The sequence below is a fragment of the Mustela lutreola genome, chromosome 16 (genome assembly GCF_030435805.1).
Source record: "Mustela lutreola isolate mMusLut2 chromosome 16, mMusLut2.pri, whole genome shotgun sequence".
Lineage (NCBI taxonomy): Eukaryota > Metazoa > Chordata > Mammalia > Carnivora > Mustelidae > Mustela > Mustela lutreola.
In genome coordinates, this window is record NC_081305.1 from 39,785,102 (window position 1) to 40,298,612 (window position 513,511).

At 44.3% G+C, this 513,511-nt stretch overlaps 5 protein-coding genes, 1 long non-coding RNA gene and 1 other non-coding gene across 18 annotated transcripts; 5 read left to right on the forward strand and 2 right to left on the reverse strand.

Moving 5' to 3' along the window:
• The first annotated feature begins 6,378 nt into the window (after nucleotides 1-6,378).
• LOC131818963 (uncharacterized) lies at nucleotides 6,379-8,393 on the forward strand. The gene is made up of 3 exons (XR_009348987.1): nucleotides 6,379-6,493; nucleotides 7,747-7,859; nucleotides 8,050-8,393. It is a non-coding gene; the product is annotated as an uncharacterized LOC131818963 (long non-coding RNA).
• A 104,513-nt stretch (nucleotides 8,394-112,906) lies between these two features.
• LOC131817628 (uncharacterized) lies at nucleotides 112,907-248,880 on the reverse strand. The gene is made up of 7 exons (XM_059151174.1): nucleotides 248,752-248,880; nucleotides 248,543-248,623; nucleotides 182,351-182,435; nucleotides 175,016-175,202; nucleotides 129,472-129,675; nucleotides 123,474-123,578; nucleotides 112,907-113,017 (listed from the first exon to the last, which is right to left on the reverse strand). Exons 1-5 carry the CDS (start codon nucleotides 248,878-248,880, stop codon nucleotides 129,510-129,512), a joined length of 648 nt encoding a protein of 215 aa, XP_059007157.1. The 3' UTR covers nucleotides 112,907-113,017; nucleotides 123,474-123,578; nucleotides 129,472-129,509.
• ZNF507 (zinc finger protein 507) lies at nucleotides 248,660-289,100 on the forward strand. 6 transcript variants are annotated; one of them, XM_059151692.1, is made up of 8 exons: nucleotides 248,660-248,826; nucleotides 250,270-250,363; nucleotides 251,740-251,911; nucleotides 256,123-258,257; nucleotides 259,663-259,780; nucleotides 263,376-263,490; nucleotides 284,834-284,968; nucleotides 285,301-289,100. In XM_059151692.1, exons 4-8 carry the CDS (start codon nucleotides 256,125-256,127, stop codon nucleotides 285,665-285,667), a joined length of 2,868 nt encoding a protein of 955 aa, XP_059007675.1. In that variant the 5' UTR covers nucleotides 248,660-248,826; nucleotides 250,270-250,363; nucleotides 251,740-251,911; nucleotides 256,123-256,124; the 3' UTR covers nucleotides 285,668-289,100. The 6 variants fall into 6 exon arrangements, with proteins under 6 accessions (XP_059007675.1, XP_059007674.1, XP_059007676.1 ...); XM_059151691.1 differs by having other exon boundaries at nucleotides 251,740-251,862; XM_059151693.1 differs by lacking the exon at nucleotides 251,740-251,911.
• A 14,547-nt stretch (nucleotides 289,101-303,647) lies between these two features.
• DPY19L3 (dpy-19 like C-mannosyltransferase 3) lies at nucleotides 303,648-372,563 on the forward strand. 2 transcript variants are annotated; one of them, XM_059151275.1, is made up of 19 exons: nucleotides 303,648-303,877; nucleotides 305,595-305,736; nucleotides 309,000-309,133; nucleotides 328,058-328,148; nucleotides 331,492-331,613; nucleotides 332,332-332,477; nucleotides 334,574-334,697; nucleotides 335,244-335,378; nucleotides 344,282-344,413; nucleotides 346,009-346,110; nucleotides 348,379-348,452; nucleotides 348,631-348,789; nucleotides 351,667-351,789; nucleotides 352,165-352,276; nucleotides 353,133-353,189; nucleotides 357,103-357,185; nucleotides 364,786-364,918; nucleotides 367,159-367,317; nucleotides 368,757-372,563. In XM_059151275.1, the coding sequence occupies exons 2-19, from the start codon at nucleotides 305,634-305,636 to the stop codon at nucleotides 368,916-368,918; spliced, it is 2,151 nt and encodes a 716-aa protein (XP_059007258.1). In that variant the 5' UTR covers nucleotides 303,648-303,877; nucleotides 305,595-305,633; the 3' UTR covers nucleotides 368,919-372,563. The 2 variants fall into 2 exon arrangements, with proteins under 2 accessions (XP_059007258.1, XP_059007259.1); XM_059151276.1 differs by lacking the exons at nucleotides 303,648-303,877; nucleotides 305,595-305,736; nucleotides 328,058-328,148 and having other exon boundaries at nucleotides 309,029-309,133.
• On the forward strand, nucleotides 307,853-307,959 carry LOC131819072 (U6 spliceosomal RNA). The gene has a single exon (XR_009349050.1). It is a non-coding gene; the product is annotated as a U6 spliceosomal RNA (small nuclear RNA).
• Nucleotides 372,564-453,260: 80,697 nt separating the features above from the next.
• PDCD5 (programmed cell death 5) lies at nucleotides 453,261-464,614 on the forward strand. Of its 3 annotated transcripts, none has more exons than XM_059150950.1 (6): nucleotides 453,261-453,440; nucleotides 454,489-454,526; nucleotides 457,611-457,672; nucleotides 458,406-458,497; nucleotides 459,410-459,481; nucleotides 463,124-464,614. In XM_059150950.1, exons 1-6 carry the CDS (start codon nucleotides 453,375-453,377, stop codon nucleotides 463,187-463,189), a joined length of 396 nt encoding a protein of 131 aa, XP_059006933.1. In that variant the 5' UTR covers nucleotides 453,261-453,374; the 3' UTR covers nucleotides 463,190-464,614. The 3 variants fall into 3 exon arrangements, with proteins under 3 accessions (XP_059006933.1, XP_059006934.1, XP_059006935.1); XM_059150951.1 differs by having other exon boundaries at nucleotides 463,127-464,614; XM_059150952.1 differs by lacking the exon at nucleotides 463,124-464,614 and adding an exon at nucleotides 459,787-459,967 and having other exon boundaries at nucleotides 453,263-453,440.
• ANKRD27 (ankyrin repeat domain 27) lies at nucleotides 462,421-505,615 on the reverse strand. 4 transcript variants are annotated; one of them, XM_059150947.1, is made up of 28 exons: nucleotides 505,469-505,614; nucleotides 498,089-498,199; nucleotides 495,494-495,650; nucleotides 494,601-494,752; nucleotides 494,100-494,159; nucleotides 493,960-494,013; nucleotides 493,775-493,840; nucleotides 493,608-493,684; nucleotides 492,653-492,774; nucleotides 491,186-491,264; nucleotides 490,575-490,707; nucleotides 485,605-485,697; nucleotides 484,492-484,619; nucleotides 483,647-483,729; nucleotides 483,042-483,157; nucleotides 482,550-482,642; nucleotides 480,987-481,184; nucleotides 479,657-479,716; nucleotides 479,438-479,557; nucleotides 478,391-478,435; nucleotides 475,399-475,521; nucleotides 469,741-469,938; nucleotides 467,792-467,911; nucleotides 467,310-467,471; nucleotides 466,229-466,340; nucleotides 464,998-465,076; nucleotides 464,741-464,813; nucleotides 462,421-463,755 (listed from the first exon to the last, which is right to left on the reverse strand). In XM_059150947.1, the coding sequence occupies exons 1-28, from the start codon at nucleotides 505,568-505,570 to the stop codon at nucleotides 463,528-463,530; spliced, it is 3,144 nt and encodes a 1,047-aa protein (XP_059006930.1). In that variant the 5' UTR covers nucleotides 505,571-505,614; the 3' UTR covers nucleotides 462,421-463,527. The 4 variants fall into 4 exon arrangements, with proteins under 4 accessions (XP_059006930.1, XP_059006931.1, XP_059006929.1 ...); XM_059150948.1 differs by having other exon boundaries at nucleotides 462,421-463,627; nucleotides 494,601-494,755; XM_059150946.1 differs by having other exon boundaries at nucleotides 494,601-494,755.
• Between the last annotated feature and the right edge of the window lie 7,896 nt (nucleotides 505,616-513,511).

Genomic DNA, 513,511 nt, shown 5'->3' on the forward strand with positions numbered 1-513,511 from the left:
GAGAAACCATGTAGACTAAGTCTTACTCCTTCCCAGTCCTCCTCCACCGGGATGATTGTGTTTCTTTTCTTCGTATTTCTCTCCTAGCTGAACTTAGCGGAAACATTGCCTGTTTGTTTGTCTCTGCCCTCCACCAAGCTCCATCAGAAAAGAACCTCACATGTATCAATTACTACTACATCCCAGGGCATACAAAACAAGATTTTTGAACGAGTGAAATCATCTCTGTCTATTTTTCACCACGATTCTCCAAAGCAAGATTATACTAGGCAAAGACTGCAAGCAGAAAGGACAGGGGTCTGAAGGTCCCCCAGACCTGGAAAACCACCCCCCAGCAACACGCCCCGGAGCATAAAACCAGCTGCGTGCTGTGGTCCAGGCATCCCCGTGGCTTTGCCTCTTGAGCACCAGTATCCTGTAAACAAGCCATCAGCAGTGACGATTACCAGTTTCCACAGCCCCTCAGACTAAACTGTTCTTCGTGGCAGCCCATCTTTTGGAGGAACAGGCAAGATGCTTCCACGGCGGCGTCAGAAAAATGACTAGAGCTATTCCCGGAGCGACAACAGCCGATCTTGAAATGCAGGACATGTTTCATTTGCTTATAATTATTGTGCTCTATCTTTTAACCCTCAACGTGTTAAGTGTCGTCATTTCCTCTGGGGCTGGAAAGATCTGGGGTTAACAACTTTCTCTTTTAAAAATTCATAAAGGTGCGAACAAACAGCGGTGCAGCCAGTGGCTCACACTGGAAGAAGCCAAGGAAGAAAGGGGGGTGGGGGGAAACATTTTCCCCCACAGGACACTTGGCAATTAACTCCAGCGATGTCAGCAATTTTTTGAAAAATCTCCTAAACAGGGAGAAGGCTCATCCTCACCATATGAAAGACAAAACCACTGCAGAGACTCTCTCCCATGCATCACAATGTGTGTGTCTTACTTCTTAACCAAGCCGCTAATCACGCAAATTATTGCAACTAATTACATCTGAAGGTCTAATTAATTCTTTCAGTACCACATCATTTAGTACGCATTCACAACACAGCACCTGTTTTGAAAATCCTTGCAGTTAATTTGTTTATAAACAAACACTATTTGCATAAAATGTTTAATGAATGGTTTAACAGTTAGTACAATACTCCAGTTTTGTCTTAGTAGATTGGAGGTCATCGAAGGCCACAATAAATTAATTTTAAACTATACAAATTAATTTAAATAGAATGTGTGAATTTCTCATTAATAAAGGAAACATTTCCAACATGTTAATTAATATCTCTGTAACAGGCTAATTACTCTGTGCACAACAAGCACATCTTGCAAGCAAACCTTAAAGATTTGGGGGGGGACAGGGAGGGGGGAATACTTTAAAGCTACAAAAAAAGTGCAATTCAGAAAAAAAAAATGCAAAGCCCAATTATACTGAGGAATTCAATACTCAGGGCAGGCAAACAAACCAGGAAAAGAAGCCATCCCCTCATTTTATGGAGACAACATATTTTTGTCATCAAGAATGGGACAGTTGAAAAACATTTCTATCATGGACTCTATAGAGACGGTTAGAGGGTGCCTGCCTTCTGGTAGAAACATGCAATTAATGAAACTATTAGTCCCCAAAGTAAATTTCTCTCCTGTGAATTTAGGACATATTGGCTGTATTTGTGCCCCAGTGTAAATACGGATTTCATTAAACAAATCTGCATCTTAACACCAGAATCTGAGGCTCAGCCATCATAATTTTCCCTGTGGCAAACCATGGAAAGACACTTCGTGTAGAAACTAAAGAGGAACAACATTATTGCTCGGCGTCAAGCACAGCTCTTGCAAAAGCCGTCACTGAAATATGTTCACAGCCCTAAAGTTTGTTTCTGATTTGCAAGCATTTTCACATTTGATAAGCACCTGTTGTAAATTTACATCCACTCAGGAAGTATTCTTATGATAGGGAGCTGAGAATTGTAAAGCATATTTATATTCTTACCCTGGTGCGGTGTTGCCGCGTAATGCTCAGGCTGATGAGATCACGGGCTACCCAGGACACAGAGGGCTGAGCTGCGCCACCTGGTTCTCACGGCAGCCCCCCCCCCCCCAGGAGCCGCTGGTCCCTTCTTCCCTGGCAAGGCTTTTTATCAGCACTGATCAACAGCACTTGGTTTTTGTTTTAAGTCGGTTAATTTGAAGAATGTGTGTGTGTGTGTGTGGTGTGTATGCTCAGGGTGTGGGGTAGAATGACAGATAAACAAAGAGATGCACAAAGACTTCACAACACTTCCCTGGGACCTGCCAGTAGATATCCAAGAAAACAATGGAAGAATAAGGGGTACCCTCCTCCCCATAGCACCAGGGAAAGGCAGGCGCCTGCCCAGCCTCCCGGTCTGGTGTGTCTGCTGGGAAAGGAACACCCGGGACACCTCGTTCCCTCGGTCATGACATTTCCTTGGAGGCCCGTGAAGAATGGATCTGTCCCGAACACCCCACTGCCAGGCAGCCCGGCTGATCCCGGTGGGGTATGAAAGCCCCAGGCTTGGCTCTTTGGCCAGAGGGGCGCCAGATAGCATCATTGTCCCCGGGGACCTGGAGAGGCCTCCACACCACACACACACCACCACCCCCCCACCCCCCCTCACCCCCCGTCTCCCTGCCCCCTGGCTCCACGGAGAGCCAAGGCATGTCCTATAAACGGCAGGCATCCAGGGGCGATGCAGCAGAATGAGAGATCTCACAAAAGGCTGGCACTCCCCACTCTCCCAAAATCATTTTTATTCTTTCCAAGTGTCCCCCCAACAGCCCCACAGTAAAAAGTCAGGGCTTGAGAGACAGACATTTCAAGAATGCAGGCTGTGACTTGGAGAAACAAGCCATTCCCCCACCACCTATCCAGACCCAGATGTAAGTGGCTTTACCCCTAAAAATGCAAAGAAAAAAAAAGAAAGAAGGAAAGAAAAACAGAAAAGAAGGAAACCAAACCAGAAAGTGATGGCTGTTGGCACAGGGCGCAGGACTACAGGCCCATTTCCACGCTGACTTCTCTTTGTGGAAACGGTGCTGACGAAAGCCACGTGAGAGATTACGCGCCAGCTGGGGAACCGAGGCTGGGGTGCGGGGCGGAGCTCGTGCACGGGGAGGAGGGGGCTGGCGGAGACAAGGCCCCCATGCCAGAACACGTGGGAATTGGCACCCCACTCTGCAATTTAAAAAAAAAAGAAGAAGAAAGAAACGAAAAGTCAGAAAGCCCTGCAGCGTGGGTGGAACCCAGGGAACCCGAGCGGGCATTTTCCAAGCCAGCTGGGCGCACAGCGAGGCGTGGTCTAAGGCCCACTGGTCCCCGTACCTTCTCTTCTCCCCCAAAGTCGCAGGCAGCGCCCCACCTGAAGGGTCCAGACGACGCGCTCCCGCCGCCCCTATCGCGCGAAATCATTCCCAGATCTGGAGCCTGGCTTTCACCTCTGCCCATTAAAAATCACCAGCATTTTGCAAATAAAGGCGATCACCATGTGAAAAATTATCTTTTAAAATGGAGTTTAATTTGCATATAAGGAACGAGAGATTTACGACGAGCCACCTCGTCGGGCACTGCATCTGCCTAGCATCCGTCGTAATTTAGATTGTTTGTGACTGATCTTAAATTCTAAAGCTTGGAGAAGATGAAGTACTCTGTTGCTGTATTATTGTCAGGAGTCTAAGACTTACCAGAGATTTATTAGTAATCTTATCACAAACATGTCTCAAGTTTTTGCTTTTAATATGTGCCAAGCTCCTCTGAGGAATTTTCCTCACTGCAATTATATTCCTCAATGCATGCATTCTGAAGCTGAGTTGATTTCCTTCCCAAAATAAAGCGACCTATCATTACACCACAGCAGCTCTTGTACATTTTTCCTCTGCTACTTAATAATCAATGTATTCATCATTAAAATCTGAGCCCCGAAGCAATGGTTTTTAGCATATTCTAATGACTAGCGACTTGCAAATTACAATGACCTTTCATGTACATTCTGTAAGCACCTTGTTCTAATGTGTACTGTATTTATAGTTTGCCAATACAAACTAGCCAAAGATTGGATAATTACTGTAATCTATTAGCTCGATTGCTTTCCCTGCTCATTTATAGCATGTGCCACGCAGGCCATTTTCAAAAGCTGGCCTATCTTTCATCTCCCGCAAGCTCAGAAACTAAGGGATACTTCATCTTCACAATATACACACTTACTAATGTCTGAAGAGCGGCCCATCTCCGCTCAAGGAGGTTTCAAAAATAAAGAATCTTCCTCCCTATTAGTGTCATCATGCTATTTGTGACTGACAAAAAACACCGCTCCAAGAGTGTAAACTTTCGTTGAAGAATGTCAAGGCCAGTTCCATTTTCTGCCCATTACTCTGACCTCCAAATAGCATTTAATAAGATCTGCTTGTTTTTTCGCTTTGAAAGAAAAAGATAAAGGCACTTCTCTTAAACAAGAAACAATTTTTTGCCATAAGTAAATGTTTCGAGGGAAGCGTTAAACTTTTCTTCTTCTTCTTCTTCTTCTTCTTCTTTTTTATTTATTTTTTTTTTTAAGCGCACCACAGCGACTGGAGGGCCGGTAAAACTCAGCGTGGAAGGATCGGTTCAGGCCTTTCCTGACCCTGGTGCCGGTCTATTTCAGGCAGTTATGGATAGATAACATTACAGACACTGGTAATTAAAACAACACTAATTTTGTCTCGGTGGCCACGCTTTGTTGTTAGAAGCCATCTATCATGGCCTTCACGCATCACACAATGAGAAGACATTTGTCTACGTACATTGTGCTTGGTCAACGGTTTTACCCATCTCCCCGTGTACCTGGACGCCCGGGCACTTTTAAAGACGTAGTGTTCTCATTTCTACTCTTTCTATTGCTCTGATTAATAAAACATTTTGCATGCTTAGACAAAACACGCTGAACATGTATTCGACCGGGGAGAAAGAAACAATGTTAATTTCCTTCCTTTTAGAAAGAAAACAACAACACAGAAATTCTCTTTTGGATTGTAAGAGAAAGAAAAAAAAAATCAAATATGGAAACATTTGCCTTCTCTGTAGAGCAGAGAACATCCTAATGGAAAGCAGAGTATTAAAACACACACGCGGTACAAAGCGTATCCTTGAAGACTCCACATCTCTGTCACTCTCTGTGTGGTTGATCCTTTCTTATGCATCAACTTGTTTAATTTAGGGACACTTGGTTTTACGTCACCTTTTGTGACAAGATCTGCAAGTACGTTAAGAGTGATAGCCAGTCAGATTTTTTTTTTTTTTTTGTATTTTGGTGATGAAAATATCAAGAAAAGATCTCTTCCATAGGCCCTTATAAGAAAGAAGGGATATCCAAAATGCACACGGATTAGTGCTAATCAACTAAAAGGAATGGTGCATTTCAAGTGATCTTTAATAAGTGACACGACCAGAGGAGAAGCAGACAGGACTATTTAACTTCAAACTCTCCCAAAAGGAGCCACGAGGTAGGCTCCCTCCAGCAAGCCCGGCTGGCTGCCGTGTGCCGGTCCTCATTTCTCAGCGGAAAAGCCACCCCCTTGAGACTCTCGAGGCAGCCCCCACCTGCATTTCTTATCAAGCGTCTAGAAGGTGGGAGCTGTTAGAATTCTCTTCTCTATTCACAGATGATCACAGCCCTTTTTCCCCCCTTTAGCTGCAGACGCACATGTAGTTTCAAATATTAGCTAAGACTCCAGCCTCCGCCAGCCCCTAATTGCTCTCTCAGGGAAGGTGTCATAAACGTAGGTATGGATGACACAGATGTAGCTTCAATTTTATGCAGGCAGGAATCCTACATCAAAGCTATTTGCAAAGTGACACAACTAGTTATTAAAAAGTACATTTTTATTAGATTCCTTAGAATTTGCATTCTTCAGAAACCACGTGTATTTTTCAGCACAGGCCACAGAAATGTTGGGGTAATTGACCATTAGTGACATCTGCAAGGGAGAGACGCCTAAATATTTTTCAAGCTGGTTTAATAAGTACAAGTGCTTCTGCCAATAAAGGTAACCCGATGATTTAAATAAGTTAATATTAGTACATCTCTCCTGCGGGCTGCTGTGAGCAATCTGACTGCTGTCCTTAAGCAAAAAAAAGGCCAAGACAATGTGAGTTGATCTGGTCCTACCTGCCTTTGTACTCCTGATTCTCCTGAAATAAATGGGAAAGAAAAACTTACTGACTTTTGGCAAACTACAAAGGTTAACTCTATTCATCATGGAGGAGCGGATGCTAAGTGCTTTCTGTCTGTCCATATATTTTAAAGATTTAAAAGGCACCTGGTGCCGCTCTCGGGATAAAGACAGGAGTGTTGGTCTTGGGCAGGTGGCGAGTATCCCTTGCATTTTTCTCTTTATATTGCCGGAACTATTGAGATCCTTTCTGGACTAGAGACTTTTGGAAACAATGTTATTTTTCAATGATATAGAAAGCCAAAGCTTTCTGCTTCTTTGGATCCTTTTGGAGTCCTTCAAGGTAAGTGAAAGGATCTGCAGAATTTGCTATTAACCCTTTGAGGAGAGGGAGCTCGATAGCTGAAAAGGTAGGAATAGAATTCTCATCGCCCATACTGTCATAAAACGTGTCTCTCCCGGTACCAATAAAGTCTGCCCTGGAGAAGATTTCCAGAGACCCGCTGGAAGCAAAGGAAAGGCTTCTAAATCTTAACTCTTAAAGCAACCGCTCCAAAGTTGAGAGCCCAGACTGCAGTCTACCAGGCGGCCTGGCAGGGGAAGGGGCCAAGAAGTTCAGACCCTGACAGAATCGCAGAGGTAACGGGAGCCTTCCCAGCGCGGTCTCTGGGTCTATCGGGCAGGCAAGGCACCAGCCACAAATCCTTCCGCTTTCTATAACTCATTTGCATGAATTTACTTTTTTGCCTTAAGAGGTTGTTGTAATGTGTGCTAAAACACACAGTGCAATTTTATCTCCATAATATCACAAAAGAAATATTATGTTAGTATAAAGTAAAAGAAAAAAAAAAAGGAAAAAAGAATGCTGTGAAATCAGCGGGCTCGGCTTGCTGGAAAGCGCTGCTCAAAAGCGCCACCCAAAGGCGGGACGAGGGTACAGGCATCCAGGGAGGGATCGTTTTTGTTAATTTCAGCAATCCGAGTGTAAAAAATGACAGCGCCACGCAAGTTGACGGAGGCTTTTGATTGAAGTGACTGATTGCCTCAGCTGCACCTGCGGAAAATTGATGACAATGCTGTCTAAACCATTCATTAGGATTTGGAACTTCGCGCCGATGAATGCTGGATTCATAAATTTGCTAGACATGTGTTGTAGATAATATGACAAAGCACTGTTTTCAAATGAACATTTCTTTGACCTAATTTTATCGAAATCATGCAAAGGAATGAAAGAATATTTGTGCCCAAACTCTGGAGACAGCTGCAACTAAGGCACACTCTCTGTCTCTCCCTCCCTTTCTCTTTCTCTCTGTCTCTCTCTCTCTCTCTCTCTCTGTGTGTGTGTGTGTGTCTTTCAAATAAATTTAAGTGAAATATATTTAGAATATATCTGCTGGTTTGGTTTAAAATATTTGTTAAAATGACAAAGCATTTATTTTTACCTATTACGATCATTGTTACTCTCTGCCAGATGAAGGAAAATTTTATTTTAAGGGTTTTTGTTTTCAACCCCCAAATTTGCTTAATTGAACACAAGTGGGAAAGAGATTTTTTTTTAAAATGATAATAATGATGTCATTTTTACCGACGTTTCAGGAGGAACCATTCCAGTACCAATTGGACATGCTCCCTGTGATAGCTAGGCTGTTCGCAGGCTTTGAGGAGAGAAGAAAATCCCTTTAAAATATTGACTCTTCTGGTCCAAAAAGGTGAAACTGGGGGGAAATGCCATCTATACACATTTTATCTAAGATTCCTGACTTGCTGTTGATTTTAACATATCGAAACACTATCAATATTGAATGAAGCTTTTTCCGCGTGCCCCTCCAACGAAACAAAGGTGGCTGAGAAGGGAAGAGCGTACTGTTTTCACACCTGGTTTTGCTTATCTGCTCACAGGAAGAAAAGGCCGTAGCTGAATCCATCCCACCAGAGGCTTGAATTGTTAGGAAAGAGTAACATTTTTAGAAAAGAACACCTGATACTGAAGAAACCATGATTTTTGCCATAGAAATAGATCTTCCTTCTTCAAAAAGGACCCTCTGCCGAAGTACTTGGAATCCCCGCCCCCCCCCAACAAAATGAATATTTATTAACATAAGAAGAACCTGGAGCAGGTTGGTCCCGCACGTCCCAATCTGCCAAAATGCTTCCAAATCTCTTGCCTGGCATTTAAAAGACATCTCTTTTTATAAATTCTTGTGAACTGAGGTTTTAGTACCAGTAAAGTAATTTCTGATGAAGCGTCTTGGGTTGTGTCGTTGTTTTCTTTTTTCCTAAAGAATCTTCGCAAGTACCTGAGATGCTTACGTTAACCCCACACCTGGATGGAGAGAGACTGCAGGTGTGAACGGCAGGGCTAATAGATCTGAGTTTTGCCAAGCATTTGCTTACGGCTCTAACATTACTTTGAACTGGAAAACATTATCCAGACAAATCTAAACAAGGCTCTTTAAAGATGCTAAGCCCGAGCTGCTACCGATATGAAATTACCCAGTAAATATGTGAAAACCCCTAAGTGCAAAACAATCTGGGTTGTCTTCTAATTGCTTCATTTTCTAATGGGGAAAATGTGTAAAACCAATAGATGGGAATGGAGAGCTCTGAGCAGTCAAGGCAGAACATTTTTGTGTTTCCGTAAATCGGAACTCTCCAGCCGGATTTGGAGAGCCTGGAGCTCCCATCGCCTTTAGACAATTTAGACTCAGTATTTGCTTCCAATTCAGTATGTTTGAAACAGTCGCTAGTTTGTCTTGGATAGTAAAACCTCAGAGGTCCCAGGTTCATCGACCCCGCCGGTCCACCCGCAAGGAGAGACACTCGGGTCCTGGGGAACTGCAGGGGGACAGTGAGACTCAGCCTCTCCGTGGAGATGTCATGTGCATGTGGAGTGTGTGTGCCTGGGGTGGGGGGTGCAGGAGGAAGTGTGGGGAGTAATGTGTGCATAAATTCTTGAGCGCACAAGGCAAGAAAACCCAGATGGCCACCTGGACACAAGTCCAAGTTACTAGTTAACTTGGACTTGGGGGTTGGGGGATGCTGGGCACAGTTAAGCAGCAAAAGCTTGGGAGAGACATGGCAGGGGCGGGTGTGGCAGAGATGTGAGTATGAGTGGGTATGAGTGAGCCTCCCAGGACACACAGAAATGAACCCACGCTCAGGCCTTCCTCAGTTACTTCCCGTCCGACCATTCTGGAAGAGTTCAGCCAACAGAGACAAGGACAGAGCACCCACCCGCACCAACACCCCTTTCTCCCCACCCCCACCAGTAGATCACCAGCCTGGAGCCCTTCCCACATCCTGTCTGGCCCCGGGTAGGCACTTGAGTTTGTAACCCTCCGCCTTCTATTCTGACACCTTTTCAGGAAGCCTTCAGTTCCAGCACAAGAAAAAGATTTCCCTCCTGCAAGACCTTTAGCCCAAGAATCACTTCACCCACCTACGCGTTCTGTACTTGGATTTTTCCAATTCCCATTTCTCAGAAAGCCTGTGCTTTCAGAGTTAGGGAATCTATACTCCTTATACCTAAATCTCCTTGGCCAGAGGATTATTTTCCCTTGCTCTGTGCATCCCTCCAAAACCCACTCCAAATCCTTTTCTTTTGGAGCCTGAATGGAGCCCCTTTGGGGCCTGATAGGACACAGCCTCTGACCTTTCTGGGTCCCAAACCCAGAGTTAGCCTTCATTTCCCCTTAGGCACAACGAGCAAAAAAACCCAAAGTTTTGAATGTGGATTTCCGGGCAAACCAAACCCAGCTTGGATCAGATACTCCTCTCAGGTGAATACCATCTCAGCAGACAACTTCTCACTGCAGACTTACATGGGGGTGCCTTGGAGTCCTGCCTTTTTTGCCCAGGAGCTAGCTCCCAGTGCCAGCAATGGATGTAGCAGGATTCAGGTACGGATGCTTCTTGGAGAAAGCAGGGAAAGGGGGCATGTGTCCAATTTCGGGATGGCAAGTCTTCATCGGTCGTGAAAGCTTTGTCGCACCCAGCCCCTGCTGACGGAGGTGTGATGGGCCCTTCAGCCCAGATCAGTATGATGCATCGGAGGCCCTTGAGAAACTGTGTTCCAGAGCCAGACCTGGCTATTACATTGGGCAGACAGTGCAGGGGCTGGGAGGAGAGGTGAGGGGAACAGAGAGGTTCAACAGACAGGAGAGCCTTAAAGACTGAATTGGATTGTCCTACTTTTGGAAAAGGCCGTGGCTGAGAAGTGGCAGAATCAAGGTGAGGTCCCTGGCCCTGGGGCCATTTTGGCACACATTCCCCAGCCTAGGCTGCTTCTCCGCCTTCTTCACAAGCCCGATGTCTTGCAACCGCCATGGTAATCTAGCAACTCCTTGCCCCCGATGTGCAGAGAGAGCACAGAACCAAAGAACCAACTCACTGTTAACCTATGTATTCAGGCAGTTAGTCCACACCAGCTAGTGAGTCTGTGCTGGAGATACAAAAATGAAGATGACATAGTCTCCATCCTCCAGGAACTCCCAGGCCAGCAGGGGAGAATGACCATGAACAGTACCTTCAAGTTATATGCCCTCTATCAGAGTGGTCTTGTGCACAGTCATCACCGGCACTTCTCCCCTTGCGCCAGACACCCCACCAGGGACCGACCAGACACCCCACCCCGGCATGCACATACACGCACACGTGGTGCCACCACTGGAGGGAAAGGGAAAAATGAATCACTAGGAACAACAGCGTTGTGAGACCCCAGACCTCAGCCAGTGCCATTGTCATAGGCAACCACATCTTGAAACGCAGAAGGACCACACTCTTCGCTAAGGCAGGTGCATGGAGCTAACCTTGCACCCCAGCTGCCTCAGATTGCAAGGGAGCTGTGCCGGAAACCCCATACACATCAGCCTCTGTGGTCCTTCCAGAAGGCGGGGAGGATCATGTTCTCAGAAGCATGGCTGTGTCTGGGCTGAAAGGGCATCGTCTCCATGGAAAATCTGAAAGATCCCACCTCTGAGCAATGTGGCTGACTCTCTTAGGCCAGCTGTCACTTGTTACAAACCCCAGCTGGCCGCCCAGGGAGGGGAGGCAGGGCTGTGCAAAGCGATGGCCAACTGTCCCCATGCAGACACCAGTGTTTTATAAAAACCTGCCGTGGTGGGGGGGCCAGACGGATAAGCCATGTGGGGAAGCCTAAGGGTGTGAGCCCCAGGAAACAGGGGCTACGGATGCCTGGGGTCAGGGATGGTGGGGGGAGGGGTCCGGACCATGTAACGGGGCAGAGGGTCAGCTCTGATGGATTGTTCTGCAATGGATGCAAGGATCCAAGGTTCCGGGCACTTTAAAACATTCAAATGAAGCCCAAACTCCACATAATTACGTAAAATCTCCAACTATTCAATGTTAGCAACAAAGTCATCTTGGTTTCAAATAATCTGAGAACCCAGAGGAACACATTTGTGGGTACAGTAGGACCCCCAGACACCCATTTTGCAAATCTGGCTCTTTCATTCCTCCCCCTGCCCTGAGGCAGGTGTCGCCCCATTAACCGGACAAGATTTGCCAGCTGAGCTAAAGGTCAGCATGGTCTCCAGCAGGGTGGGGCTAGGTGATGTCCTGAACCATACTTGCCACAGGGCTCTGGGACTTGTCTGTGGGGACCTGGCCATTTGGCAGAGCTCCAAAGCTTTCTACTGGGGCATGGGACATGGGGCGGGGAGCATGGGGGGGGGCACTGTTTCTGGGAAGAAATTCCTGCAGAATTACCAGAAAAGGAAGCATCCCCCTGTAGCTCAGCATGATTCTCCACAACCTCTCAAGAGAGAAGGGCTGACTGGGGCTTCTTTTAAATGTGACCCATTTCTGCTTGCTGTTTCTCCCTGGAAGGAGGCAGAAATGCCCCTTGGTTGTAAGGGAATCACTTATTCAGAGCAGCACGATAGCATGTGAGCTGGGTGGTTTGAATTTTTGCTTTTGTCAACATTTGCTTCCATCAGATGGTTCTTTTTATAGATGATACATAAAATTTATACATATATAATTTATTGTGTACTATAAATATACATAAATACAAATGTATTTGGGTATCAATTTATACATGTATTTACTTTATATATTATATCTATTTTTTGTCTCTTATCCTTCCTTGCGTCTACAGATTGAGCCCAATACAATAGTTAAAATATCACATTTCTCCAAATGGCTTTTTCTCTATTGAAATGTGATAGCAGGAGGCTCAGTGGGAATCAGTTTGTTCTCAAGTTCCCGGATCCTGTGCCCTTTGGTTTCAACAAGGAAAGCCAGGGGCTCCAGGCATCCCTCCCAATTCAGGGGCTGCATCTCCCAACCCTTCACAAAAGGGACGTTGAACAAATTCTTTTTCTGTTCTCTTGTGTGAAACTGTCTGCGTGAACCTCCATGAGTGTTTGCATCCCGTGTATTTAAAAATCCTATTTAAGAATGCAAAGGTCCATACAGTGTCATTAAAACAAATGAGTATAACCCTTTGGTCATCTAGGTGAAAGCATTTTGTTGGGTTTTTTTTCAAATTGCTATTGCTATATATAAATGTAACATATAGCAATAACCGTAGAAAGATACTGTGCCCTTGTGTATGGATAATTAAAATAGGAACATCTCTGGACTAAATTAAAATGTGTAAAAACCAAATCCTTATAGCATCCATGAAATTACAGAAGCTACAAGTGAATCACTAGCCCAGGGACGAAGCATTTCTCTCATTACTTCAAGAACCTCTCGCATGATCACAGTTTTACATTTTCACAAATCTACATGGTTCTTTTTATGTCACTAAATATCTCAGCTCACTTTTACTGCCCTCCTTCCGTAGACGCTACTTGGTAACAGCAGGCAAAGCGTCGCTCCAATCATTTAAGGGAAACCAACGTTTCTAGTGTTCTTGATGACGCCATTAATACACATTATGAACTAAAAATCTCCACAGGATACATGGAGATAAATTAAATTTTTGTGAATGGGGGGGGCGCAGAATTCATGGTTTCCAGGCGTAGAAAACCAAACCCCCGTGGGTCATCGTCTGTGAATGATAAAGTCCTGAATGCCTGGGAACCCCAGGCACGTTCCCTTTGACCTTGACCTGTGACCCGCCCGGTGTGCGCGACTCCCCTCGACAGAGAGCCCGCTCTGCCCTTTTCTCCTCTGTACTTTGAGCGTAAGAGGTGTTATTACCCATAACTTTTTATTTAAAGGAATTGTGCAGCTGGGAAAATGAATGAATTTAATTATCAATGCAGTGTGAAAAAAATCATTAGAGCAAGGGCCTGGAACGCCACATATTAAAAATAAACAAAGGCTATTAAGATACAGTTCCAAAAAAGAATGTCAGTGTTTCTTCAATTCTTAAAAGGTAAATACCAAAAAGAAAACCATATGTAAACATCCATAGTTACAGAAGAAATTACTCTTTAAGAAAATGTTCAATGACTGACTGGATCATTGAACTTTAAATCCATACTTTATGTGGCAATATAGGAAGGTCATTTGATTGCTGTGCATAGAAAAATGAGAATTCTAATATGTTCTCAAAGTTTCACCTTCATAAGACAAAATTTTCATTATAAAATTTTATTTAATGGTGAACGCACAGAACTTCTTCCTCGGCCGCAGAAGATGGCGCCTCCAGAACCAGGAGTCTCTGCCTTTGGCTTTGGAAAGACGGTAGCACCATATCTTTTAAGTAAATTAAAAAACAACAATGACAACAGCTCTATGTTCCTATTCCCTCCATGACTGGAGAGTGAAGGCGTGAGTTAGCTCGAGGACTAGAGGGAAATACTAAGCCAAGGCGCCTCAGAAAGGCCGTTCTGGTTGGCGAAGGCTGCAGGGAAGCCTGGTCTCCTGGCAGGCGGGTATGCAGAGCCGGGCAGGGTCTCCTGGTTGGGGCCAGACTGCCCTGCGGCTGTGCCGACAGCCGTGGGGTATTTGTTAGCCGGCCTGCTTACAAATTCAGGTCAGGAGGAGCCCACGCGAGACCGCCAAAGGCTCCGCTGCTTCACATCAAAAAAAGCTGCAGGATGACTTGGGGGCATGGCCCATGGTGTTGCCTCTGTAGCCAGAGAGACGCAGTCCAACTGAGGACAGGAGGAATGTTCCAGAGTCCGCCAGAAGAATGGCAGGTGCCTCTGCCTGGGAGGGGAGAGCAGGGTGCCTTCCCTCCCCTACACTCGAGGCGGCTCACTGACTCCTGGTGGCGCCATGACACGGGGACACTGACGTGGGTCAGAGCTGTGGAGGGGTTGTCGCAACAGAAATGGAAGGATCCAGGCTCCATCCAGAGAGAGAAGGCCCAGGAGCAGCCGCGTGTCCTCTGCTGGGTCCAAGCGCCCTGCTGGACCACAGCCTTCATTGCGTGGCCGGGAGGCAGATGTGAAGGTGGAAACCCACAATGCACGACGGTCACAGACTGATTCCATGCAGTTCTGGTCACTTGGGTCAAAAGCTTTGGTGTGGACGTGGTTCCTATCTCACTCGTCTTCCTGTGTCGTCTCCCCTGGGACTCCCAGAGACCCTCTGGAAGGCCAGGCTGTAGGAGGGAGTCCAGTGAGGCCTCGCTGGGTCTCCACCAGGATCGGTCTCCAGCGGTCTTCCCAGAACCGTGCCCGGCTTCTTCCCACCCATCCCCTCTCCAGGCCTCTGTGGCGCTTTTTGTAAAACCACGGCAATGGACAGAGGCACACAAAGGTGCCTGGTCCTCAGTGCCTGCAAATGTTTGACACCTCAGCCCCTTGCTAGATAAGAGCCTTTTGAAAATCCAGTGAAAGTTATGCACTTTTCTCCCCCAGAAAAAAAAAAAAAAAGTGCCAAGTGCCTTATAATTCCAAGAGGTCCGTGGGCTGCCCCAGGCTCATGCAGGGACCCCAGCCTAAGAGCCCCTGAGCCGGTTCAAAGACCACCCTCACCACCAGGAGTTTTCGTAGCAAGGAAACTGAGGCCCAGGGAGTGTTCTGGATGCGAGGAAGGAGTGACTGGGGTCGGACAGGACCCTGGACAGTGCACCCCGGGTCCCCAGGAGACACCGACACCCGGTAAGCCCCGATCAGCCACGGCTGAGAGAGGGGAGCTGGAAGGGGCCACCTGTCCCTCCCATGCAGCATAGGTAGCCCTAATCTGTGGTCTCAAAAAGCACATTTGCTATCTTTTTAAAAAAAAAAAAAAATATGTGGAGGAGGAGGAGGACGACGACGATAGAAAGGATGCTCAGTCTAGATAAATTCAGAATGATTTGAATACATTACTGTGGTTAAGTTTAGTACATCAAGTACTAGGGATGGCTCTCTGTGCATTTCAATGAAGCCCAAAATAATGAGGCTCTGGCGGGCCCTCGCTGCTTCATCAGAGCGATTCGGCCCTAATAAGTGGGAAGGAGGCGTCCAGGCCCCCTGCCTGTGAATCGTCCTCCGGGGATTCAGTCCTGCCTCTGAGGGGATGGTGAACCCCGAAAGGGCGGTGGGGGAGAGGTCGAACGCCTGGCAGGTCATTTCCAGGCCAAACCAGCAGCCAACGAGCCCATCAGAGTGCGGCCAAACGCTGTCCCCAACCCTTCCAGGAGTCCCGAGGTGGCAGGTTGGGATTGTGTCATCCCGGGGGGTGGGGGGGGTGAGGTGGCTCTGAACTGCTTCTCCCAGCTCTTCCTTCTACCTGCACCCCAGACCGAATGGTGCTGCACCCCAACCCAGGGCCGCCAGGGAAAAATGGAGCAGTGGTCCCAACTAAGGGACTGACAGGCCACCGGCGACAGCTTCCAGGACCTCTCAGGAGGGGGTGCTTAGGAGACAAGGATGGAGAGAAGAGGGAGTATGGGAAGGAGAAAAAGAAGAGAAGGTAGGAGCAGAAGAAGTGACACAGAGAGACAGTCTCCCACCAGTAGACGAACTCCTACCCCGGTCCCCCAGATGGAGAGATCTGAAGTGTGGCTTCCTCCAGCATCTCTGGGGCCAAATGGCTAAAGCTTCCAGAGTCAAAGGAGAAACCTTAGCTCCACACCTACCAAATGAGCCACATGTTCCAGAAATCATCCCAGGAGCCAACGTCTGGGACAGGAGGACCAGGGAGTAGAGCCGCATCTCAGAAAAAGAAGGTTCCAAAAACTGGTGGAGACCTTACTCTTCCTAGAGCCCGTTTCTGACTCCATACTCAGGAAATGGGAGTGGAAGGAGCCCATGAAGGCACCAGGCATGACCCACCCACCCCCCATTCCCCACTCCCCAACCCCACCCCACCCCCCCCAACCAGGAACAGAGCAAGGCTCCCTGTACAATCTGTCCCCAGGCTGGGGAGCTTGGAGCCTCTCCCAGGTAAGCCATGGGCTTGCAAATAAGAGTGAAAGTTACTAGCCTCCATATAAAAGGAAACCCACAGACTGTGGGCCAACCACTCACTGAGAAAATATAGTTAAATCAGTAGAATCAGACTCCTTTTCTGTTCTCTGGATATAACTTGCTCCTGGACTTCTGTGAATAGTTAACTGAAAAGCTGTTGGGGTGGGCATCTGTTGTTTTTGCCTGCCCAGCCGCTTTCCTCCTTTTGCTGGAAATAGCATCCCAATTTTCCTTGAGGACTCACTCCTCCTCCCCTCCCCCTTGCTTAATCCATGTGGTCTTGGGGAGAGCTGAACCTGCCTGCAGCTTCAGGGCTGGAGGGACAGGTGACCCAGACTGCCACAACTAGGGACATCGCATTCCACCGGCCACTGTGACTGGCTCAGGGGTGGGTATAGGACCCACTCAGGGCCAGCCGGATTCCATAATAGGTCTTTGTGTAAAAAAGAGAATCTTTCCACTGGAGCTCCGGAGAGGACAGATAAATGTCTGGGGCTGCTGGTAGCCATCTTGCCACCACAAAGAGAGAGTCCAGGCTGCCTATAAATGGAGCCAAAGCAGAGGAAGTCAAACTAACTACACCACCCCCCCTCCCGCCGCCCGGGGCTGACAATGTTCTGGCCCCTGGATCGAGCCCTACCTGAAGCTCTGCCCTCTTGGGATTTTCACTTAAAAGAATCAAGACAACCTGCCGTTTGACAAGCCCATCTGACCCTGGGCTTTCCTGGAGGAGATTCGGCTGAGGTCAATTACTCTCTGGCAGACTGACAAACATGTAAAGTCTACTGTCAATTCCCCAGAATGACAGGAGGCAGAAGGATCATTTCTCCCCGGTAACAAAATATCCACCCTGTTCTCAAGGCCTCCAGGGGGAAAGAAAAAAAAAAAATCACCTACTGTCCCGGGTTACATTTTGGGAGGCACAGGGACTGAAGGATAGATTCTCTGGGAATCCATCAAGCTGTGAAGTATTCACAGTTTTAAAATTACTCATCAGGAGCTGGATTTTTTTTCCCCTCTGCTACCTTAGTTACTGATTATTTCCAGAGCCATCAGATACACAAACTCTTGTTTTTAAAATGCAATCAGCACACCCACGCACCCATCTATAGATAGTAAAGAATAGGTATCTGAAGCCCCTGGAATGTAATGCTATCACGTAGGATGAAATGGAGAGCATTGCAAATGTACACTCAGCAGGAAAATACTATTTAGCTGGTAATTCAAGCTGGGGATGAATAATCAGTTCATTTTGAATAATGAACCAGGAAAGCAGTGCCGTTTAGGAAACTTGGGGTCCATTCTTGTCTTTGAAAGCCTGGTGTGGCTGTGTCACTCTGATGCAGAAGGTCACTGTCCCTCCCCAGGGGCCCAGGCCACAGTCTCTAGGCAGCCGAGTTGTCTGGTTGGGGACCACCCAGGCAGAATTCTCAGGCTCCATCTCTCACTGGTTCCAGTGTTTTGGGAGCCCATACTGAGACCTCCCATGACTCTGATTGCTGGCCAGAAAGATAGCTCTGGGGTCTCCGGACCTGTGGAAGAGCCCCATTTGCTGTTTTCTTGTCCTCTGCACATTGGATCCCATCCCTGGACTGCTCTTGTCCCAGGATCCACCAGATCCTTGGAGGGAGGACTTCTTCCCAGTTCCTCCTGACGTGGTTCCAGAAAATACTCAGGAGAATGATGGACCGTGTGCTCCCAAGACTGGGACCAGCTCCTTGAAGCACATCCCAGAGAAGCAGCAATATGGAACATCTCAGAAAGGGAAATTCACATAGAACCCCATCATAGCTGATTGTTAGTTTTGAAGACAGTTTTTCCCTTGGTAGAGGTGAAAGTGATCTGGGGCTCGGGGCCTACCTTTAACCCCTGTTTGAGACACGGAGATGAGCATGCTGTCCTGCCCTGGCTGAGTCACCAGCCTTTTCAGGCACAGGGACTGGAACCCTCAAGGTCGTCGGATCTCTTGAGCCTGGAGCCACAGAGCTCATCTGGGGCCTATCCCTGCCAGGCCAGGGGGTCTGAAAAACCCAAGTGTTCTATGCGGAAGCCAGGGCCATCCAAAAGCCAGATTCCTAGCCACCAGGGGAAGCTTTGGAACTTGATTCTCCTGAAACACTGACCTAACCCTTGCATCGAGACTGCTATTTACATTAAAATTGGTCACATAATGAAAAAAAAAAAAAAAAAAAGTAGTTCATTAATATGCTAAGAAGTGCTAATTTGAACATTGCCAAAAAGCAATTGCAAATTCCATTTTGCAACTTGCAAATGTGATGCAGTGCAAATTAAGGCTGATGGGCCCATCTTCAGACATTCAAACTTCTGGACTTTCCAGGGCCTCCGCTGCGTTCACTGGATCCAGGACCCAAGGGGTGACCTCTCCTTCCTTCAGGAAGAAAGACCGTGCCTCTGGCAGTGGGAACATGCCTCTGTTGGCCATTTCTACACTGCCATCGGGTGAGCCAGAGCAAGGACAACACAAGGGATGTTGCTGAAATGACTCACGGCAACGGAACAGGAATCACTGGACTGTCACCACCGCGTCTTCAGTAAAAGGAAGCCATATCAGATCCACAACTTCTAGCCAAGACAACCCACACGGCCCCCAGCCTCTGAGCAGGGGAAAAACCCGGGGGCCCGTGTCACACTCAACAGTGCCTTTCACCTTCCCACCATCCTCCCGCGACCTCCGTCTACCCAGACAGTGGATCAGTACTCATGTGCCCTTAGGTTCCAAAGCAGCAGCACATACCGGGAAACTGGGGTAGGGTCAAAAATACCCTTGGAAGTCCCTAAGTCAGCACAGCACTGGGGACCAAGCTACCTCCTCCCAGTAAGTGCCACACAGCCAGCCTCTCCTCTGTCGTTGGTGGACATTCTTTCCTCAGTTGGCTTTGGGGGCCATATTGTTTTGTTTTGTTTTTATGTGCTTCTTTAAACATAGAACAACCCATTAAACATAGAGGCACTGGTCAGAGGCCCTGGTACCCACAGCCAAGGCTCTCGGCAGCTGTAGGGCCATCAGGGGCAAAAGCTCCCGGCTGTCTTCACCTGCGCGCCAGGCAGCGTCCCTGGAAGATGAGTGCCCCCGCCTGGTTTCCACATTATGGCAGGAGCATCATATGACCTCGTTTCGGGGACCTATTCCTTCTGTCCTTTGTGCTTCACTCCCTTCTCCAAAGGAAGCCCACATAACGAAAGAGTGAAGTCAACAGATGAAGGGACTGGGTAATTGGAGAGTAGGGAAGTCAGTGCTAGAGCCAGAAATAAGGTTCCTACACAGTCACACGGACACAGAGCCCCCAGGACAGAGAAAACGTCACTCTGAACTTCCCATGGGGCCAGAAGCCATCAAGGAGAACTTGTCCATAAAACTAAAACCCGCTTCTTCTGCCCCTGAAACCTCAGAGGACTTTCTCTGCTGGGTCCCCTCCCAGGGAACAGACAGTGGAGTGGACAGTGTCCTCACTCTGGAACTACAGCCGATTCTAAATTATGCATTTGGCAGGTCACTTCCGGAAATGCCGCTCCATGGAAGCCCATGGATAATTTGAAAAGACAATTTTTACCAGGCAGTTCCCTGGCCCCAAGCCAGAGCTGGATGTGTGCGTAGCTCTCAGCGTGCTGATCTGTTGGGCATTTCTACTCTGAGATGAGGCAGAAGAGAAGAGAACACAGGAGCAGTCACACACACACACACACACACTTCCTGGGCCCCACCCCTGGCCATGGCTTTCCGGGCCCCACCAGCCTCTCCGGCATGTCTGTGCCTTGATGCCTGTGCTTTCCCTCCACACTAGTCTTCTGCCACTCCCCAGATGGTCACACTCAGTCCCCAATAGGGCATGAGCCAGGCTTCCTCTCAAATGTCCCCATTCAGGAGGCTCCCTGCGATCTGTCTGTCTAGAGCTGAGAGTTCCTTCCTAGTGTCCATTATAATCTGAAATGACCTCTTTCTTATCATCCCAACTGGAATGCATACTCCATGTGGGCAAGCACTTAACACTTGCTCAGGTTAAACTCCAAGCACTAAGAATTCTGACTGGCACAGGGTAGACAGATTTTTGCTAAATATTTGTGGAATAAAGGAATGGGCAGAGCAACCCTTTATAGAGTATGTTCCATGTGGGAAACACTGCTAAGCACTTACCAAACATTTGTAAGTTTTATCCCTGATCCATTTCCCAGAGGAGGAAACTGAGGCCCAGAGAGGCTAAGTCACTTGCCTAGGATCACACAGCTAGGGGATGGTAGGACTGGGACGTCTGGCTCTGGAGTCAGAGCCTCTGACCCCACAGCCACTCAGCGATTAGGCGGAGTCCCCAGCGCATGGCCAGCAAAAATGTCATCTCCCTCCCAGGGTCCAGAGATCCTCCACAGGCGTCCCCCTCTCCCGCAGCTGCCGAGCACAGTGTCTGATTCAGGAGCTCAGCTGCCTAATCCATTTAAATTCTTCTTTCTTTAACATTGTTGATTTTAGCTGAAATGCAAAGTGCAGCACAGAGGAGCCCCGACGGCCTCCACTGGAGAGTCTAGGATTAGTTCATTAATAGGTTCGGCTGCTGCCCATGCTGCAGCATACCATTAGGGGCTAACTGCTTCCGACCACGCGCCACTTAGAACCTCGCATTTGCAAATCAGCTCAAGATGCGTATCGCTGTGAGAGGACGGTGTTAAAGGAATGCATTTTTCATTTATTCTAGTAGTAATCGCTATTATTGAAGAGGATGGGTGTAGGCAATGCAGAGATAGCTGTTCTCGTTAGTTTTTCTAAAGCAGCCAGTATACCCCATTCATGCCAGCATGGTTCCATGGGGAGCTGCCGGCCGGGGGCACCTGAGACAGGGATCCCCCAGGAAGCAGCTTAGATCCCTGGGTGGCCCGGACATGCCTGGCCTGGCCCCTGTCAGCCCTGCCCGGGGACCACACTCACACCCACGTCCAGAGCAGGAACCGTGGGAAACACAGGCAGTCCCTGTAGAATGCATGAAAGCAGAATGCAGATTCTGGGAAAGGAGCTCCCAATGCAACAGGAGAGGGCCTGGGTGAAGCGTGCAAAGCCGCCCCACTTGTCCCTGAGACACTTGCTCTGGTGCTCTGAGCGAACTCTCCAGACTGAAGTCCAAGATGCATTGACCCATTGGGGGAGCATGGAGGTCCCACCCAGCAGAGCATGCCTGCCATTCTACCCATCAGCTCTGTCCTCACAAGACCCCTCTCTCTTCAGTGCTGCTTGGGGTGTTAGCATGTTTTCTTTGCCTCCTAGCTTCTGCTTCCCCTAAGTTCCTGCTTCCTGTGATGTCCCTTGTCGTGACCTCCCATCCACCCCCATTGGTTCTTTACTGCTTTCAGTTTCCATGTGGTTTCCCACACTGAGAAACAGCTGTGCCTGGGAAAATATCCACATAAACCAGGAAACTACCCTGCTTCCACTTTATGACCGCTTCTCCTTCCTCTGCCATTTGTTCAAAGAGGTATCCATGAGACATCAAGGCTCCTAGCATCCTGGAAAGCCATGGAAACCAGCACACTTTATTTTTCCCAAGCAAATTTTAGTTTATCAGGCAGGTAGGAAATTAGAGCTGAAAATCAAACTATTATGGAGAGGCCCTGCCTGAACAAATATGCTATTTGAGAAGAATGGTTTAACCCACTTCACCTACTAGTACAACGAGCTGCCTAAAGGGAAGGTAGAAAACACTGTTGCAAGAAAGTAGTTTGACTCCGATCAAGACAGTCTCGTATTGATACAAGAAGCCCAGTTCTCATACCATTATCTTTGTCACTGTTATGTAACATATCAGGTTTCTGGGTTTATACATCAGTCTCATGACCTTGACTAATGTGAGTCTATACCCAAAAGATAGATCCATTCTCTGAAACTGAGTAAAATCTAGATTCTGGATTTGTGAGGCTGAAAATCAAACCTCAAGCTGTGATAAAGTTGCCAACTCAAATATGCCACCTTAGAGATGCTGCCTTTGGTAAGTGCCCCTCCTCCCCCACCAGGTCCCAGTAAAACTCCCCCGTGAGGGGAGAAAGCAGGCAAGAGTGCACATCAACAGCAACCTAGGGCAGTGATTCTCAACCCTGACTGCTACAGTGGAATCAGCTAAATCTTACCCCAAAGATTCTGATATAAACGGTCCAGGGTACCACTCCGGCATTGGGCATTTCCAAAGTGGGACAGATGGTTCTGCTGTGCACTGCACAAACCCTGACTAGCACTTGGAAGCCCTCAGTTCACACCTCTCTGTAGACATCTCTAATCTGATAAAGACCAGAGGGTAGAGAGGAGGATCATTTCACTAGAGGCCTGAGTAGAAGCCTCTAGAGATGAGGGAATGACTGCCACCAAGGGAATACCCCACTTCATCCTTCTTCACCTGTTTTCTGAGTTCTCCTCCTCATGGGTTATCTGTGTCAGCCACCAGGAGGAACTGCCTGCCCCGGCTGAAGTTTGCAACTGCCTTTGGATGCCAGTTGGAGCCTATGATTAGAATTCACCATGATTCCAATAACACAGGGCCTACCCACACCCCGGGCCTTCAACCGACATCAGCACTAGCCCAGTGATTTAAAACCTCAGTGGACAAATTCGCCACACCTAACATACATCTCCTGGTGGGCCGCCCCCTCTGATGGCCTCCGAGCAGAAATTGAATTATGACTTCAGAGGCAAGACGGAGAAGTTGCAGGAGGAAGTCACAATTATGCACGGACCTGGCTGGGCAATTTGGAAGGGAAGCTAAATCAGTCCCCGCTTTGTCCTTCAAGTACCCTTCTGGAAACCCATCCCAGCACCCTCCCCAGCAGAGCGGCAGCCTGCAGTGTTTGAAGCAAAGCAAGGGCAGGGGGATAAGCTTCCCCAGGAACCCTTCTCCTAATGCCAGGATCGAGACAGCATAATTAGTCTTCACTTTCACAAGTAATAAATACACTCAAATTAAAAATACATTTGTACCACTCATTTTACCCCTGCATATATCATAACATGTAAATACACATTCCACTTGTCTTTCACTAATCATTTACTTTATATTCTCATGTTGGTCAACAAGGTAAATAACCATCTTCCTATGTATCTCACTGTCATTAATATTCTTTAAAATTTATAGGTTCTCACTTAAGACTGAATGAGGGCCATTGCCTTTGGCAGTGGAAACAATCGGAAAATTTGTGAATTATATGCCTGGTTGGCTTCTATTTGCCAAGCTAAATATTTAAGAAAGCCCTTCGGTCATGAACACGCGAAAGTTTTTCGTTAGCTTAACAATTCGGTAAGAAGGATTGTGGAAATAATATCAAATTTGGAATCAGGAGACTTCGGTTTGTGTCACATAAAACTGACTTCTTGTAACTTGGCCATCAGCCCCTCCCTGGATTTTAGTTGCCTGCGTGGATCAGGAACACCTCGAGGCAGTCTGAGGAGTATCAGCAGGTGAACCACTAGAGAGGCTACACTGGGGGTCAGGGAAGGAGCCTTGGCAGGAAACGGAAGTCATCCCAGAAGAGTGTTGGCTCAGTCAGAGGAGGAGACTGGGGACAGGAGGGCACCCAGAGGGACCTGGGAGGAAATAGTTCCAGAGCCAGTGCACTTGGGAACCTCATAGGAAGGACCCCGTAATAAGAGCTGAGGTTGGCTGGGGCGCCCCAAAACAGGGAGGACTGAACGTGCTCACCTCCTTCGCTCTCCTGCCTCTGATTCCCTTTCAAGGCTACCAGTGGCCAAGTCCTGCTGGAGGAAGGGCAGCCAGCAGGGAAGGGCAGCCCACCCTGCCAGCCTCTGGGGGCACAGGGAAGGGCTGATGGCTAGGGCTGGGGGCAATAACCAGCTCAGAGGTCTTCTGCGGGGTCAAAATTTCCATTCAGTCCCAGGTATGAAAAATATGGTATGTCCTTGCAGGGAGTTTTCAGAGCGCCTCAGAATTCAGGTCCCCTCAGCTACTGAAGCCCCTGACGCTGAGTAAAAGGGAACATGCAGTTCTCGGCGGAAGGCTGATTAATAAACCTTACCGTGACAAAGTTCACTACCCAAGAAAGCAGAGCGTTCAACGTTAGCGTAAAGAAAACGTTCTGTGCTTTCAAAGGCTTCTCCAAGTACTTTGCACAAGGGGCCCTCCCGGGCTCTTTAAGCAGCTCTGGGCACCCCTCATCGGAGGTCAGAGGCCAGCAGATCCGCAGGGAAGGAAGGCACTTGCCACCCACCTGCCCATCCCCCCCCCCAGACCCCACCCCACCCCCTGCTCCAGTCCCCATCACAGCTGGCTTCCGCCCTCTGACACTCTAGCATCAAAGAACTGTAACATCTGGGGCAGTTTTCGCACGAACATAACAACCAGGTGCCCCCGAATGCTTGCTTAGTCCTGGCAGTACTCCGTAAGTGTCCCGGTCATGTCCTTTTTAGGAGAACATCCTGACCTGGAAACGGGGTGGATCTGAGGGTGAATTCAGCCCAAGCCTCTGTTTGACAGATCCGCAAGGTGAGAGCCAAAGAGCCTTACTCCATGTGACTTAAGACCACCAAGCCAGAGATGGAAGAACTCCGCCTTCCCACTTCCTCATCCAGCGCTCCTTCTCCCCAAGCAGAGCGAGCACCGTGTGAAAATACACGGCGGTGAGGTCTTTGTCATGCTGTAAGGAGGCTGGGAGCACAGGCTCCAGAAACCCCCTGTTCCACCTGCTGTGTGATAGTTCATCTTTCTAAGCCTCAATGTCTCCGTCTGTAAAATGGATGCTAAAAACTTCCCTAGTCAGGTCTGAGGAGGATGAAACAGAGTGCGTAAAGTGCTTGAAACAGTAAGCAGTAAGAACATTTCTACCATTGCCAGATCATCAGAATATCCATATTAACCATAACAGCATTTTCTCAGGGAGACCACACACCCAGCAATCCCTGGGACTCAGGATCCCACTAGATGAGAGAACTAGTGAGTCAGCTGAGAGCAAAGGTCCTTCCATCACTTCGTGAAGAGTGCAAATGCATTCTGGCACCGCCCTGGGGAGGGGCCGAGCCATGCCTGCAGGGGCAGGATGATGAGCAGGGCACAGATGGTCTGTCCCAGTGACTGGCCTGGGCTTGGGGGAGGTTGGGAAACTGGTCCGTCCACACATCACCAGCGTTTTGGAGGCTGACATGGGGCCATGCTGACTTTAAATACCAAAACGATAATGACCTGTAGTTCCCTCCTCCTCGATTCTAGATCCCAGTTTCTCCCTCCATGCCCCGCCCCCATCTCTCTCTCTCTCTCTCTCTCTCTCTCTCACACACACACACACACACACACCCAATTATCCCTAGAAGCCTTCAATGGGAGCTTTTCCAACACTCACACATCACTCTATCACCCAACTGCAGACACTATACAGCGCCCCACCACTCCAGCTCTTTGACTCCCCTGGCTGATGTGTTTCCATGATAACCACCTGGTGCTATCTCCCCAGACCTCCAGGGGGCACCAGAGCAGAGCCTGTTGCCATGTTGAGGGAAGGGACACTGGGTGTCAGCCACTCAGTCACTCTCACCAGACCCAACTTGAGGAGCTCCTTGCCACTCCTCGTCTGTCAACAAACCTCCTACTGCCCCCCAACCCCAGTCCTGCCCTCAAAGGCTTCCTTCAGGGTCCCCCACTCTCCAGCAGCACATTGGGATCCATTCTGACCCCAAAGAGTAGAACAGACCCGAGTGCCTGGAGTTGACGAGTCATTATGGAGTAAGGCATCCTGATATCCACTGAGGCCATGGCTAGGGAGTCCCCACTGGCCAGAGGAGGCAGAATTAAAAAATTAAACAAAAAGAATAAAATTGCTATTGCTTCTGGATGAAATATCCTGATAATCACAAGAAAGGAGAGCCTGCAACCATAATCATAATCATCTGTGGTCTTTGCCTGTGTAGACCTGGCCTAAGGCTTAAATTTAAACCCATGGTGGCTCTAAAAGCTACATGAATAGTTCATTTCCCAACAAAACTGCCATACAGGGAGACAAATAATTTAAGTAGGGACAATGTTTCACCAGTATGCACATATTAAAAGTTTGAAATCACAACCCAGGGAAAGCGGAGAGCGAAAGAAGGAAAAACAAACTTTTGTTTCATTTCTTCTAGCTGGCGAGATCATTTCGTTCCGAAGCCGTCTGCGGTCCCCCCAGCCGGAGCCCACTGCTCCCTCCCAACAAGGGGGTGACTACCACAGATGAAGTGTCCAGATGACAGTCCCTCCTCAGAGGGGCAGAGAGGGAAATGGAAAGAGAGAGAGACCCAGCCATACACTCACCACCTGAAACATCTGCAGTGAATGTTGCCCAGAAAAAAATCCCCAGGGGGGGGGGAAAGAGTCAAATGCTTATTGACACCAGATTAATAGGAGCCAGGTCTAATTTCTAACCCTGCAGAGCATTTCCACACTCACATGACAAGCTAGCTGCTGAGAGTTTCCCCAGCTGCCCACCCCCCTGCCGAAGAATCAATGTATGGGTTATAGATTATCGATCACTAAGGACCCAGGCCACAGCCTCTCCTTCAGTGTCAGAGTGAAAGCTATTGTTTCCCTCGCCAGGCTTTTAACCATGAGTCATCCTATGGTTTTGGGCACAGAGCAATTACTCATCGTCAAGTTATCCTACCCGAGCTTATCAAGAACTTAAACTGAAAAATATGTAGATGTGCCTTCCTGCGGCAGCCTCCTGGGTACACCGGGAGAGTCAGAGTCAGACGAACGTTCCTGGTCCAAGAGCGAATGCAGAACCATGGGCTTTTTGATCCTCCCTCGCTAATACATCGCGGTTTCACTGAGACTAATATCTCCCTTCTGTGAACCTGCCAGCAGATAGAAGTTACCACATTATTGTGGTCTGTTTCCGAGGACAAATAAAGTATGCTGCTCCCCAGTGTTCTGCAGAGCACGCCACGCTATAGACAGAAGTGTTTCAAGTCAACACAATATGAAAAAATTCAAAATAAAATGAAAAGTGTCTGAAAACAAACCAACATAAATATACAGCAGTCCTGTTAATTATGATTATTTATGATCATAAGAACTGGCATCATTACTGTGCTTTCCTTTCCAAAATCTCACAAACTTGTTACTATACAGCAGTTTCGGAGTTCTATAGGCTTAAAAAGGTGGCATGCCGGAGGCAAAAGTCATTTGGGGCCGCGAACCCGTCTGGCCCGGGTGCGAGGGCCTGCTTGCGCACATGCGCACATGCGTGTGCTGCTGACGCACGAAAAACCCCACTCGGACCTTCCAGCGTCCCCCAACATGCAACCGCTGCTAATGCCTTACAGATGTCTCTGATGAGCACCGCCAATCTATTAAACAGTGTTCCAGTTGCCTGTAAGGGGCCTGAAGAATGATCTAGAAATCCACCCCCTTGGGGGGAAAGGCCTCTGGAACACCACCGACAACACTGAATATTTCATCAGGGATGACAGGACTTTTCTTTTCCCGCCCCCCCCCCCACCAACCCACCCTTCCTCCGTCGCCCTGCCTGCCGCGTCCGCCCCCCCTCACCCCTCTGTCCCAATTTTCTCTCCACTCACTTGACAACTAGTCACAGCCACATCACTGCCATCCCGCTGTCCTTGCAAGCTGACCTCTGTAGTGTGCGGTGCCCAGTGGTCATGCTGTCCTCGTCTCTCGCCAACCACATCTGACAGGAGACGAGGCCATCACGGCAGCGGCTCCTGGCACCTGAGACGCCCTGGGACTACACAGGTAAACCAGGGGAGTCCGTGTTGTCTCCGGACTTAACAACAGAAGGGAAGACATGACATCTCCAGCCAGGAGCCCACGTCCAAATATTCAAAAGGTTCATCATGCGGGTGATGAAGGCAGCCCCTCAGCCCCCCAGGATGAGGCCAGCGGCAGGCAGCAGGGGGGTCGGGGAGGAGCACCTGGACTTGTCCTCCATCAGGGAGAGGGAAAGCACAGGTGGAGCAGGGCAGTGATGGTGACTCTGGGCAGGGCAGGGGGAGGGGCGGTGGTGCCAGCCCAGCGGGCTTCTGGAACCCCTCCCAGGCCAGCTCTGCCCTCCCAAAGCCCCGAGTGGCCACCTGGGGAAGCAGGGCGGCCGTCTCTTCCGTGGGGCCACACCTGCCCACCGGCAGTGCCCACGGAGACAGGAGACAGGAAAGGTTTATTTCTCGAGAAGGGAGACAGTTCCTTGAAAACTGACATGGTGGTTTTTTGAGTTGCTCTATTCTCTTTTTGGTGAAGTGTCGGAGTAGAGAAAAGCACGAAGGATTTTGACTGAAATAAATGCTTTCATAGAAAGCGGAGAGCCCTGGAGAATGTTCTAAGACTTGAAGAGCGTCAGACTATTTTAAGCAGGTGACAGTAATGTCATTGTCTGAGGGTTAGGGTATTTTCGCTAGACTTAAGAGGAAAGAATAAGTTTTCTTCAACTAGAGAAAGTAAAGCAACACACCTCCCAGATGCTCGGATCAGGCACAGACGGCAGTGTCATGTCTCCCTGCTCCTGGCCTTTGATGAAACCACCCAGCACTATCAGGGAGAGAGCATTTGCTGGCTCCAAGCAGGAAACCAGAGAAAGCACAAACACGCTTTTCAGATCGCTCGGGTTTTTCCCCACATTCATTACACCATCCACATCCGATCCGTCTGTTCCAAAGCCTATCTCTGCATCGCCTGGAGTTATCGTGGACGGAAGAGGTCTGGGGCAAACCCAGACAGGGCATTTTCTCCAACCGGGAGCTTAATGCTTACTCCACGCCACCCCCTCCTTCTTTGCCTTGGTCTTACCGAATAGTCAGTAAAAATAGAAAGTATCCGGATGGTGCCTCCTAAACCACAGGCACTGATGGGAATCTTCCCTCCTTATACTAACATGCACAAAAAGGAATCTTGCGGAAATCTTGTTAGACAGCCTCACCAGGACGGGCCTGTGAGCCACAGTGCTGGCTTCATCACGCCAATCTGGAGCTGTATGAGAATGGCACTTGGGGGGCGTGAGGAGGGGGGGCTGGTCCTGTGGTAGTTCCACTTCTCTCGGGTCCCCTGGTGACGCCAGACACCCTGCTGCCCCAGGAGCTGGAGCAAATGGAGATGCCGGCTTTACAAGCTTGGGGCGGGGGCGTCCCTGTTCACAGGATCCCTCCGCCCACCTTCCCTGTACAGGTGAAGCTCGCCTCTTGGGGAGGCAACGCACCATCCACTCCCAGAGCCCTACAGTAGCTCTTGGAGCCACGGGAGCAGCAGGGAAAGAAAAGGGAGGTGGCTGACAGGACGCCTCGTGCCTCTGAGCTCAGGAGAGGCCCCAGAAGATGACGGGGAGAGATGGGCAGCAGCCCAAGGGCACTCTTCTGCTTGCAAAATTGCTGCTGCTTCACGAGATCCTGAAGTTACGGAGCGCAACCAAACTCGAATGCCCGTAAGGACAAAGTACACACACGTCCCCCATTGAGTGCCATGGGTCACCCTTCTTGGGCACACAGTCAGCTCCCTGGAGCCCATGCCCACCCTGGCCAGGCCAGCCCCACTTTGGCTGGTGGGCCCATCCCTTGCATGGGTTCAGGTGGACAGGCTCCAACTCTGATGTCCCTCGTGGGATGGTGGCTGAACTGGAAGCCCTTAAGAATTCCCTGGAACACAGAAAAGCTCCCCGCCTGTCACTTAGACCCCATCAGGCAGGTGTCCCTCCAGCCTTGGAAGGAATCTCGTTTTCCTCCCTTGCGCCCCAGATGACGTGGCCAGCTTGCCTCCAGGAAGCATGGAAACAATGTTTAAAATTGCTGGGACCTCCCTTCGAGTGCCAAGGAGCTGACTCTGACGGGCAGCTGGACCCGAGACCCACCAACGGCCCTGCACGCTCTGACCCCTTCCCTCCGGAAAGCTCATTTTGCAGCCACACTGAAACCAGGAGCGCCATTCCATATTTGACTTTTTTTCTTCTTCCTTTTCTTTTGTGGTTGGTTTGCTTGTGTGGGACATTTCTGTGGCCAGAGTGTGCCGAGTTGATGGCGCGCAAGGTGTGACTTTTTGTGCTTCACAAAGCCCCCTCCTCCCCTCCCCGTGGAGGGCCTCACAGGTGAGGGACATGCCACCGGGAAGGGGAGAGCTCTTTGCCTGACCTCAGCCCTACTGATATTCTGGCCCAGGTAATTCCACTCCGGGAAAGCCCTTCTGTGCGTCGTACTATTGGGCAGCATCTCTGGCCTCTAGTCGCTTCTAGCACCAATTCCCAACTGTGACAATCCCAAATACCGCCAGATGATGTTAAGTGGCAGGTGGGGTGGGGGTGCCTAAATGACCCCCACTTGAGAACCACAGGTTCGAAAGATTTGCTCAAGTTCACATGTGTAGTCAGGATTCGAACCCCAGGCCGTTCACACCTACGCCACCCTCCACATCTTGTCCACCGGGCCTCCACCTGCCGATGCTTCTCAAGGCCCAGGACTCTGCCACCACTGACTGCAGAAATAGGATCTTCCTCTGCAGGAAGCTCACCTCCCAACAAGTGGTAAAGGAAGAGACCCGAAGTCTGATGCCCTGCCTGGGGTGTTTACAGCTAGGTCCCCAAATTGCAGCATGCCCAGAATGACCCAGCCTCTGTGATGATGGGTGGAGGGCGGCTTCCCACCAGCACAGCACTGATGGTACGATCGGCCATGAGGCCAGGCCACACACGCTGGGAAGAGGGCACTGCTCAGAGCTGAACTCCAAGGAGCATCGCTGCAGGGCATCAGCTGGCTCTCAGGGGCCCAGAAAGGTGGACCGGAGACCAGCGGCACTAAACCTAGAGCCGAGGTGTTGGGGGTTGATCTGTAAAAGAAAACCCACACCCAGGCCAGGACTTCAGAATCTCTTGCTGGGGCTTTAGGAACAAGCCTTAGGACATCACCCCCACCGCACCCCACCCCTGCAGCCAGCCAGATGCCCGGATCAGACCACTGGCTCCATAGAGAGCAAGTATTCCAGATTCCCCTGAAAATGCTCTGGCACCTGTGGGATTTCTCCTCATGCATGGCTGTGATTTGGATTTTTTACCCTGGGTATTCAGGGCATCCTCCTGGAGCCTGCTTCCATCTCAGCAGGGGGTTTCATCAGAAGTTAGAGCTATGAGACAGGTGTTAGAAATAGCGTACTTCTGAGGCTTGTGCCCCCCCCAACCCCAATCTCCTGGGCCCACCCAGGCCTCTCTGAGTGGGAGACATTTGGGCAGAGACACCAGTGCCAAGGGGCAGCCTGCCTCCTCTGAGCAGAGGCATGAGCCAGTGCAAGGGTCCTGAGGAAGGACCAGGAGCTGTGTGTTCAAGACACAGAAGGAAGATCCTGGGGCTGGAGTGGAGTAAGGGTGAGAAAGTTGGGATCACAGAAAAAGACAAACCAGGCCACCTGTGGCCTTGTAGGCCAAGGTGAAGAGCTGGTGTTTTAAGTGAATCAAAAGCCTTCATAAGGTGTTGAGCAGATGAGGAATGTGATCTGTTGCCAAAAAGACCCCTCGGGCTATAGATGGGCAAAGGGACCGTGAGTGGCAAAGAGTGGGTGTGGGTGGCCAGTTGCCGGCAATGACAGCAGCCTGGGGACCGTGGGAAGTAGAAGGGAAGTGGGGATCATAGGAATGTGTCTGGGGAACGAGACACCTACACAGGACAGGAGGCAGGCCTTGCAGAGTAAGGAAGAGTCAACGGTGATGTGTCCATCTACTGCCTTAAGACTGGGGGCGGAGACCCCAGACTCAGCGGCTTCAGAAAGTAAACACTTGTTTAGCTCAGAGGCCCCAGCTGGACAATTTGGGCTGACAGTTCCGATCTTATTAGGGGCTCCCTGGCACATCTGGCTGGGATGGGGGCAGATGGGCTAGCTGGCTCTCCTTCATCCTGCACAGACCAGCAGACATGGTCCCGTGGGGAAGAACAAGGCAGAGGAGTGCATGAGCCCACTCAGAAAGTGTTTTCCTGCCTCTGCTTCTGTCCTGCTGTTAAACACTGTTTGGTGACAGCAAGTCACAGGACGGACCCTGGAGTCAGAGCAGCAGCACTGCAAACATAGAGGGCCAAGGGCGAGGATGCAGGCCGCTCACGCAGTCAACCCACCACGCATGGTCCTGACCTGTGGCTTGCACGACTGGGTAGAGCGAGCTGCCTTTCGCGGACACAGAGCAGACAGCAGAGGAACCATGGGAGATTTCAAGAATCAGGAATGCGTTTTGCTTAGGGATGTACAGGGCAGCTGGAGACTTGGAAAATTGTTCATGAGGGCCCACAGGAGCTGCCCAAAGCCTGATGGGTCCTTCTTTGCTCATTTTAAACAAAATTCATCAAGCTGGGGTTCCAAAGTCCCAGGGCCACAAAAGCTCTTGATGACACCAATGAGCCTGCTTTGAGGGGTCACAAGGTGGCAGAGAACAGCTCCTGCCCAGTGCCAAGCTGGCACCGTAGGCTGAACGGTCGTGGGTGTTTGCCACTTAACAGACATCATGGGCCCCATCCGCTGCGTCCACCGTCCTGTCTCCACTGCACAGCGAACTGAAGCTTCCATCATCGCTGAAAGACTTGCTGATTTTATGCTGATCGTTAACTAAGAATATCTCCCTCCAGAGATTTATTACATTAATGAGCTCTGAAATCACTCATAGCAATTAACTATATTGTTTTTAAACTCTTCAGAAATCATCAAAACATGTTGGTTGTTTTTTTTTTAGGGAAACATAAATAAAGGGTTCGGTGATGCCCAGACCAACACAGCCGCGAGCTCTCTCCACACTTGGCTTTGGGAGTTTCTGGCCCCCCATTTTCGGAGGCAGACGTGTGCCTGCCCAGCTAAGAGAGGCTCCATGCCCTGAAATGTAGAACTTTCTTTGTGGAGAGAGAACAGGACCCTGTGTCTGCATCTGGGACCATTATGAAGGTTGGGGGCTTGTCCTACAAACTGCGTCCCCACCGCCACCACATACAAGAGGCAGCATGAGAGTTGAAGATCTCCCACCCCAGGTAAGGAGGCCTCTTGCTCCCAAGAGCTGAGTGTCCCCACTTCTCCCAAATCCCTTGTCCCTGAAGGGTACTCCCTAACACAAACCTGCATGAGATCCTGCCCTCCAGACCCCCATAGCATAAACCCATTAATGCAGCTGCCTTGGACATCCAGATGGGGTCCCTCAATCACACCGACGGCGCTCTCTCGTCCTCGACAACTCACCATCACTTCACTCCCCTTCACAAGCCACTTCCAAGTTCAGATGGAAAAAGGCAGGAGCCGAGACCCAAGCCCTCAGGTATCTAGTTGCCTGGATTCAAACACTGACCATGGCACTCACCAGGTGTCGCAGGTGTGGACCCGAATAATTTTGTGTACAGCAAAGACCTCGAGGTCTCCTACATACACCCAAAATCCTTGTAAATTTACGTCAGTGATTTGCCCATATTTCATTGTTTATTCACAACTGTGAGTAACCAGTTTTACTCCCCATTTACAGATAAGGAAAGCTGAGGCAAGATTTGCAGGGGGACAGTTTGCCCCAGTCGGCCACAGGCTGGGGGTTCACACCTCATACACCTCTCAGGATGCTCTCTGCACACCGCGAGGCTGCCCTGCATGGTCCATGGGTTTCCAGTTGGGTTCAGCCATGGGAGCACCTGTGAGGGGTCCGAGGAAGGAGGAGAGAGGAGTGGGGATGGTCACTCCACCAGCTCCTACTGGCAGGGATGTTGCTGGCTGGTGAGTCCCTCCATGCGGCTTTCTCTGTCTTCTGGCTCCAAGCTGCTGTCCCCCAACATTCAGGTCTGGGCTTCCCCTACCCTCTACACCTCTATGGACCCCTAAACCCCCCATGCTCCTTCATAAATGGTGCTCTCATTAAACTCCCCTCCAGTGGACCCTTTGGGATTGCCATCTGCCTCCCACTGGGCCCCAGACTCCCGCATCTGTATGCACTAGTCAACACTGCCTGTGTCCTGAGCCCCAGAAAACAAGACTTTTGTCTGTGGGGAGAGGGATCATCTGTGCATTTTTTTATTTATGAGGCTTACTAAGAAGACAAGAAAGGCCTTAACCTTCTAAGCCCTTTGGCCAGGCTTCATTCAGCTTGCTGATAGATGGTTGGGGGCCACAGAGCCCCCATGATCACCAACATCGATTCCAGGGACCCGCTGACACCAGCATGTCGCTGGCTATTCAAATGCAGTCAGAGATGGTTCCAGAACCTCTGCTCAGCCCTGGGATAAGCTGTGTGGCCCAGAAAGAATGCTGAGCATGTGCAGAGGATAAGAGAGATCCAAAACCCCAGAATAGAGGAAGACCTCCCCAACAAGCCCTTCCTGGAACCCCATCAGCAAGGAAGCTTGCTGACTCTTCAGCAGGAGCCTCTAAGTCCCCAGCTGAGTGTGGCCCTGGTCACTCCAGGTCTAGGATGGTGTTTGGGAGCTGAGCCTGCAGGAGGAAAGGCCTCTTCCCCTACCCCTCGGCAGACCCCTGGGGTCCATGGGGGTAAAAGCCTGCCCTGAAACTCATGAGGATGGCATTGTCTTGAGTGAGGTCCCTGAGGTCACAGGACAGGAGAAATATGATAGGAGGGACACCATGTCATGCCCTTGTATCTTTGCTTCTCTCTCCATCACCCCAGCACCAACCCCACTCATCTTCAGGTGGACATAAAATCTGGGCATCCTTAAGGATCCAGATTATATTCCTTTGTTCCAGGCTGAGCCAAGGGAGTCCTTGCCAAGATGCCCCTTCTGCATCCTCCACCCAGCAGAAGCTCCATGAAGGACAAGCCAAAGGCTTCATGCTCTCAGGTACACCCATCCCCACTCCCAACACTTGCAGACCTGGACTCGACACAGCTCACACTCTAGAAAAACTCACTGGGCGTTCCAAGTAGCAGGCAAAACAAAGAAAACTGCTGGTTATTGGGGCTGGAAGGGACGTCAGAGACCATCTGGGCCATTTTACACAAGGAAAAACTGATGCCCAGGGAGAACCTTGGATGCAAAGCCAGAAGGTCCGACAGCACTGGTAAGGTGCTAAATGTAAATAATGGTTCACTTTTAAAAGCGTCTGGTAAAATTAAAACCTCCCAGGAGTTTGATGGCAAATAGGTAGATTCCTCCTTTTAACTCTACCAAGCCTTGTCTCAATAAAGTACGCTAAGACCCCTACAGATTAACCTAGAATAAAGCAATCACATCAAAGTAGCATGGAACCACGCCCAAAGAAACTAACAAAATGGGTCAATGGGCACTGGAGTAGTGAGTCCTGAGGGCAGGAGCTCTGGTAGCTACAGGGTGTCCCAGGTCTCAGGGAAAAGACATTTGGGAGGGGGTAGTTTTCCAATTTTCAAAATGAGACCTTCAGATTCAGGGTTTGCAAAAACCACCTCCATAGATTCAAATCAAAACCACATGGAGATACTACCTTACACCAGTTAGAATGGCCAAAATTAACAAGACAGTGAACAACGTGTGTTGGAGAGGATGTGGAGAAAGGGGAACCCTTCTACACTGTTGGTGGGAATGCAAGGTGGTGCAGCCACATTGGATAACAGTGTGGAGATTCCTTAAGAAATTAAATACAGAGCTACCCTATGACCGTGCAATTGCACTACTGGGTATTTACCCCAAAGATAAAAGATGGAGTGAAAAGAAGGGCCACCTGTACCCCAATGTTCATAACAGCAATAGCCACAGCTGCCAAACCGTGGAAAGAACCAAGATGCCCTTCAATGGATGAATGGATAAGGAAGATGTGGTCCATATACACTATGGAGTATTATGCCACCATCAGAAAGGATGAATACCCAACTTTTGTAGCAACATGGATTGGACTGGAAGAGATTATGCTGAGTGAAATAAGTCAAGCAGAGAGAGTCAGTTATCCTATGGTTTCACTTACTTGTGGAGCATGAGGAATAATGAGGAATAACACGAAGGACATGGGGAGATAGAGAGGAGAAGGGAGTCTCCCACCTGGGAGGTGTGTCTTCATTGAGAGGATCCTCCGCTCTGATGGAGCCAAACGACTCCCACCAAGCAGGATAAAAATGGGGGGAGGCTCAGAGCCACACAACCGGAGTTGGCTAGCATGACACGTCCAGTGGAGACTTTTGCTAAAAGGAGCTCACCATGGCGCCACAGACAGACCCTTAGCTACGGCCAGGCTCACGGGCACCATGATACGACAGAAATAAAACTAAATTATATCACTTGTCATCATTAAGAAAAATTTTCATCTCCGTTCTTCATTTGAAAAGCACTATATTTAATGAATGAGTACTGAGTCATGACACGTAAATGACTAAAATATAGGAATTATACTGAGGTCAACTAACGTATTTTTAAACCATGAAATTAAGGGACCTATTCATGCCTGCCCACAGTGCCACTCCCAGTCATTATGATGCCCTGCGAGGCTGCCTGTGAGCACTGGGGAATAGCAGGCTGTTCCACAAGAGGCAGACCAAGTTCCGGGCAAACCATCACATGATCCAGATGAAGAAACCTTGCTGACCTGTGGCCCGGGTTCTGCAAGTCTATGATCTCTTTCCATGTATCTGATGAAGGGCATTGCTGGTCTCATGCCAGGCCAGCTCCAGTCCAAGGAGCATCTTGTAAATTTATCACTAATGGAAGGTGGGGCCTGGGCTCCTTTGGTGTTTCCAAAAATGGCGGCCCCCACAAGGTGTGCTTCAACAGAATGGTTCTTTCCCAGCTGCATTCATCTCCTTTAATTTCTCCAAGAAAATTAAGATGCCTCAAAGCCCAAACTCTGCAAAAGTTTGGGTGAAAGACAGTAGAGAAAAAAGTAAGAAATGACCCACCAGGAAACCTGAGACAAGAAAAGTTCTGATGGGGACCTCTTTTCTAAGGACTTGACACATTCAGGTTAGGATGGCCATGTTTTAGTTTCTGCACCCTAAGGTCAGCCTCATTCATCTGGTAAAACAATATTCCAGAGCGCCTCAGTGTCTCAGTCATGATACTGGTGTCCCAGGATCGAGTCCCACATCAGGCTCCCAGCTCCTTGTGGAGTCTCCTTCTTCCTCTGACCTTCTCCCCTCTGATGCACTCTCTCTCTCTCTCTCTCTCTCTCAATCTCATAAATAAATAAATAAAATCTTAGGAGGGGAAAAAAAACAATATTCCAAATTTCTGTGGTGAAGAATTCCCCCCTATTCTCAGCCATGAAGTTTGGGTAGGGTTGACCCCACATAAAGCATCAAAGTTGGACACTAACTTGTCCTAAATCAATCAATATATGCGTTCACACTGACCACAGGAATTAATGACCCACTTTGACCAAGTACTTGGTGGTTGTGTATAAATACAAATCTTGCAATGCCAGAAACACTGCATTCATGGAAGGATGGCTTACAGCTATTGGGTGGAAGAGGTAATATTCCATGGGAGCTGATGATGAAGCCAATACCAAGAGCACCCTCAGTGATGTCCTATAATCTGCCGGATCAAACTTCATCTGAAGCAGAACTGCCTTGAAACTTTTTGTTTACAAAGGCCAAAACATTTCCCTCTTATTTAACCCAGTAAGAGCTGGACATTTTTCATGACATGTAGTATTTCCAAAATGTTGAAAGTTCTTTCTAGAATCCTGTGTCCTACAGTGCACAGGGGCCTTCTGCATCCTCCTACCAACACCTAAAGATGGCTAAACTCCATGCCAGTGTTCCACAAGAGCTGGTAACAACAGCAAAGGAAGGCAGCTGTGTTGGTAGCAAGAAGAGGGATCCCATGGCTTCCGAGAGAGCCAGGGGTCAAGGATGATGACCATCCAGGCTAACCCCTCACCCACTATTTGCAACTGACCTCCGTTATTCATCAAACCCCAGGCTGTCCCAGTCTTTGATATTTGGAAATGACCCCTTCTCTGAACTGTCCAAGCCTATTGTTGATTAACTGCCCCCTGCCAACCAGGCTTGCTCGCTTCTCTGGGTTTCTGCCGGGGGGAGTGTGAGGAAGAAACATGCTTAAAATGCTCCCACCCAAGTTCTCCATATAGGAGCTATGTAGCTCTGTCTGAATTTAGCCAAGCACTTTGAGGCCAGTGCAATCTTGTGAAGTCAAAGGCTTACAAAAAGGGGAAGGAGAAAGATGTGAGAGAGGAGTCCATATCCTACAGGGCAGGAAAGAGAAGTCGAAGAATACTGCTCTGTTGTTTCTGTCACTCAAGTCTGGGTACAACCATGAAATTCCACGTTATTCAACATATTCTTGGAATTTCAAAGAATTCCAGAATCCCACTCTGCATGGGGAGAAAGAACCCTAAATGTCAACTTCTTGAACCTCTAATTTAATGTTTATTTTCTCCCCAACCTCTCCTACAAATAGACACATAACTTGTGTTGATTATGTCTAGGGATGGAGAACTCACTCCCTACTTCCTTGGAGATTATACCGTTTTTAGTCAGTGCTAACTCTCAAGTTTTTCCTTGTTCTGGGCAGGTATCCACATCTCTGAAGTTCCCAACTGTCAGGGCTGCTCAGAACTCGTTGGTCCCTCTTCCTTTGGAAGCTCTTCAAACATGCAATGCTAGAAATCACTGTCCCAGGTTCATATGTCTGCACTGAATATTTTTCATTCACTTCTCATAGACCCTTGGTCTATGTATCTATATTTACCCAGTCTTCACGGAGCACAATACTTTTCAGTGTGGTTTGGTCAGCATAGCAAGATAGAGCTCCTTCCTATCACCTCCATTGTTCTTTATACTATACTCCCATTAATGCAACCACAATTGCATTATAGTTGGAGAGACTTATGGAGAGGTCAGACCAATGGATAGTCCCTCGCTTTTCAACAAAGGTTGTTACCTTTGTAACATGCCCTGCCAGTATGTTTCACAATGCCATCAATGACCATAGCATCTTGTTTCTTGCTTTATTCTACTTTTATAGCATCCCCCTCCTCGGGCTGGTGAGGGCACCTATGTCCTCCTCCTGGTGGTGAGGTGCGAGCCCACCAGCCCCCACAGGGTGGTGGGGGGTGGCGCATTGCTGAGCTCCGGAGATGAATGTGTAAGTAAAAGTGAAGGTTACCAAATTGAAACTGATCTATGTAGGCCACCCATGGCTAATTGTCACCCAGCTATTTTGCTTCCACTAGTCACGTGGTGGGTGACAGCCACGGACATTGATGGATTCTGACCCTGACGAGAATTCTGGTTTCTAAAAAACGAGAGAGCGGACAAGGGAGAACGAGGCAGTGAAGTTAGCGGCCCAGCGTGAGGAGAAGGGAATGGGCTCAACAAGGGGTGTCTCTGACAGCTCAAGCTGAGGAGGAAAATTAGAAAAGAAAGCCTCCGCCACCACCATACACGGCGAGGCTGGCCGGGACAGCTGGAAGAAATATCGCCCGACCCGAATCCCCGGCCAGGATTGTGATACATGCCTGCATACGGCTATCAATAATCCTACATGATTAATGCTAATGATTTATGTTAATTTTGCCATAAGCTTTATTTGTGCCCGGTGTTGAACTTAAGGATGTCAAATCATTCCTTAGGAGGTTGTTAGAGATTTTTAAAAGCAAAGTCTAAAATATAACGCCTGACATCCCATATATCATAACCCCTGCCTCCCCAACATTCTCTGTGAGACGAGGGTCACCATTCCCCATGTAATTGCCTCTCGTTCAGCAATAAGTCCTTGGAAAAGGATTCAGCACTACAGGAAGGACGGCTCCACAGGGGCCTCTGGGTTCCCCCCTTTTTTTGGAGGGGTGGATTTCAGGGCAGCCAAGAAAGCAGTGTCCATCACTGGTGCACGTGCTCGCGCATACACACACACACACACCACTGCTGTCCATGAGCCACTGCTCACCCTGGAGGAAGGGTAGGCAGGGACAGGCTCATGGAGCCTCACCCCGGCTGGTTGCAAAGCAGGGGCCTCGAATTCCCTTCTGTTGATTGGGGCAGGTGGAAAGTTCAGCTCACCTCACAGAAACACCCAGGAGGCTCAGACACAGTAACGCTGTGGAAATACTTCATTCTCCTCAGTACCCCATATATACAATGCACTCTTTTTTCTCCAAGGTGGCTGAGCTCCAGGTGTGGCTTCCCCGGCATCCAGGTGTGGCCCTGCCCACCTTGTTCCTGTCCGTACACCAGAATTTGGTCCAAGGGGCCCCTTTGGTCCCTCCTTTGCTCACTCCCAGACACTGGGAATGCCCTCCGCGGGGCCAGCCCCGGACAAGGATGATGAGAAAGATGGGGGGGGGGGGCAGGGGACAGCCATGTAAATGTCTGAGATGGACCAAATCACAGAGTCTGACACCTATGTGACACGAAGCTTGTGCCCACTATGCAGAGGACAAGAGGAGGCCAGGTCAACTGGATACAGGAGAAATGGAAAGAGGGTGTCTGGGACACCTGGGTGGTTCAGTCAGATAAGCACCCGCCTTCAGCGAGGGTCATGATCCCATGATCCTGGGATCGAGTCCCACATTGGGCTCCTTGCTCAGTGGGGAACCTGCTTCTCCCTGTGCCTGCTGCTCCCCCTGCTTGTTCTCTCTCTCTCTCTCTCTCTGCGAATAAATAAATAAAATTTAACAAAGAAAAAAAGAAAGAAAGAGGGGTGTCTACCGCCATGCCCGTGCAGAGCCACAAGATGTGACAACCGTCCATCAGCAGAGCTCACCTGAGCCCCGGGTGCCCCTTGCCTTGCACCACTGCTCTGTCTGTCCCTTGTTCCTCCTTAAAATCCCACCCAGGACTGGAACCACATGCTTTGGGCCCTGGTTCTGACCATTAGGGCTCCCTCAAGGGCCCATCAACAAATGGCTCGGCGGACCAGTAGCTTCACCCACCTGTAACCCAGTCATCCCATGGGGGGCTGCCTTGCCATCCAAATAGAACCCTTCCTACTCTTCCCTATCGTATCCAGGTCCCAGTAAACCCCAAGGTGCAGGAGAAGCAATTTATGGGGGAGGTAAAACCCAGGTCCCTCCTGACCTTCCTCCCTCTTGCTAGAGATTCATTATCTATAGCTTAAAAGCAACAATTTCTATATGGGTTTGTACCCAAAAGGAAATATCCTCTTTGCTCTCCTGGCTTCCTGGGATGGGGCTCCAGCAAACCGGCTCAGGCTGGGCTGTACGGCGAACACCTGTCAAAACGTATGGACCGCGCCATTTATCAAATAATCTGCTCCAAGAGCAGATAGGCACTATCAGCAATCTGGTATTGATCTGTACAGGCCCCTGCTATTGTTCATCCCCGCATCCCGAATGGCAGCAGGAATTAATGAAAGAAACAAAACAATGCATACCAATCACTCAGCCCCGCAACTTTGTTTGCTGCTCTCATTAAGTTGGGCAAAGTTTTCCCCGGCTAACCCAAACGCTTGCCCGGGAAGCCAGCCAAAAGCCAGCCTCTCCCCCCAAGAGAAGGTCCAGCAGAGCGGCACTCACCAGCCCCCCATCTTTGGGCCTTCCCATAAACAGCCAGCCTCCCCCCACCCCACCCTCCCCAAAAAAAACAGGCACTCCTGCCTCTCCACCACTGCGTCCACACCCGTGTGAGCGTCAGGGCTCGGCCAAACTGGCACCTCCTGAAGGCTTCCCCATCCCTGCAGCCAGCACTGACCTCTCCTCCCTCCGAGCATTCACCACGCTCTACCTGAGCTACAACAAATAATAGGCTTTGTGTGTGTCCAGCCTGGAAGATGCAGAAGGAGTAAGAAGACAAGTAAAACAAGCCCATAGTGTGAGTCCTGCCCTCCGAGAGCAGGGACGTGGATGCAAGAAACTTTGCAGCCCCACGGGAAGCTGAAGACCATTAACAACGGTCGGATGGGTGGATGGGTGAATGAATGCAAGTGGAGAGATGCGCAGGCAGACAGGTCGGTGGATGCCTCTAAACCGAGGAGGACAAGAACTCAAGAGTATACCACTTCCATGGCCAGGGCAGGGCAAGGGCCTTCTGATGACGGACCACACCGTGATGCTCGCCTTCCTTCACAAAGTGCAGCACATCTCCTCATCCTGCTACCCGTAGTGCCAGAGAGGGTTCTCACCCCGACAGAGCCAGAGGAGACCGCTGGGAGCCCCAGCAGGGATGCGGGATTTGTGTGGGATCGCTGAGCCGGGCTTCACACAGCAGATCTACTGAAAGGGAAGAAACTTGTTTTCTGTCTGGTCTAAACCAGACCTCCCACCTCGTGACTGCTCCACCAGGACTCCCCACAACCACCCCCACCCCCGCCAGCCCAGCTGCGCCCGTGAGTGCCCCTGCCCTCCTGCCAGGCCCAAGGATCTGCAGCACTGGTCTCCTTGGAAGGGTCCCTACATGGCTGCCTTGATGGTCTGAGTGGGAGGGGGCGGCTGTGTGTCTCCCAGGCTGCAGAGAGTGAGTTCTTCCCTTCTCCTCTGCTTGGAGAAGGCCTCAGCAAGGAAAAAAGAAAGAAAGAAAGAAAGAAAGAAAGAAAGAAAGAAAGAAAGAAAGAAAGAAAAGGAAAAGAAAACAAAGAAAAAAGAAAAGAAAAGAAAACAATAACAACAACAAAAAAAGCCCCACCAAGAACAGAGCTTTCCACTTGGCTCGAGACTTTTCAAGAAAGGCAGCTCACCCTGCATCCAGGAGACGAAGCAGAAACACTATAGTGGCTCTGACCGAGGCCTCGCTCAGCTGAACAGGGGCCTCTGGGGGGGCAAGAGACAGTTCCAGTCTGGAAAAGCACAGACCAAGGGGTCAGGCTGGGCCAGCCAGGCATGCGACATGCAATTCTCCCAGGACAGACGGCCGATCTCCACCTGTGCGTGGCTCTTGGAGGTCAAGCCAGGTGTGGGGGGCCGTTCCCCGCTCACCCCTGCCCTGAGGCTCCCCACAGCATCACCTGGACATGGGAACCCTCCGCGGGGGCCACATCACACGTCTGCCTGTAGGGAAGAAAGAGCAGTGGCAGCTTCTGTTTCCAGCTGAGGAAGACAAGTGTGGATGACGGGGATGGCTGGGCGGTCAGGAGGGGAGAGCTGGAAGGGAGGAGGAAGTGAGGGAGTGACAGAACACAGAGCTCTGGTTCCTGCCCTTCAGGCCCCACAGAGCGCCGTGCGGGAGGAGAGCCATGAGACTGTGCCATTGGGCACAGACTAGAAACCCAACCACCAGGCCCTTGCTCGGGAGCACCTCCTCTCCAGGAATTCCAGGGGAGTGGCGAATGTTGTGTGACATCTCCCCCAACCCTCCTTCCTGAGCCTCGAAATAATCTGCTTGCGCAGCACTCATCCAGTGGGTACCATTTTGTCCTCTTGAGTCCCTAGAGGCCAAGGTCATGATGACCAAAGGTGGTGCCGGCCCGGAGTCCAGCTGACCTCAAGAGAGGACCAATCTCTGAAAACTGACCCAGCCCTGTGCCATCCTGCCACTATTCAGGAAGGAGTTCATCCTGGGCAGCCAGGCCGGTGGGGCTCGAGGACAGAGGACAGAGGACCCCTCTGTGAGTCCAGCGTGATTGCACTGGGAGCTGGTAATGGCCAAGCTAACGCACAGCAGTGCTGCTCAGTGTTCTGAAGAAGGACATCAGGCCAGGTCCCTGTGCTGTCATCAGCCCCCGAGGGTTGACACCCGCGCAGAACCAGAGCGATTCGGCACACCCTGGCGACGCGGCAACGTACGTCACCTTCGGAAGCAGAAGCTGCGGAAATGGGACAGACCACCATGTTCTGGGGCTCCACTGGGGCTTCGCTGGCACAGAGCACACCATGGGCTCAGCATCGGGTCTCTCTCCTTGACCCAGATGAATGCCCTGCTCCTCCCACTGCCCACGCTGCCCAGCCGAGCCCCTCCGGCCCCTACGCGTGCTTCCAGGACAGCGGCCACTGTCCCTTGGAGGCTGGCAGCCCGCCACTCACAGCCTTGACTCCGGAGCGCCACTCTCAGCCTTGACTCTTGCTCTGGGTCAAGTCCAAGAGAGCTGACAGAGCAGCAGAATCGGACTTTGCGGCACCCGAGAGGTGGCGCCGGCCAGCCCTGAGACGGGCTCGGGGAGCCTGGGAGCCACTGTGCCAGCAGATTCTAGTCGTCTCTCTGCAGAAGGATATTGCTTTTAAAATAGGTTATGTTTGCTTCCTGCAGCCCCGAGAATCAAATGGGTTGTTGCTCAATGGGTCAATGGGTTCTTCTCAGGACCTTGGACAGGAGGTTTCCACCTGCCCTCCTCTCCCTGGGCATTCCTCGGCTCTCACCCTGGAGCTGAGCTGCCAGTTTGCTCAGCTTGCTTGCTCAGGATGGGCTAATCTCTCCTCTCCCTCTCTCTCTCTAATGACAGCAGCTCACCAGTCCACACTTCCCTAGAAAAGCAGGAGTTGAAATCAAATGTCTACGGGTGCAGAGGGTAGAGAAAGAAGGAAGAAAACACTCATTCCATCCTTAAGGATCTCCGAAGAGGCTGGGGAGAGAGCCATGAGACCATAGAGTCAAGCAAAACCAAGAAACCAAACTCCGGGCCCCAGTCCCAAAAGCACCTTGTCAGGAATTCCAGGGGTACACAGAATGTCAAGTGAAATTCCCCCAGTGTCCCCTTCCCAAACTTCCAAATGTCTCTTGCTTGGGGCTCACGCAGGCTCTGACAAGCCCCTGGCAAAGCTTGGATCTGGAAAGCCCCTGCTCAGTGAGGGGTTTGCACAGAACTGACCCGCACAGCTGGAGGGGCACAGAGGTGCCCAGGTGACATCACGGGAACACTCCCCTCCTACGGGGAACTGGGACACTTCACAGCACACAACCCCAGACTGTTCCAAGGCCACAAGAGCCCATGCAAGGCAGGCGGGATGAGCCAGTGTCCGGACGATGTCATCCCCCTCCCCCTCCCTGAAGCCCGGACTGAGGTCACAAGCACATCCAGGAGGTGGGAGTGGTCAGGGAGTGAAAAGCAGCAGCCAGTCCGTGGTCCAGCTTGGATTGGCGCACACAAATTATCTTTCACTTTACTTACCCAACACTGAAAGTTGAGAAGGTCATACTTTTTTTTTTTTTTTTTTTTTTTTTTTTAAGTACTTAAGTCTGTGCTACCACTTCTAAGCAAACCCAGAAGAGGACATGACAGATGGGTCACAATCCCACCTGGCAACATGGGCGGCCGAGGCGTGCCCCGATGTCACTGATGCCAGCCCCCTGCCTGGCCCCTGCAGGTGCCTGATGTGTCACTCTAAATGGATGGTGACCACAGATCAGCGCACGACGAGGAAATCGCAGGGCCACTGGGCAATGCTTGGCCATAGCAATCCCCACCATCACGCGGCCCCAAAAGAAGGGGACCTTGTAGAGCCAAGGTGTCTTCCAAAAAGGTTCTCCCGGGCCTTTAGAGATTGGGGGAGTAACCTTTTCAGGGAGGCAAGACCAGATCTTTGTCAGCATCTTCGAAACGAGACCTGCGTCCTGGCGTGCCCCATCTAGACTATAGGTGGGTCCTCAGCCGGCGGCTGTTTCCGGGAGGCAAGCAGTCTTGCCTCCAAGGCAAGGAGGGGCGGTGATTGACTGCCAGGATCCAGTAAACAAAGAGGGTTAAAAAAATAAAGCCAGGCTTCCTGTCTGCCCTTTGCACACTAACAGCCGCTGTTTGCTGAGGCTCCCACATGAGTAACACGGGCACGCTGATTTCTATTACACAGAACATTAATAAGAGGAGGCACTGACCCTCTGTTGCCGAGAACCAGGTAAATGACGGGGAGGGAAAGGGGCCGAGAAACGGTAGGCATTTTATACCGCACGACTTGAAGGGGAATGCGTTGCCTATAAAGATGACGGGTGTTGTTGCACCGAGGAAAAAAACATAATTTTTCATTGATGTACGGCGGCAGGGCTGGAAGGAACACAAATACTACAGTAGATCCATTAACTGGATGACAAGAAACAGTGTTCACATCCACTGACTAAACTGTTTTTGATTCTTTAGTACCAACATGCAGAATGGTCCTTACACTATGTTGCCAGGGAAAACCTAAAAATGCATTTATTTCGTAATGTAACTTTCTTGTATTATCATAATAGAGCCATAACGGTTGTTGCAAACACTATGGGGTCTAAAAAACACCTAAGTAGGGTTATTAAATCGGAAATTTTTAAAAGGGAGAAATCTGAAGTGTCTGCAAGATTATGGCTGCCCGTGGGAACAGGGAAAGTGGCCTTTGGCCACGCCCCCTGGTCGTCAGAGCAGCAGACCCCTCGCTCCGCGCGTCAGAGTCATGGCCGGTCGAGGACATACTCAGAGAGCCAAGTGGAAGACACAGTCCTGTCTTTGCAATTACTCTGTGAACGGTAAGATTTGCAGGGAAGTGTGCTAGTCACTTTCCACATCGTCCGTCAGACTTCTTTCCCCAGCCTTTGGCCCTCCTCCTCCTCTTCCTCTCTCTTGAGCTGCTGGTCCATTTGTCCCAACCGTATAATGGGAACAAAGAAGGCTGTTTCATGGATCGGGCCGAGCACAGTGCTGGGTATTAAAGGTATCGTCATTAGCAGCGTGAATGCGGTTCCCCCAATGGCCACATGCTGAGAGCCGCCCCCTCGAGTCTGCATCAGGGAGGGTCCCAACGAGCCAGCCCAAGGATGCAATCTGGGCTCAACCACATCCACTGGCCTCAAAAAACGGAAGGCATCCTTATTCTCACCATTTCAACCAATACATCCTGTTTCAGGCACCACGCTCAGGTGTGAGAAGAGCCCAGGCCCACCTGGAGGGTCCTCACGGGCAGCCGGTGGGGGAGCGACAGCAATCAGGGAGCTCTCGCCGAAGCAGAAGCCAAGTGTCAGGAAGGAATGGAGGAAAATGAGGGAGGCTTCTCCAGGAGGCAACCTGACGGCTCAGGATTTAACGGACGCAGAAGGTGGCAAAGGCATTCTGGCAACATGAGCAGGTGGACAGAGCTCCGGGTGCGGTGGGGAATGGGGAGAGCTGGGGCAGTGGAGCCCCGTGCGCGTATGGCAAGACAGACCGGAAATGGAGGGAGGGACCAGAAGGAAGGCACCGGATGACTTATTTTCTTGATTTACTGTGTTCCTTGGATGCCTGGATGGCTGGCACCAGCAAGGGGAAGGAAGCCAATTTGGAGGAGGTAATGCAATTGAGGGAAATGGCAGTGCAGGTCCTACAGTTGGTCTTTCAAAACTGAATGAAAATGCAAAGGGACCTATAGTGACAACAGCAACCGACATTCCCTGGGAGCTCTGGGCTGGGCAAGTACAAGGATGTCCCCCAGACACCCGTGATCTCATGCGGGCCTCACCCCAGCCGGGGAGCAGGTGTCACCCAATTCCTGATGAGGAGGCCAAGGCTCAGAGAGGGTAGGTAATCATCCCACTAAGAGCTGATTAGTGTGGTAGTTTGAATTCAAAACCAGACCTCACCCAGCGTCAAGGCCCCTTCTCTTAACTGTATTTCTTTTCATCTCAGCTTCTCTGTGCACAACGAGGAAAGAGGTGACTACCAGGGCAGAAACCGCTGGCTTCATGGTTTGCCAAACCAAAATCATTCTGGATGGGTCATTTGCAAAAAGTAAAATACGTTCTTACCCATATTTGACACCATTAAAAAAAGGGGGGGGGGGAAGCCCAGGCAGATTCAAGATTTAAATGTGGCAAAATAAAATCATAAAATCCCAGTGAAAATTAGACAAATATTTTTAAAATGTTGGGGTGGGAATGGATTTGCAAAATATCCCCAAATACGACTAGACCTTCTGCTCAAATTATCGCTGTGGCCTTTCTCTCCCTTTGGCGGGAAGAGCTTGGTCTTCAAGCCTCCTTTATTAAGAGGCAGTTTCTCCCTGAAATGGGGGGCGGGTGTCACCTTCCGCAGAAGTAATACCAGCTTTCTTTCCAACACAACAGCACACAGAAGGGATTGGACTTGGGCAAAACCATCTTGATTTGGGTGGAGACTGGGGAGGGAGCTGAGGCAGAGAAGTTATCCTTGGAAACCTGACGAGGGAGAGCAGCCCTCCTGACTTCCAGGCTACGGAGGCATTTTCCTACAGTTCTCTACCCAGATTCTATAAATCCACAAATCTTTGCAGAAGTCCTAGTGGGTACCAAGCCTGGTGTTACAGGTTATGTGAAGACCATTGATACCATGTGCTACTTGCCTAAGTTCCTTTGATGCGGTTAGCCACAAAGTAAGCCGTGTCCTAGCCAAGAGAGTACAGTGGTATTCCAGGGACAGGGGCCTCTGAAGCCACTCTGCCCACCAGCTTCACTCTTTGACCCTTCTTCACAGAAGCTGCCTGTCAATGATTTCTCCACATTTTAATTCAGTCAGATGGCCGAGCTCGGTACAAAAGGGACTCACAACAAGACCTGGACAATGTAGGTAAAAAATACCTGTAATCTGTTGGACTGCTGTGTTCCACTCCGGTGCTCCAATAAAGGCCAAGATTTCTGCAGCCAGCTTGCAACCCAAAATCGCTATTGAGCTCCTATAAGGAGAACACTCCTATAAGGAGCCCTCATCACCAACACATGTTTCTTGGAGCAGAAAATGTTCATGTCCTGTTTTGGTTTTTCCTTTTTTTTTTTTTTTTTTTTTTAATTTTCAAATGAACATGGTTTCCACTAATGTGATGTTTGTGCTGAATACACACGCAAGCACGCACGCACACACACACACACACACACACACACACACACATACATTACACTGTTTCTTGGTGCCATTTCCATGAATAATGCAACATGGGAGGTATGTCTTGGAAGATCATCACACACGACCCATAGTGACAAAGGAGCCAGAGCAAAGTCGGAGGGTCAGCTGTCCGACTTCTTGTTATCTGTCCAGAAGCAGCCGTAAATTCAGTGCAAAAAGCAGGATCCCAGTTCCCGGGAGCAAAAGGGTCGCTGGAAGCAAGTCAGGAGGACATAGCTTTATTTAATTGAGAACTAAATATCTTTGGGATTGTGTTCTCTCTCCAAAGGAAGGTCACTTTGCTGTACAAGCATGTCAATGTCTCCTTGGTGGTCTGTCCCCTGATTAAGCCCCGATCTCCCCTCTGCATTATAGGTTCCTCTTCTGCGTTACAGGGACACAACCTGCCAAGCCAGTATCTGGATTTCCAAGATCATTCCCCACACCCTGGAGCCCACAGAGCCTCCTTCTCCCCCTCAGTCAGGTACTCAGAGGCCCCCACTCATTAGCCACAGAGTCACAGAGACTCGCAAGGTATTAAGATGGCAATATCATCTTATTGGCTATTAACACAAATGTGCCAATAAACATAGTGCATAAAAATTATACATATTCCCTCGGAGTCCATAATCCCGAACTGATATGGCATAATGCAAAACACACTTCCCCAAAAGTAGTGCTTAAAGTCACGATGTACAAATTGAATTTTAAATAAATTTCCTGAAACACCACCAGTGGTTCTAGCCACTTTAGCTATACACATTTACTAAAAATAAAGTGCAGAGTGGCTGTGCCCACCCCAACCCCAAAGGGATGGGACCAATAGGTGTTTGTCTGCCTTGCCCATTGTTCCAGAGGTGGACTCACTGTGTGCCCATTTGGGCATAATTGTTCAAACAACCCAGTACATTGTCCTCAAGGGTTTTCCCTAATTATCAGTGATCATCAGGTTCCAAAAAGTCAGCTTGTCTTCACCTCACTCTATATCAAAGAAGGAGATGTTAATTGCATTATCGCCTTGCCAACACCCTCTGAAATGCTGTTGTGATCATTAGCAGCCTACCATGGAGCCAGAGTTGGCCCAAATTTGGAACCAGCCAGTGAAGTACTTCCCAATTCCACGTCTGTGCAAACACACAAAAAAACAGGGCAGTGGCCATAGGCAAAGGGGCTCTGGCAGGGGGGTGCTGAAATACCAAACCTGCCCCCCCCCCCAAAATTGAAGAAAGCATCAGCCTCATAAAATGTCCGACCGGTTGGGCTCTGGGATCCAATGCTCTTCCATGCTCTCGCACACGCACACACCCAGGCCAAACAGTGAAAAACAAGTTCTCCCCAGCCTTGTCATTTTTTCCCCCAACACTCAGACTCCCTGATCAAGCTGACAGTCGATGGAGAATAATCAGAAGGAAGTCGAGTTGTTCTCTTTGACGGACTACCTCTCCATGAAGGTTGATGGCACACCTCTTCTCTTAGATAAATAAGTGTTTGTGGCCCATGACATTATTTTCAGGAGAGACCAAGACCAAAACTATTTTGCCCTTGCTCATTCAACTTACTCTCTTCAATACACAGAGTGATATTGCAGATTTTGCCACTGTTCCTCCCATCACTCACCCACCGGGTACCTTTTGGACTATATCGGATCTCAAGCCCCAGACCAGCCCCAAGTCTTCAAGGCTTGCCTCAAACCCCAGCACCCCCCCACCCCGCCCCTCCTTTCTCAGCCCCATCAGAAGAGAGATGATTAACTGCTGAGCAGTTGATATCTTTATGGTAGAAAGAGCCCTTTCAAAGACTCGCTCCTCAAGGAAAAAGAATGGGCACACGATCAAACAATCCACAGGAGAAGAAATATACATATGCAACAGACGTAGGAAAATGTATTCAGCCTCAATCATAAGAGAAATCCCAATTTTAAATATTTCCATCTATCAAACAGGCAGCTTTGTAAAGACCATCTCCTGCTTGAAAAGCGAGGCCGCCCCTCTCCCACCCAGCTCTCACAGGACCAACCCTCCCTGGGGACAAGCTTTACAAAATAAAGGAGACTTCCCCTACACAGGACTTCCTCTCCTGGGAATTCAGGATCAGATAAGACCAGAGGGGCACCCAGCAAGGTATTTGTCACAGCCTCCCTAGCAACGTCAAAGAATTAGAAAGGACTCCGGGTTTACCAAGAAGGAAACAGTTAAATGATCTGACACGTCCTACAAATGCGATTTTGCGAATTCTTAAAATTAAAAAAAAAAAAAAAAGTTTGTGGAAACCATTAAGGACATAGGAAATGTTTACAATATGTTAAGGGGGAAAAAGCAGGACATAAAAACTGTATGTATAGTAGATTCCCAATTCTGAAAAAATAATAATACATCTAAATGCCCATGGGTCTGTAAAGAAATGCATAAAAAATTTAACAATGTTTATCTCTGGGTAGTGGGATTACAGGCGGCTTTTATTTTCTTCTTGAAACTTGCCTGTATTTTCAAATGTTCAAAAATAAATTTGTATTCCTCCTCTATTCAGAAAGCAGTGTTTTGCTTTTGTTCTTTACACACACCAAACCCCCACAGCACTTGCTGTCGGAATGACTTACAGCAAACTGCGTGCTACCCCACCTCTGTGTGAGCTCATTCCGGCTTCTCCTCCAGGCTGAGCCCCCAGCAGCCCAGGGAGCAGTCCTCCTCCTCCTCCTCCTCCCCTCCCCTGCTCTCCACTCAGGGTCTGTGGGATCCGTTTCCTTATTTTTGTGCTTTGCCCTCAGTTCCCCGCAAGCTGACTGCCTAGCCCGTACCTGCAACTCCCAGACCAGGTATCCTGCTTCCCTGGGGCAGGAAACCAATGCTCACATCCGGCGTCCATGGGAAAAGGTCACCTTCAGCTGTGCGGGGTCCCAGGGAGCAGACTGGCCTGGTTTAGCATCCCCAGAGCCACACTGAACCCTGAACTGCCCTCGGAAGCTCCTTCTCAGTGATCTGCTCGTGGCAGGAATGGAAACCAAAGGAAAGTCTTGAAGGAGGATGGAAGGTAGTACAAGGGGTGAGAAATTCTCCTTGGTCCTGCCAGAAAGTTGCTACAGAGGACTTACTGTGTGTGCCTGTTGGATTTCCAGGAGTTTCTTGGTAGACACACGTCGTAAGACAGGGTGTGGGGGGCGAGCGCCGGTGGGGGGAGACGCTGCTGCCTGCTATCCCATCTGTGAGCCCCTACCTGGGGTGGCGCGGAAGGGAGACTGGAACCTGCCGGTCCTTCTGCTAGAGTCTCAGCTCTTCTGAGGCCCTGATCATGTTACTAGACCAAGTGCGATTCTCGGATGGGCAGACATTCAGCCCTCTGGGCCAACACCGGAGTAAAATAGGCTATGTGGTTCTTGGGGTCCTTCTCTCATGCAGGGCTTCCCAGCTGGCTTCGAGGGACCTGGGGCTTTTCAGGAATTTCACTGTGCACAGCAGACTGAACGCAGCCCTATCTCCTGAGTACAGGGAAGACAAGTCACTACTGCTCCATCCCCTAACGTGTGCACTGCCTCCATCTTGCCCCGTCCCTGGGAAGACTCTGAGAGTCCTGGGTACCATGCCCCTCCCAGGAGCCTTCCCTTCCCCTCCCAAGAATGGTAGCACAGCAACCTCCAACACCTGCACCAAACAGCGGGAGGGTCCCACCTTCATCGCCGTATTTGGCCTGAAATGGGCGGCACCATGGCGTGGACGTGGGTACTTGTTACAGAACAAAACCTCTCCGCACCCCTGGCTCTTCCCCAAAGGGCTATGAAAACTGCAATTTCGGCTTCCAGGAGCTCCCACACGGGCACAGGCTTTCTCTCTGGCTGGTTTGGTCAGGCACATCAATCAGCCTCTTTGCCCGTAAAATACCAGGAAAACTGATCCAAGCAGCTGAGTTCCTCCCGCTGGCCTCCTCTAATCCCAACGGAACCCAGATGGCAGGTACAGGAGGACAGCCTTCCATCCTCCCTACAGAGCCATGCCTTTGTTCCAAAGAGCCAGGGAGAGAACAGATCACCTCCAGAAGCCTCCAAAAGCCACTTCCCCTCTCACCCAGGGCCAGTTCAGAGCTTTGTCCCTTCCCAGGAGAGGAAAGTCACCCGGCATGACATGTCGAGCGATCAGTACCTGAGGAGACACAGGAATGGATTTGCACTCCATCCCTACACAATGCTGCAGTCTTCCAACTTTCTCCACCAACGGCCTCAGGCTGTCCCCTGGCCTCCACTGCAGTTAGCCTGAACCTCAAAACAAATTAAACGAGGCAGGAAGGCCATGCGTGTGTGATCATTCCATTATGTCCTCTCTGCTCCCTTTCCACAGTGAGTCACACTATCACTTTAAGGAGGTGAGGCATCTCATTGAATCAACACCTAACCTCCTTGAGGTTGCATGGGGGGTGGGGCAAGGGGACAGTAGGCACATTGTCCCTGATCGGTCCATTTGCTGAGGCCGTCACCAGGACAGATGAATTGTGAGGAACCCTGACCCTGTTTCAGGTAAGGTTCTGATTTACAGTTCATTGTGCTTTCTAACGAATAATTTTTATATAATAATTCCACCAGTAAGCACCAAACCTTCTTCTTGGGAATGCAATTAAGGGAAAAATTAGCAATAAATTGTTTTCAGTACTTAACCCAGCTTCAAATTTATGGTTGCTGGGATTTATTGTTTCAGAGGGCCTGAAAAATGGCAATTAATTTTATCCCATTTCCTGTCATTCACCCTCAAAAGTGAAATGTAAATAGAGAACCGTTCAGGGTCTCAGGCTGGGGCATTCCTGCTCCTTGCAAAGCCCTAAACCCCGCCCCTGCAGCGGGTGACCACCGACTGCTCCTGAATCTCAGAAGCAGGGAAAACACTCCTTATCTCCAGGCGGCCCCTTTTCTTCCTCTGCGGCTGAGCTGCACGCTGCTGTGCGCCCGCCCCGGTGCGGGGGTTATGTTTCAGAGAGGAGAGCAAACGAGCAAACACGAAGTTGGATTCTGGCGCCCATGCTGGATGTATCCGTCTGTCCTATAAATAAGCACTGATCACCTCCATTTTATTGAACTCATTTTCCAGGCAAGCAAAGACCACAAGATTCTCCTGCACATTTTCTCTTTACACCCTCTAGTACCGCTGCTAGTGTCAACTCCGACAGATTTATAGCCCATTCATTCATGGGAACAAAAACCCTGCCACGGCTGGTCATGGGACACGCAATAGCAGTTAGTTCAAGAGATAACAACTGCCATAGCTCACCTCTCCATTCAGCACTCCGGAGCCAGCACTACTTGGGAGGTAATAAATGCTTCTTGTTGTGTGCTTTGAGTCATAATCCAGAAATAACTGTGGTCGCCGCGCCCTAGACCCCGCCTCCAGGGGAACAGCTCCTCTCCCAGCCTCCTGCTCCACGCCTCCACTCCAGCCCCTCTCTGCCTGCCTCGAGGACCAGCACACAGGGGGCTGGAGGCAGGCCTCGTGGAACCGAAGCCAAGACCCAGCCGACGCGCTGAGCCCTTACATCTCGAGCAATTATGCAAAGTGGAAAAGCCCGACCTCCTTATGCGTTGGTGAGTGGCCAGGCAGCCATAGGCATTCATTCCAGTCTGGCAGGTGACCCTCAGCTGCCCCCGGAGTGGTCGCACGTGCCTTCCCAGCATCCTCTCTCCAGCGGTAAATGAGCCCTGACTCGGGACCCACACTCTCTTGGCAGCCAAACTTGCTCCCGATGGAGCCCGTGAGCCTGATGGGAGAATCAGAGGAGGGATGGCCCTTAACCTTGCACACTGGTCAGAAAGTGACAGAGCTGGGTGAGCCCCCGTCCCAAGAGAGGAGGGAGCTGCTCTGACTAGCGCACCGCCGTCCCCAGAGCCTGGGGACGTGCCAGGCACCAAGTGAGCACACAACCAGCAGATGGTGGATAAACCAGTGGATTTTTAAAAAGTGAACAACCTGGAAAGGAACAGAGAGGCTCTGTTCCAAATCCCTCCTGGGACAGAGGAGGAATCTGAAGCTGAGAGCAGCTACCGGTTTGGAGAAAGAAGCCACGTGGTAGGTAAGCATTCTGCCTCCTTTCGAAGTCAGCCTCAGCCACTCACAAGACTGAGTTCGCTCCTCTGGAAGGGGGTATGAACTATGCCTAACTCAGCGTATTGTTGCCCAAACTAAATGAGATCTATAAACATATTAAATGCTATACATAAAAAATACATAAATATGTATTTTATCTAAATATCATGTAATCTATAAATACATGTATATATGCAAGCACATAAATTTGTATAATAAATATAGGGTCAATAAATATGTAGCAAATAAATATATATAGTGAACGTATAGTAAGCATATAGTAAATAAACACATAACATCTAGTAAATAAATACACGTGAAAGCTTCACACGGCGCTAACTCGGAGCGTGTGTTGGAAAATTAATTCGGTGAGTTGGAGAAACAAAAGGTTCACCCGAGAAAATTTTTTGAAGGCTCAGGAGAAGACAGAAGATTACTGAGGACGAGATGAGGCTTCAGGGTACATGGCTGCAGTGTTTTCAACCCTCCACTGGGACCCAGACACCTGCCTCCACCACGGCCATGCGCTGTGGCCTGTGTTCTCCAGAGGTGTGTTACCATTGCTGTCATTCTAACGTGCCGGCAATTAAACACGAAAGAAAAAAAAGTCGATAACACAGGAACCTAATACCTTCCCTCTGGGAATTTGGAGGGGAGGTCTCTGGATTTTGGGGGTCCGGGTTGGGGTGGGGGAGGATATGAGGCTTGAAGCAGGCAGTCGAGGTGGAAGTTGAGAGCCTCCAGCCTGCCGAAGGTTCCAGAGAGAGAAACCAAGGTTAATCTCTGAACAGAAACACGAAATCCAGGGGGCAGGAGAGGTGGCGACATGCATGGAAAATGACACTGGGCATCAGTTGCTGTAAGTACATTCTTTGCTAATCCATCAGCTTTTATTGTGACGCCTCTAGCTCAGCTCATAACGCAGGAAAGCAGCTTCGGCAGCAGCGAAAATGTTTCCAGTTTAATAATCCCTGCTAATTGAAAGCAGCTCAGAAACGGGGTGAGGTGGGGGGGGGGTGGCGGGGGACACACCGACACAGTTTATGGCAATGGAGCTGTTCCTACGGGGAACAGAATAACCTTCGATGCCGGTCCCGAACAACTAATTCCTATGACAGTCGGCTTTGGCAGGGGAACCTTTTCTTCCTATGTTTTAATTGTAGGACGTTACAGTTATCGAATTGCTGTGAAACCTGTTTTTATCTGTGGAAAATTAACCACCCCCTGCTGCAAAAACTAGATCTTCTTCTTTCAACGGGGAAGTACATTCATTTTTATAATTGTTCTTTCCTTTCAAATCACCTAATATGACAAATGCGGGGCAACATTATAGTTCATCTACTAAAGAGTGTCTTTAGGAGTTGAGGCTTCGATGCTTTAATGGAGAAATTGCCTGATTTAAGTAAATCATGTCACCTTCACCCTTGCCATCATATTTGTTGCAGGCATCTGCTGACCTAACCCGCAGAGCAAAAACAAAAACACATTTACATTTCCAGGCTGAGATAGTTGGTTCAAATGATGTACAAATAGGTCATAATGAAAAGTAATTTTAGCACACGGCAAAATGTAAGTATACTTTTGACAGTTTCTGCACATACATAATTATTCAGTATTGTAATTTAAGCAGGTAAAAGACAGATTTTAGCACAAAAAGCCCCCGATTCCTCCGCCCTGGTCTTTGCGGCTTTCCCAAGCAGAGCTACAAATAGGGATGTGGATACAGCAGAGAGATGTCCTCTACGTGATGTGCCAAGAATCAGCAGGGCTTGTCCTTCCTCCCTCGGGTCCACACAAATCCAGCCGGGCAGGTGGGTTCAGGTGCCCAGATCGCCGAGGTTCCTCCCGCTCTCACCACACCAACTGCTCCTGAATCAATAGGCGTTTGTCGAGTGACTAAGTAAAAATGGCCAAAATTGGGGGTTAAAAAAAAATATATCAACTAAAGTGGAAGTATTAAGAAGGCTTTCTCCAAATGAAGACAATTAACAAATATCACAGAAAATAGTTATTCTGGGGGTGCCTGGGTGTCTCAGTGGGTTAAAGCCTTTGCCTTTGGCTCAGGTCACGATTCCAGGGTCCTTGGATAGAGCCCCAAATCAGGCTCTCTGCTCAGCAGGGAGCCTGCTTCCCTTCCTCCCTCTGCCTACTTGTGATCTCTGTCAAATAAATAAATAAAATCTTAAAAAAAAAGAAAAGAAAAGAAAATAGGGCGCCTGAGTGGCTCAGTGGGTTAAGCCGCTGCCTTCAGCTCAGGTCATGATCTCAGGGTGCTGGGATTGAGCCCCCCATCGGGCTCTCTGCTCAGCTGGGAGCCTGCTTCCCTCTCTCTGTCTGTCTGCCTGCCTCTCTGTCTACTTGTGATCTGTCAAATAAACAAATAAAATCTTAAAAAAAAAAAAAAAAAAGAAAGAAAAAAGAAAAGAAAATAGATATTCTGGTCACTGAGATGTCGGACCTTGACCCTCACACCTGGCTCTGCTCTGCCTTTATCCCCTCCTTCTGTGGGCAAAGGGTTGGGGGAGGGGCTCTCCTCCTCTCCTCACTCTCCCTCTGCTCCTTCTCAACCACACGAAGGGCTCTAAGTATTGAAAACATAATCACATCTTTTGCTTTCCTCTGACACCAGCTGAGCTTCTCAAGTGTGCTTCTTGGAATAGCCAGAAATGTAGAAGAGGATGGAGTTTCTACCAGGCAACAAAGTTTAGTTCCTTTATTAACAAAATTTAAAAGATTTTAAAAATTTAAAGCACTTAATTGGAAAAATTTTAAGTGTTTCCTGAATAAACGATTCTTTTCTATTTAGTTGAATTCTGCCATAAACTAAAGCAGCCCATCTATAAGACACCATAAAATTAGGAGGCGTTACAAGTGTTCTATTACTCTAAACAATGAGACTTGAAATTTTACAGTCAGTGCCTTAAAAAGAGTATACATACTTTGTTCCCAAAATTCCATCTTACCACCACCACTCCCCAAGATAACTTGGGGAGGTGGGGGCGAGTATATTTTTCTTTTAATTTAAAAAACATTTGGAATATGTACATTTTATTCTCCAAGTCTTTGCTTAGAGAACGAGATTTCTTTTTTGGCAAAACAGGTTTATTTCTCTGGAAAATGGTGCTGGCAGCAGATCCTTTGTTGGCAGTTAGAGTTCTACTTAAAATCAGAGGTGGGCTGGCTGGGCCAAGAGTCAGAGAAACCCTAAAATTGGACATACTTGGTATTCAGGCAGAGTCAGTAAAACCAACAGGAAATGCCCAGTCCCAGCTTCCAGGCTCCAGCAGACCCTTAAGAATCTCTCCACTCCAGGGATGCCTGGGTGGCTCAGTAGGTTAAGCGTCTGCCTTTGGCTCAGTTCATGATCCCAGGGTCCTGGGATCGAGTCTCACGTCGGGCTTCCTGCTCAGCAGGGAGTCTGCTTCTCCCTCTGCCTGCTGCTCTCTCTCAAAAAATTAAATAAAATTCTTTAAAACTTTTTTTAAAACTCTCCATTCCATTCGGGCTACTCCAGAAAGTAGTTTCCCATTCCTGGTGGCAGGGCTAAGAAGAAGAGCATCTATGTCCATAATGATAACCCACCTGCGTCCACACACACCCTGGGATTCTAGTGGTCATGAGGTCTCTCCCATCAGCCACCCAAAGAGCAAACTGTGTGTTGATGTGGGCACATCGTGAGACATGTCCAGTTCATCTTAAGAGTTGTAAAGAGTTCCTCTGCATTTACTCTGAAAATGCAACATGAAAGGAGATCTCAGAGTTGGGGTAGGGAAAAATTTTGTAATGCCAGAAACTTACAAAGGGCACAAGTAAAGGGGACACATTGAAAGTCCCTCAAGTCAGCTTGGAGGAGCGCCCAATGGCCAAACCTTGGACTATTTAAGCAAGAAAATAAATAATAATAATAATAATATATTGTAACCCTTAGAATAAAACATCTATCCATAAGTCCATGCTGATATCCATAATAAATAAATAAACACACAAAAAGGAACAGCTTACTACAAATTTCAATTAACATGTACAGAAGGAATGATGGAAATAGAAAGTCACCATTAGCACACACACACCATGGTAATATAGTTCTTTTTCATCCCTCACTTAAAAACACACTTTAATTCATCCCAAGCAGGGACCACATTTACGAACTTTATTACAAGTGTTTATATACTCTTCTCTAAAAGCATGACCAAAGAGCTCTCACTTCCATTCTGTGATATAACTCACAATGTATCCCACAAGTACCACTTTCATAAATGTCTTTAATACAGGTGCTTTTATTTTTTGTTGTTATTTACTTTTTTATTGAATAAATTTGACATGCATCACTGTGTGAATTTAAGGTCTTACAGTATGTTACTTTGATACATTTATATATTGTAAACAGGATTGCTACTGTAGCAATATTTATCATGTTACATAATTGTAGCTCAAGAGAGAGGGATAGCATGGTCTGTGCATGAGGTCTCTATGGCTTATTTACTACTAAATCCAAGATTATGCCCTTAAACACCATCAATCTTATCCCCCAAACCCCCGTGGCCTAGTAACCACTATTTTACTCTCTTTTTTACAGATTTTATTTTTTTTGTATAAGGGGTATCATATGGTGGTTGTCTTTCCCTGACTTGTCTCCCTTAGTATAATGTGCTCAAGGTCCATGAAGGTTGTCACAAATGGCAGAATAGCTTCTTTTCTCATGACTAAATAATATTCCATTGTGTATATATACCACATTATTCATTCATCCATTGACGGGCATTTGGGTTATGCCCATATTCTGGCTATTGTAAGTAATGCTGCAATTACATGGGAATACGCATATCTCACTGAAATCCCGTTTTCATTTCTTTTGTGTATATACAAAGAAGTTGAATTGCTGGATCCTATAATAGATCTTTAATTTCTCCATATTGTTTTCCAGTGGTTGGGCCAATATATATTCCCACCAACAATGTATGGGTTTCCTTTTCACCATGTCCTCACCATCACTGTTGTTTCTTGACAGGTGTGAGGCGGTATCTTACTGTGGTTTTTTTTTTTTTTTTTTTTAAGATTTTATTTATTTATTTGAGAGAGAGAGAGAGCATGAGAAGAGAGAGGTCAGCGGGAGAAGCAGACTCCCCGCCGAGCAGGGAGCCTGATGTGGGACTCGATCCTATGACTCCAGGATCATGACCCAAGCCAAAGGCAGCCGCCCAACCAACTAAGCCACCCAGGCACCCCCTTACTGTGGTTTTGGTTTGTGTTCCCATATGATGAGTGACACTGAGCATCTTCTCATGTACCTGTTGGCCATTCTGATGTCCTCCTTGAAAAACTATCTGTTGAGTTCTTTTGCATGCTTTTTAATCTAACCCTATATCTGATACATGGTTTGCAAAAATATTCTCCCATTCCGTAGGTTGTCTTCATTTTGTTAACTGTTCCTTTTGCTGTACAGAAACTTCTGAGTTTTATGTGGTCCCGTTTGTTGAGATTTGCTTTTGTTTTTTGTGCTGTTGGCACTGGGTTCAAAAAATCATTGCCAAAACCAATTCCAATGAGCTTCCCTATACTCTTTTTAGGAATTTTCTGGTATCAGGTCTTAGGTTTAACCCTTTGATCCATTCAGTTAGCTTTTGTAAGTGGGCTGGGGCCAATTTCATTGTTCCACATGTGTTTCTCCAGTTTCCCCTGCACCATTTGTTGAAGAGAATGTCCTTTCTGCCACTGGGTGTTCTTGGCTCCCTTACTATCAGTTGACTGGATATGCAAGTTTGGGCATCCTGGGCTCTCTATTCTGTTCCACTGGTCTATGGATCTGTCTTGCGCCAGTACCATAATGTTTTTATTACTATGACTTTGTAGTATAGTTTGAAATAAGGAAGGCTGAGGCCTCCAGCTTTGTTCTTTTATTCTCAGTATTGCTTTGGCTCTTTGAGGTCTTTTATGGTTCCACACAAAACTTAGAATTGTTTCTTCTACTTTTGTGAAGAGTATCTTGGTTATTTAGATCCACGGTAATCATCATTGCAGGCAAGAATTGGCAATGGATGCTAAAATTAGTAGACAAGCAGAAGTGTGGTGAAAAACAGGATATTTGCATAGCCTCAAAGTGCCTTCCCACAAGAATTAGAAACTTGGTAGACAGCCCTTTAACAAAGTTTTCAAACCAAATATCAACTTATAATATGACAGAGGCATTGTTTTCCACCTAATATGATACACGAAGATAATAAAATACATTCCCCCCCCCTTGGGAAAGTCTGTTACTTGTAAGATGTAATGGGCAAATGATTCCATGAGCAACAACATAAGTTACAAATTGCAAAAAAAAAAAAATGGTGTCATAATTTTATATAATACAATAAATGATACTTTCTTAATATGATCTTTGGATTGATCGTAAGATCTTGCTGGCTCTCTTTTCTGCAAATGTCTGCAACATCACTTATTAGGTCATCAAAAATTATACTTCATCTTCAACTTCATCTTCAACTGACACAACTGAAAGTGATGTCAATCAAACTTGTCAGCTGCAAGATTGCAAATAATATTTGATCATTTTTAATTTGAGGATGATCTTTCTGATACAACTGTTAGTGGAGCCCTGAAGAGTATTTTACAGGCTGTGACAGCACGGGGATACGTTTCTGATAAATTATTTTGAAATACAAATTTTAGTACTTCTAGAGCTGATGATTCCCATGGAACTATTTTTCTAAAAAGATTTAACTCTTCGTAAGAATCAGTTTTGTGTAAGTCTGAATTTAATTTTCAATGTAGATTTATACAATGGCATTTTAATGTTTCCTCTGACATTTCCTGTAACTTGTGGAGGTCATACAAGAAACTGAAAGTAGCTTCATCATTCGTATATAAGTCAAAATGCCTGTTTAGGTATTCTATCACTGTATCTTCAATTACTAGGAAAAGTTAATTTTAAACTCGCTCCCCTCATTGATAATTGGTTCTCCTCAACCTTATATGAAAGCCGTGTTCTTTTCCATCAAATGGGACAACCTTTCAATCCAAGCCTGTGGGTGTTTGCTTTGTAATGCAGTAACAGTTTATAAAAACAGAGATTTTGATGTCTCTGAAGCTTCTAATAACTCCCATAATGCTTTATCATAACATCCACAATATCCACGTGTATGTTTTTATTTTGTGGTCATTTACTGACAGAGTTAACTGCTTGAGCGTTCACAGTTCCCATCTTGGCACTCAGGTCAAAGAGCTAATATCTGTGCAGACCCCACAGGGACCAGCTCCCGGGACGGACAGGTAAGCTGGTCCCGTGCTGCAGGTCCCACCAATGTTCCCAGGTGGAACCCCCTCCACCCCCACCCCACCATGGCTGCCGCCACCACTGCCGATCTGTTTCCAGGTCCTGGTCCATGCTGTTACTGACACATCTTCCCACTCACGTGCATGATCCGTCATCCCATCACTTGCAAAACACAGTTCAAAGATTCAACTATTAAGAATCTCACAATTTCCCCAAAATTTCACAATGGTTAGAGAACACTTCAGCAGAGATTTGCGTGCCCAGCATTCACTCATGCCTGTGGGGGCAGCGCTGTATGGAGATGTAGACTGTCTCCCGTTTTCTCACAGAATATCGTCATACTCAGTGTGTTACTGTAGGGCTGTAAGTTCAGCCACTGGGAGGTCCTGGAGCTGTGACCACACTGGCACACAGAGAGCTGCCTGAGTGTTTCAAACTGTTGCACAGGGTCCTGTAAAAAGATACACCAGTGTTTGTTTAAGATGAACATTTAGGCTGTTCCAGTGTTTCCCACTGCACTGCCACAATTCTGCGATTAACATCTTTGTGTATTTGTGTTAATGCTTCTTCTGATGCCAAAAAGTAGAAGTGCTAGGATTGTGGGGTTTTTAAAAATTTATTTAAAATGTCGACCTTGGGGTGCCTGGGTGGCTCAGTGGGTTAAAGCCTCTGTCTTTGGTTCAGGTCATGATCTCAGGGTCTTGGGATCGAGCCCGGCATCAGGTTCTCTGCTCAGCAGGGAGCCTGCTTAACCCTCTCTCTCTGTCTGCCTCTCTACTTGTGATCTGTCTGTCAAATAAATAAATAAAATCTTTAAAAAAATAAAATAAAATAAAATGTTGACCTTGTATTGGATTGTTGCTATGTTGTTAGGCAGTGTTCTGGAGCATTCAAGCACACATCTCATGTAACGCTCTTACCAGAACTACGTAGTAGGGAGGACTTCGTCCCTGCTTTACAAAGGAGAAACGGAAGACTCAAAGAGGCCAAGTGTGCTCAGGACCTGCAGCCAGTGAGGAAAAAACAGGAATTTTCAGAGCAGGCAACTCCCACTTCAGCACTTGCCATCGGAACAACGGTGCCATTCTTCTTCCATGTGTGTTTACGGACCAGGGTGCATTTATGAATTGAGAACCCAATGGGAACCCTTCGCTATCTAGCAAGAATCTTCATGATGCAGATCCTTTGAAATGGAGATGTTTATCCCACTTATGGGAGAGGAGCCAAACCTCAGAAGTTTGACCAAATCCCACTGCTAACGAACAGCAGAGTTGGGACCTGCCCCGGAGCGCGACCACCGCCCCCACCGTTTGCCCAAGGATGTGTACATGCATCCTGATCACTAAGGCAGGGCTTGGACTCAGAAGGCAAAGCTGCTCAGCCAGATGCTGGGAGGAGAGGAGCAGAGCCCTTGGAGTATGCCAGCCGAGTCTGGCCTATAGTCATTTAGCACCATCATGCACACCCAGCATTTCTCCCCGCTACCCCTCCAACCCACCTTACCTCTTCTCTCACTCTCTCTCTCTCTTTTTTTAAAGATTTTATTATTTATTTGGGAGAGAGGGAGGGAGAGGGAGGGAGAGGGAGTATGAGTGGGGGGAGGGGCAGAGGGAGAAGTAGACTCCCTGCAGAGCAGGGATCCCAACACAGGACTCGATCCCAGGACCTCAGGATCATGACCCAAGCCACAGGCAGAGGCTTAACCGACAGAGCCACCCAGGCACCCCCGGTTCTCTTCTCAGAGCAAAATACCTCTGGTTCCAAAGACGCTCTTGCCCGTGTGGGAGGGCAGAAAGGTGCAAGGTCACCTTCACCACTTTATATCACCCAAGTCAGGATTTGGCTGGACGAGGTCCTGGAAAGGGCCGTGGTGCTTTGAGAATTCAGTTTGGGCAGGTCGGCTTTCTATATTCCACGTCAAACTGCTCTTCAGCCTTTTGCCTTGGTATCCCTCAACCCCAAAGTTTGTCAGATTTGAACTTCATGAACTTCAGACACAAATAAGAGCAAAGGGAACAAAAGGACACCTTTGGGTTCAATCAGCATGACTGCAATCCACACAGGGGAGGTAATCTGGGCATGATATGCTGGTGGCCAGGCAGGGGCAGTGGGGGCATCCAGTTCTTTCTGTAGCGCTACCTTCAATCCCAGAGGGTTCTCTGCTAGTTTTCTTTTTTTAATATCTTATTTATTTGATAGACAGAGATCATAAGTAGGCAGAGAGGCAGGCAGAGAGAGAGGAGGAAGTAGGCTCCCTGCTGAGCAGAGAGCCCAATGCGGGGCTCAATCCCAGGACGCTGGGATCATGACCTGAGCCGAAGGCAGAGGCTTTAACCCACTGAGCCACCCAGGTGCCCCTCTCTGCTAGTTTTTAAACTCAGTTTCTCTCCTATATTGTCCAAGCACACACGTTCTGGGTGGCGAAGGTCATTAAACAGTTATCAACCTCTGCCATCACGGTGAAAAGAGAAGAGGGACACCATTTCCATGGACCAGAGCCTGCCACAACCGACCGCAAACAGAGAGGTGAACAGGCCTGCCTGGGGGCTCTGGCTATAGATCCCTGAAGCTAATATGGCAAAGGAAGCCCACGGTAAATCTAAACTTTTCCCTCCTCCCTTCCACAGAGCCTGACAGATTTAAACAGGAGCCCTGACATCCTCTCCAGAATCCCCTGTCAGATTACCCTCTGACCTCCTCCGGATGGGAGAGAAAACAGAGAGAAATCACGAGACATATGGAAATATTTAGCCATTCAAGATGCAAGCATACATCTGAGCAATTAGAGCAAATGTCACGTTATATGGCAGAGTTAGTGCAAGGAACAGGAGAAAAATGTAGTCTTTAGGTGTTCTTCCAAGAGAGCATTTCAATGAGGAAACTACGGGAGGCGGTCCTAAAAGGAAAAATCTGGGGGTGGGGGGGAATTGCTTTTGGGGTGAAAGATATGATTGATACATTTTTTAAGTAGAGAATTAGAAGACCAGCGCTCCAGAAGGATCAACAAATGAAAAATGAGAAAGAAATAAGAGAAAAAGGACACTCAAACTGGATATAAAAGTAGTTCAAAAGGAAAGGAAAAGGTGGGGAGGGAAGCGATAATTTAAAAGGAAACCTCTTCCCTAGGCTGCATGAATAGGGAACCCTTCAAGGTAAGAGGATCACCAGGATCCTTACCCAGAAGGAACGACACGGATAGGCTTTAATTTTACACGAAAATGTAAATGAGTTAAATTTCTCTATTAAAAGACTTGGTTTGGGTCACGAACAAAACCCAGTTCTATGCTGTTGTAAAGGAGCACACTTACAATGAAACGTCCCAGAAAGTTTAAAAAATGCATTCATGCATTTATTCATTCCACAAATAAATACTGAGTTCTTTCTACATGCCAAATAAGGCGACGAGCGAAGACTTACCATGCAGACACAGAAATAAATCAGGGATGATAATATTAATATTTAACAAAGGAAGGACTGAAGCAAAATGGTCAATGCGAACATTTTTCTCTCCATCTTTGCCAGATAGACAAAAAATAGAGAGGATTTGGTCGATATTAATAAACTTGCATATGTGTGTGTATATATGGAAGAGGCAAAATCATATACCCAAAGATCCAATATGGTATTTGAACAAAATGGATTTGAACCATTTTATTAAAAAACTTGAACGCATAGAACTTTCAAACCTTCTACCCAAAAGTCTAATATGCTTCCCACTAACCATGCGTAGCTGTTTAAAATCAAACTTTAACTAAAAGAAAATGAAGAATCAGTTCTTTGGTCTTAACGAACCACATTTCACGTGTCTAGTGGATACCATCATGCAGACAAGTCACATTTCCATCATCACTGAAAGTTCTATTGGACAGTGCTGCTGCCCAGACCACAGTTTTTAAAATGCTGCAGAACATTTATAAAATGTCTCCATAATATAGCACACACAAAAGAAGGATAAACTTTTTAAAAATTTGAGATTAATAATTAAAAATAAAGGTCTTAGCACTAAGACATGTTCATTGTTACCAGTGTGTCCTCTTCTGGGACATTGCTTCTAGGTCCTCTAGGCAGACAGCTGGGAAAAACGTGTGCATGTGCACACGCATACACACATGCATATACATGCACACACATATAAATACACACGTATACACACAGAGATACACATGCACACACATACAAATACATATATATATATATACGTACATGCCCACACACATATAAACATGCAAACACACAAGCACACATAAATACAAATACGCATGCACATCATACACAAACACACATATATATATGCATACACATACACAGAAGCACACACATGTATTACCTAGGCATTACTACTTATTTCTATATCTATAGATGATAAATATGTAGGTAGATAGATACAGATAGATGATAGGAGAGATAATTGATAGATGAGAGACAGATGACAGGTAGGAAGGTAGATAGATAGATAATATTATAAACCATGGATTCATCTGATACCTTCCATTCTAATCCAGCACAACACAGTACACTTCCCATCTCTTCCTTCCCACATGTGTTGCACAGTGAGAAACTCAACTGCCATTACACTCTGTATAGGTATTCATGTGCTCAAGCCTAGACCTCACAGAGTCGGCTCCAAAATTCTAATTCATTACGACTACAAAAAGAAAACCATCCTGTAGCACCACCATGGAGGGATCCATATTTGTTTATTGTTTATTTGTTTTGTTTTAGGCAGAGCTCCTTGGAGAAGTAACTGAAATTAGAAATAGGGCAGGGCAAGAACAAGATGAACCCAATGTCTTTCAATACCAGAAAATTAAAAAAAAAAAAATGCTTGAAGAGTCATGGGGACAGAAACCAGATGGGAGGGACCCCCAATTGCCAAATCTGAGGTGATATGAGTATCAACATATTGTTTATATAATGATAACAGACTATAAGCCACTGAATAAATCGAGTCCATGAATCCATACAGAAATAAATAAATAAATAAATAATTTTCCCCCCCTAAATTAAAAAGGTGCAGAGAAAATACTTGTCCTTACAGTAAAATGCCAATTACTCATACGGAATGAATGATGGAATCAGGAAACCACAGCGCATACTGTACACAGTCATGAAGGCTGACAGATGGAAGCTGGAAAAGTACGGTATGACGTCAATATCCTCTTGATAAAAACTCAACGAATTTGGAAATCAATGCATCTGATCTTAAAACAATACAGAATATCTACCTCAAACCACAGTCTGTATCACCCAGGACAGTGGAAAACTGGCATCATTTCTGTCCAAGGGAGAAATGAGACAAGGGTGCTTATGATGGCCATTGGCAATGGTCTGTCAGTTCCAGGCGATGCGGTACGGCAAAGACAAAATCTGAAATTGATGACTATTGGAGACATACAAGCAAATTTCTTAGTATTTCTCCACACGTTTGTTAACCTTGAAAACCCAAGAGAATGAATTGAAAAGAAACATTAGAACAACTAAGAGAGGTCAGTCTCATGGTGGTTGTAAATAGATAAATACTTTTAAATATTCTTTCCTATTTACCTACATGACAGATAAAAACTAACCATAATTAATAATACAAAATAAGGGCGCCTGGGTGACTCAGTGGGTTAAGCCGCTGCCTTCGGCTCAGGTCATGATCTCAGGGTGCTGGGATCGAGTCCCGCATCGGGCTCTCTGCTCAGCGGGGAGCCTGCTTCCCTCTGTCTCTCTCTGCCTGCCTCTCCATCTACTTGTGATTTCTCTCTGTCAAATAAATAAATAAATAAATAAAGGCTTTTAAAAAAATAATAATAATACAAAATAATATCATCCACCATCACAACTGAAAATCTGAACACATCAGAATAAACTAAACAGAGAGAAGGATGTCTATTAACAAAACAAAAACGTCTGGATAAATGGATAAATAGACTGTGTTCTGATAATATTTATGCTAAAGATAGCCCTTTTCCAATTGAGTTGTAAACATAATGCAATTTCAGTCAAACCTTCATGAAAGTTAAATGCTCATCAATGTTCTGGGGAAAAAATGGGAATTATAGTGATTTATCCTATCAGATATTAAAATAAATTATAGAAAAACGGTATTAAAACTGTATGGAATTGGCCCAGAAAATGACAGAGGTAAAAGGACACAAGCAAGAAAATTTACCTAAAAATAGAACAAATAAAGTGACTAATGACTGCATAAAAAAGATGTTTAGCCCATTAGTTACCAAAGAAATGTAAATCCACACAATGTAACACTCTGGGGCTTTAAAACGCACAAAGATTAGAAAAGACTACAAAATGCAGGCAAAGAAGTAGGAACTGTATACTCTCCATACACTTTGAATACAAAGGCAAGTTCTCTAAACTTTTAAGGAGGGCAATCTGGAAGCATGTAAGAAAAAAACTCTAAATTTTAGTGCTAACTTTGACTCCGGGATTTTCTGTTTAAAGCCAGAAGCAATCCTCATGGAACACTATGCAACCATCTAAAAGCGGCATCCTTGAAGAATCTCCTATGAAGTGTCTAGTAAGTGAGAAGAGCAGGTTAGGGGTGACTCTGCAGAGTAGGATCCTGCGTGTCCAAAGGAGCAGGCTTCTGGAGGAAGCAGCTGGTGACCAAACCCAGAGACTTAGGAAGACATGCTCCTCTGGTCACTAGCAGCCCTACTGTGTCTGTCGTTGGCCATTCCAGTTGTTGTTAATCTCCCTGTCCTGAGCCTTCTCTCTCCCATCACTTTTTTCGGCTGCTGGATGGCAAGACTGTAGCTCATTCATTCACTCATATATTGTGTAAGGTGTGGAAATTAAGGAAAACCACCCAAATGAGAATACCACAGTTACGTATTCAGAGCTTGGTACAGACAGCACGGGAGTCAGCCATTCCCTCTTGTGTTTGGCAGAGACTCAAAGGCAAGCAGGTGAGTGAGAAAGTTTTGCAGTGGGAAAAGGGAAGGCTCCGGGTTTAGCCTGGTGGCATGGAGAAGCTGGAGGTGGGCTAGCTAGAAGGGGGGCATTCTGAGTGATGGGTTATGGGTACAAGTGTGGCTTTCTCCAATACGGTCCTAAATGAGAAGCAGGGCGGAACTTTGGTAGGCTGTCAGTCAGAAATTCATCAAATCCTAAGCACCTGAGGCCAAATGTTGTTGGGGTTATCGTTTGGCTTCCTGGACTGGTTGCTACAGATAACACATTAGTTTGCTGAGGCGGACACTGCAGACTTTGGGTCAGAGTTCAATGTTTATATATGGCCTGGCTATTTTCATACATTCAATCTCTCCTAAGCAACGAGAAAAATCCCAGGTTTACAAAGATACATGAAATATGTTGCATGCCCTTAGGAAGGACATCCCATGATTCTGTAAATTCCTGATGACTTATTCATGTTCCATGGTGGGGAGGGGATGGCGTCTAGCTGACACGATAAGAATGCATGGTACTTGAGATAAAAGCCACACACCATCGCCATGACCTGCAAGACCCTCTCAGTTTTTGGCTCTTGCCAGCGCCTTTGGTCTCGTTTCTCACTACCATCCCCTCATTCACCTGCTCTCCGAACACACCAGCCATCCCGCCAACGGAAAACCAGCCGCCGAGGTTGCATTGTGGGGGAGGGTTTTCTCACCATGTGCCAGCAATTCTGAATGGTGTCAGTGATAAAATACTTTCCCCCAAAAATCTTTCGTTGGCCTTGGTCCAAACGCTTACTTCCATTACTTTGAGCTTTAAGAATATATGTAGACGGGGGGGCACCTGGGGGACTCAGTCGATTAAGCATCGGCCTTCAGCTCAGGTCCTGCTCCTGGGGTTCTGGGATCGAGTCCCGCATCAGGCTCCTGGCTCAATGAAGAGACTGCTTCTCTCCCTGCCTGCTCCTTCCTCTACTTATTCTCTCTCTTCCTGACAAATAAATAAATAAAATCTTTAAAAAAAAGTATATATATGCAAACTGCAAACTAATACATACTTAACATTTTAATACACACTGAGTTCTACGCGGAGGCTAATTCCAGTAACTCCTGGTCATATAGAGGTCCCTGAGACACATGGACTCGATTATATGTTTGTGTTTTGTTTTGTTTTTAAAATTTTATTTATTTATTTGACAGAGAGAGAGAGATCACAAATAGGCAGAGAGGCAGGCAGAGAGAGGGAGAGGAGGAAGCAGGCTCCCTGCTGAGCAGAGAGCCCAATGGGGCTGGATCCAAGGACCCTGAGATCATGATCTGAGCCGAAGGCAGAGGCTTTAACCCAACGAGCCACCCAGGTGCCCCTATTGCTTGTGTTTTAAGAGTAAGTTTGTCGTGTCCAGAGTTGTGCAGGTTCACTTTGGGCATAGATTCTGTCTCTAAGCCCTGTGGAGACAGACAGACAGACACACACACACACACACACACACACACACACACACGCACACACATCTGCACTTAAACAGGAGCTTCTAAATAAACCGAGATAGCCCCTTGATTGCAGCGACAAAGAAAAAGAACTTAAGTGTCTTCCTACATGATCACTGGGAAGTTCATGTTTTTCAAATTTAAAACATGTGAATGGTATGACCCTTTTGTTTTATAAGTGCAAATTTCAGTTCATGCATGATTTATGGAAATTGAATAGTGTCTTTAAGAGTGAAATTCATTATTTCCCATTGTTGATCATTTGTTTGAAAACTGAAAGAGAACTGAGAAAATAACATCTTACAGCTGTGGTACGATTTAGGAGTTTTATCCTCATGTGAATTTATAAATGAGGTTAATCGGTCAGGAAAATATTTGCCACCGGCCCAAACCTGTCTTGGACTACGTGCAGAGAAACATCGAGCATTAAAGCTGTTCCTTGAGATCTATGCCCAGAGATGGTGGAGAAGGCCATTAACCGCAGCAAACAAAGGCAAGGAAATGGACAATTAAATAGAAAAAGAAGCAAATTTACAGAAGAATGCCAGGAGAAATGACGAAAAGCCACTGCTGTGAAAATGCCAGAAGTCTTGATCCTTCCACACCAAGAACTGATCACTTGATCAAAAGCGAGTCACGTTCTGTTCACTGTCATTCAACCATCGCTCTGATTTTCGTAAAAGAAGAAAACCTCTGAGTTTCTACTGAATAAAACAGAAATCGGCGAAGAATTTTCTGGTGATACATTTTAGTGATTTTCTACCAGAAGAGACATTTGAAATGGAATTTTTATAACTCTGTGCCCAAATGATCCCTGTGTTTAAGACGTTTCCCAACTGTTCATATATCCATCGCTTCATGTGGAGGAAACTCTTTGAGATTAGAATTAATAAGGCGGTGTTCTTCAGCCGTCTGTGGATGAAGACGGACAAATCCAGCTGTGGTGAATATTGAACACGAACACACGAAAAACGTTAGCAAAACCATGGGCACGTCTGCAGGGGTCAAGGCTCGAAATGAGAAACTATCACGTTGTTGTTTACTACGTCAGCAGACCAAAATGTAGGAATAAGTTTTTCCACATTCATGTAATTTAATAAGATTCATTTATGACACATTTTTCTTGTTTGTCCTGTAAATTTTTTTTCTGGCATGATTATATATACTAAGTTCAATAAAAGATATTTCACTGTCTCCATGTCTTTTCTGGTCATTACTATTATTTGCTTTGTTGCTGAAGATCATGTTGGTGAAGAGAAGACAGAGGGCGTTGGAACCATCCATCCCTTCTGAGTGCCTGAGGCACCAGGCTCGTCCCTGTTCCTGGGCTGCTTGGGAAACAGCAAGCCTCTGCTCCCCTCGGAGCCTCTGAACCTCTTCTTCTCCCCCGCCTTCCAGATCACTGAGGGACTGGGCTCACCCAGCTCAAATGTCACCTTGCTGGACGCCTGTCAGTCTGCATGTTTCCACCCTGCAGGACTCACTGTCTTATATGATCTTTAATATTTGTCTTCCCATTGTCTGTGTCCTACCACCAGCATGGAAAGCCCAGGGGGTGGGGTGGTGCTGTCCCTCCTGCCTGCAGGATATATCTATGGAGCTGAGCTCTGAACCGACCTGGAAAGGCAAGGGGAGAGGGGTGGGATCCACCAAGTGCAGGCCCCAGAGGCTGAAAGCAGGAGGAGTAAGTGAAGAAGAACCAGAAGGAGGTAGCTATCAGGTGGACAGTGTGTCTGGAGAACACAGAAATGACCCTAACACAGTTATCCTAACCCAGGGCCCACTGACAAGGGACATCAAGGTGTTTGGGCTTTATGCTCCAGAAAAGAAGCTGTCTGAAGCAAGAGAGTGCCGGGATCCTAGGTGCCTTCTGGAAAGTCCGTGACAGAGCGGGAAGAGATATCTCCATGAGCAGCGAGGGAAAAGGTGTGGAGGGGCACAAACGGGGGTGGAAGAATGGTTGGGGCTGCCCTCTTTGTATCTGCTGGAAAAGCACAGGGACCGAGATGCCACACAAACCCGCCACCTCTAAATTAACTCCATCCTGTCCCCCAGCACCAGGGTAGGGCCTGGGGCAGGTCTGGGCAGCAGGCCATGGGCAGGGCCAGGCCAGAAGATGGGTGCAGAGGGCTGGGGATGGCAAAGACAGGCACTGGGAGGCGTCCTAAGTCAGATGCTGGTGGGGAATGGAGACTAGCAAGCGATTCCCCAGGGGCACAACTCCACGTGCCTGCCAGTTATTCCCTCACCTCACTGGGGAGCCCTGGGTAGAGAGGCCATGGGGAGTTCTCTGGAGGCTGCCACAAATAGAGAATTTCCAAGAAGGTACCAGCGAAACATAACGGGCCACTGGCCCCCTTTATTAAGATCTGGTTTGGCAAGAGAGCCATTGCAAACCCGGCCTACTCTGAACTGGCAGAACCTGTGGCCAGCTTGCACACCCAGAGACACACAGACAGAGCTCAGGAGCTGAGGCAGATGCTCCGGGAGGCCTCCCCCTACACGAGTGGCCAGGACACGCCTGGTCCCCGACTCAGCTGCTGATGGAGGAACCCTCCTGGGATAGGGAGCAAGGGGCACGCTTTGAATCTTTACATGCCACAAGGAAGAAAATCAATTTCAATGCCCAAAGGAGGGAATTAGTGCAGCTGAAGGTCACCAACCCCTCCAAGTCACTGTGTTGTTCTGGAGACTGGAACAGGAGGAAATGCCTCAGAGGAAGGTAAGAATGCTCCAGGTCTGAAGCAAACCCCTCTCCCCAGGCATCCTGTGAGGGAGTCCCAGCATGGGCAAGACCACACAAAGGAGATTTCTTTGTGTAGGCACTGATAGGGGCACAATCCCAAATTCTGCCTCCCACCACTTGAAACAAGTCACGACTGAGCTGCAGAGTTCTGACTCACGTGCAGTCTTGGAGGGACCCATGGACATTTGAGCATTATTGCAACAGCAGTGGCAGAAGCAGAGGTAATGGCCACTTTACCTTAGATGGGAAACACATGCTTCACAGCCCAGCCTTGGGGCTCCAGAACTCTCTGGTTCCCTGAGCACTGATATATGGATGCCTTCCAGATCCACTCCGGCAAAGCTGGAAACAAAAAACCCACTGATGCCCAATAACCATCTTTCCTTGGGGCTGGCACAACATAGCACAGGCAGAGCAGGGGTCCAGTAAGAGGTCCATTGAGCTGAACACTTGGAGCCCCATTTCTGAGAGTAGAGAGCACAAGGCATCTGGAGCCGACCTTCTTGTCCAGGCAATGTGGAGATGGGTGGACAATCAGTATCCTGCAGTTAAGGAGAAATAGATTTTTGCAGATTTTGTCAAGGTTGCCACTCCCTAGAAAATTTGCATTAAGTTCCAAATCCTTTGGGGAGATAAGGGGCTCAACCTTGTTTCCTGACATTCAAAGTTAGGGAGATCCATGGGGTGGACTGTACTGGCTCCCACTGAGACTGGGGCCAGGAAAAGCAATGAAGTTTCTGGAATGAAGACATCTTGAGAAAGTGGGGGTGTAGGCAGGTGACCTGGCAAGGACCCAGTGTTTGTAGGAGACATCCTCAGTGACTTTTCTGACAACCCCTTTCACCAGGGCTCCTGAGAGGCAACCCTTGTGGCCCTAAGTTCCTCTGGACAAAAGTGCTGGTTGGTGACCGCAGTGAGGGCGCAGAGGGGAGGGAACAGAAAGCAGGGCTGCCCCGCACAGCAGCTGCCTGGAAGCCACACCCCAATGCTGTCCAGAGTTGGAAGACAATTAAAATAAATTAAAAACGGGTGGAATGACATCAGAAACACAGTCCATGAAACAAGATATTGATAAATTGGACATCAGCAAAATTAAAAACTCCTGCTCTGCACAAGGCATTGTTAAGAGCATAAAAACACAAGGCACAAATGGGGAGAGAATATCTGCAGATCCCATATCCCATGAAGGATCCAAACCCCAATCAGATTACAAACTCTCAATAATAAGAAAACAACCAATCTAATAAAAAAAAATGGGCCAAAAACAGACACATAAAAAAGTGCTCCAAATCACTTGGCATCAGGGAAATACAAATCAAAACCGCAATGAGATACCACCTCACACCACTCAGAATGGCTAAAATTAACAAGTCAGGAAACAACAGATTTTGATGAGGATGCAGAGAAAGGGGAACCCTCCTACACTGTTGGTGGGAATGCAAGCTGGTCTAGCCACTCTGGAAAACAGTTTGGAGGTTCCTCAAAAAGTGGAAAATAGAGCTACTCTATGACCCTGCAATTGCACTACTGGGTATTTACCCTAAAGATACAAATGTAGTGATCCAAAGGGGCACATGCACCCAAATGTTTATAGCAGCAATGTCCACAATAGCCAAACTGTGGAAAGAACCTAGATGTCCATCAACAGATGAATGGATAAAGAAGATGTGGTGTGTGTGTGTATGTATGTATATATATATATATATATATATATATATACATACATACACACACACACATACATACAATGGAATACTATGCAGCCATCAACAGAAATGAAATCTTGCCATTTGCAATGACATGGATGGAACTAGAGGGCATTATGCTGAGCTAAGTAAGTCAATTAGAGAAATAATTATCATATGATCTCCCTTGATATGAGGATTTTGAGATGCAGCATTGGGGGTTTGGGGGGTAGGGAAGTAAAAAATGAAACAAGATGGGATCGGGAGGGAGAAAAACCATAAGAGACTCTTAATCTCACCAAACAAACTGAGGGTTGCTGGGGAGGGGGGTAGGGATAGGGTGGCTGGGTGATGGACAAAGGGGAGGGTATGTGCTATGGTGAGAACTGTGAAATGTGTAAGCCTCATGATTCACAGACCTGTAACCCCGGGGCAAATACTATATTATATGTTAACAAAAATAATTTTTAAAAAATGGGCCAAACTTCTAGCAGGTGCTTCACCAACAAAGATAGACAAATAACGAATAAGCACTGGAAAAGATATTCAGCATCATTAAATTAGCAAATTAAAATCATTAAATTAGCAAATTAAAACAATGAGATATCACTACACCCCTGTCAGATTAGCTGAAATGCGCCCCCCCCTCAAAAAAAAAGGGAGGACAAGAGTAAGAATACTAAATGCTGGTGAGGTTGCAGAGCCACTAGAATTCTCACACTCTGCTGGTTCGAAATGCTATGGCCACCTTGGGAAACAGTTAGGCAGTTTCTTATAAAATATAATCCTAAAGAAATGGAAATTTATGTCCCCATAAAAACCTGAATCCAAATGTTTATAGTGAATTTATTGCACCATCTCCCCAAAATTGGAAACAACCCAAATGTCCTTCAACTGGTGAATGGAGACACGAGATCTAGAACATCCATATGATGGAGTACAGCTCAGTATTAAAAAGGAGAACCAAGTCCTGGGATACATGAGAACATGGGGGAATCTGAAATGCACCATGCCAAGAGAAAGACGTCGATTCAGCGGGCTACCTACAGTATGATTTCACTTATCTGACATTCTGGGAGGGAGGTGGAAGTGGGGGTGTCGAATGGGAGGCCACACACTGCACATGCTGGTGGAGACTTGCAAGGCATACCCCCCAGAATCACGTGATGGCTCGTTCAGAAGCCAGATGGAACATAAATAAATATCCACTATCTAAGCCTACTTGGCTCAAGTGGTAGAAGAAGGTGGGGAGAGGCTTGCTCACAAAATACTATAAATAGCCCATCACAGGAAAAACACCAAGGAGCGTTCATAAGGACTGCATGAGCTGACATTTCCGGGGTGCCCACAACAGGCCAGGCACTGTTGACTCGTTCAACCCACCCGTGACTCTGAGATGCTTCTATTACCCCCATTTTGCAAGTGAGAAATATCAAGGCAGAGAGAAGAAGTAATGTGCATGGGGTCACACACAGAGTGAGGGACGGAGCTGGCATTCAGTCCAGGCTAAGTGCGCCACCTTCACTATACACTGAGCTTCTGTCCAATCTGCATGGTTATAACCGCACAGACGGCTGAGCTGTGATTTCCGAGCATCCCCTCATGTCCCACCTGCCCACCGTACCCAGACCCCCACCTTTTTTGAGTTCTAGTTTATACCTGCATGGCATCGTCCAGCTCATGGGCTCACACAGACACACGCAAGTACACCACACACACACACACACACATACCCCACAGGCACACTCCAAGGAGCACAAGCTCCTCAAGGAAGCCAAAGGAATCCATAGAGCAAAACACCATGGAAGAATCATAAGACCCTGGTTCTTAAAAATAATACGTCTCTTCCAAAAGAGGCCAGCACTCATGAACAGCAGTGAGAGCCAAATGACGTCTGCGCAATCCAGCCAATAAATTAATTTCATGTGGGAAAAAACTGGGTTGGCCCTGGGTTAATAAAGAGCCTGCCGACATAAAGATCTCATTATAAAACAGACTTCCCTGGCAAGGTTCTCCTCTGCTGAAGCTGTTTTGGATTCGAGCTTCTACCGGGTCCCCTGTGCCTAACAAAGATTCCACATCCAATGCAGAAAAGATGGCCCCGTCTAGACATCCTGCTGCATACAAAAAATACACAGCCTTCTCCTTGGGCACACAGATGTAAGCCCTGCAGAGCTTTTCCCAACCCCAGGTGCCAGTAGCCAGCAAAACTGGGGTGGATTCCGCTTTCAGACAAAGAAGGGCCTTTGCTGTTGCGACTCAGAAATAGTATTCAGGCTTTTCGTGGGAATCAGTTATGAGCTTCTAGAAGATTCTGAGGACACCTAGTGAAAACTGAAGGGGGAAGTTTCTGTTGTAGAGCCAGCAATCCCCGGGGAAGAGGGGGCACATCCATGACTCATTGATGAAACGCAGACAGTTCCAAACCAAACTTTGCTGTAATTCAGCCAGTGCTGTGCTGAAGTGTCCCTTTGGTGTGGGCCCAAAGCAAAACCTCAGTAAGCACACAGATAATGTAAACAAGGAGGGTGGGTGGGGATGGAGACTTACTTAATCTCATTAATAACAACAACATTCATTCAGCTCTACTCTGAGACCAGACACTTGCTTGGAGCTGGGTGCACAGTAGCGGCTGAACAGTGGTGGCTGAAGCAGGTGAGTGTCCCCTGTGGCTCACAGTGCCAAAACCAGACATGGTCCACAAGACAACACAGGGCTGACTCCACACTGCAGCCGCCCTCTCTGTCCTCACTCGCCAGGCAACAGCCGAAGGGTTGGATCGCAGCCCTGTCCCTCCTTCTCCCTCTGCCCCTCTACCCTGCTCATGCTGGCGCGCTCGCTCTCTTTCTCTCTCAAATTAATAAATAAAATCTTTTAAAAAGAAGGAGAGAGTTTCAGTATCGGACATGCCACATGGAGAGGTCTGAAGGGGGTTTCCAGGGAAGCAGTTAGAGATGGGAATCCAGGGCTCAGATAAGGAGGACGGAGGGGGTTGGAGGGGGAGGGAGAAACTAGAAGCGACCAGCTGACAGTTTCCAAGTGTGGCAACATAGTGGCCACCAGGAGGGGCAGGAACAGAGCCAGTTCTCAGGAGTTAAAAAAAAAAGAGAGAGTGGGAAGTAAAGATATCAAGATAGCTCGCGCGTACACAATTCTTTGTAAGCTTTCACAAGCTTTTACCTTTTTTAAGGGGATAAAAACTAAAGAATTGAGTAGGGAAGATAGGAGGGCAAGAACAAGCCTTTCAAAAATACAGGAGCTAATTCAGCCAGTTAGAAACTCACCTGGTACAGCCAGGCAAGACTGAGTGCTTGGGAGGGGGAAGGAAAGAGCCAAGTCAATGTGAGCGAGCCACGTCCTTCCTTGAGAAGTTGAAAGAGGAGGGGGAGGAAGACAGAGGCCAGGGGCAGGGGGTACCTAAGCACGTACTTTATACTGGGTTGGAGGTAGGAAGATGAGGTCATTTGTGATCTGTGGCTTCTATCTTTTTGGTGGGGGATAAAGGAGGGAGTGTAGTAGCCCAGGTGGTTCGAGGGGGATGGTCAGGACTAGCCGCCAAGAGAGGGACGTGGGCATAGATGGGGCTAGAGAAACCACTGACTTACAGTGATGACTTCCATTTTATAAAGCTTCCATCATAGTGGATGTCCACAATAACCTCAGGAAGTCGACGGAACCCCTTTCACAGACAGAACTCAGAAGTGTGAAGATGAGAACGTAAAGACCAGCTGTCCGGATTACTTCCCAAGCTCTTCAATGTCCAGGGAGCAAACCTGTGCAGAGCCTCAGCCCCTCCAGACACCTGGCATGGCCACGACAGCCAATCAAGTGAAAGCCAATCTTCTCAGGGCTACACTACCCAACAGCTGTCACCTCTGCGGAAAATGTATGGAAGGGGGACATGAACTGCTCAAAATGCTTCTCCACACTCGGGGAGCAAGCCACCGGTCCACCACGTGGGTGGACACCAACTCGGGACCCAGAGTCTATCATATTGATGACACTCACCATCCTGCTCTCTCTCCGAATGCAATGTACAAAAAACCAGAACACGGATTGGTTGGAGGTTTTTGTTTTTTTTTTTTAAACTAGAAAATGATTCCATGCTAACTAAAGTCTGTTTTTGTGCTCCTAGCACATGTTGGTGGTCTCATAGAACTGACATGCTGATAAAAGTCTGCTCTGACTGACAAAAGTTCAAGAGATTTTAGGGGGAAAAATGCAGATCAGGTTCTGGGAACTGAAACAGGACTTGAGAAAGGAGCCAGCTCTAGGGTGGGAGGGACAAAAACACTTCACCTTCTTCTGTCTTAGCTCAAATGTCATCTTTCCAATAAGGCTCATCTTGACCACCGATTTTAAACTGCACTCCACCACATGCCTCAGTTCCCAGTTCCCCCAACCCTGCTTCTCTGAAACAGGATTTATACTTTCCAATATACTGTCTAATTTATTTCCTTCACTAATGCATCTCAAATGCTTAGAAATGTGGCAGGTGCTCAATAAATATCTGTTGAATGAATGAATGAACAAAAGAAAGAAAGAAGGAATGAGCTTTGTCATGTCCCACGAATGTCTCCCTATAATTTTAGGTACTTTCATCTGGATGGGTGGTCCCATCCTAATCATAAAGCAGGCCCCCAAGCTTTTTCTGATCACACAAACCGATTGGTAAAAAGTTTGGCCATGCACTCCAATCCATATATAATTTATTCATATTTTGGTTAATTATATATGTATTACCCTACATGAATAATACATCATGCATATTTCAACTACCCAAAACTTTGTTAAAATTAAATATAAAGCAAAACAAATACTAATAGGTTATATTTTATTCGAGTATCAAAATAGAGCAGCTCCTTCTAGACATACAACAGCTGCCATCATGCCCCCTGGAGCCCGCCTAAGTCCGTTGGCATCCCCGTTAAGTGGCTGAGAAAACAGAAGCTCAGATAAGTAACTTCATCTGTGTCACAGTACATGGCAGAGCTAGGATAAAAACCTAGGGGTGCCTGACTCCCCAGCCCATGCACTACAGGGATGAGAGAGAGACCCCACCCTTAAGGCAGTTGTTCAAAGGGAAGCAAATCAAGAACCCAGCACACGTTCCCGACTCACCATTCCACTGCCCTGGACACAGCAGAAGACAGGATCCCAAGCTGTTCATCCCAGAACAAGCCATGGGCTGGTCCAGTCAGAGCCCGTATACACATCCTACTGACCCAGGCTGTTTGCACAGGCCCTCCATGCTCACGCTGACACCAAGACTCACTTGGGCAGCAGAACTGAACAAATTTAAGAACTGAGCTGTGCCCAAGCTGCCTAGTCCCCAGGCAACCTTATGTCCCAGTTGGACAGGGATACTCCCCATTTAGTTAGCAATACACCCCTTTGCACTTATGAGTTCTGATTACATATCCTTTCACTCCCAGGGGTTCCCTGGCCTGCACAAGGAATTGCATAGTTACCCAATCTCTACCCCAGCTCAGCATACACTAGACTAAGCCCAAGGGCGGCTCTGATTGGAACTGAAAATGCTGTGATTTCTCGTATCTGGGGAGTACCCCCTCCTCGCCCCCCAAGGTCATAGCAGCAGGCCTCCCATTAGCAGCAGCTTACCCCAAGCCAACAAGGAATTCAAATTCAGAACCCTGAACTTTATGGGTTGCTGGACCTCCTGTCCCACTATCACCCCATGTCAGCAGCCTGGCCCAGCCTCCAGCCTCACCCATGTCTCACCTCAGTAGGAAAACAGCATCGCAGGCATCGGCAGAAGCTTTCCTCAGAGACACCAATACAGGTGATAGGGGCTTTGTCATATCGAGATTCATCTGACAAACAGAACCCGGTAGACAGACACCTGCTCTGGCACCTGAGAGCAGACACCGTGCCTGGGGAAGGTAAGGAGAGGGAGGTGTCAGGCCAGCAGGAGCCAGGTCCACTCAGGAGCCTCCAGGCACTGGAGGAGCTGTCCTGGCTTCATCGGGTGGCTCAGGGGTCCTTCTGCTATCCCTTCCCGACCGGCATATTCCTGGAAGGCCAGCTCCCCGCATCTGCACCCACTCTTCACCATGACTGTGCCTCCAAGCCCAGCCTTTAGGAGATGCCCTGGGAAGAACCCCAGAGCCTCGTATCCAACATGAGGAGACGAGAATCCCACCCAAGTGTGTGATGAGACGAGACCAAACAGTCCACAGTGAGTTCCGCCTGCCTGGATGCTGGCGGGAGTTCTACCAGCCAAAGCTGTCAGAAATATCCCCCAAACCTGGAGACATGCCACGGTCAACGTTTTAGCTTTTTTTTTATTGTGTTTGCCTCCTAGCTGTGGCCGGGTTCAATTTTGGTGGGGAAAGGCACAGAGGGGGCCCAATTCTGCTCTAGCAAGAGTTGACTCCCTGCCTCAAAGCACAAATCCTGACCCGCAAAAACAGAATGATCTAAGATCATATGATGAATGGCATAATAATTCTCAAAACTATAGGATATTTTGACTTTATATATATTTTTTAATATAGTCTTTGTTCTTGGTATTGCTGGTTTCTGCCCCCAGCAGACTGGAAGGCTATGCCATTCCTTGGTTGTGAGGCTAGAGTGGGCAAGGCTCTACCTTCTCTCGGCCTCAGTTTCTCCATGTGTACACTCCGAGTCCTGGCCTGGATGTCTCCGTGATCTGATGGGACCTGTGCAGTGAGAAGCGACCCCAGCTTCTCAGCAGGGTCAGCCTGTCAAAACCCACCTTCCCTACCTGGGGTTGGAGGGACTCTGTGTCAACAGTGCTCATGCCCAGACCGGGCATCTGAAGACGGCCTGATTACCTGCACGGAACCTGTCCCAGGAGGCAGGATGTGGACTGCTCTCAGGCACAGCAGGCTTTGCCCACAAGCAGAAGAGGAGGTGGGTGCCAGGGAGAACTCAATCCATAGGCTCTCTGATTGCCCAGACTATGGACACTTTGGAATTCTGAATCAACTAGCCTTGCAGCCATCCCTCAAACATTCCCAACCCTAATACAGACCTGGGGGAATTCCCTTCATTGATTTTTGTCTCACAAATGCTTTGGCTAAAATGTGGGTCCAACAGGGGCCCAATATTTATGATCTTTACTTCATTTTCAAAAGCTGAAAATGCTGCTCCTGGATTTTCTCCCAGCCCAGGGTGGAAACTATACGAAAGAGGAATGGGAAGCATGGGCAGGGGTCTTCCAAGAGCAGCCCTCAGCAGATTAGCCCACGGATTAGCAGGTGCTCGAGTTGAAGGCACAGGTGGCAAACCCAGGTTCAGAATTCTCAGGAGAAGCCAGGAATTCACCACTGACCTGGCCTTCAGGGTACACTCAGCCTCCCCTGGAGTGCACCCAGGCACAAGCCTTCCCTAGACTGAAAACCCACAAATCTCAACCCCACAGGTATTAGCCAACACTTCCTGCAAGCATTTTTCATGTTTTCCCTCAAGAAGTTTATAAGCATAGAAGAAATAAATTAAAAGCAGTTATTAACATCAAATAATAATATGATCAAACAGTAATAGTCACTACTAATCTACCCTGTGAGATTAAAAGATTATTTCCAGGGGTGCCCGAGTGGCTCAGCAGGCATCCAACTCTTAATTTCGGCTCAGGTCACGGTCTCAGTGTCCTGGGATTGGCTCTGCCCTCAGCAGTGAGTCTGCATGTCCCTCTCCCTCCCTCTCCCTATGGCCCTCTCTCTGCATTCTCTCTCTCTTTCTAAAATAAATAAAATAAAATCTAAAAAAAATTATTTCCAATCTATTGATAAAAAAATTTTTACAAATAACACTCATTAAGTGTTAATTTTAAGTCAGACAAGTTCTGAGTACTTGCCATGATCATTTCTTATAAATCTCATAGATTGTCTGTGGTAGGTTCCACTCTCAAGTGCATTTTGCAAATGAGGAGACTAGAGTCCAGAGAGGTTAAGACATTTGCTCAAGATCACACAGCTCATAGGTGATAAAGCTCAGCCTCTAACTTCTGCCGCCTCACATAAAGGTCAGAGAGTGTAAATGGTTTCTGGGTCATGTTGCTTCTACCCTGGGGTCCAGACTGAGTGCCAGGCCCTTGGATGTTTAGTCTCGTGGATACAGGAGCCGTGGGGTGGGCGCACGGTGACAAGCGTGCAGAGCTGCCACCCCGGTGGCAGGATGTAGACCTACCAGCGTCTGTCCCTGATGTTGAGCACTCAGAGGCAAGAGCAGCAGTGGCTGACACTGTGCCCCTGCTGACCGCCACATCAGGAAACCCCTCCAGCTCCCCACTCTGCCTTCGCCGCTCCAACGCACCAAACGAATCTCGTTTCTCGCCCGACTGTTGGCCCCAGAGCGCTGGCGGCTGTCTACACGCGCCCCTCACACCTTCGCAGCGACGCGGGGCATGAATCACTTCTCTCTGTCGAGGTTCTATTTTTCTTGTTTTAAAAAGAGCACCTATTCTTCTTATTATTCTGAGGATAAAAAAAAAGTTGTCTCTTTTTTTGGCTTAGAAGGTGGCTGAATTTTTCAATATATTCATGCAAACGAGATATTTCATCTCATGGATTTTATCCCAGTTCTGTCTATGCACATTTTAAATAAATTAAGATGAAATAAATCCATTTTATTATATTACCCAGTGCCATCTCCATGAAATAATGCCCATATTTGTATTTCCTAAGGAATGTTGACGTGGCTAAAAATGTCGCAGCAAGTGTAATCTTTGAGGATTGTGCTGCCAGAAAAAAAATAAATCTAGGCCTTTGTTTAGAGCCTAGAGTGGCACCACTTTTGATTGAAATGGCCTGAAATATCCATCCCCAAAACATGGACAAGGCAGTAAAGTATACAGAATTGATCACCATTGGCTCGGAAACAAAAGTGGTGTGCCTTCCTTTGTTTTCTTAACATCTGTTCTTTCCCTCCCAGCGTAAACCACCCCACAGAAATAAATTACACAGCCTTCCTTGTTTTAGGGAAGGAGAAAAAAGGGTTTGCAGCGGCCATCCCCGAGGCACCCAGGCAGCTACCAAACACCCAGACCTTTCCCCGCCTCCCTCACTGTAGCACTGGACACATTCCGGGCCGTCTTCTCCTCGCGCCACACAGACTCTGACCACAAAAACTCCAGCATCTCCACTTTCCACTCCCTTCAAAGAGGGGCAGAACGGTGTAGAGCCCGAGAGGAGAAGTTTCCCACTCTGTAGCCTCTCATTCCTTTAAAAAGGCAGAGGGACCCACACCGGTGACACCTGGGAGGTCGCCATTGCTCCAAAGCCACTCTGACGTCAGCCAGCACCCAGGGATGAGAAGAGCTCCCTTCTGATCAGGAGATAAACTTGGTTCAACAAAGAATGGATGAGACTGAACGATAACCCAGACCGTCAACAGCCAGAGCCGGGCCAGACCCTCCTGCCTGGGAGTGTGGTTCTCCTAGAACTTGGAACAGATGGAAGAAACAGAAAAACAGCTTCAGAGAGGGCAACTGCTGGCTCCAATCCAAAGCTCAGGGCCGCCTCTCTTTGCTCCTTCCTCCTCCACATCCCTTTCTCCACCGTTCCTGACATCTCATTCTCTGCCTGGCATCACACCCAACATAACGGATAGATGGACAGACAAGCAGACTCGTCAATCATAGCCAGCCCAGCTCTTTCTAAACAATGACTCCGGGTATGGGAAACAATGCTAATAATTGCTGGCTGTGTGCAACGAGCGGGGGCCTCACACAGAAGCACACCTGTGATACATCAGCCCTCAAGGCCAAAATGGTGCCCCAACACGCCTGAGCATCCCAGCTAAGGAACTTGGCTCTTTCTGTGACTGTGCTTGTGGGTATAATTCACATGCTTTCTGGCAAAAATAAGATGCCTCATCAGAGCAGCTTGCCAGGTTCCCCAGCAAGAACCCAACACAAACATACAGCCGCCTCGCGATTAGGAGCCTACTTCCCATCTCCGGGGGCTCTGGGACACGCATGTGCTTTCACTTGCCAGAGTCACCACCAGCTGGAAAGACACATCCAATCCTGCGGAAACGGGAACTTTTCGGGGCAGGTATTGTATCAGATATTGATAAGAGAAAGTGCCTCTGTACTCTTCTAGGAACTTCCTCAGGCCCACCTGGTAACAAATATCCTGAAAAGGTAGACAGCTCTCCCTCCAGTAAATGCAAGGAGACTTTACACTTCCTTTTCCAGGGCCTATTCTGGGGCCAGCTGGGGAAAGAAAGTGAGGCCTGGTAGCGAATCGCCAATCCTCCAGTGCTCATGGAGCCAAGTGATATTCTGGGCTGGCTCCTTCTCTCCATCCCCCACCCCACCCGCCCATCCCGCCCCACTGCCATTAGTGTCAATTAAGTTCAGCCTGACAGGCCACCTTTGACAAAATGCTAGAGCAACAAAGACATAAACAACGCCAAAGCCTTTGGAGTTGATGCATAGTTGCATTTAATAAACATTTGTTTGCATATTTTTTATCATGCTAATGAATATAATTACTTTAATTTATGTCATCAAGCTATGATTCTGTTCTGATCTATACGTCACTTAAATGTGTAGTGTTAGCATTTTGCACACACTGGTAATTTGAAGAAGGGGAAGGATTCGCCCCTCCTGTGAGGACGTGGAGCAACCTTCCACAGTCGAATATGCCCTTGTGGCAGCAAAACCCAGCACTGCAGCTGGGGGTCCTGGCTTGGCACCCCTAGAAGGGTGAAGAGGCTTTCCACTGACCGGAAGACCTTCTCCAAAAAGTACACATTTTCACGCCCCCACAATCTTTCCCAAGACAAGGCATCTGAGCACTTACCCCCAGCACAATATTTGACACACACTCATGAAAAAAAAAAAAATTTAATCATATTCATGGTTTTACTGATTATCAAAGTAATGCACAGGGGCTCCTGGGTGGCTCAGTGGATTAAGCCTCTACCTTCAGCTCAGATCATGGATCTCAGGGTCCTGGGATTGAGCCCCGCATCGCGATCTCTGCTCAGCAGGAAGCCTGCTTCCCTCTCTCTCTGCCTGCCTCTCTGCCTACTTGAAAACTCTCTCTCTGTCAAGTAAATAAATAAAATCTTTTTTAAAATAAATAATAAATAAATAAAAGTAATGCACACTTATTTTAAAAATTTTAGAAAACATGGGAGATCATAAAGAGATTTGTGAAGATGATGAACTAAACTTTTACTCTCAAAATATTTAGAAAAATTTATAATATATCTAATATTATATATATCCTCTAAACTGCCCTGGGTACAGGAAGGGATATTCTTAGTAAATCAGAAGGCATGAGAATTCCCTGAAAAATAAAAGGAAGATAGTATCTGATAGAAGAAAACATATAATCAGAAAAGAACCCCAGGTACCAGGAACGTGCCGAGCTTGGGGCCGGGGGTTTCCCTGGAACACCTGCAGAGCACTGTTTTTGAGAACTACATTAGGAGAAGCAGACAGACTCACCACCAATCATTTCCTACCTGTGGCCAGTATATCAGACAGTATCCTGGACTGACAATATAGCCTGTTGGAGAGGTAATGTGCACGAGTACCTCCTCCAGCAAGGCAAGACGGTGAGCCCTCACCCAGAAGTGTGGGCCAGCTCTTCCTCTCTGTATCCATAATACAAGGAGGAAAGCTACAGAAAAAGATTAAAAATTAACTGAGGCATCAAGCTGGAAACTTCTGTCCCCCACCCAGAGATAATGCAATCAGAGTATGCAACCAGAATCCTGGCATAGGACATCACGCCATCACATACAGCCCCAGACCAGTAAGTGCTCTCCGCCACCACATGGCCTATGAGTCCCCTCACCCACTCAAAGATGCCATGAATTCAGAGGGCCACTGGCAAAGGAAATTCTGCCACCACAATCATATGGCCCTAAAAACACTTTCCATCTCCCACAGGCAGGGGCACCTGGCACACAGGCACACATCCTAGGAGGTGTGCTTTCTCTATGGGGAAGATCTTTCCTAGCAAGAGTTACCAGATGTCCCAGCCTGGGGAAGCATCTTCCCATTCAAACAGAAGCAGCAGGGATAGTGGGAGCCTCTGTAGGAGGAGATAAACCAAGCAGATCAAAATAACACCACAGAGGCTCTGAAAATTAGACTGTCATTGGAACCATAGCCCACAAAAGTAGGCCAGAGCCTGCATGCCAAGCCTAAACAGGGTAACTGCCTGCTAAAATGAAAATTTTAAATGGGGCCCATAGTCTTCTAACACAATAGCCAAAATGTTCAGAACACAATTGGAAGTCACCCATCATACCAAGACACAGAAAAATTACAACTTGAATGAAAGAAAGACAATCAATGCAGGCCAACCCTCTGAGATAAATCGATAGTGGAGATAACTAGCAAGGATTTTAAAGCTACTGTCATAGAATTGGTTCAATAAGCAAGTAAATATTCTCTTGAAACAAATGAAAAATTGGGAAAATCTCAGTAAAGAGACAACTTATTAAGAAGAACTAAATGAAAATTATAGAACTAACTTTTGTATCAACATGAACAGGACTGGAAGAGATTATGCTGAGTGAAATAAGTCAAGCAGAGAGAAAGTCAATTATCATATGCTTTCGCTTATTTGTGGAGCATAAGGAAAAACATGGAGGACATGGGGAGATGGAGAGGAGAAGGGAGTTGGAAATCGGAGAGGGAGACGAACCATGAGAGACTGTGAACTCTAAAAAACGATTTTTGGAGGGGTGGGGGGTGGGAGGTTGGGTGGGCCTGGTGGTAGGTATTGTGGAGGGCACGTATTGCATGGAGCACTGGGTGTGGTGCATAAACAATGAATACTGGAACACTGAAAAGAAATTTAAAACATAAATAAAAATTTAAAAAAAAAAAGAAAATTGTAGAACTAAAAAAGTCAATAGTAGAAAAAAAAATAGCTGGATAGGCTCAATGTTGATTGGAGATGATCAAGAATAAAATCAATGAACATTAGTACAGACCAAGAGAAATGACCTGATTGGAACAGGTACAAAACCAACTAAAAAAATGAACTGAGATTCAGGGACCTATAGACAAAATTAAGATACAAAAATATGTGCCACTGTAGTCCCAGAAGAGGAGAAAGAGTGGGACTGAAAAAGTTTTCAAAGAAATATGGCTGAAAACTCTCCAGATCTGACAAAAGATATAAACCCACCAATTGAAAAAGGTGAGCAGATAAAATAAAAGCCCTCCTCCAAAAAAAATTCCATCTGGGGCGCCTGGGTGGTTGAGTCAATTAAGTGTCCAACTCTTGATTTAGGTTCAGGTCATGAGCTCAGATCAGGAGATCAAGCCCCATGTAAGGCTCCATGCTAGGCATAGACAATACTTAAGATTCTCTCTCTCCCTCTGCCCCTCCCCCCAGACCAGTCTTTCTTTTAAAAAAAGTCCATAAATAAAATTATAAATAGACAAACAAATAAATAATCCATGCTAAAACCCACTGCAATTAAATTTCTGAAACTAAAGATGAAGGAAAATATTAAAGCAGCAAGAGAAAACACATTATCTAAGAGAATATCAAATTAAATGACATTAGATTTCTTCTCTAAGAACATGGAGACCAGCAGGAAGTGGCTGAAAGAAAAGAATTATCATCGGAGAATTCTATATCTAACAAAATTATCCTTTTGGAAAGAAGGGGAATTAAAGACACAAAGGAAAACGGAAAGAACTTAACACTAGCACACCTACCCATAAAGAATCACAAAATGAAGTTTTTCTAATAGAAAGGAAACACTCAAAGAAGAAATCTCAAAACATCTAGGAGAAAAGAACAATGGAAAGAGTAGAAATGTGGATAAATACAATAGGCTGTCTTCCTCATGAGTGTTCTAAATCATGTGTGATGATTGAGGCAAATACTATAACACCATCTGCTCTAAAATATTTTAAAGTGGGGATATTTTTTAAAGGAAGGATCTAAAATAAGTAAAGTTTCTACACTTTACTCATAATCGTAAAATGTTGATATTAGTAGACCATTATAAGTTACATATTGATATTGTGATAGCCATAGTAACTAAAAAAGCTATACAAAATGATAGACTCAAAAACACTATAAATCAAGATCAAATCTTTTAAAATGTTCCAGTAACTCACAGAGGCAAGAATGGGAAAACAGAAATGTAAACAAACAGAAAACAAAACAAAATAAAATGTCAGGCTTAAGCCTTAACATATCAACAACTAGATTAAATATAAATGGTTTAAATAAACTGACCAAAAGTCAGAGATTGGGAGAGGGAATTAAAAAATAATGACCCACCTATATGCAGTTTACAAGCACTTCAAATTCAATGACATAAGTAGGTTGGAAATAACAGGATAGAAAAAGATACACCATGAAAACATTAATTTCTAAAAATCAGGAGAGACTATGTTACTATCCAATAAAGTGAACTTCAGGGCAAAGAAAATTATTAGAGACAATGGGGAACATTACAAAATGTCAAAAGGATTCACGCTCCAGAAAAACAAAATAATCCTAAATGTGTGCACATCAAACAATAAAGTTTCAATATATGAAACAAAAATTGACAGAGCTAAAAAGAGAAATAGATAAATACACAATTATAGTTGGGGACTTCAATACGTACTTAGCAACTGACAAAACTACTGGACAGGAAATTAGCAAGGATGGCAAAGATGTGAACAACATGAGTTCTTATTGACATATATATAATACTCCACACAACAACAGCAGAATATACATATGTTTCAAGGGCTTGTGGAAGATTCACCAAGATAAACCACATTACAGGGCCATTAAACAATCCTCAACAAATACTGTACATAATAACATATATGTAAAAATTAATATTGCACAAAGTATGCTTTCTGATCATAACAGAATCAAACTAGCAATCAAAAAATGAAAAAGAAACAGAGAAGGAAAGAAGGAAGGAGAAAGAATGTGAAAATCCCTAACCATTTGGAAATTAAAATAACATACTTCTAATAATTTCATAGGTCAATGAAGAAGCCTCAAAGGAAAATACATTTTAAAAAACATAGAACTGAATAAAATAAAAATACAGCATATCAAAATATATGAGATGCAGCCAAAGCAGTGCTGAGAGGAAAATTTATAGCATAAAAATGCATACATTAGAACAGAGGAAAGGTCTCAAATCAATAAATCTAAATTTCTGCCTCAAAAAAATTTTAAAAAGAGAGGAAAATAAACCCAAAGCAAGCAAAGGAAAAAAATAATAAATATCAAAGCAGAAATTAATGAAATCAAAACAGGAAAACAACAGAGAAAACCAATGAAGCAAAAAGTCAGTTCTTTGAAAACTTAATAAAATTAATAAACCTCTAGCAAGAATGACAAATAAAAAGACTGAATATCATATCATATCATATCATTAATATCAGGAGTGAAAGAAACAATATCCCTTCAGATACTAGAGTTAAAGGAAAACATGAGATCACTATGTATGACTTTTCCCTAAATTCCACACCTGAAAAAAATGGACCAATTCCTTAAAAATCATCAATGAACAAAATCCAATGAAATCAAATATATAATGTGAATAGACCTATAAACATTATAAAAACTGAGTTCATAACTTTAAAATCCTCCTCCTTTCAAAAAATAAAAATAAAAAAGGAAGGAAGAAGCCATCTGCAGACCCAGATGGTTTTGCTGGAGAATTCCACCAAAGATACAAAGGATAACTAACATCAATAACCTAAATTTTACACAATCTACTCCAGAAAAAAGGAAGAGAGAACACTTCCAAACTCATCTTACAAGGCCACTATTACCCTGATACCAAAACCAGATAAAAAGAGAGAAGAAAAGGAAAATGATAGACTAATATCTCTTATGAAATCTGACACAAAAATGCTAAACAGTGTATATAAAAAATTGAATCTAACACTGCATTGAAATAATTATACACCACAACAAAATGACATTTGATAGACATATACAAAATGATTCACCACTCAAAAATCAGTCAAAGTAATCAACAACATCAACAAGCTGAAGAATAAAAATTACATGATCCTATCAATTGACAAACAAAACACATTGAACAAAATATAAATCTGACTCAGATAAAAATTCTCACCAAGTTAGGAACAGAAAGGAACTATCTCAAATTATAAACAGCACCTACAAACACAATACAGTTAACATCAAACTTAGTGGCAAAAGACTGAATGCTTTCTAAGATCAGGATGTCACTCACACCATGTCAGCTGAAAATAATACTGGGAATTCTCACTAATGCAAAAGGAAATGAAAAGACACAGAAAACATACAGTTTGGAAAGGAAGAAATAAAGTCATCTCTATTTGAAAATTATACAATTATATACATAGAAAATGTCAAAGGCTGTAAAAAAAAATTCCTACAAGAAATAAGTGAGTTTGCCAAGATCACAGGATCAAAGATTGACATATATATCAATCGAATTTGTGTTATATCAACAATGAACATGTAAGAACCAAAACTGGAAACACAATTCCATATAAAATGGAAGGAAAATGATACACTTAGGTATGAACTTAACAAAACATGTCCATGATGCTTGTGTTTAAAATTACAAAATGCTAACAAAATCAAATACCTAAATATATGGAAAGACATATGACACTCATGGATTTTAAGACTCAAAATAGTAAAGATGTCAATTCTCTCCCAACTGATTTATAGGTTTTTTTTTTTAAAGGTTTTATTTATTTATTTGACAGAGAGATTACAAGTAGGCAGAGAGGCAGGCAGAGAGAGAGAGGAGGAAGCAGGTTCCTTGCTGAGCAGAGAGCCCGATGCGGGACTCGATCCCAGGACCCTGAGATCATGACCCGAGCTGAAGGCAGCAGCTTAACCCACTGAGCCACCCAGGCACCCCTGATTTATAGGTTTAATGCAATTTCTATCAAGCTATCAGCAGAGTATTTTGTAGACATAGACAAGCTGATTCTAAAATTTATATGGAAAGGCACAAATCTTGGAATGACTTTTAAAAACTCCTGAAAAAGAAGAATAAAGATAAAGAAACAGGTAAGAAATAAAAGATAAATAAGAAATTATTCTATCTGACAGCAAAGCTTCAAGACAGTGTGCTAAGCAAATGAAGCCAGACTCAAAAGGATACATGTTGTATGATTTGATCTGGAAAGGTAAAACCATAGGGACAGAAATATAAATTGGTGGTTGCTAGGGTATGAGAGTAGAATGACTCCAAAGGAACATGGGAAGTAATGAGGGGCAACAGGAACCATGCATACACTGATTGTGATGATATTCACTCAATTGTCTATATTTGACAAAATTCATTAAACTGTACATCTAAAATACATAAAAAAAATTAACTGAGAATCCTATTTATGAAAAATAATGAGGCTTCCCAAAACAACCAAATATTTGAGGAAACCTATCCCAATCCATAAGGGACACCAAATGCAATAAATAGAAAAAAACTAAGAAGAGTGTAAAATGAGTTAATAGAACAAGTAAAGATCAACTTTAAGTGAAGTATTCACATACAGTAAGGTCTACAGAGTAACTATGAAGTTGGCTATTTCAAGAAATCAATTTAAGATCTTCCAGAGAAAAATATGACAGCTAAAATGTAAAAGAAAAAACTTAGAAATGGGTTAAATAGAGAATAGACACTTGGAGAGCACATGGAAGCACTAGACTACTGATTCTCAGAATAAAACACAGGCAAAAATGACAAGGAAGGACAGAAGCAAATGAGAGAAAGAAACTTGGAAGTTAGATCCAAAAGTTCTAAAATCTATTTAATTCTGCAGAGAAAGCAGAGAATAGAATGGAAGGAAAAAAATGAGAGAAATAATATATGAAAATGTCCAATACCTGAAGAAAAACATTTAGAGTGAAAGGACCCGTAACTACTCAGCAAAATAAAAGGAAAAAATTGTAATTAAAATTACAGATTTTGTGAAATTCAGAGAATCAAGTAAAAGACATAACTCTAAAAACCTCCAGAAAAAAGAATGTTACTGGCAAAAGATCAAAGATCTCACTGGCACCTGACTTCAGCAACTCAGAATACTGAACAGCAGTACTGTCAAATTTCTAAGAGAAAACTATATTAGACTTACATTTTTTTATATATTTTATTTATTTAAGAGAAAGAGTGGGGAAGGGACAGTGAGGGAGTGAGAGGGACAAGCAGACACCTCACTGAGCAGAGTTGTATGTGGGGCTCGATCTCACCACCCTGAGATCATGACCCGAAACAAAATCAAGAGTCGGATACTTAACCTACTGTGCCACCCAGACACCCCTTGAGTTTACATTCCTATACCCAGCCAAAATAGTGGGCAAGCATTCAGCAAAATAAAAACTGTTCTAAGTCATTCAGTGATTCAAAGTTTATCACACACAAATCCTTCCTGGAAGAATTATATGAAGATGCACTGCAACAAGGTGGGGGCTGGGGTGAGCCTGGTGGTGGGTATTAAGGAGGGCATATATTGGGCACCTGGGTGGCTCAGTGGGTTAAGCCGCTGCCTTCGGCTCAGGTCATGATCTCAGGGTCCTGGGATCGAGTCCCGCATCGGGCTCTCTGCTCCGCAGGGAGCTTGCTTCCCTCTCTCTCTCTCTGTCTGCCTCTCCATCTACTTGTGATTTCTCTGTCAAATAAATAAATAAAATCTTTAAAAAAAAAAAAAAAAAAGGAGGGCATATATTGCATGGAGCATTGGGTGTGGTGCATAAACAATGAATTTTGGAATGCTGAAAATAAGATAAATAAAATAATTTTTTTAATAAAAAAAAAATAAAAGAATCCAAGACTTTTGGGAGTCAGCAATAGTGCTCAAAGAAATGAGTGAAATTTATAGTTGAGTCTAGATAATTAAAGAAAATTAAATGACAAACTGGGAATAAAATCTCAATTGATGGGGTGCCTGAGTAATGCACTTGGTTAAGTGGCTGACTCTTGGTTTTGGTTCAGACAGTAATCTCAGGGTGGTGAGATCAATCTCCACCTCAGGCACACTCAGCATGAGTTTGCTTAAGACTCTCTGTCCCTCTCCCTTTGTCCCCCCTGCCCTTCTCTACCTCTCTAAAATAAACTTTAAAATCTTTTTTTAAAATCTCAATTGATAACAATGCTGAAGGTGACAGGAAACAGTAAGAAAAGGAGTAGGGAAGCAAGTAGTAAGGAGATCTCAGTTCATGCTAGACACCAAAAACAAACCAAAAAAAAGGTAATTAAGATTTTCAGAGCAAATAGGAATAAATTTTTAAAAGGTTTTTTCACTGCTAAACAAGTGGAGGAAATACAAGTGTCTACATGTTTAAGTAGGAAAAGTTCTAGAGGGACATGCACCACAGTGAAAAAAACTGAATCCCTGTAGGAAGGTCATAGGGGAGGAGTGAGGAGTTGGTCTGAGGGGCATCAGTTTCATCTGTTAACATGTTCAATTTTACAAGAATGTATTCATGTATTGGTATGATATTAAACTAACATAAATAAATCATGTAATGCACAGCAAGAGTGAAAAATGTCATCATTGCCCAGAGATAATACATTTTAACACAACAATTCATTTCTAGTAGTTGCATTTATTCATACATATCTATATAAGATAGAGAGATAAAGACAGAGACATATGGCTAGTTTTCTATGTATTTACATGCAGAGGGGTTTCTTGGGTTCCCCCCACCAAAACCTACACACTCATATTTCCATACCAGTAGATAGTCTTCAACACATTTTTTAAAGATTTATTTATTCATTTATTTGAGAGAGAGAGAGAGAGAGAGAGCGCACAAGCAGGCGGCGCAGAGGGAGAGGGAGAGAGAATCCCAAGCAGACTCCACATGGAGCCCAATGTGGGGCTCATCTTGTGACCCTGAGATCACAACCGAAGCCGAACCCTGAGTCCCACAGTCAACTGACCTTGCCACCCAGGTGCCCCTCAGTAGCATTATTTTTAATAGTTGAGTAATATTCCATATTTTGTATGCATTGCAATTTATTGAACAATGTATTATTGGTGTTTAAGGAACTTTTAATTTTTTACTAATTTAAATCATACCAGAATGAACACCATTGCACATGTATCTATGTGCTTATCTCCCCTGACTAATTGCTAGGATATGCCTCACTGGGTCAAAGAATATACACATTTTTAAGACATTTAATGTTCATTGTAAAACTGTCTTACGGAGTGAAACTATCTTTGTCAAATTTCCTTGAGCGCTGATAATATTTTTTTAATTTTTGCCTATTTTTTATTACTACAAGGTTAATCAATCTTTACATGTATTTATTGTCCACTTACATTTCTAATTTTGGTAACTGTGTGTCTGCTCTCCTTGATCATTTTTCTATTTCTTGTTAGTGTGTAAAAGCTAATAATAAAGGATAGCATTATCATTTGGTATGTATATTTTCAATTATTTTCACAACTTCTTTAATCGTTAGTTTCATTTGTGATGTTATTTGAAAAACAGTTTCTATTTTTATGCCATCTAATACATCTGTCTTTTACCTTATGTTCCCTGCTTTTTGTGTCAGGTTTCTAAAAGGCTGTCCTCACTATTACATCAGCATTTGCCTTTGTTCCTATCCTTTTGTGGTTTCATTTTTGCGAGTGAATCTTTTTTTTTTTTTTTCCCCATCCCTTACCTACCCCTCCCCCCTCCCCCTCTGCGAGTGAATCTTTAATACACCTGAGACTACCTAGTTTTATGGGAAGGCTCTACCTTTATTTTTTCAAAGGATTAAATGATTGTCCCAATACCATTTCTACTTCCCCCCACTGACTTCCATTTAATTCCACAAAAAATATTATAATACATCCTTACAGTAAAAATCAAACAATCCAGACAAAGCAAAAATTCCCCTTGACCAGACATTCATTCAATCTCCAGCTGCATTCTCTCATCAGAAGAAAACTGTTACTGGGGCGCCTGGGTGGCTCAGTTGATTAAGCAACTGCCTTCGGCTGGGGTCATGATCCTGGAGTCCTGGGATCGAGTCCTGTGCAGGGCTCCCTGATCAGGAGTCAGCTTCTCCCACTGACCTCTCTCCTCTCATGCGTGCGCTCTCTCTCTCTCTCTCTCTCTCTCTCAAATAAATAAATAAATAAATATTTTAAAAGAAGAAGAAGAAGAAGAAAACTGTTACTATCAGTTTGATGTGTAGAAATCCAGAGTTTTTTCCATAATAAAAATAGTTAGCACTTAGGAGTGCTTGCCACATGCCAGGCAGTGCTCTGTGCTTCATGTGTCTTAATTTATATAATCATCTCCATAGCCTACAACATATCACAACAACTATCTCCAGCTTACCACTTCACCAAAACAAAAACAAAAAACAGAAACCTGAGACCAGGCTGTCTAACAATGCACCTATATGCACATCAGTAAAAAAAATTCACAGCACTACTTTATTTTAAAAGGGGTTGGGGATTCCTAACATATAATACATATTAAGCTGCAACCTATTTTTTTCCAAACATCAATATATCCTGGTTGTCTTTCCATATTAATTAATCCATATAAATTGACCTCAAATTTTTAAAAACTGTTACACAGTATAATTTAATCCCAGTTCATTTAACTCTTCTGTCAATGTATATTTTGGTTGTTTCCAGCCTTTCATCATTGACAAGATTTCAATGAACATCTTAAATACAATTCCCTAGACATTTTTATGAGTTTCTTGTTGTTTTTCTTGGTCATGTGGTCTGTGCATTTTTAATGTCAACAGATATTACCAAACTGCCCTTCAAAATATCTGGACCAATTTATATTCAAGCAAAGCATGAGAATATTTGGCTCTCATATTAATCCCACAGGTGATAGTATCAGTCCTTTTTTCAATATAATGGGTGAAAAATAATATCTTCTTGTGCATCGTTTTGGATGTCCCTCATTACTAGTACTCATTACGAGTACATTTTGTACTCTCCATTTCAGTTCCCCTTCTGTGAATTTTCTATTTGTACTTTTTATATTTTTCCTTTTGGTTTAGCGTTTTTTTCCTTATTAATTTGTAAATTTTTACATTCATTTTGGATTTTAATCCTTTGTCTGTTACAAATGTTGTAAATATTTTCTACCAGCATACTTTTTTCATTTGTTTATTATGTCTTTTATCATGTAAGAGCCTTTAATTGTATCTGTATAAACTTGCAATATTTTTCCCCATATATTATGTGCTTTTTAAAAAAGATTTTATTTATTTATTTGACAGACAGAGATCACAAGTAGGCAGAGAGGCAGGCAGAGAGCGAGAGGAGGAAGGAGGCTCCCCGCTGAGCAGAGAGCCTGATGCAGGGCTCAATCCCAAGACCTTGGGATCATGACCTGAGCAAAAGGCAGAGGCTTTAACCCACTGAGCCACCCAGGTGTCCCTATGTGCTTTTTTTTTCATTTCAGTACATTTCTATATTTTGTTTTTATATAACCTTTAACTCTTTAATATATCTAGAATTTATTTCAGTGGGTAAGGTAACATTAAATATATAATTTTATTTTTTCCAAGTAGTATCTAATTTTTTTCACACAATTGATCAAATAGTCTGTCTTTCCCCTCACTATTATAAAATGCAAAATTTTCCACAAATGAATACCCATATATACAGGGATCTGCTGTTGGACTCTTATTCCACTGTTCTAGTTAAATATTTGGCACTGATCTCATTGCATTTTTTAAAAAAGATTTTATTTATTTGAGAAAGAAGGTGCAAGCAGGGGAAGGACAAAGAGAGAGGAGGAAGCAGACTCCCCACTTAGCAGGGAGCCCCACACGGGACTCAATCCCAGGACCCTGGGATGGTGACCTGAGCTGAAGGCAGATACTTAACTGAGCAACCCAGGTGCCACAGATCTCGTTACATTTTAATTAGTATAGCTTTACAGTGTGTCTTGATATTTAATAAGGCAAGTACACCTATTGTGTTTTTTTTTTTTATATTGGCTTCTCTCACACACTTAGTCTTTCAAATGAATTCTGTAATTGACAAGTTTCATAAAAATGTTGGGCACTGAATTTATATAGATTAATTTGGGGACAATATATGCCTTTACAATATTAAGCATTCTCACCAAAAAAATAATATACATATTTCTATTTATTCTGTTCTATTATTCACTTTAAAAATCTGATGTTTATTTCTATATTTTATAGTTCTATAGTTTTCATTGCTATGAGAATTGGGTAATTTTTTCTATTACTCTGTTATACGAGTGTAGAAAAGCAATTGGTTTTTACATGTTTATTTATTTTTTTTTAAAGATTTTAATTATTTATTTGACAGGCAGAGATCACAAGCAGGCAGAGAGGCAGGCAGAGAGAGAGGAGGAAGCAGGCTCCCTGCTGAGCAGAGAGCCCGATGTGGGGCTCGATCCCAGGACCCTGGGACCATGACCTGAGCCGAAGGCAGAGGCTTTAACCCACTGAGCCACCCAGGAGCCCCTTTACATGTTTATTTTATATTAGGTCACTTTGTAGTACTTTCTTATTAGTGCTAATGGTTTCTCAACTGATTATCTTGTGCTTCCTATGGAACTTGATGGCAAAAAAACAAAACAAAACAAAACAAAAAAGCAATACTATCTCTTCCCTTCCAATATTCACATGTTTTTAAATATTTTTCTTATTATATAGCATTGGCTAGGACCTCCAATACAATATTAAATACGGAAATGTTTTTCTTATGTTTCAAACAGAAATATTTCTGATGATTTCACCACTGCTATAGATTTGCAGAAAATATCTTTACCTTGATAATGGAAGATCTCTTCCACTTCTCATGTACAGGAATATTGGGAGATGGATGCTCGTTTATCATAAAAGAATTTTTTAAATACATTGACTTCTGTTAGGATTTTAATATCAAAAATACACTAAGTTTATAGAATTAGTTGAGTATCTTCCCAATTTATAACATAAGAATTATCTATTTCCTGAACATATGGTAGAACTAAACAGTAAAATCCTCTGCATTTGATGTTCTCTGTTAAAAGAGTATATCTTTAACTAGCTTTCAAATCTTTTCAATAGAAATTAGCATACTTAGATTTCTCTATGACTTCTCAAGCTAATGTTGGTAATTTATTTTTTTAATAAAATCACGCATTTCATCTACTTTTCTGAAGTTATTAATATAAAGTATCTTATAAAATTTAATTCCCTGTATCCATAATTAAATGTCCTTATCTCATTCATAATGCTGTTTATTTATACTCTTTTTTCTTAGTAGAATTTGAAGGAGATTTTATTGATCAATACTAATGGCTTTTTGTTCTTGTTTATTCTTTTAGTGTCAGTTTTTATCTTTATTATTTCCTTCTACTTTCCAGGGATTTGATATCTTTTTTTGTTCTTTTTTTAGGATTCTGAATATTATGCTTGGTCCATTTGATTTCCATTTCCCTCACTTTCTAATTTATGCATTTGAGTTCATAAATTTTCCTCTGATGGCTGCTTTGGCCACAATTCACAGGTTTTAATACTTAATGCTCCATTGCTTATATCTAAATAGTTGGTAATTTCCACTTTTTATTTCCTTATTAACATAAGACTTTTTATAAGTGTTCTTATATTTATGAGTATAGAGAATTATTTCATCTCCCCCTTCGTTGTTATTTTCTCATTTGGTCAGAAAATAAAGCCTATAAGACCTCTATCTTGTATAATTTGCTGAGATTTCCTTTGTCATCTTATAATCAATTTGAGTGGTTTCTGTAAGTTTATGAGTACTAGGTGTTCATTCTGTCATCTAAAATTCTGTGTGCCATTATTTTTGTTTCCTTGAAATAATCACCTCTTTTGAAAGTGTGAAATTTGTCCTACTTTAATTGCAGATTTGTCACTTTATCTTTGTACTTCTTTTTGTTTTTGTTTTATATTTTCCAATGCTACATTTTTAAGGGCACAACTGTTACATCATCTTGGTAGATTTTTTTTTAATAATATGAATTCCTCTGTGCACTCTTTAATGTATCCCCTCTAACTTAAAATGACACATGAATCACATGAATCACATCACAAATTTTAACACAGATAGGCTTATTTCTTGACTCACTGTTTCTCCCCATTTATTTAACTTACTGTTTTGGAGCCATTATCACACTTTTGTACACTGTGGCTTTATAAATCAATTTGCTATCAGGTAGATAAATATTGGTTGCTCTAGCATATTAATTCATCCATATTAACTTTAGATGTATTTTGTAAAATTCCCAAGAAATGTAATTTAAAATTTGTTCTAGAATAGAACTATTCATAAATCAATTTGGGGAGAGCCCTGTATTTAAGTCTTTTTACATAAACCTCCGAAAATTATTATTTCTTTCATATGTGTCTAGTCTACTTAAGTTGTGTGGGTTCTTTTAGATAATTTCATTTTGTATTATCTGTTTATAGTATTTTTCTTTCCCTTTTATCTCTGTTCTTACTGGTTTATTATATAGAACATCTATTGATTTCTATGCATCTGTTTTATACTTAGACATCTTAATGAACTCCTTTATATGGTATAAGAATATTTTAGAAAATGTTCCTGGGGTTTTTTCATACCATCATAAATAGCAATAATTTTATTTGACCATTCCAATATTTATGTCACAATTATTTTTATTACTTTAATTATAATAAGTAATTATTTGACTTTGTTTTGTTACTATCACAAGAATTTCTCCAAGTTTTCCATTTTAAGTATGGTATAGGCTGTAATTTTCAGACAGATTATTTTTATCCATGTAAACAAGGACTTCTCAATCTTGGCACTCTTGATATTTTGAGCTAGGTTATTCTTTGTTGAGGGGGAGGGGCTGTCCTGTGCATTGTAAGATGTTTAATGGCATCCTGACTTATACCCACTAGATACTAACAGTGCTACTGCCCATACCATGATAATCAAAAATGAATTGAGACATTGTTAAACACCTCCTGAGTGGCAAATTATCCCTGCTTAAAAACCACTAATGTCATGAATTACCTGTATACTTCCATTTTAATCAAAATTTTGGCAGGATTGGATGTTAAACTTCAGCAAATATCTCTCTGGCATATGATTATACATTTTTTCCACTGACCTACAGTTGTGATAAATTTTTCATTAGATATATCCTAATTTGGTACCATCCTTATAATGCCAAAATAAAGTCTTACTGGTCAAGGTATATTATTTTTTAATATAAGTTTAGTGTTCTTCTTTCTCAAGATTTCTTTGGCTATTTGGGGTCCTTTGTGGTTGTGTATGAATTTTATTTTTTATAATTTTTTTACTTTTTATAAACATATATTTTTATCCCCAGGGGTACAGGTCTGTGAATCACCAGGTTTACACACTTCACAGCACTCATCAAAGCACATACCCTCCGGTTGTGTATGAATTTTAAAATTGTTTTTCTATTTCCATAAAAAAGGTCATTGAAATTTTATAGAGATTGCATTGAATCTATAGATGGCTTTGAATAGTACAGACATTTTAATGATATTAATTCTTCCAACCCATGAACACAAGATGTCTTCCCATTTATTTGTGTCTGCCATAATTTCTTTCACAATATTTTACAGTTTTCAGTGTATGTCTTTCACCTCCTTAGTTTATTTCTAAGTATTTTATCCTTTTGATGTTACTGTAAAAGAAAGTGTCTTCTTAATTTCCTTTTTAGATAGTTCATTTTTAGTGTATAATATTACAACTAAACTTACTTGGTTTTTAATAGATTAATAATATACATTATGCATTTTGATGCATTTGTTTATTAGTTCTAACAGTTTTTTGTGGAGTTTTTAGTGTATTCTATATATATGATGATGTCATCTGAATACAGGAATAATATTAGTTCTTCTTTTCTGATTTAGATACCTTTTATTTATTTTTCTTGCCTAATTGCTCTGGCTAGGATTTCCAGTAATATGTTCAATAGAGGTGACAAGAGTAGAGATCCTTCTCTTGTTCCTGATCTTACAAGAAAAGTTTCCAGTTTTTCATTAAGTGTGATGTTAGTTATAGCCTTGTTTTATATAGCTTTTATTACATTGAAGTACATTACTACCATCCCGAATTTTTTAGACTTTCTTTTTTTTATCATGAAAAGATAATAAATTTGGTCAAATGCTTTTTCTGCATCTATTGAAATGATGATATAATTTTTTTCCTCCTATTAATGTGGCCTATCACTGACTTCCTTATGTTGAACCATCGTACTTTCCAGAGATAAATCTTATTTGATCATGGCATGTGATCCTTTTACTGTGTTATTGGATTGGGTTTGCTAGAATTTTGTTGAGAAATTTTGCATCTATTTCATTATGGATATTTGCCTGTAATACTGGAAGAATCACACCTCCTGATTTCAAAACATACTACAAAGCTACAGTAAGTAAAACAGTATGATACTGAGATTAAAACAGATATATAGACCAAAGAAACAAAATAGAAAGCCCAGAAATAAACTCACACATATACAATCAACTGATCTTTGATAAAGGTGCCAAGAATATACAATGGGGAAAGAACAATCTCTTCAAAAATAGTGCTGTGAAAATTAGATGCCCACATGCACAAGAATGAAATGTGACCCCTTTCTTCCATCACATACAAAAATCAGCTCAAAATGGTTTAAAGACAAACATAAGATTTGAAACTGCAAAACTCCCTGACAAAAACATAGGGGGAAAGTTTCTTGACATTGGTCTTTGCAATGATTTGTGGATTTGAAACCAAAAGCACAGGAACCAAAATAAAAAACAGACAACTGTGACTACATCAAATTAAAAAGCTTCTGCACAGCAAAAGGACACAATCAACAAGGTGAAAAGGTGACCAACAGAATAGGTGAAAAAATTGCAAGCCATCTATCTAGTAAGAGTTTAATATCTTAAATAGGTAAGAATCTACTACAACTCAATAGCAAAACAAAAAACCAAAACAAATAAATGAAAAATGGACAAAGAAGTTGAATAAACATTTCTTCAAAGAAGAAATAAAAATGGTATCAGGTATAAGAAGAGGCACTAGACATTGCTAATCACCAAAGGAATTAGGATCAATACCACAATAACATTTCACCACACACTTCTTAGGATGGCTATTATCAGAAGAAGAGGGAGGGGGAGAAGAGAGAAAGAAAAGGCAGAGAAGGAGAAGGAGGAGAAGAAGGAGAAGAGGGAGAAGAGGGAGGGAAAGTTGGAGGGGAAGGAGAACAAGAAAATATGTTGGCAAGGATGTGAAGAAATTGAAAATATTTTACACTATTTGTAGGAATGTAGAATGGTGTAGCCATTATGGAAAACAGTATGGAGGGACCTCAAAAAATTAAAAATTGAACTACCATATGATCCCATTTCTGGGTGTATGTCCAAATGAATTGAAATACAGATCTTGAAGACATATTTACACAGTTCACTGCAGCATTATTCACAACAGCCAAGATGTGGAAACAACCCAACTGTTCACCAACAAATGAATGGATAAAGAAAATATACGTATAAGAGATATTATTCACCATTTAAAAAGAGAAATCATGGGGGGAGGCACAAAATGGCAGTGGAGTAGGAGACCAAAATATCAGGTCCCAGGAGTTCAGCCAGATAGTTATGAAACCATTCTGAACACCTACAAACTCAAAAGGAAATCGAAGAATAGCAGCAATTCTAGTAATAGAAAATCAACCACTTTCCAGAAGGTAGGACTTGCAGAGAAGTGAAACCGAGGCAATACACAGGAAGATAGACCACCGTGGGGAGGGGCCAACTCCCAGCAACTGGTAGAGCAGCAGAGCACAAAATCAGGATTATAGAAATCCACTCCACGGAGGTATGTTGTTACAGAGGCTAAGTGGGAAGTGCAGCCCTTGCAGGGACACTGTGGTCTCAGGACCCACTGAGTCACAGGAAGAACAGGGTATCTGAGTGTGGCAGACCTCACAGGTACCAGAGCAGAGAAGCCAGAGGCAGAGACAAGGCCAAGGAATGCGCTCTCAGCTTGGGATTACCTTAAACCCTGATCCAAGGCAGAGTTGGGCCACTGTTCTTTGGGAAGGGACCCAACAAGCAGCAGATCCAGGAAGACTCACCTTCTTCCTCCAGGGAGGAGCAGAGTGGAAGCGTGTGGCAGGAATCTGCTAGGTTTGGAGACTCCAAACAGAGCCATGCGCCAGAGACAGAAACGCTTGGTCACAGGCCAGATAAGTTCAGACCGTGGCTGGAGACGACGAGACGGGAGGGATTGACGGCTTTTCTCTGAGGGCGCATTGAGGAGTGGAGCTTCGAGTTCTTGGCTCCTCCTGGCTGGAGACTTCCAGGCCGCCATCTTCATTCCCATTCTCCAAAGCTCTATGGAAAACATTCAGGGAACAAAAGCTCCCAAGACCAAAACTGAGCAGATTACTTAGCCTGGTCCCTGGAAAAGGCACTGCAATTCTGCCTTGGGCAAATACATTTCAGAATCACAGAAACAGGCCCTTCACCCAGAAGATCAGTAAGAACATACAGCTAAGACCAAGCTCACCAATCAATGAGAACTGTGGAGCTCCAGAGCTAGGTTAAAGCAACACATACAATTCATAGCTTTTTCCCCAAGATATTTCAGTCTTTCTTATCTTATCAATACTTTTTGGAAAAATCTTTTTTAATTTTCATGTTATATTCATATTTTATCTCTTCATTCTATTTAACCTTATTTTTTATATACATTTGGGTTTTTTTTCCTTACAATTTTGGGATATAATTTCTTTTAATAGATCAAAATATACAATAAATCTAGCACATGGCTTTGGTTTAATCTCCAGTCTGATTTCATTCTTCCCCATATATATACATAACACACACACATATATATGTGTATATATTTATTATATCATATATTATTATATGTTATATTATAAAATCATATACTATATAATGTTATAATATACAATATTACATATTGTATATTATTTTATATATACACATATATATACATGTGTAGGTATAAATATAGATGTATTGTCTCCCTTTCTTCTTCCCCCGATTTTGGGTTCTCTTCTGATTTGGTTAGTGTATATTTTTCTGGGGTTGTTGCTACCCTTTTAGTATTTTGTTCTCTCATTCATCTATTCTTATTGGAATAAAATGACAAGGCAGGAAAACTCACCGCAAAACAACAACAACAACCACCAAGAGGCAGTACTAATGGCTAGGGACATTAGTAAGATGTCAGAACTAGAGTTCAGAATGATGATTATCAAGGTGCTAGCTGGGCTTGAAAAAAGCATGGAATATACTAGAGAATCCCTTTATGGAAAAATAAAAGAACTAAAATCTAACCAAGTTGAAAACAAAAAAGATATTGATGACATGCAATAAAAAATAGAGGTGCTTACTGCTAGGATAAATGAATCAGAAGAAAGACTTAGTGATATAGAAGACCAAGTGATGGAGAATAAAGAAGCTGAGGAAAAAGCAAGATAAATAATTACTGGACCATGAGGGGAGAATTCGAGAGAAGTGATACTATAAGACAAAACAATATTAGAATAACTGGGATCCCAGAAGAAAAAAGAGGGGGACAGATGGTATATTGGAGCAAATTATAGCAGAGAATTTCCCTATAATAAGAAATGAGGAAGGACATATACTTAAATGGTCTGTCCAACAAGATCTAACAATTTTAAATACCTATGTCCCTAACATGGGATCAACCAATTATATCAGCCAATTAATAACAAAATCAAAGAAACACATTGACAATAATACAATAATAGTATGGGACTTTAACACCCCCTCACTTAAATGGACAGATCATTTAAGCAAAAGATCAACAAGGAAATAAAGGCTTTAAATGACACACTGGACCAGATGGACATCACAGATCTATTCAGAACATCCAACCCAAAACAACAGAACACACATTTTTCTCTAGTGCACATGGGACATTCTCCAGAACAGATCACATCCTGGGTCACAACTCAGGTCTCAACCAGTACCAAAAAACTGGGATCATTCCCTGCATATTTTCAGACCACAGTGATTTGAAACCAGAACTCAATCACAAGAGGAAAGTTGGAAAGAACTCAAATACTTAAGAGGCTAAAGAGCATCCTACTAAAGAATGAATGGGTCAACCAGGAAATTAAAGAAGAATTTTAAAAATTCATGAAACATGAAAATGAAAACACAGCTGTTCAAAGTCTTTGGGATACAGCAAAGGCAGTCCTGGGAAGAAAGTAGATAGCAGTACAAGCCTGTCTCAAGAAACAAGAAAGGTCTCAAATACAGAACCTAACCCTACACCTAAAGGAGCTGGAGAAAGAACAGCAAAGAAAGCCTAAACCCAGCAGAAGAAGAGAAATAATAAAGATCAGAGCAAAAATCAATGAAACAGAAACCAAAAGAACCACAGAAAAGATCAACAAAACTAGGCACTGGTTCTTTGAAAGAATTAATAAGATTGATAAACCCCCAACCAGACTTAACCAGAAAGAAAAGAGGACCCAAATTAATAAAATCATGAATGAAAGAGAAGAAATCACAACCAACACCAAAGAAATACAACCAATTATAAGAACATATTATGAGCAACTATACACCAGCAAATTTGATAATCTGGAAGAAATGGATGTATTCCTAGAGACCTATAAACTACAAAACTGAAACAGGAAGAAATAGAAAACCTTAACAGACCCATAACCACTAAGGAGATTGAAGCAGTCATCAAAAATCTCCCAACAAGAGCCCAGGCCCAGACAGCTTTCCAGGGGAATTCTACCAAACATTTAAAGAAGAATTAACCTATTCTCCTGAAACTGTTCCAAAAAAATAGAAATAGAAGGAAAACTTCTAAACTCATTTTATGAGGCCAGCATTACCTTGATCCCCAAACCAGGCAAAGACCCCAACAAAAAAAATTACAGACCAATATCCCTGATCAACATGGATACAAAAATTCTTAGCAAAATACCAGCCAAAAGGATCCAACAGTACATTAAAAGGATGATTCACCACAACCAAGTAGAATTTATTCCTGAGCTGCAAGGTTGGTTCAATATCTGCAAATCAACCAATGTGGTACAATACATTAATTAAAAAAAAAAAAAAGAACCATATAATACTCCCAATAGATGCTAAAAAGGCATTTGACAAAGTATAGCATTCTTTCTTGATCAAAACTCTCCACAGTGTAGGGATAGAGAGTACATACCTCAATATCATCAAAGCCATCTATGAAAAACCACAGTGAATACCATCTCAATGGGGAAAAACTGAGAGCTTTTCCCCTAAAGTCAGGAACACGGCAGGGATATCCAATATCACACTGCTATTCAAAATAGTACCAGAAGTCCTAGGCTCATCAATCAGACAACAAAAAGAAATAAAAGGCATCTGAATCAGCAAAGAAGTCAAACTCTCACTCGTTGCAGATGATATGGCACTTTATGTGGAAAACCCAAAAGACCCCACTCCAAAACTGCTAGAACTCATACAGGAATTCAGGAAAGTGGCAGGATATAAAATCAACACACAGAAATCAGTTGTGTTTCTATATACCAACAGTGAGACAGAAGAAAGAGAGATTAAAGAGTTGATCCCATTGACAATTGCACCCAAAAACTGTAAGATACCTAGGAATAAACCTAATCAAAGAGGCAAAGAACCTGTACTCAGAAAACTATAAAGTACTCATGAAAGAAATGGAGGAAGACAGAAAGAAAAGGAAAAACATTCCACTGGAAGAACAATGGATTAGAAGAACAAATATTGTGAAAATGTCTATGCTACCTAAAGAAATCTACACATTTAACACAATCCCTATCAAAATGCCATCAATTTTTTTCAAAGAAATGGAACAAATAATCCTAAAATTTATATGGAATCAGAAAAGACCCCAAATAGCCAGAGGAATGTTGAGAAAGAAAACCAAAGTTGGTGGCATCACAATTCCAGACTACAAGCTCTATTACAAAGCTGTCATCATCAAGACAGTATGGTACTGACACAAAAACAGACACATAGATCAATGGAACAGAACAGAGAACCTGGAAATGGACCCTCAACTCTGTGGTCAACTAGTGTTCGACAAAGCAGAAAAGAATGTCCAATGGTAAAAAGACAGTCTCTTCAACAAATGGTGTTGGGAAAATGGGACAACCGCATACAGAACAGTGAAACTGGACCATTTCCTTATACCACACACAGAAATAGATTCAAAATGGGTGAAAGACCTCAATGTGAGACAGGAATCCATAAAAATCCTTGAGGAAAACACAGGCAATAACCTCTTTAACCTCAGCTGCAGCAACTTCTTCCTGGAAACACTGCCAAAGGCAAGGGAAGCAAGGGCAAAACTGAACTCTTGGGACTTCAAGATCAAAAGTTTTTGCACAGCAAAGGAAACAGTCAACAAAACCAAAAGACAACTAACAGAATGGGAGGAGATATTTGCAAATGACATGTCAGATAAAGGGCTAGTATCCAAAATCTATAAAGAATTTATCAAACTCAACACCCAAAAAACAAATAATCCAATCCAGAAATGGGCAGAAGATATGAACAGACATTCCTGCAAAGAAGACATCCAAATGGTCAACAGACACATGTTAAAGTGCTCAATATCACTTGGCATCAGAGAAATATAAATCAAAACCACAATGAGATACCACCTAATACCACTCAAAATGGCTAAAACTAACAAGTCAGGAAACAACAGATTTGGCGAGGATGTGGAGAAAGGGGAACCCTCCTACACTATTGGTGGGAATGCAAGCTGGTTCAGCCATTCTGGAAAACAGTATGCAGGTTCCTCAGAAAGTTGAAAATAGAGCTACCCTATGACCCAGCCCTACTGGGTATTTACCCTAATGATACAAACGTAGTGATCCGAAGGGGCATGTGCACCCAAATGTTTATAGCAGCAATGTCCACAATAGCCAAACTATGGAAAGAACCTAGATGTCCATCAACAAATGAATGGATAAAGAAGATGTGGCATATATGTGTGTGTGTTATATTACTTGGAATACTATGCAGCCATCAAAAGAAATGACATCTTGCCATTTGCAATGTGGATAGAACTAGAGGGAATTGTGCTAAGTGAAGTAAGTCAATCAGAGAATGACAATTATTATATGATCTCTCTGATATTAGGAATTGGAGAGGCAAGGTGGGGGTCATGGGTGTTGTAGGGGTAGAGAGGGAAAAAAATGAAACAAGATGGGATCAGGAAGAAGACAAACTATAAGAGACTCTTAATCTCATGAAACAAACTGAGGGTTGTGGGGGGTGGTGAGGAAGGGATAGGGTGGCTGGGTTATGGACACTGGGGAGGGTAATTGCTATGGTGAATGCTGTGAATTGTGTAAGCCTGATGATTCACAGACCTGTACCCTGGGGTGAATAATACATTATATGTTAATAAAAATTATTTTTTAAAAACTCAAAAACTAGTTTGGTACAAGGGGAAAAGTTACTTGGAAATATGTTTCTTAAAACTTATGGAATCATATTTTGCATAATCCAAAATTCTACTGAGTTCACTATTTGTAGGGCTAATGACAAAGCATTTTTTTAAGATGGAAGAGTAATTTAAACTTTTCATTAAAAGCCTTTTCAATCTCAAAAAGAGAGAGAGAGGGGGAAATCTTGCCATTTTTGACAACAGGGATGAATGCAGAGGATATTATAAGTGAAATATGCCAGTCACAGGAGGATAAACACTACAAGATTCTACTTAGATGAGGTATCTAAAATTGTCAACTGCATAGAAGCAGAAAATGTAAGGATGTGTGCCAGAGGCTGAGAGGATGAGGAAATGGGGAACTGTCATTCAACTGGTATAAAATTTCAGTTATACAAGATGAGCAAGTTCTAGAGATCTGCTATACAACAGAGTATTTGTGGTTAACAACACTATATTGCATATTTTAAAATACATTAAGAGGACAGATGTCATGTTAAGTGTTTTTACCACCAAATACACACACACACACACACACACACACACACACACACACACAAAAGAAAGAACATTAGGAAATGTTTGGAGGTGATGGATATATTTAGTCCTTTGACTGTAGTGACAGTATGATAGTATCACGGGTATATGCATATGTCTAATCACACTGAGATGTATATATTACAGGCATGAGATTTTCTGCATCTCAATTATACCTCAATAAAGCTTAGATATAGATGTAGTAAGACATAGATATACATACAAAGGGTTTTTTTAAATTTTTATTTTTTATTTCTTTTCAGTGTTCCAAAATTCATTGTTTATGCACCCCACCCAGTGTTCCATGCAATACATGCAGATTTTTACATTTATGTTTACAAGGGAGGTTGACCTGTAGGCTTTGTTTACTACTTTTATTAGGTTCACTGTAAAATTATGCTTGCTTTATACAGTGAATTGGGAAGCTTTCCATCTATAATTATTGCATGATCATCCTCTTCCCCTTAAGAGATTTAAATAAATTTCCTATTCAAGCATCTGTTTTAACACTTTTTTCACTTCCTTCCTTTGTTATTCAACTATTCGACCATTAAAATTCATCACATAAAATTTCCTAGAAAATCATCCATTTCAACACATCTATGTTAATATATACTATATTTTCAACCATCTTTTAACTTTTTGGAATATATGAATATTTCTCTTTTATTTCTAATGCTATCACATGTGTTTTTTCACTCTGTTTCACTTGAATAACTTCTCAAATGTCTTTCTCCCACTCTTATTCTTTGAAAAACCTTCTGCTTTGTCTTTATCAATATCTTTCCAGGTGTATCTTGTTGTTGTCCTTCTAATTTATTGTGAGTTGGATGCTTAATTTATGTATTTTTATTCTATGTTAATGATTTGGTATTTAAGGCTATATATTTTCCTCTTAGTGTAGCTTTGACCAAAACCACAAATTCCAATTGATGGTATTATCATTGTCCTTATTTCCTAATGGCCCCTCAGTATTGCTTTGATTTCCTCTTTGAATTAGAAATTATTTCAGAGAGGTTTTAATAATTTTCTTAAATTACAATAATTAAGATTTTCAATGATGCTTTTTGTTCCTTTTGTAAGATAGAGTTATCGAGAATTGTTAGATTCTCTCTTTCTAGCCAATATATGTTTTATGAGTATTTCATGGGCTCTGATATAATCTCTCATTTTAAGAAACATCTCAATTTAAGAAACAATTTTATTATTTGAAACCACCTCAAGCCATGGAATCTTTGCCTACAAAATCTGCCAAATACCAAAAAAGATGTCTTAAAGTTTTCTAGTACAACCGTGGATCTTTCTACTTCTTCTCCTGATAATTTGCTTACCATATTTCACCCGAATGTCACTTGGCATGTTAGCATCCATGACTAGTTCAGTCAATGAGACTGTGAGCCCAGTGAAGACAAGGAATCCTATCTGCCTTGCTTAACATTGAATCACCAGCTCTGGCTCAGTATTTATTGACTAAATCTAAGAAAAGAATTTACAAGTGACGGAGCATCATTCATCATTCATGATGAATAGTATACATCATTCATCCAAAAAAAAAAAAAAATAGTTTCTCTGCTGTAACTAACATTTTTGGCTTCAATTCTATTTTGTCTGATGCCAGTATTCTGTCCCCACATTTTCTTACTTCATTTTGCATGATCTTGTTTATCTTATTTTAGCCTTTATTTCCCCCCTTGGCTTTTTTGTTTCCGTTCCTGTCCTATCCTTGATCTCTAAAATCTATTTTATTTGTGATTGTATTCAGTAAGCCCTGATCCAGTTTAGAATTCAAGTACTAAGTGGTTTTAAGTGCTTCAAAAGTAATCTTTAACCTCTATGTTTAACTCCCGCATTTTCCTAATTTTTTTTAAAGGAATGAAGTTTTTTTTTTTTGTTTTTTTTTTTTTGTTTTTTAAGATTATTTATTTATTTATTTGACAGAGAGAGATCACAAGTAGGCAGAGAGGCAGGCAGAGAGAGAGAGAGAGGAGGAAGCAGGCTCCCTGCTGAGCAGAGAGCCCGATGTGGGACTCGATCCCAGGACCTTGAGATCATGACCTGAGCCGAAGGCAGCGGCCCAACCCACTGAGCCACCCAGGCGCCCTTAATTTTTAAAGAGGGAAGGGAAATTGTGTCTCTGGGTTCTCCTTTTTAACACACTGTAGTTAGCACATTTTTCTTCTTTCCCTCTAGACCCCATGAGATTGTTTCTTCCCCAAATGCTCCTTAGACCACTGCTACATGAACTGAGATTTTCTATTTGGATTATTAATTTTTGCATTACATATATATTTGAAAATATCACTTATCTTCAAGTTATTTTTTAACATTTGAATTAAGTTTTTCAAACATGGTCTCAATTATTTAGACTAGCATTTGTTAAATCATAAATTATACCTTGAAGTTTGTGCTGCCCTTCCTAGGCGAAGAGCTCGGCCTTCTTCCTCCCGCGCAGACAATCCTTGACCATGGGCCATTCTGGGTCCTAGGAGAAAGATAGAATTCCCCCAGGTTGTTCCAGTTCCCCACTCAGGTCAAAAGTTTCCAGAGCCAAAAAGGCAGCCTTCTGAGAAAGCTGGCATGTGGGATTGCTAAGGGCAGAGTACACAGAAGCTGGTAAAAGAGAGGAGGGTTCTGGATAGGACACTAGTGGTGTCAGTTACACCAACACCAGCGCAAGCAGTAGGCATCCCCAGGTGCTCCCTCCTGGCTAGGCAGAAAGAAGCAGCTGCACCTGCGGTTAGCAAAAGCTGGGCCTACTCCTCACCCGCTGCCTGTGCCCATCCTCTCCTCATGCGGCACGTGAGGGCATGGAAGAGGGCACACTTTGTCCTTGCCGGACTTTGCATCTATTTGTATTTGGGCGGAAGTTTCCACTAATGGGTTATCACACCACCTGCAACACAGAGGAAAGCAGGGCTGTTCTAAAATCCACACGCATAAAGTGAGGGTGTCTGATGCAGAACATGCGCAAGGGCTGAGCGCGGAGTTTACCACTTTATTAAAATTGTGATTGTTCACGTAAAGACTCAACCAGGTCACATATTAATAATTATCACTGACAATCTTTAACATCAGCCGAAGCCCACGAGTGAAGCAATATTACATCTCCCGGTCTCATTTATCTCACTGCTTATGGCCCCTCTGTGGTCAGCGCGCTGCGAGCTTGGCGGACATTTAATTATGAGCACATCATAAATGTAGCTGACAAGGCAGAGGCTGCCCGGGGATGCTCCTGGCAAGGGGGTCACTGTGCAAAGTACGGACTTGATGCACCTGACGACAGGGCCAAGCAAAGACCACTTGTCTACGCTGTCCCTCTGCAACTGCCCACCCCTGGCAATGGGCAAGGGGCCCCCAGGGGTGGCGCCCGGTGCACCCGGTCCTCGTGGGTCCCTCTAACTTTAAGGTGTGCTGGCCACCTTGTCTTACAAACCTAAAGCCTGTGTGTTCTCTCCTGTCCGCTCAGCCCCGAGAGTCCCTTGGCTGACTAACCTCTGCCGTCAGTCTCCGACCATTTACCAACCCCTATCGGGGGTTGGCACCTTCTTTTATGAATTATTTTATGAATTTCTTCTCTTAGTGAATTTCCTTGGGGGTGAGCCTCCAGCCCACAGTGCCAGGGTCTAGGAAGCCCACCCTAGCCCACCCAACAGACCCCAGTGTCTCCCACTCAAAGCCCTCAGCTCTGATGGGGACAAAGGGCCCTAAAGGTGCCAGGAGCACCCCACCACCCGCCCCCACGTGGGCAGTAAGCAGACTTGCACTGAATCAGAGGAGAACCCTGCGCGGAGCAGGCTTTGCATTTCCTTCCAATTAGCTGCTGTTCCGATGGGGTGGCCACCACGTGCCCTCATTAGGCCACACCTCCCTGCTCAGGCCCAGGCCCGGGGGATGCAGGAGGTGGCCAAGGGTCTGCTGCATCCCAGCCACCGCCCTTGCAGGGGCCCGGGGTCCCATCGCTCCGCCACCGCAGCAGGTTCACACAGAGAAGACAAAGCGTATAATCAGGGGCGCCGCAATGAAGGAGCTCTGAGGAGAAAGCTGAAAAGTAGCTATCATGTTGGCAGATAAATTCTACACACAATTATTCATTCCTAGCCTCTTGACATGTAGATTAATGAGTTTGATAACCCAGGCTTCTAAGAAGTAGATTCTACTGTGTTCGCCGGCTTTCTCCCCCTCTACCTACAAACAGCACACAGGTCTATGGAGGAAAAACAAATCGATACATTTGCAGTAGCCGTCACTGCTTTTTGTGATTGGAGCCCTACGTCAAAAATATGATGTGTCTTCTCCAAACTGCCTCTCTCCTTCCCGGGCTGGGAGAAGTTGGGGGGTGGCCCAGCAGACACTGGAGCGGACCGCGGGCCTCAAACCTTGGCCTCCGCCAGCATCCTGGGCCTTCCGTGGTGGGCAGGGTGTGGAGCATTTCCAAGTTCGATGACCCCAAGGGCAAGAGCCTTTCTCTGAAACAGCAGGGATCTGCAGGCCATCCTTTGGGTTGGAGTGGTTCTAGACAAGGCCGTGTCCGTCCCCACGTGGCACCAGGACACCCAGGCCAAGAAAGTGTCCTGGGGGAGAAAATACACACAGGGGGCAAGGGGTGGATTTCACTGAAGATCAGTGAACAACACTGCACTCTGGGATTTATTCCCTTGGATGAGTCCAGATCCTGGCAAACAGGAACTAGGTTCACTGGGCGCGTTTATCATCATGACTTGATTTTTATGCCATAATTGTCTTCCCCTACCCCCATCCAGCAGTGGGTAAGAGTTTGGAAATATATTTTGAATACTGAAGAGTGAATTTCCTTGGTGTCCTCATGACCCACTTAGCAGAAGCCTCTAAGATCCTAATGCATTGAATTTCCTCTTCATCAGGTTGGATGTTCTAAAAATAACACAGGTTTTTTTGCGACAAGTTCAAAGAATATGGGCGGAAACAAATAACAAAGGTAATGTTTCTGCTGGCCCACGGCAATAGTGGTTGAAAAGCTCTGTGCAGCCCATGGGACTTTTCCCCACATCCCAGCCTCTGCAGAGCCGGCTTCTCTGGGGCTGAGGCCAGTGTGTGAGAGGAGGAGAGTAGAGAGGAAGGGCATCCCCTGGCAAGCCCCTGGGATCACAAACCTGAACAGAGTTCAGCCTGGGCACTGGGTGGGCAGAGTCAGTGTCTGGGATCTTTGTGGATCCTGGGGGAGAGTGGGGACACATGGGGAGACATTAGCACAGGTGTTCGACATGGCACCTTCTTGTATTCTACAGGGATGAATAAAGCAAAAATTCTAGGGATGAATAAAGCAAAAATTCACCCAGCCCAGAAAACTCCAATGAGATTTTTGATGAGCAATGTGGACGACTGGCTTAAGCATTTGTGCACGGGTAACCCACTTTCTGTCTGCTTCCAAACAGATACCTGTAAGCTACGCAAGAAAGGTCAAGTCTCCCTATTCAAGTAGACTTGTGCAGAATCAAGGTATCTCAAGTGCATGGTCTCAGTGATAGTATGGCCAAGTTTAGCAAATAAAAATTCAGGATGCCTGGTGAAATTTCAATTTCACATAAACAAATAAAGTTTTTAGCATAAATATGTCCCCCAATATGTATAACATGTATTTTTAAAGTACTGTTAGGAAACACTAAAATAATATACTACAGGGAAAAATTTAATATTAGCGTATTGCATATGTGTTTGAAACAGAAAATGATTAGTTATCTGAAATTCAGGTTTTGGTTTTGGTTTGGTTTAGTTTTCTGAAATTCAAATTGAACTGAACATCCTGGATTTCATCTGGCAATCCCTTTAGGGGTGTTTCTGTGAAAGTGCTCTGGACAGGACCAGGGTGTGACCAGAGAGCAAAGAGCAAAAGAGCAGAACTCCAAACTCAGGACCACCACACACACAGGTGGTGCTCCCCCACTCCTCCATCCAGGCTCTCCTCACACTCTGCCTTCCCCTGAGCCCAGAGCCCAAATCACCAGAGTAAATGAGAAACCACCACATCTAGATTCTGCAGTGGTGCCTATGAGACCTGAAACTGGGCGTCAATCTCAGGCTGGATACCAAGGCAGGACCATGAAAAGATTAGGACCCCCCCGCCAGAGTTCTCCCTTCGTGCTCCCAAAATGTGGAGCCTCAGCAACCCCCCACGACCTGGCTGTGGCTTTTTCTAGACGACGGTGCAAGTTCGGAAGTCCTCCTCTCCCACCTGGCCTGGCAGCCATCCCAGAACAGAAAAACATAATGCACTTGGGGAGGAGGGGGGAGCCAGCCCTGCTTTCTTTTTCAAATCAATTACGGCCAGACTGACTCATCTTCTCTCATAGACCAGAAAGTCTCACATCTTGTTGCTTCTTAATCATATGGAAACCTAAATATAGACATGTCTGCAGAAGGACAAGCCTGAGGAAACCAGTGTCCTCGTTCTCCCCAGGGAAAGCTTGGTTCTCACTCTTTTCTTCTGAATTGCTGGTGCTAGGCTGCCAGCAAGATTCGGTGCAGGACGGGGTCCTCCCTCGGCAGCAATCCTGTTCCAGTGGACCGGGCGGGGACCCTTCAGAGTCATGGCGTAACGCAACCTGGCTCCCTGTCAGCAGCTGCACCTGGGTCCTGCACACACCCCTCGCTCCCCTCTGAACACATCTCCAGCTTCCAGCCACCATGATAGTGGCGTAGTGACAGGGCCACGAGGCATCTTGGCCGCATCACACAGAGCACCTTTGCCAAAGAGCTTGTTCCCTCCCATCTGCCCTTGAGTATCAGCCCAGCACCAGAGAGTCCCAAGGAGATTCCTACAGCAAAGTCCTGCTGAGCACTCAGCACACCCATGCACCCCCCGCCCCGGCACCCAGGAGACAGTGGGACCCATGCAGCAACAGGCTTTCCCACATTTTCTGCATCTGAGTGCTCCTTCCCTACATTCAATGCTGGGAAATAGCTCCAAAGATGCCTTTTTCTCGGAAACTGCTCAATACCATTCAGGAAGGGTCTTTGGGCCCCAGGGCTCTGAAGGCTGGGGGAAAGCAGCAAACTGTGTTGAAGAGAACACAGATGTGGATGAGACAAGCATCCATACAGTCTGGCAGATGTTAGCGTGTCCACGGAAAAAGGTTTTAGAAGAGATCAAAGTCACACAAGACTAGCCACTAAATGCCTTTCCAAAGCACAATGACAAATTAAGCCGTGAGAATAATGAGACCAGGGAGAGAAGCCAATAGCCCTGCAGTCCCCAGAGCAAGGTGAGTGGGGGCAAATGCAGGACTGCACCCCCCAGGGACCGCGTGACCCTGTGCAGCAGGCAACCTGAGCAACAGGACAGGGATACCCCTCCTCCGCCTCCATGGCCTGCCCAGAACACATCCCTCGACTACAGGCCCACACCTGGCAGCTCACAGTCCTCCACACAGCCCACAGTCTGATTTGATTTGCAGAGTAGTTTGAAAATATTTGAAATCATTGCCAATGTTTAAAAATCAGGAAATTTCACAGGAAAAATCCAGATTTCTGGTTTCCCTTAAAAAAAAATCAGAAGATTCAAAAAAAGAAAAAAATCAGAAGATTCTATGATCATGGGGCTGTGTTCATCCAGCTGTCAGGAACCAAGGAACAGCCACCCACTTAGACAGGCACACGCTTGCCAGCTGTCTGGGTCCCCAAGCTCGCTAGAGTGAGATGCCTGCTCTGTGGGACAAGGGAGGCCCTGCCATTGGTCCCCAAGACCACAGCAGGAACACAGAAAACTTCTCCCCTCCCCAGTGGTTCCCCCCTTCCCACCCATCAGAAGAACCATCATTCGAAGCCATAATGACAGGTTTGCTCCCTTTAGATCCCCCGTGACCTGAGATTTACCACCTACAACCATCCTAGCAGCATCAATTAATAAGACAAACAACTCCAGAGTCTTGGAAACCATCTAGAAAATAAATGAAGTGAAAGAACCACTTTAGACAAAACTGGAACAAAGTCACACCCAAGGTCCAAGATAACAGTGAAGGTAAGAGTTACATACCCATTTCACAGACTGTGTAAACTGATGTCACAGGCCCATCTCCCCCTGACTGTTTTTCTTAACTTTCAGGATAATTGGCCCACCAATGGGGGTGGAGAGGAGGGAAGTTTCATCACTGGGTTAAGTGTCAAAGGGGGAAAAAAGTTCTGATTGGTTGATTCAGGAATTGGGATTCTGGGCAGAGCTTTACAAAAGGATAATGTATCTTTAAGCCTAGGTGCCCTTCAGGGAATGTATTGGATAAATGTCTTCTGAAAAGCCTGTAAATATTCCATTGCCTCACTGTCATTACTACCATGAAATGATAATGAAGCATGAAAGAAATATAATTCCATATTCAGATGACAGCATTAGCCTCCATAAGCAAACTGAAATATTTATTAGTAAAATGTTCAGTATCTACGCCTGTAATCTAAAAAAAGGACAAAAATGTTTTATAATAAAAAAGAGATTGAATGCAGAGGTAAAATCTGGTTGGCTGATTTTATTGCTTATTATTAAATCCTGGCAAAACAATTATTTTTTTCTTTTCATTAGTAAGACACCCAAATTAAAACTATGCCCTCCGGCTGCAAGGTTTACAGTAGTGATTAAAAACAAGGGATTGTGATGCATGGAGCTTTTGACAATGGCATAATCAAATTCATTCATATTGTTCAATCTTTCACTGACAAATATTTTTACAGTGAAATATACCAAACAAAGAATCACATACAACAACTATCAATACAGAGAAATTAGGAAACCTTGTTATTATTTAAAGAGCGAAGTGATACAACGTTGCTATAATCTTGAATACAAACATTATAGTGTAGTTAATTAGGGTAATTATTGCCTAAATTGTGCTTAATTGTCTTATAGTGAATAGGATGTGTGAATGAAGCTTTTTGAGCCTTTTACAATACAAAAGTGCCGCCAAACTATTTAGTTATAATTTAGTAAGTTTTGATAGTATTTCCTATAGGTCGGGAAATACATCTGAATACACGCTAAGAGATAAACACCAGCCATAGGCCTTGACCTCTGTTTCACCTTACTGAAAAAGAGGCATAAGAGAATCATTTAGTACACCAGTGTTGCAGCGCACTCCCGGACACAGAGCACATTCCTTTAAGGAAAAGGGAGAGAGAGGGGAAAAAAAAAAAAAAAAAAAACAGGTCTTTGAAGTGAATGAAAAATTAGAAATTCAAGTGACCACGATCAATTCTGAAACACTGCACAAAATTAATTACAGTTTTGCATCAGAAGCAAGAATGTAGTTTTCAGACAGTCGGTGTCATTTATCTCGAGCTACACAATATACAAGGCGATTAAAAAGCCAAATCTGTCCCCACCTCCCAAGTCTGAGGCCTCTCAGAGGCTGTGAAGTACAAATGATTAAGTCCAAATTATGCAAGGGATTGTGCGGACGCTCCAGCCTGAATGGAGAGTGTGGCAAGTCACAGAAGCTGGAGAAGGACAGGTTTGCGGCTCTTTATCAAAATCCAGTCTGGTCACCACTGACGGAATCCAGATAAATTGCACAGAGATCTGACAGTGGCTGCAGAAAGCTAGCTCTGCAAAATCCAAATCTCTCATTTCTATGTGTTTTTAATTGCTTGCCTTAAATTTGCATTTTTATACAATTGGTTTAAAGGATTTATTCTATTCTATAGGCCACTCTGACCAAATTGCTTCCCATTTCACATGGAGTTGCAGAACCATCTTGGGAGGAGCGGTGGGGATGGGGGAGAGATTTGGCTTTTGAAACGCCTTTAACAAGAAAGCTCAATGTCCAAAGGAGTTCCGCAGCCCTCTCTGGCCCTCGAGACTAGCCCAAGAGGCCATCAGAGCCCAGGTGGCCCACAGATGCCCAGACCCTTTGTCCCCAGAAGAAGCTCAACAAGCAAATACCCCAGAAGGAAACCCAGCCGCACCCTCCCTCCTTCCGGGGACCCACACTCATTAGCCCCCCTTTGGAAAAGGCAGGACGTGCATGTGTTCAAAATACATCTTATTCTGTTGTCAAAACTAAGTCAGTATTAGAAAGGCTGACAGATTTTTCCCGACTCCAAGAAACCACACATGGTGTGTCACACACACACACACACACACACACACAACACACACGCACACGCACACACACACGCACAAGCTGGGTGCCTGCTTCATTTAACCCTGCATTCGTAACCGACTTATTAACACCAGAGATTGCCAAGTGAGAAACTGTCATTTTAAGATTTGCAAATTGAGCCTCACCTAATGAACTCTTAGATTCTGAGCAATTGCCTCGAGGTGCTGGTGAAACCCCAAACTGCCCTCAACCAGCTATGCCTTACTAAGCTGTACCTGACTTCAGCCGGGTCCTCACCACCTGTCTCTGCTGAATCCCCCCATCCTTATCCTTGAAGATCTCTTAAACACATCTGGAGATGTTGGGTCACAGCAGCTTCTCTTCACCCCACTCTCATCTGAGCAAGTCTGTTTATCCCCATGGTCTCGTGAGCAAATGACTGCTGGGCCCATGAAGGTCACAGAAAGAGAAAGACTGTTTAGGAAGAAACTATCTCCTGCTCCCTCTTTGGGGAAAGACATGGAAACAGATAGTCCTTCACCTCCTGTGCGAAACCCACAATGCGAGCACAGTATAGACAGCGTCTGACTCTGTTCCCCCATTTCAGGGACACTAGGGGGCAGTGGGGACTGTGGCTAACTTGAAACACCTAATCCCTTTGAAGGGGGGCAGCTGTAGCCCTGTTCGAATAGACAGTCCTGCAAAGAAAAACCGCTCCACATGGCCAGATAGTCTGAATTTTTTATGAAAGCTGGAAATCTGGACGTTTTCCGACAATTTCTTCGTTTTTTTTAAACGTTGGTTCCCTTTTTTAAAGTAAACAAAAGAACTACTCTGCTGGCTAAATAAAAAAATACTCCGGTGGCCAAATCCAGCCCAGGGCTCCCAGCTTGTGGCTTCAGGCCCACACCCAGGATGGATATAAGCATTATCATTGCTGAACGTTATAAAGGAGACATGTTAGACCACCCCCTCCCCCAAACCCCTGGTCAAAAGGACACTGGAACAGCAGAGCCTGAATTCCTCCCACCCCTTGCACTAGTCATTCCCCAAGAGCACAACAGAGTGACCAAGAACACTCATGACCTAGGAGGTCCTGTGGGTTTTGGCCCAGCTCAGGGTCCATTCCCACATTGCATTCAGGTTCTAGAACCAACCTTGGTTCACTTTCCTTTTTTTCCTAATCAGTGGGCTTATGGAGAAGTTAGATACATGCCTAAAAACCTGTGAGTCCAAGATGTGCACTCAAGTGTGCAGGCCCTGACCACCCCTAGCCCCTGGGCGGGCCGGACTCCAGTGTGTGTAAGGCCAGCTTCCATGCCTCTGCTCCTGCCGGCTGTGCTGTACTCCCTCTCTAGACGGACTTGCCCACCACCCCAAGCAGCTCAATGGCATGTATTAGAGAAAGATGTGCTCAGCAACTGTGGGGTACCCCTCAAGCTGCTTCCTGCTGGTGCCCATCAGTAACCCTTTACAGAGTGAGGAGGGAGGGAAGGTGTTGGGCTGGGTTCCCAGCCCAATGTCTCCCAAAGCAACTGATAACTCACTGCTGATTGCTAGAAAACACTCAGCTCCCACCCCTTGGCTTCTCCCGTCCTAGCTCTCCTGATCCTCTGAGAGCTACGGCAGCAATTACAGGAACTCAGGGGTCTCTGCAGAGCACCTTGTTCACACCCTGAATCAGTTATGCTCCACCTTGGGCTAAGCAAACAAGCAGAACCCAAACCACACAGTTGCCCTGGTACCTTGGGCGAGTCATAGGAGCTCAGAGCTTCTAGAAAAGCTGGTGCATCTAGAAAGATAGTTTATTCCATATGCCTTACAGGTGCTGGAATAATTAAATCTGCTGTTCATAAATGTCAAAGAACCGAATGAATATTCAGGATGAGTCCTTGCTCTTTTTAGGCTTATGCAACCGTTTAGACAGTGAGCAAAGACTAGGGTCAGCCTCGAGCCACAGACCTCCCACCTCAGGATAGCCATGCAAGGCCCTTTTGAACTGTTACCTGGTTGGTCCAAGTCAGGTAAGCATCTGACTCTTGGTTCCAGCTCAGGTCATGATCTCACGGTCCTAAGATTAAGCCCTGCATTGGGCTCAGCACTTGGCATGGAATCTGCTTAATATACAAATGTAGTGATCCCAAGGGGCACATGCACCTGAATGTTTATAGCAGCAATGTCCACAATAGCCCAACTATGGAAAGAACCTAGATTTCCATCAACAGATGAATAGATAAAGATGTGGTATATATACACAATGGAATACTATGCAGCCGTCAAAAGAAATGAAATCTTGCCATCTGCAATGATATGGATGGAAATAGAGGGTATTATGCTGAGCCAAATAAGTCAATCAGAGAAAAACAATTATCATATGATCTCCCTGATATGAGGAATTTGAGAGGCAGAGTGAGGCGGCTGGGTGGTAGGGAAGGAAAAATGAACCAAGATGGGACTAGGAGGGAGGCAAACCATAAGAGACTCTTAATCTCAAAAAACAAACTGAGGGTTGCTGGGAGTAGGGACAGGGTGGTTGCGTTATGGACATTGGGGAGGGTATGTGCTATTGTGAGTGCTGAGAAGTGTATAAGCCTGACGATTCACAGAACTGTACCCCTGGGGCAAATAATACATTATATGTTAATAAAAATAGTTTTTATAAAAAGATGGTCTCGGGGCGCCTGGGTGGCTCAGTGGGTTAAGCCTCTGCCTTCGGCTCAGGTCATGGTCTCAGGGTCCTGGGATCGAGCCCCGCATCAGGCTCTCTGCTCAGCAGGGAGCCTGCTTCCTCCTCTCTCTCTGTCTGCCTCTCTGCCTACTTGTGATCTCTGTCTGTCAAGTAAATAAATAAATCTTTAAAAAAAAAAAAAAAAGATGGTCTCTCCCTCTGCCCATCTTAAATAAAGAAATACAATCTCTTCTTTTTAGAAAATGAAATCAATAAAAAGTAAAATAATCATAGTAATTTTTAAAAAAGAAAGAAACTCCCTCTGTAAGAGTTTCAAGATGCATTTAGTAGGCTCTGGTTGGGGAAAGGGGGAACATAAGAAAATTAGAGCATCTGGTTCCTACCGTCAGGAGCTTGTAATTTATGCGGTGCAGGGATGGTGGTGGGATACAGGCTGTGAGGCCCAGGCACCTGCAAGTCCAGGTTCACAGGCAAGGGCTGCAGTCCTGACTGCCCCTGCCTGGGAAATCAATTCCCAAAGGCTCCTCCCAGAACCAAAAATAGGGAGCCATTACTTTTGATGCTTCTGTCATTTGAATCTCGTGAAAATAAACACTCACCTTCCTCCAGGTGGGGAGAGGCCCAGGGAGGGGCCCCTTTCATCTGCACATCCCCAGGTGACTGTGAGGGGAAGGAATCTCCGTCGGTTCACTGCGCCAAGCCACCTGGGTTGTTGTGCCAACAAAATGAGATGGCATTTGAGAAAGGGCCTTATAAGTGATCAGTATTATGAACTATTCTGGTTTTGTCGTCATCCAAGGGATTATATTCTATAAGCTCAAAGTACTAAAGAGAAAACAGAAGGGTTGGCTTTGGGAATCTATGAATCAGAGAGCTCAGGGTTTAACAACTTAAGAAAGCATTTTTTATGATATCACAAGTTTGAGTGAGTTCAGGCAATATTTATCTACAACATTTTTTTCACTCTGCATCATGATTTAAGCTGCAAGAATTCACTCTGTGAAATTAACAGAATGTCTGTCTTGCCGTGGATTACACAAAATTGGAACCAATTGACATCCACGTTAATACCTCCAAACCACCCCTCCTGACAGGACAGGATGCTGTGAATTCAGTTGAATAAGCAAATTCTCTTCCAGGCAGGAAAAGACAATCCTTCCTTGCATACCCCGTTCACCCTCTCAAGCAATACCCCTTGTAGAGTCAGAATCAGAGTGTGGACTTACAATGAGGAAATGGAGGATCAGAGAGGTGGAGTGACTTACAGAAAATCTCACAGCAAGTTAGTGACCAATGTGAGATGAGAATGCCAATCTAGGGCTCGCTCTCTGGTCCCCAGAGTGGAAGAGCCCTGAATATCTCCGTGTTCACAGGGGCTTTGCTAGACCTCGGAGGAGGGAAAGGTCTGCCATCCTCAGACATGAGGGCGCTACCTGCCTGACTGGAACTCCTGAGCTCTCTCTGAGCTCCCCCATGTGGCTGGGTGTGCTGGAGGAATCACACTCAGAAGCATGCAAAGGCATCTGCAGGGTTAGAAGGGGAAACTCAAGCAGAATGTTCTCAAGGCCTTCAGAAAACATGGGGGGAACAAATCTCAAATTACAGGAAAACTTGCTTGAACATAGCTGTTTAGAGGGTGTATGCGTGGTCATCTCTGAAAAATTCCAGAAGAAAGAAAAACCCATCTCAATTACAGAGAGATGCTCAGAGATAAAGTTCACAGGGTATTTTTATCGGCCCTGTCCTTGGCAATGTACCTTAGAGAGACTCAAAATGACAATGCAAATAGGATGATTTTCATTTCAAATTAGCTATTGGATCCCTCACAATCCAAAGCTTAGTCTTCTAGGAGAACATGTGTTGCCAGAAGCAATGCATCACATTGTTAAATAAGAGCCAAATAAGTTTCATTAGAAAAGAGAAAGATCCAGGGGTCATAGTGGGCCACTACTGATGAGTAGTAGGGATCGTGAGGCAAAGTGAAAGAAACTCAACCCTAGAGTCCAAGGCCCTACTGTGCAACCAACCTTGGACAGTCCTTTCTTTAGGTTTCCATTTTTTTAAACCCTAAATGGAAGTTAAATAATATCCCTTCCATCTTCCTCTCAAGGTTGGTTTGGGTGCTCAAAAGATAGAACACAGGTGACAGCATTTGGAAAGCCTGAGGCAGCACACATGCATCAGGGTTTCCTGCTGACATGCTGTTCTTCAGGACTAGCAAAATTATAGAGTTAATCCCTCTTAATGTGGTTTTGACACTTATTTTAAGAAGAAACTTAAGAATATTTGCAATGTGGAATTTTCCCTGTGTTCTTCCTTTTACCCTTTAAAATAGGAACTATGTGAGTAACTGTGGTTTCAATCATAATAATAGCTATCATTAAAATCACAGAGCTCACTCCCAGCCCACACATGGAGAGAGTCAGCTTCTGCAGGTCAGCATAAATTGTAGGGTCAGATTGAGGCCCAGCCTTGGCAGAAGTAGAGAAAGGAGAGGGTCTGTGCGCACTGTCCGGTCTGTCACCCTCTCAGGCACTGCAAGATGGGAGCCCACAGGGCAAGAAGAGAGGTGCCCCTGCTGATGGCCGGACAGCCCCAGACATTCAGGTGAGGCCAACCCAGACCATCCATTGCCTGGAGCCCTCCAGCTCTCTACACGTGTGTGTGAGCAAGCCTAGCAGAAACCATGAGGCTGGCAAAGGCAGTAGAATTGCCTAGCAACCCCCAGAATAGTGGTTTCTTTAAGGCACAGGTTTGAGGGTGTTTGTTACACAGCAGTGCCTGAGACATCTGTCAAACAACCTCATCCTGCAGGTGAAGAGATGGGCCCAGAAAACCTCCCTGCTCTCCCCTGTGCAACCTCAGCCTCTCTGACCCATTCCCCTTGAAGACTCTAGAGTGACAGCTCCAAATGCAAATGTCACCATGTCTCTGGCTCCCCAGGATCCTGCATGGATCCTCGGCACCCCAGAACTGCCCACACTCTTCCTCACCTGGCAGCCCTGGACCCAACCTTCCACCTCTGCCTTTCCAGATGAATTCCGTAGCAGGAGTCCTCAGCCCACTGTCAGTGGCTCTCCAAGGACAAAGCCTCCTCAAGCCTGGTGCTAAAGGGAGCAAAGCTCCTGGAGAGATGAAGGCAGCTGTCCCCATGCTGCCTCAGACTGGGATGTTGGCCCTCGATGCACCCTCCCACCCCCACCTCCACTGCCACTGCTTCCTGTACTGTCACTCGGCATCTGCTCTGTCACTGGAGTTCTGTCCCCAGAGATCGGGGCCTCTTCCTCACCTTAGGACACCCCACACAGCCAGGCGTTGGGTCTCGGGTTCCAGGGGCACGGGTGAGAATTTGCTGTGGCTGCTGGTGGTGATACTTACTAGCCCTAGAAGTGTCACACAAGGAGGATTGGGAAGGCATGACAAAATTGAAAGCACCGAGTTCAAGTCATGCCCCTTTTGCTTTCCACCCTGTGATCAAGGGGCAGGATGCCTACCAGTTCAGACTCCCAGTTTCCTTGTTTACAAAACGGAGCTGAGGAATCTTGCCTGATCCATGGGGATACTGTGAGAGCTGAAAGTAACTGCAGGTTCGTCTAGACCATAGCTAGCTGGACAGGCTGATGGTTTAGCATGCTCACTACAACCACCACTATGTAACAGCAAGGCCCACCCTCTACATCCAGCCCAGAGCTAACACGCCCTGCCCACCAAGGGCAATTTGCACTGGGCATACCCATGTACACCCACTCCCGCCTCTCCCCACAGGGAAAGGCCATCCAGCATCGCTGGTGAGGGGAGGCCACTATGTCTCTCCGCTTCTTTGATTTGATTTCAGAAATCTGCAGGAGGTGGCCCCCAGAATGGAGGTGGATTCTCTTCCCCACCACATTTTGGAAAGGCACCCTCCTCCCGCACCCCGACCCAAAGCAGGGACTCTGGGGTAATCAAAGGTTTAACCACACCTTGACCCATTTCACAGATCTAAGCAATCCTCAAAACCACATCTCTAGTCATGGGGAACATGCATCATAATCCTTTAAAAAGGAAGGCCTATCCTAGACTCAGCCTGCCAAGCCTGATGGCACAGATGACAGCAGTCCCTAGGAAGTGGGGGTTCAAGATCCTTGAACCCCCAGCCCTGCCTGCACTGTGTGTGCAGCCCCGGCTCCCAAGCTTCACTCCCTAAACCTTCCACCACGTGCTTGGTGGCATCACAGGGACTGTGAGGCGCTGCCTTGGAAAAATGGAAATGCAATTGTCCGGCCAATAAAAAGCATTCCTGTATGTAATCCCTGTAATAGATTTTTAAATTCTCACTGCTGACACACTGTTATGTGTTCACGGTTATTATCTGTCCACTTCCAAACCTTAAGAGGTTAGATTGTTTAAAGATTTGTTAGCTATGAACTGCTTAAAGAAGGCAAAGTATAAACTCCTGGCTAATTGAAAAATAGCATTTTATCAGATTCTCCTCTGATATTATATTGTAATGGTCGTACTTAGAGCACTCTCAATACTTCAATAAGTGGGGAAATTAAAAAAATAACATCTTCAGGGCTTTGCAGAAAATGTGGCTGTTACCAATTTATACTGCTTTTTTAACCATTATTTCCGTATATTTCCCACAATGCCTCGGATCCGAAGCAAACAGAAACTGAGTGATTACCCCAAAGTGTGCTAGATGAACTGGAAAAAGTCTATTCAAACAAAGCTCATTAGTTCTGATACCTCCAGGGCTATGACAAATTAAGCGCTGGTGAGTGTGCTTGCAGACAAAAGGAGGATGGCAAAAACTAGGGCTTAGCTAGGCACTGTGTCAATAAATTCCCCTGAAAAAGGTAAAAATTACAATTGGAGCTAAAATGGAATCCCTTTAAGGAGCATGTACAAAATAGATCATCCCTTCTTTCTTAAGTACATCTGTGAGCCCGCCTGTGATGAATTACCGCAGCCGGGAAGTGGCCACTCCAGAGGGCTTGCCTGGCCAGGTGCACCTCTCAGCCGCTGGCTGCTCCACGGCTTCGCCCTCACACTGCCAGCGCCCAGACTTGGCCCCGCCCCGAGGAGGGCAGGAAAGCTGGGCCAGACTCCATGAGCAGAGTGTGCACACTTTCAAAGCTGCAGAGCTGGGATCGGCTTGCCCCCTGGTCTCCAGGCCAGCAGCCCCTGGGTCCTGAAGGGTTCCACAACCTTAAGGTAACCTTGCATTCCCAACCAAAAGAGAAGCGTGCAGTATTTACCTGGTTGACGAATCCATTTACATGGAGAACCTTAGAAAATCCTGAAAAGTAGTTGTATTCATAATGAATCTTGCACAAAAAGGCTTTGGTAATTATTTATTGAATGAATGAACAAATGAGGGTAGGGCTATCTGATGAGGGAGTAAGACTGGGTCTGGGTGCTATCCTTGGGTTTTCTGGAGGATGTGGTGGCCCCATACGCCCAGCTGGCAAAGGGTACTTCACCGTGCATTCTGACCTCATTGGCAGAATTTCTGCACCACAGAGAATCACAGCCTGACACTAATTCCCAAACCAACAACTTGGGGGAAACCTCAGAGAGCACCTAGTCCCCAGGCCAAGAATTACAAATCTGACCCACAGAGTTTTTGCCCCATACAGTGCTGTTCTTCCTTTTTATTTGAAACACTTGCCACTTAAAAATTTGGAGATTTCTCACAAACGTTCAAATTCCCAGATTCTCCAGGCCCAACTGGGCCAACTGGGCCCATAATGCCATGTGGTATAGAAGGCCAGGATAGGACTGCAGGTGCCCCATTTAGCAAGGATGCTCATGTCAGTTTGCTGGCCCCTCCCAGCACACCGCACCCAAGTATTTCACCAATCCGGCATCTATGTGCACAGCCTCTGGTCTAGTCAATAGCAGACTTGGCAAAAATATGGCCCAGGCCCCCAGAGTGTCCCATGGCAATGCCAGGGTTAGACACCAAGCCTCAAGGTTCTCAGTGTCACACTCCCTGGAAGCATCTACTACCCTATCCCCAGGAAAGTGAATTCTTCCCCCCTTTGTTTTGACTTCTATGCTTTGTTTATATTTCTCTCAATTTCCCAGCCAGCCACCCATTTAGACAGGCAGGGACCAACTTTTGAGCCGCATTCTCTCATGCAATCATCTGTGTGTGGTCCTGCCACTAACCCTGGATGCTGAGCCACTAAGAGCAAGGCAAGCGCAGAGACACCTCTGTCTACAGTGTCTGGTGCATGGTACATCCTCAGCAAAATCCCTATGTCCCTTTCATCACACAGCGTCAAGGCATCCTTCAGGTTCTAGGTCCCAAATCTTGATGCATACATGTAGTAACGAAGCCCAAGACCACCATGAACCCCAGCCTCTTCCAACACTTGACTCTCCACTCCAAGTCCCTTTTCTCATATAAACCCCCACACTGAGGGTTAGCTTAGGCCCACTGAGGCTACCAGGGGAAACATCTGTGGACCCCAGAAGGTTCATCCACCCAGGAAGGCAGGGAAATTACTTCCTTCCTTGTGATCCCCCTGCTTTGTGTACATGTTCCTTACATCTCCAGACCCAAAGAAATGGAGGGGCAGTTCTTCTCGAGCTGACATAAGATCTTACCTGCACGTGAACTTGTGGTTGCCCCTTGTAACTCTGCCTTAGCACGATGTGGCTGTGGCATGGAGGCAGGTGCTCATGGAGGCCACACGGGAAGCACAGAGCAGGACGGGTGGGCACCCGTGATTGTGAGACTGCAGCACCGTGAAATGACTCTGTGCTCCATACCACCGTCCCCTGGGCAGACAGTTCGATGCAAAGCCTCTCCTGTTAAAAACAAGAGCACAGTGGAGTCAGATTGTTTACTTTTGTCTCTCAAAAGCTGAAAAACAGGTGGGGAGAACGTAGGAATCCTGTGCCATCCAGGTGTTCCCATCACCTCATCAAAACTGGTCTAAGGAAGAGGAAAAGTCAGAGGGGACAACAGGGTGGGGCCCACGGCCTGCATGGGTGTCTGAGCAGGACCCATGTTCCTGCCTAACCTGGTCTTCGTGTGCTCCAATGCCCTGTAGAGCTCGCTGCTGCACCAACCACAAAGGACAGGACAGAGATGGGCATGTGGGGCTGAGGCGGGAAGGTCCCCTTCAGCCCCGTCCAGTTCCCAGAGGCTCAGGGCAGCACAAAAAGACACCACCGTTTCCCACGCCCCTGGGAAGAAGGTGCAGTTCTCTGGGAGAGAAAGCACCACACAGAGCTGGAGCTCCTGGCTGCAGGGCGAGGTGCCCATAGGTGCTGGCAATACTGAAGGATGTGGGGCCGGTCCCATGCCCACCTGCTCACCACCACTCCATCCCGGGGACAAGGGGATGGGCCATCCCAGACACAACTGGGCAGTTCCAAATTAACTGATTTCCCGGAACTGATTAGACTAGCACAATGTTTCCAGAAACATAATGCCACAGTATCTCCCCCACCCACCTGCTACATCTGATTTGGTGGGCCAAGAACTCATGACCACCACCCACCGGTTCATCCACATCCACTCTCCTGCCATCCCAGAGTCTGTTGAAAAGTGTCTCTCCCAGGAGGAAGAGCCCGCTACTGCCCAGTGACTGCATGGCCAGCAGGGTGCCAGGACCAGTCTTGATGGCAGCAGCAGGACCCTCGAGTGAAGTTTTGCAGCTCATCGATAGCTGAGGCAGAAAGACGCACCAGGCAGGGCTTTGGCAAGTGGCCGGGCTGGTAGCCTGGGTGATGGGGCTTGTTGGGGGGCGGGGGGTACTCTGCAGCCCACTGTGGAATCCCAGTATCTCTTCCTCCCTGGGGCGTGCGGCCCCAGCCTCTGACTCTTTGGCGCCGTTCCCAAAGTGTCCCCCTCCTGCCTCAGCCCCACATGCCCATCTCTGTCCTGTCCTTTGTGGTTGGTGCAGCAACGAGCTCTATAGGGCATTGGAGCACACAAAGACCAGGTAAGGCAGGAACATGGGTCCTATCGACTTGTGCTCTGTTGAGGGCAGCTCTGTGGGGCTCCCTGAGAGCTGCTCCATGCCACAGGGAGGAGAAGGCACATGAGCCACTCACTAGGGCCCTCCCTATCCTTTTCTCCCTACTTCCAAGGCTCCACTCACCCCTACATCCTCTCAACGTATCTTCCCTTTGAATTTGTGTGGTCCCCTCTTCACTCTGCTCCTCCCCACCTCCTTGACAATCCCTTCTGGGTCCTCCAAAATGGAAGAATTCGCGGAAATTCTGACCACAGCTTTCCTGGCTTTCATGCCTCTCCCCGTTGGCCTTAGGGTCCACACCTCCATGGGAGTGACCACCATGTATCCAACTCCCAGCCTCTCTCCTGAGCCAGCCTCTCACTCCCACCTGCTGGACATGCACTCAGGCTTGTGTAGTGCCAGTGTCTCTCATCTCCATCTGTGAACAACCTATGTCTGAAACGGTGCCCTCACTCCCCACTGGAACCCTAAAGCCAGGTGAGACAGGAGAAGAAGAACCCGCACCCTCCAACGGCATCAGCCTTCCCTGCACACCTTACCAGGGCACTTTCACAACCTTTCCTTAACTTCTGCAGCATATTCTCACCATTTCTACATAGTACTCTTTTGTAAGGTTTGCTCAGAAAGAAAAGACACCCCTCCTGGCCCACCACATCCTACTCATTTCTCCCTCTTCACCAATCTGCTTAAATGCTGCTTGCTCAGGGAAGCCTGCCCTGACCACCAAGACAGGTGAGTCTCCCTGCAAACTGTTCTCTTTCTTCAAAATATTTATCATGATTCCAATCGATAAATGAGCTATGCAATAATTAATCTAATGGGCCCCTTCTCCCTGCTAGACTCCAGGCTTCACAGCAGCAGTGATGACAAGTACCTTGTCTGCATGGTACCTGTAAACCATAGGCATTCAATAAGTGCTTGAAAGAGAGAGAGACAGGCATATTTAATCACTCAAGCATTTATTTTGAATACATGTGAAAACTGGCCACAAGCAAACTGGGATTTTTATTACGTATCCTCATTTTTCTTGTACCAAGACCACCCACTCAGGCATCTAGTGAGCTAGACATACAGGGCCCACATTTTCTAGAAAGACAGCCCTGCCTTTCTTCAAGGAATGCAGTTAAGCCCTCCCCTTGACAATCCCTACTCCCAAAGTAGAGACCACCAGGGGCCAAACTTCCTAATCCAATGTGAACTCTGGTCCTCAAAGCCCAGCACAGCACCCCTGAGCTTCAAAATACCTGGGGGGTCCAGACATACAGCAACGCTGCCCTGGTACCCATCACTGGCCCCAGTGTGGCCAGTACGGAACACCTATCTCTTCAGAAGCTGTCTCCTTCTTGTGATGGGCTCCATCTCATCACCACCCATCCACATGACAGTATCCTGCAGATGTAGAGAGTTTTTCATTGCACGAATAACAGATGCTCATCTTGGAGAATTGTGCACAAATGGAGAAGCAAGAAAAACCATCCATGACTCCATCACCCATCTAGACCACTGCCACTGTTGGCATTTTGGTATGACCCTTCCGTGCTTTCATTATTTGCAGTGGTCTCCTTCTCAGTGAGCTCTATGCTTTGGGGTGCCTGGGCCTCAGTCCTTGGACTTCGTCTCCTCTCCAGTTACACTCACATCCTTGGTGCTCCCTCCAACCCCACGGCTTGAAGTACCAGCTTCTAGCTATCTGCTGCAATAGCCCCTCTCAACCCCGCCTGCCTCCCCAGCTGTAGGTGCAGAGCTCCCCCCACCTGGTCACTGCCCCTTGGATGTCCAGCCCATGCCTCACACTGCACATGTCCACAAATGTCCCCTAGACCTCCAAAAGGCAGGACTCAACACTGTACCGGAACCTTGCTCACATTACCTGAATCCCACCTCTTTCTGCTCTTTATTTAAAATTCTGATGTTCTGCTCATCATGAGCTTTTGCATTAACATTGACTTTTCAATAGTGCATTAAAGTATGATTTCGTGGGACACCTGGGTGGCTCAGTGGGTTAAGCCTCTGCCTTCAGCTCAGGTCATGATCTCAGGGTCCTGGGATCGTGCCCTGCATTGGGCTCTCTGCTCAGCAGGGAACCTATTTCCCCTCTCTCTCTGCCTGCCTCTCTGCCTACTTGTGATCTCTCTGTGTATCAAATAAATAAATAACATCTTTTAAAAAAAAAAAAAAAAACATGATTTCACTTGATCACAGGGTTGTTGGCACTCCCTTACATTTTGCACCTGAGCTCAGTACCTCACCCACCTGACCCTAGACCCCGAGCCCACCCACCTTGATCACCACTGCGTGTTCAGCAGCCTAGCCACTCACCTCCCATCTCTAGCATCTCTGAGCCCCTGCAGTTTAGCAGGAAACACCTCACGTCTGGGTCGGAAGCTAGCGCTTGAGAAGTTGCCAAAGGGGCAAGCCAGAAGTTGCAATGCAGAAATGCACGGGAGAAACCACCCACGGGGTGAACTCTGACCTGTGGGAAACAGGAGATGGGGGGGGGGGGGAGCCAGGCACACAAATTCCCTCTTCCCTCTCGCCCGCTGACTACGCGGAGACAGAGTTTCTGTGCACAGCCCATCTGGAGAAGACCACCAGCCAAGCAGAGCCACCTGCTGAGCCACCTGCTGCGTCTCCCAGTCCAGCTCAGCACACGGCTTCCCTTCCCTCCTTGCGCCGCTCCCCTCTCCCCCACTCTCTCTGCCCACGGCTCACCCCTCCCTAATAAAGTGCCAGCCCCTTCAGTCCTGCCTCAAACTCTGTTTCCTAGAGTCTGGGCTGTGGCTCATCTTCTTCTGGATTTGCGTTTTATTATCTTGATTTGGTTTGCAGCTCTGAAGGGCATTTTTAATATCTAATACAAATTCTCCAGCTCACATCCCCCCCAAATTTCTGTGCATACTGTTACTCATTTAATCATCCAAATGAACTTTCCCAAAAGTTAAACTCGGGGGGTGGAGGGACAAAGTCTTACTTCTCAAGTCATCTTTGCATTTCTCTTTTTCCAAATCCCACACAAATATTTATTAACAGCTTGGATGTAAGCACAGTCCTGGGCTCCATGTGACTCCAAGGGAATGCTAATCTAGCTGGGGAATGGAAGAGAGTAATTAACAACCTTTAAATAAGCCCCAGGGTTGATGGGGATATCTCCGGTTTGCACAGAGCCAGATCTGGAAGCTCCAGGAAGGTCCTTGTGGGGACCCCCGATGGAGGGTAGAGTCCTGGTCCCTCTAACCCCCAAGCCCCCCGCCCCCAGAAGCCTGGAAGAGGAATGACTGCAGACGCAGGGAGCACCAGAGAGAATGGGAATGTCAGCAGAGGCTTCTCGAAAAGCAGATAAGCTTCAAGGAAAAGAGAAAGTGAAACATCATTCCAAGTAGGAAAGACATCTGCGGAAGTGTCCAAAAACAATTGGGATTGGATTCCAGAAAGGACCCCAAAGCATCCACACCCCAGTGGACAGGGAGAGCATACAGCAGGCACTCATAAGTACGGAGGCGGACAGCTGGAGGTCAGCTCCTCCTATGACAGCTAGTGTGTGTCCCCTGAGAATTTTGCTTTTGACTTCCCTACATGGCCCCAAGTGGGCAGAGCCCTCAGCTTGTCCCACACACTTTGTTCAGCAGCCTGTGTGTTCCTGCTAAAGGGTTCTGGGGAAATGGCCCCAGGCCAGGACAGTGACGCCCCACCCTTGTTTTGCAGGATTTTTAAATTATCTTCAAATGCTCAATTTTCATAAACCTCTCAAAACAAGATTTGCCTTGGAAATAATACTTCTTACTATGGTGGTAGTCTGCGTGCTTTGTAAAAATTCTGCAATCAAAATCAATTCACAGGACCATAAGGTGTCATCTACCAAGTACCATGCACGAGGCTCCACGCAGGTGCCACCTTGGAGAACCGCAGGACCCATCCCCCCGCTGTGGGCAGGCATGTTCTCCCTGCATCCCCTGCGGTTATGGCGGGACTGGATCATCATGGATACTTTAGTGAATGAATGAATGAATGAATGAGGACAACTGAGCAGACTCTGAGAAATGGCGGTCTTATGAACAGAATGCCTGGAGATGCAAGAAAGAGAGCAGCACGGAGCATGGGACATGGCTGAGGGGGGAGAAAGCACCAGCCTCACAACCCAATTCCTCAGTTGCCAGGAGACTGAGACTGCCCGCATCATCCAAGTAGCAGGGCGAAGTGTCCAAACAGTAATTCCTCAGAAGACAAATGCCATCCTGGGAGGTCGTGGGGTCGAGGGGTGGGGGCGATACTGGGGGGGGGGGGACACACACGGGACATACAGGGGAAGACATGCTCTTAAAACAGGAATTTCAGAACCGTCTAGAAGATCCTGATTTGGATATTTCGGGGAGTTGGGAGGGTCTTTGCAAAGCATAGGGTTAGGGCTCTGGGTGTGCTTTTAGCCTTAAGTGCGGTCACTGACCACACAGCGCAGGAAGGGGTCGGGGGAGCCAAAGAGGTGGAGGTGGAGGGGTGGGGCCAGAAGGGGTGCGGAGGCAAGGAGGTTGGGGAGGGATGGGGCTGAGGAGTCGGCGGAGGCAAGGAGGAAAGCTTGGAGGGATAATGAACATCTCTGAGTGCTGGCAGTGGGGTGGGAGACCTTTAAAGACCTTCTTCTAAGTACCGCCCCCCACTTTCCCCAAGAAAAAGTCTCAGCCACCAACTCCTGATGGTGTGCTTCCTACAGGCAACTGCCATGACAACAGTGGGCGAGGGAGGAGGTGCCTGCCCGACAAATGGACACTTGAAAGGGAAGACCAAGCCTCCTCGGTTACAAGAGCTATAAAGAAATACAACTGTTGTGATGTGACACGGCGACAGCAAGACACACAGAAGCTGTGTCATCAGGAGGCCAAGACCCAAATGCCGAAATGCATTTTGTACACAAAGGGAATGGCAAATGCTCAGACCCAACCATGAGGAACCCAGAGGTCAGTGGCTCCCGCACATCAGGGACAGTGACCTGAGGTAGAAGTCAGGCTCGGCTCACATCATTGAAGGCCTTGGAGGCTGTGATGAGAGGTTAGAGGTTTGTTCCAATAGAATGGGGAGCCATTGTAGGGTTTCAGGCAGGAGCCAGTGAGAAGGTGGCCATGTGCAAGGCAGGAAGAGAGCTCACACAAAAGCCCAATCACACTAACACATTCATCTCAGCTTCCAGCCTCCAGGACTGCAAGACAATGGATTTGTGCCGTGTAAGCCACTCAGCCTGTGCTATTTTGTTACGGGGGCTCAAGCTGACTAAGACAGGGGTCCTACAGCCATGTTGCACTTTGCCCTGCCCTACCTTCTTTAGCACGCTTCAGAGCACTGGGGGCAAAGGGAAGTCAAGTTTTAATAGAGCGTTAAACTCTACATCCGACAGCCCTGGTCTGCACACCACACCCGGCAGAGGGGACCTCCTCATCCTTCCCAGCTCTGTGCCAGCTTGTTTGTGTGTTTCATTATAACCCCCATCATCACGATCACACAGCATCAAAAGCCCCCACAAGCACCTTCTCTGAACGTAGAAAAAAGAAAGAACACCTGCACCAAAGATCTCAGAGGAAGGTGTATAAGTGGTCTCAGGTACTCCAAACAAGCCCAGGGTAGAGGGTAGGTACCGAGACTGTAACTCCTGCAACTCTGAGTCATTCATTGCATGATCTTGACCGCACATAGCACCCAGATCACTGGGCTGTTGTTTGTGTCTTTTGTCCCTTGCAATCCACCAACCATCACATCCATGTGTACAAAGCACATAAATAAAAGGGCAAAGACAACACGACCATGTAGGAAAGCAAGTCGGCCTCGGCATTAAGACTTTCAAAGGGGGCACCTGGGTGGCTCAGTGGGTTAAGCCTCTGCCTTCGGCTCAGGTCATGAACTCAGGGTCCTGGGATCAAGCCCCACATCCGGCTCTCTGCTCAGAGGGGAGCCTGCTTCCCCCTCTCTCTATGCCTACTTGTGATCTCTCTCTGTCAAATAAATAAATAAAATCTTAAAAAAAAAAAAAAAAAAAAAAGACTTTCAAAGGTGGTCCTACATCACGTGCTATGACTCGGGCCAGCCCACAGTTCCAGTGTAAGACCCTGGAATTTCCTCACTGTGCAGAGCACCACTATATGCTGCTGTTTGGGTCTCTGATTACACTGTCCCAGCTGGGCACAAAGGGAAGTCACAAGATTTCTAATGAGGAGCAGCTGGCCAATTGGCCCCAAGAAGTGACAGCACTTCTGTCTCCCCTCCCCTCCGTGTCCTTGCCAGCTCCTGAGAGCCAGAATCACAGTTGACTCAGACACTGCCTTGCCCTCAAGGAGCCCTCCAGTCATATGAGAAGGACAGATGGCAAGACGAAAACATGAGCAAGAATCTGGGGACCCACATGAAGAAATGATCAGCATGGGGAACACAAGAAGGCCTCACGGAGGGAATCACTTGTGTGCTGGCTCTTGAAGATCAGACTGGGTTTCTGTTGGCAGGAAACTCTCTTCTGTCCCTTTTCTTGGCCCCATTTCTTCCTCGCTGCCTGGAGGGCTCCTGCTGTGGTCCCTTGAACCCATCCCCTTCTCGATATTCGTCTCTGCACACAATTTCCCATCAGGGGAAAGGTTATCATGTGGGCCGTAGAACCTGAGAGCCCAGCTCCAAGTCCCGGCTCCACGCTTGCTGACCCTGGGCAAGTAGCACACTAGCTTGCTCCTCTGGGAAGTGAGGGGCATAAGGGTCCCCCACCCCATGGGAGAGGAGAGTATTGACTTCGCGAGCAGTGGAAACAGACAAGCACCGTGATGTGAGCACCCTGCAAGTTCCACGTGAGCACTGCTGTGATTGGAGGGGCCATTAGGATCACACAGCGTACATGCTAGGGGTTCCTGTACACATATGCAATGTCATGGTGTGGTATATGCATGGAAGCATAGGCCATGCGGGAAGCATTGGACGTAGCGTGGCTGCCTCTTCCAGGGGCTTGTTCCTCACGCTGGGACCACCTCCCACCTCCCAGTCCTAGATTTTACCCACTGACTGCCCCTCTGGCTTGGGGACCAAGGCCAGGTGGGGTGACCAGCCATCTGGTTTGCCAGATGGAGGACATTCCTAGGCTGTGGGCTTTCAAAGTGCCAGGATCAAGAGAGTCCTGGGCAGACAAGGACAAGTTTGTCAATGGCTGGGGCCTGGGTAAAGGAAACCATCTGAACCCGGGGGCTTCCAGGACAGAGTGGAGACCACCAGCCTCTGCTTTCACCTACAGCCTGGTGGTGATGGCTGGTCCAGCAGGGGACCAATCTACCATCTCCCCAGACCAATCAACCTTCAGACTGAATGGCTTTTAATATCAGCCTGGTTTCCCATATGGTCACCTTTCTGAGATCAGAAAAGGTTCTCTAAAGAAAATGACGTTAATGGACCAGAAGAATTTTTCTTCAGGGAGATGGGGGACCCTTCCAGAGTCTGACTCCATTTTCCAGCTGAGGAACCCAAAAGTTTACATGATGTACCATGGTAAGGCACCAAGTTGGCAACTAAAGTCTGTTTAAGGGTGATGGTCACACTCCTAAGACCTTCCTCTCCCCACTGAGAGCCATGATGAGTCCCAGAACCCAGGGCACTGTCATCCATCCCCAAGACAGGCAGTCACATTGCATAACCCAGCTCTAGAAACCCTCAGCAAAAGGAACCTCTGTAACTTGTGTAACAAAAGTCCACTCCAGCACGCAGCCAGGGGGCTTTCTGGAAGGCAATGCTGTCCATCAGCTATATGCAAACAAACATTTTACCTGATGCTGCAGGGCATCGCATCCCCACTGCTACAGACATGACCCTCAATTTAACCCAGTCGGGCCCTGATCTTCTCCTGAACAACCAATTAATAAGGTCGTATTTGGAAGGCAAATTGCTTCCTTTACCAGACATAGGGGTAGCTACCCACTTCCCCTCCTTGCATTTGCCAGTTTTCTATTGATAAGAAAACTTTGTCTCTGCCTCCATTGAAGGTCAAGCAAGTCAACACCTGCTGGGGTGCTGAGACCAGGCCCCCATAAAATGCCTTGAGAGACAGTGAACTCACATGAGGCATGGTCTTCTCTAAGGACCCAAGGACGAGAAGCAGTCACAAGCAAGAGCCTCCTGGGCCACCTGGCGAATGTGACTTTGTCTCTCCATTCTTGGATCTGCAGATGTCCAAGAGAATGAGCAGGGGCAGGTCATACAGGCATGTCTGGCTAGGGTGACCACAGCAGCCAGCTCAGTTGCACCTCCTCAGGAACAGTCACTAGAAAACATTCCTGCCCTACTAGCCTCCTTCTGCAAGAGCCTTGGCCATCTCTGCCCCTCCAGCCTCCCCAGCCCAGACCCCCAGGCGGGGAAGCAGATGTGGACAGAGAGTGAGCTGGACCCTAGGAAATGGCCGCTATGTGGAGCTGAGACCTCACCCCTTTTGAAGGGTCCAGGGGTGCCCTGTTCCAAGCTGCTCCCACTATCAGTCACAGGCACAGGCTTTCTAGAGGAGAAAACACCATTTAGGGAGGGTGCTTTTTAAAGGTAAGAGTGTAACAATGCAAATTCGTGTTTCAGCCAGCTGGGGCAGAGGGCGGGTGACAGAAGCCATATGTGCCATGCCCTCCTGCCCACAGTCCCCTCTCCCCCACCCCTTCTCCCTCTGCCTATGAGACTATGCCCCCACTCGGCTCTCAAGAGGTGGTAAGAAATCTCCAGCCCAACAGTTTGATCATGGGGATACATCAAGTATATTCATAGAGTACCAGGACGCGGTGTAGAGAGCAGGGACACTTCCTCCCCATCTACACCCTTTTACATGCCCCAAAGTCAGCCCACCCACAATCAGCAAAACACCAGAGGAAATTTCCAAATGAGGAGCAAAGGGGCAAAATGCATAAGGGGGCAGGCAGACACCCTAAATGAGCAATGCCAGCCAGATGTAAGAAACACAACTGTGTTGGGACCCCTGGGTGGCTCAGTTGATTAAGCGTATGCCTTCGGCTCAGGTCACGATCCCAGGGTCCTGGGATTGAACCCCACATAGGGCTCCCTGCTCAGCGGGAAGCCTGTTTCTCCCTCTGCCTGCCGCTCTCCCTGCTTGTGTGTTTTCTCACTCTCTGTGACAAATAAATAGATAAAATCTTCAAAAAAGAAAGAAAGGAAGGAAGGAAGAAAGAAAAAAAGAAAGAAAGAACGAACCACAACTGTGCAAATCAAAGTCTAAGAGGATAGCCATTGTGCAGAGCTGGGGGAAAGTTCAGAGCAGCGGGGCTCACAGTGAACTGCAGAGCATGGCCTCCTTTAAAAGGAGCAGCCCAATTAAATTTTTAAAAAGAAGAAATAAATAAAAGGAGCTACCTTCGGGGTGCCTGGGTGGCTCAGTCAGGTAAAGATCCAACTCTTGGTTTGGGCTCAGGCAGGATCTTGGGTTGTGGGATCGAGCTCCAAATCAACCCCTGCGGTTGGCCCAAGTCTGCTGGAGATTCTTTCCATCTTCCCACAGGCTGAGAGCCAGTGCAGAGCCTGCTCAGGGGGTTCTGCCCTCCCAGGAGCTGGCCTGCCCACCCCCTCACTTCTGCTCTGCTGGTGATGCCAGGACTTGATCTCAGAGAGCAGTGGGGGACCAAGGAGAGAGGGTCTGGTCCTGTATGGCTGTCCAGGGCCCTTCCACAGTGGGCTCCGGGAGCTCCCTACTCACACACTCCATGCAGTGACCCCTGCTGGGCTAGTGGCCCAGCCATGGGCAGCAGCAGCAGGCGGGGGAGGGTGCGGGTCCCCCCGGTCCTTGGTCCTGCTGTCACCCCAATTGCAAAAGGTGTTTGAACGAAATTAAACTCCACGGGAAAGTTCTGTCTCCCTGTCAAGTCAGCACCATTTCCAAGGGTCTGTGATTGACACGACTCTTAATGTGCATTTTTAAACATGAGACCATTTTGTGTGCAAATATTACAGGAATATGAATTCCTTGGTCCAGTGATCCCAAGGCTTCCTTTCCTGCTTAGACACCCAAGGATGAAATTGCCCTTGAATGTTATCCTACTCCTCTATTATTTTTATCTGGGGTTCCAGAGCACAGATGAAGCGCACTGGGGAAACATAATTCTGTGGCTGCTTCCAGGAACCTACTCATGTGCTTGTAACCCAGCCAGTCCAGTGCCCTTCCCCATGGCCTTGCCAGCCTACCTGGCAACAGCTCAGGTGAGATGACCCCATGATGCCCCAGGGGGACCCTAGGCTCCAGCCTTGGGTCTCTTGTCGATGCTGGATAAGGTCAGCTTCATGCACCTGCCACTGCTCCATGCTCAGAGGCCCTCACTCAGAAGGGCCCTGCACTAGGTTTAAGGCTCTGCTATGGTGTCTTGAAGTTCTTCACTAATTTTGCAAAAACAGGGCCTGTATTTTTATTTGACCCCAGCCCCCACAAGTCACACAGCAGCCCTGCCTTGGAGGGCTCATACCCCAACATCTACACCATTGTGTGCTCAACTTACGGGGGAATTCTCCATCCCAGCAGATACCAGGTAAAGGCCCACTGCCTCAAACGTGGGGCCACCTTCACAGCCAAGGAAGCCTCAGCTAAAGCTGTTGGCATGTGGTCGCAGAGTCCCAACCAGGGCCAGGAGACTAGTGGGGGAGTCTAGAAGCCTGCAAAGAGGGAGGGAGACACTCACACAGAACTGCAAGAGCATAAGATGGGTACTGTTGGCTTCCTGGAGGTGGGGCCCCAGAGCTGGGGCTGAACTGAATGGGGAACCGGATGGGAGGTGGGGTCTGGAGAAGCCATAAGAATGGGAGGGGAACGTGTGGAGTACAGGAAGTTGAAGTGTGATCAGCAGGCTGGGGGTCCTTGAATGGGAGGATGGGATCCGGAGGTCCCTTTCCCAGGCCACGCCAGCCACCAAGCAGCAACTTTACATTGCCTCCCAGGGTCACGGCACCTGCTGGCCCCCAGGTGTCCCCTGGCCTCTCATCTCCCTGCACAAAGGCTGCTCTAATTCTCCTTGCAGCCTGGGTGAGAGGCAGTCAGGGAACAATGCTATCTGCGCGTGGTGGCACCCAAAATACGACTGTCATTTATTCCGTTATATGAAATTAGAGCACGCCTTGTAGCCATAATGAATCATTCCCTTCTTGCCTCGGCCACGGTGTCAGGCAGGAGCTCGGCATCCCCCATTCAGGGCCTTTCACTTCATTGCAGGCTAATAATAACCCGCGCGGGTGAGCCACATCTTCCCCACACAATGCAGGGCCTGGACGGGCATCGCAGGCAGAAGAGCAGTGCCCGAGGGAGAGGCAGGAGCAAGCCAGGTGGGGACCTGGATGGGGCATCATGCTAGGAGAAAGATAATGCCCAGGGTGGGGAGAGAGAGCACCAGGATGGGGCCTAGGTGGGAACCTGGGTCCCCCAAGTCCCTGTTCCAGCTGCTCCACCTACCAGGAGCAGAGACTAGGGCCCACTGCTCATATCTCTACCGGGATTTTTTCCCCAATCAGTACTCAGGTCTAGCTCAAAAGCTTCTTTTTAAGGAAATCATATCCTGAGCTCCTGCCACCACTGGTGCTCTCACCCTCCATTCAAGGGTGAGCTTTCCAGGGACTATTTCTACCCATCCTGGCCTGGAGCTGCCAAGAGCTGGTTCCACCTCTCTTACCCCACATCCCTTTGCAGTGTAGGCTCTGTAGCAGCAGGTGCTCAGTAGATGAGCAAATGCAACCTGAAGGAGCCAAGTGCCAAGGTGCCTCCTACCAGGGCTATGAGCAGAGCCCCATCTCACCCTGGGCAGAGCAGCCAGATCTAACCCTGCCCTATAGACTCTCCTTCACCAGGACAGTACAAGACCAGCTCAGGGGGAACTGTCTTCCCAGACCCTGTGACTACTGCTTGTCTCTTCCACTAACGGGAACTCAAGGTCTTTAACCACCACATCTGTAGGAGAAGGCACACAACCCATTTTGCTGAATGAAAGAAGAAATGAATGAACAAATGAGTAAGAGCTAAAGGCCATGTGCTAAACAGCATGGAACAAACCCCAGGAAAAAATGATCAGAGAAGGTAAGTTGCTCACTGGTCCCAGAGGACGTAGTGGCAGGGGAAAAAAGGCAGACTAGCAAGACCTAAAATCCAAGAAATGACTACTATGTCAGTTTCTTTGGTTTTCTTTTTTGCTTCATATATGCTAGACCTGGAACTAAGGAAAGCAGAAATCTGGAAACTGTAGCAGTCACAGAAAACAAACCCCCAATGAAAGCCTGATCTCTCTAGCCAAAGGACAAGAAGAGGGGCAGCCAAGTAAGACAGAAAACATTTAAACAATAATTGCTCTACTCCAGTCAAACACTACAGGGAAAAAAGTGGCCCTATCCATATCTACACAAGCAAAGGCAAAAGGCAAGTCTAGAATTCTACCCTAAGGAGGCTGTAACAAGAAACACCAATTTCCCCACCAGAGTAAATCTCTCCAAACTGTCAGTAGAGATCATGGGAGCCTGAACTTCACCTCTTACTTGGCAGTAACAAAACATGCCTCCTATCTCTGACAGAGTCAGAGTAGGCTGACTTTCACCATGCATCAACACAAACAAGACCACCCCCAACACCATGTTAGTGGTACCCACACGGGGAGCTAGTACTTTTACCCACTTTTACCCTAAGTAGTAAGGATCCTCCTCCCTCCAGGGTCAACAGAAGCTAGTGGGAAACCTGGAGGTAGATTATATTTATATTATATATTTTATCTATAGAAAGAAGAGACTTCCGAGCAAAGAGAATCACCAGAGACAGAGAGGGGCATTATATAATAAGAGGGTTAATCCACCAAGAAGCCATAATCCTAAATGTGTGTGTGCCAAATAACACAGCTGAAAAATATTTGAAGCCATAACTGATAGGAGCCCCCCTACTAAACAAAACCATCTGAAACAAAAGGTTTACATACAATTCAGAGTTTCATAACGTAACACAAAATCCCAGGCATCATTTTAAAAAATCGTCATCATACCAGAGAAAACAAAGGTCTCACACTGAATGAAAAAGACAGATTCCAACACCAGGATGACAGAGATGTTACAACTATTTGACAAAAATTTTAAAGCAATCATCATTTTAAAAATGCTTCAGTGAGCAACTGCAAAAACACTTGAAACAAATGGGGGAGAAAAGAGTCTCAACAAAGAAATAAAAGATATAAAGAAGAGCCAAATGAAAATTTTAGGACTGAAAAATATAATAACAAAAGTAAAAGGCTCAGTCAGTGAGCTGAAGAGCAGAATGGAGGGGAAAGAGGAAAGAAGTAGTGAACTGGAAAAGAGAATAACTGACATCAACCAGTCTGAACAACAGAGAGAAAAAATAGACTCAAAAAAATATTAGAGCCGGGACAGGCTTGAAGATGGCGGAGAAGTAGCAAGCTGAGACTGCTTCAGCTAGCCGGAGATCAGCTAGATAGCTTATCTAAAGATTGCAAACACCTGAAAATCCATCGGCAGATCGAAGAGAAGAAGAACAGCAATTCTGGAAACAGAAAAACAACCACTTTCTGAAAGGTAGGACCGGCGGAGAAGTGAATCCAAAGCGACGGGAAGATAGACCCCGGGGGGAGGGGCCGGCTCCCGGCAAGCGGCGGAGCAACCGCGCACAAAATCAGGACTTTTAAAAGTCTGTTCCGCTGAGGGACATCGCTCCAGAGGCTAAACCGGGGCGAAGCCCACGCGGGGTCAGCGTGGCCTCAGGTCCCGCAGGGTCACAGAAGGATCGGGGGTGTCTGAGTGTCGCAGAGCTTGCGGGTATTGGAACGGGAAAGCCGGCTACAGAGACAGAGCCGACAGTAAGATCACAGATCCGTGTTACCTTGAACCGGTCGCAGGCTCGGTGAGCTCGGAGCGCGGCCGGAGGTCAGGCAGACGGGAGTAACTGGGCGCTGTTCTCTGAGGGCGCCCTGAGGAGTGGGGCCCTGGGCTCTCGGCTCCTCCGGGCCGGAGACCAGGAGGCCGCCATTTGTATTCCCGTCCTCTGGAACTCTACGGAAAGCGCTCAGGGAACAAAAGCTCCTGAAAGCAAACCCGAGCGGATTACTCACCCCGGCCCCGGGTAAGGGCGGTGTAATTCCGCCTGGGGCAAAGACACTTGAGAATCACTACAACAGGCCCCTCCCCCAGAAGATCAACAAGAAATCCAGCCGAGACCAAGTTCACCTACCAAGGAGTGCGGTTTCAATACCAAGGAGAGCAGCAGAATTCCAGAGGAGGAGAAAGCCAAGCACGGAACTCATGGCTTTTTTCCTGTGATTTTTTTTAGTCTTGCAGTTAATTTAATTTTTTCTTTTTCATTTTTTTTTTTTTTTTCTCGCCTTCGGGTAAAATTTTTTTTTTTTTTTTAACTGTTACCTTTTTCTTTTTTAACGATTTTTTACTAGTTTATCTAATATATATATATATTTTTTTACATTTTTCTTAGGTGTTTTCTTTTTTAAAAAAAATTCTTTTCTTTTTTTTTTTTTCTTTTTTCTTTCTTCCTTTTTGAACCTCTTTTTATCCCCTTTCTCCCCACTCACGATTTTGGATCTCTTCTAATTTGGCTAAAGCATATTTTCCTGGGGTTGTTGCCACCCTTTTAGTATTTTACTTGCCCCTTCATTTACTCTTATCTGGACAAAATGTCAAGACGTAAAAATTCACCACAAAAAAAAGAACAAGAGGCAGTACCGAAGGCTAGGGACCTAATCAATACAGACATCGGTAATATGTCAGATCTAGAGTTCAGAATGACAATTCTCAAGGTTCTAGCCGGGCTCGAAAAAGGCATGGAAGATATTAGAGAAACCCTCTCGAGAGATATAAAAGCCCTTTCTGGAGAAATAAAAGAACTAAAATCTAACCAAGTTGAAATCAAAAAAGCTATTAATGAGGTGCAATCAAAAATGGAGGCTCTCACTGCTAGGATAAATGAGGCAGAAGAAAGAATTAGTGATATAGAAGACCAAATGACAGAGAATAAAGAAGCTGATCAAAAGAGGGACAAACAGCTACTGGACCACGAGGGGAGAATTCGAGAAATAAGTGACACCATAAGACGAAACAACATTAGAATAATTGGGATTCCAGAAGAAGAAGAAAGTGAGAGGGGAGCAGAAGGTATACTGGAGAGAATTATTGGGGAGAATTTCCCCAATATGGCAAAGGGAACGAGCATCAAAATTCAGGAGGTTCAGAGAATGCCCCTCAAAATCAATAAGAATAGGCCCACACCCCGTCACCTAATAGTAAAATTTACAAGTCTCAATGACAAAGAGAAAATCCTGAAAGCAGCCCGGGAAAAGAAGTCTGTAACATACAATGGTAAAAATATTAGATTGGCAGCTGACTTATCCACAGAGACCTGGCAGGCCAGAAAGAGCTGGCATGATATTTTCAGAGCACTAAACGAGAAAAACATGCAGCCAAGAATACTATATCCAGCTAGGCTATCATTGAAAATAGAAGGAGAGATTAAAAGCTTCCAGGACAAACAACAACTGAAAGAATTTGCAAATACCAAACCAGCTCTACAGGAAATATTGAAAGGGGTCCTCTAAGCAAAGAGAGAGCCTACAAGTGGTAGATCAGAAAGGAACAGAGACCATATACAGTAACAGTCACCTTACAGGCAATACAATGGCACTAAATTCATATCTCTCAATAGTTACCCTGAATGTGAATGGGCTAAATGCCCCTGTCAAAAGACACAGGGTATCAGAATGGATAAAAAAACAAAACCCATCTATATGTTGCCTCCAAGAAACACATTTTAAGCCCGAAGACACCTCCAGATTTAAAGTGAGGGGGTGGAAAAGAATTTACCATGCTAATGGACATCAGAAGAAAGCAGGAGTGGCAATCCTTATATCAGATCAATTAGATTTTAAGCCAAAGACTGTAATAAGAGATGAGGAAGGACACTATATCATACTCAAAGGGTCTGTCCAACAAGAAGATTTAACAATTTTAAATATCTATGCCCCCAACGTGGGAGCAGCCAACTATATAAACCAATTAATAACAAAATCAAAGAAACACATCAACAACAATACAATAATAGTAGGGGACTTTAACACTCCCCTCACTGAAATGGACAGGTCATCCAAGCAAAAGATCAGCAAGGAAATAAAGGCCTTAAATGACACACTGGACCAGATGGACATCACAGATATATTCAGAATATTTCATCCCAAAGCAACAGAATACACATTCTTCTCTAGTGCACATGGAACATTCTCCAGAATAGATCACATCCTCGGTCTTAAATCAGGACTCAACCGGTATCAAAAGATTGGGATCATTCCCTGCATATTTTCAGACCACAATGCTCTAAAGCTAGAACTCAACCACAAAAGGAAGTTTGGAAAGAACCCAAATACATGGAGACTAAACAGTATCCTTCTAAAGAATGAATGGGTCAACCGGGAAATTAAAGAAGAATTGAAAAAAATCATGGAAACAAATGATAATGAAAATACAACGGTTCAAAATCTGTGGGACACAACAAAGGCAGTCCTGAGAGGAAAATATATAGCGGTACAAGCCTTTCTCAAGAAACAAGAAAGGTCTCAGGTACACAACCTAACCCTACACCTAAAGGAGCTGGAGAAAGAACAAGAAAGAAACCCTAAGCCCAGCAGGAGAAGAGAAATCATAAAGATCAGAGCAGAAATCAATGAAATAGAAACCAAAAAAACAATAGAACAAATCAACGAAACTAGGAGCTGGTTCTTTGAAAGAATTAATAAAATTGATAAACCCCTGGCCCGACTTATCAAAAAGAAAAGAGAAAGGACCCAAATAAATAAAATCATGAATGAAAGAGGAGAGATCACAATAACACCAAGGAAATACAAACTATTATAAGAACATACTATGAGCAACTCTACGGCAATAAATTTGACAATCTGGAAGAAATGGATGCATTCCTAGAAACATATAAACTACCACAACTGAACCATGAAGAAATAGAAAGCCTGAACAGACCCATAACCAGTAAGGAGATTGAAACAGTCATTAAAAATCTCCAAACAAACAAAAGCCCAGGGCCAGACGGCTTCCCGGGGGAATTCTACCAAACATTTAAAGAAGAACTAATTCCTATTCTCCTGAAACTGTTCCAAAAAATAGAAATGGAAGGAAAACTTCCAAACTCATTTTATGAGGCCAGCATCACCTTGATCCCAAAACCAGACAAGGATCCCACCAAAAAAGAGAGCTATAGACCGATATCCTTGATGAACACAGATGCGAAAATACTCAACAAAATACTAGCCAATCGGATTCAACAGTACATTAAAAAGATTATTCACCACGACCAAGTGGGATTTATTCCAGGGCTGCAAGGTTGGTTCAACATCCGCAAATCAGTCAATGTGATACAACACATCAATAAAAGTAAGAACAAGAACCATATGATACTCTCAATAGATGCTGAAAAAGCATTTGACAAAGTACAACATCCCTTCCTGATCAAAACTCTTCAAAGTGTAGGGATAGAGGGCACATACCTCAATATCATCAAAGCCATCTATGAAAAACCCACCGCAAATATCATTCTCAATGGAGAAAAACTGAAAGCTTTTCCGCTAAGGTCAGGAACACGGCAGGGATGTCCATTATCACCACTGCTATTCAACATCGTACTAGAGGTCCTAGCCTCAGCAATCAGACAACAAAAGGAAATTAAAGGCATCCAAATCGGCAAAGAAGAAGTCAAATTATCACTCTTCGCAGATTATATGATACTATATGTGGAAAACCCAAAAGACTCCACTCCAAAACTGCTAGAACTTATACAGGAATTCAGTAAAGTGTCAGGATATAAAATCAATGCACAGAAATCAGTTGCATTTCTCTACACCAACAGCAAAACAGAAGAAAGAGATATTAAGGAGTCAATCCCATTTACAATTGCATCCAAAACCATAAGATACCTAGGAATAAACCTAACCAAAGAGACACAGAATCTATACTCAGAAAACTATAAAGTACTCATGAAAGAAATTGAGGAAGACACAAAGAAATGGAAAAATGTTCCATGCTCCTGGATTGGAAGAATAAATATTGTGAAAATGTCTATGCTACCTAAAGCAATCTACACATTTAATGCAATTCCTATCAAAGTACCATCCATCTTTTTCAAAGAAATGGAACAAATAATTCTAAAATTTATATGGAACCAGAAAAGACCTCGAATAGCCAAAGGGATATTGAAAAAGAAAGCCAACGTTGGTGGCATCACAATTCCGGACTTCAAGCTCTATTACAAAGCTGTCATCATCAAGACAGCATGGTACTGGCACAAAAACAGACACATAGATCAATGGAACAGAATAGAGAGCCCAGAAATAGACCCTCAAATCTATGGTCAACTAATCTTCGACAAAGCAGGAAAGAATGTCCAATGGAAAAAAGACAGCCTTTTCAATAAATGGTGCTGGGAAAATTGGACAGCCACATGCAGAAAAATGAAATTGGACCATTTCCTTACACCACACACAAAAATAGACTCAAAATGGATGAAGGACCTCAATGTACGAAAGGAATCCATCAAAATCCTTGAGGAGAACACGGGCAGCAACCTCTTCGACCTCTGCCGCAGCAACATCTTCCTAGGAACAACGCAAAAGGCAAGGGAAGCAAGGGCAAAAATGAACTACTGGGATTTCATCAAGATCAAAAGCTTTTGCACAGCAAAGGAAACAGCCAACAAAACCAAAAGACAACTGACAGAATGGGAGAAGATATTTGCAAACGACATATCAGATAAAGGACTAGTGTCCAGAATCTATAAAGAACTTAGCAAACTCAACACCCAAAGAACAAATAATCCAATCAAGAAATGGGCAGAGGACATGAACAGACATTTCTGCAAAGAAGACATCCAGATGGCGAACAGACACATGAAAAAGTGCTCCATATCACTCGGCATCAGGGAAATACAAATCAAAACCACAATGAGATATCACCTCACACCAGTCAGAATGGCTAAAATCAACAAGTCAGGAAATGACAGATGCTGGCGAGGATGCGGAGAAAGGGGAACCCTCCTACACTGTTGGTGGGAATGCAAGCTGGTGCAGCCACTCTGGAAAACAGCATGGAGGTTCCTCAAAATGTTGAAAATAGAACTGCCCTATGACCCAGCAATTGCACTATTGGGTATTTACCCTAAAGATACAAATGTAGTGATCCAAAGGGACACATGCACCCGAATGTTTATAGCAGCAATGTCCACAATAGCCAAACTATGGAAAGAACCTAGATGTCCATCAACAGATGAATGGATCAAGAAGATGTGGTATATATACACAATGGAATACTATGCAGCCATCAAAAGAAATGAAATCTTGCCATTTGCAACAACGTGGATGGAACTAGAGCGTATCATGCTTAGCGAAATAAGTCAAGCAGAGAAAGACAACTATCATATGATCTCCCTGATATGAGGAAGTGGTGATGCAACATGGAGGCTTAAGTGGGTAGAAGAATAAATGAAACAAGATGGGATTGGGAGGGAGACAAACCATAAGTGACTCTTAATCTCACAAAACAAACTGAGGGTTGCCGGGGGGAGGGGGTTGGGGAGAAGGGGGTGGGATTATGGACATTGGGGAGGGTATGTGATTTGGTGAGTGCTGTGAAGTGTGTAAACCTGGTGATTCACAGACCTGGGGATAAAAATATATGTATATAAAAAATATATGTTTATAAAAAATAAAAAATTTAAAAAAAAAAAAATATTAGAGCCTCAGAGACCTGTGAGATTGTAACAAAAGACCTAACATTCATTTCATCAGAGTCCTGGAAGGAGACAAGAAAGAGGATGGGACTAGAAAATACTCACAGGAAGAAATTTGACACAAAATTTGACAAAAGACATAAACCTACAGATTCAAAGAGCTAAGTTTACCCAGAAAGGGAGAGAGAGAGAGAGAGAGAGAGTATCGAAAAGGATACATCATAATTACACTTCTTAAAACTAAAGATAAAGACAAAATCTTGAAAGCAACCAGGAAAAAAAAAAGTCATGTTAATATATGGTAAAAGCAATTAGAATAATAGTAATTTCTCATCAGAAACCATGGAGGCCAAAAAAAAAAAAAAAGAAAAAGAAAAAGAAAAAGAAAAAGAAACCATGGAGGCCAGCAGAAGTGACATAATGTTCTTCAAGTGCTGAAAAGAAAAGAACAGCCTACCCAGAATTCTATACCCAGCAAAAATACCCACCAGTAATTAAGGAGAAATCAAGACATTCTCCAGTGAGGGGAAAACTTAGAATCTGTCTGGGGAAAACCAACCCTAAAAGAACAGGAAAGGGAAGCTCTTTAAATGGAAAGATGCCCTAAAAGAAAAAAAAATATGGGACATCAAGAAGGCAGGCAGAATTCAATAATCAAAAATGTGGGTAAATAAATGGGCTTCCCTTCTCTTGAGTTTTCCAAATCATGTATGATGGCTGAAGCAAAAATCACAGCACTGTTTAATGTGAATCTAAATGTGTGTAGAGAAAATATTTGAAAAATGGTTATTATAACTGAGGAAGATAAAGATACTTAAAAGGAGATAATGTTTCTATGCTTCATTCAAATTGTGCAATAATGACATGAGTAGACTATCTGTTGTGTTTTTGGAGTGTATCTCTTTATATAGCTTTTTTAGTGGTTGCTCTAGGTATTACATTCTTTATACATAACCCTAACTCACCCAACATGAAAAAGATAATGTGAATAGCCCTACAATGATTAAGAAATTTGCATTTGTAATTTTAAAACTCCCAAAAAGGAAATCTCTAGACCCAGATGGTGTCACTGGTGAATTCTATCAAATGTTTAAATAAGAATTAACACCATTCTACATAATCTCTTCCAGAAAATAAGTAGAGGAATGCTTCCCAATTCATATTATGACACTTGTATTACCCTGATATGAAAACCAGACAAAGACTGTGGAAGCCAGGAAGGAAGGGAGAGAGGGAGGGAGCTAGGGAAGGAGGGAAAGAGAGAGGGAGAGACTGAAGGAGGGAGAGATGGAGGGAAGGAGGAAGAGAGGGAGGAGGAAGGAAACTACATGAGTGTAGATGAAAAAATCCTTCACAAATATTAGCAAATGGGATTCAGAAATGTAATAAAAAATATTATACACAATAACAAATGGGATGCATTCCATTGATGCAAGTCTGGTTCAATATCCGAAAATCAACCAATGCTATTCATCATACTAACAGACTGAAAAGTAAAAATCACATGATGATATTAATTGATGCAGAAAGAGCATGTGACAAAATTCAACACACATTCATATTATAAAAAGAAGAAGAAACTCCCAGGAAACTGGGAATAGTGAGGAACTCCACAATTTGATAAAGTGCATCAACAAACAACTTACAGCTAACATTGCACCTAATAATGAAAGACTGGGATGATTTTCCCTGGAGTTTAGGCAAGGTGTCACTCTCACCACATTTTTTCAACATGTTGCTGCAAGCTTAAGCTGATGCAATAATTTTAAAAGGGAAATAAAAAGCACACAAATGAGAAGAGAAGAAATGAAACTGTTTACATTTGAAGATGACATAATTATCTATGTAGAAATCTATTTTAAAAAATCTTCCAGAACTAAAGGCAAATTCAGTAAGTTTTCAGGATACCAGATAAACATGCAAAAAGCAATTGTATTTCAATATACTGGCAGTGAACACATCAACACCAAATTTTAAAAAATAGTACCTTTATAATTGTTCAGAAAAATGAAATACTAAGGTGTAAATCTAATGAAATATGTGCAAGACATATACAACTATACATCCTAGTAAAAGAAATGAAAGATCTAAGCAAATAAGGAGACATACCATGTTCATAGATAAGAAGACTCAACGTGCTAATGATTACTTCTTCTGAAATTGATATACAGATTTCATGCAATATCTACCAAAATTCCACAAATGAATATAACATGTATATATTATGCTGAGTGAAAAAACAACAATCCCCAAAGTTATAATTCCATCTGTGTAATATTTTTGAAACAACACAAGTATAGAAACAAGTACAGAAACAGATTAGTGTTTGGGAAGGAGAAGGAAATAAAACAAGGACAACATGAGATGTTCTTATGGGAATGGAACTGCTTTGTATGTTGCCTACATCCATATCAATATCCTAATTGTGAGAATGCACTATAGTTTTACAGAATGCTATGAGGGTAACTCATTAAGAATTCATGGGATCTCTCTGTATGATTTCTTACAACTGCACATGAACCTACAATTATCTCAAAATAAAAGTTTCATTTTTTTAATCCCTAAAAATCAAGATAACAAAACAGTTGATGATACGTACTTCTCCTTATAAAAGTATTCCAACTAATGAATTAAGAAGATGTGGTAGAAATAGGACATAGCCATTTTGCAGCCCTAAAGTACTGGAAGATTTTACTTTTGGGGGCCACTGGCCCCTCTGGTCATCTGGGTGAAGTGTGCAACTCTTCTCAGAAGAATGATATTTAGTAAAATGTATAGGTTATAAACTATTGAAATATAGTTATCAAAATATTTTTCAAAAAGCAAACGTGTGGCATGATAATATATATGAATCTTCATTTACTTATCAAATAATAAGGTCTACTGGCAGATTCAACCATTTCAAAGTGGAAATAAGCATCAGTTGTATTTTGAGACATGGGTATCTGCAATAGCTAGACAGAAGAACATGTTAAGTGATATGAAAACAGAGCAATCAGCAAAATCAAGTTGCAGGGAAACAGTACAGCTCATCCAGTTCCTTCAGCAAATTCCAAAGGGAAGAGAGAGAAAGGGTGAAAAAAGATGAGGGTTAGCCCATTGCAGTGGATGGACCTTATCTGACTGAAACAAAAAAACCTTTTCAAAGAAAAATTGAGGTTCTGAGACAAGCAGAGAAAACTTAACCATCGACTGAATATTTGACAATATGGAGGAATGTGGGTAATTTAAAGCGAGATAAAGGTATTATACTTCTGCTTTTTGAAGAAGTCCTTATCTTTTAGAAATGCATTCTGAGTTGTTGATGGGTGAAACAACATGGTATCTGGGATTTGCTTCAATAAACCAAGGGACAGGAAGGGGTCTGGGAGTTGGACCTGGGGAACTGGGGTTCTGTTTCTCTGGCCATGTTCCTTTTGTATATTTGTTACTCTTTCCATAGTAAAAATTCAAAAATAAAGTTTCAATAAATGCCACCATACATGATTCTTTGTTTTCATCCAGGATTATTCTCTGAAGACAATTCCTCAAAGTGGAATTCAGCACTTGAAGGATATGCACACTGTAAGGTCTTTGAAATGTTTTGCTGGAGTGAAGTAGTGGGACAGGTGGCAGGGAATCTGCTAGTGATTCTCTCTCTCCCTCTGCCCCTCCTCACTCTCTCTCCTCCCACTCTCAATAAATAAATCTTTTTTTAAAATGAAGAAAGAAGTGAGTGGTTTTCTTCTAAGATTTTTTTTTTTTAATTTGACAGACAGAGATCGTAAGTAGGCAGAGAGGCAGGCAAAGAGAGAGAGGAGGAAGCAGGCTCCCTGCTGAGCAGAGAGCCCGATTCGGCCCGATCCCAGGACCCTGGGATCATGACCCGAGCGGTTATGACCGGAGTGGTTAAGGCAGCGGCTTAACCACTGAGCCACCCAGGCGCCCCAAAGTGAGTGGTTTTCTTAATAAATAAATTCTTAAGACAACCAGATCAAATAATACTAAACTGTATATGGAAAGACAAAAGACCCCAAATAGCCAAAGCAGTCTTGAGAAAAAACAAAACTGGTGATACCACAATCCCAAATTTCAAGATACACTACAAAGCTGCAGTAATGAAAAGAGTATGGTACTGGCACAGAAACAGAGTTAATGGAACAGGATAGAAAACCCAGAAAGGGACCCATGCTTTTATGGTCAATTAATCTACAACAAAGGAGGCATGACTATCCAATGGGGAAAGACAGTCTCTTCAACAAATGACATTGGGAAAATTGCATAGCTACATACAAAAGAATGAAATGAAAGATGGTGATTAAGGGGACGCCTGGGTGGCTCAGTTGGTTAAGCAGCTGCCTTCGGCTCAGGTCATGATCCCAGCGTCCTGGGATCAAGTCCCACATCGGGCTCCTTGCTCTGCAGGGAGCATGCTTCTCCCTCTGACTCTGCCTTCCACTCTGTCTGCCTGTGCTCGCTCTCGCTTGCTCTCTCTGACAAATAAATAAAATCTTTAAAAAAAAAAAAAGAAAGATGATGATTAAGAATGAAATTATAAACTTCATTAAAAAATACAGTTAGAAGAAATGAAACTTTCTTACACCATACACAAAAATAAACTCAAAACAGATTAAAGACCTAACTGTGAGACCTGACACCACAAAAACACCTAGAAGAAAATATAGGCCATAATTTCTATGACATGGGCCATAGAAATATTGTTCTAGGTATGTCTCCTCAGGCAAGGAAAACAAAAGCAAAATTAAACTATTGGGACTATACCAAAATAAAAAGCTTTTGATGGTTTTGAAACCATCAACAAAACAAAAAAAGCAACCTATGGGAGAAGAGAAGATATTTGCAAATGATATATCTGATAAGGGGATTAATAATTAATATCCAGGGGGAGGAGTCAAGATGGCGGAGAAGTAGCAAGCTGAGACTGCTTCAGCTAGCCGGAGATCAGCTAGATAGCTTATCTAAAGATTGCAAACACCTGAGAATCCATCGGCAGATCGAAGAGAAGAAGAGCAGCAATTCTGGAAACAGAAAAACAACCACTTTCTGAAAGGTAGGACCGGCGGAGAAGTGAATCCAAAGCGACGGGAAGATAGACCCCGGGGGGAGGGGCCGGCTCCCGGCAAGCGGCGGAGCAACCGTGCACAAAATCAGGACTTTTAAAAGTCTGTTCCGCGGAGGGACATCGCTCCAGAGGCTAAACCGGGGCGAAGCCCACGCGGGGTCAGCGTGGCCTCAGGTCCCGCAGGGTCACAGAAGGATCGGGGGTGTCTGAGTGTCGCAGAGCTTGCGGGTATTGGAACGGGAAAGCCGGCTACAGAGACAGAGCCGACAGTAAGCTCGCAGCTCCGTGTTACCTTGAACCGGTCGCAGGCTCGGTGAGCTCGGAGCGCGGCCGGAGGTCAGGCAGACGGGAGTGGCTGGGCGCTGTTCTCTGAGGGCGCACTGAGGAGTGGGGCCCTGGGCTCTCGGCTCCTCCGGGCCGGAGACCAGGAGGCCGCCATTTGTATTCCCGTCCTCTGGAACTCTACGGAAAGCGCTCAGGGAACAAAAGCTCCTGAAAGCAAACCCGAGCGGATTACTCACCCCGGCCCCGGGTAAGGGCGGTGTAATTCCGCCTGGGGCAAAGACACTTGAGAATCACTACAACAGGCCCCTCCCCCAGAAGATCAACAAGAAATCCAGCCGAGACCAAGTTCACCTACCAAGGAGTGCGGTTTCAATACCAAGGAGAGCAGCAGAATTCCAGAGGAGGAGAAAGCCAAGCACGGAACTCATGGCTTTTTTCCTGTGATTTTTTTTAGTCTTGCAGTTAATTTAATTTTTTCTTTTTCATTTTTTTTTTTTTTTTCTCGCCTTCGGGTAAAATTTTTTTTTTTTTTTTAACTGTTACCTTTTTCTTTTTTAACGATTTTTTACTAGTTTATCTAATATATATATATATATTTTTTTACATTTTTCTTAGGTGTTTTCTTTTTTAAAAAAAATTCTTTTCTTTTTTTTTTTTTCTTTTTTCTTTCTTCCTTTTTGAACCTCTTTTTATCCCCTTTCTCCCCACTCACGATTTTGGATCTCTTCTAATTTGGCTAAAGCATATTTTCCTGGGGTTGTTGCCACCCTTTTAGTATTTTACTTGCCCCTTCATTTACTCTTATCTGGACAAAATGACAAGACGTAAAAATTCACCACAAAAAAAAGAACAAGAGGCAGTACCGAAGGCTAGGGACCTAATCAATACAGACATCGGTAATATGTCAGATCTAGAGTTCAGAATGACAATTCTCAAGGTTCTAGCCGGGCTCGAAAAAGGCATGGAAGATATTAGAGAAACCCTCTCGAGAGATATAAAAGCCCTTTCTGGAGAAATAAAAGAACTAAAATCTAACCAAGTTGAAATCAAAAAAGCTATTAATGAGGTGCAATCAAAAATGGAGGCTCTCACTGCTAGGATAAATGAGGCAGAAGAAAGAATTAGTGATATAGAAGACCAAATGACAGAGAATAAAGAAGCTGATCAAAAGAGGGACAAACAGCTACTGGACCATGAGGGGAGAATTCGAGAAATAAGTGACACCATAAGACGAAACAACATTAGAATAATTGGGATTCCAGAAGAAGAAGAAAGTGAGAGGGGAGCAGAAGGTATACTGGAGAGAATTATTGGGGAGAATTTCCCCAATATGGCAAAGGGAACAAGCATCAAAATTCAGGAGGTTCAGAGAATGCCCCTCAAAATCAATAAGAATAGGCCCACACCCCGTCACATAATAGTAAAATTTACAAGTCTCAATGACAAAGAGAAAATCCTGAAAGCAGCCCGGGAAAAGAAGTCTGTAACATACAATGGTAAAAATATTAGATTGGCAGCTGACTTATCCACAGAGACCTGGCAGGCCAGAAAGAGCTGGCATGATATTTTCAGAGCACTAAACGAGAAAAACATGCAGCCAAGAATACTATATCCAGCTAGGCTATCATTGAAAATAGAAGGAGAGATTAAAAGCTTCCAGGACAAACAACAACTGAAAGAATTTGCAAATACCAAACCAGCTCTACAGGAAATATTGAAAGGGGTCCTCTAAGCAAAGAGAGAGCCTACAAGTGGTAGATCAGAAAGGAACAGAGACCATATACAGTAACAGTCACCTTACAGGCAATACAATGGCACTAAATTCATATCTCTCAATAGTTACCCTGAATGTGAATGGGCTAAATGCCCCTGTCAAAAGACACAGGGTATCAGAATGGATAAAAAAACAAAACCCATCTATATGTTGCCTCCAAGAAACACATTTTAAGCCCGAAGACACCTCCAGATTTAAAGTGAGGGGGTGGAAAAGAATTTACCATGCTAATGGACATCAGAAGAAAGCAGGAGTGGCAATCCTTATATCAGATCAATTAGATTTTAAGCCAAAGACTGTAATAAGAGATGAGGAAGGACACTATATCATACTCAAAGGGTCTGTCCAACAAGAAGATTTAACAATTTTAAATATCTATGCCCCCAACGTGGGAGCAGCCAACTATATAAACCAATTAATAACAAAATCAAAGAAACACATAAACAACAATACAATAATAGTAGGGGACTTTAATATTCCCCTCACTGAAATGGACAGATCATCCAAGCAAAAGATCAGCAAGGAAATAAAGGCCTTAAATGACACACTGGACCAGATGGACATCACAGATATATTCAGAATATTTCATCCCAAAGCAACAGAATACACATTCTTCTCTAGTGCACATGGAACATTCTCCAGAATAGATCACATCCTCGGTCCTAAATCAGGACTCAACCGGTATCAAAAGATTGGGATCATTCCCTGCATATTTTCAGACCACAATGCTCTAAAGCTAGAACTCAACCACAAAAGGAAGTTTGGAAAGAACCCAAATACATGGAGACTAAACAGTATCCTTCTAAAGAATGAATGGGTCAACCGGGAAATTAAAGAAGAATTGAAAAAAATCATGGAAACAAATGATAATGAAAATACAACGGTTCAAAATCTGTGGGACACAACAAAGGCAGTCCTGAGAGGAAAATATATAGCGGTACAAGCCTTTCTCAAGAAACAAGAAAGGTCTCAGGTACACAACCTAACCCTACACCTAAAGGAGCTGGAGAAAGAACAAGAAAGAAACCCTAAGCCCAGCAGGAGAAGAGAAATCATAAAGATCAGAGCAGAAATCAATGAAATAGAAACCAAAAAAACAATAGAACAAATCAACGAAACTAGGAGCTGGTTCTTTGAAAGAATTAATAAAATTGATAAACCCCTGGCCCGACTTATCAAAAAGAAAAGAGAAAGGACCCAAATAAATAAAATCATGAATGAAAGAGGAGAGATCACAACTAACACCAAGGAAATACAAACTATTATAAGAACATACTATGAGCAACTCTACGGCAATAAATTTGACAATCTGGAAGAAATGGATGCATTCCTAGAAACATATAAACTACCACAACTGAACCATGAAGAAATAGAAAGCCTGAACAGACCCATAACCAGTAAGGAGATTGAAACAGTCATTAAAAATCTCCAAACAAACAAAAGCCCAGGGCCAGACGGCTTCCCGGGGGAATTCTACCAAACATTTAAAGAAGAACTAATTCCTATTCTCCTGAAACTGTTCCAAAAAATAGAAATGGAAGGAAAACTTCCAAACTCATTTTATGAGGCCAGCATCACCTTGATCCCAAAACCAGACAAGGATCCCACCAAAAAAGAGAGCTATAGACCGATATCCTTGATGAACACAGATGCGAAAATACTCAACAAAATACTAGCCAATCGGATTCAACAGTACATTAAAAAGATTATTCACCACGACCAAGTGGGATTTATTCCAGGGCTGCAAGGTTGGTTCAACATCCGCAAATCAGTCAATGTGATACAACACATCAATAAAAGTAAGAACAAGAACCATATGATACTCTCAATAGATGCTGAAAAAGCATTTGACAAAGTACAACATCCCTTCCTGATCAAAACTCTTCAAAGTGTAGGGATAGAGGGCACATACCTCAATATCATCAAAGCCATCTATGAAAAACCCACCGCAAATATCATTCTCAATGGAGAAAAACTGAAAGCTTTTCCGCTAAGGTCAGGAACACGGCAGGGATGTCCATTATCACCACTGCTATTCAACATCGTACTAGAGGTCCTAGCCTCAGCAATCAGACAACAAAAGGAAATTAAAGGCATCCAAATCGGCAAAGAAGAAGTCAAATTATCACTCTTCGCAGATTATATGATACTATATGTGGAAAACCCAAAAGACTCCACTCCAAAACTGCTAGAACTTATACAGGAATTCAGTAAAGTGTCAGGATATAAAATCAATGCACAGAAATCAGTTGCATTTCTCTACACCAACAGCAAGACAGAAGAAAGAGATATTAAGGAGTCAATCCCATTTACAATTGCATCCAAAACCATAAGATACCTAGGAATAAACCTAGCCAAAGAGACACAGAATCTATACTCAGAAAACTATAAAGTACTCATGAAAGAAATTGAGGAAGACACAAAGAAATGGAAAAATGTTCCATGCTCCTGGATTGGAAGAATAAATATTGTGAAAATGTCTATGCTACCTAAAGCAATCTACACATTTAATGCAATTCCTATCAAAGTACCATCCATCTTTTTCAAAGAAATGGAACAAATAATTCTAAAATTTATATGGAACCAGAAAAGACCTCGAATAGCCAAAGGGATATTGAAAAAGAAAGCCAACGTTGGTGGCATCACAATTCCGGACTTCAAGCTCTATTACAAAGCTGTCATCATCAAGACAGCATGGTACTGGCACAAAAACAGACACATAGATCAATGGAACAGAATAGAGAGCCCAGAAATAGACCCTCAACTCTATGGTCAACTAATCTTCGACAAAGCAGGAAAGAATGTCCAATGGAAAAAAGACAGCCTTTTCAATAAATGGTGCTGGGAAAATTGGACAGCCACATGCAGAAAAATGAAATTGGACCATTTCCTTACACCACACACAAAAATAGACTCAAAATGGATGAAGGACCTCAATGTACGAAAGGAATCCATCAAAATCCTTGAGGAGAACACGGGCAGCAACCTCTTCGACCTCTGCCGCAGCAACATCTTCCTAGGAACAACGCAAAAGGCAAGGGAAGCAAGGGAAAAAATGAACTACTGGGATTTCATCAAGATCAAAAGCTTTTGCACAGCAAAGGAAACAGTTAACAAAATCAAAAGACAACTGACAGAATGGGAGAAGATATTTGCAAACGACATATCAGATAAAGGACTAGTGTCCAGAATCTATAAAGAACTTAGCAAACTCAACACCCAAAGAACAAATAATCCAATCAAGAAATGGGCAGAAGACATGAACAGACATTTCTGCAAAGAAGACATCCAGATGGCGAACAGACACATGAAAAAGTGCTCCATATCACTCGGCATCAGGGAAATACAAATCAAAACCACAATGAGATATCACCTCACACCAGTCAGAATGGCTAAAATCAACAAGTCAGGAAATGACAGATGCTGGCGAGGATGCGGAGAAAGGGGAACCCTCCTACACTGTTGGTGGGAATGCAAGCTGGTGCAGCCACTCTGGAAAACAGCATGGAGGTTCCTCAAAATGTTGAAAATAGAACTGCCCTATGACCCAGCAATTGCACTATTGGGTATTTACCCTAAAGATACAAATGTAGTGATCCAAAGGGACACATGCACCCGAATGTTTATAGCAGCAATGTCCACAATAGCCAAACTATGGAAAGAACCTAGATGTCCATCAACAGATGAATGGATCAAGAAGATGTGGTATATATACACAATGGAATACTATGCAGCCATCAAAAGAAATGAAATCTTGCCATTTGCAACAACATGGATGGAACTAGAGCGTATCATGCTTAGCGAAATAAGTCAAGCAGAGAAAGACAACTATCATATGATCTCCCTGATATGAGGAAGTGGTGATGCAACATGGAGGCTTAAGTGGGTAGAAGAATAAATGAAACAAGATGGGATTGGGAGGGAGACAAACCATAAGTGACTCTTAATCTCACAAAACAAACTGAGGGTTGCCGGGGGGAGGGGGTTGGGGAGAAGGGGGTGGGATTATGGACATTGGGGAGGGTATGTGATTTGGTGAGTGCTGTGAAGTGTGTAAACCTGGTGATTCACAGACCTGGGGATAAAAATATATGTATATAAAAAATATATGTTTATAAAAAATAAAAAATTAAAAAAAAAAAAAAATAATTAATATCCAAAATATGTAAAGAATTTACATGCAACTCAACACCAAAAAAAAAAAAAAATCCCATTTAAAAATGGGCAGAGAACCTGAATAGATATTTCTCCAAAGAAGACATACAGATGGCCAACAGACGTGTGAAAAGATGCTCAACATCACCAGCCATCAGGGAAATGCAAACCAAAACCACCATAAGATATCTCCTTACACCTGTCAGAATAGCTAAAATCAAAAAGACAAGAAATAACAAGCGTTGGCAAGGATATGGAGTAAAAGGGTCCCTCATGCACCATTGGTAGGAATGCAATTTGTGCAGCCACTCTGGAAAATAATAGGGCATCTCCTCAAAAAAATTAAAAATAGAAATACCATAAGATCTAGTAATTCCACTATTGGGTATCTCTCCAAAGAAAATGAAAAAAATCATTTGAAAAAATTGATGCACCCCAGTGTTGATTTAGAGAGAGAGAGGGGGAGAGTGTGTGTGTGTGTGTGTGTGTGTGTACAAAGGAGTATTACTCAGCCATAAAAAAGAAAGACATCTCACCATTTGTACCAACGTGAACAAAACTGGAGGGTATAATACTAAGTGAAATAAGCCAGTCAGAGAAATGTCAAATACCATATGATTTCATTCTTAGGTGGAGTTAAAGAAACAAAACAAAAACCAGAGATCAAAAAAAAAAAAAAAAAACCAGATTCTTAAACATAGAGAACAAACTGGCAATTGCCGGGGGGAGGCTGGGTGGAATAAAATAGATATAGGGGATTAAGAGCACAGTGACAGTGATCAGCATGGAATCATCACTATACTATACACCTGCCACTAACATAACGCTGTTAACTACACTCCAATAAAAAACAAATTTAAAAAGCATAAAAATAGGTCAATATATACTGCCTGCTAAAAAATAAAAATTTATTAATTAAATTTTTAAAAATTAAAAATAATAATAGAATAGGCCAACATGTATTTGTCTAAGAGAAGTAAGGGAGTGTTCATCCCAAGCAGGGAGTCTAAGGACGTGGCAGACACAGAAGCCTGCCCCCGCTGTCTGCCTCCTCCTCCTTACAAAGCAGGCTTCTGGAGGAAGAGACAGATCCCGTGCTCAGCTTCCCGCAGTCAGCCCCGATGCTGGCTGGTGAACCCCGGGGACCCCAAGGAGCACCAAACAGCACCCACAATGTTTGCAGACCCAAAATAACAGAGGTTTATATTCTCTACGCATTTTTCAAAGACTATTTGTATGTGTCCTGTACTACAAATCAAATGGGGGGGGGCAGTGTTCTCAACACCTGAAATAAAATAATACAAACTGCCCAGAGCACTTGTGTTCTGAAGGAGAGGTGTTTATTTTCCAAATTTCCTCAATGAACAGAAATCTGCAGAGCTTAGAACCAAAAAGCCCTTTTCTCCCTTCTTTCTCCCCTTGCCTCCTCCTTCCACCTTTTCCTGTTTGTCTTCCTAGAAGGGTTAGGTCATGAACAGCACTGGAGAAGGCTGTTCACCCCACCTGCCCCCCAGCTGCAACCCCCTTCCCCCCCCCCCACCTTTCCTATATCCCCAGGACCTGCCCATACAGTATGGCCAATTCTCGCTGGGAGGTCAGAGGAACAAGCACCTGTCAGGGTCTCGGCACAGATGCACAAGGACCAGGGTTTAGAGGTCTGTGCAGTCCAGTTTATAAGTTGTGCTCTAACCCTGTCCTCAGCCTCAGTCCCACAGGCAACTGGGGTGGAACAAAGACCCCAGATTCAGGAGTCAGCGCCCAGCTGCTGGAGAGATCCCATGTCCACAAGCTGAGTATAAGCCACTGGCCACAGGCAGGCAGGGGACACACGGGCACTCAGGAGTAGTGCTCCCTCTTTCCAGCAGCCCCTGGATACAGAAACCTCTCTCCATAGGAAACCCAGAAATTGCTCATTAGTTTAACTCATTCCTAAAAATCGTTCATGAGAATTAGAGACCTAAAACTTGTGCCAGTTTTCTCAATGAGTTTCTTTAGCTCCTCTGCTCTGACTGCCTTCTAGAATTCCCCTCCTACCCTACCAAAGTATCTGGGGCCCCTGAACCCTGGCAAAGCAAGAAATGCTCAGCCAGTACCTCATTTCTATTTTATGCCTCAATACCTTTGGGGTGCATCATTTTCTAATTCTGGGGCAAAGAAATGGCTCCGGCTATACCCCTGCTCCGTCTCCACCAGGGGAGGGAAGCCGTGGTGGCAAAGCCCCTCCCCCTCCACCCCCAGGCTGCTCAGTGCCAGCCAGGTGAGCTCCACCTGTGCCAGGAACTGCCTTTCTGGCCTGTGGGTCCTGCTCCCTCACCTGCAGGGGACCCATCCAGGCCCACTGCTCTTCACCAATGTGACTTCAACTTCTCGTCATAAAATAAAATGATTCTGCTGTTTACGCTGTTAGCTACATTTATCTTTAAGAGCAAGATGTTGAGTTTAGTTTTAATGATGAAAAAAGCCTTTTAAAGGATAACTCATTGGAACTCATTATGTACTATAAAGGCCACTATTTAAAGATTCAGTAATTCCAGTGATGATCTTTTTAAAGCAGATTTATAGCAGAAAATAGTTAGATTCTTTGACTTCAGTTATAATTTTCCATTTTGTAATTTAATACTCCTTTAGTTTATATTTGCACATTAAAAATATAGCATCTAAAAGTCCATCATTAAATACTTTTAATAAGTGCAATAAATAAGTTTTACAGTGTGCATAAATCTAAAAACAAAACCCAACATAAATTGTTAATCTTACACTTTTTCTCATTAATTGCAATACATAAACATATGTTTTATACAAAGATATTTGCTACAAAATAAGTATAATAAATACAGTTTACCACATGTATTAATCTTAATAGTTACAAGCTGTTAATCTTATATATTAGGTAATAATTTGCAATAAATAATTGTTTATTATCTTGATGTTTGCTTGTCTTGGGTTTTAGCAATATGCAATAAAGAAATGCAATTTTGAATAATTTGATTGTAAGACTGCTGGGGAAATACTGTATGTTATAATTAGCTGAGAGAGGTTTCTGTTCACAAGAAGAACCACGGAGATGGGAAGAAATCACCAAACCGTACGTTAGCGAGTCCATAAATAATTTTTAAAAGTTCAGTTTCCAATAATACAAATTTTTAAAGCTTACGTACAAAAGCAATTAGTGCAACCTGTCCCGTTCTTGAGGGCCTTTGTCATTACATAGTCACAGGGGACAAAGGGAGCGGGAAGCCCCACGGAAGCTGCCCAGGTCCCGAGGTGGGAAGATGGCCGCCTTCCGTGGGAAGAGTGGCCGCCGGCCCCGCGGGCCTGGGAGCGCACCCCCGGGAACAGCCAGCACCCCCAGGAACAGCCAGCAGGAGCGCGCGCCAGCGCCCACCCCTGACCTTCAGCAGGCCCTTATTCCGTTCCACGGGAAAACGTCGCGCTATTTTTCAGGGACGGGTTGTCACCTTGACTGAACTTAATAAAAACTGTTAATCTTATATGTAAAGGTAATAATTTGTCATAAATAATTGTTCATTATCTGGGTATTTGCTTGTCTTGGAGTTCAGCAATATGCAATAAAGCAGTGCAATTTTGAGTAATTTGATTGTAAGACTGCTGGGGAAATGCGGTGGACTGTAATGAGCGGAGGGAGGGTCCTGTGGACAAGAGAGACAGAGGCAGAACCAGACCACCGTCTACCAGCGCCTGTCCTCGCCCCTTGCCACTGAGAACATGGGGTCTTTAAATATTCACTCCAAGACAGCCAGCCAACCGGCTCCCTTTCTTCTGTTCCAGACGAAAACCTCACTGGGAGGAATCCGCTTTGGCTGAATTAGGACTGGATCCTTCAGTGGTGCTGAGGTCATCCCCAGGGAAGCTCGGGTCCTACAGGTGGGCACTGGAAATGCAGCTGCAGGGGAGGGTCCCGGCCGAGGCCCTTGTGCTAGCCACTCTGTGTCAAAGGCTCACCTGGGCGCCTGACACTCTCCCTGCAGTGGCCACACCACACCCCCGTCACATCCTTCCAGGCACACAGCTGGAGCTGTCCCAGCCAACCGGAGTCGGTGCTGTCGGGGAGTGAGCAACCTGTGGGCTCTGCCACAGTAACTCTAGGAAAACCTCCCCCAGCGGAGCAAAGAAAGGAGGCAGGGAGGGGGGAAGAAAGAAGGGAGGGTGGCAGGAGGAAGAGAGGATGGGAGAAAGAGCGGGGGGGCCGGGAGGGTGGGAAGCAGTGAGGCAGAGAGGGAGGGAGGGAGGGAGGAAAAGAGAGGGAAAGGGAAGGGGAGGGAAGGGAAGGGAGAAGGAAGGAAGGAGAAAAAGGGAGGAAGCCAGGAAGGCAGGCAGGGAGGGAGGGAGAAGAGAGAAAGAAAGAGGGAGGGAGGGAGGAATGGAGGAGGAGAGGAAGTACGAGGGAGGGAGGGAGAGAAAGGGAGAAAAGGAAGGAGGGAAGGGAAAGGGAAAGAAAGAAAGAGGGAGTAAGGAAGAAAGAGAAAAAGAGAAAGGGAGGAAGCCGGGAAGGAAGGGAGGGAGGGACCAGACGGAATCTCAAACCGATTATAAGCCCAAACAACTTTTTCTACTGTAGACAGTATTAGCACCCCCATAAAAATACCCACATCCTAACACACATCAAGTGATAGAAAAGTCTTCACATCAAAGCACACCAGCAAAGTGTTCCAGTGGTTTGAACATCTGTACTTCTAGCACCACAAGTCCCTGGTACCTCCAGCAGGGCTTCCCCCTTCCACATACAGCCCTCCTGCCTGACCTGAAGTATAAGCCACTGGCACCTCTCTTCCCAGGGCAGTGTGTCCCAGGGCACAAGCTGGGACTGTCCATGAGGGCAACAGGTCAGTGCATGGGCACTCCCACCAAGAACTGGCTTCAGGTAGAGCTGGTTCCAGGATCCCAGGAGCCAGCTCCACAAGCCCAAGGTCCAAAAGGTCTAAATACAACAAGGGCCCACTGATTTGTCCTTTCCTCAGTGAGCAGCTCCCCTCCCATCACCCTGCCCTCTGCCAGGCTGGTCAGGGATGGAAGCCAACACACACACACACACACACACACACACACACGGGCATGCATCTCCAACAAGGCCCTCAGCTCTCAGGTGTCCCTCCTCCCAGGCTCACCAAGCCCCCAATCCTGTATACCAAACAATAGGACAACTGCTCTCAGGGTGCTGCTAGACCCCCAGGAGAAGGGACCTGCCCACAACCTCTCCCTTCATGCCCCCCACCGCAAAATCCGGGGATGAAGAGGCCTCTTGAGGTTCATAAGGGGTCAACCGAGCCCCGCCCCAGCTCATTAAGAGGAAGAAATTTTAGGACGTCGCAAGAGAGTCGGGAAACCCTGGCTAATCCGGACTCCTGATGGAGGGCCCAGCGTGAAATGGGGACCACTCTCATGTGAGAGCCCCAAAGGGGGGCCCGCGTGCTCTTCTCAAGCTGAAGGGGAAGGAAAAGATGGCCGGGCAAGTCTGCTGTTCAGAGGCAACTGCCACAGAAAGCCAGGAATGACTAACACTCCAGAGCCACTAGGGCAGATGGAACCGCGCCTTCCCCTTGCCCGAAGATGCAAAAAGCAATCCAAGTCCCTGGGCGGCGTGGGGCAACTGCGGAAATCTCGCAGCCAGATGAAGCTCATAAATTTCCCCTATGAACAATTGTTTTCATTTCCCTCCCATGCCACTAGATATTATAAGTGGAAAGCAAAACACAAGTAAATATGTTCATTCCACTCTTGTGATCAGTGATAAACGAGAGACTGCGGAGGCTGACAAAGGTCAGCCGGCCGAGTGCGGCGGGTCTGCGAGCGGACACTGCCATCCTCCGGCCGTGCGCGGGACTGCACCGGCCGGCACCGCCCGACTCGCCTGCAGGCCGGGGCTCCAAGTACGCACAGGGCGCTGTCTCACGTTCCAGTTCCAGGCAAGTTCCCCTCGCTCCGCCCGGGACATCAATACATACAAACCACAGAAAGGTGAGAAAGCCCAGAAAACCTCCAGTTAAAAATAACCATCACTTATTACCCCTCTCATAAATATAACCCTTCTCATTTACGTTTTAGCACATTTTTCTTGTCTTATACTATGAGCTTTCTATGATGCGTGCAGAAGCTATGCATACAAAATATAAAAGGGTTCACACAATGTCCAATCATGATCTTCCATGTAACATTAAGGCTAAACTCATCTCCACAAATATCTTTTTAAGGGCTGCATAATATTTCAGCTTGTGGTATATTAAAAGTTATTTATCCATCCCCCAATCACTATTCCTTCAAAGCGCTTCTAATGTTTGAATCGTTCCCCATAAACCCTAAATCTTCATGCATGAACTTTTGTTCACATTGTTTACATCACCAGAGGTGGAATTACTAAGAAGGTAAACATTCTTAAGGCTCTTAATGACACTACTGTTTTCTAGATGTGTAATGCCTATGTGCAGAATATTACAAGAAATGACGGGTGAACATCAAACCGTACCCAAATGAGTAATAAAAGCACTTGCTTTTTTTTGCAGAAGTCTCAGTACAGTCCTCCCCCATCTTATCTTTCAACAAAATGCAAATCCAAAAAAACTCCTACAAAGTTTTCTTGATATTTTGTCACACTGATTTCAAATTTCACTGAAAGTATAGAGAAGCAAAAAATAGCCAAGAAATATTGTCATAAAAAAGGAAAAGAGAGAGAGAAGCGGGGTTTGCTCAACCAGATCTTAAAATATGTTTCGGAAAGCAACAATAATTAAAACAGTGGAGCAAAGGAGCACCTGAGTGGCTCAGTTGGGTAGGCATGCAACTCTTGATCTCAGCAAGGCTTTTGATCTCAGGGTGATGAGTTCAAGCCCTGTGTTGGGCTCCACACAGAGTGGAGCCTACATTTAAAAAAAAAAAAAAAAGTGAAGCACAAAGTAGAGTTCAGAAAGACCCACATATGCATACATTTATATTTTTAACACAAAGGCATTTCATAGCAATGAGGAAAGGATAACTAATTCATAATAATATAAGTACAGTCTGCCACTCATCCCAGAAAATAAAATTAGTACCTTGCTTGATACCACATAGTAAAGCAAATCTTACAGTAATAAAAGATTTAAAATTTTAAGTGAAATGAAAAATATACCATCTATGTAAATTGTGATGGGGAAGCTTTTTCTAAATCAAATTCCAAGGTCAGGAACTAGATAGCTAAATTTGAATTGCACAAATTTAAAATGTCCACCTGTGAAGATGCAGTCTTTCAGTTGAAAGGTAAACCAAAATCAGGGGAAAAGATTTAATACATATAACAGAAGGTTAATTCCCCTAATGTATAAAGCTTTCTTAGAAACAAATAACAAAGAAGTATTTTAACAAGAAAAATTGTATTGAGGACATGAATAGCAATTCATGAAAGAATAAATACAAATGACAAATAAGCATATAAAAGATGCTCAACCTTATTAGTCATCAAAGACATGCAAATTTAAGCAAAAATGAGATCACTAGGGCTCCTGTATTGGGAAAGGTAGAAACAACGATATAGAATGTTGTCAAGGGCAAAGAAATGAACCCTTTCAACACCACTGGCTGATAGGATAAGTTGGGTAAAGTTTATGAAGGGTAAGTTGGTAATTTATCAAAATGCACACCCAAAAACTCAACTTTCAAAGGAATCACTCATGGATGTGTATAAAGATTTAGTTCAAGCTGCTCACTGCTTTTGGGAAACAAATCATATGTCCAACAACACAAAAGTAAACATACCTGTACATAGATATGCATGTATATATATAAATTCTCCATACAAAAGAGTCCTCAAGAGCAATGTTCTAGAATTGTACTTATTAACCTTTAAAGATTTATCATAACATACTGTTAAGTAATAAGAGGCAAATTATAAACAATGTAACTGTGCTTCCTGCATGCATAGAAAAAACTGAGGGTACACCTCCAAATAATAAGTGTGTGAGGTTATAAGTAATTTTTAATATTCTTTTTCTGATTGGTATTTTCTAACTTTCCACATTTAATGATTTCTTATCAATTGTTAATGAGAAAAATCATTTTTAGTGGTTTCCTAGAAATGCACTGATTTACACTCCCATCAGCGGTGCATTTAGGTGTTTGCTCATATATTCATGGAATATGCTCAGACGCATACTCAGACTAAAGGTACATTCTAGAAGCTGAGCCACAGGCATAAACCCTAATGGAGTTGCAGGTTCGGGAGATGGAGAACAAAGCAAGAGAGCAGAGCTGGGAGGATCTGCCCAGCCCTGCCCTGCAGCTGAACCTACAGAAGGAGCAGGGTGAGGGAGGGTGCGGAGAGGGAGGGCTGGGGAGGGGAGCTACCCTGGGACAGGCTCCGGGAGGGCTGTTCTGAGGAGGTAAGCAAAGAGGAGAACCTGGAGCAGGGTGAGGAGCAGGTCACCACACATCTGGGCAAGCATTTCCGACAGAGGCAGCAGCAGCTTGAAGGCCAGAGTGTGTGGGAGGGTGAACAGCAAGAAGGCAAGAAAAACAGCAAGATGGCAGCAGGTGGGGTCTGGGCACACCAAGGGAGGGCATGAGTAACAGCATCCTGGAGAACCTTTCGGGCCATAGTAGGAAGTTTGGGTTTTCTCCTGGGTGTAACTGCAGTGGGACCAGTGGAGGATTTTGTGCAGAAGGACGGGATCCAATTTCATTCCCCCAGACACCACGACTCTGGGTTGAGTCATGAGGCCACTGCAGATGCTGGGCCTGAGCTGGAGTGCCCTCGCTCATGCCAGGCTGGCAGCACTGGCCCCCACACTTGCCAATTTCATAAGCAACCATGAGGGCATCTGGGGGGTGGAATCTTCTATTTCTCCTCAGGACCCCTGGTCAACAAAGATGCTTAGATAGTTCGTCTCTCAATAGATCTGGACATTTCTGAAAAAGGAGAAGCAGGCCAAGAGGGATGACTGAAGATACGTCATCCCCCATCCCTCCCCAGGCCAGAAATCATCCTACAAATTGGCCTTGGTTCCAACCAAAATGTTGACCAGTTAGTGGCTAAACAGAGAAAGGAAAATAAGAATCACTGACTCATTCAATCATCTACTCTTACTTTGTGTCCAGCCTAGAACTCACACTTTCCCCAAAATATAGATCAGAAGTTTTCCTGCATCCAGCGCCCCATGTGATGAAGGAGCAATATGTGGGATCTCACACCTTTTTTCAGGGTGAGGAGATGACTAATGGATTTCTGTGACTTACTTCCTCCTGCATTCCAATGTGAGACCACTATATTTACATGGAAGGGGGGATTCTATGTTTTCCCTACGAAATCTTTTAAAAATCATTACCACCACTTGTACGATAAAAAAAATTAATCAAAATGTGTTCTTAAAATTAGTCTTCTAAATTGAGGGGCCTGTTCCAGAGGTCCACATCTGGTACTCCCCAATTACCAGAGGTCTCTGCCTCTCCTGGTACCATAGTTCCATTCCTCTGGGTACTGCTTCCCCAGTCCAAGTTACCTCGCTTGCAAAAGCTGTTCTTTTGCACCCAGAAAGCTCCCTTGGGTTGCTAGAGGAGAGGGGAACTGGGAGCTGGGTCCTGGGGACAGTGTGAGGTTATTCTTGTGCTTTCCTAGGGGTCAGACACTAGGGTCCATCCCCTCTAAGCAAATAGATCAGGGATGAATTTGTGATTTCCATCATCCTCCCCCAAAGCCAGAGCTGGCGAGGAAGACCATGTTTATTGGGAAGGGGGAGAGGGAGGTCCTTCTGGGGAAAACAGCTCAGGAGTTCAGTCAGTGTCCAAACACCCAGGGACAACCTGGTTTAGTAGCTGTGAAGGCACTAGAGGACGTACCAGGGTGATCAGAGGTAGGTGCTAGGGTGCCCAGCCACCCGAAAATCCATCTGTCCCAAGTTAGGATACGTGATACGAAAGGGGCATCCCCCCAAAGAGCCCTCGGGGCGCAGTGCCACCAGAAAAGACAACCCAGGATCTATGGTGATTGGCAGGGTCGGATCTAGGAAGTGAAATCCAAAGCTGACCGTGGACCTCTGACCGGCCCGGGGCCCCCAGAGTCTCACGAAAGCCCCAGCCCAGCCCGAGACATCACCAGCCCGAGGCAGCCCGGGCACACAGCCCGAAGACCTTCCTTCCGTTTCCACCCTGACTGCCTCAACCAAGGGCAGCGGGAGCACGCCCAGGGCGGTCTGCGGGCACGCGCCCCTGTGAGCCCCTGAACTCTGGACGCGGACGCCGCGGCTCTGTGCCGGCGCTCGGAATGGCGCCTGGCACGTGGCAGACACTTACCAGTGCTCGCTCCACATAGAAAGCACAGAGGACCGCAGAAGGGATGGTAGACACACTCCGGTGGCTTGTTTCTCGACCCGTTTCGTATCCAAAGGCCGCACGGCACTTCCGGGCAGAGCTCAGCAGCGGGAATCCACCGCTTACCAGCATGGCCGCCGCTGCCGGGCAGAAGGCCACGCCCACGGCCGGGGGAGGGCGGGGCGTGTACCTTCAGAACCAATCACCTTCCCAAAGACCCGAGCTGTCCACGTGCTGCTGAGGAAGGACACGCCCTTCTGACGCAGGGCTACCCTCGGAGTCACACTTTCCTACAGGCAAGGCCAGGAGGCGGGAAGTTGACCACCACGACCCACCTGGCTGCAGGGAAACTTGGACAAAGCTGGGTCTCTGTCCGTCTGTGAGCTGGTGGCTTGTCCCTGGATTCTAATGCCATAAGGAGCACAGGAGCTCCTCACTAGCCAGGCGGCTAAAGGCATCGCCGTGTTTGCTCCTGGCCGGAGCAGGGAGGGACTGGGGGAGGGGGAGGCAAACTGTGAATATGCCGATCAGCATCACACCTGGGGCCTGAACTTTAGCTCTGGGCCTCCTGCCCTTCCCTGTGGGGACCAGAACTGGCTGCTGGATGAGTCCCTGCTGAGTGCAGAGCCAAGGAGCAGCTGTGAACCTTCAGCCATGCACCGTCCCCTGGAGGAAGGGAGGGAAGGGTTCGTGGTTGCAGGCAGGGAAAGGCAGCCCTAAGTTTCAGTGTCTGTGCTCCAAGCGGCTTCCTTTTCCCCAGGGAACACCTCCCCTCCTATCTCAAAAATGGTTAAGGGATGTGAGATGAGATAAATTAGGAAATAGATAAGCACATTTAATAAACATTTTTTTTTTAATCCCAACATTAGATTCCTAAACAGACCCTCAGCCAGGATCCCTCCACGAGATGAGTGTGGAACCTACTAGAAACAAAAGGATCAGTTGCGGTGACCCTGCTCTTTTGCCACCAAGCCACATGCTCTGGGAACAGCTTCTGTCTCACTGTTTCCATGACTAGGAAAGGGGCCCCAAGCTGGAAAGGGAAGGATAAGACCCTGCACCAATACCAAACCCATCCTAGGCAGAACTCTGGGAATTTGGGGCTACCTCCTGCACCCACTGATATGTTCGGGAGCTGACCCATCATCCCCTTCAATGACCTACACCACCCTCAAGCTCACCAAAGATATACAATATATTTTAACTCAGCATGCTCTCCTTCGAGCTGCTCCACTAAGGGACCCAAGGACAAAACTGCCCAGCTGGAGATAGGCAAAAGTGTCCTGAGGGCCTGCCCCACACCTGCCATACTTAGGCCTGAGGAGATCACCACAAAAGGCAACAAAGCAGTTCCAGCCCAGGGAGCGCATAGAGCGTGTGGAGAGAGGAGACCCAAGCTACAAGGGCATCCCAGAGGAGGCGGCAATGTGGACTGCCCTGGGCCACATGGCCCTAATGAGCCTAGCCGAGCAGGACTGATGGCAGAAATCCATACAGGCTGGGCAGGCAAGGGCACATCCTGGAAGGAGTAGGCCGTGAACTTCCGGCCTCTGAAAACCAGGCCAGGGCAAGGGACAGGGACAGCAGGCCGCAGACAAAAGTGACAGGGCATCCTGCTGGGCGGGTAGAGGGGGTCATTAGATCTTAAAGACTGGGGTTCCCCCTGCCCCCATTTCACACGGCTCCTGCCTCACACTGAACACACCAAGCCCTCTTCCTCATCTACAACTAAGTGTGTGCTCTCTCTTCTCTCTGGAATTTTATCCCTGACTACCTGCTAGTCACGCACTTGGTAGCAGACCACCCCCCCCTCCCCTTCCTCAGGCACGTTTTCCACCACCACCCCCGACCCCAGACCTGACCTACTCTCTGACCCATAGCGACAGGGACAGTGAGACACTCAACTCAAACTTTAAGAAGGCACCAAAAAACTCAACAATCAAGGTAAGTGCAACATTTTCAAAAATCACAATTGACATGAAAAAAAAAAATGATATGAGCAAAAATCCCAAAATTCTCAGTAGAAACAGGGTCTGAGCTGGTACAGCACGAGCCCGCGTCAGCTGCCAAACGCCCACTTCACACCTTCATGTCACTGAGCCCTGTGTCCTCGCGGGGACATTCCATACTCGCTGGACTGATGGCTGGATTAGTCTCTGTGCCCACAAAGGCAAAAGCAGTGTGCTTCACCAGCCCTCGCGCACCTGGCTCGGAGAAAGGGTGCCCAGGAACCCCAGAATGAGCACCACAAGAGGGACAAAGCCCCCAAAGCCGTGCTGTGACCTGTTCCTTTCTGCTCCGAGGGCATGACAGCCTCCAGGCTCCCGCTCCACCCAGGGCCCCCTCACCCCCACCCCCTGCAGCCCTTTGCTGTCATTTGCAGGATAATATCTGACCGAATAGATGAAGTGAAGCCTCAGGAGAACAATCGGGCACATCCAGAGAAAATGTGTGACCCATGTCCTGTGGGTCCTGAGACTTCTCTCCACCTTTCCAGAGGTCTACCACCTAACAGCTGTAGGAGGACAGTGTGTCCCGCTGCTCCAGGCGCCTGGTCGCCTGGGCTCCTGCTGCTGGGGAGCCAGGTGGGATCCATTCCAAGGCCGTCACTCTGTCCATTTCTTCACGGAGAACGTTTCTATTTTGAAAGTGTCGTTTGAGGCTGGTCTGGAATCACAGTGTATAGGTTTGCCTAAAACATGCTAAAATTCAGACAACTGCTAAATAAAAATTCCCAAATAACCATGCTCTATTTTTGTATTTTTATAAGTTCTTTGAAAGGGAAAAGGGCGGGGGATGGGGGGTGGAGATTAAGAAATGCAGTTTTTCCATGTTCTTACCTGATGTCCCAGTTGCAAGAGAAATAGGAAGCTGGGGATGGCGTGAGCAATGGGGATACCCACACAGCGCTGGGCAGCCCACGAGGGCCATGGACACACCTCCGTCCACTGACACCGCTGCTCTGTGGGAGGCCGTTGTATGCACCTGCCTTTGCCTTTGGTCTGGAGAAGTGCTGTGCTTTTCTTCCTGGGAGGATGGAAAAGGGGAGAAGTATCCCAGTTTTCAGCATGCACACCCCTGGCTCCTGGAAGGATGCCCAGCTAGAGAGGTGCCCAAGCGTGGCCCCTGATGCTGGCAGCCCAGCCCTGCTGGCTTCTAGGGGCCCAGGCCAAGCCGGAAACTAGCCAGTTCATTGTTCGGGGGAGGGGATGGATGCAGGTGGGGGAAGCAACACGCTGTTGTGATTCTTTGTTAAAGACTCACAAGCCCTGCCAAAGGGTCAGTCTCCCTTTCAGAAAGGACATTAGGTGCCATTTTCCTCCTGGAAGCCCCATAAATCCCCACGTCTCCTCAATATACAATTCAAAAAAGGCCTCAAAATTGCCATCGCTGTCATGCTAAGCACTGGAAAGTTCTGCTTGACCTTTTATTAACATTTTTCTAAACCAATATTTTTTTTTTTTGCTACAAGCACCCTGAGGAATTATGAAAAATACTTTTTTCTGTAGTTTATCCCATATGCACTTAATAGGCTCACAAATATAATACCATTATAAAAAAGAAAAACTGCCAACTCTGCTAAAAAAATTGTCATAACACTAAATTATTATATAAATATAAAAGGAGTGTGTCTGTAAAATATTCACTCAATGAACATCCCAAGGTGATGGTTTTGCTATGTTGTTTTTATTCCTGAGAGATCCATAATGCATTTGGATATGCCACATGTCACCACATGAATCAGGCTCTTAATGCATGTGCTTTTTAGAAGCAGGGATGTCTTCCCAATAGAATGCGCTATAAAAAAATGTCGAGATCTGGCTGCTTTGTCTGATAGGCATAATTTAATGTCTTGCTTATAATACTGCATCTTAAGGAAAAATACACACTGTCCTATGTAGTTATTTACAATATATTGCTAAGTCTATGCAAATATGTTTCCCCGAGCCTGGGATTATATAACAAAGGTCAACAATGTTTGAAATATTTTGAAGCATATTCCCAATATGCTTAGTGTATGGTGCTAATGTCCAATATATGCACATATATCTTAATATATTTCCAGATATTTCTGTGCATTGTTCTCTCCATAGCTTCCCACAGAATACTATTAGAGGAATGTTTTCTTTTGAGGAAAGACAAACATTGCCTATCCATCTTGGAAAAATTTATTAAGGTGGCTAATTATACGGTCCTTAATACTGCATTAGTACTGAGGTTGCTCAGTGCCACACTGCGGAAGAGGGAAAGATAGAAGCCAGTTCGGTAATACTGAAACCAGAGATTCAACACACACAGAAAACCAGCACACACCTATGTGATCTTATTTTTCTGTCACAGGTTTCCAAAGCGCAGCAGTTCAACTTAGGCATTCCAGGTGTGCGTACATGAAAAGACACATATGCGCACACACACACACACGGGTTTGTGATTGGACATATGTAAAAATGAAGATTATGAGCCATGCATGTTACTTCTCATTCCCAAATATTGCAAATTCTGTGCTTATTTTTCTGAGGGGACTTTTGTGATCACATTTCATTCAGGTCGCTTTCTTTTTTTTTTTTTTTAATTTAAAGATTTTATTTATTTACTTGACAGACAGAGATCCCAAGTAGGCAGACAGGCAGGCAGAGATGGGGGGGAAGCAGGCTCCCTACTAAGCAGAGAGCCCAATGCGGGACTTGATCGCAGGACCCTGAGATCATGACCTGAGCCAAAGGAAGAGGCTTTAACCCACCGAGCCACCCAGGTGCCCCTCAGGTTGCTTTCTTAAGGAAAGAATGTTTGGCTAGTTAGACAGGATGAGGGGAAGGGTCATAAAAACCAGACCTCCAGCATCCAAGCCTTGCCCAGAAGCAAATGTTAAAGAGAGACTGTAACAGAGGATGTGAAATCAGGGTCCTCAATTTCATCTTTTATTCCAAATCACTCTATTCCCTTATGTTCTTCAGTCATTGGGTTCAACCAAATTAAAGAAGACTACACAGTCCACCCAGATGTCAAAGCAAGCAGCTTATGCATTAAGAAGAGGTCCCTTCTAAAAAAAGATGCCCATCCCCAGTATGTGAACCAAACCAGACCCGTCAGTCAGCTCTTCATTTCTGCACCATTGTGATACTTTGTAGGACCAAATCACTCCAGAGGTTACTCTGTCAGCTTCAGGTCCTCCTGGTCTTTAGGCTCCTCAACCCCAAAACAATACCCTTCCAACCAATCCACTTTTAAGACACTACAAATATCATCCACTTTCAAGGACCCTGAAGTATGCCTAAATGTCCAGATCAGCACCTTTTTTTTTTTTTTTTTAAGAGCAGGAGGTGGGGGGAGGGGTAGAAGGAGAGGGAGACAGAGAATCTCAGGCAGGCTCCATGCCCAACACAGAGCCCCAAGCAGGGCTCGATCTCACAACCCTGAGATCATGACCTGAGCTGAAATCAAGAGTCAGCTAATTAACCGACTGAGCTATACAGGCATCTCTAGATCAGCACCTTTTATGAGAATCCTTTTCTGTATTATCTATCCAGCCAACCACATGGCCCACCTGATACGGCTTCTGGACAAAAAGGGCCAACACTGCGAAATCAGCAAAAGCTAATTTTTTTTTTTTTCAACTAACGCCCATTAACAGAAGAAACAACTTATCCAGAAGCACCCTGAACACAGACTTCTCACAGAAGAACCATTGCAGAAACAGAATGTAGATCTCCTTGCACAAAGGCACACTCCCTTATTTTCTCCAGAAGGGAACCTCATTAACAGCCTTATTCCAAATGACTTTCTTGCTTGACTGTCCATAGGGTCCCATGATAAGTAAGGATCCCATATGTATGAGGGGAGTCAGGAAGACAGGACATGCATATATGTGTGCCCTGAGGACTGTCCCTGTATCCTGCTAAAACCACACACTGGCTCTCGTGGAGCATTCCAGAGGTTTTAAGGAAGGGTTTTCATGCAGGAAGGCCAAGAGAGCCATGCGCATCTTTGTTCTCCCGCTGGAAATTCAACTGTATATAAGGAAGAGCGAATGTTAAATCATTTAAAGAGAGCTATTTTTCATAGTTTCCAGTACATAAATGTGCTCCAGTACATGTTATTGTAAAATAGTGTTTCTACTTACGTTCTTATACATCTGTTGTGTTTACTCATCCTCTAGTTCTGACTTTCAGAAATAGCAATAAATCTATTTTTTAATCCCCTCTCCTGATGACTGATTATTCATCGCTAAAAGGGATGGAGGGAGGTCCACGTGAGGAGTGACCCACTCTCTAGAATATCTTACTCTCGCAAGATAAACAGGGTCCGGGGAGACTCCTCTTCCGTCCCGGAGAGCTTATGCAAACTAAGTAAGAATTGGTGGCAGCTCAAATAAATATAAATTACCCTCCAGTGGACACTCCAACCACTTGTTACAGTCAATTTCAACAAGGAGGAGCCAATGATGACATCTACACAAACAATACAATTCATTTTTATACCACATCCCTAATATGAAGATCACAAATGGCTTTGTGGAGTCAGTCATCACTGAACTAAACCCAATAGGATGGGAAGTCAACCAGGTAGAAGGAGGAGGAAGAAGAGCCTCCACTTTTGTAAAGAGGGGAAAAGTTGCCCAGGCAGGTGCCTAGGAGGATGTATCAGCCAGGATAGGATAGTTTTGTGCTGCTGTAACAAATAACCCCAGAATCTCAGTGGTTTAACACAGCAATGTTACTTTCCCGCTCTCACAAAACCCACTGAGAGTCTGGGAGGCCCCCAGGACAGCTGTGCTACATTCCATGTGACTTAGCGGTCCAGCCTACATCTCACCATAGGTTTCTATGAGCAGAGGAAGCCAGAGAGGCCATGATGAGCCACACACAGGCTCTTCTGTGCTTTTACCTGGAAGCAGCCCTTTGCCCCAGCAGAAGACACACCCTCTGTGTTTGCAAGGAGGCTGGGAATTTTGGGAGAATGGAGAGGAATGCTTGGTGGACATCACTGTCTCTACCACTGCTCACAAATGATTTCACAGAAAATCGATCATTGTAGAAGGAAGACAGCTCCTAAGCAGAACATATAGTGAAGGTCATTCCAAGCACTTTTTCCAAAAAACTGTTTCCTCCCTTTGTCTCCAACTAAACTACACTTTGCTTAACTGGATTCCTTGGCCTAAGAGATTACAGCAAAGTCATTTCCTCATCTATGATATGGGGGTAACAATGCCAGTCTAACGGGCTACCATAAAGATTTATGACTTCATTAATTTTTTTAAAGATTTTATTTATTTATTTGAGAAAGAGAGAGAGTACAAGCAGAGGGAGGGGCAGAGGGACAAGCAGACTCCCTGCTGAGCACAGAGTCCACCACAGGGCTCAGTCCCAGGACCCAAGATCAAGACCTGAACTGAAATCAGATGCTTAACCGACGGAGCCACCCAGTGCCCCTAAGACTTCATGAATTTTAAACTGTGCACTGTGAGTGCACACATTCAGGTTAGTAGAAATGACATCCACAACCAGTGTTTTAGCATGTTGGGACATGACCTGGATCAATGACCAGAACCATGGCACCCACAGTAGTCACCAAATGGTTCTATCTAATGTTTACCTAGTTGCTTTGGAAACTACATTGCTTTTAATGCCCCCTGTATTCCTGTATTTGCTTTAACCTCTCCTCCCCCATCTCCTGTATGTAAGTTCTTACCAAGTTTCAGAAACTCTGGGTTCTATATACTTGATCCTACAGCAGAACAGCTAGATTATTGGCCAGAATTTTGCTTTTTAGATGAATTCCAACAGTTCCCCGGGACACCTTGCAGCTCGGATCCCCTGCTGGGTTCTTCGATTTGCACTTAGCAACTGGCTCATTTTGTTAGTTTTTTCACATGGGGAAGGTACTTCTAATGGATATGTGAGAAGGATACAGGGTCTGGGTCTTTTTCCAAAGGTCTAATGCTCATTTTTCTCACTGGGTTTTTTGGGGTTGGTTTTTGTTTTGTTTTGTTTTGTTTTGTTTGTTTGTTTGTTTGTTTGTTTTTGCTTAGCCATGTATGACAAACTATCCTTCCCCAAAGCTTCTTGATACCTTATCATCTCTAGGTCACATCAGAAATGACTGATTGCAAACAAAACTACCCTGAGACTCAACAAAAGGGAAAAAATGAGGTGGAACCTCTCTCACTGATTCAGTGGAGATGGCATGACATGAAAGAGTGGAAGTATCCTGACTTTGACCTTGGGGTCCAGTCTTAACTCCACCATTTGCTAACTTGGTCTTGAGCCAATGGTGCCCTTTCTTTGGCCCCTCTGGGCAGAGCAGAAGAACGGTATAGGGGAGGGTTCCACAAAAAACATGCCAAAGACTGTGGCTTGGTGAGTATGGAGCTCTCAGTGAAATCCAGTTCTCCTACTCAAATCTCTGGTGACACACTCACCCTTGGGCATGCAAAGTGCGGTAAGACTGTGCCCCTGTCTGAGTGTCACAGGCACACTGGTTCAGGGTATACTTGTAAATCATCTCTTCTTTACACCTCTCTGTTGGTAAAAGGGAGATGCTTCCAGAAAGGTGCCCTTGTGGCTTGACCTCTGACCCAAGAAGCACCCCAATAGGTCAGTCCCTTCCAACCATGGGTTTCTCTACCCAACACTCACAGTGGGAATCTGTCCATTGCTGTTGCTGCCTCTTATATCACTAAAATCAGAATTTGTATTGAATCATGGGTCCGTTCTCAGAACATACCACTCTATGCCCAGTTCGACTTGCTTACTTAACCAGTCCACTGGCTATTTCAACCAAATTACAAAAAAACACAAAGATAAAATAATGAGAAATAAGAATTTGTCACTGCAAACCTGGCAGGCAGGGCCTCTGTTTTGCAAGCAATTTAAATATTATACTTTTGTGCTTTCCTAAACTAATTTAGCCTACTAATTTTCTATAATTACCTGCATGCTCTTAGCTTCCGCTGGTCAGATGAGTTCTGAGACACTTATATAACCAGCATTAAAAAGATGCATTTAGCAGCTCGGATTGTTAAAGTAACAAAGCCTATAGAATCCGGAGGTTATTGTATTCTCCCAAAAGTACTTAAATAATAGCCTAAAATCTGAAGAATTACTTTAATACTTCAATAAAAATAACCCAATTCAAAACATTTTCAAGGAAACAGAGTTCTTTGCTCTAGGCTACCGAGTAATGGCTGAGAGAAAGTATATAGCCTGTCACTTCTGATTAGAGAACTGTGCCTCTGTGCTTTGAATGAGGGGCATGTCTGGTAATAGGAAGTGCAGATATTAAAGTTAATAAAATAATGTGGAATACGATATATATGAAACTTGACCAAGTATAGCACAGAATGTAACATACATTACCCTGTTCAGTCAACTCCTGTGGCCCGGCATCTAATGACAAGCTTAATTTCTGTTTCCAATGAGGGTACAGCTAAAAATACAATTTCCAGATTAGACAAATATTTTATCCGACTCCCTAACAAATGTAACTGGGAATGGCTGACATGTCTACACAGATGCCCAGCGACCATGAGAGGGAATTACTAGGATTGCAAACTGCTCAGCCTGAAAAGTCCATGAAACCTCATCATCTTTGAGGTCATTATAAATAATTAGTTGCAAACACGGCGATGTGGCAGCTTCACCACTGGAAAAGGACAGGGGCGCCTCCATTTCTCTCCCGCCCTGGGAGGCTCTTGGCTCCCTCTCGACACAATCAGGTCTCCCCAAACAACTGGGCACCAAGCCCCCTGCACACCCATGATTACATCTTTAATCTCAAACCCCAACGCCAACTGTAATGGTTTTGTTTTTCGATACATTAACCTTCAACTTGTATTTTCACTATTAAATAACCAGCTTGAGAGCCTCCTGGAATTTTTTTTCTTCCCAGTCACCTACACGAAACCATGTGGTACCCATGATGGGACCCTCTTAAGGGATTTAAAAGCAATTCAATGAGCTAATCTCAGTAAACCCAGAATTAAAGTTCTTGTTTCCATATTTCACTTTCAAAATATTTAGAACTTTGACAGATATGACATTATGTTTTCATTAAAACAGCTGATTTCAAAATGCTGCACTGTGCAGAAACGCCATAAACAGTTTATGATGAACTGCCACACTCTTAATTAAAACAATAAATCCAGCACGCAATATTTGTACAGCCTCTGGTCTGACCTTTGCCTCTTGCTATCCAGCACCAAGCCGCGGCTGCGTTCCCAACGCCAGACGTGGAAGGTTTTAAAACATGATCTGAAAGGCACTAAAGATAAAATAAGAGAAAACGTACCATTAGTCTTCGCAGTTATGATTAATTCAGTTCATATTTTACAATCTGGTTATGGAGTAAAACTGCAGACTTTACATCAAGTATTTGCCATTCACTCTACCTAATGTATAAAAATGCCTGATATTTTAGAAAATGGCACCGAGCTAATTCACCGCAACCCCGCTGAAGGACAGGCATTGAAATCATAAACACGGAGAGTGATGAGCTCTCGTCTGAAGTGACGAACAGAACTCACTCGGGTGGACGGTCAGCCTCGGACGATAAATATGCCGCTTGCAGCCCTGTCTCCCATGCCACTCTCATCTCCGTGCTGCTAGATTTCAGATTAAAATATTCCCTTAAATCTCTCCCATCTGCTGCTGGAGCAAGCAGCGAGGGTGTTAATTACCAAACAGGAATAACAGTAAATTTGTGGTACTGGCCCGGAGTCACCAAGTCAACCCCAGACCCTAGCAGCATCAAGGCTGGAAACTGTCCAGAGCTGGGTCGCAGAGCACCCCATATTGAAAGGGAAGCAGGGTGGCTGGGGGACCCCATTCTGCAGCTCTGATTCAAAGGACATACATCGGGCCAGCCAGCTGGCTCCATAAGATAATAGCCCCAGCCACAGCAGGAGCAGAGACTCTCCACAGGAAGGGGAGGGCATGTCCAAGCTCCCCTGTGGTTATAGGGACTAACCACACGGTGCCTGCTGCAGACTGGTCCCCGAAACCTCCCATCATACCTGACCCAAGCACAGGTGTCCAGTTCTTTTCTCTGGGCCTTCCTACCCCAACTCCCCCACACCCTGTACCTATTTACATATGACAAACGCATGCGTGTGGCACATGGACACGTTCAGAGCTGGGTCTAGCAAAGCCTGGGAGGCTGAGCGACAACCAAGTGGAAGGCAATGAGCTGGACTCATTGTTGGTCCCAGGGTCTGGGTGTGGGGGCAGCTGGGGGGGGGCAGTTGGAGGTGCAATCCTGTTAGGGGTACCCTGCTTGGTACCCATGTAGGTTCTTGTTGGAGCTGCAGGTAGAGCCCACAGAGTTCTAGAAAGATGGAGAAGGAAGCCATGCTGGCCAGAGGAGGCCATGCAGGCTCTTAATCCAGGACCTACATCTATTCTGTCCACATCAAAAGGAGTAGAATACCCATTGAGCCACATCTTATTGTGAGGGCCAGACCCCGCCCTACCTAGGGGCTCTGGCTTTCACCCACCTCTGTAGCCTCATCTTGCCTGCCTTCTCCCCTCTCCAGACACCCGACTTCCCACTAAGGGTCCCTTCCAGCCCAAGCAGCCTGTGGACTCACAGCTCTGGCCTGTGTTCCAGCACTGGAGGGAACCAAAGCTGCTTACCCAACTCATGGAGACTCCGAAGGTTACCTCTAGGGAGATATGCCTACCCACTCCCAGAGCCTTCTTCAGTCCTTCATTGGTTGGGGAATTCTGTCCCAGTTGTCCCAGCAGGGGAAGGGCTCTACAGAAAAGCTGGGCCCTTGGGGCATTGGGGGGTGGGGGGTGGGGTGAGTCTCTGAGTACAAAGCAGGATTTCTGTGCCCCGCCCCCAAGCCCTGCCTCAGGACCAGTCCTGCCCTCCTAGAAGCCATCACTCAGTGCCTTTGCCCTTTGAGTCAAACATCCTAGTTGAAGTGGGTTCCAACCACCCCCTCCCTTTTTAACAAGCAGGGTACCCCTAACAGGGTTGCACCTTCAACACCCTCCCAGCTGCCCCCACACCCAGACCCTGGGACCAGGAAAATCAGCCCCAGACCCTGGGCACCTGCTGTCCTCTCCACTAGTACCATGCACCACACCTTCCAGGTGGGCAGGCCACCCTGGCTGACAAAGGCACACTATGTCTTTAGGATGTCCTTATGGTCACATTTGGCCCCCACCACGGTTCTTGTGAATACACCATTTTTCAGAAGACGGAAGTCTGGAGGAATGAAGTCTCTACCTTAAAATCACGCAAGCCAGTGAATAGCACCATGGAATTAAAATCCACTTCCTCTGCCTTAGGGCTAGCGCTCCTTCAGGAAGCACTCTGTCCTCCTTTGGACAGACTCTAAGACTTTCAAATGGGGGCCCATGGATATATCCTCAGGGGGTCCACAACTGCTTGGGGTAATTTTTAATTTATTTTATTTTATTTTATTTATTTATTTATTTTACTATTTTACATTGGTGAAAATCCATCTAAAAGACACAATGAGTGTAAACGTGTTCTGGATCAGGTAGGTGGCCAACCACCGTGTGATTTCCATGACAGGTTTCACGTTTTGCATCCTGTGGGTATCAAAGCACACTTCTGCCGTCATCAAAGATTGAAGGAGGCTGAGGGAGCACTGCAGCTGAGGGAAGGTCAACTGAAATTCTAGAATTCTGTTCATGGGTGTGCAAGCCCTGAGAGACTCCGACCTCGGTTTGGGGGAAGGGGGCGTGTGCTGTGACAGATTGACCTGGGACCCATCAGGAGAATGCAGGGCATAGCATAGAACACGTCCACGCTGCTCTCCACTGAGTCACCTCTCAATCCCCCAGCTGGAGGGCTGCTATCGTCACTCTCTGGTTTCTGTGATCTGCTACAGCTCTCTTGGTTTCTTTCCATCCTACGCCCTCCCTCTGGGTCCACACCCCATGCTGGGGTGTGGGACAGGGTCAGATCTTCCAGATGCTGTATTAGTTTGAGATTTTAGATAGCTCAGACTATTCAGACCATCACAGTGAACCTTTCTTCTTAATCTTGGCAGATCTTAAAGCATAACTTTCATGTGTTGTTAGGCGAATCACGTATCTGCTCTTTGTTGGTTCTTCAAAAAGGAATGAGGGAGGGAAGGGAAGAAAGGGGTCCAGAAAAGAAGGAATCCCTGTCCTGGCACCGGTGATGGTTCAAACAGATGAAATATGGTGGAAAAGTTCAGCCAACCCTGCTCCCAGCCCACCCCACTGCCAAGCGCCCCCATCTGCAAAGAACCTGGGTTATATGGGTCAGTTCTAGACCAATGTTGCAAGTTGTGATTTAGCGTCAGCAAAACAACATCATCCTTTCCATTAAGTGAATGTCACTATTTTGAATTTCATTGGTTTTATCATTTTGTTTGTATTTAACTTGTACATGAGTTGTCTATAAGTTATAAGCATATGGAGTTTAACCTACTACTCTAAGATGTGGAATCAAGAATATTATGATCTTTATCCATTGAGTGGGGAAAGCACTTCACACGGTGCCTGGCCCAAGGCAGGCACTAAATGTCAATAAATGTCAATAAATGTCACTAAATAAATGTCACTAAATCTTGTAATGTTATAATAATAAATATTGCCGCAAAAAAAATAATTTAAGTTACTACTGAGGGTCTGCAATGTTGTTGTATGGTTTTCTTTTTCTTTTCTTTTTTTTTAAAGATTTTATTTATTTATTTGACAAAGAGAGATCACGAGTAGGCAGAGAGGCAGGCAGAGAGAGAGAGGAGGAAGCAGGCTCCTGCTGAGCAGAGAGCCCGATGTGGGACTCGATCCCAGGACCCTGAGATCATGACCTGAGCCGAAGGCAGCGGCTTAACCCACTGAGCCACCCAGGCACCCCTGTTGTATGGTTTTCTTAAGAAGCTACACTAATCAAACTTAAGGAATATTGAGCTGAATTGCATGTCCCCAAAATTCTCATGTTTAAGTCCCAGCATCTGGCACCTCCCAGTGTGACCATATTTGGAAATAGGGTCCTTAAAGAGGTTATTACAATGAGAGTTTTTTTAAAGATTTTATTTATTTTTTGACAGATCACAAGTAGGCAGAGAGGCAGGCAGAGAGAGAGGAAGGGAAGCAGGCTCCATGCTGAGCAGAGAGCCCCATGCGGGGCTCAATCCCAGGACCCTGGGACCACGACCCGAACTGAAGGCAGAGGCTTTAACCCACTGAGCCACCTAGGCACCCCATTATAATGAGTTCTTAATGGTGGGCCCTAATCCAATGTGACGGCTGTCCTTATAAGAAGAAATCAGGACACAGACATGCATAGAGAGAAGACCACGTGAGGACAGCCACTGACCTACACGCTAAAGAGAGAGGTCGCTGAAGAAGTTACCCCCTGCCAACACCTTCACCCCGGACTTCCAGCCCCAAGGACTGTGAACAATAGATTCACAAACCCCCAGTCTGTGGGATTTTGTTACAGCAGCCTGAGCAAACCGCTATACCTCTGAACCCCCCAAATTAGGAACCAACTTGCAATTTCTTGCATTCTGCCTCACCATCCCTTCCATGAGGTGAATCCTGGCCAGCTGGTTGGTCATTGGGAGGAAGGGGAAAGAGAAGCGAGGGATAGAAGAGCTACGGCCCATACCTGGCCACCATCCCAACCACTGAGCTTGCTCACCATGCCTTGAGACCTCTGAGCTGAGCCACGTCTTTTCCAGCAGGTTCTGCACCTTGGTGCCAGAGTCAGCAGGACAGACGTGGTGAACAGCCCCACGCGTCTGCTCCGGGTTGGGGGCTTCTTGGCACGGGCATATGTCTCCTGGGGTTGTGCCTCCAGGGTGGGAGATGGGGCACACACAGCGATGCTGGGGGCTGGCCCCTGGGTGGGTGCTATTCATGCAGAGTGCCCAGACCGGGCTCCGGAGCCCCAGCACAGCCCGGCACGCTCCTCACTGCTGCACATCGATCGTAGGGATGCCTGCCCTAGGGAATCCGTGGCAGGTTCCCCACGGCTGTGCCCGGCCCTCTGCTGGGCGGTAGGACTAGAGGCACAGGTCCTCTGGGAGGACAGGGCATCCTCGGCTTTACAACGGGACAAATGGACCATTTCATGTCCCAAAACAGCCTCCCAGGAACACTCCCAAACGGGGCCATAAAAGAAGGTTCAGAACCAAGAACTTTTACAGGGTTTTTTTTTTTTTTTTTAATCTCTGTGTCTATTGAGTTTTATACCCCTTCAGGGTATCTGGGGGCTGAGGGCAGAGTAGAAAAAGGCCTTTCATTAAATGCAGGAAACAGAAACAGCCAGAAATGAGTTGGACTCTTCACCGTCTGGTTTCAAGGTAACTCTTGAAAAACTCCCAAGTCCCCACTGGGCAACAACCAGCAGGGCAATGCTGTCTGCCTGTTGATGGCATTCTAAGTTCTAGCCTGGGATGCAGCCGTGGCCTGAAGCCCCTAGCCATGGCCAAGGCTTCTTGAGAGCCATGGTGGTAGGGGCAATGAGGGACAGCTGACAGAGCCATGTACCCCAGGGCTCTGGAGCAGATGGGCCACCAGCTACACAGGGTGCTGGAGCATCTCACCATTTGCCTCAGAAGGTCTCATCCTACCCTTGGCATCTCACCAGCAGAGGATTAGCCTCTGTGCAAAAGACAAACTGTGGGCTCCAGGTTAGGGAGCAAGGCAGATTAGGGGGCAGAGGGAGAGAGAGAAAGAGAATCTTAAGCACGCTCCATGCCCAGCTCGGGCCCCCAATGCAGGGCTCAATCTCATGACCTTGAGATCATGACCTGAGCCAAAATCAAGAGTCAGATGTTCAACTGACTGAGGCACCCAGGTGTCCCATGGCCATTAACGCCCTCACTCACACTGCATATATCCTACCCAATATACACAATAACCCAAAGACCCACAAAGGGCCCAAACCTTCCCAGAGCCAAGCAATCTACATTTTGCACCAAGAGGCACAAACCCTGGCCCAGGATTGCCTACATCTCCCCCCCACCCCACCCCCAGGACTCAGGCAGCATCAGACGCCGGCCCCGGCTGGCCCCCGTCTGCCAGCGCGTCATCCTGGGATCCTTCCCACACTCTTCACAAAGCCTGTGCTGCGGAATTTTGCCGTCAGAGAAGTGTGGAGGCCAAGGCAGCCAGAGCTGAGCTCGAGGAATCATTCAGTGGTGACTAGGAAGGACACTGGCATCCCCAAGTCTATTTCCATCTCGAGACTCAAACATTCTGCAAACGCCCTTCCCTCTGCCGTGGAGGTGGGTCCCTGCCAGAAATGCACCCACACCTACTGCTCCCCAAACCCCACATCCAGCGTGCCCAGCAAACACGGGCTGTAGCTTGAAAGCAAGAAAATCAGGAAGCAGAACATTGCTAATTCTCAAGGCAGCATTAACTCATTCGCTTGCACATATGGGGTACTTGGACCCCACTGGGCCTTCTATATATATCACTTATCATACAGCAGGTGCAACTTGGGAGAATTAATGTTGCTATAGGAACATTCGGATCAAGGCTGGCTTCCAGAGTGAAGAGAGAAAAAATAAGTTCTCCTCCTCAGTGTACTTCTCTGTTTTGAGCTTCAAAGAAGAAGCAATGTAATCGAGTCAGAGGAGGCAAGAAGGGGCTTCCCTTAGTGGTTTGGAGAAGGTGAGAATTCCTGGAAGCAGCTCCTTGGGGAGAGGGGAAGGAAGCTCAGAGCCTAAGCTTCATGGCCACATGGCCAAGAGGGCTGGAGACAGGGACCTCGGGGAGCAAAGCCCTGTCCGGGCCAGGAACAGTTCTTGGGGTGCCAAGGCTGGAGGGTTGCCTCAGGGTGCTTCTAGAATCCTCCCTGAGGACAGGTTGAATGTCCCATAAACTCTAGAATATGATGTGCTCACCTTCCCCAGCTCCACATCCCTATGCTTTATTCCTACCTCCTGCCATGCTTCCCAGGGATAGCATCAGGAAAAAAGGGGAGATTAAGGGTGGGTTCAGAAGTCTGCTTTGGTCCCTGATAGACACCCCATGGAGACCCATCTCTGGCTGAGGAACTAGAGCAGGAGACATGTCGGAAGTTTGCTTTAACCCTGGCATTATAACTCAGCTCTCCTTGGGAGCAATGGCTGTGCCCACCTATGAATCCCTCAGCTAAACTAAACTCTTCAGTGAAAGATCTGAGCATTTGGCTCACCCATTAGAGGCTTTCCTGACTAGTAAACTGGATATACCCTGGATCCGCCCAGTGTTTGGAAATCCAGAAGCCTACCGTCTCCTTTCGGGAGGGGCAGGGATCCGAAGTCTCCATCTCACCACCTCTCCTTCCATATCTGGGGGACTTAGCAGGCCACACCTGCTGAGTGGCCCAGACAGCCAGACATCCCACCTACGGTGAGGAGAGAGACACACATCTGATTTCACCGCATCACCTAGCCCCAGCATCTGGCAACGCGCTCGGAACGGGCTGGCTGAAGGAGTGGATGTTGAGTCCAAGACGACAACAGAGCAAAGAAGGAGAGAAGTAAGGTCAGCCTTCCTGATGCCATTTCCAACTCAGGGTCTGCCAGGTACCCACGTAGGGCCAGGTGCTCTATTTTGCCCAGGGGATACATAGATGAAGAAGACATCACCTGTGCCCTCAAGATGGGCACAGCCCCACCCAGTGGAGGGGAAAGGAGAAGCAGGGAAAATAAGTAAATGAAACTGTGTCTTACTTCTGGTCTTCCCGGGAACCAAGGCGAGGCACCTACAAATGCCCATGGAATGAACGTGGATGGTAAAGTGACAGGGACCTGCCCAAGGAATAATGTCAAGTGTCAAAAGGAGCACAGGGTGGGGGAAATTTATTATGGACAAGAAGGTATGGTGCCACGGGCTGTGGCCCACGCTCCCCCCCCCAGCGGATGAAAGGAAACTCTCCAGTTCCACTGGAGACTCAAGGACTCAAGGCTCCCTCCCCATTAGGTATTTCAGACACATCCTAAATACCGTGACCGGGAAAGGGACTGCCACCCAGAAAGTCCTGGGCAAAACTGCTGTTTTGCATTTCATTTGAAGCTGTGTCTACTTTTAAAATATATAGAATGGTCAAGTGGCCTATCTAAGTGCTTCCCAGTCCCCTTTGCTTGGAGCTGCGTACTGAACATCCTAACCACGGGCAGGGCTGAGTCCTCGAGATGCAGAGGGACGAGAAGCCTGTCCCTCATAGGGGAAGGCAGGCAGGGAGGGCATAAGAATTCTTCTCTTGCCCACCCTCTCAGATCTTCTACACAGTTGAAAGAAAGGTAGGTCTGCACCCTCCTTAGGTCCACAATCTGCCCCATTTCACATGTCAGACCAGCAAGGGGAAAGACGACTCAGAGCACCCACGGACACCGGTCATTCTAAGATGGCGGTGGGCAAATGGCGAAGGGTTACCTGGTTTGTCTGAGAGGCTTCCCGGGTGTCGCCAAGACAGAACCCCTTCTAGGGCTCCTGGGTCCCTCCTACCTGCTGTCCCTCTGTTGTGTGTCAGAAATTCCTCTCTTTGTTTCCTGAGCTTACTTTAACTCAAGTGTGGTGTTTTCAATTCTGCCTGTGGCGTGGCTTTGGAATTAAGCAGTTTGTGTGCTGACAGCTGGTGTTACAACTGGCCTAATCCCTCCCGCATCCACAGAGAGCCAGCTCGGTGAGTGGACGGCCTCCGAGGAGCTCACGCACGTTCCAATAGCCGTCTTCTCCCCAGGGAGGGGGCGGGAGCCACAGAAGCTGGTGAGAATGCTGTGGGGGCCTCGCACAGTCCCGAGGACATCCCAGGGCAGCACGAAACCACTGTTGAAATATTTAGCCCCCATTTTCCAATACGCACCTTTGGGGACACTGTCAGAGTCCCAAACACACTCTGTGCCACGGAGATGCCTTCCTCACCTCATCGGTCAGGCAACAGGTCCAGGTTAAGGGCCAGTGCCACTAAGGAGTAGTCACATGGGGCATGTGTGTCCCACAGGCATTACAAATGAGAATTCTGGGTACACAGAATGCCTTGAGAGCCCTTAATTATTTTTTTTAAGATTTTATTTTTAAGGCATCTCCACACCCAACATGGGGCTCAAACTTACAACCCTAAGACAGGAAGTTGCATGCTCCACCGACTAAGGCAACCGGGTGCCCCTTGGGAGTCCCTTATATTCTTTAATCTTGTCCTTTTGTCTCAACACAGCCCTAAGACTCCTACTAGCCCAGCAAACAAAATGGAGAAAGGTGATCCATTTCCCAGGGAGCGAGCATTTCCAGAATTTTGCTGAGTCCAAGGTGCTAAGAAATGGTCCCTATATGCAGAAGCAAATTTGAGGTGACCCCACAAAGACCCGGGAACCCCGTAAACTTTCAAGCCTCATCGGAGCCAGTCAGTCAGTCACAGCCAGGCCCCCGCCCCCACTTCATGCATAAGGAACAGAGGCAGTCCACCCCCAGTTCCTATGCCCAACAGACTTCAGGCCCCTGGCAATCCTTAATGTCATCCAACTTATCAGAGGGGGCCAGAGCTGTTTTCATTTTCCTTTGGGCCACTGTATCTCCCTCATAATTTATAGGCCATTTTGCATATCCTAGACATAAAGTGGAAGTTTCTAAAATGATTTTTTTTTTTTTTTTTTACTGCAGTAGATTCTAGACCTCAGGATCTGTAAATAAAGTCAACAACTAATCTCAGTGTCTGCTTATTCATATGAATGCAGACTTGAGATTTCTGCAAAAACAAGGAATACGATATTGCTCTTCCCAAAGTTCAGTAAATGGCTTGCAAGGACCTTCAACCCAAGCAACCTTACATTGGCTCCCACTGGTGTCGAGATAAAGTCCCAACCCCCTCCAAGGCCTACGGGGCACACCTGCCTGGTCTGCCTCCCAATGGCCATGTCTGCCGGGCTCTCCTCCCCTGGCCTTTCAGCCCTTAAACACGTCAAGCTCCTTAACAATGTTTATTCTTCCGATCCAAGAGCATGGAATGGTCTTCCATCTTTTTGTGTCTTCTTCAATTTCTTTCATGAGTGTTCTGTAGTTCTTCAAGTACAGATCCTTTACCTCTTTGGTTAGGTTTATTCCCAGGAATCTTATGGTTCTTGGTGCTATAGTAAATGGAATCGATTCTCTAATTTCCCTTTCTGTATTTTCATTCTTAGTGTAGAAGAAAGCCACTGATTTCTGCACATTGACTTTGTATCCTGCCATGTTGTTGAATTGCTGTATGAGTTCTAGTAGTTTGGGGGTGGAGTCTTTTGGGTTTTCCATATAAAGAATCATGTCATCTGCGAAGAGAGAGAGTTTGACTTCTTTATTACCGATTTGGATACCTTTTATTTCTCTTTGTTGTCTGATTCTAATACTAAGGAAATGTTGAAAAACAAAAATAAAGCTGGGGGCATCACGCTACCTGATTTCAAGCTTTATTACAAAGCTGTGATCACCAAGACAGCATGGTACTGGTATAAAAACAGACACATAGACCAGTAGAACAGAGTAGAGAGCCCAGATATGGACCCTCAACTCTATGGTCAATTAATCTTCGACAAAACAGGAAAAAATATACAGTGGAAAAAAGACGGTCTCTTCAATAAATGGTGCTGGGAAAACTGGACTGCTATATGTAGAAGAATGAAACTCGACCATTCTCTTACACCGTACACAAAGATAAACTCGAAATGGATAAAAGACCTCAACGTGAGACAGGAATCCATCAGAATCCTAGAGGAGAACATAGGCAGTAATCTCTTCGATATCAGCCACAGCAACTTCTTTCAAGATATGTCTCCAAAGGCAAAGGAAACAAAAGCAAAGATGAACTTTTGGGACTTCATCAAAATTAAAAGCTTCTGCACAGCAAAGGAAACAGTCAAGAAAACAAAGAGGCAACCCAAGGAATGGGAGAAGATATTTGCAAATGACAGTACAGACAAAAGGTTCATATCCAGGATCTATAATGAACTCCTCAAACTCAACACACACGAACCAGGCAAACATATCAAAAAATGGGAAGAAGATATGAACAGACACTTCTCCAATCAAGACATACAAATCTATCAGACACATGAAAAAATGTTCATCATCATTAGCCCTCAGGGAGATTCAAATTAAAACCACATTGAGATATCACCTTACACCAGTTAGAATGGCCAAAATTAACAAAACAGGAAACAACATGTGTTGGAGAGGATGTGGAGAAAGGGGAACCCTCTTACACTGTTGGTGGGAATGCAAGTTGGTGTAGCCACTTTGGAGAACAGTGTGGAGATTCCTCAAGAAATTAAAAATAGAACTTCCCTATGACCCTGCAATTGCACTCCTGGGTATTTACCCCAAAGATACAGATGTCGTGAAAAGAAGGGCCATCTGTACCCCAATGTTTATAGCAGCAATGGCCACGGTCGCCAAACTATGGAAAGAACCAAAATGCCCTTCAACGGACGAATGGATAAGGAAGATGTGGTCCATATACACTATGGAGTATTATGCCTCCATCAGAAAGGATGAATACCCAACTTTTGTAGCAACATGGACGGGACTGGAAGAGATTATGCTGAGTGAAATAAGTCAAGCAGAGAGAGTCAATTATCATATGGCTTCACTTATTTGTGGAGCATAACAAATATCATGGAGGACAAGGGGTGTTAGAGAGGAGAAGGGTGTTGGGGTAAATTGGAAGGGGAGGTGAACCATGAGAGACTATGGACTCTGAAAAACAATCTGAGGGGTTTGAAGTGGCGGGGGGGTGGTGGGTATTATAGAGGGCACGGATTGCATTGAGGACTGTGTGTGGTGAAAAAATAATGAATACTGTTTTTCTGAAAATAAATAAATTGGAAAAAAAAAAAAAAAAAACACGTCAAGCTCCTGCTACTCCAAGACTGAGCCCTGGGTCTGCTCCTTTCTCTCCAACTGGCCAATAGCTTCTCATTCTCTTCATTCCACACATACCATCCTTCTTCAGGGAAGTGGTCTTTGCCATCTATTTCACCTTCTTGGAATACCTCCTCTTACCCTTGAAGACTTTTTCCACCCAGCACAATTATATAATTACTATATATTAAATAATATACTATAAAAATATATTGTATATAATACCATACTGTACTGATACTATAAATAATATACTATATATTAAATGATATGTATTACTACATATCAAAAATTACATTTTTACTACCTAACTCTGTATGGGCAAGAACCATATGTTTTTCTCAGCATGGTATCATCCACCCTAAACAAGTACTTGGGGCTAGTCGGTCCCCGAGAAATACATATTCTTATTCTTCTTATGCTAATTATTAAGTCATGCGTATGGTTAGACTTCAAAGAAAAGTACAAGAAACTGACAGACTGGACCTCATCAAAATTAAATTTGGGGCCCTGCAAAACCACTTGAAGAGGGATAAAAAGACAAGGTCCACATCTGGAGAAAATAGTGCCAAACCACACATCCAACAAAGAACTAGTATTCAGAATATATAAAGGACCCTCAAATTCAACAGTTATCAGAACACAAACAGTCCAATTATAAGACGGGCAAAACACATTAAAAGACGCTTGACTGACAAGGATATACAAATGGCAAATAATCACATGAAAAGGAAAGTGAACATGTCAACACTTTGAAAGGCCCATATTTTTATGTCCAGAGATGCTACTCCTAGGGATTTCTCCAAAGGAAACAGAAATGTGCAAAAAAGATGTCAGGATCCAGAATATTGATTGCAGCATTATTTACGTACAAAAAAAAAAAAAAAAAAAAATGGGGAGCTTCTATGTCTCCAACCACAAAGGATTGGTTGAGCGACTGCATTCCATCTCCAAATGCACCTAGAATGTCAATTCCTGCAGGCTGGGGTCTTTGTTCAGGCTCAGAGTGTCCCCAAAGTCTAGAAAGAGCTTCAATTAATAGTATCAGATTAATCTGAACCCAGTGATGAAACTCTGAGCACCACAGAAAATTGCGATATGGGAAAACATTCACAATACCATACGCGGAAAAAAAGAGAAAACAGATTGCAAGACTGTATGTGCATTGTAACCACAGTTCTGTTTAAAGGAGGGAAAAAATGTATGTTTGTTTGCATATTAAGAGACTAATGGAAAATAAACCAAGGCATTAGCAAGGGCTAGCTCTCTGGTGAGATTAGGGGATTGTTCCTTTCCTTCTTTTGCCTTTTTTTATGTCCTCTATATTTGTGTGTATTTTCTATATATTCCAAATTTTCTGCAAAGAACATCTATTCCTTTTCAAACAGAAAAGAAGACAGTGGTATTTTTAAAGTACTTTGGAATCTGTGCTGAGTTACTTTGATTCCTGGAACAGTGAGGGAGTGTTGGCGGGGGGTGGGGGCACACTGTCCTCTTGTTTCCAGGGCCCCCCAGTGATAGGGAGGTCACCCGACTCCAGCCCTAGTCACAGCACCTTCAGGATTTTCCCCACAAACTGAAACCACTCATCTTCTTGTTTACTTAATATTTGCCTTAATTTCACTCTTTTAAAAAAATGTATTGAGGGACTCTGTTTCACTACCATAAAGGGAAATCAGTAGCATTTGCCATAAACAAAATGTAACTATAAAATAAACATCATTTTTTTAAAGTGGCAAATTTTTTTAGTTCCAGCTGGATACTGTCCCCTAAAGAAGGTCCTGAGTCCAAGGCCAGCTGTCTTCTTTTTAATCAAAGGAGGTTACCAGATGTAAGAGAGGCAAGTGTTAAAGATATATTTGTACCAAATAGCCCTCTCTCTTAGATATAATCAGAAGGCTTAAAAGTGAATTGAAGGAAGACTGACATTTGATTCCGTGTCTTTTCTTGCCATGTCCCTGCAGTACCCACGAGTATTTACATGCCATGAGCAGTACATGTTTCAAGCTCCAGAGTTCACTGGGTTTCACAGATGAGCCCCAAGGATTAGACTAGCGCCTGCTACCTACCCCTTTGAGCTCTGAGCCAGCCCTCCCCAGGCATGGGACAGCACAGAAGGGAGCAGCAGGAGGCCTAGAGAAAGAGGAGGGACCATCACCTTGACAACTCAGCAGGTCAATCCTTAGACCTCAAGGAGTCATCCTCTCCCAAGTATGGAAGAGTCATGGGCAGGGGACGTAGCACAGCTGGTACCACCTCTCTCAAGCCCCATATAGGTGCATAATGCACCCTTTGGGATGCTGGACAGGAGTGAATGATTTGCAGTCATGTTTGCTAGTTACAGGCCTGGGAAAAATGATCCTTTCCTGCCTAGAGCATTATCATGTGAGCTGCACCAGCTCCATTAACGTTGGAAGCATCCGTAGGAGATTATGGAACGTATGATGGCTTTGTCTGGGAAACCGTTCGTTTCTGATCGGAAGTTCTATTACACATGAATTTAATTCTAAACAGTGTTACTAACAGATCCAAATGATTTACATTTTAAGCAATCTTCTTTCATTATCTCATACCTTGTCGGGGAGCAAAAGATGGATTTTTATGCTTTCTGTGTTGAGAAATGATTAATGCCCCTAAACGGGAGGCTCTCCCTCCTCCAGCTGTTCCGGCGTGGGGTTCCATCCCTCAGTCTTCCTTCAGTGGGCACACATGAGAGCCAAGATCAGAGAAAGGGCACTTGAAAAGAGCATTCCAAACTTCTTTTAAATTGGGCCTAAAGGGGGTAGATGTTTCCAATTAAGACACTGAACACCATTTGGTACCAAACATTGTCTTCCATCCAGAAAGAATAGAGAGAAAAAGAGAGAGAGTTACCCACTAATGAAACCCAAAATTGTTACAAAAGCATAAAAACGTGTAAGAGAAATGATCTGGTTTTCCCTTGCCAAAACACAACTATGCAAGTGGGGAAATTGGACATAGGTCCCCAGATGGAAACAAGCCTGGAATTTTGAATCCCACTGGTACTTTGAAAAGTCATCCCAACTGCTGGGGTAAAGGACACTGGGCTCGGTCTCTCATTGGGTTTGCATTTGCCTTCATGTTCATTCTTTGCAAGGGAGGCCCGGACAACCAGTCCATAAACACCATGAAGACCTGGTTGTTGGTTCAACTGGCCAGGGGCTATGTTTCTGGAAACCTCTGGCCACTCCCCAAGTTCAGATGACACATTCCTTGATGGGCAGATCCTCCTCACCAGCTTCTTGCAGTTAAGTCCTTCCCTACATTTGGTCAAATGGCTTGAGTGAGCCCTTTGGATGGAACGGGTGAGTGAGAATCACCTGACAGCCCGGGCTGTCCCACAGGTACCTGGCAACTTTCGACTTCACCTAGATCATAGCACAAGTTCCCAAGCCAGGAGTTAAAAAACTAAATGCAAGCAATTCAAGGGCCCTGATAGCTAAGTTTTTTAGAAGTATGCAGATATCGCCTCAGAGAAATCATCTTCATGGTGCTGGGAATCCTGCTGCCCTCCAGGATTGTAGGACCTGAACAGGTCTGCAGGTTACCCCCCAAAGAACCAGCAGGAAGCAAATGGACAGAGAAGTAAATTGCGCCGTTGAACCCAAACTGCCCTCCATGCGGAGAAGGAGGTCGTGTCCTTGACGCAGGGCCCACGGTTACCCTGAGCCCCCTAGAAAGCCTGTCCCTCCCCCTACTGTTCATGGTATCTTTAGAATCAAGGCTACAAACTGCATGAATAGCGAGTAATTCAATTAACTCTATAGTCTGAGATGAAAAAAGGGCCATTTTGCTAGCTCGAGTGGAGCACTAGTTTAACCCTGGTGCTCAGGAAATTCCCAGGCCAGACAGCATATTAAACCAGCTCTTCAACTTAAGAACAATTACTGTCATTTATCAGCCTGAATAGCAATAATGCACAAATCGACAGCTTTCAGGAGGCAAAAAGCTAGCTAGGTGTAATGATATGCAAAGCCCCAGCTCTCTACATTCGGAACTGTCTCAATCCCATCAATACATCTCCCACCACCTACAATTTATCAATACAAATGTGGTGCCCAATGAAGGCAAGACCGGGAAGATAAATATGAACGGGGTGAGGGGAAAAAAGGCTCAGGAATGTTTGAATTTTAAAATGATGAAGTGCAGATCACATTCTTAAAGCATTTTACATGCAATGACCCGATCACATCAAGTCCTATTCTGAAAGAGGAAACCGAATAAGGGGATTTTTCTACTCCAAGGTTGCAGGTAGTTGCAGCTTTTATTTCTTTTTCTGTCCCCAGATCATGTCTTTCACAGAAGTATGTGATCATTCTGAGCCTGAATAAAAGTAATAACAATAATGCTAATCACGGTGATGGATCTGCGTAGAGCCCTTTCCCTGATTACATTCACACTTATGATTTCATTTTAACTTCATAATGTCTGCCAGAGGTAAAAAGAGAAATATCACCGTACCCATTTTGAAAGAGGGGGAAACTGAGGCAGGGTGTGAGTTTGAGATCCTCTCCAATCAATCAGGGCTAGAACTGGATTCTCTGACCAACCTATCGAAGTCACCGCACCCGCAGGACAAGACCCAGTTGCCCAGAAGTGCCTGGGAGGGTTCAAGAACTCCAGTGTACATAGGGAGCAGGTGCCAACAGAAGTAGGAGTCATGGAGATGGGGCAGGATGGAGACACACAGAATGTCATATTTCAAAACCAGACAAATGGAATTCTGGGGCTGCAGCACTCAGTGACTGAGCCCCCTGCTGAGTGCCAGGCGCTGGAGGAGGTGGAGCAATGTCCCCGCTGACCCGGGCCCTGCTTGTGTCCCTGATGCCTGTACACCCATCACATACTGACGTTTTGCTAAGCAGCATCGGTTGGCCTGATCGAATACATTTACCATATGTCAGAGGAAGCCTGGAAGGGAGGTATCGAGGGTAGAATCTGAGGTGGAAAACATTCTTACAAAGGCAATGGGGACCCTATGGGGGAGGGGGTGGGTTGGGAAGGGAAGTTCTTAGAGCAAGTCAGTGCACCCCAGTGCATTCCCCAGTGCCGGGGGAATTCAGGGAGTGGTTTTCACGACAGACATCTTTATTCTTCACCTTCCAGTTCCTTCGGCAGACCCATCCCGAGCCTCCCAGCTTTTCCATCACAGGTGCTCACCACCTTGGCCCACATTTTGCAATGGCCTCAAACTCTGGCGTGCAGACTCTTGGCCTTTAGGTAATATTTTTAACCAACTTAAAAAGGAAAAGAGTGGTTGGTGATACGATTGAGGGGATTTGTTTGCTTGGTTGTTTGTTTGTAAGATTGGGCTGTGTTTTTTTATGCTGCTTATCTTTCTCTCCTAATATAATGTGTACCTAATTTAAAATCACATATGCACAAGTAAAATGATCAGCTCTTACATGACCTCCTATGTCTTAATTTTTAAATGGATAGGGAAAAGCCTTGAACACAGTCTCATTTTCTGACATCACATAAGAAGGCGGTGTATTTTCCTCCCTTCATAAGAAATTACACCTTGCTCTCACTATTAAATTAGAATATCCTCTCCTCTCTCTGAAATTTGGCTGCATTACAGTAAATACATAAATCGAAGAGGCATGGGATCCAGACGCCAATTGGCAGACGGTACTATGAAATAAGCACCGGGACACTGGCGTGCGGAAGTGTTACAACCTGTTCCAATCTGCTCCCTGTTCTCCCTCATAACAAAAGAGGAAGAGAGTCCAAACCCTCCTACACACACACACACACGTGCACACATGCACACATGCACATGAACACACACATGCCACGCACATACACACACAGAGAGACCAAAGTTTGGGAGGTTTCAATAGAGCAAGAGCAGCTAAGAAGAAGAGCCACCCAACTGCTCAGGACATGGGTTTCTCGCTCTTACCGCAGAGCTGCAATATTTGCCACATCTTGCCAACAGAAGATGGTGTGAACTTGCCACGCAACTGCTGAGAAGTTTGGAGAAAGCCTGGGGTATTGCCAGTATTGTTATCATTGTCATCATCATTGTCAAGCAAAGAAATTTTCCAAGCACTTGTGCTTAGGATTTTTCTCAACAGCCATGAGAGGGTAGTCATTAGAATTACCTCCATCAGGAAAGGAAGGGAGGGAGGGAGGGAGGAAGAAAGGAACAGAACAGAACTATCTCCATCATTCATATGAAAAAAAAAGATCCAGACATAAAAGCAAGGCAGAGAATAGGTGAGCATAGCAATTAGGACACTTTTGGTTGCTAGTGACAGATAATCCAAGCCAAAAAGGCTCAAGGTGAAAGAGAGTATAATGGCTCACGTAAATGAAGGATCCAAAAGGTAAGCTGGTTTAGGGCAGAAATGAATCCGAGACCTCCCACTCCTAAGGGCAGCCTTTGCTTCCTAGCTGTCTTCCACAGCTCAGTGGGGGTACCCTGGTACCCTGGTAGCCTGAAGTTAATGTCTATAAGCACTTAGGTCAGAGGAAGAGGAGTCCAAACCAAACCTCAGAACTGAAACTGATTGGCCCATGCTCCATCTGACTTAGGTCATCAGATGAACCTGCCTGAACCAATCACTGAAGCCAGAGGGATGGAGCTCACTGATTGGCCGAGACTGGGCCTCATGCATCTCTCTGAGCCAAAGTTTTGCCACAGCGTGCAGACTTAGGTGACGTGCAAGCCCCACCCATTAAAATCAAGAGAGTGGATGTTGGGAGTAAAAATGCAGCAAATGCCTACTTCAGAGCATCACAAGACCCCATGTTTGGTTGGACCTAAAATCTCCAATCTATAGCATGCCCAGAGTTTACTCACAGTTTGGCTAGAGGATATAGCCACTAACTTTGTGGAATACCATATAGTTGTCAACTTGTGTGGAATACCCTATAGTTGTCAGCATCCAGATTGCATAAGGCTCCTGTCATCTCCTCAATCTGATGGATTCACAGAAATGATTCCTAGAGGTGAACTTCTCAATCATCACTAGTGGTCAAAATTTTAATAGCCACTCTCGAGTTATAAAGCTTACACCAGATGATTAAAAACTCCCTCGTCAAGAACCAGAGCAATAAGGTGAACTGTAGAACCAAGCCACTTGTACTTTATGTATTTTCTAAATTTTTAATTAAGATTACAAGTCAGATTAAGTAACTGCTTTCTAGAAAATAGATAAACCCAGAAAGACAGCTACACCAAGATTTTTTTTAAGAAACCACATAGTTTCGACTTCAGTATCTTCTTTTTTGTGCTCATTAAACTTTATTTGTTGAAACACAACATACATCAATGACTAAATGCACAAGTCGTAAGTATACATCTCAATTCATTATCCCAAAGTAAACCCATCCAAGTAACTACTATTAAGGTTGCCAAGGTCCCAGAGTCCCTTTTTGGACCTCCTATACCAATCATTACCCTAACTTTTCCACTCCAAGTTAACTACTGTCTGACTTCTAATAGATGAATTTTGCCTATTTTTTGAACTTCGTAAAAATGGAGTCATACGGTATATATTCTTTTGTGTGGGTCTTGTTCTTTCAAGAGATTTACCCAGTCCTTCCATATAGTATTAGCTCATGTGTTTTCATTGCTGCTTTAATTATCCATTATATCCTGCAATCTCTAGCAGTGGATTGACATTCACGGACCCTCAAAATTCACATGTTGAAATCGTAAACCCCAGTGAGACAGTATTAGGAGGTGGGACCTCTGGAAGATAATTACATCATAAGGATGAAGGCCTCATGAATGATATTAGTGACCTTATATAAAGATCGTAGAGCACTCTCTCGTCCTCTCTCACTACATAAGGACACAAGAAGTTGGCAGTCTGCAACCCAAAAGAGGGCCCCAGCGGGCCCATGCTATCACCCAGACCTCAGACTTCCAGCCTCCAGAGTTGTGAGAAATATATTTCTGTTGTTTATAAGCCACACAATCTAGCGTATTTGTTATAGCAGCCTGAATGAACTAAGACATGATGTAACCAATCTACTGGTGATCGTCATTTCCAGTTACCATTGTGAATATTCTTATACACATGCAAACATGAAACACTATTGGGTTATGTGTTCATCTTTAGTAAATAAAGGCAAACAGTTTTTCAAAGGGGATGTACCAATTTATGCTCCCAGCAGCAGTAATACTGTCCTGAACACCTTCAACCACTAGCTGTTATCACCTTGAGCAGTTCAGCTCTTTTCCTAAACATGACCCAACTAAAGCCAACCACGTGTAGACTCTGCAAGGCAGCCGGAGCTCAGTTTAAATCCTGACTTCACCCCTTACTAAGCTGTGAGTGCTTCTTTGGAGAATTTCATGTAGCCTCAGATTCCTGGTCTGTGAAAGGACCATAATTATAATATTGTTGTAAGAATCGAATTGGATTTTGTACACAAAAGTGCTTTGCAAGCTATTCAACTATATACCTACATTAGGGATTAGGACGAAACCGTGGGTCCTTTTGGCCAATATTACAGTCACCTGGTGTTGAGACAGAAATCTCCCAGTATATTGGGAATACAGTAAACAGCAAGTGAGAAAAGCCTGAGTTAAAAATCCTGTCCACAGCACTTACTACATGACCTTTGAAAAGTCACTACATCTCCTTGATCTTGTGTTTTCATCTGCAAAATAAGAGTAGTAAGACTTCTCTGATAGTTGTTGTAAGGGGGAAAGGGGCATAATGTATCCCAAAAGAGTGAGAGTGACAGCAAGATTGAGAGAAAAAGAGAATCTCGATACCTAGAGCACAGTAGGTGCTCAAGAAATGAGCCTCATTACTACAGATCTAGGAAATATGGTACACTCCTGTGCCATGAATCTTTTTCACTGATACTCTCATCTTTCATAATAAAGCCTAGTTTATGCAAAATTGCCAATTGATAAAATTTTGGTTTCATGCCTCAAGAAATCCCTTTTTTGTTTTCTGCTTGTTTCAATCATTCATGGACCCAAACTACCCAGGCTAGAAGGGACCTGAGGGCATACTCATTTAATTCATTTTACATATAGTGAAGCTGAGGCCAGAAAACCAAGGTAACACCACTGGTGAGTAGTTAGCCTGGGGCTGATGTCCAGACAGACCAGGGTTCATCCTTCAGAGGCTTACTATAAATGTTAATCTGTATCTCCAATTATAAATAAATAGTTGGTTCTATTATTAAACTATTATTGGTTCTTTATTAAAGCCTTTCAAATATCAAAGAAAGTATCAAATCACATCTAACTCATCCAAACATTAAACAGGCCCTGCTAAAATTTAAAGCACTGACAGAGAAAAACCAGAAGCATTTATATTTTAAATAACATACTCTCTTTTTTAAAAAATTGAAGAACTTCTTCTTCCAGCCATGACAAAATAACTGCTATAAGACTTGCCCTCCTACCAAAAACAACTATAAAACTGGATGACAGTATGGGGCAACTATTTTCAGACACAGAACAACATAGTGCAGGACTGTAATTTTGAGAGAAGGCATAATGGAGTGGATCCCATAATTTCTATCCAAATCCTGTAGTTGTACTAAGCTAAAGAGGAAGAAACTGGAGTTCTAGGCTGTGGTTCTAGGAAGTGGTTGAATTTTGTGGAGCAGAATAACAAAAGAGAACTTCATAAAGAGAGGCCTTGTGCATCCAGTTAGGGGTTCACCATTGTTCCCTGGCTGAGGACTGGGAGGTAGATCACAGGGTGAGATTCCAGGAAGCCTAGTAGATGTCTCCTGCTATGGAGTGGAGAATGGAATGGTGATACCAGAGGTTGTGAACTGCTGGAAGACCTCGAAGTTTCAGCCAAGCTAAAGTAGAGAAGCTTCAGTGACAGCTCAGAGTCTCCAGTTGAGATCTCAGAAGCCCATGCCTTCAGATTAAGAATGACAGTCCAAAGTAAAGACAAGTTCGAAATTAAAATAGGTCCTAGCAACAAATTAAACCACCCCCAACAGGACAGAAAGTATCCACTAATAATGTTACTGCCTGACAGAACAAAAGTTACACACTTTAAAGAAAAATAACATAATCCGGAATCCCCACAGCATTCATTGACAATGTCCACTAGCCACTCAAAAATTACTAGACATGAAAAGAAGCATCAAAATATGATTAATAATAATAATTCAATAACAACTTATGCTAACATAACCCACATGTTGAAATTATCAGGAAAAGTTCTTTCTATTTTTTTTTAAGATTTTATTTATTTATTTGACAGACAGAGATCACAAGTAGGCAGAGATGCAGGCAGAGAGAGAAGGGGAAGCAGGTTCCCTGCTGAGCAGAGAGCCTGATGTGGGGCTTGATCCTAGGACCCTGGGATCACGACCTGAGCCGAAGGCAGAGGCTTTAACCCACTGAGCCACCCAGGCGCCCAGGAAAAGTTCTTACAAGCAGCTTTATAAATATGTATGTGATGAAGGACTTATAAGGAAAAGTAACGTGAATGACAGAAAAGACATCCAAAAACTTTATACACACACACACACACACACACGTGTGTGTATATGCCAAAAAGAACCAAATGGAAATTTTGGAACTTAAAAATACAATGCCTGATATGAAAGCTCTGTGTATACATATATATATATATATATACACACACACACACATATATATATGTGTGTGTATATATATATATATATCTTTAGCAGAAAATTGGAGGCTGAACACCAAAGTTAATGAATTTGAAGACAGATCAATAGAAATTATTCAATCTGAAAAACAGAAAAATAGTAGAGAAAAAACAAACAGGACCTCAGGGACTTGTGAGAAAAATGTCCATCAGTCTAACATATATGTGATTAGAGTCTCAGGATGGAAATGAAAGAGAAAAAATAGAAAATTATGTGAAGGAATAACAAGCAAATGCTTTAGAAATTTTGTGCAACACATGAATTTACAGAGCTGAGAAGTTTAGTGAAGCCCAAAGGACATAAATACAAGGAGAACCACACCAAGATCATGTCACAGTCAAACTGTAGACAACTAAAAATAAAGAAACAATATTAAAAGCAGCCACTCAATAAAGGCTCACAACATACAGAGGAGCAATGATATGACTGACAGTTGATCTCTCACCAGACTGGAATTCAGATTTACAAGAAAGAATGAACAACATCAGAATGGTAAATATGTGGGTAAAAATGAAAACCTTCTGTTTCCTCCCTTAGTTTATTTGTAAGACAATCACTTAAGCAAAAAATAGTAACACAATGTTGTGGGCTTATTAAAAAGAGGACACCAATACCTCAAAGGATGGTAGTGTAAAAGGACTTTACTGTTGTAATGTTCTTACTTTTCATGTGAAGTGGTACAATATTAACTCAAATAGCTTGTGATGAGTTTAAAATGCACACTGGAATGCCTAGCATTGTCAACTTAAAATACAAAGAGGTAGAATTCTTCATAGTAAAAAGAAGAACATCTGCATAGAGTATCAAATGGCATAATACTCTATGTGGAAAACCCAAAAGGCTCTACCCCCAAATTGCTAAAACTCATACAGGAATTCAGAAAAGTGGCAGTATATAAAATCAATGTATAGAAATCAGTTACATCTCCATACAATAACAATGAGACAGAAGAAAGAGAAATTAAGGGATCAATCCCATTTACAATTGCACCAAAAAAACCATAAGATACCCAGGAATAAACCTAAACAAAGAAGTAAAGGATCTGTACTCAGAAAATTACAGAACACTCATGAAAGAAATTGGGGAAGACACAAAGAAATCATGGATTGGAAGAAAAAATATTGTTAAAATGCCTATGCCTATAGGGAAATCTATAAATTCTACATAATCCCTATCAAAACACCATCAACATTATTCACAGAGTTGGAGCAAATACTTCTAAAATTTGTATGGAACCAAAAAAGACCCCAAAGAGCCAAAGGAATGTTGAAAAAGAAAATCAAGGCTGATGGCATCACAATTCCTGACTTCAAACTATATTACAAAACTATAATCATCAAGACAGTACAGTATTGGCAAAACAAACAAACAAACAAACAAACAAAAAACAGACAGATAGATCAATGGAACAGAATAAAGAGGCCAGAAATGGACTCTCAACTCTATGGTCAACTAATCTTCAACAAAGCAGGAAAGAATATTCAATGGGGAAAAAAAAAAAAGGTCTTTTTTTTTTCAGTGTTCCAAGATTCATTGTTTATGCACCACACCCAGTGTTCCATGCAATATGTACCCTCCTTAATACCTACCATCTGGCTCACCCAACCTCACTCCCCCGACCCCTCCAAAACTCTCCGTTTGTTTCTCAGTGTCAACAGTCTCTCATGGTTCGTCTCCCCCTCCGATTTACCCCAATTCACTTTTCCTTTCCTAAAGAAGATAGTCTCTTCAACAAATGGTGTTGGGAAAATTGGACAGCCACATGAGAAGAATGAAACTGGACCACTGCAATTACCAATTGCTAACCAAAAATAAATTTAGCACAGTTGCAAGCTAAGTCAATATGCAAAAGTGAATGGTACTCTCATACAATGACAGCAGCAAAAGAACTGAAAATAAAAATTTAAAACAAAGCCATTTACAATAGCATCAAAAACACAAAATACACATTAACAAAGAACATGCAAGACATTCTCTCAAAATATCAGTAAGAGAAATGGAAGAAGACCTAAGTAAATGGAAAGGTATATCATGCTCATGGCTTGGAAGACACAACATTGATTGATATCCTAATTAGTCTTCTGATACTAGAAACCTTGATATAAAAGAGTCAATAATGATCTACAGATTCAAAGAAATCTCAGTCTATTTTGTAGGAAATGATAAGTGAGTTCTAAAATTTTTATGGGAATGAAAAGAATTTATAAAAAGATAAAACCAGAATGAGAAAGAATAATTTGGTAAAAAGATGTTACCTAATTAATTACTAAATTAGACTCATCAAGACAATATGGCATTAGGATTAGAATAGGTAAATACATCAGTGAAACAAAATGGAGAATCCAGAAATAGACCCACACATCCTGAATTTCAACAAAGGTACAAAGGTACCTTTCCATGGAGGGAATAAAAGCTTTTTCAGCAAATGGCACTGGAAGAGCTGAATAAACATAGGGAGGGAAATGAACCTCAACTCCTACATCAGGCTACACACAAAATATTAATATAGATCATAGACTAACTAGAGAAGTCAATACCATAAAGCTTCTAGACAAAAATGCAGGAAAGGGTCAGCTGGGTGGCTCTGTTGGTTAAGCATCTGACTCTTGATTTCAGCGCAGGTCATGATCTCAGGGTCATGGCATCAGACCCCACATCCAGCTCTGTGCTCAGCAGGTAGTCTGCTTGAGACTCTTTTCCTCTTCCCCTCCTTCTGCTCCTCTCTCTTTCTCTCAAATAATCTTTAAAACACATGCCGTGTGCGCGCGCACACACACACACACACACACACACGAAAATATCTTAGTGATCCCTGGTAGGTAAAAGTCTCTTAGAGAAGATACAAAAAGCAGTCACTTTAAAAGAAAACTGATAAATCATCAAGATTCACATTTTCCACTCATCAAAAGTCACTGAAAAGAAGATAAAAAAGCAAGCCACACATGGGAAGAAAATATTCACAATTCATGTATCTGGCAAAGTCCCTGTATTCAAAATCCATAAAGAACTTACACAGATAAATAATAAAAAGTTAAGCAATTCCATTTTTGTAATGAACAAGAGACTTGAACAAACTTTTCACAAAAGATATACGAATGGCCAACGAGCAGCAGGAAAAGCGCTCAACATCATTAACCCTCTAGGAACAACAAATTAAAATCCCAAGGAAACACACCTTTGGATAAAAAAAAAGAAAAGAAAGAAACACGACTTTACAACAACTAGAATGGCTAAAATGAAAAAGAGTGACACCACCACATGTGGACAAGGATGCAAAATAACTGGAATTCCTACACTTTGCTAGTGAGGGCTAAAATGGTAGAAGCACATCTGAAAAGTATCAGTTTCTTAGAAATTTAAATATACATTTATCATATGACCCCAAAATTCTACCTTTAGATGTTTGCCCAAGAGAAATGAAAATGGATATCCACATAGAAACTGTCCACAGATGTTTAGAAGAGCTTTATTCATAATGGGCAAAAACTAAGTACAATCCCAAATGTCTACCAACAGAAGAAGGGATCAACACATTGTTATGGATTCATACAATGTAATATAACTCAGCTGATCCATGCAATAACGTGAATGCCTCTCAAATACATGTTGAATGAAAGATGCCAGACAGGAAAGGGTATAGTCTATGTAATCTAATATTATTAACGTTCAAGGCAGATCAGACTATCTATAGCGATGGAAATCAGAGCAGGAGTTGGCTATGGGTGGTAGGCATTCACTGGAATGGAGCATGGGGAGATTTCTGGGACGATGGAAATTTTCCATTTTTTGATTGTGGTGTTGGTTCTAGGTGTATTTTGTTGTTAAAACTTGGCTCCTGACATTGGGGAGGGTATGTGCTTTGGTGAGTGCTGTGAAGTGTGTAAACCTGGTGATTCACAGACCTGTACCCCTGGGAATAAAAATATATGTTTATAAAAAATAAAAAATTAAAAAAAAAAAAAAACTTGGGTCCTGAGATTGAGTCCCGCATAGGGCTCTCTGCTTAGCGGGGAGCCTGCTTTTCTCTCTCTCTCTCTCTCTCTCTCTCTCTCTCTCTCTCTGCCTCTCCATCTACTTGTGATCTCTGTCAAAAAAATAAAAATAAAAATAAAAAAATAATAAATAATAAAAAATAAAACTTGGGTCCTTTCAAGTTGTGCATTTCACTGTATGTGCATTTCACTGTGTACAAATGTTAGCCCGATTTTTAAAAATGTAAATACACATACCATTGTCACTGAATCTGGCTAATGTAGAACTCCAGAACTGTATTAAGTCTGCGCAATGATTTCTGAAGTTACCCAGAGTACATTGTGTATGCTTCCTCAAGCATTTGCTGACTGCCACTGTGGCTCCTGCAGGCATCCCCTTCCTGGCCTTGCTGTTCTTGCCTCCTCTGCAGGCTCCCACTCTGTTGCATGCCCACACACTGCCCTGGCCGCTTGAGCTATAGAAGCTGTGTGGTTATCTGATATGATGTGCCCCTACCAGGGGAAGGCATATGAGGAGGCTCCCAAGCAGCCCTGCTGTGTGACAGAGTCCTATCAGGTTTCTTTGTTGTTGGGCCCGAACATTTGGCTGTTTTAAGGTTTTCCTGTCCTGAATGATGTTTTTCTGGGAAAAAAAAAAAAAAAGTTCTTTCCATTTTTGCTTCGATCCATCTTCTTTCCTAGGACATGTGGGATCTGGACCAGAAACAGATCTGTGTAGGAGACAAGCTGTTGTCCTTCGGGGATCACGTCACCCTCTAGGACAGAGACTATACAGTTTACGTAGCTTCATTCTCACCCTCCCAATGCCTTTCTGCACTTTGCTCTCCCTGCCCTGCTCCAGCTCAGGAGAAGACGGGAAATCACGATCCTCCTCTTTTCCCACATAGGCCTGGGGATATTCAGGGATTGCTGGCGTATTCTTCCTGGCTACTTGCTTCCCTTCCCATGGATCCCCACCATAAGCTTCTCTGTTCTTGCCTAAGAAAATCTTATATTTTTTCCTATTATCCACAGTTTTAGGAGAAGATCATTAAACTTAGGTTTGTAGGGCTTTGGGAAGTGAGGGAGAGCTGGAGTCCCCTCTTTTCCAGTCCACCTTGCCCTCTGTGTGAACTTTCAAAAAGGAAAAGGAACATTTCAACTCTAGATACCACCAGACCTCTTGATTCCACCACCACAATTTCCTCAAGGGGGCCCTGGCTGCCAGACTAAGGATGCACAGGACTGCCAGGACCCTCTGGAACCCTCTCACTCCCCTGAGCCCAGGTAGGTCCTCCCAGAGTCATGAGAAAATGATCAAAACAGAACAGAAACCAGTTAATGTCATAATGTCAGTCCACTTAAGATGACTGCAGCCCCAAAACCAAAGCAAATGATCATAACTAGACCCTCAGTTAGAAACATGGTTTTGTTTCCAGAACAGAGATCGACAGTTAGGTTTCTACTTCCTACTGGGTGACCTGGGGCAAGTTACCTCTCCATGCCTCGTTTTCCTCATCTGAAAACTAGAGGTGCAGCTCATGGGGTGGTCTGAAGATTAAGTGAGCTATTCCATGGGAAGGGCTTAGGACAGTGCCTGGAACAGAGGGAGTACTATCTTAATGATTGTTAAATCAATTATAAACTTTGTATAAAATTGTCTTCATGCACTTCCAAAGGAGGACATTGCCTGGTGGGGGGTGGGGCGGCAAGAGAAAATTAGTTAAAGAAGCCAAAACTCGGGCCCTTCCTTGACATACACAATGATGGGAACATTTTTAATACAGTGTCGGGGGAAATTATATACATATATACACAAGGTTGCATTTAGCTTAGTCAACATGAGCAGGATCTTCAACAGGCCAACATAAAATAATATCAAAGACAATGTTGGAGGAAAGGTGAATGAAGAAATTGGGGTCAAGCAGTCTTAAATTGAGGGCAATATCTTGGCTCTACTTTTCCATAGAGTAAGAAATACAGTTGCAGAAACACGTGAAAGGAGGTGAGCCCAGGAGCTGCCTGGGTGGTCTGAGCAAGGGGAGGCCAAGGCTGGCTTGTGGACAGCTGCTCTGTGCTCTGGACTGGGCAGAGGAGGGGGGAACCTTCCTCAGCATCGTCCTATGAAGCAGACAGGACCAGACTATCCATCAGAGAATCATAATGCTTAAGCAGCATGAAGTCGTAAAGCCAGCTGCTGCTGCTGCTAGCTTACCTCTCTCTCCTTCCTCCAATCCCTCCCCAGCCTGATGGTGGAGGGAGGAGGCCCTGACTCATCAGCTGTGTCAATGGCAGGAGGAAGCTTCTGAGAACAGACTCTCTGTCCTGCCTGCCTGGCAAGGCTACAAGCGCCTAAAGAAGGCAGTATTATCTATTCTTTCATTCATTCATTCAGTAAATATTTATTGGTGCCTGCCATGTGCCAGGCCCTGCTCTGGGCACAGCAGATGTGGAGAACCAAACCAGGAAAGATCTCTGCCATAGGGATGCTGATTTTCCAGGGAAGGGAGTCAGACAACGGCAATAACATAATAAATAATTGCATGTGATAGTAGGCTAACAGATGCTGAGTGCTTTGGAAAACACAGAGGAGAGGAAGTTGAGGGGGCTTGGTGGGTGGAAGAGAGTAGGCTACCAGACTAAAAAGGGTGACAGCAGAACAGGGCAGGGACTAGCATGAGGAAAGCATCACCTCGCCTCACCTTCCATGCAGCACGTGAGGAGACGGTCCCTCTCAGGGTTGTGCAAGCACAGAGCCAGCACCGGAGTGAGTCCCTCTGTATGCTGCATTCCCTGTGCACCTCCAGCAACTCCCCCCAGCTCAGGCCCTGGAGAACAGGCCTATTTGAGAAAGTGAAATTTAGGCCAAAACAACCTTAAAAAAGAATAAAGTTGGAGGCCTCACACTTCCAGATTACTACAAAATCTATAGTAAACAAGAGTGTGATAAAGACATAATGGTGGTACCCTATAGACCAATGGACATACATAGCAATGGAATAGAGAGCCCAGGAATAATCTCTCACATAGAGAGCCAAATGATTTTCTTTTCTTTCTTTTTTTTTTTTAAAGATTAATTAATGTATTTATTTGACAGACAGAGGTCACAAGTAGGCAGAGAGGCAGGCAGAGAGAGAGAGAGGAGGAAGCAGGCTCCCCCCTGAGCATAGAACCCGATGCGGGGCTCCATCCCAGGACCTCGGGATCAAGACCCAAGCCGAAGGCAGAGGCTTAACCCACTGAGCCACCCAGGCACCCCCCGCCAAATGATTTTCAATGGGGATGCCAAGACCACTCAAGCAGAAAGGACAGTATCTCCAACAGAAACTGGATATCCACAAGCAAAAGAAGGAAGCTGGAACCCTTACCTCACACCACATACAAACATTAACTCAAATGGATCAAATAATTAAACATAAGACCTAAAACCATAAAAAAAAAAACTTAGAAGAAAACAAAGTTTCCTGACATTAGATTTGAAAATGAATTAATGGATATTGAGATAAAACAGACATATTGGACAGTGTCAGAATTTAAAACTTCAGTTAATCAAAGGACACAAGAAAATGAAAGGGCAACCAACAGAATGGGAGAAAATACTTGCAAATTGGAAATCTGATAAGGGGTTAATATATAGAATACATAGAAAACTCCTGCAGCCATAAGAGACTTAATGATCGAGAATAAACTGAGGGTAGGTAGAGGGAGTTGAGTCGGGCATGGGCTAAACAGATGATGGGGATGAAGGAGGGCACCTGTGTTGAGCAATGACTGTTGTAGGTAAGTGATGAATTTCTAAATTCTACTCCTGAACTAATATTGCACAGTATGGGAACTAACTAGAATTTAAATAAAAATGTTTTAAAAAAGAAAGAAAGAAAGAAAGAAAACTTCAGCAACTCAGCAACAACAACAACAAAAAAATCCAATTTTAAAAGGGGCAAAGTGGGACGCCTGGGTGGCTCAGTTGATTAAGCAGCTGCCTTCGGCTCAGGTCATGATCCCAGCGTCCTGGGATCGAGTCCCACATCGGGCTCCTTGCTCGGCAGGGAGCCTGCTTCTCCCTCTGCCTCTGCCTGCCTCTCTGTCTGCCTGTGCTCGCTCGCTCTCTCTCCCTCTATCCCTGACAAATAAATAAATAAAATCTTTTTTAAAAAAATTAAAATAAATAAGTAAATAAAATAAAAGGGGCAAAGAATTTGAATAGGCATTTTTCCAAAACAGATATACAGGAAGATATACAAATGGCCAATAAGCACATGAAAAGATCCTTGACAACACACACCATTAGAGAAATGTAAGTCAGAACTACAGTGAGATGCCCCCTCATACCCATTAGGATGGCTACTATAAAAATTAAATTAAAATAAGATAAAATACAGAAAACAAGTGCTGGCAAGCATATGGAGAAAAGGAACTCTTGTGTACTGTTGGTGAGAATGTATTGTGGAGCAACCATTATAGAAAACAGTATGGAGGGTCCTCAAAAAATTAAAAATAAAATTATCATACAACTCCCGCAAGTCCACGTGTGTGATTCCCACTTATATGAAATACCTAGTGTAGTCAGATGTTGGGCGTGGTTGAATCACAGCTTCTGCCCAGATGTCATGCCCATGGGTCATGGTGGTGTATGTGGCTGACGTCTTCAGACCCTCAGTTCTTTGCAGACAAGACTTAATTCACTGTCTACCTGCTTAAGCCCCCGCCAGTCAGGGTTTGGGAATAAGCTTCTTGTAAAGCACATTCTTCTGGGAAGCACTTGTGTGTGCAGATGACATCCTAGATTAGCAGGCTCTGCTCCAGGTGCCCCAGGAGTGCCGTGCTGGTCCCGAACTGAGGCACCCACAGCTGCTTCCCGAGGAGCACCGCGTTAGAGACAAGAGTGCAAGGAGTGGGAGCGAGAACAGCACTTCATGCTCCACAAAGGAGTAAGGTCCTTGAGATACAAGGCCCTGGAGGCTTCATGGGCTATGTTGATTCACCAGCTCTGGTGATAAATAAATTTCATCATTCCCCAGTCTGCTGATAATTAGCTCTCAGACAAATCAGTGATCAAACTTAAAAAGATGGTGTGTGAACCACTAATCTCACAGAAGAACAATGCACAAAAGTTTACTGTAGCCATAGGAAGGGAATTTTTATGAACCTTTTAAATCTGCTGATATACACGGGGAGCAAGCGCATCAGTGGTACATTTAAAAGTCTATGTGGAAGTAAACATTTTACTGCATGTTTGGGAAGAAGGGAAAAGTTAGCCAAGATTCATATTTTTCTAGGGCAAACGAGGTCATGCACTGGTTTGAGGCTGGTTTTCCCTCCCACGGGGTCCTGTAAAGATTCGTGAAGGCCCCCCAAACACTGCTGTTTTGTTACTCCTGGAGATTTATGGGGTTTTGCTGAAATGCAAGGGTAAGCGTTCTCCCCAAGACAGACCAGCTTGCAACTGCTGCAAGATGGCGGCATAGCTCTCCCTGCAAGCAGACACAACAGTGCCCACCCACAGCCTGAGGACTGGGATGTCCTGCAAAACTAGCTTCTGCTTCCCAGGCCTGCCTGGAGCCCAGAGCAGGGGGCAGGGGCATGATGGGGTATCCGCGTGCCTCTGTGTTCCCATGAGGTCTCAGCAGGAATGGAGCCCTCGTGTGAGGGCACAGTTGCCATCACACCGACTCAACACTCGGTTCCTTTCTTCTCAGGTACCAGTGCTCTTCAAAGAACTTCTCTCCCTCTGGAGCCTATTGCCTTCTCCAAGCCAAGAGGCAGCCTGTCATCCTGTTGGCCAACCAAGCTGCTTAACTCAGGCCCTGAGTTCTGAAGGAAGTGACACAGGAAAGAAAACCTTCACCCCAGCCCTGGTGCCTGGGCTCACAGACGCCACCCCACCACCCAGATGTCTTGGGCACCCCCCTTGCTTCTACCCCTTTTCCAGCCTACTTCTGGAACTGTCTGGACCTTCCAGTAAATTCCTAATGTGCTGATATTTGCAAGATGGGTTTCAGCTGCTGATGGGTACAGATGGGCCTGGTCCCTGGGCGCGCTACCAAGACAAACAGAGGAAGCACTCACACCCCATCTCTCCGAGCAAACGCTCACTTTGTCTCCAGGGACTCTGTCTTGGCAGGACCAGTATGCCTCTCTGGGGCTTCATATTAAGGCCTGAGGAACTACAAAGTTCATTATTTCAACAACCAGAAATAAGCCTTGGAATTGATCATCTTTATGGACTGGCAGGGATAGACTCACTCTCTCAAGGACTGCCCCCCCAACCCTGAAATAGGATTCTCAGGATGGGAGAGTCAGGGGTCATCACAAACCAAGATGCCACACTGAGGAATTCTGAGTTTACTTGTTTTTACTGTGTAAAAACATACACCACATAAAATGTACCATTTTCACCATTTCGGTTCAGTAGCATTATTTCATTAATTCAGGGGCATTTGCTCCACTGTGCGACCACATCCATCCCCAGAACCATTTCATCTTCTCAAACTGAAACTCCAGCCCCATTAAATCAGAACTTCCCATTCCCTCCTCCCCCACAGCCCTTGGAAACCACCATTCTAGTTTCTTCTCTATGAATTCACTCCTCTAGGTATCTTATGTAAGTGGAATCACACAGCACTTGTCTTTTTGTGACGGGCTCATTTCACTTAGCATAAACATAATGTCCTCAAGGTTTATCCGTGTTGTAGCATCTGTCAGAATTTCCTTCCTTCTTAAGGCTGAATAATATTCCATTGTAAAGATATAGCACATTTTGTTTATCCGTGCATCCACTGACGGACACTTGGGTTGCTTCCACCTTTTGGCTATCGTGAACAATGCTGCTATGAACACAGGTGTACAAATATCTGTTCAAGTCCCTGCTTTCCATTTTTTTTGGCTGAACGTACTTTTGAAGACTGCCAAATATGGGTTGCATGGCCTTGTCTTTTTATACAGGTGATTTACATGAATAATGTCTTTCTGAGCACTCTGCAAGATGCTATGCCAGATTCAAGGGATACAAAGATGGATAAGTTAGGGCCCTCCTCCGGCGCCCACCAGCAAGAGAAAAGGCTCCAGCGCAGAAATGTCAGGAATAATGGCTACGTCGCTCCCATGAGGTCCGGAGGACAGTGCCAATAGTGCCTCTGGTGTAGGGTGCTGGGGGTGCTGGGGATGGGCCACGAAGGGTGCCACCCCTCTTGGGGCCCATTAGATAAGATCCAAGACCTGGGGAGTAGGGGGTGCAGACAAGACCCCCAACCCACACCCACATGGCCAGGACTTGATATGAATTCTCCAAGGACCACAGGGAGTCTCGCCATAGATGTGATCTGTCTCAGCAGGAGTTACATGTGCCTCACTGGAAAATGTGTCCAGCTCTCCTGAGCACGCAGCAGACTCACACGTGTCTGCACCTGGCTCGGTCCCTGGCCACGGGAGCGCACTCACCATATCTGCCCTTTCTTCCTGACCTATCAGTGCCACCTGAGTGGGATCTCTGTCCTGCTGGTCCCCACAGCTGCAAGACCTAGCAGAGGGCCTGAGCCTGAGTAGGTACACAGTCAATACTTGCTGAAGGTTCTCGTCTTCATGTTTTAAGCCACAGAGGCAAGCAAGCCAGGCCCAGGTGAGTGTGCAGTCTCGTAGATGCCGCCTCTCAGCAGAAGTCACCCTTCTGGCATCCTTCCCTGGCACCCACTGTGGGGGAGGTGCCTGCAAGCTGCCATTTCCACACACCTGCGCTGCCTGGCTGGCTGGCCCCAGCGAGGTTCTGCTGTTGGGAAGCACTGGGAGAAAAGTGGGAGGCAGGAGGAAGGAGGAAGCCATTTTCCCAGCTTCTGCGTCTCCTCCAGCAGAAGGACAGGTTGGGGGAGGGGAGGAGGCCAGCAGAGGAGGGGACAGCAGCCAAGCCAGTCACAGAGGCAGCAGCAAGGGAGGCCAGAAGGTGCAGGTCTGGCTTCCTGCTTGGGCCCCTTGTTCCAAGCCCCAGCAGTGGCACCAAATGTGGGGGTACTGATGGACACCATTTTCCCCCATTTGTTCCTCAAGTCCCAGAGGTGGTAGCAACTTCCGGCAGCAGTGAATCATTGCATAACTTTACCGCACCCTTCTCTCTGTTCCCATCCTTCCAACACCATTGTGACCCAGTCCCTGTGCTAAATTGCCAGTTTTGAAATCCCCAGGAGCACCTGACTGACTGGACACTCACTAACAAGCTGTCATCTAGGAGGCTTGAGGTGGCCTTTCTGTCACGGCCCCACCTCTTCATCTCTGCGTGGCGAAAACTGTGATGAGGAAGCCCCTGGTCTTCCCAGTTCCACCTGAGACATGGGCCACTTTGTAGAGTTGTGCTGGTTGTCCACTGCACAAAAGTGTCCTACTTTTCCTAAGTTACACATGGGCTGGTGATAGTCCTGCTGAAACAGTTCCAGGCCCAAACCTAGGTGGGGCAGGCTCTTTCCCAAAAAGTTCAAAGCCTGCAGCTTCTTCCCAAGAGATCCCCATGTTTGTTTTCTGGGCTGACTGGGCTATTTCAGAGGAGAAGCATTTCAGTCAGGATTGACGGGCATTCCCAGTCAGGTAGAGGCAAGGAGAGACCAGAACAGAACAGATTCAGGACTCAACAAGACTTCTGAAGCTACGCCAAATCTGGTCTCCTGCGGGTCAACATATCCCCAGGCCTCCAACCCACTTTACACGGTCCCAAGTTAGGTGCAGAGAGAAAACAGCAAAGGGTGACCCATCCCTGCCTTCACAGAGCCACCGGACGTTGTGAACCCCAACAGCCACAGATCTTTTTTCCATGGCTCTTCTCACTATAGGAAGAACCAGAAGGCGGCTCCGAGTCCTCCCCAAATCCCATGCTCCTGAGGCCAGACCTTCTCAGGCACCCGTGCCAACACAACATTTGCGAAGGGCTTCAGGTACTCCGACGAATGCCGTCCAAGGAAGCCAGCCACCCTCTTTGGGCTGGCTCATGCTTGCAGAGTTCACGGCTCCTTTCCCTGTTGTTCGGGAGAAGCAGGGGAGTCTGGGAGACCATACCACCCACTGAGTTCACAGAAACCGAGGCATCCCTATTCCTGCGGGAGTGTGCGCGTATATTCTCGAAACCCTTAAACAACCCCTCGCCATATGTGTCGATTTAAATGGAAACCAAACGGGAAAGGATCCTGACGACAGTCTGTCACTGACAGCACTACTTTCCCCGGTTAATTTATGTCTTCCGTAATCAAGTTGATGCTTTTTAAAAGGCACCACCTGTGATGGCACTTTTTTGCCCGCACGCTCCCATGCAAAAGTTCCCCAGCCTGGGAGCTAATAGTCATTTTAAGACACTGCACCCCGGTAGCACTCTATCTTCCTCGCTCTTTACCTGTATTAATTAATTAGTGCTATAAATACAACCAGCACATGACTATTCCAGAGCTAATCAGTCACTGACTCAGCTCAGTACCTGGAGGGAAATGAGGAAAATTGAATCTTTCAAGAGTTGGGCCTATACAAGGTAACTTAGTCAGTTTTGTCCTGAGGGTCAGTGAGGACTAGCTGATTTAGGATCCAGCTGGGTAGGAAAGCAATTTCTTTAAGAGACCACCAGTAACCTCGGCGAAGGTGATACGGACCTGTTCCAAGTAAAACACAGACGATGTGTTCTCACAGGTGGAATGCATGGGTATTTACTGAGGGCCTACTATATGCCTCCTTCTAGGCTGTATGACGTGTCAGGCCCTTTCTACCAAGTCCTTTAGGTGGGGATAAGCAAAGCCAGGATACAGTCCAGGGTCAGACACATCAACCCCCAAAATCAAGCAAAGGAAATCAGGGACCTTGCAACTGATGTAAAATATTATAAATTCAGAGTCCTTCAAAAAACTAGTCATTGGGCTTCTACTGGGTTGCGTGCCAGATGTACCAGGAATAAGACTTGGTCTCCATTCTTGAAGGGCTTACAGACATCATGGAAGATAGACGTGAAAATTACAAAAAAACACACGGAGGGGCCCATGGTGCCCCCCAATCTGAGGCAGGTGGTGGGGGCTGGGGGGATATACAATGGGGCATTCTAAATCCACTGGGTCCTGGATAGGTCTAGAAAGAAGGCTAAGAAAGGAAAGTTGCGTTCTAGATCCAAATTTGCTTCTGATTCTGGGTTTGGCATCACTAGTCCTGCACCCTGAGCCTGGGCCCTACCCTGGCCACAGGTCTCGGCCCTGGGTTTGGCCTCCATCTGGGTCACAAGCAAAGAGGGTCGCGTGGGGAGAGGCGAGGCAGAGGCACTCTGAATATCCCTGTGGCTGGGCCAGAACATCACTTCTCCAGTTCAGTTTTCTTCTGTTCATTGTAAAACAGAGAGCTTGGCCCATCCAGATTCTTCCCCCAGGCAGGAGCCGCCGGCTGGTATTTATATTTGTGAGTGGAAGCACTGCTTGCCTCCTCCAATTTGCTCTTGCCTCTTGCCCACATTGCCAATTAAACCCAGGAGTGATGTTACACTCAGGTTCTAGAGGCCAGGGCTGGGGGATGAGGGATGCGAGAGCTCTGATGAAGGGAACAGGCTGCCTGCAGCTTGGGCTGGGAGCTCAGGCCTTGAGGGGATGTGTGGGTAAACAGCAGGGTCAAGTTCAGGAGCAGCCCTGAAGGTGCAGGGTGGACTCTGCCTGCTCCTGCTCTGGTGGGGGGGGGGGGGGGTGGGAGGTAACCCGGAGGAGTGACACTCACAACAGGGAGGGTTATACAGGGAGGGGGCAGTGACTGGGATGGGCGTGGAAGCATAACAGGGTAAGGCAGGGCAGCCTGAGGAGTGACGCCTGGGACCCCTGCTTAAACATGCACACTGAAAATGCTCTGGGACTTCTACACTTCACAGACTTCATTTCCTCTTGCAATGACCCCACTCCCTCCCCCCCCCCCAGCAGGCATCCTCTGATAGCAGCAAAAGCAGGCCTGTGGGGAAATGATTTCCTGTATCTCCCGTAGCCCCCCACACCTGCTCCAGCAAACCCCATGGTCCTAAACTTTGTTGAGGCAGCCTCTCTGCAGAAAAAAAAGTGGGTTTTTGTTTTGTTTTGTTTTGTTTTTTTGCCTTGAAGCAACAAACCACCCCCCAGATATTTTGCTTCCACTCCTCTTTGAAGAGTCCCAAAGGTCCATATGCAGATGCTTCGCCTGCCCACAGAGAAAGGGGTAAGTCCTGTGACTGGGCAGTCACTCTGAGTCGCTACGGGTTGAAGGCTGTGAAACTGACAAAGAAAGTACCGATCTCCGCTTTCTTAAGGTTTCACTTAATCGTAGTAATGAACTCTCAGGCTGAAGGGAACCCTGGACACCATCCAGAGCTCATGAGAGACTCCTACTGTCAGGCAAGAGCTCCTGGCTGTCCAGGAGCAGATGCCACAACCTGCCAACGGACACTTCCTCAAATTTCTACCTGGGTGCTGGGAACCCGAGTTTTGTTAGTGCTTGGCCAAGGCCACCTCTGCTCTCAGGAAGGTGACTTCCTGTGTGGGGATCTTTAGGAGCTCAAAGCCACTACCCTATACCAGGCATGGAACCCCATACCTGCCAACAGATGGAAATCTTACTACCTCCCAGCCACATTGCCTTCCTCTCCAATGCCCTCCACAGGTGCCTCGCAAGGCCACCCACTCATGCTCTCAACGCCCCTCTCTGAACTGCCCACAGCAGAGGGGCTTCCCCGAGATCAGCCATGCAAGAGTGCTGGGACATGGCTCTTGAAATGAATGAATCAGTGGAGGAACGGGATGGAAGGGATGGATGGGTGGGTCACCACACTATACCTCTCCCTGTACTCTCAGAACAGGAGACCTAGAGGGATAATAGAAACACAAGATTCAAGCTCCAGATCCTGGACCACTTCCGTGGCATTCAGATCTTCCAACTTAGGAAAGCTAATCATCCGCACCCACTCTTGCATGCAACAGCGACATTCAAAAAGAAGTGAGCAGCTCATCTCCAAAGATGTGTAAGCAGAGATGCAGAGACTATGTGTTTTGAACTAGAGATATTTTAGCCTTGTGCTACAACAGTGTGGTCCATGGACAGCCGGGACCTGTTAGAAATATAGAACCTTGTTGAAACACTCACCCCAGATCTACTGGCCCAGACTCTGTAGTTTGTCAAGATTCCCAAGTGGTTCACATGCACATTAAAGTTTCGGACACGTTCATCTCCAGCCCCAGCTGCATATTAGAATCAATGGGACAAGTTTCATTTTTAAATGTCAATGCTTGGACCCATCTATAACCAAGCGTATCAGAATCTCTGGGGGTGGGGCCAAGACACCTACATTTTTTTAAGTCTCCAAGGGATTCTCAAGTGGCATGAGTGAGAACCGCAGCCTTCTAGAAGGCTCCTGCGCTTTCTATCCAGCTGAACTTGAGATATTTTCTTTCTCTTTCCTACTGTTATTTTGTAAATAGGTAATACATCCACACCGTTTCTTAAAAGTCAAAGAGTACAAGCTAGCGTACTAGTGAAAAGCAAGTCTCCCTCCATCCCTAACCTCCTGTGTCCCAATTTTCCCCTCTAAATGCAATCACTAATACCAGAATTTTATGTGCTTCCAGAGCTTTTCTGTGCATGGCCAAGCACATCCACATCCATACACCCTTCTTTATATGCAGTGGTTTAAACTACACATCTGTCCTCCATCTTGCTCTTTTCACTTAACAGTATATCTTGGAGATTGTTTCGTGGCAGTAAACATAATTCTGTCTCATTCCTTTTGACAGCTACATAGTATTCTACTGCACAAACATAGCGTAGTTTATTAACCAGTCTCCAATTGATGGACATTCAGGTTGTTTCCAATTTTTTGCTACTACAAACTCTCTGCAATGAATCATACATACAACAGCACCCAATTCCATCACTCTTATCTTGTTTCTACTTTTTTTTTCCTGGTAGCGCTAATCAGCACCCGGTCAGAATGACCAGGTAATTTATCGTGCAGACCAGGACAGTTCTGAGAGCAGAAGGGGGCGCTATTAGCAGTTATAATTGGGACATAGGTGTAACTGTCCCAGGCAACCAGGATGCATGGCCACCCCACCTGAACTTGGTACATATGTATTCCTTGTCTGTATTTGTATATTGCCTGCCTCCCCTCCAGAATATAAGCTCCTGAAGGGTAAGAAGCAGTCTGTTTTGTTCACTACTGCTTCTCCAGTACCTAGAACAGTGCCTGCAATGCACCAGCTCATTAAATATTTGATAAATGAATTAATAATGAACAGCCCTGAGTATTCATCATTGGCACATGTGTGAGTATAGCTTTAGGATAAATTCCTAGAAGTTGAATGGCTACATTAAAGGGTGTGTGTATCTTATAATTTCACAGATGTGACTATATTATATATAGTCACATATATATAGGGAGCAAAATTAACTCCCACCAACCATTAGAGTGGAATTTTTGCTCCCCTCTTTTTTTAAGACTTACTTATTTGAGAAAGAGAGAGAACTAGCGCATGCAAGCAGGAGAGAGGCTGAGGGAAAGGGGGAGAGAGAGAGAAGCAGACTCCATGCTGTGCATGGAGCCCAACATGGGGCTTGATCTCGTCATCCTGAGATCATGACCCAAGCTGAAATCAAGAGTTGGAAATAACCAAGTAAGCTACCCAGGCAACTAAGTAAGCCACCTAGGCACCCCTCGGCCCCCTCTTAATCCTCATGGCTGTGTGTGTGTGTGTAAATGTGTGCATACCTCCATACTCAACATGCCTTCCACACAGAGACCCACTCCCATGGCTGACTACTGAACCTTCTAACTTCCCAGGGGTACATGTTATTGTGCAGGCGTAGGTGAGGAAAAGGCCTTCCCCACATGGCTGACCAGTGCACTCGGTGCCTCCTCTCCTCTCTCCAGGCCCCCTCCAGGCAGGATCAACATTAGCCAATTACCTTCTAGGCCCCTGACTATCAGACACGGCATGGCAGCACCTGGTGGGGGCCTGGGCTCAATAAGTGTTTAATTAATTAATCAATCAAGCCAAATCAAAGATTAGGTTGATTATCTAGATCGTTTTATCTATACAACACTAGGCAACTGGTTAATTGCTTTTTCTTTTTTCAAGTTTGGTCCTGAAATGACAGTGGGTTTTAGAAGTACACAGACCCTCAGAGGTCAAAAACCTGATAGGTGTGAAATATTCCCAGGGTGTCCTTAAGAGCAGATTGCTACAGAAGCAATAGTCATTATCCTAGAAGTCAATGCCTTAATGTGACCATAATGCTGAGTTATATAATACCCTGGCTTATGATAGGATAACTAAAATCCCCGAATACGGCCTACAAAAATAAAAAGCTAAACTCAGAGAACCTACCTCAGCACTATTTTCCCCACTGTGATTGTCCATACATATGCTGATCATAAGGACAAAGGAATGTGTTATTGTATGAGATTCTTAATTGTGCCTCTCCCTGTGGGATCCTGTCAGAATCTCGGCATGGCGTAGCTCTGTAAGGAAATATTATGTTGGGTAAAATGTAGGAAAGTGAAAACCTGGTAATCAAATAACCACAGTGAGGAGAAATACTATGTGACTCCTGTGTTTAATAAGCTTCCCATGGCTGGTGGAGATTTCCAGGAAACCCCATCCCAGAGGCTCAGGGAGCCCCATGTTGGGTTCATATATTCACTTAACAGTCATAAATTACCTGCCTCAGTCTCACTCACAGATCACAAGACACTGAGATTTTTGTACTATTTATTTTTAGCGATACCTTTCTGGATGTTAGTCTGATTGGGATTGTGGTCTACTTGGGGCAGAAAAAGTTCATGGCATCCCAAGGGCCCTCTCTGTGTATCTGACAATCAGACACCCAGAGCAGACACAGGCAGAACTGGCAGCAGCTTGGCCTGAACAGGCCTAGGACCTCAGGAAGGTGTGGTCAGCACACAGAGAAGGTTGAGTCCAAGTGGGAATCTCGGGTAACTTCTAGGAGCCGAACACAATAGCTCACAAATGCATCTTGCCCTCAATTTCTAAAGATTTGCCTTTGATTTTTTAAAAAGCTCTTTTGGGTTGAGTTAGAGCACTCACTCACACATCCGTCTGGGAGCCGTGATCTGGCAGCAGCCCACGCCTCGGAGACTGCCAGGAGGACTCCAGGGGCTCGTTGAGGGCTCTGATTCCCAGCAGGCTGAGCCCCAGCTCAGAGACGCGTGATCCCGACCGTAAGCGCTGCCTTCACAGGCTGTCGGGGAGTGTGAACCCGGGACAGCAGAGCTGGCTGGTGCCATCACAGTAGCCTCTTCCTTCTCCACCCGCAGCAAAGCAAACACTCAGAAAGATCAATAGCTGTGGCTTCAGATTTTCCCCCTTCTCAACGTTCTTAACACATGTTCAGCAGCACACGGCAATGTGATTCCGCACCAACACACGTATCAGTCACATGTGAATCTTCCTGGTCAACTCAACACCTTTAAATAGCACAACACATTCTCCAGCAGTGGCAAATGGGGGTCTGACTGAAGAGTGATGCCCACTGATCCCCTCCAAGGGGTCCGAGGTCTAGTCAAGGTCCACCAAGGCTTTGGGCACTATGCAACCACACGGGGACATCTGTGCCTTCGTCAGGTCTGGCTTGTCCGTGAGGGGACATGTGCCCAGGGTCTGCATAACAGGTCATGTATCAGAAAGGACAGACCTAATGTTCAGAGGGGCAGGACCTTGGGACATGAACCCCAGAGCAGAGACTGCTCCTCCCAGGGGACCCACATTTTCACCTACAACCCGTCTTCCAGCAAGTGCCATGGTATGATCTCTGGAAGAGCTCAGTTTCAAACTGCCTGTGCCTATCTGTTTTCAAAAGGAGAAGGGAGCTACCTTTCCTGGGGACTCTTACTGAGACCCACGCAAGGTGCTCCGGAAAGAATGCAACTTTAGGGGCGCCTGGGTGGCTCAGTGAGTTAAAGCCTCTGCCTTCGGCTCCAGTCATGATCTCAGAGTCCTGGGATAGAGCCCATGTTGGGCTCTCTGCTCAGCAAGGAGCCGGCTTCCCTTCTCTCTCTCTCTCACTCTGCCTGCCTCTCTGCCTACTTGTGATCTCTGTCTGTCAAATAAATAAATAAAATCTTAAAAAAAAAAAAAAAAGAATGCAACTTTGGCAACACACAGAATTGGGTTCAACCTCTGCCTCTACCACCAGTGCCTGGGTGACTTCAAGTGGGTTTCAGAAACCTCTCAGACCACTGATTTCTTAATCTTTAAATTGGGGGTGATACCATCAGCTTCCTTGAGTTTGTTGTGAGGATTAAAGGCAATGTGTATAAAAAACTTGGTATTCAGTAAGAGTGCAGCACATGGAAAGGGGAAGAGGAAACTGATGGTCACCCACTGAGTAGGAAAACAATCTACCTCTGGTCTTTCTTCTGTTTCAGGGTGACCATCCCTAGGACCCTCTGGGAAGCAGAGATCAGACCAGCGTGCTTCTCTCAAGGATCACAGCCTCGAGATAAAGAGTATTCTATAAGTCCATGGAAAAGAAGATTCAGGGACATCGAAAGTGGGACCGGGTGATAAAGCGGTGTGAAGCAGTTAGCAGAGGCCTGGGTTGCGGGGGAAAGGAAGAAAACCCTGTGCTACCCTGTCCCACAGCCCCAGCTAGAAGAGAAAGGAATTGATGGTGACTGAACCATGAGGGACACTACTGAGGCACCTAGGAAACTCAGGGGACAGAATTCTCACCTCCACCCATCAATCTTCACCTGGTGGGCCTTCAGCAGCAGACCCTACACATATGCCCAGTCACTAAGTGGGTGGGTGGTACAAGTCACCAGCCAGGTCCCCCTAAAGAACAATTCCCTGCAGCATCTTCTAAGACTATTATAAAAACAAAGGGGACCCCTAGGTACGTAGTATGGTCCTGGGGAGGAGCCCCACCTCTCAGCAGGGATGGGATGAAAGGATATTGGTGTCCCAGGGCGGGGCACTCACACAGGCAGTTGGAAATGCTGACTATCATTAGCAACAGTGCTGGTCTAGGAGGTCAGATTGAACACACAATGGGGAGTTTGCCAATAAGTTTCCCAGAGCAGAAAAGAGAGATTGAAAGAGGCCTCTGGAAGCCATTTAGGAATCTATATGATGTGATGGGAATATGGGACAAGAAGGAAATTTTTCACTAAAGACTTCTTCCTGGAGAAAAACTGTATCTGTTTAGAGGAAATACTTTTGATAAGCTGCCTGCTGTTTGGGGTTGAAACTCCAGGAGCTCAAGTAATGCTCAAATAATAAAGATGGCAAGCAGCCTGCCTTCTAGAGTATTCTGTAAGTTAGGATTCTTTGTGTCACTGGATTTGGGTTAGTGAGTTTGAAGGTAGGACTGAGGAAAGAGGGACGCCTGGGTGGCTCAGTCAGTTAAGCAACTGCCTTAGGCTCAGGTCATGATCTCAAGGTCCTGGGACTGAACCCCTCCTGGGGCTCCCTGCTCAGTAAGGAGTCTGCTTCTTCCTCTCCTTCTCCCTGGCTCATGCTTTTCTCTCTCTCTCTCAAATAAATAAAATCTTAAAAAAAAAAAAAAAGAACTAAGGGAGGGGTGGATTTTTGCCTCCTTACACAGGAAAGAACCAGGTGGATGGGCACTGCATAGAGGACAGTTGGGAATTACCAGTAGTGGTGACTGGTAAACAGAAATTCTTATTGAGCATGCTACCGCGTCTTTGTGCAATGACCCTCTCTGCCATCACTGCTCATGAGTACCTTTGTGGGTAAAGGCTTTTGGAGTATAAAGGCAACGCATACAGCATGCATAGACACAGCAGCCAGGGGATGAAGGCAGAGCTAGCATCTGTGCTGGAGAAAGAGGCACAAAGTAGGAGCCAAAGGCTTGGGTGCAGGCCCAGCTCTGCAGCCAGTGATTTTTGAGACCGTGGATAAACTCCTCATTCTGGGCTTTATTTACTCAACCCTAAAATGGGCTCATAGTCTTCCAACCCTAACATCTTAGGGCTCTGATTTTAGCGCAACACTTCCCACAACCCAACGTGGAATAGTGGTGGTTATTAGCAGGGCATTTGTGCATTTGTATGGAATGTGTTTGCTGCCACAACAACATAATGAATTTTCCCACAAATTACATGTGCAAAGAACTGCTTAGATTGAACTGTAAGATCACTGCAGATGCACTATTGATTTTCATTATTTTAGTTTTCTCCATCCCTGAGTTCCCTGCAACCATCCCCCAATTTGATTTTACCCAGCAGAACAATCTGCCACTTCTTCCTAGTAATCAGTTCATAAAATCTCAGAACTTCAGAGTCTGAGGAAGTAAACTGGTTTGAATAGAATTTTTTTTTTCCTTTTGGAGAAATGATGGCTTTTGACCTCCCAGAGCCAACAGAAATTTCTCTAGCCAGAGCACTAGGTGTCCTTCAATGGCAATGTAAAGAGCCAGTCATGCATGCATACACACTGTTCTTACATAGTAATGAGAACAACTTCTGTTATGAAAAATTATCCTGCTAAAGCACAAATGTTTTTGGCCTCTACCATGGCTGTCCACTGGGGAGTGCTGAGCAGCCCTTCACCATGGAGACTTTTCCAGGACCCACTTTCCCACTGATTTTGCCCTTTAACTGTGTTTCCTTGCAGTAACTGGACTGTGCAGCTTCTAACAACACCAATTCCCCAGAAGGGCAGACAGGCTGGTTTTCTGACATAAGAGGTCTCTCTTGACTTTGCAAGTGGTGTCCAGGTGACTGAGATCTCTTTGCAGCATTTTGTCTCTGATTCATTATCATCCTAGGACATATTAGCCCCGCATGCAAACACTAGGAAATTAACATTGGACACCACTCCTTCTCTGATATTGGAGAACAATTGCCGATTGTTTTGCATGGAATGACTTCCATGACAGAGCAAAAAGATGGCTATTTTTTACAAGGAATATTAAGGAGGGCATATGCTGGAATGCCCGGGTGGCTCAGTCGGTTAAACGTCTGCCTTCAGCTCAGGTCATGACCTCAGAGTCCTGGAATCAAGTCCCACATCGGGCTCCTTGCTCAGTGGGGAGCCTGCTTCACCCTCTGCCTGCCACTTCCCCTGCTTGTGCGCGTGCATGCGATCTCTCTCTCTCTCTCTCTCATTCTGACAAATAAATAAAATAAAATCTTTAAAAAAAAAAAAGGAGGGCACATTTTGTGATGAGCACTGGGTGTTATATGCAATTAATGAATCACTGAATACCACATCAGAAATTAATGAGGTACTATATATTGGCTAACTGAACATAAAAAATTAAGTTGGTCTTTTTTTAAATGTATAACTGGAGGGACTAGTTCACTAGAAACTTTCAAGAGGGCAGGAAATAAGTCCAGGGACCATAGTGAGAGAGAAACAAAAATAAAAACAAAAACAGAGAGGATTCAAGCACTTTATGTGTTGGCTTGGGAAATGCGGGATGACTCAGGCCTTCAAGTGGCGGCACAAAGGGCAGGGCGCTGTCCCGGGTGCTGACTCTCCACACAAGAGGGATAGGCCAACAGGATTCCTGTTCCTCTGACACTTTCTGGAAAGGGAAGACCAACAATCAAGTTGTAAACATATCATAGACATGATGACTCAGAATACTTTAAATACTATGAAGAAAACAAAGCAGGATTGAGAGACATTGGTCGGGTCAGAGAGGCCTCTAGAATAGCCTCAGTGGTCAGAAAAGGGCTCTCCGAGGAGGCGACATTTAAATGGACACATACAGGCTGAGATAAAGCCAGCCAGGCAGACATCAAGGAAAGAGCCTTCTAAGCATCCAAAACAGCCCATGCAAAGGCCCATCAGTGACCTCCAGGGCACAAAGAATGTCTATACAGCTAAAGCACAGGGGAGAAGGGTACCAGATGAGATTAAGAGGCAGGAGCCTTGGCAAAAAGTTTGGATTTTATTCTAAGGGCATCAGGAAACCCTGAGGGATTTCAAGCACAGTAGTGACATGACCTGATTTTATGCTTTTTAAAGACGGCTCTGGCCAGTGTCTGAAGAAAGTTTGCAGGGAACAGGTGTGGCAGTAGGGAGGCCAGGAAGGAGGTTCTCGTGGGCGTCGGGTAAAGGATGATGCTGGCCTGGGATGATGGCAATGGAGATAAGCAGCTGGATTGGGGATTTTTTTTTTTTTTTTTTTTTTTTTTAGATGGAGCCAACATGTCCTACTAATGAGTGAAGTGGAACGTGAAGAAAGAAACTCAGGGTGACTCTTGGAGTTTTTTGGCTTTAACAACTCTTTGATGGAAATGAGTGATCAGTCTGTCAGGAATAACATTAAACCCTTTCCCATATCCTTGGGAGGGAGACACGGGAGTTGTTTGTTTTTGTGGTTTTAGGAGGAGTCTTAGGAGCCTCTGGAGCCAACTCATAAGAAATAGAAGTGCTGGTAACACTCAGCTCTGCAATATGAAAAATATTTTAGCTTTTGTTTGCATATGATGATTCTTCCCCTACTTCTTCAGAAAAACAAATGCCGAGCAGAGGTTAGGAAGAAATCTTGGCATAAATGTAAACATCCACTCTGTGGAGACTCAACCAAACACAGGTCCTTTCTCTGCCACAAATGTGTTTGTGTCTAATCTGCAAAGTACAGAAGAGGCCTTAAGTCAACTGTTTGGGGGAGGGTGAGATCCAGACTTTACACTTATCCCAGTGGGTCCAGAAGCCAACTTAATGGAATATCTTCGTGCAGGATGTTAATGTGTTTGGTGGAGGCGAGTGGGCAAAAGCAAACTGAGGATGCAGAGGAAGGATGAGATTTTAGAAGAGGCAGAATATCAAAGAAGAGAAACTGCAAACAGATTCAAGGGAATTGATGGGCTTCCCAGCAGCAAATTTCACTTCTGTGGTTCCTATGAAGGAATCACATGACTATTTCCAAGTGCATTTGCTTGCTGCGTGGAAGACCTCTAATGAGACACAGTTTCTAGCTAGTTGGATTTCACATTGCTCAGTGCCAGGTTGGCGATCTGTTTTGCATTAAGCACTGCCGCCTGTTAACCTGGTGAGTTATGGTTCTGGATGGACAGCAGAATCCCTCACTGCAATTCAAACACTTTTTGCTTGAAGTAAAAAGAAGAAGGTGAAGGTGATGGTGGTGATGATGATGATGACAATAAAGAAGATGAGTTCAATCAGGTTACCATCTTGAGATCTTGAACTCATCGAACTAAAATGACCCCGATAATGGGCCTTTTTTAATCTTTTCTGGATCATTCCAGGCAAGAGCTCAATCCATTTTTCAACCTTTCTCTGCCCTCTGTTCTTGTTGGGAGAACTAGACCTCTCCGTTTCTTCCCTTCCAGGCTCAAGATAATTTAGAGCCCAGGCACTTGGGAGTCTGACTTGGGGCAGACTCAGCCAGCAGGGGTGGAAATCCTGATTATAGATGACAAGAAATCCTGCATGAAAGCACTAGGAAACTAAGAATTTTCTTCCACAGGAGACAGAGATAGCGCTATCCCCAGCAGAAGTAGTCTGTCCATGGACTCTCTCTTGTTTGTCCAAATCTTAAAACTAACCCAAAGCAGTACTGAGCATGCTCACTGAAGCTCCGTTAAAGTCTGCCACCTACCTTGAAAAGTCCGTGGCTTTCCTCCCCACATTGCTCCTACCTCTTTCCAGAAAAGCGCACATTCATTTTGATACCAACAAGTGCTCAGTCAAGTGTGTCATTGCTCCTTTTGCAATGGGACACTTGCTGGGTAAAACAGCTCACCTTCAAACCTCCTTGACACAAGATCAGGGCAAGGGAACTCGTGATCACGGTCTCTGAGGAAGATGAATCTTGGTGCTCTAAGTTTCGGTAGAACTGCACAGAGCTAATAAGAACCACGGGGCTCCTCCGAGGAGATGATAAAAGCTATACTCCATCAAATATGAAACTTCAGTGACAATAATAAAAGGTTTGGGTGGCAATAATGACTAGTGCTTTTGACTTACGAAGAAAATTAAAGGCCTTCTTAGCTTGGAGAAGAAGACAGTAAAGAATGTGCTATGCACACAAACACATATGTTTTGTGTCATGTGCATATGTGTACAAGAACACGTGTGCATGCGCGTGTGTATGTGTGTGTGACACCCTCAAAGTACCAGAAGCCAAACCATCCATTGCTTTTCTGACAAGCTGCATGGTCCTTTCAAACTACCAAAACTAGAAAGATAACCGTGAGCTGGAAAATACTGTCAGGAAGCCCTGGAAGTGCACAACCAGGCCTCCCTGAGAACCCAATTCAGCTCCCACTGGCAATTGATCACAGTGAGTTTTCTGATCCCAGAACAGCAAAACAATCCTCCCAAGCCCTGTGACCCCTTAGGTCAAGCTCAGAAGCTGCAGAGCTCATTGGTTTCACACCAACAGGTGCACATTGAAAAGCCGTGCCTCGGAGAGCTGTGAATTGTTTTTACATGTTTTGTGATCTAATATCTGTGGTCTAATATTTCAGGCAAATACAATCACTTTCCAAAAGAGGATATTTCCCCAATGTCCCTCTCAAAGAAACCAGTATTAGCAAGCCATTTGGGACTTATCTTCTGTTTGGTGATGTATTTTTGAGATCACTCCATAACATATAAAACAAGCTTTATCAAGGCAATATGTGGCTTTGTGAAAACTGACAGAGCTACCCTAGAGTCCAATACAAAGGACTGGGTTACGGCCAGACTCCTAGCTCTAAGAGCATCCAGGGGGGAAGGTCAATTCTGAAATTTATAAATACATACAACTGTCCATGCAATTAAAAGAACTTGTCTTGTTAGACCACTTCACACAAATACAACCCAACATATTCAACCGGCTCCCTCAAATTGATGCTGTCACCAAAATTAAATCAATACTTATTATGAAAGACAAATAAGTATCTAATAATCAACTTATTTGGGATTCACTATGCTGTGCTATTACCAAAAGGCATTTTTCAATTATTTACATTTAACTATACATTACTCTGATCTCTGTATCAGTTGCATTTGGATAAAATTTGAGCTTCTAATTTAATTTTGTTTTGGATTTCCTATGACATACCTATTTATGTCAATTGCCCAAGAGGAAAAGACCATCAGTAATAACAGTAGTTATGGAAAATACTTATTGAGCACTTCGAACATGGCAGACTCTGGGCTCAAGCCATCACTGGGATTGTCTACTTTAATCTTCAGAGTAAAGTCCACAAGGAAGCCATGATTGGTATCCACATTGTAGAGATGATGAACTGAGTCTGAGCCATGAAGTGACTTATCCCCAGGATTTGACCCAGCCAGTCTGACTTGAGAGCCTTGCTTCCAACCACTACTTGGCTTCACTTCTTATCCACATGAGTAATTCCAAGTGGAGATGTCTTTAAGATTCCTTTCACTCTGGGTTAGCCAATAATCAGAGGGTCGTGCTAGAATGGACCTAACAGATGACCCAGTCCCCAAATAAGGTCCAAGTCACCTCTCTGCGATGCTTCAGTTTCCCTCTGTCGAGGGTGTTCGCCCCTTCTCTAGGAGTGTTGTATAAGAAATGACGCAGCAGTCCATCCTATTCTTTAGACACAGGGTATTAATAAAGGGGGAGGAAAGGAACACGTGTGTGGTATAGCATGCGGACGAGGAGTGCCTGTGCAGAACTCCCAGCTCATCAACTATTAACTAGGTGTTCCTGGTAAGGGTCAATCCTCTGCACCTACTTTTTTTGTCTGTAATACCGGGATGGTCCTAATTCCTCTGCAGCACGGGTAAGGGGGATGGTTAAAAGAAGTAACCCATATAGGGCACTCACCAAGCACCTGGTAGAGAGGAAGTGCTCAGTACTGTTACATGAGCCATGATCACCCAGTGAGACCCCCATCATCACATCCTGCATGACGCCTGCTATGAGGCTTTGTTTACACACTTTCCTCCTCCACCATACTGTGAGACCCTCGCAGCCTGAGTTGTGTCTCATTCATCTCAGGATCTCCAGCCCCCAACACGGTTTCTGACCCGCTGCCGGCACTCATGAATGTCTGTTGAGTGAGTGAATGATTGCATACGTGCACTTACTCCAATGCCACATGCCGTAAAAGTAATCAAAGTTCAGAGAGGACAAGCCACTAACAGTGGCAGAGCTGGAAGGAAGTCAAGCCTCTTGACTTCTAGCCCAGTGCCTGCCCACTATAGCACAGTGCCTCAATTTGGCATTTTCTTAAAAAGATTTAATCAACAAGTGCCTGTGTGACTCAGTCAGTCGAGTTGCCCAACTCTTGGTTTCGGCTCAGGTCATGATCTCAGGTTCAAGGAGATCCAGCCCTGCATGGGCTCGTGCTCAGTGGGGAATCTGCTTGAGATCATCTCTCTCTCTCTGCCCTTCCCCTACCTCTTGCATCCATGTACTTACATTCTCACTCTAAAAAATTAGTGAATCTTAAAAAAAAAAAAAAAGGAGGGGGTAGGGAGGTGCCTGGGTGGCTCAGTGGCTTAAGCCTCTGCCTTCAGCTCAGGTCATTATCTCAGGTCCTGGGATGGAGCCCCGCAGTGGGCTCTCTGCTCAAAAGAGAGCCTGCTTCCCTCCTTCTCTCTGCCTACTTGTGATCTCTCTCTCTGTCAAATAAATAAGTTTTTTTTTAAAGGGTTTAATCAAAGACCAAGACCAAATCTATCACTAGAACATTATTAACATTATCAACCAGGGACACATTCAGAATCTACTTCTCCAACTTGTTATAACTTACATGTCAGTAATCCATGGCATAAAATGAAAAAAAAAAAAGTTGCAAAAACATAGGCCCAAACATTCTTAGTGTCTTGCATCTTAAGTAATTACATAGTAATACTATGATAATGTAATAGCAATTGACAAGACTAAAATGCATAGTAATCATGTATTGTACCTGATACAAGCAATTGTACATCACCTAATATCCTGCCTTTTACACAACTATTTTATTACTTGGAAGCTCCCTGGTAATGAATATGCTATTAAGCAGCTTTTTTTAATTTGCATTTTTCTCTTATAGTGATGCTTCAATAAATTTTTCTGACTTCCTTCATAAATAAGTTTCATTATTCCTCATTATTTAAAAAAACAACCACATTCTCCTCTCCCGAAAGGATACCATATATTAGATGACCTTCCTATATAAAATCATAAATGAAAAAGGGCCAGACAACCTGCAAGAAAATAAGTAATCAGACAATAGGGCACTAAATACAGCTGGGCAAGACTTAAAGCATTATGGTATAGTTCAAGTCTGAAAAAGAATACTTTAGAATTCAAGGAATCAAATGAGAATTTAGTTTTACCAGAGCAAGAGACAAATCCCAGCTTGTGCACAATTTATCACTGATTTCTTCATTTTGTTGTTTTAAACATGCTTTTAAGACATACTGGATAACTAGTAAAAATTGTATACAATACAAATGACATTTCAGATAAGTTTTATTGACTTAATGCTCTGATAATAAAATTATAACAATCAGTATTATTCTGATTTATTGCAATTTTTACTTTCCCTTTGTAATGGACTTGGTGCATCACCGAATTGAATGTAATGTTGCTGCCACCTCAAGGTCACTCACTGAAAATGAGGTGGCTCACTTCAGTCCAATGCACTAAAGCAAGTAAGTAACCAAGGGTTTTACGGATGAAACTATCACATTGTGGTCACGTCACGGTAAATCTAAACTTTTATTTGCAATGAAACAATGGGCTCTATATGTCATTTGCAGCGGAAACAAACTCCAGGAATGGGAGGAAGCCATTGTGAGTACCAGGTCTACGAGAGGAAAGGCTCCTCTATCACAGTCCAGGGGAAGAAATGTCAATTCATCAAACTGTCGAGCCATCTGTGCATAACTGGCATATTGACAGGGCATAATCCAGGCACAGTGGTTTCTTTAGAAAAAGAAATAGTCCTCGAGTTTATTTTTCCTCCATAAAGCTCACTTGGCTCTTTTCCTCTCCTTCTTCAATCTTTCCCAGTTGGTGACCTCTATGAACCTGAGTCTCTTCCAAATGGATTTATCAAAACTACCCTTAGCATGAACAAACAGTTTACAGAGAAGGAGATGCCAATGAGCCGACTCACTCAGAGAGATACATGTTTTGCCTAACAGATTGTCAAAGATCAACTTTTGATCACACTGGTTTGGCAAGGTGGTATGTAAATGAGAAGAGAGGGAAATGTGGTGATATTTTTCAAATCTTAAAATGCATGTACCCTCTGACCAGCCATCCCCTTTCCAAAAATTTATTTTTTAGACATATACATACATGGACACAAAGATGTCCATACCAGGAAATTACAGCAAAAGATCGGACACAAACTAAACGTCCATCAACAGAAGACTTGTAAAGTAAATTATAGTAAATCCATAAAATAGAACACTGTGCAGCCTTTGAGATCAACAAGGCAGCTCTATACATACCAATATGGCATGATTTCCAACATCATATGGTTGGGTAGGGGAAAAAAAAAGCAATGTGCAAAATAGTGTGTATCATATGCTTTGTGTGTATGTATTTGCCTAGAATCTCCTTGTAATACAATAAACCATTAACAATGGTTCCCTTCGTAGAAGAGTTGGGGGGCCAGTAACCGGAACGGGGGGACGATTTTCACTGTATACCCATTTTTGTCTTAAATTTTATACTGCCTATACGTATTAACTACTTGAAATGTGCAAATAAAAATTAAAGGTTTTAAAAACCTCTTCAGGGGCGCCTGAGTGGCTCAGTGGTTAAGCCGCTGCCTTCGGCTCAGGTCATGATCTCAGGGTCCTGGGATCGAGTCCCGCATCCGGCTCTCTGCTCAGCGGGGAGCCTGCTTCCCTCTCTCTCTCTATCTCTCTCTCTCTCTGCCTGCCTCTCCATCTACTTGTGATTTCTCTCTGTCGAATAAATAAATAAAATCTTTAAAAAAAAAAAAAAAAAACACCTCTTCAGACTGCCGTTCAAAGGAAAAATCAACACTGTGGAGAAAAGACAAAGGAGACCCCCCCCAGGGGAGGAAGAGGAGGAAAGGGCGGTTAAGGGAAGGTGCGCTGGGGTCAGGGCTTGCTGGAAGCACCGCCTACCCCTCGCTGGTTTGCCTGCTCTGAACCAGCGTGAACCTGCATTTCTTCCCTAGTCTCCTTGTGCCTTTCACTCTCTTCTGACTCTTCTAGATAATTCTCATTTCAATTTCTCTGTGATTCCTTGGGTTCTGTCTGTCTCTTTCTAGGGGACCCTCTGCCTCCATAGTCTTCAACTAGAGGAGGATGAGAGCCAGTCCTTCTGCTCCTGGTGCCAGCCCGTGGCTGGGCTTGCCAGGTCCACGCTGCGTGCGCGCGAGGCACACAGTGTGAAGAAGCTGCATTGCGGTGAACAGCCCCAGCAGCCATCTGCCCTCTACTGGAACTCAAGGTTCAGCAAAGAATTGTGGGTATTCCACTCCTTCCCTACACCCAGGTACCACAATGATGAACACTCTATCTGCCTACTAAACAGTGCCAGGATGCAGAAGATATGCATTTGGAAACTGGGGATAGTCCATGGTCTGGGAGAAGGCAATGGGGTAGGGAGTCCACCTGCCACTTCTCGGATATAGACTGGGGTCCCCCAGCATCAAGTGGCTGGCCGCATGGAGAGCTCAGCAGAGGCAGAGCGGGGCGCACAGCTCAGAGAGAGGGAGGCAAAGAAAGGAGGTGGGTGCCTCCAGCTGCTGAGTTTCCTGCCTTTATTGGATTTAATTTGCCTTTCCCTTTTCCTTCTTTTATGAAAACAAACCTCTCGCTATTTTTATACCTCCTTTCAATGACACGTCATTAACAGGGAAGCCAGAATTCTATTTGACATTGTTTAATCATTCAAATTTCATCAAACATCCATCAAAACACTAAGCCACGGAGCGGCAGCATTTTAAAAGCGTGCACGTTTCCCATCCAGACCCACACGTGTGGGCTGGTTAGTTTTCTTCTGGTAATAACTCGAAATGCTACGGTTCAAAAGATTGGGAGTGTTCCCGCACTGACCCAGCGAATTTTGACAAGCTTTCCCCATTTTGAAAGGACACCGTCATTTTTATTCTATTCAGAGGTTACAGAAAAGTTAGAGATGAAAGGATAAACAGGGGTTATATTAAAAAGGGACGCTGTGTGGAAACCCCCCTCCCCTGTGCTCACAGAAACACAGGGAGAAACGATGAACATGCTTAACCCTGCGGCACTGTTGTCAGAGGGATCCACCAGGGAGGAAGGTGGTGTGGGACCTGGGCTCACATCTGCCCCATGAACCCCACAGTGGCCCCGCCTCACTGTCCTTCCCATCCTTGAGGTCCTTCAGCTCGAGAAGTCTCCAGCATTCACTCTGAGATAAACAGTGAAGGCAGAAAAGGAAGTGAAAACGGAAAGAAATGGAAACAAGAGTTTGGAAAGCTTAAGTCGAGCTTGGGCCCAGCCATAGTCAGGAAAGAAGCTTCCATTGTCTTCCCTGCATCCCTCCCCCTCCCAGAGTTCCACACAGTTAGGAATTAAGCAAGGCCATTTTACTGAGTATTTTTGTTTCCAGATCCCTTCTTCCATCTTCCGTGTAATTACCTGCAATCAACTCAAATATATAAATAGACGCATTTAAAAATACCCCCACCTCATCAGGTGTTTCCAACTCGGCTTCTAGAAATCCAAGATCTCCTGAGGACGCAAGGCATGTCATGAGTTGAGGAGGAAAGGGAGCAGATCTGGTCTCAGGAAGTTGAGCCCTTAACCAAGTGAGCCAGTGTGGTGACGGCAAGATAAGAGCCCATGGGAGAAGTGAAAGGCTCCTGAAGACAGAACTTGGGGTTGAGGGAAGGAATTCTCTAGAAGGGAGGAACTGAAGTCAAGGACTCCTTGGTGAGGCACTGACTGAGTCAGCCAGGGAATCTGAGGTGAGGCCTGTCATAAATGACACCGAGGATCACAGAGCTGATGTGTGGTTCCTCCACTGACGACATCCCAGGCTTGTACAAAAGTGGATTGGACAGGACTAATTACTGCAACTGTTGACGTTAAAGGGTTTCAAAGACTTTCATTCAGCATTTAAGAGACTTACAGAAAATCTCCAGGCGGTTAAGGCGACGGGCTGAGCTTGTCTTTCAGCTGGCTCCAAGCCAGTCATCTGGAGGGTAACTTTAATTCCTGGGATATGGAGTCATACAGTCAGGAAGTAGGCCTGACCCCAGGAAGGTCAGTGTCCTGGCCAACTACCCTGGGCTCAATTTAGAGACATAACTATGGCAACGACTGTGCCCCATTGGTTATTAGAGGAGATTTATTGACGGATATGCTTGAATAGCGGAGCCATTAATTGCAATTACCAGACAAGACACTTTGTTCATCTCGGGGAACTGGATGCCAAAACGCCCTAACAACTTTAAAATTCCATTTGCTCTTGGGCTCTCAACTGGTGTCACCGCACCTGCTTCATCCTCCCAATACCGAAAGGGAGAGGGGAAGGGGTTTAGCTTGATGGGGCACCAGTTGCAGAAACCAGCAAGCGCTCGGCACCAGGGCCTGGGCTATAGGCACCTGGAGCAGCCCCCACAATGCCCTTCACAAAAGTGAGCAGACCTGCTTCTCCTGACACCCTCCTCTGGGTCTCTGCCAACCCACGCTTGTCATTTTCTTCAAGACTCTCCAGGTTGCCTCTTGGCCTGCCTGAGCTCAGTGTAGCTCATCCTGGACTCTTTCATTTTGCAATCCCCCAATTCCTGGATTTCATCCTTCTGGTCTTCCTCCAGGCAGCCCCTCCGGAACACTCCATTTCTCAAAAACGGTGACTGACTCCCACCCCACAGGCCTTCCGCCCTCCCACTGCTTTCGTTCCTGTCTTGTGCCGTGGCCAGGCTACTTACTGGTCTGCCTGATTACCTGTTTGCTTCCACCTCCCTCACTCAATTCTAAGGTCCACAAGAGTAGAGATCTAATCTGCCCTTCCCATGGCCATGTTCCTAGTGCCTAGCACAGCCCCTGGCACACAGCAGATGCCAAAGAAGCATTTGTTGAAGGAATAAATGGAGTCAGTATGTTCTGCTTAGGGGTTTGGCCCTCCTCTCCTCAACTAGACAATGTGCCTGAAAGCAGGGATGTCCCTCCAGCATCTCACTCAGCACCGCACACACCTTACATGCTTTAGAACTTACATAAGTGGATGAGAGTTTGCAAACCACAAAAGCATTGGGATAGGCAAAAGCACACCTCCAACTCTTTTCAAGGAATTATCACAGCAAACACGGAAACAGTGCTTTCTTCAGGGGCACTGTTCAAAGGTCAGGAACTGGGGCACAGAGAGGCAAAGTGATGTGCCCAAGGTCACACAGCTAAGTAAATGACAGGGCTAGGGAATAGATGCAGGCAGTCCAGTCCAGACTCTGTGCTCCATGTTACGCTATTTCTCTTGACTTTGAAATCTAGGATAAATACGAAAAAAAAAAATTGTAATAATTAGAAAGATACCCCGAGGGAAGTCTCTGGGCATAACACGATGTCTCCTTGAGTTGACTCCTATTTTTCATTCAAACTAGATTACAAATTACAAACCTCTGCTCCAAATCAAGATGTCACTTGATAATCTCTCCCTTATAGATTAAACATCAAGACTATGCTTAACCTGAGGATAGCGAGGCAAATGATTCAGAAAATTCTTTCCATGAGGGAGTGGAATGCAGTTCTTCCCTGGGGCTGGGAAGGCAAGTCCCCCTCTAGGGCTCTGCCTGGGTTTGGATTACAGGAGTGCTCAGCCAACACAGATGAACTTCCCCATAGATGCAAAACTGGCCATAGGGGCCCTTTTCTTTCCCACAGGGGCCCTTTTCTTCTACATCATTTTAGTGTCCATGTGCAGGAGGAGCTTTGATTAATGAGCTTACTCAAAGAGCTGGACCTTTCTATACTCAACACTGAGGTCCGGTAATGTAATGTAAAGTATTCATTTAAATCAGAATTTCCTCAACGAGGCCTAGAACCCACAGAGATGGGACCCACGTTGTCTGCCATCTACTTCTCCATTCTACACAATCAAACAGAAGGCTACAGATGGAACGTCGTGTTAACCCACACCCCCAAATTCTTATGTTGAGACCTATCCTCAAGGTGATGGTATCAGGAGGTAGGATTTGGGGAAGATGATCAGATCATTGAGGGGAGAGCCCCTGTGAATGAAATGAGAGCCTTATATAAAAGAAACCCCAGAGACCACCCTGGCCCCTACTGCTGTGTGAGGACAACTGTCTACAAACCAGGAAGCAGGCCATCACCAGACTCTGAAGCTGCCAGTGCCTTCCCTTAAACTTCCCAGCCTCTCAAAACGTGAGAAACAAATGTCTGATGTTTATAAGCCTTGCGATCTCTGGCTTTCTGTTATAGCAGCCTGAAGCACCAAGTCATCACAGAGCGATCTGATATTGGGTTGAGGAACCTGAAGCACCACAAGGATCTCAGTCACCCAAGACAGACTCCACTACACGCATCATTCATTCACTTATTCATTCATTCATTCATTGTTTCTCATCGGCATGCACCAGCGCCAGGCACCACACTGACACACACGTCAGATGACCTCACAGAATTTGCCATTTATGGGAGGGGGTAGATGTGAGAGCTTGCAATCAAAAAGCACAAGGCACCAAAGAGAGGACCAAAGGCATTTCAAACTGGTCACGGTAGTCAGGGAAGGCTTGCCTGAGCCACTGGCTCTTTGTGGAGACCAGGAGAAGACAGGGAAGAGGTAGGAGGACACCAGGCTTGATGCAGCTGGGAAACCAGCTGTGAGAATGGGTGGCTGGGAGGGAATGAGGCTGGGGCAGCGGGCGGGAACATGAGGGCTGACCCCAAGTCTGGATAAAGTCTGGACCTTTCTCAGAAGCCACTGGAGATCTGGGGCACTGCTGGAAAGGAAAAGATCTGAGGACTGTTCAGAAGGTGACATTGACAGCCCAGTAACACATCACTTTGGTTCACTCTACTCGATAAGACAGGAAACTGGGTGGAGAGACTAGGAGAGAAAAGAAAAGGTCAACAGCAGGGGTTGAAACAAAAGGGTTATCTGGCCCATCATCCCATCATCAGAAAGTTAAATGGTAGGATACTGCATCCCCAAGGGGGTGCAGTTGGGTCTCACTACCCTCAGGCCACTGCCTACAGTTCTACAAAGCAGAAATGACCTTCACAGCTTGGTAACATTGAGGGTCAACTCATACTCACCCATGGAGATGGGTTCTGGCATTACTTTGACTAGACCATAAAAAAAAAAAAAAAAAGATAATTCTTGTGCTGATACCGACATTATCATGCATCAGTGTAACAGGGTACTAATTTTAATCTACACAAAAATCACAGGAATTTCATGCTGAAAGGAACTTTAAATATCATCTGAATATTTGTGAATTTTTCCAGTATGTTCATAGATGCTTTCATGTATAATTTATTTCCTATTAACATGTATGTTTGGTGTCCTCTAAATAAATTGCTTTTCATGGGCTAACATATGTATATTGCCTTGTAGGTCCCTCTCATTCCCCCCGAACCCCAGTGGGATACACACACACACACACACACACACACACACATATGCACGGACAAGAGTGTATCCAGCAGGTGCTCAACCAACACTGTTAGCTGACTGACTAACTTACACAGCACAAAGCCTGCCTCTAAACCGCAGAGTCAAAGCCAAAAAGTCAAAAGAAGGATCGAGGCCGCATTTAAAAGAATCTGGCAAACAGGGAGCCTGGGTGGTATAGTCGGTTAAGTGTCCCACTCTTGGTTTCAGCTCCGGTTGTGATCGCAAGGTCATGAAATCGAGCCGCACATCCAGCCCCATGCTCAGTGCAAAGTCTGAGATTCTCTCTACCTCTTCCTCTGCCCCTCCCACTGAGGCACTGTCGCTCCCCTCTCTCTCTCTAAAATAAATTTTAAAATCTTTTAAAACTATATTAAAAGAATCTGGTAAAAAACATAGGGTAGAGAGGAGGAGAATTATCGAAGACTCCTTCCACTGGCTCATCCAAGAATGGGAACAGAAAAAGCTGGAAGGAGCCAGAACCCGTGGCCCCAGCCCCTCCCCATGAAGAGAAGGCAATTCTGTCTTCCACAGGGGAAAAGTGGAACATGGCATATTTCTGGTTAAAAGGTCGGGGGAGGGGGGCGGGAATGAATATATAAATGAGTATATTAAGCAAAATGAGAAGTTTTGCAATTTTAGAAGGAAAGTAGGTTTCTTAGATGACAGCAGAAACCACTTCCAGATTTTTCTTTTCTCTGATCCATCAATGTTGCCCTAGCCATCAACCAAGTTCACACAGTCCAGACATTTTGGATTGAATCAACATCATTTTGGATTGAATAAACATGTTAGCACCCTCATTCTTCAAAATGCAGAGGCTATATATCTAAGATTAAACCTGTAGAAACCAACCCCTAGATGTCATTGTTGCTGCTGAAATATCAAATCTTTGAGTCTTTGAAATTTTAAATCTGAAGAGATAGCAGTGTTAATCTGAATAAGCCACTTAAATAATGCAAATTCAATTCACTTTCAATTTTTCAAAGCCAAGTCCAAAGTCTTCTGGACTTCTTAACCAAAATGTAACTAAATCTTAGGGTGTTAGCACGCATTCCGTTGCCAAGAAAATCCGCGTTTAGGAAAAATAGGCTTAAAACCCACGTAGTCATATGTGACATGACTAACTGGGCTCACATCAACTTCTACAACTGAGAAGCTGATTTTAGAGTAGCTGGATGATTCTGGCCTCTTCTTTTCTGTGTGTCCCCCGACTTCTGTGCCTGACTCTGTCATCAGTGCTGGAGCCAAGAGCTGTCTGTGCTTCCCACCGAGGGCGCACTGAATGAACAGAGATGCTCACTGGCCCTCCACCTCACACCCAATTTCAAATTAGCCTCAAATGCGACATGCTCTTCGTTTAGTGTCCCTTGTCTCAATCTCTCCCTCCCATTAAGTATCCTTCCAACCTGAACCTTTGCAATAATAATACATATTGTTTACTAATCATTTCCTAGAGGCCAGGGGCATCAGGGTTTCCTATACATTCTGTCCCTAAATCTTTTCAACAACTCTGTGAGATAGGTGTCACTATCCCCATTTTACAGATGAAGTAACAGAAGCACAGAGAGGTTAAGTAACTTGCCCTAGCTCACATAGCTAATGAACAGTTAATAGATTTTGAGCTCAGGGTGAAACCCAGGGTATAGCCTGGATTCTGAGGGCTTCTCCGAGACCAGCTCTCAGGTCCCTAACTGGATGCCATGTTTCTTCTCTCTCCCAAGCCCTGGGTTCCCAATCTGATGCGGGATCTTCCCAAAAGACAGCTTTCAAGCTGCTCCTCAAATAAAACCCATGCCTAGGAGTGCGTCTGCTGAATGAAATCACTTTTTCATTCAATCAATGAATGTGTATTGAGTGTACCTATGTTCCAAGCCCTATTCTAAGCCAGGGGGGAATATCAATGAACAAGACTAACAAGCTCCCTGGGCTCTTGGAACTCATTCTCCACCAGGGTAGACAGATGGTAAGGCAGGGATTACATATGTAATTAATGACCACAGAGCTCAGTCCACAAAGATGTGTGAAATAAGACAAACAGAGCCCCGAACACAGGGCCCTGGCCCAGGAAGGCCCTCGGCAGATGCTCGATGCCTGTCTGTGCCTGGGCCAGCCCCAGCCCCAGGGTGACATTCTAGCCAGAGCTCAGCCTGCTCCCCACCACAAGCCCCCCATGCCAGGCAGAGCTGCCTCCACGACCCAGAGAGACGCCCTGTGCCCATTCCCACTTGGCACCTCCATTCGTGTTGGTCCATTTCCTTACACATACCAAGCAAATCTGTTCAGAAACTTAGCTCGGGCCACTTTTTCCTCACATCAGCTGGTCACCAGGGCTCTCCTTCCATGTGCCAAGAGATCCTTCCAGATGCAAGAGAGAGTGAATGACATGCAAGTCTTGCTACCTGCTCAGGGAGCCCCACTTGTGCCTGATCCTGGACGTGCCATTTCCAACTCACAACAGATTACCACTGGGCCCTGCCAACCTTATGACTTGCTGGAGCTTCGTGGCCAGAAAGGGCATAAAAATCCGCAGCATGGATGACCCCCGGGAGCCACACACATTTTCCCTCTCCTTTCTCGCTCATGTTTCTTTGTCAATGAAAGAAGCCTCCTAGAGGGTCTAAAACTAAACAATGCCTTTTAGGCTTGGTTCTTCCCTCGGAGCTGGGAGACCCCAGGAGGGAGACGACTTGCTATCTATGGGTGTCCATTTATGGACGTCTTCAGGAAGCAAGAAGTGGAGCTCCCGGCCAGCTAATGATGCTGCCACTGGCCTCCTATCCTAGTCTATCACCTCAAGAAGAGCTGTCAAAATAACAAACGACACATTTTTAGGTCGCCGGATTACCCCTTAGCCAGGCCCTCTTGGTTTGATTAGCAGTTACTTTTCCTCTTAGCGTCCTTCTTATCTTCTTCTCCTTCTTTTCATTTTCTTCCCCTGCCCCTCTCATCAATAAAGGTCACTGCGTTAAGGAAACCGCCTCTCCGAGAAGAATTTAACAGTATCCTATTATAATCACCTCGTCCGCTCAGAAGCAGGTGGTATTACCTGTCAACGGGGTTTTGGACATTGCAAATAGCCGCTGCCCACCTCGGCTGAGGCTCCCGGCCAGATAAAGTGACCAAAGGAGACAGCCCTCCGGAGGCCTCAGAATCTCATTTTCATTCCCGTTGTGGGAAAGAGACTGACTTTATTGACAAAGACGACTGAAAATTGCTTGAGCGTTCCAATAACCAGTCTGCGTTGAAGCAGAGAGACAGTCTGGCGGAGGCGAGCTCCCTGCTCCGCGGCAGCTCGGCTGAGCCACACTGCGCTGCGCACCAGCCTGCGCATATGCAGACCAGACTGGAAGGAGCCTCCCGACGTCCTCAGAAGCAGCCCCTCTCCACCTCCACTCCCAGCCGGCTGCTGCCTTTCCTGGATCCCAACCATAAATCAACATGAATTCAGGGAATCTCTGCCAGAAACCAAATTCGTGTAGGCCGATTCAGGGACCCAGAGGTCGGACCTGGGTTAGCCTGACAAGGCTCGTGTCCCCCTTCCCACTGGAGGGCTCTGGGGCTTGAATGCACCTTCCAGGGAAGCCACTAGATGTCCCCACTGTGGATTCCTGTCCTTATTCCCAGGGCCCGCCTAGAAGCCAGTACCAGGGATTAAGGGAAGTCTATACAGAATTCCATCACTACCTGGATGGCAGGGCTGCCTTAGATGCTAGGACGGTCTGAGCTCCTCGGCAGGCTTCTTCTAAACTAGTCGGTGGCTCAGACCCCAAACACCTGAGCTGGAAGTAAGTATGAGCGATATTAGCTGGAGTAGCCCCTAACTCTCACAACAGCTGCTCTTCCTCCAATCTGTCCTAGCCATCACCGGTCACTGGGTATCCTTCTGGCTTATTCAGGTCCTCGGTAAGAAATAAATTAATATGTGTGTCTCGTAGCACCAGAGATTTTAGATGTCAATGTGCTGCGGAAATAATGTAGGTCTGTGGCTTTTAGCAGAGAATGAATGACAGATGGATAATTTATGATGATTCTCGAGATCTGAACTGTAATTATGAAGTATTTCTAGGTGTATATTCAGTATGCAAAGTGTAAGGAACCTAGAGCTAATGTTAATTTATTACTGACAGCTGTATATATAATAATATATCATGTCTTTTAATCTTAGATTCCTTCTGACTTACATCAAGCAATCCTTTCATTCATTAATAAAATCAAGCCTTGCCATTATTCTTAACGATGAAGTCCCATTTTGAATCTGGAGGACTCCTATAATTAAACTCTTTACTTCCATATACCAGACATCTGAAGCTCAAAAAAAAAAAAAAAAAAAAAAAGATAAATTGAACTTCTTGTTTTACAGACAGGATGAAAAAACATCAGAAAGATGGAGCCCACCTGCTCACAGTCCCACTGGAGCTAAACAGAAAGTCAGGGGAAATGTTTGTGTTTATCTTCTCAGTTCACACCACTACTCTCTTTTTTTTTTCCTCCTTTTAGTTATAACACCCCCCCCCCACCGCCTCCTGCCACCCCTCTACCATCTTTCCTTTTTTTGAGGCAGTATATTCAAAGGATATGTTTTTAAAGGTCAAGATAAAAATTACAACTAAAAGAAATACAGGCTAACATGTCTCCTCCAATTTTCTGTGCTGTGCCAAAGACTTACACGATTAATCCTGTCAAAAGAAATCTAATCTAATCTTATTACACCAAAGACAAGGTGTCCTTTATAAGTATCATGGCTGGGAACAAGTTGGTGTTCTCTAGTTTCGACTGGTTCAACGCCTCATTCAGTTTACAACCAGTCATCACCTTGGCAACTTACTCGCTGCACTGCCCTTAGCATTCTCAAAATTTAAACAGCGTTCTTGTTGAAGTCGTCCAGCGCAGGCCACGTATTATCAAACACCCTGGTCATTTTAGAAGATATAGACCCATGATACTTGTAGAAGCAAAATCTTTAAGCTCCTCCACTAATTAATTATCACAAAGTGGAATGATGAGATACGTGGAGATAGGGATCCAGTTATCCCGGCCATCTCTCATCTGGAGACAGAATCAGATTCCAGAGTAGGTGCGAGAGAACTGAGTAAGCAAGTTTCCTATCTGTAACACTAAATCTTACTATGATCGGTTAATTAAATCATGACAAATAACATTCTGTGGCAAGTGGAAGGTGCTCAGCAGAGTTTGGTGAGATGACCACAAGTTCAGTGGTTCAAAGACATTCACTACATCTGAGTGTCTTTGCACTTCTGACTTAAAAATGTTTACTGTAGGGGCGCCTGACTGGCTCAGTGGGTTAAAGCCTCTGCCTTTGGCTCAGGTCACGGTCTCAGGGTCCTGGGATCGAGCCCCGCATCGGGCTCTCTGCTCAGCAGGGAGTCTGCTTCCCTTCCTCTCTCTGCCTGCCTCTCTGCCTACTTGTGATCTCTCTCTCTGTCAAATAAGTAAATCTTTCAAAAAAAATGTTTACTGTACAGGAGCTCTCGTACAGGAAAGAAAAATACTGAGGTTTTGCTCCAGTGGCTTTTTGAAGTTGCTAATGTTTTCCTATCAGTTCTGTGTCTTACACCTTCTCTGTCTTCAGGAATGAAGGTTCTAATTCATTAACATTGCTATCTGACTGGTTTCTTTCTATTGGTTCTGCCTCTTCCCATTACATCCGTGTGGGGAGGAAGAATATCAGTCAGCAGGAGCCATGCTATGCTGCAGTAACAAACAGCCCCAAGGGTTGGTGACTTCCTCACCCTACATATCCACTGTGGGACAGCTGGAGGCTCAGCTCTCTGTTGCTATGCTAAGATGGAGGCTGACAAGGTGGCCACCATTTTGAACACTGCCAGTCATCAAGTTAGCAGGGAAAACGGTACCCTGGAAGCAACTGCACTGACAACTAAATGCTCCCAGGATAGAGGTGACACTCCTACCACGAGCCAGCATCCATCACAGGCCACACCTCTGAGCCAGGAAGAGGGCCACAAAGTTCTACCTAACCTTGTCCTATAAGAGGGACATCGAAAAATAATTGGTGTATTCCAGAAAAGATGACCACAGAAACTTCAGACAGATACACGTATCTTCTCTTGTTGAGAAGTCTTATTTTCTCTAGATCACAATTTCCCCACTTTGTTTTTGCCCTCTTCCCTGATCAAATAATTCTCTGACTTCTGTCCACTTTTGGATTCATGGATGTTAGTTATTTCTAAAGGAAATTTTCTCTTCAGATAGTTATAAACTAGGATTATTCGTACAGATCAAGAAAAGGAAAGAAATTTGCACACTAATTGTTCTCCCTTTCTCCTCTTCATATATTTCTGGTTTTCCTTATTTTTTTCCTTTTCCCCTTCCACGGTCATCTCCTGCTTAATCTCTTTTATCAAAAAAAAAAAAAAAAAACTGCCCAACACTTTATTTTTCCTTCTTCTTAGCTATTTGGTCCAATTGTCAAAGGAGTCTTGTAGATTAGCAGAACTCTCAAACGTTCCTGGTTTCCCAACCCTGCCAATTCAGGCGAATTTGTATCCTGAGATACAGTGAGGAGAATTACTGACCTGTCTAAACAGAGCCCAAGTTTTGCTAGGTATTTCTCCCACTTGAAAATTGAGACCCCAGCCAACTGCAAAGACTTCTAATACATCTGGAAGTCCCCAAGGGCTATCTCAATGAACAAGTCCAATCCATTGCCGTGACGGGAATCTTAGGTGTGCTCCCTTCCTAATGCTCCTAGCCAACCTACTGAGTCCAGACCAAAACACCCTGCTATGTAGCTCCTAATGTACCAAAACAGTCCCGCATTCTCTGTGAAGTTGGATGAAATGCTTCAGTCCCTTTGTATTTTACTTTTTTCGCAGGGGAACCAAAACAAGACTGCTTATAACCCCGGTGTGTATGTCACTAATAAAAACAGAGCCAAATGACAAACACCATGATGCCCGCAGAAGGACTGAGGTCGTGTGACTCCGTGGAGCTACCACGTCAGGCCATAACCCCTAGGATGAATTCTTGCCCTGGAAATCTTCTCTCAAGCAAATAGATTACCCAGGGCTAGCCCTGCCCCTCACCAGTCACACCTGAAGTCCAGCCACAAACCCAGCTAGGACCTCTCCATTTTAGCCAAGAACGCCACAAAAAGCATAGCCCCACAAGCGCAGGAACAAATTCATATGCACAGGGTTGAAGAGTGCCTGTGATCATGGTGAAAAGCCAACTAGGGAGGAGATGGAGTGATGAAGCTAGCAGCAGAGTGGGGCGACGTGGGGAGACACACCGACTTTTTGGCCCAGGCAACCACTGAGAGGACAACGTAGACGCCTTTGGAGGCCGACGCCCCAGACCCAAACCCACCCAGGACCGGGAGTACCCCGAGCAGCCAAAATACCTTCTCCGCGCCGGCCCAGCCGGAACGCCCCAGGATGCCCGTGGGCGGGGCCTGCGCATCGCCCCGCCCCGCGGCCCGCCACTCGGGTCACCTGACCTGCCCGAGGCTCACGTGATCCGTCCCCAGCGCCGCCATTTTGGAGCTCCGGATAAGGAGGGGAAAAGCGGGGGAAAAGAGGGAAAAGAGCTGGGAGAGAGGTGGGCAAGGACGAGGGCGAGGGCACGGCCGGGCTCCTGGCCGGCCAAAGGAGGCTCGCGGAAGCAGCAGCCGCCGCCCGACCGCAGGTACCGCGCCCCGGGGCCGCCCCTCCGCCCGCAGGTAGCGCCGCCGCCGGCCATGTGCGTCCTCCCCTCAGGCCTCTACCGGCGCCCGCTTCCTCTTCAGCTGGACGACACCGCCCGGTGCTCGCCACATGCCCTAAGTTCCGCGTTCTCTTCCAGTGCTCTTCGCCGCCCACAGCAAGGCCAGCGGAGACCCCGGGCTTGCCCTGCCGCGGGGGGTGGGGGGGGAAACTGCCGCTCTCTGCATACTGTCACCAGCCTGGTCTGCAGGCGGGCCTTCAAGGCGTTCCTTGCTTCCTTCCCCCCAGCAGATGTGAAACCGCTTAGGGCAGCCGCGATAAAGCTCACGACGGTGTCCTCACCGCATCTCTTGATTACTTTTCTCAGGCCCCATCGCCCCAGCCCTTTAGCCAATTCTTGGTATAGAAAAAGCTAGTGCAGAAAATCCTAGCCTTCTGCCCTTATTACGAACCTTGTCGGTGAAGTGGTGTCCCCAGAGATCACTGAGATCAGCTTTTAAAAAAAGCTCCCACCTTTTAAGACCTGCGGGCATCCGGAGTGAATGGTTTGTGTGGAAGGCCTGGATGATTAATTAGGCGGAGGCCATCATCCCAACCCGTAGGCGATCTTTTTAGTTACTGCGGTGGGCTGTAATTTACTATCAGTCTGCATCTCTTTTATCAGGCAATTACTGGATTTATCACCTCCCTGAGCTTGTACTTTCTTCAGTACTCTGCTTTGACTCAGTGTATGCGATGCGTTATTGATTAAAAGAGAAAGCCTGGCCCTTCATTCCTTTACCTCACTAACTCGTTTAAAATTAACTTCAGGGGAGGACCAAAGACGTGCTTTCTGCCCTGGCAACGAACTATTTACTTAACCATAATCGATAAGATAGCTGCATTCTAGGAGAAACGGACAGGCATTATTCGATTTTTGAGATTAAGTCTAGTTGGTATAAGAAACAGTAGCAAGGACCAGGGCAGGAAACTGCATTAGAAGATATATAGGTCAATCTGTCCTCTCTTTTCATACCCAATGTGCTTGCAGAACTGTTTGAAGTTTGCAGAATCATCCTTTAGATTGTATTTTTGGTTAAGATTAAAATAGCAGTATACAATTTATAGATTTTTATTCATTAGAAAGGTATCAATAAAACCAATAGTATTTTGAGTCAACTAGTTAAATTCTGAGCTAAAACAAAATACACAATTATTGGGAGAAGTTTCCAGGGCAGTTTTTTTCCCAAACTTGTGCAAAATCATAGTCTACTTGTTAGGGAAATTTTGTAAATTTACATCACATGGTTAGATTGCATGAACATTCCTCTGAATTTCTTTTTCACATAGAATATTGGGAAATTTTTCACTGCCAAAAGAAATCATTACTTTGTTTCACCAAGAAAATGAAATGTTTGATACTATATACTTTCATTCTTGGCCACAGCTGAATTCTGAAGATTGATCCAAGGGACTGTGTTAATTTCAGGAATTGATTTGAAAGACATTGGCTCTGCCACTTGACAGCCATGTAACCTTGGGTAAGTCACTTAAACCATACTGAGTGTTTCCTTATTTGTAAAGTTGTGTAACACCCACCTGGCCTGATCCAGAGTGTTACTAAGATCAAACAGGCTAACATGTTTGATATAGCCTTGCTCTGAGGCTGTTACTCTTTTCAGTATTGATTCTTATACATATATGTTCTCACTGAGATGTAAGAGGGAAATTGGTGTATTAAGAAAGGGGATTTAGAATCAGATAGGTCTGGATTCCAATTCTTAAGCCAGTTATTACTTTACATCTGTGAGCCTCAGATTCCTTGAGTGCAAAAAGAGGCTACTGTTATCAGAAATAACACGAATACACACGTCTGCATAGGCACTGCCCCCTGGATGGTAAGCACTTCAAGGACAAGGATTTCTTCTTACTTATTTTTGTAGTCTCCAGTACTGTGCTTGGCGCATTATAGGTGCTTAATAAATGTTAAATCTTAATATTGGTTAATGTTAGTTAGGCCTTATGTCTTCGCCATGGCTGCCAAATTAGAATATTCTCTCAGGCTAGATGCCAACTAAGAAATTTTAGATTAAGAAATTCATGTACTTGTGATATTGATATTGTTTTTTTCTTAGTGGCAATTAATCACATTAAGCTAAGGAGATTTTAATTCAAATAAATTATAGCTGACAGTAAGATAAATCTATAAATGTGTAAGCAATCTCAAGGTAATTTTTTATAGACAGTTCATAATTTAGGAACATGAAAGTTCATCCAGTACCAGTCTCTTGTTTTACATCTGAGGAATCTGAATAAAACCCACAGAAACAGTGACTTGCCTAAGGTCACACAGCTGGTTGAGGGTACTCTAGAAGAGGAACTTCTGCCTTTTGACTGGAGCAAAATGTTTTGTATTTTAGGATTATGATAATGTAGAAGAATGGGAAATTGGTCATTACTTCACACAATCTTTATTTGGGAAAGAACAAATTGTAAGTCTGAAAGAAAAAGTTCTTTATAAAATAGCAAACTGCCTTTGTACACACACAGAAAATTATAGCCTTTCTCCAGTTCCCCTCAGGCCCACAAGAATTGTTCAACTTGATTTTACTTATGATAACCATATGCTATAACTGAAAGGAACTAATTAGATGTACAAAGAAACCAAGTAGTAAATTATAAGGAAAGAAAGACAACAGAAATAATTTGGTTCTTTTCTTGGGAAAGACATTAATTACAAGCTTAGGCTGTGGAATACAGGTCTCCCCCACTTCAGTTTGCTTTCTGCCATTTCGCTTTTATGAAGGATCTACAAAAGTACCTATTTTCTCTAACTGAAAGAAATCCAAAGATTTCACTTCTACAAAAAAAAAAAAAGGATGAAAACCAAAAGTAGTTTTTAATCTTTGTTTTGCAGCAAGCCATTAATAGAGGCAGCAGTTACCCCCGGCAGCAAGAGTGGCCCCACCAAGCTCCTTCCCTGCCCGAGAATTGTATTCAGCATCTCAGCATCAAGGCACCAGAGCTTTGAACTGTGTCTGTGAGCATCTGTGCTTTATCTTGATCTGTTTTGTGCATTCGTTAGCAAGGTGTGTTCTCAGGTATCAGAAAAGCCTAAGAGGTTACTTTTGGTTTGGGGAACACGCAAAACTTCTTCCATATAATTTAAGGGTCATTCCTTCTTCACTTGATATCATTTTGGCTTCTAAAAGATCTCGTAGGAAATTTCTACTTTCAGGTAGCTGGGCAAACCTGTCCTGTCGTCTAGGAAAAATTTGAGACTGAGTGGAAGGATTGTAGAACTTTTCTGGCTTGGGATGCAATTTATATTTATTTATTTGTAACAGTTTGGTATATTTTGTCTAATGTTATGTCTAAAGATTCCAAACAAGGAGCTCCCTACTTTACTGATGCCTCTAGTCTTTCCTCTTTCTGTAAATCTTCCTATTCAGCCATATTGGTCTTTTCCCTAACCAGATAATTAGATAGCAGGTTTATTCTTGTTTATGAAAATATAATAATGTTATGGCTGTTTTCCTTGTCAATCTTACCCTTGTGTTAACAGAATTCCAAAAGAGCAACTGAAGCACTCTAATTAGGATAATTCAAGGAGGATGTATTTACAAAGATACTCTTAATAAAGATGTAGGACTTCATAAAGATGTAGGCAAACTACAGGGATAATGCAGTTATCTGATGCTAGCAGTGTCAGGAGAAGGAAGAGTTACCAGAAGCAGGAAAGTCTTGCAGAGCCCCCTGCCTGGAGAGAATGGCCTTCCATTGAACATGGCCAATCCAAGGTGACCTAGAGGGAGGGAACCAAGGACATGAATACCCTGGTCTCACTCTGCTGCGTCCCTCTGATCTCCTGTCGTGGCTCCCCACGGGCAACCAGGAACCAGAGGGCATAGGAGTCTAATGATGTAATACCTCCTGAGGCAGAGAACAGAGTGGAGGAAAGGAGACACTGAGCCCAGAGGGACAGATGGTTGACATCTGGCACAGCCGTCTTTTAGAATACAGTGTACCTCCCACCTCTTCATAAAGCTTTTCCTTACCTTCCTAGACCAAAACTAGCTTTTCAGTTTTTATTAGGGTTTGGTCATTAGCTGTTGCCTTCTGACTATTTTATCATGTGTACTGTTTCATTATTTAAAAGCTGTTCATTTTCTTTTAACTTCTAAATATGTTTGTCCTATCCAGTCAACTCAGTTTTAAACCATGAGTACTGTGATTTTTTTTTCCATAATCATGTTTTGTTTAATGCCTTGCATATAACAGCTTTTCCTACAGCTTTTTATTATGAAAAGTTTTAAACATGTACGCAGTAGAAAGAACAGTGAGGAATTCCTGGGTACTCATCACTCAACTTCAGTTACAAAATCTGCCATTCCTACTTCATCCCGCCCTCCACCCACCCCTTTAACCGTCGTCATTTTTTAAAGTTTCATTTACATTGATCTGTTGAAGGTCATGGATAGTATGACGTGTTCATAATCCATGTTGTCATCATCACTGAGCCACTGGGATTGTATTTGTACTCCTTTTCATCTCTTCCCCCCCCCCCCCAAATTTTACTTCACTTGACATGGAATCCCATATATATGTGCACATTGGTGGCCCAAAGTGAAATTTTTGTGAAAATTTAAAGGATTGGCCTTAAGGTCAGCTTAACTCCCTCTTTGTGTATACTTTATCATGAACTCTGTTTATCTAACCTTTTCTAACAGAGACTTTTGTTTAATGAGACGAGACTTGTACGATTCTGCCATGCAGACTCAAACTGGTTTTTCAGGTGTTTCGTGATGTATTTTATGTTGTCATATCTGTTTTATAGCTGCCATTTCTGTACTTATCCCCAAATGTATGCAGCCTCTAAAATGAGGTACTTACATAAATGTTCAGGGAAAATTGGAGCATCTGCTGCAAATTTCCATTAGCTCTTAATGCCTGAGCAGACACCGCTTCTAAAATCGGAATGTTTTGTCAGTTTCTTTTGTATTAGTCTTTTTCTTCAGATAAAATGAACTCCTCCTCCTCTTCATTTTACTTTCTTTTTAAGGTTACACACTGAAATATCCACAGGGAGCAATTTGCACTGCTCTCTTTCCTATTCTGTCATTAAGTAGAAGAGGGATAACATGAATCACCTTTGTAACCCTGTGGGTATGCAAAGTCTGTTGAGCCAATAGTCACTTGTCAACTTGCAGACTATCAATCAGCCTACATGGATGTCACATTTCATTGAGAAGGACACCTTAGGTCTACAGTAGACCACCAGATCTTGTGCAAGAAATGAAATGTCCAAGGATTCCTGTTACTAACAATTACTTAGCTAATTTGCATTTAATAATTGAACCGAAAGACAAAAAAAGCCTTGAGTGACCTTAGCCAAAGGCAGTCGTCCAACCAACTGAGCCACCCAGGCGCCCGCCTTGAGTGACCTTAAAGGGAAATCAGTAGTCACAGAAAGAGCTACAGTGCCCTTTGGCCTAAAAATGTGAAATTGTCAGGCAGTAAGGTAACTGACGAAGTCACAAAGGATTTTCCCAGAGAAATTTTTCCCATACTGATCCCTTCGTTAGTGACTTAAGATTTTATAGGGATTTAAAAATATTACTCTTCCTACTTGAGAAAGATGGAAAGGGACTCCATAGCCTTTTGAGAGGTAATGCCCTCGGGTTGTTTAAGGGAGAGAGTAGCTAAAGGGCCAGCCATCTGAGCTGGGGTAGCAGTCACTGTTGTAATGGCTATGGAATGCGTTCCTTGCCACGAATGCAGTTGGACATGGAGAAGAAAAGAAAACTGATCACATTGGACAGACTATCAGGGAAGGAGGGAAGTAGTACTAAAGAAACCGAGTGTAAAATGTTTGCATTTTTGCCTGATGTGGACCTAGATATAGAAAGTTTGTGTGCCAGAAAGAGCAGAAAAATCAGAGGAAAAGCCATTACTGTTGCCAAGAGTAGATATGGGAGGACTGGCACTGCAGCTGGTCAGAGCACTGGTAGGGTCTAGCAGGAGTTAGATCTGATCTTGGCAGGGCTGAAGGGCCCGCCCTTCCGTGTTGATTCAGCCACCTGAGGGGAGAGAAGCCATTATTCACCTCCTAAAATAAGAATTCAGAGCCTGTAACTGGAGTTTAAGAATAGTATGGTCTTTGGTCTATAGCTGGTGCCACTAAAAATTTTGCTGGCATTTATTGAATGTTGTGAGTAAGACTCCAGAATGCACCTAAAATGTGGAAAAACAAAACTTGTTGCTGGAAAAAAGCCTAAACTGAAAAATGTGATCCAAGTCAACAAATTAATCTCACTTTGAGCCAAAGGAAATGTTTGAAATGAAAGTACTGCCAGGAAATAGAGGATTCAAGATCTAGGCGGAAAGATATTGTGAGTATTTTTTGTTTTGTAACTTCCTTGGCTGTAGTGCATTGCTAGAACTTACAGAGAACCCCTTTTAAGGGCTTTGAATATGTAGACCTGAAACACCAGTTGTTTTCCTTCTCTGATGCCCCTCTCCCTTTCAGGGAAAAAAAAAAAGAAAAGAATGAAGAACATACATGCATATGAGTAGTAGTTGACCACTAATACGGCTTCTAGGAAAAAACCACAGCATGGTTTGTGGTTTATCTTCAGGAAGATAAATCGAAGGAAGTAAAAGAAGGAACTAGATCATTGCTTTTATGTAGTTTCGTTTGCATAGTACTTCTGAAAATTTACTCTGCCCTTTACAAGAGGTTCACAGCTGTATTTTCATAATTCCAAAGATCTGGGGAGGAAAAACTGTATGGTTTTAATAATAAAATTATAATTATATTTGTTGTAAGAAGTTGTCTCCCAAGAATTGTGTCAATCATGTATTGGCCTTACAGAATAGTATTTTGTAGTAGCTTGAGGTGGTTCCACATGCCCTGGGAATGCCTGTGTTTTTTCAGTCAAGGAATAGGAGTCCTGTTTTTTGTCATTGGGCAAAAGAGAGAGGTACTGATTGGACCCAGCTAGATGTCTAGGGGAAAGAAAGTGAAGAAAAAGGAGTTTCAAATTGTTAAAGTTATTTCCAAAGAAAGAAATCGATGGAAAGATCATCATCAGTCTTGATAGGGAACGGCACTCCAAAGAGAAGTTGTGAACAGTTTAAGTCTCTGTTGGGCATACCCAGGTATACTGATACGGAGCTCCCAGGTTAGAGAATACAGAGATTAGCTTAAACTCTAAGATTAGTTTCAATTTCCTGTAATTACATACCTGGGTTACCTATAATCTGGTTATTTCTTTCTGTTGTATGTTATCCTTTCTAGATATGGAAGAAAGCAGCAGTGTTGCCATGTTGGTGCCAGATATTGGAGAACAAGAGGCTCTGTTGACTGCTGAAACTGTCATCAGTTCATCATTGGAAATTGATGAACAAAGAAAAGTTAAAACAGATCCATTAATCCATGTTATCCAGAAGTTAAGCAAGATAGTAGAACATGAAAAGTCACAAAAATGTCTCTTAATTGGGAAGAAACGCTCACGTTCCAGTACTGCAGCACACTCTCTTGAAGCCCAAGAACTTTGCGAGATTCCAGCTAAAGTAACCCAGTCACCTGCTGCCGAGATTAGAAAGACTGAGATGTCACAGATACACTTCACCCCTGGCTCTCTTGCCCAGAATGATGGGAAGGCTATGTCTTACCAGTGTAGCCTTTGCAAGTTTCTGTCGTCATCGTTTTCTGTGTTAAAAGATCATATCAAGCAGCATGGTCACCAGAATGAAGTGATTCTGATGTGCTCGGAGTGCCACATCACATCTAAAAGCCAAGAGGAACTTGAAGCTCACGTGGTAAATGACCATGAAAATGATGCCAACAGTCGCACTCAACCCAAAGCCCTACAGTGTATAAGCCCCTCCAACTCTTTGTCTCAGAGACCCGCAGAAAGAAAGAATGAAACCACTTCTGATACCGCCATGAGTGTGGACAGTCTGCAAGCTCACCCCGCCCAAAATGTACCCGTGACAGAGATGGGTAAGAGGAAGTGGTATGCATATGAACAGTACGGCATGTACCGCTGCTTGTTCTGTAGTTACACCTGTGGCCAGCAGAGAATGTTGAAAACACATGCTTGGAAGCATGCCGGGGAGGTCGATTGCTCCTATCCAATTTTCGAAAATGAAAATGAGCCCCTAGGCTTGCTGGACTCCTCAGTGGCTGCTGAGCCTGGTGGGCTGGACGCAGTAGTCATTGCTATTGGAGACAATGAACTGAGTATCCACAATGGGCCTTCAGTACAAGTACAGATTTGCAGCTCAGAAACATTATCCTCTTCATCTCCTTTGGAACAGAGTGTGGAAGGGGGAGTTCATCTAGGTCAGTCGGTTACTCTTGACCCTAACGAGGAAGAAATGCTGGAGGTGATTTCTGATGTGGAGGAGAATCTGATAGCCGACAGTCTGCTTTCATCTGCACAGAAAATCATTAGTAGCAGCCCAAACAAAAAAGGCCACGTTAACGTGATAGTGGAGCGTCTCCCGAGTGCGGAAGAAACTCTTCCACAGAAGCATTTCCTCATGAATGCTGAAATCGAAGAGGGCAAAAACCTGAACCCAACAGAATCCCAGATCGGGTGTGAAGGAAGAGATGAAGTTTATCGAGCTGATAAATGTACTGTTGATATTGGGGGGCTGATCATAGGCTGGAGCAGTCCAGAGAAGAAAGACAGTGAGTTAATAAACAAAGGACTGGCTGCTGATGAGAACGCCCCACCAGGCCGAAGGAGAACAAATTCTGAGTCTCTCAGACTACACTCGTTAGCCGCAGAAGCCCTCGTCACAATGCCCATACGAGCTGCAGAGCTGACGAGAGCCAACCTCGGGCACTATGGGAACATAAACCTTCTAGATCCAGACACCGGACAAAGGCAAGTAGATAGCACATTGGCGGCATACTCTAAAATGATGTCACCACTCAAAAACTCCGCAGATGGATTAGCAACTTTTAACCAAAGCAACTCGACATTGGTAGCACTCCCGGAGGGTAGGCAGGAATTGTCTGATGGGCAAGTTAAGACAGGCATCAGCATGTCCTTACTGACTGTCATTGAAAAGCTGAGGGAAAGGACAGACCAAAATGCTTCAGATGACGACATTTTGAAGGAGTTGCAGGACAACGCCCAGTGCCAACCAAACAGCGAGGCGAGCCTATCGGGAAGCAGCGTGGTGGAGTACATCCCCAATGCTGATCGGCCCTACCGCTGCCGCCTGTGTCACTACGCCAGCGGGAACAAGGGCTACATCAAGCAGCACTTGCGAGTCCATCGGCAGAGACAGCCGTATCAGTGTCCTATCTGTGAGCACATAGCTGACAACAGCAAAGATCTGGAAAACCACATGATCAACCACTGTAAAACAAGAATATACCAGTGCAAGCAGTGCGAAGAGTCTTTTCATTATAAGGTAAGCATTGGTTCAGGAAGTCATTCAGAGAACCTTCAAATTTTTAGAGTCAGGAGGAAGCTTGGTAGAGAGAGCCCAACCACCTCATTTTATAGATAAGGAAACTGAGACCTAGGGAAGTTGGATAATTTGCCCAGAGGATCCCGACTGAATTAGTATTAAAATTGGGATTGAAATCTAGGTCATCAGAATTTCTGGTGTAGGATTGTTTTCCCTGCCGACCGCCTCCTTAACAGTTTCTGTGTTTACTGCTTTAGTTTTAGTGTGGATATCTTTTTTTAAATGTGTTGATTTTAAATTGCAGGGTAATTACAAGGGAATGTACGGTGGAGGGACGTACACAAATTTGATTTACACAAATGTAATCCTACATCATCAGCGCAAAAAAATAGCTATTTTTCATCTTCCATAGCCCCAAAATGTAGGTCATTCACTTGAGCTACACAACCAGCCAGTAGTGATCTGTGTCATTGCAGGAGGGAAAATAAGCTGTTTTGGACTTAATGAAAGATAGTCAAGTGGAAACAGAGCCACATGTGTTGTTTTATGGGCAGTTTAAGGGACTTTCAAGGACTATTTTGACTGATTTTCGTCTTACATGCTACCTTAAAACCAACAACTAGCATGAGATACTGTTTCTGTAAAGGAAACTGGATTGACTCATTACTTTCAAACTTTCCTTCTCTCGTGTTTCAGTTGACTGTTCGGTGGGAGGAAAGTGTGCTTAAAGGGTAGCTAGGATGTAGGCTTTTTCTCTCAGATTCCCCAGAGTTGGAGGTCTAGCTCAGGAATAAAAAAGTCTTTGAGTCTGAGATTTCACTACCTACTTGGGTTGCCCTCATGAAAATCCGAAGTGGTCTCAGGCTACCAGACAAGCAGTGCATCCAGATGGGCAGCAAAAGCAGGTTCCCGAAGTTCCTTTGGCTCCTGCACTCTCGATTGTGGAGGTGGGGGAAGAAGATCCCGTGGAGGAACGGTTCCATTTAGGTCTCTCTGGCACATTTAGTTGATACTGAAAGAAAAATTACCAGGAGTCCAGCAAAACAATTGCTGTTTGGATTTATTTTTATGAAAGCATTGGGTTATTCTGAGTGCTCTGCTCTTTCCTCTGCTGGCAGGCCAGTGTGTAAGTAAGTATGCACGTGCCGTGCGTAAGCAGGGGGTGGCAGGGGATTCCTCTCGGAAAAGGCACGAAGAGCTGCCATTTTGATGGACTGTGATTTCCCTAGAGTATTTCTTTCCATAAACTGTCAAATAAGTCAGGTAATCTTTTAGCACATTTGATTTTAAAATACTGATAATGTGTTTTAGGTACTAGGCCATGAAAGCAATTAACTGCTTCTCCAGTCTCTGAGTAACAGTGCAGGTGTATTTATTGAATGTGAATATTTCTCAATTTTTTTAGAGTCAGCTGAGGAACCATGAGAGAGAGCAACACAGTCTTCCAGATACCTTGTCAGTAGCAACTTCTAATGAGTCAAGGATTGCCGGTGATACAGCTGATGGAAAATGTATTCAGGAAGGTATCCGTGCATTTTTTTTTTTTTTTTTTTAGTCCAGGCTGCATGAGTAGTATAGGAAGTTTTCTTAAAAAGCTTAGTTGTCATGTGGGTTAATTTCAGGACTAAAGCTGCCTATATTCTCTCTTTTCATACTGCGGAGTGAATCTTAACCTGTGTTCCTGAGGTATTGAATGAAACACTGTATTAGTAAGTATTCGGCTTCAACACTGTAGGTAAATAATAGGTTGAAATTTATGCTGTCCTGTCAGAGCCAATCCCAGCATAAACCCTTGGGTGACATACCAGCAAGCTGGGGAAGCTTTTGCGAACGGCAGGCTCTCACCTCAAACTTTAAGTGAGGCTTCCTGCTGAGATCTTATTCTTATCCAAGTATGGCTGCCAGATTTCATCTGCATTATTCAAAAAAAAAAAACCACGCACAAGATCTTTTTATGCACTAGTTAGGTACTAGTTGGCCGAGTTTCTGCTAATAGGAATATTAGAATCAAAAGATTTAATTAGAGTTCCATGAAAAGGCGGATGCCACATCCGGAGAATTAGGGATAAAGCGTAATAAACCGTGCTTCCTTGCATCAGCTCTCTTAAATTGATATACTTTAAGTGTCTCAAGTGCTGTACGTAGTGTTTATGGGAAATAAAACATATTGGGGTGACTTTCCTTTTTAGATTTCCCAAGAATTAAAGTTAGAAACAACTGCAGAGTAAAATGTTTTACCGTAATGTTTCATTAAATTATACCCCAGAAAGCATAACTGATTCAAGAATGTTTCTGAAAGAACTGATTTTGACACCACTGTAGCACCAAAATTCCCTTGTCAAACAGATGTCATCCCTGTAAAACTATCCAAAACAAAAGGAGTTTATGACATAGCATCTGTTTCTGCAATAGATGGCTGAGCTAAAACAGTTTTGTTTCCTTTTTACAAAATAGCCCTAAATGCCTCCTTTTATTTTAATTCATTATGTTTCCATATTCCCCTTTAAAGGAGACATTAAAACATTTGATGTTGTTGGACCATAAATCCCTAATGAAGGAATAAAGTAAATACTACTCAGTGGCACCACCTGCGGTTAATACTAGTGGTGGAATGGCTTTTCTAGCACCATCTTCCAAAGCAGTAGTTTATAAAACTGTCCAAATGGGTTAACAAATTAGAACTCACAATTTTAATAAAAAAGATTAAAATGTCAGCTCAAAATTCGTAACCAGTTTGAGCTTTACGGTGATAGCATCTGTCCACCATATCCCCGTTTTACAGCATCTTTTCTTAGTGCATTCTGCTATTTCTTGGGGTTAAATGTATGGATTTAAACTGCTTGCCATGTCTGTTTTTCTCTCACTTCATTCCATTTTTCTTCTCTGTGGTAATAGTAAAACGCTTCAGATGACTGATAATCTCCTGCATACTTAAATGTTGACACTTTATTAATTCAATATTAAATCTTCGGAAATCTGGTTGTCAGGCCAAGAAACAAAGTGTTTTGCTCACAAAGAAGGTCAAAGAAATTCATGCCTTGCTAGAACTTCTTTAGCCACTTAATAAAATTAATGAACAAGTTGGGGGATGTGTGCCTCAGTCGTCCCCAGCCTCTGCCTCTCCCCACTCTTATGGGGTTATGTTATAACCTACGTTATATAGGACATGTTTTTGACTCTGAGACCCAGTGTAATGGTGTTTCAGACATTCTTTCTGCCAAAAGGCATGGAGTGCCCATCCTGAGCTTGCTGCCAGCAGTCCAGTGAAGGCATCCAGTGCCTGTACAGACTGCAGCCGGGGAGGAAGACAGAACTGTACTGACAGGGGTGTCAGCTAACGTCACAGGTGCTCTCTTAGAGCCATGGGCAAAGCACTTTCATATGGTGCTCCTTCGTGAAATTTAATTAAATTGTTCCTTATTGCAAACATAAAATTCGCAAAGTTTGGAAATTCGGCATAAACAGAAAACACAGATCTCTGCCCTCAGGGGAGTCTACAGCTAGGGACAGGTCAAGAGATCCGACACAAACATGCAGGTGGCACGCAGACTGCTGTGAAGGAAGAATAGAGGGTTCTCTGCTTTCTGAGTAAACCATGCTGGGAGGTTCTAGAATTTCCATTTTGTAGATGAGAAAACTGAGTCCTCACCAGATAAAATGCTTTTGCCCATGATCACCCTGGTACTAGGTGGAAGAGCAAGGACAAAGCCTAGAGTTTTGAACTTTTAAATCTAATATTGTTTCTACTGGGAACAGTTGCTTGAAGTAGCACGGGCTCTCATTCTGTGCTATATTAAGTTTTTCCATCTGTCATTTTTATTAGTTGTCATTGATCTGTACTATTTCTCACACAAAACCATTATCCAATATTTCACACTTCATTTTTTCAGGGTTTTTTTTTTTTTAAACTGAATTTGGAACAGTGCCACTTATAATCAAGTCCAAGTTTTTAACCTACCAACTAAGAGTAATACTTAAATTATAATTATGATTAGTGTGTATATTAATGTTGTAGACTTACACCAGGAAATTAGGACATTTTGTTCTGCCTGGCAAAAGTAGTTACAGGCAAAAGAAAATTTCAATTTTAGAAAGCTTAAATTTAACTTAAGGATTTTCTTTGTTGAAATTTCAGCGTGGGTTTCTTTTGTGCCAGCAGTTTTACGATTCTGTACTGTGCTAGTGTTCTACCTAAGCTTCCTTCCTGTTCTGGCTTATTCTCCAGCTTTCCATGCTTGCTTTGTTTCTGAATATAAAGCAGTCAGGCTGTGAATGGCCTGCAGATTTTGTGCTTACAGAAGAGTAAAGAGAGTGTTGAATATCTTCAGGAACAGTTTTACATGATCAAGGCATCCAGCTTGTTTTGTCTCCGGCTTACCCTGATTAAAACTACCCAGCCCTGTTGCTGCAGAGTGAGGGTGGTAACATGGCCTCTTTTCCACTGGATCCATGTGTTCTGGATTCCAGAGAGTGGCACACTCACATTAGTGATGACACTTATCCTTGTCACCTGTCGGTTTGCTGGGTATGATTATATGATATTATTTAGCACTGAATAATTCGTGCTGATTTTTTCCTTCCGTTGTTGCACTGATAGCTGGCTTTCAGTTGTAAAAAAGGAAACCCGCAGGGTAAAAAAAGCTTTAGTCTTTTTATCTAGAGTTTGTTATATATGCCTTGCGGCATACTGTGTAATGTTGTATTAGAGTATGAAATCACAACTTGTTGGCAAATCAGTGTTTCCTTAAGACAGTGTATCCAGTATTAGTTAGACCACCTTTCAGATCAGCAGTGTATCTCTGGTTAATTCAGCTGCTGCACAGTCAGCAGGGCAGCTGGCATCAAGTTTATTACATTCTAGCATTTTGTACAAGGTAATGCATAAACTAACCCAATGTATTTGTGTTTACAGGTCAGATGATGTTCAGCTTATATCTGCTGATAGTCTAGTTGCAGGAGAACCTGGAAAGCCGTGTTCAAACTTGTTAATTTTAATAAATGGGAAAGCCTTGATTGAAATATTAATACTGTGTGTTACAAATATTCAGTTACAGTGGAAACTGTGTCATTTGTATCTAATCAGTGCATTTCGCTAAAGCTCTCCAATCCCTTGTCTAGGGACTAAGTCTTCAGTCCAGAAACAGTATAGATGTGATGTGTGCGATTATACAAGTACAACATACGTTGGAGTCAGAAACCACAGACGAATCCATAACTCTGACAAGCCATACAGGTAAGTGTGATGATCCTCAAGTTTTAATGCTTGTATTAGAATATTTTACAGTAAAGAAAAAAATAGAATTAAAGATTCATAACACCTGTTTAAACACAAGGTAGGTACAAAGAAACTCACTACTGGTGAGTGTTGTCTAGTTTGTTAAGAAATATGAACTTTAAGCTTTTGTCTTAGGACAACAGCATTTCATCTAGTTGAAATAGAGGAAGGTATCTACATCTGTCATTTTGATGTTCTCAGTTTCATGTGGGTATAAATTACCATAGTAATCTTCAGTGCTTTGAGTACATTTCGGTAATTTGGAGGTTTAACTGCTCCATATTCCAACAAAAGATGCTTAAAACTTAAAAGCAATAAAATTCCCTATGAAAGAGGTTTTTTTTTTTTTTTTGAAAATTAAGCTATCATTTAATTTTGTTACTTGATTTTCCACAAAAGCCAATTCTAATACTTGTTTTCAGGAAATAAAGACGTTCTCAGGTGATCAAGATAGAAAGATAGAAATCATTATTTCCTAAGTACACTTCAGCTCTTGAGAATAAGCTGCATGTTGTTCGTGTGCTAAAAGTATAGACATTTTTGCAGAAGGTCCCCCTGTCCCAAGGCAATCTGTTCCACTTGAAGCCACAATGGAGTATCAGGATCCTACTCAAAGCTGAGACCTTCACCGTGACTACTTGTGCTAGGCCATGGGCGTGATCTTTTTCAATGGCCTATCAAAACCTGTTTCACATTTTAACTTCTCTCCCCAGTTTTTTATATAGGTATGACACAGTGTGTGGGAAACTTGCCCACTGTATTAGTAGCTAAATGAAAACCTGACAGACTGTGCCTGAAAATGCCATTATTTGATGTTATAGTATAACATTTGCAAACTTATTTATAATCATTCTTATTTATTTATAATCAGTCCTCAGTATATTCATTTGCCAAGTCTCATAGCTCTATGGAAGGTGTTTGGCCTTATCTCATTGTGTTTTTATTTCAAACATTTTTAAAACTAGGATCCCTAAGAAAGATTTTTCCCCAGAATACAATGAAGGCCATTAACCATTATCAACAACTTCATGCCAGAAATTATAGATGAGCAGTAATAGGTACTTAGCGTGTATCATTTATGATTGTTACTAGGAAGCATTTAGAAGAACATGATGGAAACGGGACACTGGTTCATCTGATAAGAGGAGAAAGTTTTGCCTTTATATTTTGGGTATCTTTATTTTTAAATGTAATGATATCCTGTGCCAAATTCATGTGATCCAGGCAAGAATAAAATAACATTCTTTGGATCTAGAATTAGATTCATTGAGAAGTATTTATTGAGCAATACTACGTTCCAGGAGCTGTGCTGGGCTATTAGAGTATAGTCATGATCAAAAGGTTATTATACCTCTTTCATGAAATTTGTAGATAAACAATAAATAAGTGAACTCTCAAATAGACAGTTATGATAAGTTTATGAAAGATTCTGGCTCTATGGGGCGCCTGGGTGGCTCAGTGGGTTAAAGCCTCTGCCTTCAGCTCGGGTCATGATCCCGGGGTCCTGGGATCGAGCCCCGCATCGGGCTCTTTGCTCAGCAGGGAGCCTGCTTCCTCCTTCCTCCTCTCTCTCGGCCTTCCTTTCTGCCTACTTGTGATCTCTGTCTGTCGAATAAATAAAATCTTAAAAAAAAAAAAAAAAGATTCTGGCTCTCTAGAGGAGTCTTCACATCTACCTGAGTAGATTAGTCTTAGAGCTTAAAAAAGAACTTTGATAGTTTTTGGTGTCCTAGAGTTTATGTTTTCTTATGTTCTTAAGATATTCACAGATTCCTAGGGTTGGTTGTGATTGTCCTAGGGTCTTCCTACCAAGGGGCAATGTACTATGAGAATCCTCCTCCTCTTACAAGAAAGTGGCATCCATTTGTTACTTTTCAGGATTATTCACACTATACTTGGTCACTGGGTTTAGCCTGAGTGCTTATGTCTTAGGAGACATATGTCTTATGTCCCGCTCCCTGTAATTATGAACATTTTCTAAAAGTCTTATTTTTTTTATTTTGTTTTTTATAAACACATAATATATTTTTATCCCCAAGGGTAGAGGTCTGTGAATCGCCAGGTTTACACACTTCACAGCACTCACCATAGCACATACCCTCCCCAGTGTCCATAGCCCCACCCCCCTTCTCCCAACCTTCCTCCTCCCAGCAACCCTCAGTTTGTTTTGTGAGATTAAGAGTCACTTATGGTTTGTCTCCCTCCCAATCCCATCTTGTTTCATTTATTCTTCTCCTACCCCCTTAACCCCCCATGTTGCATCTCCACTTCCTCATATCAGGGAGATCATATGATAGTTGTCTTTCTCTGATTATCAAAAGTCTTATTTTTAAACAGTCAAATCTTGGGACTCTTTTTTTGACTTTCTGTAGATACTTTAAATCCACATGGGATTGTGAATTAACACAGTGTATTCCAGTAAGCTTCTAGGACTTCCTCTTCCTTGTCAATATTGCTTGATTCAAGCTAGTTAGCATCGCGTTCTTGAAGTCTCATTTAACCCGAATAATCACCGTAGTCTTTCTAGCCAGTTGCATGTATGCTTCATTCAGTTTTGCCACCTTATACACTTACTGGTCAGAGTTTGGGCTGCTTTTCTCAGAATCCGTGCCATATACCTACTTTTTGTTAAGAAACACGCTTACCAGGAGCAATGATGAATTTTTCATGGAGTTAGAGTGCCTTGTTGCGCAACTTCTAGTCTTTGCACAAGGGCAGAACAGGTGCGTTGGTGTTTTAATGTGCCTGTTATATAATGGGTGTTCTGCAGTATGTGTAACTGTTCTTTGCACAAACCTTTCCTTTTTATGCTTCCATTCCAGTCCTTCACAGAACTCATTTGTGTGATCTGGGCCATCCGCTTCATGTACTAGTTAAGAAGAGCCTGGTTCCAGGGGCAGATAGTCCTGCGATTGAATCTGAGCTCTCTGACTTAATGGCACATATTACGTTGGGGAAACTGTTTAACCCTATTATGCTTGGTCCTGTCTTTTCTAAAATGAGGATAATTAAGGCACCTGCTTTACAGGGCAGGCATGAAAACTAAATTCAATACCATATGCAACATCCTGTCACAAACTAAGCACCCATTAAGTAATATTCATTGGGCCCGGTTTCTATCCTCGTCCTCTGTCACGGATTCATTGTGTAACATCACCTCCCCTAACCCCCTCCCCAGAAATGCTATTGACCTCTCATTTTAGAAACAAAGAGTAATCCTATTTCTAGATAGACAGGCATAGCTTATTTCTTTTACAAGAGAGATGCTACTCCCAAGTAGAAATGTCACAGCTGAGATCCCTGTGCTGTGTTGCCTTAGAGGCAACCCAGTGTCTTGTGCAGCACTCACGCTTTTGAGTCTCAGGCCTAGGCTACACACCTGTGCCCAGCTGGGTGACATTGTGGATGTTTTTACAAGGTAAGCCTGCTTTCCCATATGAATCAGGAGAATACTGCCTTGCTCATAAAGCTTTGTGAGTACTGACTGAGGCCAGTTGTATTAAACGCCCACCATATTTCCTGGGACATCAAAGGAGCTGGTTTTCTTCTCCTGCTCCTTTGCTTTGAGGGTCATCTCAGAAACTCTGTCCCTGTCACAGAAGGAAGAAAGCTATTTGCCATTCCTGTGTGAGGACACAGAAAGATGAAAAAGGCATCATCCCACCCCAAATGTTGCATTACCAAATGGAACAAACTTTGTTTTTCAGTGCTTCATTAAGGAATTTCCATGTAGGGGCACCTGGGTGGCTCAGTGGGTTAAAGCCTCTGCCTTTGGCTCAGGTCATGATCCCAGGGTCCTGGGATCAAGCCCCACATCAGGCTCTCTGCTCAGCAGGGAGCCAGCTTCCTTCTCTCTCTCTCTCTGCCTGCCTCTCTGCCTACTTGTGATCTCCATCTGTCAAATTAATAAATAAAATCTTTAAAAAAAAATTTTTTTTTAAAGGAATTTCCATGTAAACCATATACCTGATGTTTATAACATTGACCCCACAGTTAAAGGGCTCCATTCAGGATTTTCAAAGAATAGATTATCCTCTTAATTTTAACATTACAGTTGTAGAATTCCTCCTGGTTCACATCCCCCAATATTACTTTTGTGACTGGCGAGAGATGGAAGATGGGATGACAACACATTTTCCTCAAATTACCAAGTTCCCTTCTCGCTGTCTAACACTGAACCAATTCTCCCTTGGAAAGACACTTGAAGGGCACCTGCGTGACTCAGTCTTTTAAGCATCTGATGCTTAATTTCAGCTTGGTCACGATCTCAGGGTTGTAAGATAGAACTCCACATTGGGCTGTGCACTCACTAGGCATGGAGCACAGTGGCTGTCACAATCTTGGTCACAATCTCAGGGTTGTGAGACAGAGCTCCATGTTAGGCTGTGCACTGGGCATGGAATTCCTTCTCCAACTGCCCTTCCTCCCCCATAAAATTAAAAATTAAAATTAAAAAATAAACACACTTGTATTAGTCCTTATGTTTTGAAACTACATCATGGCATGGCAAGAGGTAGGAGAGGCAACATGACAAAGAAGACACGGGCTTTGGACTAAAGTACTTGGTACACTGCCTGGAGTGTATTAGGTGCTCAGTAAATGTTGACTGATAGTTTTTCTCATCTGTGAAATGGCTCTGGTTCTGTAAGTTGTGTTTTGAAAATAAACATATAGTGGAATTACTATGCTTTTTTCTTCCTTAAGAAGAATTGCTGCCCAGATAGGAATGTTGAATTTTTTAAGAGTCCTGTTTTAATACCGAGGCCAGAAATACCCAATATTTCCCCTAAATGTTTCAGATATACTTTCAAAGTAAGTTTGTTCAAATCAGCAGCTAAACAAGGTCCAAACATTGCATTTGGTTGATGGTCTTTCTCTCTTTAAAATTTTTAATACTTTTTAATTTAAGGTAGTGCACATCCTGAAAATTGCATAAACTTGAAGTGTACAGCTTGATGGTTGGGTCACAAATTAAACTTCTTCTTATAACTATTCAGACCAAGAAATAAGCCATTGCCAGCTCCTCTGCAGCACCCTCTTCTTGGGGCCTTCCAGGCACTGACTACCTTTCTCCTCGTTTCTCCCTTAGCCTCTACCCCCTAACTCTCTTGACTTGAGTGGACCCCAGCACATGGCTTGAACTCAACAACTCTGTAAGATCAAGACCTGAGCTGATAGCAAAAGTCAGATGCTGTAACTGACAGACCAACCTAGGCATCCATTTGACCTTTAACATCAGAAATTAGTTTTGCCCTTCTTTGAACTTAACAGAAATGAAATCATGTAGTACATCTATTTTTTTTTTTTAAGTTTTTAAAAATAAGCTCTACACCCAGCATGGGGCTGGAACTCCTCAAGATTTTTTCAGCTGAACCAGCCCATCGCCCCAATGTACGTTCTTTTATATCTGGCTTTTTTTACTCATCATCACTATGTATAATTTAATGTGGTACTAATGCATTCCTTTTCATTGCTGTGTGGTATTCCGTTGTAAGGTTAGCCATTCATTCATTTCTTCTACTAATGGTAGATGTTTGGATTATTGCCCTATTTCCCCTTTATTGCAGATAATGCCTTTTGAGCATTCTATTTTAAATATACAAGATTTTCTTAATTTATTTGAGATTGAGCATGAACCAGGGGCAAGAGCAGATGGAGAGGAAGAAACAGACTTCCCACTGAGCAAGGAGCCTGATGCAGGGCTTCATCCCTAGAGCCCCAGGACATGACCTGAGCCAAAGGCAGACACTTAACCAACTGAGTTGCCCAGGTGCCCTGAACATTCTTTTATGTGTTTCTCAGTGTATATATGAAACAAGGCCATTTTCATTGGGTTTATGCCTAGGAACAGAGTATCTGGGTAATAAGGCACAGATATACATTCTGCCTTCGTAGATGCTCAGCAATTATCTAAAATGTACAGCGACTGTATGAGTTCATATTCTCACCAACACTTTGTATTGTCACTCTTTAATTTTGATCATTCTGGTAGGTGTGGAGAGGTATGTTGTTCTGGTTCTAATTTGCATTTCCCTAATGATTTGTGAGGTTGAGTATCTTTTCATTTGTGTGCTATTGTCTGTTTTTTTATTGGATTATTTGCCATTTTTCTTACTGGTTTGTAGCAGTTCTGTGTTCAGAATACAGGTTCTTTGTCTGTTGCGCATATTGCTTATCTCTTCTAAACTGTGGCTTATCTTTCTATTCACAGTGATTTTTTTTTTTATTTATTTGACAGAGAGAGAAATCACAAGCGGGGTTGGGGGGCAGGCTCCCCGCCGAGCAGAGAGCCCGACGCGGACCCGATCCCAGGACTCTGGGATCATGACCCGAGCCGAAGGCAGCGGCTTAACCCACTGAGCCACCATTTTTGACAAATTTCTATCTTTAATATAGTCAAATTTATTAATCTTTTTCTTTGTAGTTAGGACTTACGGGTCTTTATACTCTGAAACTGATATTGGTGTTTTTGAAATAGCCTTGTGAGGTACATAAATTAGAAGTGAAAATGTGTGCTCATAGGATAATGATTCTGATTTTCGGGGATGCACATCAGCTGAATCTAAAATACTGTATTTTTGTATTAATGAGCCTAGTTTTCTAATATGACACTAAAACTAAAAGAAAAATACTTTTTAAATGAAATCCAGGAAAGTTTGGTTTTTTTTTTTTAAAGATATTTTTTATTTTTTATTTATTTGAGAGACAGAGAGTGAGGGAGTACAAGCTGGATTAGGGGCATAGGGAGAGGGAGAAGTAGGCTCCCCGCTGAGCAGAGAGAGCCTGATGTGGGGATCATGACCTGAGGCAAAGGCAGACACTTAACTGACTGAGTCACCCAGGCGCCCGAAATCCAGGAATGTTTTAAGCAGTGGAAATGACATTTTGGAATGACAAGGCTGCCTCTCCTTATAGTCAGTCATTGAATAAAGTTTGGTTTTTCTACAACTATAAAAATATTAGAAATTATAATAACCGTCAACATTTTTTTTAACATGGGCCAAGCAGTGTGCTAAGCACTTTATTTTTGTGAGCTCACTTTTTTTTTTTTTTAAAGATTCCATTTATTAATTTGACAGAGAGAAATCCCAAGTAGACAGAGAGGCAGCTAGAGAGAGAGGGAAGCAGGCTCCCTGCTGAGCAGAGAGCCCGATGCGGGACTCGATCCCAGGAACCCGAGATCATGACCTGAGCCAAAGGCAGCGGCTTAACCCACTGAGCCACCCAGGTGTGAGCTCACTTTTAAGCCTTATAATGGCCCCATACTTAGAAATATTACTGTCCCAATTTCATAGATGTGCAAACAGGAACTGGGTGGATTAAAATTTGCCTGTCTCAGGTATGCCAGAAAACTCTTAGTGATGCCTACCACCACTGCATGCCAAACCACCCCAATTTAGTGGTATAAAACAGCAGCAGTTTTATTATGCTCAGGGATTCAGAAAGGGCACTACAGAAATGGCTTGTCTCTGTTCCAGAAGGTCTGGGGCCTTAGCACAGACTTGAAGGCTGGAGGTGACCCCATCTGAAGACTCCCTCCCCAGGCTGGTGGTTGCTACTAGCTGTTGGCGAGGGCCTCGGCCAGGGCTTTCTGCAGGAACATATGCACGATTTCTCCATGAGGACATCCCAGCTGTGCCAGTGCCCCAGAGTGAATGCTTAGATTACCAGTAGGCAGGCACTATTACTTACTTCTATGAACTCCCCTTGGAAGTCACAGACCATCACTTCCACTAGTTACAGACTTCTTCAGTCTCAATATGAAGGCATGTTGAATTTCAGTCAATTTTCTTGGCTTGGGGAAAAGCTCAAGTCTTTGAAAAACTTGAATTTCTTTTAAGGAAACAGAACAGTTTAATTTGAAGGAAAACAGTATGTTTTGTATTGAAGGGATGTAGCAAAGAAGTTTGTTTTTCACAGTGGCATAAAGATTTCTTGGGTTCTTCACAAAATTTAAAGTGGCCACTTTTCTGAACCTTAGTTATTTATTTCTTTGAAAACATAGGAAACAAATGTGGTAAGACAAACCCTACTGCAGAATTTTTATCGACATCTTTTTGTGCGTATTCAAATCCTACTCAGGTCTTTTCAGATCTTGTAGAACGTCCCCAAGTTCTGCTTTCTTCTACCTAATCCCTCAAGGCAGCTGTTTCTAATTGAATCAGACATGGAGTAAGGTCCGAGTACAGTCCAAGGCCAGGGAAAGAGGGTGTTTGAACCACATTCTTATTTTCTTGGTAACTGACCCATGAATAATAAGAGAAAGCCTATGGAAAAATTCAGTCTTTGGGTTTTGTTTTGGTTTGGTTTTGTGGGTTTTTTGTTTTTGTTTTTGTTTTTGTTTTTTCAGTTTTTTAGCCAAATTATGAGAAGCCATGTGTGTTTTTCTACACCATCAAGCAATTAACTCAGTTCTCAGCGGACACTGACTGGGCCACGGGTCTTACAAATTGAATCCTGGAGATAGCCTCAGGTCTCACTGGTGAGGGGCTCCATTCCACAAGACTGTCCCCACTTCCTCGTCACCTGTGCTCCTAACCAACTGACCATAAATCAGAGGTTTGCTAGACCAGCTCACAAAACTCAGGAAACCAGTTTACTTACGTTTACCAGTTTCTTTTGAAGGATATAAAGGATACAGATGAGCAGGCAGATGAGGAAGTTCACAGGGCAAGGCCCCAGAGGGACAGAGCTTCTTCCATTTCCTCTCTGGGCACCACTCTCCCAGCACTTTCATGTGGTCACCAACTCAGAAGCTCTCAGAACATCCTTTTGGGTTTTATGGAGGCTTCATTACTTAGTCCAGCCCCTCTCCTCCGGGAAGGGGAGACTGAACGTTCCAACCTTCCACCTTCCAGTCCCATTCTTGGCTCCTCTGACAACCAGCCCCCATCCTTAGGTTACCTTGAGGGGGTCCGAAGATTACATCGTTAACATAACAAAAGACATCGGATTCCTCTCCTACTTGACTTCCCAAAGTTTTGGAACTCTGCTAGGAATGGGGACAAAGACTAAATATATCTTTTTTTTTTCCCCCTTTTTCAAGATTGCTTATTCATTTATTTGTCAGAGAGAGAGATGAAGAGAGGAGCACAAGCAGGGAGAACAGCAGGCAGTGGCAGAAGCAGGTCCCTCCTGCTGAGCAAGGAGCCCTATGTGGGACTCAGTCCCAGGACCTTGGGATCATGACCTGAGCCAAAGGCAGACACTTAACCGACTGCCACCTCTAGGCGTACCCCAAATATATATTTCTTACTGGAAATCATGATATCACAGGTTTCAGTGTAGCTTTCTTGCACTGGGAAGAAATCTCATTTTTCATACAAATGTGGATGTGACTTTATTGGCCTACGGAATAATAGGGTTCTTTCTGGTATTCCAAAGCTTTGGTCCAGCCTTATTCAGAGGCTGCACCAGCAATTGATCTGTTAGGGTGCTTATTGTTTCCGAATATTGCACGTACACTTTGCCTTGATAGATTGGAATAACTGAGGTACCAAAGGAGATTGTCATCAGAGCATCAGGTAGGTCCACTAAAAAAGCAAAACAAAATTGTGCTAAGTGATGTCATGTAAGTGTGCTGCTGCTGTTACTGTGTCAGTAGGGTTTTTTGCTTTGCTTTTTGGGTTTGTTTGTTTTTTCTGCCAGTATATGGAGTAATTGGAAAATAGGGATGTTGATGGTCTGCTGGTAACATGGTTAGAAATGATCTGTTAGACATAGATAGCCCTCTGTTTCAAAACATATTTTGTTGCGGTACTGCATGTATTTTGGTCAGGTTGGTATAGGGTCACCTGTGCGTTTTCTGTCTCATGGCATTTATACTGTGAAGGTAAGTAAAGGGAAACTTCTCTAGAATGGAGTTGCAGGTTCAGCAGGGGGTGCTCTCGGGCCCTACCACTCATTGTCAGTTGCAGACCCCACAGGAAGACAGGGACCTTGCAGGTGGATACTACTTTACTCTCCCAGCAGGAGAAAGAAAGGTTTACCTCCTCACCACCACCCAGCTAGCACAGGCAGTGACAGATTGTCACAGCTCCGCCACTGAAAACCCACTATGCTTCTAGTTCCCACTTTACCCCAGTGGATTTTTTATTTATGACAGTCTTCCTAACTCGTGCTTTCCTCTGTGATAGGGCATCCCTATTCTTTGTTCAGAAGACTTGGTTTTGCCAAAGTTTGTTTGCCCCAGATTGCAATTCTCTGTTATTCCTGAATAAACCCAGTTTTTTCCCTGATAAATAACTGGCAGCTTTATTTTTTTTTTTTATGTTAACAATACCTTCATGAAAGAAGATAGACAATAAGTAAAAAACAGAATTTCAGAAAAATAAGTGTATGGTAAGCAAAGTGAATAAAACAAGGTGATAGTATAATAATAGTTCAGTCTCTTTTTTGTAAACTGGGAGAATTTGGTTTCCTCCATGGAATTGTAGAGGAAGAATGCAGAGGGAATGGAAAGTGGGGAAATAGTGCTTTAGCTAAAGGAAACCTGTTCTTTAAAAAGCAGGTAGAAATAAGTGTAAGCTGCCTATACCAAACTTCAAAGTTGGGGTTCTCCTATAGTATCCTTCTCCTCTAATCAGTCGAAAATTATTTTAATAAGTGCTTAACCTTATTTACCAGTTAACCAACATTTTCCCACTTTTCTCATGTTTGGATCTTCCTGTGAATATTTACCATTGTCTGTGTCCCTTCAGAAAATCGCTACCAACCTAAGGTTGATGCTCCTAGGATTAGGGCTTAGTCATTCCATACACTGCTCTTGCACATGCACTCTCTCTCTCTCTTCCACTCTTAAAGATTTTAAGGACTTATTCATATTAAAAGATATTGAGGGGGCTTCTGGGTGGCTCAGTTGGTTAAGCGTCCAATTCTCGATTTAGGCTTAGGTCATGATTTCAGGGTCGCACGCTCTGTATCAGGCCCTGCGCAGGGTATGGAGCCTGCTTGGGATTCGCTCTGTCCTCCCCCCTTGGCCCCCAACACACACAAGCATACTCTTTCTCGGGGGGGAAAAAAAAGATTTCTGTAGTAAAAAATTTTGTTTAAATGGTTGTTGAATTTCTTTAGATTAAATCTCAGCAACAACAAGGAAAATGTGACTTCTCTTTTGATCCTTTCAAATGGTGAATGATAATTATAAATTTCCTAATACTGAGTTCTCTGTATTCTTGGAATAAGCCTCCCTTCGTCATGGTATATTATTCTTTCAATGCACTGTGGGAATCTTTGCTAGCATTCTATTCAGAATAATCTGTGTTGATATCCGTAACTGAGATTTGGTATGTAGCTGTTTTTTTTTTTTTTTTTTTTTCAGTTGTACTTGCCAGGTTTCTGTATCAGTGTGATTCTAACTTTGTAGAAAGACTTTGAACAACTTTTTTAAAAACTCTGAAACTTTAAGGCCTAAGCTAATTTGAATACAAAGAAACTAGCTATTTTCTGTTGACTTTAAACATAGGACCCAGTAGTCCTTTGAAAAGAACATCAATACTTCATTTCTTTCCCTAATTTCTACTCTAAGTATCTTCTAAAAGAATGAACACTTACTGGTACAAATATTAGAGTTTACAGGCAATGTTCTCAAGTGACTTTTTGTATCAAAAGCTTTAAGTGCCTATGGGATGCCTGGGTGGCTCAGTGGTTAAGACTCTGCCTTCAGCTCGGGTCATGATCTCAGGGTTCTGGGATCGAGTCCCGAGTCAGGCTCTCTGCTCAGTGGAGAGCCTGCTTCCTCCTCTCTCTCTCTCTCTCTCTCTCTCTCTGCCTACTTGTGATCTCTGTCAAATAAATAAATGAAATCCTCTTTAAAAAAAAAAAAAAAAGCTTTAAGTGCCTAAAATTCTTAATATAGGGCTGTCAGTCTTTTTAAAGACTGAGTCTTTATTTTTTAGAGCAGTTTAGGTTCATTGTAATATCGAGCAGAAGTACAAAGACTTCCCATATACTCCCTGTTCCACACATTTATAGCCTCTTTCATTATCAGTATTATCCGCCAGAGGTGTATATTCCTTACAGCTGATGAACCTGCAGTGACAAATCATTATCATCCAAAGTCCATAGTTTACTTTCGGGTTCACTCTTGGTGGACATTCTGTGTGTTTGAACAAATGTATAATGACATGTATCTACCATTACAGTAATAACAGTATCACACAGAGTAGTTTCATAGCCCTAAAAATCCCCTGTGCTCCCCCTACTGGTCAACGCCTCCACAACACACACACACTCACACACACACTCCAAACTCCTAGTGACCACTGATCTCTTAACTGATTCCATGGTTGTACAGTGTCCCTTCTTCAGCTTGGTTCTCCTTCATTATTTGTTGGCTATTCTAGATCTTTTTCCTGTCTTTTTTTTTCCTACCTATTTGGGTTTAGTATGCTCTTAATTTTTTCCCCTAGTTTCCTAAAGTGAAAACTTAAATGATTGTTTTAGATTTTTTTTTCTAATCTGTGCATTCAGTGTTGTCAATTTCCCTCCAAGCATTGCTTTTGCTGGATTCCACACATTTTGATAGTTGCTTTTTCTTTATTTCAAAATACTATACCATTTTGTTCACTCTAAGTGTGTTGTTTAATATCCAAATATTTTGAGATTTTCCACTATTTTTGTTATTTTACCTTAATTCCATTGTGGTTTGACAGCATGGTTTATCTTCTGTTAAATTTGTTCAGGGGTGTTATGGCCAAAGGTGTGGTGTGTCTGGGTGAATATTCCATGTGAGTTTGAGAATTTGTATTCTGCCGCTGTTGGGTGAAGTAGTCTATAGATGTCAGTTATACCCAGCTGATAAGTGGTGGTACTGAATTCAGTGATGTCTGCCGATCTGTGATAGGTACTGCTTAAGTCTTCCACTACAATAGTGGGTTCATCTGTTCCTCCTTGCAGTTCTATCAGTTTTTGCCTCATATAGTTTCATCTTTTGTTTGGCACACCATATTAACGGCCATCTGTCTTGGAGAATTGACCCCTTTATCATTATGTAGTACCCCTCTTTTTCCTCAAATAATGATCACTTTCCTTTACTCTGAAGTCAGCCTTGTCTAAAATGAATAGAGGACTCTTGCTTTCTTTTAATTATATTAGTGTGGTGTATGTATCTCCATCCAGCTACTTTTCATCTCTGTGTGTATTTGTAGTTAAAATGGGTTTTTTATGGACAACATGTGGTTGATTCTTGTCTTTAACCCACTCCCAACTACCTCTGTCTTGTAATTGGTATTGTTAGACCACTGCTGTTCAAAATTATTGTTGCTATCACTGAATTTATATTTACCGTATTTGTTACTATTTTCTGTTTGTTGCCTTTGTTCTTTGTTCTTGTTTTTTCTTTTGCTCTTTCTCTGCCATTTGTGTTTTTGATTGAAGATGTGGTATGATTTCATTTTCTTTTCTTTTTTAGCTTATCAGTTACACTACTTCTTTTTACTTTTTAGTAGTGGTTTCCCTAGACATTGCAATATACATTTACAACTAATCCAGATCCACATTCAGATAACATCACACCAACTTCATGGGGAATACAAGTACCGTATAATAAAATAATCCTAATTCTAGGCACCTGGGTGACTCAGTCGTTAAGCATCTGCCTTCAGCACAGGTCATGATCCAGGGTCCTGGGATCCACTCCCCCTGCTTGTGTTCCTTCTCTCACTGTCTCTCTCTCTGTCAAATAAATAAATAAAATCTTTAAAAATCATAATAATAATCTAATTCTTCTCTCCCATCCTTGTATCATTTCTGTCATTAATTTCATTTATACATAATGGTGTGTGTGTGTGTGTGTGTGTGTGTGTACACATACATAAGCATATATAATCAGGTACATTATTGATATTATTTTGAGCAAATTGTTATTAGATCAATTAAGAATAAGAAAAATGAGGGTTTGTTAAATATTCTCTTTCTTTCCTTATGTACATCCACATTTCTGGCCTAGATCATTTGCCTTCTTTCTGGAGAAATACTTGTAAATGTTAACATTTCTTGTAAGACAATTTCTTGCTGGTCTGCTGGCAGCAAAGTGCTTCAGTTTTTTTGTCTAAGATAGCCTTGATTTACTTTTGAAGAAAAATTTTTCTGGCTACAGAATTCTAGGTTGGTTGTTTTTTTCCCTCAATACTTGAAGTATTTCACTCCATTCTCTTGTTTGTCTGATTTCTGAGAAGTCAGATAAAATTCTTACCTTCACTCTTTTATAGTTAAAGTATTTTTTCCCTCTGGCTTCTTTTGTAATTTTTTTCTTTTATTTTTTATCGTTCAAAAATAATATGCCTACATGTAGTTCTTCTGCCGTTTATTCTGCTTGGTATTCTCTGAGCTTCTTAGACTTGCAGTTTGGTGTCTGACATTAATTTGGGGAAATTCTCAGTTATTATTGTTTAAAAATATTTCCTCTATTTCTTTCTTTTATTCTCTCTATTCCTGTTACATGCATGTTACACCTTTTTTGGTTGTATATTTTTGTTTGTTTTTTCCAGTGTCTTTTCTCTTTGCTTTCCAATTTTGGAGATTTCTATTGAGATATCATTAAGCTCAGAAATTCTTTCCTCAGTCATGTCCCGTCTACTAATAAGCCCCTTAAAGGCATTCTTCATTATTGCGACATATTTTTTATCTCCAGGTTTTTGTGCGTGTTTTTGGTTCTTTGTTAGACTTTTTTTTTTTTTTTTAAAGATTTTATTTATTTATTCGACAGAGAGAGATCACAAGTAGGCAGAGAGGCAGGCAGAGAGAGAGAGGAGGAAGCAGGCTCTCTGCTCAGCAGGGAGCCTGATGCGGGACTCGATCCCAGGACCCTGAGATCATGACCTGAGCCGAAGGCAGCAGCTTAACCCACTGAGCCACCCAGGCGCCCCCTTTGTTAGACTTTTTATCTCTCTGCTTTCACTACCCATCTGTTATTGCACACTGTGTATTGTGCTTACTAGCACTCTCAGCATATTAATCATAGTTGTGTAAATCACCAGTTGTGTAAGTCACAAATCATTCCAATGTCCCACCATATGTCAGTCTTGTTCTGACGCTTGCTGTGTCTCTTTAAGCTTCAGTTTTTATCTCTTAGTATTAAATTTTGTCATTTTTTTCTTGATAGCCAGGCATGATGAGCTAGGTAAACAGCAGTGCTGTAAATAGGTACTATGTGGGGCAAGGGGATGCATTCTATAGTCCTGTGATTGGGTGTTAGTTGTGTAGTGAGTCTGTGCCTCCGGACAGAACTTCACATGTGCTTCTCAGTCCCCATCTTTGTGGGACAAGATAGCTGGAGTGAGCTGCAGTTGGGTATTTGCCTTCCCTCAGGCCACTGGTGCTTCGGTAAACTCCAGCAGGTGAGGATCTGGTTAAAGCATTTGTCCTAGAGTTGGACCATGTTAAGGACCGAATGATATGGCATATTTTGAAGTGGTTCTTTTAACTCTCCACCTGCCAAGACATAGAAGGATTTTTCTCCAACATTCACTAAGAGCCTGATAGAACTCCAGGAGTTAAATTCAAAAACGTATAGAGGGTCCCCTGTGATTGTGTCCCTCCATGTTTTTAACTCTTATACTCGGGTCTAACAGCCAGCAAGTCATCAGTTACTGTCAAATCTTCTTAGGGGCTGGACCTGAAACCAGAAGGTCATGATTGTCAGGGTTTTTGTTTGTTTGTTTGTTTTGTTTTGTTGGTTTTTTGTTGTTGTTGTTGTTGTTGTTGTTTGATTGTCAGTTTTTAGAATTACATGTTTTGCATAACTTGATAGGGAATTATGGATCGAATTTCATCAGTTTCATCAGGAATGGAATTGTGGGCAGCCATAAATATTTTATCATAGAAAATTTAAGTCATATTGAGGAATATTAACAAAACAGTTAATCTGCATGATTCCAATTTTATAAACTATCTTAAGATTGGGAAGCACAGGGGCGCCTGGGTGGCTCAGTGGGTTAAAGCCTCTGCCTTCAGCTCAGGTCATGATCCCAGCGTCCTGGGATCGGGCCCCACGGTGGGCTCTCTGCTCAGCGGGGAGCCTGCTTCCTCCCTTCTCTCTCTCTCTGCCTGCCTCTCTGTCAGTCAGTTGTGTCAGTTGTAATCTGTCAGTCAAATAAATAAATAAAATCTTTAAAAAAAAAAAGATTTGGAAGCACACATCAAAATAATACTGGTTACATCTAGTGGTTAAGCTATAAGTGATTTTTGTTTTCTTTGTATACTTTGGCGTATTTCTAATTTTCCACAGTGAATTTTTGAAGTCAGGAAATAAGTTATTTATAAAAATAAAGCAATTCAGGGGCGCCTGAGTGTCTCTTTCAGTTAAGCATCCAACTCTTGATTTCAGCTAAGGTCATGATCTCAGGGTTGTTAAGATCGAGCCCCGCATCGGGCCCCATGCTCAGTGGGGAGTCTGCTTGGATTCTCCCTCTCCGTCTGCACCCTCTGCTCCACCTTGCAAGCTCACTCTCTTTCTAAAATAAGTAAGTCTAAAAAAAGGGGGGGAAATTGAACACCCAAATCTTGGTTTCTAATACCAATAAAAGGAAAAAGACAAATGGCTTAGAGAAATGACTGATCCACATAGGTAGATAAGTAAGCCTGGAGCAGATTGTAGTGCCAAAAAGTAAGGGACGTGCTCAACAGACAAAACAATGGGAATATGTCAGCAGGACAGCAGGACATGGGAGCCAGTTGGAGGAGCCCCCACTGATTTCAGCAGTAAAATAAGTAATGTAGTATTGAATTATATCCCAGACTATAAAATATGCAGCAGTCCATACTGACATTAATGATTGAATAAATAAATGGATGAGAATAGGGAAAGCTCCTGTGCAAAATTCCCAGTGATTTTACATAGATAACTCTGCTGTCAGGAGGTAGACTATAATTCCCACTCTTTTAAGTGAGGTGTGGGCTGCACATTGTGACTTTGATTCCTAAGTGTGCAGGGTGGAAAGGAGATAAAGCCTAGCTTTCCTGTGGAGAAACTTGACCTCAAGGTCAGCACCAACATTGTTCATGTTGTGACAGTATTATGTGATGAGAATAGCACTATACCCCTTGGTTTTCCTCCCCCAGCAAGCCCATTACCCTACCCTAAACATGACAAAGACATCAGACAAACCCAAATTGAGGGACATTCTACAAAATATCTGACCAGTATTCTTCAAAGTCTGAGAAACTATTAAAGTCTGGAAGATCAGAGGATATATGATGACTAAATGTCACATGGTATCCTAGATAGGAATGTAACATGGTATCCTAGATAGGATTCTGGAGTAGAAAAAGGAGAAAACCAAGGAAATCTGAATACAGTATGAACTTTAGTTAATAATAATAATGTATCAACTTTGGCTTCTTATTTATGATAGATATACTTCAGCAGTAAAAGATGTTAACAATAGGAAGAACTCAACTTTTTTGTAAAACTCTAAAACTATTCTAAAGTTCGTTTGCTTTAAAAAAAAAATCTATTCTTTAACTGAATAATTCACTGCTCTTATTTTTAAAAGATTTGAGTAATATTGGAGATGCTCCAGTGGGATAAGTTTGCAATTTCTGACATTTCTTTTTGGCCCATTTTTCTCGAAGTATAAAGTTCTCATTGGATAAGACTGACTTTTCATTCAGAGGATGCTTTGACGTGCAGCATTCTGCTGTTCATCTGGGTACAGAGTTTTCCAGTGAGGTTTCAGGGCAAGAGTCTTAATCCATACAAGGAGACAAGTAATCTGAAGAGTCAGAAGTTTATGTATATTTCCCCCTTTTCTAGTACAATTATAAAGGTGTGTATATTATAAATTACTATGGCAGTGTTTGACATCCATTGAGGCATTGTGCTTGGTGAAAGTTCTGATGGGAATGAGTGGGCATCTCTTGGCCTTGGCTGTTTCACTCCCACTTGCTCAGTGTAGACCTGGGTGCCAGGCCACAGTGGTGCAGGGCAGTCTCTCCTTTCAAGGGACCAGTCCAGGGACTGTACCAAAGCACACTTAACCCCACAGTGTAGCAAGTATAGTCAGACATGGACGCTGAGCTTAATGGCATGGAGATGGGAGTGATCACCAGCTGCCAGCCCTTTTCTAGACATTAGTGAAACAGATTTATTGGAATGTGTCAGAAAAGTACTGCACTCATGGGGTGCCTGGGTGGCTCAGTCAGTTAAGTGTCCAACTCTTCTTTTCAGCTCAGGTCTTGATCTTAGGGCTGTGAGTTCAAGCCCCTTGTTGGGCTCTGGTGTGGAGGCCACTTAAAAAGAGAAAAGTACTGCATCCCAGATATATAGAGATATGTATGTGTGTGTATATATATATATATATGTATGTGTATATATATATATATATATATATATATATATATGTAGGCAAAATAAAATGGCCAATCATAAAATTATTATGCAAGCTATAAAGTCTTAAAGAGATTGGGATAACAGTTTTAAAATATTTTAAATACTAAAACCTTTCAAACATCTTACCACATTTTGAAGAAGTAAAACAGGGACAGCTAAAACTTCTTCCCTTCCTTCCCATTGTCCTGATACTAATATGTATCATTTCCTAACATTTTTTCAAGACTGTGTGTGTGTGTGTGTACACTTATATGTATATATTAATATATACTGGTTTTGGTATTTTCACAATTTATTTAAATGATATACTAAACAAATCTTTTTGTTACTTTTTCTTTTCATTGATCATTATTGACATTGGTTCATAGTGATAAGTATACATCTAGTTCTTTCATTTTAGGCAGAGTATAATGTTCCTTTATATGAAAATAAACCATTTGGGGGCACCTGGATGGCTCATTCATTAAGCGTCTGCCTTCGACTCAGGTCATGATCCTGGGGTCCTGGGATCGAGCCCCACATCGGGCTCCTTTCTCGGGGATCCTGCTTCTTTCTCAGTCTGCCACTCCCCCTGCTTGTGTTCCTCTCTTGCTGTGTCTCTCTTTGCCACATAAATAAGTAAAATCTTTAAAAAGAAAGGAAGGAAGAAGATAAACCATTTTATTTCCATTTTCTTGTGGGAAAACAGTGGCTGTGAGTTGCATCCTTTTTTTTTTTTTTAAACTCGTCATGGCTACAGTGATGATGATTCTTGCATATGTGCCCTGGTGAAAACAAGAATATCTTTATTCTTGTTATACTACATCTATACTACATCTGTACTACATGGTCACAGATATGTGCCCCTCTTCATTCTTCAAAGAATTACTCTCCAGAGTGCTTGTTCTTACAGACATTTCCATTTCTTCACATCTCTACAAAAATGGCATTATCAGACTTAGTCACCTGTCAGGCTTGTGGGCATGATGCATTTTTCTGCTTATTAATGAAAATTGGACATCTTTTTTATGTTTGAATTCATGGAAGTTCTTCCAGGAATTGCACGTTTATTGCCTTTAAATGGCCTAGTGTTTCCTGAGGTAGAAGGCCCTTCACTGGCCTTGGACCTGATGCCTCAGGACGTGTAATAAAAGCTAATACTGCTGCTTCTGTCATAAAGTTGAAGGCAGGTTAGAGGGAGAGTTCAGACCTTGCCTGTTTAATTGTATTTACTTGTGCCCTTTTGTTTTCTTTGTGTTTCATTATTAGTGAGCATGTCTCTTATTGTTGTGAAGAGTTCAGCTAAGTTAGCTGATTTGTTAGGCTTTTGCTGAAGTATTCAACAAAAATTTCTTTTACAAACTGTATTTGCAGGGCACCTGGCTGGGTCCTTCCATAGAACATGCGACTCTTGGTCTCAGGGTTGGGAGTTCAGGCCCCACGTTCAGTATAGAGATTAATTAAAAATAAAATCTTGAAAAATAAAAATGAAATAAAAAATAAACATAATTTTACCATCCACTCCAGCAGTTGTGTTCATAGGTATTTACCCAAAAGATGAAAATTCATATCCATCGAAAAAGCTGTCCATGTATGTTTACAGCAACTTTATTCATGATCACCGAAATACAGAAGCAGCCCAGATATCCTTTAGAAGGTGAATGGATAAACAAATTATGGTGCATCTGGACAGTGGACTATTATTTGGTGATAAGAACTCTCAGGCATGAAAACACATGAAGGAACTTTAACTACATATGGCTTCATGAAAGAAACCAGTCCTTAGGCCCACATTCTGTATGATTCCAACTGTGTCATTCTAGAAAAGGCAAAACTATGGAGACAGCAAAAGACTCAGTGACAGGGATTAAGAGGGTGGGAGGGCTGAATACATAGAGCACAGGGGATGTTTCAGGCCGGGAAATTATCCTTTAGGATTTGTCATGGTGGATACGTGACATTATGCATTGTCACAGAACTGTGACAGAACTGTGTAACACCAGCAGTGAACAGTCAGCTGTTAATAATGGTGTATCCATTTTGGTTCACTATTTCTAACTGGTACTTCACACTGATGCAAGATGTTACTAAGAGGGGGAACTGGATGCAGGGGAAAAGGGATAAACCTAAAAGTGCTAAAAGAATTTATTCCCCAAAAGTCTATTTTTTTTTACTTTTTTTTAAATACTTCACTCTGTTCAGATTTTACCAAGTATAACCAGTTATGTGAAACAAATGTTATTTTGAATAGAAATTTTTTTAAATTACTAATTAACAGTTTTATTTATGAAATCTAAATTGCTGATGCTTTTAAGGACTACTTCCATTTTCTGTGGATCTGTAAATAAGCAGAGTTCATGTTAAAGTTATTTAATTCCTTTTCACAGTCTTCTTTTTTTTTTTTTTTTTTTTGAAAGATTTTATTTATTGGAGAGAGAGCATGAGCGGGGGGAAGGGGTTGAGGGAGAGGGACAAACAGACTCCCCACTGAGCAAGGAGCCTGATGCTGGGCTCGATCCTAGGACTTTGGGATCATGACCTGTGCCAAAGGCAGACGTTTGGCCAACTGAGCCATCCAGGTGCCCCCTTTTTACTTTCTTAAAAAATAGAGTGGTATAGAGTATTGATTTTATGTATTTTTCTTTCTTTGTGTAGTTATTTAAGTAATTTAGAGCAAAGATGTTGTATTTTACTATATTAGAAATCTTTCCAAATAACTGTAATAGCCAAAGTAATCTGGGATGTTTGTCATGATGCTAATAAATTTTTTATAGCAGAAAACACTTAATTTTATTGATTCTCAGATATCTCTTCTAGGACACTTTAGCCTCCGAAATCAATACGTCTCTTACAATCAGTAATGTCTTAGGTTTAGGGAGATAGGATGTCTCATAAGGCTTCCAGAGAAGGAATTTCATAACTGTTACAGAATCACTATAATTCTTCGAGTGATGTCACGGGATCGTTCTGTCTCTCACATGTGTCTTTCAGATGCTCTCTGTGTGGGTATGTGTGCAGCCATCCTCCGTCTTTGAAGTCTCACATGTGGAAGCATGCAAGTGACCAAAATTACAACTACGAACAAGTGAACAAGGCCATCAATGACGCCATTTCACAGAGCGGCAGGTACCTGATCCTCCCCCTTTCCCTGTTGTATGTAAGCTAAAGTGAGAGTTAAACCTGCTAGTCTTTTTTTTTTTTTTTTAATTAAAGATTTTATTTATTTATTTGACAGAGAGAGATTACAAGTAGGCAGAGAGGCAGGCAGAGAGAGAGAGGAGGAAGCAGGCTCCCTGCTGAGCAGAGAGCCCTATTTGGGACTCGATCCCAGTACCCTGAGATCATGACCTGAGCCGAAAGCAGCGGCTTAACCCACTGAGCCACCCAGGCGTCCCTAAACCTGCTAGTCTTACAGTATAACCAGCTCAGCGTTTGGTGTGTTGTGTTTTGTTTTTAAGAGTTCTGGGGAGATCCCCTGCAAAGACGCTCTTAAACAGCAGCGAGGAAAGAGCCGATCCTGTCACTGGAAGTTCGGAAAATTTGATATCATCCTCAGAGCTGATTTCCCAGGGTCCTGCCGAAGTCGTCGCTTCCAACGACAATGAGAAACTGAGCCCTACAAGTAATACCTCATATAGTTTAGAAAAAAACTCCAGTCTGGCGCCTCCTGGCATGGAGTATTGTGTCTTACTCTTCTGTTGTTGTATCTGTGGCTTCGAATCTACCAGCAAAGAAAATCTCTTGGATCATATGAAAGAGCATGAAGGTGAGATTGTAAACATCATCCTAAATAAGGACCACGGCACCACTTTAAACACAAATTAGATTGAATAATGTCTTGAAGAGGAACACGGTAGAAGAGAAATCCTTTAAACCACGGTTTCCCCTTTGCGCTATCAAGTAACTGAAGTAACTTACTAGACACAGAAGAAGTAGTTGGTGTGGTATTTGGGTTTTGGTTTTTGGTTTTTTTGAGGAGACGCATGTGACTTCAGAACCAAATTTGCAGTGTAATAAAATTCCAAGTGGATACACGCTAATGATATTTAAATATTCTGAGTGAGGGGAAGTGGTTTGAGCATGAAGCAAAGACATAACCCTGTGTCAACCCTGTTACCTCTTCTGAGTATTGAGTGTATTTATTATTCAAAGCTTATCATAGTGTAGAAATGCAAGCAAAAGAATTAAGAAAGAGCTTTTCTGGAACTATGCTAAAACTTGTTGTAGAAGTGTCACAATCTTAAGCAGAGTTGTTTTTCTTCTTCCTTCTGAACTTGGACGTGCCAGCTCTAGAGGGACAGGCCTCTTGGGGGCGGTGGGAAGCTGCTCTTTTGAGGGGTTTTCACTGTCACCAACAGAGTCAACAAGGAAAAGATCACCAGAGGGCTTTGAAATGATCTACCTAAATCTTCCCCCAAATTGATAGGAATTAATCCTATGCTCAATCTAAGATACAGTACTTCTCTTTTTTTTTTTTAAGAAACATTACTTCTTAAAAAAACCTCTGAATCCAAATCCAGAGTATAAGTAGGCATTTAAGACGTAACTTACTGTCTTAAATTTACAGGGAATTTCTTGTGAGCAAAGGAGAAAATAGGTGAGTTCCCACCAGCCTCAAACCAAATGAGAAGGTTCGTGAAAATGGGAACTCCTTTAGCGCAGCACATTCCCAAAGGCTCTTTTCAAAGTGCCTGACAGAACACCGCCGTTTTCTCCGTAGCTACACGGGCTCTGTAGTCCTCTTTCCCAAACCAGACCAAGTGTGGTATCACAAAGGTCTATTCAGGCAACAAAATATGAAAAGCTGCATTTGATCATTAGACCTTGGAAGTACTTGGAACTCTTAAGTAAAAATCATTTGGGGGAAGAGTGGTGAAATTCAGAATCCTCTTAAAATGAGGAGATCTGACTCTTCCGGAAGCTTATTAATCTAGTTGTACTTAGCACGAGAGGTATAATCAGATGTGGCTACACTCTAGTAAAAATTCAGGTTGTTTATAAAACTTTTAATAACAAACATTTGGCAAGTCCACAGGGTTTCTCCCAGCTCGGATATTCCATTCTGTCAGTGGGCAGTAGGACATGTGGAAGACCAACGACCAGTGCTTTTGCTCTAAAACTCGCCGCAGGATACATGTAAGCTTCTCATCAGTTACACCATTTTAGTATAGTGTGTTCGAAGTGAAGAGAACAGGGGTGTTTTGTTTTCGCTTTGGTAGTGCTGATCATTTATTTTTGTGTTGTTTTGTCAAAGTAAATTCTGCGCACAAGTCAAAAGGCGGGTGCACCACGCAGTGCACCATCTTCATGGTGCTCTTCCTGAACTTGATTTCTAACACCTTCTAGTGCTGAGGCTGTGACTGTGATAACCTTAGAACACACTGAAAACAATTTCTTGAGTGGAGTACTCTGTAGACACCTTTAGGAAAGAATTCCCAAACTCCGGGTATGGGTTGAATGAATGAATGTTTTTAAAGTCATATCAGGAACTACTCAAGTGGGGCCAGGCCATCTTGAAACATTGTTTAAATTTTTTTATAATCTCATGTTGATGATATTTAAACAGAATTGATCCTAACTTTGCAGCTGTTTGATTTAGGTAGCTTTAACTTATTTATGAGAGTTACTTCATTTCTGATAGGTGGTTTTTAAAAAGATAAAATGAACTTACATATATACTAAATTATATTACCCAAATTCACTGCATGTGGATTTATATTTTCTCATGTTTTCAGAATTAAAATACAATTATATTTCATTTCAAATTTAAGTATTTTAAGTGGTTCCATTTTTACCACCTACTCTGAAAATTAACCACCTTAGTAGCCAGATTTTGTTTTATAACGTTTCCTTGGTTTTTATTTCATGTAATCATTTGGAAAATATTAATAACCCCCCAAAATCCCAAAAACATCAATAGTGACTTTCTAAATTTCAGTTCCCTAAACCACTTCCATTGATTGTTACTTAAATTTTCCATTTGGAATCATGGATTTGTAATTTACCTAACTCATGGAGAAAAAATTAATCCAGAAGTTCAAAATCTTTCACATTCATCCGATTCTAGCCTAGAATATCCTCACACGCTTTCCCCGGGATGATAGGAGGACCTATATGCCATGGGTGTTCTGTACCTTCCTGTTAGCATTTTGTGGCAAGCCTTAAGTGAACAGTGTCTCTACTACAAACAATTGAACATTTCTAAAAGTAATAATGAAGGCTAAGTATGCAATTTTAATTGTAGAAGAGATAGCTATTTCAATAATCAGCAGGAATTCTCCTTATAGGAATAACATTTTACTTGTAGTAGATCTTTTGCCATAATAAAGCTCATAGTATTTGTTTTCCACTTTGGAGTTCTAAGATTTGATAGTAAAAATAGTTTTTAAAAGAAACGTACTAGATATGAGGCAAAGGTGGAAAGGGGACAAGATGATGCATTCTGATGATTACAAGTAATACTTTCCAGGGGGCCAGCATTTTCTCTCCTCCTCTAATAACCCAGAAGGTGGTGGGCGGCCCCACTGTTCTCCCAGTGCCCTGCCTGTAGACTTTAGTTCTGTGTCCGGTGCAGTGTATGGGCACTGATGGAAGCCTTTGTTCTAGATCTCTCATCCTATTTGAGGTAGTTATTGGTGGCTTCTTTATTTTCTGTCGTTTCTCACAAAGCAGATGGTGGGCACCCATGTTTACATTGTATCTTCCCACAATGTACTTGGCTTGACAAAGACAAGCAGGCTTCTCTATTGAGACTTATTATATTTTTAGTTTTCATAGACACTTATTTAATCTTTTTTTATTGTACAGCAAGGTGCTCTAAGTAATATTCTATAAAATATATTTAATAGAAATTTGAGTTTGATATTCATGGACATGAATACATGTATTTTTTTAAGAAATGAGTATTGTGTAACACTATGGCATTGCTTCTATAGCCAAAGTCTAAAAATTTCTGGAACACTGACATGTAAAGACTACAGTTAATTCCGACACTGTATCTTATTAAAATAGGATGATTTGCATTTTGTAAAATTATCCTGCACATCAAGCTGCATGCCTTAAAGCCTAAAACTCTAGGACTGTGTTCATGGTAGAACAGTTCATCTGTTCCACAAACAGTGAAGCAAGGTCTATAGTGCTTCTTTAACTACCTTTGGAAATACTGTACAATGTTAGAATAATTTATTTTGCTTTACAGGAGTTTGTCATGTATTGACTTTAATATTGTATTTTGGTAATAAATTTTTTGTTAAAAACACTTGCCTCTACGTTTTCTTACCAAAAGGTTCTATCCATTTTTATCCTAGAAATGTTGATTTGATAACTTGGAAAGTTAGGTTTAAATACTGAAGAACTTCTCAAGGCTTAAGCTTACGATTATGGCTTAAGATTACCCTTTGGGAACTTGGTAAATTATCAACGAGCATTAAACCCTGTTATACAAAAATAATTGGAAAAGCACTTAGATCATTTTAATCATTATAAAAATTCAGTCTACTTTTGAAGCTCTTTTTCTTTCCTGCTACACGGTTTTCCATTTTTATCTTCCCAATCATTTTTAGACACCTTCAATTCTGATAGTGACAGTGCTGAAGACCAGCTATGTTAATAACAATCAGCATTTTTTTACTGAAGGCCAAAATCTACAGTGGTATATTTACACCTTGATGATTTTGTGGTCTATATCACAGCTTTTTTTTTTTTTAACTAGATTTGTTTGTTGCACTGACACGTGACACTAACATCATCCGACTCTGTCATTGCTCTCATTTACCCATTTGTGCCCCAACATCCTAGGCCAGCTCAGCTTAAAGTGTCTGAGGCCACATACTTCTTCTCAGTAGCTGTAATCTTGTTCTTTATCCCTTGCAGCAATGTAATCCCATCCCCTATTTTGTAAGAAGCAAATGCCAGTACTTTGTCATCAAACCACACTGGTTATGGAAAGCCCAGCATAGAAGTTCCAGAACGTTAATACTGCAGGTTGGTAGCCACGAACCACGTGTGGCTTTCAAGCAGCTGAGACCTGACAAGTGTGCTGTGAGTGAACAGTACACACAGTTTTGAAAACTTAGTACAAAAAAGGTAGTGTGGTTTTTTTTAAGATTTTATTTACTTAGGGCGCCTAGGTGGCTCAGTGGGTTAAGCCGCTGCCTTCGGCTCAGGTCATGATTTCAGAGTCCTGGGATCGGGTCCCGCATCGGGCTCTCTGCTCAGCAGGGAGCCGGCTTCTCTCTCTCTCTCTCTCTCTCTCTCTCTCTCTGCCTGCCTCTCTGTCTACTTGTGATCTCTCTCTGTCAAATAAATAAATAAAATCTTTAAAAAAAATTTTATTTACTCATTTGGCAAAGACACAGAGAGGGAACAGAAGTAGGGGCAGTGGGAGAGAGAGAAGCAGGCTTCCTGCGGAACAGGGAGCCAGACGTGGGACTCGATCCCAGGATTCTGGGATCATCACCTAAGCCAAAGGCAGATGCTTAACAACTGAGCCACCCAGGCATCTCGGTAAAGTGTTACTAATAGCTTTTATAGCACATGTTGAAATGACACTTGGGTTTAAATAAAATAGACTATTAAAATAATTTTACCTGATTTTACTTCTCTAATGTAGCTATCAGAAGATTTTAAATTCCACATGTGGCCGACATCATTTTCCTGTTGGACTGTGCTGGTCTATTGAACCAAACTACACTCTGGCTTCTGTTCTGGCCTACCACTTGTGTTTGTGACTAGAGTAAAGCCACACCCGTTGGTTTCCACTGGCACATGACTATGTTCAATGTCCAACAGGGGCGTCCAGGAGTTGAGACAGAGACCGTATGGCCCACGAAGCCCAAATTACGTACCATTTGTCAGACAATAAATAGTTCCAGAGAAAAAGTTGGCTGACCTCTGAGCTGGAACAATGGTATGACCTGTGCTTTAAAACTACCAGAAAGAAAAAAGGGAAAAAAACCTTTTTATAGAGAAAGCTTTTTATAGCACTGTTTTCTAGCTAAATCATTATTATTTCTCCCTCTGTAATTTTTATAAAGTCTTCCTGTTCTTCCACAGCCCTTATCCATAATTTATGACTTTAACCTATTTCATCATCTCTGCTATTTAGAGCCACACACAATTTGTTTAAAATAACAGTGCACGATTAAATAAGAAACTAAATAATGTTGCTATAAAAAGTCCTGCCTTGTTTTCTCCCAACGGCCTGACAGTGTTGCCCGTCCGCTGCCTGCTTCACCCTCTCGGCGGCCTGGGCGCTTCAACCGGCCTGGCTGTTCCACCCGCACGGTTGACCACTGTGCCTGGTAACTGGGTAACCGCTGGAGCTGAGCCCCTCACCCTGCCGACAGATGACAGAGGAATCCAGGATCCAGAATTGAGAGTGTTTGATGTGCCTCTTGGTGAAGGAGAACAGCTTGTCCAAGCCTAATGCCACATTCAAGGAGGTTGTGGCTTGCTTTAGTGTCGGTCTGTTGACCTAACTGGCAGAGTGAAGAGTCCTTTCCTTCCTAGATGTCTTCCACATTAGCCACCAAAATGTAAAACGGACATTTTCAGCCCTGTAGTTTCCTAGAAAAGTTTCTAATCGATGCCATAGGACAGGCTTGCTTAGGTAGTGTGTTTGGGTTTATAGCTTAAAATCCAAATGACTGTAAGTAAGGTTCATGATCAATTTCCGGAGTCCCACCTGCGCAGCAAGACCCAGTCCATGTATTGGACTGGGGACTGGACCTCATGTTGTGGTGCTGCATTTTCCTACACAAACCCTAAGTATAAGATTCTGACCTACTCAGTTTTTCTTGTCTCCTTGAGTGTTTTTTCCAGTAATGGGTAATCACCACTTCACTTGTTTGCCTTACAAAAGTAGATAGTAGATCTTCCTTTGAATTAAAGAGTTTGATTTTAGGCACCTAATATAAATTCTTACCATTTCGTAACTAAATTACCAAATGTTGCTGTCTTTTGGCTTCCTAACTCAACCACATTCACACCAATTGTCACTTCGACCAGTTAGTGAAGGCACCATTGCTTAACACGTTGCAAAACTAAACGTAAGCCAGGGACTTCCAAGGTAATACTGAGGTACCTGGGTCCTTTGTTTGGAAAGGACATTGCACGTTGGATAGATGGAGTCTGACTTCCACAAATCAGAAGAAAATGAATCCTTGACCACAAGCTCAGACTCACCTAGTTACCTCATCTGATTTCTCAGCTTTATCCTTTGTTAAAAAGAAAAATGAAATGAAAACTTATCTGTGTCATTGCCACTGGTACGAATAATGATGAAATGGGGTTTTTATTATTCTTAAAAACTATGACCTGGAGAGACCCTCGACAACATAAGTTACTCGTTTCTCAGGTCTTTTATTAGTACCTAATAGCGTTATTTAAAGGCCTATTGTCACTACAGTGCACATCTCCAGATTTCTGTATTTCCCACTTGTCAGTTTGTCAATTTTTGTATCTGTATTTCAGAAATAATGTGGCTGCACTCTACTGAAATAGGCACATCAATCCACATCTTGCTCTTTTTGTTTATATCTGCAGTCCTATTTAAATTCAGCATTTCCAACCACAAAAGGTGTTAGAAAATTCTATTTCAGGCTTGAGAAAAAGTACAGCAGGACGTGGTTCAAATCTTAAGCTGTATTTATGTCTGATCTTCTATAGCTAACATGGTACCAAAAAAACCCAACCAGTCTTAATTAAGTAAACCAGTGGTTTCAAGGTTACCTTCATTGTTTCAGGCCTTCTCCAGTGTGAAGCAGAACACAGGTGGTGAGGTGGTGTCTTTCTAGAATGCTGATACTGGAGTCCATGTGGAATATCACCGTATAGGACAAAAAATCTAAAATAAGGCTCTTTAGAACCTGTGCCCAGCTGGAGTCGCTTTGTATCCTGGTGAGCAAATGCTGATGAAGCAGCCATACAGCCCGACAATGTTTAAAACTAAACTTCAAAATAGCAGGAAAAAAACTAAGTGTGACTCTTCCCCGTGGGAAAGCAGGCACCACGTTCCCATCTGAAACTGGGGAGGAATGTCGGGGAGACAGCCCACCTGAGCCGCACACCGGGCGCCGGGGGCACTGCCGCCACCACCGGTTTGGAACACGGCCTGGCTGGACCCTCTCTAATCTTTTAGAAGTTCGGCTCTTTCTTCTGTTTTGTGAAATGTTGGGCCACCAGTCTAATACCGGCCTCACAGAGACCCATGGGTCAAACGAGACTGTCCATAAAACACTTGGTCAAGTCCTGACACAGCTCGGGACAGAACTGGCTTCCCAGCCATGTGACCTTGAGCAAGACATTCCACCTTTCCTGAGCCCATTTCTTCATCAGTAGAACAGAAGGTACTACTCAGAGCTCGCAGGGCAGTTGGGAAGGTTAGTGACCAGGCAACAAGAGGGCCTGGCCATCGAGGAGCTCGACGGTGGTTGTTTCGTTTGGCGCATTAACTGTGAGGGCATTGGAGATTAAACTTGGCCTTATAAATGCTGGTAGCAAAGATTCTTGCTACAACCTTAGAAACTAACCTAAGAACCATGCTGGCTTGTGTTTTGGGGAAGGATACTCAAAATATCCTATCCCTTAACCGATACCAAAAAAGGCAAACCTATCTCTCAGTACCTAGAATATTGTAGACACGTCGCATCTAAGATAAATTTCCAGTTTAAGAAAAAAAAAAGAAATGTAAACGCTTCCATAAAGCCAGGGTTGTTGGTGGGGGATACTGACAGCTAGGGAATCCTCAGTTAGTAGCCAGTTGGATAATGTTTTGGCTTGAGTTGGGACCCTTCACAACATACGTAAACTGTGAATTGCTCTGGGTCTGTTTCACGATTGTGAACCATTCCCACACTCTACTATAGAAAGGGATTCTGTACTGCTGGTGCTCCTGGAGTTTGTGATCCGCAGAGACGAAACTAATGACACAGCACAGTTCAACCTCGCCCCTCGGAAGAAAGTACCTCCCGTGTGAGCTGTGGCAGACACTCTCACTTGTTCCCCAACACCCACTCTCTCCCACGGTGGGAGGGTTTCTAGAAGGGCGCACGTGGCTAGCCGGCTTCCCAATCTTCCTTGTGGCTTAGGCAAGGCCGTGTGACCAAAGGAAGGCTAATGGGGTATGAGCAGAAGTGACATGAAACTACTAGGTTGAGCTCCCTCCCCTTCCCTTTGGTTTCCTGCTGTCTGTTTTGTGACTGTGGTGAAGAGCTGACTACAGTAACAAGTGTGACATCCTGGGGAGAGCAGAGCCCTGACACAGACCCGGGGTCCCTGAGACTGTGGAGCTGGGCTGCCTCCATGACAGAAATAAACGTCTTCCGGAAGCCACTGTTTTTGAGGTGAGGCTTCGGGCAGCTAAGCCGTACCCTGTTTAATACTGAATCCTCAGCCAGGCTTCTAGATAAATGACCTGGTTGGCGATCATTGCCGGGAGAGTAGGATACCATTGCCAGGAGAGTAGGATACCACTGCAAGCGGTTTTCTGGTATCCAGACTGAAAATTCAAAAGGTCCTCAAGAGATTTTGAATAAAAACCTCTCCAAGATGGCTGAATCTGCTCCCTCATCGTGCGGAGATCCCTAAAGTGCTGAATACACCCAGTTCACACTCCACACGGCTGCTGGGGTCCGTTGAGCCCTGGCTGGCAGGTCTGGAGAGCTGCAGCCATACCTGCGAATTTTCCACAGGAGTCCCTCCGGCTGGCTTACTGAGATTCATGGGTGGACTCAGGAGGGCTGCTGAGGAACACTTAGTGTTAGTGAAAAAATCCAGCCCCATGCTAGGTTAGCCATGATTGAAGGCAGGATAAAATAACTTAGTTTGAGAGTGTTAGAAACATATATATTTCTGGCTCAAAGTCCTACTTCTTCCTACGGAAAAACTCCCAAGCCAGACAATACGCTTTGGCATCCGTTGGTAGGAAATGTGTACTTCTAGGAGTTCAGACACCTGTTGTATTATGCCTGTTGCAGGGAGTGAGATTTGAGCAGTCCAAAGGAACAAACTGGGAAGGCCAGCCAGGGCCACTGGTCTGTGGACCAGAACAGCCAACATCGAGGAATCATCACATTTGGCAAAAAGCTTATATGATAAAGAACCACCATCTGCTTTAATTGAATAACTTGACTATTCATGTCCTCATTTGAAATAGAGAAGTAAAACAGTTCTTCTAGCCATGGAAATGGAAAAAGAAGGTGTAGGTGGGAAGAAGAGACAGGAGAGGTAGGAGTAGCAGGTATGAAGGAGGATAATGAAACAAAATTGGTAATGCTGAAGTACTGTTAATGTTAAGAGTCAGTAATTGTGGGTGCCTGGGTGGCTCAGTGGGTTAAGCCTCTGCCTTTGGCTCAGGTCATGGTCTCTGGACCCTGGGATCAAACCCCGCATTGGGGTCTCTGTTCAGCGGGGAGCCTGCTTCACCGCCCCCCACCCCACCTGCCTCTCTGCCTACTTGTGATCTCTCTCTCTCTGTCAAATAAATAAATAAAATCTTAAAAAAAAAAAAAGAAAGAAAGAAAGAGTCAGTAATTGTGCACCAATGCTGATCTGCCTGTGAATTTCTCTATTTTATTTTTTATTTTAGGGAGGCTCCATATCCAACATGGGGCTTGATTTCACAACCCCGAGATCAAGAGTCCCATGCTCTACCAACTGAGCTAGTCAGGTGCCCCTGAATTTCACTGTTTAAATACTACAAATCTAGTTATTACAAAGTTGATCAAAGGCAGAAAAAAAATCAATACTAACAATATTTCATAATGCTTTTCTAAAGAATCTCACAGGAAAGGAACCATATACTGACAAATATCTTTTTTTTTTTTTTTTTTTTTTTTAGAGAGAGAGAGAGAGAGAGTGCCATATGAGTGCATAGCAGGGGTAGGGAGTGGAGGAAGAGGGAAAGAAGAGAATCATAAGCAGGTTCCAGGTCCAGCAAGGCACCTGTCCTGTGACTTGATCCCATGACCCTGAGATCACAACCTGAGCTGAAATCAAGAGTCAGAGGCTTAACCAACCTAGCCACCCAGGCGCCCCTCTGTGGACAAATGTCTTAAAGGGAAGGCCTCGAGTATAGTCAATTCTGTGCAGCTCTGTAACGATTTGTAAGCAGTGAGGAAGCATTCCCTTGGACTTGGCACATCTTCCCTAAAAGGAAGCACGCCGAGCTGGGCCCAGAGGAGGGCTTTAGGCATGGCCTGTTGCCGCAGAATCGTGTATGGGTCTTACACAAGGAATGTATAGAACAATCCGTTGGCATCCAGGCAGAAAATACTAGGATTTCCATTTATATTTACTTTATCTAAATATATGTATGTGTCTATAATTTTTATCCAATAAAGGTCTGAGAGTAAAAAGTCTGCTCTTTTATCAAGACACCTGAGGGGCGCCTGCAGGTTAAGTGGGTTAAGGCCTTCAGCCTAAGGCCTTCAGCTCAGGTCATGATCCCAGAGTTCTGGGATCGAGTCCCGCATCGGGCTCTCTGCTCAGCGGGGAGCCTGCTTCCTGCTCTCTCTCTCTCTCTCTCTCTGCCTACCTCTCCGCCTACTTGTGATTTCTGTCAAGTGAATAAATAAAATCTTAAAAAAAAAAAAAAAAAAGACACCTGAAAAGTCAACGCTTGTAGAAAAACAGGAATTGGATGAAAGCACGGTTAGAAGAACACAGGTGGTTGGCCAAACTGTCCTCACCTGAATACACGTTCCTATAAAAGTATACCCAGCATCAGAAAGATCTCACTTCACCCAAACGTTTCTATGCATTTTACACCCAAACGTTTCTATGCATTTTATACGATGCCAGTAAAAACCTCCATGGATTCTTTGTTGAAAATTTGTAAATAACCAGTAAGGAAGCAGCAGAAGAAGAAACCAAGGGGATGTTCCCAAGTACAACCGCACCCAAACCAGGAAGATACTAGGAATAAACAGAATCAAAGAGGTAAAAGATCTGTATTCTAAAAACTACAGAACATGAAAGAAATGGAAGAGGACCCAAAAGAATGGAAAAACATTCCATGCTCATGGATTGGAAGAACAAACACTGTTAAAATTTTAGTCTATGCTACCCAAAGCAATCTACACATTTAATACAATCCCTACCAAAATACCAGCTGCGTTTTTGACAGAACAAACAATCCTAAAATTTGCGTGGAACTACAAAAAACCCAGAATAACCAAAGCAATTCTGAATAAGAAAAGCAAAGCAGGAGGCATCATGATTCAGGACTTCAAGCTCTATTACAAAGCTGTCGTCATCAAGACAGTATGGTCCTGGCATAAAAACAGACACACAGACCAATGGAACAGAATAATGGACCCACAACTCTATGGTCAACTAATTTTTGACAAAGCAGGAAAGAATGTCCAGGGGAAGAAAAGATAAGTCTTTGCAATAAACGGTGCTGGGAAAACTGGAAGAAGTGCAGAATGAAACTGGGCTGTTCTCATACACTATACACAAAAATAAACTCAAAAGGGATGAAAGACCTAAATATGACATAGGAAAATCATCAAAATCTGAGAATACAGGCAGCCACCTCTCTGACTTTGGCCATAGTAACTTCTTACTGGACACGCTGCCCGAGGCAAGGGAAACAAAAGCAAAAAATGAACTATTGGAACTTCATCAAGAGAAGAAGCTTCCGCAAAGCAAAGGAAACAATCAACAAAACTAAAAAGGGGCCTACGGAATAGGAAAAGTATTTGCAAATGACATATCTGGTAAAGGGTACTTCCAGTATCTGACTTCACACTTCCAAAATCTATGAAGAACTTATCAAACTCAACACCCAAAAAACAATCCAGGGGCACCTGGGTGGTTCAGCTGGTTAAGCATCTGCCTTCAGCTCAGGTCATGATCCTGGAGTCCTGGGATCGAGTCTCACATCCTGCTCCTTGCTCAGCAAGGAGTCTGCTTCTCCCTCTGTCTGCTGCTCCCCCTACTTGTGCTTGCTCACATTCTCTCTCTCTGACAAATAAATATACAAAATCTTTACTTTTTTTTTAAAGAAAGAAAAACAGGGGCGCCTGGGTGGCTCAGTGGGTTGGGCCTCTGCCTTCGGCTCGGGTCATGATCTCAGGGTCCTGGGATCGAGTCCTGCATCGGGCTCTCTGCTCAGCGGGGGTCTGCTTCCCTTCCTCTCTCTCTGCCTGCCTCTCTGCCTACTTGTGATCTCTCTCTGTCAAGTAAATAGATGGAATTCTTTAAAAAAAAAAAAAAGAAAAAGAAAAACAATCCAGTTAAGAAATGGGCAGAAGACATGAACAGAGATTTTTTCATAAAAGACATCCAGATGGCCAACGGGCACGTGAAAAGATGCTCAACATCACTCATCATTAGGGAAATACAAATCAAAACCAGTGAGACACCACCTCACACCATCAGAATGGCTAAAATTAACAAGTCAGGAAATGACAGGTGTTGGCGAGGATGCGGAGAAAGGGGAACCCTCTTACATGTTGGTAGGAATGCAAACTGGTGCAGCCACTGTGGAAAACAGTATGGAGGTTCCTCAAGAAGTTAAAAACAGAGCTAGAAATAAATCACTGTGATCCAGTGATTGCACTGCTAGGTAATTACCAAAGGATACAAAAATACAGATTCAAAGAGGTACATGCACTGTGATGTTTACAGCAGCATTAACAGCCAAATTATGGAAGGAGCCCAAGTGTCCACTGACTGATGAATGGATAAAGAAGATGTGATACACACACACACACACACAGAGTAAAATAACACTCAAGCCATCAAAAAGAATGAAATTTTGCCATTTGCAACAACGTGGCTGGATCTAGACGGTATTGTGCTTAGTGAAATAAGTCAGAGAAAGACAAATACCACATGACTTCACTCACAGGTGGAATTAAAAAAACAAAACAAAACAGATGAACATAGGAGCAAGGAAAAAAGAGAGAGACACACACACACAAACCAGAAAACAGACTCTTAACTATGGAGAACAAAGTTGAGGGTTGCTGGAGGGGAAGGGGTTGGGGAGATGGGCTAAGTAGGTGATGGGTATTAAGGAAGACACTTATGGGGACGCCTGGGTGGCTCAGTGGTTAAGCAGCTGCCTTCGGCTCAGGTCATGATCCCGGTGTCCTGGGATCGAGTCCCACATCGGGCTCCTTGCTCCGCAGGGAGCCTGCTTCTCCCTCTGACTCTGCCTGCCACTCTGTCTGCCTATGCTCGCTCTCGCTTGCTCTCTCTCTGACAAATAAATAAATAAAATCTTTAAAAAAAAAAAAAAAAAAAAAGGAAGACACTTATGATGAGCACCGGGTGTTGTATGGAAGTGATAAATCACTCAATTCTACTCCTGAAACCAATATTGCACTATACATTAACTAGAATTTAAATAAAAATTTGGAAGGGGGGGGAAAAAATGAACAAGCCAAAAAAAAAAAAAAAAAAAAAAAAGGAAAGAAAAAACTGATAAATGATTATAAAGTTCCTCTGAGTGAGTAAATACGAAAAACTTACCAAGACATGTTTAAAAGAAGTATAATAAAGGGGCACTTGTTCTTGCAAGTATCAAACCTTTCTATAAAGAAACAGTAATTGTGAATATGTTGAACTTTTCAACAGAATTCCTTTTTTAAGTTACTTAAACATAGTGAAGTGAGTTAACAAACAGGCCATAGACATACGGGATTAGGAGGTGACAGTAGATTAAGAAAGCAGTAGATTAAGAATAATGATGAAGCAGCCAACCAACCAGCTAGAAAGAAATTATGTCAGATCCCCATCTCACCCCGTATTAAAAAGATGCCACATTTCTAAAAATTATAAGAAACTATTTTTAAAATTTTATCATCTTGCAATGGGAAAAGTTTTCCTAGCATGATGGAAAAACCCAGAAACTATAAAGGAAAGGTGACAGATTTGACAACATAAAAATGGAAAATTGCTAGGTAGCAAGACACCTGGCGAGGCATTCGAGAATGAGGAAACATCTGCAGGGCATAAAACTAAAGGCTGATATCTGTAATCTGGGAATAATCCCTTGTGTCAACATTAAATCAATGACCGGTCAAAGAACACAAAAAACACAAATCCTAGAAAAAGAAACGCAAACAGCCAATAAACCCCTAACCCCACTGTCTCTGCCTCACACAGAGCATGTTAAGTGATCCCTCATCTGTCGCAGAAGATTGGCCAAGATTCAAAGTATCCATTGTTGGCAAGGGCGTGAAGAAATCAACACTGTGATACACATCCATGGAAGTGTAGAGTAATGGAATCATTAACCTTTTTGGAATGTCGTTTGCCAGTGTGTATCATCATTTAAAATACGACTTCTAGCAATTCTGTTTCCTGAAATATGTCCTAAAGAATTACAAAACTATAAAGATAGTCTCTACAGCATTGCTTGTAATAGGATAATGCTAGAAATAACCTAAATGTCCAATCAGAGGGGAAGAGTTAAATAAAACCACACAGAGGAATACTAACGGACTGATTACCTATCATCGTGTAACAAAATTACCCCCAAACTCAAAACCACAATAAACATGTATAATCCTTATTGTTTCCGGTGAGGTATTCGGGAGTGGCACAGATGGGCATTTCCAGCTCGGGATCTCTCATGAGGCTGCAGTTATCTGAAGGCTGAACCGGAGTTGGCTGACCTCCCCCCTCGAAGCTAGCGCTGGGCCAGAGGCCAGCTGCTGCCCAGGTGGCCTTCTCCACTGGCTGTTTGAGTGCCCTTGCAACATGGTGGTTGGGGGCCCTGAAGTGAGCAATCCAAGAGAGGCTAAGGCTGAAATTGGGATGTCTTTTAAGCCCTACAAGTCATTTCCACCATACCCTATCGATCACACAGAACAGCGAGGGTTCAGTATGAAGGGAGTCTACAAGGGTATAAATACTAGGCAGCAAGGATCATGGAAGCTGAAATTCAAAGACTGAATAGCAGGGAAGTCAGACAAAGACAGTACAAGGAGACACCCGCAAAACCCCTGAAGTTTACAAAAAGGATGCAGAGATGAGGCTGGACAGGTAAATGGAAACTGACTCATGGCCATCATTGTAACCGTGTCTAAGGAGCTTGATTTTTATACAAAGCCACAAAGTCACCAGCGGAGCTCTGTTTTAAGAAGACCGCTCTGGTTATTACATGGAGGGTGGACTGGGCAGACAAGGACACAGGGCAGGGATGGAGGTTGGGGCAGGGATGCAGGTGAAGCCATCAGCTAAGAGGCCGTTAAAATGATCCTGACAAGGAAAGGGTAACTTGGCAATAGAAGGGGAGAAAAGTCAGGCAAGTTTAGAGATATTTAGGGTCAAGTCCAAAGGACTCACTATTTAGACATATGGATTACATGACACTGGAGAAACCACGTTTGGCTCCTAGGGTCTTGACTTGAACAATTAGGTGATTAGGCGCAAGGGACGAAAAACAGGTTTGGGGGTTAGAAGAAGTTTCTTTTTTTAACAAGTTGGGTTGGAGATGCTTGCACATCTGGAAATGTCGAATAGGCATTGGCCACATGGGACCTGGAGGTCAGGAGCTATGCCTGGGCATTAAAAACTCATGAGCCATCAGGATATCAGTGGAAACAGGGAGCCATGAGCCAGAGAAGCGTTGCTTTTAAAAGGAAGAGTTTACAAGAGACTGAAAATTTCAAGAAGGCCAGAAAGGTAGATGGCAGAACACCAGGAGAGGCTACTGACATGAAGATAGCGGTGATCAAGAGTGGTCATACTACTAAGCCAAGCAATTTAAAACTGAACAAACATTGTACAGCAACTAAGAAAAAGACCATAGAGACAGACAGCTTCCTCCCTTTCTGGGAAGGATGTAAACAGCATTGATGACTTCTGGTGTGGTGCTTCTCAAAGTGTGACCTACATACAAATAACCTGGGGATTATATGAAAACACAGATTCTGGCTCGGTAGGTGTTGGAGAGGACCTGAGATCCTGTTTCTAAGAAAGTCCCGGGTGATACTGGTACTCCCGACCACAGATATCTGGAATAGCAAGGCTCCGCTGTGGCTCTCCAACTTGACTGAGCACAGACGCACACGAAGTTCTTAAAACTTCACCCCTACAGATTATGATTCAGTAGGTCTGGGGTAGGATCTAATTTGCATTTCTAACAACCTCCCTGGCAACGGTGATAGTGATGCCATGAGTCCCCAAAGACCACAGTTTGAACTGCACCCTTCTAGAGGACCACCGCTTACCTACTGCTGGCCACAACATAGCGAAATCCATTTGGATCTCAAAACAACACTAACAAGAGATATCCCTGTGCACCACTGCAGTCAGTCCGTGACCAGAGCTCACTGAGGGCGGGGCCTACTACTTGCTATCCATCACTCTAATGGTTACTGTATCCCAGCGAAGGATGCCTTCTTATTTGAAGTATCATCATTCTGAAGACTTAACTCTCAGCAGTGGGTGCCTACTTTTTACAGGTCTCAAGGCTTTATCTTGCTGGTAAAGCCATTTCCTGGTATTAAACCAAGCAGCTGCTAATGAGCACTACTTCCTTTACTCGGGATGTACATTGCACCACAGACACATTCTTCCCCAGAGGGACACAGTTTTAGACAAAACCCTACGGCACAAAAAGGGGAAATTTTTATTTAAAGAGGACTCAATTCCCCTATGTATTTATTAAGCACCCAAATGTGTTTTACGTAAGGCACCTGAACACGAAAGAGGTGGATTACAAATATAAGCCCTGCTCTCAAATCCCTAACATCAAAGACACCAACGATCAAGTTAAAACATGACAAAGGCCATCTGAAAAGACAGCTGAGACTAATTTTTATTCAAGCCACCCAGCAGATACCTCAATCCATTTGCACAGACTGTGCGCCTGTTATTAAAAGCAACAGACCCAGGGAGGAGAAAATACCCAACAGGGGTGACCAGGAAAGGCTTCCTGGATGAAGTAATTTCGTACTGGAAGGAGACAGATGGACAGTCTTTGCACAGGTGGAGAACCCAGAAGACCAGACCATTCCTTAAGAAAAATCAATTAAACATGTGGCTTGAGCATCTGCTGAGAAAAGGCTTCATCTACCGCTCCTCGCAGGGTGATCCACAAGAAAGATACCCAGGAAAAAGCACAGTACCTGCCCTCAAAAAAGGCTTACGCTCTAGTTTGGAGAGCAAGGCAAGCATATCCTTCCTTGAAGGCGAAATTACGGATCGAGCGCGCCGCCCCCACCCCAACACTAGGGGGGAGTCTAGGGCGAGGCGAAGGCATCTCCAGGCGGTCGCACTGGCAGTCACGAGACGCGGTCCCAGCACACGCCAGGGGCCTCCAGGGCCTGGTGGGGGCGGCCGAGACCCACGGAGGGGGCGCACCGGGCCCACCGACGCGGGAGGCGGGGAGAGTCTCGAGGGGTCGCCCTGCTTCGGTCCGCCCGGCCCTCAGCGCGCCCCCCGCACCCATCTGCCCTGGGGTGGGGGACAGGCGGCCACGCGCGCCAGCAAGAGGTTTCCGCCGCGCCAAGGCGCGCCCCACTCTCAGCCCTGGAGCCACCCTTCCTCGGAACCAGGCTCCTCCTCTCCCTGAGCCGCTGCCTCTCGCTCTGCCCCGGGGCCGTCGGGAGTCTGTGGGGCCGAAAGCAACCTCAGAGCCTCAGTGTCAGCAACCCCGGGTCGCAGCGTCGTGAGAACGCGGGGGCGGGGCCGGAGCGGCGAGCGGAAATGCGCTGCTTCCTTCCGGCCGGCGGCGCACGAGACGGGGCGGGGCGCTCCGGGTAGGGGCGGGGGCTCACGCTGACGGACGGCTCCCGGGACCTATGGGTGCGGCCGCGGCGGCCCGGCCTCCCTGGCGCGCCCCTTCCTCGCGGCCGCGGACGCCCCCCCCCCCCCCCGCGCCCGGTTCCCCATTTCTCGGGCGTCGCGCAAAGCTCCGCGGCTGCCCCGGTGGCCGCTGCCCGGTCCTCTCTGTCCCCACGACGCGTTGCAGGCTGTTGTGCGGCCCCGCCCCCGCGCCCCTAGGCGCCCCCTGGCCGGCCGGCCTCCTTCCCCGCCCGGAGCCGCGCGCCAGGACGGCTGAGGCCGCAGGTCTGTGACTGCGTGTCGGGCCGCGGGCGGCGCGAGGGGACACGCGGGCGAGAGGCTTCGGCGGCGGGCCGCGCGGGGAGTCCGGCGTCCCGCCGAATGCGCCGCGACCACCGGGAGCCCGCGGGCCGTCCCGCCGCGCTGTGCAGTCGGGGGGCGCGGCCCGGGCCGCGGGGCGTCTGGGGGCGCCCGGCTAGGGGACGCGGCGCCCGCTGGTCCGCGCGAACTGCGGGGCCGGGGGCGGCAGGGCGGGAGTGAGGAAGTTTGCAGAGGGCGGGGCCGCGTTCGCGGGCCACTTCTCGCTCCGGCCTCGCGGGCCTGGTCGGTGCCGGCGGCCGCGGCCGCGCCACGGTGCCCAGCCGGAGCGAACTTGGGCGGCCGCCGCCGGCCCCTCGGCGTCTGCTGGGGGACACCCGGTGCTGTGGGCTGGGGTGCGGCGGGAAGCTGGGGGACGTGCCCTGCAGCGCCCGGGACGCTGCCCGCGCGCTGGCCCTTCGGAGTGGAGGGCAAGCGTCGCTTTCCTCTCCGTTCCCGTACTGGAGATGGCATTCCCTTTGCTTGGGTGGGGAAACTTTTGTTTCGTAGTTCGTGGTTGCCCGACCCCGAGTTGGCGCGTCACTGTTTGTGGCCCTTCTGTCTTAACTTGTTAGAGTGTATCGGCTCTGGGATATTTACAACTCCTTCCCGAGCCCTTAGAAAGGGCAGGATTCCAGGATAGAGTGATTGGGAAACGAGCCCATCGACCCCAGTACGACTTTCTGCCTACACTCTTTTTTCCTCCCTCGCTGCTCCAGGTTCTCCATTTTCATTGTGTGTACTTAACTGTTTTTGCGTCTCACTTTTTTTTTTTTTTTGTATGAATGAACGAACGAATAAATTGTATAATTTTGGTTGGTTGGTTGGTTGGTTGATTCCTTCTATAAAGCAAGTTGTTTACCTTTAGGAATTGGTAAACTGCCCAAACAATGGTGCCCGGCATCTGGTCATATTTCGTAGTAATTAGTAAAACGCTGTTCATTATTCAGAAGAGGGAAGCAAGATGTTCCGGAGGACTGTAGCCAGCTTACTCACTGCCACCACTCCCTCGCCTCCCACTCGCTGCTTCCAAACCAGGCTTCTGCACCCTGCCTTTACTCCCACTTTTGCTCCCTGGGATAGCAGCTGCCCTGATTGGCACACCCCCGCTGCCATCACCACTGAGGCGTGTTCCTAAAGCTTCCAGTGTGAATTGTTTTTAAAGAACACCGGTATTAAAATTCAGGTACCTGAGACCAAACAATATGTCACTTCTTCGGAATCCGGCTCTCAACAAATTTACTACTGAATGCCTCCTCGCGTGGTAGGGAACTGTAGGACATAATCTAAAACTGCATAATTAGGTGACCAATTGCAAGGTAACTGCAGTGGCTCAGGAAGGAGACAACAGCAGCAGCAGCAGCAGCTGGCACAGGCACAGCCAGGAAGCCTTCTTGAAAGAAGGGCAGGGGCTGGTCTAGGATGCCCACCTGTATTCTTAACTCTTGACAGCATGTATTAAGTAAATATTGGTGTTGTGTCTTGACAGTAACTTTGAAGGCTGGTTAAGATTTGATGGGAAAGTGGGAGGGCATGCTAAGCCAGGGATAAGGCTTCAAGTCACTTAAGCACAGATGAGCACAGGGTGTGTTGGGGAGAGGGTACTGGCATACGGACAGGCAGTTTACTTTTCTGTCGTTTGTAGGAGTGGTTGGAAGAACAATGCATGTAAGTCTTTGACACCATGATATCCATCAGGCAAAGAAAAGGAGTGAAAACCACAGAAGTTTCTGAGGATTATGCAGCACAAGAAGCAAATGTGAAGTTGGGAAATAAATTGCCATCTGGTAGGTGATTTAAATTAAAGCACCATTTGGGATTGCTTTTATTTTCTGCATATTAAAATATCACTCTCCGATAGAATAAGAATTTGGTGAGACCTGACAGTTGGGGAGACTTGTTCTAATACCCTGATGTTTTAGTTCGACAAATGATTTGATTGTACTTTTATAATACCGGCTTTATAGTTATTATCAGATACAAGGTGAAAGAGCTCTGATTAAAACCCATTGTTTCTCAGCTTTCTGTTCAGTAGGTTCTGGTTTTGCCAATCTTTGATTTCCTAAAGTAATACTTTCCCCCACGGTTCAGATTTTAGTCTGTTTCTAAATTTTCTGGTTTGTGTGTGCTGTTCGCTCTGCACAGCCTTACCTTGGGAGACTTTCTCATTTCATGAAGGTATTGAAAATGAATCAAACTTCTTTTTATTCTTTATATGAATTCCTGAAATTTTCTCCTTTGGTTTTAGGAGGGTGGACAGTCAAAATTGGGTGAGTTGTTTATATAATGCTGAAGATTCTAAGCTGTACATCAAGTGATATTAATTACCAACTTCCTGACTCCATATTTGCTTTCTTAACTAAGCATGCTCAAGGTTTTTAAAAATAAGCATGAAGAATTCCATGTCTGTCAACCATTTTGGATATCTGACAGAATTTATATTAATGGCAGCTATGTTCATTCTTATCAGCCAGAACTAGTAAAGTAATTTGAGGGAACAGTTTTATAAAATAAAATTAATCTATATCGAGAAGTCATTCCATCCAACTCTGCTATTAGCAATTTTGGACAAGACAGCATACTTTTTAAGGCTTAAACAATGTTACTTCAAGTTTGCTTTTTTGTTTATTATTTTATTTATTTTTTAAAGTTGTTTTTCTTTTTTTCTTTCTTTCTTTCTTTTTTTTTTTTTTTTAAATTTGGGAGAGAGAGCGCACGAGAATGAGCAGGGAGGAGGAGAGGGAGAAGCAGGCCTGCTGCTGAGCAGGGAGTCGACTCAGGTCTAGATACTAGAACTCTGGAGTCACGACCTGAGCTGAAGGCAGATGCTTAACTGACTGCCCCAAGTTCTCTTTTTTATATTAAAACATAATTTTGAGGGGCACCTGGGTGGCTCAGTGGGTTAAAGCCTCTGCCTTCGGCTCAGGTCATGATCCCAGTGTCCTGGGATCAAACCCCACATCGGGCTCTCTGCTCAGCAGGGAGCCTGCTTCCTCCTCTCTCTGCCAGGCTCTTTGCTTACTTGTGATCTCTGTCTGTCAAATAAGTAAATAAAATCCTTTAAAAAAATAAAATAAAACATAATTTTGAGGATTCTTCATTTTATTGAAGCAGTATTTATTTTTGTCAGGAAAAAAACCCTGAAAACTAAAGAAAAGCAAAAAAGAAAAGAGAAAAGAAAATCCTCCCACAAACAAATTGATCCTGAGAATGCCACCCATGAAATTTGATCTTGCTGTCCGAATGTCTCTGCAGGGATATAAATGCAAGCATTCATATGTGGTTTTACAAAATTGAGATCCTAGCTGTTTTATAACTTGCTACATTTCTTCTTTTATGTTACGAACATATCTTAAGTCAGTCAATGTAGTTTAAAATGTTACCAACATAGTCATTGTGTGGCCATAGCATAGTTTATTTAACTCATTCATTGTTGAGTGTTTAGATGTTTTTTAACCTTTTACTTAGATAAACAGAACTATAAGAAATATACTGTGGCCAAACATTTGTTTGTATACAAACATTGTATATGCCTGGATTTCAAATTATTGGTCAAATTGTATTCTCATTTTGGTAATTTTTTTTACTAGTTATTGCCTTATTGCATTCCAGAGAGTTACCAAGTTACTTTCCCACCAGCTATGTTTGAAAAATACTCTTTTGGGGACACCTGGGTTACTCAGTGGGTTAAACCCCTGCCTTCGGCTCGGGTCATGATCTCAGGGGTCCTGGGATCGAGTCCCGAATCGGGCTGTCTTCTCGGCAGGGAGCCTGCTTCCCTCTCTCCCTCTCTCTCTCTCTGCCTGCTTCTCTGCCTACTTGTGATCTCTCTCTCTCTCTCTGTCAAATAAATAAATAAATAAATAAATTTTTTTTTAAAAAAGAAAAAAAAATACTCTTTTGGTGCTCACTTCGGCAGCACGTATATTAAAATTGGAACAATACAGAGAAGATTAGCATGGCCCCTGCACAAGGATGACACGCAAATTTGTGAAGCATTCCATACTGGGAAAAAAAAAGAAGAAGAAGAAGAAGAAAAATACTCTTTTTTGTACCCTTATTAAAACAGGGTTAGCATTTTTAAGCTATCAAATTGACCAGCATCTAAAAAGTTACAGCTTATCGTTTTGATACGCATTTCTTTCTTCCTTCCTTTCTTTCTTTCTTTTTTCTGTTTTTTTTTTAGAGAGAGAGAGAATGTGGGCCAGGGAGTGAGGGGGTCAGAGGGAGAGGGGGAAAGAGAAGCAGGCTCAGGGGCCAGCACAGAGCCCAATGCAGGGCTCAGTCTCAAAACCTTAGGATAATAACCTGAGCTGAAAATCAGAGGCTCAAGCTACTGAGCCACTCAGGTGCCCTGATTCGCATTTCTTTAATACTGAGGAATGTGAATATTCTTGTCTATTATTGGCCATTTTTTCTTTTGTGCTTTGCCTACTCATATGTTTAATCTGTTTCCAATTGAAATACTCATTTTTTAAATCCTGAAAGTGTCCATCTCGTATTCAGGTTACTTAAACTTTCTTATATGTGCTATAAATATATTTTCCTAGTTTAAGTGTCCTCTAACTTGAGTTGTAATGGATTTTTCTCCCCTGATGGGTTTTTGGATTTTAAGTTGTCAAGGTTTTTGGTAGTTTTTAATGAATAAACCACAAATTATCTGTAGACCGTCTCAAAGACTTTTTATATCCTAAACATGTAACCCATTTACTCCTCCAAATTTCATAGGTAAATTATAGTTATTAAGCTATGCCAGACAGAGACCCTAGTTATTAAGATGAATAAGATAAGGTGCTTGTCCTCTGAAAACTCACGCTATCTGGCAAAATGGACAATTGAACAGTTAGATAGAGTTAGGTAAAAACCGTGATAAAGTATGAAAACAAGTCTCCTGAATCACAGAAAGGAACCCCTAAGTGTCTGCTGGGAATAGGGGAAGCTTCGGCGGCAGCGACAGGCAGCGGAGCTTAGCATACCTGCTAGGCTGAAGTAGAACTAGTCAATGCTGCATTCTTTACTGACTTCACTGTTCGTTTTGTTTTTCTAAAAGGTTATACCATTAGAAGGTTGTGGAAGCTTCTGTCATTCACGGTTGGTGGAACCATTGCCCTTTGCATTGGACTTTTAACGTCTATCTACCTGGCCACTTTACATGAGAACGATTTGTGGTTTTCTAATATTAAGGTATGAGTTTCCTATGATCCCTGTGTGGTTTACTCGTCAGTGTCTCCAGTAGTTTACCATGTACATGAATGACCAAGATAACGCAGCTTTGCCATAAAGAATCTAATCTCTTAAAAAGCTTGACTCTAGCGTAAAGAGACTTCGTTAGTTTAAAAGGGCATCAGAGTTTTTGTCATCAGTGATTTTTCTCAGTTTCATTAACTTTCTCCAGTTACACGGTGGTTACTCTAAACCAGTGTTTTTTCAACCTGTACATTGTGAAATTGGCCCAGTCAAATCATGAGTAATGTTTTTCTAGTTAAAGAAAGATGCAAGAGAGTACTATGACAAATACACTAGGGCTGAGAATTATTTATGTAACTATTAATTTTATACTGTTATATAATTAATAGATATATATAATATTTAATCTGTTATATATATATGTATGTACAAATGGGGTCACAGTAGAAACTTTTTTTTTTTCTATTGGGTACAGTAAAATAGAAGAGAAATCAAAAGCCAGTGCTCCAAACCATAGGGCCATAGATGACCTCAGTGTTTCATACCTTTCTTAGCATAAATGCAGTGGTGAGAGGACAGGGGAGCCCATATTTTTCTGAGGAAAGGAGCCGTAATTTTCATCGCGTTCTCAGGAGGGTCTGTGCCATCTTAAACCCCAATCCTTGTTCTCTTTCTTCCCTTTTTAAACATTTCTAAGTATCTTTTAATTTGTCATTGTTTTCAGAACCAGTGTATCACTTATGCAAGGAAATTTACACATTGCCAGTATTTTTCATCCAGTATATGTGCTGCTAAAGCGAGCACAGTATTTTTCATCTAAATATCTTTTGTTTTTGATCCAAAATGTTGTGCTCTTTGACCTTTTTTACTATGGCTTCTAATGCCTAGTTGCTGGTAAAGGTAAAATTCACTTTGAAAAGGTCAAATATTTATCATCTGTCTGGATATTCAAAAAAGTCTTTGCAGAATCTAAAATAGTTCTCAAAGAGCTTTCCAAAATATGTTGAGCTTTGATTCCATTGTTGGAATGAGTCTCCAAAGGAGACTACTTTGAATGACAAATTTAATTTATAGGAATAACTTCTAGTATGTTTATTTTTAAAACCTGTCATATTACTGTATAGGTGTATGTGTATGTGTGTGTATACCTTCATACAAATTATCATGGTACAAAAAGTAATTCTCCTTCTGGGATAGTGGGGAGTTTTTCTTGTGAAGAAATATTTTACTCACCTTTATTTCTTTAAAATGGAGTGCTTACAAGTAGATTTCTTAGAACTACACAATATAATACTTTTTTATCCACACAAGTATTTTGAATAAAGACTGAAATATACTTGTGTGGGCATATGGCTGAAGTTAAGTGCTAGTAACTCTGTAGTATGGACAAGATGTTGAAAGGGATCACATAACTTATTTTCAAATTGTAATTTTAGCTCCTCAGAGTTTTTAAGTGGCCTTGCTAATAACCTTAAATAAATACACCTCCATCATTACGAAACTTGAGCACCCTTAATCTGTCTCTGAAATCTCTCCAGGTTAAAGAAGGCATTATACTTTTACCTAGTATTTATTGAGCACTGCTTCTGTAGTAGCACTGATCTAAACACAGTAGAGAACATGGCAAGAGTAACAAAGACTAATGAATTTGCCAGCAGATGCTCCAGTGTAACATGTTAATTCTGTAAGATGTGTTGAGCACCTGTGGTTTGCCAGCCAGCACCGTGGTCAGCTGTAGCAATACTGCCAACTGAAGCCAGGCCCCTGCCTTCAGAGAGTTTATGCTCTTGAGAGTATAGGCAAGTAGGCAGACCGTGACAGCCCATCCAAAATCAGTACATTGTTGGAGTAGGATAGAGTATTGTGGGAGCACAGAGCAGGGGGAGCCTGCCCCAGTTGTGGAAGGTCAGGGAAGTAATGGTTAAGGAGACCTGAAGGATGAGAAGGGTTAACCAGACAAACTAGGGAGGAAAGACGAAAATCCTAGAGAAGGGACATGTACAGGAACTTCGAGAAGCAAGAGCATTGAGAGCATTCAGGTGCTGGCAGCAGTTCAGCCTGGCTAGGGAGCACATGGGGAGAGAATGTACTGGGGTGGTAAACAGAGGCCATGTCACAAAGGAACAGCAGTGTCATCATCTTGTTTGGGAAAGATGGCTCCAGCTACAGTATGAAGAGTGGGTTTGAGGAGGATAGCACTAAAGTGAGAGGAAACCGCCAAGAAAATCCAATTCAGTGGATTCATTACTATCTGAATGTCAGTAAATGCATGTTTTCTGTGCACTAGACATGGAACTAGACCCTGAGAGTATAGCCTTTGAATCCGATGAGGAACCTAATTCTGATGGGGAGGGGGGAAAAAGAAACTAACAAAAAAATGGTATTGTAGGGGAAACCAGACAGGGTGGTGATGACATAGTTATTGGGAGTGGGTGACATAGTTATGTGGGGACATAGTTATGAAACTGGGAGGGAAAGCAGATAATTTTGAAGATAAGACCTACATCAACACTTAAATCCTAGGAACCAGTCAAAAGCAGAGGGAACAACAAGTGAAAAGGCCCTCGGGTAGGATGAAACTGGTCAAGTTTAGTATCAGAGAGAAGGCACATGGGGCCAGAATTTTATGAGCAAAGAGGAGAATGGAACCAGAGAAGCAAAGACCAGATCCTGTTGGAGAGAAGTGGACAGAGTCAGAACTCAGAAAGGGTGTAGCGATTCATCATTTGTGTGGTTGGTGATTGAGAAGGAAGAATCGTCGGTGATCATCTGCTTTCTGCCATTAGCAGCCGAATAGATGGGTGGGTATGCTGTTCACTGTGATAATGAACCCTGTGGGAGGAACAGATCTGGAGTGCAAAAGAACTTCTGTCACCACCTACCTAGAGTTAAGCTGAACTTGACAAGTTAAGGGCACAGAGTCTGCCACAAAACTGCCCTCACTTTCGACGACCACTGAAAGGTTTGGGGGTCCTCAGACTACCCTCACTTCTGACCACAAGTAGACTATTAATTTGGGGATACCCACCCCTCTCAGGTTCAGTAATTCACTAAAATGCCTCACAGAACTCAAGAGAGCCTTACATTTATTACAGTTTTATTATGATGGATATAAATCAGAACCAGCCAAAGGCAGAGACTCATTGAAAAAGGATCCCAAACTCGGGCTTTCCGTTGTCCTTTCCCTGTGGGGTTAGGACACATTGTCTTCCAGGCACATTGAGAGGTATAATGTGTTGAGTTTTGCCAAGCAAGGAAGCTTACCTGAGCTCCTGTGTCCAGAGCTTTGACTGGACTTCCATTATGTAGGTATGATTGATGGAGTCCTTGGCCACAGTGTTGAATTCAAGCTCTAATCCCGCTCTCCTCCTGGGGGTTGGGCCAATATCAGCTGGCTCCAAGCCCCAATCCTCTAATCACACAGCTGGTCTTTCTGGCTTGGTCAGCCCCCATCCTGAGTCATCTCCTTAGAACAGAGTCGTCAGATGTCGTCCTGAGGAACCCACCATGAACAAAGACACTGTTCTCACTTGGGAAATTTGCAGATTTACTGGCTACTTCCCAAGAACTGGGGACAGAGGCCAGCCAAATTCTTTGCAGGGGACAGCGAGACAGCAAATGATACATCCTTGTTTGGATACGTTATGAGTCACTTTTGAAACAGTCCAAGGAGAGAGATGGAGTAAAGGGAGCTGGATTCATGGATCTGGAGGCAGGAGACCCATCTGTGTTGGAAATGGACATTTTCATATTACCAGCTTGTAGTTGTGTGGGCAAGAATGTTTGAGGAGTGTTCAGAGTGAGAAAGAGACCCGAGGCTAGTTTCTGTCTGTGCCTCAGATACCATCTGGGAGCAGCTATAAAACAGGAACATCCTCGAATCTAACAGGTTTCTTTCCACCAACACCCCCGTCCCCTGAAACGTACAATTGAGCTCAGTCTTGTGGCATTTTTTTCTCTTTATTCAAGCAATAGCTTGTAGCACAGAATTCCCCCCCCCATCATAAGAGGAGTCCTCAGATGTTTCAACTACTTCTCAGACCTGATGATACCTCTGCATAGGCACTTGGTTTATCTTTCCTCTTAGATTATGTAAACCCAGTGCTGTCCAAGAAACTTTCTGCAGTGAAGGAAATGATCTATTTCTGCACCGTTCAGTGCAGCAACCACTAGCCAAATGTAGCTGTTAAACACTTGAAATGTGGCTACTGCAGCTGAGGAACTAAATTTTACATTTTATTTAGTTTTAAAATGTGTATACATTTTCTGTGAATAAACCAATGAAAATGATAGCCATTAGCGATCAGAGACATTACTCAGCCAAAGGGAAAGCTCGTTTTCAGAGTATACGCCTTCGGAAATTTACTCCTTAATTTATACCATTTTCATATTGGTGGATTATGGGAATATTTGAGAAGTGTAAAGCTGTTTTCTTTTTATCCTTATGGGTTATAACTTACCAAAATTGCTAGGCTATTTTTTATGAAAATACTTTGATCCTCTCTGAACACTTTGAATTAGTTGTAATTATTCAGAGAGTAAAAACATTGTTTCTAAAAGAAACAAATCACGCATTGAGTTTATGCATTCAGAATGATGCTTTAAATGTTAGTTACTAATCCTAACAATGTTAGTATTTGAATGTGGGAACTCTGGACCAAAGAACAACTGGAAAGTTGAAGATGTTGGTTTAAATGGTCGTGGAAAATGTATATATACTATCCTTTCTTAGAATATTTTTTAGTTTATTTTTAGTTTTTATTTAAATTCCAGTTGACATACAGTGTAATATTAGTTTCAGGTGTACAGTTGAGTGATTCATTACTTTTATACGTCACCCAGTGCTTGTCACAATAAGCGCCCTCCTTAATCCCTGTCGCCTACTTCCCCGAGCCCCCAGCCACTGCCAGTTTGTTCTCTACAGTTAAGAGTCCGTTTCTTGGTTTGCCTCTTTCCCCCCATGATCATTTGTTTTGTTTCTTAAATTCATATGACTGAAATCATAGGGCATTTGTCTTTCTCTGACTGACTTATTTTGCTCACTGTTACACTCTCTAGCTCCTTCCACGTCATTGCAAATGTTGAGATTTCATTATTTCTTTTATAATTTTATTATTTTTTTTAAGATTTATTTTTATTTGAGAGCGAGAGAGATCAAGAGACAGAGCATGAGGTAGGGTTAAGGGCAAAGGAAGAGGGAGAAACGGATTCCCTGCTGAGCAGGGAGCCTGATGCGGGGCTCCATCCCAGGACCCCAAAATCATGACCTGAGCCGAAGGCAGACACTTAACCAACTGAGCCACTCAGGTGCCCTCCCCCTCTTATTAAATGTCTGCTGTGTGCTTAGCACTGTTATAGGTAAAATTTAAACATTTTATTTAATCTGACTGTCTGCAAAGCCCAAACCTTTTAACTCTAAATTGACCTTTAAATGCAATGTGCTTTTCTGCTGCCCTTTCTTATAAACAAAACACACTAAAAGGGTTCAAAGCCAATGCTCTTACTTGCTGTCTACCCTTACGGTGCCCAGCCCATCATCAGCGCGGAGTAACAGTGATCTGTTTAGACTGGCTTGACCTGTACAGGTGAGGGAAGCATTATAAGGAAGAGAGAGGGGAGATGGGGACAACAGCTGCTATAAAAGATCTGGGCGGGAACTAGAGCAGAGGGACACAGCTTTTGGAACTTGCCTTCAGAGATAGGATATAGTTAGTCCTGGCAAGTAGGGAGCTAGTCAGTGCTTTTTTAGTGACTTGTGTTTAGTAGATGCTAGCGTAAAAATATATATAGTGTGACTCTTTTTATTTTTTGAACACGTGTTGTGTTACTTCTTACAAACTATACCGTGACAACAAAAACTTTAAATCAAAAACATTACTCAGTATTCATAACCCTTAACAAAACCCAGTTTTTGTATTTCTCTTCCATGCTTCATCCTGTATTTGCATATATTTCACATATTTATGACTCATGACTCTGAGATCAAAACCTGAGCTGAAATAAGTCAGATGCTTAATTGACTGAGCCACCCAGATGCCCCTCCAGTATACTTCTAATAAACAGATTTATCTGATGTTACATCATATGCTTTTCCCATATATAAAATTACATATGTATATGAACTTGCACGATTATTATGTTTATATAATTTAATATTTTTTTATATTTAATACTCTTAGTTATTTTCTTATTTCTATGCTCCCTGATTTGGGGTAGATTGTTCCTAATGGTGCAGTTAAACCCCTCGAATTGCTCATTACTTCTTGTTTCAAAGTGGTAGTGTAAAGATGTCGGTTCCTTCACCTTTTTAGAATTACCTCAAAGCAGTTAAGGAAACTGAAAAGCAGATAGGCATTTTCTATCCTTGATGAAACTAAGAAAGGCCTATGATCTAGACCAGTGTGTGAGGGAGGGCCACCAAACCCAGTGAAACTCGGAGGAGCGTGGAAAGGTACCGGGAGAGGACTCTCAGAGCTGCAGGTGTCAGAGGAAGTCACCAAAGCCCACTTCTCCGAGGCTGCCGGCACACCCTGAGGGCTGAGACTGAGGTCTCTAAAGGAGAACCATGGGGCTGGATGCGAGCCGTAATGGTGGGAGCTTTCCTGGAGATCTTCCGGTATGAAAGAGAAGTAAGCTAGGCAGGCCAAAGGCAGTGATCACAGGGACAAGCCATTTTTGTAAAAGTACTGTTTAAGAAAACCAGGATAAGGAGAGAAAACTGTGTGTTGAATAGCTCTGAGGCTGCCAATCTTGGTTGGCTAAAATGAGGAAAAGAATAAAGGCCTCGCTCTTGTAAACAACGCCGTATCACAAGGAGAATTCTTGCTGGCCTGACCGGTGGCCCCGGCCTGTCCCCCACATAAACTTCCTGCTGGTTTGATAAGAACTGGCCAAGTTAAGAAATGGCTCACAACCAGAAAGGAACTAGCACAGGATCTGTACAGTGAAGCTGCAAGAAGAGAAGGAAGAGAAAAACAGGAACAGATGATAAGATGAAGAATAGTCACCAGAAACAATTCCTAGCAAAGGCCTGAAAACTGACCAAACTAAAAAAGGTACTCACATTAAAAACTAACATAATAAGCATTTACCACCGTGGAAGATGAATTCAAAGCAGGACTGTAAGAAGGTATAGACCGTCCTCAAGGACTTACAGGAAGGTAACAAGAGGAAATGAAAGATGAGCTGGCAGAACTTAGGCAAGAAGTCGAATTAAAAGATAAAACCATAACAGAAATCACAACAATCTTGGAAGCAAAACACACAAGATTAGAGTCTGCAGAAGGCACAGAATAGGAAGTGGTTGCCCTGATAAAATAAAACAAAATGGGGACGCCTGGGTGGCTCAGTGGGTTAAGCCTCTGCCTTTGGTGCAGGTCATGATCTCCGGGTCCTGGAATTTAGCCCCGCATTGGGCTCTCTGCTCAGCCTGGAACCTGCTTCCTTCTCTCTCTCGCCTGCCTCTCTGCCTACTTGTGATCTGTCTGTCAAATAAATAAATAAAATCTTAAAAAAAAAAAAAAAAGAAAAAAGAAAACAAAATGAAATTAATACAGTTAAAATAGTGGAGAGAATCTGAGTAAGACAACAGCAAACATGCATAATTTGTCCAAACAGAAGAGAACCAAAGCAGTGAAACAAGGGAGAATCGTGTTTAAAGACGTAATTCAAGAAAACCTTTGAAAAATGAAAGATGATTTGAATCTACAAATTGACAGGGCACAATGGGCCCCAGGAAAACTTGGCCTAGAAAAGTCATTAGCAGGATATAGTTCTGTGAAATTGCTGGGCTTCAATAGTAAGAAACCCCTGGACATCCTAACAAAAGATCCCTTTACCTGCAAGAGAAGTCAGTGTGGCTTCCAACTTTTCCATGGTAACATTTAATGCTTAAAGGCCTGGAATGATCCCGCACAAGACTCACATAAGCGAATGTGCTTTATTTATATATATATATTTTAAATTTTTTGAGGAAACTCCGTATTGTTTATCCCTTTTTTTTTTTTTAAGATTTTATTTATTTGACAGAGAGAGATCACAAGCGGGCAGCGAAGCAGGCAGAGACAGAGAGAGGTGGAAGCAGACTCCCCTCTGAGCAGAGAGCCCGATGCGGGGCTCGATCCCAGGACCCCAGGACCATGACCCTAGCCGAAGGCAGAGGTCCCAACCCAGTGAGCCACCAAGGCGCCCCGTGCTTTATATATTTTAATCCAGTCATTCTATCATGTATAAAAGCATTATACAAATTGTCCTGATTCTGAGAAATATATTTTTTTAAGAACACCTGAAGAAACTGGTAGAGAGAAAACTTTATCCAGCTGAGAGAGAAAAGGCAAAAACCATGGCAGAAAGACTGCCTTGAGGTACAAACATATTTAACTGTGGAACTAGCACTAAATAGTTGTAGAACAAAATAATATGATGGAAACAACGTGTAACACCTAGCAGTGTTATAACTATGAAACAGTAACAGAATAACAATGTAATAATGAGTTAGAAGAGGAAAGAAAAGAAAAGGTAGAAGATGGTGGAGGAATCCATCTTTTTTTTTTTTTTAATAGACAGAAGTCAGGTTTCATTTCAAAATGAGAAGTCCAGAAGCACGTGGGTGGCTCAAGCAGCTAAATGTTCAGCTCTTGATCTCATCTCGGGTCCTGATCTCAGGGTGGCGAGTTCAAGCCCCATGTTGGGCTCCATACTGGGTGTGGAGCCTACTTTAAATAGTCAAGAGATAGATGTATAGTGTTCTTGTAAAAGAAAATTCTAAGAAAAATATCAAGTAAAATGGGGCAGGGAAGAACTATAAATTTCATCAGATTATCATTACTTGTTATATAGGAACACAATAGATACTATCCGTAGAAATAGAGAATTAAGTTATCCTTCAAAGTTATAAAGGTAGCTCCTAGAACAAAAACAAACCTTCCAAATTAAAAGACACACACACACACACACACCCCTCAGACACAGACCATATCATAAAGGATTTGTTCTAAAGAGTAACAAAAAAATCTGATACAACATGTATTAACACAAATATGCCAAAATATTTTTGTATAAATAAGTCTGTCTGCTTTATTCACTTGATAAAAACTGTATCATAAAGCAAAATCCAAATCACTTACTATATTCATAAGATTCTCACAGAACAGAGTTCCTTAGAAGGATTAGACCAAAGGTAGATAAGGATTTGTTGAACTATTTCCCCATAAGGGGGAAAGAAAGTCTTGGACAGAAAGTGTTAAATGAAGTGAAGAAGGGCAGTTTTTCAGTGATGAAGATGCCAGCCACAGATAGGACTATCCATGTATCAGATAACTTACCAATATTTATAAAGCCAAAAGCACCGGAAATACAAGAAGAAACAGAGAAACACATTAATGCTGGGTTTTAATTCTTTCTCAGTTCATAAAAAGCAAGTGGTCAAAAATAAGAATATAGAAGGCCTAGGGAAAATAATAAGGGTTTTGGTTTTTTTTAAAGATTTTATTTATTTATTTGACAGAGAGAGATCACAGTAGGCAGAGAGGCAGGCAGAGAGAGAGAGAGAGAGAGGGAAGCAGGCTCCCTGCTGAGCAGAGAGCCTGATGCGGGACTTGATCCCAGGACCCTGAGATTATGACCCGAGCCGAAGGCAGTGGCTTAACCCACTGAGCCACCCAGGTGCCCCAATAATAAGGGTTTTAATCTATAAATATCTAAAGACAGAATGTATTTTTTTTTTCAAATATCCACAGAGCATTAACTAAAATGTTGATATGTTAAGCCATAGAGAAAATCTCAGATCCAAAACTACAGGCATTATTTCCTTATCGCAGTATGATAGTGCATAGTCTTGGCTTCTTCTTGACTCTGGGGATAATGGTCACAGATTCAACATTATACTCTTTTCATTCATTCATTCATTTAAATAAAAACAAGATAACTAAAAAGAAAAAGTCACTTTCTAGAAATCTAAAAATATTTCCTAACATTTTGGTCACAGGAAATTAAAACTGAATTTACAGAAATTATAAATGAAATCTAGAAGGTGACAAAAACCGTATTTCAGGACTAGGGAATACAGCTAAAGCAGTATTCAGAAGAATTTGTAGCTTTAAGTATTATATTAGGAAATAAAAATGAATAAACAAAAGTATTCCGCTTATGAAGTTGGAAAGTAAAAATCTAGAAATAGAAGGAAGGATAAAAGTAAAAGGAGAAATTGATCAATTGGGAAATAGGAAAATAATGAATGGTTATTTGGGGAGTGAAAAATAAGGATAAGGATGAGGTAGGAAGTACAAGTACCCAAATTAAGAAATAACAGACAAGTAATTACAGAGATCATGAAATGTGGCAGCAGAGAAATAACCGTAGACCATGAAATAGGAAAGTACCAAAAGTCTGTTCTTTTTGATTCAGTGCAAATTAGATGAATGGATGAAACATGATTTTCTGGAATATAAATTACCAAAACGGGCCCCAAAACATATTATTATTTTTACAGGTGTAGCAGAGAAAACTTGGTAATGAGCTACCCGTCCTACACCTCCCCAAACAGCCAACCCCGTTGATTTTATGGAGGAGTTTTACCAAATAAAATATTCCAGTACTATTTCAGCCATTTTAGAACACCAAAGAGAAAGAAAACTTCCAAATTATTTTTATAAATCAGATGTAACACACTGAGACTGAGGATCAGAATATAACCACAGTCAGCTTTCCTTAATCCCCAGCAGTTCCGTTCTAAGAGTCACTGAGAATGCTGAGTAAGAGAATACTGAACCATTGCTCCTGGGGAAATGTGTGTGTGTGTGTGAGTGAGACACACACATAGGTCTTAAATTCTAAAAGCACTTCCTGGTAGTTTCTATTTTCTTTATTTTATAAAAGAGAGAATGAGGTTCTGGAGGGTCAAATGACTTGCCAGGGCTACCCCACTAACAGGTACCAGAGCTGGATTCCAGCTCCATCCATGAGGGCTCAGAGCTGCGGTCACCGTTTGCACTCACTGCCCCTTACTGTATTCCTCTTCTGATCGTTTCTGTCTGAGAGCTGGAGCAAGAGGCAGAGCACACTTTCACTGGTCTGCACCTTACTGCAAAAACACAGCAAGTGTTAATGCTGTCAATTTGGTGGTTACAAATTTTAGCTAGTAGGCAGATGGGCGAACCAGAAATCTGCAAATAGTGAGAATCAATTGTATATAATCTAGATAATAATTAAAAAAACAAAGCTCAGAGACTAATCCCACTTACGTATCTTGAACCAAAAATTCTAATTAATATCAAGAGAATCTAGTTGCATATCAGAAATATAATGCACCACGAAAAAGTCATTTTTATGCCAAGAAAGTAAAGGAAATTGTTTGGAAATCTAGTAATATACTTGTTTGCTATCTCAGAACTTGACAAGATGCAAAAAAAAAAAAAAAAAAAAAAAAAGGTATTTGAAAAAGTCTATTATTTCCTTGTAACATATGTAACTTCAAATTAAGAATAGACCAGATGAGCCCATTACATCACTGGAATAAAAGACAAAAATCATATGATTGTCTCAAAAAACATAGAAAAAGCATTTGGTAGAATTCAACAACTCTCCATAGCAGACTGGAAATAGAAGAGAACTTCAGCCTCCTAAAGGGCATCTGCCAAAAATCGCACTGGTGATAAATTGAAAGCTTTCCCCTCATATTAGGAACAAGACAAAGATGTCTGTTCTAGCTACTTCTATTCAACATTATACTAGAGGTCCTAGTCAGGGACATTTTTCCAGAGATGATCTACAAATGGGCAAAAAGCTCATGAAAAGATTCTCAACATCATTAGCCTGTCAGGAAAATTCTAATCAAAGCCACAATGAGGTAACACCTCACATCCACTAGCAGGGCTTTAATAAGAAGACATGTAATAAGTGTTGACAAGGGCGTGGAGAAATTGGAACCCTTCTACAATGCTGGGGGGAATGTAAAATGGTGCAAACGCTTTCGTAAAGGGTCTGGCAGGCCCTCAGACAGTGAAACGTAGTTATTGTACAATTCAGCAATTCCACTCCAAAGAAAATACCCAAGAAAAATGAAAATATGTCCCCACAAAAACTGGTACATGAATATTCATGGAAGCATTTTTCATAATAGCCAAAAAGAGGACACAAATCTAATGTCCACTAATGGATGAATGGATAAGTAAAATGTGGCATATTCATGGAATGGAATATTGTTTGGCAATTTTTTAGTGAATTAATAATACAGTAGAGGAGCCTTGAAAACATGCTAAATGAAAGAAATCAGGCACAAAGCACGTATTGTATCATTTCATTAAAACGAAATGTCCAGGATAACCAATCTAAAGAGACAGAAATTAGATTAGGAAGGCGTGAGGGATTTGCAGAGTGACAGCCAGGGATTTGGTGTTTCTTTTTAGGGGCAGTGAAATAGTCTAAAATTGATGCTAGGGATGCATGTATAACTTTGTGAATACAGTCAAAGCCATTGAATTGTATACTGTAAATGGGTGAAGTATATAGTATTCGAATTCTAGCTCAGTAAAACTTAAGAAAATAGATGCATTTTTTTTTTTTAATGTAGCATGCGTACATCTCAGACCAAATGCTAAGACCTTACCCATTAGGGAAACACTAGAACAGTGTTATCTAGTAGATATATATTTCGTATAATAATGAAAAGTTCTTCGTGCTGAATTAATACTCTAGCCATTAGCCAAGTGTGTTGAGGAACTGAGAAACGAAATTTTTCATTTTAATTAAGTCAGCATGTGTGTCTGGTGGCATCATGACATTGAAGCATATTCCAAGCCAAAGCGATCTGTTCATACTGTTTAACATTTCTTTGGAGGGGCCAGCAACAGAAACATGAGAAATAAAAAATACCAACAGGTGGGAAGAAGGTGACATTATTTGCAGATTGTGTCATTATATACCTGGAAACCACAAGAGAATAATCTTGAAAAAATTTTTTTAAAGATTTTATTTATTTATTTGACAGACAGAGATCACAAGTAGGCAGAGAAGCAGGCAGAGAGGTTGGGGGGGGCAGGCTCCCTGCCGAGCAGAGAGCCTGATGCGGGGCTCGATCCCTGGACCCTGAGATCATGAGGGGAGCCGAAGGCAGAGGCTTTAACCCACTGAGCCACGCAGGCGCCCCAATCTGAAAAATTATTACGAGCAGTAGGAAAACTCAGTAAGTAGCTGGGACTGAATCCGAAATTAAATATAGAGATACCAAAATATTTTTTAAATTTCTCAAATTGAAATTAATAAGGAAGGAAAACCTCAAATGTGCCTTTTTAAAAAGTTCCCTGGCGGTCCTCTTCCACTTCCTTTGTCCATGTACTCCCCACCCCCAAGCTCTCCTGGGATGATGAACTTTTTCTTCCCTCCTTTCTCCCCCAGTACTTGACTGTCAGCTGTTGCATTGCTTCCTGTTTTACTGTCGAGGGGGGCCCCCTGCCCTCCTAGGTACTCTGGCTGGGGTCCTGTTCACTGAACTGACAAAAGACAGACTAACAAGAGAAGAGCAGCCAGATTCACTTAATACAAGTTCTACGTGACACTAGCACCTTCATAAGGAAATGAAGACCTGAAGAAAGGGTTAAACCTGAGCATTTTTATGCTCGATTTGACTAAGAGTAGGAAGTCATGGAAAAGATATAATAGGACCAAAAGGTATGAGATAGGGGTAGTGAACCAAGGCGAACTTATAGGAAGGCCTGTTGGTTCAGACGCCTGCCTTGTCCCTCCGTCTCTGGAGATAAGGATGTTCTTTCCTCCAGGGACAAGGGGTACCGCTTTCACAAGAGACAAGGGGGAGGTCAGGGAGTCCTTCAGCCGCAAACACCCAGTATGCCGGCCTGCATGTTCGGAGGTAGCATGTTCCCAGCTGAGAAAGGAGAGGCGAGCTGAAAAGACCTTCCACATGCTTCCACCCCGCCTCTGCCCGGATGTCGTCCCTGGATGCGGACTTGTCCCCACACAGGTGTGAGGCCCTCTCCCTCGCCTCTCCTGGATTCCCTCACTCCAGCTGTCAGGTCTCTCCTGCCTTCTCCCATGCGGGGAGTGAGGGAGGCTGTTGGAGCCCCACTTTCTCTTCCAGCTGCTGCCCCACCGTTCCTGCTCATCTTCACACCCAGCCTCCCCCACAAGTCTGTGAGCCCGTGGTCTCTGGTCCTCTCCTCCCGCTGTCTCTCTTGAACCCACTCCAGTCAGGCTTCGGCCTTGGCCCTGCTCTTGAAAGATTCTGGTTCAAGCCACTGTGGCCCTCCAGGCTGTTCGGTTTAGTGGTCCTGTCTCAGTCCTCGTTTTCCTTGGGCTTTCAGCAGTTTTCCTGGCTCTGGGACACGGGTTCTCCCGGATCTCCTCCTACCTCTCCAGCTAATCGTTTGGCTCCTTGACAGGCTCCTCCTCAGCCTTCTGACTTCTTGTTGGCAGGGAACCCAGGACTTGGCTCTATTTTTCCGTCCGCTCTCATTTCTAAGAACAGTCTTATCCATAGCTTTACATACATCTCTGTGCTGATGGCTCCCAAACGTCTGTCCCTGCTCAGACCTCTCCCCTGAACTCCAGACTTGCATGTACAGCTTCTGACTTGGCCACCTGAGTTTGGATGTCCGGTGGGCGTTTCAGACTCAACAGGTGCAACATCAGCCACATGACCGTCCCTGCCCTCACGTGTTTCTCCTGGTATCTCCCTCTCTGTAATTTGCAGCTTCCTCCCTCAGGGGCTTGGGCTTCTGCCCTCGCACAGTCCTGGTTCTCAAGTCCCACCTTACAGCCTCAGGAAGTCCTATCAGGTTTCCTTTGACAGTATCTATCTAGAATGTAATCACCTCCCACAACCTTTATCCCCACCTGGATTCATTACAGCAGCTCCCTCCCCACTCAGAATCCTTCGCAGTCCAGCTCAGCATGTCTGACACTCCCCTCCTGACCTCCCCCCTCCCAGCTCCCCTCACACACACCTAGCTCAGAGTGCAAGCTTAGAGTCCTTGTCACCTGCCAGGACCTGGTGTTTGACCCCACGTCACCTCTCAGACCGCTCTGCACTGCCGCCCCTGACCTTCCTTCCTCCCTCCAACTCAGACCACACTGCCTTCCTCATTATTCTTCAAGGTGTATTTGGCTGTCCTGCCTGGTTGGCAGGGTCTTCTGCACATGGCTCACCGCCTCACCTCATCTCTGCAATTGTCCCTTCACGGATGCGGCCTTCCTCACGCATCTGCAGGACCACAGCACCGCCCCGCCCTAGCCACCCCCTTCTCTGCTTTACTTCTTATACTGGACTTGTTTACTAAGCAAGGAAATGCTTCCCTCTGCTCTAGATTAAAAATCCTGTGAAGACAGATATTTGTGTCCCCTTTTGTTCCCAGCTGAATTTCTCAACAGGTGAATGCTTGTCACTTGTTGGTCAGTAGCTGTTTGTTGAATGAATGAATGAATGAGGAAGATAGAGCAAAAAAGAGACTGATGAGAAACACAGAATGTGATGGGGGTTGGGTTAATAGTTCAGGCAAAAGGCTCTTCCTTCTCTCTAATTGATACCCTTCCTTGAGCTGTCATTTTCCTTTTTAAAAAATGCATTATTCTTTCCTCATGGAGACATAAACCTCTCGGGATCAAGGACTGAGGTTTTATACCTTGGTTTCTCCCAGCAAATAAATGTTGAGTGATAAGGAAAGATCATTCTCATTTGGCTAAAAAAGCACTCCTGTCACTCAATTTTTACCAAGTTTGTACAATCCTTTCTTAGACTGGTATTTTCCACTCTTTCTGTCATATTGGCTTGATACTACAGAATTTGCTTCTCTTCCCACTGAATGAACGCACCTGCTCAGCAAGGGCTCTTTAGACTAATCAGGGCAAGTCTGCGAAGCGGTGACTTCAGGTGCTCCCGAGGACTTGGTGGTGGCTTCTGTGCGAGCCCCGCGGGTGCTGGTCCCCACAGCAGCCATCTAACCTCCCACACCCTGCTTGGCAGCTATCACACATCAAGGCATTCATCAATTCCAGGGCAGGAATTGTTCCATTCCAACAGATGGACAGGAATCGAACCAGACCATCAACCATGTATGTGCCATAAATATATTTGCTAAGGGCATGATTCCCAGTGCAAAACTTCAAGAACAGCTGTCTTTATCGTGAGCTACTATTTCTTGGTGAGATGATTTGTTATCTAATTCTGAAACAGATGACTTGTATGAAGTTCATCTTTCCCTGGCTTCCCCACTACCAGCGGCCTCGTCATTTTGGGTGCAGTTTCTGTAAACAAAAGTTACTTTCACGAGATTTTTAAAAAACTAACGAGAGGTTTCCTTTGGCAGATTTGGTGTCATTTGTCTAAAAGAGGTGTTACATTTCGAGTATTTCTAGGGAATTCAGATTAAGTATGAACATTTTTTAATGCTTTTCCTTTGAGTACTTTTGTTAAATTACAATATAAACTACTACTTAAATGGTGTTAGCTATACGGTTCCTTAAAAATACAGTACTTTCATCTTTCTATTTCTTTCTGTCATTGTCTTCAGAAAAGATCCTTTCATTCTCCCGACATTGCTTTCCCTGTGGAACCGATGCAAATTAAAATATGAAGTATTTGTTCATTTTGCATTCTTCAGAGGGTAGCTTCTCTTGGTGTACATTTTCACTAGCACAATCCGGCAGGCAAAGTATAAATTGCTGTAAAACTGGAAAAGTGTTTGAATGAGTAAAGCAGATGTTCTCTTAGCATGAAGCAGATGTAAAACTTGCAAGTGTCTGTCTAATAAAGTCTAGCATTTGGTTCCATACAGCTGGTGCCAAGATTACCAATTAATCATGTTTGAATGCTTTTTTACTAATTAGGACCCCCTCAGTTCTTTATACATTCTGGGTATATATAAAGAGAGGGGTGGAGCACAAAAGCTTTCTACCTTTGTACTGTGAGCAGTGGGGTTTTTTCTTTTTTTCCGCCCCATCTTTATAAGGTCAGTCTTCTTTTATCCTTAGAACCGTGTTGGCTATGAAGCCCCCTTCATGTAAATGATTGATCTGCCTCTCCAGTTTGATTTGGGGATATTGGTTTGACATTAGAATATTCCATTGAAGACAGCCGTACTCTGAACACATGAAGCAGCTGGGGAGAAGAAAAGGAATGTAATTAGACTTAATGGTTTTTTGTTTTTTGTTTTTCCCTTACTTGCATGAACAAAAGCTAACATTTGCTCAGTTAACATTAATTCACAGCCTCGGTGGCTCCTTGACCAAGTAGGAGTGTGAATATTATAGAAACAAGTGATACCAGTCTAGTTTTCTGTTAAGAAAAGCAATAGAACAGTTTTTCTCAAAAATTAAAGATGAATGTTGATATGACTGCTAAGAATTGCCTTTACTGCTGTGAAAGAGATACAAATCAGTAGCATAGGCAAAAGCTAAGAGAGCGCCATCATTGTATATTGTCCTTTTTATAGAGCAAGTGTGCTAATGAAAGTAAATTTCAGAATCTGACTGGGCCTTTTTTCCATGTTTGCTTTCCCCGAGATGAACCTGTTTTCTATGGAAGGAAGCTCATTATATAAGATTTGCTACTCTGCCCCTCCCTCCCAGTTTTTTAAAAAAGAGTGAACAAGGGTAAAACATAAGTTTGTTTCTCAAGGTCAGTAATTGGATGTACTCAGGTAACTGAGTACTTCTTCAATGCTTTATTCATGAATCAATTTATAATAGTTTTTCAGACAACAGGAGAAATATTTAAAGGGTAGAAGAGATACATGAAATAATTTCAGGCCTGAAGATAAGTAGCATGAGTGGTTCTTTTCATGAAATGTTTATTACAGTTGAAAAGTCGTCGGAGGTAGGGGAAGAAAACCAAAGGTGTGTTCAAAGAAGCTGATTCGTTAGAACACGCCATGTTTCATGTTTAGCATCCTCCACTGTTAAGGTTGGGTTTGTGGAATCGGGATCTGCTATGGTAGGAAAAACAGAGGTGGAAATACGCTTTAGACCATGTGTGCCAGATTCTAGGACCTGACTTCTTAGACACTGGTGTAAAAGGGTCTGTAACAACAAATTACCATTTTCTTTCGTTTATACTATTATGGTGGAGAGAGAGAGATCTAGATATATATGTAAGTATGTGAAATACAGTATCTAAGAATATTAATATGATTTTTCCAGAATGTCTTCCCCATCCCATCCTTACCACCAGTTGCCTCCAGAGTTTGTTAATGATTTAAATTTCACATTTTATAAAAGCATCTTACAACCAAATTGACTAATAGCTGTCACTTTCAATTTTCAGTTCTTCTAAAATTGAATACTTATTTAAAAGCAGTTTACTATTGTATGTATTTGCCTACATGAGCATCTTTCCACCAGGGTGACACTTGGCAAACTAAAATTCACATGTAAAAGGTCTGCCCCTTTTTATTCAGGCTATCTTATATTCTGAGAATAAATAGGAAGTTATTAATATTATATAATATTGTTAGCTTTTAGGTAGGTGTCTAATGAAATTATAGTTCTTTTCATTTGGGAGGTTTTTTTATACTGTGCCTATTTTGATTCTCCCTAGTATTCCATAAGATTGGTCGTGTGTTTTTTAAGTTTTAATTTGTGTGAAATAAAAGAAAAATGGTAACTGTGACACGTCAGTGTAAATGGAACTAGTTATCTCTATTTTGTAAAATGGTTTGTTAATGGAAAGTTTTAAACAGTCACAAAAGTAGAAAGACTCATATAATAAACTCCTGTAACTCCCACCCAGCTTCAACATTTACCAGTCTTCTATTGTTTTGGTTTGCCAAGATTTCTTAAGACTATATTTTGAAAGGTTTATTTTTTTTCCTTTTAAGTTGTAGTTTTGGATCCTGTTTCTGCCATAACAATAGAATTTAAACAAAAAACAAAAAACTAGGTCATGTAAACCCAGTAGACCTAACTTTATTTCAGGAAGTGGAACGAGAAATCTCATTCAGAACAGAATGTGGGCTGTATTACTCCTACTACAAGCAAATGCTACAGGCTCCAACCCTCATGCAAGGTAATTACAACTAATAGCTTTATGGGGATCTCCTCCTTCCTTTGCAGTATTTCAGCCAAACCTACTTGTGCACTAAAGCATTTTATAAATGCTTTCTAGAACTTGCGTGCTTTTTTTTTTTTTTTTGAACTTAAACTCGTGTACTTTTTCCCTGCTCAAGTAACCAGTGTTTGGCTCTGGAAGGAGTTCTGTAATACCTAACATAACTCTCCTCTGCTCAGCTCTACTCCGTCCCAAAACTCATCTGTTTGCAATTTCTTGGTTTTGCTCCTGGGTTTTTTTTTTTTTTCCCATAGTCATTTTGGAAGAGGTCTTTGCAAGTGAAAGGAGTATTGTCTAAAAACAGGAGGCATTTTGGTGAGAAGACCAGAAGTACAGGGGTCCTTCTTGTCCCCGGTGTCCCCATTCGGTCCTTTATTTTGCAATTACCATTTTTCTACATTTTCGCTGTTGGTGAGTGGTTTACAGCTCAGCCACTATTACTCATTGAAGCCCCGGAAGGGAATTCTCCTACTCACCATGTCCTTTGCTGGGCTTTGCTTGGATTTGGATACATTTTTGGCAAGAATCCTTCATGGGTGATGTATGAAATGTTGGTTGTCTTTCTTTTTGTGCCCGAAGTATCAGTCAGTTGGTTCCTGTGTAGATAGCCAGGGTCCCCCATAATAAGGTTATTACCCATCAGCCTTTCACTTAATGGTTTTAGCAGCCATTGATGCTTATTGCCTATATCTGTCATTTCAGTAGTTACAAATGTGACCTTCTGCATTCCCCTTGTGTTTGTTAGCTGGAACTCTGTTATTTAAGAAGCCTTTTTCTCATCAACTGTTTGATGACCCTGAGGTCCAGTTTATACAACAAAGGCAGGTTAGGTGTTGATTTTCTTTCCCTATGCAGTTGATCCTTGTTATTCATGGAGTCCATATTTGCAAATTCACTTACTCGAACCTCTTTGTAACCCCAGAATCCACACTTATGGGGCTCTGGCAGGCATTCACGGGCATGTGCAGAGCAGCGAGAACACTTAGTCACCTGGCTTGCATGTTCCCAGCCGAGGTGGATGAGGTGATGACTGCTGTCTCCTTTCAGCTCTCCTTCTGCAGTGTCCTTTTCACAGTCTACTTAGGGCCATGCTTTTTGCATTTTTCTGGGTTTTTTTTGGTGATTCTGTGGTTTGAAATGGCCCCTGGCATAGTGCTAACGTGCTGTCTGGAGTTCCCAAGTACAGCAGCAGGCCGTGAAGAGGGCATACAGAGAAAACATGCGTGTTAGATAAGCTCTGTTCAGGCATGCATTAGTGTTATTGGCATGTGTTCAGTGTTAATGAATCGCTCATATATATTGAAGAAGGTGTCTTTAAACAGAAACACATAAATCAAGGCCATGTGTTGATCAGTTGATGAAAATGCATGACCAGAGGCTCATAAGAACATAACCCTGCTAATTCAGTGTTCACTGCAACTTTATGGAACATAACTACTGAGAACAGTGAGTCCGTGAGTTCTCAAAATTGTGATTTGCTTCTTTAGCATCCTCTAAAGCAGTGGGTCTTACTGAGGAACAGTTGTCTCTCTCGGGGACACCTGAAACATCGAGATGCGTTGTGGGTCATCCCAGCTGGGGTGGGTTGGGGACGATTGTGCTACTAGAATGGGCAGAGGGGAGGGATGTTGCTAACCATCCTACAGTGTCTCAGCAACAAGGAATTATCAAGCCTCAAATGTCAAAATACAAGTAGTGTTAAAGTTGAGAAACACTGCTCTTAAAGATGAGAAATCTCATTCGGGTATTTTCTTTCGAATTATCACCATTATTATCTCAGTGCTTCATCTGTTTCATTTCCTCTAAGTTGTTTGTTAAGATCTTCCTTCTAGAAAATTTCAAACATATAAAAGGGTAGAGAATTCTCTGGACATTTTCATATGTCTCTCACCAGCTTCCACAGTTACCAACTTCTAACCTATCCTGTCCCCTCTCTATACCCCGTTTTCAAACCGAATGATTTTGGAGAAACTCCCAAGACAGCATATTTCTGCATTTGTAGACATACCAGTATATTTATGTAAAGGATGGCAACCCCTTTTCTAAATATAACCACATTGCTATTATCACATTTAAAGCACAATTAGGAGATCTCTTACTGTCAAATATCTAGTCAGTGTTCCTCATTTTTATGATTGTCTTCCAGAGTTTTAATATAGTTTTTGAGATTCAGATAAAGTCCAAGCATTGCAATCATTTGCTCTGTCTCTCTCTCTTTTTTTTTTAGATTTTATTTTTAAGTAATTTCTACACCCACATGGGGCTCGAACTCCCAACTCCAAGATCAAGAGTTGCTTGCTGTACTGACTGAGCCAGCCAAAGCCCTCTCTCTGTTTCTTTTAATCTATAGATTTTCTTCTATCTTCTTTTCTTGTAATTTTTTTGTTGAAAACACAATTCATTTGTCCGACAGAGGTGGGGGCACTTGACGGGTACGATCTCTTGTAGGGTCGAGACTGGTCTGTTAATAAGTTCTCAGTTAGTCTTGCACCTAATGGGTTAGCACCATCAGTGAGCATTACCTGAATCTGTTAATTTCATAAGGACTATAAAATAGAGGATGTTGTCAGACTTCTTAATTTTCTTCCAAGCTGGTAGGTGAGAAATGGTATCTCAGCATAGTTCTAATTTGCACTTTCTGTAGGCGCAAGGTTGAGCATCTTTTCATATGTATCGGGACTGTATGCATGTTCTCTTCTGTGAACCATCTCTTCGAACATTCTGTGAATCAGTTAGCTTGGTTACAGCAGCAAATAACCTCAGTGTAGCCACGAAACTCTATAACAACGGGTTTATTTCTTACTTTTATTATCCCGCCCCTATTTGGAACCTGCTGTTGTCATGACAAAGGTAAATAGCCACATTGCTGGTGGAGACACGTGTCATCTTTTCTGAAAAGACGTCACATCCTCTCACATGGCATTGGTCACAGCAAGTCAATGGCCAAACCCATAGGCTGCTTATAGTCCCCAAAGAAGTACTATAGGTCTCATGGCAGGAAGGGCAGAGTGAGGGTATAAAATCCTCCTGGCCTAAATTTCTGTAAAAGAACCTATGGGGTTTTTTTTGCTGTTATTGTCCTCACACAAGTTATAGTTTACCTGTATTCAAGTAAACATGTGAATGTCCCTCTAATATACAGCAAGCTGCTTGAGGGTGGGAGGGTGGTTTTTGTTTGCTATCACATCCCCAACGCCTAGCACATTCTCTGGCACACACACACACTAAAGAATCTAGGAAAAGTCTTGAGTAATTTATGATTGTAATTCTTTTTTCCTGATCTTTCAAATACCAACCTTAGGTTTTCATGGCTTAATATATGATAACAAAACTGAGTCTATGAGGACAATTAACCTTCTTCAACGAATGAATATTTACCAAGAAGTTTTTCTCAGTATTTTATATAGAGTCCTACCAATACAGGTATGTTGTGTTCTGTGACATTGAATTGTTGATACCACACAAAAGTCAAAATCTGCTGTTTTAAATTGCGACTTTCACATATGTAATTCTGATTTTCCACTGGCATGGTAGGAAAGCAACAAAAATCCTAATTTTCTCCAGATATGGTGTGAACTTTGCTCTTCATATATGTTTTTATAAGATTTTTTTTTTTTTACATATAGATGCACCCTGGCTAATAATCATGCATGCAGTCTAGAAGCTGATATATATTTTCATTGAGAAGCATGTAATCACTTGTCCCTTATCTTTAAATTAAAAATTTGGAAATTAGCCAATCACAGTGACCACTTCATGTGGACACAGTTAGATGTGTAGCTTGTCTAAAGAATGAAGCCAGAGTCCTCCAGGCCTTCCTTCCCTCTCCCACTCTGCTAGTGAGAAGAAAGGCCGCCAGCACACTTTTGCCCAGAAAGGACTGATGTAGGCTTAGTGCTTGTAATTAATATCCAGTTGCTGAATATTAAATTTCCACTCTCATAATTTTTGGTTTTGTTTTGTTTGTTTGTTTGTTTGGGTAAGTAGGCCCCACATCCAAGGTGGGGCTTTAACTCTCGGCCCTGGATTAAGAGTCACACCTTCTTAGTGACTGAGCCAGCCAGCTGTCGTATTTTTTAAGTGACAATGAAAATCTAATGAGGGTTCCATAACAAATATTTTTTATTGTTCCTTTTTCCAGAAATATTTAGAGCCAGTTTATTTTTATATTTACACCTTGTTTGGACTGCAGGCGATCTATGTCACGGCCCTGTACACAACCAGCTGGCTCCTTAGTGGGACGTGGCTGTCGGGGCTTCTAGCAGCATTCTGGTACGTCACCAATAGGTAAGTTGCAATCAGTATCCCTTCTCCCTTCCTAAGATGGAAGTGAAAACAAAGGTACTTGATTTCCAGGTCAGAGGAAGTTACTCAGCCACACTGGTTTGTATGGGAGTATTTTCTCTTTGGTTTCCCTAGTGGTGTTTACTTGTCTTATCTAGCAAGGTAGAAAGTCCTACTTAGATATATATTTCCAGCTGAGGAAGAGAACATTAAATGACAGGTCAAGAGAATCATCGTGATAAGTCTAGTCCTATTACCAGTTGGATGTGTGATCATTATTTCTCTGGCCACCTACCTCCTCTCTTAAAGACGTTTAATAGTATCTTTACTATCAGTCTTGATAGGGTTTTAGTGGCTTATAACTAGCAAAGCATTAAGCACTGTACAAATGTAAGCAAGTTCTTATATTATTTAGTTAATATCTGTTATTCTAGATACCAGAGCATGAAAGCATTTTTTATTTTTGTTTTTTTTTTTAAGATTTTTTAAAAATTTATTTATTTGACAGATAGAGATCACAAGAAGGCAGAGAGGCAGGCAGAGAGAGAGAAGGGGGAAGCAGGCTCCCTGCCGAGCAGAGAACCTGACTCGGGGCTTGATCCCAGGACCCTGAGACCACGACCTGAGCCAAAGGTAGAGGCCTCAACCCACTGAGCCACCCAGGCGCCCCATGAAAGCATTTTTTAAAAAGATTTTATTGATTTATTTGAGAGAGAGAGAGAACACAAGAGGGGGAAGGGCAGAGGGAGGAGAAACAGGCTGCCCACTGAGCAAAGAGCTCAACACAGGGCTTGAACCCAGAACCCTGGGATTGTGACCTGAGCCAAAGGCAGACGTTTAACCAACTGAACCACCCAGACACCCGAAGTAGCATTTTTTAAAAAAAACGTAGTCAAGATACACAAATTATTGCTTGACCTGCAGTAGCAACACCAGTATTCAGTAGGAGTTTTCAAACTTCAGCGCCAAGTTCTAATATTGATTTTATTTTATAATCCTAAGCAAATTACTTCTTTTTATAACCTTATTGAGTGCTTATTTTATGTTAACCACTTCACAAAATGCTTTATCTATATTCTTTTAACCATCCTACAGGACAGATACTATGATCATTTTAGAGATGATGAATTTTTTTTAATACAAGATTTTATTTATTTATTTGAGAGAAAGCAAATGTAAACAGCAGGGAGGGGCAAGGGGAAAGGGAGAAACAGACTCCTCGCTGAGCAGGGATCCCGCTGAGGGGCTCCATCCCAGGACCCTGAGATCATGACCTGAGCTTAACCCACTGAGCCACCCAGGTGCTCCAGAGAGATGAGGAAATTAAAGCTTAATAGGTTAAGTTGTGTATGTGTATATGTGTATGTATATACACATGTATATATATACGTGTATATACACATATATACATACACACACATACGTTATACACACACACACACGCTCCAGATTATTCTCCATCAGAATTCAAACACAGCTTGAAAACACTGTTATGCTACCTCTTAACATTTTAACGTAGTATTCTTGCTAGGGTAATTGAAAGTCAAATTTGTTGTTCTATCAGGAGGAGAGAGAAGACATTTACTGTATGCCTAGTCCGTGCAGGGATGCTTCTTGGTTCTGGGTGTACAAAGGTGGAAACTTAGCTATACTTACCATCTGGTGGTTCACATTCCAGAGGGACAAGAAGCTTTTACAAATTATTCCCACTGACAAATTTAAGATTCAGATTTAAACACCAAAGAAATAGAGGGAGAATGAGACACGCCGCCAAATTTGCACTAACGAACTTCGAGGGAAATAAAAGTTCAAAGCAGTGAGGCATGAGTGTATATTTCTGGGTTTTGGCGTCACCCTGCCATGGCTTGGAGCCCAGTTCTACCCCTTAGCTAGCTGTGTTCCTGTGAATGGTGTTCTTAAATTTTCTTAGTGCCACTTGACGGTACAGGGACGCTGACGGTAAGGACAAATCATAACAGCTGAGAAGTAACAACCAGAATCGTAAGTGTTTAATGCCCTACGTCTTTCACTCTAGGAAATCTTTTTAGGTAATTACAGTAAAAATTATTCCTGTGGCCATTTGTGTTTTCTCTGTGCAGAATAGATACCACAAGAGTCGAGTTTACCATCCCGCTGAGGGAGAATTGGGCTCTGCCATTCTTTGCAATTCAGATAGCGGCAATCACGTATTTTCTGCGACCAAACTTACAGCCTCTCTCTGAGGTAAGTTTTTATGGTACTTTATATATTTTTTTAATTTCTCCAGTTTTGTTGAAGAAGTTTCAGAGAATGTGATGTGCGTGGTGTCCCGTCGCGTGTGAGTCATTCTTACTCCATGACCAGTTTTTTAAACTTGAGTTAAATGAAGTTTTCCTTTTCTGAGCTCTTTCCTACTTTGCAAAGGAAATGTTTTCATTTTTGATGTTAAAAACGTACTCTACATTACCTGTCCTCAAATAGTTGCAGTGAAGCCACACACAATTTCTGCAGAACTGTCAGAATCCTTAAGCCACGGCCCTGGAGATGTGACTTGGCGCATCCTCAGCTCCCAGGTGCTGCAGAGTAGACACACCTTACGTGCATATTTATGTGCCTGGTGTCACCTTAGGATAGTTAGAGCTTCAATAACAAATGCAGGGGTTTTCAGAGCAGCAGTTCATGGTCTCTCTGTTTGGTTTGTAGAGATATTAGCTGCCCTTGAGGGAACTTGTCTGCAGGGCTCTTTACGACTAGAGACATGGAAATTACATGAAGGTTTTCTTTTTACAGAGGCTGACACTTCTTGCCATTTTCATATCAACTTTTCTCTTTAGTCTGACATGGCAATTTAATCAATTTATGATGCTGATGCAGGCATTAGTGCTGTTCACGCTGGACTCCTTGGACATGCTGCCAGCCGTGAAGGTAAGCCGCGCCCTTTTCTCTTGTTCAAGGCAGCGCTCTTTAGCGGTTTCCGTCACACGGTGGGGCAGGGGGTTCAGAATGTGCACGTGCTTAACAGTCAGGTCGAAGCTGCTTCTGAGTTACAGTGTACATACACTGGGGTCAATTGAAGTGGAGTAACCTGTGCAGCCTAGTTTGGCCATCTTAACTTTTATTCTGTTTATTCTACATTAAAAGATGGGTTTATCTTAAACAGAAATGTCTTAGATCAGTTGTCCTTTACAGAGCTGTCTTAAATTTTAAAATACAAGCTAGCTCTTGTAAAATGTCTTACTGTGTACTGCCTTTGTCCTTCAAGGAAATCAATGGGAATAGAACACCTTTCTTTGGTACTTCATAAAATGTTCATAATAACATCTATCAGGCTTGAGATGGGAATCCCTATTGCTTGTCCAGAGGCCACACATGGGACGGTGCCATTTTAAGGAAGCTGTTGTTTGTCTCACAGTGTGTGACACCCGTGTGTGCTGCTGTCACTTTATGGCAAGGTGTTTCTCATGTGCAGAAATGTTTTTTAATGTATTGTGGATGTTTTAAAAGTTCTTCATTGTTACTATTCTAAAGTAACAGTAACTTAAGTATTTCCCAATATCATAAAATATTATTTCTAATTCTAAGGGGGCAAGATAGTGTAATATTAAAGAGTTGCATACATTTATTCCTTGTCAAAATTGATGCAGCAAGGGCGCCTGGGTGACTCAGTGGGTTAAAGCCTCTGCCTTTGGCTCAGGTCATGATCCCAGGGTCCTGGGATCAAGCCCCGCATCGCATCGGGCTCTCTGCTCAGCAGGGAGCCTTCTTCCCTGCCTCTCTCTCTGCCTGCCTCTCTGCCTGCTTGTGATCTCTATCTGTCAAATAAATAAATAAAAATCTTTATTAAAAAAAGAGAGAGAGATGCAGCAATCTTTAGAGACTGGCTGAGTCTGAATTAGGAAACAGGAAAGACTGACAGCAAGTATTCCTTGTCCCTCTTCCCAGGGACTGGAGAGGCATGACAGAGACTCGCCACCTGTAGGAGATGTCGTGTGTGTGCTGATGGGAAGTAAACATTTGGGCAGCTAACAGTTAAAGGTCTATATATCTAGAGAGGTTAATCTGTAGTAATAAGAAGCACTAGAAGTCAAAGAAGGTTCTTTGTAGGCTAGAAAGGTTTCACAAAGGTGGGAGACTTGAGCTGGGCCACAAATGAGAAGAGTAGAATTTGGATGGTGTGTTGGGGGAGGATATGACGGTAAAATACAGGGAGGAAAGCAAGTAGATAGAGCAGAGGAAAGAGTGTGTGTGTGTGTCTGTGTGTGTGTGTGTGTGTGTGTGTGTGTGTCAGTCAGTCATATATATAATACTAAATAATGGTAACAGAGCTCCGGGTGCCTCAGAAATCCTCATGCACAAATGAAGTGGAGTCTGTTCATATTGGCTTTTCCTGTTTTGTAACCCTTTGGACTTTGGTCATGGTGACGTGTAAGCTGCGTTTCTCCACGGCCTGCTCTCCTGAGCCAGTTGGTCTCCCTTTCTCTCTTTGTATGTAATAGCGCATTTCCCCCCTTTCTAGCAAGCACTTTCAAAGGAACTCTGTATGTTGTCACATAAAAAAATAAATATGTTGTGCCATTTTGAAAACAACTGTATAAAGTTTTTCTGCAGTGTAATTTCACAGAAAAGCCTAGAAATGTGTTTTCCCTTTCACTGACACTCTCATCTCTAGAAATTTAGACTAAGGAAGTAATCAAACAGGTTTATTTTAGTTTTTAGTTCATTTACTGTAATAAAAAAAAGCTGGCTGGAAACAACCTTAGTCAGTAGCAGTGGAGTATTGTGAAGTAAATATGGTACAGCAGTATAACAGTATCATGTGACCATTATTTTCCCCCTCTCTTTTTTAAAATAAAATACATATGAGGCACTTGGGTGGCTCTGTCGGTTAAGTGGCCAACTCTTGATTTTGGCTCAGGCCATGATCTCGGGGTCGTGGGATCATGCCTTGCACTGGGCTCTGCCCTCAGCATGGAGTCTGCTTATCCTTCTCCCTCTGCTTCTTCCCTGCTTGTGCTCTCTCTCTACCTCTCAAATAAATAAATACAATCTTTTAAAAAAATAAAAATAAAACACATACAGAAAAAGTGAGAAAGGTTTCCGAGAAGATAGACATCAAAATATTAGCAGTCACCTGACCGTGATTGATGAGCTTGATGTTCTAAGTTCCTGTTGTCCTTCAACTCTTTTGACTTTTTCATGGATTACTTTTACCGTTTTCTTTTAAAATAGAAAACAATAAAAGATACTGTTTTGGCACACACACCACAAACCTAAAGAAGAGTACAGGTGATTTACATCATATTTAGTTCTTTACTTCGTTAAACTTTCATAGTTGAAACTATGTTGATGTTAGTGGTAGTAGCTGTAGGTATCAGAATTGGAGGAGGAGCGGCACAGTAATGAAAGAATCCTGAGTTGTACAACCAAGCTGCCACTACTGAGTATGAAAATAGCTAGGTCTTTAAAGTGATGTAACTTCTTGGGGCCTTTGTTCTCTTCATAAACTGGAATCACTGACCTCTGATCACGTCAGATGGGAAAGTCAGAATAGTTGGTATAGAGAAAGGTAATGCATATTCAGAGTCCAATGTGCTGACAAGAAGCTGTATCCTCTTTGGTACATTTCATCTTTTCCTGGAGAATGGAAAATCTCTTACCATCAAAAGCTCAGGTTTCGGGGCGCCTGGGTGGCTCAGTGGGTTGGGGCCTCTGCCTTCGGCTCAGGTCATGATCCCAGGGTCCTGGGATTGAGCCCCGCATCGGGCTCTCTGCTCAGCCAGGGAGCCTGCTTCCTCCTCTCTCTCTCTCTCTGCCTGCCTCTCTGCCTACTTGTGATCTCTGTATGTCAAATAAATAAAAAATCTTAAAAAAAAAAAAAAAGCTCAGGTTTCACTCAGGAATGTGTCTAGGCCATTTAAATATAGAGAGAATAGTAGATGGTAGAAGTCATATACTTTGGCTCCATTAAAGAATATGAAGGCTAATGAAGTTTTATTAACCTGTTGTGAAAACAGCAAGACACATAAGAGGAAATTTTAGAGTACCCCATTTGGTTCCAGACCAGACAGAGGGAATGCACTTGTCCTAGTTCCTCCCACTTAGTGCAACTAAAAGCCCTGGACAGTGTATATAAAACGCACAGAAGATGACTTGGGGTGGGGAAGGAATGAAAATAGGCTGCTTAGAGCCCTGGCAGCTACAGGAAGGATGCGGCAGTGAGGCCCTAGGATTTTCTTTCTGCCTCAAATATCCCAGAGTAGGTGCTGGAAAAGTCAGCAACCAGGAGACACCAATGAAGTCAGGCAGAAGCCCCAAGAAAAGCCAAAAGGATCGGGAAAAGGGAGGCAGTGTTTCTCTAGCAAGAAAGGAAACGTTTGGTCATAACTGCAGTATTTCAGCCAAACAGCACAGAAAGAGCTGCAGCTTCACTCCCACGTCCATCAGCAAAAGGCCGGCGGGGAAGCCACACTTCCACCCTCACCAGCTGCAGCAGGCCACTCGCTTTCTGCCAGGGCTGTGTCCGAAGGCTGCCTTCTCCCAGAAGCATCAGTGCAGGCCGCATGGAGAACCTTCGGCCCTCATCCAGGGGTCGTGAGATATCCCATCCCCTTCGGGACAGGATGGTGTCAGAAGAGATCAACGGGGAACCGGGCTTTTAACCACCATTCAGAAGTAACAAGCCTCCCTCTCTCCCTTCCACCACCCCCCCCCCCCCCCACACACACACACAGTGTCAGTGAAGGCCACGGGAAGTGCAGTTTAATGAGGCGTTCCTTCCCTTCTCAGCCAGAGCCTCGTAGGGAGCCTGAACTTTCCCTGTGTCCCAGCAATGGAACCCCCTTCTCCCCTGTCTCCCAAAAGTCAGTGGAGGCCAAGAGAAAAACCTAGACTTCTAACCCCATCTGGAAATAAGAAAGCAGCATCCTTCTTCCCCCACTGGCATAGCACTAGTGTGGGCTCAGAGGAGACCTGCCGACACAGAGATTTTAAAAGATCCAGAGCCCCATGACATAGTACAATGCAATTGAAGATTACTTCTTATACTAAGAACAAGCAAAATCTCTCTTGAGTGAAAAGAGACAGTCAACAGATGCCAACACCCGACACACACAGAACTTGCATTACCTGAAGAGGTATTTAAAGCAGCCATAACAAATTTTCATCGAGCAATTACAGACACACTTGAAACAAAGGAAAAATAGAAAAATAAGGAGCAAACGGAAATTTTAGAGCTGAAAATCTCTAATAATGACAATTAAAACCCCAGTAGATGGGCTCAGCAGGAGAATGGAGTGGCCAGAAAAAAGAGCCAGTGAACTGGAAGCTAGAACAAGTTAGAAATTACCTCATTTGAACAAGAGAAAATAGCTGGGCGGGGGGTCGGGGGGGGGCGGGGAGGGACAGAGCCTCAGGGACCTGTAGTACTAAACAAAAACTCTAATATATTCTTACAATCAGAATCCCTAAAGGAGAGAAAGAGCATGAGGCTGAAAAATGTATTTGAAAAAGTACTTTTCTGAGGGGTTTGAAGTGGCGGGTGTGTGGGAGGTTGGGGTACCAGGTGGTGGGTATTATGGAGGGCATGGATTGCATGGAGCACTGGGTGTGGTGAAAAAATAATGAATACTGTTTTTCTGAAAATAAATTAATTTTAAAAAATGATTTTAAAAAATGTACTTTTCAAAGGAATATTTGAAAACGTCCCAGATTTCACAAAAGATAGGAACTTACAGAATCAAGAAGCTGAGCTACTGTCAAACATCAGATCTACCACTGATAATCTAGACTTTCTAATACACAGTACTGCTCAATTTTACATTCTGGCTGTTTACCAACAATGTTTCTTACGAACCTAGGATATCATTACATTTATAAGAACTATGTGATCTTGTTGTGACTTAACTGTTCTTTTCTCTAGAATTATGCCTACTTGATATAAAAGGAACGGGCAACACCAAGAAAGACCATCCTTCAGAAAGGCAGATAAAAAATTGTTTTATCTTTTTAAGATGTATTCATGAGTGATTTGTTATCCTTAAAGAGGTCCTACAAATCAGTAAGAAAAATATTTACACCCAATAGGAAAGCAAAAAATAGTTCCTAGAAGGAAAAACATCAAAAAGAATCCAACACTTAGGAATAAACTGAACAAAAGAAGTGCTTATGTTTATACTCTAAACTACAAAACACTGAAAGTTTTAAAGACCCACATAAATTGGAAAGATTGCATATTTATGGATTGGAAGACTCACTATTGTTTAAGATGGCAAATTATGGTAAATTATTGTACAGATTCAACACGCTTCCTCTCAGAATCCCAGGTGAATTTTTTGCAGAACTTGACAAGCTGATCTTAAAATTCACGTGGAAACTCAAGGGACCCAGAATAGCTGAAACAATCATGAAAAAGAGGAATAAAGTTGGAAGACTCACACTTTCCAACTTCAGAACTTACTTCCAAGCTATAGTAATCAAGACAGTGTGATACTAGTAGAAGGATGGACACAAATCAATGGAATAAAATTGAGAGACCAGAAATAAATCTTCAGAAATAAACAGTCAATTTGATTTTCAGCAAGGGTGCCAAGATAATTATGGAGAAAGAATAATCTTTTCAACAAATGGTGCTGGGATAACTAGATAGCTACATGTGAAAGAATGAAGTTGGACTCCTCTCTCTCACCATACACAATAATTAACTCAAAATAGATCAGAGATTTAGTTGTAAGAGCTAAAACTATAAAACATTAATTTTTTAACTATAAAACATTTAGAAGACAGGAATAATTTTTCATGACCTTGGAGTAGACCAATCCTTTTTATAAGGTTCCAGAACCAAAAGCACAAATGACTAAATTAAAAATAAATGAGTTGGACTTCATCAAAATTTAAAACTTTTGTGCTTCAAAATATACCATCAATGTGAAAAGACAACTCACAAAATTGGAGAGAATATTTGCAAATCCTATATCTGATAAGGCAGTTCCAGAATATATAAAGAACTCTTACAACTCTCTCAACAATAAAATATGGGCAGATGATTGGATAGGCATGTCTCCAGAGAACAAATGCAAATGTCCAACAAGCACATGAAAAGATGCTCAGCCTCATTACTCATTAGGGAAACACAAAACCAAAATAAGATACCATTACCTTCCCCCACACACACCCCCCACCCCGAACTCAGATGGCTAAACTCTAAAAACAACAGCAAAGACAGATGATAACAAATGTTGGCAAGGAGGTGAAGACTTTGGAGCTCTCATATATTGCTGGTGGGACTACAGAATGGCGCAGCCAGTTTGGAAAACAATTTAGCATCTCCTCACGTGTTAAACATAGAGTTACCATGTGATCCAGCAATTCCACTGCCACGTACACACCCACGAAAAATGAAAACATAGCCATGTAAGAATTTGTACATGGATGTTTGTAGCAGCATGATTCATAGTGGCCAGAAAGTGGAACCCGCCCAGTGCCCATCAGCCGGCGGGATGTTGCAGAGATGATGAAGATATCTTAAAATTAGATTCTGGTGATATTTGCACAACTCTGTTAACACTAAAATCATGAATTTAGATAGGTAAATTTTGTGCTATATGAATTATATCTCAATGAATGTATTAAAAAAGAAAAGCAGTGTCTTCACTAACCAGTAATTGTACTTCTAGGAATCTGTCATTTGTTCCTCCCATATTTATCAGGTGACACTGTTTTAGTGGGTGTTGTCGTGGGTGCTAGGGTACAACAAGGAATGAGTTAAGGAGTGACAGTAGTCCCCACCCCACCCTCACCTCATCTGCGGCTCCAGTTCTGTGCAGTCAACCCCAGTGAGCAGCAGATAATCCGCCTTCTGACAGACCGTCGGTAGTAGCCCAACACTGTCCCCACGCCTCTCGCACCCACCTCCGTCTCCTCACCTGGCTCTTTTACCATGTCCCATCATCACAAGAAGGGTGTCCAGTATAAGAGATATTTTGAGAGAGACCACCTTCACATAAACTTTGTACAGTATATGGCTATAATTGTTCTATTATTGGTTATTGTTGTTAGTCTCTTACCGTGCCTCATTTATAAATGAAACTGTGTCATAGATACATATGCTGTGTACAGGGCTCAGTACTCTCCATGGTTTCAGACATCCACTGGGGCTCTGGGAACACATCCCTGGCAGATAAGGGTGGATGAGTGTAACCAGATACCATGATCTGAGAATTTTTTTAAGAAGATGTTCGTAACATTAATTTCAACAATAATAAGAAGCTGGAAACAAATGAGCCACTGGCAGACAAATCATGGCATCTGGTAGAATGTTACGTAGCCATTTAAAATTAAGTTTTCACAGAATAGTCCTTGACGTGAGAAAATGATACAATGTAATGTGAAATAAGTAAAATGTTACATGAAATATCACACACCACTATGAAATCAATATTATTTCTGTAGGTAATGGTGTTAGATTTTGATTTTAGAGCCCACCTTTCCATCAATTACTATTTCTTTTTATGTTTTCCTGGATTTTCTAAGTCTCCTACAATAAAGTATTGTATCTTTAGAATCCTAAATTCCAAGTTTCTGTTAACACCAACCAAAAGCACTGAACTGTGGCAGGCCAGGCCTTTAGGTGCTAGAAAGAGATTTGTTTCCTTTGAGGCGAAGAAAACAAAACTATGAGGAAATCTGATTTGCTGATAGGAGCAGAATATTTCATAAGCGAATAAGAGTATGGAATTGTCCAATTTCAAAGAGGAGAGGAAGTATCAAGTCTTGGGGCACCTGGGTGGCTCATTCAGTTAGGTGTCCAATGCTTGATTTTGGCTCAAGTCATGGTCCCGGGGTCTTGGGATCGAGCCACCTCCGCGCTCAGTGGAGAGTCTGCCTGGGATTCTCTCTCTCCCTCACCCTCTCCCCAGACCCCTCGCTTAACACTCCTGTGTTCTCTCTCTCTCTCGAGTAAATATATAAATCTTTTAAAAAGGAAAAAATGTATCAGCTGTTTATTAGAGGCTGTCATTTTTTCTTTGTGGCATATTTTCTATGTTGAAGTTGGTTGAGTTTTGCATCTGTCAATATCAACCTGTCAGCAGTTCTTCTACACCAAGAGCTGTCTTTAGTGAGAGCTCATTATGTGCTAGGCATTTTAAAACATCACTGCATCCAGTCCTTATGCCAGGCTGATACGGCAGCTCTGAAGAAGGTGTCATCACCCCTGTTCTGCATGAACCCCAGCCAGCCTGTCAAGGCCCCACAGCTGGTTTGCATCAGAATCAGCGCTATAGCTAGCACAGGTGCCGGTGACCTCAGGGCTTACGTTCTTGACCTCGGCACTGTGCTGCCCGCTCCAGACCCAGGAGGCAGGGAGTCAAAGGCCTCACTCTGGGAGGAATTGTCCATCTAATCTAAGTCAGCACACACACAGGAAATGCAGCAATAAAAGACACAGGCCTGCAGTGCGGAACATTCAGAAATCACAGAATATGAAGAAGTACTGTAGACAGTAACTATAAAAGAATTCTGGAGAAAATGGAAGGCTGCAGCTTGCATTTGCCCGTTTCCAGAATATGTTTATGCCATTGTTTGCTACCTGTACTTCCTATTATCCGTTTGTTCTCTTCTTAATTAATACTACAAGATTTTAAGTTCTGTATAATTCAAAGATAAATACAGGATGTAAATGATTCGGTTTGGGGGACTTGTTTTTAGACTGAACTGCTTGAAGCCCCCTGTGTTGTTTGTGATTCGAAATGTATCCAGCCAGCGTGTCAGCATGTGCTGGTCTCTTGAGAAACCCATGTATTTAGTTCACCATCTCATCTCCCTTGTTGCAGGCGACGTGGCTGTATGGCATCCAGGTGACAGGCTTGCTCCTGGTCTGCATCCTCCAGTTTTTTAATTCTATGATTCTCGGATCGCTGCTTATCAGTTTCAACCTTTCAGTATTAATTGCAAGAAAACTTCAGGTAGGACATATTTGTGTCCTTTTTTTTTTTTTAAAATTCTGTGGGTAGTTGGGCCTTATTTTCATACAGCACACAAAGGAAAATGTCTGACCACATTCCCTCTGAAAAGCACTGAGGTCATTTTTTAGGTGTCTTTTAAACATGCATGGGAAAGCATTTCTGTTTTGTAGCTTTCTGCTGTGCCATCCCTTCGTTTTGACATGTTTCTTTTCTTAGAGAATTGGAATCTTAGTTCAGGGATTAGCCAAAGATGTTTATTTGAATGCCATTGATAGAAAGTTGAAATAAAAGAGCAAAAATCTTTAAATTTTATTGTGTATGAATTCAAGAGTAAGAAGAAGCTATTGCTTGGGGGGGGAGGGTGTTCGTCGCGGTGTCTTTTAAGTTGGCAGCACCGTATTAGTGATGGAGCCGCGCGGCTCTTCACCCCATCCGTATCATGCTGTTGGTTTGTAAGTGAATTAAAATTCACTCAGAATCTCGAGAATCACAGGACTTAAATTTAGAAGTATGGGGACCTTTCCTAGGGTGTCACGTTTGAAAACATTGGCCTGATCTTTTGGCTTTATTCAGTAATTCAGATTTCTTAAAGTTACATGGGATTTAATTAAGAGTCCGTTGTTTCTCTTCATATAGTGTCATAAAGCCTGTTTTCTTTCTCATGAGCATATGAGAAACATTTCTCATAACCACTTTTATATCAAGAAGCTGTTTTACTTTCTGCTTTGGGAAGAATAAATCCTTTCTCTTTGGAGTGAGAGCTGTCATGGCCAAGCTGTCACAATGACTTTTAAACAGGCTTTAGTTGATTATCTGAAACAGTAGTTCTCATTCATCCTAACTTTAATTATAAATAAACATCATGCAATTTAACTCATTAGATATTATATTTGATAATCTGTAAAGTTATCTAAGGGTTGTAAGAAAACCATTATATATCAAAGAGCACAATTTACCCTTTTTTATACAGATAGGTCTTTAATTGGGTTATGGCTGTGTCTGTGCTACATGAATTAATGGGTCAGTGATCGCAAGATTTGTTCATTCAGTGTATCTTGAGTACCTTCTGACAGACTCCATACTCTGGTTGCAAAGGTCTTTAAAAGAGAAAGAAAGACAAGGACAGTTTTCTGATCTTAGGAAGCTTATTATTATTAATTTTTTTAAGTGAAATAATTAAGGAGGCACTTTATTTTTTTTTAAGATCTTATTTAGTTATTTGAGAGACAGAAAGACAGAGATAGGGAGAGAGAGAGCTCAAGTGGAGAGGAGAGGAGGAAGCAGGCTCCCGGCTGAGCAAGGAGCCCATGCGGGGCTCAGTCCCAGAACCCTGGGATCATGACCTGGGCCAAAGGCAGCAGCTTAACTGACTGAGCCACCCAGGTGCTCCTGGAAGCTTTTTATTAAGGAATTCATTTACTCTTATGTTAGAAATGTACAAATATTAAGACATTGTAACCTCATAAAAATTAGGTTCTATTTTCCACATATATTCTCTATGTTGCATGATCTAATGTTTTAAATCCTGAAGTAATCTCATCTTAAATGTTTATGAAGTAACGTAAGGATTAAAACTCAACTGTTTTAATTTCTAGAAAAATCTGAAGACTGGAAACTTCCTAAATAGGCTTGGGAAACTGTTGTTACATTTATTTGCAGTTTTATGTTTGACACTTTTCCTCAACAATATTATTAAGGTAAGTTAATAAAATGACCTTTAATTTACATTACTACAGAATTTCCAGTTTTACTTGTAACAAGCTCAGCTTTAACTTTGTTTCATAACTGTTGTTTTCTTGATTTTAGTCACTGACTTCTGTTTACTCTTTGTTAAAGATATTTTTTATCCATTTATTTAAGAGAGGGAGCATGAGTGGAGGTGGGTAGGAGCAGAGGGAGAGGGAGAAGCGTATTCCCCGCTGAGCACAGAGCCTGACATGGGACTTGATCCAATGACCTTGAGATTATGTCCTGAGCCAAAGCTTAATAGACTAAGCCACAGGCGCCCCTATTCACTCTTTAACCAACTGAGCCACCCAGGCATCCCAATTCACTCTTTAATATGTCCTAGCTTGAACTCACTTTCTGAGTTATTAAACTTTTTGTAAAAGCTCAACTTTAAAAGCATTAAGTGTTTCTCTAAATTTAAAAAATTCTGCTTTTGAAGAGAGCATTTTCTTGCACTGTGGTACCAAAAACAGATGACGTGATTTTTTATTGGGTCAAATTAAATAAACTGGCAGGGCATCTGGCTGGCTCAGTTGGTGAAGCATGCGACTTTTGGTCTCAGGGTCGTCAGTTTGAGCCCCACATTTAGTGTGAAGCTTACTTTGAGAAAAAGGAGATAAATAAACTAACTGTACTATCCGAAGCACAGTGATTTATTAAGATGATTCTGCCCCTCCTAGAAGGCTGGTTTCAGGACAGGAGACATCTGCATGTACATGACAGACTCCTTCTCTTCCATAGGAGAATGGCAGTCCCTCTTCCTGTCTGTTGACTATCAAAGACTCTTACTCATCCAGCCGCATTAAACACTTCCACTCTGGGTCCTTGTCACTCTGTTCTTAAACCCCAGAGTTCAGTACTTATCAAAAGCTTATTTGTGCAGAGCAATCAGCATTTCTGAAGGATTGGCTGAAAGATACGCAGTTCATCCATTCCCCCACTCTAGATACTCAGTGATCTGTGCCTGGATTAAGTCAGGAGAGAGCTGCCTGCCCGGACCATTGATTCTTGACTTCCCGAAGAATAACATCTATTGAATTGTACTTGATGTCTTGCCAACTATGTACAATGAGAGGAATTAGAAAAAATCTTCTTTAAGACTCCTGCTGTTTTTACTGTAGCCATGGGGAAAATTTCTCTTCAGTCTCAGTTCTAGGAGTGTTAGGATCTCTTTTGAGCAATTGGTTTGTTTTAATCTTAGAACCTGTGCTTTTATCTCCATCTGCATTTGCTAGTTTAATGTGTAAGCCCAAATTTGTGGCTCATCTCTAGCGAATATATTTTAGGTACTAACCTCACTTCTCAGATTCATCTTTTCTTTTCTATCTTCATTTTCCTTCTGACAGAAGGAAAAACTTCTTTACCCATCTATGGTAAAAAAAACCCCATCTATGGGTTTTTTAAACCCATCTTTACCCATCTATGGGTAAAAAACTTCTTTATCCATCTATGGCCGATGGATTTTTATAAGCCATATAGTAAAAATAAAATTATATGAGTTATAATCACTAATGATGTGCACTGGCATTTGTCAGTTCCTGCGGAGGCCACCACGGGGGCCTCCATTGTCTTTGTGTGGCTGAGTCTTCTGTCAGTTGTGTCTGCAGACAGAAACCCCTAAGCCAGACAGGCCCTGTGGGCTCTGTATTTGTTTGAGGTTTTAGATCATCATATTACTGGTTTTCTGATCAAAACATTTGTACTCTGCCGGGCTTCAGCCCTCTCCCTCTCCCTGAGACCAAAGAAGCTCATCTTTTATCTATTTTACATGTTGAACTAACACGTTAAGATGGTTTGAAAAAATGATTCTGCTTTAAAAAAAAGAACAAAAGGAACAGAGGGAGCTTGAAAGTTCTCCTGTTAGGATTCCTCACTTCTGGGACACCTGGGTGGCTCAGTGGGTTAGGCCTCTGCCTTCAGCTCAGGTCATGATCCCAGGGTCCTGGGATAGAGCCCTGCATTGAGCTCTCTGCTCAGCAAGAAGCCTGCTTCTCCCTCTTCCACTCCCCTACTTGTGTTCCCTCTCTCTTGCTATGTCTCTCTGTCAAATAAATACAGTCTTTAAAAAAAAGAATCCCTCACTTCTAACAACTATTGAGAATATTTGCTGATTTTATAAACACATGTGCACACAATCCTGTGAAACTGGACACTGAATATGTGTATTCAGTGGGAAATTATCAGGAAACCACGCATAAGGCACTCATAACAATTTTCATTTTCTCCCTCCCTGATAGAAAATTCTTGATCTGAAGTCAGACGAACACATATTTAAATTTCTGAAGGCAAAATTTGGGTTTGGAGCAACAAGGTATGACTGAATTTAAAATTTATGTTTGCTTTTTTATATTGAATCAGCAGGGACTTTAAAACTTAAGTTATCATTATGCCTTCAACTATAAAATCCAGGTTCATTTTGAGGAAAAAAGTGTAGTTTACTTGTCTTGTACTGAATTTAATACTTTGCTTTCTTTTCGTTTGTTCCCTAGAGATTTTGATGCAAATCTATACCTGTGTGAAGAAGCGTTTGGCCTCTTACCTTTCAATACCTTCGGAAGGCTTTCAGATACTCTCCTCTTTTATGCTTACATATTTGTTCTGTCCATCACAGTGATGGCAGCCTTAGCTGTCGCCTTCCATAATCTCAGGTACGGCATGTTTCAGCAACCTCTCCCATGCTTTAATGAACTTGATCTGTGTTGGAGAAAAATGGCAGAAAAAAGTTGAAGTTCAAAATATCAGACCTCAGACAGGGTAGTATGGTTCAGCTCAAAGGGGGATCATAATCAGATTAGAGTGGACCCCACACGAGTATGTAAGGGTTGACCAGATAAGAGACAGCAAAAAGGCAATGCAGTAGAGACTGGTCTGGGAACAAGGTCCTCTTTGAGCAGTTCTCTCTTGCCCTTATTATGGAATGGGGATACCCAGGGGACTTACTCTGCGGGGTTTTGTGGGGAGTAAATAAGTTAAAATAATAGTACTTAGAATGCTGCCTCTCTCCTAGAATATTTTGTAGATTTTAGCTGTCATTCGCTGGTGTTGTTACTGACTCAGAGTCTCTGCTTTGTTCTCGTTATTAATTTCCTGTTGTTTTTCTACCTTTCTTCTAGCTGCCTTTGTTATTGCTCATGAAATATCAAGAGTTAACTCTTGCGTGTTTTGTTGCATCTTGCTCAGGGGCTTGTAAAAGGGGAGTGGACTGTAACTGTTAGCATCTGCCAAAGTCTTCAGTAATAATTGACTGTGTCTAAAAGGCTGAACATGTCTACTCATCTGCTAAAAGAAAGAGTGAGGGAGTATAAAGACTTTTTTAAAGCTTGTAGAATACCTGCCTACAAAGCTGATGGAGGTTTTTGCATTTACTACCCATGTTAAATTGAAAGAAAATTAAGTGTAAGAAATTGAAGCTACTGTCATTTGTGAAAACTTAATGAAGCTCAGAAGGAAGCCCTTTTCTCTGTAGTTATCTTGCCAATTAAGGTGCTGGTGAGCTGTGATTCGCAGCCACCAGAGAGCTGTGCTGGGAAAGGGCATTAGCACGAGTCCAGATCAGTTGAGATGTTTTATGATTATTAAGAGTGAAGCCACATTGAACCATGAAAATACTTCATTGACTATAACCTATTTCAGTATCTTTCAGAAGTGTTCTTAGCCCGATATCTTGCCCAAGATAAAATTTAGCCCTGTGAAAATAGATGGAAATTATTCTAGACAGTGTAATTTAATATTATTCCAGACACGCCAGGTGTCGACAGGACTCTAGACTGCATGCAAAGCAGGAAGTTCAGTTGGCCTGCAGTCTTTTGTGAAAATGTCTGCCGTGCTCAGTGTGAATCTATGAGCCGTCTCTGCAAGCCGACTTGCTGTATGATTGTAGGTAAAGATTTTAGAGCATCCTCATCTACCAGGTAGGGGTATCAGAACCTTATTACAAGAAAAGCATTAAAGTAAAGCTCATTATAGTGATGTAAGAATTATAGTATCTTAATATTAAATAACTGTTAAGTCATTTTAAGGATATTTTATCAATGCCAAGTATCCAGAGTATTTCTATCATTTTAGTACTAGGAAGGATGATACTACTATGTTTACCCGACACATCTGCATTCGTGTAAAGGGTAGGACGGTGTGGGGATTAACTCAGGGGCTCTGTTCACGGGACTGATTCGAGCTTTCCAGCTTGGCGGGGGAGATGGGGAGAGGTGTTGCAAAATTCTCTCAGGTATCAAGGGGAGATGAGAACATATGTTCTCCTTGTCTGGAGCACTCTTTCAGTAGCAACATAGAAGCCAGAGTTTGGGTTGTGATATAGAACATCTAAGTAAAGGTTATTACCAGTGGTGAAAATTCCCCGAGTATATCAGTTTGATTTTCATGGGAATGTAGGGTGGTGAAAGGATTTCTAGGAAAGAAGAGTTCTCTAGTAGCCTGGAAGCATCATACATACCCAGGTCTATTGGATTTTATGAAGGGTAAGTGGGGCCTTGTAAAGGTACTGGTTTTATCTTAAACTGGCAGCCCTTCCTGCTGTTTCCGTATCCCCTTGACAGCAGAAGGTGCAGTGGCCGAACTCACTCGCCCATCTCAGAGTCTCTAAGGTTCAGACAATGAGATAGGACAGTGCGCTCTTCCCCGGTGTGATGAGTTTAGAGTACAGCATATCCCCCGTGCAGTGTTCTTGCCACAATAAATGAACTTGGCTCTAATAATTAACCTCTAGATCTAATTTCAAGTTTATAAGGAGCATGGGAATAGAGAAATGTATTCAACACCTCCACAAGGAGACAATCAGCCAAATCCAGAAGGTGGGAGTAGTTACAGGACAAATGATACATTTCCTTCTGCCAAAAAACGACCTCCAAGTGGAGGGCACTTGTATTGATTGAAAATAATTTAAAGAGACATTGATGAAATGCAGCGTGAAAGCCGTGGGTCCTAATTCAAAGAAACCACCTGAAAAAAGCAGTGGCATTAATGGAAAATAGAATATGAATTGAGTGTTGACATGATAAAGAATTATTATTCATTTTCTGGGTTAATTATTCTAATGTAGCCAAATTTGATTAAAAAAATCATGTTAGAGATCTTTAATGGGTATTGGTTGGCTAAAATGTGATCATTTGTTCAGAAGGGAACTGATTTCCATGTTTATGGATTTGTTTTTCTCTTTTCTTATTTGTAAAAACTTGTAAAATGCTAGTAACTCATGAAATATCTCTAAAGAAATCTTGTAATTTAAGTGATCCCAAAAGAATTTTTTCTACTTCCTTTTAATTTAAAGGGTTAAAGCATTCTAAATTTTTACTCAAAATGAAATTTGTTGTATTCTAGTTATTAATGCATTATAACAGTTTTATCCTCACAAATTCAGAATTTTGATATATGTTGATTCGTTTTATCTTAGAGCAGTAACACATTTCTAAATACATGAAGGCATAAGTTTCTGGTATCTTTAAAAAAGATTTAACTAACTTAAAATGATGTATCCAGCTTCAATTTTGTATGTGTGCTGTTTTATTCAGTGATTCTACAAGCCAACAACCCCCGGGTCAGATGGGGAAGTGCACGATCCTCCTGAAACCAGAAACCGCTTACAACCTAATACATACCATTCTGTTTGGATTCTTGGCATTGAGTACAATGAGGTATTTTTTTTTACCTGTTTGCTGGATTGATTTTTTTTGTTCGATCACTCTTTACCTGACATGCTTTAGCAATGCAGCTTAGGTACTCACAGTCCTCTTCACTGATAATTATGGTTCCCATAAAAATGTCCTTGTTTACCATCTTCTCTAGTATTAAATATTATTAGTAACCAGTCTTTTCCTCATTACTAATAATCCTCCATTTTTACTTATATGATTTTCTCAAAAGGCAATGAAATTCATAACTAACCCTTCGGCAGACGGTCCCCACACAGCCTCAGTCAGACTTTCCTCCCACAGACGGCACAGCTGCGTCACACTGCGGGTCTGTCCACAGTTGGCATGGGTCCACCTCTCCTGTCTCTGTCTTTCCAGAATGAAGTACCTCTGGACGTCACACATGTGTGTGTTCGCATCGTTTGGCTTATGCAGCCCCGAGATATGGGAGTTACTCCTGAGGTCGATCCGTCTTTATAACCCAAAGAGGGTCAGTGCTGTCCCTTTGCTATTTCATTTTCATTTTTATGAGTTTTAGGATTTCTTTCATGCCAGTTCCTATTGTTTTCAGTAGTTGCCTCTTCCCCAGTCTGATGAAACAGAGACTGCTGAAAATAGATAACTGACACATTATGATTTTTTATTTTATTTTATTTTGGGGGGGCCCAGTGCAAGCAGAGGAAGGGGGAGGGGCAAAAGGAGAGGGAGAGAGAGAATCTTAAGCAGACTCCATGCCCCGGGCAGAGCCCAACGCAGGGCTCAAGCTCACCGCCCTGAGATCATGACCTGAGCCGAAATCAAGAATCGGACACTTAACCAACCGAGCCATCCAGGTGCCCTGACACCTTATGATTTTGTAAGGAGTTATTTTTTAAATAATTTTATTCTGAATCTTAATTTTATTTTTTAAATCATTTGTTTTTTTCCCAAACCGTAACTTAGATATGCTCATTATACTGAATTTGGAAGTACTGTAAGCATACAAGGAAAATTAAAACTCATCAATAACCCCATTATCCGGAGCTATCACTATTATTATCATTATAAATTATACTTAGAGCATATATAAGTGTACAGTTATGACAATAAGTACAGTTATGACAATATGACAATATGTAGTTTTGAGTTGTTCTCCCCTAAATATTCACAGGCGGCAATATGGTAGAAGCTATGAGTATCTCATGAGTGATCGGACCCTAACATTGACTTAGTTGTTGGGCAAATTGGAGCCTCATGCTCCATTAAAGGACATTTTTGTTGTTTTAAAAAGAAAGAAGTTATGTGTTTACAAAGCAAAACTGTAAGGCAAAAATACCTGTGATCTAAATAATGTCTTTCTTATATAGATATGTATAATGCGATATTCAGTACCGATATTAATACTGCTGTATCTGTGCTACAAGGTAAGACTGATTTTCCTCATTCTTTCCATCATTAATCTAGCGGAATAATTGCTTTGACTCAATGTACTGTCTGTTATTGGCAAATGGAATGATTTGCAGAGGTTACAAATACCTCCTTTGCTTCTCATGAAGGCACTTGGCATTGATAAGAAAACTGATCTGTTTCCCAAATAGTATTTAACAAGTAAAAATATTATAGCAAAAACAACTACAGTTTAATTTTTCTAATTAATTTTGATTCTGACTTACTATTAAGCTGATGCAAATTCTGAAAAGAAAGGTGTTTTCAGACCTATACTGAGGTGAATAAAGTAGAAAAATAATTTTTCCCTGTTACCCACCTTATAGAGAGTAAGAGATCCTAAAATGTATCTTACTTTAACCTACATATTTCATTAGATGCTTAAAATCATCTTTGTGAGAGGCTGGGTATATATGGTCCCAGATTAGCCTCATGAGCTGTCCTTCAGTTTGAGTAGGAAATCATGAACTTCGTATTCTCAGGTGACTGATTTCTGAAATAACTTTAACTGTGCTTCGTTTTGAGAATGCTCCTCAAGAGACAAGGAGTCACCAGTCAGGCTATTTGGTGATCCTTTTGTCACATCTTTGAAATTTAGAGGCTTGAATCTGTACCTGGGCAGGGAGCCCAGACTCTTGCTATCTGGTTGAGCTTTTACCCTCTTTTTAAAAAATCTGACGTATTTTTTTAAGTTCATATTTTTTCCTTCAAATTTGGTTTTATGTTAGAACAATAGATGTCCTACTCTACTGTGTATAGCCCCTCACTTGGGCTGGGGGAAGGGGGTGCTACGGGGGGTCACCCAAGGAGAGGGTCAGCTAGAGCAGCTCAGCGTTTGGTTTTATTTGCTTATACTTTCACATAAGATTTTATCTGAAGCCAAACGTTTTAGGCTAAAAATCATGTTTGCTCATCACTATATTGGATGATTCTACTGTAAATATTTCAAAAATTTATGCTCTATCGTGTTCCTATCTATCAAAGCATCTACTGTTGCAGGCAGAGCGCTGTGCTAACTCCAATACTGGAAAACATAGAAATAGGTTATTTCTTCCACCTGGCCTCTGGGAATTTTATAGCTCTCATGTAAATAAATGAAACTTCTTCCAAAGCTCTGGAAAGCAATGACTAAAGACTAAACAGAGTGTATGTTTAATAACGAAGGAGGTAGCTTGACCTCTCCACATTGCCTCTGAGTGACAAAACACCCTCCTCACAGGAAAGATTGAGCTCACTGTGCTTCTTGGCTCCCGCTAACGATGTACGCACACTATGACGGTCTCTTTCCTACAGTCACTCTGTGCGTAGGCTGAGTTCTTAAGTGTCAGCTATGTATTTGGAATTTTACTGATTTTTTTTTTTTTACAGCTATTTGAGGACTTAAGTCTCTTGTTCTTGGTAAAATTGAGGAAGGAGAGTGTAGGAGAAATAAACTACACGGTACAGCACTGTTTCCCAAAATGTGGTCCCCAGAGAAGCAGCGTCAGCATCACTTGGGAACTTGTCATAAACACAGATGTTTGGGTCCCACTCCAAACCAGACCTCCTGAATCAGAAGCTCTGGGAGTCGAGTCCAGAAATGTGTGTGTCCTCGGCCCTCTAGGTGGGGCTAATGCAGAGAACTGGGCTTCTCCGCGTTGGCGCTGTTGACACTCTGGCTAGGTAATTCCTTGTCGTAGCTGACCTGTGTGTTACAGGATGTTTAGCAACAACTCTGCTTTCTACTCCCTTGTTGCCAACAGCACCTCCCTCCAGTCCTGACAATCAAAAATCTCCAGACATTGGGAAGCCTCCCCTTGGCATGGAGCCAAATCCCTCCACCCACCCCTCTTGAAAATCATTACTATTAAAAAAAAAAAAAAAAGTGATAACACCAAAAGAACCCATCATTTCCAGGAAATCTACACAGACATTCTTTGAGTAAGAGAGTAACTCAGAAGAATCCCTCCAGAGATTAGCCTAGCATTAGCGCAGCTCTTCTCGGCCCTTCTCCATCCTCCTCAGGCCTGGACTTCAGGAGAAAGTCCAGCTTTCACTACACAAAGCAGTCTCGATATTCCAGCCTCTCAAAATGTGAAATCACAAAGACAATAGAGGTATTACATATATTAAGAAGTACCCTGAAACTGAGGAAACTGGAAAACAGCTGTTGAAGATTTACCTATAAGTAAAATAAACTGGATTTCAAAGCCTGACTTTGAGGTTCATGGAGCAATTGTAATGAGGAGTTCAGATTTTCTCGCTCCTAGCAGTTTTGCTGTATGTCTCTTTAGGACAGTCCTTTTTAAAAGGGAAAAGCATGCACTTCACTCTAAAACCAGGAGTTTAATAAAATTACTACCCTCGTGTTGATGAACTTATTGGCATTGCTGAAATACCATTTAGAAGGAACAGTTAGTGATCCAACACTTATTTTCACGTTTATCATGTTTAAAAAGTTTATCATAAGACAGTGTTACTAGATTTGAACATTTTCAGAATTAACAGCAGCAACTTCCAAGCTAGCAAAATATGCAATACCCATTGAATTCATAGATTTCGATATGTGTTTTATACTAAAGGAATGAGGATATATCATTAAAAAGTTGGCATTCTGTTGATTATCGAAATTAATAGGGACAACTGAAATATTACATAGGTATCATGGAATCACTATGATTACATCTCTTCTAAAACTTGGAACCGGTAGTGCTGATACCTGGTTTTCTGTCACCAGCATACCCAGGGGACAAGATGAGAAGGAGCACTAAAAATGGCTGAAGATGAGATGACAAGATAAAGTGACAGGGCTGGCGCCCAGCCCCCAGCCAGTCGGGTACCACTCTGGTTCCACTTAGTGGTTCTGAAGTACAGTTACTACATTCTCCACATTAATGAAGCACAGACCCATTGTCAGTGGCCTTCTTCCAACATAGGAATTCTGCTGTTCACCCTAGGGTGTATATAGATGATCAAGGCTTCTTAGCCAATCATCATTTGATACAGCAGTGAACATGTAATTAACTGTTGAATTAAGCAGGCAGTTATGTTAGAAAAGCCGTGGAGCTCGGAGTGGGACGTTTACACTTTCTCTGCATCACCTTAACTAACTCAAGTTGAGTAGGAGGCCACAGTGGCATAAATAGAATATTCAGGTGCACCAGATTTTCCTGGAGAGTCCTACTTTCCAATACTCTTCTCTCCCATTGTACCCGCAGTTACATTAAAACACATCAGGGCATTTGTCCAAATTTCCAGTGCAGATGCTGTAATCCCAGTGAGGAGGGAGCTGGATGTGGAGTCAGGTTTCTAGCGATAGCTCTGCCCCTTTGTGACCTGGTCAAGTCATCTCTCCGAGCCAGCATCTGCAGAAGAGTAAAATAAAGTGAACAGCAGGAGAGATGGCGCCTTTTGGGTCCACTTTCTCCCTGGGTAGCTGTGGGAGATTCTGTGTTCCAGAGCATGTTCGCAGCTCCACAGCCGTGCTGTCTTGGGAGGGCACTTTCTGTCTCGAAGGGTAGATGGCACGACGGAAGTTAGTGTCTGACACCCTGTGAGCTTCCTGGTGGCTGCCATTCCTGTCCTCTCCAAATTAACGTTGGCCTAGATTTGAGCGTCACATACGACAGCATTTTCACTAGAGTAAAATAAAAGCTCTTTTTAAAAAGTTGAGGACCCCTCCCACCCTGATCAGCTTGGGCTCAAGACCATTTGGGGAACTGGTGTCAGACTTTGGCTCGCCTGATGCCAGGAGGACGGATGGTGGAAATGAGGTCGTTCTCCTGCTGCTGTCGTCCTATCCATGTAGCTCCCAAGTTCTACGCAGTTTCTCCTCTTTCGTTTGAATCTTAGCGATAGTTGTGGGTGCGGGGGTGGATTTTGTTTTTGTTTTTGTTTTGTTTTTAATTTCAGTTCTGGCCAGGAATGATGGATGAACTCTCCGAGTTGAGAGAATTCTATGATCCAGACACAGTGGAGCTGATGAACTGGATTAAGTAAGAGGATTTTTTTTAACCTTTAAAATGTAAAGTGCCTTTTAAGAGTCACTGTAGACCTCACCTGGTGTTTCCTTTTTTCTGAATCTAATTGTGAAGATACATTCATTTTCAAGTTTTTCTTTAAAACTCTGTATTTGGAAATAATTCCTTTCCATCCAAGAAATATTCTCTCTAACCACAGTCTCACAAAGAAGGGGGAAAACCCACACGGAGAGGAAAACAGCTGGAGGATAATGGAAGGAAAGCTTTATACTCTCAGCCAATTTCACCTTGATCATTTCTTTCATTTTAATACCATCCCGATTTTCTGTGATTACTGACCCAAGGAAGTATTCCTTCCTTGCTAATCATGTAAAAATGACACTGTAAACCACAGTTAGAGTCCTACTAGCTCCTTGTACCTTGCATTTTAACTAAGCATACTACCCAAGCCTAGAGCTAAAGGAAACTGAAACTACAAAGGCTTCCCTCTGGAACGTCATGGTTGTTTGGAACTGTATCGGGTCTTACCGGTGCCTGCGCTCTGCTGCTTTGCCTCAGCATTCAGCGTCAGGACCAACTCTGTTTAGGGAGACCGGTCTCCCACCAGCACAAAGAAACTTTTCTACCCAGAGCAGTATTCCTGTGCCCCGTACTGCTGTACTCCCTGCTTTATAACCAAAAAGCAGCAGTGTAATTCCTCACATGTAAATAGATGTCACAGATCTTATGTGACTCCGAAGGCATCTGCTGTACCGTCTCCGTCCCTTAGAATTTTAGCAGCCATATTGGCACTTGCTCGTGACTGATGTTGGCTAACCGGTACAGTTTAGCACCGCGTGTGTATTAAGAGATGGTAAATGTTTGATAGTGTGGGTCTCTTGAGTGCAATACGTGGCTTTTATAGAGATTTATGTCTAAAATATATACGTGGATTTGGTCCCAATGTCAGACTGGCTCTGACTAGATGCAGGGAGTATAATTTTTCATATATTTCCTGTGCTGAGATTTCAAAGCAGGCTTTGTCTTTATATATTTATTTAACTTTAAATCATGGCAGACAATTGTAGAGTAAATAATTCCTTCAGTATTTATTGTGTATGGGGAAAGAGTTATTCGTATAAAGAAAAGCTAATTACTTTTGCATTAACTATAGTCAGCTGGAAATTTATGACACATACATCTGAAGGTGAGGCTGATATTTTCTGGTTTTGAAATTGTACTGTCAATACGAATGTGCGGGGCACCTGCTTTCTGGTAGAATCCCAAAGCCAGCAGCTCTGGCAGATCTACTTCAGTCGTTGCTGTAAGCAGCCCACCTCCACTCCCCAGTCGTAGGGGAATGAGTCGTAGTGTCAGTCAGCATACATCCTAGCAGATCCCTGGTTGTGTTTGACAGTGTCGGCCTGGGTGTGCTCACCAGAGAGCCTCTATTTCCATGCCTGTCCTCACAGAAGATTATTTAAAGTGACATTTCTGGTTCTGAAAAATTGTGGATGAGAGATATATCCCAGGTATAAAGAAGACTGTCTGCTAGTCTGCTATTTCTCTCATTTGGGAAAGCGATCTTTGTTCTGTGCTTTCTCCTCTCATTAACGTGGTCCTCCCTCTGTATGGAGACATTTTCTTTTTACTTTTTAAAAAATCCTCAGCAATTGGAAAGCTTTGTATTGTTCCAAAATGTTGGTTCTGTTGTGATCTACTCCTGCTTGTTTTCCTCTTAAAATTCTTCAAATCCAAATTATTGTTTTTGCAAAATATAGCTGCTGGGCATGTTCGCGAAATAAGCTAAGTGATGATGAATATATGCCAGGATAGGGTCTATTTAGACACAAAATGTATTTGTTTAAATCAACATTTAAATCAGCTCTGGTCTGTCGCCTTCCATTCCAAACACAAGGGAATATATTTAATATTCTTTTTACTCACCCAGATTTCTTCTGCTTTTGAAATATAAAATATGACCTTCAGCTTTCATCTTAGTACTTTTATCGGTCACATGTGCCTGTGACACGAGTAGGGTGGAGCTGGGCTGGAGAACGGGCCTGAGGATACGTGGCATGTGTCTGAAAGTCTGACATTGTCTCAGGGCAGCCCCCAGGCCTTCCGTGGGGACCCAGCCTTGTCAGTGAGGAAGGAGTGCCTCCCCCTCTCCACCCGGTGTGCTGCTGTTCTCAGCCAGCCGCCGCGGTACTGGCCGTGCCCCACTTCGGCCAGCGCATACGGGGGCAGGGAGGCACCCTCCATCCCAGGATGGCTGCCCTTGAAGATGAGTCAGGATGAGAAACAGTGACCTGCAGAAACTGTAGGCGAACCTCCAGTGACCGTCCATGACAGCGCAGGGCACCTCCCTCAGGAAGCGTTAGGAGGAAGTTCACCCGCCATGTCCTAGCCTCTGCTTTACGTGCTTAGCACTGGGGCAGACCCACTGTAACACCTGCCTTAGACATCGCTCTTGTGCGCCAGGGACCCTGAGCGTCCATTGGGAGATTAGGTCTTGCCCATTGTTCACTTGGGCTTCTCGGGGCTGGAGGGTAAATTGAAAGGTTCCATCATCTCAGCAAGACTTCATTCTTTTCTTTTGGAGGGGCTCGGGTATGACTTTCTATCAGCTAACCAGATGTCCTCCGTGGAAGATAAAGGGCATTCGGATACCACTTCTTAGGATACCACTTCTTAACAGCAGAGGGGCCATCCCAGAGGGATTCGATTTCTGTGAAAATATTGAATGCCTTGATACATGGAGTTCTCTCTGAGCTCATATACTTATGAGTACAATAGAGCAGCTCATTACTGAGCACCAGCTATATATATATAGGACATGATGATGAACGTGCAAATGGGTGGCCTTTTTTTTTTTTTTTAAGAGGGAAAGAAAGAGGTGGGAAGAGGGGCAGAAGGAGAGAGAGAATCCTAGGCTCCATGCTGGGTGTGGAGCCTGACACAGGGCTCCATCTCCTGACCCTGAGATCATGACCTGAGCTGAAATCAGGAGTCAGACACTCAACCGACTAAGCCACCCCGGCACCCCTAGAGTAGAGATTTAAATTTAAGTATAAAATTAAGAACACTTTGAGATCCAGTGCCTTGTTAATCAGTGAGGATATGTTGTCTCAGCCAGCCCCAGAACCTTCCCTGGCAGGTCGCCTGTTGCTCCCCCCAGATTTGATTGCCCATGTTCATATTAACTCCTTTTTGCTGATGTTTCCAAAATACAAAGACTAAAAACCTGGTATGTTGGGTTTTTGGTATTTTGAGGGTTTGTTTTTGTTTTTGTTTTTTTTACCTTCTGGTATCACTTTCAGTGAGCCCGGAGCCTTGTTGGGCTTTCTGTGTGACTAGGAAGCACATGGGGCCAAACTCCACAACGGCAGGCTTCATACCTCGTTCCTTTGTGACCTCTGAATGTTTCAGACTTGGTTCCTGAAATTCTTCTCTGACGTTGTGCAATTAAGACACTTCTAACAGATTTGAATATTTTGAGATGTGACATTTTAACTATAGGGCTTTAGAAGATTTTTTTTTTTTTTTTTTTGCTTTAGAAGATTTTTCACTAGCAGCAGCCTCTTCAGTGATGAAGCCCACATATACGATATTTTCTCAATAGGACAAAGAAAATGGCCCAAACTTCCTTAGCATTTTATCAAAACAGAAGGAATTACCGGATATTTTAAATATGATGAAGGTTAAGTTCAGACCTTAAATGCCTATAAGCCTCTTTTATATTTAATGAATCATTTTGTGGTATTTGCATAATTCTATAAATTTTTGAAGTGTAGATAAAGCAAATGTTCACACATTATATTATAATGCTCAGTTTACCCATTAGTTCAACAGTAATTAGCTTGTTGAAGCTTAGAGCTTCAAAAATAAATGAGATTATTTGTTCGAAATGCCATCAGGTCTTCCTGGAATGACATTTAAATTATGTAATGTAAATCCGTTTGACCTGTGAGTCCTTGTCATTATTTAGTGACATTTCTTACAGAATAAATTGTTTGCAGGTTGGGCAGCCTGCTATAGAGCTTGGCAGAGAGCTATAAAAACAAATTATCTTTTCATTTTATACATCATTTGTTCAAACATTGGTAAAAATTGCTTTGTTTTTCTATAATAGAGAAGTGTCATTCAGTGGTTAAAAGCACATTAGCTATTTTAGACACAGACCACAGACCGTGTGAGCGGAAGTATCTGAGAAGGAAGACTGGCCAGCATTACACCTGCCATACTGCATATTTTAAGTTAAGGACAAAGGATGCCTTTCCCCTTTGCCTGCTAAGTTTACCACAGAAAATATAAAACACAGTGTATCTAGGGTTTTCTTAAAGTTCAGAAAATGTGTGATTTTTTTTCATTTTGTTCCACTTAGCTTGTTTGTTTTACTTTGCATTTGCTTTACGGGTAAACTTAAATATTTAAAGTAGCAGTGAAATGTCCCAGATTTAGCACGGGGCTAGCATATAAAACGAAGTCAGCAGAAGAAAGCGAATAAACATCATCTCTGCTATGCTTGGAAGTCAGTAGTTTTCAAAGAAGTATTCTTTCTGGTTCATTTTATAGGCATTAGGATACTTGTATTTTGCTACTTTAAAATGAAACCAAGGACCTTAGGGAAAGATTGGTAATAATCCAGAAGATTGTTGGACCAACAGTTGAAACAGATCACATTACTTTTAAACTTTCTGACTCTTTGAATGAGGCCAAACATTAAAACACATCGCAAATGAGTACAGCTTATTTCATTTTTCCCTCAAGGCCTCTCAGCAGCCATGGGACCCATCACCCAGCTCTCCCAGGGTCTGCACCCGCTGTGGGGGAGGGGACACTCAGGTGCTCTTAGAGCTCCCAGAGGAGAGAGGCAAGATTTGCCATGGTTGGACCTTGTCTGGTGTGTCTTGTTTCCAGGATAGCTAAAGGCCCACAGAAAGCACTAGTAAATACATGCCAGACTAACCCTTCTTTATTTGGAAGTGCTTGCCCATAGTGGGAGCTGCGTCAGGCTCTGCTTGCTTATTAGCTAGTGAGCTGCCTTTTTTTTTTTTTTTTAAGATTTTATTTATTTATTTGACAGACAGAGATCACAAGTAGGCAGAGAGGCAGGCAGAAAGAGAGAGGAGGAAGCAGGCTCCCTGCTGAGCAGAGAGCCCGATGCAGGGCTCGATCCCAGGATCCTGGGATCATGACCTGAGGCAAAGGCAGAGGCTTTAACCCACTGAGTCACCCAGGCGCCCCACTAGTGAGCCCAGCACACAGTAGGCTATCAGTGCTATGGTTTGACTGAATAAAGAATAACTTTGTGACTCCCCAGCAAGCAGTTCAGGACTCTGGACATTTGAAAACTTTGTGAACTGTGTGAGTCATCCAAGTAGTATGATCAGAGTCAGGGAGGAAGATGAGACCTTGGTCTTGAGCCATGAATAGACAGTAGTCATCCATGTCTGCCGCAGTTATAAAACAGGTAAATGCTAGAAACAGCTCTGTGCATCGCCCTGATGGGGACTCCTGTTCTAATCCAAAATGGGGATGCGAAGGCAGTCTGAAGATCTGAATGGCTGTTCTCAGCTCAGCCGCCGGGTTTATCACTTGCGCAGAAAGGCCAGCGAGGGACCCTCTAGGCAGATAGACCGTAGAAACCAGGATAGCGCAGCCACGGTTAGCTTTCACCGCTACCGCATGCTCCGCCAGACGGGGAGACCAGGCTTCACTCCTTCCGGCAGTCTACATCTGTTCAGGCCAGTGAGCCCCAAAGACAGCCACTTTGGGGCATTATTTAGTATGTGGCATTATCGCATTATTTATTGTGGTGGAATCATTTAAGCCAGTTAGGAGCATACAAAACGAAAGACTGTGGGTGGGAGAAGGGAAAACGTTGACATTTTCTTGAATTAGTATTTGCCCGCGCTAACTCTCCTTGGCAGTTCTGGCATGCGCTGATGAGGGCGGCCCAGACCAAGAGTTTAGGAAGTGCCCGTTGAGTTAAATTAAGTATTTGTAAAACTTCCCGCTAAGGAGCACTACACCTTCACGTGTTGTCATTGAAACCCTCGTGTCCCCCTGACTCCATGGGGCAGATGTCAAGAATTCCCTGTAAATTGCCAGTTCAAAGGACAGAGTAAATATCCGTTTGCTCTTGAGCTCACCCGGGTCTGCTAGTTAGAATGCTCACAACCTACCCAGCACGGCCAACCGCACTGGAAACTGTTTTCTCTCAGAATCCACACCTTAGGCTCTGGTGTGAGTTGTGTCATCATTGAGAAAGCTCCTTGAAATCCAGCTGACTGAGAGTGTCATTGTTAGAAAAAGGATCCTGAGGTCTTCAAGTATATTATTTGTGACTTGAACTGTAGGGTATCTTACCCATAGGCACCCTAAGGCCATTGCTGGATGACAGTCATACCATAGTCTTAGCATTATGCCGATGTACATGACCATCCTTGTGCCATAGGGGAATTTGATGGTGGCCTCTCTTAGAAACGTAGCGCCACAGTAAGTTTCTGCCCTGATCTCCAAAAATGCTGAGGAGGATGGCCTTTCTACAGAGCATGTTGAGTTTTAGTAAGTTCAGTTAGACTCCTTCTCAAAACTCTCCATCTTTTAACTCTCCCTGGCAGACCAAGGATCCTCTTAGCACTGGAAGGACACATGTGGCCCATGGTGTTCTCAGGGGGCCTCTGAGGACACGCCGTGTCGAGGAGGATCTGTAGAAGGGCACACATGTCCTTCACAATAAACTGACACCTTGTTCATTTGCAAAGGGACTCCCAGGTTCCCAAAAATATGGAATTAAAATCAACTACTAAGATTCTTCGTTTCCAGGGGGGGGAAGGAAAAATGCTCTTACTGTAGCCAGGGAGTCTTTTCCTTCAGTCTCCACCCTTGTCCCTCACATCCCACAGGGATGCCGAGAGCTGCAGCTCGGTGGCACATGGCGAGCGAGGTCATGATTTAATAATGTGAGAGCACCCGCGTTCCTTAGGCATTCATCTGGGACTAAGGAAATACTTGTGTTTCCACATCAGAAATTGTGCATATCCCCGTATTGAGTAATAAATTACTAGCTTTTTCAGAATCCTCTGTGTTCTTTTCTTTTTATGAATTCTATTTTTTTTTTCCTGGAAAGTAATTTTTCATAATATCTGTGATTTTTTTGTGGTCTTAAACAAAAACAAGTTGGAATTGACTTACAGTCAGCTGCAGTTTCTGGCCTTCTGATTTGTTTCACTCTTGGCAGCCCTTTCGTTAAGTTTAATACAAAACACGAAGTCTTCTAAATTCTTTTTTGTCAGAATCTGCCCCTCGCGGGCCAGAGCAGGACAAGATTATGGGATTTAGCCTGGAAGATTTCCAGCCAGGAGATGGCCACATCTTAAGACCATTTGTTTTAAGAGTAAAGCCAGCAAAACAGTGAATGAGAAGTCTCCCAACTGTTGTCAAAAACAGATAGGAGAAGTTCCGTAAAACAGTTTGAGCGCAAATGCCAGGGGGCCTCCTGCATTTTCCCTGAAGTCTCAGCCATTTCTGAAGCTGCAGCCCCATGGTTCTGGGAGTGTGATGTTGTGTTCGTCATTGTGAGGAGATCTTAGCCGGGAGGTTAATTCAGACTCTTGAAATCTTCCAGCTCTAACACTCCCCGGAAGGCCGTGTTTGCTGGGAGCATGCAGCTACTGGCAGGAGTCAAGCTGTGCACCGGAAGGACCTTGACCAACCACCCGCACTACGAAGACAACAGCCTTAGGGAGCGGACCAAAGCGGTGAGGGCCTTTCTTCCCTTGTAGCTGCTCAGGGCGAGTAGGGCCTGAAGCCCCTGGGGATGGCAGCTCCGGAGTCTAGGGTTTGCCCTGCCCCACGTCCACTAGAGGCATCCAGATACGTTCCTCTTGGTTAGAGGAATCACAGAAGAAAAACAGCTTGCAAAGTACCAGAAAGAATATTTGAGAGCAAAGCTCTCAGCTCTTGACTCAGCGAAGGAAGGAAAAGGAGTGAGGGCACCCTGGTCACTTATTTTTTGGACCATTTTGTGTGTGTGTGTGTGTGTGTGTGCACACGTGCACGCGCGCATTAATTGGTAATACGGCCGCACAGTTCAAACTTCAGAATAAACCAAAGTCTTCTTGGTGAAAAGTCTACACCCCAGCCCTCCGCCAGTGGCTGGCTCCCCTCACAGGAGACGATAGTGTTACTGGTTTGTTGTATATCTTTCCATGGGGATTTTATGCGTATACAAATGTGTACACACACACACACACACACCCCATATTCATATTCTTCCCCCACCCCTTTATGGACAAGTCACACACAGCATCTTGGTTTTTTTGGTTCTTGTATTTTACCCTCATTCCAGATCAGTATATTAACAGCTTTCTTGTTTTTAAACCTACAGAAATTGTGTTATGCAGATGTAGCATATTTTATTTAACAGTTGGGGTTGTTTGCCTGTCTTTGGCAATTTTATAAACAATGTTCCTGATGGTAAACGTGCATACGTATCGCTCTGCACATCAGGTTCTCAGAGGTGGACGTACCGGAGCGGAGAGCATGGGCGTCCGTCTCTGAGTGAGACAGACGGTCCTAAGTCACTGTCTGGACAGACGGCACCAGTCACGTTCCAGTCAGCGCTGCAGGAGGCCACCTGTTTCCCTCAGTCTTCCCAGTGGTGGCTTCCAACTTTTTAATGTTTTTTTATCCATCACTTCTATCTTAGTAGCTGAAAATTTGCTGAAAAGTCTTATTTTGGCCTGAGATTTAGCTAGCCTAAAAGCTCGTGATTTTTACTAAATCCCCTAGATTTTATGAGAATATCTGAACCTAGACTCCTACTAAAATGGGAATTTTTCAGTTGGTGCAAGTGCTTGAGATCACCCCAGGTTAGTTGGAGGAAGCAGGGAGGGTCCCTGGCTCCCAGACCCAGAGTTCAGCGGGGAAGTGGCCTGTGTGGCTGGGCCTCAGGGGAGGGGTGGAGAAGCCGGGGCAGGTCACAGGGCTCCTGCACGCCACCACCTCCAGGACCCCACCTGTGTCTGGGGACCCAGGCTTGTTCTCTCACAAAACTGACATCCTGAAGGTCCTGGTGCCCTTCTGCGGCTGTGACCTTCAAGTCCCAGGAACACTGTCAGCATGAGGCCACTGCTGAACTCTGGCAAGGAGGGCCCCGCAATGTTGGCAGCAGAGGCAGACCCCTCCCCAGCAGGGCGGAGCACCCATCCGTGCAGCTCCCTGGCCCTCGGCGCCCTGTCTCCTCAGTCACAGACATGTCATTAGAAATCAGTGTGTGGGAAGGGAGTCGGCAGCCCTACCTCTCACACACGCAAGACACCTAGCCTCTTCCCATGCCAAGTCGCAGAACGCGGGGCGCACGCCATCTGTGTCTTCGCACGAGGGATGTGACGCTGGTGATGAGCAGGAAGGACGCGCTCCCGCTGAACCGCCGCTGCGTGCCGCAAGTTGCTCTCGCCCCAGGAAGGACAAGAGAGAGAAGTGTGGGGCCTCCTGCTGCTCAAGCAGGGAGCAGCCTGGCCCCGGACCTCTGGTGGTCCTTCTCCCCAGCTGCGGTGGCCGCAGGCCGGCGCTCCTAACAGGCGTAGTTACCCCAGCCCGTGCCATCATGTCCAGTGGCCCCTCTCGTCCAAAGATCTTTTTAAAGGTAGAGAGCGTGTCTTACTCCACCGCGTGCTTTCCTCCGGGAAGCAGCCTTCAAGTTGGCACCTGCGATCAGTAACTCCCAGTGACACGTTCTAGATCCCTGTCGCTTGAGTGTTTAAATCCAGATGCATTCAGCATGACGCACCCTTCCTTCTCGCAAGGCTGAGTAATGGCCGCGTTCTTCCGGCAAGCCCACACCGCAGGCCTGCGGACGAGTGAGGTGCCGCGTGGGAAGAGTGTCTGGGTCTTCGACTCAACCCCTGCGGGACGCTGCCACGTCAGATCCCCCTTCAGTAGCTTCCTGGCAGTTGAGTGGTATTTCTTCCTGTTCCCCTCTTGTCTCGTCTTGCAGGTTTATCAGATTTATGCGAAGAGGTCCCCAGAGGACGTGCATGCCCTCCTGAGGTCCTTTGGCGCTGACTACGTCATTCTGGAAGACAGCATCTGCTACGAACGAAGGCACCAGCGAGGCTGCCGGCTGCGGGACCTGCTGGACATCGCCAATGGGCATGTAAGCCTGTCCCCTTGTCCTGGGCGGGGCTTCTGGAGATGGAGGTCCGATCCGCACCTCTGTACATGACAGAACGAGGTCATGAACCGAGTACCCAGCTTCACCGCGCCCTGTGGGACTCCAGGCTCTGGCACTTCAGTGACGGCCGTGAGGGCTGGTGAGGGGACAGATGAGGGGGCTTCAGGCTCCAACCTCCTGTCAAATAGAGCAGCTCTGTCTTTAGCTGATTTGTGACCCGAGGTTCTGCAGAAAGCCCATTCTTTAAGGCTTTGCTGTTAAAATGAAAACCAAAACCTCAACCTTTTAAAAACCTACGCTCCAAAGCAGCGTTTTGGCTGGCACGTGCGTGGGACTGGGACAGCAGGGCTCCATTCCAGCCGCTGCTCCTGTCATTGTCTCCTTTGTCCACGGGCACAATGCCACAAAGATGGCTTTCTGTAGCCAAGCCTCCACTCCAGAGCAGAGCAAGCTATCTCTCCCTCCTCCTCCTGAGGAAAATGTTCTTGGAGCTATGCCAGCTCTCAGATTAGCACAAGCAGAAGATTTCCTCCCTTTAAGAGGTGACGTGTGCTGTAACTATTTGGTATAAAAGCTGACAGATACTTTAAAAAAGTGAATGGGAAAAAAATGATATACCTGGCCTAAATCTCAAAAAAACAAAAACCGTTGATTGTACAGAATTGGAGATTCAGAACACCTGAGATCTACTCTCATGGCAAGTTTCAAGCGTGTGGTTCTAGGGCTCTTACCTGTCGTCCCTGTGCTGTACGTTAGAGGCGCGGGACTCAGTTGGCTAATAACTGCCGGTGTGTCCTTTGACCAGCACGATGTGTTCCTCAACTTGACTGTGGTGATCATCTCACCATGAATACGTGTATCAGACCATCAGGTTGTATCCCTTAACTGTGCACGATCTGATTCACCAGTTACGCCTCAGTAAACCTGGAGGAATGAGAACGTGAGATTCAAATATTTGCCCAAGGAAAGTAACTGTCCCTAATGATCTTCAATTCAGAGTATAACAGACCAAAGACCTGCATTTAAATTTTGATCCGTGTATAAATTTTTTCCAACTAGGCCATCTAATGAGTTGGAGGACTTCTTCTGGTCATAGTCATTCTTCTCTGTACTTCATTTTTGTGAGAGCAACAGTGTGGTACGTTCCTAAGAACAAGGAGATCCAGGTTCTACTTCTAGCTTTGCCGTTAAAGGTGATCATCATGTGATACCCAGCTCCCCTCCTGAGCTTTGATTTATACTTCCCAAGGGGAAGAGGTGGACCCAATGATCTTTCAGTAGCCACCGACATTGAAATAATAGAATTTACGTTCACCTAACATATCACTCTCAAAGAAACCCGACACCTATTCCTACTTCTCTTGACTCCTATAAATATGATTTTTGCCCCCAAATTGTATTTGGTTTTGTTTTGGCTTTAGATGATGGATGGCCCAGGAGAGAACGATCCTGATTTGAAACTTGCAGGACACCCTCGCTTCTGTGAAGAGATAAAGAGGAACCTGCCGTCCTACACAGCATACTTCACCAGAGTGTTTCAGAACAAAACATTCCACGTTTACAAGCTATCGAGAAACAAGTAACCAAGCTCTCTGTTCCGCCTCTATTTTTGATACGTGAAGTCCATCCTAATGAAACTCAGCAGTAACATTTCATATGTCGTTAGGTAGCCTGTAGCCTGTACCACAAAGCTGTGATATGAGTAAGTTGTAGAGATGTTTACACAAGCATTACCGTCCTTGAAAGTTACTTACACAAGCTTCTGTCTTTTTTATCTTGTTTCATTAATGTTCTTTAGCCTAAACGTTCTCAACTTCCTAGGAGTGGTCTAGAATCTCATTGCTAGGGAGAACACTAAGTGGGCCACGGTGGCCTGAACAGCCACACATCATAGTAGAAATCCAGAAGCTGTTCAGGATTGAAATACTGTTAATTGACTTCAGACAGGGTAGAATCGAATTAAGGGGATGCATAATTAAATTCTTTAGTGTTGTTTCACTAGTGAAGGCCAGTGGGTGGCTTTTTAAAAAGCTCCTTATCGTCCTATTTCACCTAAAAATTTTATGTTTTCCAACTGTCATGCTTTTAATTTTTTTTTTTTAAATCATGTTGGGTCTTTGTATATATCTAAAACTTTTCGTTGTGTACTGTCTGAAATGTAAAGTTTAGCACTTCAGTATATGTGTTGTGTGTGTGTGTGTACGTGTGTACGTGCATGCGGGTGCATGTTTTAATGCTGGATATAGAAAAGTGTGACAAATTCCTTATTGTAAGTCATGAAAGGAGCAGAAATGTGATGTAGCCATGCAGATTTTGTTACTGTTTAGTGTTATTTTAAAATCTATTGATACTGTCTAGCCTATCCTGCAAGTAAGAAAATTTTTCTTCATTTCTTACTCATTTAAATTTACTGGGTTTGCAATATTTTCTAAACTTTTTGTTTTTAAACTTTGTATTTTTTACAGCCTAGAACCTTGCAAAGTCTGAATATTTTTAAAATGTTCTATCTTACTAATTCACTAATACAATATTTTTGGCAGAGAGCATTTTCATACCAGTTTGATTTGTGGTCTCCAATCTTACTGTGAGGACCTGGGTAGTGTGATTCCTTTTCTTACTAAAAGGTAACCAAGTGCCTCTAAGTCATGCTTATTTGTAGACAACAAAGAGGATCATGTATACCTGTTCAAAAATTTTTTGATAATTGCTTTTATAATTAATTTCTAATGAGGGGGGACATGTAAAAGTTGCTGATAAAAGCATATTGCACATTTAATTAAATCAAGATGGCTAATGAAATTAACTTTCTCCCCTGTTCTTGCCAGTTGGAAATGATGTAAAGGTTTCTCCTTGCAGCTGTAGGGAAGTGTATTACCCTAGACATCAAAATAGATATATCACATGTTCAAATTATTTCACATTCAGTTACTACTTAATAAACAGTATTCAAAAAGAAATATTACACTGTCATGTTGGACTCCAGGATACTCGGCTTTTTTATCAAAACTTATTTAAATTAAAAAAAAAAATTGACACTGGCTAGGTTACTAGATTATGCAGCTGAAACTCCTGAATTATGTCTTTCCTGTATCCTGTAATAAGGTTGGAGACCACTGCAGTTTAGGATAATACAATAATAAAACACTTTAATCAGTGCTAAAACTGTAATTAAGCCAGTAATGATGCATGCCTGGTGTGGCTGACAGCATGGGTCAGTTTATCCTTCAGCGAGTGCCTTACTCTTAGTTGAAATGAAGCACATGTAAGGTACATGTTAGACCACGTAGTTTTGTTTTTCAAGTCCTCTATTACCTTCTTGATAGATTTCCATTTTATTTCAACTATTTCTAGATGCACTAGTCTAAGCATTTGAGTATACGGAGCCTCAGTATAAGAAACATGTACTTAAATTTGTATGCTGATCATCTCTGCCTTGATGGCACACAGGAGTCTTTCTCTCCTAGTTTAGGTCCACTGTTGCCAAGACATTGAGTGTTGAGTCTTCAGTGAAAAATATAAAGTGCCAAAAAACAACAACAACAACAACAACAAAGTCTTGCAAGACAGAATCCATGCATACACTCTTTACAAGACACTGTGACCATGTAGAGCATTTTTCTTTTCTGATGACCAGGTTTGTCAACAAATCATGTTAAACATTCTTCGTGCTCATCAGTTTCTCTTTTATGACCTTCTTGTTGGAGTCCACGGGAGGAAAGAGGAAGAGTGACTGACTCCTGGCCTGCCACCAAGCCAGAGCGCACCACCCGGGGCCTTTGCTCCCCACCACACAGATCTCTGTGACTGTGGTCATATTTGGTAATAGCCTCAAATTGTGGCTGGTTTTGGGTTTTTTTATGGTTAGAATAACCACTTGATTTTGCTTCAGAGTTAGCATTCAGAAGAACCTCGAAGTACAATAAGTGCTCTTAACAGTCCTCTGCTTACATGACTCACCACATACCCCGCAGTCTCCCTCCCTCCTGTGAGCTGACTGACCAGGCCGCTCCCTGTGTCCCCTCCTGCCCGGGCTCCCTCCTGTGTGCTCTGTGCCCGTGCCAACTGCTCTGTGCCAGTTCTCCTGGTTGTGAGGACACAGTTCAACACAAACCTAGGAAATAGGGCTGCAAAAAGCGGTTTCTGTGAACATTAACTGGAATGCTTTGGTCAGGTTTGATAAAGGTTGAGTGGCTACTAAAAATTGCTTTTAAATAAATTAGGCGTGGTTGGGAAAATTCTAAAATACTGGAAAAACATAAAATTCAAGAAAATTTCTGAGCTTTGATTGCTTCATAGGTTGAACTACTCACTCCACCTTTAAAAATATCTAGACTGACCAGAGGTATTAAAATGTACCATCATATTACTAGTAGGATTTATGCAAGCATAGAACTGGAACCATTGAACCCTCATTGCAAAGGAAAGACCTTGGCTTCGCAGCAGAAGATTAGCAAATGAATGGACAATTATACATTTAAAGTTATGATTCCCTACTTGAATCTACTTACTTCATCAAATGATTTCATTAAATGACTGATAGTGATCACAGTGGCTAATAGAGTTTCTACTACAGTTGAAAGGTTTCAGTTAGTCTTTTATTACAGACTTAAGAAATAGGGATTCATTTCAGATATATGAGCCAGGAGCATAATTAGGTGTTATCTAGGCCATCTGTTGTCCACTTAGAGATTATTTTCTTGAACTTTGTGAGGTCAGCTAGGGGTGTGTGTGTGGATGTGCGTGCATGTGTGCGCGTGTGTGAGGTAGGGCGAGGGCAGATGTAGATACTTCCTCTGGTCTGCATCTTTTCTTCACAATTAACTAAAAATGTGTATTCTGATTCCACGGGAACTTTGTCTAAGATGTACCAATTTTAGTTAATCTTTGGCAAAAACCTACCTGAGTTAACATAGAAATACTCCATTTTTAAAATTTCATTTAAACCTTGGAATTAATAGGAAGACATTAAAACATTCTCAGATCATGTATCTTGGTTAATATGCTCCCAAATGCTTTATATATGACAACCTTTTGGCCCAGAAGAGAGTGCTTATCTGTTGTTGGAAAAAACTTTCAAGGTGAGAGCGGCTTGCTTTCTTGTGGCAACTGGCAATTGACTTTCTGTATTTAACATCCTCTGGGTAAAATCTTACAAAGAGCTTTTATAGTTTGTTGTACTGAACTGTACGGAGATTATATACTAAATAAAGCTCTTTTAAAGTACACAAGATGAGTGTCTTTCCTTTCTTTGAAGGTCAGAAACCAAGGAACCAGTTCCTAAAGTGTATTAAATACATGCTACGTGGAGGCTAGTCCTTCAAGATAGATAGGCCAAGGTCTTGGCTGGACTTGCTAATGGCGTAGGAGTTTATTTTTTCATGGAATTTGGTTTGATAGCTCATTACTTGTTTCACTTGAACCTCAGATTATAGTTTGTATTTCTAAAGAGAAGGCTGCTATCAGCAGAATTTATCCTCAAAGAGGTAAATGCTATTTGTTTTCACCTTTGGAGTTGTTTCTATTTGATGATTAATTCTCAGTCTTCAGTAATTCAGGAAGATGGGTGGTAGTCCACATTTTGGTAAGAGCTTGTACATAAGTGTATTTGACTGTTACATTGTTCAAAGCAGATACTGAAATTCCAAGCAGAAACAGAGAGACCAGTGTACATCCAAATAGAAGAAACTGGCTGTGGGGTCTCAGATATTTCGTGCTGACTCTTAGAAAGCTCTTAAGCTCTTGAGCTGAAATGGTCTCTAGCATAGGAAGAGTTACAAACAGTACAGATAAATGAAAGGCTCAGGATGGGAATGAACTGAACAGGGAATGGTTTGGCATGTGACACCAGGCACACAGAAGACGAAATGCTGTTTCTCTGCCCCTTCTTTCAAAAGTGGCATCAAAACTCATCTCAGACTTTTTCAGCTAATTTAATACTCAGAAGTTGGCTTTATAGTATGGTTTTTGAAGTGCAAATAATAGAACTATAGTGTAATGTGAAATCAGTGTAGTGGGTTGCAGCCAACATAAGAAGACTGGGAGAAAGAAAGGGAAAGGAGAAGGGGAAGGGGACAGCCCATATGGGGAACTAAGTATTGTTTTGTGCAGTCGTAGTTCGTCATACGTGTAGGCATGATTGAACTGAGGTGCCACATAAAATGTATTTCTTAGTGTTTGAAAACCAAACCATTACAGCAAGGAGTATTCTGGGAGGATGGCATCTTGAACTTGGCTCTGGCCTGTCCCCCAGCTCTACTCTAGTAAACCCTTTGAACAGTGACGATATTGAAGAATTATTACACATTCTTAGGTGTGATATAGACTTATTATTTTTTTAAAGTCCTCCTGTTTTAGAATTTATATAGGCGTACCTTGGAGATATTGTAGACTGGGTTCCAGACCACCACAATAAAGCAAACATTGCAATAAAGTAAGTCAGATGATTTTGTTAGTTTCCTCATGCATGTAAATGTTAAATTTACATCATACTCTAGTCCTAAGTGTGCAAAAGTATTATGTTAAAAAAAAAGCAATGTACATCTGAGCTTTCAGCAAGTTTTAATCACTGATCACAGGTCATCATAAAAAATATAATAAGGCTCCTGGGTGGCTCAGTCAGTTAAGCATCTGCCTTCAGCTCAGGTCATGATCCCAGGGTCCTGGGTTCAAGCCCCAAGTCAGGCCCTCTGCTCAGCAGGGAGCCAGCTTCCCTTCCTCTCTCTCTGCCTCTCTGCCTATGTGTGATCTCTGTCTGTCAAATAAATAAATAAAATCTTAAAAACAACAACAACAACAATAATAAAGCCACTGGGTGGCTCAGTCAGTTAAGTGTCTGCCTTCAGCTCGGGTCATGATCCCAGGGTCCTGGGATGGAGTCCAGTGTTGGGCTCCCTGTTCACTGGGGTGGGGGTGGGGGATGCCTGGGTGGTGTGCTTCTCCATCTGCCCCTCCCCCCACTCATGTCTGCTTTCTCAAATAAATAAAATCTTGAAAAAATACTTGTAATAAAAGTTTAATATTGCAAGAATTATCAAAATGTGACATAGAGACACAAAGTGAGCAAATGCTGTTGAAAAAAATGTGCCAAAAGAATTTCTCAGTGCAGGCTTGCCACAAACCTTCAATTTGTTAAAAAAAAAAAAAAAAAAAAAAGCAATATCTGCAAAGTGCAATAAAATGAGGTATGCCTCTATTCAAATATTTGCAGATGGAATTATAACGACAGGGTTTATTTACATCAAAATGAGTTTTGGGGGGCATACAGGCCAAACAAGATTGAGTTGCTCTGGTTTAAAGCTAGTTTGGAATTTTTCATCATGAAAAAGAAATTAGAATCAACAAATCAGGAAACTAGGAAGATTAAAATTTAAAAGAACTGAAATCAACCAACTAGGGAAATAGTAGAAAGGACAAATCCCAGAAAGAGCTGGTGTTTTAAAGCTAGTTCTTTTTAAAAGAAACACCTGGAAAAATCTGACTTAGGGCAAAAATACATCATTTAAGGATGTAAAAGAAGACATAATACTAGAATCAGAACTGGTAAAAGAATTATATGAACTAATGTACACAATTCTGAGGCAAACAATAAATCAGTCACAGAATCAAATTACTTGTGGCTGCAGAAGCCCCTTATCTCCTGGAAGCCACTCATCTCCACTCACACTTTACAACATGTCCGTTTGCCTCTGCAAGGCCAGCAGGAGAGCATCTCTCCAGGAAGGTCCAGTTCCTCTTTTAAGGCTTTTCACTTGAGTGAGTCAGGCCCCTCCATGATAATTTTCCATTTTCATTAACTCAAAATAACCTACTGACTTAGGACCTGAATTATATCATCCACAAAGTCCCTTCACCTTTTCCACAGAGTGGAAAGTCCACCTTTTCCACATCATCATTACATTATGATGATCATAACCATCCTACGCACAGGGCCCACTGACACCCAAGTGGAGAGGATTATACAGAGCATGTTCATGAGGGGGTGATAGTTGGGGGCCATCTTAGGATACTGCCTACCACTGATAGGTTAAAAAGAAAACCAGGGTCTAGCCAAAACTATTGGGTAGCACTTAACCCAGGACTATAAACCTTAAGAGAAGGAAAGCACACAAGGAGAGTCCCAATCTCACCCTGCCCTTCCTCCTTGGAGTCTTTGAAACCATGGCACAGGGCAATGGAGCTCACACAGTGGCAGACTTACTGAAAGAAATGGATTGGAATTCATAACTAGGGTGGCTAGGATTTGGTAGGAGTTGGAGGGATAGGGCACCAGAGAGGAGGGTGTTGCAGAGAAAGAAACCTGAGAAGTTCCCTTTGGGTCTTTGACTAAGCACATGTGTGTGGCTTACCAGAGGATATCCGGTAAATGGCAGAGAGCGGAACAGGGGCTTCAGAGGTTACACGGTGCTGAGGAGACACTGGAGTTGTGGTCCAGCCAACATGGAGAGATTATGGTGAACCTCCCTAGCCACTGAAATGAGACACAAGAAAGGCTATACCTTAATCTGAGGAGGAGAGGCTGTTATCCTAACTGCCTGTCCAAAGCAAACGTAAATCTGCTATGAAGGATGATAACCTAATCCATGGCCTCAAAGTATCTCTACATTTCCAAATATATAATGTATAGCACTCAATTAAAAAAAAAAAAAGACTGAAACAGAATTGAAATAGAAATAGCCACAGTCCAATCAGATAATAGAATGTAAAACATGGACTTTAGAGTAACTGTGCTTATTTATATTTAAGACATTAAATGACAAGATGGAGAATTTAGGTGAACTGAAAACTATGAAAAAGAACAACATAACGAGAACCAAAAGAATAACGAGAACCAAAAAGTGTAATAAATGAAGTACTCAGTAACTCAGGTTAAATCACAAATTAGATACAACTGAAGAGAGAATTGATCAACTGGATGATAGGTTAGAAGAAGATATCCAAACTAAGACCTGGGGGGAACAAATGGAAACATGTCCCTTTATCCTAGAGTTGTAACTCAAGTCCCACAAGGGAAGGAAAGACAATGGATCTACATGACTTTGGGCAAGCTACTTAGCTTCAGTTTCTTGTTTTGTAAATGTAAGCACAATAATAATCTATGGAGTCACTGAGGGGATTTTTTTAAAGATTTCTTATTTATTTATTTGACAGAGAGGGCACAAGTAAGCAGAGTGGCAGGCAGAGGGAAAGGGAGAAGCAGGCTCTCCACTGAGTAGGAGCCCAACTCAGGGCTCTATCCCAGGACCCGGGATCATGACCTGAGCGGAAGGCAGATGCTTAATGACTGAGCCACCCAGGGACCCCCCATTGAGGGGATTAAACAAGAGAACATTTAAAACACGAGGCCCAGTACTTTGCACATGGTAAGTACAATACGTGGAAGTCGTAGGATATTATCATCATTGCCATCAGTCATCATCAAAATTAGAATGTCAAGGAGAATATTCTGAAGAGCAAAGTTATATGAGTCAGATACTGAAGAGCCCTTAGTAATTTTATGGGAACTATTCTTGCTGTAGAAAAGATCTTTAAAAAATGATTAAAACCCTGTATGGGCTTAGAAGGATATTAACAAGAGTAGTTCATAAGGAAACCAGCTTCTTAGTAATCTTTCAGGTATATATTTACATCACAAGGAGAGCTGTGTCTTTCTCTGCATGTATGTATAGGAGAGAGGAGAAAAAGTCGTGGACAGTCTAAGAAAGGCTGCTGATTGCATGTGTTTTGGAAGACATTATCGTTGGTGAAGATAAATGTCAAAGCTTTGCCAAGATAAACATATACAGAAAGTAGAAGTATCTGACTGTGTATGGATCTGCTTAAGATAGAAAAGAATAAAGAAAATGATTTCAGGACTAACACAGCACTTAGAGCAGCAGTATGCTAATTAGGGCTCATACATTTAATGAAACTAGTAGCACTTTCTCCTGCAAGAAAAGGTGGATTTTCTTCCCCAGGAAATGACACCTGTAAACAATTATCTCTCTTATCATGGCTATTAAGATTATTTACATAAATTGTGCTCATTTAGATTCACTGCCATTAATTATTTTTTTTTTGCAACACCTGCTCTCACACTAGATTCTCCCTAGCTAGGGAGGTACTTTGGGATTATTGATAATTAATGGTATAGTACAAATAGACAAGACCATTATAGGGGACCTGCTGCCCAGTTACTTTGCTGTCTTTGTGGGCAGGGTTTTTGTTTTTTTAATGCAGTATATTTCAGAATCTGAGTATCTGGTGGCTCAGTCTGTTAAGCGTCCGACTCTCGATTTCGAATCAGGTCATGATCTCAGGGTGGTGAAACTGAACTCTGTGTCGGGCTCCACACTCTGCAGACAGTCTCCTTCAGATTCTCTCAAATAAATAAATAAGCAAGCCTTTAAAAAAAAAAAAAAAAGAATCTGAGTATCTGTAAGAGCGTGTAAGAGCCTGGTGGATTAACTTTATGACCACAGCCTTCCCTATGTCATCACTGGGGTCAGTGATTCCTTCTGTGATAACTTACTGAACACCTAAGGATAGGACACAAGGATATAGGCCTCAGATATAAATACAGATTTATCATTATCTTGAATAAAAATATTATGATGACATGCTTTAGAGCTAAAAAAAAAAAAAAAAAAAAAACCCTCCTATAAGAGAAAACAAGGGATGTAGCCATTAAGAATTTTCATGTTGGGAGTTGCAAAATACCTAACTCAAACTGGTAAATCATAAAAGGATCTGGTAGTGCATTTCACCATTTTTTTAGGCCTTTGGGTGAGGCTTAATCTCACAGCCCACCGACTGAATCCATTCACTCAGTATCTCTTGAGACCTATGGGCACTGGTCTATCAGTGTACCTGACAGACAAGGTCCATAGTCTCATTGAACTTGCAATTTTAGCAGAGGATTCAGACAACAGATCAACATGTAAGAAAATGCCGAATGTTTGAAGAGAAATAAAATAACAGGCTGTGATGGAGTATAACCACGTGGTTATTCGGTTTTAAGTGCTCAGAAAGGCATTTAGGCTCTGATTTGACTGACAGGACACATCTGGGTAAGATTGGAGGGAAGAGAGGCTGCTGGTGGGTGGGAGAAGCTTGGAGTAACTGAGGGCCAGAAATAAGAACACGGGGCCTATACCCCTGAAACAAAGAATACATTATATGTTGATTTAAAAAAAAAAGAGAGAGAAAGAACAGGCCAGACCACATGTGCCTCAGTAAACAGGTTGAATTTTACTCCAAATGTGATTTAAAAAACAAAACAAAACAAAAAAAAACACTAGAGGATTTTGAGCAGAGTAATGACATTATCTAATTCATGTTTCCAAAAATGTGTCAATGATCCTGTGTTTGTTTTCTAATGCTGCCTTATCAAATACTAAAAACCCCCGTGCTTAAAACATTATTGTCTCGCTGTCTTGTACTCAGAAGTCAGCACAGCTCAGCTCTTTCTCTGCCCAGAGTCTCAGGAGGAGGAAAGCCAGCAGCGCCACCCTCCTCCCCACCCAACGCCATGCCCTCCCCACACCCTACCCCCCTCCCCGCCCCCGCCCCCAGGGCTCTAGGGATGAGTCCACTTCCAGCCTGATTCAGGTTGCGGGCAGAATTCAGTTCTATGTGTTTGTGGAATGAAAGTTCTCATGTCTTTGCCGGCTCCCAGCCAGGAACACCCCCGCCCCCGCACCGCCTTAGCTCCTAGAAGTGTCCCTGGGATCCTTGTGCACAGCCCCCTCCATCTCAGACCAGCGACAGCCCACGGAGTCCCCACCCCGCTGCACCTCTCTCCACCACACCTTCACGACTACGCCTGGGAAACATTCTCCACTTTGAAGGGCGTGTGCAGCATTAGGACTGGACCCACCAGCCAACACGGGATGATCTCCCCGTCTCAAGGTTTGTAGCCTTCCTCAGATTTGCAGAGACCCTTCTCCCAAGTAACATGACCTATCCACAAGTTTTGGAGATTAGGAAGTGGATACTGGGGTTGGGGGCTAGATGCAGCCTACCACCGATGCAGTGCGGAAATGAGACTTGGGTGTGCAGAGGGTAATATCGGAGGTGGGAAGACCGGCATCAGGGGTATTTTCGTCCTCCCCGTGAAAGGTTCCGGTCTGGTGAGCAGAACGGTAGTGGTGGAGAATGAAGAGAAGTAGGGTTGATAGAACTTGCTGGTGGATTATACATCGGGAATAAGGGAAAGAGAGATCAAGGGTAACACTTAGATGTTTTTAAACTTGGGTAACAGGGTATATGATGGTAGTGCCTTTTCTTGAGATGAAGAAGACTGACTGGTGTGGTAGTCATTATTGGGGTTCAACAAATATTTCTGGCTCTCTCTTCCTCCTGTTCTCCTTTTGGTTGAGTGTGGCCTTATGGCTAACTAGTGGCCAATGAGATGTGTCCCTTCTGGGTCAGATCATTTAACTGCCAGCCCCAAATCCTGAAGATTCTCTCTCTCCCCGGGTCCTGGAATAAGGGCAGCTTGGAACCGAGCTTCCTTCGCCTTGCATCTGACACGCAGTTGAAAAATTAAGCCTCCGTTGCTTTAAGTCACTGAGATTCAGGACTGTGTGTTGTCATGCCCCAATCTCGCTTCTCCTGACCTCACACACTGAGGAGGAGCGGGCCTTTTACAGGAACAGGAGTACAGTGTCAGGGGGCGGCCATGGTAAATTTGAGATGCGTGATCAATGGCGTGTCCAGGAAGTGGGCCTCTCTGCCCACGTCGCTACTCCACTGCAGTTAGTATTAACATACTACCTGCACTCACTCTTCTTGGATTTCCATGACGCACCCCCGTTACCTTTCCAATAAGTTACTTCTTTGACTTGAGCTAGCATGAGCGTCCATTCTTCATAACCAAATGATCCCTGATGAAGACACTCTAGTGAAGGCAGGGAGTTCTCCCGAGTCTGGATTTCCTGAGACAGACATCTTTTTTTTTTTTTTTTAAGATTTTATTTATTCACTTGAGAGACAGACAGTGAGAGAGAGAGCATGAGCGAGGAGAAGGTCAGAGGGAGAAGCAGACTCCCCATGGACCTGGGAGCCCGATGCGGGACTCCATCCCGGGACTCCAGGATCATGACCTGAGCCGAAGGCAGTCGTCCAACCAACTGAGCCACCCAGGCGTCCCGGCAGACATCTTTTTAAAATGGTCTTTATGCAGGGGCACCTGGGTGGCTCAGTGGGTTAAAGCCTCTGCTTTCGGCTCAGGTCATGATCCCAGGGTCCTGGGATTGAGCCCCGCATCGGGCTCTCTGCTCAGCAGTGAGTCTGCTTCCTCCTCTCTCTCTGCCTGCCTCTCGGCCTACTTGTGATCTCTGTCTGTCAAATGAATAAATAAAATCTTTAAAAAAAATTTTTTTAAATGGTCTTTATTCACATAACACCTTTTCCACAGGGTTCCCATGGCACTTGTCACCCCAAATTCTAGTTAATGATCGAGGTTTCTACCCTTCTCACTGTGCTGTGACCTTTGTAAGGGTAGGGGCTATTTATTTTTCATCTTCAAGCTCCCAGTGGACGCTCAGTGTGTGTCATAAAGGCTCATTGCGTCGGAGTGTGCAGCTGAGATCAGGCTCACTGGATTAAAAAACACTCAGTGAACTACAGTCAGTCGACTCCTCCCAGAGAGAGAAACGGGATGGGACCATGGACCATGATGCCTGCCAAGCTAACTTTCCTTTCCTGCTGCCAGCTGAAGAAACTGACCCCCTACACACCCCAAGAAGGTTGTAGGACCATGAAAACTCCACTCCAAAATCGTCCAGGCATTCAAGTCAACGGGAAAAAAAAGCCGCTACTGACAGCCTATATATCCACTTCATAGTAGTGGATATCAATATAGATATCAATAGAATATCTACTATGTCATTATTGGGGGGGCACTGCCCCAATATTTACTAATTAAGCCACGTTTAATTTTGTTCATATTTTTGACATATATAATTATTTCTTTATGACTTGTCAGTTGTTGAGAAACATATTGGAATCTTCTATTGTGATTGTGGATTCATATATTTCTTTTATTTTTTTATTCATTCAGTTATTTATTTATTTTCAGCATAACAGTATTCATTGTTTTTTCACCACACCCAGTGCTCCATGCAATCCGTGCCCTCTCTAATACCCACCACCTGGTTCCCCCAACCTCCCGCTCCCCGGCCCTTCAAACCCCTCAGATTATTTTTCAGAGTCCATAGTCTCTCGTGGTTCACCTCCCCTTCCAGGATTCATATATTTCTTGGTTTGGTCCTGTTCAATTGCTTTCTATGTCTTGAAAAAATGCTATTGGATACATTTAGATTTAGAATTGCTGTAACTTAACAGCATTAAGAGAGGAATCTCTTTAGAGATGAATTTAGAGAGTCTTTGAAAGAGACGAATCTCTTTAACATTGTGAAATGCCATGTTAAAGAGATTCGTTTCTTTAATAAATAAATAAATAAAAATAAATACATAATGTCTTCGTAGTGCTTATAGCGCTCGCTTGCTTTGTCTGATAATGGCAGAGCCATACCAGTAGTCTGCATGGTATATATATTCCTACCCTTCTTGGAACTTTTCTATATTCCTATAGTTACGATGTGCCTCTTATAAACATAGAGTTGGAGGGAATCTCCATTCTGACCATTTTTTTTCCTTTTAATAGGAGTGTTCAGTCTGTTTAGATGTTAATACAGTCATGGATAGATACTTTGGGGTAAATCCATTGCTAATACACAGCGATGTTGTCCTTCTCAGGTTATCTATCCCATCTGGAGTTGTGTGAAATCCATGTTTTCCCTTTTAGGTGATACTGATTTTTATCACTTAATTAAGGTGTTGCCCAATTGCTTACTATATAGTTATTAATTACAAAAGGATCCGTAGTAAGTAGTGTGTGGAAGGGTATTTTGAGATCAAAAACCCTGTTGTTCATCAGTCCTAGTCCTCCTACTAAATCTACCACCCATCACTGATCTTTTTATTTCAATGTTCCTGTTCTTCCAGATTTGAATACTGGGAGTCTGTCAAGCTGGCTCGTGTGTGTATGTGTGTGTGTGTGTTTTACATGCCCCCTCATTTCTGGTACAAGTCCTCCCATGCTTATTTTGTCTATTTCCTCGCCGCCCTGAAATCAACCATTTCTCCAAGGAGCCCTGGTCATTCTAGTGGGAAATACTATTCAGACACCAGAATCTGGATGCTAGATGTGCTCATTGCTATTAAGTGTCATGGGCTTCTAGGATTTTGGGGGGGAAATTCACACACACACATACACACATACACATGTGAGCACAAGAAAATTTATATATATCTGTCTACATGGATACATACATGCATGTACACATACACATATGCACACACATAAGTTTGTGCTGATACAGCCAATTCCAATCCAACTCCACAATGTTCTTCCTTGCCTTCTCTCAATAAAAAGTCCATCTTTATTTCACCCTATTTCCACACTGAGAACTATGGCTCTCCATACTATCAATTCAAAATCACACAAAATAGGGACTCAGTTGGGAGGGCATACGACTCTTGATCTCAGGGTCATGAATTTGAGCCCCACATTAGGTGTAGAGATTACTTTAAAAACTTTTTTAGGGCACCTGAGTGGCTCAATGGGTTAAGCCTCTGCCTTCGGCTCAGGTCATGATCTCAGGGTCCTGAGATCGAGTCCCACGTCGGGCTCTCTGCTCAGCGGGGAGGCTGCTTCCCCCTCTCTCTCTGCCTGTCTCTCTGCCTACTTGTGATCTCCCTCTCTCTGTCACGTTAATAAAAAAATAAAATCTTTTTAAAAAAAACCTTTTTAAAAAGAAAGTCACACAAAATAGTTTCAGAACTGCTATACTTCTAAATCACTGTGAAAATCAAACCTACTCAAAAGAGTTCAGTATTTGTTTGCATTTCTTCTATTATATCTTCTTTCTTTCTTTCTTTCTTTCTTTTTTTTTTTTTTTTTTTTTTTTTTTTTGGTGTGGGGGTATGTACTCAAAGTACTATGTTCAAATATCACTTGAATTAATTCTACCTCCACCACTTCGCTATGGTTGTCATTCTAATTATTCAGTATTTAGAACATTAATGTGATTCTAAAAGTCAAAACAATTAAGTCGGTCCCTCCATTTCCCTTCCATCCCACTCTGCTCCCCTGTACATAAGCCATTTTTTTAGTTTCTGGTTTATCCTTTCTTTGCTTCTTCTCTCATAAATCAGCAGATGTGTGTATGTTTTCTTACTGTCCATTTTTCCTTACACAAAATGAATATATATTCTTTTGCACTTTTCTTTTTTGCTTAACAGTATAGTCTAGAAGTTATTCCGTATCTTCTCAGAGAGATTTTATTCATTCTTTTTAACAGCTGTTTACTCAAATTAAGCTAATTAACATTTATTGATTGATGTTTGTTTCTCCTGTTGTGTTACAATTACTGTGTGTAGCATATTTACTGTGTTTTGTTATGTGATATGTCAACTTCTCTCTAAAATTATTTTTTAATATTTAGGAAAACTCGTGTTTGGTTCCACTGGTTACCTTTGTATGTGTACCTTTGGTGCTCTTTATTAGGCAGAAATGAGAAAAACTCATTGAACTTTCACTGTGTGGTGCCTTAGTTTTAAAGATAGATATTAGTTCTCACCTGTCGTCTGGCCAACAATCAGGGATCATATTTGACTTTTTCTTTTCTTCCCCTTCTTGTTATGTTTAGTTGTAGTCTTCCTACACTGTCAGAACATGTTCTCTTTCCTGCTCTTTCTCATGGTGTTTTCATGGAGACCCATGTCTCCACCTGTTGTAAGGTTTTTCTAGTTCACCTGAAGTGACATGGTATTATTTGAAGGTATAAAGATGCATATTGTAAACCTTAAAGGAATTTCTCTTTTCCCTCTCAATAGATAATTGATAGATTAGATAGATAGATATAGAGATACAAAGATAGTTTTATTTACCATACTTTAAGAATTAGGGTTTGTTTTTTCTTAAGATTTTATTTATTTATTTGACAGAGAGAGAGAGAGAGCACAAGCAGGGGGATGGGCAGAGGGAGAGAGAGAAGCAGACTGGGAATCATGACCTGAGCTGAAGGCAGACACTTAACCAACTGAGCCACCCAGGTACCCGAAGAATTAATGTCTTGATATACTTTAATTTATTATTTTAAAAGCCTCTCCAGAGAGTTCCACTCCAACAGTGGCAGCATGAGAAATTCTGCAGACCTGCTCCTCAGTGAAACAAGCATCAATGGGAAGATTATTTTTTTAATACCAACCACGTAAAGTCTGATCTCTCTCTTAAGGAAATTATCTTAAGGGCACATTTCTTCGAGAAAATGTATTGAAACTTGGCATTGGAGCCACAGCCTGTTCCCCACTTTTTGCCTCCCAGGTCAGGAAGGCCAAGGCCACTGCAGGCCGGTGTGGCCAAGAACACAGGGCTCCTGCTCCCCCGCTCCCCATAGCTGCTGCAGGGTCTCTCCGGGAGGGGGCAGCTCCCCAGCAAGCCTCACCCTCTAGCCCCAGCTGCCTGCTGTGGAAGCCAAGTTCAAGGCAAGTGAGGCCAAGAGGGCGGAGGCTCTGCCTCGGGATGGCACGCAAACCACTCCAGGCCCTGCTGAAGCGGCAGAGGTTCCACACCAGGGAAGGCAGGGTGGGGAGACCGGCATCCTGCTCCTAAAGCAGGGGTGTCCCTCAGAAGTGGGCCTCGCTCTCTATGTCACAGTCCATGTGACCCTGCGAACGTGCTCCCCGGGGGTTACCCAGATATGCTGACCATGGATGCCCACGCAAAACCCTGCCCAGGGACGTCTGGAGCAGCATTATTCAGCATTGCCAAAACCTGGAAGCAGGCAAGAGAAATACAGCGCGGTCCACCCAGGTAACAGACTCTTATTCAGTGCTGGAAAGCACTGGGCTGTGGAGTCTACAGAAGACATGGAGGGACGTGGAGGAACAGCCCTGCATCTGACTCAGGGAAGAGAGCCAGCCTGAAAAGACCACCCGATGTAGGATTCCAGCCATGTGACATTCTGGGAAAGGTGGAATTATGGAAAGAGTAAAAGGACCGGTGTTTGCCAGAAAGTAGGCAGGAAGGAAGGGTGCGTAGGCAGAACGCAGAGGATGTTCTCTGCGGGCACGTTACGGTGGCTGCTTGTCATCCCACATTTGTCAAAACTCACAGATGCGCAACCCCAAGACTGAACCCTGACGCAAACGGTGGACTTGGGGTGACGATGACGTGTGGTGCGGGCTCACCGGTTGTACCAAACGTGGGGGACGCTGACAGTGGAGGAAGCTAGGGTGGGAGCCACCGGGGGAGGGGGGACATGTGGGAAATCGCTGTGCTTTCTGTTCAATTTCACCGTGAACCTAAAACCACTCTAAAAAGTAAAGCCTGGGGGTGCCTGGGTGGCTCAGTGGGTTAAGCCGCTGCCTTCAGCTCGGGTCATGATCTCGGGGTCCTGGGATCGAGCCCCGCATTGGGCTCTCTGCTCAGCAGGGAGCCTGCTTCCTCCTCTCTCTCTCTCTGCCTGCCTCTCTGCCTACTTGTGATCTCTGCCTGTCAGATAAATAAATAAAACCTTAAAAAAAGTAAAAAATAAAAAGTAAAGCTGTTTTTTAAAGGTTCATTACATGAAAATCAGTCTTGAACAGACTGAGCTCAAAACTAATAAAGAGAATAAGATGCAGAGAACTTGATAGATAACAGCAAAAACGATAAAACATGAAGAATTACCGCCACCCGTGCCCCGTTTGAGTTCTTCCAGATTGGCAATATTTTCAAGGATTCAGCATATTAGCAGCTGAGGTTTCCGCATAAATCCTTAGCCTATTAATAACCCAATATTTTAGGTTAATATGCAAACTCGGTATATGTGGTATGTTAGGAATTCTAACCCAAAACACGCAGTGTGTTGTCTATAAAACCTAAGCTGCTTTCTTTTCTGACTGCCAAGAACCTAATGGTACTTGTTACATAAGGATATTTGAAATTAATTTTCCCTTCACATCTATCATGCACTCCATTAAACTTAAGTTATAATGCACATTATTTGCTAATATTTTCTGTTATTCCAAGAGATTTGGAGGAAGGCAGTGCAGTGATGAAGGTTTCCGCCTAGTGTCATCTCTTACCAGCAGTGTGACCTTGGCCCATTATCTGTGTCTCAGTTTCCTGCACTGTAAACAGATTAAATCAATAGTCTCATCCCATAAGGTTTTGGAAAGGATTAAATTAGTTAATAATTTAAAGCTCCTAGAATAGTGCCAGACACGGACTAAGCACCTAATAAATATTTATTGCTGTGATTAACGCAATTTTGACACTTCTTAAAAGGGAGTTTGGCTCGTGTGATTATTCTTTTTACACCATGGCATACAGTGTTTACCGCTGATGTGGCCGAACCATCTATGATTATTATTATTACTACTATTATTACTATTATTAATAGACACTTTCCCCCTCCCCCCGCCCTGCCTCTTACTTCATGACCACTTTGAAGCGCTTTGAAGCTGTTAGCACAAAGGAAACCTGACTTCCCCGAGCACTGGCCACTCCCGGAACATTCCATGCACGCTCCCATCCGAGAGCATTTCCACGTGCCAGACCCTTCACACTCACCTGCACGACTCTTTCCCACCCCACACCCAGCTCTGCTCAGACAGTGCCTGCTCACTGACGCAGGTCTCCTGACCAGGGTCAGCACCCTTTACTTTTCTTTTGAGTCATCATTACCATCCCGTTTACTCATTTATTTTCTGTGCCCCACGTGCTGCAATCGTGTCTGGAATGCCTGGCAGAGTTAGACTCTCAACCATACTTGTTGAGGGATAAAGAGGGTCTGGCACATAATAGGTTCTCAGCGAATGTGCAGAATGAAGAAATGTCCCTGAAGATGTCATGCAAGATTAAGGGGGGGAGGCGGGCTATACTCCCCACGACCCGCCAGCACATAAGGAAAGTTTCCATTCAGCTTGGGTCGTGATCTCAGGGCTCTGGGATCGAGCCCTGCATCGGGCTCTCTGCTCAGTGGGGAGCCTACTTCCCTCTCTCTTTCTCTGTCTGCCTCTCTGCCTACTTGTGATCTCTGTCACATAAATCAATAAAATCTTTTAAAAAATTTAATAATAGTAACCCATTATATCTGCCATATGGCTCTGCCCTAAAGTTGTAATTGCTAAGCTCATAGGGGCTCTTGCTGCAGCCCAGAAATCCTATTGTGTTACACTCTGTCTCACCTTGCACAATGACCATTTCAAATCTCCCCTCTTTAAAAAATTTTATTTTATTTTAAGTAAACTCCACCCCCAACATGGGGCTCAAACTCACAACCTGAGATCAAGAGTCGCAAACTCTATTGACTGAGCCAGCCGGGCACCTCCCAAAATCTCCCCCTTTGAAACTTCTAGCCCCCTCCCCCATCCTACACTCACTCTCAGGAGATAAAACCGTGTATTAGTTATTTATGGCTGTATCACAAATTGCCCCAAAACTGAGAGACTAACCCATAAAAAGCATCTATAATCTCCTAGTTTCTGTTCAGGAATCCAGGCCTGGATTAGTTGGATGCCCCTGGCTCGAGGTCTCTTTAGGTTTCAGCCAAGTGGTTGGGGTCCACAGTCGCCCACCTCTTCTGGGGTAGGGTCCTCGTCCACACTCGACCCCGTGGTTGTCAGCAATGTTGTGCTCCTTGCTGGCGAGAGGCCTCCCCCACTTCTTCACCTTGTGAGCCTTTCCACAGGACAGCTGGCGACGTGGCCGCTGGCTTTCCTCAAAAGCACATGCAGGGGACAAAGTCCTCCACGCCTCCAGGCCTCATAAATTATCTAATGTCCCAAGTGGTCCTCGTTATCCGCTGTACTGTCGTTGGTGAGGGCAAATCACTAGGTGCAGCCCACACTCAAGGGAGGAATTAGACAAGCACACGAACACCAGGAGACATCATGGGGGCCATCCTAGAGGCTGCCTCCCACACTCCACTTCCGGTCCCACAAACGAGAAAATAGAACGTTCTCATCTTCCCTTCATTCATCGCACTAACCTCCGGTCCTCTCCTCCTGCAGCAGGAGCTGCCCTTCCTTCCCTGAAGTTTGGTTTCACTCTCGATCCTTCTTCTCGGGATGCTAGGTTCTCCCTTCTTCTAACATAGTCAGACTCTCCTTTCAACTGGACCTTCTCTATCGGCCTTTCTGTGTCCTCATGACTCGTCTCACAGAAACAAACTAACCAAAACTCAAACCAGGGTTAACCCTCCTTATCCTCTGTCGCCAACATTTATCTATTTCACTCCTTTACTTAATGGTCCAAATGCCCTCCCCCAAGGAGCTGCCAGTTGTTACTTTCCATACACTCCAAGATGGCAGCCTTACTTGACTAAAAGAGCAAGTCTTGCTGGTGTCACCAAGACTTCCTAGGGTCTAGTGAACACTTTTCATCCTATGTTCTCTTCATTTTAAACACTGGTACCACTGCATCCTTTCTGAAACGCCCTCTCCCCTTATTTTGTAAGACAGAGCAGGCCTGGCGCTTCTTACTCCCCTGGCCTCCCCTTCTCTAGCTCTTGTGTAGGCGTATTTTCTGCTCCTCACCGCTTTAAATGTTGGAGTCCTTCGGGTCTTGAGGGCCTCCCAGGATGTCCCTTCTCACTCTGTGTTTTCCTATCCCTTGGTGATCTTCCACAGCCCCGCTTCCAGTACCATCTAAATGCACATGACTCAGAAACCGACTTCTCCAGCCCAGACTTGTGCACCTACTGGCCCACTTGACATCGCTTCCATGATGTCCCGAAGGCAGTTCAAGTTCAACACTTCCAAGACCAAGTTCATTATTTCCTCTATTAACCTGTTCCTTGTTCAGTGTTCTCTAAATTACCACAAACTTGGTAGGTCAGAACAATGGGAATTTATTTTCTCACATATTTCAGAGAACAGAAGTCTGAAATCAAGCCTCCCTCTGGAGGCTAGATCCAGGAGAGAGTTCTTCCTTGTATCTTCCCACTGCACATGGCTCCAGGTGTTCTTGGCTTGCCTCTGCATACCTTCCACTGTCACATGGCTTTCTGCTCTTCTCCGTACATGTCTCAAATCTCCCTCTGTTTTTCTCTTAGAAGGACTTGGAAAAATCCAGGAGGATCCCGTCTCAAAATCATAACTTGATTATAACTGCAAAGACCAAATATGGTCACATTCACGGGTCTCATGCAACTCACTACATCCAGCACCTCCCTCCATCCTGTTGCTCAAGTCAGACACCTTATGACTATGCTTGTTCCCAGGAGCCAATGCACCCAGAAGTCATTTTCCTGCCTCTGCATCTCTGGTGTCTGCCCACTTCTCCCTCTTTGCCACAACCGAATAATCCAAGCTATTATCACCTCTCCCCTAGAGTCCTACCACACCTACTCCTGGGCCCACCATCCATCCTCCACAACATGGAGTCATTCCTAAATATGAGTCTGATCAGGCCGCCCCTCCGGCTTCTTCTCCCAACTTTCACTGCTCTTGGGAATACCATCTTTATTAAAAATCAACATCAGGGGCGCCTGGGTGGCTCAGTGGGTTAAGCCGCTGCCTTCGGCTCAGGTCATGATCTCAGGGTCCTGGGATCAAGTCCCGCATCGGACTCTCTGCTCCATGGGGAGCCTGCTTCCCTCTCTCTCTCTGCCTGCCTCTCCATCTACTTGTGATTTCTCTCTGTCAAATAAATAAAATCTTAAAAAAAAAAAATCAACATCAAAGAAGAGCATCAATTTACACCATGAAGCCTTTAAGAAGGTAGGACATAGCAGGCAAAGGAACATTGTGGAGAGCAACTGAGAGGCGTCATGATGAAAATTGATGACTTTGAACTCGGCCTGCTCCACACCCAACAACTGACTACACCATGACTTAGTGGGCTCCTTCTCTAGTCTCTAAGAAACCCGTCATTGGACACTGATGTGTTAAGAGCATCTGTCCCCCTCCAACACTGATCATGTAAATACTGAGATGGCTGGGGTCCCCTCGGGGAGACACCAGCAGCATTTTAGACTCATCACACCTGCTTTCCTTGCTCTCCCCCCAGCTCTTCTTGCGACTCTTTTGCTGGAATACCTGAATGGGAGCTGTCCAAATGTCTTCAAAATGCAATGCCTCTAAGTTACCAACTTTTACATTCCTGACACCACAAAGCCTTCTATCCAAATTTATGTTCTAATAATAGCTAAGCAGAGACCTTATAGGTTTAATGGAAGCAAATCTCTAGCATAAAAAAATATGCTAAAAAAACATGTCCACCAATCAATCATGACCCACCTTCTGAGTAACCACAGGTGCATTCAGCCCGGTGCTAATTCTGCTCTGGCAAGAGTTTTGGCCCCAAAACAGGGTAATGGAGAGCAAGGTAATTTTATACAAGTTCAATGTCCCCTTCACAATTTCTGTGTCTGCAGGATAGAGTTGATTCTGCTGCAGAAGCAAACAACTCTACAATCTCAGGGACTTAAAGCAACGAATGAGTAGTTCCACTTCTTGTTACATAACCAGCAGGTTGACTAGGGCTTTCCATCCTGCTGTCCTCCTTCCTAGACTGGTTGATGGAACACAGCCTGCACGGATGTGTCTGGTCACTTTGACAGAAGGTTGAGATGGTTTTTGAGGGGCTTACACCCATCATTAAGTGCTCTGGCCTAGGAGAACCTGGGTGGCTCAGTCGTTAAGTGGCGGCCTTCAGCTCAGGTCATGATCCCAAGGTCCTAGGATCAAGCCCTGCATTGGGCACCCAGCTCAGCAGGAAACCTGCTTCTCCCCCTCCTCCTCCCCATGCTGGTGTTCCCTCTCTCGCTGTGTCTCTCCTCTGTCAAATAAATAAATAAATTTTAAAAAATTAATAAATAAATGCTCTGGCTGTAAGCAATACATGTTTCTTCTGCTCACAACTCATTGGCCACAATAGGCGCATGGCCCCAACCGGCCACCAGGGGGCGCCAAAGTGCACCCTTGCAGCGAACCTGGAAAGTGGGAGAAGAGGAAATATTGGCAAATGTCCTTAAAGATCCTCACAGTTTCTTGTCACTAAGTATTTAGACCGCCATTCTTCCCAACAAGCAATACATGACTGCCCCCAAGGGGAAGAATCCAAACGCTCCGTCCAGTCATGGCATCACCAGGCTTAAAGACCAGAACCTATGCGTGGTGCACGGGAATTTCTAAATTGGGTCAAAGTACTCATTGTCTCCATCAAGAGAATCAGGAACTACACACCAGGTTCTCTATCCAACCTGCAAAGTTATTGCTTCGCTCCCAGTATATAAAGATAGAACAGTCACAGGCTCACGGCAACCAACAAACCCTCCAGCAGGGGGGAAATGTAGGGCTCTCAGGCCCTGACCCTTTTCCCCCTCTCTAGTGTATTTACTGCATTTAACATTCACATGGCATCATTAATTTGCCACGAAGCCCTCAAAGCACTGTACACAGAGTCATTGATTTAATCCTCACTACACCCCTATGACAAAGGTACTGTTATAAACCCCATTTTCAGATGAGAAAAATTCAACCCATTCATGTGTTCAAGGTCCCCTAGGAAGTACGTGCTAGAATGGGGTTCTGCATCAAGCCTGGCCCCAGAGTTTTCTCCCAACCATTATACTGCCCGGCCTTTGCAGGACATCTTCACCTTTAAAGGTTCAGACAGTAAAAATTCTTTTTTTTTTTTAAGATTTTTTTTAAAATTTATTTGACAGACAGATCACAAGTAGGCAGAGAGGCAGGCAGAGAGACGGGAGGAGAAGGCAGGCTCCCCACTGAGCAGAGAGCCCGACGCGGGACTCAATCCCAGGACCCTGAAATCATGACCCGAGCCAAAGGCAGAGGCCCTAACCACTGAGTCACCCAGGTGCCCCTACAGTAAAAATTCTAAGTTAAACTTGCAACCTAGAAGGGGGAAGATGTTTATTACGAGAAGCACATTTTAGCCTTAGAGGGAACAGATGTGTCACTGGAATCACCATTCATTCCCTACTGCTTTTTCCCGCTGTTGTTTTCACCCGGGATGAGTCAGTCGGACCCTTGCACCTCTGGCAGAGGGGGTCTCACAGGCCGCTGGGGCGCTGTTGGAACATGCCTGCCCTTGGCTGTCAGAAAGCTTCCACTCACGCAGGGAACCCTGCCGCACTGCTGTACTGCCTGCAGGGGAAAATGCATGCAAACACGTCGTACACGCTGGCGTGGGTAGACCTGGAAATGGAGCTTCTGGATCCAAACCAGGAAGTATTTTTTTGAGGATGGCCCCACACGTAGCCCTTCGTTGCTGGCTGAGCCCACGTTCTCCTCCAAGGGAAGCAAGCCAGAGAAGACAGAGCCAGCCTGCACTGAGGAGGAGGTGGGGTGAGGGAATCCTAGCAGCGTTCGTACTCCATTTCCAGCCCCTCTGAAGGATGCCCAGAGGCTGGAGAACCCTTTCCTTCTAAGGTTTCTTCAAGCTGGAATTCTGTCCCTTGCCATCTAAATGGTAGCTATACCACAATCTAGTTAACCAGTGCCCTACTGATGCTTTTCCGTTTTTCTAATGCTTTTGCTAGTGCAGATAATGCTTGAAAAGTTTGTTCTTTTGAGTTTGATTGACTATGTCAAGAGGATGATCCTAAAAGTAAAATTGCTTTCTACTTTTAAAAAGTTACTGATGCTTTTAAAATATGTAAGTACTTGGGGTACCTGGTGGCTCAGTCAGTTAAGTGTCTGCCTTCAGTTCAGGTTATGATCCTGGGGTCCTGGGATTGAGCCCCACGTGGGGCTCCTCGCTTTTCTCTCTGCCTGCCGCTCCCCCTGCTTATGCTCTCACTCTCTCTCCCTCTGATAAATAAAATCTTTTTTTTAAAAGATTTATTCATTTATTTGACAGACAGAGATCACAAGCAGGCAGAGAGGCAGGCAGAGAGAGGAGGAGGAAGCTGGCTTCCCGCCGAGCAGAGAGCCCAATGCAGGGCTCGATCCCAGGACCCTGGGACCATGACCCGAGCCGAAGGCAGAGGTCTCGACCCACTGAGCCACCCAAGCACCCCAAATAAAATCATTTTTTAAAAATAAATAAAAAAATAGAATACATCAGTACTTTAAAAAATGTATCGTAATACTAACCTTGAGCACAGTACCAAAGCACAAACCCCACAGCAGGACCCGAGGACCCCAATTCCTTGTGTCCTTGCCAGCACTTGCTATAATAAGTCTTTTTATTCCTTGATAATTGGTTACAAATAAATGATCTCCTTGCTTTCATTTGAATTTATTTTTTAAAAGACTTTATTTATTTGACAGAGATTACAAGTAGGCAGAGAGGCAGGCAGAGAGAGAGAGGAGGAAGCAGGCTCCCCACTGAGCAGAGAGCAGGAAGCGGGACTCGATCCCAGAACCCTGAGATCACAACCTGAGCAGAAGGCAGAGGCTTAACCCACTGAGCCACCCAGGGGTCCCTGAATTTCTTTAACTTCTATAATTACACATCCTTTTATATTTATTGGCCATTCGTCAGTGCTTCTTACAATTTTTAAAAATCTGTCTGGAATTTATTTTGGCTAAGAAAAAAGGTGAGGATCCAACTTATTTTTTTACATACACAGTGGCTTTTCAACTGCATGGCCCTGAAAAGCTACCTTTATCGTATATTTGGTCCAAATTATGTGTCTGTTCTATACCATTACTTTGTCCCTCTGGTCTTGTTGATTCTTCTGATAAATGAAAAGGCAAAAAATTAGTCTGGTAGGTGAAACAGATCCAAAATTGGGTCTAAAAACTAAATCCAGGGGCGCCTGGGTGGCTCAGTGGGTTAAAGCCTCTGCCTTCGGCTCAGGTCGTGATCTCAGGGTCCCAGGATCAAGCCCCTCTGCTCTGCAGGGAGCCTGCTTCCCCCTCTCTCTCTGCCTGCCTCTGTGCCTACTTGTGATCTCTCTCTGTCAAATAAATAAATAAAATCTTTTAAAAAGATTTTTTAAAAGTTTTTTTAAGTTTTTTAGTTTTTTAAGTTTAGAAAAAAACCTAAATCCAGCTCTATGCTATTTGTATGAGACACATTCCAAAGTAAAGAATAGCACAGAGTTGAAAACAAATGGGCACATAAAAACATACAGTGGGGGAGAAAACATACAGGGCAAACGCAAACAAAAGAAAGCACAGGTGTGGCAAAAAGGTTATCAGATATTTAACTCACAGGCAAAGAGCACTAGAGGAGTAAGAGGATCAAATCACAATGATAAGGATTATAGCCCACAGTGAAGATAACCACCGTGCACTTTTATGCACCAAATAACATAGCACTGAAATGTGTGAAGAAGACCTACGAGGAACACAGGAGAGAGGGTGAGACAGCAGCAGACAGGGGCAACTGACCCCTCTCAAGATCAGTCCGTCCACGTGCAGAAATGCATATGAAGATGGGGAAGTGACTATGTTACATCATTTATGCCTACATGGAAAGGATTTCTTAAATTCTGTGATCATCTAAAATAAGAGGTTGGGGGACGCCTGGGTGGCTCAGTTGGTTGGACGACTGCCTTCGGCTCAGGTCATGATCCCGGAGTCCCGGGATCGGGTCCCGCATCGGGCTCCCAGCTCCATGGGGAGTCTGCTTCTCCCTCTGACCTTCTCCTCGCTCATGCTCTCTCTCACTGTCTCTCTCTCAAATAAATAAATAAAATCTTCAAAAAATAAAATAAAATAAGAGGTTGGTATAAACGCATCAAAGCATTTTATTAGCTTTACAAGTCAACTATTATTGGGGCGCCTGGGTAGCTCAGAGGGTTAAGCCTCTGCCTTCAGCTCAGGGCATGATCTCAGGTTCCTGGGATCGAGCCCCACGTAGGGCCCTCTGCTTGCTCAGTCCTTCTTCCTTTCCCTCTGCCGCCCCCCATCCCTGCTTGTGCTTGCTTCCTCTATCTCCATGTCAAATAAATAAATAAAATCTTTTCCAAAAAAATCAACTAATATCTCTTGACTTCCTGCGAAGGCATGAAGGTACATGTCCTCCTGGATTCGTGTTGCAATCCTAACCCCCGAGGGTCATGGTATTAGGAGATGAGAACTTTGGGAGGTGATTAGGTCAAGAAGGTGGAACCCCAAAGAGTGGTATTAGGGTCCTTATCAAAGAACCTCCCCGAGGCTCCCCAGCCCCTTCCACCATGTGAGGACATGGGGAGAAGAGAGCCTTCACCCAACCTTGCTGGCACCCTCACCTTGATTTCCAGCCCCCAGAACTGTGACCAAAAAAAAAAAAAAAATGTCTGTTGTTTTAAAACCACCCAGTCTGTGGTATTTTGCTCTAACAGCCTAACAGACCAAGACATTCCCCTTATAGGAAAAGCGAAGAAGCCAGGATTCTTTCCCATTCTCTCCCCTTCCATTACTTCTGTGGGCACCAGCCAGGAATTCTGTGATCTTTTAGATTTCTTGCATAAGCCACCTAATGTAAAAATAACAACATTTTAATAAGTAGATGCTGGTTTATGGCCATGATTGTCAGTCATTTTAACCTAATAATTTTGTTTATTTCTATTCGAGCTCACAACAACCTTCATTCCTCATCTTCATAACTTCTTCATTTTGATCCTTCTTCTAATATGTATTCCATCAACTCAAGCATGTAATTTAAGAAGCATTTGGGAGTTCCTGGCTCGGGGGCTTCCCTCCCCCCCCCCCACCACCCTCTGCAAATAACTGTTCTATTATCTTTTGGCAACTTGAGTTTGGGAGGAAAGTCTGTAGCCAAGCTGACCTTACTCTGCCCTGATGCTTGCAGTGTTTGTACTGGGCCTGATGGCTTTATCCTGATTTGTCTCATTACCGGGAGAGAATCCTTGTAGTGTAGAAGACCTTCCATTTCATCTGCAAGGTAGCTTGGTCACATCTGTCCTGTTCTTTTCGGGAAAACGAGCGGTGTGTTGCGTCATCAAACCAGCTTCACACCCACCACCCTCTCCCACTTTCTCCGCCTGAGCCCCCTGCTCTCGCTAGGTTTCCCCCACATCTCTGGGGCAGGGACACTCATATCATCCCCACATGCTTCACAGGTGGTTTCCATTTTCTAAAGCTTTTTCCCCTCCACTCATTCTCCGACACCCGCTTTCCTTCTCTTTCTGTTGTTTGACACTCTTCTATTTTTCTGTCTCTTGTTCGAACTCGTGCTTCACGGGCATGTGTGCCTTGTGGGATTCCCTTGAGGGTCTGGGGAAGTTTTATCTAATTGTTTCTTCAGTCGTCTGATCTAATTCCTGTTCAAGGGTGCAATCTTTTTTCTTTAAGACTTTTTATTTATTGGGCGCCTGCATGGCTCAGTGGGTTAAGCCTCTGCTTTCGGCTCAGGTCATGATCTCAGGGTCCTGGGATCAAGTCCCACATCGGGCTCTCTGCTCGGCAGGGAGCCTGCTTCCTCCTCTCTCTCTCTGTGCCTGCCTCTCTGCCTACTTGTGATCTGTCTGTCAAATAAATAAAATTTTTTTAAAAAAGACTTTTTATTTATTCTTTGAGAGAGAGAGCACGAGCAGGGGGTGGGAGGTGTGGAGAGAGAGAGATATCATGACCTGAGCCAAAGGCAGATGCCTCACTGACTGAGCCACCTAGGCGCCCCTCAAGGATGCATTCTTTTTTTTTTTTTTAAGGTTTTATTTATTTATTTGACAGAGAGAGAGAAAGAGATCACAAGCAGGCAGACAGGCAAGTGGGGTGGGGGAAGCAGGGTCCCCGCCGAGCAGAGAGCCCGATGTGGGGCTCGATCCCAGGACCCCGAGATCATGACCTGAGCTGAAGGCAGAGGCTTAACCCACTGAGCCACCCAGGCATCCCTCAAAGATTCATTTTTAATCTGCACTCCCCATCCCCGATTTTGTAATATCAATATGTAACTGCGTGCTGATTCCTTTCTGGTCCTCACTGAGCAGGTGACTCTAACTGCACCTGCCTGAGAAAGCAGAACGTAATCACCATTCTTTCCCAATAACCTGAGCACTGTTTAATTTTTAATTTTCAGCTTTTTAAACCTGAGCACTGTTTTCATTCTTCCCTGAGAAAGAGAGGGGAAGAACAAGCTATCGGCCCCAGACAAGGACCGATCTGCTCACTCCTTCACTGCTGGAGAGCAGGTGAGGGGACGAGAAGTGGGCTGGAGGGACCGTCTGCCTTGACTTGGGAAGGCTGCCTGCAGATCTTTGCTACTGTTCTCCAATATTTCAGCCTTTTTCTCCCTGGGAGACGCAAAGCAACTTTGGGGGAAGCAGGAGTCCCCAGAACAAGGGAAAGTCGTGCAGCTCTGGCCTGGTTATCTGCAGCAGGCTTAAGAGCAAAGAACAACAATTTATGATGACGTCTTCCAGTCCTCGGGCTGATGGAGCTCAGCTCAGTTTCTCCAGCTCCGCTGCTGCAAGAAGGGATGTCCACAGCTGGCTCAGCGTGAGAGCTTCTTCACTCCCACATCTGGCCCCCAGGCCAGGATGGCTGCGACAGCGAGGGGCTGGTGGGGAGCCTCTCTCTCCGAGGGCACCCTCCACATGCCTGATTTGGGCTTTCCCACAGGTGGTCCCTGAGTTGCTGGACTTCTTACATGGCTTCTTACACCAGCTTCCCCCTGTGTCAGAGGTCTAAGAAGCGCGCAATGGCTTAGACACAGAGTGACGGAGGGGGTCCTTGTCGGTGATGTGCCTGGGACCCACACTGGGGGTGGTGGTGGCAGAGATCAGAGGGACGTGATAGCCGACTGCTGAGCAGAGCCACTCTCCCTCTGTCCCGGGGCCACAAAAGAGGAGCGAAGGGCCCTGAGGGGATGGTGATATGTCCCCCAATAATGGGTCCGTGATTAAAGTAGCAAGACTGATACAAAGCAAAGGTCAAGCAAAACTTTATTTCACGCCAAGCATCAAGAATCAAACTGAACGTTCAGGGACGCACCTCTTACAAGAGAGGGCGACCCTTCTCTGTTTCACAGACTGGCTTTTAAGGGCAAAGGCCATGCGGTTGGGCCTGGCCACGCACAGGTGGCCAATGAGATTGTAACACACAGAGGAAACTTCACCATCATGTTAGGCCACACATAAGTGACCAATTGAATTACAATTTACCCTATAGTAGACATTTGAACCAGCCTATCACCTTGGTCAGAATTGGTGCCCAAAAGGCTCCCAAAGGGCAGGACCCATACTCCTTGGTAGCTAGGGAGACAGTATGCAACCCCCCACTGATGGATATCTCCACCTGGCCGGACCCACCCTCGTATCTGGGCTTTGGTACCTGGGGCTGGTTCCCGAGACTTGTTTTTAAGTAAGTCCCCTGGGAAAAGGGGAGCAGGGACAGTTTAAGGGTTAAACAACAAGGTTTTTGTTTAACGGATGGATGCCTCTGGCTAAATAGGTCCTTACAATGGGTCATGCTAAACCTGTGCTTTTCAACTTTCAAAGGACACAGAAACCTTTACCCGGTGGTTTTTAGCAAATGCACAGTGTCACATACCCACCTCCACCATTACAGTGCCACACAGTACACCCTGACACTCTCAACCATCCCTTGCCCTTCGCCTGTTCAAACCCGGCTCAAAGCCCGGCAGCCATGGACCTGCTCTCCTTTCTTACCATTTTGTCTTTTTCAGAACATCCTCCAGCTGGGATCATATAGTCTGTGCCTTTTCCTCCGAAGTTTTGTGTGGCTTGATGCTCCCTTCCTTTGTATTGGTGAATAGAAAGTATTCCATTCGGGGGCACGTGGGTCGGGGACAGTCGGTGAAGCATTCAACTCCTGATCTCAGCACGGGTCTTGATCTCAGGCTTGTGAGTTCAAGCCCCACATCCGGGCACCACACATGGCACCTACTTAAAAATAAAAAATAACTTGGGGCGCCTGGGTGGCTCAGTGGGTTAAAGCCTCTGCCTTTGGCTCAGGTCATGATCTCAGGGTCCTGGGATCGAGCCCCGCATCGGGCTCTCTGCTCAGCAGGAAGCCTGCTTCCCCCTTCTCTCTCTGCCTGCCTCTCTGCCTACTTATGATCTCTGTCTGTCAAATAAATAAATAAAATCTTTTAAAAAAATAAATAAATAATAACAAAATAAGAAAATAAGAAAAAAATTTTAAAAAGAGTATTCCTTTTGGCTTGCTTCCTGTTTTAGGTGATTATGATTACAAATGCTATAAATATTAGTATGCAAGTCTCGGTGTGAACATAAGTTTTTGAGTCAGTCAGATAGATACCTGGGAGCATGACTGCTAAATGGTATGTTAAGTCTATGTTGCTTTGTTTTGTTTTTTGTAAATTCTGTAGGATTTTTCACATAGACAATCATATCATCTGTGAATAAAGATGATCTTCTATCTTCCTTTCCAATCTATATACTTTGTTTTGGTGTCACAGTACTAGCTGGGACTTCTTTTTTTTTTTTTTTTTTAAAGACTTTGTTTATTTATTTGACACAGAGAGAGACAGCATGAGCTGGGGGAGCAAAGGGAGAAGGAGAAGCAGGGTCCTCGCTGAGTAGGGAGCCCAAGATGGGGCTCAATCCCAGGACCCCGGGATCATGACCTGAGCCAAAGCCAGATGCTCAACCAATTGCGCCACCCAGGTGACCCTAGCTAGGACTTCTAATATGCTGTTGAATAGAAGTGATGGAAAAATCACTTCTTGCTTTATTCTCAGTTTTAAAAGGAAAGTGCCCAATCTCTCCAGTGTCACAAATATCATATTATCTGTAGGGTTTTTTTTTTTTTTATAGATGTCTTTTATTAGGTTGTGTAGTTCTCCCTCTATTCCTAGTTTGCTGAGAATTTTGATCATGAGTGGGTGTTAGATTTTGTCAAATGCTTTTTTTGCATCAGTGAACATGATCACATGATTTTTTTTTCTTTAGACTGTTGATATGGTAAATAACATGGATTTACTTTCAAACACAGAACCAGCCTTGCATACCTAGAATAACCCCCACTTGCTTGTGGTGTGTAATATTTTTTAATTTATCACTGAATTTGATTTGCTAACTTTTTTATGGATTTTTGCATCTCTAAGCATGAGAGCTGCTGGCCTTTATTTTTCCTGCATTGTGATGTCTCAACTGCTTTTGATATTAAGTTAATGCTGGCCTCACAGGACAAATTACGAAGTGTTCCCACTCCTTCTCTATTCTGAAAAAGACTGTTGAAAATTGGTATTATCTCTTTTTAAATGTTTGGTGAAATTTTAGATCATCTGAAAAATAGTGAATGCATTACTGGACAAAGATACTAATACACAGTTAAGTCTCAATTAACAAATTAATGTTCCCTATGATCTTAACAGGAGAGGAAAGAGGAAATAAAAGCTGCCAAGAGACGTAGCTCATGAGAGGGAAGAATATGGATACTGGTGAATTAAGTAATTCTCTTGCATCCCCGATCCCAAGGAAGCCCAGATCACCATTTCCTTGGGAGCACCTGCCCCACCAAGGGAGAGGTTGTTGGCACCTTCTGCAAGGCTGTGATGCCCGGCATACAAAGTCATCTGTTGAACAAGATTGTTACACCGAAGGCCTAAAGTGCTACAGAGATATCAGCCCCTGGCACAAAGCCCTCTGAAAGGTAAACCAAAAGTATGCATGTCCCTGTGCCCAGTCAGGTGAATTCTGCTGCATTGAGGGTGACCCACTGGGGGCACCATCCGCCACATCCTCTGTTTCTAGACCAGGTTCAAGCTGTAAATCGCAGACGGTGCATGGAGCAAAGCTACCTCATCCTGCCTATAGAAATACCAAAGCCATCTGGAAAAAACTTCCACAAGGCTTTTTCCTAACACTTAGTGACACAGGGCCATTTTCTTTTTATCAAATCGTGATTGTAAAACATACGGCAAAAATTTTTTAAACATATGACAGTAAAACCTGATGATTTGTTAGACATAGAATTACTGGGCCTGATGTATCATAAAATCATAGCACAACCATAAAGTGGGACAGAAAAGGGTAGCATGATGGTTAATTTTATGTGTCAACTTTGAATTCCCAGTTTAGAAAAGGATTTATAGCTTCATAATCACTAAAGGGGTGAAACAACACTTCTAGGAAGAAAAACTGACCTGGTAAGATTTTGAAATTGACTCCTTTTCTTTTGGCCAACATCCCAACATGGAACAATAAGTGGAAAAGTCCTTGACTGTAAGTTGGGTTTTTGTTTTTTTTGTTTTTTTGCATAAAATTCTCTTAAGTTCTTAGTCTATATGTAAGATGGGCAGAAATAGGTTCTATAGAGTTTTAGCTGAATAATTAACAGAGAATTCAGTTTCTTATTTGTAGTAAGATGAAAAGATAAGTAAATCAGGCCTGTGACCATTTTACCCCAAAATGCAATTTCTTCATTATAAGGAACCAAACAGAAAAGAAGTTAAAGAACTTCCTTAATAAAAGCACTGAACTGCCACCAGTCTAATAGACTATTAGAGCCTAGATGAAGATGGAAAATTGCCTAATAAAAATTGCAATTTGCATAGATTTGCCCCATAATTACAGAACTTATTAAGCTCCATTTTGCAGATACTATAATGGAGTTCACCTTTCATTTAATGCGATTTGTGATCACTGACTACTGCAGGCAGCAAATGCTGGGAAAATCAAATCCATAATTACATTTTTGGTTCATATGGGAAAGACTGAAATATTCATTAGCTGAGATATATACTATTTGTTAAAATTAAGTAGAATGAAAAATTCCGCAAAGGGTTTGACCCACTCCTTTAAATACCTTTTCCAGGGCTTGTGGTCCATTGAGACAGTGAAAGGTAAGGTTCTGAAGGTTACAAAACAAGAAGAAACACTCATTTGGGGTCATTCATTCAGTCTGGTTCTGTACAGTCGATGTTTATTAAAATCCTCCCATATGTGTGGCCCTGTCTGAATCAAGTAAGTAGCATAAGTGCCTAATGCCTGTTCCATTTTGAACCTTAGGAACAGCAGCAATTTTACCGTGTGGTCTTAGAGTGGATGAGACAGGTAAGGCCCCCAGGGAATCCACCTGCCTCTCTGAGGCCACGCCTTCTTTTGAATATGACGTTTGGCTCCTCCCATCAAGAGGCGGGGCCTATTTTCTCACCCTTGAGATGTAGGCGGGCTTTGCAAATTTGGGTAATGGAATGCAGTCAGTTTGAGGCTTGGTGGGAAGATGTCTTGAAGTTTCCTCTTCCGACTCTTGGGAGGCTCCTTTTGCCAGCGAAGCAAGAAATTCCTAGACCCCCAAGTGACACAGGACCGGAGCTCTGACTGACAGCAAACACTGAGGCCTCAGAGGCCTAAGAAGACCGTCGGGAACCCTCCAGCTGCCAGGGAACTACCATCACGTGAGCATCCCCAGGTGAGACCAATGGAAGAATCCCCCAGCTGCACCCAGCCCACCCCTGGAACTATATGAGAAAGAGTAAGTCATCATTGCTTTTAAGCACTGCATTTGGGGCTCGTTTGTTAAGCAGCTTTAATAACTGCAACCGTCCCCGAATGCCCAGTTTCCCCGGAGACAGTGTCTGTGGTACACGATGTCATCACACCGGCTGTGACGGTCAGAGATCATCTCGGAAAACACAGACGCATCTTTTTCTCGTTTGTTTTCCCAGCAATTATCGCTCCTAGTTCGCAGATGGCATCCTGTTCTCTCCGTAAGTCACGGGAACATCTGTGATTATGAAGATCTCTGGGACACGGTAACATCGCGACCGCCGTATGTGCAGAACTCATTTCCGTGCGTGTGTTGGAGCCGGCGAGGTCTTGCAGGGCGGTCTTCGAGAGCACAGGTACACAGTTGTCCCTCGGACAACGAATACCACGGGTTTGAACAGCATGGGTCCACTTGGGCTCGGATTTTTTTTCCATACAGTTCTGTGAATGTATTTTCTCTTCTCTATGATGTTCTTTTCTGCAGCTGACTTTATCGTCAGAATATAGTATATAATACATCTAACACACACGCTGTGTGTTAATCGACTGTGTGTCATCAGTAAAGGCTTCTAGCCAACAGTAGGCAATTAGCAGTTCGGTTCTGGGGGGAGTCACAAGTTATACACGGATATTCACTTGCGTGAGGGTCAGAGCCCTTAACCCCCGTGTTGTTCAAGGGTCAGCTATACTTCTGAGCCAGCCCTCGTGACAAAGCCAACTTCAAACTACACGAGTCAAGGGATAATTTCTTTGGGTAATTTATGATGAACTAGAAACCACTGCTCTCTGTCCGAAAACCTTCCCGCAGAGCTCCTTTGGCAGCCTGGGGGTTCGGGGCTGGTCCCGGGTCACCCAGTCTTCCGTGCCTGGCTGCCCTGACGGCTGGATCCCCTTCTGTCCTGCCAGACCTGTAGGCTCCCAGCACCCAAATTCCTCTCAGATAAGATTAAAGGGGAGATTTCTTTTTCAGCACCACAAAAGCTACCCCAGAGTTGAAAACGGATGAAAGGGGTTTGCTGGTCTGCTCAGTGCAGTGCAGTGCTAACACCTCTGACTGCCTTTCTGTTGACCTTGGCGGGCAAGCTTTTCTTATAGCTCTGCATGGGTTAGATGTGAACTTAGAGATGTTTCTCAGTTAGACACACAAATAATTACTGGCTGGTGGGGAAAAAAATTACTGCAGGTGGTCTGGGCATGGCCCAGAAGGAAATTAACCAGGTAACTGTCTAAACCTGCAATCCCACCTTCATTCTTTTATTTTTTTTTTAAAGATTTTATTTATTTTATTTGACAGACAGAGATTACAAGTAGGCAGAGAGGCAGGCAGAGAGAGAGGAAGGGAAGCAGGCTCCCTGCTGAGCAGAGAGCCCGATGCGGGACTCGATCCCAGGACCCTGAGATCATGACCTGAGCCGAAGGCAGCGGCTTAACCCACTGTGCCACCCAGGCGCCCGACCTTCATTCTTTTATTAAAATTTGCCTAAAATACCTGGTCCCTCAAATGCACCTGGAACCACTTTTAGCATCTTCCTTGTTCTTACGTTAATTGGGAGTTAAAAAAAAATGTTTGTTCTTTTTATTGTTGTTGTGCTATCGGATCTTTTGTAAATTATATCCTGACATAAGGTCAGAGTGGGGATCAGAGAGCACAAGGATGGGGAGGAACAGTTCTGCCTCTGGAAGTAGCCACTGACTGGGGTCGCTCTGAGCCACATCATGACCGCCCATCTGTTTCTGTCTCTCCCCCACAGTCTCCACACCTGGTGCAGTCTCTGGGCAGAACGGCTCCCTCCACACCCTTCTGGAAAACGGCCACCCACAGCTCTCAAGTTTGCATGTTCTCAATTTCCAGGATAGAGCACAGACCGCGCTCTCTCTCCCTACTGATGCCCCTGAGCCAGGCCTGCAGACAGAGCAGGGACAGGGCGAAGACTGTGTGGAAATGCCACTCATCCCCCCTTTCCCCAATCACCAGCGTTTTCTCTTCTGTTTCTTGATTAGCATTGTCAAAATTTAAGTCCTTTTTATCTTTCCTGGTGAACCATTCCCTGCATGGAAAATTCTACTCCAGTTCTTTTCTCTAATCTGTGGCCCTTTCACTGGGTGTCCAGGAGCTCCTTTTGTGTTTTTCTTGATTTTATTTTATTGTTTTTTTTTCCAGTTTTTGATTGAATAGTTAGCTCATTTATTTTCACCCTTTCTTGTCTAATCACAAAACACTTCCTTCTCTTCTCCCAGGTTTGGGGGCTCCATGCTTCTCATGTTCTTAACTTCTTAAGGAGCCCAGAACTGCTTGTTGGCAGAGGTTAATCCTTGATGGAAGCCTTATTTGTTTCATTTCCAGGCCCTGAATTTTTTTTTTTAAGATTTTATTTATTTATTTGACAGACAAAGATCACAAGTAGGCAGAGAGAGAGAGAGGAGGAAGCAGGCTCTCCGTCGAGCAGAGAGCCCGATGCGGGGCTCGATCCCAGGACCCTGAGATCACGACCTGAGCTGAAGGCAGAGGCTTTAACCCACTGAGTCACCCAGGCACCCCTAGGCCCTGCATTTTAAAAATAAACTTTGTGTAATCACAGGCCCCACCGTGTGGAACAGGGGAATTTCATAGGTCCTGAGGCGAGAATCTGATGTCTGCTGATTCTGAAGCTCTCTCTCTCTCTCTCTCTCTTTTTTTTAAATTTATTTGACAGGCAGAGACCACAAGTAGGCAGAGAGGCAGGCAGAGAGAGAGGGGGAAGCAGGCTCCCTGCTGAGCAGAGAGCCCAACGCGGGGTTCGATCCCAGGACCCTGAGACCATGACCCGAGCCGAAGGCAAAGGCTTTAACCCACTGAGCCACCCAGGCGCCCCCCTGAAGATCTCTTTTGTCCCTCTCATTTGACCTGTCAAAGACTGAGAACAGTGTAGTCCAGGTTCTCACTCTCATTTTCCTTAAGACAACGTATTCTTGAACTTCTTCCACTTTTGCTTTATGTATTTCAACTTCAGAAATTTACTACATCTGTGGGAGTGGCATGGACATCATCATGAATCAGACCTTCTGTATCATTCATACATTGACCCCAATGCATATCATAGGTTAAGAACATAACCCCAGTTTTTTAAAATTTGCATCTGCCTGAGAGTCACTCGTTCACATATTTGAACACTGCCATGTGCCAGGCACCAACCATCCCTGGTGCTGGGGACCAGGGTGTGAATGGAACAACAGGGTCCCTGCTTCCAGTGGAGGAGAGAGACCATGAGCAAATTCATTAGCAGTTAGATACATACTCTCCCGATCTCTCTCACACACCCACACATGCTTCCACACTCACACATTCTCTCATACATCTTGAATCTGAAAGAGTATTTCTGCATTATTAGGACGGGGATTTGGAAGTTGACAGTCATGGGCATTTTAAATAGACACAAAAATGCTGCATTTACCAATCCCCAATGATGGTAAATTCTCTAGATGTTTATGTTTAAGCTGACCTAAGAGGATGGTCATATTTTTGCTAGTGTATTCATATTTGATTCATAAATGCGAGTACTTTTACTTTATATTTGTCTTTTCTATGTTCAGAAGCCCTTCACACATTATGGTTATTATCATCAGTATGTTTTTAATTTTGCTACTTATGTGTAACTTTATGGCGTGTTTGTGTATTTCTTTTGTTTTTTTCAAGATTTATTTAAGAGAGAGAGAGAGAGCAGGGGTAGAGACAGAGGGAGAAAAAAACAAGAAGACTCCCTAGTGAGCGGGGAGCCCGATGTGGGGCTTCATCCCAGGACCCTAAGATCATGACCTGAGCCAAAGTCAAGACTTCCAACGCTCAACCGACTGAGTCACCCAGGTGCAATCCTCCTTGTTTTCTTCTATCACTTTTAGATTTCTTTTCTTTCCATCTCTCAGATTATACAAACACGTGTCTGTATTTTTTTGGCTACTTTAGTTCTTTTATGTTTAGATTTTTTATTTTTTTTTTAGAGAGAGAGCGTGTGTGAGTGCACGTATGCACACCACAGAGGGAGAGAGTGGTTGGGAGGGGAGAAGAGAATCTTAAGCAGACTCTGTGCTCAGTGTGGAGCCCGGGGTGGGGCTTGATCTCACAACCCTGAGATCATGACCTGAGCCAAAATCAAGAGTCAGACCCTTAACCAACTGAGCCACCCAGGTGTCCCTGTGTTTAGATTTTTAATCCATCCAGACTTTTGTGAAGGGCATGAAAGCCAAGAAGTGACTTCTCCCCCAGTGGATAACCAGCTTTCCTGCGAACAGCTGCTGAGTAACCAATGGACTGATCCAACAAAAGAAGCAAAATATATTCTCAGAGAAAGGAGGAGAAGAGAAGGAGGCTGGAGAGAGAGAGAGAGAACAAGTGTCTGTTCCAGTGTATTACATTTTCTTTCCAAATCTAAGAGTCTATATTCCAAGAGGAAGTGGTAACTACATGACGAGCCCTATCCAGCCAAGAGGAACTTGCTGTACATTGGGACAAGGGAGCTTGTTTTCTAGAAGAGACCAGACCTCTGGTGTGAGTCCAACATGCAAGGAGGCGGCCACCCAGTCAGGAGCTGAGACCCCAGATCTCAGGGTAAAAATACCCCAGGAGCGGAGGCGGCTGATAGAGCGCGCACACAGTGATGAACACTGCCGTGGGGACCAATTTAATACAAAGCCAACTCCTTTGTTTTTATAAAACTCAAATGCTTACCTTGAAGAGGGAGGTTGTCATGGTAACTCTTTCAAAGACACTGTCCTCCCCATGGACCAGCTGTCTAAACTCTGGAGAATAACCATTCTCCTCTGTGATGACAATTAAAACCCAATGGGGAGGATGAAGCTGGCAGCCCCCGGGGGTACCACAGAGAGCCTCACTGGTGTTCCAAACACTTCAAAAGTGGTACAACAAGAACTTAAAGTTATAGGACACCTTTCGAAAAACGCAAGTTGCTTAGATGAACTGTTTCACTAGACAACAATGAAGTGGTTAATAGATAAACTAGTAAAAATAGCACACTATTCATAGTGTGATCATACCATTAGATCAAGGTTTTCTTTTTTCGTTTTATTATGGGGATGTTCAATACTAAGTGAAAATTCGCCAACCTAAGCTCCCTCCATCCTCATCTTTGATGGCTTTTCAACTATTGTCTTGTCAACTATTGTCTTCTTGTGTCTTCAATCTGTTTCTGGAGCCCTGAATTGGAGCCCTGGCACTGCCCAGACATGACCACATCCGTTGTGGTCCCTCTGGCTGTGCCAAGGGTTTAAGGCAAGCAGTTAATGAACTCTTTACAATGGTATGGGCTAGCTTATGGGGAGCACCAGCAGACCCTGGGAAGCTGTTACTTCTGGGGCCTGAAGAGAGCATGGGAGGGACAGCGTGGTCTTCCTGGAACCTGTGAGATCTGGGCTGTAGGAGAGGGGTCCTCACAGGAACTGGGGCCTTAAGTAGAGGCTGCCATGCTCGCTATGGTGGTTCTGTGGTTCGGATCCTGCCTGGACAAGCTACAGGCCTGGTCTCCTCCTCCATACCCTGTGCGTAATAATACCACAGACTTCACAGGACTAAGGATTAAATGTGATCCGCATCAAAACACTTGGAAGGCGGAAGTACTCAAATGCGAGCTCCAATGCATGGACTTTATCTGGAAACTGATTAGGACGATCGAACTAAAAAAGCACTCGAATCATCTGAGCATGTGCTAATTAGATATTGGATCTTAAGGAACTGCAGAAGGGGATTAACGGAATCAGGGCTCTGCGAATTTTCCGACAAGTCCTTCTTTTTTAGAAATACATATTGAAATATTTACAGATGAAATTACATGATGTCTGGGACTGCCCCCAAAACATCTGGTGAGAAGAGGGTACAGATGAAACCAAACCACTACAAGCCGGTCGTTACTGAGCTGTGAGCTCCTACTATTTTCTAAACTCATACGTACATGTGAAATTATCCATGTTAAAGACAGACACAGAATAGGATGTATACACTAAGCATCAGACACATCTGAACATTTTATACCTTTTTTTAAAAGATTTATTTATTTATTTGAGAGAGTGTGTGTGTGCTGGGAGAGGGGCAGAGGGAGAGAGAGGGAGAGAAACAGACTCCCCACTGAGCTGGAACCCAAAGTGGGGCTTGATCTCACGACCCTGAGATCATGACCTGAGTGGAAATCAAGAGTCTGACACTTCACTGACTGAGCCACCCGGGTGCCCCTATTTTGTATTTTTAATAAAAATATAATGTTTGGTTTTAAGATGAACTCTGATTGGGGAAGCCCCTCCCCCTGTCAAGGGATTTGTACATAAATTTCTGAAGACTTGGAGTAAGTATTCCCAGCTCTTGGATGTTATGGAACAGAGAGATCAAGGCTCCAAGGACCCTTCTGAAATAGCCCTAGTTCCCTCACCTCAGTCTTCCCACCCCAGTCCCACTCCCGGGGTCCAACCTGATTCATTTGGCTGGCTGGTTTGCTGTTGTGCAGAGCCAGGGTGCCTCCCTGGGTGAGGAGGGGAAGAAGAACAAAGTAGGAGAGGGTGAGGGGCATAATTTGGAAGCATGAACCAGGCTGTCAGTTGGAGCCCTGCATACAGTAGGCACTTAATAAATGTTTGCCAGGAGTCATGGGAACCAAAGCACAGATACTGAAGAAAGGCAGTAACTTTTTCCCCAAAGGTGAAAGGAGAAGACTGTTGATAAAGGCCATAATAAAAATCTAATTCTAGCAAAAAGCCAAGTATTCTCTGGTAGGAGTGAGTGTCAATATTCCAAATACTGGCCCTCCTCTGAGTGAATTTTCCTTAGAGGAATTTCTGGGGTTCTTGTTTAAATTCATTTCTCTCCACCACCACCACTCCCCCCCCCCCCCCCGCCCCGCAAAGTTGTTTACCTTTGGGGATTTCCCATATTATTTTTCCACTGCATTTATTTTTTGGCTTGCACGATGTGGCCACAGCAAACTACCCAAGGTCATAAATATGCACCAGGCAGCCACAGTCATATTGCAGGAATTTAAGAAACGAAATAAAACGTCAAAAGTGTGACTTCTTAGACATAAATGGAAAAAAAAAAAAAAAAAAAGGCATCGCAGACATGGCCCGATTCCATGTAAACTGCTTCAGCTGAATTTAGACGCTCAATTAGGCACTTACTTATCCTGACGCTTTATTGACGCCCTGGTAGAAGGCCCCGCCTCCTTAGAATCAAATGGAAGGTCCCCGTGGGCTCCCTGGAAGAGCGGGGAGGCAGGAATGCTGTGGGAAGGCGGGTAGCGCAGCCCCGCCCCTCCTGTGTACACGCGCCTTCTCCCCGAGAGACCTCCCCCCACCCCATCTGAGTTTTACAGGTGCGTCTTCTTCCAGGATTCCAAGCACACGCTGGCTCCGCGGCCCGCCGGCTCTGAGGATGTCAGCCTTCAGCGGCCGAGAGCTCTCAGACCTGGCCGGGCTCACCACCGAGCAGCTCCGCGAAGCGGTTCCTGGTGGGGTCTGCCTGATGGGGTCGCTAGGCGCCCACTCCACCTCTTGGTTCATAACTTCCGACCGCAGGCAGCGGGCTGCAGGTCCTGGCCCCGTACCACGTGCTAGGATAATGATGCTCAGATTAGTTTTTCATACCCTTTGGACAGAGACATGCTAATTCGGATTCTTAGACATTAAAATCTCACAAAGTGGGGCACCTGGGTGGCTCCGTGGGTTAAAGCCTCTGCCTTCAGCTCAGGTCATGATCTCAGGGTCCTGGGATTGAGCCCCGCCCGCATCGGGCTCTCTGCTTAGCAGGGAGCCTGCTTCCTCCTCTCTCTCAGCCTGCCTCTCTGCCTACTTGTGACCTCTGTCAAATAAGTAAATAAAATCTTTAAAAAAAAAAAAAATCTCACAAAGTTCTCTGGTGATTTCAAGTCCGGTTTCCTAATCCGGACTCCCTGATGGAGAGAGAAAGATGTGGCTATGGTGTTAATCAGAAGCTCCTGAGGGGGCGGAGATGAGGTGTCTCACACCCGGTTCAGCACCTTACTTTAAAATGTCTATAAGCTACTTCCTGTGTTACCAACTGCTCAACAGGCTTTTCATCTTCACAGTCCCAAATGCCCCTGAGCAGCCACAGGAACTGGAGAGCAATCAGCCACCTCCTGGAATCGTTTCTTTTTTCTAACTCATCACCCTCAGAAAATCAACAGGGCTGTCAAAGGCATCCACCAGCCCCCCCCCCCCGCCCCCGCACCCCTGCAAACTGCAGGACAAGGGCAACACTAGCCACAGCTCTTTGTCCAAAGCAGTTGCTCACAGCTCAGCCCCCTGAGCCTCAATACCAACTTCTGTCACCTGCTGTTCAACCTCTCTGGACTCTACTTCCTCATCTGTACAATGGGACTGTGCGGGATTAAAGTCAGAAAGGCCAGGGAATCTCACCACAGAGTACCTGGCCCACAGTGCCTTCGATAAATGTTAGTGATTTTCTAGGAAAACAGAAATAGAAAAAAAATATGTATTGAATAGTTCTAAAGTGATAAAGTATAGGGATGCCTGGGTGGCTCAGTCGGTTGGGCATCTGCCTTCAGCTGGGGTCATGATCCTAGGGTCATAGGATGGATCCCCCCACTCCCAATAGGGCTCCTTGTTTGCTGGGGGAGAATGGTCTGCTTCTCCCTCTGCTTCTGCCTACCCCTAGCTTGTGCTTTCTCTCTCCCTCTCAAATAAAGTCTTAGAAAAAAATTAAGTGGCAAAGTATATATTTTATAATGATAGTACATATACAATGTGGTATGTGTGGATATATTATGTAATACCATATAATATAAACATATAGTATATGCTTTTTTCTTTTTCCTTTTCTTTTTCTTTTCCCACTTGAGAATGATTCCACAGATAGGAGCACTTCAATTAAATTATTTGCCTAGTGGGTATTCTTGTCGAATCTTGTTGCTTTCCCAACACTAGGTGGTATCTATCTGTATCTCTGCTGTCTCTCGCTGTCCCTCATCTATTCTCTTCAGGAACTCCCAGAAACTGAGGTTATTCTGCTGAGAACAAGAGCTCCTGGCATCTCTATCTCTCCTGCTCTTTCCTGAGCCTTCCCAAACTTACAGGCTCTGCTCTCTTCCCTACCAGGACTCCCACCCTGAAGCCCAGAGTTGGTCCTCTGAATTGGTCTCCCTCTGGCATCCTTAATGTCCTGTCTTAGTTCCACAGCCAGCAGCCCCAGTCCCACACCTGCCAGGCTGCTGTACTGCCCCCACAGGCTGGCATTTGCCAGAAGTCCATGGCCCCTGCCCTGGATGGTCTTTCAGGACACACACCTGTCCTCCTGTCATTCAAAATGCCAGTGGTTCTTGGTATCTGTGATTAGTCAAAATTATTTCAGAATAACATTTTCTCATAAAAAATGTCTAAGCCATGCCTGGTGGCTCAGTCAGTTGGGAGTCTGCCTTCAGCTCAGGTCAGATCTCTTGAACAGGGAGGGATCAAGCCCTGAGCCTTGGGTTTCCTGCTCAGTGGGGAGTCTGCTTCTCCTTCTCCCTCTGTTCCTCTCCCCAGCTCCTGCTCGCTCGCTCTCTCTCTCTCTCTCTCAAATAAACAAAATCTTTTTTAAAAAATTCCTTTAAATGTTAACCTTGAAAGTCAAGTGAGGGTATAGGATCACAGTTTATGGAACTGCAAGGCATGTCAGCCTCACCAATTAGAGGGTGTATTTCAAACAACCCATCAGATACAGAGACCAACGCCTTTTTAGTGAGAGTTCTGCACGTGATTTGTGATGCACTTGGCCAACGAAATTCTTCTTAAAATATGTGAAGTTCTACAAAGTACCAGTCACAAAGCTAAGGAACCTTGGCACCCCACACTTCTGTGCTCAATAAAGATCTAGGAGGACACAGCGTTCTATTCTAGGGCTCATTGTTTTTCCAGCAAAAAGTCATTCTTAGTCTCTTAGAACACAAAATTTTTCCAACAGATTTTTTTAAAGACTCTCGAGGAACACTAAGAAGTTAGGAATGCAGAAAGGGAATGGAGAGAGCATTTAGGAGGCTGTTATTTCAGTCCCAACACAAAGACAGGGGCTGGAAGAACCAGATTTGAGATGGGAGAATTTTCAGGACTTAGTGCTTAATCAGGAAGAAGGAAGGAGGAAAAGGAACCTATGATACAGAGACCTCCCCTACCCCTATCAGGAGAAGGTGGATGTTATATTATGATTTGTAATGAAGAATATATATTTGGTCTTCTTCCCATTCCTGCCATGGAATTTCCCAAGTGAAGAGAGAAATAAAGGTGTTTTTGCTATGCTATTCAAGTGGTTTGGGGGAAGCACAGAAGGCTGGAAGCTGGTTGCCAAGGGAACCAACCCCAAGGTTGGAACTTTCAGACCTACCAGCGACCTCAAATGGGGGGGTAAGGGGGGCTGAGTATTCAATCATTAGCCGATGGCCAATGATTTAATCAATCTTGCCTATGTCATGAAGCCTCCACCAAAATCCTAAAAGGATGGCGTTCAGGAAGCCTCTGGGTTGGTGAACCAATGGAGTTTTGGGGAGAGTGGCACACTTGGAGAGAGCATGGGGAAGCTCCACACCCTATCCCCCTACCGCTCTGTGTATCATCTCCATCTGGCTACTTCTAAGTTACATCCTTTTTAAAAAACTGGTAATCCAGTAAGTGAAATGCTTCTCTGCATTCTGTGAGCCACTCTAGCAAGTTAATCAAACCCAAGGAAGGGGACTTGGGACCTCTGATCTATAGCCAGCTGGTCAGAAGCACAGGTCAGAAGCACATGAACTCTTGATTGGCATCTGAAGGGGGCAGGGGGCCACCTTATGGGACTGAGCCTTTAATGTGAAGGGTCTGATGCTGTGTCCAGGTACACACTGCCAGAATGGACTTGAATTTTAGGACTGTCAACTGGTGTCCAAGAATTGCTTGGTGGTGTGGACAAAAACACATCAGAATTGGTGCAAGAATCAGAACAGATAAGGAGTATGGTTTTAGACTTAAAGGATTTGAGACACCTGCAGAAGACCCATGTAGGGAGAAGTCCAATAGGCAACTGGGATCTTCAGCTGGGAGCTCAGTTGCAAGACAGGGCTAGAGACACATGTGTGGGAACCATCAAGGATCACAAGTGGTATGTCATAGGTGGAACCCTGGGGAGAGATGGGATTATCCAAAACTGTGCAAAGACAGAAGGCAGCTAAGAACAGAGCCTGGGTGGGGGATTCAACCTAGGCATCCTTCATAGGTGGAGAAGAGCCCACCAAGAGACTGAGAAGAAAGAGTGAAGGAGGAGGCCAGAGCTGCTGAACAGAAAGGGGAGTGGTCAGCAGAGTCACAGATCTCAGGTGTTGGGTAAGGTGGGAAAGATGCCACTGCATCTGGGGTTAGAGTTATTGGTTAACAAAGAGTTATTGGTGGTGGCTCAGTCAGTTGGGTGTCTGACTCTTGATTTAGGGTCACGACCTCGGGGTTGTGAGATCCAGTCCCAAATAGACCTCTGCACTCTAGCAGGGAGTCTGCTTGAGATTCTCACCCCTCCCTCTGTCCCTCCCCATGCTGCTCTCTTTCTCACTATCTAAAAATCATAAATATATAAATCTCAAAAAAAAGTTATTGGTGACCTCAAGCTGAGCCATTTCTCAAGATCAAAAACTCAGAAATCATCCTTAATTCCTCTTTATCCTTTACCTCCCACATTGCCACCATCGGTTTTATTTCTAAAATGTAACTCACATTCATCTGGTTCTCCTATAACTGGACATCCTAGACTTAGCTCTCTTGAAGAAACTCTACAGCCAATATCAAATTGGGAAATTGAATTCTGTGAATAGATTTCTGATTATGTGATTTGTTTTATATCATTGAACCTAAGGAGGAATCATAACCATTTCATAAATGCTAAAAAGATACATTCAATGAATGCCATTCTTTTTTTTTTTTAAAGATTTTTTTTTATTTGACAGACAGATCACAAGCAGGCCGAGAGTCCAGCAGAGAGAGAGGAGAAAGCAGTCTCTCTGCTGAGCAGAGAGCCCAATGTGGGGCTCAATCCCAGGGCCCCGAGATCATAACCTGAGCCGAAGGCAGAGGCTCTAACCCACTGAGCCACCCAGGTGCCCCAATGAATGCCATTCTTAATAAACACTGAGATAAAGGGTAGTTATGTACTTCTAATGTGATTTTTTGAAGTTTATTTATTTGTTTGTGTTTATTTCCAAGTCATCTGTACTCCCAACTGGCACTTTAACTCATGACCCTGAGATCAACTGTTGCATATTCTATCAACTGAGCCAGCCATGTGCCCCTCAATGTGGTTGTTTTTTTTTTTTTTTTAATTTCAACCCCAAAGCTAGCATCTACATATTGGGGATACCCTAGGGACATTCCCACTAGCTATGAATAACACAAGGATGCCCCATTACCCCTATTACATAACACTGTCTTGGCCATACTAGCCAATGCAATTAGTAAACAGAAAGAAATTCTAAGTCGGGTGTCTGGGTGGCAGTCCCGAATGAGGCTCCATGCTCAGCAGGGTGTCCATTTGCCATGTTCCCATCAATCTTGGAGCTTGTCCTTCCATTTGGGAACAAGATGTTCCAGCTTTTGTTCATACATTTTCTGCTCCAGACCTAGAATCCACTTGTTTCCTTTAGGTAGGGAATGGTATTTAGAGACCACAATCTGGGTGCTAGGGTTTTCATTGCTTCCAGGCCCTTCTTACTTACTCTGATGAAGAACTTGATCTCTTCTCTACCCCACCCTCATTTTCTTTTCCCCTTTGTTTGGCATGAAATCCTTGACAAAACATGGGAAGCTCCAAAAATTAGCAGCCATGAACACAAATGGTAGAGTATTTGAAGGAAGATGACTTCTTCGCTTTTTCCGCAGTGTGTCCCCCTCAAGCTGAATGGGTTATAACTGGACTATTTTAAGAACTACCTATAAAATAAGCAGCCACCAGCTGTAGTTTCCCATTCAAATATTATTCTGCTTGGGGGTAAAGAAGTGGAGAAATTTCATCTATTACAAATATGATTTCAATTTTAAAGGACTATGTCTAATTACTACGTATGACTATAGTAAAAATTGATTTTATACACTGTAATTGCGTGGTTTGAATATGTAATCAGAAATGCAAAGCTTGATGCCTTTGATTTTAATTTCCATAACCAATGCCTCTCAGTTTACATATTTCAGTGGTTTCTGGCTTGATACACCTTTTTCTAATTAGCAATCAAAATGTGCACAGTAGTTCAAGACCTTCTCAGGGTTTGGACCACCCTGCATAATGCATTTTATTCTACATCATGATTATGCCTGGCCTTTTATTGAACTGGTCATTACCTTGACCACAGAAAGATATCCCATGGGGAATTAGTTCTTGAATTCTTAAGTGGCCTAAGATTTTCCTCTCTCTGGCAAGTAAATGGGTCAAAATGAACCATTAACTAGCAAATATTTTTACAAGACAAAAAAAAATGAATTACAGTTTGCCACAACTGAAGCAGCACTCCAATGTTTTACTCATGAGGAGTCTGAAGACACCACAGAAATCACCACATGGTTCCAAAGGACCAAGGGCAAGCCTCCTGTGAAAACTAAACTCTGGCCACCCCACACCTCTATTCAAGGTTAGGCTTTGTTCTTCTGTACATCAAAGCTCATAAGATATATCAGCAGCCACTAAAAACTCAAAGCAAAATTATTCCACCAAAAAATGGGAAACTTTTCATTCACCAGGAAGTCTAGTAGTGACTTGGACTTAATTGCTAATGTTCTTGAAGAACTCAAGGAACAATCCCTACCCCCACACTGATTGCACCCTCAGGTCAGAGGAAACCCTGCTCAGGCTTAAGGACAGCTCTGTAAGCCCAGAGCTACCCATCCCAGCCCAGAGGCCCCCCTCCTGACTCCCTTCCCATGGTTCCCCTGGTCTCTGTCACTTTCCTTGCTCCATAACTTTTTGCCACTTTCCCTCGCTGTTTTGCTATATTACTCTGTCTCCCCAAGTCAATTCTACAACAAATAAGCACATCCTACAGTCTTCAGTATTGCTAATGACATTCTTTGGAAAGAACAACTCCTGTTACACTGGTTGTGATCATTGTGGAAAGAACCCCTCCTCTTACACTAGTTGTGATCATTGTTAAGAGTATGAAATATACATACTGCTCGCTTCTCCAGAACTTCCCAGTTGTCCCCACCCTAGTCAGCTGTAGTTATGATGAAAACCACTTCTTGATTTACTTCAGATCTTTGCCTACCCAACATAATGCTTCCCCAGCTTGCCTGCTACCAGATTCCTGTAGGAAGGCGCCATGACACACTAGACAGAGCTATAGGATGTAGAGCATATAGAATCTTCGACTCAGGACATGATCTTTAAAGATTTTATTTATTTATTTGACAGACAGAGATCACAAGTAGGCAGAGAGGCAGGCAGAGATAGAGAGAGGAGGAAGCAGGCTCCCCACGGAGCAGAGAGCCCGATGCGGGGCTCGATCCCCGGGCCCCGGCCGGGATCACGACCGGAGCCGAAGTCAGAGGCTTTAACTCACTGAGCCACCCAGGCGCCCTAAATAAATAAAGCCTTTAAAAAAAAAAAAGTGATAGATCTATCAATTTCCATATCTTTTCAGAAATAACAAAAACCCACAATCTTTTCAGAAGTTTATGGTGCATATACAAAAAAATAATCACACACTGAGCTACAAAAATTAAACCCCTAAATTTATTACCAAAATAACAGGGGACATACTCTTACCACTCTGAAAAAAGAAAGAAAAGTAGCAAAATGATTGGTTAAACCAACAACAACAAAAAAAAATTAGTAACTTGTAAACTGAAAGTGACTTTTATGGTCAAACTGGAAATCAACAAAAATCACCAACTATAGGGGCGCCTGGATGGCTCAGTGGTTTAAGCCTCTGCCTTCGGCTCGGGTCATGATCTCAGGGTCCTGGGATCGAGCCCCGCATCGGGCTTTCTGCTCATCAGTGAGTCTGCTTCCTCCTCTCTCTGCCTGCCTCTCCGCCTACTTGTGATCTCTCTCTGTCTATCAAATAAATACATAAATTTTAAAAAATCTTTAAAAAAATCACCAGCTATAAACAGATGAGAGAAAGAGCAATATATGTGAAATTTGGGAACATTGCTATGCTTAGAAAAAAAGAAATAGATATCCAAACTAAAAACAAACCCATAACATTTTATACCTCCTCCCATGAAGAGGTAGAGTTTGTTTACTCAGCCCTTGAACCTGGACTATCCTCTGACTTACTTGGGATGACAGAATATATGGGAGGGACGTTATGTGATTCCTGAGCACAGGAGTTTCAATATTTGCTCTCTTTGATTGTAGCTTCAACATGCCACCTAATGAAGCCAAGCCACTGGGTCAAGTTACTGGAGGAGAACCAAGGGGACCAGAACTAACTGCCTGACACCTGCCGAAATACAGCCCCATCAATGATCTCAGGTGAAATCAGCAAAGGTACCACCCAGCCAACCTAAAAAATTGTAAGACATAATACACTATCAACATTTTAAGCTATAAGCTTTAGGGTGATCTGTTATACAGCAACCATTAAACAGATAAGAACTGTCTGTTCTTATCTTATAAATAAGAATTTATAATAAATTATAAATAAATATTTATTATAAATAAATAAATATTATAATATTATAAATATTATAAATAAAATAAGAATTTATTATAAATTGTGGCATTTTCAACTAAGCATAAATAAAGCAACTAGAGTGGACATCTGCTGCTCTGTCAATTACAGACCCCAACAGAAGAACCTATCAAATGAATAAATAAAAATGCAATAAAATAGTCAGAAAAAAATAAAGTTACTAAAGAAGTTATTTTACCAGCAAAATATTCGGGAATTTATTCGGGAACAACAGAATCTCAATTTGGGACAAACAGGCTATGGTAAAATCATAGGTGAGTCAAAAAAAAAAACCAAAGCAGAAGACCCTTATTTTATGGAGAAGGAGGAGGAAGTTGGGAGGGAATTGTTTTGAACAAAAGATCATTGGAGAAAAGCATGGGTCCAGGGTGTAGATGGTTTCTTGTTGACTGAGTTGCCGGGTAATCCATTACTTCTAGGAGACGCAATCCACCTCTTTCCCATATGGGGCTTAAAACTGATCGTTCTTTCCTGTTGAGGATTCTTTTGCTGGGGTCTCTAAGTGACAACTCTTGCTGTAATTGATGTTAAGCGGTAAGGCTCCCCCTTTCAATCTCCTCTTCTAGCCTCCCTGCTCCATTTAAGTGATGTTTATTTAGGTTTATGAATTTTCACCATTATTATCTACATTGATCTTATTGCCTGGAAACCACTTTGTTGGTCTTCCAGGAAAAAAAGAGGTCCTCTTCACTGCGTCCCTGACTTTACCCCTCTGGGGGCTGGGACACAGGACTTTCTTGATGGATTACATCAGTCTATTTCTGCTAAAATGATTTCTAGACAAGTATCTGCTATCTCCAAAGTGCGGATTGACTGCGGGAAATGCTTTTGTCCTTTTCTTTTCTTTTTCCTTCTGAAAAGTATGTTGTGTAGCTATCAAGCAGCCAAATAATACTGCCTCTCTCCCGGCTTCTTTCCTGTCTGGGTCTCCTTATAGACAAGCCTGTACCCCATATGGCTGTGGGTCCTTCAAAGAGCAGGAAGATGCCAGATCCTCCCTGCTTGGAGCCGGGCTATGGGAGGGGTGCACCCAGGGTCCAAGTGGGCCGTCTCAGCTCCTCCTCCCCTGACCAGCTTTTGCTTGCTGACCACAGCAGGAGAAGCCCAGAGAAGAAGAAAGGCTGGAGGGAGCCATGACTCTGAGGACAACCCAGAAAGTAGGGTTTAGCCAGTAGAAGATCAACCCCAGTGTTGAAGGGAGACCTCTGGGTGTTTTTGTGCATTAAGGTCTTCAGCTCTCCTACCCATTCCTGAAAAGAACCATGAATGCTGTGCCCAGGACAGAATCGGGGTGGCACCAGCAGAGAGCTGGCTTCACAGCTTGGTGGGCTGGGGTTCCCAACACAAGAAGGGAACACTAGGTGAGCCCTCTGACTTGAACTCCGCAGCGGGGGGACAACTGAACAGAGCGTCACTCCCATTCTTGGGATTCCATCCAGAGAGCTGCCATTGACCCTGGTTCATTTCAGCACCCAGGTTAAGCAGTGGATCCTTCTGATCTGATTCAGGAGACTGCCGGATGCTGCATAAAAACCAATATGGTTTCTACTGTTGCAGTGCCTCTGTTGCAAAATTAATCCCATGAGTGGCTGATAAAGTGCTGAGCACGTTTTCCAGGTAAATGACACCAGCACCTTACATCACCGTGCAAAGATGGGAGGGTCCACTTGTTCCCAGTCTGAGCTCCTTAGCCGTATCTCCACAATCTCCAACACCTGGCCCACAGTCCTGTCCCCTTCCCTTTTCCAGGGCTTGCCAGGTTCCTAGACCACAGGCAGAGTCCAAGGAACCAGCAGACACAGCCCCTGCCCAGTGCCTGCCCTGTGACTGCTAGGGGCCAGGGTTCTCACCACAAAGGGAAATCCTGATTCCCAGAAGGGTCTCTGGCCTGCCTTGTGCTAGACTCTTCTGTCCAGTAGCTGGAAAGCAGGAGAGCCAGGGATTTGAGAACTTCTGTCCCTCATCCAGCACTTGCTTCTCTGCCCTCTGTGAGGGGGAGGTACAAAGAGAAGAAGGGGCCTCCAGGCAGAGGCAGGGGGGAAAGACTGTGGTGACCCCTCCCACCCCAACCCCTTCAGCTGTGTGACCTACCTCTTCCCTTTTGGGCCCTAGAGAGAGTGGGGCCGGCAGAGGACCCACACCAGAGGTCACCAGAACAGGGTCAGGCCAAGTTCTTGAACACTTGGCCATAGTGGATAAGGAGGTGCCCTTCCACACTAATCTTCTTTGATTTTTAAATGAAAAATATAAAACCTGTAAAAACAGAAATAAGTTCATGCCTATTTCCAAACCACACAACTTTGGAGGCTTATTCTACCAATTAAAATGCAGATCATAAATAACTCATTGTTTCCAGTGAAACAGGCCCTGTCTCTGTGCAGGCACCGTCCAGCTGGCCTCAGTGGGCTCTTCCCTATAGCTGTGTAATGGGAGGCTACCATCGCATCAGGTGAATTCCCACCACTACGGGAACTATTCACGTATTGCCAGTTATGTGAAGACTTCAGCGTGGAAACCTGAGTTAACGGGCAGCACATTTCTGATACACTTCAGTGATATCTTACCATTCCTTCCAGACTGCTGCCCAGGAAGCTTCCTGGCTCTCCCACCCCTTAATCTAAATTCTTATCCTGGGATGCCTCTCCCCAGTGTCTTCCAGATGGGTATTCTGAGAACATGAGCTCACGGGGCAGGGCGCTGACCTTGCTGTCTACTGAAAACTGTAACCAAGGGTCAGTGGAGTTCCTACTGTGGCAGACAGAAAAGTTTTCAGATGACGGGAGGAAAGTATCTCTTGTGAGAGATCTAATCATATCGCATGCTCAAATGGTAGGATATCCAGTGGCCTCAGGCAAGGGCTGGACAAAGCCATCTGAGAGCTGGCTGCCCTGCTAGGCTGAGTTCCTGGAATAAGATGCTGAGCCTATCAGAAAAATAGAGGATCAAGAAAAATCTGTGCAGGGCGCCTGGGTGGCTCAGTTGGTTCAGCAACTGCCTTCGGCTCCGGTCACGGTCCTGGAGTCCCGGGATCGAGTCCCGCATCAGGCTCCCAGCTCCGTGGGGAGTCTGCTTCTCCCTCTGACCTTCTCCTCTCTCATGTTCTCTCTCACTGTCTCCCTCTCAAATAAATAAATAAAATCTTAAAAAAAAAAAAGAAAAAAAGAAAAGTCTGTGCATATTCCCAGTGCTCTGGTTCATCCGAGAATATCCTGGTTTTTCTTTGTAATGTTCCATTTGCATTCACGTTGCTCAGAAACAGATAAAGGGACAAAAGAATTGGATTCATCTAAGAATTTCTTGCCTTCAGGAAAGAGGGGGGATGAAAAGAGAGAGAACCCACTTTCCTGGAAAGTCAGCACTTTATAATGTCTTACCAAACAAAATTCTAGAAATCGGAGAACTGTCTACACATGCATACACACAAGAAGAATTCAACTTGCTTTACAGACATTTTTGCCATCAGCTACAATATTGTGCTTAATGGAAACACACAAAGGTGAACATGACTGTCAATTTTCTTACCATTAGCAATGTCTCGTTCCAGAACCTAGCAATGAGTAATGGGAAAACAATATTTTAAAACACCATTTAAAATATCATCAAAGATAATCTGTAGTGATAGAAATCAGATCAAGGAAACATGAAATGCTTGGAAGTATGTCTAATTAAGTTTGTGTCAGACATCTATAGTGAGAACTACAAAACTTTAAGAAGATCTGACTAAAAGGAAAAACCCCTACCTCTAATAGATTGGGAGGCCCAACATTTGTTAAGATGTCATTCTGCCCAAAGTGATTTACAGAGTCAATGCAATCGAAGTCAAAATTGCAAGAGGCTTTTATGTAGAAATTTATAAGCTGATTCAAAAATTTATGTGGAAATTCAAAGGATTTAGAAGAGCCAACATAATTTTTGAAAAAGAACAAAGTTGGAGGATTTATAGCATAAAGATAGATGTATATAAAAATGGAACATAACAGAAATTCAGACACAGACCCACACACATATGGTTAACTGATAGTCTTTTCAACAAATGATGTTGATAAAACTGGATATCTGGACCTAATCCTTACCTCACACTGTACAGAAAGATTAGCTTGAACTGCATCAGAGACTTAAATGTAAAAGCTGAAACTATAAAGTTTCTAGAAGGAAACACAGAAAGAATCTTTGGGACCCTGGAATAGGGAAAGATTTCTGGGACACAAAACTAAAGGATTAAGTATAAAAGGAAAGAGTTGATAAATTGGTCTTTATAAAATTAAAGGCTTCTGCTTTCCAAAAAAAAAACCAGACAAATTACTTGCATCCAGAATATAGAAAGAACTTCTACAAAGCCAGTGCATTGTAGTGCATAAAAAAGTGCATAAAAAGACAACCTATATTTTTAATACAGGGTATATTCATATGCCCTACAATCCACCCATTTAAAATGTACCATTCAACAGCTTCTGGTATATTTACTACAAAAAGAAACACTGGTCATCTTGGCTGTCACCCCTTTACCTTGTCCCTCTACCTTCCATCCCTAGGCTTAGGGAACCACTAATCTACCAGCTTTTTTTTTTCTTTTTTTAGTAACATATAATATATTATTTGTTTCAGGGGTACAGGTCTGTGATTCATCAGTCTTAGACAATTCACAGTGCTCACCATAGCACATATGTCCATCTCCAATGTCCATCACGCAGCCACCCCGTCCCTCCCACGCCCTCCACTCCAGCAACCCTCAGTTTGTTTCCTGAGATTAAGAATCTCTTATGATTTGTCTTCCTCTCTGGTTTCCTCTTGTTTCATTTCTCCCTCCCTTCCCCTATGATCCTCCGTCTTGTTTCTCAAATTCCTCATATCAGTGAGGTCATATGATAATTGTCTTTCTCTGGTTAACTTAATTCATCTAGCAGAATAGACTCTAGTTCCATCCACATTGTTGCAAAAGGCAAGATGTCGTTTTTGATAGATGCATAATATTCCATCATATGTATATACCACATCTTCTTTATCCATTTACCTGTTCATAGACATCTAACTCTTTCCATAGTTTGGCTATTGTGGACATTGCTGCTATAAACATTGGGGTGTATGTGCCCCTTCAGATCACTACATTTATATCTTTGGCATAAATACTTAGTAGTGCAATTGCTGGGCTATAGGGTAGTTCTACTTTCAACTTTCTGAGGAACCTCCATACTGTTTTCCAGATTGACTGTACCAGCTTGCATTCCCACCAACAGTGTAGGAGGGTTCCCCTTTCTCCACATCCTCACCAACACCTGTTGTTTCCTGACTTGTTAATTTTAGCCATTCTGGCTGGTGTGAGGTGGTATCTGATCACGGTTTTGATTTGTATTTCCCTGATGATGAGTGAAGTTGAGCACTTTTTCTTATGTCCTTTGGCCTTTTGGATGTCTTCTTTGCAGAAATGTTTGTTCATGTCTCCTGCCCATTTCTTTTTTTTTTTTTTTTTTAAGATTTTATTTGTTTATTTGACAGAGAGAGAAATCACAAGTAAGCAGAGAGACCGGCGGGGGGCGGGGTGGAAGCAGGCTCCCTGCTGAGCAGCGGCTTGATCCCAGGACCCTAAGATCATGACCTGAGTCAAAGGCAGGGTCTTAACCCACTGAGCCACCCAGATGCCCTTCTGTCCATTTCTTGATTGGATTATTTGTTCTTTTTTTTTTTTTCTTTTGGATTATTTGTTCTTTGGGTGTTGAGTTTGATAGGTTCTTTATAGATTTGGGATACTAGCCCTTTATCTGATATGTCATTTGCAAATACCTTCTCCCATTCTTTCAGGGAACACTAATCGAATTACTATCTCCATAAATTTGCATAATTCTGGATATTTCATGTAAATGGCATCATACAATAGGTGTCTGCCTTCTTTCGCTCAGCATGTTTTCAAGGTTCATCCATGTTGCAGCATGTATTAGTACTTCATTCTTTTTTATTACCAGATACTATCCCATTGTATGGATATATCATATTTTATTTATCCTACTCATTAGTTGATGAACATTTGGGTTGTTTCTACAACTTGCTTTTTTAAAAATGTGCAAGAGACTTAAACAAACACTTCACCAAAGGAAAGGTACAAACGGGGAATAAGCCTAAGAAAAGGTACTCAACAGCATTAGTCATTAGAGAAATGCAAGTTAAAACTACAATGAGATACCTCTATGCACCTACTCAAATTGTTAAAAAATTAAGAGACTAACAGTTCCAAGTGTTGGTGAAGACATGGAGTCATCAACCTGCCAGTGGGAATGTTGAATGGTGCAACCACTTTGGAAGACAACTTAGTTTTTATAAAGTGAAAGATATACTTGAAGTATGACCCAGCAATTCCGTTCCTGAGTATTTGGCCAAGAAAAACAAAAACATGTCCACACAAAGGGTCATACATAGATGTTCATCACACCTTTACTTGTAACAGTCAAAAAGTGGAAACAACTCAAATGTCCATCAATAGGTGAATGGATAGATTAACTGGTATATCCGTCCAATAGAATACTTCTCAGCAATAAAAGGGAACAAATCACTGAATCATAACATTATGAAAACACTCTGCTAAACAAAATAATTCAGGCAAAAAGAAGTTTACGCTATAGGATTCTACTTATATGAGGTTCAAGAACTAACAATACTACTAATCAATAGTTATGGAAATCAGATCGATGGTTGTCTAGAGCTGGGAGTGGAGGTGGGGATCGACAGAAAAGGACATAAACAGCGGTGTACTGAGGACTCCTACTGGCTCCCAAAAGTCAATTAATTATACATATTCAGGAGTTTGGGGAGCCAGTTGTTAAGTAGCCATTATTTAGAAACTGGCGGGGTGGGGGGTCCTGGGTGGTGCAGTTGGTTAAGCGTCTACTCTTGATTTCAGTTCAGGTCATGATCTCAGGGTGGTGAGATCAAGCCCTGCATTGGACTCCACGCTCAGTGTGAAGTCTGCTAAAGCTTCTCTCTCCCGCCGCCCTCTGCTCACTCACTCACTCTCTAAAATAAATCTTTAAAAAAATTAAACTTGCAGTTAAATAAATTATAATTAAAACAAAGATAATAAATATTCATTCCTGTCTCTTCTCATGTTTGACCGTCATCTATGCTCTTGAGTTACTTGCAGCCATTGTGTCTGTATGGGAGAAATGCTGGGTAATGGGGCCCATCTCTTCCCAAGTCTGCATTTGTGACACCATGCTGGTAACCTGAAATCAGCCACGGTGGGAGTGCTGGAAATTGGAAAACATTACAAATCATACCTTAATTTTTTAAATTATCTGGACGCAAGAGAGTGATGGGAAAGTGCTAATAATGCCACTTAAGCTTAAAAGTGAGTGAGTGTGGGGGCGCCTGGGTGGCTCAGTGGTTTGGGCTGCTGCCTTTGGCTCGGGTCATGATCTCAGGGTCCTGGGATCGAGCCCCGCATCGGGCTCTCTGCTCCGCAGGAAGCCTGCTTCCCTCTCTCTCTCTCTCTTTCTCTCTCTCTCTCTGCCTGCCTCTCTGCCTACTTGTGATCTCTGTCTGTCAAATAAATAAATAAAATCTTTAAAAAAAAAAAAGTGAGTTAGTGTGTATAGCTGTTACAATGGGAAAAGCACACAAAAATTAAGAAAATATCTGATCATCTGATTCAGCAATGTCAGCAGTGACAGTTGCTTCTGCCACTGACAAACAAGTGTTGTCCCACAACATGTTATGTTTCACTTTTGACTTACTCCTTTAAGTAAGCGAAAGTAGCAACCAACTGGTCCGTCAGAACTACACCAGCGACGTCCAACCACTGGTTGGCTACAGACAGAAGATTCTAACAAAACTCAGTGAAAACATTTTGTGATAATCAATTGACTAAACGGAATGTAAAATAAAGAATGCCATACATTTTATTAATAATTTATAACTTGTGTAACAAACATCCTTTATATCGGTAAAGTTTACACTTTTAACATGTTAAATTATTTATATGCTAAATAAATAGATGTTAAAATACAATATTTTTTTTTCCAGAGCCTGCTGTTAAATATTTACCAGTATACCACTGGATACAAGGAATACCTTGGGTGATGGAAGTGACCTGTATATTGATTAGAGTGATGGTTTCATGGTACATACATTTGCCCAAACTCCTACAACCATTATTTAAAATGTGTGCATTTTCAAACTGATGCAGCCATTCTGGAAAACAATATAGAGGCTCCTCAAAAAGTTAAAAAGGGAACTACCCTACTATCTAGCCATTGCTCCTCTAGGTATTTACCCAAAGGAAACAAAAATACTCATTCCGGGGCGCCTGGGTGGCTCAGTGGGTTAAGCCGCTGCCTTCGGCTCAGGTCATGATCTCAGAGTTCTGGGATCGAGTCCCGCATCGGGCTCTCCGCTCAGCAGAGAGCCTGCTTCCCTCTCTCTCTCTCTTTGGCTGTCTCTCCATCTACTTGTGATTTCTCTCTGTCAAATTAATAAAATAAAATCTTTAAAAAAAAAATACTCATTCCAAAGGATACATGCACCCCGATGTTTACAGCAACACTATCCACAACAGCCTAATTACGGAAACAGACCAAGTGTCCTGATCAATGGCTCAAGAAGATGTGGTGTAAATATATATATACAATGGAATATTGCTCAACCATCCGAAAGAATGAAATCTTGCCATCTGCAATGATGTGGACGGAGCTAGAAAGTATAATGATAAGTGAAATAAGTCAGAGAAAGACAAATGCCGTATGATTTTGGTCATATGTGGAATTTAAGAAGCAAAACAAACGATCCTAAGGAGGGGGTGGGAGAAAGAGAGAGAGAGAGGCAAACCAAGAAACAGACTTACAGTGAATGAGCTGATGGTTACCAGATGGGAGGTGCTAGGGGGTGAAAGAGGTGGTGGGGATTAAGGAGGGCCCTCGTGATGAGCACTGGATGTCGTATGGAAATGATGAATACCGTATACTACACCTGAAAATATGATTACACTGTATGTTAACTAACTGGAATTTAAATAAGAACTAAAAAAGGGGGGGAGGGCATTTTACTGTATGTAAATTATACCTTAATAAATTTGATTTTTAAAAAAATAACATAAAATTGGGGAAAATTAGTAAACTAACGAATCCCAATGAACTCCGCAGTAGCTGGTTCTTTAGAAAACATTTTGGATGTCATAGCACAGTTTGTTTGCTTTTTAACTTGAAATTCAGAAAAGACAAAGGAGGAAACTGCTCCTCTGACCACCTACTGGTTCCAAGGCCTCCAAACGGGTGGTCCAGTCCCAAGCCAGCACATTTTTGCCTCATCCTCTGGAAATATTCAGGAACTCACTCTTCTATATAAATAATACCTGATTGGGTGCTTGGGTGGCTCAGTTGGTTAAGTGTCAGACTCTTGGTTTTGGCTCAGGTCATGATCTCAGGGTTTTGAGATTGAGCCCCGCCTCCGGCTCTGCGCTGAGCATGGAACCTTGCTTAGTCGTCTTTCTCCCTCTCCCTCTGCCCCTCCCCACCATGCACACGTACTCTCGCTCTCTCTACAAATAAAATAAAATAAAACCTGAGATGAGTGGCCTTTGCAGGAATTATCAGCTGGGAGTAAAGGAAATGTGTGCTTTGTGCTTTCCAAAGCCTCTTGTAACCAAGTGTTTATGACTCCCCCACAGAGCAGCCCTGTGGTCCCAGCACTTGATGCAGGGGGCAAGCAAGGAGCGAGTCTTGGCCACTGCACGGATGGGAAAGCCAAGTCTGAAAGTTAAAGTAACTAACCGGGGAAAGTCACGGATCTGGACGCTTGTCTTCATGAAACAAAACGTTCACGGAGTGTTTGTCAAGAGCCAGTCGACCCACTGAAGCTTCCAGCATTTCATCCAGATATTTCACTGCCTATAACCCTCCGTCCTGCACATATGATTGTATATAACCTCTGTGCTACATCACATATGTACAGAAGTATATACATGATCTACATCGTACATCTTAGCTTATATATCAAGATAAATCCTTGTTGGGAAAGAAGATAAATCGGTTTGCCTCCTGTCTTTGTGAATTAAAACCCCACCACTCATCTGTCTCCAGCAGCCCAAGCCGAGAGGCTTAATGTCTAGTATCAGTTAATCAATGAGCAGGCGTTTACAGAGTGCAAGCTACATGTTTAGGACGCCTTCCTGGAAAGACGGGCATTTATTGCTTTGTGTTTCTTTAATTGACACGGGTAATCCCAGCCTATTGTTTCCACCATATTTCTGTTCTGGACGCAGCAGAAAAAGTACGTGTCTTGAAATTGTCACTTTATGGCTATTAGTATGTACTGGGCAGGACTACTTTGTTGAAAAGGATTTAACTGCAAGCGGGTCTTTGGATTTTCCCTGTGAAATGATTCTATCACAAGGAGAATCTTTACATTTTTAACTAATAATGATTTAACAAATCTTAAATAATTGTAAATTTGGTGGTTTCATAATACTAGGCAATTTCAGTAAATGTACTGTTACATAAGAAATTGGGATGTCTCCTGAAAAAAGCATCTCAGCACAACCCCAGGAAGAAACAGATGTGGGTGAACTTCCGGGAGTCAATTCAGCCCAGACATTACCCTGTTTTGCAGTATCATACAAGAGAGAGGTGTCCCCCCTTCCACCCCGCAAAAGTGTTGCAGCTCTTCATTGGTTCAAAACCAGTCCTGCTAGTGTCTAATGTGTTCCCTGGGCCAGGACACTCATTTCAGCCCCAGAGAAAGCCCAGGCTATTCTACTGCTACCTGGATGGAGGTGTGCATCTGCAGAGCCCACCTAGAACCACATGGGAACACATACCATCAGGGCTGTCTAGGAACAAGGCTGTGGCCATGGGTTTGTTAGAAACACTGACTAGGGGCACCTGAGTGGCTCAGCCCTTAGCGTCTGCCTTCAGCTCCAGTCATGATCCCAGGGTCCTGGGATCGAGCCCCACATCGGGCTCCCTGCTCAGCAAGAGGCCTGCTTTTCCTTCTCTTGTGCTGTGTCTCCCTCTGTCAAATAAATAAACAAAATCTTAAAAAAAAAAAAAAAAAGAAAAGAAAAGAAAGAAAGAAAGAAAAAAGAAAACAAATACTGACTAGCTCATCGCCCTGGCACTCTCTGTTCACCCATTCCCACCAGAGGCTGCCAGATGGCTCATGTGTTCATTCACAACCCACAGTTGTGGGTTTTACAGACTGGGGTCATTTGCTCACCGTGCCGGCCCCTTTTGCTATATCTACAATTCATTCTATTTCATCTAAAGGACTGTTACCCTCCCTGTGTGCTGGGGCCAGCCCCCACTGGCTTGTAAAGGTCGATTGTTAAACTTCTAGAAAATCTGCGAGCTGGTTGTCAAACATAGTCATTATTAAATTATATGAGCATACATTAAGTAAATCGTATTAAAATACAAAGGTGAGAAATACCCCGGACATCGTCCCTAGTTATTTTATTATGTTTTACTAAGTTATTTCCTCTTGAGGTTACTTAGGATTATTGTATCTCAGTGGAAATATAATAAAATGGTGGGCTACTGGGCATCGCCTCCCAATTCAGCTCCTTGTTCAGCGACTTCACATTAGTAGCCTGAAATTGGCCATGATGAGTGCGTTGACACCATGAAAAGTGCCAAACAAGACAAATCCGGGTTTCTTTTCTTTTGTTTGTAGCCCACTGGGTTTGGGGCCTATCTCCCATGGGACAGGAGCCAGATGAGCAGCAGACAGGCTGGTGAATGGCAGAAAATACTCGTAGCAGAGCAGACGGGCTGAACTCACACTTAGAGTATCAGGAGGTAGCAGAGAGCAGAAGCCAGTCTGCGAGCTTCATAGGACCAGCGCATGAGGGAAATGAGAATAGAAAGTTCTCTGGAGCCTTAGTTGCAATGGAAGGAAGCCCCCTCCCCCAAGGAGTAACACAAAGGAGCTCTAGAGAGAATGATCACTGTTACTGCTGAGGAAAGGGTGCCCCAACCTTTCCTCCATCCCCAGCTAAATCCCCCCAGACACCACTAATCTGTCTGCCTACCCTTGGAGGAAGTAGACTGAGAAGAAACGAGGCTGAAGAAGTGGTGGGTAAGGGCACAGTGGGGTTGCCCTTTGGCAGAAGCTTCTACCAGATGGAAGGAGGGGTTGGCTGAGCATCGCCTTTCTTCTCTCGAGAAAGACCCCAGGCTTCCCAGTGGGCGGGTATGTTAGGCTTCACAAAGTGCCACAGACTGGGTGGCTTCAACAACAGAAATTTACTTCTCACTGTTCTGAAGTCTACAAACCTAAGATCAAGGAGTCCATGGGATTTGTTTCTTCTGAGGCCTCTCTCTTTGGTTTGTAGATGACCGTCTTCTCCCTGTGTCTTCACACGGTCTTTCCTCTGTGTGTATCTGTGTCCCAATCTCTTCTTATAAGGACACAATTTGTTGGGTTAGGGCCCACTGAATAATCTCATTTCACCAGAATTCCCTCTTCAAAGGTCCTATTTCCAAATATAATCAATTCTGAGGTACTGGAGGTGAGGACTTCAACATATCAATTTTTGGAGGATACAAATCAGCCAACAACCAGGAGTATCCAAGGAGGCTCTGGAGGCAAAGGCGGGATTCTGGGGGCCAACTGAGCAGAGCCATCCCTGGGACAGAAGGACCAGAAGCTCTGGGTTCCTTAGGGCAGGCACTGTGCTGTATTTGCCTTTGTTTCCTGAATGCCAGCGCTATAGCTAGCACTTGGTGGCTTTTCAATAAAATGTTTTTTGGATGAGGGAATGAATGAGCATATTGTTAGAGAAAGGAAAGGAATCTCCTTCTCAGTACAATTTTTACGGATAGGTGAGACTCCTTCTGGTTTATTTAAGGACAGGTAAGGGTCTTCTTCATTTCCTTTAAGGTTGGTTCTCTTTGGACCAGACAGGTGAGGCTTAAGCCCAAACTTCATCTTGACCTCCAACCACTCAGGCCGCACCATCTGCGTCAAATCCCTACAAAGTAGGGCCCAGAACCCAGAGCTCTCCAGAGACCCAAGGGAGTACACACAACCTGGGAAAAAATCATGTATCGGGGCAGAACCACAGAGAAAAGAATAGAAAGTCACGATTAACACATTTAATGACACAAAATATCCACTAGTTTCCACACCCATGTATTGTCACTTACGAACTCCTACATTTTTATCTCACTGTAGGATAGCAGTGCATTTCTATATTTTTGATATTTCATGGAGTGGGTTCCCCAAGTCAAAGCCCTGGGCCCTGGGGGCTCTTAGATTGGTCCTGCACCTGTCAGTTTCCACCCACGGGGAAAGTCCTAGGCAGGGTGACCCAGCCAGGTCCTCTCCTTTTGGCACAGAGGTCTCCTCCTGAGAAGGACCCTGCCATCCCAGCAAGTGGCCCCAAAAGCTTGAAGGGAGCTGCTTCTGAAGTCCCGGGCTCTAGAGTGGGCTCTAGATGAGAAACTCTCTTCTAGACGTTTCCTGTTGGCCCCCTTTCCTACCAGGCATGTGGAGAGCTGCTCTGTGGGCCAGGATACAGGAGCTGAGGGTTTTCCCTCCCAAGACTGGTTTTAGGATTTGGTCGGTCGGTCTGGGAAGGAGATGAAGTGATAGGAGTGTTTCAGGAAAAGGCCAACATTTTGCTCTTCCCAGGAAGAGCACAGTGTGAAGAACGCATGCGGCATGGCTCGGTGGCAGGACCGGCCCCGAATCCTGGTATCTGACACCAAGCCTAGCTGTAACAGCCCAGAAGCGTTTTGAAAAAATACCATTCCGTGTACTGCATTGCAATAGGCCTGCGATGAGCAAAGCAGCATCAATATCTATTACTTAGAAACAGATGAGAAGGCAAATCGGCAGCTGCTAGGCAATCAGATGAAACCCCACTCCGTTGTGCTTTGTGCCTTCAGATTTTTTTTTTTTTTTTTTAAATGGGCCAAACTTTCCTTCTGCCTCTGGCATCTTGTGATCGTCAGCGGGTTCACTGGTACCTTCCCATGACACAACTTATCAACCGTAGGATCGAGGCTCACAAACCGGTATCAGAGAACTTATTAAGACATAACCCTTAAATGTGTAGGAGAACAACACGAGGTGCACACAGCTCCGGAGCCCAGGCTTGCCGTCAAGCTCACTATGGCTTTCTCCGAGCGAATCCGGGCATATGGTGCCATAATGGAGCATGAATTTACAGCAACAGAGATGTACGAGGGAGATTAAAGCGTCATCTGTAAGGACATACTGCGTGGCAAAAAAACAACAATTATTGTATTTTCTGCTTTGTATTATGAGGAACTCGATTCCTTTCCATAGAGTGTGGGCTCCCTCTGCTGCTGGCAGGAGACACTGGGACTCCGGGCACATGGGGCTCCTTGGGGACTTTGGCAGAGCGGGTGGCCTGTCCTGGGAGGGGAAGGGCAGGGCTGAACGGCTGGTGTGGGGGTAGTGGACAAGGCCCAGGGGTCAGGTCAGATACCCTACTCTTTGAAAGGAGGACCACATTTGCTCCTCTGAGAGCCATCAACCATCTTAAGCAAAACAGCTCATTCTCTCTCTGATAGTTGGGTTATTTGCATGGTCGGTATCTCAGATTCTCTGACTTCCCTCTTAGAACTCTAACGGCGGTGCTAATTTCCTTTCAGCGAGTCAAGAGAAATGCCATGCGTGTGTACTGCCTTCCTGGTGATGCTAACATTATTTCAAACTGGGTTTAATTAGATGCTGAGTGACAGGGGAGTGGGGATACTTGCTACTTCTCTGGGGTATATATTCTGATATACGATCACCTGTTCTCACCTGCACCCTCATAAAAAAGTGTCCAATTATGTTTCTGGTTGTGTCCTCAGGAACATACATTTATATTTCGTATCATTAATTTCAACAACTACAGCATTTATTCATTTGTTCATTTAGCAAGGAAGCAGCCACGGCCATCCAGATGAGAGAAGCAGGTGGCCTGGCCAAGGCAGGTAGTGTAGGAAGTGAGGAGGAGGTCAGAGCCTAAAGAGATCTTTAAAGACAGAGAACACAGGATATTCAAGGGAGTTAGATGTGGGGTGAGACAGGAAGAGAGGAGTCAAGGTGACTCTGAGATCTTTGGTGTGCAATTATGAGGGGTCCCCATTTTTTGACCTGGTTGCAAGGTCACCACCTTGCAGAACAATGGTGTTGGCAGATTCTGAAGACGTCCTGGTGACGATACCGAGTGGGCAGATGGATGTCCCGGCATTAAGTTCCAAAGGAGGGTGGGGCCGGAGATGGCGTTTGAGACTCACCAGTGTACAGCCAGCCGGCAATGAATGAGGTTGTTAAGGTCAGAGCCCTGGGGGATCTCACAGAAAAATCAGGAGGAGGAGCCAACCAGATCTAACACTGCAGAAGCAAGAAGAAAACCAGGAAGCCAAAGGGGCAAGGATTGTGAGGAGCAAGAGATCCAAAAAATTTGCTGATGAGTTGGAATTATGTCAGTGACTCAGAACATAGCAGTTTCAGAAAATCCTGATTGGAATGGGTTCAAGAAAAAAATGAGATGTGAAGAAACAAAGAAAGCAAATATGAACTACTCTCTCCAGGAGTTTTGCTCTAAAGCAGAGCAGAAAAGCAGTGCCCTTGTGGGAGGGGTTTGTAGCCTCAAGGGAGGCTTTTTGTTTTCACTATGGTAAAATATACATAAAATTTACTGCCTTAACCCATTTTTTTTTTTTTTAATTAAAGATTTTATTTATTTATTTGACAGAGAGAAATCACAAGTAGATGGAGAGGCAGGCAGAGAGAGAGAGGGAAGCAGGCTCTCCGCTGAGCAGAGAGCCCGATGCGGGACTCGATCCCAGGACTCTGAGATCATGACCTGAGCTGAAGGCAGCGGCTTAACCCACTGAGCCACCCAGGCGCCCGTGCCTTAACCCATTTTTAAGTGTACGTGTCTATAGTGTTAAGTACATGTACACTGTTGTGCAGTCAATCCCCAGAACTCTACCCATCTTGCAAAACTTAAACTCTATGCCCACCAAACCACTCCTGTGTCCTTCTCCCCCTCAGCCCCTGAAAACCACCCCTCTACTTTCTGTCTGTATAAATTTGACTACTCCCATGTATTAGTCTGCTAAGGCTGCCATAGCAAATTACCACGGGCTGGGGGGCTTGAACAACAGAAATGTATTCCCTCGTAGTTCTGAGGGCTACAAATCCACAATACAGATGTTGGCAGTGCTGGTCTCTCCCGAGGTCTCTCCCTTGGCTTGGAGATGGCGGCCTTCTCACTGGGTGTCCCATGGTCTTCCCTCCATGTGCACACATCCCTGCTATCTCTTCTTATTATTATAAGGACACAAGGCATCTGGATTCGGGACCCACCAATAAGACCTCGTTTAACCTTAATTACCTCTCTGAAGAACCTATCTCCAAATGTGGCCACACTGGGGGTTACACTTCAACATAGGTATTTAAGGGGGACATAATTCAGTCCATAACACCTAAGCATTTTTTAATAAGCGAATCATATTATATTTTTTTGGTGATTGACTTATTTTCTTCAAGGTTCATTCATATTGTAACAGGTGTCCAAATTCCCTTCTTTTTATGGCTAAATATAGCCCATTGTGTACGTACCACATTTTGTTCACCCATTCATTCATCAGTGGACACTTGCATTGCATCAATCTTTTGGCTATTATGAATACTGTTCCTATTAATGCGGTGTCCAGGTATCTTTTTGAGAGTCTGCTTTTAATTCTTTTGGGTATATACATTTAAAAAAATTTTTTTTTAATTTTTTAAAAGATTTTATTTATTTTTTTGACAGACAGAGATTACAAATAGGCAGAGAGGCAGGCAGAGAGAGAGGAGGAAGCAGGCTCCCTGCTGAGCAGAGAGCCCGATGTGGGGCTCGATCCCAGGACTCTGAGATCATGACCTGAGCTGAAGGCAGAGGCTTTAACCCACTGAGCCACCCAGGCGCCCCTCTTTTGGGTATATACACAAAAGCCAACTGCTGGTTCGTATGTTTAATTTTTTGAGGAACAACAATACTGCTTTCCATCGCACCTACATCATTTTATATTCCGATCAACAGTGCACAAGGATTTCAATTTTTCCACATTCTCATCACTTGTTATCTTCCGTTGTTTGTTTTTTCTATAGTAGCCTCCCCAGTGGGTGTGAGGTAGTATCTTATTGCAGTTTTGATTTGCATTTCCCTATGATTAGTGATACTGAGCATCTTTCCATGTGTTAGTTGGCATCTGTATGTCTTTCTGGAAATGTCTATTCAAGTCCTTTGCCCATTTTGGAACTGGGTTATTGTTTTTTTGTTTTGCTGCTGTTAAGTTATAGTTCTACATATCAACATATCAAAGTCTACATATCAACCCCTCATCTGATATACGATTTGTAAACATTTTCTCCCATTCTGCAGGCTGTCCTCATTCTTTTGACAGCGTCCTTTGATGCACAGAAGATTTTAATTTTGATCAAGTCCAGTATATCAATTTTTCCTTTTGCTGGCTGTGCTTTTGGTGTCATATCTAAGAAGTCATTGTCGAATCTAACATCCTGATGCTTCCCCCCTAAGTTTTATTCTTAAAGTTCTATAGCTAGTTATCTCTTGTGTTTGGATCTTGGATGCATTTTGAATTCATTTTGTTACGAGAGTAACGTAAGGGTAGACTTTGTTTCTGTGTTTTTAATGAAGGAAGATATTGTAGAATGTCTCTGGGCTGACAGAAGCAATGTAGGAGAGAGACAAAGTCTCTGCAGGAGAAAGGGGGTAATTAAAGAAGCAAAGTTCCAGAGTGGGGGAGAGAGGCTGCCATGAGGTGTTTAATAGATACTCTCTCTCAGACCACACGTCAGTCAGGATCCTTGGAGCCCTCTTTTTGCCTAGGTGTTGACAGTGGCCCCCATCCTGTCTTTGGCCTGCCCAGCCCAGTCTTAGCAAAGAATCCTAAGTCATCACCTACCCAGATAACTTACCAAGTTCCTCACCCCCCAACCCTTCCTGTCTGCATCCCTTGACCTGCCTTTATTAAGAATCCCATCAGGCCAGTTTAGTGAAAATCCCCCACCCTCAACTTCTCCTCTTAAAAATTTCCCATCTTGCACTATTGGGTATTTACCCTAAAGATACAAACGTAGTGATCCAAAGGGGCACGTGCACCCGAATGTTTATAGCAGCAATGTCCACAATAGCCAAACTATGGAAAGAACCTAGATGTCCATCAACAGATGAATGGATCAAGAAGATGTGGTATATATACACAATGGAATACTATGCAGCCATCAAAAGAAATGAAATCTTGCAATTTGCGACAACATGGATGGAACTAGAGCGTATCATGCTTAGCGAAATAAGTCAAGCAGAGAAAGACAACTATCATATGATCTCCCTGATATGAGGAAGTGGTGATGCAACACGGAGGCTTAAGTGGGTAGGAGAAGAATAAATGAAACAAGATGGGATTGGGAGGGAGACAAACCATAAGTGACTCTTAATCTCACAAAACAAACTGAGGGTTGCTGGGGGGAGAGGGTTTGGGAGAAGGGAGTGGGATTATGGACATTGGGGAGGGTATGTGCTTTGGTGAGTGCTGTGAAGTATGTAAACCTGGTGATTCACACACCTGTACCCCTGGGGATAAAAATATATGTTTATAAAAAATAAAAAAATTAATTAAAAAAAACACTCATATATATTATGGTGTGTTTTAAGAATATCAAAAACAGAGAAGAGCATAAATGATGCCCAAGAGAAGAACAGATCACCTAAAATGTACGAGAATAATACTGACAGCAGAATTCTCAATAGTAATAGCATATAAAGGAGACAGCTGGGTGTTTGTATAGATGGAAAAGATATTTGATAGATATTATACATCAAGCCAAATTATTGATTAAATTTGAGAGCACAGTAAAAATACAATGAAGCGTGTTAGGTCTTAGAACATTTATCACACAGAGACACACATTTTAGAAAACTTCCTTGGAGGACAGCTCAATTTAGATAGAGAAAACAGAATTACGTACTCAAAGGCACATTTTGAAGGAAGGATTGAATATAGTCTGCACTGCAAATATTCTCTAATCATATGTTCTGAATTTCCTAAATTTAAGAAGTATTTGTTCAAATATTTATCTTTAAATAAACCCTAGGAGACTTTTTCTTGGATTCTGGAAAATCAGTCCATTTGGATACAAATCTTTTTGTCACTGATGGAAATTTTGATGTCCCTTAACTGTGGAATGCCTAATGTATTGTTACAGCAATTGTGATTTGCCAATACATGGGTGATGTGTGTGTGTTGTGTGTGTTTATTTTTATTTTTGATGGTTTTACTCTTCTATGAGATTTTTAAGTAGACATAATTTTAATAAATTATGATTTGTTGAAATTTATCTGAGGTTATATATAATAAAATGAAATTTGTGTGAAAAAAAAAATTTCCCCTCCACTGACCTCCTTACCCTGCTCCTTGCCCATAAATCCCCACTAGTCTTTGTTGTATTAAGGGTTGAGCTCATGTCATGATCTCAAATAAAGTCCTTCTTACCATTTTAACAAGTGTCAGAATTATTTTTATTTTAACATGTTCAGGGGTACCTCGGTTGCCCTGTTGGTTAAGTCTCCCACTTTTGATTTTGGCTCAGGTCATGATCTCTGGGTCGTGATCGAGCCCCTTGTTGTGCTCCATGTCCAACACAGAGTCTGCTTGTCCCTCTCTCTTGCCCCTGCCTCCACTCATACTCACCTCCTCTTTCTCTATCTCTCTCTCTAAAATAAATAAAATCTTCAACATGTGCAAATGTGGGGGCTGGTCTAAGTAGGAGCATGAACAGTTCATCCATTGCTCTGAAAATTAGCTAGTGCAGAATCCAGAAAAATAATGAATAAGCAGTTGGTAATCCTAAGAGAGTAAAGAAGACACATGGTCAATGGAACAGGAACTTAAAAGTCCCATTAATCTGGACAAAGAAGGGTATTTAAACAAGATAGAGAATGTACATCTACTAGGTCCATCTACTAGATATATTTACAAATTAAATAAGAATGCAACACAATTATAAAAAAAAGAAATCTATAGAAGCACAATATTATGACTTTCAATACTTCTTTAATCTTTGATTGATCTATAAATTTTTAAAAAATCAACAGGTATATAGGAGATATAAATAGCTTCCTATTTTGTATAAAACTTGTCCATAACCAATAAAGAATACCTCTTTTCCAATCACATAAAATCATCATCAAAATTAATCACAAATAATACAATGGGAAAAAAACTCAGGATTTTATACAAGCCCACATTCTCTGACTCCACTGCCATCAAAAACAAATAAATAAACAACAATAGTAAAAAAAGAATTCAACCCCTTGAAAGAAGTTTCAAACTTCTGGTGGGCCATAGCTTTCTTCAATAAACATTTCCAGCTTTCCATTTTCTAGGCACAGAGTGGGACTGCATTTTGCCCCCATTGATGTCAGGCACAGTCTATTGATTTGCTTTAGTCAATGAAACATGGAGAGAAATGATGGGTATAATTTTGGGTGGGGACTGAAGGGGACAGTGAGCAGTTCACAAGGTTGTCTCTGCCACAGCAACTGGTATCACAAAGATGGCAGCTGCTCCATTAGCTTGAGTCTCAGAGTGGGAAGACATGAAGCTGAGCCCCTTGCCAACCTCAGTGGACAGGTAGAATGAGCAGGACCTAAACTTTTGTTGTTTTAAGGCATTCAGATTTTGAATTTTTTGTTATTACAGCATAACCACTCCATCCCAACTGTTTTTGAGCCTCCCAAGTGACTTCTCAGCCAAGGATATCAAAACTGCAAACTGGAGACCAGGGAACAGGTGCTATTTTCAAAATGATAGACTGACCACTTCGTTCTCTTCTCCCTCCAGAGACCCTACACAAATGGTAGTAAGGAGCTAAGCTAGGAACACATATGACAAAGAGAACACCAAGCTGTCCATCTAGGGAAGAAAGCTTTTTTTTTTTTTTAATTAATTTTTTATTTTTTATCAACATATATTTTTATCTTTTTTTTTTTAAGACGTTGTTTATTTGACAGAGAGAGACACAGCAAGCGAGGGAACACAAGCAGGAGGAGTGGGGGAGGGAGAAGCAGCTTCCTGCTGAGCAGGGAGTCCAACGCAGGGCTTGATCCCAGGGCCCTGGGATCATGACCTGAACCAAAGTCAGACACTTTATGGCTGAGCCACCCAGGTGCCCTGGGAAGCTTTAAAAAAAAGTTTCTGCAACTCTATCAAACTGATAGAGAAGGAATAACAGATGACACATCACAGAGGAGTTTGCTGATCTTCCCTACAGAATTCCAAAGATGTGCAGGATAGAGGATGCGAGAGACTGGGTCAAAAATAACAGGGTTGGGCCCCTGGGTGGCTCAGTCAAAGCGGCTGCCTTCAGCTCAGGTCATGATCCTGGGGTCCTGGAACGGAGTCCCAAGGGCTCCCTGCTAGGCGGAGAGCCTGCTTCTCCCTCTCCCTCTGCCTGCCGCTCTGCTACTTGTGCTCTCTGTCTCTCTGTAAAATATATAAATAAAATCTTACAAAAAAAAAAAAAAAAGAGGGTTACTTGAAAAATTGCCTTTAGACAGTCCAGTCCTATCTCCTCCCCTTGTTCAGAATGCGGGGCCATAGAACATTAAATCCACGAATGAAACATCAGAGAGAACCTCCATGAAGAAATGTAATAACTCCAGAAAAAAGGAGAAGAAAAGGAAGAAGAGGAGAAAAAAGGGTGAAGGAAGAAGGAAAAGAAAGAAAAGGAGACAGATATACATTAGCTTTGTAAGGGCTGCCATAAAAAAGGTCCACTAAAAGAAAAAAACTGAAAGGAAAGAGAACTGATTTGATAAAATAATAATAATAGATAAAGTAAGAAATAAAAATAAAATAAATATAGATATTTTTAAGTTATTATCATAACTATATTCAACGTTCTTTAATGCATTCAAAATCAAGAACAAGACACTAGATAAATGGCACAATCAGAGAAAGTTTCCTGTAAAGTAAAATATGATGCTGAAATAAATTATCCAGAAGAAATTGTCCAGAACATTAGAGACCAAGAGATGGAAGACACAAATAAAAAAGACATGGAAAATCTATCCAGGAGATCCAGTTTGGGAAGTGCTCCAGAAAAAGAGAAATCAGAGAGAAGAAAATTATCAGATGAACAATACAGCAAAATCCCCCAAAGGTGAAAGAGACAAGTGTCCATGTTTAAAAGACTTACAAAGCAAACTGCGTAAGGACTTTTAATAGACCCATATCTTTGCAAAATTTTAGAACATTGGAAAAAAAGGAAAAGATCCTAAAGCTCAAGAAAAAAATACCATTTATGAAGAAAAATGTATCAGATTTTTCATATAACTAAATGTTGGAAAACAGAGGTCTACTTTCAGACTTCAGGAGAATGACTGCTAAATGCTATCAAGTCCTGAACTGAAAAGAAAACTCCTGTTATGAAGGTTCTTTGAACAACTGGAGAGATATGATGTGGGCTCTACATGAAGTAGATGATATTATTTTATCTATATTAATTTATTAGGTGCAATAATTGTATTTTAGTTATGTATGAGATAGTTATATATGAGATGTTTTTGTTCTTAGGATATATACACATAGGAATGAAGTGACATGATATCTACAAGGTACTTTCAAATGGCTCAGAAAAACGTGTGTAGGGCGCCTGGGTGGCTCAGTGGGTTGAGCCGCTGCCTTCGGCTCGGGTCATGATCTCAGGGTCCTGGGATCGAGTCCCGCATCGGGCTCTCTGCTCAGCAGGGAGCCTGCTTCCCTCTCTCTCTCTGCCTGCCTCTCCATCTACTTGTGATTTCTCTCTGTCAAATAAATAAATAAAATCTTTAAAAAAAAAAAAAAAAAGAAAGAAAAACGTGTGTAGACAGAGATAAAACAAATATGGCAAAATCTTAATCATAAAGATCAAGATTATGATGTATATCTTGCAAATATAGATTACTACCAAGACATAAGAAAGCTGGAAAGAAAATATTAAATAACTTTTTTAAATTATTAATTTGAAATAATTTGAATGGAAAAATATTTATCTAGAATAATACATAATAAATTATAATAAACTAAAATAATAAATAATAAAATTATTTATTTAGACATCTATAACTGGTCAAAATATCAAATGTAAGTATTGTTTTAATATGCAGACATACAAAAACGTAGAAAATTTACCTGCCATACTCTTTTTTCATAAAGAATTACTTGAATATGTGCTTCAACAAAATGAAGGGTTGAACCAGGAAAGAAAACAAGGAATTCGGGGTGCCTGGGTGGCTCAGTGGGTTAAGCCACTGCCTTTGGCTCAGGTCATGATCTCGGGGTCCTGGGATCAAGTCCCGCATGGGGCTCTCTGCTCAGCAGGGGGCCTGCTTCCCTTCCTCTCTCTCTGCCTGCCTCTCTGCCTGCTTGTGATCTCTCTCTGTCAAATAAATAAATAAAATCTTAAAAAAAAAGAAAACAAGGAATTCAAGAAACAGAGGATACAACCCAAGACAGTATCAAAGGGAAATCCAGAATGACAGCTCTGCTCTGGGCCTAGAGAAAAACACATCCAGATTAAAGAGGGAAGAGGAAAGCCTTTATAAGACAGGTCTCTGATAAAGTGGAGACCGCAAGAACATATGACAAAGAGTTAGAAAAGAAATGTCCAGTTATCTTTGATGAAGAAAACAAAAGGCACCCCTAACTTTATTACATCATTATTCACAACAGCTAAGAAATGGAAAGTATCCACTGACAAAGAAAATGTGGTGTACACACAGGCATGCACACACACACACAGGACTATTATTTAGTCACAAAAAAGAAGGGATGTCTGCCTTCTGCAACAATATGGATGAATTTTGAGGACATTACGTTACATGAAGTAAATAAGACAAAACAGATAAATACTTCATGACCTCACTTGTACATAGAATCTAAAAAAGCCAAACTCTTTGAAACAGAGCAGATTGGTACTTGCCAGGGGCTGAGGGGTGAGGGAAATGGGAGGATCTGGCAAAAGGGCACAAACTTGCAATTATAACATTATTAAGGCCTGGGGTGCTTAGATGGTGCAGTCAGTTGAACGTCTGACTCTTGGTTTTGGCTCAGGTTGTAATGTGGAAGTTGTGAGATCAAGCACCGAATCGGGCTCCATGTTCATCAAAGAGTCTGCTTAAGACTCTCTCTCCCTCTCCCTATGCACCCCATTCTGTCTCTTTAAAATAAATAAATAAATAAATCTTTTAAAAAAGGTTTTATTTATTTCTATATTTGACAGAGATCACAAGCAGGCAGAGAGGCAGGCATAGGTGGGGGGGAAGCAGACTCCCCGCTGATCAGAGAGCCCAATGTGGGGCTAGATCCCAAGACCCTGAGATCATGACCTGAGCCAAAGGCAGAGGCTTAACCCACTGAGCCACCCTGCTGCCCCATAAAATAAATAAATAAATATTTTAAAATATTAGTAAGTTCTAGGGTTCAAAATGTACAGCATGATGACAATAGTTAATAATACTGTATTATATACTTGAAAGTTGCTAAGAAAGTAGATCTTAAATATTTTCATCACATACACACACACACACACACGCACACACACACACACAGGTAGTTATGTGAGGCCTGATGGGTATGTTAACTGATCTTACTGTAGTAATCATTTCACAATATATACCTGTAGCAAAACATGTTGTAAATCTTAAACTTACATAGCATTATACATCAATTATATTTCAATAAAGCTGGTGAAAAATACTTTAAAAGATAATAGGCAAAAAAAAAAAAAAAGATAATAGGCAAAGCCTTAGAAAAAGAAAAGAAAAATAGACACAATTAAAAACTCCAGCAAAAGCAAAAACTTGAACAAGAAAAGAAATAGCACAGTACACTACTTGGCTCTTTGTTGAACAATATTTTAATGTCATAACTTAGGGAAACAAAATGTGTCACTACAAAAAACAATCAACTAAACACAAAAGAAGGCAGTCATGGAGAAAATAAGAAACTAAAATGTTGAAAGACATACATAAAACAAATAACAAAATGCAAAAGTAAGTGCTAAACAAAAAACAGGATTCAACTATAGGCTGTCTACAAAAGACTCACTTTAGATCTTAGGACATAAATTGGTTGAAAGTGAAACGATGGGAAAATATATTCCATACAAATAATAACCAAAAGGAACAGGAGTGGCTATTGGACAAAATAGATGTAAAGTCTAAAACTGTTACAAGAGACAAAGAAGAGCATAATACAATGATGAAATGGTCATTTCACCAAGAAGAAATAACAATTATAAAAATACATGTATCAAACATCAGAGGTCCTAAATATTTGAAGCAAACATTGACAGAATTGAAGGGAGATACCTCTCTAAGAATAGTAGGAGATTTCAATATCCCACTCTGAATAATGGAAGGAACAATCAGACAGAAGATCAATAAGAGAATAGAAGACCTGAACAACACTATAGACCAGTGGACCTAACTGATAAATACAGAGCACTCAACCCAGCAACAGCATAACACACATTCTTCTCAAGTGCACATTGGCTGGTTTCAGGATAGACCACATGTTAGGCCACAACACAAGTCTTAATACATTTAAAAGACTGAAATCATACGAGATATCTCTTCTGATTACAATGGAATGAAACTAGAGATCAATAGCAGGAGGAAAACTGGAAAGACCACAAATATGTCGAAACTAAACAACACATCCTTTAGCAACGAATAGGACAAAGAAGAAATCACAAAGGAAATTAGAAAATATATTTAGACAAATAAAAATGAAAAGACATCATACCAAAACTTATGGGATGTAACAAAAACCGTGCTAGGGTAGAAATTTATAGCTATAAACATATTTTAAAATAAGAAACATCTCACTCAAATCAACACCTGAATGAATTAGAAAAAGAACAAACTAATTCCAAAGCTAGCAAAAGGAAGGAGATTATAAATGGAGATTACAGGAAACATAAATAAAACAGAGAACGGGGGAAAAAATAGAGAAAATGCACAAAACCAACAGTTGGTCTTTGAAAAGATCAAAATTAAAAAACCTTTAGCTAGACTAACTAACAAAAAAAGAAGACTCAAAGAACTAAATCAGAAATAGAAGAGGGGACATAACTACCAATTTTATAGAAATAAAAAGGATATAAAAAGGAACATCTGTATACCAACAAATTGGAGAATCTAGATGCAATGTTAAAATTCCTAGAAACATACAACCAACTGAAGACTGAATCTTGAAGAATGAGAAAATCTGAATAGACCAATAACTAGTAGGAAGATTGAATCAGTAATCAAAAACCTCCCAACAAAGAAAAGTCTAGAAATACATGGTGAATTCTAACAATCACTTAAAGAAGAACTAACACAAATGCTTCTCAAACTCTCCCAAAAATATAAAAGAGGAGGGAACACTTTCTAACTCATTCTATGATGCCAATATTACCCTGAAACCAAAGTCAGACAGAGACACTACATGTTTTTGCAAAAACAAAGAAATAAAAAGAAAACTACAAATATCCTTTATGAACACTGATGAAAAAATCACCAATAAAATAGCAGCAAATAGAATTCAAAAGCATATTAAAAGGATTACACACTATAACCAAGTGGGATTTATTCCTGGAATACAAGGATGTTTTAGCATATGAAAGTCAAAATAATGATCCCAGGGTCCTGGGATCAAGCCCCACATCGGGCTCTCTGCTCGGCGGGGAGCCTGCTTCCTCCTCTCTCTCTCTCTCTCTCTGCCTGCCTCTCTGCCTACTTGTGATTTCTGTCTGCCAAATAAATAAATAAATAAATAAAGTCAAAATAATATACCATGACAACAGAATGAAGAATGGAAAAAAACATAATTGTCTCAATTGATGCATAAAAAGCATTTGACAAAATTCAATATCATTTCATGATTAAAAAACACTAGACAAACTAAGAACAGAAGGAAACTACCTCGACATAATGAAGGCCATATACAAAAAACACACAGCTAACATACTTGATGGTGAAAGTGTGAAAAATTTTCCTCTAAGATCAGGAACAAGACAAGAATGCTTGCTTTTACCATATCTATTTCACATAGTACTAGAAGTGCTAGCCAAAGCCACTGGGCAAGAAGAAGAAATAAAAGACATCCAAATTTGAAAGGAAGAAGTAAAGTGATCTCTGTTCTACAAAAAACATGATCTTATATGTAGAATAACCTTAAAATTCCATTTTTTAAAAACTGGTAGGACTAATAAATTCAACAAAGTTGCAGGATACAAAATCAACACAAAAATCAGTTGCATTTCTAGACATTAACAGTGAACCATCAGAAAAGTAAATTAAGAAATAAAATTCCATTTCTATTAGCATTTAAACAAGACCAAAATACTTCAAAATAAACTAAACAAAGGTAGCAAAATACTTGTACATTAAACTTCAAAATATTGCTTAAAGAAACTAAAGCAAACACAAATAAATGGAAAGACATCCTATGTTCATAGATTGGAAGACTTAATATAGTTATGATGTCAATACTCCCCCAAAATGACCTACAGATTCAAGGTAACCTCTATCAAAATCCCAATGATTTTTTTTTTTCAGACATAGAAAAATTTATTGTAAAAGTCATATGGAATCTCAGGGGATCCTGAGATCGACAAAACAATCCTGAAACAGAACGAAGTTGGAGGTCTCACACTTCCTGATTACAAAATTTACCTACAGTGACAGCATTCAAAATGGTGTAGTACTGACACAAACACAGACACACAGAGCAGTGAACTATAAGAGAGAGCACCGAAATAAACTCTTACTTACCTGGGCAAATAACTTGACAAGGGCGACAAGACAATCTGATGAGGAAAGGACAGTCTTTTCAACAAATGGGGATGGGAAAACTGGATATCCACATGCAAGGAGGAAGAAGAGAAACAGAAGTTGGACCCTTACCTTACACCACACACACAAAATAAATCAAAATAGGTCAAACACCTAAACATAAAAACTAAAGCTATAGAACTTCTAGAAGAAAACAAAGGGTGTAAATTTCATGACATTGGATTGGCAATGACTTCTTAGAAATGACATCAAAAGCACAGGCAAGTCGGGGTGGGGTGGGGGCACACTCGGTCTCCGTCCGCGTGTGCGTGTCCAGCAGCCCCAACAGAAACGTGGCGGGGTCCACCGGCCTGATTTTACACTTTCTCGTGGCTCCGTTAAGAAAGTAACAAGAATCAGGTGACAGTCGTTTTCAAGTATAGCCTTATTTTATGTCATATCCCAAATGTTATCATTTGAACAAGTAACCGATGAACTTCATTAACGAGCTATTTCATATGGTTAAAAAAAAAAAAAAAGCACAGGCAACAGAAAGAAAAAGTAGATAAGCTGGAGTTCATCAAAACTGAAAACTTTTTTAAAATATTTTATTTATTTATTTGTCAGAGAGAGAGAGAGAGAAAGAGAGCATGCCAGTACAGGCAGACAGAGTGGTAGGCAAAGGCAGAGGGAAAAGCAGGCTCCCTCCCGAGCAAGGAGCCTGATGTGGGACTCGATCCCAGGACGCTAGGATCATGACCTGAGCCGAAGGCAGCCGATTAACCAACTGAGCCACCCAGGCGTCCCAAAACTGAAAACTTTTTGCATCAAAGGACACTATCAACAGAGGGAAAAGGCAACCCAGAAAATGGGAGAAAATATTTTCAAATCGTATGTTTATATATAAATATATTTTTTAAACTCCTAGAATTTCCGGCACCTGAATGGCTCAGCTGGTTAAGTGTCTGACTCTTTGTTTTTAAAGATTCTATTTATTTTACTTGAGAGAGAACTAGTGAGAGAGAAAGAGCACAAGTGAAGAGGAGAGAAAGAAGTAGGCTTGATCCCAGGACCCTGAGATCATGACCTGAGCCAAAGACAAACACTTAACCAACTGAGCCACCCAGGTGCCCCTAAGTGTCTGACTCTTGATTTCAACTCAGGTCATGATCTCAGGGTCCTATAATAGAGCCCTGCATTGGACTCCATGCTCAGCAGGGAGTCTGTCTGAGGATTCTTTCCCTCTCCTTTTGCTCCTCGCTCTGCTCCAGTGGGTGCATGCACGTGTGCTCGCTCTCTCTCTCAAATAAATAAGTAAATCTTAAAAAAAAAAAAAAAAAGAACTCCTAAAACTCAACAAAAAAAGAATAAATAACCCAGTATATATAAGATGGACAAAAGACCTAATAAACATTTCTAAATATACACAAATGGCCAATAAGCACCTGAAAAGATGTTCAACATCATTAATTTAAATGCATATCAAAACCATGATGAGATACAATGTCATATCCAGTGGGATGGCTATTATCCAAAAACGGAAAATAACAAGTGTTGGCAAGAATGTGGATAAATTGGAATGCTTATGCAGTTCTAGTAGGAACGTGATATAGTATAGCCACTATACTAAAAGTGTACAGTGATTCCTCAGAGAAAACCAAACATAAAATCACCATATGATCCAGCAATTCCTTTTCTGGATACACACCCAGAAGAAGTGAAAGCAGGGACTAACAGATAATTGTACATCAAATCAGCAGCATTAATCACAACAGCCAAAATGTGGAAAGAATACCATTGTCCATTGGATAACTAAAATGTGATATGTATGTAGAATGGAATATTATTCTGCCTTAAAAGGGAGGGAAATTTTGACATGTGCTACAATATGAAAGAACCTTGAGGATATCATGCTAAGTGAAATAAGCCAGTCACAAAAAAAGACAACTATTTCATGATTCCACTTACAGGAAGCATCTGGAGTAGTTAAAGTCATAGAAACAGAAAGTAGGATGGTGGTTCAGGGGTGAGGGGAAGAGGGAATGAAGAGTTATTGTTTAATGGGCACAGAGTTTCAGTCAAGAAAGATGAAGATGTTCTGGAGATAGTGGTGTGAAAAATAGTAAAGGGAAATCTCACTAAAATGGAGCAGGAAGCTAGAAAGGGAGGTGACAATGAGGAGCCTTATCATTCAAGATCAATTATCGGAAGAACTGTCAATTATGGATCCCAACAAAAGAATCCTCAACAGGAAAGAATCATCAACTACAGGCCCCATCACAAACAGATGTCCATTGCATCTCCTATAAGAAACCAATCCCCCATGCAACTGAACCAATGACAAACCACCATAACCCTGGATTCATGCTTTTCTGCCACACAATTTTGTTCAAAACAACCCCTCCCATCTTCCTCATTTTTCTCCATAAAACAAGGTTCCTCTGTTTCTTGGAATTGCCTATCATTTTGCCATAGTTTATTTGTCCCAATTTGAGATTCTCTGTTATTCTTAAATAAACCCATTTTTGCTGGTAAAGAACTAACCCTTTGGGGGCGCCTGGGTGGCTCAGTGGGTTAGCCTCTGCCTTTGGCTCAGGTCATGGTCTCAGGGTCCTGGGATAGAGCCCTGTGTCGGGCTCTCTGCTCAGCGGGGAGCCTGCTTCCTCCCTCTCTCTCTGCCTGCCTCTCTGTCTACTTGTGATCTCTCTCTCTGTCAAATAAATAAATAAAATCTTAAAAAAAAAACTAACCCTTTTATTGTTAAGGTGAATGGGGGGGGATGGTTCCACAACAATGTAAATGTATTTAATGCCACTGAATTATATGCTTAAAAATGGTTAATATGGTTAACTTTTATGTTATGTATATTTTACCATGGTTTTTTTAAAAAGAGTAAAAGAACTGGAAAAGTTATTTTTAACTTTTAGAATCAACCTATAGACAAAACAAAAAGACTTTATTAGGATTGCAGATCAGAATATCAATAAGATGTAGAAATACAAGCACAGATAACAGAAGCTGAGAATTTACCAAAAAAAGATGTGAACTTACAGGAGGGTAGAGATGGTAATATCTTCATCCTCAAGCTGAGAGTGAAGAGACACCATCTGTCCTTGATGGAATAAGAAACAGAAAGTGTAAGTATATTGCTTAAAGATACAACAATAACCAACTTTAGAACTAAAACTAGTAATATGTGAATTAAGAAACTAAGAGGGAAGGAACAGAGGGGTGCTGGAAGTGTGTTAAAACCATTCCCACCATGGGATGAGATAATTTGAAAATGTCTGAACTATATACATTAAGAAACAGTAATATAGATACGTTATTTAAGTAGCCTTTTTTTAAAAAAATTATGTTATTTGAGAGAAAGAGGGAGAGCACATGCATGCACAAGAGGAGGCAGGGGCAGAGGAACAGGGAGAAGCAGACTCCCTAGTGAGCAGGGAGCTGGATTCGGGGCTCAATCCCAGGACCCTGAGATCATGATCTAAGCTGAAAAAGACAGACTTAACTGAATGGGCCACCCAGGCACCCCATCAGTTTTCTTTCTTTTTTTTTTTTTTTTAAGATTATTTATTTATTTATTTATTTATTTGTCAGAGAGAGAGAGTGCAGGAAAACACAAGCAGGCAGAGCGGCAGGCAGAGGCAGAGGGAGAAGCAGGCTCCCCACTGAGCAAGGAGCCCAATGCGGGACCTGAGATCATGACCTGAGCCGAAGGCAGTGGCTTAACCAACTGAGCCACCCAGGCATCCCCAGTTTTCTTTTATAAATGATTACATTCTATTTTCATCTTTTTTTTTTTTTAAGATTTTATTTTAGGGGCACCAGGATGGCTCAGTCGGTTAAGCGTCTCCATCTGCTCAAGTCATGATCCCAGGATCCTAGGATCAAGCCCCACATCAGGCTCCCTGCTCCGAAGACAGCCTGCTTCTCCCTCTCTCTCTGCTGCTCCCCCTGCTTGTGCATGCACAAGCTCACTCTCTGTCAAATAAATAAATAAATAAAATCTTTCTTTTTTTAAAAAAGAATACTAATAAATTGAGTTCTTTGGCAGAAAAACACCAAAATATTAAAATATTATGCTAGAAAGCATAATCAGGAAAAATAATGCAAATAAACAAATCAGTAATCCCTAAAATGGATGGAACCACAGCTACAAGACGGGACAGCCATACATTTTTAAAGTGTGAAAGCCTAGAATATGCTGAAGGAATGGTTCTCTAGAAATTAAAATTATCTTTAGAAGAAACAGAAAACCTGAACAGGCTGATGACCCCAGAGAAAAATGAAAACCTGTGAAAACAATATATTTATTTTTTTAAAGATTTTATTTATTTATTTATTTATTTATTTATTTATTTGTCAGAGAGAGGAGAACACAAGCAGGCAGAGTAAGAAGCAGGCTCCCCGCTGAGGGACTCGATCCCAGGGACACGGGATCACGACCTGAGCTGGAGGAAGACCCTTAAACAACTGAGCCACCCAGGCATCCCAAAATAATATATTTCAAAAGCGTATGCAACTCAGATGGTCTTATGGAGGGTCCTCTCATTTCCCCACAATAGTCACATAACTACGTAAAGAAGTTATCTTAGCTTAATTTATTTTTTCAAAATTCATGTATCTGATTCATTGAGAATGCATTTAGATTTGAGGAAGGAGGTTGAGAAGCCCTGCCTGCTGACTGTGGTTTCCTCACTCCCTCACAAGTGAGTGTCACTGGGCGCCATCTCAGCTGGGGGTGCCTCCTTGTGAGCCCTGGAAAGTGAGTAGAAATCCTGTGAGCCATAATACCACTCATCTCACAAATGGTCCACAGGGTCTCCAGTGTTGATGCCCTTAAAACTCCAGACTGCCATTTTTATAATCCTCCCCCTTAACTATTTTTAAAGATTTTTTTTAAGATTTATTTACTTACTTATTTGACAGAGAGATCACAAGTAGACAGAGAGGCAGTCAGAGAAAGAGAGAGGAGGAAGCAGGCTCCCCGCTGAGCAGAGAGCCCGATGCAGGACTCGATCCCAGGACCCCGAGATCATGACCTGAGCTGAAGGCAGCGGCTTAACCTACTGAGCCACCTAGGCGCCCTTAAGATTTTTATTTTAAAGACTTAACTTATTTTTGAGAGAGAGACAGACAGACAGACAGCACAAGTGGGGAGTGGAGATAGGGAGAGGGAGAGAGAATCCCAAGCCAACTCAGCACTAAGGGCAGAGGCCAGAGTTTAATCTCAGGACATCGAGATGAAGACCTGAGCTGAAACTAACTAAGAGGCTGGCACTTAACAGACTGCACCACCCAGGCACCCCTAAAGATTTTTATTTATAAGTAATCTCTACACCTAACCTGGGGCTGGAACTCACAACCCTGAGATCAAGAGACGTAGACTCTCCCCCTTAAATCTTGCCCGTTTACATATTAGAGCAAAGGTATCATTAATGTTTAAATTCAAAATGTCTAGTGAATGTCTAATTCAAAAGACATGGGTTCTCTAAATCCAAGAATTGAAATACTTATATGCTAATGTTGTTCACAGCAGCATTATTCACAATATCCCAAAAGTGGAAAAAACACAAGTGTCCACTGACAGATTAGTGGATAAACAAAATGTGGTATATACATAAAACGGAATTTTCTTCAGCCCTATAAAGTAAGAAAAGTCTAACACCTACTACAAATGGATGAATTCTGAACACAGTATGCTAAGTGAAACAAAATACTGCATGATTCTACTTACATGAAGTAGTCAAAATCTTAAGACAGAAAGTAGAACTTGAGGACTTGTTATTGAATGGGTATATTTTCAGTTTTTCTAGATGAAGAGTTCTAGACATTGGTTGCACAACGATGTTGGTGTATTTAACACTATTGAACCAAACTATTTAACCATTAAAAATGGTTAAAATGGGCGCCTGGGTGGCTCAGTGGGTTAAGCTGCTGCCTTCGGCTCAGGTTATGATCTCAGGGACCTGGGATCGAGCCCGGCAGGGGGCTCTCTGCTCAGCAGGGGGCCTGCTTCCCTTTCTCTCTCTGCCTGCCTCTCTGCCTACTTATGATCTCTGTCAAATAAATAAAATCTTTTTTAAAAAAATGGTTAAAATGGTAAATTTTATATTTTGCCTCACCTGAAAAAAATGGCAGGTAGACCACCTATAACCTGCATGAGTCAAGGGGTTAGGGGCCTGTGTCCCTCCACACACAACAATGCCCCCATTCTAAAGGCGCCCCCCCACCCAGAGAGTTCACATAGCACAGCTGCCCCCGCAAGGTTCTCCCACAGGCCCTTGTGTGCCCATCGAGTGAGGGTGCCATGGGGGTGTCTGTGTGGGTTGGAGTGGGAGTGAGAGGTGGGGTAGAGGTGTCTGTGTGGGGTGGGGATCTCTGTGTGGGGGTGTCTGTGTCGGTTGGGGTCGGTAGAATGGGGATGTCTTCTGGGCTAGTGTAGGGGTGTCTGTGGGGTGGGGATGTCTGTGTGGGGCGGGGGGGGGGGGGTGCGAGGTTGTCTAGAAGTTTACACCACACGCCACAGCCCAGCTCCAACCCCTGAGGAAAGGCCCATCTGGCCCCAGTCTCGGCATCCCAGTCGGCTTTAATTTGGCTCATAATGGCCGGGTGACAGCGACTGTCTTCTTCCGGATCCCCCCCCCATCCCATTTTAAGTGTACAATGTAGTGTCTTTTTAGCAAATGCAAGAGTTGTGCATCTGTCACCGCAGTTTGGGACATTTCTCTCTGGCTGAGTCCCTGCGTCCTCATCTGTAAGTGGACATAACACGAGGCTAGCACGGGTCGGCCACCGTCAGATTTTACCTATTACTATACTTGTTGATGACGGCCTGATTTTACAGTTATCCTTTCCCTCTCGCAGTGCGGCCCTAGCCCGCCGCGCCAGCTGGGGCGAGGAGGTGGGACTCGAGTCGCGAAGGCGCGGCCGAGTTGTGCCCGGAGGCCCCGTGGTTCCCTACCGCCTGCGATCGTGCAATCGGGCCTCTCCCGGCGCCCTGCCTGCGGCGGGACGCGCGGCTCCGGGCTGGATTGGTGATGCCTGAGCGCTGCGCGCGCCTGCGCAGTGGGGAGGGTCGTGCGCGCGTGCTGGGGCGCTGCGGGATAGCCCTCAGAGCGTGGTCGCGGCTGCTCGACCCCGGACTGCCGCACCATGGCGGAGGAGGAACTGGAGGCGCTGAGGAAGCAGAGGTTGGCCGAATTGCAGGCGAAGCATGGGGTGAGTACGCCTGCCCCCGCCGGGCGAGTCCCCACCGGGCGCCGCCCTCGCCCGGGTGGAGGGCGCGGCCCCAGGCGGAGGCTCGGGACGCCGCGGCTGGAGCTCGCTCTGCGGGCCCAGGACGCTACCGCTCTCCCCGAGGGGGGCTTCGGTCCCTCAGGGCGCCTGAGGCGCTGGACGGCGAGGCCGACCGCATGCGGCCCCGGGCGGTCGGGCGCTGGGCCTCCGCGGACCGGCGTCGCTCCGGAACGGAGTGAGCCCCTCTGCTCTCGCGGTCCCCTTAGCTTCGGGTCTAGCCGGCTCCGACTGCTTTCGGGTGTTCTGGCCCAAGTAGTCGCTGTCGTTCGAGGGTCTGCCGTGTGCCAAGTGCTGCGGGTACGGCGGGGAACATCCTCTCTGACGGAGCTGAGGGTCCCCGGGGGAGGAGCCACACACTAAACCCGAATCCCGTAGATGAAGTGCTGAAGTTGATGACTTGACAGTGCGGGGAGGGGGAGGGACCGTCTCCCGGGAAGCGCCAAGTGAATCAGCGTCTCCAAGTACCGAAATAATTTTACTATCCAGAAATTAATTCTTCTTAGCGCTACGGTTTCGTAGTATAGGGACTCGCCTCCCTCATGTAAACGGTCTACTAGATTGTGATTTTAGAAGCTTATCAAAACCTTGTAGTAAGTTAAAACTATCCCATTGATTTCTGTGAGGCACGGCTTTTAATGATTTGGTAATAATTTGATCTCCACCACGGCAGGAGCCTTAAGTATCAGAGTGGTGCCTACTTTTTTTTTTTTTTTTTAAGAATTTATTTATTTATTTGACACAGAGAGAGAGAGAGATCACAAGTAGGCAGAGAGGTAAGTGGAGAGAGAGAAGGAAGCAGCCTCTCAGCCGGGCAGAGAGCCCCATAGGGGACTCGATCCCAGGACCCTGAGATCATGACCTGAGGAGAAGGCAGAGGCTTAACACACTGAGCCATGCAGGTGCCCCTACTTTTTTCTTAAGTGAAATTACTCGACTAAGAGATAACGGGTTTTTTTTTTTTTCCTCCCAGGATCCTGGCGATGCAGCACAACAGGAAGCAAAGCACAGGTATGTACTGGGGCTCTGAACTTTTTGAAGGGTGGTGTCACCAAACTGTTTTGTTTTGTTTTTAAGTTATTTTAATAGGCGTGTGAATTTAAAGTTTTTTCTGGCATAGAGATTTTTCTGTAAGTAATCAGGGTAGTTTTACTATTAATTTGTTAATTAAAGAAACGCGTGGAACTCCACATACATACCTTGTTTGCTTTTCTGCTAAACTATGGTAACCTTAAAAGGAGCCTCATAATAGGACCACCTCATAGGGATGTGCGTATTACACGGGGACAGTGCCTCACATTTAGTAAATGCTCTGTACGCATCAACTTGTTACGCAGTTCATACTGATATTTTACTCCCAGGACATGGTAGGGCACCTCATACACCGGGGTTTATTGAATGAAGACCTTACTTATCTCATCATGCTACCTTTTCTTCTAATTGTGATTTTTTAAAATAACATATAAAACTTACATAATTTAAGTGTGAGGTTCATTTGTTAACTATATTCTCATCGTTATGTAACCAGTCTTTGGAACTCCTCCCTCTTGCAAAACTGAAACTCTGTACTTACTGAACAATACATTTCCCCCTCTCCACATCATGCTGCCATTTTATTCATTCATTCAACAAATATATATATATATGTAATTTTTAAGAAGTATTTGAGAGAGAGAGTGCACATGTGAGTGAAGAGAGGGGCAGAGGGAGAAAATCTCAGGTAGACTCTGAGGAGAACTTGGAGCCCCATTTGGGCTCCAGATACCATGACCCTGAGATTATGACCTGAGCCAAAATCGAGAGTCGGATGCTCAGCCAACTGAGTCACCAAGGCGCCACCATTCAGCAAATATTAATTGAGCACCAGGTCTGTGTCAGGCACTGTGCAGGATCTACAGAAATAGGCAAAGCAGAGAAGGTTCTGTCCTTATATGACTTGTTAGTGGTAGAAGATAGATGGTGCTAAGAAGAAAATAAAACTACATGAGGGGCGCCTGGGTGGCTCAGTGGGTTAAAGCCTCTGCCTTCAGCTCAGGTCATGGTCCCAGCGTCCTGGGATCGAGCCCCACATCGGGCTCCTTGCTCAGCAGGAAGCCTGCTTCTCCCTCTCCCACTCCCTCTGCTGTGTTCCCTCTCTTGCTGTGTCTCTCCCTGTCAAATAAATAAAAATAAAATCTTTAAAAAAAAAAAAAACTACATGAATTTCACTGATGCTAAGAGGTACATTTTTTCCCATATTAACATAGATTAGGATGGGTCTCATAAATGATCACTCCCATCCTGGATTCCTGCAAAGATTTATTTTTGCTTCTGCCGTCACTTGGGTACATTTCAAACCTGAAATGTTTTAAAATTAAATTCTGTGCCTGAGATTCCACCCCCACCACACCCCAGGCAGTGTAAATTCGGATTGCAAGACTAAAGCTTGAAGTTCAAACTCTCAGAGGAGCTTTTTTCTAATTCCACTCAGGGCCAAGGCTGATTCATGCATCCTTCCTTGCTGTCCCTTTCTGTGTTGCCGGTTTATTTTTTGTTTACCTTGTACTGTGGATGTTACTCTTTTTTTTTTTTTTTTTTTTTTTTTTTTTAATATTTTATTTATTTATTTGTCAGAGGTAGAGGGGGAGAGAGCGAGTGAGCACAGGCAGACAGAGAGGCAGGCAGAGGCAGAGGGAGAAGCAGGCTCCCCGCTGAGCAAGGAGCCCGATATGGGACTCGATCCCAGGGCGCCGGGATCATGACCCGAGCCGAAGGCAGATGCTTAACCACCTGAGCCACCCAGGCGTCCCTGGATGTTACTCTTTGATGCCCCAGCTTTGAGTAAGGGTCTCCTGTTAGACTCCTGTAGGGTGTTCTTTGCTGTTATTCTTAAAAGCATATAAAACTGTGGTCCATCTTAGAATTGATGGCATCTCAGATTCAGTGAAATATAGTAGCAGTAGTTCACAGCAGGGTTGAAGTACTCAGGAGCAACAAGGAAATGGCCTATGGAAGTGGGCGATAAGCTCCTCAGGTGGGGTAGTTAGTAGGTCCAGCCAGCCCCAGCTCCCCTTCTAATTCAGCCAAAGGGTCTGCTTTTGTCTGTGTTGTATATTAAGTTCCTTAAAGGACTTCATTTGGGGGAAAACTTTTTGCTACTTAAGTTTGAAACTACTGTCCTATGACCCTGAACTAGCTATAAGGATAGTTGTAGTGTTATAACTTCACTCCCTCTACCGACTCAAAAAGTGGACCTGAGAGTCTTGAAACATGGGGCTCAGGGGAGCCTGCGTGGCTCTGTTGGTTAAGTGTCCAGCTCTTGGTTTTGGCTCAGGTCATGATCTCATAGATTGTGAGATCAGGTCCCACATCGGGCTCCGCACTCAGCGGGAGTCTGAAGATTTCCTCCCTCTTCTTCTGCCCCTGCTCCCAGTTGGGCGCATAAGCTCATGTGTGCACATTCTCTTTCTCTCGAATCTTTAAAAAAAAAAAAAAGAAAGAAAGAAACATGGGGCCTTATTTTATCTTGGCCATGATTACCTGTGTCTCCCATAAGATGACCTCCCTAGGTCTCAGCTTCATCTCTAAAAGTACCAGACAGAGGGGGACCTTGGTGGCTCAGTGGGTTAAGCCTCTGCCTTCGGCTCAGGTCATGATCCCAGGGTCCTGGGATCGAGTCCTACATTGGGCTTTCTGCTTACCAGGGAGCCTGATTCCCACCCCAACGCCCCTTCTGCCTCCCTCTCTGCCTACTTGTGATTTCTGTCAAATACACAAAATCTTGAATACGTACATACATACTTGCATGCATACATACATACCACACAGATTAATCTTTTGGTCCTTGGATTCTCACTACAAATTCCTAGAATCTCTCACATGCTGTGTACTTAATAAATGTTGGTAATGGTGGTACCTTTCAATCTGGTAGGTTTGCACTCACATAAAATACAGCCAGCTTCTGAGGGCAGAGGCGGCCTCTTCTACCTGACTGTGGGTGCTGCCACCGTCCCAGGCCTCCATCTTGGGAAACCTATTGAGTGAGTTCCATTTTTGTATGTTCAGTAGGAATGCTGACAGCATAGTTCTAATTTTGCTGACCTGTTTTTGTTGTAGGGAAGCAGAAATGAGAAACAGTATCTTAGCCCAAGTCCTGGATCAGTCAGCCCGGGCCCGTTGTAAGCATCTTCAGTTTCCTTTAAGTTCCTTCCATAACCCTTACTTGAGTTAGTTGAGCAGGGAAAGATACATGAAATCATTGCTAATTCTGGATTAAGTATTTAACCTAAAATACAATACAGGTAATATTGTTAAGAAATGTGAAATTTATAAACCTAAGGAAATGCATTTATTATTAAAAATACCAGCTCAGTTCTCTCTTACGAAGGAGATATCTCCAAGTGCACATTAGGTAAGATTTACAGGAAATAACTTGAAAATCGAGTCAATTGCAAAATGTGGCTGGTAGTTGATGTGGGTGATGGGGATTTGGGCCGGGGGTTATTGTCTTATTGTCTCTGTTTCAGTGTATATTCATAATTCTTCATAATATCAAAACAGTGTAGAAAAATAAAATAAGCCAATCGGAATGAACTAGTATCTTTCGTATTGTAACTCGAAGCCCAGCTTAGAAGCAGCCTTAGATGGAGCATCACAATTATGTATGTGTAGGCATCAGGCTTTGAATCCTAGGGCCCAAGTTTAATCTTGGCTCTCCCACTACCTCTGTGTGGCTTTGACTGAGGTTGGCATGGCTGAACTTGTTTCCCCTTTTTAAGCGGGGTAGTATACCATCTGTCTCACCTACCTTACTAGTCTCAAAACATGTCTGTGAAGTACTTTGTAAATGTCAGTGCATAATTTTAAGTTCTATAAGTGCATTTAGTTTTGACTCCTCCTTTTTCTTTTTAGTAAGTAACTTAGCACTTGTAAAGCCCGAAAAAACTAAAGCAGTAGAGAATTACCTCATACAGATGGCAAGATACGGACAACTAAGTGGGAAGGTAAGCTTGGACTGCCTTGAGGCAATTTTACCTATTCTTTACCTAACTTTTATCAAAAAAATACCTTCAAAAGGTCAGTTTTCAGAAAGGTTAAAGAAATTCCTGTTAACTGTTTCAGTGAGGCAGTTTATAGAGGAGAGAATTGTAGCATCTGCCATAAATCCTAAATAACTAACTGCCTTTCCTAAAATCCTCTGCTGCTTTCCTTTACCGACAATGCTTTGGAACCTTGGTGTGTTTGTGACCCAGTGACTCTTGGGGTCAGCATCTAATTGCTTCTACACTGGAAACAGGTTTGTCAGTAATGTCCATTAAATACTACCAATGTAGGTAGAAGTTAAGCTTGCTTTTGCAAATGAGGAGGTGCTGAAATTTTTGGTTCTTAAGTGTGCTGCTGTAATGTCATTGTGAGTATATCCTTCAAGATCCAGATGAGCCCCACCTACACCTGAAACCACCTGTTGCCACCACAGCCTGCGGGAATCAGTCCTGCCCTGAACCCTTTACTCTAAGAGCATGCGTGGAAGAGACAGCGACTGGTTCATCTTTTCTGAGTGACTTCCCTCCTGCATTTAAACTTCTCAACCGCAGAGGCAGTGTGTCTCTGTCCCTGACCCTTAACACATTGGCATAAGTGGTTGTCATTGTCAGCTAGTGGTGATAAAGGTGTTCTTCAACAATGTTAACTTCGGATTTTTCTGTGAAAGCTAATTCTGATGGCTACCCCCCCCCCCAAATGAAGCTAGCAGAGCAAAATTCGTTTGGAACTTAAACCAATAGTTAGAACCTCTCATCTTTGCCTTCCCTTCCCTTTTGACCTCTGCCCCCACATCCCAGGAAAATTAAAACCATTCAGTGTACTAATGTAAACACTGTTTAAAAAAGTACTGTTTTTCTTTCTGGTTATCCTAGGTATCAGAACAAGGTTTAATAGAAATCCTTGAAAAAGTAAGCCAACAAACAGAAAAGAAAACCACAGTTAAAGTAAGTGTCCCCACATGCTCATGGCAAAAGAAAAAGATTGCTATTTTAAGTGATAAGTGTTAAATATACATTTGTTGTGTCTGAACCCATAAACACTTCCATTTTGTAAGAGGTGAAAGTTTGGGGTTAAGGTTGCACGTGCTGAGGTGTCTGGTGTTCCCTTCCCCCCCAAGACCTAAAACACTAAGCTGTTTTAAAGATGTAGTGTCTTGCTGTAGTAGGTAGACCTTGTTCTTCTCAGAAAGTCTGAGTTATGCTTTATTAAACATGTTATGACCCTCGTTTAATTTCCCCCTCCCCCCCAGTTCAACAGAAGAAAAGTCATGGACTCTGATGAAGAGGACGATTATTGAAATTTAAGATGTTTAGAGACTGGAACTTAATGTTCTAGGACAGATAATACTGGGTAGAAGTGAAGATCTGATTGTTTACTTTGTTTATTGTCTATATGCCTTTTAAAAAAATAAACTTGTTATGCAAAATAGAGCAATTTGGGCAGTTATTTTTGTACCATAGCTGAATGAACAAATCTGCATTTTGAATTTTCTTTCCTACCTAAAGTTTCGAAATGTGTAGCAGCATGAATATATCCTTTGTAACTGACATTAGCGTTAGGTAGCAAAGTGGCCTTTGCACAAATAGAAGCCAGCTTACTCTTCAGTAAGAAGAAAATAGCATCCAGTAATATCATGGTAGTTAAAATGCACGGATTAAGAGGAATCAACTTTAATACTTAACGTCTAGTATTTCCAAGACCTAAGTTCTGAAACCAGGTAAACTATTCTTCCTGAAGGTAGTACTCACATTTAATGTAAGAATGCCTAGCTTTGGTTTCATTTATAATCTTTTTAAAGGCATTGAGATCAAGTGATCTGACAAATATCATCCCTACCCAAGACAGTCTGAACTAGAGTGATACTTGCATTGCAGAAAATTACCACAGTAACTGGGAGATACTGGTAGTAGTACTTCAGCAGTAACAAGCATGTTGGTAAGAGAAGTGCCTCCTAATTAAAAGATAGTTAGCAGTTAAACATTTTGGTAGAGGGGCACCTGGGTGGCTCAATGGGTTAAAGCCTCTGCCTTCAGCTCAGGTCATGATCCCAGAGTCCTGGGATCGAGTCCCGCATCAGGCTCTCTGCTCAGCGGGGAGCCTGCTTCCTCCTCTCTCTGCCTGCCTCTCTGCCTACTTAGGATCTCTGTCTGTCAAATAAATAAATAATCTTTTTTTAAAAAACCATTTTGGTAGAAATATTCTGAGTTCTTCACTGATAAAGTTGCAGGTAACTTAAATGGCATTTCTTACATTGTGCTTCCCTCCCACTATGTTTTGAAACTTCTGTGTGTAAACTGACCTGTCAGGTGGGCTGTTTGGTGTAACTGCTTAGAGGTTCCAGCCCCAGGAGGAATTTCGTAACATTTTATGAGGTGAATAGGATTAGTAGCAGGAGAGTAACAGGAAAAGTGGTTTACAATCCCAGTCTCTGCTTTAGCTAGCATACTGCTCATCTATGTTTAAATTGTTTATTTGAGAGGTTACTGTTTTTGAGACTTGATATTTGGAACTGCGGCCCAGAAAAAAAGTGTTGGAGCATCTAGCATTCCCAAATGAATGAATGAGTAGAACTGTTACCATCCAATTTTTTTTTTTTTTAAGGGAACAGTAAAGTTTCTTTATAAGTAAACATTTAGGGAAACCCAAGTTTCCTTCAGGGATTTTAAAGAACATCGCTATAGAGGTGAACTTTGCTTTAGTTCTCCTTTACATAAAAACACTGGAGGGAGACTAGAGGATTCTCAGCAAGTTTTTGTCACATGCTTCCCCCTTCAGAATAACCACTGTCTGAACAGCAAATTCCTATGTGAATGTGTTTAAATGGTCAAACCCTTTTCCTGTCCTCCAGAGACCCTCAAGAATGGAAAGTGGTTCTCTACACACAGATAGAAGTTCTGGAAGACAGAAAGGGGGTAGAGTACATTTTGGCTTAGGAAATGGAGAGTGGTTATTCTTTCTACTTTAATCGACAGTACTTTGAATTCAAACCATTCCTACACAGAGTAGAAATTTGGGCATTACCAGTTTCTGAGTTATCAAATCAAGTTTAGTTTCAAGTGGGAAAGCAAGTAGAGAAAAGCAAGTGTTCTTAAAAATAATTGAAGTGGTCACTTCAGGTGGCTTACCCTGCTGATAACAAGAGTAGTTTAAGCAGCTTCTCCCCTAAAACTGTCTCATACAAGGTATTTATATCTCCAGAGGAAGGACACACCATGTTGGAAACTGCCAATTCACATGACCCCACCAAGCAGGCCTTGACTGCAGCTCTGATGGTGCAAGCAAATCAGCCCCCTTTTTTCTCTGAACCTGTTTCTTCATTTGACAATTCTACCATTCAGGGCAATTGTTAGAATTAAATAGGGGATACACAAGAAAGTTTTCAAAATTATACTGTACCACCCCAAAAATTAGGTGACACCAATGTGCATATTTGCAACCCGACTATGCTGATAAGTTTCTTAATCAGGGTGGCAGTGAACCAAAACAACTTGCCAGTAAGGTGGTTTTGTTTTAAAACCAGGAGAAAGGAGGAAAACTAAATCAGAACAAAGAAATTTGCAAAGCAGCAGTGCTTATTTACTTTCTGTTTGGGCTAAGAAGCTGTATTACATTCATTTTTTATCTGATTTTTTTAAAAGACATTTTTATGGGCCTGAGTTACTGCACCTAGTAGATTAATTCAGGCCTAAGTGGGTGAATGGATCATGGTCTGCTCAGAATGATCCAGTGTACATATCTCAGTGACCTCAGTAACTGAAAAATGTATAATCCATCCAATGGGAGAAGATCTTCCCATACAAAGAGCCCATGTTTATAGCAGACAGGCTGAGAAATACCTCTTTCCAGAGCAAGACATTCACTAAAAAAGTATACCATGACACACTCAAGAATCATAAAGTTTACTGCTTCTTTCTCCTCATTTGGCACATATCCAAGGCACATTAGAAAATTAGAAATCATAAATTACTTTGTAGAAAAATAATCAGCCCCTCCCTTCTATACATTCGCAAGTATTTCCAAGAACGTGCACAAAACCATTTCCGTATTACAAAGTTATTTGAAAATGTACTCAGAGGACAAACCCATGTTTGCAGCTGTAGACCAATTAGTAACATAAAAAAATAAGAGTAAAATCTATAGAAATTTATAAAAAGGAATAAATGGCAATATTCTAACTGAAAGTAACTCTGACCTGGTTTGTGCTGTAAGTTTTGAATCAGAATCAAAAGACTAAGAAAAGATGTGCCAAATCTCTCTTCAGTATCCATCCATCAGGTGTGACAACAAAGGGAAGTTTTTAACGGAAGGGGCTGTGTCTCGAGACACACATACAGGTGCATATGTGCAGTGATCAAATATCTGTACTTTGTTGGAAGAAAAACTATACCCAACTTTTCCCACATACATAGTGTAGAATAGATCCTAAATGTCCTTTCCATGAAAGTGAACATCACAACAGCATGGAGGCATCTTTGGGTTCAAGTGCTGCTTTGCAAAGGAACATTTCCCAGTCCTCTTTTCCCCGTTCCCATGCGTCGCTTCTGCCTGCCTCCACGGTATCATGAAACCTAACTGCTTCTCTTCAGCAGATCCCAAGTGAAGGAATTCTTTCAGCCTGTGGTTTGCTCATTTGTCCACATCACAGAAGTTAGCACCTTTCGTCAGGAGGAGGTCACGATCTGGTCATGAAACTTCGCATGGTAGTCAGGGAGCTCCCGCTGCTTCAGAAGAAACCTGCGCCTGCTCTTACGGATCTGGACACAGTCGGAATCGGTGTGCGCTCCTTTTCCAGCATACGCGCTAGCTTGGGGGAGGAAAGAGGATCGTTTTCTCGGTCGCATTCCTTCCCTCAGCCACAGAACAGCTAGCTAGCTTTCTGCTTTTCTTGCAAATCCAACAGAAAGTACATTTCAGTTCTCAGCTGTGTTCCTGCTTGGCGCCTCCTTGCCGAGGACTCTCTTGGCAGCAACATAGTAACCGCTTATCACTGCTAAGACTGGGACGTGACCTTAGAAGTGGCTGGGTTGCCAGCAGTCCCTGGGCTCTTGGGTACGACTGCGTCCTCGACTGTGTGTCTGCGCAGCATCCGCCTGTTTGAAGGAACACTTTGTCTCGGTCCAGGCCCCTCAGGCTGATTGCCGTGCCCTCTGTCAGCACTCTCAGATCTGCTGTGGTCTGGCAGGTTGTCCAGTCTCCCTGTGACTCTTTGCCTCCCTGGCTGAAGAAACGGTACAATTCAAGCAGTTCATTTGCACTGTACTTTAAACAAGAACCACACAAGAACAGCGCTCTTGGGTGCTGCTTGTCACCCAACGTGCTTAGTACTTTCTGGGCATCATTTCGGCTCTGACATCCCCGTGGGGACAGGATGACGTGTGTGTACTCCGTGTGTCAGACACAACATCAGCGCTTTACCTGTTTGCACAATGACTCTATAACTAACAGGGGTGTACTAATTGCTGTCCCCATTTACAGCTGAGGATGCAGGATCAGCAAATGGAAGCAAGCTGCATGAAGTCCCACAGCTCACAAGGGAAAAGCGCTTGACGGAACCCAAGCAGATTTCAGAGTTTGCGGGTTTCCCATGCAGCAGCACATCTGTTAGCAAAGTCACGAAAGGTTACAGAAGAGATCGAAATGAGTCAGGTTAACAAACATCGCTTTCGTTCTCTATAACAAAGATTCAGAACTTCTGTATCTTTGCTGTAAAGTCTGCTTCTCATCAAGTCATAGATTGCAAGAAACAAGAGAAAAGTCACGTTTCTGAGAAGAGTCACCTAATGTTATAACAGAACGTCAAGCAAGCATCTCTGTAACTGAGTGAGTGGTGCCGTAGGAAGAGGGCCACATGCGGAGTTGTCCATATGAGCAGCTCTAGACCACATCTGGAGAAGTCTGTCACCCTTCTATATGTAAACATGGTTTCCTCCTGACATCCATGTCACTCGCAGAAGCTGATGACCATTTCACCAAGTACACGCACCACAAGCCTCTCTCCACGCGTACTTCCCATTTCCCATTTTCCCCTCACCTTTCTCAAATAAACGAAGTCTGTACTCGGCTATCCCACTAACAAACTCCTCTTAATTGTTAGAAAATCTTGCAAAGGGAATCATGAAATGAAAAATGTGTTCACCGTGGATTCCTTTTGGAAAAGCCAGGCTTTAAGAAATATGATGATAAGCCAGCATTGAATAACTCACCTCATGCAAAGAGTCTTCAGTAAAACTAGGGACACTCCTATCTCTTGCCATAATTTCCCTTGAAGTCCTTCCCCTGAAACCCGAAACAAAGTGAAATCAGTGTCTGAAAGTGGCGTGAAACGCTCTGGTTGGCCACGAGGTGGCAGCATTTGGCGAGTGCAGATTTTCTCTAACCCACTGAAGGGGCACAGACCAGCTTGAGTTGTAAGCAAAGGTAGGGTCAAAGGCAGAGAAATCAACTCAAGGTTTATACTCACTTAAACTGACCACCCGAGCGGACAAAGTAAAACTGTCTTGTAAAAGGCTCATCGGGTAGATCGTACATTTTTGAGTTCCCTGTAGATTAAAAAAAAGGATAAACATCTGAAAACTTCCAAAGCAGGGTAAGAATTAGAGATATAGCACAGATGCAACCTTTCAATTGTCTTAGCTTAACAAAATTTAGAAAAATTAAGCACTGCTATTTGCTTAAAGAAACGTATCAGTAGCTATTTATTACTGTGTGACATGCCCCCCCCCAAAGGAAACCTACATCCTTATTAATATACAGATATTCTCCAGCTACAGGCAACAGCAGTGAGGCAGCCTCAGTGGAAGTGGGTTTAGTCACATTATTCCACTACAAACTAATTCTAAAAAAAAAAAAAAAAAAAAATAGAGGAGTGCCTGGCTGGCTCAGTTGGTGGTACAGGGTACAACTCTGGTCTTGGCTTTATGAGTTTGAGACCCATGTTGGGCCTAGAGGTTGCCTTAAAAAAAAATAAAATCTTTGGAGCGCCTGGGTGGCTCCAGTGGGTTAAAGCCTCTGCCTTCAGCTAGGGTCATGATCCTGGGGTCCTAGGATCGAGCCCTGCATTGGGCGCTCTGCTCTGCGGGGAGCCTGCTTCCTCCTCTCTCTCTGCCTGCTTATGATCTCTGTCAAATAAATAAAGTCTTTTAAAAATAAATAAATTAATTTAAAAAAAAATCTTTAAAAAAAAAGAGCATGGGCCCTATCTAGACTATAACAACTTAAAAAAAAGAAAAGAAAATATTTTAGCCCTATCCATGTTTGGCAACTACTGTTCTAATTACCAAAAATCTCTGTATGCCTCAACTAAAGTAAGTAAATAAACCTTGAAAGGTAGCAGGAAACGCTGAGCCCCAGATGTCCAGGAAATGCCTAGAAAAAGACCTGGGTCTGGGCCACGTGGCAAACAAGAATTTCCCAGAGGCAGCGGCTTCTCTCCAGCTGGCAGGGAAGGCCTGAGCCGTCAAAGGTGAGGCTTGGAGTGGCCACCCTATTCCCTTAGGAAGCATCATCCCAGTCAACCAGAAAACCAGTAGCAAAACAAGCTGATGAGTGAGGCTGTAACGTATGTTTCTTTGGTGCCCTATCCCACACCCAATCGTGAATATAATGACATTCCACACTCACAATTAAATAAGCACTCATGAATTTCCAAACATGCCCATGTTGAAAATTACAGAGAGAATGTAAATTCTTACATTTCTTCCTGATCTTAACAGTCACGTACTCCTTGTGGTCTGCTTCGCCAACATCATCTGCTGAGGCCATGCAGTTCGGTACTACCTGAAGTAATTCCATTATTTTTGAATTCTACAATTGGAAAGGGAAAAGGTTAACAGTTGATCTTTAATTCTTAGCAGGTTACAGTTTGTTTTTAATCTGTCAGTACTGGTGCAGCTGGGCAGAGAAGCTAAGCAGTCAGGTATACACAAAGCTGACGCCAGAGAGCCTCGTGGTGAGAGCAGCCCTGCCCTTGCAGCCTGGCTCTGCCTCTACAAGGGAACCCGGGCCGGGTACCTAGCTGCCCTGTGCGATGGGGCTGAGAACGGCATCTCTCACTCCAGAGTTATCCCAGGGTTTTCACCAGCCCAGCACTTTTTTTTTTTTTAAAAGTACTCAAGGAAGGTTTAAAATACTTTGATTCTGTTAGGAAATGTCACTGAAAATTAACGTGATAAGCCTATGAGTATGCTGGGTTTATGGTGACTTTTACATGACACCATGTCCTTTAACAGCCTACCAGCTGTCTACCCCGAGTCAAAAACAGAAAGACTCTATGTGAAAATGATGACGATAGAGGGCTTGCTTCTCCCAGGAGAGGAGGCCTTCTCCTCACCAGTACCCTGCGCAAACACCCACAGCACGGGAAGGAGGGCTGACCTGCTCATCACGATTCCCCTTACAGAGAGAATAACTCCAGGAGACTTAGAACCACAACCGAATGAACACTGTGTATTGTGCTAAGACCCCAGATGCAGTCCCAGCCCAGGGAGCGGGAGCCCCGGACCAGCCGTCTGGGGCCCCGGGACCGGAGCAGGGCGCTGACACCTGCAGTGGCCAGGGGAGCACCTCCACTCAGCCCTTCGAAAGCGAGCCCTGAAAGCCCGAGTCCTGGCTCCCTGAGCAGGCCACCTCTGACCCGGGGACCAAGGACTGGATATTCAACCCACCGCACACTCCCAGCACACGGACTTAGCCCAGCATCCCAATTCAAAGGTCGGCTCCAGCTGTTTCAGATGTGGTTTAACCCGAGTGAGCCGCACGGGCGCGCCCACTCACCTGCTCAGCACAGTCCATGGCGGTGCACTGCCTCTTGTTCAAGACCTGTACTGATGCCCCGTGAAGCAGCAGCAGCTCCACCACGAAGACGTGCTTCTCTATCACGGCCTCATGCAGTGCTGTGTTACCCTTATTGTTAGAGACGTTAATGGAGGCCCCGTGCTAGAAGGAGGAACAGTGCACAGTGCAATCAAAAGGAATGCCAGAGGGGTCCTGGGTGGCTCAGTTGGTTAAGCAACCAACCCTTGATTTCGGCTCAGGTCATGGTCTCAGGGTCGTGAGATCGAACCCCATGTCAGGCTCCGCGCTGGGTATAGAGTCTGCTTGAGATTCTCAATTTCTCCTTATGCCCCTCCCCCCACCCCCAGCTCCCATGCGCTGCTTCTCTTTCTCTCTCTTTAAAAAAAAAAAAAGGGAATGCCAGGAAATGAAGCACCCATGACTGACGAGTACCAGCAGCTCCAGGGCTGGGAGGCCCTTACCTGTAACAGCAGTGCCGCGACTTCATGGTGGCCATTGGAACAAGCGTAAATGAGGGGTGTGTTTCCACTTATATCCTTTTTATTGGGTTTTGCATTACAATCCAATAGATACCTCACCACCTATCCCAGAGAAGACAAAATTCCAGCCTTAATTAAATCTGTGGGGCACCTGGGTGGCTCAGTTGGTTTAGCAACTGCCTTCAACTAGGGTCATGATCCCAGAGTCCCAGGATCGAGGCCCCATTGGGCTCCCGGCTCCACGGGGAGTCTGCTTCTCCCCTCTCATGCTCTCTCTCACTGTTGCTCTCTCAAATAAATAAATAAAAACCTTTTTTAAAAAATTAAATCTGAGGAAAAAATCCTCTAACAGGATATCCTTTTGACTTTTCTCTAATTTATTTGGAAGGCTCTTTGGACACATGTCTGACTCTCAGGAGAAAGCCGATCAACTGAAGCAGAGTGCAACAGACATTTGCTGATGTTCTCCTCCACCAGGCAATGTGGGAGGCACTTTTTTTTTTTTTTTTCATTTCATTCTTAGACCTGCCCTATGTAGGACTGGAATTATCACTCCAGTTCTGTAGATTGTGATACTGGCAATTGAAGTGCAATGTTAGGTGTCACAAAGATGGAAGACCTGATTTGGTTCCTGTCTTTTATTTATATGTATATATATATATATATATATATATATATATATATTTTTTTTTTTTTTTTAAGTAAACTCTACACCCCACATGGAGTTTGAGCTCATGACCCTGAAATCAGGAGTCACACACTCTACCAATTAAGCCAGCCAGGAACCCCTGGTTCCTGCCTTTAAAAGCTTACAGTAGAGCTATAAGGGAAAAATTGTTTTAAAGAGGTAATTTTCAGAAAGAAATATAGGACTTTGAAAAAGTCAATCATTTCACAATTCTCTTGTTAGGGCCAATTTAATGTTAAAACCCGTTTAACTATTAGGGCCTGCTTAGCCAGAGCAACTCCATATTGCCTAAGTAGCCATACTGTTGTTTACATCCACGGACTTCATTCTGGGAATAAACGCCCCAGTAGTTCCTGGTATGGTTCTGGGCATCGATTCCGGGAGTAAACGCCTTAACAATAGAAGCCACATATCTTGGGTCTGCGGTTATGCCCTATAAAACCAGCCTGTGAGATCGGGAGGGGGTCACTCTGTTTGGAGGCGGCCCTGGTCAGTCAGTCTGACTTCTAATGCTTGACATAGAATAAGGCTTTGCATAACTTTCACTTTGTCTCAGTCTCGTTCCTTTGATAACAGACCCCAACACTTTCCTGTACCTCCGCCTTAGGGTCGTTCACTACAAAGTACTAAACTGGGATGCCTGGGTTGCACAGTCAGCTAAGCATCTGCCTTCAGCTCAGGTCAGGTCATGATCCCAGGGTCCTGGGATCGAGCCCCGTGTTGGCTTCTTGGTCAGTGAGGAGTCTGCTTCTCCCTCTGCCCTTCCCCCTGCTTGTGCTTTCTCTCTCTCTCTCTCTCAAATAAATAAATATAATCTTAAAAAAAATAACAAAGTCCTAAACTGTCTGACAAAGACCAAGAGCTGTGGCGATGAAAGGTGCCAAGCTGCTGGCAGAGCCCTCAATGACCAACACCCAAGCACCGAAGACCACTCCTCCTGGGGTCCGAATCAGGATAGGGCCTCTGTGCCACTGAGAGGTGCTTGGCAGTGGAGTGCGGGGTGTGGATGAGCAGGGAGCAGGAGGGGAAGGGGGAAGGCCCACCCCCAGAACCACGAGAATTCTGCATTCTCTTGCTGAGCAGTCCTGCCCTGGGCAGTGCAGAATCTTGGGGCTGGGAGGAAGGACATATGTCTGTGCTCTGGGCCTGCCCCTGAATTTGCCTCTCTGCAGCATTCCCAGCACGGACAGCTCTAACCAAGAGCAAGCACCCATGCCCTCTGCCCAGGAGAAAGACTCTGTACCTGGAAGTGGCCCTTCTGGCAGGCCAGGTGGAGCGGGACAGCTTGGTTCGCATTTCTGGCCCCTACACTGGCACCATGTTTCAACAGGAGGGGAACGAGCTCCGCCCGCCCATGCAGAGCTGCAACATGCAGTGGGGAGGAGCCGTCCTGGTTGGTCACATTCACACCAAGTCCACTGGCAGGGATCTTTGCCAGCTTCTAGCAAATGCAGATGGAGAGAGAGAAACGTCATTAGTATTTAAGAAACTGGGCTGAAGGAATCGAAGCCACCCGCGCCCACCCACCCTGCCAAGAGCCCCTGTGCACAATTTGGGATCACAGCGGGATCCAGAATCAGGCTACACACAGGTGAATTCCTACAACTTTAGAAAGGTAAACCGTACCAAAGGATTATTTCCATATTCAAGAGAGCAGGTCCCCCGAAATGAGACCCTTTTTATGCCAGGGTGATTCAACCAGAAACAGGAAGTCTGTTCCACAAATGGCATCTCAACAACAGGCTATCCACACATGGAAAAACTGCACATCAATCCTTAGCTCACCACATACAAAACTGAAAATGTAACATAAATCTAAACGTAAGAGCTAAGACTATAAACTTCCTGAAGCGAGTACACAAGACATCCCAGCAACACTGCAATAAGCAAAGATTTCTTAAATAAGATACAAAAAGCAAAAACTATAAAGGAGGGGCGCCTGGGTGGCTCAGTGGATTAAAGCCTCTGCCTTCAGCTCAGGTCATGATCCCAGGGTCCTGCAATCGAGCCCTGCATCGGGCTCTCTGCTCAGCAGGGAGCCTGCTTCCCCCTCTCTCTGCCTGCCTCTCTACCTACTTGTGATCTCTGTCAAATAAATAAATAAAATATTTTAAAAATATATATATAAAGGAACAATTTGATGAACTAGACCAAAAGCAAATTTTAAATGGTTATTCTCTGAAAGACAAGATCAAGAAAATGAAAAGGCGAGTAATGGAGTGGGAGAGAATGTTTGTACTACGTGGACCCAACAAAGCACGGGTACCAACCAGAATTTAAAAACAGCAGCAAAGGGGCACCTGGGTGGCTCAGTGGGTTAAAGCCTCTACCTTCGGCTCAGGTCATGATCCCAGGGTCCTGGGATCGAGCCCCACATCGGGCTCTCTGCTCAGCAGGGAGCCTGCTTCCTCCTCTCTCTCTCTGCCTGCCTCTCTGCCTACTTGTGATCTCTCTCTGTCAAATAAATAAATAAAATAAAATAAAATAAAAAAACAGCAGCAGATTCTTACAACTCCACTGACAACCCAACTTTAAAAAAAAAAAAAAAGATAGGCACAAGATTTGGAAAAACAAAAGACACATGTTTCTATCATGGAGATGGTCTGTATCAGTTCACAGTGGTTTTGAAACCCATCAGGCCAATAGGAGAACAATCTATCAGGAATTAAAAGGACAAAGAAAACATTTATACGCCATGCAACTGAAAACAAACACTGAATTATGACAATGAATCCTACATTTGATAATAAAATTGCTATATCAGCTTTCTAGGTGACTGCCCAAGGATGAAAACTTTGGTTATCTAGTTCACTTTTTTTTTTTTTAAAGATTTTATTTATTTATTTGACAGAGAGAGATCACCAGTAGACAGAGAGGCAGGCAGAGAGAAAGGAAGGGAAGCAGGCCCCCTGCTGAGTAGAGAGCCCGATGCGGGACTCGATCCCAGGACCCTGAGATCATGACCCGAGCCGAAGGCAGCGGCTTAACCCACTGAGCCACCCAGGCGCCCTAGTTCACTTTAAAAAAAAAAAAAAATTATATTTATCTATTTGTCAGAGAGCGAGAGTGTGCACAAACAGGCAGAGTGGTAGGCAGAGGCAGAGAGAGAAGCAGGCTCGCCCCTGAGCAGGGGGTCCGATGCGGGGCTCGATCCCAGCACCACAGGATCATGACCTGAGCCGAAGGCAGCGGCCCGACCCACTGAGTCACTCAGGCATCCCTAGTTCACTTTTTGATGATTAAAAAGGTTCCCTCTCAGAAAAACGGCATGCTGAGTTAAAAGGGTGAATTTTGCTGCATGTAAACTGAACCTCAAAAAATTAAAAACAAACAGATGAAGAAGTAGGGAGAAAAAAAACGCAATGAAATACTGCACACTTACAGGAATGGCTAAAGTTTAACAGTCACAAGGATGTGAGGCAGCTAGAACTCTCACACACTGGTGGCAGGAACGGAAGATGGAAAATCACTCTGGAAAGCTGGCAGTTTCTTATCAAGTTACACACGCACTTACTACATAATCCAGCAATTACAGCCCAAGGTATTTATCCAAGGAAACATACATTTTTACACAGACTTGCTCACAAATGTTTACACTAGCTTTCTTCACAAAGCCCCAAACAGGAAACTACTCAAATGCTCATCAACAGGTTATTTGACAGATTATAGTATAGTCAACAAAATACCCAGCGATAAAAAGAAAGAAATCCACTGACCCCATGTGGATCTCAACACATTCCGCTGACAGAAGGAAGCCAGACTGAAAAGAGCATGTCCTGTCTGGTTTCCACCCATGTAAAATTCTAGAAAATGCCAACGGGTCTGTGATGACAGACAGCAGACCTGGGGAGGAAGGGGGAATGCCCAAGAAAACCCTCAGGAGTGATGGAGAGTTCTGGATCTAGACTGCGATCATGGCTTCATGCTTTTACGTGTCTGCACAAACTCAACGCACTGTACATGGTACACAGGACTTTATCGGGTGTAAATTGTACTTCAATCAAGTTTTTTGTTTGTTGGTTGGTTTTTTAAAAGATTTTATTTATTTATTTGTGAGAGAGAGTGAGAGAGAGAAAGAGTGAGCACAAGCAGGCGGAATGGCAGAGAGAGGCAGAGGGAGAAGCAGGCTCCCCACCAAGCAAGGAGCCCGATATGGGACTTGATCCCAGAATACTGGAATCATGACCTGAGCCGAATGCAGCTGCTTAACCAACTGAGCCACCCAGGCGTCCCCAATAAAGGTTTTTTTAAGCAAATACTCTAAACACACCAGTAGGCTAGAAGAGGGTGGGGCCAGGGGGTGGTTAGCTAAGTCATAGACATGAAGCAATTTCCACAGAAATGTCTTTTTTATGTCTTTTTGTGTCTTTTGGAAAAATTTCAAAATGAGATATAGAGGTTTTAAAAAAGCAAAGAATGGGAGCACCTGGGTGGCTCAGTCATAGAGCATCTGCCTTCAGCTTGGGTTATGATCCCAGGATCCTGGGATCAAGTCCCACATCGGGCTCCCTGCTTGGCAAGAAGCCTGCTTCTCCCTTTCCCACTCCTCCTGCTTGTGTTCCCTCTCTTGCTGTGTCTCTCTCAAATAAATAAATAAAATCTTTAAAAAAAAAAAAAAAAGCAAAGGATGTAAGATTTATTATTCAATAAATCTAGCATTTATTTTAATGTGTAATCCAGTTTCTTGTTACAACTAATGAACTATGAGGTGGGGAACAACAGAGTCTAGGACAAAGGCAAGAAGAACAGTGACAGGGAGACACAGTAACAGCCTCTGGCCACAGAGTCAAAGACCGGGCCTCAAGTACAGTCACTGCACATCGTATTCTTCCAAACATCATCTGCCTTTTTAATCTCTATGCTTTTTATAGCAGTCTACACAGGGGAAATCATTCTTTGGGCTGTCCCCATCCAGCAGCATTGGGACAGAATAAAAGCTGTACATCCCTAATGTACAAATGACCCTGGAGCGAGCTAAAAAGCTACATGTGAATGGAAGTTTCACTCATTTCAGTATTATTGGGTTAGAATGACCCATGGTGAAGCTTTTTTAAAAAGTCCAGATTATCTTATAATACAAAGGACAACCCTACTCTATCTTGTTTTATAGAGTCTAATTTTCTCAGTATGGGACATACATATTGAGTTGAATAGCTAGCACAAAAGCACATGCTTTATACACAATACCATCTACGATTTCTCAAAAGAAAATGAAATACTTAAGTATACACTTAAGAGAACATGGGCAGGATCTGTATGCCAAAAATCACAGAATGATGAAGAAATAAAAGGTGGCCAGAATATTTGGAGATATACCATGTTCATGAAGTCAGCACAGTAAAGATGTCATTTCTCCCCAACTTAATCTATTTAAGGTTTTGTTTTTTGTCTTAAGACTTTATTTTTTTGGGGCGCCTGGGTGGCTCAGTGGGTTAAGCCGCTGCCTTCGGCTCAGGTCATGATCTCAGGGTCCTGGGATCGAGTCCCGCATCGGGCTCTCTGCTTGGCAGGGAGCCTGCTTCCTCCTCTCTCTCTCTGCCTGCCTCTGTGCCTCTATGCCTACTTGTGATCTCTGTCAAATAAATGAATAAAATCTTTAAAAAAAAAAAAAAAAAGACTTTATTTTTTTGTCAGAGACAGAGCAGAAGTAGGCAGAGTGGCAGGCAGAGGCAGAGAGAGAAGCAGGGTCCCTGCTGAGCAAGGAGCCCGATGTAGGACTCAATCCCAGGACCCCAGGATCATGACCAGAGCCGAAAGCAGCCACTTAACTAACTGAGCCACATAGGCGTCCCTAATCTACAGTTTTTAATGCAAGTCCTACCAAAACCCTAGTAAGAGTTCTGATAGACATAAACAAACCCACAGGCCTTAGAGTAGCTATAATGATCCTGGCAAAGAAGAGCAAGTTATGAAGAATGACTCTACCTGATACAAAAGTTTCCTCTAGCTACAGTAATCAAGACAGTGTGGAACTGATGGAAGGACAGACGCACAGACCATGGAAGAGAACACAGACCCTGCAGAGAGACCCACACTGTATATTATCAACGAGAGTGGGACAGCAAGTCAACGGAGGAAGGATGGTATTTTGAACAAGTGATGAAAAGAGGAGGATATCCATAGGCAAAAAAATGAACCTCAACCTCAATATCACACCTTGTACAAAAATTAACTCAGGGTTTAGGGGGCAGCAGGGGGGCAGATGGGTGTGGGAAAAGGCAACGTGAGTAGTTCTCCCCGTGATGAGGGAGAGTGTTGGTACCTTCAGTGTAGTGGTTGATGCACAAAGCTATGTGCGTGATAAAAGTGAACACACGTGCACCCACATGCATGCATACTGGGCACAGGTAAAATCAAATAACTGTGGATAAGATGTGTAAACTGTTTCCTGCGTCAATATCCTGGATAAGAAACAGTCCTATGGCTTTGCAAGCTGTTACCACTGGGGGAGACTGGGTAAAGGACACAGGGGATCCTCTATATTTGGAGGGAGGGTCCTCCCGCAGAAGGGGGACCAACTTAAGCAAAGACTGTGGTCAATGGAACTCGAATGCAGCTTCCTCAGGGGACTGGCAGCCATGTGGACAGACACCCTCAGCCATGGACTCTTGCCTTGTGACTCAGGGTCCCGCAGAGCAGCTGAAACACTGAGCACGTGTGCATGTCTCTGCTCCCTGACCTGCCCATTCAGAAAGCAAGGCGCCCAAGCCAGATCCACACTCGTGTTAGCCTCCCTCCTCCCTGAGCTGAACAACTAAACCTCCCTCACCACATCTCAGGGGATGCCAGCTAACAGCCACTCGGTAACCAGCTAGCTGGGAAGCAGACAGCTTCCCTCAGGGAAGAATTATTTGCCTCCCCATCCCCACCCCCAGCCACACCAATGGAAGCACAGCCAAACCTTTTGAGCTGGAGCACATTTCGGGCACTGGCACAGGGGGTGACAAAATTCAATACTGTCTACGCTGATGGCACCTTCCAGCTCATCAAGGTCCTCCTCGGTCCACTCCAGAAGGTAGCGCACCTGGTGTTGGGCAGGAAGGAGAAACGGGAGCTTAAAACTCATCCTTAGCTCCTTTACTAGCTACAGTATCTCTCCCTCCCTCCCTCTCTCTCCTACACACACAACACATGCGCGTGCGCACGCACACACACACACACACACACACACACACACACCCGCTCCCAGACCAGGGCTTACACTTCCTCAACCACCAGTGATTTTAGTCCTTTTACTGGTGATGCAGAGAACTTTAGCTGCCATTTCTACAGTTAGTGGTACAGACTCCTTCATCTTTTTTTTTTTTTTTTTTTTTTTAAGAATTATTTCTTTTAGAGAGCAAGCGAGCACAAATGGGAGGGACAGAGGGAGAGGGAGAAAGAATCCGAAAGACTCTGAGCTGAACAGAGCCTAACGTGGGGCTCGATCCCAGGACCCTGAGATCACAACCTGAGCAGAAATCAAGAGTCAGACGCTTAACCGACCGTGCCACCCAAGCACCCCAGAGATTCCTTTATCTTAAAAGAGAACAGCGTGACAGCGTGGTGCTGCTTTCACTCCCCGGTCCTGGAGCATTTCACAAGCACCAGGGCTTGTATTATCTAATTGTACTCTTTCAACAACTACTTGTCCCAGGTCGCCTGGGTGGCTCAGTGGGATAAGCCTCTGCCTTTGGCTTGGGTCATGATCCCAGGGTCCTGGGATTGAGCCCCACATCAGGCTCTCTGCTCAGCAGGGAGCCTGCTTCCCTCTCTCTGCCTGCCTCTCTGCCTACTTGTGATCTCTGTCTGTCAAATAAATAAAATCTTAAAAAAAAAAAAAAAAAGACACCCCTCGTCCCTTCTTTATTTTTTTAAGATTTTATTTATTTATTTTACAGAGATAGATCACAAGTAGGCAGAGTCCGATGCAGGACTCGATCCCAGGACCCTGAGATCATGACCTGAGCCGAAGGCAGCGGCTTAACCCACTGAGCCACCCCGGTGCCCCCCACTCGTCCCTTCTAACCTGGGAGAAAACTCACTCTGAGAGGGAATCTCATCCAAAGCCACACAACTAGGAAGCAGTGGTCAGAACCTACACTCGGGCTCCCTGACGCCACTCCAGCATCCCCTCCACACACTAGCCCCGCAGTAGCCACACAGGAACGCACTGAAGACCACCAGAAAAAGGTCAAATTTATGTTATAGTAGAAACTAGTCTCTAGAATATTAAATTTGAAAACTGGCAACAACATGAATACATTTCTAGGCCTGGTTCCGAGCACTGCGGAAGTCAGCACGTGCCTGTGGGGAGTGACAAGGGGTTCAAGAAGGCCACCTTCAAGCCCAAAGTCTCTCCTCCATATCCCTTCCACCTCCTGACCCCTGAGCATGGAAATCCCAAAGGCCTTGACCCAGGAGCCTCAGCTAACAGGCTAGCTGGGACAGACAAGGGGAGGGAACAAGAACGGGGGGAGCAGGGGCAGGTGCCTCGGACAGGGGTTGGAGGCTGTCACGGGGTAGATCAGTTTGGGTGGGGACTCCTGGGCACCAGGCGGTCTGCCTCTGCTCGCCACCTTCACGAATGGTCAAATTCCTTTGACCCACCCACAGAAGGAGGAGGAGTGGGTATTCATGACCAGGGACAGTCATAATCGTTCCTCCACACAGACTACGCCACTGGTTCACACCAGGGCTCGAGGGGGCGTGAGGAAGTCCTACTCTGCTTCCTCCAAACAATGCTGAGTTCTCCTGGGACCGGTCTCATGAGAAGACACATATAGTATAGACATCCTTGTCCCATTCCCCAGAGGGACCATGTGTCAGTCTGGTGCACTGATAAAAGCGAATACACTGGAAACTACAATCAGATTCCGAACATCCCCAAGGCGGTCATAATCAGACTCTAGTAACTTCAATGCTCCACCTCATGCCGGATCATCTGCAAAAGGCCCTCCTGAACCACACAGCAGCATCAAACTCCCTCGTTAGATGATTTATTCTGAGCTCCTCATAGTAACCTATGTTACTGCTCCTTTTAAAGTGGAAAACACAGGACGCCTGGGTGGCTCAGTTGGTTGGACGACTGCCTTCGGCTCAGGTCATGATCCTGGAGTCCCGGGATCAAGTCCCGCATCGGACTCCCAGCTCCATGGGGAGTCTGCTTCTCTCTCTGACCTTCTCCTTGTTCATGCTCTCTCTCACTCTCTCTCTCTCAAGTAAATAAATAAAATCTTTAAATAAAATAAAGTGGAAAACACTTCTTTCGGGAAGTCAAAGGCAAGCCAGGGAAACCATCCATGGAATCTAAGGAAGGCTGCCTCTGCTCTCCATGACATGACCAGATGTTCCCTGGCATCTGCAGGGAGGGCTGGGGCAGACACCACCCTCCCCCAGCCAGGCCTTCTCCTCCCCAAGCCAACAGCCAGCACCACCTCATCGGAACACCCTACCAGGACACCTGGGACACCTTGGACTCCCATGCCTCAGACCTCAGCCTCCTGCCCAGGTCCCACCACTTCCAAGGGGCCACAGCAGGGCCTCTGGGCTCTGGCACTACCCACTCCACCCACCACCCCTCCTCTCTACCCGCCCTGCCTGAGCACCCTGCTCCCAGCTAGCGGACCGGGACTGGAGCCCACACTCTGTGCTCCCACACACGATGGGCTGGACAACACCTCAGCAGCCTCCTGGAACCTGGACGTCTGAAAGGCTTTCTGTGTGGCTTTATGACCACCTGCTTCCTTACATGACAGGGAAACACGAACACCTACATGACCCCATAGTCACTAAATGCAGCCTTGCCATGTGAAAGGGAACAGGACGTAGCTCCTGACTGAACCAGAGACCAGAAACAGGCTCAGCTCTTCTCACAACAGCAAGCTTTTTTAGACATGCTGCTAAAGACTCACCATTTCTAGATCGCCGTCAGCAACCGCTCTTAAGAGTTTTTCTACCTTAAGTAAAGGAAAAAGAATGTTAGGAAATGATTTCAATAATAAAGTAGTTATAGAAAACCCAGAAACTCTCATTTGTCTCTTGGTCTGTGGAGTTTCAACACCTCATTCAGCATCTTGCAAGCACATCCCTGAGACTATCCGGCTGGGCTGTCCAGCAGGGCGCCAGCGCATACCGAACCCAGCTCCCCCTGACGCCCAGGGACTGATCTGGTGACGTGGCCAAGGAAGACGCCGGTCACTGTGAATGAAGCACAAGCCTACAGGGTCACGTGTACTCATCACCTGACAGCTAAGAGCACACCAGGAACCATGCCAGGGCTCTCTTAGACCCTGGAATGTATCTCCTGGCTTTGTCTCCTGTGCCATCGCATCAAGCTAAGCTCTTCGGGCCCTCCAAGTGCAGGTCACAGCTCAGGGGTGGCAGGGGACGAACACCCTGCACAGAGGCAGGGAGGCTCCCCGTGCAAAGGGAAACAGGCAGAGGAGTGTGGCCTGTTCATAGGATGGTCTGCTTTGTGGGCTGATGCCGGACGAGCTCACAGACAGGTTAAATGGAGAAGAAGAAAAAAAAAAGGGCTATAAACTGCTTTTCACAGAATACAACAACGTGTTGGCAAGACGTCAGGATGACCACCACTCAGGCTGACAGGGATGCTTACTCAGTGGGACGTAAGGGTGGAGAACTAAGTTTGTAAAATGATCATAGATCTGAATACCCACAGGTGACTTTCCTTAGACTTCTTCTAGAAGACACCCCTTTCTCCCTCTGTCTCACACACGCACACACTATCCCCAAAGCAAAGAGCTGCTTTAGGAGCCGCACATGCAAGGAGCAGGGTGAGAACTCCTGACTGGGCTCCCCTCCGGGCCGTGCCCCACACGCTGGCCCAGCAATGGCAGCGGAGGCCCACTGGGCAGCCCTCGTCGTACGTAGCTCTTTAACCAGTTGCCTCGACACAGGGCTGCCCTCGCATCCGCCCTCCCATCTGGGATCCTCACCTCTCTGTAGTCCTTCTTGGACTCCTCCTGTCTGGAGCTCACCAACGCAGAGGAGAAGCTGGAGGTGGAGGAGGCCTGGCTGATGGAGTCCACAGGGTGCTGAGGGGGCTGCACAGGGACCTGCGGCCACGGGGCCCCGACAGGAGAAGGGCCTCGTGAGGGCCAGAGAGCAGGCCGTGGTCTGCGGGGGGGTGCCCAAGCCCAGCCCTGTTCACTCACCTCTGAAGACTTCCTCCTTCTTTCCAAGGGCAGATGATGGGCTTCCATTATTGACAGAATCTAGGAGGAGAAGGGGACATGAAAAATACTGAGAAAGGTTGCCAGAGTAGTGTCACCCGTTCGTCTAGCTGCCTGCCCATCTCCTCCGAACATCACGCAGCTCCACCACACCCCTGGAAAGACAGAGAAACCAACTCCCGAGTGGGCAGGAGCTCCTACAGGACCACACAGAGTAGGCAGACCTCACGACCACACAAGAGGTGGACATCGTGCTGTGTTTGGAGGACACACGCAACATAGTACTACTGTTCATGACAGAAAGAGGGCGGGAGGAAACACCTGGACGTGACGGGCACATCCATGGCACAGGTCACAGAGTGGGTGTCACAGGCGTGTACTCGTCCCCAAGCTCCCTGAGTCGCACACATTAAATAAATTTGGCTTTTTGTGCATCCATCATATCTCAATAAACGGGTCAAAAGACAAAAACTGCGCTCCTCAAAGAGATGTGAACACCCAGAGAGAAGCCCGTGGAACAGAGCTGGGAGCTCTAAGAGTGGCCGGTAAAATGTCACGAGGCGGACGGCAGAGCCTGCGTGAAGGGAAAGGGCCAGAGGCCGGCATCAAGATGGCATCTCTCTCATGTGGGACACACAACCACCATACGCGGGACATGGTCCGATGGCCTCGGGCTGGCTACTCTCCGGGGACATCCCCTGGGCCAGAGCGGCTGCGGGAGGCAAGGCACAGAGAACCGGCCTCTGCACACAATCCCCCCGCCCCACTCCCCACCTGCTAATAAGCGGAGCACTTTCACGACACGCTGCCAGACCCTGACGTAGTTCCAGAAATCACCAACAGGAAAGGACTGATTCATTATGAGAAACCGTACGCAACGACGATCAGAACCAGCCAGAAGAGAAGAAGGCACTTCGGAGCTGAGGACGGAAGTAACAGGAAGACAGACTGCTGCTCCCACGCCACAGGCCCTGTCCCTGCTTCTCTCCACCAGAGCCTCTGCCCCATGTCCGCTCCCCCACCACGTCACCTGCTCTGAAACCAACCGCACTTAGGGGCCAGGGCCAACCCTTCTGGGACCATCTCTTGGAACAAGACTGAGAAAAACTGCTGGTAAAGCTGGAGATAATATAAATAAGTAAAAACCCACGGACGACCAGATCCCAACTGCAGCAGGAAGGGCGCAGGCCAAGTTCAGGCCTCAGGCACTAATGCACCGCTTGTCCAGCACAGCCAAGACCCAGTCTTTGGACATTGATTTTTTTTGTTGTTTTTTTAAGTGATACTGATGCTGAGATGAAAACAAAGCTACCTTTGAATTTAGTGCACACTTCAGCGGTGTTTCTTTCAGCCTGTTCTGGATCTCCGTGGATGCTCCATTTTGTAACAGCGTCTCTATGATGCCTTGGTAGCCCCACCGTGCAGCTATGTGTAGTGGGGTGTCCCCTTTCTCGTTACCGATGTCTAGTCTGCATGCCTGCACGTCGTAGTAAACCAAGGCCTTCACACACTAAAGAAAATGGGAAATACCACCAGTAAGTCACATGCCATGCCGCAGGCAGTGTCTGTGGACCCCACAGCCTCGGTCCGTGCCCTACTTCCATCCAGGCTCCTCTCAGCAAGCGAATGTACAGAAATAAGAGAGACAGACCTCATGGTTACCTCCTCAGGACATATCACTTTTTTGCAAACTGTCGATCAGTAAAAAAAGGCTGAATAAATTGTGATATATCCAACTGTAGAAGGGAATGACCACAGCATGTCAGCGGAGACCGCTGTCCTGCAAGGCCCGCTTGCAAGGCCAGTCCCTGACTTGCAATGTTCTTCAGCTTGGATTTGTACAATGGCTTGCTGTGTCTAAATTGTGCAACAACATGAGTTAGGCTGAACACCTGCTTTCCTTCTAGGAGTCTGGAAGTCTGACATGTGGTAGGCCTGGCGTTATTTACATGACCAGTTTCCAGTAAAAATCCTGGGCCCTGAGTCCCTACAGAGCTTTCCAGGTTGTCCACCTGTCATATTTGCTGTTATAACTCACTGCTGGACAAACTGAGGATGTCCTGTACGTCTCCCTGGGGAGTGGACACTTGGAAGCTTGCATCTGGCTTCCTCTGGACTTCTTCTTTGCACCTTTTCCCTTTGGTGACTGTGCTCTGGGTCCTTTGGCCATTGTCCATCAGAGTCGTGGGACTACATGCTGAGTCCTATCAGTCATCCCCCGCAAAGCACTGAACCAAGGGGTGGTCTTAGGGACACAGACGCAACACATACAACAGATCACTGTGTAGTGACGAAAGGACGGGCTGGGGCTACGTTTACGGACCTCCAGGATTTCCATGATCAAGGAAGAAAGTCGCTTTATAAAGATGGAGAGGGTACCATTTCATTTTTCCACATCCACCCCTAACGCAGCCTCAGGCTTGGGTATGTGTAAACCCACCCCAGTGTTACCACACAGAGAAGATGGGAGAGGAAGTGGTCAGGACAAAAATCACAAACACAGACTCACACGCACACACACACACAGTTGGCTGTTAAGGGGAAACAGAAATGATGCAATTGTCACTATTACTATAAAAATATAGAAAGTAAAAACTGAAGGTGAACAAAGGTAAGAACCAGATGGCAGCAGGCAATGAATGAAAATGATTTTAATTTCAGGGTACGCTAACGGGCAATTCATGTTTGGATTTCTGTTATTTCAGCGGAGCAGCTGTAGTAAATTTAAGGCTTTTTTAATTAAAAAGAAATTACACGCCAAATGTTCCAGTAACGACCAACATGTAACACGACATTCAACCAACCAGACGTTTGCATCTCCAGGCAAGCGAGAAGTGGGGAACTCGGCCACCCCGGGCACAGAGGCACCACTTACGTCTTCGTGGCCGTAGGTGCAAGCCAGGTGGAGAGGCGTGTTGCCGTTGTTGTCCTGCACCTCGGGGCTGGCTTTATAGTGCAGGAGCAGCAGCTGCCGAGAGAAGAGAGCGTGCAGGTGAGGCCCGTGCTTCCTCAGGCAGCATGGCCCAGAGGCTCACGGGGGAGGTCGCACCTTGCCACCTGCAACCTTAGTGACCTACGCTACAATTAAAATTCCACCCTCATGCTCATCCTTCCCTTTAAAACGTGGAGAGATTAAAGAACAAGGCCCACAGCCCCACCCTCCTCCCCCAAAGCCGCCACGACGTTTCACATCGACACTGAAGGGCTCTGTCCAGTGGGCCCACAGGGAGGTGTTGTGGCCTAAGACACATGGCCCACCCCGGCAGGCTGCAGCAGGGCCAAGCTGCGACGCAAGAGCGTGACCATGATGCAGCTGTGCGGAGCCAGGCTCCTGGGAGCACGGGCACGGGGATGGCACCCCGCTCACCGTGGCACTCTGATAGCCCTTCTGGCAGGCGAGATGCAGGGGGGCAGAGCCGTGATAGTCCGTGGCGTTCACCACCGCACCTCTGGAAACCAGGAAGTCAATGAGGGATGCCTGCCCTGCAGAACAGAGGGGTTTTGCCACGGAGAAAGAAAGAGCAGGGGCTCTCCGAACCCTAAACCTGGAGTCCCATTATTTTGCCCTCTTATTCTCTGGCAGGGAACACACTAGGAAGTGTTTTTCCCCTGGAGAGGAGCCCGAGCTAACGTTAAGTCAGACTCTTGATTCAGGGCACTCTGGAGTGGACCCCCCCTCCCCGCCACTGGCCCTCTGGAGGGGGCTCAGCTCTAGTCCACCTTTCAGGAACAGAAGGTAGGGGAAGAGAGTCTTAGATATCCACAGAAGAGTCCACAGTTCCTCAGTTCACAGGATGGAATACTGTGCAACTGCTAAAAAAAATAGCAAAGGCCCTGGGCACAGCCCACGACATGGGCCCTTCCACCCCCGACTCTGCCGCCCTCTGTCAGTCAGGCCTCTGCTGGGCCACCCCTGGCTCCATCCCTTTAAGGCAAAGTAGCCCAACCATAGGCCAACCCAAGACCACATACCACAGAGGGCGGCCACATGGAGCGGTGTGTGACCCCTGTCATCTCTGGAAAATGGAGTGACAATGGAGGGATCATTCAGCCTCCTAAAAGAGGAAGAAGAGGGGGGACACCTGGATGGCTCAGTTGGCTGGGCATCCAACTCCTGATTTTGGCTCAGGTCATGATCTCAGGGTTGTGAGATCAAGCCCAGCATTTGGCTCATGCTGGGCATGGAGCCTGCTTAAGATTCTCCCTCTCCGGGACGCCTGGGTACTCAGTGCGTTAAAGCCTCTGCCTTTGGCTCAGGTCATGATCCCAGGGTCCTGGGATTGAGCCCCGCATCCGGCTCTCTGCTCAGCAGGGAGCCTGCTTCCCCCACTCCCCCTCTGCCTGCCTCTCTGCCTACTTGTGATCTCTGTCAAATAAATAAATAAAAATCTTAAAAAAAAAAAAAAAAGATTCTCCCTCTCCTTCTGTCCCTCCCCACCCCTACTCTCAGTCTCTCTTTCTAAAAAAAAAAAAGAGAGAGAGAGAAAGATGGAAGATATAGAAAAATACACCCTAAGAATGGCAAGGAAAAGCCAGGCTAGACATGCCAGAGTCCTGGGGCTAGCAGACCCATCTCGGGGTGTGAGCCAAGCCGGATCTATTCAACAGTGTCCCGAAGCTCATCCAACCCCTGCTCAGTCTCCTGCAGGGTGAGGCATCTGGTTCCAGCGTCCCTGCCCTACCCACCCTGTAGGCTCTGACACCCAGCAGAAGAGCCCGACAAGGGGAAGGGAAACCACAGCAAACTAGTGGAGACATCTCCCCGGGCCTGCACCTCCCACATGCCACACACTGAGCCTCTGTGGGGAGCCTCTTACCCGGAGACAAGTTTCTCACAGTCATCACAGAAGCACAGAGGGTGACACATCCTTTGGACGGCATCTTTATCTTGGTCATCTTGGCTCAGAAGTCTCTCCACTTCTTTCTGGTTACCCGCCGCTATGTGCTACAAAGGGACGTCAAAAATACTATCAAAGTGAAGGAATTCTCTTCTTCAGGCGTGAATGTTTGGAGCCTCCTTACAGAAACACGTATCTGGGGGCGCCTGGATAACATGACTGGCTGTCTGGGATGTGTTCTGAAATAATCTGGGCAGACACAAAAAGCAGGTCGGGGATGGAGACGAAACAGGACAGAGATGGCCACGTGGCTGTGATTTACATTCTCTACTTCTGCAAATGCTATAAATCATCCGTAGCTTAAAACGACAACAGGACAAAATTCCCAGAGCAATGGTCGGGGAGGATCATGCCTCCTAGAACCTCAGAGTGGACACAGGCTCCTCCTTAGAACATGCCTCCGTCCCGACCTCTTGGGTCCTAACAGAGCCTTGGTTTGGGGGGACAGAAATGGCTGCATTAGCACGAGAGCCCATCAACAAACAAGGCTGCGGAGCAGGGCTCAGCCCCGTGACTCCTGGATGTGTTCCTCTCGGGGAGCGAGACGCTTTGGGGAACACGCTGCCCCAGCCCCTACCCAGCCCTCGCCGACCACCCAGGAGGGCACCTCGCTAGCCTCCCAGGGGTCGGTCACATCTGAGCAGGGAGCTGCTGCGTGCTGAGCTCTCGCTCTGGCGCATGCTCCCATGAATGTCGGCAGCACGGGTTCCCAGAGCCCAGGAGAGGAAGCAGCTCTGCTGAGACCACCCAGGGGGGCACCTCAGAGCAGACCCTGACGAACAGGTGAGAGAGGACAGCCCAGGCACAGGGCTCCAGGCGTGCTGTCCCTCTCGGCCACGGCACAGCACACCTTGGGGGAGATGCACAGACGTCAAACCCCAGCAGCCCAACCATCCTCTCTGACCACCGACGTGAACTTCGGTGTTGAACCAAGCACATCCCCCTGACAGATGCCGGAAAGATCTTAGAGATGCGGAAAAACGAAACATCCCTCAGGGGCCTGTGCCCTCAAGGGCCGTGCCGGTGTCTTACCTTAAACAGACAATCAATGGGAGTTGAAGTCATCTGAGACAATAGGCTCATTCTCTGCTTCAGGAACAGTCGGTCACCAAATCCCTCAGACTCCTGAAGGAAAAGCCCAATAATCTGTTTTATCAACTTGTCACATGTCCGTGCAGACCCTTCCACACGGAGAACCTGGGAGCAGTCCTGGCTACCTCCTCACAGAACACGGTCGGCAGAGCCTCTGTCCCTGGGCCAGAGAGCAGATCCTCATCGGGCTGGGCAAAGCGCTTCCCATCTGTCCCCCCAGGAAGCAGCTAGCTTGACGGGGGGTGGGGGTGCGGGTCTGGGGGGCACGCTGCCTCTGTGCGCGCATGGAATGTGTCTTCACTCAGTGTGGAATGTAGCACGTTCACACTAACCTCCTCTAGGCAGAAACCTGGTTTGCCCTGGCCTCCTCCTCTCAAACCACTGCTCTACAGCCTGCAGAGCCCTAGCCCCTGCCACTTTATCTGGGCATACAGAGAGGACAACCATCTGACAGACTGTTCTAGATTTCCCAGTGTCACCCAGCAAGAGGGAGAAAAGTCTTGCTCTCTGAACATCCTTACTAAAATAGCAGATGAAGCTGCTGCCTTCAGCTCAGGTCATGATCTCGGGGTCCTGGGATTGAGCCCCACATCCAGCTCTTTGCTCAGTGGGGAGCCTGCTTCTCTCTCTCTCTCTCTCTGCCTGCCTCTCTGCCTACGTGTAATCTCTGTCAAAAAAATAAAATCTTTGGGGCACCTGGGTGGCTCAGAGAGCTGAAGCCTCTGCCTTCAGCTTGGGTCATGGTCCCAGAGTCTTGGAATCGAGCCCCACATCGGGCTCTTCACTCGGCAGGGAGCCTGCTTCCCCCTCTCTCTGCCTGCCTCTCTGCCTACTTGTGATCTCTGTCAAATAAATAAATAAAAATCTTTTTAAAAAAATAATAATAAAATAAAAATAATAAAATAGCAGATGAACAGGGCCACCCTTCCCGAATCCCATAATACACGGGGGTCTCCCCTAAATAAGAAACCCAGGTCTTCATGTTACAGGTAATGTTTACTCAGATACACAAATCTAAAAACGCATCCTTCTCTATGAAATAATTCCTAGCAAGACAGTTCAACCCTCGCCCAACCACCTGCAACTTGACTGATGACAGATGAACTTCCTCAAAAAAGTCTCCGTGGGGGGTAAGAGGGGTTTCTGCCCCCAGCCAGCTACTGCCAGAAGAACTCACCAAACCCTGACAAAGGTATGGGATAAGGCCCATTACGGCTAAGTTCTGACGCAAGATCCAGCTAAAGACAGAGCCTGGGTGGCAGCTCAAGGAACAGCCCCTTTCTGGGGTCCTCTGTCGGCACGGTCCCTCACACCAGCAGCCCTAAGAGCATTAAACACACACCAACCCCTCAGAATGAGAGCCCGTTTGCTGCCAGCTGCCAGTTGCTATATGAAGCTCTAACAACCTGTTTTACTCAGTGATTTGTAGCCAAGCAGATTAGGGTCAGAGAAACGTGAAAGACACTGTCATGTCAGTAAATGTGGGGTTTCCTTCCTCCACTCTGGCTGACTATATGAAGAGCGATGATGAAGAAAGGCAAGTCCTTGGGGCCTGAACCTTCAAGGAGAAATTACCTACTAGAAGAGACAGCACATCAGCTCAGATATATCTGGGAAGGGGGAATATGTTAGTTATGAGAAACCCAGTACAGTGAGAAAGACCAGAAGCCCACAAAGCTGGAACAGAGAAGGGAACCAATTCTTTCAAGGTTTTCCCTGGTTTTTGGTCTACAAAGGTTAAACTAGCGTCATCCCACTAATGCTCATTTTCAGTAAGCTAGTCTTTATTTACAAGACTTCTAAGTCTTTAAACTTAAAGAATGCATATATAGTCACCTCAGGTACAATAAGATATTAAGGGGGGAAATTTCGGTGAAGCTACATCATAGTATATAAAGAGGCAATAGGAAGACAAAATTTGATTTACTGATATTGAGTCCTGACTGCTCTCCAGAAATGTCACCTGCTGTGTGGAGAGCCACCTGAAGACAGAGCCACCTGTGTGGAGAGCCTCCTTTCCCAGGAAGGGACACGGACACATCACACTGGCCTCACACCTTCCAAGACAGAACTGCACTGGGACAGGAAGCCAGTCAGCAGCTAAGGCTGACCAAGGCCAAGGCAGAACCTCAGAGCTAGCATCACAAAAGACAAGGAAGCCATGACACCTGTTCTGTCAACACAGGTAAGAGCATCTCTAAGGCCTGTCCCACTCAAGGCCCAAGGGGCTGCTGGCTCCACAGCCAGCTGTAAGGATAAGGCACACCCTGTCCTGACACCTGATGGGACCAACTGCCCCCATCCAGGAAGGCAGGACCAGGACCAGGGGCAGACACCTCAGACAAGAGGGGCACAATGGGCGGTGTCCCCACATGGCCCACAGAAGCCATCCACGCAGGATGCCCCGGAGAACCAGGAAATGAGACACCCAGATGCAGGGTTGTTGGAAAAGCAAGCTGAGGACAGGAGTATCAGCTCATGCTTCACACAGGCACTTCCAAACCCCCTAGTTCATTCTTGGAAACTCCTAGCAAGAGGTGAAACATACAGCATCACCTTCAGTGTAGACACGAAATGGACAGAAACTGAGAGATGTGGACTTGCCCAGGGATAAATACAAGTACTGGGCTTGAACCAGCACCAGCATAAGAGGGGCCACCCCTCAAAGCCTCCCCAATCCAGGGGTGCCTGGCTAGCTGCTAGCTGTCGCTGAAGCACGTTGAGTCTCGATATTGGGATTGTGAGTTCTGGCCCCACCGTGGATGTCGAGGTTACTTAAAAATAAAATCTTAAATAAATAAATAAATAAATAACAAAGAAAAACCAAAACAACTCCTCCAATCCCACTCCAGATGTTGTCTGAAGTCCAAGTGGGTGTGGGAAGCCGACCAGTGCTGTGTGGTCAGCCACCTCCTTCTACTCTGGTCAAAGGCTCCAAGTGTTAGCTGTCTACAGGCCACAGAAAACAAGCAAGCAGGACAGCCAGCAAGGGAATGGCAACCCCTCCCTCCAGGCGACAAGGTGTGCCCTTGAACCCATCGAGAGGCATCAGGCAATTCCTACCACCAGCCTACGTGCCAATAAGAGGAGCATAATCTCAAATTTCAGTTAAAAATACAACTGGAGAGGGACGCCTGGGAGGCTCAGTCGGCTAGGCGCCCGATTCTTGGTTTTGGCTCCAGTCATCATCTCAGGATGGAGCCCTGTGTCAGGCTCCTCACTCACCGGGGCGTCTGCTCCACTCTTTCCCTCTCCCTGTCTCTCTGCTCCTCCCCCTGCTCACACACTGTCTCTCTCTCCCTAAAATAAGGAGGACACGCGATGTGATGAACACTGGGTGTTTTACGCAACTAACAAATCACTGAACGCTGCACCAAAAATTGATGATGTACTATATGCTGGCTGACTGAATTTAAATTTTTTTAATTTAATTTAAAAATAAATAATTAAATAAATAAATATATAAATAAAATCTTTTTTAAAAATTGTATAGGCACAGAAAAGAGACATACACCAAACTGTTAATAAGTCATCCCTGGCTGGTGAGTTTGAGAAAGGTATTTTTTTGTCTTCACTGCAAGTGTATACAGCTGTCCCTTGAACAACAGAGATCTGAACTGCACGGGTCCACTTGGATAAGGACAGCCACAGTACATTCCTCTAAATGTAATGTGTTCTTTCTCATAATTTCCTTAATAACATTTTCCCCCAGCTGACTTTATTCTAAGAATACAGTATAGGATACATATAATAAATACAATATGTGTTTTTCGACTATTTATATCATCAGGCCTCTGGCCAACAGCAGGCTACTGGTAATTAAGTTCTTGGGGGATCACAAGTTACACGCAGATTTTCAACCAGTTGTTCAAGGGCAACTGTATACTGTAAATATTGCTTATAAGCAAGGATTAGTCTCCTAATCAGAAAAACAAAAAACTATCCTTTCGGGAAAAAAGACTGTAAAATGCTATATACAATAGAATTTAAATCACGTGAAGTGGACATGGATGGGAGAAAGATGGGAAAACACATAAACATTTTAATAATAAATGATCTCACTCAAGTGCACCTATCTGGGCAGGTCTCTGGTTTTTTCCAGCTGTTTTAACTGATTATTACTTGGGGAGATTCTAAGATCGAGGGAATGCTCAGCCCTCAGGACTCCTGGTGTGCGATACGGGAATCTCTTCACCTTATTACTTTCAACACTGCTGAAATTCTGTGCATACTGTCATATTTTGCCTGCTGGTGCAACAAGCTAGCAACGCGATCTTGGTGTAAGATCTCACACGTCACATAGAAATACAAGTGCCTCCCCTAAGGAATGCTCACCAAGAAAATCATAATAAGGCTGGTGAGTCCTAAGACTGCATTATGTCAATAATCCCATCACTTGCCTAGATATCCAAACTCCTGGTTTCTAGCCTCTCCCTTCTGCCTATGTGCTTTTTTTTTGAGGATGGCAAGGACTGATAAAGCAGACAAAGCAGACAAAGCTTTTAACTGTGAATCCCGGCCATATTCTGCCAACTTGCACACCCAACTGGATGCTTGACGTTTCAGGCTGCTGGATGGCTGTCAAGCCCCACAGTCCTTAGACAGCAGAGACCCCATCCTTGGGAGACCATTTAAGAATCCCCCTCCCCCAGGGTGCCTGGGTGGCTCAGTCAGTTAAGCGTCTGCCTTGGGCTGAGGTCATGATCTCAGGATTCCGGGATCAAGCCCCGTGTCAGACTCCCTCTCCCTCTGCTTCTCCTGCATGTGTGCTTGCTCGCTCTCCCTCTCAATCTCAAATAAATCTTGAAAGAAAAAAAAGAAGAGCCACCCCTCTCCACCCGCCAACCTCAAAACCCTACCAAAGGTGCCTGGACACCCACAAAGGCAGGCCAGGGCAGGAGGGATCTTACGGGTGGCTTAACGGAGAGGCTTCCTTGACGAATATATTCGATCGCAGCCTCAATCGAAGTCAGGCAGTACCCCAATTCATCTTTTGCTGAGCTGCTGAATCTGAAGTTTTTGATGTAACTCAAATTTGCCATCCTAACAAAAGGAAGAGAAGTATTTTCACTGTTGTGGACCCAATTCCCACATCTCCAGGAACAGCACTATGGGCGTGAGTGACTGAAGTCGGTTAACTCCAGGAGCTCTGACACTGCCCACTTAAGCCCTGGAGCACGTAAGTAAAACTTCTTGGTCCTTTCCTGGAGTATGCCAGTTTTGAAAAAGCTGACTATTGTAAAGTGAACCGGGGGCTCCCGTTAGAAGAGGACGGGCTTTGGAGCCAAACACAAGTGGAGTCAACGTCCCACTCAGTCACTGACTAGCTGCATGTTCCAGAACAAGTAACATAAGCTCTCCGGGCCTTAGTTTCCCCATGTGTAAATGGGATGACGGACACCATCTGCAGCGCAGACACAGCCATGGACTCATAAGGGGCACACGATTTCCTGGAGTTAAGCTAAAACCACCCCGGTACAACGCTGCCATTTTGCAAAAGTATTTTAGCAGAAAATATTACCAGTTGGGGATCTCTGTTTTCACAAGCAAATACAACAGGACTGAGAGCAGATCATCAGCACACATGGTCTCCAAGTTAACTGCGGTGGGAGGGGGAACACATGTTCAAAGCCATCATGAGACCAACAAGTACATCAACGCCCCACCATCACCCAACCCACAAAGCCACAATCCAGCAAGACTACATATCAGGGAGAGGTTCCACTGCACAATCTCCTTGACAGTGTCCTGAACTGATGTCCCATTTGCGGGGAAAGCAAAAGCCCAGCATTCTCAGAACATGTGTAAAAGAAGGCAATTCCAAGCAGACCCCTCCCTCGCCACCTCCCAGGAGGTTCGAGTCTGTGAGGGCAGACACAAGGCAAAGGTGTGCCCACCTCTTTCCTCCTGAGATCATTGCCATTTTATACACTGCCACGTCTAATGCTCATGTTTAGCTTCTTTTAATTTTTTCACGTTTAAATTCTAAGGAATCCATTCACATGTCTAAAAAAATCTGAGTAGCACAAAAGAGCAAACTGGGGTTTGGTTTCTCCCACCCCTGCTGCCTGATCACCACCCAGAGGTTACTGCTCTTGCTGCCCTCCTAACCTCCCAGAGACAGCCCAGGAGCTCACCACCATGCATACAGACACACAGCTGCCCCCCCCCCTTTCTGGAATGCCGTTAGAAGTGTACCACATACACTCCCTTTCATTTCACTTAGTGCGCTTTGATGATCACCCCCTATCTGCACTCACAGATATGACTCCCCCTTACTTTTTTCTTAGCTTCTTTTGCTTTACTGTTTGTAAGGGAAAATTTTAAGCAGACACAAAATTAGGAAGAAGGGTCTAACGTACACTTGAACCCTCGTGTCTCCATCACCAGCTTGGAACATTTTTCTTGGAGATTAAACGTTTGTAATTTTGGCCAAAGAATTTTGTCGCTGGAACACAGCTGCAGGAGGGGGCCGGTGAGCACTGTGGCCCTGGACTAAAGAGCCAGCAGTGAACGTCCTGATGGGATGTTCAATGATCTCAGGATCTCAAGAGAATGCATGACAGGAAGTTTAAAGCCAATCATACATATTATTGTACCTCGGCAAGCTCAGACTTGCACTGTGGACAGTGCCTTTCTGGAAACAGAAAGCTATGGAAAAGGCAGGTTCTCAAAGAAACTGTGCTGTTTGGATTCTGATCTACAGACCAGCCGCATGGTGCCCGGGCAAGTATAGGGAAGCCTGGCTGGTTTGAGGTCACTACTTCTGCACCATTATTCTCTTGCCCTTATCTTGCCTATCCTCCCCCAGACCCCTGTTGCTAGGCACCCACGCATCAGAACAGACTCTGGGGTACTGACGCAGGGGTGCTCTGCGCCACATCAGCCCATCTGTGTGACCCTTCAGGACGACACTGCTCCTTAACAGACTTTTGCACCTGGACATAAGTGTCTGTGCCACCATCGGGCCCCTCCCCTGAGCACAAACCTCTCTGGCTGGGAGACTGGGTTATGAGCTGCACCACCTTTCGCAAACATATCAACTTCTGCTGTGGGGAAGTGCATTTGTTCAGCTGGGCCAGCTCTCTCTTTGCACGAGGTATGTTGAAGCTGCAAAATAATTCGGAAAGTGACAACTTAAGACCGCACTGGGCGGGCCCTTCTTCCCTGATCTAACAGCACACCTCAGATTTACCCTGCTTACGACAAGCCGTAGGTAACAACAAATGAAAAGAAAAACTCGGGCTCCAATCAGAGGCAAGACTCAACACCTCTGAATGTCCCATCAAAGAGGCAGGACGGTAGAATGTTAGGGAAAAAAAAAATCCTTAGCAGGTGCCTGGGTGGCTCAGTGGGTTAAGCCTCTGCCTTTGGCTCAGGTTATGATCTCAGGGTCCTGGGATCAAGCCCCACATCAGGCTCTCAGCTCAGCGGGGCGCCTGCTCCCCCCCCCCGCCGCACCCCCGTCCCCGGCCTCTGCCTGCCTTTCTGCCTACTTGTGACCTCTGTCAAATAAATAAGTAAAATCTTTAAAAAAAAAAAAAAAAAAATCCTTAGCCCCAGAGTGAGATAGCTCAAAGGGGTTAAAACAGTCTCAACGTAAACACTTCATAATACCAAAGAAACATAAACTAATTCAAAAGCAGGCGCCCATCTGGCAGGTGAGGTGCGTGTCTGTATGCGGGACTCACCTGGGTGAGCAGTGTGCCCATCAAGAGACCAGCTGTGCGGAAGCCCCACCCCTCAAGCTCCAGCTGGCCACAAGGGCAGGAGGGGGACCCCTGCCAACCCCAGTCCTTTATCTTGGGTCACAAGGAACTGCACTGCTCCTCGGAAGGAACCGAATGAAACCAGGGTGCCGTCCCTATGGCTGAGAGCCTTGTTTCCAGAAGCAGAGGCCCCAGCCCCTGAGGGGGCCGAGCTCCAGAGGCACACGCTCTTACCTGCACTCAGGTTTCACGCCAATGTCCTTCTGCTGAAGATCCTGAAGGCTTCTTGTGATTTTGTTAAAGGCAGCGTCCTAATGGCAGATTTTTAACCAAGCTTCACATTTCTAACACAGCTAAGAATAAAAGGCTTCTAATGGGGATGATGGGGATTTAGGACATACCTCACTTGCCTCCATGGTCCCCACATATTTAAAGATCAGATCATAAATATCGTGCTGGACGTACATCTGTAGAATCAACAAACAGACCACAGACAGCCATTCCGAGGGTGCAGAGGGGACAGGAGCCTGCCCCTCCCACCCCCTGCTCCTCTGCCTCCTCTCCCTGCCCTGGCCTGGCTTCTTACCTCCACTGCCTGCTTTAGCAGGTTCATCTGGGCCTCCTGCTTGGCAAGCATTTTCTGCAGGACGAGAAGGTAACGTTAAAGACCTTGGACTGGCACGTGAGCAAACTGCAGTTCTGTCTTTTGGAAGTCCTGAAGCTTACCAGGTGAGAGTCCCTCAGAAGCTGCTGGAGGCATTTGGTGTAGAGAGCATTCACTGAGTCCTGTGTAACCCAGAGCAGAGAGACAGGTCACTCAGGACCCAAGGCCCCCAACACAAAACCCAAAACATGCCACACGTCCCAGAGCGAGAACACGTTGCCAGATGTACTTCCCGGGGGACAAGCTTTAAGTCCTGATACAGGCTTATCAAATAAGTCATGTGATTTTTTTTTTTTTCAACTTTCTTAAGTGTAGATGCATGAAGGGGAAGGGAGAATTTCCCTTGGGATTCACACATGTGATAACAATATTCATTTTTATACACTGTCATGTTCAAGTTTTCTCCAGGGGCTCCTACTAGTTTTATTGTTAGAAGGAAACATTTAAACAAGGCTTCCAACAGGGGAGGCAGCAAAGTTTCAGGGTACACTGGGAAGGAGCCCCTGTGTTCTTGAATCGGCCTGAGCCAGGACACCCTGGCAAAGCAAGACACAGCTACTGACTATGTGTTGACGGAGGCTCTTTCTTTCACATTCTCTGAATGTTCGCTGGAAAGAAGCAATGCTCCTGTCGAATCTCTCTGCATGTCTTCCCAAAAACTCTCTCACATCTTCAATGGTTTTCAGGGTAAACGGATCTGAAGATGTTGAAGGCTCTTCTGAAAAAGAGACAGTGGGTCAAGCTGGCCGAAGCCTTCCCAGTTTCCTAATGGGGGAAGTACCACATCCTTTGCCCTGCTCCCCCAGGGTCTGGAGCCCCATCTTCCAGCAGAGGACAGGAATTATTTCAAGATACTGCACAAAAACAGCCTCATTACAGCACAGCTCAGGGTCCAGAGAGCCTGGCCCTCCTGAAGCCCTTTCCATGGAGAAAACAATTTGAGACCGTAGGGTTGACCTAAGAGGCTCTGGTGAGGAAGCCCGGATTCCTGGCAATACAGGACTCAGAGTACATTCAGCACATTGTTATCTCAATTTCCTGGAACAACTGAAGAATTATTATTTATTAAAAATAACGAGCTCTCAAAGAGACATAACAGTGAGGCTGGGTGGGCAATAATGACGTTAAGAGCTGGCTCTAACATTGAGGCCCAGCGTCAAAGCCAGGGCTGCGACCCTGCACAAACTCCAGTGGGCAACATTTACACAGAGGTCTGAATGAATATCACCTTCCGGAATTGTGTAATGCCCAACCTGGGCAACCATACACAGCAGCCCCCAGTCCCACTGTCTTAGCTCAAGATGACTTTTTGATTAAGCTCTGGGGAATTACTCTAAAGTCAGGCAGGCTTCTAGTGGGCTCTTGAATATTTTATGGGACGTTTGTAACAGCTATGTCAGGAGGAAGTTGAACACCGTTCTCCAAATCAGGGGGAAAGGGTTTTCTCCCAGAATACCTGAACTCTCTCTCTTTTCCAAAGGATGGGCTATACACAGTATGCTGAAACTTTCTTCTTTTTCGTTGTAGAAAGTTTCTTCAAAGAGAATGGGCACTGAGAGAAGACAGGCGAATCCAGCTCCTAATTTAATCCTGTTTCCTTGTATAAAGACATCCTGGAACAAGAGAACAGTCACTGCAGCAGCAGCGAGCGGTGACCGACGAGCCCCCTGGCTGGCCCCCAATAGGGCACTGCTTCCGACCTGCCCTCCTTTGCTTCAGTGGGGCTTTACCAGGACGGGGGGGGGGGGGGGGGGGGGCATGAACACTCTTCCGTTTCACTTTTTGATACTAAAATGTTTTCTTTCCTCTTTGTTCACACTGTAGCTACAGCTGATCCTTTTTAAATATTGGGACAGAGATGCATTAAGCTGGTCCTTGGGGCCTTGAGAAAACCTGTACCCTCTGGGAAAGGAGGAAGAAGGCCCTCCTGGAATGGCCTGGCGCTGCAAGGAGACGCGGGCGGGGAAGGGATGCTGCTGTCCTGGCCACATTCAGCACTCTGGCCACAGCTGGGGTGCCCAGGCGGATGAGATGTGATAAGCCCGACTCCTCTGTTCTCCTTGTAGATTTGGCTTCCCCGAAGAAAACAAACTAACAGTGACTGGCAGGGCGAACAGGGCTGCTGACTCCCCTCCACCCCCCACCGCCAGGCTGGTGTCTAGGTAACCCCGTGTCCTGTCCTGTCCCTCCTCTCCCGGCACAGGCCCACACAATCCCTGACTGTCAGGTCTGAGGCACTCACCAAATGCACCTGGCCCCATGCCAGTTCTGGCAAGGAATAGAACATCCCCCTCCCAGAATCTCTCTACCTCCCCTTAAAAATTAAGAAAATGTCGGGGCGCCTGGGTGGCTCAGTGGGTTAAGCCTCTGACTTCGGCTCAGGTCATGATCCCAGGGTCCTGGGATCGAGCCCCGCATCAGGCTCTTTGCTCAGCGGGGAGCCTGCTTCCCCTCTCTCTCTGCCTGCCTCTCTGCCTACTTGTGATCTCTGTCTGTCCAATAAATAAATAAAATCTTAAAAAAGAAAAAAGTAAAAAAAAAGTGTTTAAAAAAAAAATTAAGAAAATGTGGACCCCAATGTTACCCAAAGGTAACATCCACAGTGAGAAAGACTGACATCATATGTCTCTGGTCACAACACACACGGAGTGATAAAACGCCCTCCCAGCCATGAGGGAACCTCCGAGAACCCCAGGCTGAGGGAGAGTGTACAAAGCAAAGCCGTCCGTGTCATGGAAGACAAAGACAGCCCAAGGACTGCGCCAAGTCACAGGAAACTAAAAAACCAGCAACTGAAGGCACTGCAGGACCCTGGATCTAAAAAGACCAAAAAAATCTACAAAAGGATATTATTTGTATAATTAACATGATTTGTATGAGGACAGCGTGTTGAACAGTTCACTTTCCTGAGTGCACTCACTCTGCGTAGTTATGCAAGAAATGCATGTTTTAGAATAAAGGGACGTAGTGTCTGCAACTCACTCTCACTTTTTCCGAAAAAGGTTCAGAAAAAGCAGTACTACTGTGGCAGGGAGAGGGGGAAGGGACCGATAAAAACAAATGTGGCCAAAGTGCTCACAGCTGACCAACCAGGGGAAGAGCAGAGTTGAGTTCTTAGAGCTTTCTCTAGGTTTGAGATGATTTCAAAAGAATGCTTTTTATTTTTTTTTCAGCTTATTTATGTTTTTTTCTAATTTTTATTTATTTTTAAAGTTCTTTTCGGTGTTCCAGAATTCATTGTTTATGCACCACACCCAGTGCTCCATGCAATACGTGCCCTCCATAATACCCACCACCAGGCCCACCCAACCTCCCACCCCCCGCCCCTCCAAAACCCTCAGATTGTTTTGCAGAGTCCACAGTCTCACGTTCGTCTCCCCCTCCAATTTCCCCCAACTCCTTTCCCCTCTCCATCTCCCCATGTCCTTCATGCTATTCCTTATGCTCCACAAAGAAGCAAAACCATATAACCGACTCTCTCTGCTTGACTTATTTCACTCAGCATAATCTCTTCCAGTCCTGTCCATGTTGATACAAAAGTTGGGTATTCATCCTTTGGCTTATTTAAGTTTTAATAACACACCTGTGGTTTTTTTGTTGTTTTGCCTAATTTAAGTTTTAATAACATATTTTTTTAAGAATGTTTTTTAAAAAGTTAAAATTCATCCCGGATGTCCTGTTTGTGGCCAAGAAACTGATGAGCTCTCAAGAGCACGGGGATAAAACAGGTTTAGAGACAGGACCTCCATGAGATATTCCAGAGAATCCCTGACTTACCAGCAGGAGGCCCTTGAGCTGAGGAACTCCTCCCTAACCCTCCCCACCCCTCCCCACCCATCCTCCCAGGCAGAGGCCCAGCCAGGCCCTGCTCAGCTACTACCTCCTCTTTCCTCAAAGGCAGGGGGCCCTCCAACCCACCCCCTCCCCCGGCAATGTCAGAGCCATTATTTATCACAGCAGGGACAGGGAAATATGTGGGACCCCCTGCCCTCCCCACCGACTTCCAAACACTGAGTGAGGGACCCTGGCTGACCCACAAAGAAGTGAATACCTTTCCATTTAAGGTCTGGAAGTGTTCTTCCACGGGGATCAAAATGTAGGACTCAAACTGACAAGTGGATTGAATGCTGCTCGACAAGCTTCCCTTGCAGGGCACCAGGACCTGCAAACAGTAGGCAGAGTGAAGAGTGCGGGAGGGGCCACTCACAGCTCCAGCTGGACACCCCCCACCTGGAATGCTACTGGCATACGGAACCCAGCGACTAGGGTGACAGACATCCTGGTGGAAAAGCCGCGATTCCCCAACCTGGGCAGAGGCCAGGCACGGTGCCCCTCCAGGCTTGTTCCCACACCCATTGGGTACCCCCCGCCCCCACAGCCAGGTGCCCCAGTCTATTCTCAACAGACTCGGGAACAACTCCAGAGGAAGACAGGGCAGTTCGGAAAGAAGAGAAAAGTCAAACTAAAAAGTCACATGTAGGCACCTGCGTAGCTCAGTTGTTAAGCATCTGCCTTAGGCTCAGGTCATGATCCCAGGGTCCTGGAATCGAGCCCCGAATCGGGCTCCCTGCTCAGCGGGAAGCCTGCTTCTCCCTCTCCCACTTCCCCTGCTGTGTTCCCTCTCTTACTGTGTCTCTGCCAAATAAATAAATAAAATATTTATTAAAAAAAAAAAAAAGTCGGGGTGCCTGGGTGGCTCAGTGGGTTAAGCCGCTGCCTTCAGCTCAGGTCATGATCTCAGGGTCCTGGGATTGAGTGCCGCATCGGGCTCTGTGCTCAGCAGGGAGCCTGCTTCCTCCTCTCTCTCTCTCTGCCTGCCTCTCTGCCTACTTGTGATCTCTCTCTGTCGAATAAATAAATAAAATCTTTAAAAAAAAAAAAAAAAAGTCACACATAATCCTGCCACCTGAATGAGGAGAAACACTGCCCCTTGAAGACAATTTCCTTCCCGGTCTTTTTTCTCAGCTATTTTTTCTAAGCCCAGATGCAATTATAGTTTGTAATAGGAGCCACAGAAACAGGGTTTCCTAGGACAGATCCCCACCTCTGCCAAGATATCTGGGGGTACTAGACTCCATCCTTGGGGCGGGCTCCATCTGAGAGGCAGCCAGCTTCTGCAATAGCCCCATTCTACAGATAAGGAAACTGAGGCTCAAGGGAGCTAAGGAACCTGTCGGGGTCTCACCGCCCTGACACAAACTCCTGCCACCTCCTGGAGCCAGTGCTGGAGGCTCAGCCCCGAGCCCACTGGAGCTCCCTCTGCAAGGACCCAGTGAATCCCAGCAGCCTTTAGAGCCACTGTCACCCGGGGCTTCCTCAGGCTGTGCAGGAAGGGCGGCGTGGCCTCTCGTGGCCTCTCCCCACACAGACGAACAGGCCAGTGTCTCAGAGCGGAAGGAGGAACTTGAGGCTGGAAGAATGTTGACAAAATGGCCTGGCCCCTCCTCAAAGAATCAACATCTCGATCTAACTATCAGTTTCAGGAAGCATCGTGAACAGGGGACCACCATCAGCACCAGCCCCAGGACTGCAATCGGCAAGAGCCAGAACCCAGGGAAACTCTCCAGGAAGACGAACCCGGAAGAACGAACTGCAAAGACACAAAGAAAGAAAACGAGGAAAGCGGAAGATGAAACGAAAAAGCAGTGGAAGACTGTGGAGACGGTTTCCCAAGGCCACCAGTATGTCAACGCTGACCACGCCTCACACCCGGGGCCACGCGCCCTGTGCACTTCACTTTAGCTCAGCGGTGATGGGGAAAGACGGACGAAACACCGTCCAGTGTGACGTGTGGATCTCCTCTGGGTACTGCTCTGAACAAACCCCTCATGAAACGGACAACTGTGAGATGATTTGGGGAATCTTAACAGGGACTAGATGGCAGACAATACTGAAGAATGATTGGGGAAAGTTTTAGCTCTCATTTTGTCAACATTCTTCGTGGTACTGTGGTTACCTTTTTTTTTTTTTTTTTTTTGTAAGATTTTATTTATTTATTTGACAGAGATCACAAGCAAGCAGAGAGGCAGGCAGAGAGAGAGGGGGGAAGCAGGCTCCCCGCTGAGCAGAAAGGCCGATGTGGGGCTCGATCCCAGAACCTGAGATCATGACCTGAGCTGAAGGCAGAGGCTTTAACCCACTGAGCCACCCAGGCGCCCCCTGTGGTTGGTTACCTTTTTTAAGAGTCCCTATCATTTAAAGACACATTCCTAAGTATCTACAGACGAAACTGTATCACAAGGCGACATAATTTTCTGGGATTTGCTTCAAAATAATCCAATGTCCAAGCGTGGAGGGCAGGAGAGGGTAGAAATGACCTGGGATGTGCCCACGAATGGATCACAGCTGAAGCTGGGTGACAGGTGCATGGGGCTCACTATCTTACCCTTTCTACTTGGATCGTATGTTTGCAATTGAGCTCAGTCACTAGAGCACACAACTCTCTATCTCGGGGTCATAGTTTGGCCCCCAAGTCTGGCATAGAGATTATTTCTTTAAAAAAAAAAAAAAAATCGTTCTGGGGCGCCTGGGTAGCTCAGTTGGTTGAGTGGCTGCCTTCGGCTCGGGTTGTGGTCCCAGGGTCCTGGGATGGAGCCCCACATTGGGCTTCCTGCTCAGTGGAGAGCCTGCTTCCCCACTCCCTCTGCCTGCCGCTTTACCTACTTGTGCTCTCTCTGTCAAATAAAAGAATTAAAATTTTTAAAAAATTAAAAATCTGATTAAAATAATTTAAATTTTACTAAAAGTGAAACTTAAAAAGGGGGGAAAGATAAAAATAAAAGAAAGAAAGAAAAGGTGGGCCTTAATATAAGCCTGAACTGGGAAGCAACCTCCTCATGGCCCAGGGAGTAAAGGAAGAAGAGCCTGGGGACCAGGGGGCTGGCCAAGGGCACAGGAAGTCCATGAACCAGAACTCGGGGGTGTTTAACACCCAAACTCAGGAAGGCCCAGAGAAGGTCCCACACCTGCTCTGTGGATGAAGGAGTCGTAACAGACTCCAGTGAGAGACCAGGGACTTCTGAGGTGCTTTGCAGAACCTCACCCCAGCTGTTTAGCTGTCTGCCTCCCTCTCTGCCTCCCTAACTCTCTGCTTTCCTACTTAAAAGTAAGACTGGTTCGTGCTACACTGTATCCCTGTTACCAATCTCACTGTTTGCCATTCAGTAGGTGCCCAATCAATGTTTGTTGAGTGAATAGGGATCCTCCAATATCAAGGTCCCCCACTCTTCCACTGCCAGTTTTCAGGCAGACAATACCTCCCGGAGCAGTTCTTTGCAAGCAGAGGCCAGAGGCTGGGCTCTCTGGCTGAGAGGGAGGGTGAGGATGCCAGCCCTTGGGGACCGGACTGGAGCTAGGGACTGGAGCAGCTAGGAAGCTGTCCATAGGAGATGGGGTCAAGTGCAAGTGCCTTCAGGGCTCTCCCAAGACGGTGCTTCAGCCTTCTGGAGATGTCAGGGGCACTACGGCCTATGTGGAGGACACAAAGTTTGGAGCCTCCGAGTAGACTGTAAGTGGGGGACCTGCTTATTTTAAAGCTTAACAATAAAACTTTTCATTCTAGTCCCTTATAAAGAATTCTTCAGGGGCGCCTGGGTGGCTCAGTAGGTTAAAGCCTCTGCCTTCGGCTCAGGTCATGATCCCAGGGTCCTGGGATGGAGCCCCGCATCAGGCTCTCTGCTCAGCTGGGAGCCTGCTTCCCTCTCTCTCTCTGCCTGCCTCTCTGCTTACTTGTGATCTCTGTCAAATAAATAAATAAAATCTTAAAAAAAATGTTTAAAAAAAATGTTTTTTTTTTAAAAAAGAATTCTTCAATAACTGTAAAGGAAAGAGAGTAGAACAGAAGCAATAATCAGCATTTGTGACACTACTCCAGGGTCCCCTCCTCATTCCACAGCATTTGGTTGATTTCTGTCCTGACACCCGCCGTTCTTCTGAGCAACCAACAGCCAGCTTCTGGAATTCCCTGAAGTCACGCAGCGTTCTCCACTCATCTGTTCAATCCTGGAAACCCGGCACGGTGCCTGGCTCCTAGCAGATGCTCAACAAATTGTTTGTTGGCTGGATCTATGCCAAACAAATCCTAAGAACTAGAACATGGACCTCAGTGCCCTTAGCTGGCCCATCTAGGTATTGTACTTGGAAGTTCTTTGGAACTTAGAAGACATGCTGACAGGCTCCCAGGCTAGCCCTCAAAAGCCTACATACCCCATAATTAAAAGATCACAACATGGACGTCTGGGTGAGGCAGTCGGTTGAGACTCAGACTCTTGATTTCAGCTGGGGTCATGATCTCAGGGTCATGGGATCAAGCCCCGTGTTGGGCTCTGTGCTCAGTGGGGAGTCTGCCTGAGAGTCTTTCTCCCTCTGCCCGTCCCCACCATGCGCGCGCTCTCTCTCTCAAATAAAATAAATAAATCTTTCCAAAAAATCCAAATTCAGAGGAAAAAACGTAAACTCCCTTTGTAGTTTTTGTTTCTCCTATAAGCAAATGGACCCACCCCTAATCTACCTGGGAATCCTGGAGGACCTTCCCCCTGCCACCTCATGGACAAGAGCCCCAGGGAGGCAGCAGGCTTGTCCAGCCCACACTGAAGAAACCACAGTATATAATTAGCTGGGTGCTAATTAAATAGAACAAGAGTGACTAGTAGAAGCGGTGTGGGGGTGTTACAGGCCTCTGTGGCTGGAATCTGGGGAACACGGGGAGAAGGAGCTTACCCCGTCCAGTCAGAGAGCAGGTGATGGCGGGAAGCACCCGCCTGAATGCACACGTATGCCAACCAAAGGAAAGTTCTGGAAGGAAGTCAACCTGGAGGAGTGATGGGGCAGGCGGGGGGAGCAATCAAGCTGCACCCTCGGCTGCCACTCAGACTATCTGTGAGGATAGGTGGCCAGCGAGCTGGGCTTTAAGAAGACGTGTGAGGGGCAGCTGACCCTGGAGGGGAGGGACACACGTTTAAAACTGATGATTTCTCAGTATTTTAGAGCCCACTAAATGAGTCTGGTTCCCAGGGCTGATTCAAAGGCAGCCAAACTTGGCCCGATAGCAAGGCCCCAAGAAATTCAGCATTCACCTGCTGAGGAGATACAGATCCCTTGGTGGTGGCAGAAATGATGTGTACTCTTCCAGAGGTGACTGGAATATTCTTTTTCATTCCACCAACAGACGTGGATGGGGCACTATTAATGGATTAGACCAGGAGGAATGGGAGCCCCCATCACACAGCCAGGAGGGGCAGGAGCTAGCCATCAACGTTGGACTGGTCTGAGTCGGGCAGCAGTAGCCGGCTCCTGCCCACGGACACTTCTGCTGAGAGTCGGCCTCATGGATTCTCCCACCTACTGACGGCCACGACGTCAGTGTTGCCAAGTGTGGCCCCCGGCAGCTCCCCGTGGACCCTGCAGATCCCAGGAGGGGCCAGAGAAAGGACCTAGGACACCACTGGGAACTCAGATGGCACAGTTTAAGAAGACTCTCCTGTTCCTCAGTGTGGCCAAAAGGAAGGTAACCAAGAGGCCAAAGTTCTTATTCAAAATTGCCCTTTCGTTGAGGTGAACTTGAGCGGGATTCCACTACTTGCAGCTGGGAAAGCATCTTCCTGAAAACACAGTGGTGAGCAAGACAGACAGGACCCTCACCGTATTCACCGTGTGGCACTTTCTTTTTTATTTTTTTTAGACAGAGAAAGAAAGAGCGAGTGAGTGCACATGAGCTGGGGGGAAGGTGCAGAGGGCAAGAAAGAATCCTGGGCAGGCTCCACCCCCAGGATGGAGCCTCACTTGGGACTCGATCTCATGACCCTTAGATCATGACCTAAGCTAAGCTAAAAATCAAGAGTTGGACACTTCAAAAAAAAAAAAAAAAAGAGTCGGACACTTCACTGACTGAGTCACCTAAGCGCCCCCACAGCGCAGCATCCTTAAAGAGCAAGAGAAAGTTACACGTAGTCTGCTCTTCTCCAGACAGCATTTTTTAAAATGTTATAGAACAAAGATGGGGAGGGAGTATTTCCCAAATTTGTTTAGCGCCCCCCGACCCCTGCCATTAACATGACTGCTTTGTATCCTGTATTTCTTCTCTGGGACACGTACCACAACTGTAATTAGTAGGTATTTGCTCGGAGCGTGACCATCTCTCCCAATAGCATTTCAGCTCTATAAAGGTAAAGATGGTGATGTTTATTCCCATTTTTTGCTAAACCCTCCCCATCAAACATGGTACCTTCCCCAGAGGAGCACTTCATAACTACTGTGAAATGAACAGATGATAATGTCTCTGGTGAACTTTGTATGATTTTTATTTTCTTGTTGGAAACAGCTATACTCTCCAACTGTTTTTTTATACACACACCCACACACACCCACACATATATATGTGTGTGTGTATATATATGTATACATGTATACACATACATACACACACACACACACACACACACACACACACTGAACTTTATGACCTCTAAAAGCCAAAGTAAAGTAATTCTGGGAAAAACTGAATCATAGTCACAATCACAAATCACAATCACAAACTGATTCTGAATCACAAAACCAATCCTAAAAACTAGAAGGAACCTGGAAAAAGCAGGCTTGTGGTGGGAGTGGGACAGAGTGGGCAAAGTGAAAGTCAGCTCCCGGTGTCCAGACAAGGCACCTGATAACCCAAAGTGAACCTGAGCTACAACTGACTTCTCCTCTAGTTCAAATCCTTGGCCACGAAGCAGAAAAACAGTACGAGAAGAGGACAACACATAAAAAAGAAACACAAAGGCAAGAAACACCCCCCCCCCAAACAGAAAAGCAGCCACACAAAGGCAGCAAGTGCTCTGTGTGGCGCGGGGCTGTGTGCACCAGACGGCCACCAACGCCACGAGGGAAGAGCCCGCCACCCTGCAGGCAACAGATGGCCCCACAGACATACTGTGGTTCCTCATGTGTGCCCCTCAGCCTGCCATCTGGATGCCTCGATTAGATCACCGGTTCTTCCCCTTTAGGAAATGCCTTTCAAAGCTACACACGAATGTGTTCACATGTTCCCGGATTCTATGCGAGTGAGCACACACCTCACAGACAAGGACCCGTGATGCCGATACACTTTCTGCCCTCAAGCAGCTCTCGAGGTCAACGTAGAAAGAGAGAAACAGACGAATACCCCAAGATCAATGTCCACGGGGGTGGTCAGTGGTGTCAACAGAGAGAGGATTATACCCGAGGCTGGTGCAGAGCCAACAGGCTTCCTGGAGGAGGCAGCTCATGGTGGTCCCTCTTTGCTCGTTCTCGTACTGAGCACGGTCTGGCGCTTGTTACACTCAGCAGGTTTGTAACTGACTCCCTCTAAGCTTAAACAAAGTCTACGGCATTTCTGGCCTTATCCACACTGCCTGGTCCACACCTGTTGGAGAAGGACGACCCTCGGGATCGATGCACTTACAATGCCATGGGTTTGGGCCACCTTGTTGCATAAGTCAGGACGCCACTTTTGAAGAGCCAAATAGAAAGGATTTTTCAGGAGATCTTCATCATACAGAGCCATATGGACTTCAGATGGGGCAAAGAGTCTCCTGGACAAGGGGAGAAAAAGCAGTAAATGACCACTTTCAGATTTATATAACACAAAAAAGTCCTAATCTGACAGTTTCTAAAACGCATCTCTGACATGTACTATTCTGCTCTACGGGAAATATCAAAGATAACCCACCAATTCCAAGATGACTTTTTTACTGGTCAACTGCAAAAATCATGTTCAGAAAGCTTGTTCAGGAGCATCATGATCCCCGTATGGGGCTCCTTGCTCAGCGGGGAGCCTGCTTCTCCCTCTCCATCTGCCCTTCCCCGCACTGACGCGCATAACTCTCCAATAAGTAAAATCTAAAGAAAAAAAAAAAACTCGTCAAACTCAAAATCATTGCAAAAAATAAAAATGGCTATTTTTAGAACATCCTACATGACCAAAATTATATTTTAAAGATATGCATATATATTTTTTTAAAGATTTTATTTATTTATTTGACAGAGAGAGATCACAAGTAGATGGAGAGGCAGGCAGAGAGAGAGAGAGAGAGAGAAGCAGGCTCCCTGCCAAGCAGAGAGCCCGATGTGGGACTCGATTGCAGGACCCTGAGATCATGACCTGAGCTGAAGGCAGCGGCTTAACCCACGGAGCCACCCAGGCGTCCCAGATATGCATATATTTTAACGAAATATGTCAAGCATACACAGAAATACAGAGGAATAATGCAAACCCACCACCCAGAACTACCCAATCTCAGCATCTTGCCATGTTTGCCTCATATTTTCTTTTCAGAAATAAAGAATATTGGAACAGACTGGTGGGGCGTGGGTGGCTCAGTTGGGTAAGTGTCTGACAGATGGTTTCATCTCAGGTCTTGATCTCAGGGTCATGAGATCGAGCCTCACACAGGGCTCTGCGGTCGGTGCGGAGTCTGTTGGAGATGGCCTCCCATTCCCCCAGCTCCTCCCCCGCTCAGCCTCTCTCTAAAATAAATAAATAAAATCTTAAAAAAACAAAAAAAAAGACTAGAATCCCCCTGTGCCCTCTCTGATCTGATAAATACCATCACATTAAGGATTAGGAATTCAACATATGAATGGGGAGGCACAAAAATTCAGTCCATGGCATAAGCTAATTTTCCCACTGTCCCATTTTCTGAATAGTCTATCCTTTTTGCACTGGCCAATAATGCTATCTTTGCTATACTCCCAAGTTTCCATATATGTGTGGCCTGTTTCTGAACTCTCCTCTATTTCAATAGTCTAGTCTTGTGCCATCCAACGAATATATGAGAACTGTAATTTTATATACACCATGCATAATAACATATTTAAAATTTTCTAGTAACCATACAAAAAAGCAAAGACGAAATTAATTTTAACAGTATATTTATCCTAATATATCCAAAATATTATATTTTTAAATCATTAATGGCATATTATACATTCTTTGTTTTTTAAGATTTTATTTATTTGACAGAGAGAGAGATCACAAGTAGGCAGAGAGGTAGGGGGGGCGGGAAGCAGGCTCCCCTGAGCAGAGAGCCTGATGTGGGGCTCGATCCCAGGACCCTGAGATCATGACCTCAGCTGAAGGCAGAGGTTCAACACACTAAGCCACCAAGTGCCCCCATATTTTACATTCTTTTTTATTCCTACTAAATCTTCAAGATTTGGTGTGTACTTTACGTTCACTTTCCAATTCATACTAGCCACACTCAAGGGCTTACAGGCCACATGGCTATTATACTGGACAGAGCAGAGCTAGACCCCATTAGTTTACATGACTACAGCTTCATAATAAGCTTTGGTATCTCATAGAGAAAGGCATCCCTCCTTGTTCTCCAAAATTATCTGGTTATTCCTAATTTATTGCAATATCATAAATTAAAATCAGTTCCTCAATTCCATGAAAAATCCTTTCGGGATTTTTATTAGAAATGCGCTAAACTGGGGCACCTAGGAGGCTCAGTCATTAAGTGTCTACCATCAGCTCAGGTCATGATCCCAGGATCCCAGCTCAAGTCCCACCTCAGGCTCCCAGCTTAGTGGGGAGTCTGCTTCTCCTTCTCCCTCTGCCCCTGCTTGTGTTCCCTCTCTCACTGTCTCTCTCTCTGTGCCAAATAAATAAATAGTCTTTTTTTAAAATGCACTAAATTTATGGACTGGAGAGCCAACATCTTTATAATAATGAATCTCATCATCCATGGACATGGTATGACTTTCCACATATGTCTTCTTCAATGTCCTCTGGTTAAATCAAACACAGTATACATAACTTTTATTAAACATTATTTGTGTATTCTGTATAGATTCTCTCCTGTTGTGAATGGGGCTTTCACTGCCCCAGTCTGCTCCATTTACCAACCATGAGTGTAGTTTCCCCAAGCTATCAGAGCTATCAGAGATGAATATGAAAAATGGGCACAGAAAAAGCATCTGAGCCTCCATCTCAAAGGGTGAAATGGAGAATACAAACACCTGTCTTGAGGACTCCCATTTATATGCTGCCTCGGTATTTTTGCCATACTGCATACCAACAGACCACCACGTACTGCTGGCCCACATGGGGTCTTGGTGAGAATTAGAAAAAGGCACCCGTCTTCCCAGTGGGTACAACGGCCCTGTGCCAGGGCACACGGCTTGGTAAGTAGCTCACAGACTGTCTATCAGCCCCAGTTTGCCAATATCTCTCTCTGCCGGGCACAGCACCTATGCTATAACCTTCAGTAACTGCACACAATGGCCCTACTGTTAAGTGTTTGACATAGTCCTTTAAATACCTACTCTCTTTTTAAAATTTATTTTTAGAAGAACCCTTATTACAACTTTAAATATGAAAACAGTATACTCCAGGGTATGTGGATGGCTCAGATGGTTGAGCATCAGACTCTTGATTTGGGCTCAGGTCATGATCTTAGGGCTGTGTGAGCAAGCCCTGTGTCAGGCTCCCTGCTCAGAGGGGAGTCTGCTTCTCCCACCTCATCCCCCACTTGTGCTCTCTCTTTCTCTCACTCTCTCAAGTAAATAAAAACAAAATATTTTTTAAAAAATTACAGAAACAGGGGTGCCTAGGTGGCTCAGTGGGTTAAAGCCTCTGCCTTCGGCTTAGGTCATGATCCCAGAGTCCTGGGATCGAGCCCCAAATTGGACTCTCTGCTCAACGGGGAGCCTGCTTCCTCCTCTCTCTGCCTGCCTCTCTGCCTACTTGTGATCTCTTGTCTGTCAAATAAGTAAATAAAATCTTTTTTTTTAAGATTTTATTTATTTACTTGACAGACAGAGAGATCACAAGTAGGCAGAGAGGCAGGCAGAGAGAGAGGGGGAAGCAGGCTCCCCACCGAGCAGAGAGCCCGATGCAGGGCTCGATCCCAGCACCCCTGGATCATGACCCGAGCTGAAAGCAGAGGCCTCAACCCACTGAGCCACCCAGGTGCCATAATAAATAAAATCTTTAAAAAAAAAAATTACAGAAGCAACTGACATTATGTAAAACTCTGCTAGATACTACTAACTGCCAAACATTCTGAGCTTGAGCCTGAGACCTCTTCTTATAAAAGAAAATTCGATGGGGCACCTCAGTGCTACAGTCAGTTAAGCATCTGCCTCATGGCTTCAGATCAGGTCCTGATCTCAGCATCGTGAGATCTAGAGTCTGTTTGAGTTTCTTTCTTCCTCTTCCCCTGCTCCTTCCCCCCACTCCTGCGTGCACACGCTCACGTGCTCTTTCTCTCTCTCTCTCTCGAATAAATAAATAAAATTTTTTCAAAGAGAAAATTAGCAACTACTAAAGAGCATCAAGTAAACTTATCCTTGACACAATCAGATAAATGAAATACGAATAAAAAACTGAATTGCTTTCTTATTATGTAACAATAGTCCAACATGCCTTCTTGGGAAAATACCAGGACAACACATATAAGGAAGTACATTATGAGTTCTGTTACGGCTAGTGATAAAAGCAGCCACTATTCGAGAGCATCTTTGGTTCAGGTACCGTGATAACTTCCATGCACCTTCATCCCACCTTCATGTTCATGATAACTGCAGGCAACCAACTACAACCAGTGCTCACAATAACTATAGGTATCATGAGCCTCGTGTTTTGCAGATGAAGAAACTGAGGCTCAGCTGGCCCACTTGAGGTTGTTACACAGAGGTCAGAATTTATTCTAACATCTGCCTCTCTAACCACTACACCCGCTGTGTAAAATAACTATGCCTGGATTAAGGGTTATTTCATAAGCCACAGATGCCCAGATTCCATATTTCATTTCCCCCAAAGGAAAAGTCACCATGACAGATAGCCCCATGGGCCCTACATTGAATTCCCTGGGTCTCGTCCAGGCAGAACTGTCTGTGCCGCAGGCCCTCCTGGGGACTGCCTGAAGGAGGCCCCTGAGCTCCTTGTAAATCCTCTTAGGGGAAGAGCCTAGCATGAAAAAGGCTACATATAGTCTCTCCCTGGACCCCAGAGACAGCTCTGCAACAATTCAGGTATTTGACTTGTTGAATTCAATTATTACTAGAGCCCAAATAATCCTTCTATGAGGCCCTAACCAGAACAAGTGGATAATGTGATTTTGCTGGGGACATAGTCCCAAGAAAACAAAATTGTTTCTGGTTTCTGACACAATCGGTTCTATATGACAGACTGCAAAACTAAAGACACCTTGGACAGAGATCACAGGAGAGACAGGAGGCCATACAGTCAGAATGAAGCTGGGAAGAGGCTCTCCTTCTGCTCCTCAGAGCTCCAACAACTCTATACCCAAGATGGAGGTGACATGGACAGGCTCTGTTGCAGGAAGTAACCACCTAGCTGGGAGGCAAGGAATGTGCATTCACAGAGTAAACAAATCCAAAGCGGTGCTGGCACAGGTCAGGACTGGGGACGGGAGCAGCAGGGAAGGAAGCTAAGAGGGAGAGCAGCAGAGAAGGCAGGAACAGAAAACCCAAGAATAAAAGATTTTTTTAATTGATGAGAAGATGAATCCAGGGGAGGAACAGGAATGCAAATAGTCTGGTCAGAGAGGGACAGCAGCGTGAGGGGAGGCCCCTGAATGCCACATCAAAACATTAAGTCCAAATGCATGAAACACACAAGACTTGAAGCAAGCATTGCTTGTGAATGGGATAGAGCCTGATGAGTTTCAGCCCCGACTCATCTGTTTTCTCTAGGACTTCATTCCTCCTGGTTGCCAATGACTGAACCCTCTGTCCAGGAGTAAGGATTCAAAGAGCACTGTCCAATGCTCTTCTCAACCTTTCTGTTCCAGTAGTTAAAACACATAAGAATCCAATACAATTAGGTGCCCAAGGTCAGAATGAAATTCTTACATGGGGGTAAATGCTTAACACAGGTTAACGCCCTCACAAGTTTTACTTGCAAGAATTCGTTTTATATTTTAAAATAACACGCAGGGGCGCCTGGGTGGCTCAGTGGGTTAAGCCTCTGCCTTCGGCTCAGGTCATTATCTCGGGGTCCTGGAATCAAGCCCCACATCGGGCTCTCAGAGAGTCTGCTTCCACCTCTCTCTCTGCCTCCCTCTATACCTACTTGTGATCTCTCTCTGTCAAATAAATAATTAAAAAATAAATAAATAAAATAACATGCAAAGTAAACTGACTATTCCTTATTAAATGGGAAAGAGGAGTGAATCCTCTTATAAAACTCCTTTAAAAAAAAATTCCACCCCTGCCTAAGCACAAATGATAGGATGATTTACAGCAAATCCAGCAAAATTAATCTGAGATACCAAATACCCCGAACATGAGTTATCTGAGCTTAACTCCTACAAACAGGAGAGCGAGGCAAGGTCTCAAACTAGCACCGGACATTTCAAGAGGGTGGTGTGCACACTTGTGGTTTTGTGGTCTACAACCGTCCCACCAGCCCAGATGAGGCTGGGTGGTCAGGTGTCCCCATCTCGTGACAGCGTGCAGCCTGGCTCAGCAGAATCCAGCACAGGAATGTCTTGTGCCTTCTAGAGATAAACTCCCAGCTGAAATCTCACTGCTGTGGCTGCTTCCACCCTTTGGTGAGGGCGCTCACCAAAGACCCACACGAGACTTACTGCTGCATCCAAAAAGATGCACACTGCATCCAAAAAGATGAGCATTATTCTCCAAAGAGTTTAATTTGTGATGCATTATCTTTGTTTCATAGCAAATGGAAGCAACTGGATGATGTAATATATGATTTTATAGTCACTTATGTCCTTCTGGCCTGTACTCTCTATGGATCCTATCCATATTTTTCTCAAAAGCTTTTCTTCAAAGCATCCAGTCTGTGCCTGGCCACGTGGCTCACTGTAGGCATGCTGTTTAACTGTTCGTCCACTGAATAACATGATAGTGGGGTGTCAGGAAGCTCAAGCTCCCAGGGAGACATCATCTCTCAAAGAAGCTGGAAATCCAGGGGAGGATGAAGGGCCAGCCCTAGGTAGCCATGCTGGCACAGGCAAAAAAGCCAGAAACAAACGATACTCAGAGCTGGCTAAACACAGTGACAGCTGGAATGTGGAGAATCACACAGGGAGGGAAGGCCTCAGAGCTGGAAGAGGGGTGTGACCACTAAAGGATCAGGAAGAGTCTGGAGGAGTACAACCACCCCTGGATTTGGGTCTGAATCCTTTCTAGGTCTATCTTCACCTGGTCACACTCCTCTGCTCCTCTAGAAAAGAATCAAGTTACCGACCGGACACCAACCTAATCCTGGCAATTCATAAACAAAGGGAGGGCCCCACAGAAACACTAATAGTGCACAGATGTGTGAATAACAAAGACCCAGTAGTTGCCCTCCTGAGGCCAACACAGTCCAAGAGCCACAAGAAGACACACCAAGACCTTGACCCCAGGCCCTAGGCAGACAGACTGTTGGCTCTCCCACTGAAGCTGCCTAGCAGGGCGATTCCCGGTGGCAAGCCAGAGTGAAGAGAGCTCACCCACGGGATCTGCTCAACATCAGAGCCTCAGCTGCTCTCCTGCCACGGAGCCTAGACACAAGCATCTGTCCCTTCTCCCATCCTGCGCTTCTCCTTCAGAGGCCTCTGCCCTCCTGATCTTACTAGGACTGGTCCACAGGAAAGCAAAGCAATCTTTCCAACACTAAAGTCTACTGTGGGGCAGCAGTCCCCCTTAGGCTCAGTTTTGCTTTACAGTTTCATTTCTCTATGATCAACTGGGGTCTGGAAGAGATGGTCCTCCTTCTGACACAGAGTCGGGAAGTCAATAGCAGCTAACATTATATGACAATACCTATATCGATCACCTCACTTCGTCTCATCACCGAGGCACTGAATCATCTCACATCATCACAAGAAAGGTGAGTACAGCACAATAAGATATTCTGAGAGAGAGAGAGAGACCACATTTATTTAACTTTTATCACATATATTGTTAATAATGGTTCTATTTTTTTATTTTGTTTATCTCCTACTCTGCCTCCTTCAAATATTAAACATCACAGGTACGCAGGTATAGGGGGTAAAAAAACGGAGTATAGAGTTTGGTACTACCTGAGGATTCCAGCATCCACTGGGGGTCTTGGAGCACATTCCCCATGGACTAAAGGGTGGGCTACTATATTCTTCCAGGACTTCCCCTCCACTCCCTACTAGATGAACTCTCAGTTTCTCTTCCTGGCATTAAGGGACTCTCACTCTGCCCTTACACCCATCTCTGTAGCTTCATATCCCTCCGCTGTCCTTAAAGCTCCCCAAAGCAATGGGTTCTCCCTCCTTCTATCCATTTTCTCTTGAAAACTACTCTTTCCCTGTTAAGGCCCCCATCTGGTCAGTGGGTGGCAAAGACCCTGCACCATGGAGAATGGCCAAGGCCTGGAACATCCAAACCCCGGGCACAAATGGCCCCAAATCTATAGATTCAAGACAAAGCACAAAGTGAGATGCAGCCCTGGGGCCCAGCGCTCTGGATCTTCTGAAACGCCTCGGTACCATGC

What these genes read in the sequence shown, in the direction of transcription:
- DPY19L3 (XM_059151275.1), top strand. Translation starts at nt 305,634, where the DNA reads ATGATATCCATCAGGCAAAGAAAAGGAGTGAAAACCACAGAAGTTTCT. An exon ending in ACTTACAGCCTCTCTCTGAG is followed by an intron (nt 334,698 to 335,243) that starts GTAAGTTTTTAT and finishes TTCTTTTTACAG; the next exon opens with AGGCTGACACTTCTTGCCAT. An exon ending in GTCGCCTTCCATAATCTCAG is followed by an intron (nt 348,790 to 351,666) that starts GTACGGCATGTT and finishes TGTTTTATTCAG; the next exon opens with TGATTCTACAAGCCAACAAC.
- ANKRD27 (XM_059150946.1), bottom strand. Translation starts at nt 505,570, where the DNA reads ATGGCTCTGTATGATGAAGATCTCCTGAAAAATCCTTTCTATTTGGCT. An exon ending in GGAAAAGAGAGAGAGTTCAG is followed by an intron (nt 494,756 to 495,493) that starts GTATTCTGGGAG and finishes TCTCTTTTTCAG; the next exon opens with AAGAGCCTTCAACATCTTCA. An exon ending in AGTGTGCACTAAATTCAAAG is followed by an intron (nt 479,717 to 480,986) that starts GTAGCTTTGTTT and finishes TTCTCCTCCTAG; the next exon opens with ATTCTGTCAATAATGGAAGC.
- ZNF507 (XM_059151692.1), top strand. Translation starts at nt 256,125, where the DNA reads ATGGAAGAAAGCAGCAGTGTTGCCATGTTGGTGCCAGATATTGGAGAA. An exon ending in AAGAGTCTTTTCATTATAAG is followed by an intron (nt 258,258 to 259,662) that starts GTAAGCATTGGT and finishes CAATTTTTTTAG; the next exon opens with AGTCAGCTGAGGAACCATGA. An exon ending in TGGAAAATGTATTCAGGAAG is followed by an intron (nt 259,781 to 263,375) that starts GTATCCGTGCAT and finishes TCCCTTGTCTAG; the next exon opens with GGACTAAGTCTTCAGTCCAG.
- PDCD5 (XM_059150950.1), top strand. Translation starts at nt 453,375, where the DNA reads ATGGCGGAGGAGGAACTGGAGGCGCTGAGGAAGCAGAGGTTGGCCGAA. An exon ending in TCAGTCAGCCCGGGCCCGTT is followed by an intron (nt 457,673 to 458,405) that starts GTAAGCATCTTC and finishes TTTTCTTTTTAG; the next exon opens with TAAGTAACTTAGCACTTGTA. An exon ending in ACGGACAACTAAGTGGGAAG is followed by an intron (nt 458,498 to 459,409) that starts GTAAGCTTGGAC and finishes TGGTTATCCTAG; the next exon opens with GTATCAGAACAAGGTTTAAT.
- LOC131817628 (XM_059151174.1), bottom strand. Translation starts at nt 248,880, where the DNA reads ATGGCCGGCGGCGGCGCTACCTGCGGGCGGAGGGGCGGCCCCGGGGCG. An exon ending in GCTGGGCCGGCGCGGAGAAG is followed by an intron (nt 182,436 to 248,542) that starts GTATTTTGGCTG and finishes TTTTATCTTTAG; the next exon opens with TGCCTTTCAGATCATGTTTT. An exon ending in CTGGATAGCAAGAGGCAAAG is followed by an intron (nt 175,203 to 182,350) that starts GTCAGACCAGAG and finishes CCATCCTCCCAG; the next exon opens with GAAGAAAAGCACAGCACTTC.